Source organism: Bufo bufo, chromosome 6 (genome assembly GCF_905171765.1).
Source record: "Bufo bufo chromosome 6, aBufBuf1.1, whole genome shotgun sequence".
In the NCBI taxonomy this organism is placed as follows: Eukaryota; Metazoa; Chordata; class Amphibia; order Anura; family Bufonidae; genus Bufo; species Bufo bufo.
In genome coordinates this window covers 400,085,619-400,662,334 of record NC_053394.1, presented here as the reverse complement: position 1 = coordinate 400,662,334, position 576,716 = coordinate 400,085,619, and the positions used below count along the sequence as shown (strand labels likewise).

At 44.8% G+C, this 576,716-nt stretch overlaps 3 protein-coding genes and 6 long non-coding RNA genes across 10 annotated transcripts; 7 read left to right on the top strand and 2 right to left on the bottom strand.

The window, feature by feature from the left end:
• Nucleotides 1-57,305: 57,305 nt before the first annotated feature.
• Nucleotides 57,306-60,048, bottom strand: LOC121004532. The gene is made up of 3 exons (XR_005779727.1): nt 59,920-60,048; nt 59,512-59,579; nt 57,306-57,750 (listed from the first exon to the last, which is right to left on the bottom strand). It is a non-coding gene; the product is annotated as an uncharacterized LOC121004532 (long non-coding RNA).
• A 10,497-nt stretch (nt 60,049-70,545) lies between these two features.
• On the top strand, nt 70,546-129,603 carry LOC121004468 (oocyte zinc finger protein XlCOF7.1-like). The gene is made up of 3 exons (XM_040436703.1): nt 70,546-70,665; nt 72,447-73,517; nt 128,643-129,603. Exons 2-3 carry the CDS (start codon nt 72,497-72,499, stop codon nt 129,515-129,517), a joined length of 1,896 nt encoding a protein of 631 aa, XP_040292637.1. The 5' UTR covers nt 70,546-70,665; nt 72,447-72,496; the 3' UTR covers nt 129,518-129,603.
• A 16,279-nt stretch (nt 129,604-145,882) lies between these two features.
• On the top strand, nt 145,883-563,758 carry LOC121004499 (oocyte zinc finger protein XlCOF6.1-like). Its single transcript, XM_040436759.1, has 6 exons — nt 145,883-145,992; nt 146,066-146,189; nt 554,955-555,049; nt 555,411-555,510; nt 562,719-562,802; nt 562,842-563,758. The coding sequence occupies exons 1-6, from the start codon at nt 145,969-145,971 to the stop codon at nt 563,648-563,650; spliced, it is 1,236 nt and encodes a 411-aa protein (XP_040292693.1). The 5' UTR covers nt 145,883-145,968; the 3' UTR covers nt 563,651-563,758.
• LOC121004533 lies at nt 205,198-210,945 on the top strand. The gene is made up of 4 exons (XR_005779728.1): nt 205,198-205,476; nt 210,372-210,500; nt 210,630-210,809; nt 210,891-210,945. It is a non-coding gene; the product is annotated as an uncharacterized LOC121004533 (long non-coding RNA).
• On the top strand, nt 211,137-215,823 carry LOC121004494 (zinc finger protein OZF-like). The gene is made up of 3 exons (XM_040436753.1): nt 211,137-211,192; nt 211,881-211,983; nt 214,185-215,823. Exon 3 carries the CDS (start codon nt 214,235-214,237, stop codon nt 215,594-215,596), a length of 1,362 nt encoding a protein of 453 aa, XP_040292687.1. The 5' UTR covers nt 211,137-211,192; nt 211,881-211,983; nt 214,185-214,234; the 3' UTR covers nt 215,597-215,823.
• Nucleotides 302,299-309,306, top strand: LOC121004556. Its single transcript, XR_005779753.1, has 3 exons — nt 302,299-302,339; nt 309,013-309,141; nt 309,271-309,306. It is a non-coding gene; the product is annotated as an uncharacterized LOC121004556 (long non-coding RNA).
• LOC121004543 lies at nt 378,030-402,602 on the bottom strand. Of its 2 annotated transcripts, none has more exons than XR_005779738.1 (3): nt 402,565-402,602; nt 378,761-378,970; nt 378,030-378,183 (listed from the first exon to the last, which is right to left on the bottom strand). It is a non-coding gene; the product is annotated as an uncharacterized LOC121004543 (long non-coding RNA). The 2 variants fall into 2 exon arrangements; XR_005779737.1 differs by lacking the exon at nt 378,030-378,183 and adding an exon at nt 378,621-378,664 and having other exon boundaries at nt 378,733-378,970.
• Nucleotides 466,143-470,501, top strand: LOC121004567. Its single transcript, XR_005779764.1, has 3 exons — nt 466,143-466,306; nt 470,133-470,283; nt 470,413-470,501. It is a non-coding gene; the product is annotated as an uncharacterized LOC121004567 (long non-coding RNA).
• LOC121004546 lies at nt 470,501-471,746 on the top strand. Its single transcript, XR_005779742.1, has 3 exons — nt 470,501-470,592; nt 470,675-470,798; nt 471,706-471,746. It is a non-coding gene; the product is annotated as an uncharacterized LOC121004546 (long non-coding RNA).
• Nucleotides 563,759-576,716: the final 12,958 nt, after the last annotated feature.

Here is a 576,716-nt window from a genome sequence, read left to right as displayed (position 1 = left end):
CTTGTCAGTAAAAGCAAAAAAAGGAAGAGACCACTGTGGTACTCAGCAGAAGTGGCCCAAATCATTAAAAATAAAAAGCTAGCATTTTGTAATTTTAAAAAAAAACAGAGCAATGAAGATAAGGAAATCTACAAGATTAGGCAGAAAGAGGCCAAGCAAGTTATAAGAACTTCTAAAGCGCAGGCAGAAGAAAAACTATCTCAGTCTATGAAAAAAGGGGATAAGACATTCTTCAGATATATAAATGAAAAAAGGAAATTAAAACAAGGAATAACTAAATTAAAAACAAAGGACGGAAGGTATGTAGAAGAGAATAAAGGGCTAGCCGACTGCCTTAATGAATACTTCTGTTCAGTTTTTACAAAAGAAAAAGAAGGAGAAGGACCTCCACTAGAAAGGATGACTAATAAATCGTTTGATGCATGTGTCTTTACAGAGGAAGATGTTCTAAGTTTGCTGTCTAAAGTGAAGACAAATAAGTCACAGGGGCCTGATGAGATACACCCAAAATTATTAAAAGAGCTTAGTGGTGAGCTGGCAAAACCGTTAACAGATTTATTTAACCAATCATTAGTAACAGGAGTCGTCCCGGAAGATTGGAAATTGGCAAATGTCGTGCCCATTCACAAGAAAGGTAGTAGGGAGGAATCGAGCAACTATAGACCAGTGAGTCTGACATCAATAGTAGGCAAATTAATGGAAACCCTATTAAAGGATAGGATTTTGGAACATCTAAAATCCCATGGATTGCAAGATGAAAAACAACATGGGTTTACTTCAGGGAGATCATGTCAAACAAATCTTATAGATTTTTTTGACTGGGTGACTAAAATAATAGACGGTGGAGGTGCAGTAGACATCGCATATCTAGATTTTAGTAAGGCTTTTGACACTGTCCCACATAGAAGACTTATCAATAAACTGAAGTCATTGAGCATGGACTCCCATATTGTTGAGTGGATTAGGCAGTGGCTGAGTGACAGACAGCAGAGGGTTGTAGTCAATGGAGAACATTTAAAACAAGGTCATGTTACCAGTGGGGTTCCACAGGGATCTGTACTGGGACCAATTTTGTTTAATATCTTCATAAGTGATATTGCAAAAGGCCTCGATGGTAAGGTTTGTCTTTTTGCTGATGACACAAAGATATGTAACAGGGTTGATGTTCCTGGAGGGAAACGCCAAATGGAAAAGGATTTAGGAAAACTAGAAGAATGGTCAGAACTCTGGCAACTGAAATTTAATGTGGATAAGTGCAAGATAATGCACCTGGGGCGTAAAAACCCAAGGGCAGAATATAGAATATTTGACACAGTCCTGACCTCAGTATCTGAGGAAAGGGATTTAGGAGTAATTATTTCAGAAGACTTAAAGGTGGGAAGACAATGTAATAGGGCAGCACGAAATGCCAGCAGAATGCTTGGATGTATAGGGAGAGGTATAAGCAGTAGAAAGAGTGAAGTGCTTATGCCGCTGTACAGAACACTGGTGAGACCTCACTTGGAGTATTGTGCGCAGTACTGGAGGCCATATCTCCAGAAGGATATAGATACTCTAGAGAGAGTTCAGAGAAGAGCTACTAAACTAGTACATGGATTGCAGGATAAAACTTACCAGGAAAGGTTAAAGGACCTTAATATGTATAGCTTGGAAGAAAGAAGAGACAGAGGGGATATGATAGAAACTTTTAAATACATAAAGGGAATCAACTCGGTAAACGAGGAGAGCATATTTAAAAGAAGAAAAACTACCACAAGAGGACACAGTTTTAAATTAGAGGGGCAAAGGTTTAAAAGTAATATAAGGAAGTATTACTTTACTGAGAGAGTAGTGGATGCATGGAATAGCCTTCCTGCAGAAGTGGTAGCTGCAAATACAGTGAAGGAGTTTAAGCATGCATGGGATAGGCATAAGGCTATCCTTCATATAAGATAGGGCCAGGGACTATTAATAGGATTCAGATATATTGGGCAGACTAGATGGGCCAAATGGTTCTTATCTGCCGACACATTCTATGTTTCTAAGTAACGTGTCACCAAGGTTCCTGGCCTCGGTGAGATAGGAACCGGTTATTTTGTGTGTCAGCCGCAGCTAGTGCTCGCTGACACTGTTTTTTCTTAGTGTGGCTGAAAAGCCGATTCGGGCCGGTTCTTATTGGGAGCAGCCAAAGAGCAGGGTGGGTGGCTGTTCCAAACGTCCAGGCCAGGTTTTGGGCTGGGGTTTAAAAACCCAGCCAGCAGCTCAGCTGGGTGTGGAATAAACCTCCAGGTGATAGTGGAGCTCTGTGTTTTGGGAGCTGAGGAGTTCTACCATACTACAAGGCTGAGAGCTGCCAGCTGGAAGCCAGGCGCCCTAAAGCCTGCTGTGGACTGCCAGGTGACGTGTTTCTTTGAGTTCTGTGGACTTTTGCTGTGTGAATTAACACGAGGATTCCTGCAGTGTGAATTAACACCAGGGCCCTGCCTAGTATTGTGTTTCTTCCTGCCTTTTTTTGGGTGAATAAACACTGACTTTTGTTTATCAACCGTGATTTTGCCTCTGTATTGCGTCCGCTTACCCTGCCTACCAGAGCAAATCCCTACACTATTTGAAATAAAGACGTTGTTTAATACTTAGTAGTGGTATGGTATCCTGGTGTTGCATTTAAATGGGACCACACACTGATTGTGTTACTTTAATAGTTTGGTGTACTGTTGTAGAGGGCACCCAGGGCAGACACCGGTACCCTTAGAGTGTTCGGGGAGAGAACCATATTCAACCCATCCTGAAGGAAATCCAGAATGAGAGGGATATTGGGAGTGGACTAGTTAAACCTGTGTCACAGTAGGTAGGTAAGCAGAAAAAATAACCAAACACAGGGAAAACAAACAGAACAATTGACTAGGCCCAAAAGCTAGGGAGAAAAGGGTCACCTCCTAGCGATCCCTAAGGCTTTCCCTATACTGCTGTGCACATTTGCATACCCTAATGGTGGATATGCACATGCCCTCATGCCTAAGTCTATACACCCTGGGAAAATCCTGAGCAGTAGGGAAAAGGGAAGAGGCGACCTGCTTCCTCAAACAGGAGGAAGCAGCGTCTACCTAGAGGCCTAGATAAAAGACACCAAGGGAAGAAACAGAGAGGACTTATCTTGAGCTGAGCTGGAGCAGATGATCGACAACACATCCAAAGCCCACAGGAATGAACTATAACCCGCACAGGCCACTGGGAGAAGGAGGAATAAATAGCCTTGCTAACAATCAACCCAGTACACCTGAGGGAAGGTGGATCCAGCTCAAACCCAAACCAAAACAAAGAGAGGAGTCATACATGTGCAGCCAGTCTGACAGATCTCCGCACATTCACAGGGCAAGGCGTGACAGTACCCCCCCTTCTACGGGTGACCTCCGGACACCCCCGGACCAACTTTATCCGGGTGTGCCCTGTGAAAGGCCCTCACCAGACGGCCAGCACTAACAACAGAAGCCGGAATCCACATTCTTTCCTCGGGACTGTATCCCTTCCAGTGCACTAGGTACTGGAGGGAACCACGAAGAACACGTGAGTCTAGAATCCTAGAGATCTCAAACTCTAAATTGCCATCCACCAGGACAGGGGGAGGTGGCAATGGAGATGGTTCCACAGATTCCACATATTTCTTCAGTAAAGACCCGTGAAACACATTATGGATCTTCCAGGTCTGCGGAAGATCCAGACGAAACACCACCGGGTTGACCACAGCAGAGATTTTGTAAGGGCCAATAAATCTTGGTAGCAATATAACAAAATAATAGCAAAGACCACTCTGCGGTCTTACTAAACCCTCAAACTGATTTTAAAATTGAGAGATTAGCCAACATTTCCCACGGTGTAGGACATGTCTGAGCTCGTAGGACATGTTGGCTAATCTCTCAATTTTAAAATCAGTTTGAGGGTTTAGTAAGACCGCAGAGTGCACCTGTCTTTGCTAATATTTTGTTATATTGCTATATTGATTATCACATCCACATAATTGCTATCTTGTGTAGGATGTCTATTGTGGTACTTGTGGTTCGCTGCGGGCATCCTCCACTGTATGCATTTTTGCTGGGGATCGTCATTAGCAACGGGCCACAAGTGCAGGATTTGCTCCCCTATATATATGCACAACTGCATGTGGGTTTGAGCACTTCCTGCTTGTTTATTACGACGCCATTTTTTTCAGTTTGTACCAATAAATCTTGGACCCAGTTTCCAAGATGGTAACTTGAGCTTAATGTTTTTAGTAGACAACCACACCGAATCACCCACACACAGGTCCGGACCAGTCATACGTCTCCTGTCAGCCATCCATTTATATCTTTCACCCATCTTTTCCAAATTAACTTGGATCTTCCTCCAGATAGATGACAAGGCAGAACAGAATCTCTCCTCTTCTGGCATTCCAGAAGATCCAGTCCCAGAAAAAGTACCAAACTGTGGGTGAAAACCATATGTGCCAAAAAATGGCGACTTATCAGTGGACTCCTATCTACGGTTATTCAAGGCAAATTCGGCTAGAGACAAGAACGAGGACCAGTCATCCTGGTTCTCGGCAACAAAACACCTCAAATAGGTCTCCAGGTTTTGGTTAGTGCGCTCTGTCTGACCATTCGACTGGGGATGAAAAGCCGAAGAGAAAGACAGTTGAATTCCCAGGCGAGAGAAAAACGCCCTCCAAAACCTGGAAACAAATTGCGTCCCCCTATCAGACACCACATCAGAGGGAATGCCATGTAGTTTTACAATGTTATCGATAAAAACCTGAGCGAGAGTTTTGGCATCAGGCAAGCTAGGTAACGGTACACAGTGGGCTATTTTACTGAAGAGGTCCACTACCACCAAAATCACAGTTTTCCCAGAGGAACTCGGTAAATCGGTAATAAAGTCCATGGACAAATGCGTCCAAGGACGAGACGAGATGGACAAAGGAAGAAGGGATCCTGAAGGCCGAGTGTGAGCCACCTTCGCACGTGCACAGGTTTCACAAGCTGCCACATAACCCTCCACACCCTTGCACAACCCTGGCCACCAGAATCTCCGGGAAATAAGATCTATGGTGGATTTGCTTCCAGGATGTCCCGCAAGGACCGTATGATGATGTTCCTTGAACACCTTGTATCGCAGTTCAGCAGGAACAAACAACTTGTCTGGAGGACAGGACTCAGGAGCCTCCTCCTGAGCCCACAACACCTCCATCTCCAACTCGGGGTACAGAGCGGAAACCACCACCCCATCAGCCAAAATCAGAGCTGGATCCTCCGAATCACTCCCCCCAGGAAAACTTCGTAACAACGCATCTGCCTTGACGTTTTTAACCCCAGGGCGAAAGGTGACCACAAAATTGAACCTAGTAAAAAACAGTGACCACCTAGCCTGTCTAGGATTCAGGAGCTTAGCAGACTGCAGGTAAGCCAAATTCTTGTGGTCAGTATATACCCTAATAGGATGAGTAGCCCCTTCCAACCAGTGACGCCATTCTTCAAAGGACAATTTAATGGCCAGTAATTCTTTATCTCCTACATCATAATTTCTTTCAGCGGCGGAGAGTTTTTTGGAGAAAAAAGAACACGGATGCCATTTTCTAGGGGATGGACCCTGCGACAGAACTGCTCCGACCCCCACTTCTGATGCATCAACCTCCACGACGAACGGTTGAGACACATCAGGTTGCATCAGAATGGGAGCAGATGCAAAACATTTCTTAATAGCAGAAAATGCCTGTAATGCCTCATCTGACCAGACAGAGAAGTCGGCGCCTTTTTAAGTCATATCTGTCAAAGGTTTTACAATGGTGGAATAATTCAAGATGAATTTTCTGTAGTAATTGGTAAAACCCAAAAACCGCATCAGAGCTTTCTGATTCTCAGGTCGGTCCCATTCCAGTACCGCCCGGACCTTTTCGGGGTCCATACGAAAACCAGAGTCAGAAAGCAGGTATCCTAAAAATGGCAGGTCCTGGACAGCAAATACACATTTTTCCAATTTTGCATACAATTTATTCTCCAGAAGGATCAACAACACCTGTCTCACCTGATCCTGATGGGTCTCAAAATCGGGTGAGTAAATTAGTATGTCATCAAGGTAAATAACAATAAACCTTCCCACTAAATGATGGAAAATATCATTGACAAATCGCTGAAAGACCGCTGGCGCATTAGATAAACCAAAGGGCATGACAAGATTCTCGAAATGACCTTCGGGTGTATTGAAGGCCGTTTTCCACTCATCTCCTTCCTTTATTCTGATCAAATTATAGGCTCCTCTTAAATCCAACTTGGAGAACACCTTGGCTCTGACAATTTGATCAAATAGATCAGAAATCAAAGGGAGGGGATACGGATTATGGACCGTAATCAGATTCGATTCCCGGAAATCTAAACACGGTCTAAGTGATCCGTCTTTCTTTTTTACGAAAAAGAAGCCGGCGGCCACAAGGGGCTTAGATGGCCTAATATGTCCCTTTGCCAAACTCTCTGCAATATACTTCCGCATAGCCTCTCTTTCGGGTTGGGAAAAGTTGTATAGCCGAGATTTTGGCAGTTTAGCTCCAGGGATGAGATTGACTGGACAATCATATTCTCGATGGGGGGGCAGCTCCTGAGCTCCACCCTCCGAGAATACGTCCGCAAAATCAGAGAGAAACTGAGGTAGGACCGTAGTTGACACCCCTGTGAAAGAAGCACAGAGACAGTTGTCCGTACAAAATTCACTACAGCTACTGATTTGTCTTGTTTGCCAGTCAATAGTAGGGTTATGCTTTATCAACCATGGTAAACCTAGAACCATTGGAGACGGCAAGCCCCTCATAACAAAACAACAAATGGACTCAACATGTGAATCACCCACCCTTAACTGAATGTCATGAACGATATGAGTAAGACTCTTTTATGAGAGAGAGGAGGAATCAATAGTAAACACTGGTATTACCTTTTCTAATGTGCTAGTTCTAAAACCAAGATTTTGGAGAAAATGAAAGTCAATAAGGTTTATCCCCACACCACTGTCAACAAATATCTCAAAATCAAAATTTCCTGATTCTAGCGCAACCATGGCATGCAGGAGGAAACGGGTATTGCAGGGAGAATGTATATTAGTTTGCTCAGACTCCCCATTCACACTACCAAGAGTCAGGGAAGTTTTTTCTTTCTCTTTATGTGAATACCTCTATAGTTTTTCATTACCGTTTTGAGGTTTAACAAAAGGACACACATAAACAAAATGACCTTCTTTACCACAGTAGTAACATAGCTTATTCAGCTTCCTAAAATTCCTAACACCTGAGTGAAAGGAAACCTGGCCCAATTGCATAGGCTCCTCTCCTGCCCCGGATTCAAATGTCATATTTCCCTGGGGAATAGGTGGGACAGATCCACTTTCAGACGGGACTTCCCGCTCAAGAGGAATCTTATACCTCTCTCTCTAAGACGTATATCAAGCCGCACTGCCAAAGACATGGCCATCTCCATTGAATCGGGATATTCATGAAAAGCAAAGGCATCTTTCAACCTCTCAGATAGCCCCTGACAAAACTGACTCCGGAGTGCAGGATTATTCCACCCCGAGTCAGTTGCCCATCTTCTAAATTCTGCACAATACGACTTCGCAGTACGTTCTCCCTGTAACAAACTGCGCAACTTAGATTCAGCCATGGAGACCCAGTCTGGGTCATCATAAATCAAGCCCAAGGCTATGAAAAATTCATCCACCGACCGGAGGGATGGTGAATCGGCCGACAGAGAAAAAGACCAGGTCTGCGCGTCCCCTTTGAGCAGAGATATAATGATCCCCACTCTTTGGTTCTCGTCACCAGATGAAATTGGCCGCAGAGGAAAATACTACCTGCAGGACTCCCTGAACCGAATAAAGTCATCACCACCCCCTGAGAACTTATCAGGGAGAGCGATTTTAGGCTCAAAGCAGACCTGATTTCCTCCAACGGCGCCAGACGCAAGAGCATTCTGACACTGTGCAACAGAACTGCGGAGGTCATCAACCTCCAGCGATAATCCCTGTATGCGATCAACCAAAGCATCTAAAGCCTCCATTTCGTGAACAGCAGGGAAAATGAGTTTTATGGAGAGTTATGATGTCACGGTAGGTAGGTAAGCAGGGAAATAACCAAACACAGGGAAAACAAACAGAACAATTGACTAGGCCCAAAAGCTAGGGAGAAAAGGGTCACCTCCTAGTGATCCCTAAGGCTTTCCCTATACTGCTGTGCACATGTGCATACCCTAATGGTGGATATGCACATGCCCTAAGTCTATACACCCTGGGAAAACCCTGAGCAGTAGGGAAAAGGGAAGAGGCGACCTGCTTCCTCAAACAGGAGAGGCCTAGATAAAAGACATCAAGGGAAGAAACAGAGAGGACTTATCTTGAGCTGAGCTGGAGCAGATGAAACACATCCAAAGCCCACAGGAATGAACTATAACCCGCACAGGCCAATGGGAGAAGGAGGAATAAATAGCCTCGCTAACAATCAACCCAGTACACCTGAGGGAAGGTGGATTCAGCTCAGGCCCAAACCAAAACAAAGAGATGAGTCAGAAATGTGCAGCCAAACTGACAGATCTTCGCACATTCACAGGGCAAGGCGTGACAACCTGTCCCCTCCCCATGAGGCGAACTTCTTCCACACCTTAAGTTGTGCCCTAGAAGTATTGGTCTTTCTGCTGAGCATTAGGGTACCCACTACCCTCTGAGATAGACCCAGACCAAGGAGGCTGGACTGTTTAGTAACCAGCCTGATATTTTGACAAGCCTGGGGTTCAAATGATTGAATGGGCCCTGCGTTAGGAGGTCCTCCACTGGGGAAAACAGGATTGGATCCTCCCGGCTAAAGGGATATCAGAAAACCAAACCAGCCCCTTCTGGGCTAAAAGGGGACCACCAGGATTAGAGTACATTTCTTGGTCTGAAATTTCTTCAGGACCTTCGGAATCATCGGTATTGGCAGAAAGGCATAGATGATATTCGACGTCCAATCCTGAGTGAAGGCATCTACCGCCACGCAGGGATCCCTTGGGTTGAGGGAGAAGTAATGAGGAACCTTGTAGTTCTTCTTTGAGGCAAAAAGATCCAGTCTCGGACTGCCCAACTGAACCTGGATCTTCCGAAAGGCTGTCTGAGAAATAGACCATTCGCCTGGATCTAGTCTCTGCCAACTGAGAAAATCTGCCCTTAGATTGAAGGAGCCCTTTAGGTGCTCTGCTACAAGAGACTTTAAATTCTTCTCTGCCCACGAGAATATCTGTCTTAAGAGATTCTGAAGATGACTGTGTCTTGTTCCTCCTTGACGAAGAATGAAAGCCACTGCTGTGGAGTTGTCCGAGTGGACCAATACATGACGGTTTCTTGACTGGGTCTGAGTTGCTTTTAGACCCTCCCATATTGCCCGAAGTCCCCTGGAATGAACTTCCGGCTGTAAGGGCGCCCCAGGCCCAGGAGCTGGCGTCCGTTGTCAAAGAGAAAACATCTTCCTGATTCCAGAAGACTCCTGTCTGTAAATTATTGTCTGTAAAGATATTTTTACTTCCCTGGTTAGAGATATCCTCTGGTCCGGGGTTTGCTGTGACCTGTTCCATTTTCTCAGGATCAGATCCTGCAGGGGTCTCATGTGGTATTGGGCCCAGGCAGCCGCTGGAATGCAGGAAGAGAGACGACCCAGCATTTTCATGCCTTCTCTGACTGAGCAACCAGGATTTCCCAGAAATTGTTGGATTCTGATCTTTAGATCCTGGACCTTCGGAGAAGGTAGGAAAAATTACTGGAGGACGGAATCTAGAAGGATGCCCAAAAATACTCTTTGACTGGCTGCATTGAGATTGGACTTCTTCCAATTGACTATCCAGCCGAGATCCTGGAGACGAGAAAGGACCACCTGAAGATGTAAATGAAGAAGATCCGTATTTTCTGCTACAACTAGAAGATCATCCAGATATGGAACTATTAGTATTCCCTTCCGGTTTAAGGAAGCTACTACCTCTGCCATGACTTTGGAGAAGATGCGAGGGGCAGAAGATATTCTGAAAGGAAGTCAGTTGAACTGATAATGATGGACTCTTCCTTTCAGTTGTACCGCAAATCTTAAATATTTCCTGGATTGAGGCTGGATCGGGATGTGGAAGTAAGCATCCTTAAGGCCTATCGTGGCCATTATAGCCCCCTTCTTGATGAGTTTCACTGCAGACCTCACTGTTTCTATTTTGAACCTGGGATTGGTGATATGTTTGTTCAGTGGCTTCAAATGTATTATAGTCCTGAACTTGCCGCCTGGTTTTCGAACTAAAAACAAAGGGGAATAGTGACCCCTTCCTACTTCCCTGCTGGGAACACATTCTACTGCCCCTAGGCATAATAGTTCTCTTATACCTTCGAACAGAAAAGACATCTGAGATAAGGGGAGCCCGGGTTAAGGTAAATTTTTGTGGAAGAAGAGATTCCAACTCTATAGCATAACACTCTCTTATAATGTTGATAATAAAGGGGTCTGCGATGACTTGCTCCCAGGTGTCTATGAAGGAGTTGAGTCTTCCCCCAACCCGGATGACATCATTGTTTGGAGGAGGAGGAAGGATCCCCTTTATTGGGATTGAAAAGGAAATTTCTTCCTTTCCCCCCTTTTGAAATGCTCCACCTTCCTGATTTCCCTTTATCTGTTTTGGAATCTTGATACTGTGGTCTATTCAGAAAAAAACTGACTCTTATTTTTAAATCTGTCCTTGGGAAACCCTTTTTTGAGGTCGTGGCGCCTTCCAGGATCCTATCCAAGTCGAGACCGAAGACATATTGGCCATGGAATGGAAGAGAAATCAGCTTATTTTTAAATGTCATGTCCCCCGACCAGGCCTTCAGCAAAAGGACTCTTCTAATTGTATTAGATAGGAACGCTGTACGGGCAGATAATCTTACGGACTCCGCTTAAGCGTCTGCTAGGAAGCTAGTGCCCATCTTTAGTAAAGGAAGGCTATCGAAGATTTGTTCCCTCTGGGTTTTATTAACTAAATGAAGCTCTAACTGCTTCAACCAGACCTTTAGGGTACGGGCCACACATGTTGCAGCTACATCCTGTTTTAAAAGAGCTGCAGTGGCTTCCCATGTCTTCTTAAGAAGGCTCTCCGTCCTGCTGTCCATATGGTCTTTCAACTGTGCGGCATCCTCAAAGGGAAAAACCATGCGTTTCGCGACCTTAGCCTCAGGTGCATCTACTCTAGGGATGGAGTCCGAGTCTGTGCAATCTGCTTCTTCAAAAGGATACCTGCTCTTAATGCCCCGGAGAATGAAGGAACCCTTTTCAGGTTTATCCCATTCAGCTTTAATTAACTTCTGTACATTATCCGGCACCTAAAATACAGATCTATGCCTTTACCCCAGACCCCCAAATATCTCCTCCTGAACTGTTCTGGGCTTTGCGGGACTCTCCATCCTGATCGTGGCCCTTATAGCTTTAATTAACTCCTCGATGTCTGCAGGGTTAAACAGAAATCTCCTGTCATCAGACTCCTGGGTCATATCCAAGATCTCAGGATCCAAATGTTTAGGATTTACTGAATCGGAATCACTTCCTATACGAATAAGATCTCTAGCAATTGCCGGTCTAGGGGGAGGGGGCCTGGGGGAGGGGAAGCATCCGTTTTTTGGGAAGCTAGGGCAGATTGAACCTGCTCCCTAACCATGGACCTGATGTCCTGATGTCTTCCAACAGGCTAGAGGACTCGGATTTCACAACCGAAGCAGTACATTCCTTGCACAGCGGTTTAGATCCAGAAGAGGGCAGACGTTTCAAACACAAGCCGCACTTCCGGGTCCTAACTTTAACCGAGGAGGAAGACTCATTTTCTCCCTGAAACATAAGGGAGAGAAGGGTCAACCACCACAGGGCAATAAAAAACATAGGGGTGCCTGACACAGGCTACTCACTGGACCCTAGGTGGATGGAGGCTCCGATCCTGAGTCAGGTGTGGTAGGGGCACTCATGTTCAGCAGGTCCCATCCACCAAAGTCGCCAGGGGCACAAGCAGGGATAAAAACGCTGGGCACCATCTTCAGCCGGCATTAGCCCTCTTTGTTCCACTGGGCATGCGCCAAAACGAGCGCCGCGTGATGTCATGACGCAAAGCCACGCCCCCTCTGCGTCTGACATCATCACTTGGCGGCTGGAGGGAAGCGCGTCCTAGCGTCGCTCCAGCCACCTTTACCACTCCGCATATAGCCCTCCTTGACCGCCGCAGAACCACATCACCAGGGGCCCGGCCACAGACCTTGCAGGAGGAGGGAGAGCAGCAAGCACCGGAGTCAACCTCCCATCTGTATAAAAAGATGTGCAAAGATGCGCAAAAGACAACACTGCCAGGAACCCCATAGAGCTCCTGGCACCTCTCTAGTCTTCCTTCCCTGGCAGGACAGGAAAAAACACTGGCGATGAGGGGAAGGGGTGGGGCTTTTAACCTCTCTGTGTTTTTTCCTGTCCTATCAGAGGAAGTCAGTCTCAGTATGTGTTGTCATGGAGACGACTGGGGGGAAAAAATAGCCCAAAATTTGAACATCCCATGGGGCACCATAAAATCCATTATAACAAAATAGAAAGAATATGGCTCAACTCCAACCCTGAAAAGTGAAGAACATCCACCAAAACTCACAGATGAGGTAAAGAGGGCATTAAATCAAGGATTCAACAAAGCCCCACACTCCACAGAGGAGATGGAAGGATCAGTCCATAGGACCACTATATGCCATGCACTCCATAGGAGAGATGGAATGAACTGTACGTAGAACCACTATAAGCTGCACACTCAACAGAGGAGATGGAATAATCTGTCTATAGGACCACTAAACAGAGGAGATGGAATGATCTGTCTATAGGACTACTCTACAGAAGAGATGGAAGGATATGTCCATAGGACCACGGTAAGCCATACACTCCACAGAGAAGATGGAAGGATCTGTCAACAGGACCACTATAAGCCATACACTCTAGAGAGAAGATGGAATGATCTGTCTATAAGACCCCTATAAGCTATACACTCCCCAGAGGAGATTAAAGTATCAGTCCATAGGACCACTATAAGCCGTACACTCCACAGAAGTGATGGAAGGATCTGTTCATAGGACCACTATAAGCTGCACACTCCAGCAAGGAGATGGAAGCAATTGTCCAAAGGATCACTATAAGCTGTACATTCCACAGAGGAGATGGAAGAATCTGTATCTAAGACCTCTATAATCCGTACACTCCACAGGAGAGATGGATGGATCTGTCCATAGGACGATATAAGCCGCGTACTTCCAGAGGATAAACATAAGGAGAGAACACAGGAGAGGTGAGAACTGATTATCTGTCACCACTAGAACGTCCTGCTTATCGATTTTATATATAAGGACAGCAGAGAACACAGAAGAGGTGAGAACTGATCATCTGTCACCACTAGGAAGTCCTGTTTATCACTGTTTATAGTATAAGGGACAGAGGAGGAGGCAGAAGAGGTTAGCACTGATTTTAGAGATGGCCTTGCAGTTCACCCAGCAGTCGTTTCGCGGTGAACTTTGCTTGTTCGTGGGCGAATATATGGCGAATATTTCTAAAGAACTTTGACCCATGACACATCCATCAGGTGGTACAGGACAGCCAATTGAGACGTTTCAGCACATGGACATAACCCCTACCTTTATAAATAAAGCCGATCTGGCTGCCATTTTACATATAGTCTTTTGCCAGTGTAGGGGGAGGTTGCTGTGTGGAGCAGGGACAGACTGTTAGAGACACCAAACACTAGCTAATAGGGCCACAAAAGTCCTTTTAAGGACTGGTATAGGTGTGCTATCGATAGGTGCAGGCGAGCACCCAGGAATTTTGTCTAGGGGGGATACGAAAGGCAAAAAATATGGCACGTGTAGCGTGCTGTGCCTATTATTTTGCCTGCCCATTTTTCAAATCCCCCTTCATATTTAAAAATGTGGGGCGCGTAGCTGCTTAGGCAGTCGCCTAGGGTGCCATTTAGCAGGGGGCGCCCGTTGCGGTGTGGTGTAAAAAAAAAGAAAAAAGTTGGTTATATAAGTTCGCCCCTCATGCTACACCTCCGGAGCGGCTGAGCGCTTGCCGCTCCTCTAAAGAATCTCCGGCCGCCGGCTCAGTGCTGCGCAGCCTGCCTGCGCCTGCTGTGTCTGCTCTGTGCTGTTAATGTAGCGTGGCCGAGCTCTGTTCGGTCCGTGGTACAGGAGCTTTTGATTCCTGTACCCGGCCGGACTGACAGGAAGTGCTCACTTAGTGTGCGCTTACTTTCAGTCCGGCCGGGTACAGGAAACAAATGCTCCTGTACCGCGGACCGAACAGAGCTCGGCCACGCTACACTAGAGGGGGCGGGGGGGAATGGAAATGAGAGTGACAAGGGGGGGGGGAATGGAAATGAGAGTGACAAGGGGGGGGGAATGGAAATGAGAGTGACAAGGGGGGGGAATGGAAATGAGAGTGACAGGGGGGGAATGGAAATGAGAGTGACAAGGGGGGGAATGGAAATGAGAGTGACAAGGGGGGGAATGGAAATGAGAGTGACAAGGGGGGGGGAATGAATGTCAATGGGGGGGAATGGAAATGAGAGTGTTAAAGGGGGGGGGATGGAAATGAGAGTGTTAAAGGGGGGGGAGGAAATGAGAGTGACAAGGGGGGGAATGGAAATGAGAGTGACAAGGGGGGGGAATGGAAATGAGAGTGACAAGGGGGGGGGAATGGAAATGAGAGTGACAAGGGGGGGGAATGGAAATGAGAGTGACAAGGGGGGGGGATGGAAATGAGAGTGACAAGGGGGAGAATGGAAATGAGAGTGACAAGGGGGGGAATGGAAATGAGAGTGACAAGGGGGGGTGAGTGTCAAGGGGGGGGGAATGGAAATGAGAGTGTTAAATGGGGGGGGATGAGAGTGACAAGGGGGGAATGGAAATGAGAGTGACAAGGGGGGGAATGGAAATGAGAGTGACAAGGGGGGGGTAGAAGGAGATTGACAAGGAAGGGAGGGGGGGGGAATGAGAGTGACAAGGGAGGGGGGGTGGAAATAATGAGAGTGACAAGGGAGGGGGTGTAGGATGAGAGTGACAAGGGAGGGAGGGGTAGAGTGAGAGTGACAAGGGGGGGGGGGGAGAATGAGAGTGACAAGGGAGGGGGGGTAGAGTGAGAATGACAAGGGAGGGGGGGGTAGAGTGAGAGTGACAAGGGAGGGGGGGGGGAAGAGAGTGACAAGGGAGGGAGGGGGGGAAGAGAGTGACAAGGGAGTCCCCAGAGCCAGACCAAGAGCCAGACTGCAGCCAGAGACCAGATCATCTTATTGTCCTGGTGGTAAGTAGACAATGCAATATGTTTATTATGTAATTGTTTAGTTATTAATACTAAATTGGAAACTAATTTACCTCACATTTAGGGTCCATTCACACATCCGCGTGTGTTTTGCGGATCCACAAAACACGGACAGCGGCAATGTGCTGTCACAACCAGACAGCTGAGAAGCTCTGACAGAAGCCTTTCAGAACCTCCTCCTTGAGTTTTCTTTGTTTTGGTTTCAGTTCCTCATCTCGTTAGCCTCTCTCAGCTGTCATGCAGTTGGACTGATTGCTTCCCTTTAAATTCCTCCCCATAATGCAGTAGTGTGCGGCTTATACAACTTCCTGGAGTGTGTGTGCATGCTGTTCCTATTTCCCAGTCTTCTGCAAGATAAGTGTTGTATATTTATTTGTGATTTTCTGTTTGCTGGATCTTAGGTGACGCTGACTCCCTCTGTGTCTAGTGTAGGGAGCCGGTGGTCGTGTCCCCTCACCATTGTAGGGTCTTCAGGTGTTAGATAGTCGAGGTACGCGGATATGCGAGCATCCACCTTTGGGGTGTTCGCATAGGCTGAGCAGTCAGGGAGAGTGTGCTAGGTCTCATGCAGGGGTCTCCCTTTTGTTCCTTAGTTGTGGATCCAGTGAGTCATAGATTATTTTGCATTGTCTTGTTTCCTGTACACCATCCGTGACATTATAAGCCGCCTAAACCATCTCAAGCATGGATCCGGTTTCACTTTTGGCTGAACGCTTCCAGGGTCTTTTATTGGAGTTAGCTGATCTCCGTAAGACTTTTTCTCAGTTTCAAGTGACCGGATCAGCTTGCGTTCATGGAGTTTGTTCTGAGCCTAAGATCTCGCTCCCGGATACGTTCTCCGGGGGTAGTGAGAATTTTGTGCATTTTAGAGAGGCTTGCAAACTCCATTTTCACCTTCTTCCCCATTCCTCTGGTGATGAGGAACGGAGGGTGGGGATCATTATATCGCTGCTCAGGGGTAACGCTCAGTCCTGGGCTTTTTCGCTGCCGGAGAGGGCACGGCCCCTCCGTTCAGTGGATGAATTCTTTTTAGCCCTGGGTCAGATATATGATGATCCGGATCGTATTGCTCTGGCTGAGTCTAGACTGAGGAAGCGAGAGTGAATCTACCCGTAACGCGTATGGTGAAACAAGTGATGTACCTGCATTGAAAAGCCTCCGATAATACTGTATGGCCATACAGAAGAAAATCTCTACAGTAAAGGATTAACTATTCTTATCGTCGAAAGCTGCACCAAAGGAAATTGCGGAACAGAGTGGTAACTCCTGCGATCTTTGGAACTCCCGTGAAATTTAAACCAGCTTGCTGTATGGAGCGACTGAATAAGCCGGCAAATATTTAAAGCTCCATTGAAGCATCAGGGAGACAGCAGACGCTAGACGGTAAGCCAAACATCGATTTAAAGTTTTCTTCAATCCAAAGCTCATATCGAGCCTAAAAGGATATGCTATAAGAGACTTTTCACATTATCAGGATTCCTGTGGACACTTTATGAACATATTGCGCTCCCAGTGAATACATCTACAACATTTTCAGTGACATTCAGTTTCCCAAATTGGGATAGAGCGCTAGAAGATAATACCCCCTCTTCCCAAATAACAGCATATACTTGAAGTTTTTTGGTGAGATATATACTATTGAATTTATCGACACTATTGAGTCATATGAATATAGTGTCGATCATATCTACCACAATATATGTGACTGTAATGTTGTATATTATTGCTACATTGTTCTTATAAATTTTATTACTTGTATTTTATGGGGATTTAATAAATATTTTCTGCATATGTCAATCTGGTTGCCAAGTGTATGAGTGCTCGCTCATTTTCCTATTACTACATGAGTCTAGACTACGTCTGTTATGCCAGGGTAAACAATCCGCAGAGACATACTGCTCAGAATTTCGGAGATGGGCAGCTGATACTGGTTGGAATGATGCTGCACTCCGAAGTCAATTTAGCCATGGTCTTTCAGAGGGATTGAAAGATGCATTTGCCTTTCATGAGAGACCTACCTCCTTGGATTCTGCTATGTCTCAGGCCGTTCGTATTGACAGGCGTCTTAGAGAGAGAGGAGAGATCTCTCCTTCCTGTCATACTCAGTCCCGGGACAGTGCAGCGGTCTCATTCTGTGCGCAGGGGTCTCAGTCGCTGTCAGCCCCTTCTGAGCAGGAGCCCATGCAGCTGGGGTTGATTGCCTCTGACAATAGAGGATTCAGCCCGCATGGGAGGGTTTGTTTTTGTTGTGGAGGTATAAATCATTTGGCAAATGTTTGTCCCTCTAGGAGATACAGGCAGTTTTCTGGGAGTAATAAAGAAACAAAAAGGAAAAAATCTTTTAAAAATGTTCCGTCTGTTACTATTGGCAGAGTTGAGGCGGAAATTGAAGGTTTTCCGTTTGCTTGTAGTTCCCGTTTTGTCCTGCATGCTAGGGTGGCGCTAGAGAGCAAGGACATTTTTGTGAGATTTTTGTGGATAGTGGAGCAACTGTCAATCTCATTGATAGTCAATTTGCAATAACTCATGGTTTCCAGGTATGCACTTTGGGAAAGGATATTCCTGTTTTTGCTATTGATTTCGCTCCACTTTCTCAGAAATCATTAAAGGGCATAGTTCACAATATCCGTTTAATTGTGAGTGATACTCATGTTGAGGATGTGTCATATTTCGTCCTTAGCGGTTTGCCTACTCCTCTAGTGTTGGGGCTACCCTGGCTCACTAAACATAACCCCACCATTGATTGGCAAGCGAGGCAAATAAATGGTTGGAGTGACTTTTGCAGAGAGAATTGCCTCACGACATCTGTTTCTGAGGTTTCTACTAAGATTGTACCACCTTTCCTCTTTGAATTTTCGGATGTCTTCTCTGAGAGTGGAGTTCAGGATTTGCCCCCGCACAGGGAGTACGATTGCCCTATTAATCTCATCCCAGGCGCCAAGCTGCCTAAATCTCGTTTATACAATCTTTCCCAACCTGAGAGGGTCGCTATGCGTGCTTATATCTCTGAGAGTCTGAGAAAAGGACACATACGACCCTCGAAGTCACCTGTTGCCGCTGGTTTTTTCTTTGTTAAGAAAAAAGATGGTTCTTTAAGACCTTGTCTGGATTTCAGGGAGCTGAACAGTATCACTATTCGTGACCCTTATCCGCTTCCTCTGATCCCGGACCTGTTTAACCAGGTTGTTGGGGCTAAAGTCTTTTCCAAATTAGACCTAAGAGGGGCATACAACCTGGTCAGGGTCAGAGAAGGAGACGAATGGAAGACGGCCTTCAATACCCCTGAGGGCCATTTTGAGAATTTGGTTATGCCTTTTGGTTTGCCCCAGCCGTTTTTCAGCATTTCGTGAACAGCATTTTTAATCATTTAATGGGAAAATTTGTATTAGTGTATTTGGATGACATTTTGATTTTTTCTCCTGATTTCAAAACTCATAAGGAACACTTACGTCAGGACTTGCTCAACCTGCGGGAGAATAAATTATACGCGAAACTGGAAAAATGTGTGTTTGCGGTTCCAGAAATTCAATTTCTGGGATTTCTTCTCTCCGCTTCTGGTTTTCGCATGGACCCCGAGAAGGTCCGCGCTGTGCTTGAGTGGGAGCTTCCTGAGAATCAGAAGGCGCTGATGCGTTTTTTGGGCTTTGCCAATTATTACAGGAAGTTTATTTTGAATTATTCCTCTGTTGTTAAACCACTCACTGATATGACCAGAAAGGGGGTAGATTTTTCTTCCTGGTCGGTAGAGGCGCGTAAGGCCTTTTCTAATATCAAGGAGAGTTTTGCTTCCGCTCCCATCCTGGTACAACCTGATATTTCTTTACCCTTCATAGTTGAGGTTGATGCTTATGAGGTAGGTGTGGGTGCGGTCTTGTCTCAGGGTTCCTCTCCTGCCAAATGGCGACCGTGTTCCTTTTTCTCGAAGAAACTCTCCTCCGCAGAGAGAAATTACGATGTGGGAGATAGGGAATTGTTGGCCATCAAGTTGGCTTTTGAAGAATGGCGCCATTGGCTAGAGGGAGCTAGACACCCTATTACCGTGTTTACTGACCATAAAAACCTGGCCTACTTGGAGTCAGCCAAGCGTCTGAACCCGAGACAGGCCAGATGGTCTTTGTTCTTTTCAAGGTTTGATTTTGTTGTCACGTTCCGCCCTGGGGTTAAGAATGTGAAGGCAGATGCCCTGTCACGTTGTTTTCCGGGAGGTGGGAATTTTGAAGACCCGGTTCCCATTTTGGCTGAAGGTGTGGTGGTCTCTGCTCTTTTTCCTGAATTGGAGGCAGAGGTGCAGGCAGCCCAGTCAGAGGCTCCTGATCTTTGTCCTCCTGGGAGGTTGTTTGTGCCTCTCACTTTGAGACACAAGATTACGGAACACCGTGATACGGTCCTTGCTGGGCACCCGGGGGCAAGAGGCACACTGGATCTCATCGCTCGGAGACTCTGGTGGCCTGCGCTTCGTAAGTCGGTTGAGGGTTTTGTGGCAGCCTGCGAGACTTGCGCTCGTGCCAAAGTCCCTCATTCACGGCCATCAGGTCCTCTCCTTCCCTTACCTATTCCTTCCCGTCCTTGGACACATCTGTCCATGGACTTCATAACGGACCTGCCTCGTTCCTCGGGGAAGACTGTGATTCTGGTGGTGGTGGACCGTTTTAGCAAAATGGTGCATTTCATCCCTTTTCCTGGTTTGCCCAATGCTAAGACGCTGGCGCAGGCATTTATTGACCACATTGTCAAATTGCATGGTATTCCTTCAGACATAGTCTCTGATAGGGGCACGCAGTTTGTTTCCAGATTCTGGAAGGCTTTCTGTTCTCGCTTGGGGGTTCGGTTGTCATTCTCTTCTGCTTTCCACCCGCAGTCGAATGGCCAGACAGAGCGCGTCAATCAGAATCTGGAGACATATCTGCGCTGTTTTGTGGCGGAGAATCAGGAGGATTGGTGTTCTTTTTTGTCCCTTGCTGAGTTTGCTTTAAATAACCGTCGTCAGGAGTCCTCTGATAAGTCAGCATTTTTTGGTGCATATGGGTTTCATCCGCAGTTTGGGACTTTCTCGGGAGAGGGGTCTTCTGGTTTACCTGATGAGGACAGATTCTCCTCGTCTTTGTCATCTATTTGGCAAAAGATTCAGGATAATCTAAAGAGCATGAGTGAGAGATATAAGCGTGTGGCAGATAAGAGACGTGTGCCTGGTCCGGACCTGAATGTTGGTGATCTGGTGTGGTTGTCTACCAAGAATATCAAATTGAAGGTTGCCTCCTGGAAGTTAGGTCCTAGGTTTATTGGGCCTTACAAGATCCTGTCTGTCATCAATCCTGTTGCCTACCGTCTTGATCTTCCTCAGACTTGGAAGATCCATAATGTTTTTCATAAGTCCTTATTGAAACCTTATGTTCAACCCATTGTACCCTCGCCTTTGCCTCCTCCTCTGATTATGGTTGATGGGAATCTTGAATTTCAGGTCTCTAGGATTGTGGATTCTCGTCTTGTCCGCGGTTCTCTCCAGTACCTCGTTCATTGGGAGGGTTATGGTCCTGAAGAGAGGATGTGGGTCCCAGTGACGGACATTAAGGCCACTCGTCTCATCAGGGCTTTCCATAGGTCCCATCCTGAGAAGGTGGGCTCTGAGTGTCCGGAGTCCACTCGTAGAGGGAGGGGTACTGTCACAACCAGACAGCTGAGAAGCTCTGACAGAAGCCTTTCAGAACCTCCTCCTTGAGTTTTCTTTGTTTTGGTTTTCAGTTCCTCATCTCGTTAGCCTCTCTCAGCTGTCATGCAGTTGGACTGATTGCTTCCCTTTAAATTCCTCCCCATAATGCAGTAGTGTGCGGCTTATGCAACTTCCTGGAGTTTGTGTGCATGCTGTTCCTATTTCCCAGTCTTCTGCAAGATAAGTGTTGTATATTTATTTGTGATTTTCTGTTTGCTGGATCTTAGGTGACCCTGACTCCCTCCGTGTCTAGTGTAGGGAGCCGGTGGTCGTGTCCCCTCACTATTGTAGGGTCTTCAGGTGTTAGATAGTCGAGGTACGTGGATATGCGACCATCCACCTTTGGGGTGTTCGCATAGGCTGAGCAGTCAGGGAGAGTGTGCTAGGTCTCATGCAGGGGTCTCCCTTTTGTTCCTTAGTTGTGGATCCAGTGAGTCATAGATTATTTTGCATTGTCTTGTTTCCTGTACACCATCCGTGACATGTGCGTTCCGCATTTTGCGGACCGCACATTGCCGGCACTAAGAGAATATGCCTATTCTTGTCCACTATTGTGGACAAGAATAGGACATGTTCTATTTTTTTCAGGATCGGAATTGCGGATGGAAATGTATGGGTCCGCAATTCCGTTCCGCAAAAAGAGACAGCTACAAGAAGCTTGATTAACCGTAAGGGAAACATAGCAGTTCTTTTAATTTAAAAGCTGAGAAAGGGGTGGAACATATGTGATGTCTGATAAGGGGGGGGGGGCGACAATTTTCATGTTGCCTAGGGCGGCAAAACTCCTTGCAACGGCCCTGCCTGTAGGATTTGAAAAATGCGCATTTTTTAGCCCTGCCCATTATTAAAAGCCCCTCCTACATGTAATAGGCCACTCCTAACAAACACTGTACAGCTGAAATTCAATTGTTGAGGCCTGTCTCTACACATCATACGGAGAGGGGAGGCCTGTCCTGGCTGCACTGCCTGCTTCACATTATACAATAAACAACAGCAGGCCACAGCCAGGAAGCTCCTCCACTCTCCTCCCTCCCCAGATCCTGCTCAAGGCCTATGGTTCCCCCCACCATCTGCAACCCGCCCTTGGCCTGCTGCCCATCTTGGCAGTCCTCACCCAGCTCTGAATCCTCCTTCTGCAAATGGCAGGGGGAGGAGCCGGAGCATCTCCTTTCCTACAATGCGCCTTATACCTCTTACATCCAGTAATGTCACCTTTTTTGTAGAAGTTCTCTTTCCTCATCTTCTCCATTCAGACCAGACCGCCATCTTCGTCTGGTGATGAGAGTCAGAGGGTACCGATAATCATTTCCCTGCTTAAAGGGTACGCGCAATCCTGGGCCTTTTCTCTGCCGTCCGGTTCTCTGGCCCTCCGGTCGGGGGAAGAATTTTTTAAAGCCTTGGGATTAATTTATCATGATCCAGATCGGGTCTCGATGGCGGATTCTAAATTGCGTAATTTATTGCAAGGTGAACATACTGCAGAGACTTACTGCGTTGAGTTTAGGAGATGGGTTACTGAGTCAGAGTGGAATAACCCCGCGTTACGTAGTCAGTTTTGTCAGGGGTTATAAGAGAGATTGAAAGATGCCCTTGCTTTTCATGAGTACCCGGATACATTGGAGAATGATATGTCTTTGGCAGTACGGTTAGATAGACGTATTAGAGAGAGGTATAAGGTTCCCTCCGCGCAAGGGATCCCTTCTGTGAGTGGTTTCGTCTCACCTGCTCCCCAGGGTGATATGACATGTAACTCTGGGGTAGGGGAGGAACCCATGCAGCTGGGTCAGGTATCTATCCGTTCTGGTAGTAGGAACTTTAGGAGGTTGCATAAACTATGTTACTACTGTGGAAAAAGTGGTCATTTTATTTTTGCTTGTCCTTTTGTTAAACCGCATGTTGATGAGAAAGAATCACAAAAAGGTTTACTTAAAGAGAAAAAAGAAACATCTCTGACTCTTGGTAGTGTGAATGGGGTGGTAGAGCAAGCAGGTATGCAAGCTCCCTGTAATACTCATTTTCTCCTTCCAGCTATGGTGGCGCTAGACTCAAATTTTTTTTTTTGTTGAAGTATTTATTGACTGTGGTGCTGGGGTAAACCTTATTGATTTTCTTTTTCTTCAAAATCTGTGTCTAAGTACTTATACTTTAGAAAGAGTGATTCCGGTTTTCGCAATTGATTCTTCCCCTCTTTCTCAAAGGAGTCTCACTCATATTGCTCATGGTATTCTGTTAAGGGTGGGTGATTCACATGTTGAGATCATGTCTTGTTTATTCATGAAGGACTTGCCCGCTCCTATAGTCTTAGGGTTACCGTGGTTGACAAAACATAACCCAATTATAGATTGGCAAGCAAGACAGATCATTGGTTGGAGTGAATTTTGTTCGGACAATTGTCTTGGCACATCTATCTCTGGTGTGTCTACTACGGCTTCACCTCAGTATCTCTCAGATTTTGCGGATGTCTTTTCGAAGGGTGGGGCTCAGGAATATGATTGTCCAGTTAATCTCATCCCAGGGGCTAAGTTGCCAAAATCTCGGCTTTACAATCTTTCTCAACCTGAAAGAGAGGGCATGCGGAATTATATTGCCGAGAGTTTGGCAAAAGGTCATATTAGGCCATCTAAGTCTCCGGTGGCAGTGGGTTTATTCTTTGTAAAGAAAAAGGATGGATCACTGAGACCTTGTTTGGATTTCCAGGAATTGAACCGTATTACGGTCCGTGATCCGTATCCCCTTCCTTTGATCTCCGATCTTTTTGATCAGATTGTTGGAGCCAAGGTGTTCTCCAAGTTGGATTTGAGAGGGGCCTACAATCTGATCAGAATCAAGGAAGGGGATGAGTGAAAACGGCCTTCATCACGCACGAGGGTCATTTTGAGAATCTGGTTATGCCTTTTGGGTTAACTAACACGCCAGCGGTATTTCAGCGATTCGTCAATTAAATTTTCCATCATTTTGTGGGGAGGTTCGTGGTAGTTTACTTGGATGACATTCTAATTTACTCTCCTGATCTGAAGACCCATCAGGATCACGTGAGACAGGTTTTGACGATCCTTTCGGGAGAATAAATTATATGCCAAATTGGAGAAATGTGTGGGATCGACTGGAGAATCAGAAAGCTTTGATGCGGTTTTTGGGGTTTACTAATTATTATAGAAAATTTATCTTGAACTATTCTACCATTGTGAAACCTCTGACCGATATGACTAAGAAGGGCGCCTATGTCTCTGTCTGGTCGGATGAGGCATTGCAGGCATTTTCGGCTATTAAGGAATGTTTTGCGTCTGCTCCCATTCTGGTGCAGCCCGATGTGTCTCAGCCATTCGTGGTGGAGGTTGATGCAAAAGAGGTGGGGGTTGGAGCAGTGCTGTCGCAGGGTTCATCCCCTGGCAAATGGGTTCCGTGTGCTTTTCTTTCCAAGAATCTCTCGGTCGCCGAGAGGAATTATGATGTAGGAGATAGGGAATTGCTGGCCATCAAATTGGCCTTCGAGGAATGGCGTCACTTTTTGGAGGGGGCGTCTCATTCCGTTACTGTATATATGGATCATAAGAATTTGGCTTACCTGCAATCTGCCAAGCGTCCGAACCCTAGACAGGCCAGATGGTCACTGTTCTTTACCAGGTTCAATTTTGTGGTTACTTTTCGTCCGGGGGTTAAAAACGTCAAGGCTGATGCGTTGTCTCGCAGTTTGCCTGGGGTATGTGATTCAGAGGATCCTGCTCCGATTTTGGCTGATGGGGTGGTGGTCTCCGCTCTGTATCCCGAGTTGGAGATGGAGGTGTTGGGAGCTCAGGAGGGGGCTCCTGGTTTTTGTCCCCCAGGGAGGTTGTTTGTTCCTGATGGACTGCGATACAAGGTATTCAAGGAACATCACGATACTGTCCTTGCTGGACATCCTGGTGGTAAGTCCACCTTTGATCTTGTGTCCCGGAGGTTATGGTGGCCCGGGTTACGTAAGAGTGTTGAGGATTACGTAGCAGCTTGTGAAACCTGTGCACGGTCAAAGGTTGCTCATACTCGACCTGCTGGTTCACTTCTTCCTTTGTCTATTCCGTCTCGTCCTTGGACACATTTGTCTATGGACTTTATTACGGATTTGCCGAGTTCCTCCGGGAAAACAGTAATTTTGGTGGTTGTTGACCGTTTTAGTAAAATGGCTCACTTTGTATCGTTAGCCAGTATTCCGAATGCCAAGACTCTTGCTAGGATTTTTGCTGATAATATCGTGAAATTGCATGGCATTCCCTCGGATGTGGTTGCCCCCCCCCCCCCCCCCCCCAAATTAACAGTCCTTCCCAAAATCCCACCAATAGAAATAATTCTCTGCCAGAGCACACTTAGTAGTAATAATGCCCCTATAGTGCTCATACTAGTAATCATGTACCTCATAGCCCCCCAGTAGTAGTAAAGCTCCCCATAATACCCCCTAGTAGTAATAATTCTCCTTATAATATGACAGTACATGAAATACCCCTGCTTAGTGCCCGCAGTTGAGCTAATGTCCCCATAATGTATGCCAGTATAAAATACCTCTATATAGTGCCCAGTAAATGCCCTCATAGTGCTCCTCTCCCCCTTCCCCATAGTGTCCCCCATAATATGCCAGTAAAAAAATGCCCATTCTTTGTGCCCCCAGCAGATGCCCCTATAGTGCTCCTCTCCCCCATAATGTGCCAGTAAAAAATGCCCCCTTAGTGCCACCAGATTCCATAATGTCCCCCATAATGTGCCAATAAAAAATGCCCCTATAGTGCCACCAGATGCCCCATAGTGCCACTCTCCCCTAAAGTGCCCCCCATAATGTGCCAATAAAAAAAGCCCCTTTAGAGCCCCCAGATGCCCCCATAGTGCTACTCTCCCCCACGGTGCCCCCCCATAATGTGCCAGTAAGAAATGCCCCCATAGTGCCACCCCCAAATAAATGGGGCTGTAAGAAATGCCAGATGCCCCCATAGTGCAAGCTCCCCCCAAAAAAACAAACAAACAAAAAAACACTAATACTTACCTTCATCAGCAAGGATGCAATGTAGGCCTCTTCCGGCCTGTGTCCCTGCTGTGTGCTGCCCGGGTCAAGCGGCGCGATGATAATGATGTTATTGTGCAGCCTGAGCCGGCCTCTGATAGGCCGAAGGCACTAATGCCTGTGGCTTATCAGAAAAACAGGGAAGGGAGACACCTCTCCCTCCCCTGCTCCGCCGCAGCACAGCCATCTGTATCGCTATCCTGAGGATGGCGATAAGCGCTTCTACAATTGAAGCGCACATCTCCTACTGCCCCACCGCCGGCAACTAGAACCAGGGCCGCGCGGCCTGTGGTGATCGGTGGTGCGGACCTGAGGGATAAAAAAAATTTAAATATTCTCTGGTTGTTCTAGAGGGGGGGGGGACCACCCCTGTTGGTGTGCCACTGGATAGGTGTGACTTACTGAGGGGTGTAATATACTGTACTTATAATATACTTTCTAACATAGAAAGTATATTATAGTGCATTTGTATTGTGTAGCAGTTGTTTGCGGTTCTGCTGCGATACTTAATCTAGATAGAGGGACAAACGCTATTGGAAGAAATAATTTCTACTGGTGTGATATACCAGTTTCCCCCCAAAAAACTGATTAAAGCAGGGGTGTGATATACCAATTATATACTTTCTATATAGTGCATTTGGGTAGTGCAGCATTTGTTTTTGGTTTTGCTGCGTTACCTCAGCTCACAGAGTGACAAACACTATTGAAACAAATAATTTCTACTGGTGTGATATACCAGATGCCCCCCAAAAAATCTGATTTAAGCAGGGGTGTGACATACCTTGTTCCACAAATCCTGCTCTTCTATAGGGACTTTTGTCATAGGGTCATTTTGAAAATGACAGGCAGAGGAAGAGGCAGGCTATTCCGCAGGGGTGGTAGGGGTCGGGCAGGTGCACCAGGCCGGAACCTAAGTGGGAAGTTGCAGAAGGTACGTGCGATTACGTCAAAGGACGCACCAGACTTGGTTGAGTGGCTCACTCAGCCTACCGCTTCTGCACCCTCTTCACTCTCTGCTGTGTGCACCACCAAAGACTCCACCACAACCACTATATTCTCTCCGCTCGAGTCAGATGAATTATTTTCCCATCCATTACAAGACCTTACCGATGCGCAGCCATTCTTCAGTATTTAGGAAGATGAGGTATCATGGTCGCCACCCAGCAGTCTGACAACAGTACCCAGATCAGCTCAAGGAGGGTGGTCCCCGCTGTTGCTGCCTATTCCGAGATCTCTAATGTCAGTGGTGGTGAAGGTGATGGTGATGATGATGACGTCTCGATTGACGTCACGTGGGTGCCCACAAGAGAGGAAGAGGAGGGGAGTTCAGAGGGAGAGACGGAGCAGCAGATAGGGAGGAGAAGGAGAAGCAGGCAGAACTTACAGTGCACAGGAGGCAAAAAGTAGACTGCTAATGCACGGTCACATCTGGCATTTATTCAAGCTGATATGACGTTCCAGCAACATGATATACGCCGACGCAGTGTCTATTTCATAAAAAAGTGACTTCTGACCAGAGATGACCTCGAGATCCGGACAGGCTTGTTTTACTAGATCGTATAGTCAGCCACTGTATCTTGTATCTTAGATTATATTGTTATTACTATCATTTGTATTTTTTTCATATTCTATTTTTCGTATATTATTTATTTATATTTATATTATATATTATTTGCTAGAACGATATGCTGTTAGCCTAATATAGTATCTACATAGGGCTTGATTGTAATTTTTTGTAATCTTTCAGTGTCTGAGGAAGGCTTTGCATAGCCGAAAACGTTTACACACGTACTGCCGTATGTTATTATACTTTATTTTTGAAACAAAAAATAAAATAAAAAAGAAACAGAAAGAATATCTTACTTATCTGCTGTGATTTTTGCTAATATACTACCCGGGGTGGGAACCCTATACACAGCAGCAACCGACTGTTTGCAAAAACAAATTTTTGTTTAAAAATTGCCTTCCCATATTTGGAACGCAACAGTCATTACAGATGGCTGATAACACCCTGTCCGTTGCTGACGAAGAGGTCTCAAGAGTCCTGTCACAAGTAACGCTATCTAATTTCTACAAACTCCAGCTGCAGAACTGCAGGGACGCGATCTAGAACGCGAAGCCAAGCGACTACAAGGTTATGAATTACACAGCGTAACACTAGCGGAGTATATTAAAACTAAGAAGATACCTCGGGGTTTACGTATACGCACACGTCCAACCTTCTTTAAAGAAAATTCGGAATACTGTTCAAAATTCGAACAAATCCTGAATAAATGCTCAGCCGACATAATGACATTGACATTGATGTACCTACAGACAGCAATCTCTGAGATGAAAGACAAGATCCAGGCAATCGAATCCCAAATCCAAGATCTGATGCCGAGAGAAGAATACACTAAACTAAAAGAAAAAATCACAACCATCCTGACAGAGAGAAGGAAGGAAATAGAGAGTACAAAGAAGAAAAAATTCCTAAGAGATACCGAGGATTATCGCAACAATAGAGTATATCACTGGCCGGAATCCACCAACCGTAACCGCTACAACGAAAGATCGTCATCTGTAGATTCGAGAAGATCCAATTCCAGTGCAGAATCAACATATCGTGAACGACCACAAGATCAACAGCGACAAAGATACCAACGAAGGGGTAATAGAAACACAGCGGCCCAGACACAACCAGCTTCATCGGTGACTACAAGATCCCAGGTAGGACCATTCACTTCTATTACTGACTCCCCCACATCAGAATCCCTGGTAGTTAATATTTCATCGGTTTCCCTAAGCCCGGCGGAACTTATGTTATTACAAAAAGGCCTATCCTTTTGTCCCTCCTATCCAATTGACACCTTTCAATTGGATCTGGACTTACAACGTTTTTTTCGGAACATTCGTCTCAAGGTCCATTTTTCTGAGACGATTACCAGAACTCCGAACAAGGAAGGAGGAGAAACATTGATATCCTCTGTAAACCTGGGACTACGGAATAAAAGTACTTATATGCCACCAAAAAACTATCCGGCAGTCGAAACTTTTGTTCAACTAGTGCAAAAAGACGTTGAGAACTTTAGAAAAAATGTGAAGGCAGGTCACTTTAAATATACTAACAATATGCAAAATATAGAAAGACAGGCATTAAATTCTCTAAAGCGATCAAAAAACTTAGTTTTCAAACCCGCAGACAAAGGTGGAGCCCTGGTAGTAATGGACAAAAACCAGTATACCATTGAAGTTAAACGCCAACTTAATGATGAAACCATTTACCAAAAACTAGATCGGAACCCGTCACCGGTAATCTCTACTTCGATAAAAAATACTCTCATTCACCACCTTGACCAGGGAACAATAGATAGTACAACAGTAGATTACCTGACCAAGTTACACCCGATTGTCCCAGTGTTCTATATCTTACCCAAGATACACAAAAATCTACAGAATCCACCTGGCCGACCCATAGTGGCATCAACGGAGTCCATTCTATCACCACTATCCATTTTCCTAGAAAAAATCTTCACTCCCCTGATCAAAAAAACCAAATCGTTTTTACTAGACACTACATCCTTCTTGATCCTTATCCGAGAACTAGGACCACTACCAGCTGGAAGTATCCTAGTAACCTGGGATGTGTCAAGCCTGTATACATCAATACAACATGAGAAAGGCATTAGAGCAATAGAACAACTACTAATCAACTCAGACCTACATACGAAAGTAAAATCTCTCTGCATTGACCTTCTCAAGTTAGTTCTTTTCAATAATTTCTTCATGTTTCAGGATGACTTCTACCTACAGAAACAGGGTACCGCAATGGGGTCGAATGTGGCTCCCCCTTACGCTAACAGCTTCATGGCACACTTTGAGGAAACATACATTTATACCAATCAGTTATACATGACACATACGTTAACTTGGAAAAGATACATCGACGACATTTTTTGTATCTGGACGGGCCCAGAAGAATCTTTACTTTTATTCCATCAATACATGAATTCAATCTGGCCGGAATTACAGTTCACTATTCACCACAGTAATACCTCAATAGATTTCTTGGACACCGGTATTTCTATTAACACAACAGGGACACTCTCTTCAGATCTTTTCCGTAAAACTACTGATAGAAACAATTTACTTCATTTTTCCAGTTTTCATCCACCAGCAACACTAAAATCACTTCCAATCTCCCAATTCAAAAGAATTGAAACAATTGTCCAGGATCCCAAATTAAAAACAATAAGAGAAAAAGAGATGGAGGAAAGATTTAAGAATAGAGGATACCCACAACACGTTTTACATGAAACAAAAAATAGGAAGATCAGACGACCAGGTTCTGCTAACAACAAAAAAATTCCATTTGTACACACGTATCACCCTGCCACAAAGAAAGTCCTCAATGTCATTCGGGGACATTGGCCACTCTTACGGAAGGCTTTTCCACAGGTGGAAGAATTCCACAACTCTATTCTTCCTTGCAACCGTAGACCGAGAAACATACGGGATAACTTAGTGAGGGCAGACATTGGCTCGGACACAAAATTACAGAAACAAATCTTTCTATCCACTCCCAAGAAGGGAACGTTCCCATGCTTAAATTGTGCTCAATGCACGCACATTCAAAAAGGTCCCACCATCTCACATCCACAATCCGGTAAAGCAATTGAAATCAGGGGTTTCTTTACATGCGACTCCGACTACGTTGTCTACATTATTAAATGCCCATGCGGACTGGCATATGTAGGGGAAACATCGCAAAAAATACGTGACAGAATCTGTCAACATAAGTCCACCATACGTCGAGAAAGCCTATTACTACCGGTCCCCGCACATTTTCATAGCCACGGTCATTCAATTTCACAACTCAGATATCAAGTGATTGAACATGTTCCACCACCGCGCAGGGGAGGAAATAGAAGCAAAATCCTGAAACTCAGAGAAGCGTACTGGATCCACTTACTACAGACCCTCAGTCCAAAGGGTATGAATAAAGAGTACGAAATTCAAAGTTTTTTATAAGGTTTTTCATAGGAGACATAATCTGAAGTGGTATCCCATGGCTTCTATCACTATGTTAAAATCTGTATTTTCATGCAACATTTCCTATATATATTAACATAATTTTACTTTTCCTCCGTAGGCCCTATAAACCTCCTCCTGAATCCAAGTGCCGCATAGAGTATCCTTTAAAATATTTCCCATAGTTCACTGTTTTATCACACCCTGTCTGTCTTTATATCCCTCTCTAGGTGTATGGGTGTATATATGTACGTATATATTTCTCTTGGTTATTCTACATTATTCTTATTCTTTTTGTCTCAACATCCCCACCTCTATGTGTATATGTGTATGTATATATGTACATATATGTATATGTATGTGTATGTGTTTATATATGTGTGCATGTACTTTCTCCTTATACTTATTTCTACTACATTTTCTTTCCTCTATTTTTCCCACTTATATTCGTTCCTTTCAATCTGTTTCCATTCATACCCTTCTTATCTACTTTCCACTCTATTTTTCTCCAAATCATTACCATATTTAGCATATTACTGAACATATGTGACTATACACCATATCATCTATACAGTTATCTGTTTTGATCTGTCCTCAGTAGAGCCCTGTATCGCCTATTTTCACTGCATTCCACGGCCGGGCACTTCCGGCCTTTGGAACGCAACTTCTGGTCCTGATGCGTTCCACCGGCCGATACACTTCCGGCTGGTGGAACGCAAGCCGCTCCACATGGCTAGAATAGATTCTGCCCACAGATTTTGGCGCGATTCTGGACCTCAATATAAAAAGCAAAGATTGAGAGCATTATGGCACCCAATTTTGGTGTACTTGGAGCATAGCTCCGTTTCCATTGGCACAAACTTTACCCTCTCTTCACCATCATATCCACATCACACTGCGGCACAGGTAAGGATGGAAGGCTCTGGTTTTCTATGTTTTTCTATGGATTTTATTTATTCTTGTCTTTGGTTGTTTTTTTATGCTCTTTTTATGCTTCTTTTATAATACAGTTAGGTGTCTTGAAATTCCTAGGAGAGAGATAGGTGTTATATATATTGTGTTGAAATAAAGTCAGATTATAGGGATCACTATTATGTTACATAACCTCAGTCGATACAGCGATATTCCATTAGGAGGAAAATAGATATTAGAGCTTAATTTTGGAATTTTGGGATTTGGAACTGGACATTTCTTCCTTAAATGCATTTATTCAAGCTGATATGACGTTCCAGCAACATGATATACGCCGACGCAGTGTCTATTTCATAAAAAAGTGACTTCTGACCAGAGATGACCTCGAGATCCGGACAAGCTTGTTTTACTAGATCGTATAGTCAGCCACTGTATCTTGTATCTTAGATTATATTGTTATTACTATCATTTGTATTTTTTTCATATTCTATTTTCCCTATATAATTTATTTATATTTATATTATATATTATTTGCTAGAACTATATGCTGTTAGCCTAATATAGTATCTACATAGGGCTTGATTGTAATTTTTTGTAATCTTTCAGTGTCTGAGGAAGGCTTTGCATAGCCGAAAACGTTTACACACGTACTGCCGTATGTTATTATACTTTATTTTTGAAACAAAAAATAAAATAAAAAAGAAACAGAAAGAATATCTTACTTATCTGCTGTGATTTTTGCTAATATACTACCCGGGGTGGGAACCCTATACACAGCAGCAACCGACTGTTTGCAAAAACAAATTTTTGTTTAAAAACTCCCAGGATGCCGGCACATGGCTCCACTGCTGACAATAGTGTTGCCATCTGCAGCCTGTGTTGTCAATGCATAAATCGCAGTAAGCACAACACTCACCTAGGGACGACCGCCTGAAGGCACCTGGCCTCCCATCACCGAGCCCAGTGGGAGCAACATTATCAGAACCCACAAAGCCACACTCCCAGCGCTCCACATCCTGCCTCTTCTCCTTCTCCTCTCACCTCCAATTTGTCCTCCACTCCTCCTTCCACCGTGCCTTCATCGCGTTCATCTGGCAAAAGGCAGGCATCCGTGGTGAACGTAAAAAGATGATAATGCCGGATAACCCTCTTGCCCAGCAGCTGACCGCTGACTTGTCGGAACTGTTAGCCCACCAACTACTGCCATATAAACTGGTGGACTCGGAGACCTTTAGAAAATTTGTGGCCATTGGCACACCGCAATGGAAGATTCCCGGAAGGAAATATTTCTCCCAGAAGGGCATTCCGGAGCTTTGTGGCCACGTTCAGCGGCAAGTGAATATATCTCTGGCACACAGTGTCGGTGCAAAGATACATCTGACCACAGACACGTGGTCTAGCAAACACGGGCAGGGAAGGTACATAACTTTTACTGCCCACTGGGTGAACCTTCTGACGGCTGTCAAGCATGTAACCCGTGGCACCCGTGTGCATTTGGTGTTACCGCCAAGGATTGCATGCAGGCCTGCCTCTCCTACTCCATCCTCCGTCTCTTTCTCTGCTGACTCCTCCGGTTCCATTGCTACCGCCTCTTCCGCTGCGCACCCCAAACCTATTTGATGTGCCAGGTGAGATGTTGCCATGCTGTACTGCGGCTGTTGTACATGGAAGCCAAGAGCCACACTGGTCCTGCACTGCTATCAGCTCTGCGATCACAGGCCGATCAGTGGCTAACCCCACTCAATTTGACAGTTGGTAAAGTGGTGTGCGACAACGGCGTCAATCTGCTAAGTGCGCTAAAACAGGGCAAAATGACACACGTGTCGAGCATGGCACACGTCCTGAACTGAGTCGTGCAGTGATTCGGAGCCAAATACCCCGGGGTCCAGGATGTCTTGCGGCAGGCCAGGAAAATCTCTTTCCATTTTAGATCTTACATGGTCATGGCTCGCCTTGCTGACATTCAGCGGCGACACCACCTGCCAGTCAGACGTCCGATATGTGACTGCCTGACGCGCTGAAACTCCACCTTGTAAATGCTTGATAGGCTGCTCCAGCAGAAACGTGCAGTTAACGACTACCTGTACGAACTTTGCGGCAGGACAGGTTCTGGGGAGCTTGGTTTCTTTTCACCGCGCCAGTGGCTGCTCATGCGCGACGCATGCAGACTTCTGCAGCCATTTGATGAGATCACCAAACTGGTCAGTCGCAGCCAGGGCGCCATCAGTGACATCGTACCTTACGCCTTCTTTCTGGAGTGTGCCTTGCGTCGTGTCATTAATCAAGCCGTCGAGGAGCAGGAGCAGGAAGATGAAGAATTCGCAATGCTGGATGAATTCCCAGGGGGGGGCTACTCCATCTGAGACATGTCAACAGGAGTCTGAAGAGTAGTCAGAGGAGGATGGTGCCGGGTGGAGGAGGAGCAAGAATAGCATGCTTTAAACTTTTCTGGGATCCCTGGTGTTGTCCGTGGCTGGAGGGAGGAGACCGAGGACGACATTCTGCTTGACGATGAGCAGAAGCGAGGCCACTCCACCTCTTCCAGGTTAGTGCAAATGTGGGCCTTCATGCTCCAGTGTTTGAAGAGGGACCCCCGTATAAAAAGCATAAAGGGCAAGGACCAGTACTGGGTGGCAACGTACTTAGACCCCCGGTACAAAAACAAAATGGCGGACCTGTTACCAGCATCACAGAGGGCTGTCAGAATGCAGCACTTCCAGGCTTTGCTTTGAGAAATGCTGCATTCTGCTTTTGCGGGCGCTGGCAGAGGAATTTCCACTCACAGAGAAACAGTTGCGGGTACCAATCCAACAGTGCATGCAAGAAGAGGGCGGTTTGAAGATGTGTTAGTCACTTCGCATATGAGATCATTCTTAAAGCCAACCCATCGATAGCCACCCTCCGGATTCAGCCTCGGGGAACGCCTAGACCGACAGGTGTCCGACTACATCGGGTTAATGGCCGATGTGGACGCTCTGAGAAGCGAGGAACCCCTGGACTACTGGGTGGACAGGCTTGACCTGTGGCCAGAGCTGGCACAATTTGCCATGGAACTCTTGGCTTGCACCTCGTCCAGTGTCCTGCCCGAAAGGACGTTCCGCGCAGTAGGGGGGATCGTGACCGATAAGCACAATTGTCTAGCCCACGACAGTGTGGACTACCTCACATTTCTAAAAATGAATGAGGCATGGATCTCAGAGGAATTCAACGTGGCGAGTCGACCACGTTTAATTGAATTTCCTCATGGCAACCCACAAATATCCGCTACCACCCAGAACAAATAATGGTCCCTGTCTTAGGTAAATACAGCGGCCAAAAAGGCCTTTTCTGTCTTTTGAATGCCTAATGTTTTGGGCCTCTGAGAATTTCAACACCTGTGACGACCACTATTATTATTAGGGTTTTTTTCAAGATGGGGGATTTTGTTAGCCATGTTTTTAATCCAATTTTATATTTTTAGTTCTTTTAAACTTATGTACACTGCTCAAAAAAATAACGGGAACACAAAAATAACACATCCTAGATCCGAATTAATTAAATATTCTTCTGAAATACTTTGTTCTTTACATAGTTGAATGTGCTGACAACAAAATCACACAAAAATAAAAAAATGGAAATCAAATTTTTCAGCCCATGGAGGTCTGGATTTGGAGTCACTCAAAATTAAAGTGGAAAAACACACTACAGGCTGATCCAACTTTGATGTAATGTCCTTAAAACAAGTCAAAATGAGTCTCAGTAGTGTGTGTGGCCTCCACGTGCCTGTATGACCTCCCTACAACGTCTGTGCATGCTCCTGATGAGGTGGCGGACGGTCTCCTGAGGGATCTCCTCCCAGACCTGGACTAAAGCATCTGCCAACTCCTGGACAGTCGGTGGTGCAACGTGACGTTGGTGGATAGAGTGAGACATGATGTCCCAGATGTGCTCAATTGGATTCAGGTCTGGGGAACGGGTGGGCCAGTCCATAGCATCAATGCCTTCGTCTTGCAGGAACTGCTGACACACTTCAGCCACATGAGGTCTAGCATTGTCTTGCATTAAGAGGAACCCAGGGCCAACCGCACCAGCATATGGTCTCACAAGGGGTCTGAGGATCTCATCTCGGTACCTAATGGCAGTCAGGCTACCTCTGGCGAGCACACGGAGGGCTGTGCGGCCCTCCAAAGAAATGACACCCCACACCATTACTGACCCAATGCCAAACCGGTCATGCTGGAGGATGTTGCAGGCCGCAGAACGTTCTCCACGGCATCTCCAGACTCTGTCACGTCTGTCACATGTGCTCAGTGTGAACCTGCTTTCATCTGTGAAGAGCACAGGGCGCCAGTGGCGAATTTGCCAATCTTGGTGTTCTCTGGCAAATGCCAAACGTCCTGCACAGTGTTGGGCTGTAAGCACAACCCCCACCTGTGGACGTCGGGCCCTCATATCACCCTCATGGAGTCTGTTTCTGACCGTTTGAGCAGACACATGCACATTTGTGGCCTGCTGGAGGTCATTTTGCAGGGCTCTGGCAGTGCTCCTCCTGTTCCTCCTTGCACAAAGGCGGAGGTAGCGGTCCTGCTGCTGGGTTGTTGCCCTCCTACGGCCTCCTCCACGTCTCCTGATTTACTAGCCTGTCTCCTAGTAGAGCCTCCATGCTCTGGACACTACGCTGACAGACACAGCAAACCTTCTTGCCACAGCTCGCATTGATGTGCCATCCTGGATAAGCTGCACTACCTAGCCACTTGTGTGGGTTGTAGACTCCGTCTCATGCTACCACTAGAGTGAAAGCACCGCCAGCATTCAAAAGTGACCAAAACATCAATTGATTGTCACTCAGTGTTGCTTCCTAAGTGGACAGTTTGATTTCACAGAAGTGTGATTGACTTGGAGTTACATTGTGTTGTTTAAGTGTTCCCTTTATTTTTTTGAGCAGTGTATTTGACCTGTATTTGTACTGGCCTTCAGTAAAATTGATATCCATTGGACCATTGACCGTGTAATCTATCTCCAGCCACATACTTACTTGTTCTTTTCTGTACACTGATCAATTTATTCAGCGGTCTAATCGGACCAAAAATTCCCTTTAGGGGTCTCTAACTACTGATAAAATATATCTTTATTTAAAGGGACACTGACAGGCCCAAAAAGCATATTTAGGTATATATATGACAGTACAGGTCTTATAAAGTTTATTAGAATCATCTAAGTATCCCCCCTGTCCACCTTATAAATACAGTAAAATGAAGTTTTATAACCTGCTTGAATCGTGTTCAATCTGCCCAAGGGGGGGTGTTTCATCTCAACTTGCGCCCAGCCAGCCTCGCCACAACTGCCGTTTGAAGCGCCGCCCATCTCATCAATATTCACTTCGCTAGGCGGCTACTAGTGTCCCCGGCCATCTTCAGCGCATGCGCCCGGCACCTTCACTGGCCGGGATCGCATCGCGCCTGCGCACAGTCTGATTCTCAGAGGCCGATGCAGCCTCTGCTTTATGCGCATGCGCCGGGCACAGTTCAGAGCAGCGCTTCAGAGTAGCCGCCCAGCGAAGTGAATATTGATGAGCTGGGCGGCGCTTCAAACGGCAGTTGTGGCGAGGCTGGCTGGGCGCAAGTTGAGATGAAACACTGCCCCTTGGGCAGATTGAACACGATTCAAGCAGGTTATAAAACTTCATTTTACTGTATTTATAAGGTGGACAGGGGGGATACTTAGATGATTCTCATACACTTTATAAGACCTGTACTGTCATATATATATATACCTAAATATGTTTTTTGGGCCTGTCAGTGTCCCTTTAAACCTATTAAAATACTCAATAAGGAAACTCTTAATATTAAAATTATCAGGGTTCCAGTGATATATTAAAAATAAGTAAATTTCTATCTGCTGATAGTTGCTAATGGCAACTCATGGAACTAGTCCAAAATCAGCCTTTATATTGAATGGTATGCCTCACATATGCATTAGCTATGAGCGTGTTAGCATGTTGAAATTAGGAAGCTAATAGAACAATTTTTAGCAGCAGACGTGGAATATTCCTGAGATGTAAATTTTATTTTATTATTTCATTTTTATTTTTTATTTCTTTATTATTTTTATTATTTATTATTTATTGTTGTTTTTATTTGTTTTGTTTTAGATTTTTGTATGTTAATCTCATATTTGTATATTAATCTCACCAGCTGATTTAAGTAGCAGCTTGCACACACTCCAAATGTAGCAGCTTATCAAGGCATTCAATGACTCTTGATATATCTTGAGCAACAGAATTCTTATCTCCTCCAGGATACAAATCACTGTGTGTGCGCTTCTTGCCTGCTACCTGCTAGTTGCCTGCTACACTCTTTGTGGATGAGCTAGCCACTTATACACCAACAGTCACACTGCCTGTAATATGCAGATGATCGCTGCTAATGCTTGTGGGTCTTCATCACTGGTCACTGTCTAAAAAAGGTGACCTCTATTTCTATGCCGCTTATTCCCTCCCATATTGCATTCCTAGCCAGTTAGCACTTTGCTATCCTTTGATCGACTACTTCTTTACCTATTAGGTACGAGCGCTTCCTCTGACGTCTGTCTTGTGCGCTCCTAGTCCTTTGACCCGTCGCTGGCAAGCCAGGTAGTTGATGTTTCCTCCCCTCCTCATGACGTAAGATGTCATTCACTGTCAGTCCACTGGTCCGTTTTGTGAGATAGACGTGAAAACACGATAAGGGACTTTTTTTAATTGCCGCACCAGTGGCATTATCTATGTCGCATCATGTAATTGTCCAAAATTATATGTGGGTAAAACCACACAGGAATTAAGACGGAGGATATCAGGACACATCAGTGCCATCAATATTGAAAAAGGCACGTCACGCTATAGGCATATTACTTATGCCCACGGTGGAAATCTTGAAGTCCTTACATTTTGGGGACTGGTCAAGATAAAATTGGGACCGAGGAGCGGCAATTTAGATCAAAAGCTGCTTCAGGAAGAAGCTAGATGGACAGATTACAAACCCTGAGCCCAAAAGGTCTTAATGAGGGCTTTTCATATACAGCCTTCATTTAATATAAAATAAACATAACCCCCCCAAAAAAAATAATATATTTTTTTTATATATTATTATAGATTATACAATAAGGGATGTGAAGAGACCCTCTTAGATCCGCGAAGAAAATAATACCTCCCCACGTTATCTGGCATAGTACTAGCCTAATAAATAAATGTCAATACAATCTTGTAAACCTTATCGGCAAATGTGAGTTTGATATAACTGAGATCTTGCAAATCTCATAGGTACTAATATTTATCTGCCTAATAATATGTATAGTAATCTGACTGGCCCCTTTAAAATAGTATGCAGGTAGCAGTGGTTGGCAAATTGCTAGCCATTCCCCTAAAAAAATTAGCCCATGGCCGTGGTGATCAATAATACATTTGCTATGGAGAAGCAATCCAAATGTCAATATGATGATAATATTAAAAACAGGCTTTGTTCCACTGTAGAACAAAAAAGAATGGCGCACCATAGGGTAATAACGTTTAAAATAAATATAAATAGGTATCTCCACTATGGAGGCTCACCTGGTAGAGTTGTGCTAGTTTTGGCACAACTCTAATGTGGACATGTATCGAGTTGACATGAACTCCTCGCAACGGATGGTGTGCAGCCCGGGATGGATACTTCTGTTCAGGGATGCCTGGAATCCCGCAGAAAGCCAGTAGTTCAAATAAAAGAAAGGATATCCCACGGCGCAAAAACCACCCAGTAGTTGGAGTAATGATGGTTCTTGTTTATTTGGGCAAGTGGTACAACGCGTTTCGGGATTTAACCCCTTCTTCAGGTACAATTGTCTTGCACAACTACTGGGTGGTTTTTGCGCCGTGGGATATCCTTTCTTTTATTTGAAATATGATGATGATGGCACTCACAATATTCTCCACATAACAATATGGTATGGTATAATAGTGAAAACACTGATACTTACCTCCATCAGCAGCGATGTGATGCAGGCTCTTCCGGTATGTGTCCCTGGTGTGTGCTGCCCGGCTCAGGCGGCGCGATGATGACGTCATCGCGCCGCCTGAGCCGGCCTCTGATAGGCTGCAGGCATTAGTGCCTGCGGCCTATCAGAAGAACAGGGGAGGGACACGCCTCTCCCTCCCCTGCCGCAGCACAGGCATCTGTATCACTGTCCTGAGGACAGCGATACAGATGGATATGGAGATGAGCGCTTCCTCAATGGAAGCGCTCATCTCCTACTGCCCGCCGCCACCACCGCCGCTGCCGCAATTAAATCCAGGGCCGCGCCGCCTGTGGTGATCGGCGGTGCGGCCCTGAGGGATAAAAAAAAAATGTCTGGTTTTTCTGGGGGGGTCCAGACCCGCTGGACCCCCCCTGTAGGTGCGCCACTGTGTGCAAGCTGCTACTTAAATCAGCTGGTGAGATTAATATACAAATATGAGATTAACATACAAAAATATAAAACAAAACAAATAAAAACAACAATAAATAATAAATAATAAAAATAAAAAAATAATAAAGAAATAAAAAATAAAAATGAAATAATAAAATAAAATTTACATCTCAGGAATATTCCACGTCTGCTGCTAAAAATTGTTCTATTAGCTTCCTAATTTCAACATGCTAACACGCTCATAGCTAATGCATATGTGAGGCATACCATTCAATATAAAGGCTGATTTTGGACTAGTTCCATGAGTTGCCATTAGCAACTATCAGCAGATAGAAATTTACTCATTTTTAATATATCACTGGAACCCTGATAATTTTAATATTAAGAGTTTCCTTATTGAGTATTTTAATAGGTTTATATAAAGATATATTTTATCAGTAGTTAAAGACCCCTAAAGGGAATTTTTGGTCCGATTAGACCAATTGGTTATTATATCCCGAGGGCCTCTAAAGGGACTTTAGTTTTGATTTCTGTACACTGAATGCATAATTTTTGGAGCCTGTAGTCCATTGGCCTGCTGTAAAATTGATATCCAATGACCAGGTAATCTACCTCCAGCCACATACTTGTTCTTTTCTGTACGCTGAATGCATAACTTTTGGGGCCTGTAGTTCACTGGCCTGCTGTAAAATTGATATCCAATGACCAGGTAATCTACCTCCAGCCACATACTTGTTCTTTTCTGTACGCTGAATGCATCATTTTTGGGGGCTATAGTTCACTGGCCTGCTGTAAAATTGATATCCAATGACCGAGTAATCTACCTCCAGCCACATAATTACTTGTTCTTATCTCTACGCTGACTGCATAATTTTTGGAGCCTGTAGTTCACTGGCCTGCTGTAAAATTGATTTCCAATGACCAAGTAATCTACCTCCAGCCACATACTTGCTTGTTCTTTTCTCTACGCTGTATGCATAATTTTTGGGGCCTGTAGTCCACTGGCCTGCTGTTAAATTGATATCCAATGACCGGGTAATCTACCTCCAGCCACATACTTAACTTGTTCTTTTCTGTACGCTGAATGGATGCTTTTTGGGGCCTGTACTCCACTGGCCTGCAGTAAAATTTATATCCAATGACCGACTAATGTACCTCCAGCCACATAATCACTTGTTCTTTTCTGTACGGTAAATGCATAATGTTTGGGGCCTGTACTCCATTGACTGTATAATGTACCTCGAGCCACATAATCACAATTTTTTTAATGTCAGGTGAATGCCTAATTTTTAAGGCCCGTACTCCCGTGGCCTAAAATAACATTTTCCTAGGCTCCAGCAGGGCACATTTTTGAGAATTTCCCTTTAAGACGCATAAAAATGGCCCCTGATTAAAATACATATTTTTTGTGGGAATTTTTGTCATTGATCCCCCTCTAGTATGTCACTGTCCATGTTATGGGACTATTTGTGCACTTCTAGTATTTGGTGGCTGCAAATATGACCTGAAGGTTTTTCAGGTTCGCCTGCCATTAAAGTGAATGGGCCCCGTCGCGAACTCGCGGTTCGCAAACATTTGATCGCGTTTGCGTGATCGCGAATCGTCCCAACATCCGATGTTCGCCCATCACTACTTACCAGTTGACTCCTATAAAAATGAACAAGGCCTGGATTGCCCCTGACTTCTCTACTCCACTAGAGGAAAGCGGCTGAACATAAAGGCACTCTAAAAGTGGCTTTTATGGTGTATTGAATAAACTGTATTCCCATGCACCCCTTCCACCACTAAAAAGGGTATATGGTTTAATCTCCTCTCGTCCTCCTCCTCCATCATATCTACATGCTTATTAGGCTGCCCTCGCTCCTAATGTTTTAGAGGGTCAGCTCAACAGCAGGCCCGCACGTCTAATGTTTTAGAGGGTCACCAGCAGACCCTCGCCCATAATGTTTTTGAGGGTCACCAGCAGGCCCTCACCCCTAATGTTTTAGACGGTCACCAGCAGGCCCTCGCCCATAATGTTTTTGAGGGTCACCAGCAGGCCCTTGTTCTTAATGTTTTAGAGGGTCACCAGCAGGCCCTCGCCCCTAATGTTTTAGAGGGTCAGCTCAGCAGCAGGCCCTTGCCCCTAATGTTTTAGAAGGTCAGATCAGCAGCAGGCACTCACACCTAATGTTTTAGATGGTCAGATCAGCAGGCCCTTGCTTCAATAGTTTTTTAGGGTCACCAGCAGGCAATCAATCATAATTTTTAAAGGGTGTGTATGATGCCCTCCTTTATATGTAATAAAGGGTGTATTGAAGTACCGGTTTCTCGTAATTTTTGGCAGCCCTTTCACTTAGTGCATAGGCTTTATGAGTGTAGGAGTCCCACTACCTGAAAAATTGTACCACAATGTGAATGAGGCCCTTCTATATGTGATATGCACTTTGCATCGGAGTGACTCTTTCTTGCAATTTTTGGCAGCACTTGCACTTTATATACAAGTAAATATACAGGAAAGAATGTTTCCTAACAATTTTTTCTCTCAAATCAATTTTATCTTCGGTTTGGTGCGTGCTATTGTCAGTCTGTAAAAGTGGCGTACTACTCAGACAACATCGTTCCCAGCAGCGACCTGGGAGTCCAAGATGCATCCAGACATCCTCAACATGCTGTTCCCGAACCATTTCAGTGGTGTTTTTATCAATTTCTGACCTTTTGCTCTGAACCAGACACCCTCCCCTCTACAGAGCAGCGGGTGTCTGGTTTAATGCTCGGGTTCTCCCATCGACTTCCATTGAGCTCGGGTGCTTGGTAGAGCACCCGAACATCCCGATGTGTTCTACATCGAGCACCCGAGCACTTTGGTGCTCGACCAACACTAGTAAACACCATAAAAAAACAGTGGCAAAAAAGAAATTTTTGGTCAAATTAACCACAAAAAGTGCAACACCAAGCGATCAAAAAGGTGTATGCAGCCCAACATAGTACCAATCATACCATCATCTCATCCCGGAAAAAATGAGCCTGTTCATAACATAAAAAAAAACTATGGCTCTCAGAATATGGAGACACTAAAATATGATCTTTTTGTTTCAAAAATGCTTTTAAATAAGAAAAAGTATACATATTAGGTATTGCCACGTCCATAACGACATGCTCTATAAACAAATCACATGACCTACCCCCACAGGTGAACTCTGTAAAAAACGAAACAAAAACTGCCAAAAAAAAAATTTTTTTTGGTCACCTTGCCACATAGAGTGTAATATTGAATGATCAAAAAAATGATATGTACCAAAAAATGGTACTGATAAAAACGACAACTCTTCATGCAAAAAATGAGCCACATGAACAAGACGATTGGTAGCAAAATACAAAAATGCTTTATTAATGTAAAACTGGAACATATTTTATATTGTCACGTCCATAGCAACTTGCTGTATAAAAATAGCACATGATCTAACCTGTCAGATGTACATGGTAAAAAAAAATTTTTAAACGGTGTTGTTTCTAAAATGGGGTCATTTATGGGTGGTTTCTACCATGTAAGCCCCACAAAGTGACTTCATAGCTGAACTGGTCCTTAAAAAGTGGGTTTTGGAAATTTTCTGAAAAATTTTAAGAATTGCTTCTAAAATTCTGATCCATCTAACGTTCTAAAAAAATAAAATAAAATTTTCAAAATGAGGGCAACATAAAGTAGACATATACCAAAAGGAGAAAAACAGAACTGGATTGCACATCCACATGCTATGCTTTGATCTAATTAAACTCGCTTCTCAGCGCATTGTCAGAAAGCAGGGTTGCTGTTTGACTCCTGTGTCCCTCCGCGTGCTGGGGCAGTGCCGCGTTGTCACCGCACAGTGCCATGCCGAGTTTAGAGTAGGTCTCACTCAAAGAGGCAACCTTGACACGGTGAGTGGGCTTATGCCTTTTGATCAAAATGTACACTAATGCCTCTTGTATAGCATGCAGTATAGGGGGCTGTACACTAAATATTGCGCTGAGAAGTGAGTTTAATTAGATCAAAGCATAGCATGTGGATGTGCGATCCAATTCTGTTTCTCTCCTTTTGGTATAAAGTAGACATATGGGGAATGTTAAGTAATAACTATTTTATAAGGTATGACTTTCTATTTTAAAAGCAGAGAAATTGAAGTTGGGTAAATTAATGATTTTTTTTTCATAAATAAAGGTGAAATATATTGATTCAAATTTATTCCTATCATGAAATACAATGTGTCACAAGAAAACAATCTCAGAATGGCTTGGTTAAAGGGCTTCTGTCACCCCCAAAACACAAATCTTTTTTTTGGGCTTGTTAAAATCCTTATTTAACGACTATTCCCTATATAGGGCTCTTACCTTTGTCTGTGGCTTAGTTTCCTTAAAAACCTTTGTCTGTGGCTTCGTTTCCTTAATATGCAAATCACTTCACTACCAGCAAGTAGGGCGTCTACTTGCTGGTAGCCACAGCAAAAAACCGCCCCCTCCTCCTGTTGATTGACAGGGCCAGCGAGCGCTCTCCTCCTCCGGCTGGCTCTGTCAGCATTTCAAATCAGGATTTGAAATGCTGACAGGGCCAGCCGGAGGAGGAGAGCGCTCGCTGGCCCTGTCAATCGACAGGAGGAGGGGGCGGTTTTTTGCGGCGGCTACCAGCAAATAGACGCCCTACTTGCTGGTAGTGAAGTGATTTGCATATTTTAAAAGATCGATTTTTAAGGAAACGAAGCCACAGACAAAGGTAAGAGCCCTATATAGGGAATAGTCGTTAAATAAGGATTTTAACAAGCCCAAAAAAAAATAATTGTGTTTTAGGGGTGACAGGAGCCCTTTAAGTAAAAGTGTTCCAAAGTTATTACCATATAAAGTCACATGACATGGGCAGGAGGTCAAACACTGGGGTAGAAGGGGTTAATATAATTTTTAGTACCCTTAGGGAATGTGTATATGTGATCTCCTGATCACTTGTACTATACACTGCAATAGAAGATTATTGCAGTCTATGGTATGTTTGCTGGCTGCCTGTCAGTGTCACCGCCAGCTCTCTGAGAAGCTCTGGCAGACCTTCTTCTGTACCTCTTGCATGATGTTCTTTGTTTTGGTTTCACTTTGTCATCTCTTTTCCTTCTCCCAGCTGTCATCTATTTACACTGATTGCCTCCCTTTATACTCCTTCCCATACTGCCTCACCTTGCGGTTTATACTACTTCCTGGATTGTGTTCACTGCTAGAGCTGCAACTGCTGGTTCCTCAGATAAGTCTTTTCCTTTATTTGTGTTTCCGTGCTGGCTTAAATCTAGGTGACCCTGACTCCCTCCGTATTAAGTGCAGGGAGCCGGTGGTCGTGTCCCCTCACTATTATAGGGTTTTCAGGTGTCACACAGTCAAGGTACGAGGGCATGCAATTATCTATCATAAAGATCTTTGCATGGGCAGAACAGTCAGGGAGAGCTCTAGGGGTTTTATAGGTCTCACCCATATGTTCCTTAGTTTGGGATAAAGTCAGTCGGATGTTTATTTATAACTTCCAGTTTTCTGCAACACCATCTGTGACATTATAAACCGCCAAAACCATCTTAAGTATGGATCCGGTTTCAGCCTTGATTGACCGCATGCAAGGTCTTTCACTGGAGGTAGCAGATATCCGTAAAACTGTGTCTCAGTTTCAGGTGATCGGTTCTGCTTGCGTTCATGGAGTTTGTTCCGAGCCTAAGATCTCGCTTCCGGATATGTTCTCCGGGGGTAGTGAGAATTTTGTTCGTTTTAGAGAGGCTTGCAAACTCCATTATCGCCTACTTCACCATTCCTCTGGTGATGAGGAGCAGAGGGTGGGGATCATCATCTCGCTGCTCAGGGATAACGCTCAGTCTTGGGCTTTTTCGCTGCCGGTGGGGGCACGGCCCCTCCGATCGGTGGATTAATTTTTTGTAGCCCTGGGGCAGATATATGATGACCCGGATCGTATTGCTCTGGCTGAATCTAAACTGCGTCTTTTATGCCAGGGTAAACACTCCGCAGAGATATATTGTTCAGAATTTCGGAGATGGGCAGCTGATACTGGTTGGAATGATGCTGCACTCCGAAGTCAGTTTTGCCATGGTCTTTCGGAGGGATTGAAAGATGCATTTGCCTTTCATGAGAGACCTGCCTCATTGGAGTCTGCCATGTCTCTAGCTGTTCGTATTGACAGGCGTCTTAGAGAGAGAGGAGAGATCACTCCTTCCTGTAATATTCAGTCCAAGGACAGTAGGCCGGTCTCATTCAGTGCGCAGGGGCCTCAGTCTCTCTCAATCCCCTCTGAGCAGGAGGCCATGCAGCTGGGTTTGCTTGCCTCTGATAGTAGAGGATTCAGCTCTCAGAGGAGGGTTTGTTTCTGTTGTGGAGGTATAATTCATTTGGCAAATGTTTGCCCCTCTAGGAGATTCAGGGAGTTTTCTGAGGGTAATAAAAAAACAAAAAGAAAAAAACCCTCTAAAAACTTTCCATCTGTTACTATTGGCAAGGTTGATGCGGAAATTGAAGGTTTGCCGTTTGCTTGTAGTTCCCGTTTTGTCCTACCTGCCAGGGTGGCGCTAGATAGCAAGAACATTGTTTGTAAGATTTTTGTAGATAGTGGAGCAGCTGTCAATCTCATTGATAATCAATTTGCTATAACACATGGTTTCCAGGTATGCACTTTGGGAAAGGATATACCTGTTTTTGCTATCGATTCCGCTCCACTTTCTCAAAAATCGTTAAAGGGCATAGTTCACAATATCCGTTTGACTGTGGGTGATGCTCATGTTGTCATGTTTTGTCCTAAGCGGATTACCTACTCCTCTAGTGTTGGGGCTACCCTGGCTCACTAAACATAACCCCACCATTGATTGGCAAGCAAGGCAAATAAATGGTTGGAGTGACTTTTGCAGAGAGAATTGCCTCACGGCGTCTCTTTCAGAGGTTTCTACCAAGACTGTACCATCTTTTCTCTCTAAATTTTCGGATGTGTTTTCAGAGAGTGGTGTTCAGGAGCTGCTCCCTCACCGGGAGTACGATTGTCCTATTAATCTCATCCCAGGCGCCAAGCTGCCAAAATCACGTTTATACAATCTCTCCCAACCTGAAAGGGTCGCTATGCGTACTTATATCTCTGAGAGCCTGAGAAAGGGACACATTCGACCCTCGAAGTCACCTGTTGCCGCTGTTTTTTTTTTGTTAATAAAAAAGATGGTTCTTTAAGACCATGTCTGGATTTCAGGGAGCTGAACTGTATCACAATTCGTGACCCTTATCCGCTTCCTCTGATCCTGTTTAACCAGATTGTTGGGGCTAAAGTTTTTTCTATGTTGGATTTAAGAGGGGCATACAACCTAGTCAGGGTCAGGGAAGGAGACGAATGGAAGACGGCCTTCAATACCCCTGAGGGCCATTTCGAGAATTTGGTTATGCCGTTTGGTTTGATGAATGCTCCAGCCGTCTTCCAACATTTTGTAAACAGCATTTTTTATCATTTTATGGGGAAATTTGTACTGGTTTATCTAGATGACATTTTGATTTTTTCTCCTGATTTCAAAACTCATAAGGACCACCTACGTCAGGTCTTGCTCATTCTGCGGGAGAATAAATTGTACGCTAAACTAGAAAAATGTGTGTTTGCGGTTTTCTTCTCTCCGCTTCTGGTTTTCGCATGGACCCTGAGAAGGTCCGCGCTGTTGTTGATTGGGAGCTTCCTGAGAATCAGAAGGCGTTGATGCGGTTTTTGGGTTTTGCCAATTATTACAGGAAGTTAATTTTGAATTATTCCTCTGTTGTTAGGCCACTCATTGATATGACTAAAAAGGGGGTAGATTTTTCCTCCTGGTCGGTAGATGCGCTTAAGGCCTTTTCTAGTATCAAAGAGAGTTTTGCTTCCGCTCCCATCTTGGTACAACCTGATGTCTCTCTGCCTTTCATTGTTGAGGTGGACGCTTCTGAGGTGGATGTGGGTGCGGTCTTGTCTCAGGGTCCCTCTCCTGCCAAATGGCGACTGTGTACCTTTTTCTCAAGGAAACTCTCCTCCGCAGAGAGAAATTACGATGTGGGAGATTGGGAGTTGTTGGCCATCAAATTTGCTTTTGAGGAATGGCGCCATTGGCTATAGGGAGCCAGACACCTTATTACCGTGTTTACCAACCATAAGAATCTGGCCTACTTGGAATCAGCCAAGCGTCTGTACCCGAGACAGGCCAGATGGTCTTTATTGTTTTCTAGGCTTAATTTTGTTGTCACGTTCCGACCTGGGGTTAAAAATGTGAAGGCTGATGCCCTGTCACGTTGTTTTCCGGGAGGGGGGAACTTTGAAGACCCGGGTCCCATTTTGGCTGAAGGGGTGGTCGTCTCTGCTCTTTATCCTGATTTGGAGGCAGAGGTTCAGGCAGCCCAGGCAGAGGCTCCTGATCTTTGTCCTCCTGGGAGGTTGTTTGTGCCTCTCGCTTTACAACACAGGGTTTTTAAGGAGCACCACGATACTGTCCTTGCTGGGCACCCGAGGAGTAGAGCCACAGTGGATCTCATTGCTCGGAGATTCTGGTGGCCGGCTCTTCGTAAGACGGTTGAGGGTTTTGTGGCAGCCTGCGAGACCTGCGCTCGTGCCAAGGTCCCTCATTCGCGGCCATCGGGTTCTCTCCTCCCGTTACCCATTCCTTCCCGTCCTTGGACACATCTGTCCATGGACTTCATTACGGACCTGCCTCGTTCCTCGGGGAAGACTGTGATTCTGGTAGTAGTGGACCGTTTTAGCAAAGTGGCGCATTTCGTTCCCTTTCCTGGGTTACCCAATGCTAAAACGCTGGCGCAAGCATTTGTTGATCACATTGTCAAATTGCATGGCATTCCTTCAGACATAGTTTCTGATAGGGGCACGCAGTTTGTTTCCAGATTCTGGAAGGCTTTCTGTTCTCGCTTGGGGGTTCGGTTGTCGTTCTATTCTGCTTTTAACCCGCAGTCGAATGGCCAGACCGAACGCGTCAATCAGAATCTGGAGACATATATGCGCTGTTTTGTGGCAGAGAATCAGGAGGATTGGTGTTCTTTTTTTGTCCCTTGCTGAGTTTGCTTTAAATAACCGTCGCCAGGAGTCCTTGGATAAGTCACCATTTTTTGGTGCATATGGGTTTTATCCGCAGTTTGGGACATTCTCTGGAGAGGGGTCTTCTGGTTTTCCTGATGAGGAGAGATTTTCCTCGTCTTTTTCATTTATTTGGCAAAAGATTCAGGGTAATCTGAAGAGGATGAGTGAGAGATATAAGCGTGTGGCGGATAAGAGACGTGTTGCCTGGTCCGGACCTGAATGTTGGTGATCTGGTGTGGTTGTCTACAAAGAATATCAAACTGAAGGTTCCCTCCTGGAAGTTGGGTCCTAAGTTTATTGGGCCTTACAAGATCTTGTCCGTCATCAATCCCGCTGCCTTCCGTCTTGATCTTCCTCAGACTTAAAGCTCATGTACAGGATGTCACAATGCATTAAGCGGTTAAGTTCATGTGTGAAAAATTGTGTCAGGTCCTCAGGGCCCAAAATAACACAGACCTGATAAATCAGTACCAGATAAGATATAGCTCATATCATTTATAACACAGCTATATTGTGATAAAGTTCATTATTTTCTGTAATGTACTGATAAACATTAGACTTTCATATATTTTAGATTCATTACACACAACTGAAGTAGTTCAAGCCTTTTCTTGTTTTAATATTGATGATTTTGGCATACAGCTCATGAAAACCCCAAATTCCTATCTCAAAAAATTAGCATATTTCATCCGACCAATAAAAGAAAAGTGTTTTTAATACAAAAAAGTCAACCTTCAAATAATTAAGTTCAGTTATGCACTCAATACTTGGTCGGGAATCCTTTTGCAGAAATGACTGCTTAAATGCGGCGTGGCATGGAGGCAATCAGCTCGTGGCACTGCTGAGGTGTTATGGAGGCCCAGGATGCTTCGATAGCGGCCTTAAGCTCATCCAGAGTGTTGGGTCTTGCGTCTCTCAACTTTCTCTTCCCAATATCCCACAGATTCTCTATGGGGTTCAGGTCAGGAGAGTTGGCAGGGCAATTGAGCACAGTAATACCATGGTCAGTAAACCATTTACCAGTGGTTTTGGCACTGTGAGCAGGTGCCAGGTCGTGCTGAAAAATGAAATCTTCCTCTCCATAAAGCTTTTCAGCAGATGGAAGCATGAAGTGCTTCAAAATCTCCTGATATCTAGCTGCATTGACCCTGCCCTTGATAAAACACAGTGGACCAACACCAGCAGCTGACATGGCACCCCAGACCATCACTGACTGTGGGTACTTGACACTGGACTTCAGGCATTTTGGCATTTCCCTCTCCCCAGTCTTCTTCCAGACTGTGACACCTTGATTTCCGAATGACATGCAAAATTTGCTTTCATCCGAAAAAAGTACTTTGGACCACTGAGCAACAGTCCAGTGCTGCTTCTCTGTAGCCCAGGTCAGGCGCTTCTGCCACTGTTTCTGGTTCAAAAGTGGCTTGACCTGGGGAATGCGGCACCTGTAGCCCATTTCCTGCACATGCCTGTACACGGTGGCTCTGGATGTTTCTACTCCAGACTCAGTCCACTGCTTCCGCAGGTCCCCGAAGGTCTGGAATCGGTCCTTCTCCACAATCTTCCTCAGGATCCGGTCACCTCTTCTCGTTGTGCAGCGTTTTCTGCCACACTTTTTCCTTCCCACAGACTTCCCACTGAGGTGCCTTGATACAGCACTCTGGGAACAGCCTATTCGTTCAGAAATTTCTTTCTGTGTCTTACCCTCTTGCTTGAGGGTGTCAATGATGGCCTTCTGGACAGCAGTCAGGTCGGCAGTCTTACCCATGATTGCGGTTTTGAGTAATGAACCAGGCTGGGAGTTTTTAAAAGCCTCAAGAATCTTTTGCAGGTGTTTAGAGTTAATTAGTTGATTCAGATGATTAGGTTAATAGCTCGTTTAGAGAACCTTTTCATGATATGCTAATTTTTTGAGATAGGAATTTTGGGTTTTCATGAGCTGTATGCCAAAATCATCAATATTAAAACAAGAAAAGGCTTGAACTACTTCAGTTGTGTGTAATGAATCTAAAATATATGAAAGTCTAATGTTTATCAGTACATTACAGAAAATAATAAGCTTTATCACAATATGCTAATTTTTTTTAGAAGAACCTGTATAGTGTGAGATAAAGGTGGAGTGAGAACTCCAAGAAGCCGACTTACAGATCACATCCAATGGAATCGAGCTTCTCTCTGCAAACGAAGTGGCCACTGCCCGTGTGGAGTGGGCCCTTACAAACTCAGGAGGCTCCGAGCCCTGAGACATATAGGACTCCCGAATTGCCTCTTTAATCCATCGACTGATGGAGGGCTTAGAGGCTTTCCTCCCCTTGTGGGTACCGGAAAAGAGGATAAGGAGGTTTTCATCTCTCCTAAATACCTTGGAGCGTTCTAGGTAAATCCTAAGACATCTCGAAATGTCGAGGGTATGAAGCCCTCTTTCCTCAGAGGAGGGGGGTGGAGCCAAAGTCGGCAGGGAAATCACCTGGTTCATTTTGTCAAAAGAAGGCACCTTTGGAATAAAGGTAGGCAGAAATCTAAGTAGTACCTGGTCTTGAAGGAACTTAGTATAAGGTTCAAACGCAGAAAAAGCTTGGAGTTCCCCAACTCGCTTTGCAGAGGTAATGGCCAACAAAATGGTGATCTTCCAGGTAAGGAACTTGAATTCCACCTCCTCTAGGGGCTCAAAGGGGGGAGATGATAACCCCCTGAGCATGACCGTTAAATCCCAAACAGGGACAGGTCTAATTACTGTAGGCTTTAATCTTGAAGCTCCCTTCAGGAACCTCTTAATAGGGGGCTCTTGAGAAATAGGCCTGTTGAGACAAGCTGAAATTGTTGAAACCTGCACTTTGAGGGTAGAAGGGGACAACCCCTTGTCCAGACCGTCTTGCAAAAACTGAAGAATTGCCGGAATGGAAGCTTCAGTGGATGACTGCTGATGCATAGAACACCATGATGAAAAAATCTTCCAAAATCTTGAGTAGGACTTATTAGTAGCTTCCGATCTGGAGTGCTCTAAGGTTCTCCAGACAGACCCCGAAAGCCCTTCTATCCCTGGAAGGGACTGATCAACCTCCAGGCCGTCAGGTTGAACATTTGAAGATTTGAGGAGATCTGAGTGTCTCCCGACCCCAGTACTCTCTCTGGGGGAAGCCTCTAAAATTGACCCCGACTCATCTGGAAGAGTTGGGTAAACCAAGCTCTCTTTGGCCAGTATGGAATGATGGCGATGACTGATGCTTGGTCCTGCCTGATTTTCATCAAGACCCTCAGTATCAAGGAAATTGGAGGGAAGATGTAGGCCAGCCTGAACCTCCACGGGATTGACAGTGCATCTATTGCCACCGGGTTGTCCTCCCTGTAAAGGGAGCAATACCTCTCCACCTTGGTGTTGAACCTTGTTGCCATGAGATCGATCTCTGGCATGCCCCACCTGAGCGTTATCTCTTTGAAGACCTCTAGATAAAGTGACCATTCTCCGGTTGGAAGACCTCGGCTCAGGCACATTGTGAACTCCGCGAATGTGAACGGCTGATAAGTGGGTGAGGTTCAGTTCTGCCCAATCCAATATCACCCCTATCTCTCTCAGGAGACTTTGTGACCTCGTGCCTCCCTGCTTGTTGATATACAGCACAGCGGTCATGCTGTCTGACTGTACCTTCACTGCTTTCCTCGAATGAAGGGAGCAAAATGAAAAAGAGCTAGACTGATCGCTCTGATCTCCAGGAGATTCAATGACAATGATTTCTCCTGTGGTGTCCAAGTTCCTTGGACTGTCTTGTCCAGCAAATGAGCTCTCCAGCCTACTAGGGATGCATCTGAAGTAAGTATGATCCAAGAAGGCTGGATCAAAGACTTGCCGTCCTCGAGGTGAGACTACCATCTTAGAGAGGATCGGGCATGGTAAGACAGGGAGTGCACGGAATTGAGTCCCACCGGACTGTGATTCCACTTGGCTAGTACCTCCGACTGAAGCGGACGCAGATGCTATAATGCCCAAGGTACCGCCTCTGCGGTTGATGACATTAGTCCCAACATCTTCATCAATGTTCGAATTGTTACCTCTCGTGGTACTGAGAGAGAACGGGCTGTCAGTTGAACGGATCGCCTTCTCTCGGGAGTGAGATGAATAGTCATCTTTACTGAATCCACTACGAACCCCAGGAACCTTACCGAGGTGGCAGGCAGAAGTTGGGACTTGTCCCAGTTGATTATCCATCCTAGCTGATGAAGGAAGGCGACAGCTTGTTAAATGTGTTGGGACAGGATCGCTTGGGAAGGGGCTGTGAGGAGCCAATCGTCCAGGTAAGGAACTATGCTCAGACCCGGAAGCCTTAGAGCGGCCACCACGGACACCACCACCTTGGTAAAAGTGTGTGGGGCTGAAGAAATCCCAAACGGGAGGGCCACAAACTGGAAAGGTTTTAAGACCCCCCCGATCTGTACCGCGATCCTTAAGAATCTTCTGGACCCAGGGTGGATGGGAATATGGAGATAAGCATCCTTGAGGTCCAAGGTTGCCAAGAAATCTCCCGGCATGAGAAGATTGGTCACTGACTGGATAGTTTCCATACGGAATTTCTTTTGTTTGATAAAACGATTGAAGTACCTCAGATCTATAATCATCCTCCATCCTCCGGTATTCTTGGGTACCAGAAAGACTGGGGAATAGATACCTGCTTCCCTCTCTTGGGGGGGACCTCCTCTAGAGCCCCCTTCTGAAGATATTCTAGAACATAGCTCTCTAGAACTCTTTGCTTGCTGCAGGGAAGTAACCTTGTCTGGACGAACTTGTCCGCGGGTGGACTGCTCAAGTCCACAAGGTAACCTTGAGAAATGATGCGAAGGACCCATTGGTCCTGGATATGATCCTGCCAAAAACCTAGAAAATGTTGTAGGCGCCCGCCTAAGGGAATGTGGGGAGCAGGGAGCATTGGACATCCAGTCAGACCGGCTAAATACCAAGAGCCTCGAGGAGGCCCACAATCAGAGCGTCGAGGACTTCTTGGGGGTTCTAGATTCCCTAGAGGATTTTCCTCCTCTACGGGAACCCCAATCTCTCTGGGTTCTAGGTTCAGGTTCCGGCCTGGAACCATACCTTTTGCCCCGACCACGAAAGGACTGCTGGGGAAGGGACTTGCCCTTCTTGTCCGACAGCCCCTCCATTATCTGGTCTAGCTCTGCTCCAAAAAGCTTGCCGGGTTCATAAGCCATAGCGCAAAGGTTATGCTTAAAGGTAGTATCAGCCTTCCAAGGCTTCAACCAGAGCAGACGCCGGCCCGCGGTTGAAAGCGCCATGGATTTGGAAGCCAACTTCAATTGTTGTGGAGCAGCATCACACAGGAAGTCGATGGCTAAACTGGCTGTCTTACAGGAGGCCAAGATGTCATCCCTGGAAACCCCCTGGTCCAGGTCAGACTGTACCTGGGCGAACCTCGATCTAAGAAAATTTGCCACTTCTGATGACGCAATAGCGACTGAGGCGGAGGCAGACGCCGAAGAATAAACCCGCCTAAGGGCGCAATCCGCCTTCCGATCCATTGGATCTTGGAGGCTTGATCCGTCGTCCGATGGATCAAGTCCTCCTTGACAGTTTGGAAATAGCCATGTCCGCCTTTGGGACAGGCCCCCAGGATGATACCTGATCCTCCTTCAGAGGAAAAACCGCCTTGAATCTCTTGGTCAATACGGGACCCTTCTCCGTTTTTTTCCATTCTGTCTTCATTACTGAAAGTAGGGAACTATCCGCTTTAAAGGGCCCCTTAGAGGCAGAAGATGAGGCTTCCCCCGGATCAACGTCCTGGTCCCCCGACCGGATGGATCTTAGCAGCCGCTGGGCTTTTTCAGGAGGGAAAAAATAAGCAAAACCATCCTCGTCCTCAGAGGAGGAAGAGACCGATCCCTCTCTTACATCCTGAGCCCCCGATACTTCCATCGCCCGATGAGGAGAGGAAGGACGTCGGCGTTTGGAGACAAAGGCATGCTTCAATTCCTCTATGGAAGTGTTCATCTGACTAATGTTGGTTTCCATGTAGCCCTTCACCCAGTCGACGACGTCATGGACCATCGGTTCCTGCTGGGAGAGTGCTTTGGCCCTACAGGGTGGGCATCTGGAAAAAGCATAGCTGTCTTCCAGCACAACCTGGCAATCATGGCACTGCAGGTGACGCCTTTTGCCAGAACTCTTTCTGCTGGGCTCGTGGTCACCGTCCCCGGTAGAATACATGGCTGCAATACAAGAGAAGGGAGTAAACCGTAAAATTCAGAGGAAAAAAGGACAATTAACAGCAAGCTTCAGGATCTTTACCAAGAAGATCCTAAGGTCTGAATTGCAAATCGCAACACACAAGAACTTGCAAGAAAGCAGAACTTGCAAACAATCACACAAAGTATCAAGGTTAAACAGATACAATCTGCGCTCCAGGAGACTGAGCTTGGCGCAACACCAGCTTTAAATAGCCCTGTTTGGCGCCAAACAAACCAAGCTCCGCCCCGAAAGGGGCGGGGTTAACCTTTTAATGAAACCTAATAAATTTGCCGTATACAGGAACCTATAGGAGAAAATTGTAGGGCAACTTTCCCCAAAAGCTAAAAAATTAAAAAATGCCTCGCATAAATCCACTGTAGAGACAGTTAAGCATGGCCTGCTATCGGCAGGGCGGAGGAGGGAAGTGATGTCACATGACATCACTTCCCCAAGATGGCGGCGCCCAGCAGAACATGCGGGACGCCGCTACAGCCGTATGAAGAAGAGCCGACGCCGGGGCACAGCAAAATGGTGAGTGCCCGACCTCCGGCCCCAACACAGACAGGGTTCGAATCAAACGATCCGACCCGGCCAAGATACAACAACCTCCTCCGCCAAAACGAAGGAGGGGGACCACCCGTCCTAGCTGTCCAAAGGACAGAAAAAAAACAAGGGCCTGGGGGTCACGCCCCGTCTTTATTGGGAGAGGGAGGGTGTGTGTGTGTGTTTGTTGATTTTATTAAAACTTCCACCTGTCCTAACCAGTCAACAGGGGCAGAATACCCCATCTGTGCCACTGGTTAGGACGTAAGGGAAATTATGAAAGTTTCTTTACCTCCTCCACTGCCTGGAGACTGACTCCTCCCACACAAGGCCACATGGTCATGACATCATCACAGGTCCTTAACCTCCTCCAGCAGCACAGCCTGACTCCTCCCACACACAGTCACATGGCCATGACATGATGAAAGGTCCTTTGGCCCACTAGTCTCCCTCTACCCCATACATGTAGTGTCCAGCGGTGCAGCTGGAGGTATGTGTACATTTACTGCTGACAGATTGTTTTTTTATGGGCTGACTTGTATTTTTTAATGGAACTGTTACATTAAGTTATTCGGGGTGGAATGGTGAATTTATGCAATTGTGCCAATGTTTTCTGGGTTCTATTTTTATATTGCTTATTGTGCAGTAAGAATGATGTTATATTTTTTCTGCTGGTCACTATTTTTTTGTAGCCTTTTGTGCGATTAAAATTTTTGCACTTTGGCATCTTTTTCATGGGCTGGCGGAGCCCAGAATCCACCAATTCTTGCACAACTCCTTTAAGGAGCCTGTGGGGTAATGGGCATTGACTGGAGCTCTCCTCTTGGAATGTGTATCCCTCAAGAGCCCTGTTCTTTTCCTTTATCTCTTGAGAATCTGCAGTCGGAGGACTGAAGGGGGTTTAATCTAAACAGCGTACACTAACCCTTAAACAACGTGGAGCTATTGCAATCTATGTGACCATGTCACCAACCAATAATACAACAAAACAAGATAACACAGCGCCACAATTGTATATTACACAGAAATAATGCGCCTTTACTGATAGGTAACTAAATACACATAAAAAACGTAGTTAAAAAAAGTAGATGTCCCTCACTCCCAGAACGGTAAATGCAGTGCAGTCAGGTACATAAACGTAGAGATGCCGGTTACCCCAAATATTAAAGGGTCTACAAGAGTCTACAGTAAACACTCCCAGGCAACACCCTAGAGTATCAGAATATAAGGTTTAGGACCCAGACAACTAATCAAGCCCAAAGAGTAAAATAGGCAAACATGAGACCAGCACAACCGCCACCTCCCCAATAAGCATAGACCAGCACAACCGCCACTTCCCCAATAAGTATAGACCAGCACAACCGCCACCTCCCCAATAAGTATAGACCAGCACAACCGCCACCTCCCCAATAAGTATAGACCAGCACAACCGCCACCTCTCCAATAAGTATAGACCAGCACAACCGCCACCTCTCCAATATGTATAGACCAGCAGAACCGCCACCTCCAGGGGCGGACTGAGAACCCTCAGGGCCCCCGGGCAAAATAAATCAAGGGCCCCCTTACAGGCCCCACCCATGTTCTGCTGCAAGCCCCACCCTTGTCCCGCCTCCATGCCCCGCCTCCAGCCACACCCTACACAATCTTTAATAAGATTTCAAAGTTATAGCGACACAAAAGGCACTCAGGCCACTTCAGCTCATTGATGTGGTCTGGGTACAGTGTCCCTTTTGCAAATTGAGCTGCAATGTTCTAGAGAAACTGCATTGTTTACATTCCAGCAATAAGTCAGCCTCTAGTAGCTGGCAGCCCCCTGATGGCTTCCTGGATTAAAACAGACCTTTGGTCTGGTATCTGACGCTGGACGTCCTCACACTCTGCATGATGACCTCCAGGGTCAGATTTTTCCCCATAGGAAAGCATTGATTCAATGCTTTTGTATGGGGTGATCTAATCTCAGCGTCCATTAGTGAGCCTCTGTTAGAAACAGTCCCCTCCACCTTGTACTTGTTCCACGGATCTGCTACTTGCGGGATACGTGGGCATGAGTTCAGTCACTTCGGCGCGTGATCCCGCGAGACCCGTGACCTACAGCGGTGGGTCTAGCGGGATCACGCGCTGCAGGACGGGATTGCGCACCGAAGTGACTGAACTCATGCCCGCGCAGCCCACAAGTAGCGGAACAATTACAAGAGGGGTGGGGAATAGCCAAATTAAAAAATATTTTGAACCAAAAGGTGTGCTTTTGGTGGGTTTTGAACTAATGGTGGTCTGTGGATGGCACTGTTGTGGGGGCTCTGTGGATAGCACTGTTGTGGGGGCTCTGTGGATGGCACTGTTGTGGGGGCCCTGTGCATGGCACTGTTGTGGGGGCTCTGTGGATGGCACTGTTGTGGGGGCTCTGTGGATGGCACTGTTGTGGGGGCTCTGTGGATGGCACTGTCGTGGGGGCTCTGTGGATGGCACTGTTGTGGGGGCTCTGTGGATGGCACTGTCGTGGGGGCTCTGTGGATGACACTGTCGTGGGGGCTCTGTGGATGGCACTGTCGTGGGGGCTATGTGGATGGCACTGTCGTGGGGGCTATGTGGATGGCACTGTTGTGGGGGCTCTGTGGATGGCACTGTTGTGGGGGCTCTGTGGATGGCACTGTGGGTGACACATCTATAGCACCTTATGCTATATATGTGTCATCCACAGATCCCCCCATAACAGTGTCCCTGTGAGAGAATGACCCCCAATACAGGGTCTGGGGGCCGGCATCTGGTGTTGTAATGGCAGCGAGGCCCGGTGCAGTCACTGTATTCTATTACACCGGGCCCCACTCACTGTAATACTAATTTTCATATGTGAACAAGAAGAGAAATCCTCTGCGATCCTCTCCCTCTCTGTACTCACAAACTCAGTAGCAGGCAGGCCGGGAGGCAGCGCAACTCACTGATGTCACGCGCCTGCTCCTCCCACTTTATTAATGAAGAAGGCGGAGCAGGCTCGTGACGTCAGTGAGTTATGCTGCCGCCCGGCCTGCCTGCTACTGAGTTTGTGAGTACAGAGAGGGAGAGGATCGCAGAGGATTTCTCTTCTTGTTCACATATGAAAATAAGTATTACAGTGAGCGGGGCCCGGTGCGATAGAATACAGTGAGTGCACCGGGCCCCGCTGCCATTACCACCATTACCAGGCCAGCATAACACATTGTTATTCTGCGGCGGGCCCCCATCCCGGCAGGGCCCTCGGACCACGACCGGTCTGTCCGCCCCTGGCCACCTCTCCAATAAGTATCGACCAGCACAACCGCCACTTCCCCCATAAGTATAGACCAGCACAACTGCCACCTCCCCCATAAGTATAGACCAGCACAACCGCCACCTCCCCAATAAGAATCGACCAGCACAGCCACCACCTCCCTAATAAGTATCAACCAGCACAAACGCCACCTCCCCCATAAGTATAAACCAGCACAACCACCAGCTCTCCAAAAGGTATAGACCAGCACAACCGTCACCTCCCAAATAAGTATCGACCAGCACAACTGCCAACTCCCCAAAAAGTATGAACCAGAACAACCGCCACCTCCCCCATAAGTATAGACCAGCACAACCGCCACCTATCTAATAAGTATCAAACAGCACAACCGCCACCTCTACAATAAGTATCAAACAGCACAACCGCCACCTCCACTACATATGGCTTCTTCCAGGGCGTGAGGTGTGGATGGTACGTAGTGTATTTTATTCACAGAGAGAGAATGGCAGCTCATCTTTGAGTGGTGGAGAGCACGGACATGCTAAGTCTGCACTAAATAGATAACTAACGAAAAAAGGCAGGAATAGAAAGTATTTGTGTTCGGATAGGCTATCAGAACGCAAGCCCTACCACGACCCCCTAACCATAATAAGCAGTAGAATTATGCCATAACTGCTGTCGTAAAAGTAGCCTAAAGAGGCCAAAAAGTACAAACGTTAGTGTAGTTAGTGCTTTAATGAAACAACGTATTATGCCAACAAATTACGAAAAGCAACAGACATTTCATGACATGGGTCTGGGATGTAGGCAAGGTATGACGAGGACTTCCACCTCCCTAGTTTCCTGATGACATGGACCGGGACACCGTTCTTGGAAGCGGCTGAGGCGGCGCCGATACGAAACGAGTGACCCGTGATGCTAGCTGAGTTAACATTGATATTGACAAGTAGTGCCCTAACGTACTTCAGGAAAACCTGAATGCTGAGAGATGCGCCGTTGTGAGGCAGCAACGGCGAATCTGGTAACGATGTATGTATATGGAGTAACCACTGGTTTAGGACTACGACTGGACACCACTGGTCACCGGTGGGAAAATACCTGACACGTACCATCTCCCCCGGGCGAGCGGCTTTAGACTGCTCTAAATTAAGCAAGAAACCTGAACTATCTGGAATTAGATCTTTCTTCCGGAGAAACTTTGTGGAAGTGGCTGTGCACGTAAATTCCCCGGGCCTCAGGAAACCGAAAAATGACAGGTATAACGCCGTTTCCACTAGACTACTAGTCTCTAGACCAAAGGGGCGGTTACGTAGCATGTCAGAGACTGCCCTAAACATGGGACCTGTGAATGGCTGACGGCCCGTGGTTTTCTGAAAGGTGGTTTTCTGTATACCCCGTAACATAGCCTTAATGGGATAGGCAGAAAACAAAGAAGGCTGCTCCGGGTGAGCCAGATAAAAGTGATGCTGGATACCTGCTAGATATAGCTTGATTGTGTTGTAAGCTAACTTCAAATTTGAGTGGCAAAACCCAATAAAAGCCATTAGGTAGGTTATGTGTCCCATGTCTAGTGGTGGATGTGAGACTCTGAATTTGCTAAACAACGCCCATGCTGTCTTGTACACTTTCAACGTATTTACGGAGAGGGACTGTTCCACCAGGGATCTGGCGGTGAGTAGTAGTGGAGCTACTGCATGACTAGTAGGTTGTGCTGCGGGATCGTAGTTGGTAGTGGATCTGCCCCTGGGGAAACCTGTAAAAAGAAAGGAACATTAAGCCTGGACAGCGCGTCTGCAGCAAGATTCCTCTGTCCTTGAATATGCATGCAAACAAAATTGAACCTATGCTGCAACGACAACCACACAAACTTCCTCAGAAACGCCATGATTTCTCTGGACCCAGACCTGCCCTTCATCATAATGTCCACCAGTGCTGCATTATCTGTCAAAAACAACACGGTCTGGTTACCCCACAGACTGCCCCACGTGTGAGCTGCTGCCACTACCGGATATATCTCAAACAGGGTGGATGACTGTAGAAAGCCTGGAATAGCTAAAACTTCAGGCGGCCAAGGACTGGCCATCCAATGTTTCTTGTAAATGGCCGGAAAGCCGGTCGAAGAAGCTGCGTCTGTATGGACGATCGGGGAATGACTGGACACAGAGGGGACAAAGAACGACACTCCGTTCCACTGTGCCAAAAATTCATCCCACATCATGAGATCTGCTAAAGCATCCTGATCTAACCTAACTGCGCTATCCTGACCCGGGGCTAAGGGTAGAAGCTTCAGCAACCTGGATATGAAAGATCTACCTTGTGGTATTATTCTCATTGCAAAGTTCAACATACCAAGTAGACTCTGGAGATCTGTTTTAGTGGTGACTCTAACACGTGCAAGTTTGTGTACTACTTCTCTGATCCTGGTTAACTTGTCGTGAGGCAGACTAGCTTGCATGCTAACTGTGTCCAAGCGAATGCCTAGAAAAGTAATGACATTACCTGGACCCTCCACTTTATTGGGGGCTACGGGGACTTTAAGGTCTTCAAACACTCCTCTCAACACCGTGAGATCTCGTGGCACCTGTGTGGGTGGCTCGATTAACAGGAAATCGTCCAGGTAGTGGATTACGTGATGTGCTCGAAAAACATTCACTAGTACCCAATGCAAGCCTTGAGCAAACTGATCAAATAACCAGGGACTCGATTTAGCGCCAAAAGTCAGTTTGTTCGCAAAATAATACTGCCCTTGCCACTTAATGCCATGCCACTGCCACAGCTGGGGTTTAAGGGGTAACAACTTAAAAGCATCCGTGATGTCGGCTTTTGACAACCAAGCTCCCTCGCCTAGTGACAGAATGACCTGTATGGCCTCATCTATGGAAGAATATTTCATAGAAACTTCCTCAGAGGGTATCAGTGAGTTCAAACTTGGAATGGAGAGTGAATGAGGAGCTGACAAATCATAAATTACCCTCTTTTTATTGGAAAATTTCCCTGTGACAACACCAATGGGGTTGACCCTCCAACAATCATATGGGGACTGTGCCATTGGCCCTATCAAATATCCCTTCTCTAACTCGACAGATAGTAAGTGTGAAATGGAGACCGGGTCCCGGACGGCCGACAACAAGTTTTTGCATTCGTATGTAACCTGCGGCAGCGCCACCAAGCCGGTGTGGAAGCCATGCCGCAGACCATCGATCAGAAACTGGACCCAACTCTGATCTGGATGATCTAGCAAAAATATGGCCAGCAAATCCGTATCTACCACGCTTAGTCACGCTGAATGTTGCCCTTTCTGGGGGCACACGGTGACAGAATGAGCCCTGAAACAAAGGGTACACAAGTGCAGCAGCCTACAATGATTAAAGTAACAACCGGTAGTGTTAAAGTTGTTACATATCTGTGTTTTCCCAAGATATTTAATTGGCCGCCCTAACTTATCTGTGCCTGTCGTAAGCCTGGCAAACGGAGGTTGGGGAGTGTAGCTAGCTTGTGCTCGTTCTGGCCTGGCACTAGCACACCAATCTGTGGCATGTGCGTAAGAGCCGCAGCTACTACATGCCGGGGCTTTGAGCCCTGCAAAATGCCGGCAAAACAGCTCGGTATCGACTATAGACCAGTCAATGGTATGCTGAAACTGCCTGTGCGCAGCTGCAGCTTTAGCTGAAAACGATCTGTGGTATTCATAAAATGCCGTACCGCCGTATTTGTTGGCTAAATCCACAACCTTGTATAAATACAGATCCAGCTCCTCTCTCCTATTAGGACTCACTGAACAAACTACATCCCTAAACAAGCTAAATGCTAGTACAAACTCTGCTACGGTGAGCTTCCTGTTAAGCCTGACATCTCTGGACTTCAGGATCACTGAAACCTCCCCACACGCTATGGTCTTGCTATCCGGCGTTTCGTGCGTGGCTACGAGCAAGGAGGCTAAGTTAACATCCTTACCATCTAATATGTCTTGACGCACATTGGCGGGAATGAAATGACATGGTGCTATGTTAAGAGGGTTGACCTGGGAGCCAACAACAGAAGACTGGGTGAGTAACTGCACGGCCGTATTCGGGCCAACCGCGTTTGAAGTAGAGGCCGTATTTTCCATTGCCTCCAGTCTGGTCTGAAAGCGGGACAGAGAGGACGCCATTGTACTGACTACAGCGTGCAATTGTGACAAGGAATTTTTTATCGTGTCCGTGGCCACCGAGTCCTCCCCTGAAGCAGGGGGTTCTGAGAACAGCAGCCTGTAAAGTTCCGCTTTCCTAGCAGTTGCCGGAAAATGAATCCCTTTCCTTAACAGTTCTGCCGTGAGCCTCGGTACAGTCCAGGATCTGAGAGCTGGAACCGCCTCTCTTTCGGATTGGGTATCTTCATTACTATGCGATGCGACACTCTCTTCCACGTGAGACTGCTGAGACATCCTGACTAAAAGAAACTGTGGTTACCTATGGATACCGACTCTCGTGCTCCCGCCACCAGTGTCACCGGACCCGCGATGTCTGAACCTGCTAACGTGATGCAGTGCTGCCCAGTGGAACGGGCATCGTACTCCTGAACCTGTTGAGCTGCCCACGGTCCACCCCCAGGTGTATAACTACCTGGTGACCTGTGGCCGTGACAGACTATTGAGCGTCTGTAGTCGTGACAGACTATCGAGCGTCTGTAGTCGTGACAGACTATTGAGCGTCTGTAGTCGTGACAGACTATTGAGCGTCTGTAGTCGTGACAGACTATCGAGCGTCTGTAGTCGTGACAGACTATTGAGCGTCTGTAGTCGTGACAGACTATTGAGCGTCTGTAGTCGTGACAGACTATTGAGCGTCTGTAGTCGTGACAGACTATTGAGCGTCTGTAGTCGTGACAGACTATTGAGCGTCTGTAGTCGTGACAGACTATCGAGCGTCTGTAGTCGTGACAGACTATTCAGCGTCTGTAGTCGTGACAGACTATTGAGCGTCTGTAGTCGTGACAGACTTCTGGGCGACTGCAGTCGTGACGGGTTTGAGCGTCTGTGACTATAGGCGCCTGAAATTGCCACAGGCCTTGATCGTCTGTTAGACATAACGGACCTCGTGCCTGCACCAGTGAGAGGCCGCACCTGCCTATTGGTGACAAGCCACGAGCATCTGCACTGGTGACAGACCACGAACGTCAGTACCCGCAACACACGACACAAGGGCTGCCGAGACAAGACCTTTAGTACCCCTGGTCAAGGCAAGGGGTGAAAAGAAATATATATCTTCCCCCTTGTTTTTTTTTTTTTTTTTCCAGGAGTAGAATACCCTGCATAAGATGTGCCACACCCCCGTGTTACTAGACGGTGACACCAAACCCCCTACCCCAAGACGGATTCCGTGTCACCTTACCTGAACCAATGCGGAAATGCCCTACCGCTGCTAGTTAAAGGGAAAAAGGGGAGAAAGGAACTCAACACATTGCATGACCTCTACTACTACCCCTTCCCCCCCGCCATTTTTTTTTTTATTTTTTTTATTTCTTCCTTTACCTGCCGGAAACAAAGTACCAGGGGATACGTAGTGGCAGTATGCGCTGTGGGACGATGATCCTACTGACCTGAAAAAGATACTGCGGTTACCACCTCGAACCCTGATAGGCCAAAAACTGTTATGAGCCATGTATTTAGATGTGCCACCACTATGTGCTTATCTGGCACTGGCCGAGGCCACCCAAAACCACTACGTGTGCCAATGAGAAACCACAATGCAGTGCAGTATGGGCTGCTGTCTGCAATGACCACCCGCCTCGTAGCCTCAATGCCCAAAGTCCAAGAGCCGGACCAGGCGACGTGCCCTGAAGACCTGGACTGAGGGCACTGACGTGTACCGCCCGACTGCCCTGCCAAGGACCACCACAACTGCGCCCCCCCCCCTGAGGGACCATGAGCTGCCCGTAAGCGAGTACCGCACTCAAAAAGCCGCCCAGTGAGGCACCCGTGGCGGCGGCACATGCCCCAGACACATGAGACACGCCCCCTACCATGCGCACGGATGCTATTGTAGCCGCGCCGGCTGACTGACCGGCTGCCGGGTAAGTGATGCGGCCCGTGACCGCCGCGCACATGTATCCAGACTGCGGCATGCTCTGGCAAGTACCGGCGTCTAACGCCCCCCCCCACCCCACAACCTTATCACCTTAAGTCCTGAAGAAAACGGAGCTGTCGCTGAGACTCCGAACACGAAATAGCCTCGTGACGTCTGCGAGCGTGCCGAAGTGCCGACCCGGAAGTAACCTCGCCGGAAAAGCAAACGAGCCGCGCGACGTGGGCTATGGGGGTGAGCCTTATATGCTGTGAGAGGGAGCCTCCCCTCACACAAATACGGCAACACTTAGCCTTAATACTTGTCAGACATCCCACATGTTCAAACACATTTCTCAAAGGTGATACCGCCACGTGTTATACAAGGGATTCAGCGCAGTGGCTATGGGGCCCTACGCCACTGGGGGGCCCGTCCGACCGCATTCAGTTTTTTATTTTATTTTTTATTAACACACACAGACACTGTAACTACCGGGGAAGCAGCTGCTTCGGGGCCCGACAGTTTATTTTCAAGTTAGTTAAATATCGATGTCTTACTGTTCAGGGCCCCCTTCACAGCAGCGGTCTTAATGTTGAGGCCCCCTCGCTAATGTGATCTAATCTTACTGTATTCTAAAGTTTCCTGATGTGTCTGGGATTCGAACCCACAACCTCCAATGTATCAGTGTATCAGAGGCAAAACATTTACCCTCACAACCATAAAGGAAGCCTTGCTGCAGACTGAAAAATTATGACACTTCTACTATTATAGCTGGCTAAGTGTACATCTATACACATGACTGCTGCCCCAACACACCCAGCACTACTATATCTCTATATGACAGCTATCCCAGCACACTCAGCTCTGCTATATCTCTATATATAAGCAGCTGTCATGTGTATAGATGTACACTTAGCCAGCTATAACAGTAGAAGTCTCATAATTTTTCAGTCAGCAGCAAGTCAGCTGCTATGGTCTTGTGGTTAGATGCTTTGCCTCATACAGGAGGTCGTGGGTTCGAATCCCAGCAGAAACCTTTTATGAAATACAAGCACTGACTCCATATATGGACATACAGGGCGGGACACAGGAAGAGGCTGCATCGCATCGCTGACATGGAGGTAAGTAGAAGTGTTTATTTTTATTTTTTTAATACCCGACTGTTACTGCCATGGGGGGAGCGGGGGGCACTTGATACTGGCACATGGGGGGGGGGGTTGGCACCTAATACTGACAAATGGGGGGGGGAGAGGCATCTGATACTGTGGATGGCACAGTTTAGGGGAGGGGGATCTGTGGATGGCACTGATTAGGGGAGGGGGATCTGTGGATGGCACTGTTTAGGGGAGGAGGGATCTGTGGATGGCACTGTTTAGGGGAGGGGGATCTGTGGATGGCATGTTTAGGGGAGGAGAAATCTGTGGATGGCACTGTTTAGGGGAGGGGATCTGTGGATGGCACTGTTTAGGGGAGAGGGGATCTGTTGATGGCACTGATTAGGGGAGGGGGATCTGTGGATGGCACTATTTAGGGGAGGGGGATCTGTGGACGGCACTGTTTAGGGGAGGGGGATCTGTGGATGGCACTGTTTAGGGGAGAGGGGATCTGTTGATGGCACTGATTAGGGGAGGGGGATCTGTGGATGGCACTATTTAGGGGAGGGGGATCTGTGGACGGCACTGTTTAGGGGAGGGGGATCTGTGGATGGCACTGTTTAGGGGAGGGGATCTGTGGATGGCACTGTTTAGGGGAGAGGGGATCTGTTGATGGCACTGATTAAGGGAGGGGGATCTGTGGATGGCACTATTTAGGGGAGGGGGATCTGTGGACGGCACTGTTTAGGGGAGGGGGATCTGTGGATGGCACTGTTTAGGGGAGAGGGGATCTGTTGATGGCACTGATTAGGGGAGGGGGATCTGTGGATGGCACTATTTAGGGGAGGGGGATCTGTGGACGGCACTGTTTAGGGGAGGGGGATCTGTGGATGGCACTGTTTAGGGGAGGGGGATCTGTGGATGGCACTGTTTAGGGGAGGAGGGATCTGTGGATGGCACTGTTTAGGGGAGGGGATCTGTGGATGCCACTGTTTAGGGGAGAGGGGATCTGTTGATGGCACTGATTAGGGGAGGGGGATCTGTGGATGACACTATTTAGGGAGGGGGATCTGTGGACGGCACTGTTTAGGGGAGGGGGATCTGTGGATGGCACTGTTTAGGGGAGGGGGATCTGTGGATGGCACTATTTAGGGGAGGGGGATCTGTGGACGGGACTGTTTAGGGGAGGGGGATCTGTGGATGGCACTGTTTAGGGGAGGGGGATCTGTGGATGGCACTGTTTAGGGGAGGAGGGATCTGTGGATGGCACTGTTTAGGGGAGGGGATCTGTGGATGGCACTGTTTAGGGGAGAGGGGATCTGTTGATGGCACTGATTAGGGGAGGGGGATCTGTGGATGGCACTATTTAGGGGAGGGGGATCTGTGGACGGCACTGTTTAGGGGAGGGGGATCTGTGGATGGCACTGTTTAGGGGAGAGGGGATCTGTTGATGGCACTGATTAGGGGAGGGGGATCTGTGGATGGCACTGTTTAGGGGAGGGGGATCTGTGGACGGCACTGTTTAGGGGAGGGGGATCTGTGGATGGCACTGTTTAGGGGAGGGGATCTGTGGATGGCACTGTTTAGGGGAGAGGGGATCTGTTGATGGCACTATTTAGGGGAGGGGGATCTGTGGATGGCACTATTTAGGGGAGGGGGGATCTGTGGACGGCACTGTTTAGGGGAGAGGGATCTGTGGATGGCACTATTTAGGGGAGGGGGATCTGTGGATGGCACAGGGGGGGGGCCCATAATTTTTTTTTGCTATGGGGCCCATGCATTTCTAGCTACGCCCCTGATTCAGCGTGTCACTGGGGGTTAGAATTATTCCATCATACCAGGAAAAATACATAGAATTCAATCTAAAGAAATGATGAAAGGCGTCCACAGCCTTACTGATCCCCATCCCCAGTAATCCTGACAGACAATGGCGGTGATTGTACCTCCAGCTGCACTGCTGGACTCTACATCTATGGGGGAGGGAGGAGACTAGTGGGATTAAGGACCTTTCATGATGTCATGACCATGTGACTGTGTGTAGGAGGAGTCCTCCAGGCTGTGCTGTTGGAGGAGGTAAAGGACCTGTGATGATGTCATGAACATGTGACTGTGTATGGGAGGAGTCTGGAATCACATGACTGGGTGCTATTCAGTGTATTCAGGACTTTGTTGTGCTGGTTGTGATCGGTGCTGGATGACCTGAAGTGTTGCATCGGGATGTAGTTACAGAGTGTATGCAGTGGAGCTGTCTCTGTGTCTCCTACAATATAGGATCCGCTCAGTGGAGATCTTCTATATCAGATCCTTCTCCTGATTGACCCATCAAGGATGAACAGGGACAAGATGGCGGAGAGTATAATAAATCTCACCCTAGAGATCCTGTTCCAGCTTACTGGAGAGGTGAGAGATTCTGATGATGTCACATTTCATCATCTTATCTATGTTACTGACAGATGGACATGACTGGAGAGGTGAGGGACTCTGGAGATGTATGGAGTGATATTTATTACTGTGTCTTTCCATAACCAGGACTACACAGTAGTGAAGAAGACCTCTAATGAGCGCTGTCAGGACCCTCTGTCTGAAGGATGGGGAAGAACCCTGATCCCAATCACGAGGCCTCCACCTCACCCCCTGATACATGAGGAAATCAATAGAGAGAAGATCCTAGAACTCGCCAACAAGATGATTGAGCTGCTGACTGGAGAGGTGACACTGCTGGGAATGCTGGGACATTGTACAGAAACGCTATGAAGGGATCTGGGTGATGACTGTATCATTGTGTTGTCAGGTTCCTATGAGGTGTCAGGATGTCACCATCTATTTCTCCATGGAGGAGTGGGAGTATTTAGAAGGACACAAAGATCTGTACAAGGACGTCATGACAGTTAAGGAAGAGAGAAGAACACCAGAGAGATGTCCCAGTCCTCTTCTCCCACAGGATGGTTCAGAAGAACATCACAATGTCCCACAGAATGCTCAGGTAGATGGAAACAAGGACGTCATGATGGAGGATCACCGCCTCCTCACATCACCAGGTAATAGACATGACTAAATCCACACGTCCTCTCATTATCTGTATGTAAGGAATGAATTTAGTCACTGGATGTGTTTCCTACAGATAAGGAAGAGAGAAGAACACCGGAGAGATGTCCCAGTCCTCTTCTTCCACAGGATGGTTCAGAAGAACATCACAATGTCCCACAGGATGATCAGGTAGATGGAGATAAGGTCTCATGAAATGTTCCCTATGATCTAAAGGAGGCTGTGAAGATCTTGCTTTATCCACCAGTATTATATGTTTTATCCTTGTACAGGTGAAACTCGAAAGATTATAATATCCTGCAAAGTTTATTTATTTCAGTAATGCAACTTAAAAGGTGAAACTAACATATGAGACTCATTACATGCAAAGCGAGATATTTTCAAGCCTTTATTTGTTATAATTTCAATGATTATGGCTTACAGCTTATAAAACCACAAAGTCACAATCTCAGGTCCCCTTTGCTCAGAGGATATGGATTAATTAGCTGACTAGAGTGTGACACTTTGAGCCTAGAATATTGAACCTTTTCACAAAATTCGAATTTTAAGCTGCATTAATGCAATTCCGTTTAATTTGCATTACTGAAATAAATGGACTTTTACACGATATTCTCATTTTTCGAGTTTCACCTGTATAATGAGAAAGGTGGAGATGGCAGGATTACAGCCGACCATAAACATTACATGTGGTCTGGATCTTCTCACAATTTTCTACTTATGGAGACTGCAGGTTGGACTAAGGAGCTAACAGTTTGGATTTATACGGGAGACCTGCAGATATTTGGGTCAGATATCTCCTGCTGTCCTATCATTTTTGGTTGTCATTCTAATTACTGATCTTCCACACGACTTCTCCAACCGTCTGACGACTTCTATAATATTTGTTTTACAGCTTGTGAATCCGGGTGAAGATCTGAACAATATTAATCCTACAGAGACATATGTGAGGGGTGATGAGCAGAGTATAGAGGACATTCCTACAGATAACCGCCCAGGTGAGTAGTGAGCACTAAATAAAGCAGAGAAGACCCACAGATTCTACTCCTTCACTAAATACTTTTAAATAGGTTTTCTCCTTTATAGAAGAAGTGGAATAAACTGTGAATAAAATATAACTTTTCTTAATAACTATTAAAACAAAGTGGTAACCACTGCATGGAGACTAAAGTACCACTGAATAAATCAAATAAATATGGCACCCATATGTCGCATTGACAGATTGATACTCATATAGTCTGAGAGTTATCAAACCAAAAATACAGTAGGGTATTTAATGGTCACTTACTTGAGCACCGCAGACTCTTCAAACAGCTGATTGGAGGGGGTGGCGGGATTCAGAGGACTACCATTCAGAAATTCTTATCTCTCCTGAGGATTAGTCATTAGTATTTTACTCCTGGAAACCCCCTTTAAAGGGAACCTATCATCGGGATTTTGTGTATAGAGCTGAGGACATGGGTTGCTAGGTGGCCGCTAGCACATCCGCAATACCCAGTCCCCATAGCAGCTCTGTGTGCTTTTATTGTGTAAAAAAAAACGATTTGATACATATGCAAATTAACCAGAGATGAGTCCTGTCCCTGACTCATCTCATGTACAAGACTCATCTCAGGTTTATTTGCATATGTATCAAATCGTTTTTTTTACACAATAAAAGCACACAGAGCTATGGGGACTGGGTATTGCGGATGTGCTAGCGGCCATCTAGCAACCCATGTGCTCAGCTCTATACACAAAATCCGGGTGACAGGTTCCCTTTAAGCTCTGTGTTCTGTCAGTTTTTTCTGCTGTAAAGGTTTTTAATAAAACATTGCTGCGCTGAGAAATGACTAGAAAAAAAAATTACGAGACCTCCTTGAGTTTCTTGTATAAGGGTCTGTGCACATTCAGCTACAGATGTTTTGGTCATGCCTGGAGCTTTCATGTTCTTCCTGTGTTTCCATGGGTTTCTTCCGAAGGTCATGTCTGACAGTCTATTTAACCCCATTAGGGAGCAGCCAATTTTGGGCGTTAGTGACCAAGTAACTCCCCCTCCATACTTTTATCATTGCATTTTAAGAGCCACAGCTTATTTTTTATTTTTCTGTTGATGTGGTCATATGAGAGCTTGCTTTTGTTCTGGGAAAAGTGTCGTTTTTAACTGGTTTTTAAAAGAATAGAAAAAAAAAGCCCAGCGACTACGCAATTTTTTTTTTCATTAGACCACTGGTAGCCATGTAATGACAATCCTGTCCATTACAGCAGGAACCTGACTATCATTATACAGCTGAGCACCCTCACTAAGGTGCTAAGGGGTAAAAATATATATATATTAAAAAAAAGTGCTAATCCAGCCTTACATTTGCTCCAAAGCCACAATTTCATGGCCATACTGGTACTCTTTTTTGGTATTTGCTGAAGTTCCTATAAGTGGTGGGAGTATGTGAGGTGGACACCCGCGAATAGCACTGACTTACAGGTCATTTTATAATTCTCAACAGAGTATTTAACTAGAAAAGAATATGGTAGACACACTGAAAAGTGAACCTTTGAAGATGCTGGCTTCAACACAAAAGTGGAAAACTACAGCCTAGTGTCCTAACATTCTGATCTACTGGTTCTTGCTCTGAGATTAGATTAGGATCTGTTTTGAAAACCACTGTCTTAGTCAGTGAAGAACTGAATTTTGTTACATTCCTTGCAATTTATATTTAATTGTTGAGTTAGAAATGTTATAACATATTAATATTATTTAAGGTTATATTATTTAAAAATAATACAAATTTATTCTTGGCAGATGAATGCACCAGGAGCTTAGAGGGACATGGGATATCTTCACAACATACTATGGCTCAAGATGTATATGAACAGCACGTCATTATCCCAGATGTATCCTCAGACTTTCATAGCAAAGATCCATCATCTGATTCTTTTCAATGGATCCGATCTTCTGATTTATCACAGATTGTTAAGCAAAACAAAGAACACAGAAGGGGTGAACATCAAAGGCAGGAGAAGCAATTTTCATGTTCAGAATGTGGGAAATGTTTTCAACGGAAATCAAATTTTGTTAGACATCTGAGAACTCACACAGGTGAGAAGCCATTTTCATGCTCAGAATGCAAGAAATGTTTTATTGCTAAATCAGATCTTGTTAAACATCAGAGAATTCACACAGGGGAGAAACCATTTTCATGTTCAGAATGCGGGAAATATTTTACCCAGAAGCAAGAGGTTGTTTTACATCAGAGAATTCACACAGGGGAGAAGCCATTTTCATGCTCAGAATGCGAAAAATGTTTTAATCATAAAGCAAATCTTGTTAGACATCTGAGAATTCACACAGGCGAGAAGCCATTTTCCTGCTCAGAATGTGAGAAATGTTTTAATGCTAAATCAGATCTTGTTAAACATCAAAGAATTCACACAGGGGAGAAGCCATTTTCATGTTCAGAATGTGGGAAATATTTTACCCAGAAGAATGAAGTTGTTTTACATCAGATAACTCACACAGGGGAGAAGCCATTTTCATGCTCAGAATGCGGGAAATGTTTTATCAAGAAGCACGAACTTGTTGTGCATCAGATAACTCACACAGGGGAGAAGCCATTTTCATGCTCAGAATGCAAGAAATGTTTTAATCAAAAATCACATCTTGTTACACATCAGAGAATGCACACAGGGGAGAAGCCATTTTCATGTTCAGAATGCAGGAAATGTTTTTCCCAGAAGCACGCACTTGTTGTACATCAGAGAACTCACACAGGGGAGAAGCCATTTTCATGCTCAAAATGCGAAAAATATTTTAATAATAAATCACATCTTGTTAGACATCAGAGAATTCACACAAGGGAGAAGCCTGACACTGGTAAAATGGAGTAAAAAATAAATAAATCATTTTTATTAATAAAAAAATACCAAAAATTTTGAAAAATTAGCAAGTTTCCAAGTTTCAATTTCTCTACTTCTATAATATATAGTAATACCTCCAAAAATAGTTATTACTTTACATTCCTCATATGTCTACTTTATGTTTGGATAATTTTGGGAATGACATTTTATTTTTTGGGGACGTTACAAGGCTTAGAAGTTTAGAAGCAAATCTTGAAATTTTCCAGAAATTTTCAAAAACCCACTTTTTAAGGACCAGTTCAGGTCTGAAGTCACTGTGTGAGGCTTACATAATAGAAACCACCCAAAGATGACCCCATCTAAGAAACTACACCCCTCAAGGTATTCAAAACTAGTTATACAAACTTTGTTAACTCTTTAGGTGTTCCACAAGAGTTATTGGCAAATGGAGATGAAATTTGAGAATTTTAATTTTTTGGCAAATTTCCCATTTAATCCATTTTTTCCAGTAACAAAGCAACGGTTAACAGCCAAACAAAACGCTATATTTATTGCCCTGATTCTTTAGTTTGCAGAAACACCCCATATGTGGCCGTGAACTGCTGTACGGGCACACGGTAGGGCGTAGAGGTAAAGGTGCTCCGTGTGGTTTTTAAAAGGCAGATTTTGCTGGACTGGTTTATTTACACCATGTCCCATTTGAAGCCCCCCAGATGCACCCCTAGAGTAGAAACTCCATAAAAGTGACCCCATCGAAGAAACTACACCCCTCAAGGTATTCAAAACTGGTTTTACAAACTTTGTTAACCCTTTAGGTGTTCCACAAGAATTAATGGAAAATAGAGATAACATTTCAAAATTTCACTTTTTGGGCAGATTTTCCATTTAATAATTTTTTCCCAGTAACAAAGCAAACAAAGGGTTAACAGCCAAACAAAACTCTATATTTATTGCCCTGATTCTTTAGTTTGCAGAAACACCCCATATGTGGTCGTAAACTGCTGTACTTAGGGTACTTTCACACTAGCATTTTTCTTTTCCGGCATAGAGTTCCGTCACAGGGGCTCTATACCGGAAAAGAACTGATCAGGCATATCCCCATTCATTCTGAATGGAGAGTAATACTTTCAGGATGCATCAGGACTAGGGTTGAGCGAACCCGAACTGTAAAGTTCGGGTTCGTACCGAACCTTTGGATTTTGGGACCCCGAACCCGAACATTTCCGTAAAAGTTCAGGTTCGGTGTTCGCCACTTTCTTGGCGCTTTTTGAAAGGCTGCACAGCAGCCAATCAACAAGCGTCATACTACTTGCCCCAAGAGGCCATCACAGTCATGCCTACTAATGGCATGGCTGTGATTGGCCAGAGCAGCATGTGACCCAGGCTCTATATAAGCTTGAGTCACGTAGCGCTGCACGTCACTCTGCTGTTACAAGTGTAGGGAGAGGATGCTGCTGGACTTGTGATTTCAGGGAGAGCATAGGAGAGAATCTAACTCAGCGATCTACAGACAAATAGTTGTGTGGGTGCAGGACACTATCGTTTTACCCTGCCCTGAGCTCATTGACCAAAAAATACTAACTTTTAGAATTCTGTTATTTAGGTGGGTGGCGGCCATTTTATGCATGCTCAGTGCACCAGCACTGCATCTGAGCTTTTGGGACATTGCAAATCACAATTATTGGGGGGCAAACTACAACATCTGTATTAGTCAGTGTGCAATTTAAGGTAGAAATACACCCATCATTTTCTGGGGTTTTAAAAACACAATTTTTTCCAAAAAACAGTATTTTCCAGATCTGCAAGTGTTAAATTCAGGTTTAATATATACAGCTTTCATATTCTGTTAGCAAAAAAAGACTTTTTTGGCAATCTCCAACATCTGTATTTGTCAGTGTGCAATTTAAGCTAGAAATACACCCATCATTTTCTGGGGTTTGAAAAACACACTCTTTTGACAAAAAACACTATTTCAGGCCTTGCAGCATCAGCGTGGGAAATTACAGGCTTATATACTGCTGTCAAATTCAGTTTTTAAACAAACACTCATTTGGGCACAAAAAATTTAGTTGGCAGCCTTTGATGCAGATGTCATTGTGAGATACACCCTTCAGGCCTACAGTGGTTCAGGCCCTGTGAGATACACCCTCTACATACAGGGGTTTGAATCAGGCATTTGAAATACAGCCATTTCAAATACAGCCATTTTGTGCAAAGATATATTTACTTCAGGCCTACACAGGTTCAGACTGTGTGTGATCCCCCCTCTACATACAGGGGTTTGAATTAGGCATTTGAAATACAGCCTTTTTGTACAAAGATATATTTACTGCAGGCCTACACTGATTCAGGGCGTGTGCGATCCCCCCCTATACATACAGAGGTTTGAATTAGGCATTTGAAATACAGCCATTTTGGGCAAAAAAATCTTTTATTGAGGCCTAGTCTGGTTCAGGCCATGTGAGATACACCCTTTACATACTGTCGTTCTATTCTACTATGAATTAAACACCCATTTAGGGCAAGATCCTAAATTTAAAAAATATGAGGAGAGCGTCAAATAAGGGACGTGGCCCAGGTCGTGGTGCTGCTGGTGGAGCTCCTGTTGCAGGGAGAGGACGTGGTCGATCTGTGCCAGCTACACGCACAAGTGAAACCCCTTCCTCAGGTGCGAGTAAGCGACAAAACCTGCAGCGGTATTTGGTCGGGCCTAATGCTGCTCTACGAATGGTAAGGCCTGAACAAGTACAGGCGATAGTATATTGGGTTGCTGACAGTGGATCCAGTTCCTTCACATTGTCTCCCACCCAGTCTCCTGCTGAAAGACCACAGTTGGCACAAGCAGCCGATGTCCATCTGTCTTTCACCTCACCCCCTTGCAAATCAGCCAAGCAGTCTAAACCCCAAGTCATGCAGCAGTCTCTTCTGCTTTTTGATGACTCTGTTAGCAGGGTTTCCCAGGGCCATCCACCTAGCCCTGCCCCAGAAGTGGAAGAGCTTGAGTGCACCGATGCCCAACCACTTATTTTTCAAGATGAGTACATGGGAGGACCATCGAAAGTGTGCAGACCTACAAGGAAGTCAGGGGTGAAGACTGGGTGGAAAATGATGTGGAGGACGATGAGGTCCTCGACCCCACATGGAATCAAGGTCATGCGAGTGACCGATGTAGTTCGGAGGAAAAAGCGGTGGTCGCACAGCAGAAGAGGGAGCAGGGTGCAAAAGCGGAGCGGCCGTCCTCTAGACAGTACGCCTCCTACTGCCCACCGCAGCAAGGGACCGAGCACACCAAAGACAGCTCCAAGGAGTTCCCTGGCGTGGTAGTTCTTCAGACAATGTGCTGACGACAAGAGACTGTTGGTAAACAGGAGGGGGGGAGGGGGTAAGAACCGGGGCCGGCACCTCTGCCTAACATGTGGCTCCCCTTAATTGCAACCTAAACCAGTTAATAAACACTCGAGACAACAGGTAACCTTTAGTTGGGTGATGATCGGCCACAGCTTATTTATTTTTCAACGGCAAAACCAAAGAACTATCATCTTGGAGCGGTATGCCAACCGCCGGACTCCCGGCGGGCAAGTACGCCATCAGCTATCTCCAACTCTCCGCTGTATCAAATACCGCCACGGAGGAGACCCACAGCCTTAAACGGGGCTCCGACCACCACCCAGCAAAAACATAGCCTGTTCGATCCCATCCTGCAGGCCGGAAATAAAAATATCTAGCCCAATCTCTGTCAGATGAACACCATCAGGTCTCATAAGGGACCTATTATCGCCCTCTAGTTGGCGATGCCTCACCACAATTCCCCCACAGGACCGCACAAACTGGGACATGTGAGAATTAACTGTCCTCCTACCTTTCTCAGCAGCTTCAGCATCCCTGGCCCCATGCCAAACAACCCGAGGAATGATTTTGGACCATACCAACACCATTTCAGCGAAAAAGGACGAGAACCTCTCAATGTCAGAGGGCATGAGGGCCATGAGCTCAGCCAGACGTGATAGGCATAGGTCATTGCCACTGGCATGAATGACAAGAATCACGGGACCCCTAGAATGAAAACCGATGTCTACCACCTCTGTGAGAATCTGGGACCATTTAAGACCTTGGATACCCCTCCAGGATACATCGACTTCACAAAATCCCAGCATTCGACCTCCAGGCCTGCACTCCGCCCTCTGAGCTGCCCAAAAAATGTACGAGTGGCCAACCAACCAGACCGCAGGGCGCACCACACCTGAAAGAAAAAACAGCACAAATGCAACAAGAAAATGACGCTGCGAACTCACGCTACCACACCCACTGCTATAAATCTTGAGATGTAACAAACCTGAAACAAAAAACATTCATATGCTTGCAGTCTTAACCCCCACGTACACATCATTTATTTTTTTATTTATTTATTTATTTATTTATATCAAGAGATCCGGCAGGATGTACCTGGCATAACAGGCAGATTGCCACCTCCCAATGCGCATTACCTCCGCCTCTGGCAAGCCCGCCCTGGCCAATACGAAACGAATGGGTGCCAAAATCCTTCGGCTCAACTCCCAAACGACACAAGCAAGCGCAAAAAACAGATGTAAACTGAAATTTGGTCAGGCGGGAGACATCCTGGTGAGTGAAGAAATTGGTACCCCCAACACGCAACGCGCAGTACGCAGAAACCAAACGAACTGGACAAGCCACGCCTGAAACCTGATGAAGAGGGATCCACACCCCCTGCCAAACTGATCCGTTTTTGATCTACGAACCAGAACTCTAATAGCCCCCGGCTTCTTACCAGAGGGAGGGAGCAATTCGCCCACTCGAAGGGCAGGGAAAAAGTAAACTAAAACAAGCCGAGAACAACCCCGCTTCAAACGGTGAGGCACACACCCCCGAACATGCTTCGACCAGCCTGCATAACAGGCCAAACGAAATGGGGCGCCTACAATCCCTAAGAACATATTCCTTCTTCCAACCCTTCATGGCCTGCCTGATGACGAAATGCTTGGAGACATCAGGCCAACCACAAAGCTGAAAGAAAAAGGCTACTCCAGACAACCGCCGCTGCGCCACCGGTGCAGACACAGCCATAGATCTCAGCTTGAGCAACCACTCCACCGTCACCTCCAAGCGGAGGACATCCTGCGTAGCGACGTTCCTAGCGCCCACCACTGATAACCAGTCAGCCCATGCCTTACCGTGACCCCGCCAGGTCGCTGGAGACACCGAAGACCCGACAAGGGACATCAGTTGCTGGCCACCAAACGCCATAGGTACTCCGGACATTCCTTCCCGATGTGCTCCACCTCCGGAAGCAGCTCCCGAAAAACCTGCCAACAAAAACGGGAAAGAGCATCAGCAATACCGTTATAAACACCCGGAACATGGCGAGCCCTGAAATAGATATTATGCTCCAGGCAGCGCAAAACCAAATGTCGCAGAAGCGCAATTACCGGCAGAGAAGAAGAAGACAGGCGGTTGATACAATGGACCACACTCAGGTTGTCAGACTAAAAGCACACGTGATGATCTGCGAGTTTCTGACCCCAAATCTCGACCGCCACCACAATCGGAAATAACTCAAGCAACGTCAAATTCTTACAGAAACCCTGCAAGCGCCACGAATCCGGCCAAGTAGCAGAGCACCATTCCCTACCAAAAATGGTGCCAAAACCACAGGAACCAGAGGCATCCGAAAAAAGGGACAGGACTGAGTTAGGCATCTCGTCAGAGATAACACACGTGTGCCCATTGTAAGAGTGTAGAAATTCCTGCCATACACGCAAGTCGGCTTTCAGGGACCTAGTCAAACGAATGCGATGATGCAGGGATTTAGCCCCCCGGGTGGCCAGCGACAATCTCCTGGAAAAAACACGGCCCATGGGCATAACACGACATGCAAAACAAAGCAAACCCAGCAATGATTGCAACTGTTGAAGGGTAACCTTACGTACTACAAGAAAACCCTCTATTAAATATAACAATTTCTGGATCTTATCACTGGGCAAACGAAAAACCATCTCAACAGAGTAAATTTCAATGCCCAAAAAGGACAAACACGTGACCGGTCCCTCTGTTTTTTCCGCTGATATGGGAACCCCAAACCTAGCCATACAGTCCAAAAATGTATTAAGGAGGGAAAGGCAACCAACCATCCCCCGCTCCCGGGGAAACAAACAAAAAATCATCCAGGTAGTGAATGACCGACGAGGATAAGGTCTCATACCTAACCACCCATTCCAAAAAACAACCAAACATCTCAAAATAGTGGCAGGAGATAACACCCCATGGGGAGGCAGGTATCATAATAAAACAGGCCCACAAAGGAACAACCCAAAAGGTGATGACAATCCGGGTGAACGGGCAAAAGTCTAAAGGCCGATTTAATGTCCGATTTCGCCAGGAGAGCACCTCGCCCTGCACCCCTAACCAGCGCAACCGCCTGATCAAAAGATACATAAGACACGGTTATCGGCGTGGTTGCCACCACAGGCCGAGCATTCGTGTTTGTATTTGCACAGACCTGCGTATTTACAATGGCCCTCATTGAAAAGCCAGCACGCCCCAGGGCGGCGGACGGCCACTGGCCCCTGACCAGAAATTGCTCCGGAAACCAGTGGCCGCACTTGGAAAGGGGGGCTGCCGTTGGGACACCATGAAGCGAAGCCAAACATCAGTAGCCTTAACCCCCCAACCCACCTCCGGATGCAACGCTAAGCGCCGCCGGAATTCTTCATCATATCTCCACCAGGCGCTACTGCCATGGGCTCTGTAAGCGCTGTAGATAGTGTCTTGATAGACGAACAATTCCGAACAGCGGTCAGGGTGACGCTGACCCATAATACAACCTAACACAGAAAAGGCTTGCAACCAGTTATTAATGGTCTTAGCGACCCTGGGTTTTCGATCGAACGGCTTGTCAGGAAAGCGCCTTTCTTTGTCTACCGTATGCTGGTCCACCGATATAAGAGACCAAATGTCAATATATTGGATGGACCAGATTTTTTCTCTCCCCGTGTCGTCCAGGTGACAACCCAGGGGGCTAATGCCACAAAAGAAAGAGTCCTTATATACTCCCGCTAAAACTGGGGCCTGCGTCAAAGAAGGAGAAGGGGTAGGAGAAGAGGACATTTTAGCAAGCAACGCTTTGAGCGTCGACTCCAAATCCACACTAACCCCCCCTCCCCCCCATGCCCCGGTATATTGGTACTCACCAGGTGTGTCAGTCGCCAAAGCCGAAGAAGGACCGGGTACCGGGATCTCAATCCAGGGTTCCGCCACTGGAGCCAGGCTGGGGGCCCTGGAAGCATGACTAGGCACCCGCCTCTTCCGTTTTGCGCCAGCCGCCCGACCAGACTCCTCAAATGCGCCCGTCGATCTATCCGAAGATGGCGGAGAGCGCCATCTAGAGGACCTGGAACGCCTGCTGCTCCCGGAAACCCTGGAACGGTGACGGGACCGGCGCCTGCGTGCGTGACGATGATAACGCCTCCTGCTATCCGGGGACGATGTCGAGGTGTCAGACATCTCCTTGCGCCTGCACGACCTAACGCTGTTACCAGGGGGTTGGGGCGGCAGCGAGGGTTGAGGCTGTAGAGAAGGTTGGGGCAGCGGAGAGGGGTGGGGCGGCAGAGGGGGGGGGGGGGGGGCAGCCACCATAGGAGGCTCCCCTAGTGAGTTAACAGACCCCATTAAGCCGACCTGGCTATCAGCAATTAACATGGGGGCAACCCCTGCACCCCCTTGGCCAGCGCTTATAATCGCAGCCGGCGCTGCAGACTGAGAAAGAGGGGGGGTCGGGGGGGAGTCACCCGATTCAACGCTGCCCTGCGCTCCCATGATTCTACTAATGCTCGCCTGCCACGCACTGATTAATTCCGGCGCGCCGGGAGAAGAAGAAGCCGGAAGGGGCGGGGCTAAGGCGCACTGAAGCGCCGAACCAAGATGCCGGCTGGACGTAACAGCGCATGCGCCGGGCCGGGAGCTGCGGTGAGTGACCGAGGACCGAGGGGGGGCCGCGGGGGGGCGGGGGGACTATGGCCTAAACGGGTGGGAGGGCGCGCGCGCCGTGCGGACCGCCGGCCTCCTTGGGAAGCAACGGGGCTGCCTGCAGCCTGCGGCAGCGCGTCACATCCCCAACAACCGCAGCAGAAGAAGAGGGCAGAGGGGCGCCAAGGCTGCTCAGAAAGGAATGCAGCCAGCCCTCTCCCCCTTCGGAATATCGCGCCATAAGGGCCTCCTTAAGTGAAGCGTCCCTCGCGGGCATCTCTGTGCGGACAGCCAGACCTACCAAACTTGGCTTCCGCGATCAAAGAGGAAGTGCAGCAGCAAAGGGGGGAGTTATATAACCCAGATAGAGGGCAGAGAGACATACTCTACGCCCCCTCTTGTGACGAACTCTCACAATCGCCTTAACCCTTTAGCTACCTAAACCATACAGGGGCCAGGTGACCCGCATAAACCTGAGGTTGGCAAGGGGAAGGGGGACCACCAGTCCCTAAGCACCCTCCCTAAAAAGTCGGGCGCTTGCCACACAAGTGGTTTGCACGCTGTGCAATCAGAGCCTGAAGCGAGGCATAAACGTTCTCAACCTGAGCACAACCTGCATGACCAGGCATTTAAGTGCAAAGCACGAGCTGCAGTGGAGTAGACACCTCAAAAACCAAACCTCCTGCTTCCTCTTCTGCTGCAGTCTCGGCCTCTTCATCCACCTCTGGAGTGACAGTGCCACCTGGCACCCCGCAAACAGAGGATCTGCCAGCAACACCAACACCTGGGTCACCAAGCATCACCACATTGTCCCACGTAAGCGTTCAGCTCTCCATATCCCAAACGCTGGAGAGGAAGAGAAAGTACCTCCCTACCCACCTGCGATCCCTAGCCCTGAATGCCAGCATTTCTAAATTACTTGCCTTTGAAATGCTGTCATTCCGTCTGGTGGAGACGGATAGTTTTAAAGGCAGTGGCTGTCCCACAGTACATCGTGCCCAGCCGCCACTACTTTTCAAGGCGAGCCATCCCTTCCCTTCACAACCAACTAGGGGACAAAATCAGGTGTGCACTACGCAACGCCATCTGTGGAAAGGTGCACCTGACTACGGATATGTGGACCAGTAAGCACGGTCAGGGCCGTTATATCTCCATAACAGCACACTGGGTAAATGCAGTGGTGGCTGGGCCTGAGGCGGATAGCAGTTTGGCGCATGTCCTTCCACCACCGAGGATTGCAGGGCGTTTCAGTTTCCCTCCTGTTGCTTCCTCCTCCTCTACCAGCTCCTCATCCTCAACACCTTCACCACCAACTTCAGCACAGCCAGGGATAAACGACAGCAGGCAGTTTTAAAACTTATCTGTTTGGGGGACAAACCCCACACCGCACAGGAGCTGTGGACGGGCCTTGAACAACAGACGATGAGTGGTTTGTGCCAGTCAGCCTCAAGCCCGGCCTGGTGGTGTGCGATAATGGGCAAAATCTCGTAGCAGCTCTGGGACTAGCCAGTTTGACGCACATCCCTTGCCTGGTGCATGTGCTGAATTTGGTGGTGCAGAAATTCCTTAAAAATTACCCCGACATGTCAGAGCTGCTGCATAAAGTGCGGACCGTCTGTGCGCGCTTTCGGCGTTCTCACCTTGCTGCTGCTCGCCTGTCAGCGCTGCAGTGTAACTAAGGCCTTTCCGCTCACCGCCTCATATGCGACGTGCCCACAAGGAGAAACTCCACCTTGCACATGCTGGCCAGACTGTGCGAGCAGCAGTAGGCGATAGTGGAGTTTCAGCTGCAGCACGCACGGGTGATTCGCTCGGCGGAACAGCACCACTTCCCCACCAATGACTGGGCCTCCATGCGAGACCTGTGTTCCTTGTTGCTCTGTTTCAAGTACTCCACCAACATGGCCAGTGCCGATAACGCCGTTCTCAGCGTTACTATCCCACTTCTATGCCTCCTTGAAAAAACGCTCATGGCGATGATGGAAGAGGATGTGGCACAGGAGGAGGAAGAGGGATCATTTCGTAGGGTTTCCGGCCAGTCATTCCCAAGTGGCTCCGAGGGTGGGTTCCTGCACCCACAAACCCAAGGTACACAATTGTCTAGCCAGGGCACAGTTCTGCAAGATGAGGAGGTGGAGGATGAGCAGGAGAAGATGCAGGAGGAGGAACCATGTTCCCAGCAGGGTGGCACCCAGACCAGCTCATGGCCATCACTGGTGCATGGATGGGGGGATACAGAGGACACAGACGATACACCTCCCACAGAGGACAGCTTTTCGTTGCCTCTGGGCAGCCCGGCACACATGAGCGATTACATGCTGCAGTGTCTCCGCAACGACCGCCGAGTTGCCCACATTCTAACTGGTGCTGATTACTGGGTGGCCACGCTGCTGGATCCCCGTTACAAGGACAACGTATCGTCCTTAATTCCGTCACTGGAGCGTGATCGTAAGATGCGCGAGTACAAGCGCACGCTGGTAGACGCGCTGCTAGTCGCATTCCCACCTGACAGCGGGGGCACAGTGGAAGCACAAGGCGAAGGCAGAGGACGAGGAAGAGGTCGCCAACGCAGCTGGGGCACCGCAAGCACCTCAGAAAGCAGGGTTAGCATGGCCGAAATGTGGAAAAGCTATGTCGGCACGCCACAACAACCAGCACCACTAGCTGATATGGAACGTCTTAGCAGGAGGCAGCATTTAACCAACATGGTGGAGCAGTATGTGTGCACACGCCTACGCTTACTGAATGACGGGTCTGCCCCCTTCAACTTCTGGGTCTCCAAATTGGGCACATGGCCTGAGCTTGCCCTTTACGCCTTGGAGGTGCTGTCCTGCCCTGCAGCCAGTGTATTATCTGAACGTGTGTTTAGCATGGCAGGGGGCGTCATCACAGACAAGCGCAGCCGCCTGTCTACAGCCAATGTGGACAAGCTCACGTTCATTAAAATGAACCAGGCTTGGATCCCACAAGACTTGTCTGTACCTTGTGCAGAATAGACATTTATACCCCCTTTAAACATACATTCTTGTACTCAAGTCAAGTGCAATGATTCTTTGTTTTATATTTTTTTATTTGTCCCAATATTTTGGGGGCTACCTACCCCAATAAAAAAAAAAGCATTGTTGGCTACCTCCTCCATTGCTGCCTCCACCTACAACACCACAGTCACCGCCTCCTCAACCTCCGATTCCATATCCACCTCCTTCTCTGAGTTGCAGGTTAATAATTTGTAATTTTTAGTTATTTTATTTTATTTTATTTTATGTTATTTCCCTATCCACATTTGTTTGCAGAGCAGTTGCCATGCTCTTAAGCACATTTTACTGCCTTTTACATCCCTCTAGCCTTTTGAAGGATTATTTTAGAGCCATTTTAATGGGTGACAAGAACCCACTTTTGCCGTGAATGAACTCCTGCTGTGCCTGGGTGACAGGGTCCTAAATCTCTCAAAATCCTCTGTTCTATTGCTGGGTGACATGAACCCCCTTTTGCCGTGAATGAACCCCTGCTGTGCCTGGGTGACAAGGGCCTAAATCTCTCAAAATCCTCTGTTCTATTGCTGGGTGACATGAACCCCCTTTTGCCGTGAATGAACCCCTGCTGTGCCTGGGTGACATGGGCCTCGTTCTCTCAAAATCCTCTGTTCTATTGCTGGGTGACATGAACCACCTTTTGCAGTGAATGAACCCCTACTGTGCCTGGGTGACAGGGGCCTAAATCTCTCAAAATCCTCTGTTCTATTGCTGTGTGACATGAACCCCTTTTTGCCGTGAATGAACCCCTGCTGTGCCTGGGTGACATGGGCCTAAATCTCTCAAAATCCTCTGTTCTATTGCTGGGTGACATGAACCCCCTTTTGCCGTGAACAAACCCCTGCTGTGCCTGGGTGACAGGGGCCTAAATCTCTCAAAATCCTCTGTTCTATTGCTGTGTGACATGAACCCCTTTTTGCCGTGAATGAACCCCTGCTGTGCCTGGGTGACAGGGGCCTCGTTCTCTCAAAATCCTCTGTTCTATTGCTGGGTGACATGAACCCCCTTTTGCCGTGAATGAACCCCTGCTCTGCATTGCTGACAGGGAAATAAATTTAGTAACAACATCTGATCGGAAGATGCGCGACTACAAGCGCACGCTGATGATGGCATTGCCACCTGACAGCGGGGGCACAGTGGAAGCACAAGGCGAAGGCAGAGGATGAGGAAGAGGTCGCCAACGCAGCTGGGGCACCGCCAGCACCTGAGAAGGCAGGGTTAGCATGGCCAAAAAGTGGAAAAGCTTTGTCAGCCTTGGAGGTGCTGACCTGCCCTGCAGCCAGTGTATAGTGTGAACGTGTGTTTAGCATGGCAGAGAGCATTATCACAGGCCGCAGCCAATGTGGACAAGCTTACGTTTATTAAAATGAACCATGCATGGATCCCACAGGACTTGTCCGTACCTTGTGCAAAATAGACATTTATACCAGCCTCAACCATCCATTATTGTACTCAAGTGCACTTATTCTTTGTTTTATCTTGTTATATGTCCCAATATTTTAGTATGGTGTTCCTAATAATTCTTTAGGTGAGTGTATATACACTCACCTAAAGAATTATTAGGAACACCATACTAATACGGTGTTGGACCCCCTTTTGCCTTCAGAACTGCCTTAATTCTACGTGGCATTGATTCAACAAGGTGCTGATAGCATTCTTTAGAAATGTTGGCCCTTATTGATAGGATAGCATCTTGCAGTTGATGGTGATTTGAGGGATGCACATCCAGGGCACGAAGCTCCCGTTCCACCACATCCCAAAGATGCTCTATTGGGTTGAGATCTGGTGACTGTGGGGGCCATTTTAGTACATTTAACTCATTGTCATGTTCAAGAAACCAATTTGAAATTATTCGAGCTTTGTGACATGGTGCATTATCCTGCTGGAAGTAGCCATCAGAGGATGGGTACATGGTGGTCATGAAGGGATGGACATGGTCAGAAACAATGCTCAGGTAGCCCGTGGCATTTAAATAATGCCCAATTGGCACTAAGGGGCCTAAAGTGTGCCCAGAAAACATCCCCACACCATTACACCACCACCACCAGCCTGCACAGTGGTAACAAGGCATGATGGATACATGTTCTCATTCTGTTTACGCCAAATTCGGACTCTACCATTTGAATGTCTCAACAGAAATCGAGACTCATCAGACCAGGCAACATTTTTCCAGTCTTCAACAGTCCAATTTTGGTGAGCTCGTGCAAATTGTAGCCTCTTTTTCCTATTTGTAGTGGAGATGAGTGGTACCCGGTGGGGTCTACTGCTGTTGTAGCCCATCTGCCTCAAGGTTGTGCGTGTTGTGGCTTCACAAATGCTTTGCTGCATACCTCGGTTGTAAGAGAGTGGTTATTTCAGTCAACGTTGCTCTTCTATCAGCTTGAATCAGTCGGCCCATTCTCCTCCGACCTCTAGCATCCACAAGGCATTTTCGCCCACAGGACTGCCGCATACTAGATGTTTTTCCCTTTTCACACCATTCTTTGTAAACCCTAGAAATGGTTGTGCGTGAAAATCCCAGTAACTGAGCAGATTGGCACCAACAACCATGCCACGCTCAAAATTGCTTAAAGGGTTTCTATCACTTTGTTTCACCTATTTAGCTTTCAGACACTAGCGATCCGCTAGTGTCTGCTCTATCTAACCATCCTAATATAAGAGCTTATTGTCCTGCCGTTTAGCTAAAAAAATAACTTATATAGATATGCAAATGAGCCTCTAGGTGCTATGGGGGCGTGATTAGCACCTAGAGGCTCCGTCTACCTTAACAAACTGCCGCCGCCCAGCGCGTCCCTCCAGCCCGCCCATCTCCAGCTGAAGCGATCCTCTCCGTGCGCGTCTCTGTTCTGCGCATGCGCAGTGAATGTCTGATCGCTTCCCTGCTCAGACATCTCCACTGCGCCTGTTCCTCGGAGCACTATGACGTCATCGGCGCAGGCGCAGTGGAGATGTCTGAGCAGGGAAGCGATCAGACATTCACTGCGCATGCGCCGAATACGAGGAGCATCGCATTCCGGAGGAGATGGGCGGGCTGGAGGGACGCGCTGGGCGGCGGCAGTTTGTTAAGGTAGACGGAGCCTCTAGGTGCTAATCACGCCCCCATAGCACCTAGAGGCTCATTTGCATATCTATATAAGTTATTTTTTTAGCTAAACGGCAGGACAATAAGCTCTTATATTAGGATGGTTAGATAAAGCAGACACTAGCGGATCGCTAGCGTCTGAAAGCTAAATAGGTGAAACGAAGTGATAGAAACCCTTTAAATCACCTTTCTTTCCCATTCTGACATTCAGTTTGGAGTTCAGGAGATTGTCTTGACCAGGACCACCCCCCTAAATGCATTGAAGCAACTGCCATGTGATTGGTTGACTAGATAATTGCATTAATGAGAAATAGAACAGGTGTTCCTAATAATTCTTTAGGTGAGTGTATATATATTCACCTCCTTTGCTAAGAAACTCTAAAATAGGATCTGGTTCAACCTATTAACTTTCAAAATCAGATAATTAGTTGAAAAAGGGCCCCCTGTGTGCCATCAAAATATCACAGGATGTGAGTATGAATGCTCCTGTTCTGAAAGGCCCCTAAATCTGCAACACTACAAAGCAAGCAACATGAAGACCAAGGAGCTCTCCAAACAGGTCATAGACAAAGTTGTGGCGTAGCATGAATCGGGGTTGGGGGTATAAATTAGTATTACACTCATCGGTAATCCGGTTACTGCATTACGACATACTTTTAGTCCGGCTGCCTCTTGCCGTGCGCTACCATGGGGTACACATGAACTATCGGCAGGACGGATCCGGCAGGCTGTTCACCCGCCGGAACAGCCTGCCGGACTCCCCTGCCGCTAATGTGAAAGTACCCTAATCATGGGTGTATGAACCCCCAAAAATCTGGGGGGGACAGCATTTTTGCTCGCCGGGTATATTCTTATTCAGTAAACTGCGAGTTGTTTATATCGTTGAATTTTAAGTGTGTGTGTGAAAAATCTCACAACAAAAAAATATGCAAAAGGAACAGTTCTTTGTTTATCAGGTCACAGAAATTAACCAAACGTTTGGCATATATTTCAGTTATTCCGGGTACTTTCTCTGGCACCCCCGCCGAAACAATAATCTCCCCTTATATATAATTTACTTACAGTTCTGAAGACTCAGGGGTGCTGGCTGGCTTGGCTGGGCAGAAGGAGTGTGGGAGACTGTGAGGCCTTTTTCTCCAAGCTGCTCATGATCAGTGCTCTGGGCAGCTGGGCTCCGGGCTGGAAGTGGGCACAATAAGAAAAAAATATTTTTCATTACACCTCAGGTCAGACCACCAATCAGACCCCCAATGTTAATCAGACCTCAGCTAACAGCCCCAATAAGATCCCCAATGTTAATAAGACCTCAGATCACACCTCAGCTCAGACCCCAATATGAATGACCCCCAATCAGACCTCAGATAAGAGCCCCATGCCTCATAGCAGCCCCCAGTGCCTCTCATCAGCCCCCCCAGCGCCTCTCATCAGCCCCCCCAGCGCCTCTCATCAGCCAGTAATAACAGACCCCCCAAATCATGTGCCAGTAATAACAGGCCCCCCCCAATCATGTGCCAGTAATAACAGGGCCCCCCGCCCCCCCCATTATGTGCCAGTAATAACAGGCCCCCCCCATTATGTGCCAGTAATAACAGGGCCCCCCACCCCCCCATTATGTGCCAGTAATAACAGGCCCCCCCAATCATGTGCCAGTAATAACAGACCCCCTCCAATCATGTGCCAGTAATAACAGGGCCCCCCAATCATGTGCCAGTAATATCAGGGCCCCCCCAATCATGTGCCAGTAATACCAGGGCCCCCCCAATCATGTGTCAGTAATGTCAGGGCCCCCCCCAATCATGTGCCAGTAATACCAGGGCCCCCCCAATCATGTGCCAGTAATACCAGAGCCCCCCCAATCATGTGCCAGTAATATCAGGTACTGAAGAACGTCTGTCTGAACTTCTCAGAGATCTGGCGGTGACAGGCCCCCCCCATTATGTGCCAGTAATAACAGGCCCCCCTCCCCAATCATGTGCCAGTAATAACAGCCCCCCCCCCCATTATGTGCCAGTAAAAAAAACAAAGTATTGTATATAGTTTAAAAAAAAATAACACTTATACTTACCTCTTTGGAGCGATGCGATGTAGGCCTCTTCGGGCCTGTGTCCCGACTCCAGCGCTGTACGCCGGCCTCTGATAGGCTGCTGGCCTAGTAGTGCCGGCAACCTATCAGAGGAATAGGAAAGGGACACACCTCCCTGCCCTGCTCCTCCGTACAGCCTTCTGTTTGTATCGCTGTCCTGAGGACGGCGATACAAACAGATCACTATGGAGATGAGTGCTTCACTTCCACAATGGAAGCGCTCATCTCAGTGCCTGCCCCGCCGCCGCACACATTGCCCCGCTGCACACACTGGCGCTGGGGGGGATTTGACCACACCTGTCCCCCCCGCATTATTTCCTGGGGGGGATCCTTTCCCCCCACTTCCTATGCCCATGACCCTAATACTCATTTCCCCAGTCGTCTCCATGACAGCACATTCTGAGAACTAACAAAGTGAAAACAACTCATGGAGGGACTACAGCACCTAGGACTTTGCGTGTAAAGGCCACATCCTCATTGGCAAAAAAAAAATATCAAGCCTATAATGTTCAGCAAAAGTATGGGCCCTCTTCCAAGTGGCCGCCCTGCAAATCTGTTCTAAGGAGACAGAGGCCCTTTCAGCCCAGGAGGTAGACACTGCTCTTACTGAATGGGCTCTGAGAGAAGGCGGAGGCTCTTTACCAGAGGCTCAATATGCTTCTGTAATAGCACTCCTTTTCCAACGGGATATGGAGCTCTTAGCTGCGTTCCTGCCTCTATTAGGGCCAAAAAACTACACAAATAGATTTTTGTCTATCCTCCATTCTCTGGTAGCATCTATATAGCGAAGAACAGCCCTTCTTACATCTAAGTTATGGAATTTTGCTTCCTGCTCATTCCTGGGGTTGGCACAGAATGAGGGAATAACAATATCTTGGGACCTGTGAAAGGTGGATACTACCGTTGGGAGGAAATTGGGGACCAACTTAAATATTAGCTTATCCTCTAAGACCCTAAGGAAGGGCTCCGGGATGGATAGGGCCTGAAGCTCACAAACTCTCCTAGCAGAGGATATTGCTACCAGGAAAACAGTCTTAAGGGTAAGCCACCTGATAGACAGAGAATCTATAGGCTCAAATGGGGAATCTGACAAGCCTAAAAGAACTGTATTCAGGTTAGAATGAGCTGCCATATTCTTAATTCTAGGCTTTAGCCCATCCGCAGCTTTTAAAAACCTAGAAACCCAGGGGACATCATAAAGACTAGTGTTATAGAGGGCAACACCAGGAAACCACACCACTACTAAGTATTAAACAACGTCTTTATTTCAAATACATATATTAAAATTGCAATACATAATATAATTAATGATTAAAAATGAATACCAATGTGGCAGTAGGCGGCAGAAAAGCAGCAATTTGGTCACATGATCAAACAAAAAGGAGATAAAAAGAATTCATGTACATGCAAATACGCAATACATTCAATACCTCCCTGAAGCCTCACAACTCCACTATATAAGCCGGCAGAATGCACAAACGGCAATTAGATAACATGATCAGACAGGGAGGGGCGGTTGTAAAAAAGGAATACGCATAAATACAAATACGCAATACGTACAGAAGTGGTGGCGGTCCAGCAGCGCTGCGGTCTGTATTCTATTTAATTGTTTAAGCTCTCTGTCGCCTCTCTGCTTTGATTTGTGTATGATCTCTATATATTTGCCATTGACTTACCACACTGTGGGGCCTTACACTGGATTGATTTATGCTTACTCCCTAACCAGAGATAAGGGTGAGGGGTGTAATCTTTTAAAAAAAATAACTATCACACTTGCTATTTGCTGATTGTGACGGCCTACACAGTGGTATGTGTGAGTGGTGTGTGTGAGGTTGCAGGGGATTCTACGTATTCCATACTTGTATTTATGCGTATTCCTTTTTTACAACCCCCCTCCCTGTCTGATCATCTTATCTAATTTCCGTTTGTGCATTCTGCCGGCTTATATAGTGGAGTTGTGAGGCTTCAGGGAGGTATTGAATGTATTGCATATTTGCATGTACATTAATTCTTTTTATCCCTTTTTTGTTTGATCATGTGACCGAATTAAACCTGTTCCCTCCCCATGAGGTGAATTTCTTCCACACCTTAAGATGTGCCCTAGAGGTATTGGTCTTCCTGATGAGCATTAGGGTACCCACCTCCCTCTGAGAAGACCCAGACCATGGAGGATGGACTTTTCAGTAACCAGGCTGATTGACAAGCTTGGGGTTCGGATGGTTGAATGGGCCCTGCGTTAGGAGGTCCTCCACCGGGGCAAACAGGATTGGATCTGCAGTAAACCAGACTAGGACTAATCCACACTGGCGCAAAATTAATAGTTTTTAGTTTGTGACGACAATTGCAATGTGCGCAGGTTATAGTCTCAGGGCCCTTTAAGATGTAATAACTTACGTACCAGGTGAGGAATGCCAGAGGGGATAATGTCTCTGTGTAGTAGGTATAGTGTCAACGGTGTATCCTACCTTGGTACGGCTGGACTCTTGGATCCTGGCTCACTTGCAATAAATTGAGTGTTGCTAGTAGGAGTAACTGAGGATCTTTGGTAGTAATAAATGAGATCCAGAATGGTGATATAATCCAACTTGTCTTTACTTAATGCAGCATAAATCCGTACGAGTAACAGCAATAGTCTTTAGGTCCCAGCAGGTATTGGCAATATGTGGCAGGGATCAATATCACTTCTGCTTTCTATCATATGCCTGGAGAATCTGGCAGGTATCTATCTTCTGCTCTGTCTACCTTCTGCTTGATATGGGCCTGACTAGCTGAGGAGGAATTTGGCTTCTCCTGGTCTCTGGATATGTCACTCACAGTACTGCTCGCAGGGAATGGTTCTTCCTGGAGATCTGTAGTTCTGGAGGTGCTGCTTGCTTGTCCACAGTCGAGGCTGAAGGGCTCAGACTGGGAAGAGTGATCTTGGGCCTCAGCCGAGGCTGGATCCTAGGGTGGGATCCCTGTAACTGGGAGCTCCTACTAACACAGCCTTCCCCAGCAGGGGTGGCTGGTACACTAACTGTAACCTCCTTTCCTCCCCATGAGGCAGGATGTGGGAACATTCCACACTTCCTCAAAGAGGGGGGAGCTAGACTGGAATGTACTATTTCAGTCTAGATAAACTAAATTGCTGAACACATTGCTGCCACCTGCTGGTGTTCATGGAAATTACAGCAAACATATATATAACAGGCCTGGAAAATACATATAATAAAGAATGCAATGTTAGACTACACCAGATGACAATAAATATACACCTAACATGATGTAGCGGAGAGAAAGAGTTTGATAACATACTCCGGGATGTTATATTCCCCCTTACTTTAAGTTAAGCCGCCCTCGGCTTACGTTTAGGAGGGTGTGAAAGAACCAGCTCTGGGTACCCAATAAATACAAAGTGCTGCGTGAAATACATATAATCACATACATAGACAAAACATTTAATGGCTTTCCCCAGGTTCCTGCCCGCTAGAGTAAGGTGTCCAACACACAGCTTCCTTCTCTTGGTATAACCAGGTAACCTAAATACTGCACTAAGCAAACATCACTGACTGACTTTGTATGTTCTGGCCCTAAAACATCAAAGAAAGCATGGGGGTGTCTTTACTCCGTAATCCCACCATTGTGCAATGAAATGCCCGCAAATGAAAGGGTGGCTTTATCCTGTATTCCCTTCCCTGCACCATAGCCTGAAGAAATTTGGCTTGTAGCACGATCACTATGATGACTGAGGGGAAGCTAAAATATGGCTCTACGGCTTGAGGCGCCTTACCTTAGGCAAAAGGCTCAGAAGGGGAGGTATTTATCGTCTCCGTATTTTCTGGCACTGTCACAGGAGGAGGGTAGCTTAATCCCGTCGCTCTCCTGGAAATGAGACACCTCAGGATGGCAACAATCCTGAACTTTTAACAAGCGGGAAGGAGCAGCCTAGGGCTTCTAACGGTTCCCGAAGCAGCTGGGGTACCTGTGAAGTTACTGGATCTGCCTGGACTTACAACTTGGTCCTACCCTGGGTACCTATGGGTGTAGGCCATTAGTATTCAACGTCCCTATGAAGACAGTCCATACAAAAGGGGGGGAGAGAACAAGAGCTGTAAAAAAGGCATACTTTAAGTAAGTTGCTACATTTTTGTTAAGTGTAATGGTTAAGTGCAATCATCATAATCAGTGCATAAATTCACATTGCGGCACCTAGAAGGAGAATACAGACAATGGGCATGTTATCTTAAACGTTACATAACTTGTAAACTGGTACTTAGTGCAAAAATATTACAGTATGAAAATCACAAAGAGCTCAGGTATCATTTGAGTCTTTTCTTTGGGTGCAAGCGTTTATGTTGCAATAAAACATTTTTATAAAATAGTGCAAATTATTAGTGCAAGATGAGGCTCAACAATAACTTGAGTCCTGTTTCCTGGAAGTGCTTAAAGTTATAGAATCCTCTGGAAACTGATAAAAGTTCATTGTAATCCACAGGGATAAAAGTCAATTGTAATCCAAAAATGGTATAAAATGTTTAAGAGCACCAGGCTATCAAGTAACCTGAGAAAGGGGATAAAACGATGAACTTGGACATGAGGGGGTTAAATGCTGTTGGGGGGAGTCCTAACTGAGCATGACCATCAGCGTGAGGACTAACCAGGCAACCTGAAACATAAAACGTTAAAACCACTCAAGGCCAACAGGTCCTCGCCCGTCAGGAATCAGTCCACGGAGTGGCTCCCAAATGTCCCTTTTTTTCTGTAGAGGACATATTTTAGAGGAAGGCATCCATGTCCTCATCACTACTAGAGCTGCTGAAGCGCATAAGAGGATGCTCCTGCCTCTGGTAGCTCATAGTAGCCGCGGTTGTGGTGCGCCATTGCCCTCTGGTGGCTGGTGCTGAAGATGGCTGTGCTGACAGCCTAGAGAACGCTGCAGTTACACGCTGTAATCCGGAATCTCCAGCCGGCACAGAGGGGCTCAGAACCTCTGGCAGAAGGGGCTCAGGCAGGGACACAGCAGGCGTCTGAGGCTGCTTCCATGGCAGAATGTATGGCTGCACTTTGGGGTTGAATGTTAGGACGGAATTGTTAATTTGTCCTACCCTCAGGGTTGGTGGTGCGGCCAAATCAGGGATGAGAGGTGCAGGCTCTGGCTGGGGTTGCTCCCTGAAACGCAGCCTGCCATCAGGAGTCTCTTGTAGGCACCTTACCTTGCCTGCAGAGCCGGGTTCCTCCTGCCAGGTCTCTGGGGTAACGGCAGGGACCAGTGGCTTGTCCAACAGGGTCACGCCGGCAGCAAAGGGGCCCTGTATGGAACGCATGGGGGTGTATTCCACTTGATCCCCCACATATAGATTATGACGGGCCTGCGGCAGGTAATGCCGTTTTACTGAACGCCGGCCCACGAACACTTCTGAATGATTGTCCTGGAGGAACCCAACTCCTCTCTCTACAGAGAACCAGAGGACGGTTCCGGTCCGCCTGGTCAGTCTGGGGTCTCCTGGCTGAGGGTCATCCACCACCTGCTTCACCCATTCCTCGACCGCGGACTTGTATTCCCAGGCCGTCTGGGCAAAAGCGGTGATCTCATGGGGCACCTCAGGGTTCAGGCTCCCTGGCTTGCGGGAAGTGGAGCTGGGCAGTGGAGTGGCAACGCCAGCCGCCTCCACCGCACCAGGAGGTGTCTTCAGTGGAGCAGGTCTAGGCCTGGTGGCAGTTGCTGGACCCTTGGACTGTTGGAGCGCACGTTTAGTGCTTTCTGGCACAGCAATGGAGGCAATAAAGTCACTTTTCAGGGCCTTTGCACAATCTGCAGCTCTTGCAATACTGTGAAGCATGCGATCAGGTCCGTTTTAACACACAATTGGATCCGGTTTTGTTGTTAGGGATAGCACATAATTCAATCCGATCCTGTTGGCAGGGATAGCACACAATTCAATCCGATCCTGTTGGCAGGGATAGGCACACATTTCAATCCGATCCTGTTCACAGTGATGCCAAAACATGCAGTAAGCCGGACTGGGACTAATGCACACTGGCACAAAATTAATAGTTTTTAGTTCGTGACGCCAATTGCAATGTGCGCAGGTTATAGTCCCAGGGCCCTTTAAGATGTAATAACTCACGTACCAGGTGAGGAATGCCAGAGGGGGATAATGTCTCTGTGTAGTAGGTATAGTGTCAACGGTGTCTCCTACCTTGGTACGGCTGGACTCCTGGATCCTGGCTCACTTGCAATAAATTGAGTGTTGCTAGTAGTAACTGAGGAACTTTGCTAGTAATAAATGAGATCCAGACTGGTGATATAATCCAACTTGTCTTTACTTAATGCAGCATAAATCCGTACGAGTAACAGCAATAGTCTTTAGGTCCCAGCAGGTATTGGCAATATGTGGCAGGGATCAATATCTCTTCTGCTTTCTATCATATGCCTGGAGAATCTGGCAGTTATCTATCTTCTGCTCTGTCTACCTTCTGCTTGATATGGGCCTGACTAGCTGAGGAGGAATTTGGCTTCTCCTGGTCTCTGGATATGTCACTCACAGTACTGCTCGCAGGGAATGGTTCTTCCTGGAGATCTGTAGTTCTGGAGGTGCTGCTTGCTTGTCCACAGTCGAGGCTGAAGGGCTCAGACTGGGAAGAGTGATCTTGGGCCTCAGCCGAGGCTGGATCCTAGGGTAGGATCCCTGTAACTGGGAGCTCCTACTAACACAGCCTTCCCCAGCAGGGGTGGCTGGTACACTAACTGTAACTTCCTTTCCTCCCCATGAGGCAGGATGTGGGAACATTCCACACCTCCTCAAACAGGGGGGATCTAGACTGGAATGTACTAAACTGTCTAAGGTCCTGCTGAACACATTGCTGCCACCTGCTGGTGTACATGGAAATTACAGCAAACATATATATAACAGGCCTGGAAAATACATATAATAAAGAATGCAATGTTAGACTACACCAGATAACAATAAATATACACCTAACATGATGTAGCGGGGAGAAAGAATTTGATAACATACTCCGGGATGTTACAGATCCTCCCGGCTGAGGGATCTCAGAAGACCAAACCAGCCACTTCTGGGCCAAAAGGGGACCACCAGGATTAGGCTACATTTATCAGTCTGGAATTTCTTCAGGAGCATCAGAATCATCGGTATTGGCGGAAAGGCATAGACGAGATCCGACATCCAATCCTGAGTGAAGTCATCTACCACCACGCAGGGATCCCTTGGGTTGAGGGAGAAGTAATGAGGAACCTTGTAGTTCTTCTTTGAGGCAAATAGATCCAGACTCGGACTTCCCAACTGAACCTGGATCCTCCTAAAGGCTGTCTGAGAAAGAGACCATTTGCCTGGATCTAGTCTCTGCCAACTGAGAAAATCTGCCCTTATACAGTCCTGATCAAAAGTTTAAGACCACTTGAAAAATCTAATTTTACATTGTTGGATCTTAACAAGGTTCCAAGTAGAGCTTCAACATGCAACAAGAAGAAATGAGAGTGAGACAAAAAAAATTTGAGCATTCAATTAATTGAAAATAACGATTAAACTGAAACAGGCTGTTTTTCAGCTGATCCAAATTTTAGGACCATGTGCCTTTAAAAGGCCAAATCTGTGCAAAGATGTGGATTCATTGTCATTTTTTGTCAGGTAGTCACACGTTGTGATGGCAAAGGCAAAAAAACTCTCCCTTTTTGAACGTGGTCGGGTTGTTGAACTACATAAGCAGGGTCTCTCACAGCGTGCCATCGCTGCTGATGAGAAAAAATTTAACCTTGATGGTCCTGATGGTTTCCAACGTTACTGGCATGACAAGCAGATTCCACCTGAGATGTTTTCTACGCGCCACAGTGGAGGGGGCGCCATAATGGTCTGGGGTGCTTTTTCCTTTAGTGGAACAATGGAGCTTCAGTGCAGGGGCGTCAAACGGCCGCTGGCTATGTCCATATGTTGCAGAGAGCATTCCTCATGACTGAGGGCCCTCGTCTGTGTGGTAACGACTGGGTTTTTCAACAGGACAACGCTACAGTACACAATGCCCGCAGGACAAGGGACTTCTTCCAGGAAAATAACATCACTCTTTTGGCCCATCCTGCGTGTTCCCCTGATCTAAATCCAATTGAGAACCTTTGGGGATGGATGGCAAGGGAAGTTTACAAAAATGGACAACAGTTCCAGACAGTAGATGGCCTTCATGCAGCCGTCTTCACCACTTGGAGAAATGTTCCCACTCACCTCATGGAAACGCTTGGATCAAGCATGCCGAAATAATTTTGGAAGTGATAAACAATAACGGCGGAGCTACTCATTACTGAGTTCATGTTTGGAAGTTGGATTTCTGTTTTGGGGGGGGTTTAGTTTTTTTTGGGAGGTGTGGTCCTAGACTTTTGATCAGCTGAAAAACAGCCTGTTTCAGTTTATTCGTTTTTATTAAATTGAATGCTCAAAAAATGTTTTGTCTCACTCCCATTTCTTCTTGTTGCATGTTGAAGCTCTACTTGGAACCTTGTTAAGATCCAGCCATGCTAAATATGATTTTTATGATTTTCCAAGTGGTCTTAAACTTTTGATCAGGACTGTATTGAGGGAGCCCTTTAGGTGCCTTGCTACAAGAGATTTTAAATTCTTCTCTGCCCACGAGAATATCTGTCTTGAGAGATTCTGAAGATGACCGTGTCTTGTTCCTCCCTGATGAAGAATGAAAGCCACTGCTGTGGAGTTGTCCGAGTGGACAAATACATGACGGTTTCTTGACTGGGTCTGAGTTGCTTTTAGATACTCCCATATTACCCGAAGTCCCCTGGAATGAACTTCCGGCTTTAAGGGCGCCACAGCCCCGGGAGCTGGTGTCCGTTGTCAAAGAGAAAATATCTTCCTGATTCCAGAAGACCCCTGTCTGTAGATTCTTGTCTCTGAGCCACCACTGTAAAGATATTTTTACTTCCCTGGTTAGAGATATCCTCTGGTCCGGGGTTTGCGGTGACCTGTTCCATTTTCTGAGAATCAGATCCTGCAGGGGTCTCATTTTCATGCCTTCTCTGACCGAGCAGCCATGATTTCCCAGGAATTGTTGGATTCTGATCTTTAATCTTGGACCTTCAGAGAATGTAGGAAAGATTTCTGGAGGACGGAATCTAGAAGGATGCCCAAAAATACTCTTCGACTGGCTGGATGGAGATTGGACTTCTCCCAATTGACTATCCAGCCAAGATCCTGGAGATGAGAAAGGACAACCTGAAGATGTGAATAAAGAAGATCCGTATTTTCTGCTACAACTAGAAGATCATCCAGATATGGAACTTGTGGCGAAACCAACCTCGCCACTGGGTGCTGGAGAAGCCTGGTTGCCAGCCTCTTGCCCCAGGATTATGGGCCCTCTCATCAGCCCATGCTAAACTTAAACTCCATGGCAATTGAACTGTATTCGTGTAGTCTGAGTGCAATTCACCTAATAATTGAATGCACTCAGACCGAAGCTATCTGGAGATATGTTAAATGTCTATGTTTACTGTAATGGTTGTGACATTGTATATTTGAATAGTGATTTCTGTCCTATTGTCCCCATGTGTGTATTGGCGATTTCCCTTTGTCCTGAGAGATAATTGAATTACTCCTCGGTTGTCTCCAGGACAGAAGACATTGTGCCTGTGATAATTACATCAACCCATTGTGTAAGGTAATTGTATCACAGGCAGAGGGGAGGATTTTGTATGGGAGTGTTTTACTGTATTGTACGTGTTTATTGGTTGTCTTACAAAACCCTGTGGGTGGTACTAATATGTATCAATGTTATATAAGAACAATAAACACACAGCTCTGGCTGTCCACTGCTTGACCCTCAACACAGAGCTTGGTCTCGTTCTTGAGGGGATTCACTGTATGCTGTTAGAGACTGATTGCTAGGAGTGTAAGCCGCTTGGGAGCATTTTCTATTCGTCTGCTAGCAGCTATTCGTGAGTTTCCGTTCAGAGTTTGGAGCATTCCCTTGTATGCCGTAACAGAACTATTAACATTCCCTTCCGGTTTAAGGAGACTACTACCTCTGCCATGACTTTGGAGAAGATGCGAGGGGCAGAAGATATTCCGAAAGGAAGGCAGTTGAACTGATAACAATGGACTCTTCCTTTCAGTTGCACCGCAAATCTTAAATGTTTCCTGGATTAAGGATGGATCGGGATGTGGAAGTAAGCATCCTTGAGGTTTATTGTGGCCATTATAGCCCCCTTCTTGATGAGTTTCACTGCAGACCTCACTGTTTCCATTTTAAACCTGCGATTGGTGATATGTTTGTTCGGTGGCTTCAAATTTATTATAGTCCTAAACTTGCCGCTTGGTTTTCGAACTAAAAACAAAGGGGAATAGTGACCCCTTCCTACTTCCCTGCTGGGAACAAATTCTACTGCCCCTAGGCATAATAGCTCTCTTATACCATGAGACAGAAAAGACATCTGAGATAAGGGGAGCCGGGTTAAGGTAAATTTTTGTGGAGGAAGAGATTCCAACTCTATAGCATAACACACTCTAATGTTGATAATAAAGGGGTCTGCGATGACTTGCTCCCAGGTGTCTATGAAGGAGCTGAGCCTTCCCCCAATCCAGATGGTATCATTGTTTGGAGGAGGAGGAGGAAGGATCCCCTTTATTGGGATTGAAAAGGAAATTTGTCGCCCCCCCCCCCCCCTTTTGAATAGCTCCACCTTCCTGATTTCCCTTTTTTTTTTTGGAATCTTGATACTGTGGTCTATTCAGAAAGAAACTGCCTCTTATTTTTAAATCTGTCTTTGGGAAACCCTTTTTTGAGGTCGTTGCGTTTTCCAGGATCCTATCCAAGTCGGGACCGACGACATATTGGCCATGGACCGGAAGAGAAATCAGCTTATTTTTGGATGTCATGTCCTCCGACCAGGCCTTCAGCCAAAGGACTCGTCTAATTGTATAAGATAGGACCACTGTACGGGCAGATAATCTTACGGACTCCGCTTTAGCGTCTGCTAAGAAGCTAGTGCCCATCTTTAGTAGAGGAAGGCTATACAAGATTTGTTCCCTCTGAGTTTTATTAACTAAATGGAGCTCTAACTTCTCCAACCAGACCTTTAGGGTACGGGCCACACATGTTGCAGCTACATTCGGCTTTAAAAGAGCTGCAGTGGCTTCCCACGTCTTCTTAAGAAGGCTCTCCGCCCTGCTGTCCATATGGTCTTTCAAGTGTGCGCCATACTCAAAGGGAAAAAACGTGCATTTCGAGACCTTAGCCTCAGGTGCATCGACTCTAGGGATTGACTCCCAGTCTGTGCAATCTGATTCTTCAAAAGGATACCTCCTCTTAATGCCCCGGGGAATGAAGGAACCCTTTTCAGGTTTATCTCATTCGGCTTTAATTAACTTCTGTACATTATCCGGCACCGGAAATACAGATCTAGGCCTTTAACCCATATCTCCTCTTGAACTGTTCAGGGCTTTGCGGGAATCTCCATCCTGATCGTGGCCCTTATAGCTATAATTAACTCCTCGATGTCTGCAGGGTTAAACAGAAATCTCCTGTATTTGTTATCTTCATCAGACTCCTGGGTCATATCCAAGAGCTCAGGATCCGAATAAACAGGATTTACTGTATCGGAATCACTTCCCATACTAATAAGATCTCTAGCAATTCCCCGTCTAGGGGGAGGGGGCCTGGAGGAGGGGAAGCATCCATTTTTTGGGAAGCTAGGGCAGATTGAAACTCCTCCCTAACCATGGACCTGATGTCTTCCAACAGGCGAGAGGTCTCGGATTTTACAACTGAAGCAGTACATTCCTTGCACAGCGGTTTAGATCCAGAAGAGGGCAGACGTTCAAACACAAGCCGCACTTCCGGGTCCTAACCTTAACCGAGGAGGAAGACTGCTTTTCTCCCTGAAACATAAGGGAGAGAAGGGTCAACCACCACAGGGCAATAATAAACATAGGGGTGCCTGACACAGGCTACTCACTGGACCCTGGGTGGATGGAGGCTCCGATCCTGAGCCAGGTGTGGTGGGGGAACTCATGTTCAGAAGGTCCCATCCACCTAAGTCGCCAGAGGCACAAGCAGGGGTGGGAACGTTGGGCACCATCTTCAGCCGGCATTAGCCCTCTTTGTTCCACTGGGCATGCGCCAAAATGAGCGCCGCGTGACGTCATGATGCAAAGCCACGCCCCCTCTGCGTCTGACGTCATCACTCGGCGGCTGGAGGGAAGCGCGTCCTAGCGTCGCTCCAGCCACCTTTACCACTCCACATATAGCCCTCATGGACTGCCGCAGGTCCACATTACCAGGGGCCCGGCCACAGACCTTGCAGGAGGAGGGAGAGCCGCAAGCACTGGATCCGACCTCCCGCCTGTATAAAAAGATGCGCAAAGATGCGCAATAGACAACACTGCCAGGAACCCCATAGAGCTCCCAGCACCTCTCTGGTCTTTCTTCCCTGGCAGGACAGGAAAAACACTGGCGATGAGGGGAAGGGGTGGGGCTTTGAACCTCTCTGTTTTTCCTGTCCTATTAGAGGAAGTCAGTCTCAGGGTGTGCTGTCATGGAGACGACTGGGGGGAAAAAATAGCCCAAACTTTGAACACCCCATGGGGCACCATAAAATCCATTATAACAAAATAGAAAGAATATGGCTCAACTCCAACCCTGAAAAGTGAAGAACATCGACCAAAACTCACAGATGAGGTAAAGAGGGCATTAAATCAAGGATTCAACAAAGCCACACACTCCACAGAGGAGATGGAAGGATCAGTCCATAGGACTACTATAAGCCATTCACTCCATAGAAGAGATGGAAGGAACTGTACGTAGAACCACTATAAGCTGTACACTCAATAGAGGAGATGGAAGGATCTGTCTATAGGACCACTCAACAGAGGAGATGTAAGGATCTGTCTATAGGACCACTCTACAGAAGAGATGGAAGGATATGTCAACAGGACCACTATAAGCCATACACTCCAGAGAGAAGATGGAATGATCTGTCTATAAGACCCCTATAAGCTATAAACTCCCCAGAGGAGATGGAAGGATCAGTCCATAGGACCACTATAAGCTGCACACTCCAGAGAGAAGATGGAATGATCTGTCTATAAGACCCCTATAAGCTATAATCTCCCCAGAGGATATGGAAGGATCAGTCCATAGGACCACTATAAGCTGCATACCAAGGAGATGGAAGCAATTGACGATAGGATCACTATAAGCTGTACATTCCACAGAGGATATGGAAGAATCTGTATATAAGACCTCTATAATCCGTACACTCCACAGGAGAGATGGATGGATCTGTCCATAGGACCACTATAAGCTATACGCTCTCCAAATGAGATGGAATGATCAGTCCATAGGATCACTATAAGCTGTACACTCCACAGAGGAGATGGAAGGATCTGTCCATAGGCACACTATAAGCCGCGTACTTCCAAAGGATAAACATAAGGAGAGAACACAGGATAGGTGAGAACTGATTATCTATCATCACTAGAACACCCTGCTTATCACTGTTTATAATATAAAGACATGAGGGAACACAGGAGAGATAAGAACTGATTATTTATCACCACTAGAACATCCTACTCATCACTTTCTATAGTATAAGAACAGCAGAGAACACAGGAGAGGTGAGAACTGATCATCTGTCACCACTAGGATGTTCTGTTTATCACTGCTTATAGTATAAGGGACAGAGGAGTAGGCAGAAGAGGTGAGCACTGATTTTAGAGATGGCCTTGCGGTTCGCCCACCAGTCGTTTCACGGCGAACTTAGCTTGTTCGCGGTTCACCGAATGGGCAAATATATGGTGATGTCCGCAGGCGCCATATTCTTTTACACTCTAAATAACTTTGACCCATGACACATCCATCAGGTGGTACAGGACAGCCAATTGAGAAGTTTCAGCACATGGACATAACCCCTACCTTTATAAATAAACCCGATCTGGCCGCCATTTTACATATAGTCTTTTGCCAGTGTAGGGGGAGGTTGCTGTGTGGAGCAGGGACAGACTGTTAGAGACACCAAACGCTAGCTAATAGGGCCACAAAAGTCCTTTTAAGGACTGGTATAGGTGTGCTATCGATAGGTGCAGGGTAGCACCCAGGAATTTTGTCTAGGGGGGTCCGAAAGGCAAAAAATATGGCACGTGTAGCGCACTGTGCCAATTCTTTTGCCTGCCCAATTTTCAAATCTCCCTTCATATTTAAAAATGTGGGGCGCGTAGCGTGCTGTGCTGATTCTTTTGCCTGGCCATTTCTAAAAGCCCTGTAGGAGTTGAAAAATTCAAATTGTTTAGCCCCGCCCATTATTAAAAGCCCCCCCTACATGTAATAGGCCACTCCCAACAAACACTGTACAGCCAGGGTCGTCTTTACCGCGGGGCAAAAGGAGCAGCTGCCCCGGGCCCAGTTGCTTCTGGGGGCCCAAGCAGCATTTTACTTTGAATTTACTTGGGCCCACTATATTTTGTTGCCGCCGCTGCCCGCCGGCCATGTAACATCACAAAGTCACGGTCCGGACTATAGAAAGAGACTGAGTGAGGAGGGGGCGGGGCCCGCGGCCGCTCTGCTGCCTGGCCTGCCTGTCTCTTTAACAGAGCAGACAAGTGGATGCTGGAGCGTGATGCAGCTGCCGCACAGGCAGAGAGAAGAAGGAGGCGGAGCGAGCCCGAGCCCGAGCCCCAGCCAGCAGCCACAACAGACACAGCCTGAGCCAGCCAAGCAACTAACAGAACTTACAGGTATTTGGTAGTACAAAGTACAATTTTGTACAAAGATAACAACTGGATGGATCCCATCTGCCACTGGCCCATGATGGAGTGGGAGAAATGTGCCATGGGGTGGCTCATATAGGACAGGGGGACAGTGTGTGCTTTCCTGCTACTACATAAACCCCCCCCCCCCCCAGGGATTTTGGGGGCCATTAAGGGTTGGACTTTAACTCCTTGCTGCTTAAGCAAATAACGCCATATCAGCATGGCTTCGTGAGGGATCGGTCATGTCAAACTAATTTAATCAGTTTCTATGAGGAGGTAAGTACTAGACTTGACAGCGGCAAATCAATGGATGTCGTGTATCTGGACTTCTCCAAAGCATTTGACACTGTACCTCATAAAAGGTTAGTATATAAAATGAGAATGCTCGGACTCGGAGAAAACGTCTGTAAGTGGGTAAGTAACTGGCTGAGTGATAGAAAACAGAGGGTGGTTATTAACGGTGCACACTCAGATTGGGTCACTGTCACTAGTGGAGTACCTCAGGGGTCAGTATTGGGCCCTATTCTCTTCAATATATTTATTAATGATCTTGTAGAAGGCTTGCATAGTAAAATATCAATTTTCGCAGATGACACTAAACTGTGTAAAGTAATTAACACTGAAGAGGACAGTATACTACTACAGAGGGATCTGGATAGATTGCAGGCTTGGGCAGATAAGTGGCAGATGAGGTTTAACACTGAGAAATGTAAAGTTATGCACATGGGAAGGAATAATGCAAGTCACCCGTACATACTAAATGGTAAAACACTCGGTAACACTGACATGGAAAAGGATCTAGGAATTTTAATAAACAGCAAACTAAGCTGCAAAAAACCAGTGTCAGGCAGCGGCTGCCAAGGCCAATAAGATAATGGGTTGCATCAAAAGGGGCATAGATGCCCGTGATGAGAACATATTCCTACTACTTTACAAATCACTGGTCAGACCACACATGGAGTACTGTGTACAGTTCTGGGCTCCTGTAAACAAGGCAGACATAGCAGAGCTGGAGAGGGTCCAGAGGAGGGCAACTAAAGTAATAACTGGAATGGGGCAACTACAGTACCCTGAAAGATTATCAAAATTAGGGTTATTCACGTTAGAAAAAAGACGACTGAGGGGAGATCTAATTACTATGTATAAATATATCAGGGGGCAGTACAGAGATCTATCCCATCATCTATTTATCCCCAGGACTGTGACTGTGACGAGGGGACATCCTCTGCGTTTGGAGGAAAGAAGGTTTGTACACAAACATAGAAAAGGGTTCTTTACGGTAAGAGCAGTGAGACTATGGAACTCTCTGCCTGAGGAGGTGGTGATGGTGAGTACAATAAAGGAATTCAAGAGGGGCCTGGATGTATTTCTGGAGTGTAATAATATTACAGGCTATAGCTACTAGAGAGGGGTCGTTGATCCAGGGAGTTATTCTGATTGCCTGATTGGAGTCGGGAAGGAATTTTTTATTCCCCTAAAGTGAGGAAAATTGGCTTCTACCTCACAGGGTTTTTTTTGCCTTCCTCTGGATCAACTTGTAGGATGACAGGCCGAACTGGATGGACAAATGTCTTTTTTCGGCCTTATGTACTATGTTACTATGTTACTATGTTACTATGTTATGTTGAGTGTGCCAGTGTGTGTGTCCGTCCCTGTGTGTGTGACTGTCCGTCCCTGTGTGTGTGTGTGTGTGTCCGTCCCTGTGTGTGTGTGTCTGTCCCTGTGTGTGTGTGTCTGTCCCTGTGTGTGTGTGTGTGTGTGTCCGTCCCTGTGTGTATCACCATGTCCACAGTGTTCCTATGTCTTGACGCAGCTGCATCAGAACGTTCTGTGCGGGGCAAGAAGAAGATGGAAGAGGAGGCAGCGCCAGCATGGAGTCCGTGCGATAGACACAGGGAGGCACACTAAGGACGAAGGTAACACTTCCACATGATCTACACTAGTGTTATCTGTGGTTTTACATAGGACTGCAGGTAACACTACTACATTATTCAGCACTATTGTTATCTGTGGTTTTACATAGGACTGCAGGTAACACTACCACAAGGTTAGCTCGCACAGGGCGCCTGAACACCTAAGGCCGGCCCTTGCTGCGCACCCCAGCGCCAACCCCCCCCCTCCCTCCCACATCCGGCGCTTTCCCTTATTTTGACTGCAAGAGCCCAGGAGCCCGACCGAAAGTCACGTGACTGTCAGAGCTTCCGGTGTGCAGAGCAACGGCTCTCAGCTAGAAGAGAAGGAAGATGGCGTCAGCGGCTGCCAAGCAGATAGCGGCGGAGAAGGTGCCTCATCCCTTGTACATATAGATCTATATACTGTATGGAGACCGACCCCGCCGCCCGCTCATTTCCCGGGGCTCCGCCCTCTAAACAGTTTGTGTGTGTCAGGCACATGTCTGATGTCTCACCCTGCAGCTTTATAATCTCCTGTGTCATACAATAGAATGAACTGTAATCTGTAGCGTCATATAGAGGGATGACGTCACTGATGTAATATGCCTTTTATATGTGGAGAGCGGTGATGTCACAGATGTAATATATCACCTATATGTGGACAGCGGTGATGTCACTGATGTAATATATTACTTATAAGTGATATATTACATCAGTGACATCACCACTCTCCACATATAAGTAATATATTACATCAGTGACATCACCACTCTCCACACATCAGTAATATATTACATCAGTGACATCACTGCTGTCCACATATACCGGTAAGTAATATATTACATCAGTGACATCACCGCTCTCCACATATATGTGGAGAGCGGTGATGTCACTGATGTAATATATCGCCTATATGTGGAGAGTGTTCATGTCACTGATGTAATATATCACTTATATGTGGAGAGCGGTGATGTCACTGATGTAATATATCGCCTATATGTGGAGAGTGTTCATGTCACTGATGTAATATATCACTTATATGTGGAGAGCGGTGATGTCACTGATGTAAAATATCACTTATATGTGGAGAGCGGTGATGTCACTGATGTAATATAACATTATATGCAGTGGCGTAACTATAGGGGTCGCAGCGGTCGCAGTTGCGACCGGGCCCCTAAGCCAGGGGGGCCCAGAGGGCCCCCTTTGCCAGTGGTAACGATCGCGGTCGCAGAGTGATTTAAAAATGTTTATTCTTATAATGGCCAGTCAGGTCGTGCCTGACCGGCGGCACAGCGCTGCGCTCTCACAGTTAATTACATCCGGCCCCGCCTCCACCAATCCGGCGCTGCTTTCTTGCTGTAATAATCTCACCAGTTCACGCGGGCCCGCGGCGCACGCAGGATGACGGGAGTGGAGCAGAGCAGTCTCCTCAGATAAGGTGTGTAAATGTGCAAACACCGCTGGCTTCTTAACTCACAGAGGGGCACCTGGCAGTGTGGCACAGTGGCAATACACAGGGGACTGGTATGGCAGCAAATCCTTCAAAGGGGCCCGGCCTGGGGGACAAAATCATGACATATATAGGGGTAAAGTGATTTTTTTTTTATATATACAGAGTGGGCAAAAAATGTAATATATACACAGGGGACAAATGTAATATATACAGAGGGGCAAAATGGATTTATATAAAGGCAGGGGCATTACGACCCTATCGTTATGACTCTGCCTTTGCCCCCTGTATATATATATCCATTTTGCCCGCTCTGTATATATTTCATGATTTTGCCCCCAAGGCTGGGCCCCTATGAAAGATTTGCTGCTATGCCAGTCCCCTGTGAATGACGGGAAGGGGGGGTCGGGCCCAGTGGGGGGGCCCAAAATCAAAGTTTGCCCCGGGGCCCATAGAACTTTAGTTACGCCCCTGATTATATGTGGAGAGCAGTGATGTCACTGATGTAAAATATGACTTATATGTGGAGAGCGGTGATGTCACTGATGTAATATAGCATTATATGTGGACAGCGGTGATGTCACTGATGTAATATATCATTATATGTGGAGAGTATTCATGTCACTGATGCAATACAGCGCTCCAGATGGCGAACAAAATGGTCGCCAATGCGCCTTAAAATTTGACAAGACTTGTCATAGGCTACAGGCCTGAGGTCTATTTGGTAGTGAAATCCCAGCGCAGGCAGGTGTGATGATGTCATCATGCCCGCCTGTGCCAGGACGCGGTGAGGTGTGCGCGTCTGCGTTGCACCATCCCTCGCCGTACCAGCAGCTAGTGAGCGCCAGTGAAAGGACACAAGTGAGTATAAGATTTTCGCTTTTTTTTACAGTGTGGGAAGGCGGGATCTAGGGGGCCCAAGTAAATTCTTGCCCAGGGTCCAATCAATATTAAAGACGGCCCTGTGTACAGCTGAAATTCGATTGTTGAGGCCTGTCTCTACACATCATACGGAGAGGGGAGGGCCTGTCCTGGCTGCACTGCCTGCTTCACATTATACAATAAACAACAGCAGGCCACAGCCAGGAAGCTCCTCCACTCTCCTCCCTCCCCAGATCCTGCTCAAGGCCTATTGTTCCCCCCACCATCTGCAACCCGCCGTGGCCTGCTGCCCATCTTGGCAGTCCTCACCCAGCTCTGAATCCTCCTTCTGCAAATGGCAGAGGGAGGAGTCGGATCATCTCCTCTTCTACAATGCGCCCCATACCTCTTACATCCAGTGATGTCACCTTTGTTGTAGACGTTCTCTTTCCTCATCTTCTCCATTCAGACCAGACCGCCATGATGATTTTTCAGCCATCTCCCGTATCTGCAGAGATTGACAAACAGACATTAGTTTCCCACATTTCCATCATCTTCACATCTTCTGAACACCCTTTCCTGCCACCCCCAATACTACAGGGAGTGCAGAATTATTAGGCAAATTAGTATTTTGACCACATCATCCTCTTTATGCATGTTGTCTTACTCCAAGCTGTATAGGCTTGAAAGCCTACTACCAATTAAGCATATTAGGTGATGTGCATCTCTGTAATGAGAAGGGGTGTGGTCTAATGACATCAACACCCTATATTAGGTGTGCATAATTATTAGGCAACTTCCTTTCCTTTGGCAAAATGGGTCAAAAGAAGGACTTGACAGGCTCAGAAAAGTCAAAAATAGTGAGATATCTTGCAGAGGGATGCAGCACTCTTAAAATTGCAAAGCTTCTGAAGCGTGATCATCGAACAATCAAGCGTTTCATTCAAAATAGTCAACAGGGTCGCAAGAAGCGTGTGGAAAAACCAAGGCGCAAAATAACTGCCCATGAACTGAGAAAAGTCAAGCGTGCAGCTGCCAAGATGCCACTTGCCACCAGTTTGGCCATATTTCAGAGCTGCAACATCACTGGAGTGCCCAAAAGCACAAGGTGTGCAATACTCAGAGACATGGCCAAGGTAAGAAAGGCTGAAAGACGACCACCACTGAACAAGACACACAAGCTGAAACGTCAAGACTGGGCCAAGAAATATCTCAAGACTGATTTTTCTAAGGTTATATGGACTGATGAAATAAGAGTGAGTCTTGATGGGCCAGATGGATAGGCCCGTGGCTGGATTGGTAAAGGGCAGAGAGCTCCAGTCCGACTTAGACCCCAGCAAGGTGGAGGTGGAGTACTGGTTTGGGCTGGTATCATCAAAGATGAGCTTGTGGGGCCTTTTCGGGTTGAGGATGGAGTCAAGCTCAACTCCCAGTCCTACTGCCAGTTTCTGGAAGACACCTTCTTCAAGCAGTGGTACAGGAAGAAGTCTGCATTCTTCAAGAAAAACATGATTTTCATGCAGGACAATGCTCCATCACACGCGTCCAAGTACTCCACAGCGTGGCTGGCAAGAAAGGGTATAAAAGAAGAAAATCTAATGACATGGCCTCCTTGTTCACCTGATCTGAACCCCATTGAGAACCTGTGGTCCATCATCAAATGTGAGATTTACAAGGAGGGAAAACAGTACACCTCTCTGAACAGTGTCTGGGAGGCTGTGGTTGCTGCTGCACGCAATGTTGATGGTGAACAGATCAAAACACTGACAGAATCCATGGATGGCAGGCTTTTGAGTGTCCTTGCAAAGAAAGGTGGCTATATTGGTCACTGATTTGTTTTTGTTTTGTTTTTGAATGTCAGAAATGTATATTTGTGAATGTTGAGATGTTATATTGGTTTCACTGGTAAAAATAAATAATTGAAATGGGTATATATTTGTTTTTTGTTAAGTTGCCTAATAATTATGCACAGTAATAGTCACCTGCACACACAGATATCCCCCTAAAATAGCTAAAACTAAAAACAAACTAAAAACTACTTCCAAAAATATTCATCTTTGATATTAATGAGTTTTTTGGGTTCATTGAGAACATGGTTGTTGTTCAATAATAAAATTAATCCTCAAAAATACAACTTGCCTAATAATTCTGCACTCCCTGTATACTGCAGTAACAGTCCCCCTGGAAATACTACTACCACACAGATAGTGCCCCCTTCAACAATTATTGGCACACAGTGCTCTAAAAAATAACTGCGCCCAGACACTAATAGTATAAAGATATTGTCCCCCAAAAATAATTGTGCTAAGCTGATACTATGCCAGGGTGGCCCAAAAGTAACAGTCCTTCCCAAAATCCCACCAATAGAAATAATTCTCTGCCAGAGCACACTTAATAGTAATAATGCCCCTATAGTGCTTATACTAGTAATCATGTTCCTCATAGCCCCCCAGTAGTAGTAAAGCTCCCCATAATACCCCCTAGTAGTAATAATTCTTCTTATAATATGACAGTACATGAAATACCCCTGCTTAGTGCCCGCAGTTGAGCTAATGTCCCCATAATGTATGCCAGTATAAAATACCCCTATATAGTGCCCCAGTAAATGCCCTCATAGTTCTCCTCTCCCCCTTCCCCATAGTGTCCCCCATAATATGCCAGAAAAAGAATGCCCATTCTTAGTGCCCCCAGCAGATGCCCCTATAGTCCTCCTCTCCCCCATAATGTGCCAGTAAAAAAATTCCCTTTCTTAGTGCCACCAGATGCCCCAATAGTGCTCCACTCTCCCATAGTGCCCCCAAATAATTCCCCATAGTTCCGCTCTCCCCTATAGTGCCTCCCATAATGTGCCAGTAAAAAATGCCCCCTTAGTGCCACCAGATTCCATAATGTCCCCCATAATGTGCCAATAAAAAATGCCCCTTTAGAGCCCCCACTTCCCCATAGTGCCCCCAAATAATGCCCCTATAGTGATCCTCTCCCCCATGGTGCCCTCACATAATGTGCCAGTAAGAAATGCCCCCATAGTGCCACCCCCAAATAAATGGGTCTGTAAGAAATACCAGATGCCCCCATATCTCCACTCCCCCCTAAGAAAACAAACAAACAAAAAAACACTAATACTTATCTTCATCAGCAAGGATGCAATGCAGGCCTCTTCTGGCCTGTGTCCCAGCTGTGTGCTGCCCAGGTCAAGTGGCGCGATGATAATGACGTCATAGCGCCGCCTGAGCTGGCCTCTGATAGGCCGCAGGCATTAGTGCCTTCGGCCTATCAGAAAAACAGGGAAGAGAGATGCCTCTCCCTCCCCTGCCCCGCCGCAGCACAGCCATCTGTATCGCTGTCCTGAGGACGGCGATACAAATGAATATGGAGATAAGTGCTTCCACAATGGAAGCGCTCATCTCCTATTGCCCCACCACCACCGCCAGCAACTAGAACCAGGGCCGCGCCGTGCCGCCTGTGGTGATCAGCAGTGTGGCCCTGAGGGATAAAAAATATAAAAATATTCGCTGGTTGTTCTAGGGGGGGGGGGGGGGGGCAGACCTGCTGGACCACCACTGTTGGTATATTATAGTGCATTTGTATTGTGTAGAAGATGTTTGCGGTTCTGCTGCGATACTGAAGCTAGATAGAGGGACAAACGCTATTGGAACAAATAATTTCTACTGGTGTAATATACCAGTTGCCCCCCAAAAAATCTGATTTAAGCAGGGGTGTGATATACCTTCTTCCACAAATCCGTCTCTTCTATAGGGACTTTTGTCATAGGGTAATTTTGAAAATGACAGGCAGAGGAAGAGGCAGGCTATTCCGCAGGGGTGGTAGGGGTCGGGCAGGTGCACCAGGCCGGAGCCTAAGAGGGAAGTTGCAGAAGGTGTGTGCGATTACATCAAAGGACGCACCAGACTTGGTTGAGTGGCTCACTCAGCCTTCCGCTTCTGCACCCTCTTCACTCTCTGCTGTGTGCACCACCACAGACTCCACCACTATGTAGAATAACGTCCAGCATTTCTCTATTTTTCAAGAAATGCTTTAGAAGGAGCCCAACAAAATGTGCAAAGTTCGTGATGAAAGATAAAAATTAGAAGGATTTAATTCTCATAAAAAGAAAGTTACAAAGTTTAGAAAGAGAAAAATATAGCACAGCAATAAGTCTTGAAAGGTTACAAGCAAGCAATTAAACAATTAAAATAAGTGAAAAAGCTTATTTCCCCAAAGTAACGTGTATGTGTGAGTCTGTGTGTGTGTGTGAGAGCAACAGGTGTCCGTCTAAGAATGCTCTGCCTATGTCATGAAACAAAGCCATTTTATAGGTTGACTCTTCATAGAGTTACATTGTATCCTAAATTTACCATTCTAACAGACATATATGGTTAACAAGTAAAACCCCTTACATCAAGATCTTCTAAGTATACTTTATTTGTAAAGCTAATAATAATATGCTGAGGAGGAGGATTCCTAACCTTCCCAAATGCTATTGTCGTCTCAACCTGTCAAAAATTGACATTCAACACAAGTGCTGACCTCTCATGGTCCTTGAAATACCCTATCCTACTAAAAAGTGTTAATATGTTATTTTACATTTCCCCCTGATTATGATTTAAAATATAAATCTTCAATCATAACCTCCTAATCTAACGCAATTACTCATCATTCGTATCTCATTCGTATCACATTCACTCATTGACCATGTTATAGCACTTGGTTGTTTGATCAATTTTTGATTCAGTATTCCATATAGAATTGGTATACTGAGTTCTTTTTAACATTTCTTTCAAAATGTTATCTCCTTTGTTAATTTCCTTCTTTATATTCCTATATGTTTTCCTAATCCTATACATAACAAAAACTTGATAGATAATACACAAAAATATAATAATAAATATAATAATAATAGGATGGGATAACGTATTCTCAACTGCTGTTTGTGTAGAAGATTTTGACCACATATTTACAGATTTCTTCAATTTTCCCCACCAAGATGTTCCAGACATGATATTCCATTCATGTTCTATTTCTGATAATTGTCCTGGTTTATGATTAAATGCAATTTCTGCTTTTTTTATTTGTTCACTTAATATTTTTAAAAGACCTTTATCTTTTTTTTTATTTCTTTTGTCCACTCATCCTACGGAAATTTGTCAATTTGAGTGAGATTAAATTTCATTGGAAGGATTTTCAATTGGGCTGTATTTATGGAAGAAATATTGAGTCTTCCTAAATTCATAGAGATTGCTCTCCAGTCTCCTTCCAAACAATATAAACCCTAAATTCTCGTGATGTACACAAGAAGAAAAGAATGCTACAACCTTTTCTTTCTCAGACATCACTTGTACACAAACTTTGTTTGGACCAACTTGAGTTACCAAATCATGAATTGAGTATACATTCTCAATTCATGCATGGCAAGAAGTTTGATTATGGAAACAAGAATGATAAATCTCCTTATCTTGTTCCGGTAAACAGATTATTTTAGAAACAAAGTGTAAACATGAAGAAAGATCCAATTGTTCTATATGAGTACCATCATATGCAAATTCCGTATATTGCAATTGATAAAAAATCAACTGTGTTTCACTCACGGGAACTCCTAAAACAGTTACTGGAACTACCATTTGTTCTCTTCCAGCTACTGGAATCAATGAGGTAGCTATACATGTGTTCTTATTACATCCTAACCACTTATTTACCCATAAATCTATATGTCTCATACTATAATTATATTTCATAGGTAAATTTTCCAATAAACCAAGTGGAGTAATTCCACTTTGTAAAGCCTGAGCCATTATTTTTAAATTCGTAGAATATTCTATTTGGATTTCCATACATGCCCTGGCTACTTCTGACTCTTGTTCACTTTGGATCAAACCTAAAGTAACATCTTGAAGATGTGAAACAGAAGATCCTAAAACAACTACAGAATTAACAATCATTTTCTCTAAAAGTTGGTTTAGACTTTTCTGTACTTTAATTCCTTTCTTTTCCAGATAACCTATGGTTTTTAAATCTGATTGTAATGAATTTACATTCATTGTATTTACCAAGCTTCCAAAGGTACCTATTCCTCCTAAAATACCTTCTACTATACCTCTTTTAGTTCTGGTTTGCTTGGAAACACTCTTTTTAAACCATCTTTCTAAACCTTCCTCCATATTAGCAAGATGTTTTCCACATTTAGGATATTTTGATGATATTTTCCAGTCTGATATATTAAATGTCCACATTATGGTGACATATTTACCATTCCTCAAAAGAGGCTTGGACTGGAAATGGTTAATCTGGAAAGGACTAGATGATTCAAATTTAACTTTGGTACAAATATTTTCTGTAGGTGACCATACAGTAACATTTACAGTTTCACATTGTTTATGGTTGTTTATAGTTAATATGCAACACTGATAAATTCCTGAATCTTTAGGAGATGGATGATCTTGATAAAATATAAACTTTTTATCAAACCATTTCACATTTCCAAATTGACCTCTATGAATTACATTAGTTGGACCATTTGATAAACTACCTAAAAATACCTCTCCTTTAGTCCATGTTATCACAGATTCGGATGGAATCTCTAATCTTGTGCTGCATTTTAAATATAATGGATTAGTTTCTTCCTGAATATTTACCAATATTGGAGAAACTTGAAGTTCGGGATTAATAACATTTGTTCCTATGAAGTTAATGGTTATGTTAACTACAACAGGTTCCCTAATTATTTGGAATCTCCAATTTTTCACCCAATCTTCATCAACCTTTCCTGTTATGGGAAGAATTGATGGATCCATTATTTTTACATAGTTCTGGGTTTGAAACCAAATTTCCTCTCGAGATTTTCCCACTTTTCCTAATGCTATCTTATAATTTGTGAGATCTCCGGACCATGTAGCTGACTCATTTCCTTTTATCACAATACTCCAGTATAATACATCTATTGATGTACATTCCCATGAACCAGTTCTATTGTTATGTATGAATGTTCCTTGTAATTGTGTGAACTTTGGTTTGGGTCCTGCTGTTGCATGTAATTCAATGTGTGTATCATGTCTGAAGTGTATTTCAATACAACAGCTAGCACCAAAACCCATACAAAGACTTCCGGAAATGTCTCTGGAATTGTCCTGAATTTGTTCTTCCAGAAAATCCTCAAGACGAAATCCTCTTCTTCTTCGTGCAAGGATTGAAGTCTCTTTGTCATAATTACTCTTCTTATCATCAAGGAATTCTGCGAACGTAGCAGTTGTAAATATCATCATCAACAATGACATTCCCATCATGAAACAACTTTTCTGAAGACATTGTTGTTTGTTGTGGATTGTGTATAACGTGAAGAGTTTCATTCCCTGTGAAGAAAAGCAGTATCATTATTTTGGTACATACAATTTACACTGATCAACATGTACCCACAGTTTTTGTTGTCTGCGAGTATTCTTTGAAGCATTTGGTGATCTTTGAACCAAAATCATTACTTGTCCCATAGTGTCAATTATTTCGAAGGGACCTTCCCAATTGCTTTCCCAAGGTCCACTCTTCCTGAAGGTCTTAATCATTACAAAAGCACCATTTACAAATTTAGAAGAGTGAGGTGGTATCATGCGTTGCATTTTAGATGCAGCATATGGAAGAATTGTACTTAAATTCTCCTGCAATAACCGTAACCATCTGGACCTTGCTATTGCATCTTTTTGAGGTGTAGACAAAAATGGTTCGTTTGGGAATATTAATGGCATTGTTCTTTCCGTCATTAATTCAAATGGAGTATACTGTGTTGTAGAGGAAACGGTTCCTCTTATACTCATAAGAACAAAGGGTACTGCATCAACCCATGTATTTCCTTTGTCTAATAACATTTTTGCAATTCTTGTCTTAATTGTTCGGTTCATTCTTTCCACAATGCCTGCAGATTGTGGGTGATACGATACATGGAACTGTTGTTTTACTCCTAGAATAGCACAAACAGTTTGCATGATTTTTCCTGTAAAATGACTTCCTCTGTCAGAGGTAATCATTCTTGGGATCCCCCAAGTACAAAACACATGATTTACCAATGCCCTTGCTGTAGACAGAGCATCATCTTTCCTGACAGGTAAGATCTCTACCCATTTTGAAAATACATCCACCACCACTAATGCATACCTGAGTCCATGTTTACCTGAAGGTAGATGACCAATGTAGTCTATCTGTAATGTAGACCAAGGACCATCATCAGGTGCAATTCGTAAAAGTGGAGGTTTTTGTCCTTTAGGTCGTGGGTTGACTTGAGCACAAATGAGACATGACTGAACAACATCTTGGACAGTCTTCTCCATTTTGTCCCAATAAAATTTCTCTTTAAAAACTCCTAACAATTTTTCCTGACCCAAATGACCTAAACTCTCATGATTGTATTTGGTGAATTCCATTTGTAAATGTTTTGGGACAACAGGACGCAATTCCCCCTGACAGTCATGACACAAAACCCCGTTTTCACAAACAAAGGGAGGTTTTGGATCAACCTGAGAAGCAGCAAGGGACGAATCCTTCGCTTGTTCTTCTGCAAAAGAAGGAAAATGCGTGTCTGTTTTCCTCACTGGTAAAGCTTTCAAAGATTCAATTTCTTCCTTCAACTCTCCTGTCATAGCTGCTTCCTTAGCCAATGTGTCTACAGTGTTGTTTCCAATAACTAACTCATGTTCGCCTTTCTTATGTGCTGGGACTTTGACTATAGCATAGCTATTAGGATTTTTTGAAGCTATTTTGAATATGTCCTTGAGTGTATCACTATGCACTAGGACCTTGTTAGAGGAATCTACAAATCCTCTCCTCTCCCACACTGGTAAATAGTCTGTCAGTGATCTCACGACATATGAGCTGTCACTATAAATGACCAATGGATTCTTGTTTTCTTTCTCATCCATTGTCAGTACAGTCTTGACTGCTTCTAATTCTGCTCTCTGAGCTGAATAATGTCCTGGCAGTCTATGCTGAACTGCATATCCCCTTTCAGGATATAAGATAGCATAACCTGTATAGTACTTTCCCCCTGAACAGTATCTTGAACCACCAACAAATACTGGTTCATCACTGTTCTCTGCATCTCTCCTAAACAAGCTAGGATATGATTCATAAAATGTTTCTGAACATTCATGAGTTTTCCCTTCATACTGCATTAATTGAGGAAGTACATACTTGGCCTTGTGATCAATCTCAATTTGTTTTGATGATAAGGACAACAACCAATGTGCAAATCTTTGATTTGACACACCTGGGAGGTTTTTCTCAAGGAGAAGTTTTAGTGTGGAGTGAGGAGTCTGCAGAATGATTTTGTTAAATCCAACAATGTGTTCTGTTGCCTTAACAGCAAAATAAACACCCACCAAATGTTTTGCACATATTTCAAACCCTTTTTCCACAGGTGTGAGAAGCTTAGAGAAATAGCCCAAAATCCGTCATTCTCCCCCTTGCAACTGCAAGAGTACAGCTGACACAGCCGTGTCTGAGGTGTGAACCTGCAAAGCAAAAGGTGACTGAGTCATAGATGTTGACAATGCTGGAGAATTTTGCATATCTCTCTTTAGAAGTTCAAAAGCCTTCTGTTGTTCCTCTTCCCATGGCCCAAAGGAGTCATCATCTTTATTTTTCAAGAGATCATATAGAGGCTTAGCTTTTTCTGCAAACCCTTCTACAAATTCTCTGGAAAAGTTTACCAGACCCAAGAAATGTCTCAGAGCCTTGTGTGATGTTGGAATGGGAAGAGAAGCAATAGCTTCAATCCTTTCTTGAAGTGGCTGTCTCTTTCCTGGACTGATTAACACTCCAAGATATCTCACTTTATTTTGCAACAACTTGACTTTTTGGGTATTCAATTTCAAACCTGCTTCATGCAACAATGAAAACAATTCTGGTAAGAGAGACAAATGCAACTCTTTATCCTCAGTGGCTAAAAGAATGTCATCAACATATTGCAACAGACAATCGGGTCTTGAAAATTTGGACAATACTTTTGCAACTGCCTGATGAAATATGCTAGGTGATAAATGAGCTCCTTGAGGTAATCTGCAAAATACATATTGCTCATCCATGAAATTAAATGCAAACTTGTATTGACAGCTCTTTGCAAGAGGAATGCTGAAAAAACCATTACTGATGTCTAAAACAGAGAAAAACTTTGCCTTAGCATTCAGTCGTGCCATCATGTCATGAGTATCTGCTACGATGGGTGCCACATTTGGGGTATACTTATTCAGCAGTCTTAGGTCCAATAACATTCGGTATGAACCATCAGGCTTCACAGTACACCACAAAGGATTGTTCGTTACTGAATTAGCTTTTCTAATGACACCCTGATGAAGCAGTTCCTGTATGATTTTAGACATGGGACCAATTGATTCAGGTGGCAATTTGTACTGCTTTTGGGGAGGAGGGTCTCTCCCCTCCACATTGACTAGTACATCTTTCATTGTGCCCACATCATTCCTGAATTGTGCCCACAAAGAAGGAGTACATTGTACAATTTCTTTTAGAACTTCATCATCACCAGTTTCTGGCCACAAATGTTCAGAAGAAACAACTTCGGTTAGGCAAACAGTACCAACATGACTGTATTCAGTGGGATCAATGACTACAGGTTTAGATCCATCAACATCTTTCCAGATCACCTTATTTCCTAAGTCAATGACCCAACCCCATTTTTTCATTAGGTCAGTTCCTATGATGTTTTCAGAATTAGTACTATGCCAAATGTCTATTTTAGTTTTCAGATAGCCTGGTATTTCCAAATTAACATTCTGTGCTAAAGTTGCCTTAGTGCCGCTTTTTCTACTAAAACCAACAATTGTACAAATAGGTGCATTTGGAGTTAGAGGTAAATCCTGATTAGTCACACTTAATTGAGCTCCTGTGTCAATGAGAAATGTCACCTCATTGCCCTGTAAAGATCCCCTTACAAAAGGTCTCCCACACTCATCTAATGAAACTGGAGCTACTAATTCCAAAGGACGAGGGGTCAGAGTTCGTTCTAGTCATGGGGAAGGTAACAAACCAGTTGTCTCCTCAATTTTTTACCATAAGATTTCCCCTTGTACGAATTATTCAATGTTAATTCTCTAATTTGTCTTATTAAAGGTGCATATGGTGATTGTGACTGATCCTGCTCTGGAGGAGGAGCAGTTGGCACAAAACCATTTTCTTTCCCTGCATTCTGTGACTCATTTAGGAATTTCCTACATTGCCATTTTAAATGTCCTATTTTCCCACAATAATAACAAGTAACTTGTCCTCTTTGAAATGACACCTTTCCTTTCTGTTTATATTGGTCTCTTTTCATGGGAGGGTTTGATTTAGGACTATTTGTATTTGTTACCTGATTTTCATCCTTTTTTTGGACTGCAGCAACTTTGACCCTTATACTACTTTGTTTTATTGATCTCCTTATTTGATCAATAAATGTTGCCGCTTCCTGTAACGTAGGCTTTCCTAGTGCTAACTCCCTGGAGACTGGATCAAGATATTTGAACCGTTTTACAAATGACTTTATCATTGCAGTGGGTTCAGAATCATCCTCAATTTCCATGACCATTCTATACGCCTGTTCAAATTTTATCAAGAATGCAAATGGATCATCCTGTAAAGTGGGCTTTAACATGTCAAGGATTTCAAATGTAGGAGTAGATTCTCCAGTAGTAAATAAAAGTAGTTGCCTCAATCGATCTGCTGGGGAACTATGTACTATTTCGTGCTCATCATTTACTCTTGGTGTGGACTCTAATCTCCTTGCCATATGTGAGGGAAGCCATACTTTAAATACTTTGTTTTTCTGTTCATTATTTAGATTGAACTTATCAGTATTAGATTCAAAGATATCAGCATTGTGAAATGCATCCATCTTAACTGATCATGTATTTTTAAATTTAACTTGGCTGCCCTGTCATGTAATTTCCTCCTCCTGACTTCCTCAGCCTCTATGTCTTCATTTGCATCAGCTGGGCTAGTGTCTGGAATGTAGGACGCACCCGTATCTATGCCACTTTTTGTAATAATAGAAACTTTTTTTGTACGATGGCATAATTTTGATATGAGCTGTGTCCTAGTTTCCATCTGATCTTCCAGATCTTCAATGTGTTGTGCCAAAATTTGACACTTTGGACAATCATTAAAATCATCCTCTTCTATGTGTTCCTGTGTGTCTGTATCATGTGTGTCTTTATTATTCACACATATACTATGTGTCTGAGTCTTTGGCTGCCTGTCTTCAAGAACTAATGTATTGAATATTTTCACCATATGTAATACATTCCTGAGCTTCTTCTGCAATTTATCCATACACAACAACTGTTTGTCAATTCTTATGTTTTCTTCTTCACATTGACTATATAAACTTGCCCATAATTGTGCATTAGTATGACTACTTACAACTTTAAACTCCAATTTACTTTTATCTGAATAAGAATTAAGAAATTCCATTACTTACTCAGGTACCGTGTCCTTGCTGTCCCCTTCTTACGTCTTCTTCCCACAGTCAATGGAAGGATCTCTGTGTAGTAAATTCTTTCCTCAAAGGCCTTCGTCTGTATTACGTCTGGGAAGTGACACTTGCAACAGATGTGTGGCTCACTTCTTCTTCTACAGGGAGTGCAGAATTATTAGGCAAGTTGTATTTTTGAGGATTAATTTTATTATTGAACAACAACCATGTTCTCAATGAACCCAAAAAACTCATTAATATCAAAGCTGAATATTTTTGGAAGTAGTTTTTAGTTTGTTTTTAGTTTTAGCTATTTTAGGGGGATATCTGTGTGTGCAGGTGACTATCACTGTGCATAATTATTAGGCAACTTAACAAAAAACAAATATATACCCATTTCAATTATTTATTTTTACCAGTGAAACCAATATAACATCTCAACATTCACAAATATACATTTCTGACAAAAACAAAACAAAAACAAATCAGTGACCAATATAGCCACATTTCTTTGCAAGGACACTCAAAAGCCTGCCATCCATGGATTCTGTCAGTGTTTTGATCTGTTCACCATCAACATTGCGTGCAGCAGCAACCACAGCCTCCCAGACACTGTTCAGAGAGGTGTACTGTTTTCCCTCCTTGTAAATCTCACATTTGATGATGGACCACAGGTTCTCAATGGGGTTCAGATCAGGTGAACAAGGAGGCCATGTCATTAGATTTTCTTCTTTTATACCCTTTCTTGCCAGCCACGCTGTGGAGTACTTGGACGCGTGTGATGGAGCATTGTCCTGCATGAAAATCATGTTTTTCTTGAAGGATGCAGACTTCTTCCTGTACCACTGCTTGAAGAAGGTGTCTTCCAGAAACTGGCAGTAGGACTGGGAGTTGAGCTTGACTCCATCCTCAACCCGAAAAGGCCCCACAAGCTCATCTTTGATGATACCAGCCCAAACCAGTACTCCACCTCCACCTTGCTGGCGTCTGAGTCGGACTGGAGCTCTCTGCCCTTTACCAATCCAGCCACGGGCCCATCCATCTGGCCCATCAAGACTCACTCTCATTTCATCAGTCCATAAAACCTTAGAAAAATCAGTCTTGAGATATTTCTTGGCCCAGTCTTGACGTTTCAGCTTGTGTGTCTTGTTCAGTGGTGGTCGTCTTTCAGCCTTTCTTACCTTGGCCATGTCTCTGAGTATTGCACACCTTGTGCTTTTGGGCACTCCAGTGATGTTGCAGCTCTGAAATATGGCCAAACTGGTGGCAAGTGGCATCTTGGTAGCTGCACGCTTGACTTTTCTCAGTTCATGGGCAGTTATTTTGCGCCTTGGTTTTTCCACACGCTTCTTGCGACCCTGTTGACTATTTTGAATGAAACGCTTGATTGTTCGATGATCACGGTTCAGAAGCTTTGCAATTTTAAGAGTGCTGCATCCCTCTGCAAGATATCTCACTATTTTTGACTTTTCTGAGCCTGTCAAGTCCTTCTTTTGACCCATTTTTCCAAAGGAAAGGAAGTTGCCTAATAATTATGCACACCTAATATAGGGTGTTGATGTCATTAGACCACACCCCTTCTCATTACAGAGATGCACATCACCTAATATGCTTAATTGGTAGTAGGCTTTCGAGCCTATACAGCTTGGAGTAAGACAACATGCATAAAGATGATGTGGTCAAAATACTCATTTGCCTAATAATTCTGCACGCAGTGTATAGGTTCGTTGTTGTTGTTTTCCTAAAGCTTGTAATAATAATAATTACTCTCTTGGGACCACCTCTTTACAAACTGAAGGAATTCAACAAAAATCCGCTGGCTCGCCAATGTAGAATAACGTCCAGCATTTCTCTATTTGTCAAGAAATGCTTTAGAAGGAGTCCAACAAAATGCGCAAAGTTCGTGATGAAAGATAAAAATTAAAAGGATTTAATTCGCATAAAAAGAAAGGTTACAAAGTTTAGGAAGAAAAATAAGTACAACAGATGAATAACAAAAGGTAATCAGGCAAGCAATAAACCAATTTAAAATGAGTGAAAAAGTAATTCCCTTAAAGTAACGTGTATGTGTGAATCTGTGTGTGTGTGTAGAGAGCAACAGGTGTCTTGTCAAAGAATGCTCTGCCTATGTCATGAAACAAAGCCATTTTAAAGGTTATTGTATCCTAAATTTACCATTCTAACAGACATATATGGTTAACAAGTAAAACCCCTTACATCATGATCTTCTAAGTATACCTTATTTGTAAAGCTAATAATAATATGCTGAGAAGGAGGATTCCTAATCTTCCCAAATGCTATTGTCGTCTCAACCTGTCAAAAATTGACATTCAACACAAGTGCTGCCCTTGCATGGTCCTTCAAATAACCCTAGCCTGCTAAAATGTGTTAGTTTATTATTTTACAGTAAGCGCTCATGTGTGCCAGGCTGCCCAGAGGCAACGAAAAGCTGTCCTCTGTGGGAGGTGTATCGTCTGTGCCCTCTGTATTCCCCCATCCATGCACCAGTGATGGACATGAGCTGGTCTGGGTGCCACCCTGCTGTGAACATGGTTCCTCCTCCTCCATCTCCTCATCCTCCACCTCCTCATCCTCCAGAACTGTGGCCTGGCTGGACAATTGTGTACCTTGGGTTTGTGGGTGCAGGAACCCACCCTTGGAGCCCCTTTTGAATGACTGGATGAAAACTCTACGAAATGATCCCTCTTCCTCCTCCTCCTGTGCCACATCCTCTTTCATCATTGCCAGGAGCGTTTTTTCAAGGAGGCATAGAAGTGGGATAGTAACACTGAGAAAGGCGTTATCGGCACTGGCCATGTTGGTGGAGTACTCGAAACAGCGCAACAAGGAACACGCGTCTCACATGGAGGCCCAGTCATTGGTAGTGAAGTGGTGCTGTTCCGCCGAGCGACTCACCCGTGCGTGCTGCAGCTGAAACTCCACTATCGCCTGCTGCTGCTCGCACAGTCTGGCTAGCATGTGCAAGGTGGAGTTCCACCTTGTGGGCACGTCGCATATGAGGCGGTGAGCGGGAAGGCCGAAGTTACGCTGCATCGCTGACAGGCAAGGAGCAGCAGGGTGAGAACGCCGAAAGCGCGCACAGACGGCCCGCACTTTATGCAGCAGCTCTGACATATCAGTTTATTTTTTAAGGAATCTCTGCACTACCAAATTCAGCACATGCGCCAGGCAAGGGATGTGCGTCAAACCGGCTAGTCTCAGAGCTGCTACGAGATTTCGCCCATTATCTCACACCACCATGCCTGGCTTGAGGCTCACTGGCACAAACCACTCATCGGTCTGTTGTTCAAGGCCCGTCCACAGCTCCTGCGCAGTGTGGGGTTTGTCCCCCAAACAGATAAGTTTTAAAACTGCCTGCTGTCATTTACCCCTGGCTGTGCTGAAGTTGGTGGTGAAGGTGTTAGATAGTGAAGTTGGTGGTGAGCTGGTGGAGGATGAGGAAGCAGAGTAGGAGGAGGAAGCAACAGGAGGCAAACTGAAGCGCCCTGCAATCCTTGGTGGTGGAAGGACATGCGCCAAACTGCTATCCGCCTCAGGCCCAGCCGCCACTGCATTTACCCAGTGTGCTGTTATGGAGATATAACGGCCCTGACCATGCTTACTGGTCCACGTATCCGTAGTCAGGTGCACCTTGCCACAGATGGCGTTGCGCAGTGCACACCTGATTTTGTCCCCTACTTAGTTGTGAAGGGAAGGGATGGCTCGCCTTGAAAAGTAGTTGCGGCTGGGCACGACGTACTGTGGGACAGCCACCGCCATAAGGCCTTTAAAACTATCCGTCTCCACTAGACGGAATGACAGCATTTCAAAAGCCAGTAATTTAGAAATGCTGGCATTCAGGGCTATGGATCGTGGGTGGGTAGGGGGGTACTTCCTCTTCCTCTCCAGCATTTGGGAAATGGAGAGCTGAACGCTTCCGTGGGACATTGTGGAGATGCTTGGTGACCCAGGTGTTGGTGTTGCTGGCAGATCCTCTGATTGCGGGGTGGCAGGTGGCACTGTCACTCCAGAGGTGGATGAAGAGGCCGAGACTGCAGCAGAAAAGGATGCCTGAGGAGCCATTGACCTTTCTTGGTTTTTGAGGTGTCTACTCCACTGCAGCTCGTGCTTTGCACTTAAATGCCTGGTCATGCAGGTTGTGCTCAGGTTGAGAACATTTATGCCTCGCTTCAGACTCGTGCAAACCACTCGTGTCTTTCCGTCAGCTCATTGTCTGAAGAACTGCCATGCCAGGGAACTCCTTGGAGCTGGCTTTGGTGTGCTCGGTCCCTTGCTGCGGTGGGCAGTAGCAGGCATACTGTCTAGAGGGCAGCCGCTCCGCTTTTGCACCCTGCTTCCTCTTCTGTGCTGGTGGCTCTGTGTGACCACCGCCTCTTCCTCCGAACTACATAGGTCACTCGCATGACCTTGATTCCATGTGGGGTCGATGACCTCATCGTCCCCCACATCATCTTCCACCCAGTCTTCACCCCTGCCTTCCTTGTCGGTCTGCACACTTTCGAAAGCCCCAGCAGTTGGCACCTGTGTTTCGTCATCATCTAAGACGTGCTGAGATGGTCCTCCCATGTACTCATCTTGAAAGATAAGTGGTTGGGCATCGGTGCACTCAATCTCTTCCACTTCTGGGGCAGGGCTAGGTGGATGGCCCTGGGAAACCCTGCTAACAGAGACATCAAAAAGCAGAAGAGACTGCTCCATGACTTGGGGCTCAGACTGCTTGGCTGATTTGCAAGGGGGTGAGGTGAAAGACTGATGGACATCGGATGCAGGTTTTGTCGCCTACTCCTACCACTTGTGCGTGTAACTGGCACTGATCGACCACATCCTCTCCCTGCATCAGGAGCTCCACCAGCAGCACCACGACCTGGGCCACGTCCCTTATTTGACGCTCTCCTCATATTTTTCGAATTTAGGATCTTGCCCTAAATGGGTGTTTAATTAATAGTAGAATAGAACGACAGTATGTAACAGGTGTATCTCACACGGCCTGAACCAGACTAAGCATCAATAAAAGATTTCTTTGCCAAAAATGGCTGTATTTCAAATACCTGAATCAAACCCCTGTATCTCACACGGCCTAAACCACTGTAGGCCTGAATTCAATATTGGTGCACCAAATGGCGGTATTTAAAATCTCTGAATCTAACCCAAATGTATTAAGGGTGTATCTCACAATGACATCTGCATCAAAGCATTTGACAGCAGTATATAAGCCTGTAATTTCACACGTGCTGATGCTGCAAGGCCTTAAAATAGTGATTTTTTTGTCAAAAAAGTGTGTTTTTAAAACCCCAGAAAATGATGGGTCTATTTCTAGCTTAAATTGCACACTGACTAATCCAGATGTTGTACATTGCCAAAAAAGTGTTTTTTTGGTAACAGAATATGAAATCTGTATATATTAAACTTGAATTTAACACTTGCAGATCAGGAAAATACAGTTTTTTGGCAAAAGAAAGTGTGTTTTTCAAACCACAGAAAATGATGGGTGTATTTCTACCTTAAATTGCACAGTGACTAATCCAGATGTAGTAGATTGACAAAAAAATTGTGATTTGCAATGTCCCAAAAGCTCAGATGCAGTGCTGGTGCACTGAGCTTGCATAAAATGCCCGCCGCCGCCGCCCACCTAACTAACAGAATTATAAAAGTACATTTTTTTTTGTCAATGGGCTTAGGGCAGGGTAAAACTATTGTGCCCTGCACCCACAAAACTATTTCTATGTAGATCGCTGAGTTAGATTCTCTCCTATTCTCTCCCTGAAATCACAAGTCCAGCAGCATCCTCTCCCTACACTTGTAACAGCAGAGTGACGTGCAGCGCTACGTGACTCCAGCTTATATAGAGGCTGGGTCACATGCTGCTCTGGCCAATCACAGCCATGCCATTAGTAGGCCAGACAGTTCAGACAGTTAACCACTTGTTGATTGGCTGCTCTGAAGCCTTTCAAAAAGCGCCAAGAAAGCGGTGAACACCTAGCCCGAACTTTTACTGAAATGTTCAGGTTCGAGTCCGGGGTCCAAAAATCCAAAAGTTCGATACGAACCCGAACTTTACAGTTCGGGTTCGCACAACCCTAGTCCTCATCTAGTCTGGGAGTGACCAAACCAAAAATACAGTAGGGCATTTAATGGTCACTTACTTAAGCACCGCAGACTCTTCAAACAGCTGATTGGAGGGTGTGGCAGGAGTAAGAGGACTGCCATTTAGATATTCTTATCTCTCCTGAGGATTAGTCATCAGTATTTTACTCCTGGAAACCCCCTTTAAGCTCTGTGTTCTGTCAGTTTTTTCAACTGTATAGGTTTTTAATAAAACATTGCTGCGCTGAGAAATGACTAGAAAAAAAAACTTACGAGACCTCTATGAGTTTCTTGTATAAGGGTCTGTGCACATACACCTACAGATGCTTTGGTCATGCCTGGATCTTTCATGTTCTTCCTGTGTTTCCATGGGTTTCTTCCGAAGGTCATGTCTGATAGTCTATTTAACCCCTTTGGGGAGCAGCCAATTCCCCCCCCCCCCCTTTTATCATTGCATTTTATGAGCCACAGCTTATTTTTTATTTTTCTGTTGATGTGGTCATATGAGAGCCTGCTTTTGTTCTGGGAAAAGTGTCATTTTTAACTGTTTTTTAAAAGAATAGAAAAAAAAAGCCCAGCAACTACGCAATTTTTGTTTTCATTAGACCACTGGTTGCCATGGTATGACAATCCTGGCCATTACAGCAGGAACCTGGCTATCATAAAACAGCTGAGTACCCTCACTAAGGTGCTAAGGGGTAAAAATAAAATATATAAAAAAATGTGCTAATCCAGCCTTACATTTGCTCCAAAGCCACAATTTCATGGCCATACTGGTACTCTTTTTTGGTATTTGTTGAAGTTCCTATAAGTGGTGGGAGTATGTGAGGTGGACACCCGCGAATAGCACTGACTTACAGGTCATTTTATGATTCTCAACTGAGTATTTAACTAGAAAAGAATATGGTAGACACACTGAAAAGTGAACCTTTGAAGATGCTGGCTTCAACACAAAAGTGGAAAACTACAGCCTAGTGACCTAACATTCTGATCTACTGGTTCTTGCTCTGAGATTAGATTAGGATCTGTTTTGCAAACCACTGTCTTAGTCAGTGAAGAATTGAATTTTGCTACATTCCTTGCAATTTATATTTAATTGTTGAGATAGAAATGTTATAACATATTAATATTATTTAAGGTTATATTATTTAAAAATAATACAAATTTATTCTTGGCAGATCACTGCACCAGGAGCTCAGAGGGACATGGGATATCTTCACAACATACTATGGCTCAAGATGTATATGAACAGCACGTCATTATCCCAGATGTATCCTCAGACTTTCACAGCAAAGATCCATCATCTGATTCTTTTCAATGTATCCGATCTTCTGATTTATCACAGATTGTTCAGAAAAACAAAAAACACAGAAGGGGTAAACATCAAAGACAGGAGAAGCAATTTTCATATTCAGAATGTGGGAAATGTTTTCAACGGAAATCAAATTTTGTTAGACATCTGAGAACTCACAGGTGAGAAGCCATTTTCATGCTCAGAATGCGAGAAATGTTTTAATGCTAAATCAGATCTTGTTAAACATCAGAGAATTCACACAGGGGAGAAGCCATTTTCATGTTCAAAATGCGTGAAATATTTTACCCAGAAGCAAGAGGTTGTTTTGCATCAGAGAATTCACACAGGGGAGAAGCCATTTTCATGCTCAGAATGCGAGAAATGTTTTAATCATAAAGCAAATCTTGTTAGACATCTGAGAACTCACACAGGGGAAAAGCCATTTTCATGCTCAGAATGCGAGAAATGTTTTAATGCTAAATCAGATCTTGTTAAACATCAAAGAATTCACACAGGGGAGAAGCCATTTTCATGTTCAGAATGTGGGAAATATTTTACCCAGAAGCAAGGAGTTGTTTTACATCAGATAACTCACACAGGGGAGAAGCCATTTTCATGCTCAGAATGCGGGAAATGTTTTATCCAGAAGCACAAACTTGTTGTACATCAGAAAACTCACACAAGGGAGAAGCCATTTTCATGCTCAGAATGCGAGAAATGTTTTAAACAAAAATCACATCTTGTTACACATCAGAGAATTCACACAGGGGAGAAGCCATTTTCATGTTCAGAATGTAGGAAATGTTTTATCCAGAAGCACACACTTGTTGTACATCGGAAAACTCACACAGGGGAGAAGCCATTTTCATGCTCAGAATGTGAGAAATGTTTTAATAATAAATCACATCTTGTTAGACATCAGAGAATTCACACAGGGGAGAAGCCATTTTCATGCTTGGAACGTGGGAAATGGAAATGTCTTGGTTATTATCAGAAAACTCATACAGGGCAAAATCCAAAGCTTTCAAGATGCAGTCAAAGCAAGGAAAAGTAATTTAAAGCACTAAATGATGATTGAGAAATTTCTGTAATTACCAATAAATGTCTCATTCAAAAGCATATAGAAACTTATCACTTTGCTTTTAACCGCCTCCCGTCCCGACCGCCTAACGCAGGGATACGTCCTGCGGGCGGTCTTGTGCGCACACTTGCGTTCAGTCCGCCCTACCGCAGTGACAGAATATTTATTTTTCTGATCACTGCAAAAACACAGTAAAATCGCTGCGGCGCTATAAAGATCACTTTTGAGGGGCAAGGCGAGTTCATAGCAGATTTTTTTTTTTGGCACAAGTTAGCAGAAATTGTTTTGTTTTTTCTAGTTTTTTAGTCTCATATTCCACTAACTTGTGACAAAAAATTAAATCTCACATGAACTCGCCATACTCCTCACGGAATCCAAATGCGTAAAAATTTTTAGACATTTATTTTCCAGACTTCTTCTCACGCTTTAGGGCCCCTAAAATGCCAGGGCAGTATAAATACCCCACATGTGATCCCATTTTGGAAAGAAGACACCCCAAGGTATTTTGTGAGGGGCATGGCAAGTTCATGTAAAATTTTATTTTTTGTTAGTGGATTATGAGACTTTGTAAGAGAAAAAAAAAATCATTTTCTGCTAACTTGTGCCAAAAAAATTATATTCTAGGAACTCGCCATGCCCCTCACGGAATACCTTGGGATGTCTTCTTTCCAAAATGGGGTCACTTGTGGGGTATTTATACTGCCCTGGCATTTTAGGGGCCCTAAAGCGTGAGAAGTAGTTTGGAATCCAAATGCGTAAAAAATGCCCAGTGAAATTCTAAAGATACTCATTGGAATTTGGGCCCCTTTGTGCACCTAGGCTGCAAAAAAGTGTCACACATGTGGTATCGCCGTAATCAGGAGAAGTAGGGCAATGTGTTTTGGGGTGTATTTTTACATATACCCATACTGTGTGTGAGAAATATCTCTGTAAAATGACAACTTTGTATAAAAAAAATGAGAAAAGTTGTCTTTTACATACCCAGCATGGGTATATGTAAAAATACACCTCAAAACACATTGTTCTACTTCTGAGTACGGCGATACCACATGTGTGACACTTTTTTGCAGCCTAGGTGCGCAAAGGGGCCCAAATTCCTATCAGTACTTTTAGGATTTCACAGGGCATTTTTACGCATTTGGATTCCAAACTACTTCTCACACTTTATGGCCCCTAAAATGCAAGGGCAGTATAAATACCCCACAAGTGACCCCATTTTAGAAAGAAGACACACCAAGGTATTCCGTGAGGGGTATGGTGAGTTCATGTAAAAAAAATAATTTTGTCACAAGTTAGTGGAATATGATACTTGCATGTGCCGAAACGCGCGTCACTTCTATCCATGAGAGGCGAATCAAATATTGACAACTACATCGCAAGGAGTGCCGGTTCTTTCTTCTAATCAAGTACCTGGGGGACACCCGCGGACCGTGCACCCACAACAGCAGTGCCGCCCGATATCCATTATCAAGTTCTACGTCTTTTTGGAGCGTGCACGCACATCATGCAATCAGCTGCAGCATCGCAAATGAACACCTTCAGCTATGATGACGACCAAGCACGCCGGATAGTAGCGCAAGTCGATTCATCTGTTGAATTTTTGAAAGTTCCATCCAGTGAGTTCAGAAGCTTGTACATGATGTGAGACAGTGACAGGTTGGAGGCAAGGAAGGGGTGGATAGTGCGGTCCACACCTCTGTTCCACCACAGGTGAGACAAGCTGGAGGTAATCAGGCTGGCATAAGGCACCTCCCAGAGTGTCAGAAAGGGGGGAGTGTGTTACCTGTAGACAGAGGCCCGGAGGCTCTGTCTGTGTGGTCTCAGCTGGGCTAGGCTGAGGGACCACGAGGCTAAGTGACAGCCTGGAATTTGGGGGACGCAGTGACACCTGCGGTACAAGGGCTACAAGGTCAGAGTCGGGAGGACTGCTGTACCACAATCCCCCAAAGGGAGCTGAGAAAGCTGTATGTTATAACCGTGTCTAAACAGCACTCTATAGGTGAGTCAGGGATTCTGCACTATGTTTAGTTAGAGCCCAGCCGGGCAGGTATTTGTTTTGTATTATGCTTGTTTTGCTAAGATGCCAAATAAAAGCAAAGTTTGAACCTTAAACTTGGTGTCTGGCAAAGATATTTGTGTGAATGACCCCCGGAGAAGAGCTAACCCCCTACAATTGGTGTCGGATGCGGGCAGGTGTCCCTGCTGATAAGTAAAAGAGCTGAAAGCCTGCTAGTTTGCAGGAGCAGGGGCTGCTGGAAAACTGCTGGTGTTAATCTGGACATTTTTATTTTTTTTCTGTGGTGCAAACAGTGCAGGATTTAAAGGGCCAGAAGCCCAGTACAAGAGACTGATCAGTGGAAATGGCTGCAAAATGGTATAGCCCGTGGGAGAAATCCTGCGAGTTAGTGATCGGGGGAATCCCGCTGGGGGTCATTCTAGACTCCAGCAAGTGTCTCGGGTCCTGCCTGAAATTCTGGACTTTGTAACAAGGGGGCCAGAGACAAAAACTACGGTGTCACTGACCTTTGTGACGGACTATGGCTCTGTGCAATGGGAGCTGTTAAAATGTGAGACACTGGAAGTGGAATTTGTACTGGGCAAGGACTTTCCATTGTTTGGGCAGTTGTGGAGCGGAGTTCATGATAAAAAGCAAAGATATGCCATTGTCAAGGGCAACCTTCGGGAAGACAAAGAGGTGGAGAGCGGTGCAGTTCTCAGGAGTACATATCTTCTCTGCGACTGTGCACAAGATTCTAAAGGGTGCGGCTGGAATGACCGTCCAGGAAAAGTCTGGATTCAAGGCCAGGGCGTTTCCAGTAGCAACGGTTGCATCACGGAGTCTGCAGGTGATCGTGGTACCAGGAACCAGAGGCAGTCTTCCAAAGTCCGGAAGAAGGATGAGGATCTCGGGAGAGATGTCCCTGGAATGTCCTCGGCTCCCAAGACTGCCAAACCCGTGGCATCAGGGGGTAAGAACGTTTTTTGTTGATTGTGTGGCAGACCCCATTACAGTGAGTCGGTGGCAGTTGCTACCTGCTGGGCCGGTATGGGGTAAGACACCCAGTCGAGAAACTGCTACAAAAATATGTGACAATGGGAAAAAAGCAGTGTCTGAACAGGCGGATAAGCCTGCTGTGATTGCTCCCTCGCAGAAATCTACAGTCGTGGCCAAATGTTTTGAGAATTACATAAATATTGGAAATTGGAAAAGTTGCTGCTTAAGTTTTTATAATAGCAATTTGCATATACTCCAGAATGTTATGAAGAGTGATCAGATGAATTGCATAGTCCTTCTTTGCCCAGAAAATTAACTTAATCCCCAAAAAAACTTTCCACTGCATTTCATTGCTGTCATTAAAGGACCTGCTGAGATCATTTCAGTAATCGTCTTGTTAACTCAGGTGAGAATGTTGACGAGCACAAGGCTGGAGATCATTATGTCAGGCTGATTGGGTTAAAATGGCAGACTTGAAATGTTAAAAGGAGGGTGATGCTTGAAATCATTGTTCTTCCATTGTTAACCATGGTGACCTGCAAAGAAACGCGTGCAGCCATCATTGCGTTGCATAAAAATGGCTTCACAGGCAAGGATATTGTGGCTACTAAGATTGCACCTCAATCAACAATTTATAGGATCATCAAGAACTTCAAGGAAAGAGGTTCAATTCTTGTTAAGAAGGCTTCAGGGCGTCCAAGAAAGTCCAGCAAGTGCCAGGATCGTCTCCTAAAGAGGATTCAGCTGCGGGATCGGAGTGCCACCAGTGCAGAGCTAGCTCAGGAATGGCAGCGGGCAGGTGTGAGCGCATCTGCACGCACAGTGAGGCAAAGACTTTTGGAAGATGGCCTGGTGTCAAGAAGGGCAGCAAAGAAGCCACTTCTCTCCAAAAAAACCATCAGGGACAGATTGATCTTCTGCATAAAGTATGGTGAATGGACTGCTGAGGACTGGGGCAAAGTCATATTCTCATGAAGCCTCTTTCCGATTGTTTGGGGCATCTGGAAAAAGGCTTGTCCGGAGAAGAAAAGGTGAGCGCTACCATCAGTCCTGTGTCATGCCAACAGTAAAGCATCCTGAGACCATTCATCTGTGGGGTTGCTTCTCATCCAAGGGAGTGGGCTCACTCACAATTTTGCCCAAAAACACAGCCATGAATAAAGAATGGTACCAAAACACCCTCCAACAGCAACTTCTTCCAACAATCCAACAACAGTTTGGTGAAGAACAATGCATTTTCCAGCACAATGCCATAGGGCAAAAGTGATAACTAAGTGGCTCGGGGACCAAAACGTTGACATTTTGGGTCCATGGCCTGGAAGCTCCCCAGATCTTAATCCCATTGAGAACTTGTGGTCAATCCTCAAGAGGCAGGTGGACAAACAAAAACCCACTAATTCTGACAAACTGCAATACTGACTCTTTGCATAAATGTCATGTAATTGTCGATAAAAGCCTTTGAAACGTATGAAGTGCGTGTAATTATATTTCACTACATCACAGAAACAACTGAAACAAAGATCTAAAAGCAGTTTAGCAGCAAACTTTGTGAAAACTAATATTTGTGTCATTCTCAAAACTTTTGGCCACGACTGTACAAAGGAGAAGGTTTCTGTGTTACCTCAGTTGCCCATGACCAAAGCTAGTTTTGGGATGACAAGGATCCGGGATCCCATGCTAGCCCGGGTAAGAGGTAGCACAATATTGAAACCTGAGACTATCCGCTGATTTTCACTAAGCGTGAGACTCCAATGAGAACAGGGACTTATGAATTTGATGTTACAGATACGCTGATGCATGAAAGAGTATTGGGCCGTGATATCGGTTTGTTGCTGTGGGGTAAGGTAGTCACTTCTGCAGATAGTGACGAAACTCCTGCAGAACCTGTACCTGTCCCTTTAAGTGAGGATCTAAGGGAGCTGCACTTTGACCTGCATGGGGAAAGAATATTGACCATTGGAAACAATGGTGCTGGTCAAGTGCAAAGTGATGGTGACAAAAGTGCGGAAATGCATAAGGAAAATGTGATGTCATATGAAATATGTGGTGCCAGTGATATATCTTTTCCGTTGCAGGTTGTGGTCAGGGGAGAAGCGCCCCCTGGTGGTAAAAATGTAAATGATGATGAAACTTTATTTTCTGCATCTGCTATGTTTCATGAAGCGCTATATGACTTAATCAAAAGGTTTGAAGACATGCAAATAAGTAATGTGGAGCAAAGCCCAGGGCCAGCTCAGTGTTTGAAGGTGCAGGAAAATATGATGGGGTTAGAGGGTGTACCGCAAATACCAGAGGGGGAAATGCAGTCTCCACAATGTTGGTTGGTTACTGAGGAAGTGTCCCAGGTGGGGATTAGCTCATCGGTGCCCCTAGAGGTCAGAATTAATAATGACGCGAGCGGTATAGGTGACGTATGTGCTGTGACCGATAGCAACCCAGAGAGTGAAGCTACCATGTCAAGGTCCTGCAAAACAAAGGTGGTTACTAGTAGCGACCAGACAGTTATATCTGACGAGATGAGAATTACGTCCAGTGACGTCAGCCTAGGGTCTGAAGCCCATATCCAGACAGTTGTAGGTGACCTGACACGACAGTACAGCTGCAAACAGGAGGATGATCTCTCTCTCTCCTCACACTCCCTAGAAACGTTAGAGACGGGACTAGCTGTCTTCACAGAGCAACTGAAGAAAGTTTCAGAAAGGGAAAAGAAGGAGAGCCAGAAAGAGAATGGTGATACTCCTACATCTGCTGCAGCAGAGTCGAGCAAGGAGCAGCTGGAACCGGAGGCCCAAAAGCGGGGCACTTCCCACAAGCTTGTGCAAAAAGCTGAAAAGAAACTGCTGAAAAACATGGAGTTGGTGGTTCAGCGCCTGGAGAAACAGGGTGTGACATACAAAAAGGTGGAGAAAACCAAGAACAAACTTCAGCGAGAATTGGATGATCTGATGGTGGACCTGGACCACCAGAAGCAAGTTATGTCTAATCCAGCGAAGAATCAGGAGAAGTGTGACTGGCTCTTAGCTGAAGAGAAATACATCTCGGCTCGATATGGTGAAAAACGTGACCAAACAGAGACTGATGCTTGGGAAAAGGAGACCAAGGCCCTCTCCTTGGCTAGAGCCCTGGAAGAAACGCTTGAGGAGCATGCTGAATTGGAGAGGCTGAACAAACAACTCAGAGCAGAGACGGAAAATCTCATGAGCTTAAAAGATGAGTTGGAGAAATCTAAGTGTGCTCTCGAGCAGCAGGTGGAAGGTGAGAAACCTGAAGAGGAGAGTTCTCTGGAAGACGTCAAGAAGCCAGAGCCTGTTAAAAATGGGACTGGAGAGGGTGGCCCCATTACAGTGAGTCGGTGGCAGTTGCTACCTGCTGGGCCGGTATGGGGTAAGACACCCAGTCGAGAAACTGCTACAAAAATATGTGACAATGTGAAAAAAGCAGTGTCTGAACAGGCGGATAAGCCTGCTGTGATTGCTCCCTCGCAGAAATCTACAGTCGTGGCCAAAAGTTTTGAGAATTACATAAATATTGGAAATTGGAAAAGTTGCTGCTTAAGTTTTTATAATAGCAATTTGCATATACTCCAGAATGTTATGAAGAGTGATCAGATAAATTGCATAGTCCTTCTTTGCCCAGAAAATTAACTTAATCCCCAAAAAAACTTTCCACTGCATTTCATTGCTGTCATTAAAGGAGACTGGAGACTTCAAGAAGACAAAGACTGAAAAAGTTAAGGCCGATGTGTTGGTTGATGTGAAGTCCCCAGGTGCTACAGAGACCAAAGTTAAGCCAAAGGGAGCCGCGGCCGAAGTGGAAAAAGCCGCTAAAGAAGCAGAGGTCTCTAAAACTGCCATAGTAGCTGGGGTAACTACTGCTGGAAAGAAGGAAGAAGTGACCCAGATGTGTAACATCCCAGAGTATGTCACTAAAACTCTGTCACCTGGCTACAATAATGTCAATTGTTAATGTATTTCCATCTGATGTAATCTCAATGTGTATTGCCATGTCTATGTCTGTATTTTATATATTTTCTGTAATTTCCATGTACACCAGCAGGGGGCAGCAATATGTAGTCAGAACATAGTTAGTTATTAGATCTAGACTGGAATAGACCATTCCAGGCTAGCTTCCCCCTACCTGAAGAGGAGTGGAATGTTCCCACATCCTACTTCAGGAGGAGGAGAGAAAGTTCTAGGAGTGTACCGGCCACCCCCTGTTGGGGTAGGCTGTGTGAATAGGAGCTCCCAGAAACAGGGACCCCAACCAGGGATCCAAGCCTCTGCTGAGGCCCAAGATCAACCTTCCCAGCCTGAGTTTCTTACCTCAGCTGGATAACCAAGGAAGCAGCCATCTTCAGAACTATCAGATCTCCAGGACGCCACCATTATTCCCTGCGAGCAGTCCTGTAAGTACAGATCCCAATACAAGGAGAAGATAAGCACCTCCACAGTTAGTCAGGCCCATACCAAGCAGACCTTAGACAGAGCAGAAGACAGATACCTGCCAGATTCTTAAAGGCGTATGTACTAGATGCAGAATATATATATATATAATTCCTGCCACATATTGCCAACACCTGCTGGGATCCTAGACTAAAGTTGTAACATTGTATGGATCAAGAGCTGCATATATCATACTACCAAGTAAAGACAAGTTGGACCCTCTTTTCTGTGTGGAATTCCATAATTCCTCAGTTACTCCTATTTACAGCACTGAATTTTGTTTACACCAGTCGTACCAAGGTAGGAGACACCGGTGACACAATACAGAGACAATCTCCCCCTCTGGCATTCCTCACCTGGTACGTGTGCTCATACCATCTTAAAGGGCCCTGCTATAGTACCTGCGCAAGCTGCAACTGGCGTCGCAAACTTATTCACACCTAAATCTGACCCACTGCATAGCAGCCCCAATTGACCCAGTGTCCTGCTCATTGCAGATGCACGTAAAAGAAGCGAGTAGGGGCAAGCATGCTCTGCTGAAGGAGCCCTGCAAAGCAAAGGAGAAAGTGTTGGGATATGACCATGACTGGGAACAGTTCAGGCAAGAGCTGCAGCAGTCCAAGAAAGGACGTGAGGCGCATGTACAGGAGCCAGAGGATCTAAAAAGAGAGAGAGATCAAAATATAAGACAGCGAATCATTATCACTCGGGAAAGAGTAGGAAAAGAGTATCTGGCCATGAGATGGGCACATGAGGCCTTTAGGCAGTTTCTGATAGGCAAGATGTTTGTTTTGGTGATAAACCAAGCTCTGCTGGCGTGGGTCTGGCAGAACAAAGGGAAGGTACGTGTCACCGAGGTTCCTGGCCTCGGTGAAATAAGAACCGGTAATTTTCTGTGTCAGCAGCAGCTAGTTTTCGCTGACACTGGGTTACTTAGTGTGGCTGTAAAGCCAATCTGGGCCGGTTCTTATTGGGAGCAGCCAAAGAGCAGGGTGGGTGGCTGTTCCCCACGTCCAGGCCAGGTCGATACCCTCTCACCAGCCTCCCGTGGTTATGCAGGTGTTCACCCTCACAGGCTTGAACAAAGGGGGGGATATGTGAGACAGTGACAGGTCTCACGCAGGTTGGAGGCAAGGAAGGGGTGGATAGTGCGGTCCACACCCCTGTTCCACCACAGGTGAGACAAGCTGGAGGTAATCAGGCTGGCATAAGGCACCTCCCAGAGTGTCAGAAAGGGGGGAGTGTGTTACCTGTAGACAGAGGCCTGGAAGCTCTGTCTGTGTGGTCTCAGCTGGGCTAGGCTGAGGGACCACGAGACTAAGTGACAGCCTGGAATTTGGGGGACGCAGTGACGCCTGCGGTACAAGGGCCACAAGGTCAGAGTCGGGAGGACTGCTGGACCACAATCCCCCAAAGGGACTTGCATTTGCTACAGCCTGGAGGCTGCTGGGCTAGCTGAGAAAGCTGCATGTTATAACCGTGTCTGAACAGCACTGAGTCAGGGATTCTGCACTATGTTTAGTTAGAGCCCAGTCGGGCAGGTATTTGTTTTGTATTATGTTTGTTTTGCTAAGGTGCCAAATAAAAGCGAAGTTTGGACCTTAAAGAGGACCTTTCACCGATTATTACACTATGAACTAAGTATACAGACATGTAGAGTGGCACCCGGGGATCTCACTGCACTTACTATTATCCCCGGGCGCCGCTCCGTTCTCCTGCTATGTCCTCCGGTATCTCTGTTCACTAAGTTATGGTAGGCGGAGTCTGCCCTTGTTCTTCTGTAGCACTGGCCAATCGCATTGCAGAGCTCCTAGCCTGGGAGAAAATAACCTCCCAGGCTGTGAGCTCTGCGCTGCGATTGGCCAGTGCTAGAGCAGAACAAGGGAAGACTCCGCCTACCATAACTTAGTGACTGGAATCTCCGCCTACTATAACTTAGTGAGCGGAGATACCGGAGGGCATAACGGGAGAACAGAGCGGCGCCCGGGGATAATAGTAAGTGCAGTGAGATCCCCGGGCGCCGCTCTACATGTCTGTATACTTAGTTCATAGAGTAATAATCGGTGAAAGGTCCTCTTTAAACTTGGTGTCTGGCAAAGATATTTGTGTGAATGACCCCCAGAGAAGAGCTAACCCCCTACAATGAATTCTTTTTATCTCCTTTTTGTTTGATCATGTGACCGAATTGCTGCTGGTTCGCCGCCTACTGCCACATTGGTATCCATTTTTATTCATTAATTATATTATTTATTGCAATTTTAATATATGTACTTGAAATAAAGACGTTGTTTAATACTTAGTAGTGGTGTGGTATCGTGGTGTTGTATTTGATTGGGACCACACACTGATTGTGTTACTTTAATAGTTTGGTGTACTGTTGTAGAGGGCACCCAGGGCAGACACCGGTACCATTAGAGTGTTCGGGGAGAGAACCATATTAAACCCATCCTGAAGGAAATCCAGAATGAGAGGGATATTGGGAGTGGACTAGTTAAACCTGTCCCCTCTCCATGAGGCGAACTTCTTCCACACCTTAAGATGTGCCCTAGAGGTATTGGTCTTCCAGATGAGCATTCGGGTTCCCACCACCCTCTGAGATAGACCCAGACCAAGGAGGATGGACTGTTCAGTAACCAGGCTGATAGTTTGACAAGCCTGGGGTTCGGATGGTTGAATGGGCCCTGCGTTAGGGGGTCCTCAACCGGGGCAAACAGGATTGGATCCTCCCTCCCCTTTAAGCGTGACTTGGAACAGTGCCCTCCCCTTTAAGAGTGAGCTGAACAGTGCCCTCCCCTTTAAGCGTGACTTGGAACAGTGCCCTTCCCTTTAAGAGTGAGTTGAACAGTGCCCTCCCCTTTAAGAGTGACTTGGAACAGTGCCCTCCCCTTTAAGCGTGACTTGGAACAGTGCCCTCCCCTTTAAGCGTGACTTGGAACAGTGCCCTCCCCTTTAAGCGTGACTTGGAACAGTGCCCTCCCCTTTAAGCGTGACTTGGAACAGTGCCCTCCCCTTTAAGAGTGACTTGGAACAGTGCCCTCCCCTTTAAGAGTGAGTTGAACAGTGCCCTCCCCTTTAAGAGTGAGTTGAACAGTGCCCTCCCCTTTAAGAGTGAGTTGAACAGTGCCCTCCCCTTTAAGCGTGACTTGGAACAGTGCCCTCCCCTTTAAGAGTGAGTTGAACAGTGCCCTCCCCTTTAAGCGTGACTTGGAACAGTGCCCTCCCCTTTAAGCGTGACTTGGAACAATGCCCTCCCCTTTAAGAGTGACTTGGAACAGTGCCCTCCCCTTTAAGAGTGACTTGGAACAGTGCCCTCCCCTTTAAGAGTGACTTGGAACAGTGCCCTCCCCTTTAAGAGTGACTTGGAACAGTGCCCTCCCCTTTAAGAGTCAGTTGAACAGTGCTCTCCCCTTTAAGAGTGACTTAGGGTAGAATTACTTACAGTGATCAAATATTCCAGCTCTTCCGGATCGAAATTGCTCTTTGCCATTCTATCTACTGTATCTCCACTCTTCTCGCTATCCAAAGACAGGCACGCACGTACAGACGCACAAACACGATTATTTAAATTACGTAGTATCGCATTAACGAACCAAACAGTAGACTGTATAGGCATAGGCAGGCAAATTTCATATTAGTACCTTGGGAACGGCTCCATGCTAGAATGTACTGTCGGATTTGAGAAAGTTGAAATCGCAATGCGGTTAATTCAAGTTCTATAAATCGTATTGCGATTTCAACTTGGAGCTTCTGCCGACCTCCGTGCTCATGGAGCGTCCCCATCACCATGGGAACGGCTCCATGCTAGAATGTACTGTCGGATTTGAGAAAGTTGAAATCGCAATGCGGTTAATTCAAGTTCTATAAATCGCATTGCGATTTCAACTTGGAGCTTCTGCCGACTTCCGTGCTCATGGAGCGTCCCCATCACCATGGGAACGGCTCCATGCTAGAATGTACTGTCGGATTTGATAAAGTTGAAATCGCAATGCGGTTAATTCAAGTTCTATAAATCGCATTGCGATTTCAACTTGGAGCTTCTGCCGACCTCCGTGCTTATGGAGCGTCCCCATCACCATGGGAACGGCTCCATGCTAGAATGTACTGTCGGATTTGAGAAACTTGAAATCGCAATGCGGTTAATTCAAGTTCTATAAATCGCATTGCGGTACAGTGTATAGTAGCTGTCTGGTGAACTTCCCCCCACTACGCCAGCCCCGACACCCGATTTCTGCTTTTTGGCCGCGTGCGTGATGAAGGGGGGGGGGGGGGGGGGGGGGCTGCAGTTTACAGCCTACTCTCCAATGTACTGTAGTTCCAAGCGGGTCCCGGGTAGTTCCAAGCGCCATCTGGTGTTCACTCAGCAAAATTGCACCACCAAGCGCTTCGGGTTCACAAATGAAATTCGCTATCGTTACACGCTGATGCGAGTCTGCAGGGAGCGCTAACGATGATACAACTGTATACTGGGTGTGCGGAGAGAGCTCAAGCTATTTCAATTGAGAGGGTTAATAGATCCCTGAGGCCACCTCCCAAGGAGGGAGAACCGCCAAGAGACGCGGTTTGCGGTCTGTTGAGTTACCTGGACACCACAGCTATTTTGAAAGGAGTCAGAGATCTCCCTAACTTGTCCCATGATGGGCACCCAGTCTCCTATCAAGACATCGCGCCATCCACACTATAGAAAAGGCGGATTCTCAAACCCTTATGCGATCACCTCAGGTCTCTGAAAATCGCTTATCACTGGCTGTTTCCCTTTGGCCTACAAACGATCATAGCGGGCAAGCGGTGTATCATCAAATCCCCAGCGGATCTCGACAAAATCTGGCAGCTGCTTAACATGGAGCCGCTGGACATTCCATCATGGCTACCTCAAGCCCTTCAACTATCCCAGCTGCCCCCTCTGCCTAAAACGGCCGCCTGGTCCGGTTAGAAGAATCAAGCATCCAGGCCAGAGGAAACCACTGGGCTGACCTGCAGAGCTGTCATGGTGGACGTATGTACACCCTTCTTACTAGACCCATGGCTCGCAAGTTATATACTGGGTCTCCTGGACTCCTCTTTTCTTTCTAGCCGCACTACCCTCCAGTTCATATCTGTTGTTCCTTATGTTTGGGTAACTGCGCCTGCCATCACCAGCCTTCGGTTAGGTAGCAGTTTCTATAACGGCCTCAAAATTACCAAGTTATAGTTTTCTGTAGCACTGGGTCTGGGCAGTATAAAAAGGTCTTTTGTCTACAACCTGTTACATATGGTGCTGGTCTGTGGAACCAGGTTAGGAATGACTTGTCTAAGTCCTCCTGCTCCCACACTTTCCCCCCCGATGCCATCGGTAGGGGGGTTCTATGTTCATGTTCACATTTGTTTTTCGCATGTATATTGCGTTTTTTCAATGGTTTGTATTGTACATTTACTCTCCTCATATAAGTATAGCCAGATATCAGGGGTCGCTAGATACAATGAGATTAGAAAATCAGTTTGTATATGGCTGACATCACGTTCACCTCATTCAATGTAAAGGGAATGAACACCCCACAGAAAAGGTCGCAAATCCTTACTATGCTTAAGAAATCAGGAGCGGGAATATGCTTCCTACAGGAGACACACTTGCGGGGTGATAGAATTCCTAAATTCCCACAGAGGCAATATTCACAATGGTTTCATAGCACCTATATTTCCTCCTCCAGGGGAGTAAGTATAGGCGTAGGCAAAAACATCCCATTCACTTCTACAACTGTCATACCTGATGCGGAAGGGCGATACCTATTTGTTAAAGGTACACTTGGTAATCTTAAACTCACCCTAGCCTGCCTTTATGCCCCTAATAAAGGCCAGGCAAAGTGGATTAAGAACACCCTTATCAAGCTTAGGCAACTAGCGGAAGGTGTCATCATGGTGGGGGCGACCTTAATATTGCCTTAAACCCTCTCTTAGATTCCTCCACGGGTAGCGCTGTACACTCTCAGAAATCCCTTAGTAGGATACACAAATCCCTTAATGAAATGCGTCTGACGGACTCTTGGAGACTCCTCAACCCGTCCTCCAGGGATTACTCGTTCCAGTCTCTATCTCACTCCTCGTTCCAGAGGTTAGATTACATTCTAGTTCCGACTAGTCTAGCAGGTGCACTTAAGAAGGTAGATATAGGTGCAATAACTGTGTCGGACCATGCACCGATTTCTGCTACAGTCTCCTTCAAAGAACTACCTGAGCTGGAGTGGGTCTGGAGACTGAATGAAACGTTGCTTGATAGACCATCAGATGTCTCCACTATTTCTCAAAAACTAAACAATTACTTTAAAGAGAATCCTCCGGGGATACATCGGTGTCAAACACCTGGGAGGCCCACAAGGCCTTCATAAGGGGGGAACTCATAAGCCTAGGGGTAAGACTCAAAAGGGAACGCCAAAAGATTCTAGACTCTCTCATAGCGCAAATCTCCACTATTGAAAAGATCCAGAAACGGTCCCATTTCACCCAAGCTCAGACAGATCTGGTGTCCCTGCGTCAACAACTGAAGGACCTCTTAAATGTCCAATATGCTAAACAATACCAGTATGCCAAATATTAGTTTTACGCATACGGGAATAGAGGCAACAAAATGATGTCTCATCTGATTAAAAAACACAGGGAATTGGGGTATATACATTCCAAATGAAGATCTCCAATGCTGTACATGTACACTAATTATTCCCCTGTCACCTGCCAAATTGGAGTGATCAGCCCTAAAATTGTTCCCTCTCAGCCATGAGGGGGGGCAGTTAAAACAAAATCCCCTCTTCCATAGCCTCAGAAACATATTTGCATATGGGAGTGCACACTCCGTCCCCATTGCATTGCCTTGGGGCTGTAGGTAGCCGGTTAGCGGCCGGCTCTCCGCCAGACCCAATTAAAATCAATGGGTCTGACTGGCATTGTGTTAACATCTGGAAAAGCAATGAACTCTTAAGAAGACTTACAACCAAAGAAGACTTACAATCTTGGTTGGTCATCGGGGTGGGTAAGTAGTGTGTTTGTGAATCTTTGGTGAGAGGTAAAACATTGCTCCTGTGGGATTCACTACGATGAGGCTGTTAAAATATCTTCGGTTGAGGACACATTTTCCAGTTCCTTTGGCAAAATCTCCGACAGTTGTGCTTTAAAATTAAAAGTCAACTTTTTAGAACAAAATGGATCCCTTAATTGTTTGGGTGCCTCTCTCACCACTCTTATTGGTCTGGGCTTTATGGCAATATCCATCATTTGTTCAAAGCTTGCCTCTGTTCTTTACTGCAGTTGTCAAACTTGTTGTTCCTAGGTAACTCTTTGCCCGCCACGTTAACTAGCAGTTCAATTGTAGGGAATTATGTTTATTGTGAACTTCTGTCTACCCTTTAACATTCTTGGTAACCTGCATTTGTATGTTTATGTACCTGACTGCGCGCCGTCCACCATTTTGACAGTGGATATTCTTGATCTGTATTCTTAGTCACGTATCAATAAAGCCATATTGAACTGTGCACTCGTAGCTTACAGCAACAAAGGAGAACAAGGAATGAAAAGAACTTGTCTTTTCTGGTGTTATCGTGGAGTGGTGAGATGTATACACATAGACCACTAGACCCCAAAGATGGAGCAACTGCCTTGTCACAGCTCAAGTCACAATTTATACAAAAAGTTGAGATTACAACATCTACATTCGAAGTCCTTCCTGACGTTTTCCATACGGTACCCAACCACTTTTGTTAAAAATAATGAAAAATCAGGAAACACTTAAAAACAAACTGCTAACCTCTGTAAGCCTTAATGTTGTTTGGAACACTGCAAAAGCTTTTATAAGAAGCCTTGAAGGAAATTATGTCAAGAACAGGTCTAGGAGAGGAAAAGAACGTTTGAGCCAAGAGGAATACCTGCAATGGGAACAGTCACAACATTTTTAAAAAAAATGCATAATACTTAAGGGCTATGTACACCTTTGGTGACAGTTTTTTATTATTGCATTGTACTAATTTTGAGCTCAAAATCATTTTTTCAATTGTCTTTCTTAAAAATGATGATCAGTTTTCCCTGCACAGCTTTGAGTTTATCTACTAACAGGATCTGAGTTATCTCTCTGCTCAGTCAGGCAGGGAGCTTGAGGGCTCCTTATCTCTGATTTTATAAAGACTCACTAAAGCTCAATTATCTTACTGATAAGAAAGTGGCTTAAGTAAGTGTTTAATTTCGAGATAAGGAATACTAGATGAAGTGAAAGTAAAAGTACCATTCACATGGCTAGAAAAACTGTTAACCCTTTATGACAGAGCAGCTCAATATTTTTTAATAAAGATCAATTGAAAAAAGGATTTTTCCATGAGTAAAATGGAATCAGAAAAGGTGCCTGAAGGTGTACATAGCCTTTAACAACTTCAAAATCTTTATTCATTCCTAATGTTAAATTTTTGGAGGAAGTGGAGAAATAAATTAGATCAGACTTTGACTGAAATAGAAGAGAATCCTCTGTCCTGGTACAGGAGCAACAGTAATTGTATTTTTACATGGAATGTTATGTGATTTATTTTTTTTTTAATTTTTTTTTGTACATTGGCTCATCTCTCCATTCAGGTTCCTACAATATAGGATCTTCTCGGTGGATATTTTCTATATAACATCCTTCTCCTGATTGGCCCTTCAATGATGGATAGGGACAAGATGGTAGAGGGAATAATAAATCTCACCCTAGAGAGGTGAGAGATTCTGATGATGTCACATTACATCATCTTTTCTATGTTACTAACAGATGGACATGACAGGAGAGGTGAGGGATTCTATAAATGTATGGAGTGATATTTATTACTGTGTTTCTCCATAACCAGGACTACACAGTAGTGAAGAGACCTCTAGTGAGCGCTGTCAGGCCCCTGTGTCTGAAGGATGGGGGAAGAACCCTGAGCCCAATCACGAGGCCTCCACCTCACCCCCTGATACATGAGGAAATCAATAGAGAGAAGATCCTAGAACTCACCAACAAGATGACTGAGCTGCTGACTGAAGAGGTGACACTGCTATGACATTATATAGGAAAGCTATGAAGGGATCTGGGTGATGACTGTATCATTGTGTTGTCAGGTTCCTATGAGGTGTCAGGATGTCACCGTCTATTTCTCCATGGAGGAGTGGGAGCATTTAGAAAGACACAAAGATCTGTACAAGGATGTCATGATTGAGGATCACCGGCCTCTCACACCACTAGGTAATAGACATGACTAAATACACACGTCCTCTCATTATCTGCATGTAAGGAATGAATTTAGTCACTGGATGTATTTCCTACAGTTAAGTAAGAGAAAACAATACCGGAGAGATGTCCCAGTCCTCTTCTTCCACAGGATGGTTCAGAAGAACATCACAATGTCCTAAAGGATGATCAGGTAGATGGAGAAAAGGTCTGATGAAATGACCCTTATGATTTGTAGAAGGCTGTGAAAATATTGTGTTCAGTCTTGTTTTATCCACCAGTATTATATGTTTTATCCTTCTATAATGAGAAAGATGGAGATGGCAGTATTACAGCTGACCATAGAAATTATGGGCGTAATAGACATTATGGGGGTCATTTTATAGAGGCGCTGGCCTCTGCATAACTTTGGAGTATCCACCGTTGGTCTAAATGTAAGACAGCTTCCTTCCTGGTTTACATTTAGACCATTTTCTATTCCTAAAACAGGTGTAGAAAATGATGAATGAGACGGGCCTACCAGACAGCCCCTTTGCCGCCCAAGCCTCGCCCACATTTTTAGTTTACCTGGTGTGAGTGAGGAAAAGTCACAGATTGCGGCACAAATAACCTTTGCGCCGCAGTCTGCACCTGAAATACGCCCAATAATATGTGTTGTCTGGATCTTCTCAGTTTTTTGGCTGTGGAGACTGCTGGTCAGAATAAGGAACCAACAGGATGGATTTATACAGGAGACCTGCTGATATTCGGGTCAAATAACTCCTGCGCTCTGGTCATTTCTTTCATTGAGGTGAGGATTTGAACATTATTAAGCCTACAGAGACATATGTGAGGGGCGATGAGCAGAGTATAGAGCACATTCTGACAGATAACTGCCCAGGTGAGTAGTAACCATTAAATAAAGCAGGGAATAGTTATATATGAGGTTTGACAATACATTTTAAGAACTTATAGCAGTTAAGGTGCTACATACCTCTTTGTTGAATTTCCCTGTGGTTAATAGAGATAAGTGAATTTTTCAAAAATTTGATTCGCTCTGAATAAATTTGCTTCGAATTACGTAAAAAAACGTCTATTTCAGGGCTGCTGAGAGCCTTTATAGTGGTGTAGAACACTGTGCCTTGCAATAACACGCATAGAGAGTCTGCGTTGGTAGTGAAATAATACTGTGAGTCCGTATGACATGCAGATGACAGGCGTTGCTCTTAGCATCACTGCACACTTCACTTATTTGGGCAGTCACGAGGCCAAAACAGACCAAATAACTCAAGTTTGAACTTAGCCTTACAGGTCGATGTTAGTGCCAAGAAGAAGAGCACTCCTCATTCCACATAGATGTCTACAGAACCTGTTCTATTAAACGCGTATACAAGTAGAGCCCCCCTAACAGAGTGGAGAGGGTGTCAGCAGTAACTTTGTGTTGACGTCACTGATTATTTTGCCCTTCCTCTGATCCATCAGAACAATAAACCACAAAAAACGGATCCTGTCTGTGGAGCATACAACTTCACTTGGTCAGCATTTGCTCAATAATCCATTAGCATTGCTAATGCCAAAAAACCAGGAGTGGATCTAAAACAGAGATGACACGTGAATGGAATATTTGCATGTCTTCTTTGTTTTGTACCCACTCCTGCTTTTGGCTACCAATACATAAGCCAATTCTTATAGGACCTTAAAGGCCTAACAGCTGCTACACAGACAGGATCCGTTGTGCGTTTCATTTTTCCTTCCTTCTGACAGATCAGAAGAAGGGTCAAATAAATGATGATGTCAGCCAGGCTGAAAGCCAAAATAGTGGACCAGTAATGAAGTGGGAGGGTGGGTACAGCATGGAGAGACCACAGAGTGGCCCAATGACAGGATCTGGAGGTGGAAGCAGTATGAGGAGGCCACCGAGTGGCAAAATGACCGAGTCTGGAGGTGGCGGCATCAGGAGAAGTCCATCGAGTGGCACAATGACCGAGTCTGGAAGTGGCAGCAGTATGAGGAGGCCAACGAGTGGCACAATGACCGAGTCTGGAGGTGGCGGCAGCATGAGGAGACCACAGAGTGGCACAATGACAGAGTCTGGAGGTGGCGGCATCAGGAGAAGGCCACCGAGTGGCACAATGACAGATTCTAGAGTTGGCAGCATCAGCGAAGGCCAACGAGTGGCACAATGACCGAGTCTGGAGGTGGAAGCAGTATGAGGAAGCCAACAAGTGGAACAATGACATAGTCTGGAGTTGGCAGCAGTATGAGGAGGCCATCGAGTGGCACATTGACAGTCTGGAGTTGGCAGTAGTAACATGAGGCCACAGAGTGGCACAATGACAGAGTGTGGAGGTGGTAGCAGTATGAGGAAGCGGTGGCAGCAGCAGCATCAGTAGGAGGGCACAGAGTGGCACAATAACAGAGTGTGGAGGTGGTGGCGGCTGGTGTTGATCACAAATATATTTCGTTTTTCTACTGCAGAAGTGAAATGCGTATATATTTTTTGTTTTGTACTGAAATGGGCCACTAAACGCTTTTACCACAAACAAATGCAACAGTGAAGTGCATAATTTTTTTTTTCCTTTTTGCGTGTCTTGTGAACTTAATGCGCTCACTTTACTTTAGGTGTCAACATGACAAGTTGGTGCAGCCCTCCACAGGTGAAACCTCTATTTTCCGAATGGTTAGGCAGGAGGACAGAAGCAATGTGCTCTTTATGCGAGTAGAATAACTTGCTCACCGGAAAGAGTACTGAGGCTTTGGAAGTCTAAAGTACAGAGGAACGCCCTCCTTATACAGCACTTCTTAATGCATATAATCAATCTAAAAATTGAAGTATTTAAAATGGATAATATTGTAGCCAGTTATTACCCTTTATCGGTGTCCAGCACCGTGTCCTGGCATTCGACATTGTCCTTTTGCTAGGTTTGGATTCTTCTGTCACTGGTTCTCTAGTCTCATCTTCATGCTCTAATTCTCAGTGGCATCAGGTTGCCAAGACCACCAGTGCCCGAATATGTTGTCAGGCCTGGGGGTGAGTATACATTCCATTCTTGGCTCTTATTCCTGTGTGTTGCAGTGTGTTCAACCTGATCCTGATAATGGCATTGTTCGTGACCACACGCATGCCTTGTCCTTCAGATTGTTTGCTTGTTACTCATTGTACATCTCTGATCCTTGACTACTTTCTGATTTTTTTTCTCCCATTTTATTCTATGGTTTGTTGCATCCTGACCATTCTCCTGATGATGACCTTGACTTAATTTCAGACTTGCCTACCACTCAGTACTACTGCTGCCAATCCATGAATATGGTAGTGATTAATACCTGGGGATCTTCATGCAGAAAAGAGAATTCCTCATTGCTGGAGTTGAGGGTGAAGGTCAGGGGATCCCTTACAATCCATACTATAGTTTAGAGAATCCATAAGGTGTATAAAATTGCATATTTAGCAAATAATCTAAATAATTATTTTCTAAAATAACTTCTGAGCACCAGCGGTAACATGATAGGTCAAACAGTGTTTATCAGAAGGCTGGGTTTGTCATCTACTCTTCTAATTTCTATGAACTCTCTTTCAGCAGTACTGAGAGGGTTGTAATAGCAGTGCTAATATCAGGGCAGATTCACATGATTATGGTTAATCTGGGAAACATGGGCCGTGTGCTGGCCATATCTCCCTGATCGACCACGGCTCCCCTGACCGTAACTGACTGCATCATAATAATTTACAATAGAAACTTATCCCAGCTCTATTGTACTGTACTCAAATGATGTATACTACAATGCAATTATCTTGGGTCATAGGGCTGTGGTCGGTCTGGGAGTTGTGGCTGACACCCTGTTTCCCATACCAAGTGCAGTCCTATGATTCAGCCGTAAACCTTTAAAAAGTCCACCACTGAACACTTGCTCCTGCCTGGCAATTAAGAGATCAAGATATCCTGGCCTAAAAGATTTACTATAAATTTAATCAGAACCTGGAATAAATCATAATGCAAATCTGTGCTATCTTATAGCCATGACTTCTTTTCACATGACCATGCTGCTCCTCCAGTCTGCCCTGTTCTGTGCTAAAGCGCAAGCAGCTGTAAGGGAATATGCAAGACAGAGACCATCTAATAGCACTGACTTACAGATCTCTCTTATAATTCTTCACTGAGAATTTCACTAGAAAATAGAGATGAAAGACACACTGAAATATGAACCTATGAAAAGTTGGAAACCTGCAAGAAAACAGTCTGGTGAGCTACGCGATCAAATGTTTGTGAACCGCAAGTTCGCTGCGGGCCTCATTCACTTTAATGGCAGGCGAACCTGAAAAACCTTCAGCTAATATCTGCAGCCAGCAAACACTTACTAGAAGTGCACAAATAGTCCCACAACATGGACAGTGACATACCAGAGGGGGATCATAAGGGGCCATTTTTTGCTTCTTAAAGGGAAATTCTCAAAAATGTGCCCCACTGGAGCCTAGAAAAATGTTATTTCCTATCGGTTTTTGTATCCTGCAGAGTCTATTTAAAAAAATGCATACGTTAACGTAAATTTTATTTCTACCATGGAACTGTATGGTGAACGGACGCCACTGTACGGCATCAGTCTGAGGCATCTGTTAACGCATACATTTTTGGTATGTATTAAATGGATGGCAAAAATAGGATGTGAACCCTGCCCTAGTATCAGTATAAGCACCAGTGCACAGCGGAGCAGCGTGGCAGAGAGGGGAGGCCGCCATGTACTGACAAAGCGCTACCTGTTCCTGGTGGTCAGGGATGAGGACTGTGTTTCCCAAGGATGATTTTCTACTGGAAAATATAGAGCACAATATAATACACTAGAATCTTTATAATATGAAGATATTATCCCTACCCCGAATAATAATACAATTAGGTGATCATTTATTATATAGAAATATGTCTATGTTAGGTGTATTGTGGCACAAAGGTCCTTAGCACCGCAATCTGCATATTTTTCCCGCTCATGCCAGGTCTAAAATGGGATGGCGTTGGCAGGGAAAGGGATAAAGTTATGGCCGTCCAGATATTGGATACCACCACCATACATTGACTGGAAAACACCTAAAAAAAGAAGTGACCGGATAACACCACCATACCGTGACGGGATAAAAGAGTATAAGAGGGCACAGTACAGGGAATGATTAGGGGCACTGCACAAGGTGTGGTAAGAGGGCACAATGCAGGGTATAAGGGAGCACAGTCACATGACCCTGTGATATTAGAAGGTACTTATGGGGAATGCGGTTCATACTCCACCATAATAAGCAGAGGAGTGAGACAATGGTGTGATTATGTGGCTAGAGATAAAAAATTTAACTGTCGGCCAGTACAGGCCCCAAAAATTAGTCAATAGGCATTCACCTGACAGCAAAGAACTTTGGATTCTGTGGCTGGAGGTATATTAGGCGGTCACAGAACAAAAATGCAACTGTCGGCCAGTACAGGCCACAAAAATTAGGCATTCAACGGACATAAAAGGCCTTTTATGCGGCTGTATTAACATAAGACAGGGACCATGATTTGTTTTGGGTTCTGGCAGATATTTGTGGGCTGTTGAATTCCTCCAAGATCCATGCCTCATTCATTTTTAGAAATGTGAGGTAGTCCACACTGTCGTGAGCTAGGCGAGTGTGCTTATCGGTCACGATCCCCCCTGCTGCAGTGAACGTCCTTTCGGACAGGACACTGGACGAGGGGCAAGCCAACAGTTCCATGGCAAATTGTGCCAACTCTGGCCACAGGTCAAGCCTGCACACCCAGTTGTCCAGGGGTTCATCGCTTCTCAGAGCGTCCACACCGGCCGTTAACCCGATGTAGTCGGACACCTGTCAGTCTAGGGGTTCCCTGAGGCTGGATCCAAGGGACGGCTGTCAACAGGTTGGATGCAAGAATGATCTCATATCCGAAGTGACCAACACATCTTCAAAATGCCCTCTTCTTGCATGCACTGTTAGATTGGTTCCGCAACAGTTTCTCTGTGAGTGGAAATTCCTCTGCCAGCGTCCTCAAAAGCAGAATGCAGCATTTCTCGAAGCAAGGCCTGGAAGTGCTGCATTCTGACAGCCCTCTGTGATGGTGGTAACATTTCCACCATTTTGTGCTTGTATTGGGGGTCTAAGTACGTTGCCACCCAGTACTGGTCCTTGCTCTTTATGCTTTTTATACGGGGATCCCTCTTCAAACACTGGAGCATGAAGGCCCCCATTTGCACTAAACTGGAAGCGGTGGAGTGGCCTGGCTCCTGCTCATCATCCAGGATAATGTCGTCCTCGTTCTCCTCCTCCCCCCAGCCACGGACAACACCAAGGATCCCAGAAATGTTTAAAACATGCTCTTATTGTTCTTCCTCCGCCCTGGTACCATCCTCCTCTGACTGCTCTTTAGACTCATGTTGTTGACTTGTCTCAGATGGAGTAGCCCCCCTGGGAATTCATCCAGCATTCCGACTTCATCATCTTCCTGCTCCTGCTCCTCGACGGCTTGATCAATGACAAGACGCATTGTACGCTCCAGAAAGAAAGCGTAAGGTACGATGTCACTGATGCCCTAGCTGCAACTGACCAGTTTGTTAATCTCATCAAATGGCCGTAGAAGTCTGCATGCGTCGCGCATGAGCAGCCACTGGCACAGTGAAAAAAAAATAATCTCCCCTGAACCTGTCCTGTCGCAGAGTTCGTACAGGTAGTCGTTAACTGCATGTGTCTGCTGGAGCAGCCTATCAAGCATATACAAGGGGGAGTTCCATCGCGTCGGGCAGTCACAAATCAGACGTCTGACGGGCAGGTGGTGTCGCCGCTGAATGTCAGCAAGGCGAGCCATGGCCGTGTAAGAGCTTCTAAAATGGCCAGAGATTTTCCTGGCTTGCCGCAAGACGTCCTGGACCCCGGGGTATTTGGCAATGAATCGCTGCACGACTAAGTTCGGGACGTGTGCCATGCAGGGCATGTGTGTCATTTTGCCCTGCTTCAGTGCGTTCAACAGATTGGCACTGTTGTCACACACCACTTTACCAACTATCAAATTGAGCAGGGTTAGCCACTGATCGCCTGTGACCACAAAGCTGAAAGGAGTGCAGGACCAGTGTGGCTCTTGGCTTCTAGACACAACAGACGCAGCACAGCATGGCAACGTCTGACCTGCACATCGAATAGGTTCTGGGGAGCTTGGGAGGCGCAGCAGAAGAGATAATAGCAGCGGAAAAGGAGGAGTCAGCCGAGGAGGAGAGGGAGGATATAGTAGGAGGAGGAGAAGAAGAGGCAGGCCTGCATGTAATCCATGGCGGTAACACCAAATCTATAGGGGTGCCAGGGGTTGTATGCTTGACAGCCGTCAGAAGGTTCACCCAGTGGGCAGTAAAAGTTATGTACCTTCCCTGCCCGTGTTTGCTAGACCATGTGTCTTTGGTCAGATGTATCTTGGCACTGACACTGTGTGCCAAAGATACATTCACTTGCTGCTGAACGTGGCTATATAGCTCTGGGATGCCCTTCTAGCAGAAATATTTCCTTCCGAGGACCTTCCATTACGGTGTTCCTATGGCCACAAATTTTCTAAAGGCCTCTGAGTCCACCAGTTTATATGGCAGTAGTTGGCTGGCTAGCAGTTCGGACAAGCCAACGGTCAGCCGTTGGGCAAGAGGGTTAGCCGGCGTCATCATCTTTTTTCGCTCTAACATTTGGGGCAAGGAGGCCTGCCTTTTGCCACATGAATGCGACGACGGCACATTGGAAGGTGGAGTGGAGGACAACTGGGAAGAGAGAGGAAAAGAGAAAGGACGGGGAGCGCTGGAAGTGTGGCTTTGTAGGTTCTGACGGTGTTGGTCCCACTGGGCTCGGTGTGGGAGGACAGGTGCCTTCTTAAGGCGGTCGTCCCTAGGTGAGTGTTGGGCTTACCGCGACTTATGCAGTGACAGCACAGGCTGCAGATGGCAACACTATTGTCAGCAGCGGACACGTTAAAAAAAAGCCCACATGGCGGAGCCATGTGCCGGCGTCCTGAGAGCACCAGATGTGACCGTGCATGGTGGATGTCTCCTTCCAGATACATTAGCAGTCTGCTTTTTGACTCCTGTGCACTGTAAGTTCTGTCTGCTTCTCCTCCCTATCTGCTGCTCCGTCTCTCCCTCTGAACTCCTCTCCTTTTCCTCTCTTATGGGCACCCATGTGATGTCCATCGACACGTCATCATCGGATTTATCACCTTCACCACCACTGACATTAGAGATCTCGGAGTAGGCAGCGACAGCGGGGACCCCCCTCCTTGGACTGATCTGGGTACTGTCGTCAGACTGCTGGGCGGAGACCATTAAAACCTCCTCTTCCTGATCTGATGCCAATAATGGCTGCGCATCGGTAAGGTCTTGTAATGGGTGGGAAAATAGTTCCTCTGACTTGAGCGGAGGGGATATGGTGGTGGTGGTGGTGTCTTTGGGGGTGCACACAGCAGAGAGTGAAGAGGGTGCAGATGCAGAGGGTGACGAGGGTGCAGAAGTGGAAGAATGAGTGAGCCACTCAACCAAGTCTGGTGCGTCCTTTGACGTAATCGCACGCACCTTCTGCAACTTAACACTTAGGCTGAGGCCTGGTGCACCTGCCCGACCCCTACTACCCCTGTGGAACGACCTGCCTCTTCCTCTGCCTGTCATTTTCAAAATGACCCTGTGACAAAAGTCCCTATGGAAGAGCAGTATTTGTGGAAGAAGGTATATCACACCCCTGCCTCAATTATGTTTGTTTTTTTTGGGGGGGGGGGGGGGGCAACTGGTAAATCACACCAGTAGAAATTATTTATTCAAATAGTGTTTTTCACTCTGTGTAGATGCGGTAACGCAGCAAAACCACTGACAAATGCTGCACTACCTAAATGCATTACAGTCGTGGCCAAAAGTTTTGAGAATTACATAAATATTGGAAATTGGAAAAGTTGCTGCTTAAGTTTTTATAATAGCAATTTGCATATACTCCAGAATGTTATGAAGAGTGATCAGATGAATTGCATAGTCCTTCTTTGCCATGAAAATTAACTTAATCCCAAAAAAATCTTTCCACTGCATTTTATTGATGTCATTAAAGGACCTGCTGAGATCATTTCAGTAATCGTCTGTCACGGAACCATGAACCAGACGTACAACAAGAGATAAGTGAAAATAAGAAGGCTTTATTGAAAATAAAGCTGTAAAGCAAAAGTCCAAACGGATGGTGAAACCGAGCAGAGTCTTTGCGAAGCCAGAGGTCAGGAACCAGAAGGGTAGTCAGACGAAGCCAGGATCAGGAACCAGCAGGGTAGTCAGACGAAGCCAGGATCAGGAACCAGCAGGGTAGTCAGACGAAGCCAGGATCAGGAACCAGCAGGGTAGTCAGACGAAGCCAGGATCAGGAACCAGAAGCAGCAGCAGTCTTAGAAGCATGTGAACACAAGAGGACCAAGCAAGGAACTGAAGCCACAGACCTCCTATATATATGAGCTAGGCATCCAGCTCCTCCCAGGGGAAGGAGGAGCCGCAGGGTGGAAGGCTACAAGAAACCCAGAAACCTAAGATGGCCGCCAGCACAAGGAGAGCAGCAAGCAGGTAAGACCATGACAGTACCTCCCGCTCAAGGGCCCCTCCTCCGCGGAGCACAAAACGGTTTCTGAGGGAAGCGTGCGTGGAAGGCTCGGAGGAAGGCTCGGAGCAAGGCAGGAGCATGGACATCTGCGGAGGGAACCCAGGAACGCTCCTCTGGACCATAACCACGCCAATGGACCAAAAACTGCAACCGACCGCGGACCAGGCGTGAGTCCAGGATATTGCTCACCTCATATTCCTCACGATTGCCCACTTGGACCGGACGAGGCCGAGGAACCGAGGAAGTGAAACGATTACACACCAGTGGCTTCAACAGGGAGACATGAAACACGTTGGAGATCCGCATGCCAGGAGGAAGCGTAAGGGCATAGGCTACCGGGTTTACCCTGCGAAGCACTCGGAAGGGACCAACAAAGCGAGGCGCCAGCTTGGGAGTGGGCACTCGAAGGTTGAGGTTGCGGGTGGACAACCATACACGGTCTCCGACCTGGTAGGAAGGAGCAGGCGCTCGTCTGCGATCAGCCTGGAGTCTCTGGCGCTGCGCAGAGACCTCAAGGGACTTCTGGATCTGTACCCAAGAAGCACGTAGGACGGAAAGGTGATCCTCCACAGCCGGAATATCCTGGGGAGAGAATACCTCCGGTAACACGGCAGGTTGGAACCCATAATTGGCCATGAAGGGAGACGTCCCAGAGGAAGAGTTCACTGCCGTGTTCCTGGCAAACTCAGCCCAAGGCAGGAGGTCAACCCAATTGTCTTGGTGATCGGAGACATAGCAACGAAGGAATTGCTCCAAGGCCTGATTGGATCGTTCTGCGGCCCCATTGGACTGAGGGTGGTAGGCCGAGGAGAAGGAGAGATGAATCCCCAACTGGGAGCAAAAGGCGCGCCAGAACCTGGACACAAACTGACTCCCCCGATCCGACACAATCTCCTTAGGCAAACCGTGCAACCGGAAGACCTCCCTGGCAAAAATCGTGGCCAACTCTTGTGCAGAGGGTAACTTCTTGAGAGGAACACAGTGGCACATTTTGGAAAACCGATCCACAATCATGAGAATGACCGTATGGCCTCGGGATGCAGGGAGGTCCACAATGAAATCCATCCCCAGGTGTGACCATGGGCGCTCCCCGGTGGCTATGGGTTGCAGAAGGCCCAACGGAAGGTGCCGAGGGGACTTACTCTGGGCACAAACGGAGCATGCCGCTACATATGCGGCGATGTCGGAACGTAGGGAAGGCCACCAGAACAGACGTGAAACAGCCCAGGACAGCTGATTCTTTCCAGGATGCCCCGCGGTCTTGGAGTTATGGTAGGTTCGCAACAACCGAGTGCGCAACTCCTCAGGCACAAAACATCTGCCGTTGGGTCTCCCAGAGGGAGCACCAGATTGAGCTGCCAAAATCTGCTCACCCAGGGGAGAGGTCAGGCTGGTGCGAATGGCGGCCAGGATCTGATTCGGAGGTATGACCGAAGTCGGAATCGACTCCTCCCTGGACAGCTCGGAGTACTGCCGTGATAAGGCATCCGCCCTGATGTTCTTGGAACCGGGTAGGTAGGAGACCACGTAATTAAAACGTGACAAGAACAGAGCCCATCTGGCCTGACGTGGTGTCAATCTCTTGGCCTCAGAAAGGTAGGTCAGATTCTTGTGGTCCGTCAGGATGAGAACCGGAACCACCGAACCCTCGAGCAAGTGCCTCCATTCTTTAAGGGCCTGCACGATGGCCAATAACTCCCTGTCACCAATCTGATAGTTGCACTCCGCGGAAGACAGTTTCCGGGAGTAAAACCCACAAGGAAGCAGAGGACCCTCTGGTGTTCTACGCTGAGACAGAAGGGCGCCTACTCCCGTCTCAGACGCGTCCACCTCGAGGACAAAGGGCAACCCAGGGTTGGGATGCGACAGAATCGGAGCCGACACAAAGGCGGACTTTAGGGCCTCAAAAGCTCGGATGGCCTCGAGCGGCCAGACCTGGGAATTACTGCCCTTCCTGGTCAGATCCGTGAGAGGCTTGGCCAGCATGGAAAAGTCCCTGATGAACTTCCGATAATAATTGGCGAAGCCCAAAAAGCGCTGCAGGGAACGAAGACCACTGGGCTGGGGCCACTGTAAGACAGCCGAAACCTTCTCAGGATCCATGGAGAACCCCTCAGCGGAAATGATGTAACCTAAGAAGGTTACCTGGGATCGGTGAAATTCGCATTTCTCAAGCTTACCGAACAGCTTGTTCTCTCGTAACCGTTGCAACACTCGTCTGACATCCAGAATGTGGGCCTCCATGGATTCAGAATATACCAAGATGTCATCCAAATAGACTACCACACACTGCTGCAACAGGTCACGGAAAACATCGTTGATGAATTCCTGAAAGACTGCGGGCGCATTGCACAACCCAAAGGGCATAACCAAGGATTCGTAATGACCGGTCCTGGTGTTAAACGCGGTCTTCCACTCATCGCCCGCCTTGATCCTTACCAGGTTATATGCCGCCCTCAGGTCGAGTTTGGTAAAGACCGTGGCCCCTTTAAGGCGATCGAACAGCTCGGAAATCAAGGGTATCGGGTAAGCGTTCTTGATCGTGATGCGATTGAGACCCCTGTAATCGATGCAAGGCCTCAACTCACCGCCCTTCTTTTTCACAAAGAAAAATCCAGCCCCTGCCGGGGACGAAGATTTGCGAATGTGTCCGCGTGAAAGCGCCTCCCTCACGTACTCCTCCATGGCCTCATTCTCCGCTACCGACAGTGGATAGACTTTGCCACGAGGAGGAACGGCACCAGATTGTAACTCTATGGCACAATCGTATGGGCGGTGCGGAGGTAGGGCAACCGCGCGCACCTTATCGAATACATCCCGGTACTCCTCGTATTCAGGAGGCAACAGAGAGTCCGAGGAAGTACACAGCAACTTGACAGACCCATGGATGCAACTAGCCCCACACTGCGGTGACCACGAGAGGATCTCGACCGATCTCCAATCGAAAGTCGGATTATGCTTCTGGAGCCAGGGGTACCCCAAGACCACCGAGTAGTGTGGAGACGAAATAACCTGGAGGCAGACCGACTCTCTGTGAACGGCACCAATGGCTATCCCCACTGGAAGGGTCTCATGAGTCACGTGTGGCGGCAGAAGGGGTCTGCCGTCTATCGCCTCAAGAGCCAGTGGGGAACCTCGAGCCTGCAGAGGAATGGAATTGGCGGCAGCGAACACACTATCAATGAACAAACCACCAGCACCAGAGTCCACCAACGCCTGGGTCGTCACCGAGCCCCCGACCCAGGGGAGGACAACAGTGATCAGTGGTTTGTCAACACGGGAAACCGGGGACGAGGAGACTCCACCCAAGATCTGCCCCCGACAGGATCTCAGGGTACGAGCGTTTCCCGGAAGGTTCGGACATGCCAACCGAAAATGCCCACCGAGACCACAGTACATGCATCGGCCCTCGCGTCTCCGGAGTGCCCTCTCCCCCTCGGACAGGCGAGCAAACCCCAGCTGCATGGGTTCACCCCCAGACAAGTCATCCCCAGGAGGCGTGGGAGGAGAGGGAGGCACGGGTGGGACAGCAAACGTAGGCACCAATCTGTTAAAAGACCTCCGCAGGTTCTCCTTAAAGGAAGGTCTCTCCCTGAGTCTGGTGTCAATCAAAATCAGGAAAGAAATAAGAGACTCGAGCTCAACTGGTAGGTCCTTAGCTGCAACCTCATCCTTCAAGGCATCCGAGAGACCATGAGAGAAAGCAGCGACCAGAGCCTCATTATTCCAGCCCACCTCTGCTGCCAGGGTACGAAACTCAATGGCGTATTCAGCTACGGATCGTGAACCCTGTCTGATGGACATAAGGAGCTTCGCAGCAGAGGCAGCACGAGCCGGCACATCGAATACCTTCCGAAGAGAAGCAACAAAACCGGAAAACTCGGCAACCACCGGATTGTTGTTCTCCCATAAAGGGCTGGCCCAGGCCAAGGCCTTGTCCGAGAGCAGCGAGATCAAGAAGCCCACCTTTGATCTCTCAGTAGGAAAGGCATGTGGCAGCAACTCGAAATAAATGCCCACCTGGTTAAGGAAACCTCGGCACTGAGTTGGCTCTCCCCCAAAGCGCTGTGGAAGAGGGGCAGAACCGATCATACCCCGAAACACCGCAGGCGCAACAACAGGTGTCGGGGTAGACTCTGGCGCAACAACCGGAGCGGCAGTAGGAGCGAGCCCAGGAGCGACAACCGACCCATCGGCAACGGGAGCGAAATGAGCCGTGCGTTCAAGCAGGGTTTGCAACGCCACAGCGAACCGACCCAACAGGTGATCCTGCTGATCAAGTCTGGCAACCAGCGTGGGTAGCGAGGATGGCCCTGTACCGTCAGAATTCATGGCTTGGTCCTAATGTCACGGAACCATGAACCAGACGTACAACAAGAGATAAGTGAAAATAAGAAGGCTTTATTGAAAATAAAGCTGTAAAGCAAAAGTCCAAACGGATGGTGAAACCGAGCAGAGTCTTTGCGAAGCCAGAGGTCAGGAACCAGAAGGGTAGTCAGACGAAGCCAGGATCAGGAACCAGCAGGGTAGTCAGACGAAGCCAGGATCAGGAACCAGCAGGGTAGTCAGACGAAGCCAGGATCAGGAACCAGCAGGGTAGTCAGACGAAGCCAGGATCAGGAACCAGAAGCAGCAGCAGTCTTAGAAGCATGTGAACACAAGAGGACCAAGCAAGGAACTGAAGCCACAGACCTCCTATATATATGAGCTAGGCATCCAGCTCCTCCCAGGGGAAGGAGGAGCCGCAGGGTGGAAGGCTACAAGAAACCCAGAAACCTAAGATGGCCGCCAGCACATGTCAAACGAAGGAGAGCAGCAAGCAGGTAAGACCATGACATCGTCTCAGGTGAGACTCAGGTGAGAATGTTGACGAGCACAAGGCTGGAGATCATTATGTCAGGCTGATTGGGTTAAAATGGCAGACTTGACCTGTTAAAAGGAGGGTGATGCTTGAAATTATTGTTCTTCCATTGTTAACCATGGTGACCTGCAAAGAAACGCGTGCAGCCATCATTGCGTTGCATAAAAATGGCTTCACAGGCAAGGATATTGTGGCTACTTAGATTGCACCTCAATCAACAATTTATAGGATCATCAAGAACTTCAAGGAACGAGGTTCAATTCTTGTTAAGAAGGCTTCAGGGCGTCCAAGAAAGTCCAGCAAGCGCCAGGATCGTCTCCTAAAGAAGATTCAGCTGCGGGATCGGAGTGCCACCAGTGCAGAGCTTGCTCTGGAATGGCAGCAGGCAGGTGTGAGCGCATCTGCACGCACAGTGAGGAAGATGGCCTGTGTCAAGAAGGGCAGCAAAGAAGCCACTTCTCTCCAAAAAAAACATCAGGGACAGATTGATCTTCTGCAGAAAGTTTGGTGAATGGACTGATGAGGACTGGGGCAAAGCCATATTCTCCGATGAAGCCTCTTTCCGATTGTTTGGGGCATCTGGAAAAAGGCTCGTCCAGAGAAGAAAAGGTGAGCGCTAAGAAGAAAAGGTGAGCGCTACCATCAGTCCTGTGTCATGCCAACAGTAAAGCATCCTGAGACCATTCATGTGTGGGGTTGCTTCTCATCCAAGGGAGTGGGCTCACTCACAATTTTGCCCAAAAACACAGCCATGAATAAAGAATGGTACCAAAACACCCTCCAACAGCAACTTCTTCCAACAATCCAACAACAGTTTGGTGAAGAACAATGCATTTTCCAGCACGATGGAGCACCGTGCCATAAGAAAAAAGTGATAACTAAGTGACTCGGGGACCAAAACGTTGACATTTTGGGTCCATGGCCTGGAAACTCCCCAGATCTTAATCCCATTGAGAACTTGTGGTCAATCCTCAAGAGGCGGGTGGACAAACAAAAACCCACTAATTCTGACAAACTATCACGACCGGCGTGCCGATCACATACGTGACGCAAAGGGAGGGAAAATGAAGGCCCTGTCCAAGGGAGAGGGAAAGATGGTGACCCCCAAACTCACCTTGAGGCTGGCACCTGACTGCCCTGACGTCCCTAGACGGGTTTCTCACCCATACGCCGATCACGTTCCTAAACCCTGGCTTTCCCTAAGATGAGCCCTACGTAGTGAATAGGGCGGTGGGAACACTAGTCCGCACCACTAACACTAAAGGGAAACACTAGGGAGAAGACAGACTATACTGACAAAACATATAGTCCAAGGTGGGCGACAAGAAACAACCAACAGGGATCCGGAGGATAATGCTCTGGTACGACAACCAGGGATAACAGCAACTCAGCTCCAGTCGGTCAGTATAGAAGTCCAGGCAGGAAGCTCTATATCTGGCAACCAGAGAAGTGGGAGAGGGGAATATAAGGAGGTTGGGAGTGCTGGACAAGAAACAGCTGAGGAGAAGAAGCTACGGATCCCTGAGTGAGACAAAGAGGATTGCAAGGCAAACCCAGAAAGCTACCATTAAGTAACAGCACTATCTTTAGACATAGAGCGCGCAGCCACCCGCTGCGACTTCCTGACCCCGGGTATAACGGAGTCAGACGTGGCTCTTGACACCCTCGTGACAGTACCCCCCTTTCCACGAGGGGCCACTCCAGACACTCAGGACTAGGTCTCTCAGGATGAGAGGCATGAAAAGCCCGAACTAACCTGTCTGCGTTTACCTCTGATGCTGGAACCCACATTCTTTCCTCGGGACTGTAACCCCTCCAATGCACTAGATATTGAAGAGAGCGGCAGACCCGACTAGAATCAACAATTTTGGATATTTGAAACTCTAGATTACCATCAACAACAACAGGAGGGGTGGCAGCGGTGACGGTTCTAGAGGTGGAACATACTTTTTGAATAACGACTTATGGAAGACGTTATGGATTTTAAAAGTTTGAGGTAGCTCCAGGCGAAAAGCCACGGGGTTAATGATGGCTACTATTTTGTAAGGACCAATGAACCTAGGACCCAGTTTCCAAGAGGGAACCTTTAACTTAATATTCCTAGTAGATAACCACACAGTCATTCACCAGACAGTCATTTCTTATCAGCCATGCATTTATATTTACCTCCCATATTTTTCAAGTTAGCTTGAACTTTCTGCCATACAGATGAAAGAGATGATGAAAACCGTTCCTCTTCGGGAACCCCAGAAGACCCCCCCCTCTTTGAAAGTACAGAATTGGGGATGAAAACCATATGCACCAAGAAATGGTGACTTGCCAGTGGAATCCTGACAGCGATTATTTATAGCAAACTCGGCTAACGGTAAATATGATGACCACACCTCTTGGTTTTCAGACACAAAACACCTTAGGTATGTCTCAAGGTTTTGGTTGGTATGCTCAGTCTGTCCATTCGACTGAGGATGGAAAGCTGAGGAAATGGACAAGTGTACCCCCAAACGGGAACAAAAAGCTTTCCAAAACTTAGAAATAAACTGCGTTCCCTGATCCGAAAAAAACATCGGAAGGGACCCCGTGAAGCTTCACGATTTCACTGATGAATACCTGAGCAAGAGTCTTAGCATTAGGTAGTGCGGGTAAGGCAATGAAGTGTACCATTTTGCTAAACCTGTCCACTACTACCAAGATAACTGTTTTACCCGCAGACAAAGGTAAGTCAGTGATGAAATCCATTAACAGATGTGTCCATTGCCTATTGGGAATGACAAGTGGCAATAAAGACCCTGCAGGACGTGTATGAGAGACTTTAACGTGTGCACAAGTCGAACAAGTAGACACAAAATCCATTACATCCTGACGCAACCTTGGCCACCAAAAACGATGAGACAATAGCTCCAAGGTGGCTTTACTACCCGGTGGCCTGCAAGTGCCGAATTATGATGTTCCTTTAATAATTCGAGACGCAGGTTTAACGGTACAAACAATTTCTCTGAGGCCTCTAACACCTTCCCCTCCAGAACAGAGTGTACAGCGGAGACAACCACTCCTCTTTGTAGAATGGGTACCAGATCACCCACATTACCCCCTCCAGGGAAACTACGAGATAATGCGTCTGCCTTGGTATTTTCTGCCCCAGGACGATAGGTGATGAAAAAGTTAAACCTGGTAAAAAATAGAGACCACCTAGCTTGTCTAGGGGTGAGACGCTTAGCTAATTAGAGGTACAGAAGGTTTTTGTGGTCCGTAATCACAGTGACGGGGTGGATTGCCCCCCTTTAAAAAGTGACGCCATTCTTCAAATGCTAGTTTAATAGCTAATAGTTCTCTATTTCCAATATCATAGCTCTTCTCTACTGCATATAGTTTTTTAGAAAAGAAAGCACAAGGATGCCATTTGCCAGGAGACGGTGTAACGGACCGTTTCAGCAGACAAGGGGTTAAAATCCGTTTAGGCGATAAGCCCCTTTCTGAGAGACAAGCACAGCTACTGCAGAATACACCAAACTCCCGAACTGGATACAAAGTAGCACTCCAAACTGGAACCTCACGAATAGCTGCTAGCAGACGAACAGGGATCAGCTTACACTTCTGGCAATCGGTCTTCTAACAGCATACAGTGAATCCCCCCAATAACGAGACAAGGCTCCGTGTTGAGGGTCAAGCAGTGGTCTGACTGTACTTCACGTACAACCTCTTTTATTCATAAACCACAAACATAGTACTGCCCACAGGGGTTTGAAATACAACCAATCAGTAATTTACAACACATACAATGTAACTACAGCAACCAATCGTTCACACCCCCAGAGGACCAGAATGAAGACTGTGACATAGGACAAATACAACATATCCCCACAATGCATCATGGTCTCCTCCTCTCTGTCCCGGAGACAACCTGAGGAGCAATCCAATTATCTCTGAGGACAAAGGGAGATCGCCAATACACATGTGAGGACAACAGAACAGAAATCACCATTTAAACACACAATGGGACAATGGCACAATAGAAACCCACCCAGCATTTTCCTCCCAAGCTGACAAGTTACACTTATTATAAATTGTTACAACTTTGTGAGTTTACATTGGCCATACATATAACTTACATCAATTTAAACAGTATAACTTGGGGACAAACCTATCCAAAATTCACTTGAATAGGTTCAGGGGTTTAAAAGTTAGTATATGGCCCATAATCCAGGGGCAAGAGGCCAGCAGCCAGTCCTCTCCAAAACCCAGTGGCGAGGTTAGTTTCGCCACACATCTCCCCCCCCCCCCCCGGGAAGACTAACCAGATACCTGACCTCACGCCGGTCGGTACCTGAGTTAGTCTGGCAGCCCACCCACAACCAAATACTGGACCTGTTGACTTTAGTAGCCTGTCTCTGTCCAGTGAGTCCACCAAGGTTATGTTGGAAGCTGGTACTCCCGGTCTCTGTGTTGCTCCCTGGCTTGGAGTGGAGGTTGCTTTGTGGGCAGGTATCAGCGGTACTCTGCCCTGGTGCCAGCGCTACCACGGAAGAAGCCTGGTTGGAGCCTGGTTGTTGGAGGGGGAGACCGACTGTCTCTACCCCCTGTGCTGTAAGTGCAGAGACCACGGTCCCATCTGCACTGTTGTGGGGCTTACTGTCTCCCCCTGGTGCGTTAAGCTGCCGCTGGGGAGAGGGGGTAACAAGCTCCTCTCCCATACATACTTCCAGCCGCTGGGGAGGGCGACCGACCGTCTCTGCTCCCAATACAGTGTCCTGTTGCTGGGGAAAGGAGACTGGGCTCTCTATTCCCTGCTGGACACTCTGCCGCTGGGGGACAGGACCGACTGTCTCTGCCCCCTGTAACTCCGCCTGCCGCTGGGGAAAGGAGACTGGGCTCCCAATCCCCAATAATTCATACGGCCGCTGGGGAATGGAGACTGGGCTCCCAATTCCCAAAAAATCATGCTGCTGCTGGGGGGCAGGAACAACTACCTCTGCCCCCTGTAACTCAGCCTGCCGCTGGGGAGGAAGGACGCTGCTCTCCTCTCCCTGCATTTCACACTGCCTTCCCGGCATATCACTCTGCTGCTGGGGGGCAGGAACTACTACCTCTGCCCCCTGTAACTCAGCCTGCCGCTGGGGAGGGAGGACGCTGCTCTCCTCTCCCTGCATTTCACACTGCCTTCCCGGCATATCACTCTGCTGCTGGGGGGCAGGAACAACTACCTCTGCCCCCTGTAACTCAGCCTGCCGCTGGGGAGGGAGGACGCTGCTCTCCTCTCCCTGCACTTCACACTGCCGCTGGGGAATGGAGACTGGGCTCCCAATTCCCTGCAGGACCGGTGGAGAGACCTCGGTCCCATCTCTACCGACCACCTGGGGTCCTTCCCAGTAACACTCTACAATATCTGCCCAGCTGAATGGGTCTGGATCTGGGTCTGTCACCTTACTGTCCTGCTGAGCCTTCTCACTGGCGTGGAACAGCTGCTGGTAGCCCTGTTCCAGCTCCATCTCCCGGGTCACCAGGTGGACCAGGTCCTGCTCAATCTCATGAGTGTCGTCCCAGTCATACCTGCTCTCCCTCCATTCCAAGAGATCATGGAACCGGGCTTGTGTCGGGCTCCCAAACTCCAGCTCTGAAAAAGTCTCCCATAACAAGCCAGGACCATCAAACTCCTCTCCCTCCGGCTTGTCATGCTCAGCTGTCCTGGGTAGGTACTGTGCCCCATACCACCAGAGCGCCTGGTAGGCATCTTCCAGCCACAGCTCCCACCATGCTAGGAGTTCCAATTCCTTTACCCATTCCTCCCGGGGCTGCTCTCCCAGGAAGGGCATCCGCAGGGCTACTCGCTTCTGCAACCGCTGGTCTTCCGTGGGGAGTCTCTCGTCCTGCATATACTCCACAATACCCAGTACCTGGTACCAGATGCCTTTGCGGACTGCATCTCGGTCATCCATGACACCCTCATCGTACTCCACTGCTGTTTCCATTCTGGTGCTGTCAGGGTCGCTGTACTGGGACATGCGTTGCCCTCAAATTGTAATTCCAGGGAATGATGTTTCTTTGTAGCTGTCCTTCTGGGCTGTGGGAACGATCCCGCTGCTTGCCACCAATGTAACGGACCGTTTCAGCAGACAAGGGGTTAAAATCCATTTAGGCGATAAGCCCCTTTCTGAGAGACAGGCACAGCTACTGCAGGATACACCAAACTCCCGAACTGGATACAAAGTAGCACTCCAAACTGGAACCTCACGAAAAGCTGCTAGCAGACGAACAGGGATCAGCTTACACTTCTGGCAATCGGTCTTCTAACAGCATACAGTGAATCCCCCCAATAACGAGACAAGGCTCCGTGTTGAGGGTCAAGCAGTGGTCTGGCTGTACTTCACGTACAGCCTCTTTTATTCATAAACCACAAACATAGTACTGCCCACAGGGGTTTGAAATACAACCAATCAGTAATTTACAACACATACAATGTAACTACAGCAACCAATCGTTCACACCCCCAGAGGACCAGAATGAAGACTGTGACATAGGACAAATACAACATATCCCCACAATGCATCATGGTCTCCTCCTCTCTGTCCCGGAGACAACCTGAGGAGCAATCCAATTATCCCTGAGGACAAAGGGAGATCGCCAATACACATGTGAGGACAACAGAACAGACATCACCATTTAAACACACAATGGGACAATGGCACAATAGAAACCCACCCAGCATTTTCCTCCCAAGCTGACAAGTTACACTTATTATAAATTGTTACAACTTTGTGAGTTTACATTGGCCATACATATAACTTACATCAATTTAAACAGTATAACTTGGGGACAAACCTATCCAAAATTCACTTGAATAGGTTCAGGGGTTTAAAAGTTAGTATATGGCCCATAATCCAGGGGCAAGAGGCCAGCAGCCAGTCCTCTCCAAAACCCAGTGGCGAGGTTGGTTTCGCCACAGACAGACCCTGAGACAGTACAGCCCCCACTCCCACCTCTGACGCATCTACTTCAACAATAAAAGGCTGGGAGACATCAGGTTGGATTAGTACTGTTGCCGAGGTAAACCTCTCTTTTAGAGAGGAAAATGCAATTTTGGCGGCGTCAGACCATATAGAAAAATCAGTCCCCTTCCTAGTTATGTCAGTAAAAGGTTTGACAATCACAGAATAGTTTTTAATGAATTTTCGATAGAAATTTGCGAAACCCAAAAACCGTTGCAGTGCTTTAAGGTTCTCAGGAAGATCCCAATCTAGAATTGCCTGGACTTTCCTAGGATCCATACGGAAACCTGAAGCAGATAATAGATATCCCAGGAACTGTATCTCCTGAACGGCGAAAACACACTTCTCAATTTTCGCATATAATTTATTCGTCCGTAGGACCTGCAGTACCTGTCTGACATGTACCTCGTGTGTCTTCATATCAGACGAGTAAATTAAAATATCATCTAGGTTTATCACCACAAACCTGCCGATAAGATGACTAGAAATGTCATTAACGAAATGTTGGAAGACAGCAGGAGCATTGGTCAGACCGAAAGGCATGACTAGATTTTCATAATGCCCCTCCGGGGTGTTAAAGGCTGTCTTCCACTCATCCCCTTCCTTGATACGAATCAGATTGTAGGCCCCCCTAAGATCAAGTTTGGAGAACCACTTAGCATCTGCAATCTGATTAAACAGGTCAGGAATGAGAGGAAGAGGGTATGGGTCTCGGATGGTTATCCGGTTTAGTTTGCGGAAATCTAGGCAAGGGCGCAGCCCCCTTCTTTCTTTTTAACAAAGAAAAACCCTGCAGCCATGGGTGATGAAGAGGGTCTGATGTGTCCCTTAGCCAAGCTCTCAGAGATATAATCTTTCATGGCTTGTCTCTCGGGACCCGAAAGATTATATAACTTGGTCTTGGGTAATTTCGCACCGGGAATCAGGTTAACCGGGCAATCATAAGGACGGTGAGGTGGTAACTTCTGACACCCCTTTTCAGAGAAAACGTCATCAAAGTCTGAAACAAAAGTAGGTAGAGTAGCTATGGAGGCGACTAAGCAATTGCTATTTAAGCAATTTTCTCTGCAATGCTCACTCCACTCCAATATCTCCCTGGCCTGCCAATCCACCACTGGATTGTGCGTTACCAACCAGGGAAGACCCAATACCACAGGAGTGGGAAGACCCTCCAGAACATAACATGATATACACTCGTTATGGTGGTCCCCTACCCGAAGGTGTAAGTTATGGACAATTTGAGTAAGGTTTCTCTGAGACAGAGGAGCAGAGTCGATAGCGAAAATGGGAATAGGTCTCTGTAGCGTACAGAAAGACAAACCCATAGTCTGGGCAAACTGGGCATCTATCAAATTTACTCCTGCTCCACTGTCTAGGAAGAAAGAAATAGTCTCTCTCTTAACACCAACAACAACAACCGCTGGCAACACAAATTGAGATGTTCGTATGGAGAAAACGTATACCCCCCGGCTGACATCCTCCACACAGCCTGGGGTTAGTAGTTTTCCGACGGTCTTTTGTTTTTGAGTATGGAAGGACAGACATTAATGAAATGACCCCTCCCCCCACAGAAAAAACAAACCCTACGCCTACGGCGAGCTTCAGGAGGATAGATCTGACGAGTAGTTCCTCCTAGCTGCATAGGCTCTTCTAGGTCCGTACAGACTAGCTGCTGCTTGGGAGGGGTTACTAATTGCTCAGGATTTTTCAATCTGTCCCTAAGACGTCTATCTATTCTGATAGAAAGGGACATAACCGCGTCAAGGGAAAAGGGGGTCTCATACAGCGCAAGCGCATCCTTAACCCTTTCGGATAACCCAGAGCAAAACTGACTCCTAAGAGCCGGATCGTTCCACTGGGTATCCATAGCCCACCTACGGAACTCTGAGCAATACTCCTCTGCTGGCCGCTCTCCCTGTAGGAGTCTCCGTAATTTTGACTCAGCCAGGGCGACTCGGTCAGGGTCATCATATATGAGACCCAAAGCCCCAAAAAATTCCTCCACAGACCGGAGAGCCGTAGAATCAGTGGGTAAAGAGAACGCCCAGGATTGCGGGTCCCCCTGAAGCAGGGAAATAACAATCCCCACCCGCTGTTCGTCATTATCAGAGGAGTAGGGGCGCAGCCTAGAATATAACTTACAGGCCTCACGGAACATTACAAATTTGTTCCTTCCCCCAGAAAATCTGTCTTTAGACATAGAGCGCGCAGCCACCCGCTGCGACTACCTGACTACCTGACCCCGGGTATAATCTTTTGTAAAAGATGTGCAACAAATTATTCTAAAATAACCACCAGAAAATAGACGTACATAGAATGATAAATGTCTCTGTTAATGTATGAATTATGAGGGAAAAATTACATTGTGACTGTGGATTTTGTTTGAATACTTTATTTTTTTTACTATCTTTTCATATTACACCACCGAGCCAGACTTTTAAATTTCTTATCCATCGCAACGCTTTTTTATCTGTTAAACTGGTCTTATTTAGCCATATACGTAGTCATATACATATATGTAGACATATGTGATGCTGAGGTTTGTGTCAATTGGCATCTCACCGCTACTAGAAGGCATGGTTGCTTCGTGTTGCGAGTAGAGTTGAGCGAACCCGAACTGTAAATTTCGGGTTCGTACTAAACTTTAGGATTTTTTGACCCCGGACCCAAACCCGAACATTTCAGTAAAAGTTTGGGTTCGAGTTCGGTGTTCGGCGATTTAATAGTGCTTTTTGAAAGGCTGCAGGGCAGCCAATCAACAAGCGTTTAACTCGTGTGCCCTTAGAAGCCATCACAGTCATGCCTACTAATGGCATGGCTGTGATTGGCCAGTGCAGCATGTGACCCAGCCTCTATATAAGCTGGAGTCACGTAGTGCCGCACGTCACTCTGCTCTTACTAGTGTAGGGATAGGATGCTGCTGCTGTGAGGGAGAGAGTAGGAAAGAATCTATCTGATATCAGAACTTGTTAACTATGCGATCTACAGCGCTTTTTTTTTTTTTGTGGGTGCCGTGCAACATTTTTGTACTCTGCCCTGAGCCCAGAAAAATAAGCTTTATCCGTCTGTTAGTTAGGTGGGCGTCGGCGGCCATTTTGTGCAAGTTCAGTGCACTTAGCACTGCATATGTGCCAGGGACAATAAATTAATCCTGTTCTTTTAGTTCAGTGGGCAACATATACCCATTTTTTAAGTGCACCTGCACTGCATATGTGCCAGGGGAAGGGAAAATAATATAGGTAATCCATCTGTGAGTACAGGGACCCAGGGGGTGACATATTTTTAAAAAATTCTGTAACGTACAATCCAAGTAAATCCATCTGTTAGATTCTGTGGGGACAAATTATAATTTTTTTGCTAAAAAGTACATTTGCGCCCTGCACTGCATTTGTGATAGTGAAAGAAAATCCATTAAATCCATCTGTTTAATTGTGGGTGAAAAAATCATTTTTTTTTTTCTCCATAAAGTACCTTTGCGGCCTGCACTGCAAATCTGATAGTGAAATAGAATCAGTGAATACATCTGTTTAACTGTCGGTAAAAAAATAATATAATTTTTTCCATAAAGTACCTTTGCTGCATTTCTGACAGTCCAATAGAACCAGTCAATACTGCTGTTACATTGTTGGTTGACAAACTATAATTTTTGTGACCGTAAAGTAATTGTATAAAATTCGCCTGTCACACTGTTGTGTAACCTGAAGAAATTTTTCCTCTTTATGACACAAGCACTACCTTAGGCCTCTTTCACCGTATGGCTATTTATGTGTTTTGCGGTCCGTTTTTCACGGATCCGTTGTTCCGTTTTTTTGTTTCCATTGTGTTTCCATTCCGTTTTTCCGTTCCGTTTTTCCGTATGGCATATACAGTATACAGTAATTACATAGAAAAAATTGGGCTGGGCATAACATTTTCAATAGATGGTTCCGCAAAAATGGAACGGATATGGAAGACATACGGATGCATTTTCGTTTGTGTTCCGTTTTTTTGCGGACCCATTGACTTGAATGGAGCCACGGAACGTGATTTGCGGGCAATAATAGGACATGTTCTATCTTTTAACGGAACGGAAATACGGAAACGGAATGCATACGGAGTACATTCCGTTTTTTTTTGCAGAACCATTGAAATAAATGGTTCCGTATACGGAACGCAAAAAAAACGGCCGGCAAAACGGAAAAAAAAAGGGTAGTGTGAAAGAGGCCTTACTGTCAGTGAACTTAATTGTTGACTATTGGCGGTTACATTGTCGCCTGAAATAAACCATCTGTTAGTTTGGTGGGTGAACGCAAAGAATGAGGAGGGCGTCAAATAAGGGATGTGGCCCTGGTGCTGCTGGTGTTGGTGGAGCTCCTGTTGCAGGGAGAGGACGTGATCGATCTGTGCCAGCTACAAGCACAAGAGAAACACCTTCCTCAGGTGAGAGTAGGTGACAGAACCTTCAGCGTTATTTGGTAGGGCTGATTGTGGCTCTACGAATGGTGAGGCCAGAACACGTACAGGCGATAGTAGATTGGGTGGCTGACAGTGCCTCCAGTTCCTTCACATTGACTCCCACCCAGTCCCTTGCTGAAAGATCAGAGTTGGCACCTGCAGCCCATGGCTATCAGTCTTTCACCTCACCCCCTTGCAAATCAGCACCGCAGTCTGAGCCCCAAGTCATGCAGCAGTCTCTTCTGCTTTTTGATGACTCTGCTAGCAGGGTTTCCCAGGGCCATTCAGATAGCCCTGCCCCAGAAGTGGAAGAGATTGAGTGCACCGATGCCCAACCACTTATGTTTCAAGATGAGTACATGGGAGGACCACCGCAGCACATCTCGGATGATGACGAAACATAGGTGACAACTGCTGTGGCTTTCTGCAGTGTGCAGACCGACAAGGAGGACAGGGGTGAAGACTGGGTGGAAGATGATGTGGAGGATGATGAGGTCCTCTACCCCACATGGAATCAAGGTCATGCGAGTGAACTGTCTAGTTCGGAGGAAGAAGCGGTGGTTGCACAGAGCCACTAGCACAGCAAAAGAGGGAGCAGGGTGCAAAAGCGGAACGGCCGTCCCCTAGACAGTACGCCTGCTACTGCCCACCGCACCAAGGGACCGAGCACACCAAAGCCAGCTCCAAGGAGTTCCCTGGTGTGGCAGTTCTTCAGACAATGTGCTGACGACAAGACACAAATGGTTTGCTTGCTGTGCAATCAGAGCCTAAAGCGAGGCATCAACGTTCTATACCTGAGCACAACCTGCATGACCAGGCATCTAAGTGCAAAGCACGAGCTCTAGTGGAGTAGACACCTCAAAAACCAGGCTCCTCCTGCTTCCTCTTCTGCTCGGCCTCTTCATCCCCCTCTGGAGTGACAGTTGCACCTGCAAACCCGCAAACAGAGGATGTGCCAGCAACGCCACCACCTGGGTCACCAAGCATCTCCAAAATGTCCCATGGAAGTGTTCAGCTGTCTATCTCTCAAACACTGGAGCGAAAGAGAAAATACCCCCGTACCCACCCGCGATCCCTGGCCCTAAATGCCAGCATTTCAAAATTCCTGGCCTTTTGAAATGCTGTCACTGTCTGGTGGAGACAGAGAGTTTTAAAAGCCTTATGGTGGTGGCTGTCCCACAGTAGAGATGTCCCGAACTATTCGCCGGCGAACAGGTCCCGGCGAACATAGCTTGTTCGAGTTCGCCACGGCGGGCGAACATATGCGATGTTCGGTCTGCCCCCTATTCGTCATCATTGAGCACACTTGACCCTGTACCTCACAGTCAGCAGACACATTCCAGCCAATCAGCAGCATACCCTCCCTCCCAGACCCTCCCACCTCCTGGACAGCATCCATTTTAGATTCATTCGGAAGCTGCAGTCTTAGTGAGAGGAGGGACAGTGTAGCTGCTGCTGATTTAATAGGGAAATCAATAGTTAGGCCAGTGTATTCAGTGTCCACTCCAGTCCTGAAAGACTCATCTTATCTCTGCTGTAAGGACAGCACCCCAAAAAGCCCTTTTTAGGGCTAGAACATCAGTCTGCTTTTTTCTTTCCCTCTGTAATCTAATTGCAGTTGCCTGCCAGCGTGTGTGTCAGGCTCACAGCGTATACTGTGCCCACTTGCCCAGTGCCACGGCTCATATCTGGTGTCACAGTAGCTTGCATTTAAAAGAAAAACAAAAACTTTTTTGACTGTAATATAATAGCAGTCAGTTGCCTGAAAGCGTGTGTGTTTCAGGCCCTGCCAGTGCACAGTGTTAAACCAGTGCAACTCATATCTGGTGTCACAGTAGATTACATTTTAAAAAATATATAATTTTTTGACTGTGCTAGAATAGCAGTTGCCTGCAAGTTTGTGTGTTTCAGGCCCTGCCGGTGCACAGTGTCACACCAGTGCAACTCATATCTGGTGTTACAGTAGATTACATTTAAAAAAAAAATAACAATTTTGACTGTGATAGAATAGCAGTCAGTTGCCTGCAAGCGTGTGTGTTTCAGGCCCTGCCAGTGCACAGTGTCACACCAGTGCAACTCATATCTGGTGTCACAGTAGATTACATCTAAAAAAAGAAAAACAACAATTTTGACTGTGATAGAATAGCAGTTAGTTGCCTGCAAGCGTGTGTGTTTCAGGCCCTGCCAGTGCACAGTGTCACACCAGTGGAACTCATATCTGGTGTCACAGTAGATTACATCTAAAAAAAGAAAAACAACAATTTTGACTGTAAAAGAATAGCAGTCAGTTGCCTGCAAGCGTGTGTGCTTCAGACCCTGCCAGTGCACAGTGTCACACCAGTGCAACTCATATCTGGTGTCACAGTAGATTACATTTAATCTCCTCAGGACCGCCGTACGCAGGATTGCGTCCTGGCGGCGGCCCTGCTCTTCTGGGTGGACGCATATACGCGTCCTCTCGCGATAGCCGAGATTTCCTGTGAACGCGCGCACACAGGCGCGCGCGCTCACAGGAACGGAAGGTAAGCGAGTGGATCTCCAGCCTGCCAGCGGCGATCGTTCGCTGGCAGGCTGGAGATGTGATTTTTTTAACCCCTAACAGGTATATTAGACGCTGTTTTGATAACAGCGTCTAATATACCTGCTACCTGGTCCTCTGGTGGTCCCTTTTGTTTGGATCGACCACCAGAGGACACAGGCAGCTCAGTAAAGTAGCACCAAACACCACTACACTACACTACACCCCCCCCTGTCACTTATTAACCCCTTATCAACCACTGATCACCCCTGATCACCCCTGATCACCCCATATAGACTCCCTGATCACCCCCCTGTCATTGATCACCCCCCTGTAAGGCTCCATTCAGAGGTCCGTATGATTTTTACGGATCCACTGATAGATGGATCGGATCCGCAAAACACGTACGGACGTCTGAATGGAGCCTTACAGTGGGGTGATCAATGACGGGGGTGATCACCCCATATAGACTCCCTGATCACCCCCCTGTCATTGATCACCCCCCTGTCATTGATCACTCCCCTGTAAGGCTCCATTCAGACGTCCGTATGTTTTTTACGGATCCACGGATACATGGATCGGATCCGCAAAACACATACAGACGTCTGAATGGAGCCTTACAGGGGGGTGATCACCCCATATAGACTCCCTGATCACCCCCCTGTCATTGATCACCCCCCTGTAAGGCTGCATTCAGATGTCCGTATGTTTTTTACAGATCCACGGATACATGGATCGGATCCGCAAAACACATACGGACATCTGAATGGAGCCTTATAGGGGGGTGATCAATGACAGGGGGGTGATCACCCCATATAGACTCCCTGATCACCCCCCTGTCATTTTTCACATCCCTGTCATTGATCACCCCCCTGTAAGGCTGCATTCAGATGTCCGTATGTTTTTTACGGATCCACGGATACATGGATCGGATCCGCAAAACACATACGGATATCTGAATGGAGCCTTATAGGGGGGTGATCAATGACAGGGGGGTGATCACCCCATATAGACTCCCTGATCACCCCCCTGTCATTGATCATTTCCCTGTCATTGATCACCCACCTGTAAGGCTCCATTCAGACATTTTTTTTCTTACAAAGTCTCATATTCCACTAATTTGTGTCAAAAAATAAAATCTCACATGAACTCACCATACCCTTCACGGAATCCAAATGCGTAAAATTTTTTAGACATTTATATTCCAGACTTCTTCTCACGCTTTAGGGCCCCTAGAATGCCAGGGCAGTATAAATACCCCACATGTGACCCCATTTCGGAAAGAAGACACCCCAAGGTATTCCGTGAGGGGCATATTGAGTCCATGAAAGATTTAAATTTTTGTCCCAAGTTAGCGGAAAGGGAGACTTTGTGAGAAAAAAAATAAAAAATCAATTTCCGCTAACTTGTGCCAAAAAAAAAAAAATTCTATGAACTCGCCATGCCACTCATTGAATACCTTGGGGTGTCTTCTTTCCAAAATGGGGTCACATGTGGGGTATTTATACTGCCCTGGCATTTTAGGGGTCCTAAAGCGTGAGAAGAAGTCTGGGATCCAAATGTCTAAAAATGCCCTCCTAAAAGGAATTTGCTTTGCGCATCTAGGCTGCAAAAAAGTGTCACACATCTGGTATCGCCGTACTCAGGAGAAGTTGGGCAATGTGTTTTGGGGTGTCATTTTACATATACCCATGCTGGGTGAGATAAATATCTTGGTCAAATGCCAACTTTGTATAAAAAATGGGAAAAGTTGTCTTTTGCCGAGATATTTCTCTCACCCAGCATGAGTATATGTAAAAAGACACCCTAAAACACATTGCCCAACTTCTCCTGAATACGGCGATACCACATGTGTGACACTTTTTTGCAGCCTAGGTGGGCAAAGGGGCCCACATTCCAAAGAGCACCTTTCGGATTTCACCGGTCATTTTTTACACATTTTGATTTCAAACTACTTACCACACATTTGGGCCCCTAGAATGCCAGGGCAGTATAACTACCCCACAAGTGACCCCATTTTGGAAAGAAGACACCCCAAGGTATTTGCTGATGGGCATAGTGAGTTCATAGAAGTTTTTATTTTTTGTCACAAGTTAGTGGAATATGAGACTTTGTAAGAAAAACAAAAAAAATAAAAATCATCATTTTCCACTAATTTGTGACAAAAAATAAAAAGTTCTATGAACTCACTATGCCCATCAGCGAATACCTTAGGGTGTCTACTTTCCGAAATGGGGTCATTTGTGGGGTGTTTGTACTGTCTGGGCATTGTAGAACCTCAGGAAACATGACAGGTGCTCAGAAAGTCAGAGCTGCTTCAAAAAGCGGAAATTCACATTTTTGTACCATAGTTTGTAAACGCTATAACTTTTACCCAAACCATTTTTTTTTTACCCAAACATTATTTTTTTATCAAAGACATGTAGAACAATAAAATTAGAGAAAAATTTATATATGGATGTCGTTTTTTTTGCAAAATTTTACAACTGAAAGTGAGAAATGTCATTTTTTTGCAAAAAAATCGTTAAATTTCGATTAATAACAAAAAAAGTAAAAATGTCAGCAGCAATGAAATACCACCAAATGAAAGCTCTATTAGTGAGAAGAAAAGGAGGTAAAATTCATTTGGGTGGTAAGTTGCATGACCGAGCAATAAACGGTCAAAGTAGTGTAGGTCAGAAGTGTAAAAAATGGCCTGGTCATTAAGGGTGTTTAAGCTAAGGGGGCTGAGGTGGTTAAAAAAAGAAAAAAAACAATTTTGACTGTGATAGAATAGCAGTTAGTTGCCTGCAAGCGTGTGTGTTTCTGTAATGACCGGCGTCACGCAAAGGGAGGGAAATGGGAAGGCCCTGTCCAAGGGAGAGGGAAAGATGGTGACCCCTGACTCACCTTGCGGCTGGCACCTGACTGCCCTGACGTCCCTAGACGGGTTCCTCACCCGTACGCCGATCACGTGCCTAAACCCTGGCTTTCCCTAAGATGAGCCCTATGTAGTGAACGGGGCGGTGGGATCACTAGTCCGCACCACTGACACTAAGACTAAAACACCAAGGAGAGGACAGACAATACAGACAAACATATAATCCCAGGTGGGCGACAACAGCAGACCACCAAGGCCCAACAGGGATCCGGAGGGTAACGTTCTGGAACAACAACCAGGGAACACAGCTACACAGCTCCAGTGGGTCAGTATAGAAGTCCAGGCAGGAAGCTCTATATCTGGCAACCAGAGAAGTGAGAGATGGGAATATAAGGAGGTTGGGATTGCTGGACAAGAAACAGCTGAGGAGGAGAAGCTACGGATCCCTGAGTGAGCCAAAAAGGATTGCAAGGCAAACACAGAAAGTTACCATTAATAAACAGCACTGTCTTTAGACATAGAGCGCGCAGCCACCCGCTGCGACTTCCTGACCCCCGGTATAACGGAGTCAGGCGTGGCTCTTGACACCCTCGTGACAGTATCCCCCTCTCTACGAGGGGCCTCCGGACACTCAGGACTAGGTCTCTCTAACCTGTCGGCGTTTACCTCAGACGCTGGAACCCACATTCTTTCCTCGGGACCGTAACCCCTCCAATGCACCAGATATTGAAGAGAGCGGCGGACCCGACGAGAATCAACAATTTTGGATATTTGAAACTCTAGATTACCATCCACAACAACAGGAGGAGGTGGCAGCGGTGACGGTTCTAGAGGTGGAACATACTTCTTGAGTAACGACTTATGAAAGACGTTATGGATTTTAAAAGTCTGAGGTAGCTCCTGGCGAAAAGCCACGGGGTTAATGATGGCTACTATTTTGTAAGGGCCAATGAACCTAGGACCCAGTTTCCAAGAGGGAACCTTTAATTTAATATTCTTAGTAGACAACCACACATAGTCATTCACTCCTAGGTCCGGACCTGGCGACCGTCTCTTATCAGCCATGCATTTATATTTACCTCCCATATTTTTCAAATTAGCTTGCACTTTCTGCCATACAGAAGAAAGAGATGACGAAAACCGTTCCTCTTCGGGAACCCCAAAAAGACCCCCCCTCTTTGAAAGTACAGAATTGGGGATGAAAACCATATGCACCAAGAAATGGTGACTTGCCAGTAGATTTCTGACGGCGATTATTTATGACAAACTCGGCTAACGGTAAATATGATAGACCACACCTCTTGGTTTTCAGACACAAAACATCTTAGATATGTCTCAAGGTTTTGGTTGGTACGCTCAATCTGTCCATTCGACTGAGGATGGAAAGCTGAGGAAAAGGACAAGTGTACCCCCAAACGGGAACAAAAAGCTTTCCAAAATTTAGAAATAAACTGGGTTCCCCGATCCGAAACAACATCGGAAGGGACCCCGTGAAGCTTCACGATTTCACTGATGAATACCTGAGCAAGAGTCTTAGCATTAGGTAGTGCGGGTAACGCAATGAAGTGTACCATTTTGCTAAACCTGTCCACTACTACTAAGATAACTGTTTTACCCGCAGACAAAGGTAAGTCAGTGATAAAATCCATTGACAGATGTGTCCATGGCCTATTGGGAATGACAAGTGGCAATAAAGACCCTGCAGGATGTGTATGAGAGACTTTCGCGCGCGCACAAGTAGAACAGGAAGACACAAAATCCATTACAACCTGACGCAACCTTGGCCACCAAAAACGACGAGACAATAGCTCCAAGGTTGCTTTACTACCCGGGTGCCCAGCAAGTGCCGAATTATGATGTTCCTTTAATAATTTGAGACGCAGGTTTAACGGTACAAACAATTTCTCTGAGGGGCAAGAGACCGGGGCGTCCCCCTGGGCCTCTAACACCTTCCCCTCCAGAACAGAGTGTACCGCAGAGACAACCACTCCTCTTTGTAGAATGGGTACCGGATCACTCACATTACCCCCTCCAGGGAATAGGTAATAACAAAGTTAAACCTGGTAAAAAATAGCGACCACCTAGCTTGTCTAGGGGTGAGACGCTTAGCTGATTCGAGGTACAGAAGGTTTTTGTGGTCCGTAATCACAGTGACGGGGTGGATTGCCCCCTCTAAAAAGTGCCGCCATTCTTCAAACGCTAGTTTAATCGCTAATAGTTCCCTATTGCCAATATCATAGTTCTTCTCTGCTGCAGATAGTTTTTTAGAAAAGAACGCACAAGGACGCCATTTGCCAGGAGACGGACCCTGAGACAGCACAGCCCCCACTCCCACCTCTGACGCATCTACTTCAACAATAAAAGGCTGGGAGACATCAGGTTGGATTAGTACAGGTGCCGAGGTAAACCTCTCTTTTAGAGAGGAAAAAGCAATTTTAGCGGCGTCAGACCATTTAGAAAAATCAGTCCCCTTCTTAGTCATGTCAGTAAGGGGTTTTACAATCACCGAATAATTTTTAATGAACTTTCTATAGAAATTTGCGAAGCCCAAGAACCGTTGCAGTGCTCTGAGGTTCTCAGGAAGATCCCAATCTAAAATTGCCTGGACCTTCCTAGGATCCATACGGAAACCTGAAGCAGATAATAAATAACCTAGGAACTGTATTTCCTGAACGGCGAAGACACACTTTTCAATTTTAGCATATAATTTATTCGTCCATAGGACCTGCAGTACCTGTCTGACATGCACCTCATGTGTTTTCAGATCAGACAAATAAATTAAAATATCATCTAGGTATATCACCACAAACCTGCCGATAAGATGACTAAAAATTTCATTAACGAAATGTTGGAAGACAGCAGGAGCATTGGTCAGACCGAAAGGCATGACTAGATTTTCATAATGCCCCTCAGGGGTGTTAAAAGCTGTCTTCCACTCATCCCCTTCCTTGATACGAATCAGATTGTAGGCCCCCCTAAGATCAAGTTTGGAGAACCACCTAGCACCCGCAATCTGATTAAACAGGTCAGGAATGAGAGGAAGAGGGTATGGGTCTCGGATGGTTATCCGGTTTAATTCGCGAAAATCTAGGCAAGCACGCAGGCCCCCATCTTTCTTTTTAACGAAGAAAAACCCGGGTGAAGAAGAGGGTCTGATGTGTCCCTTAGCCAAGCTCTCGGAGATATAATCTTTTATGGCTTGTCTCTCTGGACCCGAAAGATTATATAACCTGGTCTTGTGTAATTTTGCATCGGGAATCAGGTTAACTGGGCAATCATAAGGACGGTGAGGTGGTAACATCTGACAACCCTTTTCAGAAAAAATGTCCTCAAAGTCCGAAACAAATGTAGGTAGGGTAGCTATGGAGGCGACTAAGCAATTGCTATTTAAGCAATTTTCTCTGCAATGCTCACTCCACTCCAATATCTCTCTGGCCTGCCAATCCACCACTGGATTGTGCGCTACCAACCAGGGAAGACCCAACACCACCGGAGTGGGGAGCCCCTCCAGAACATAACATGAAAGCAACTCGTTATGGTGGTCCCCTACCCGAAGGTGTAAGTTATGGACAATGTGAGAGAGGTTTCTCTGAGACAGAGGAGCAGAATCAATAGCGAATATGGGAATAGGTCTCTGTAGCGTACAAAGAGACAAACCCATAGTGTGGGCAAAATGGGCATCTATCAAATTTACTCCTGCTCCACTGTCTAGGAAAAAAGAAATAGTCTCCGTCTTAACGCCAAAAACAACAACCGCTGGCAATACAAATTGCGATGTTCGTATGGAGGAAATGTATAACCCCCGGCTGACATCCTCCACACAGCCTGGGGTTAGTAGTTTTCCGACGGTCTTTTATTTTTGAGAAAGGAAGGACAGACATTAATAAAATGACCCCTCTCCCCACAGAAAAAACAAACCCCACGCCTACGGCGAGCCTCAGGAGGACGGACCTGACGAGTAGTTCCTCCTAGCTGCATAGGCTCGTCTAAGTCCGTACAGACTAACTGCTGCTTGGGAGGGGTTACCAGTTGCTCCGGATTTTTCAATCTTTCCCTAAGACGTCTATCTATCCTGATAGAAAGGGACATAACCGCATCAAGGGAAAAGGGAGTCTCATACAGCGCAAGCGCATCCTTAATCCTTTCGGATAACCCAAAGCAGAACTGACTCCTGAGAGCAGGGTCGTTCCACTGGGTATCCGTAGCCCACCTAAGGAACTCTGAGCAATACTCCTCTACTGGCCGCTCTCCCTGTAGGAGTCTCCGTAATTTTGATTCAGCCAGTGCGATTCGGTCAGGGTCATCATATATGAGACCCAAGGCCCCAAAAAATTCATCCACTGACCGGAGAGCCTGGGAATCAGTGGGTAAAGAGAACGCCCAGGATTGCGGGTCCCCCTGAAGCAGAAAAATAACAACCCCCATCCGCTGTTCTTCATTACCAGAGGGGTAAGGGCGCAGTTTAAAATATAATTTACAGGCCTCACGGAACGTCACAAATTTGTCCCTTCCCCCAGAAAATCTGTCAGGAAGAGCAACCTTGGGTTCCGCAACAACCTGGTTACCTGTAGCAACCGCTGGGCTTGCGGTCTGTAGCAATTGCTGCTGTTGCTGGAGGACTACTGCCTTCAATCCTGCCACCTCCAAAGACAGGCATTGAAGTTGCTTTGACAAAGAAGCAATTGGATCCATGCTGGATTCTAAGTAGGTAGAAAGAATTTTTTTAATTTTTTTTTACCTACACAAAATAAGGGCCAGATACAATGTAATAACCGGCGTCACGCAAAGGGAGGGAAATGGGAAGGCCCTGTCCAAGGGAGAGGGAAAGATGGTGACCCCTGACTCACCTTGCGGCTGGCACCTGACTGCCCTGACGTCCCTAGACGGGTTCCTCACCCGTACGCCGATCACGTGCCTAAACCCTGGCTTTCCCTAAGATGAGCCCTATGTAGTGAACGGGGCGGTGGGATCACTAGTCCGCACCACTGACACTAAGAGGAAAACACCAAGGAAAGGACAGACAATACAGACAAACATATAATCCCAGGTGGGCGACAACAGCAGACCACCAAGGCCCAACAGGGATCCGGAGGGTAATGTTCTGGAACAACAACCAGGGAACACAGCTACACAGCTCCAGTGGGTCAGTATAGAAGTCCAGGCAGGAAGCTCTATATCTGGCAACCAGAGAAGGGAGAGATGGGAATTTAAGGAGGTTGGGATTGCTGGACAAGAAACAGCTGAGGAGGAGAAGCTACGGATCCCTGAGTGAGCCAAAAAGGATTGCAAGGCAAACCCAGAAAGCTACCATTAATAAACAGCACTGTCTTTAGACATAGAGCGCGCAGCCACCCGCTGCGACTTCCTGACCCCGGGTATAACGGAGTCAGGCGTGGCTCTTAACACCCTCGTGACAGTTTCAGGCTCTGCCAGTGCACAGTGTCACACCAGTGCAACTCATATCTGGTGTCACAGTAGATTACATTTAAAAAAACAACAACAATTTTGACTGTAATAGAATAGCAGTCAGTTGCCTGCAAGCATGTGCGTTTCAGGCCCTGCCAGTGCACAGTGTCACACCAGTGCAACTCATATCTGGTGTCACAGTAGATTACATTTAAAAAAATATATATAACAATTTTGACTGTGATAGAATAGCACTCAGTTGCCTGAAAGCGTGTGTGTTTCAGGCCCTGCCAGTGCACAGTGTCACACCAGTGCAACTCATATCTGGTGTCACAGCAGATTACATTTAAAAAAAGAAAAACAACAATTTTGACTGTGATAGAATAGCAGTCAGTTGCCTGCAAGCGTGTGTGTTTCAGGCCCTGCCAGTGCACAGTGTCACACCAGTGCAACTCATATCTGGTGTCACAGTAGATTACATTTAAAAAAAGAAAAATAACTATTTTGACTGTGATAGAATAGCACTCAGTTGCCTGAAAGCGTGTGTGTTTCAGGCCCTGCCAGTGCACAGTGTCACACCAGTGCAACTCATATCTGGTGTCACAGTAGATTACATTTAAAAAAAGAAAAACAACAATTTTGACTGTGATAGAATAGCAGTCAGTTGCCTGCAAGTGTGTGTGTTTCAGGCCCTGCCAGTGCACAGTGTCACACCAGTGTAACTCATATCTGGTGTCACAGTAGATTACATTTAAAAAAAGAAAAACAACAATTTTGACTGTGATAGAATAGCAGTCAGTTGCCTGCAAGCGTGTGTGTTTCAGGCTCTGCCAGTGCACAGTTTCACACCAGTGCAACTCATATCTGGTGTCACAGTAGATTACATTTAAAAAAAGAAAAACAACAATTTTGACTGTGATAGAATAGCAGTCAGTTGCCTGCAAGCGTGTGTGTTTCAGGCCCTGCCAGTGCACAGTGTCACACCAGTGCAACTCATATCTGGTGTCACAGTAGATTACATTTAAAAAAAGAAAAACAACAATTTTGACTGTGATAGAATAGCAGTCAGTTGCCTGCAAGCGTGTGTGTTTCAGGCTCTGCCAGTGCACAGTGTCACACCAGTGCAACTCATATCTAGTGTCACAGTAGATTACATCTAAAAAAAGAAAAACACTAATTTTGACTGTGATAGAATAGCAGTCAGTTGCCTGCAAGCGTGTGTGTTTCAGGCCCTGCCAGTGCACAGTGTCACACCAGTGCAACTCATATCTGGTGTCACCGTAGATTACATCTAAAAAAAGAAAAACAACAATTTTGACTGTGATAGAATAGCAGTCAGTTGCCTGCAAGCGTGTGTGTTTCAGGCCCTGCCAGTGCACAGTGTCACACCAGTGCAAGTCATATCTGGTGTCACAGTAGATTACATCTAAAAAAAGAAAAACAACAATTTTGACTGTGATAGAATAGCAGTCAGTTGCCTGCAAGCGTGTGTGCTTCAGGCCCTGCCAGTGCACAGTGTCACACAAGTGCAACTCATATCTGGTGTCACAGTAGATTACATTTAAAAAAAGAAAAACAACAATTTTGACTGTGATAGAATAGCAGTCAGTTGCCTGCAAGCGTGTGTGTTTCAGGCTCTGCCAGTGCACAGTGTCACACCAGTGCAACTCATATCTGGTGTCACAGTAGATTACATCTAAAAAAAGAAAAACACTAATTTTGACTGTGATAGAACAGCAGTCAGTTGCCTGCAAGCGTGTGTGTTTCAGGCCCTGCCAGTGCACAGTGTCACACCAGTGCAACTCAAATCTGGTGTCACAGTAGATTACATCTAAAAAAGAAAAACAACAATTTTGACTGTGATAGAATAGCAGTCAGTTGCCTGCAAGCGTGTGTGCTTCAGGCCCTGCCAGTGCACAGTGTGACACCAGTGCAACTCATATCTGGTGTCACATTAGATTACATTTAAAAAATTAATTTAAAAAAATTGACTGCAATAGATTGAATAGCAGTTAGTTGTCTGCAAGCGTGTGTGTCAGGCCTACAGCGTGTACTCTGCCAACTTCTGTCAGTGCACAATGCCACTCATATCTGGTGTCACAGTAGCTTGCACGCATAGTTCAACTAAACTAATCTAAAAAAAATGACAGGCAGAGGCAGGCCACCCCGCAGGGGCCGTCGTGGTCCTGTGATTCAGATAATGCTCAGTGTTCAGAGGCCACGTACCCTGAACTCGAAAAGTTCTGAGGACATAGTTGACTGGCTAACACAGGACACCCAATCTTCTACAGCTTCTGCTCGGAACCTTGATGCACCATCCTCCTCCAGCTCAGCTTCGGGCACCTCTCAAGTTACCACTTGCCCGCCTGCCGCCACCACCAACACTAGCACCACAGCTGCTTCAATTGATCTGTCAGAGGAGTTATTTACACATCAGTTGGAAGAAATGAGTGATGCGCAACCATTATTGCCAGAGGATGTAGATAACAGGGATATGTCTCAGTCAGGCAGCATTAAACACATGGAAGTACGGTGTGATGATGATGATGTTGTACCCGCTGCTGCTTCCTTTGCTGAGTTGTCAGATACAAGTGAAGCGGTTGATGATGACGATGTGTCCGTGGATGTCACGTGGGTGCCCACTCGAAGTGAAGAACTGGGGGAAAGTTCAGATGGGGAGACAGAGAGGAGGAGGAGACGAGTTGGAAGTAGGGGGAGGTCGTCGCAAGGAGCTAGTGGCACAGTCAGACAGCATGCATTGGCACCCGGGGTCAGCCAGACAGCATGCCAATCAACGCATGCTGTTGCCACCACCAGAATGCAGTCATTGCAGAGCTCAGACGTGTGGCATTTTTTTTGTGTGTCTGCCTCTGACAACAGCGATGCCATTTGCAACCTGTGCCAAAAGAAACTGAGTTGTGGGAAGTCCAACACCCACCTCGGTGAAACTGCTTTGCGAAGGCACATGATCTCAAACCACAAACGCCTATGGGATCAACACATAAGTACAAGCAGCACACAAACTCAAAGCCACCATCCTCCTCCTGGTCCAGCATCTTCATCCACGTCAACCACTGCTGTCCTCCTTGCCCCCTCTCAACCATCCGCCACGCCGTCTCTCGCCTTGAGCAGTTCCTGCTCGTCTGCCCAAGTCAGGTGTCTGTCAAGGACATGTTTGTGCGTAAGAAGCCAATGTCACAAAGTCACCCCCTTGCCCGGCGTCTGACAGCTGGCTTGTCGGAACTCTTAGCCCGCCAGCTTTTACCATACAAGCTGGTGGAGTCTGAGTCCTTCAAAAAATTTGTAGCTATTGGGAAACCGCAGTGGAAGGTACCCGGCCGAATTTTTTTTGCACAAAAGGCAATCCCCAACCTGTACTCGATTGTGCAAAAGGAAGTCATGGCCTGTCTGGCACACAGTGTTGGGGCAAGGGTCCATCTGACCACTGATACCTGGTCTGCAAAGCACGGTCAGGGCAGGTATATCACCTACACTGCGCATTGGGTAAACCTGCTGACGGCTGCCAAGCATGTAATGCGTGGCTCTGCAGAGGAGTTGGTGACACCGCCACGACTTGCAGGCAGGCCTGCTGCCACCTCCTCTACTCCTCCTACTCCATCCTCTTCAATAACCTCCTCAGCTGAGTCCTCTTCTGCTGCTGTGTCTTGCTCCACATCAACTGCACCCCCCCCCCCCAGCTCCCCAGGGGCTATTCCACATCCCGGATACAACAGTGTCACGCCGTCTTGTGGTTGACTTGCCTGAAAGCAGAGAGTCACACCGGACCAGCATTCCTGTCCGCCCTGAACGCACAGGTGGATCAGTGGCTGACTCCGCACCAACTGGAGATTGGCAAAGTGGTGTGTGACAACGGAAGCAATTTGTTGGCGGCATTGAATTTGGGCAAGTTGACACATGTGCCGTGCATGGCACATGTGTTGAATCTGATTGTACAATGCTTTGTGCGTTAGTACCCAGGCTTACAGGATGTCCTTAAGCAGGCCAGGAAGGTGTGGGGCCATTTCAGGCGTTCCTACACGGCCATGGCACGCTTTTCAGATATCCAGCGGCGAAACAACATGCCAGTGAGGCGCTTGATTTGCGACAGCCCGACACGTTGGAATTCAACACTAATAATGTTCGACCGCCTGCTCCATCAAGAAAAAGCTGTCAACGAGTATTTGTATGACCGGGGTGCTAGGACAGCCTTTGCGGAGCTGGGAATTTTTTTGCCACATTACTGGACGCTCATGCGCAATGCCTGTAGGCTCATGCGTCCTTTTGAGGAGGTGACAAACCTAGTCAGTCGCACTAAAGGCACCATCAGCGACATCATCCCATTTGTTTTTTTCCTGGAGCGTGCCCTGCGAAGAGTGCTGGATCAGGCCGTAGATGAGCGTGAAGAGGAAGAGTTGTGGTCACCATCACCACCAGAAACAGCCTTATCAGCATCGCTTGCTGGACCTGCGGCAACGCAGGAAGAGGAGTCGGAGGAGGAATGTGGCTTTGAGGAGAAGGAGGAAGACAAACAACAGCAGGCATCCCAGGGTGCTCATTGTCACCTATCTGGTACCCGTGGTGTTGTACATGGCTGGGGGGAAGAACATACCTTTAGTGAGATCAGTGAGGACGAGGAACGGGACATGAGTAGCTCGGCATCCAACCTTGTGCAAATGGGGTCTTTCATGCTGTCGTGCCTGTTGAGGGACCCTCGTATAAAAAGGCTGAAGGAGAGCGACCTGTACTGGGTCGCCACGCTACTAGACCCCCGGTATAAGGAGAAAGTGCCTGAAATGTTACCGAATTACCGGAAGTCGGAAAGGATGTAGCAGTTCCAAAATAAATTAAGAAGTATGCTTTACACAGCGTATAAGGGTGATATCACAGCGCAACGGGAATCTAACAGGGGAAGCGGTTAAGGTAATCCTCCTCCTACCATGACCACGCCGGCAAGGACAGGATGCTTTACAGACGTGTTGTTGATGGTGGACATGCTAGGCTTTTTAAGTCCTACGCATCGCCACAGCCCTTCGGGGTCCACCGTCAGAGAACGTCTCGACCGACAGGTAGCAGACTACCTCGCCTTAACTGCAGATATCGACACTTTGAGGAGCGATGAACCCCTTAACTACTGGGTGTGCAGGCTTGACATGTGGCCTGAGCTATCCCAATTTGCGATAGAACTTCTGGCCTGCCCCGCTTCAAGTGTCCTGTCAGAAAGGACCTTCAGTGCAGCAGGAGGTATTGTCACTGAGAAGAGAAGTTGCCTAGGTCAAAAATGTCTATATTACCTCACCTTTATTAAGATGAATGAGGCATGGATCCCGAAGGGACTGACAGTGTGCGATACATTTGACTAAAAAAGGTCTGATGAGATGAGCTGCCTTGGGCTAAAAATGGTCCACACGTCTCTGCATGCCGGATGACTTGCGTGACTTATCCGCTACCAACTAGAGTTCAAGCCGCAATGTTTAAGTGCACTTTCTGCCTGGAAAACATCAATTTTTCTGGCCACTGCTACAGCAGCGGCTGCAACAATACCTAATTTTTCAGGCATGTGTACATGCCTCGCTTTTCTGGCCTCTGGTGCTGCACTGTGGCTGCAAAAACAAAACAAACAAAAAAGGCACATACATGTGTCAATTCCCCTTCGTGATCGTTACCTTGTTGTGGTGAAGGGGCTTGCGTATCACAATGAAGTGACCACCTCTATGAGTGTGTTGGCAATGGCAATGTTGGCACACCCCAGATGATAAGGTCGTTGCTTCATTGTGAACAGACGAAAAGCGATCAGCTGGATAATTTTGCATAGAAAAAACATACATTTTCTTTGTGATCATCTAAGGTGATCATTAAAGCCTACTAGGCCAACAATGGGCCCACACTGCAGAATCATTGTTTTCTGGGTCACTTAACTGTCACTGAACTACCTCAGCACGACCATGGGCTTTTAAAAAAAAAAACATCGCCTGCAATCTCCCAAACGTGCGCACGAGCACAGTCATCACTACACCAAGATTGACGCATAGAGGAATAAAATTTATGTCATGAGTGTGTCAACTATTGAAAACTCTTTGCGGTTGTCTAAAATCTATTCCATACATGTCCCCTGATAGGGGACGTAACAGGGATTAAACTGATAGGAATAGTACTACTTAACACACCACTCATATCTGGTGGCACAGTAGATTGCACGCGCAGTGCCCCAAATTGGAAGTAGGAGGACCGACCAAGCATCTTTTTCCATCTCCCGGTTCCTAAAATCTATTCCATACACGTCCCCTGATAGGGGATGTAACAGGAATTAAACTGATAGGAATAGTACTACTTAAACACACCACTCATATCTGGTGGCACAGTACATTGCAAGCCGTTCGCGCAGTGCCCCAAATTGGAAGTAAGAGGACCGACCAAGCATCTTTTTCCATCTCCCGGTTCCTAAAATCTATTCCATACACCGGCCCCTGATAGGGGACAAAACACAGATTAAACTGTTAAGAACAGATTTTTTTTTAATAAAAAAAAAAGAGGACAGCCTCTGAGGAGCTGGGTATTTTTTGGCCGCGTTACTGAACACTCATGCGTCTTTTTGCGGAGGTGACAAACCTGGTCAGTCAAACCCAAGGCAACATCATCGACCTCATCCCATATGCTTTTTTTCTGGAGCGTGCCCTGCGAAGAGTGCTGGATCAGGCCGTAGATGAGCATGAAGAGGAAGAGTTGTGGTCACCATCACCACCAGAAGCAGCCTTGTCATCGTCGATTGCTGGACCTGCGGCAAAGCAGAGAGAGGAGTCTGAAGAAGAGGAGTCAGAGGAGGAAGGTGGCTTTGAGGAGGTGGAAGACCAACCACAGCAGGTGTCCCAGGGGGCTTGTTGTCACCTTTCGGGGACCCTTGATGTTGTACGTGGCTGGGTGGAGGAAGAGACCTTCAATGACGTCAGTGGGGACAAGGAACAGGACATGGCTACCTTGGTATCCAACCTTGTGCAAATAGGGAGTTTGCCGTTGTGCAAATGGACTGTTTGCGGTTGTTTGCGGTGCGTTAAACGGGGAGTTTGGTCTGTCAGAGCTTGGTCTGTAACTGTGAAGCGGGCGTAACCCTTACACTACCTGATCGATACAACATCATACCTGATGTTTTAAAGCACATTATTCCAAACAATTTAGGAATGTTAGGTGATTTATGCCCTTTATGGATTAAAACCTGACTCTGCGTCAACTACATAATTTTCCATGGGAGTTTTGTCATGGATCCCCCTCCGGCATGCCACAGTCCAGGTGTTAGTCCCCTTGAAACAACTTTTCCATCACTATTGTGGCCAGAAAGAGTCCCTGTGGCTTTTAAAATTCGCCTGCCTATTGAAGTCTATGGCGGTTCGCCCGGTTCGCCCGTTCGCGAACATTTGTGAAAACTCGCGTTCGCCGTTCGCGAACGGAAAATTTTATGTTCGTGACATCTCTATCCCACAGTACTTCGTTCCCAGCCGCCACTACTTTTCCAGGCGAGCCATCCCTTCCCTGCACAACCAAGTGGGGGACAAAATCAGGTGTGCACTGCGCAACGCCATCTGTGGCAAGCTGCACCTAACTACGGATATGTGGACCAGTAAGCACGGTCAGGGATGTTATATATCCCTAACAGCACACTGGGTAAATGCAGTGGCGGCTGGGCCTGAGGCGGATAGCAGTTTGGCACATGTCCTTCCACAACCCAGGATTGCAGGACGTTTCTCTTTGCCTCCTGTTGCTTCCTCCTCCTACTCCGCTTCCTCATCCTCTACCGCCTCCTCATCCGGTTAGCGAAACACCTTCACCACCAACTTCAGCACAGCCAGGGATAAACGACAGCAGGCAGTTTTAAAGCTTATCTGATTGGGGGATAATCCCCACACCGCGCAGGAGCTGTGGACGGGCCTTGAACAACAGACCGATGAGTGGTTAGTGCCAGTGAGCCTCAAGCCCGGCCTGGTTGTGTGCGATAATGGGAGAAATCTCATAGCAGCTCTGGTCCTAGCCGGTCTGACGCACAACCCTTGCCTGGTGCATGTGCTGAATTTGGTGATGCAGAAATTCCTGGAAAATTACCCCAATATGTGAGAGCTGCTGCAGAAACTGCAGGCTGTCTGTGCGCGCTTTTGGCGTTCTCACCCTGCTGCTACTCACCTGTCAGCGCTGCAGCATAACTTTGGCCTTCCTGCTCTCCGCCTCATATGCATCGTGCCCACAAGGTAGAACTCCACCTTACACATGCTGGCCAGACTGTGCGAGCAGCAGCAGGCAATAGTGGAGTTTCAGCTGCAGCACGCACGGGTGAGTCGCTTTGCGGAACAGCACCACTTCACCAGTGGGCCTCCATGCGAGACCTGTGTGCCTTGTTGCGCTGTTTTGAGTACTCCACCAACATGGCTAGTGCCGATGACGCCGTTCTCAGCATTACTATCCCACTTCTATGCCTCCTTGAAAAAACGCTTCGAGTGATGATAGAAGAAGATGTGGCACAGGAGGAGGAGAAAGAGGTATTACAAGGGTTTCAGGCCAGTCATTCACAAGTGGCTCCGAGGGTGGGTTCCTGCACTAACATACGCCAGGTACACAATTGTCCAGCCAGGGCACAGTTCTGGAGGATGACAAGGTGGAGGATGAGGAGATGGAGGAGGAGGAACCGTGTTCACAGCAGGGTGACACCCAAACCAGCTCATGGCAATCACTGTTCCGTGGCTGGGGGGATACAGAGGACACAGCCGATACACCTCCCACAGAGGACAGCTTGTCGATGCCTCTGAGCAGCCTGGCACACATGAGCGATTACATGCTGCAGTGTCTTCGCAACGACCGCTGAGTTGGCCACTTTCTAACTTTTGCTGATTACTGGGTGGCCACGCTGCTGGATCTCCGTTACAAGGACAATGTACCGTCCTTAATTCCGTCACTTGAGCGTGATCGTAAGATGCGCGAGTACAAGCGCATGCTGGTAGACACGCTGCTGATGGCATTCCCACCTGGAAGCAGGGGCACAGTGGAACAACGCAGCTGGGGCACCGCCAGAACCTCAGAAGGCAGGGTTAGCATGGCCGAAATGTGGAAAAGCTTTGTCAGCACGCCACAACAACCAGCACCACCAGCTGATATAGAACGTCTTAGCAGGAGGCAGCATTTCAGCAACATGGTGATGCAGTATGTGTGCACATTCCTACACGTACTGACTGATGGGTCTGCCCCCTTCAACTTCTGGGCCTCCAAATTGGGCACATGGCCTGTGCTTGCCCTTTACGCCTTGGGGGTGCTGGCCTGCCCTGCAGCCAGTGTATTGTCTGAACAAGTGTTTAGCACGGCAGGGGGTGTTATCACAGACAAGCGCAGCCACCTGTACACAGCCAATGTGGACAAGTTCACGTTCATTAAAATGAACCAGGCATGGATCCCAAAGGACTTGTCCGTTCCTTATGCAGAATAGACATGTATACCCGCCTCACCCAGCCATTGCTATACTGCAGCGCACTCTCTTTGTTTTATTTTTTATATTTCCCAATGTTTTGGGGTCTACCCAAATTTGAACAAAATAAATAAATAAAATAAAAACAAAACAAAAAAACTGTGTTGGCTACCTCCTCCTCCTCCACCGCCACATCCACCGCCTCCTCAACCTCCTTCTCCATATCTACCTCCTCCTCCTAGATCAAGATTATTATTATTTATTTTTACGTATATTATGTTATTTTAAGTCATTTCCCTATCCACATTTGTTTGCAGAGCACTTGCCATGCTCTTAACCACATTTTGCTGCCCTTTGCAGCCCTCTAGCCTTTTCCATGACTTTTTTAGAGCCATTTTAGTGATACAAAGTTCGGGTCCTCATTGACTTCAATGGGGTTCGGGGTCAAGTTTGGGTCTCGAACTCAAACTTTTTTGTGAAGTTTGGCCGAACCCGTCGAACCCCAACATCCAGGTGTCCGCTCAACTCTAGTTGTGAGCTATTGCATGCTGTCACTGCCTGCTTCCCGCTGCTTGTTCCCTTAAGGTGTGCATGTATTCTTCAGCTCTTAAAGGACCAGTGCATGCAACAGCTAACATGTCCTCATCCAATGTCAGCATTCCCTGGGCTATACAGGTTGCATTCCCCTATGGAAAGGTGCTTGCACTTTAGGTTCCTAGCTTGTCGAGTCCTGTAAAGGTATGCTATAGTTTTGTTCTGAGCTTCCATGCCTGACCTCTTCCTGTTTACTGGATTTACTCCTGCCTGATTGCCATAAGGACTTTGCCAGCCTTTACCTATTGCATGTTTGCCATATTGCACACTAACAATGATTTTGCCATGGACCAATGTCTCTTGATCTCTCTGGGTTAGCAGTCTCTAGAGACTACCCCTGGAGGTAACAACCTGATAGCCCACGGAGTAAGGTCCAGATCCCCATACAGCGGTAAAAGGGTAAAAAAAGGGGTTCCACTTTGACATTGCCCTTAGGAGTAGCTCCAAAACAAGTACATTCAGTAGGCACAGTGGATCCACACCCATTGCCTTACAGTAAGCTCAGGCCATGGACCTCACTGGTTGCCCTCAAGTTGGGCTTACAGAATGTGCTGGAAGAACTAACTACTCACTATAGTAAATGATATTAACAGTTTATGAACACCAATTCTGCACATCTGGACTCCAGGGCTGTCTTTGTAACTTCTCTGCAGAGAAAACTGCAGCTCCTACAGGTCAGCCACAATATGTCTCTAATCCCAGTGGTACTGGAGTGCACCTGCCACCGCTGCCGCATTATGAATGAGACCTTAAAACTTACAGTGCCTTCCTGAACCACTGCAACATACATTTGGTACTACATCTGAAACATGGCAAAACCCTGACTACTAACTTGCATGAGTTCTTGTGTACCTTCCGTACAGTCTTTGAAGAGCCTTGTCTTTCAGCTTAGCTGTATCATCCTTACTACATCACTACTAGGTAATCAGATAAGAGCTTTTAGGATGAAACTTGCAAGCCACTCTGGATGAGTTATGGCTCAGAGATTCTACTTGGTAGAAAAGACTTCCATGTCTGCCTCCTTCATTCCAGAACCCCTTTCACCCTTCTTTATCTGCCTCAAAGGAGGAATGCATGCAGATATAATGAGTAAAGCTGTATGAGGAAGAGCGTCAGCACAGATGCAACAAGAATTTGTGCCTGTACTGCTGAGATACAGCAGATTATTTGAGGAATTGCCCCCTCGATCTGGGAAACTCCAGAGCATCAGATTAATATGAGAAGACAACATTAGATTAAGGTGACCTCTCTCTGTCAAAAAATTGTCAATCCCAGTGGTTCTGTCCTGCAGTAACATCTGGTTTTCTAAACAGGCCTTTTGAGCATTGTTTCTGCTGGTAACATCTTGCATTACCTGATATCACATACCTGATGTGGCCTCAGTCAATAGAGTAATCTCCCTGAACCTATCCAGTGCACTACTGGCCCAAGGATCTCCAAGTGGGTGTACTGCATACTGAGAAAATCTTTTATGTCATTTCCAGGTACATTAGTCCATTATTGCTGGGGTGACCTTGGCTGAAACACCATACTCCAGTTATTGATTGTGATAATGGATAGTGATGAGCGGCAGGTGCCATATTCGATTTCGACGAAATTCGTTTCATATTCGTCGAAATCGAATATTCATCATTATACTATTTATCGTGATTATTATGCAATTCAAATAATCGCGTATTGCGATTTTAACTAAAGGCTACTTTCCTATTGGTTTGATATCTAGAATTAGCGAAGATGACGAATGTATTCGTCATATTCCTCAAAACGAAGATAACGAAGTATTCTACATCTTCGTTTTAGCTACATATTCGTCAACTTCGCTAATTCTAGCAATCAAATAGGAAAGTTGACTATAGAGACAGCTAAGTTTCATTCGCTATGCGATTATATTACTTGCTTTTTTCTAAAAAAAATTAATAGTTAAATACTTGATTATTATAATGATTCTATTTATAAAAAAAAAAAAGCAAAGTAATATAATCGCATAGCGAATTAAACACAGCTGTCTCTATAGTCAACCTTTCTATTTGATTGCTAGAATTAGCGAAGTTGACGAATAGGTAGCTAAAACGAAGATGGAGAATACTTTGTTATCTTCGTTTTGAGGAATATGATGAATACATTCGTCATATTCGCTAATTCTACCAAGCCAACCATAGTAAACCAGGTCCAAGTTGAAATAGCAATTCGATGAATTCAAGTTATAATAATCGAATTTCGATTTCAACTTAGCACTGCTATATTCCATATTAGGCTAGAATTAACGAATATGGAATATAGCAGTGCTAAATTGAAATCGCAATTCGATTATTATAACTTGAATTAATCTAATTGCTATTTCAACTTGGACCTGGTTTACTATGGTTGGCTTGGTAGAATTAGCGAATAAAATGTATTCATCATATTCCTCAAAACGAAGATAACAAAGTATTCTCCATCTTCGTTTCAGCTCCATATTCGTCAACTTCGCTAATTCTAGCAATCAAATAGGAAGGTTGACTATAGAGACAGCTGTGTTTAATTCGATATTACTTTTTTTTTTATAAATAGAATCATTATAATAATCAAGTATTTAACTATTCAATTTTTTTTTTAAAAAGCAGTAATATAATCGCATAGCGAATTAAACACAGCTGTCTCTATAGTCAACTTTCCTATTTGATTTCTAGAATTAGCCAAGTTGACGAATATGGAGCTAAAACGAAGATGGAGAATACTTCGTTATCTTCGTTTTGAGGAATATGATGAATACATTCGTCATATTCGCTAATTCTACCAAGCCAACCATAGTAAACCAGGTCCAAGTTGAAATAGCAATGCGATTAATTCAAGTTATAATAATCAAATTTCGATTTCAACGTAGCAGTGCTATATTCCATATTAGGCTAGAATTAACGAATATGAAATATAGCAGTGCTAAGTTGAAATCAAAATTCAATTATTATAACTTGAATTAATCAAATTGTGATTTCAACGTAATTCTCAAATCCGACAGTACTTTCTAGTATGGAGACGTTCCCATGGTGATGGGGACGCTCCATGAGCACGGAAGTCGTCAGAAGCGGCAATGGGCACTGACTGGAGCAGCCAGGAAGCCAGGAATCCTAAGGACAGGTAAGAACTACTTTTGGGAAGTGGGAAAGAAAAAAATATAACAATAAAAAAAAAGAATATTCGAAATATCGAATTTATAGCACTATATTCGAAATATTCGCGAATTAGCGAAGTGCCGATATTCGCTAAAAAAAATTGATATTCTAATATTCACGTCCTACATATTAAGTCCTACATCAACGGTCTCATTGCCACTAATGATGTCTAGCTACAGTTGATCCAGTCCTGAGGTCTCAAATCCCTCAAAACCTTCAGGGACTAACTCCTTTATATGCTAGTTATGTGGATGTTTTTGACAAGAAGAAGGCTGAAACGTTGCTGCCTGTGCAGCCATATGACTGTCCTATTAACCTGTTGCCTAGCACCACTCCTCCACATGGTCATATATATATCCACTGTCCATTCTGAAGACCAGCAAAATTTCATAATACATAAAGGATCTGTGGGGCAAAGGTCTTTGCAATATTGGATCTCCAAGGCGCCTATAATTGGATCTGCATTTGTGAGGGTGACAAATGGAAGATAGTCTTTAATGTCTATAATGGATATTACAATTATCATTTCATGCTCTTTGACCTCAGCAATGCCCCACTATGTTCTAGGAGTTTGTTAATTACATCGTCTGTTCTCTGCTCTGTCTGCCTGATGGTATATATTGATCACATTGTGATCTACTCACCTGATTTGACCTCATTGGAAGCATGTTTGTGCTGTCTTCCAGTGATTCTGGGATATGTGATCTCAGACCATGGTCTGTATATGGACCCGGCAAAGCTGTCTGTAGTTCTTCACTGGTCTTGTCCTTAAAGGATTGAAATCCATCTAGCGTTTTTGGGCTTTGCTAATTATTAGCAATTTATCCCACATCTTACAAACTCACCGCATATATCTCTGCTCTCACCACAAAAGGGATAAACATCACATCAAGGATTAGATATCTCAAATGGAAGCTGCATTCAAAACCCCAAAATCAAGCCTTCTCCTCTGCCTCCATCTTGCATCTCCCTGATATCACAAGGCAGTTATTTTGGGGGTGAATGTGTCTTCTGTAGGAGCTAGAGTAGTACTGACACAAAATAGCTCCTGTAGCAAGACTCAGACATGTGCTTTCTTCTCATTTCTGCTGAAAGGAACTATTCTGTTGGAAACTTCACACCATCAAGTTAGCTCTGACCGAGAGAAGACATGACATCTGTACTAATCTACTTCCAGACTGCATATTTACTAAATCCTTGTCAGGCCAGGTGTCTATCTTCTTTGCTAACTTCAATTTAGTCCGTACTTTCATCATGCGGAGTCGAACATCAAGGCTGATGCCCTCTTACTCTCCTATGGCTCAGCGAATCTAGTCATAGAACTGCACCATTTCATAGATCTGGTTCCAGCTATGTCAGTTGCCCCTATTTTTTAGGAACATCCCTTCTAGGAAAGCACTAAATCCTATGGAAAGCAGGAGGTAAATTCCTACTTGGGGAAATGGCTCATATCATTCTTTTGACTGGTCTTCCTACTGCTGTCCACCTTGCTAACCTGTTTGACAACATTTTCTGTCTACATTACCCAGCACATTGTCTCTGATTGTCTGTTCAGCGACACAAATATGGCCTTCATGGAAGAGTCATCAGAAAAAAATCTCCCCTATATTCTCACCACAAAATTTGCAAAAGAACATCTAAACAAGCTTGATGCATCTTGGAAACAATTCATGTGGACCAATGAGCAAAGGTATGTTTGGAGAAAAAAAGAGCCTAGGAGTCCATGAAAAGAACACCTCTCCAACCATTAAGCATGGGCGTGGATCAATTGTGCTTTAGGGTTGTGTTGCAGCCAATGGCACGGGGGACATTTCAAGGGTAAAGGGAAGAATGGATTCAATGAAATTCCAGTAAATTCTGGAAGCAAACATAACACCAACTAAAAAAGCTGAAGATGAGAGAAAGATGGCTTCTACAAATGGATGAAGTAAACACACCTCAAAATCCACAGTAGATGACCTCAAAATGTGCAAACTGAAGGTTTTACTATGACCCTCACAGTCCCCTGATCTGAACATCATTGAAAATCTGTAGATAGACATCAAAACAATCCAAGAATCTCATAGAGCTGGAAGACGTTTGGAAGGAAGAATGTATGAAACTCCCTCAAACAAGAATTGAAAGACTCTTGGCTGGTTACAAAAAGTGTTTACAAGCTTAGATACTTGCCAAAAGGGGTGCTAATAGGTACTAAACATTCAGGGTGCCCAAAGTTTTGCTTTGGGTCCTTTTCCATTTTTGTTATATTGAAAATGTAAAAGTTGAAAAGACATTTTATTTTTGCTTAAAATACATAGGGAATCTGTCCTCTTTTGGAGATTGTTTCATCTTCAATTTGCTTAACTGTTTGCAATAACAGTAATTTTGACCAGTGATGTAGAACTTTTGCATGCCACTATATATGTAAACTGGTCATTCTCCTCACAAAGCTCTTCACAGTGCTACATCCTCCTACATCTTCTCCTGTATCTCTGTCTACCGTCCTAACCATGGTCTCAACACTGCGGCACCCCCTACATTACCTCCCTCATATCTGTCTACCATCCTACCCGAGCTCTCCGTTCAGCTAATGGCTTACGACTAACATCCACCATAATCCGAACCTCTCACACCCGTGTCCAAGACTTCTCCGGAGCTGCACTAGTTCTCTGGATGTCCTACCCCAAACAATTAGGTTAATCAATAACATCCATAGTTTTAGACGCTCCCTAAATACACATCTTTTTAGGTTAGCCAATTGCATCCCCTGATCTAATCCTTCACCATACACAGCCCCCCTTCAGGATTATTCCTCTGAACCTGATCCATCAGTATCCACCACACCCCATGCCCTCAGAAGCACTACAGATATCAGCTGATGACTGGCTCATGCAGCCTTATATCTACTTCCCTATTGTGTTAAGATGGTCGGACCAATGTACAGAACAAGCACTTTTTACTTATTGTGTCACCTTTTGTGTCACCCCCATATCCTCATAGATCATAAGTTCTTGCGAGCAGGGCCCCCATTCCTCTTGTTGACCTGTTTGCTGCTATGTTATTTATGACTCAGTTAGTACTTGAATCCCCTCATTGTAAAGCGCTATGGAATATGTTGGCGCTATATAAATAAAGATTATTATTAAATATACACATATATATATATATACAGTGTATACACAGTCGAGTCCCATTCTTCTGACCACTTCCTGAAGGAAGTCCTTCGTCGTGAGTCGGTTTGGTGGGTATATACGGTGTGTGATAGGCTCTGCACACATAGCCCTCATTGCTGTCATGGGTAAAAGGGGAGATCATGGGTTTTCTGACCCCGGGTGGTGGTACTTCTGACACTGTGCAGTGTGAACTGTTCTTGTGCTGCTGTGGTGAAAGTGTATCCTGAGCGGACAAATGGTACCATTGAGAATAAGCGATGTGGAAACTGCAGAGCACCACGTGCCATTGAGGTGAGAGGTGAACATCGGCTATGAAGGTGCACAAGGGCGGACCGACACTCTACAGTGGAGCAGCTCACCACCCAAATGACCCAGGGGGGCTACCAGACGTGTGTCTAACACAACAGTTCAGAGAACCCTACTGCGTATCCAGCACAGGGTCATGTGCTCCACTGACTCCTCCCACACATGGTCACATGGTCAGGACATCATCAGGGGTCCATTACTTCCTCCGGCAGCACAACCTGGAGCCTGACTCCTCCCACACATGATCACATGGTCACGACATCATGAAAGGTCCTTTACTTCCTCCCACAGCTTTGTTAAAGTAAAATATTTTTGTACCGATGGCGATGACACAATAAAGGCGCTTGAGGAAGAGGTCCAAGTAGCCTCAAAAGCTTGTAATCATCGTCATCTTTTCAGTGAGCCATTAAAAGGTATCAACCACTGAGGAATCTCAATCTTCAGCACAGCGTATAGCCTGACTCCTCCCACACATGGTCACATGGTCGTGACATCATGAAAGGTCCTTAACCCCCTCGGTCTCTCCCCCCATACATGTAGTGTGCAGCTGGAGGTATGTGTATAGTCACTGTTGACATGGGGGGGATTGTTATTTTTTATATTTTTTGCGGTATTTTTAATAGAACTGTTCCGTTAAATGTAACGTGCAGAGCTGGTATATCGATGATCTGTCTTCAGGATCGGTCACCAATATCAGATCGGCGGGGGTCCGACTCCCGACCTCTAGTCCATCAGGTGGCAGTGCTTGTGTTTGCTGCTTCCAGTTCACAGTTACCTCTGCGTGATGTCACTTGTAGATACAGTGCAGAGTAATTACAGCTGCTCGCACCATTACCTGCTCTATAAGCGAAACAATTCTGAAGCAGAAGCCGTGTTTACACGAGTCGCCGATTGGCGGGGATGCCGGGAATCTTAACTCCTCCAATCAGATTTGAATGGACTATCCTAAGGATAAATCATCAGTATGAATCCACTGCACCTGCCCTTTAATGAACATATGTAAATTTGTGTTAATATAGATGCCTTATCGTCAGGATAGGTCATCAATATCTGATCATCGGGGGTCTGTTTAAAGAGGAGGGGTCGCTCCATGTGAGTGCCGCTCCCTCTTCATTACACTACACTATGTCTCAGAAGTGCAGTGTAATACAAGTACTCACTACATTAAAGAGACTGGAGCGAGTGCTTGTAATTACACTATGGCGCTGCTCCACAGGAGACGAGATGTAGTGTAAAGACAAGGAGGCATGGAGTGCCATCTCACTGTCAAACAGCTGATGGGGGGTGTTGGGTGTTGGACCCCCCCTTTCAGATATTAATGACCTATTCTGAAGAAAGGTCATTAATATTAAAGGCTGGACAACCCCTTTAAAGGCTCAAGCTCTCTGTAAAGTGCGCTGACGTAAGTGTAGTAAAATGTGTCTGTACTGTGTAATTAGATCTCACTTTCTCCAGGACTATCCCATAAAGCCATACATTTCAAAACCTAGTGCTAGTGGGCTACCCTAGGCAAAATCCGTCAGAGAACAAAAAGAGCGGAGACAGCACGTCCATTCTTTGTGATTTACCCTAGGCAAAAATCTGATAAAAAATAAATAAAAAGCACAACTCCTGACGCACAGACTTTGCCTTGACCCAAATTTCTTGTACAAGTATCAAGGTCGACAATATCAGAAAAAGGGGTCCGACTCCCGGGATCCCCGCCAATCTTGTGGAGTTGTGGAGTGCTGTGAGCGCCTCCTCCTAGGCCAGTAACAATCACTACACATTGGTCAAATGGCCTTGGCACAGCTCAGCTCTTTTCAAGTAAATGGACCTGGGCTGCAATACCAAGCCCAGCCACTACATGATGTACGGTGCTGTGAGGATGTTGCGGCACTCACTGTACCTTCCTCAAACAGCTGAGTCCCAGGATTTAAACCTCCACTGGTCAAACATTGAGATCCTATCCGGAGGATAGGACATCAATACGAAAATCCCTGATAACCCCTTTAAGCCTCTGCATTAACCCTTAAACATATCAAGAGGGAGTGACTCAATATCAATGTCTGTGGCTCCCTGTGTGGTTTGGCCACGGTGTCTCAGAGCAACCTAGTCCACTATAGAGAGTCTATCTAAGCAGACCACTGCCCAGGAAATGTATGAATGCAATAGTGAGTGGTTCTCATCAGCTCATGGTCACGATTTTCTCACCAATCTCATTGCAAGTGCATTAGGCAAAGCACTTCATAAAACAGGACACAAACAACTATACATCAAAGCACTAGGAATTATATATATTCTCCCTGGGGAACAAGCACACAGTCTTTCAGTCACATCCTATAGTAGGATAGGCAATCAAATATATCAGCATCAGGCACTTGTTCACACCTAAGATTCCACAGTATGGAGGCACATTAGTAAATGTGAGCTGGTGATTGTAAAGCGCTTTCAATAAGCAAGAGGGAAAAAAGACAAGACAGGAGCAGCCAACTCCAGGGTTATGAGAACAGTACACAGTATAAAAAGACCACTATACAGTATACAAATAATTACCAGCAGACAGTATATAAAAGCCACTATACAGTATAGAAATAATCTGATTACCAATATGCAGTATATAAAAGCCACTATATAGTATAGATATAATATATGAATTACCACCATACAGTATATAAAAGCCACTATACAGAATATAAAGAATATACAAATAATTACCAAGATACAGTATTTAAAAGCCGCTATACATTATAGAAGTTTTATATCAATAATTACTAGCAGACAGTAATTAAAAGCCACTATACAGCATAGAAATAAATATATGAATACTTTGAGGTCTGGACATTTGCCTGTTTCCCCTATGCAAAGTTATAAACATCTTACTTTGTTTCACTTGACAGGGTTAACTTGCACTGTTTTATAAGATATATAATGTTCATTATCACTGTATTTGCGAGGCTCTGTGGAAAGTGTGAATGAAACTCAGAAAGATTTTTGGGATGAGAAGCTGGTAACTTTCCACAGCTACCATAGGGTTTAAAGAAGAACATGTTTTGGAGGGAACAATCCAGACTTGTTAACACCATAACCAGACAGACTGACCTTGTGACTGTCTGGTTTAGCTCTGTTGTTATGTCTGGAAACTTGTTTTTGTCTGGACAAACTGCTGTGTCATTGCTATTTAGTTTTATTGAAGCTATAATGTAAGTCTATGACAGACAGGAGTGGTAACTTTGTATTGGTTTGTGCTGAGTTTCTCCACTCCACCCCTCCCACTAGAAGGTTCCAGTCTAGCTAAAACTGTCTATAAGGAGAGCAGTCAGAACCCCTAGTGTTCTGCAGTTAGGGATCAACGCTTGTAGGGGAAGACTCTGCCAGTCTGCATGAGTGACCAGACAGACTGACCCTGTGACTGTCTGGTTTAGCTCTGTTGTTATGTCTGGAAACTTGTTTTTGTCTGGACAAACTGCTGTGTCATTGCCATTTAGTTTTATTGAAGCTATAATGTAAGTCTATGACAGACAGGAGTGGTAACTTTGTATTGGTTTGTACTGAGTTTCTCCACTCCACCCCTCCCACTAGAAGGTTCCAGTCTAGCTAAAACTGTATATAAGGAGAGCAGTCAGAGCCCCTAGTGTTCTGCAGTTAGGGATCAACGCTTGTAGGGGAAGACTCTGCCAGTCTGCATGAGTGACTAGAAGAAGACTCTAAGATGGGGACGCTGAGCCACAGACCATAGGACACCAGCCCTGTGACCAGAGAGCCACTGTCACAGACATACCGAGACATATGGACATCCCCGCGACGGTGAGTGGCAGGAGATCTTTGAGACTGACAACACGTGGTTTGATTTTACATGTTTACCTTGTGGATCCATAGGCGTCTGTGTTTTTGCTGGTACTGGCCACACCCTTAACCTCCAGCTGTTGCTATTGTGATCATTTATCTTTCCCTATTTATAGTTGTTTTTTCCACAATCCTGTGCAGTTTATAACTTATTTTGGACCTGTGGATTGCTGGTGTTTGGATCTCGGCTGAGTTCCTGGTGCTGCCATAACTTCTTGGAAGTTAAGTGTTACCTTTCCCTTTGTATTTTGGCTTTTCTGTGTGTTACATTTGCTTGTTGTTTTGTATTAGGCCTTAGGGAGAATCCCGTTCATCCTTCCTTTTGGAGGAACAGGATGTCTCATTCCTGTCATTCATACCAGGGTCCTTTAGGGTTAGATAGGACTTTAGGTATTCCTGTGTATGAACTCGCCTACCTCTGGGGTCTGTTCATACTGGTAGTCAGTCAGGGCTTTGATTAGGGTCTTCACTAGGAGGTGTCCATCTTCCTTCCCTAGTTTTCAGGCCTTATTTTATTTCCCCTTTCCCTCCTATGTTCGGTGTGGGGTTTCCCTCTCACACTAGAGCTTGATGGACACCCGGACTACTGAGCTACGGTCCGTTGGCCTCCAGCCTTCGACCAGTGTACTAGTCTTCTGAGAGAGTGAAAGGGATAGATAGCTCAGACCTTTCCTCCGCATCAATCCCTTCTTCTGCCAGGGAAGGAGACTGGAGAAGCCAGCCCTATGCCTCCCCGGTATTGTTTTGTACCTGAATTCCCTTGTAAAGAAGCACACTGGTTACTGCAGATCCTGACTTATTTCCCATTTGGGTGCACCACGCCTTACCATCCCTTTCGGAGAGTAGCAACACATGGTGACACCTCAACGGTATCCGCGGGACCCAGAGTAGCGTTGTCACGGCGGACGTGCACAGTTTAACAGATAACACACCAACCAGGCTCTGGATGAGAGACAGGGGAAGGGCCACCTCCTAGTTTATCCCTGACCTCTTTCCCTGCAATGCTCAGCCCACAGACAAACCTTGAAGGTAGATTTGCTGTGTCCTCCAGCCTATACTAACAGAACCCTGAACTCCCTGAGATGGTGAAGTGGGGAGAAAGGAGCAGCCTGCTCGCACAGAACCTGGATGGGATAGATGACATAAACAACCAAACGAAAAGACACTTATCTGCTGAGAGCAGGAACAAACATCCCAGACCATAATGAACAGTATAATCCGCTCAGAGCACTTAGCTGGAGACCATTTAAACTAATGACTCCACCCAGTGCACCTGATGCGAGGCGGATCCAGCACAGCATCAAAACAAATACTAGACTCGTGCTGCAATCCTGGCTGACCTCCACACATCGTCAGAGTGGGGCATGACAAGCGTTGGGGCTACCCCAAACCTGGCCACTGCATGAATAATTGTCAGTACACAGTATCTAAAAGCCACTATACTGTATAGAAATAATATATGAATAATTACCAGTAGACAGTATATAGAAGCCGCTATACAATATAGAAATAATAACTGCCAGCATACAGTATCTAAAAATCACTATACATTATAGAAAGAATATACAAATAATTACCAGCATACAAGTATATAAAAGCCACTGTAAAGCATAGAAATCATTTATGAATAATTACCAGCACACAGTATATAAAAGTTATTATACAGTATAGAAATAATAGAGAAATAATTACCAGCAGACAGTATATAAAAGCCGCTATACAGTATAGAAATAGCAGATGAATAATTACCAGCATACAATATATAAAAGCCACTATACAGAACATAAATAAAAGCCGCTATATTGTTTCAGATAAATCTTACGACAGTGGATATAAGTCTTATGTTATATTTAATATTATCTACCTTACTGCATTGAATAATTGTAACCATAATGTGTAGAAATAAATCCTCCACAGCGCACAGAATTATTCCATCATACCATGAAAAATACATAGAATTCAATCAAAAGAAATGATGAAAGGCGTCCACAGCCTTACTGATTCCCATCCCCAGTAATCCTGACAGACAATGGCGGTGACTGTACACATACCTCCACCTGCACCGCTGGACACTACATGTATGGGGGAAGGGGAGACTAGTGGGCTAGAGGACCTTTCATGATGTCATAACCATTTGACCATGTGTGGAAGGAGTCCTCCAGACTATGCTGTTGGAGGAGGTAAAGGACCTGTGATAATGTCAAGAATATGTGACTGTTGTAGGGATTTGCTCTGGTAGGCAGGGTAAGCGGACGCAATACAGAGGCAAAACCACGGTTGAAAAGCAAAAGTCTGTGTTTATTCACACAAAAAGGCAGAAAAGAAACACAATACTTGGCAGGGCCCTGGTGTTAATTCACACCGCAGGAATCCTCGTGTTAATTCACACAGCAAAAGTCCACAGAACTCAAAAACACGTCACCTGGCATTCCACAGCAGGCTTTAGGGCACCTGGCTCGGCAGCTGGCAGCTCTCATGCAGCTCTCAGCCTTGCAGTATGGCAGAACTCCTCAGCTCCCAAAACACAGAGCTCCACTATCACCTGGAGGTTCATTCCACACCCAGTTGAGCTGTTGGCTGGGCTTTTAAACCCCAGCCTAAAACCTGGCCTGGAAGTGGGGAACAGCCAGCCATCCTGCTCTTTGGCTGCTCCCAATAAGAACCGGCCCGGATTGGCTTTACAGCCACACTAAGTAAAACAATGTCAGCGAGCACTAGCTGCCGCTGACACACAAAATTCCCGGTTCTTATCTCACCGAGGCCAGGAACCTCGGTGACACGTACTTTTCGTCAATGACGGACCCTTGCGCCTTCCTACATGCCTCCCCCTTTGTTCAACCCTGAAGGGGTGAACACACACCAGACAGTGTACTCGGGACAGGGCATCCGCGTTTCCCTGTAACCGGCCTGCCCTGTGTTCTACTGTGAACTTAAAGTTTTGCAGCGACAAGAACCACCTGGTGACCCGAGCATTCCTCTCTTTGGCCTGGCTGATCCACTTGAGAGGGGAGTGATCGGTCACCAGACGGAACTTCCTCCCCAACAGATAATAGCGGAGAGACTCGAGTGCCCACTTGATGGCCAGGCACTCTCTCTCCACTATACTGTACCAGGTCTCTGCTGGAGTGAGCTTACTGCTGAGGAAGGCAACGGGATGCTCCTCCCTGTTGACTTCCTGAGACAGTACCGCACCGAGGCCTACTTCGGAGGCATCAGTCTGTACCACAAATTTCCTCTTGAAGTCGGGCGTCACCAAAACCGGGGACCCACACAGGGCCGACTTCAAAGCAGAGAAAGCCTCTTCCGCCTGGTCATTCCAGCGGACTATCACAGACTTCCCTCCCTTTAAGAGCCCTGTCAACGGAGCCGCTAAAGTGGCAAAATGGAGGACAAACCTCATGTAATAGCCCACCATACCCAGGAACAACTTTACTTGTCTAGAGGTGGCAGGTCGGGGTCAATTCCATATCGCCTCTATTTTGCCCAAGGTATTTAGTCTCCTCTAACCCTATCGCACATTTCTTTGGGTTAGCTGTTAGTCCCGCCTTGTCAACGGAGCCGCTAAAGTGGCAAAATGGAGGACAAACCTCATGTAATAGCCCACCATACCCAGGAACAACTTTACTTGTCTAGAGGTGGCAGGTCGGGGTCAATTCCATATCGCCTCTATTTTGCCCAAGGTATTTAGTCTCCTCTAACCCTATCGCACATTTCTTTGGGTTAGCTGTTAGTCCCGCCTTACGAAGGGAGTCCACTACGGCCTGTACTTTGGGCAGGTGACTTTCCCAGTCGGTACTGCGAATGATAATATTTTCCAGGTAAGCCGAGGCGTACCGCTGATGTGGACGAAGTACAATATCCATTAGACGTTGGAAAGTGGCGTGGGCACCATGCAGGCCAAAGGGTAACACCTTATACTGGTACAGCCCCTCTGTTGTAATGAAGGCAGTTTTCTTTTTGGCAGCCTCCATGAAGGGTACCTGCCAGTACCCTTTGATGAGGTCCAAAACAGAAAAATACCTGGCTTGGCCTAATTTCTCAATTAGTTCATCTACCCGAGGCATTGTATATGCATCGAACTTATTCGATTCGATATTTCGTTTAATTTCCGAAAATCATTACAAAATCGTAACGTCCCATCTGGCTTGGGAATTAAAACTATAGGACTGACCCACTCACTTTTAGACTCCTCAATGACGTCCAGCCGCAACATGAGCTGCACTTCCTCCGAGATGGCTTTTCGCCGAGCCTCTGGTACCCTGTATGGCTTTAACTGGATTTTTGCCTGAGGCTCAGTGACAATGTCATGTTGGGTTACGAAAGTGCGTCCAGGAAGGTCTGAGAACACATCCGTGTTCCGACTAAAGAACTCCCTGGTTTCCTGAGCCTGTTTAGAGGAGAGGCTGTCAGCAATTTCTCTTGCATCAGACATAGGAGCCGGAATCTCTTGTCCAAGAAAGCCCGGCCACAGCCTGTCTTCCGTACAAGTTTCCCAATCCTTCCAATTAACAAATTAACATGGTAAACCTGCTCCGGCTTTCGCCTTCACGGCTGGTGTACCTTGTAATTTACCTCTCCAATTTTTTCACGTACCTCGTAGGGCCCCTGCAACCTGGCTAGGAACTTACTGTCCACGGTCGGCACCAGAACCAAAACCCGATCACCTGGGTTAAAGTTCCAGACCCAAGCCTGCCGACTCTGGGCTCGCTGAGCAGCCTCCATATTTTCCCTGACAAGAGGCAAAACGGCCTATATCCGCTGTTGCATCTTGGTAACATATTCAAGGACGCTTTTATGCGGAGTGGGTTGTTGTTTCCACGCCTCTTTGGCTACGTCCAACAAGCCACGAGGATGTCTGCGATATAGCAATTTAAAGGGCGAGAACCCAGTAGAGGCCTGTGGTACCTCTCGCACTGCGAACATGAGATAGGGCAGAAGAAAGTTCCAATCCTTTCCATCTTTGGTCACCACCCTTTTTAACATGGTTTTTAGTGTTTTGTTAAACCTTTCACCAGTCCGTCCGTTTGTGGATGGTACACGGACGTCCGTAACTGTTTAATACGCAAAAGGGGTCCCCTGGTCAGTCAGGACCTCTTTAGGTAGCCCCACTCGGGAGAACATCTCCATTAGATCTTTAGCTATAAGTTTTGCCGATGTATGTCGTAGTGGCACTGCCTCCGGGTACCGAGTAGCGTAATCAAGGACAACCAAAATGTGTTGGTGTCCCCTAGCGGACTTCAGGACCCACCAGGTCCATAGCGATTCGCTCAAACGGTACCTTGATGATCGGGAGGGGTACCAAGCGACTGCGAAATAGGTGCTGGGGGCTAGTTGCCTGGCAGGTCGGGCAAGACTTACAGAACTCGTCCACCTCTTTAAACACACTGGGCCAGTAAAACCGTTGTAGTATCCGGTATTTTCTGCATTCCCAAATGACCCCCGAGAACATGCTGGTGGGCTAACTCTAACACGAGTTTGCGATAAGCGTGGGGCACCACCAACGGATTCACCTCGCAGCTGATTTACCCGATACAACATATCCTGATGGACCACAAAACGGGGGAACACCGACTCTGCCCCTGGTTGTTGTGGTTCACCATCTATTATTAGTACATTTTCCCAGGCTCGGGATAAGGTTGGATCCCGGTGTTGCGCGGTACCAAAATTATCCCCAGAGACATTGAGGTCTGCCAGCTCAGGCCCCGGTGGCAATTCCTCCATGTCTCACACCATTACACTCAGCGGGGTTGTCTCCTCCTCTTCCACCGAAGTGGCGGTCACCCCTACCGCTGGCCCTTTGGACTCAGGTTCCCAGGGTTCTGGACTCCCCCCTGAGACGGGCCACTCTGCTAGGGTTATATCTGTCTCATGCGTATCAGTTACTCTCGGAACAGGCCACAGTGCCGTGAAACCCGGGAAGTCTCTCCCTACTATAAGTTCATAACGTAGGTTGGTTGCGACAGCCACCTCATGGATCCACCTGCTTTTTCCCTGGTGGCCACTTTCTCATACATTGGGAGGTAGGTCTCGACGTCGTCTGTGGGGGTCATTTTAGGGATCGCTGCACGGACTGCTTTCCGGGCATCGTGTACGCTTGAGGTTGCTCCTGCTGTCTGCAAAGCCATTACGTGTTGTAGCAGCAACTGGTTGGTCTCCTGCTGCTGCTTATTAGCCCAGTGTTGCTGCAGGTTAGCCTCTACGAGGGCATTCATTTAGTCACGTGAATCTAGCCAGTTTGATAAATGATATACAACCACGTGCAAACCAAAAATATTTTGGCGATCACGCCAGCCTCACTACGCTTGCACGCATCCTCCACCAATTGTAGGGATTTGTTCTGGAAGGCAGGGTAAGCGGACGCAATACAGAGGCAAAACCACGGTTGAAAAGCAAAAGTCAGTGTTTATTCACACAAAAAGGCAGAAAAGAAACACAATACTTGGCAGGGCCCTGGTGTTAATTCACACCGCAGGAATCCCCGTGTTAATTAACACAGCAAAAGTCCACAGAACTCAAAAACACGTCACCTGGAAGTCCACAGCAGGCTTTAGGGCGCCTGGCTTCCAGCTGGTAGCTCTCAGCCTTGCAGTATGGCAGAACTCCTCAGCTCCCAAAACACAGACTCCACTATCACCTGGAGGTTCATTCCACACCCAGCTGAGCTGCTGGCTGGGTTTTTAAACCCTAGCCCAAAACCTGGCCTGGACGTGGGGAACAGCCACCCACCCTGCTCTTTGGCGGCTTCCAATAAGAACCGGACAGGATTGGGTTTACAGTCACACTAAGTAAAACAGTGTCAGAGAGCACTAGCTGCCATTGACACACAAAATTCCCGGTTTTTATCTCACCGAGGCCAGGAACCTCAGTGACACGTACTTTACGTCAATGACGGACCCTTGCGCCTTCCTACACTGTGTATGGGAGGAGTCTGGAATCACATGACTGGGTGCTATTCAGTGTTTTCAGGACTTTCTTGTTCTGGTTGTGATTGGTACTGGATGACCTGAAGTGTTGCATCGGGATGTAGTTACAGAGTATATGCAGCGGAACTGTCTCTGTGTCTCCTACAATATAGGATCTGCTCGGTGGAGATCTTCTATATAAGATCCTTTTCCTGATTGACCCATCAAGGATGGACAGGGACAAGATGGCGGAGTGTATAATAAATCTCACCCAAGAGATCCTCTTCCGGCTTACTGGAGAGGTAAGAGATTCTGATGATGTCACATTACATAATCTTATCTATATTACTAACAGATGGACATGACTGGAGAGGTGAGGGACTCTGAAGATGTATGTAGTGATATTATTTACTGTGTCTTTCCATAACCAGGACTACACAGTGGTGAAGAAGACTTATTTTGGGAGTTGTCAGGCCCCCGTGTCTGAAGGATGGTGAAAAACCCTGAGCCCGATCATGGGGCCTCCACCCCACCCCCTGAAACATGAGGAAATCAATAGAGAGAAGATCCTAGAACTCACCAACAAGATGATTGAGCTGCTGACTGGAGAGGTGACACTGCTGGGAGTGCTAGGACATTATACAGGAAGCTATGAAGGGATCTGGGTGATGACTGTATAATTTTGTTGTCAGGTTCCTATAAGGTGTCAGGATGTCACCATCTATTTCTCCATGGAGGAGTGGGAGTATTTAGAAGAACACAAAGATCTGTACAAGGACGTCATGATGGAGGATCACCGGCCCCTCACATCACCAGGTAGTAGAAAATACTAAATACACACGTCCTCAAATTATCTGTATGTAAGGAATTAATTCAGTCACTGGATGTGTTTCCTACAGTTAAGGAAGAGAGAAAAACACCTGAGAGATGTCCCAGTCCTCCTCTTCCACAGGATGGTTCAGAAGAACATCACAATGTCCCACAGAATGATCAGGTAGATGGAGATATGGTCTCATGAAATGTCCCCTTTGATCTGTAGAAGACTGTGAAGATCTTGTGTTCATTTTTGTTTTATCCACCAGTATTATATATTTCATCCTTGTATAATGAGAAAGGTGGAGATGGCAGGAGTACAGCTGACCATAGACATCACATGTAGTCTGGATCTTCTCAAATTTTCTAGTTATGGAGACTGCTGGTTGGAATAAGGAACTAACAGGTTGGATTTATACAGGAGACCTGCAGATATTTGAGTCATATAATGCCCTCAATAGACAAAGGGACACTGCCTCCGACATGAGAAGAAAAAGTTCAGACACCAGAAGCGTCAAAGCTTCTTTACTGGAAGAACTGTAAATCTGTGGAGTAGACTTCCTCAGTACGTGGTAACAGCAGGAACAGTGGACACTTTTAAAAAGGGTTTAGATGAATTCTTAAAAGTAATCAACATTAATGCTTATGAAAATGTGTAGAAATATGAGTCTCACTTCCTTCTGGGATTCGCGTCCCCACCTATCCCTTGGTTTAATTTGATGGACTTATGTATTTTTTCAACCCTATCAACTATGTTACTATGTAAGATATCTCCTGCTGTCCGGCCATTTTTGGTTGTCATTCTAATTACTGATCTTCCACACGACTTCTCCAACAGTTTGATGACTTCTTTAATATTTGTTTCACAGTTTGTGAATCCGGGTGAAGATCTGAACAATATTAATCCTACAAAGACATATGTGAGGGGTTATGAGCAAAGTATAGAGGACTTTCCTACAGATAAACGCCCAGGTAAGTAGTAACCACTAAATAAAGCAGAGAAGACCCACTAGATACTTTTAAAGTATAACTGTCGTATTTTTTATTTTTTTGGAGTATTGGATTGTGGTGATTAATATCTCCTTGGTGGCCCTATTTCAACTTTTCACTGTGTATTCAATTACCCCTTAATTCCACATTTGTGTTCCCTGTACTGCCTACTTTTACCTGTGCTTAAAATAGAGTTGCTAGGCATGGTCCGTCTATCTGTTGAAGGACGGAGGACGCAGACGCAGGCTGCGTGCAAGGTCAGATTACTTACAGCCAGGGACTGTAAGTAAATGATTAAAGCCAGGTCCTCCCCAGCAGCTGATAACAGTGCCTGGGCTGTGTGCACTTCTCCCTGTCCCTGCGCTTGGCAGACGCTCCCTCATTCAGCAGAGCTGGAGAAGGCAGAGTTGAATCAGCGCAGACCAGAGAAGGGAGATCTGCCATCTGCTCAGTGTATAAATGAAAGCAACATGTGGTAAGAGGACCCCTTTGTGCTGCAGGAGATTAACCCTTTAGGGGGAGGGCTCTGGTTACTGACACTTTTGGGGGGCTATTGTTACTGGCTAGTGAGGGCAGGCGGGATTAGCCTCAGGGTGAGGGCAGTGGCGGCCATCTTAACTGAATAGTGAAATTGCAGTTTTATGCAGACTGGTTGCTAAGGGCTGAATCTTATTAAATATGGGGTAAGTCAGTCTAAAAGTAACTGATTCTGGAATATCATGTTATTAGTAACTACATATATGAAAATTGAAATTAGGGTCTAAGTGTGACAGTTATCCTTTAAAGAGGGTTTTCTCCTCTATAGAAGAAGTGGAATAAACTGCGAATAAAATATAACTTTTCATAATAACTATTAAAACTAAGTGGTGACCACTGCATGGAGACAAAAGTACCACTGAATAAATCAAATTAATATGGCTCCCATATGTCGTATTGACAGATTGGTCGTCATATAGTCTGAAAGTGATCAAACCAAAAATACAGTATGGTATTTAATGGTCACTTACTTGAGCACCGAACACTCTTCAAACAGCTGACTGGAGGGGTGGCGAGAGTCAGAGGACTACCATTCAGATATTCTTACCTCTTCTGAGGATTAGTCATCAGTAATTTACTCCTGGAAACCGCCTTTAAGCTCTGTGTTCTGTCAGTTTGTTCAGCTGTATAGGTTTTTAATAAAACATTGCTGTGCTAAAAAATGACTAGAAAAAAAAACTTACGAGACCTCCTTGAGTTTCTTGTATAAGGGTCTGTGCACATTCACCTAGAGATGCTCTGGCCATGCCTGGAGCTTTTATGTTCTTCCTACGTTTCCATGGGCTTCCTCCGAAGGTCAGGTCTGACAGACTATTTAACCCCATTGGGGAGCAGCCAATTTTTGGGTGTTAGTGAGCAAGTAACTCCCCCCCCCTTTTTTTTTATCATTGCATTTTAAGAGCCACAGCTTGCTTTTGCTTCTGGGAAAAGTAAATATTTTTAACTGTTTTTGAAAAGAATAGAAAAAAAAACAGCAACTCCACAATTTTTTGTTTTCATTAGACCACTGGTTGCCATGTTATGACAATGTTGCTCCAAAGCCAAAATTTCATGGCCATACTGGCACTCTTTTGGAATTTGATGAAGTTCCTATAACTGGTGGGAGTATGTGAGATGGACACCCGCTAATAGAACTGACTTAAAGGGAACCTGTCACCTGGATTTTGGGTATAGAGGTGAGGACATGGGCTGCTAGATTGCCGCTAGCACATCTGCAATACTCAGTCCCCATAGCTCTGTGTGCTTTTATTGTGTAAAAAACTGATTTGATACATATGCAAATTTACATGAGATGAGTCCTGTCCCTGAGATGAGTCCTCAACTCTATACACAAAATCCCAGTGACAGGTTCCCTTTAACTAGAAAAGAATATGGTAGACACACTGAAAAGTGAACCTTTGAAGACCTGGTTTTAACACAAAAGTGGAAAACTACAGCCTAGTGACCTAACATTCTGATCTGATGGTTCTTGCTCTGAGATTATATATTAGGATCTGTTTTGCAAACCACTGTTCTAGTCAGTGAGGAATTGCATTTTTCTACATTCCTTGCAATTTATATTTAAATGTTGGGATAGAAATGTTATAACATATTAATATTATTTAAGGTTATATTATTCCAAAATAATACAAATTTATTCTTGGCAGCTGACTGCACCAGGAGCTCAGAAGGACAGGCGATATCTTCACAACATACTATGCCTCAAGATGTATATGAACAACTCGTCATTATCCCAGATATATCCTCAGACTTTCACAGCAAAGATCCATCATCTGATTCTTTTCAGTGGATCCAATCTTCTGATTTATCACAGACTGTTAAGCAAAACAAAGAACACAGAAGGGGTGAACATCAAAGATGGCAGAAGCAATTTTCATGTTCAGAATGTGGAAAAAGTTTTATCCAGAAATCAGACCTTTTTAAACATCTGAGAAGTCACGAAGGGCAAAAGCCATTTTCATGCTCACACTGTGAGAAATGTTATAGCAATAAATCAGATCTTTTTAGACATCAGAGAATTCACACAGGGGGGAAGACATTTTCATGTTCAGAATGTGGGAAATGTTTTCACCGTAAATCAAATTTTGTTAGACATCAGAGAATTCACACAGGGGAGAAACCATTTTCATATTCAGAATGCGGGAAATATTTTATCCAGAAGCAAGACCTTGTTATGCATCAGAGAACTCACATGGGGGAGAAGAAGTGTTCATGCTCAGAATGCGGGAAATGTTTTAAAGCTAAATCAGATCTTGTTAGACATCAGAGAATTCACACAGGGGAGAAGCCATTTTCATGTTCAGAATGTGGGAAATATTTTACCCAGAAGCATGAACTTGTTATACATCAGAGAAATCACATAGGGGAGAAGCCATTTTCATGCTCAGTATGTGGGAAAAGTTTTAATCGGAAATCAAATTTGGTTATGCATCAGAGAATTCACACGGGGGAGAAACCATTTTCATGTTCAGAATGCGAGAAATGTTTTAATGCTAAATCAGATCTTGTTATACATCATAGAACTCACACAGGCGAGAAGCCATTTTCATGCTCAGAATGCGAGAAATGTTTTATTGCTAAATCAGTTCTTGTTAGACATCAGAGAATTCACACAGGGAAGAAGCCATTTTCATGTTCAGAATGCGGGAAATATTTTATCCAGAAGCAAGACCTTGTTATGCATCAGAGAACTCACACAGGGGAGAAGCCATTTTCATGCTCAGAATGCGAGAAATGTTTTAATGCTAAATCAGATCTTGTTAGACATCAGAGAATTCACACAGGAGAGAAGCCATTTTCATGTTCAGAATGTGAGAAATATTTTTCCCAGAAGCATGAACTTGTTATACATCAGAGAACTCACACAGGGGAGAAGCTATTTTCATGCTTAGTATGCGGTAAATGTTTTAATCGGAAATCAAATTTTGTTATACATCAGAGAATTCACACAGGGGAGAAACCATTTTCATGTTCTGAATGCGAGAAATGCTTTAATGCTAAATCAGATCTTGTTAGACATCAGAGAAATCACACAGGGAAGAAGCCATTTTCATGTTGAGAATGCAGTTAATATTTTACCCAGAAGCAAGAATTTGTTATACATCAGAAAACTCACACAAGGGAGAAGAAATTTTCATGCTCAGAATGTGAGAAATGTTTTAATGCTAAATCAGTTCTTGTTAGACATCAAAAAACTTATACAGGGGAAAAGCCAAAGCTCTCAAGTTGCAGTCCAAGCAAGGGGAATTAATTTAAAGCACTAAATGATTATTGAGAAATGTATGTAATTACCAATAAATGTCTTATTCAAAAGCATATATATTCACTGGCTTTGCTAAGAAACTCTAAAATAAGATCTGGTCCAACCAATTAACTTCCAAAATCACAGAATTATTTTAATAAGGGCCTCCTGTGTGCCATCAAAATATCACAGGATGTGAGTATGAATGCTCCTGTTCTGAAAGGCCCCTATATCTGCAACACTACAAAGCAAGCAACATGGAGACCAAAGGTCAAAGACAAAGTTGTGAAGTAGCATCAATCAGGGTTGGGGTATAAAAAAAATAGCCCACACTTTGAACATCCCATGGGGCACTATAAAATCCATTATAACAAAATGGAAAGAATATGGTTCAACTCCAACCCTGACAAGTGAAAAACATCCACCAAAACTCACAGATGAGGTAAAGAGGGCATTAAATCAAGGATTCAACAAAGCCACACAGTCCACAGAGGAGATGTAAGGATCAGTCTATAGGACCACTATAAGCCATGCACTCCACGGGAGAGATGGAAGTATCTGTTCGAAGAACCACTATAATTCGCACACTCAACAGAGGAGATGGAAGGATCTGTCCATAGGACCACTCTACAGGGGGGATGGAGGGATCTGTCTATAGGACCTCTATAAGCCATACACTCCACAGAGAAGATGGAAGGATCAGTCCATAGGACTACTATAAGCCGTACACTCCACAGAAGAGATTGAAGGATCTGTCAACAGGACCACTATAAGCCGTACACTCTAGAGAGGAGATGGAAGGATCTGTCTATAAGACCACTATAAGCTATACATTCCCCAGAGGAGATGGAAGGATCAGTCTATAGGACCACTATATGCCGTACACACCACACAAGAGATGGAAGGATCTGTTCATAGGACCATTATAAGCTGCAATTGTCTATAGGATCACTATAAGCTGTACATTCCACAGTGGAGATGGAAGAATCTGTATATAAGACCTCTATAAGCCAAACACTCCACAGGAGAAATGGATGGATCTATCCATATGACCACTATAAGCCATATACTCCACAGAGGAGATGGAGGGATCTGTCCATAGGACACTATAAGCTATGCACTCCACAGAGGATAAATATAACGAGAGAACACAGGAGAGGTGAGAACTGATTATCTGTCATCACTAGAACATCACTGTTTATAATATAAAGACATGAGGGAACACAGGAGAGATGAGAACTGATTATTTATCACCACTAGAACATCCTACTTATCACTATCTATAGTATAAGGACAGGAGAGAACACAGGATAGATGAGAACTAATTATCTGTCACTAGAGATGGTTCGCCCGGTGGTCGTTTCTCGACGAACTTTGCGTATTCGCGATTCGACGAAACATGCGAACATATGGTGATGTTCACTTCCGCTATATTCTTTTGCATTGCGCCGAACTTTGACCTATTTAGTGGAGATTGAGGCACTCAGATTTTTGTTGCCTTTAAGAATTTTTTATTCATGCATTATTTTCATACTCCAGTTGCCCAATTATTGCCAAAATGAGAAAATAAAGAAAGCTGACTGGACGTTTCGGTCTCAAACGGACCTTCCTCAGTGGTCATAAATTGTTTTATCTGTAAGGCATATGGGGTAATCGGCAGGGCATCCATAAAAATTTGAGTGCCTCAATCTCCACTAAATGAATGTGGCTATCTTAGCCTTTGGTTGGCACCGGAACTTTCAGAGAGCGGTTCTCCATTTCTCCTCAACTGAACTTTGACCCATGACACATCTATCAGGTGGGACAGGACAGCCAATTTAGACGTTTCAGCACATGGACACACCCCCACCCTATCTGGCAGAACCTGATCTGGCAGCCATTTTACATTCTATGTTTTGCCAGTGTAGGGAGAGGTTGCTTTGTGAAGCAGGGACAGACTGCTAGGGACACCAAACGCTAGCTAATAGGGCCACAAAAGTCCTTTTAAGGACTGGTATAGGTTTGCTATCGATAGGTATGATATACTGAGGGGTGTAATATACTTATAATATACTATCTAACATAGAAAGTATATTATAGTGCATTTGTATTGTGCAGCAGTTGTGTGTGGTTCTGCTGGAATACCGCAGCTATATAGAAAGACAAACGCTATCAGAGTAACTAATTGCAACTGGTGTGAAATATAGTTTGAGGGTTGTGATATACCTATAATATACTTTCTAACATAGAAAGTATATAGTACATTTGTTTTGTGCAGCAGTTGTGTGCGGTTCTGCTGCGATACCGCAGCTATATAGAGGGACAAGCGCTATTGGAACAACTATTTGCAACGGGTGTGATGTACAGTTGCAAGAAAAAGTATGTGAACCCTTTGGAATGATATGGATTTCTGCACAAATTGGTCATAAAATGTGATCTGATCTTAATCGAAGTCACAACAATTGACAATCACAGTCTGCCTAAACTAATAACACACAAATAATTAAATGTTACCATGTTTTTATTGAACACACCATGTAAACATTCACAGTACAGGTCGAAAAAGTATGTGAACCCTTAGATTTAATAATTGGTTGAACCTCCTTTGGCAGCAATAACTTCAACCAAACATTTCCTGTAGTTGCAGATCAGACGTGCACAACGGTCAGGAGTAATTCTTGACCATTCCTCTTTACAGAACTGTTTCAGTTCAGCAATATTCTTGTGATGTCTGGTGTGAATCGCTTTCTTGAGGTCATGCCACAGCATCTCAATCGGGTTGAGGTCAGGACTCTGACTGGGCCACTCCAAAAGGCTTATTTTCTTCTGTTTAAGCCATTCTGTTGTTGATTTACTTCTATGCTTTGGGTCGTTGTCCTGTTGCAACACCCATCTTCTGTTGAGCTTCAGCTGGTGGACAGATGCCCTAAGTTCTCCTGCAAAATGTCTTGATAAACTTGAGAATTCATTTTTCCTTCGATGATAGCAATCCGTCCAGGCCCTGACGCAGCAAAGCAGCCCCAAACCATGATGCCCCCACCACCATACTTCACAGTTAGGATGAGGTTTTGATGTTGGTATGCTGTGCCTCTTTCTCCACACATAGTGTTGTGTGTTTCTTCCAAACAACTCAACTTTGCTTTCATCTGTCCACAGAATATTTTGCCAGTACTGCTGTGGAACATCCAGGTGCTCTTGTACAAACTGTAAACGTGCAGCAATGTTTTTTTTGGACAGCAGTGGCTTCCTCTGTGGTATCCTCCTATGAAATCCATTCTTGTTTAGTGTTTTACGTATCGTAGATTCACTAACAGGGATGTTAGCATATGCCAGAGACTTTTGTAAGTCTTTAGCTGACACTCTAGGATTCTTCTCACCTCATTGAGCAGTCTGCGCTGTGCTCTTGCAGTCATCTTTACAGGACGGCCACTCCTAGGGAGAGTAGCAGCAGTGCTAAACTTTCTCCATTTATAGACCATTTGTCTTACCGTGGACTGATGAACAGCAAGGAGATACTTTTGGAGATACTTTTACAACCCTTTCCAGCTTTATGTAAGTCAATAATTCTTAATCGTAGGTCTTCTGAGAGCTCTTTTGTGCGAGGCATCATTCACATCAGGTAATGCTTCTTGTGAATAGCAAACCCAGAACTGGTGTATGTTTTTAATAGGGCAGGGCAGCTGTAACCAACACCTCCAATCTCATCTCATTGATTGGACTCCAGTTGGCTGACACCTCACTCCAATTAGCTCTTGGAGATGTCATTAGCATAGGGGTTCACATACTATTTCCACCTGCACTGTGAATGTTTACATGGTGTGTTCAATAAAAACATGGTAACATTTAATTCTTTGTGTGTTATTCGTTTAAGCAGACTGTGATTGTCTATTGTTGTGGCTTAGATGAAGATCAGATCACATTTTATGACCAATTTGTGCAGAAATCTATATTATTCCAAAGGGTTCACATACTTTTTCTTGCAACTGTATATATATATACAGTATATACACAGTCGAGTCCCATTCTTCTGACCACTTCCTGAAGGAAGTCCCGTGTCGTGAGTCGGTTCGGTGGGTATATACGGTGTGTGATAGGCTCTGCACACATAGCCCTCATTGCTGTCATTGGTAAAAGGGGAGATTATTGGCTTTAGGGCCCGGGTGGTGGTACTTCTGACACTGTGCAGTGTGAACTGTTCTTGTGCTGCTGTGGTGAAAGTGTATTCTGAGCGGACAAATGGTACCATTGAGAATAAGCGATGTGTAAACTGCAGAGCACCACGTGCAGTTGAGGTGAAAGGTGAACATCGGCTATGAAGGTGCACAAGGGCGGACCGACACTCTACAGTGGAGCAGCTCACCACCCAAATGACCCATGGGGGCTACCAGACGTGTGTCTAACACAACAGTTCAGAGAACCCTACTACGTATCCAGCACAGGGTCATGTGCTCCACTGACTCCTCCCACACATGATCACATGGTCAGGACATCATCAGGGGTCCATTACTTCCTCCGGCAGCACAGCCTGGAGCCTGACTCCTTCCACACGTTATCACATGGTCACGACATCATGAAAGGTCCTTTACTTCCTCCCACAGCTTTGTTAAAGTAAAACATATTTTTGTACCGATGGCGATGACACAATAAAGGCACTTGAGGAAGAGGTCCAAGTAGCCTCAAAAGCTTGTAATCATCGTCATCTTTCCAGTGAGCCATTAAAAGGTATCAACCACTGAGGAAACTCAATCTTCCTCCAGCAGCACAACCCAGATCCGGACTCCTCCCACACATGGTCACATGGTCGTGACATCATGAAAGGTCTTTTACCTACATCAGCACAGCATAGAGCTTGACTCCTACCACACATGGTCACATGGTCGTGACATCATGAAAGGTCCTTTAGCCCCTCGGTCTCTCCCCCCATACATGTAGTGTCCAGCTGGAGGTATGTGTATAGTCACTGTTGACATGGGGGGGATTGTTATTTATTTATTTTTTGCGGGATGACTTGTATTTTTAATAGAACTGTTCCATTAAAGGTAACGTGCAGAGCTGGTATATCGATGATCTGTCTTCAGGATCGGTCACCAATATCAGATCGGCGGGGGTCCGACTCCCGACCTCTAGTCCATCAGGTGGCAGTGCTTGTGTTTGCTGCTTCCAGTTCACAGTTACCTCTGCGTGATGTCACTTGTAGATACAGTGCAGAGTAATTACAGCTGCTCGCACCATTACCTGCTCTATAAGCGAAACAATTCTGAAGCAGAAGCCGCGTTCACACGAGTCGCCGATTGGCGGGGATGATGGGAATCTTAACTCCTCCAATCAGATTTTAATGGACTATCCTAAGGATAAATCATCAGTATGAATCCACTGCACCTGCCCTTTAATGAACATATGCAAATTTGTGTTAATGTAGATGCCCTATCGTCGGGATAGGTCATCAATATCTGATCAGCGGGGGTCTGTTTAAAGAGCAGGTGTCGCTCCATGTGAGTGCCGCTTCCTCTTCATTACCCTACACTATGTCTCAGAAGTGCAGTGTAATACAAGTACTCGCTACATTCAAGTGACTGGAGCGAGTGCTTGTAATTACACTATGGCGCTGCTCCACAGGAGACGAGATGTAGTGTAAAGACAAGGAGGCACAGCTGATATTAATGACCTATCCTGAAGAAAGGTCATTAATATTAAAGGCTGGACAACCCCCTTAAAGGCTCAAGCTCTCTGTAAAGTGCACTGACGTAAGTGTAGCAAAAATGTGTCTGTACTGTGTAATTAGATCTCACTTTCTCCAGGACTATCCCATAAAGCCATACATTTTAGAACCTAGTGCTAGTGGGCTACCCTAGGCAAAATTCGTCAGAGAACAAAAAGAGCGGAGACAGCACGTCCATTCTTTGTGATTTACCCTAGGCAAAAATCTGATAAAAAATAAATAAAAATCACAATTCCTGACGCCCGGACTTTGTCTTGACCCAAATTTCTTCTACACGGATCAAGGTCATCAATGTAAAAAAAAAGAGGTCCGACTCCCAGGATCCCCGCCAATCAATTATATGAAGAGGATGTGGAGCTCCATGAGCGCCTAGGCTTCCTCCTAGGCCAGTAACAATCACTACACATTGGTCAAGTGGCCTTGGCACAGCTCAACTCTTTTCAAGTGAATGGACCTGCAATACCAAGCCCAGCCACTACATGATGTACGGTGCTGTGAGGATATTGCGGCACTCACTGTACCTTCCTCAAACCCAGGATTCAAACCCCCACTGGTCTAACATTGACATCCCATCGTGAGGATAGGGCATCAATACGAAAATCCCTGATAACCCCTTCAAGCCACTGCATTAACCCTTAACCCCTCAAGGACTCAGTCCTATTTCACCTTAAGGACTTGGTCATTTTTTGCAAATCTGACCAGTGTCACTTTAAGTGCTGATAACTTTAAAACGCTTTAACTTATCCAGGCCGTTCTGAGATTGTTTTTTCGTCACATATTGTACTTCATGACACTGCTAAAATTGGGTCAAAAAAGAACATTTTTTTGCAAAAAAAAATACAAATTTTACTAAAAAGTTTGAAAAATTTGCAAATTTCAAAGTTTCAGTTTCTCTACTTCTGTAATACATAGCAATACCCCCAAAAATTGTGATGACTTTACATTCCCCATATGTCTACTTCATGTTTGTAGCATTTTGGGAATGATATTTTATTTTTTGGGGATGTTACAAGGCTTAGAAGTTTAGAAGCAAATCTTGAAATTTTTCAGAAATTTACAAAAACCCAATTTCTAGGGACCACTACAGGTCTGAAGTCACTTTGCGAGGCTTACATAATAGAAACCGCCCACAAATGACCCCATTCTATAAACTACACCCCTCAAGGTATTCAAAACTGATTTTAAAGACTTTATTAACCCTTTAGGTGTTGCACAAGAGTTATTGGCAAATGGGGATGAAATTTGAGAATTTCATTTTTTTGCCTAATTTTCCATTTTAACCCATTTATTTCACTAACAAAGCAAGGGTTAACAGTCAAACAAGACTGTATCTTTATTGCCCTGACTCTGCCGTTTACAGAAACACCCCATATGTGGCCGTAAACTACTGTACGGGCACACAGTAGGGCGTAGAGGGAAAGGTGCGCCGTATGGTTTTTGGAAGCCAGATTTTGCTGGACTGGTTTTTTGACACCATGTCCCATTTGAAGCCCCCCTGATGCACCCCTAGAGTAGAAACTCCATAAAAGTGACCCCATCTAAGAAACTACACCCCTCAAGGTATTCAAAACTGATTCTACAAACTTTGTTAACCCTTTAGGTGTTGCACAAGATTTAATGGAAAATAGAGATACAATTTCAAAATTTAACTTTTTTGGCAGATTTTCCATTTTAATATTTTTTTTCCAGTTACAAAGCAAGGGTTAACAGCCAAACAAAACTCATTATTTATGGCCCTGATTCTGTAGTTTACAGAAACACCCCATATGTGGTCGTAAACCGCTGTACGGGCACACGGTAGGGCGCAGAAGGAAAGGAATGCCATACGGTTTTTGGAAGGCAGATTTTGCTGGACTGTTTTTTTTGACACCATGTCCCATTTGAAGCCCCCCTGATGCACCCCTAGAGTAAAAACTCCAAAAAAGTGACCCCATTTTAGAAACTACGGGATAGGGTGGCAGTTTTGTTGGTACTAGTTTAGGGTACATATGATTTTTGGTTGCTCTATATTACACTTTTTTGTGCGGCAAGGTAACAAGAAATAGATTTTTTGGCACGTTTTTATTTTTTGTTATTTACAACATTCATCTGACAGGTTAGATCATGTGGCAATTTTATAGAGCAGGTTGTCACGGACGTGGCGATACCTAATATGTATGCAATTTTTTTTATTTATGTAAGTTTTACACAATAATTTCATTTTTAAAACAAAAAAATGTTTTAGTGTCTCCATAGTCTAAGAGCCATAGTTTTTTCAGTTTTTGGGTGATTATCTTAAGTAGGGTCTCATTTTTTGCGGGATGAGATGACGGTTTGATTGGCACTATTTTGGGGTGCATATGACTTTTTGATTGCTTGCTATTACACTTTTTGTGACGTAAGATGACAAAAAAATCGCTTTTTTTACACCGTTTTTATTTTTATTCTTTTACGGTGGTCACCTGAGGGGTTAGGTCATGTGATATTTTTATAGAGCCGGTCGATACGGACGCGTCGATACCTAATATGTATACTTTTTTTTAATTTATTTAAGTTTTACACAATGATTTCATTTTTGAAAAAAATCATGTTTTAGTGTTTCCATAGTCTAAGAGCCATAGTTTTTTCACTTTTTGGGCGATTATCTTGGGTAGGGTATGATTTTTGTGGGATGAGATGACGGTTTGATTGGTACTATTTTGGTGTACATGCGACTTTTTTGATCACTTTTATTACCTTTTTTGGGAAGTAAGGTGGGCAAAATTTCCATTTTCTCATAGTTTTTATTTTTTTATTTTTATGGCGTTCACCGTGCGGGGAAAGTAACATGACCGTTTTATAGATCAGGTCGTTACGGACGCGGCGATACCTAATATGTGTAGTGTATTTTAATTTTTTAATTTTTATTCAGTGATAAATGTGTTTTTTTTTTATTTTAACTTTTTTCACTTTTTTTTAATTTTTTTTGACCCAGACCCACTTGGTTCTTGAAGATCCAGTGGGTCTGATGTCTGTATAATACTGTACAGTACAATATATATTGTACTGTACTGTATTTTACTTACACTTTGTCTGAACAGATCTCTGCCTTTAGCACAGATCTGTTCAGCACCATGGACAGCAGGATGCCTGAGACGGCGTCCTGTTGCCATGGGAACCTTCCCCGTCTGCTCAGTACTGTTCAGAACTTCGCAGACGGGGAAGGGTAAGGACGGGGCTGTCGGGGGGCTGTCTGGGGGCTCTCCCCCTCTCCCATCGGGGGGCTGCAAAGGCACAGCAGCCCCCCGATGGGAGAGGGAGGGAGCTCCCTGCGCTGTTAACCTTTTCCATACAGCATGGAAATGTTGGAAAGGGTTAAAGGCTGACATCGCATCACCGATGTCAGCCGTTTATACCAGGGTGCCAGCAATGTGCTGGCACCCTGGTATACCCACTAGACGCCAACGATCATTCAAGGGGAGGCGGGCGGGGGATCGCGATCCCGCCTCCCGCACCGCCTGCGACACCCCCCTGCACCTCCCACCGGGCTAAAATCATTCAGAGGTGCAGGGGGGTGATAAATATATATTTTCGCCACACTAAAGTTTCTGATCGCCACGGTCAAGGACCGCGGGGATCAGAAACTGCAGAAACCGCAACAAACCGCAGGTCTGAATTGACCTGCGGTTTGCTGCGATCGCCGATACGGGGGGGTCACATGACCCCCCTCGGCGTTGTGACAGGATGCCGGCTGAATGATTTCAGCCGGCATCCCGTTCGGATTAACCCCCGGGGCGCCGCAATCTTATTTTAAACTCATGATGTACCGGTACGTCATGGGTTCTTAAGGACTCGGGACCCATGCCGTACCGATACGTCCTAAGTCCTTAAGGGGTTAAACATATGAAGAGGGAGGGAGTGACTCAATATTAATGTCTGTGGCTCCCTGTGTGTCTTAAAGCAACCTAGTCCACTATAGAGAGTCTATGTAAGCAGACCACTGCCCAGGAAATGTATGAATGCAATAGTGAGTGGTTTTCATCAGCTCATGGTCACGATTTTCTCACCAATCTAATTGCAAGTGCATTAGGCAAAGCACTTCATAAAACAGGACACAAACAACTATACATCAAAGCACTAGGAATTATATATATTCTCCCTGGGGAACAAGCACACAGTCTTTTAGTCACATCCTATAGGAGGATAGGCAATCAAATATATCAGCATCAGGCACTTGTTCACACCTAAGATTCCACAGTATGGACGCAGATTCGGAAATGTGAGATGGCGTTTGTAAAGCGCTTTTAATAAGCAAGAGGGAAAAAAGACAAGAGAGGAGCAGCCAACTCCAGGGTTATGAGAACAGTACACAGTATAAAAAAACCACTATACAGTATAGAAATAATATACAAATAATTACCAGCAGACAGTATATAAAAGCCACTATACAGAATATAAAGAATATACAAATAATTACCAACAGACAGTATATAAAAGCCACTATACAGTATAGAAATAATATATGAATAATTTCCAGCAGACAGTATATAAAAGCTACTATAAAGTATGGAAATAATAAACAAATAATTACCAGGATACAGTATATAAAAGCCACTATATAGTATAGAAATCATATATGAATTACCACCGTACAGTATATAAAAGCCACTATACAGAATATAAAGAATATATGAATAATTACCAAGATACAGTTTATAAAAGCCGCTATACAGTATAGAAATTTTATATCAATAATTACCAGGAGACAGTAATTAAAAGCCACTATACAACATAGAAAAAAATATATGAGTACTTTGAAGTCTGGACATTTGTCTGTTTCCCCTATGCAAAGTTATAAACGTCTTACTTTCTTTCACTTGAAAGGGTTAATTGCACTGTTTTATGTGATATATTATGTTCATTATCACTGTATTTGCGAGGCTCTGTGGAAAGTGTGAAGGAAACTCAGAAAGATTTTTGGGATGAGAAGCTGGTAACTTTCCACAGCTACCATAGGGTTTAAAGAAGAACATGTTTTGGAGGGAACAATCCAGACTTGTTAACACCATAACCAGACAGACTGACCTTGTGACTGTCTGGTTTAGCTCTGTTGTTATGTCTGGAAACTTGTTTTTGTCTGGACAAACTGCTGTGTCATTGCCATTTAGTTTTATTGAAGCTCTAATGTAAGTCTATGACAGACAGGAGTGGTAACTTTGTATTGGTTTGTGCTGAGTTTCTCCACTCCACCCCTCCCACTAGAAGGTTCCAGTCTAGCTAAAACTGTATATAGATTTTTGGGATGAGAAGCTGGTAACTTTCCACAGCTACCATAGGACAGACTGACCTTTTGACTGTCTGGTTTAGCTCTGTTGTTATGTCTGTGTTGTTCCTGGTACTGGCCACACCCTTAAGCTCCAGCTGTTGCTTTTGTGGTCATTTATCTTTCCCTATTTATAGTTGTTTTTCCAACAATGCTGGTGTTTGGATCTCAGCTGAGTTCCTGGTGCTGCCATAGCTTCTTGGAAGTTAAGCATTACCTTTCCCTTTGTATTTTGGCTTTTCTGTGTGTTACCTTTCTTTGTTGTTTTGTATTAGGCCTTAGGGAGACTCCCGTTCATCCTTCCTTTTGGAGGAACAGGATGTCTCATTCCTGTCATTCATACCAGGGTCTATTAGGGTTAGAAAGAACTTTAGGTAGTCCTGTGTATGAACTCGCCTACCTTTGGGGTCTGTTCATACCGGTAATCAGTCAGGGCTTTGATTAGGGTTTTCACTAGGAGGTGTCCTGTCCATCTTCTTTCCCTAGTTTTCAGGCCTTATTTCCTTTCTACCTTCAATCCTATGTTCGGTGTGGAGTTTCCCTCTCGCACTAGAGCGTGACAGCCACCCGGACTACTGAGCTACGGTCCGTGGGCCTCCAGCCTTTGACCAGTGTACTAGCCTTCTGAGAGAGCGAAAGGGACAGCTAGCTCGGGCCTTTCCTCAGCATCAAACCCTTCTTCTGCCAGGGAGAAGACTGGAGAAGCCAGCCCTATGCCTTGCCGGTATTGTTTTGTACCTGAATCCCCCCAGTAAAGAAGCACACTGGTTACTGCAGACCCTGAATCTCTGGACTTATTTCCCATTTGGGTGCACCACGCCTTACCATCCCTTTCAGGGAGTAGCAACACATGGTGACACCGCAACGGTGTCCGCAGGACTCACGGTAGCATTGGGGCCACCCCAAACCTGGTCACTGCATGAATAATTGCAAGTACACAGTATATAAAAGCCACTATACTGTATAGAAATAATATATAATTACCAGCATACAGTATCTAAAAGCCACTATATAGTATAGAAATAATATATGAATAATTACTAGCAGACAGTATATAGAAGCCGCTATACAATATAGAAGTAATATATTAATAACTGCCAGCAGACAGTATATAAAAGCCACTATACATTATACAAAGAATATATGAATAATCACCAGCATACAAGTATATAAAAGCCACTGTAAAGTATAGAAATAATATATAAATAATTACCAGCAGATAGTATATAAAAACTATTATACAGTATAGAAATAATCTGATTACCAATATGCAGTATATAAAAGCCACTATACAGTATAGAAATAATATATGAATAATTACCAGCAGACAGTATATAAAAGCCACTATACAGAACATAAATAAAAGCCGCCATATTGTATCAGATAAATCCTACAACAGTGGATAGAAGCCTAATATGTTACATATAGTATTATCTACCTTACTGCATAGAATAATTGTAACCATAATGTGTAGAAATAAATCCTCCACAGCGCACAGAATAATTCCATCATACCATGAAATATACATAGAATTCAATCAAAAGAAATGATAAAAGGCGTACACAGCCTTAGGCTATATTCACACGAACGTTGTGTGTTTTGCTGTCCGCAAATCGCGGATCCGCAAAACACGGATGGCGTCCGTGTGCTTTTTTGCAATTTGCGGAACGGCACGGATAGCCTTTAATATAACTGTCTATTCTTGTCCGTAAAGAGCGGACAAGAATAGGACATGTTATTTTTTTTTGCTGTCCATGGAATGGAGCCATGGATGCGGACAGCACACGAGTGCTGTCTGCATCTTTTGCGGCCCCATTGAAGTAAATGGGTCCGCATCCAAGCCGCAAAAACTGCGGCTCGAATGCGGACCAAAACAACGCCCGTGTGCATGTAGCCTTACTGATCCCCATCTCCAGTAATCCTGACAGACAATGGCGGTGACTGTACACATACCACCACCTGCACCGTGTAACAGTACAGCCTGGATCGCAGCGGCTCCCTGTGACGATACGCTGGCTTGCGCTCCAGCGTGGAACGCAGTGGCTGCTGGGCCGTCCTGTGACTCCGCCCACTTACCTCCGGGCCTTAAATAGAAGACAGGTGCTAAGCAGGGTGTTCCACTAATGGAGTGCGCACCCTGCTAGCTCCATTGCATCTGAGGACTCTGTCCACATATCCAGACCTGGATCCCTAACAACATTGTGAAGGACTGCTTACCTTCTTGCCACTGGCTTCCCCACTGCTGGCTTCCTAGCCAGGACCAACTAACCGCAAGTATATGCCTGTTACCTGCTCTGATTAAGGTCCTGGAACTCAGAGTGGGGTGGTTCCTGCTGGTGTGAGGTGATATTCCCAAACCAACTCTGAACTCAGGACATGCTATACAAACTCTGAACCTACTGCATATTATATACTAAACTGTGGACATGCTATACTAACTCTGAACCTGCTGCATATTATATACTAAACTGAGGGCATGCTATACTAACTCTGAACCTGCTGCATATTATATACTAAACTGAGGACATGCTATACTAACTCTGAACCTGCTGCATATTATATACTAAACTGAGGACATGCTATACTAACTCTGAACCTGCTGCATATTATATACTAAACTGATGACATGCTATACTAACTCTGAACCTACTGCATATTATATACTAAACTGAGGACATGCTATACTAACTCTGAACCTACTGCATATTATATACTAAACTGAGGACATGCTATATACTAACCCTGAACCTATGGCATACTATATACTAAACTGAGGGCATGCTATATTCTAACTCTGAACTGTGCACAAGCTTATACTAACTTGTGACTCCTGTATACTGGGGGACCTTCCTTTCCAGCAGTAACTAATTAGATGGATAGCGGTAAATGATTTTGTTACCCCAAACTCTCCGCCCAAGACTGAGAGAGACGCCTGGGGTACATACTGAGTAACCGCGAATCCCACAGCCAAAAACAAGGGCGGTGGGATAATAGTGGATGTCCATTGCTTCCGCAGTTGAGATCCTAACTGATCAACTAGGTGCGTTACATATTAGTGGAACCCACATGGATCCAGCGGAGGTTGCAGGTCACCTCGTCACCCTCACTAAGAGGGTGGAGACCCTCAATGTGACTGTACAACATCTCCAGCTGGAAAACCAGGCACTACGGCAACTTGTCACTCAGGGGCCGGGACACCCCCGTGATGGACCAGAACCCAAGGTCAGCCCACCTGAGTTATTCTCGGGTGACCGAAGGCAGTTCAGGGATTTCCTGAACGCGTGCAAACTAATGTTTGAGCTGCAGCCCCGGACTTACCCAACTGACAGAACAAAAGTACTTACCATGATCTCTTACCTCAGGGGGGAGCCCAGAGCATGGGCCAATACTTATTTAGAAAAAGAAGACCCAGTCCTGGATTCCTTCGCTCTGTTCCTTGAAAAAATGGCCCTTCTCTACGAGGACCATAGTAAACAGCTGACCGCTGAGACCGCTATACGCAGCCTTAAACAAGGAAGACGACCTGTAGAGGACTTTATTGCGGAATACACTCGCTGGGCCCGGGAGACTGAATGGAATGATCTCACTCTTAGGAATCAGTTCCGGCTAGGTCTTTCCGAGGCCCTGAAGGACGAATTAGCCAGAGGAGAATTACCACTTACACTTAATGCCTTGATGCAGAAGGCCACCACCATTGACAGACGGCTGAGGGAACGCAGAGCCGAGAGAGTCTCAGGCTTCACACCCAACCCAAGACCGTCCAGCCAGGGTCCTGCTGTAGAGATGATGGAGATTGGGGCGATCCGAGGACCTCTGACCGAGAGAGAGAAAGCCAGGAGACGTAACCTCAACCTCTGTTTATACTGTGCGTCTGCTGACCATACCGTTGACGGATGCCCCGCGATACGTAAGAAGTGCGAAGGTAAGAGCGGCACGTTTTGTACCTTAGGCAGTACAAAAAATAGTACTGGTGGTTACATATACACGTCTCTCACCTTACAGTGGGACCAAAACCGGATTATCGTTGAAGCCATGGTGGACACGGGAGCTTCGGGGAATTTTATCGACATGCATCTGGTTGAGCGAAATAAAATTCCCCACATGAGAAAAAACGTTCCGATATCCGTGAGTTTCATTGACAGTACCACTTCTAGTCCTATCCACAGTCAGACTCAACCCCTCATGGTGACATGTGAAAATAACCACACAGAATTCTTATCCCTTGATATCATGCACTCTCCATTGTTTCCCGTGATTCTTGGGTTGCCATGGTTGCAAATACACCAGCCAACCCTCCTATGGAAACAGGGGAAAGTTCAGTTTACGTCACCTTATTGTATGGAGACCTGCTTTCCTCTCAAATCTCTCATGCACGTGGGAGTGAACCAGTTTCCCAGCCAATATGCAGACTTTGCTGAGGTATTCAGCGCAAAGAAGGCGGAATCTCTTCCGCCCCCATAGATCTTACGATTGCCCCATAGACTTGCTGCCGGGTAGTGAGATACCCACGGGTAGAATTTATCCATTGGCACAACCAGAACTTGTTCACCTCAAACAGTACCTAGAAGAGAATTTACGAAAAGGTTTTATTCAGCCTTCAACCTCCCCGGCAGCAGCAGGGATGTTCTTCGTGAGAAACAAAGACTCAAGCCTAAGGCCCATCATAGATTACAGAGCCTTGAACAAAGTAACAATCAAAAATCGGTACCCTTTGCCGCTAATATCCGAACTCATAGAAAGATTACAAACAGCAACTATCTACACCAAGCTGGATTTGAGAGGCGCATACAACTTAATTAGGATCAGAAAAGGTGATGAATGGAAGACAGCTTTCCGCACTCGGTATGGACTCTTCGAGTATACAGTGATGCCCTTCGGGTTGTGCAACGCCCCTGCCACATTCCAAAATTTTATTAACGACATCTTTAGGGATCTACTGGACGTATGTGTAATCATCTATCTTGATGATATACTAGTGTATTCCGATAACTTACACGATCACAGGAAACATGTCCGTTGGGTTCTTGCACGGTTAAGTGTTCATCGCTTATACGTCAAACAGGTAAAATGTGTGTTCGAGACTACTTCTCTTCCCTTCCTCGGATACATAATTTCACCCAAGGGTATCCAGATGGATCACTCAAAAATCACTTGCATCCAAAATTGGCCGATCCCGGATTCCAGGAAAGCTCTTCAACGGTTCCTGGGGTTCTCAAACTTCTATAGAAAATTTATTAAAAGATTTCTCCGCTACCACTAAACCACTAACCCGCTTAACTAGTGTCAACACGAAGTTCGTTTGGTCCAAGGACGCCCAATCAGCGTTTGAGTTATTAAAGAACAGGTTCACTACGGCACCGATACTGACTCTCCCAAATCCGAACCATCACTACGTGCTGGAAGTAGACGCATCCCAGGCAGCCATAGGAGCTGTTCTGTCCCAGCGAAGCTCTTTTTCAACTCCGTTACATCCTATCGGGTTCTACTCCCGGACGCTAAATACCGCCGAATTCAATTACCCCATAGGCGAAAAGGAACTCCTCGCCATAAAATGCTCCCTGGAAAATTGGAGGCATTTACTTGAAGGATCAATACACCCCATCACAATTTATACGGATCACCGTAATCTACAATACCTGAAAACCAATAAAACACTATCAGGCCGTCAAATACGGTGGAGTTTTTTTTTTTACAGGTTTAACTTCCAAATTACATACCGACCAGGCTCAAAAAATGGGAAGGCCGACTCATTGTCACGACTGGCTGAAATTCGCACCTCAGACACGGCCCCCACATGGATCATTCCACCGAAGAAACTCGTCCTTGCCACCATAACGTTGGAAACCCAGCTCAAGGATGCTCTAATTATTGACCATGCTAATACCCCCCCTGGTCTTTCGCAGAACCAACAGGGTCTCCTTTACAAGGACAGCCAACTGTATATACCACCCTCCCTCACCAATCAGGTGATCAAACTTTGCCATGATTTACCCCTCGCGGGACATCCCGGCATTGCTAAAACCACAACCCTGATACGCAGGAACTTCTGGTGGCCAAAGATGACCAAACAAATTGAGGAATACGTTTCCACGTGCGAGACCTGTGCCTCATGTAAAACTGACAGGAACCGACCCTATGGTCTCCTAATGAGTCTTCCCATCGCCAACAGACCCTGGGAATGGGTCTCGATGGATTTCATAGTTGAACTTCCCCTTTCCAGAGGAAACAACACCATCATGGTGGTAGTGGATTTGCTGACTAAGATGGCACACTTCGTGCCCCTCAAGAAGTTACCCTCCTCCAAGGAAACGGTCGTGGTATTCCTGTCTAATATTATTAAGTTACATGGAATTCCTAGCCAGGTCATATCAGACAGGGTTTCGCAATTCGTATCCAAATTCTGGAGAGCACTTTGTTCCAGACTTCAAATCGACCACAGAATGTCTACCGCCTATCACCCCCAAACTAATGGGCAGACTGAAAGGGTGAATCAGTGTCTGGAACAGTTTCTCAGATGTCACTGCTCATTTCTCCAGGACGACTGGGAGGGCCTACTTCCTCTCGCTGAATTCGCCTATAATAATTCTACGAATTCCTCCACATTGCATACTCCATTCTTTGCTAATTACGGATTCCACCCTAGGTCTCTTCCTCAAACCAGCCTTCCCACAAACGTTCCAGCCACAGACGATTATCTGACCACTTTGCAAACTACCCTTAAGACGCTAAAAGACAACCTTCAACGGGCAAAGGAAAGACAGAAGTTTTACTACGACCGTCGTAGGAGAGAAAATCCTCCCTACCAGGTCGGGGACTCGGTTTGGTTATCAACAAGAAACCTTCGGTTGGGGGTACCTTCCAAGAAATTGGGAAGACAATTCCTGGGTCCTTTTCCGATAGAAAGGATTATTAACCCCAACACGGTGAGACTCACCCTTCCTCCTCGATTACAGGTACATCCTACATTCCACGTGTCACTACTGAAGCCGTTTAGACCTAGGCCGTTCCCATCAAATGATCCTCGACCCTTGCCGCCGATAGAGGTCCAAGGAGAAGAAGAATTTGAAGTTGAGCAGCTCATTGATTCCAGAAGAAGACGGGGGAAGATCCAGTATCTCGTTAGATGGAAGGGGTATGGTCCCCAGGATGACTCTTGGGAAGATGTGCAAAACGTTCATGCTCCCAGACTCCAAAGATTGTTCCATAGAATATTTCCCAACCGACCCTCTCCTAGTGGGGTACCCCGGAGGGGTCCCTTAAGGGGGGGGTACTGTAACAGTACAGCCTGGATCGCAGCGGCTCCCTGTGACGATACGCTGGCTTACGCTCCAGCGTGGAACACACCGGCCGTCTGCGATGATACGCTGGCTTGCGTTCCAGCGTGGAACGCAGCGACCGCCTGTGTTGTTACGCTGGCTTGCACTCCAGCGTGGAACGCAGTGGCTGCTGGGCCGTCCTGTGACTCCGCCCACTTACCTCCGGGCCTTAAATAGAAGACAGGTGCTAAGCAGGGTGTTCCACTAATGGAGTGCGCACCCTGCTAGCTCCATTGCATCTGAGGACTCTGTCCACATATCCAGACCTGGATCCCTAACAACATTGTGAAGGACTGCTTACCTTCTTGCCACTGGCTTCCCCACTGCTGGCTTCCTAGCCAGGACCAACTAACCGCAAGTATATGCCTGTTACCTGCTCTGATTAAGGTCCTGGAACTCAGAGTGGGGTGGTTCCTGCTGGTGTGAGGTGATATTCCCAAACCAACTCTGAACTCAGGACATGCTATACAAACTCTGAACCTACTGCATATTATATACTAAACTGTGGACATGCTATACTAACTCTGAACCTGCTGCATATTATATACTAAACTGAGGGCATGCTATACTAACTCTGAACCTGCTGCATATTATATACTAAACTGAGGACATGCTATACTAACTCTGAACCTGCTGCATATTATATACTAAACTGAGGACATGCTATACTAACTCTGAACCTACTGCATATTATATACTAAACTGAGGACATGCTATACTAACTCTGAACCTACTGCATACTATATACTAAACTGAGGACATGCTATATACTAACCCTGAACCTATGGCATACTATATACTAAACTGAGGGCATGCTATATTCTAACTCTGAACTGTGCACAAGCTTATACTAACTTGTGACTCCTGTATACTGGGGGACCTTCCTTTCCAGCAGTAACTAATTAGATGGATAGCGGTAAATGATTTTGTTACCCCAAACTCTCCGCCCAAGACTGAGAGAGACGCCTGGGGTACATACTGAGTAACCGCGAATCCCACAGCCAAAAACAAGGGCGGTGGGATAATAGTGGATGTCCATTGCTTCCGCAGTTGAGATCCTAACTGATCAACTAGGTGCGTTACACACCGCTGGACACTACATGTATGGAGGAGGGGGAGACTAGTGGGCTAAAGGACCTTTCATGATGTCATGACCATGTGACCATGTGTGGGAGGAGTCAGGCTATGCTGTTGGAGGAGGTAAAGGACCTGTGATGAAGTCATAAACATAGTAACATAGTACATAAGGCCGAAAAAAGACATTTGTCCATCCAGTTCGGCCTGTTATCTTGCAAGTTGATCCAGAGGAAGGCAAAAAAATAAAACCCTGTGAGGTAGAAGCCAATTTTCCCCACTTTAGGGGAATAAAAAAACTCCTTCCCGACTCCAATCAGGCAATCAGAATAACACCCTGGATCAACGACCCATCTCTAGTAGCTATAGCCTGTGTAAAGGGGGAATATTAATCACCAATATTTATGCAAATATCGATAATTAATATTCATAAATGGGAGGAGCCGTCTGGTGATAACTCCGCCTATTTATGCCTTTATATAATAATAACACACAATACCTTTGCTATGCTTTACACTAGTCACTTATGCTAACTGCATGCGCCTTACTAGACTAACTATCGCCAATAACTACACGCCACACAGATAATCATAAGTAACAGTATTTATTACTAACAATACACTACGCACGCAATACTAACAATACAGCACTACAAATCCTAAACTACACTATACGTTCCCAATTCCACCCATAAACTAACTACACAGTTCACACATACAAGTATATTAACAATATCCCACCCGTCTGTACTCACTGTCCCTACGGGGGTTATAAGAGGGTTTATTATTTGTTTGCAGAACAGAGGCATGCTCTACAGAGGATTTGTTTGCAGAACAGAAGCATGCTCTACAGAGGACCAGGGTAACCACCAGGGGTTAATCAGGGTTAGGGTTCCAGGGGTCAGTAGGGGATCAGGGGATATAGGGTTAATCAGGGGAGGTGGTGTGTTGGTGGGAAAGGGGTGGATCAGGGGTTGCATGGCCGCAGGATCCGGGGTACAACAGGGGAACAGGAATAAGGGGTGGGGGACTTAAGGGTTAATATCGTTGGTGGTATAGGGAATAAAGGGGGTGATACTAGTATACTTGCTCGTTCGTCCAGGGGGGGTCCCGATCCTCTCTCCTGAGGGCAGCCTTGAGCGCCGATCGCGCTCTCCTATCTGAAGGGGGGGGGGGAGTCCGGTCAGCTGCCACGTGGGAGGCCCTGACTCCCGGAGCGCAGGACGCGCTCCTCTTCCAGGTGGGGGCCCAGATCCTAACTCCCTTGGGCCGGAGGAAGGGGGACCGCTTTGTCCTGAGCGCCGATGCGCTCACCAGGTGGGGGCCCCGATCCTCAACTACGAGTGCAGGGGCCGCCGGATATTTATCCCCGGTGGCCCGCACTCCCGCGCCGTCCACCAGGGGGCGCGTGCGTGCGCCCGCCCCTCATTCACGTGGGCCGGCGCAGTGATATGACGTCACTGTGCCGGCCCGCACATCGGGGACGCGCTGCACACCAGGCGGGAGAAGCCTTTGATCTCCCGCCTGATGCACTCTGCATTCCGGCCAGCGAGATGTTAATTTCGCTGCCGGAATGCGCATAATAGAAGGAGGGGAGGCTTCTCCCCTTCTCCTATCATGTATAATTGTCTCCAGCGGCGCTGGCGACAATTATATCAAAGGGCTCAGATTCTGTTGAATCTGAGCTCTTTGTTTCCATCAGGATGACCGGACCCTTGTCCGGTCATTCTGATGCAATTAGCCAGATTGCATCGGTGTGAATGCTTGGGGGACATTCACACCGATGCATCTGGTTTCAGGTGTAGGAGGGGGGGGATATATATATAATATACATGTGTATTGATGCTTGGGGCACATCCATACACATGTATACATTAATCATACATTCTAAGGGGGATTATATAAGGGGCCACATTCATATATATATATAAGGGGGCACAGCACAAGCCCCTACATTATAAGGGGGCACAAGCCCCTACATATATTAAAAGGGATCACATATATCCCACAGGGGCCTACATGAGCCCCTGTGGGCCACTAAGGGCAGATGTGCGCAGATGCTGGGAACATCCGCGCACATCCTCCTATAACGTGATTAAATTCATGCATATATATGATACATGCACGCACGTGTTTGCATGCATGTATGTATATATATATATTTGTGGTCAGGGCGACGGCCCTTGAACGTACAACACAGAGCTTACCGAAGGCTGGTTAATGCCGGGAGCCCGGAGCGAGGGTAGGCCTAAAAGGGGGCCTACCCCAATAGAACTGAAGAGAAAAAGGGCCGGGTGGGAGGGGGTAACTGGCTGCACGTCCCGTCTGTAACTCCCGCCGAGGTTATAAGGGCAGAGGGGGCGTGGCCTCTGCCCTTCCCACAAATACAGGCTGCCCGGCAGCCTTAACCACTTGTGGTCAGGGCGACGGCCCTTGAACGTACAACACAGAGCTTACCGAAGGCTGGTTAATGCCGGGAGCCCGGAGCGAGGGTAGGCCTAAAAGGGGCCAAAAATGGAGACATAATCATACTGTTAAACACTTTATTGTAGTATTACAGGGCAAGTGAACAGAACGCATCACGAATCTCAGATTGAGGGTTCGGTACATATCTGGAGAAACATGACGATCTCCACCGCCCCATACTCCTGATGACATGCGATGGTATTTTGTGCCTAGAAGCAGCTGAGGCCGCCCCAATGCGAAAGGAGTGGCCCGAGATGGCCTTGGGATCCTGACCCAACCCTGCAACCAAGGAGCGGACATGGGACATGAACTGAGATGTGGACAAGGGACCCCCCTTAAAGGGAAGTAGAGGACTATCTGGGGCAGCTGCCTGCAACCCTGCAGACAACTGCTGCAGCGCATTGACCGGGCACCAGTCGTTGTGTGAGGGGTAAAACCTCACCAGCGTTGGAGGTCCTGTTTGAGTGGTCTTGGTAGACCGGATGCTGAGTATAAAATGGTCGTGATGCCAGGTCAAGTGCTGCTTCTGAAGATGATGGCTGTTCCGGACGGCAGTGGTGAATTCCCCTGGCCGGAGGAACCCGTAAAAACCCAGGTATAGGGCGGCTTTAATGACTGTGCTAACCAAAGGCCCAAAAGGATTACCATCCAGAGCCAAGGACAATTGCCTAAACAAGGAGCCGGACATGGGTTGACGGACCCCTGGCCTACTAGTACCGGCTTTCTCAACGCCCCGGAGCGTGGCCTTGATGGCCTGTGATGTGAAGAAAGATACTCGGGCAGGGTTGTTCAATGTGAATTGATGTTGAATCCCAGCCAAGTACAGGCGGATGGTGTTGTGCGCGAGACCGAGGTTGGCATGACAATGCGCAATAAATGCCATCACAAATGACACGTCATCCACGTTGCCTTGTGGATAATTTTTTGCAAACTCCTTTATAAAGGTTCCAGCCCGTGCGATAATTTCTGATCGTGTTCTCAGAAAGGCTCTGGTGCAAGAGATCCTTGGCTGTCCCGATCAAAGCCGTTAATCCCACACCAGGTTGCTGTAAGCTGGAATGCCCGCCCCGGTTGTGTCTGCATGCGGCATAACCTGAAAAAAGACATCAGCGTTAAACCGGGACAGCGCATCCGCCGCCGTATTCATGGAACCCTGAATGTGGGAGCACTCGAAGCAAAAAATTATGTACCATGGACAGCCACACCAACCTGCGCATGAGAGACATGATTTTAGGGGATTTTGCTCTGCCACTACGGATGATGTCAACCAAATCCTGACTATCAGTGATAAACAACACCCTCGAGTCTGACCAGTCCTGGCCCCATATATGGGCTGCTGCTACCAACGGATATAACTCCAACAGGGGGGATGACCGAAGAGCCTCCCTGTCCACCGTGATCTGGGACGGCCAGGCACCGGCCAGCCAGTGATTGCCAAAAATAGCAGCAAAGCCCTTGGAAGCGGCCGCGTCAGAATAAATCGTGGGAGAGGACGGGTCCCGGGGGGGAATGAACAACCTTACCCCATTCCATGAAGACATAAATGTATTCCACATGGACAGATCCGCCATGGCCTGTTGGTCCAACCGAATAATACTGTCTTGCTCTGGGGCTGATGGCAGGAGCAGCAAGAGCCGGGAAACAAAGGTACGTCCCTGGGGCATGACCCTCATGGCGAAGTTCAGCCGGCCCAGTAACGATTGGAGGTTAGTCTTGGTCAGGAAGCAGGACTTGGACGCTTCCAGGATGGCTAATCGTATCCGCTGCAACTTCTCCTCGGGGAGCCTTGCTTCCAACCTCACTGAGTCCAGGATGACCCCCAGGAAGGTGATGGTCTTGGAAGGACCTACCGTCTTCCCCGAGGCGACGGGAACCTGGAGCGCCGAGAATAATTCCAGTAGGGAGGATAAGTTGGAGGGCTGCTGGGCCGGGTGTTCCACTAGCAGGAAGTCGTCCAGGTAATGGATGCACATGGGCGCCTGCCCATGTTTGACCAGGATCCAATGCAGGGCCTGGGCCAGACGGTCAAACAGCCATGGGCTGCTCTTAGAGCCAAACGTTAGACGATTGGCAAAGTAGTACTTGCCTGCCCACTTGATACCGTAGTACTGCCACAGTTGCGGATGGATCGGAAGCAGTTTGAAAGCGTCCGCGATATCCGTCTTGGACAACCAGGCCCCCCTGCCTGCCTTGAGAATAAACTGAATCGCCTCATCGATAGAGGAGTACTTCATACTAAACTCCTCCGATGGTATGAGGGAGTTGATACTGGGTATGTGAGAGGAATGAGGAGCCGAAAGATCATAGATCAGTCTTTTTTTATTAGAATCCTTCTTAGCCACCACTCCAATGGGGTTAACCCTCCACACCTCAAAGGGGATAGAATTAAATGGACCGATGAGGAACCCTTTTTCCAACTCCAAGGAAACCGCCGCTTGCACAGCCTCTGGATCCTGTCTGGCAGAGAGGAGATTCTCACACTCCCAGTTGGCATGTGGAAGGGCCACCAACCCCGTATGGAACCCCTGTGACAGACCCGTAAGCAGATGCACCACAAACTGACGATCACCATGCCCTTCTAGAAGTGCCCCCAGGAGATCAACGTTGATGTCGGTTAGTCATGCCTGTTTAGATGCCTTTTTTGGACAGGTGGACCTTGGATGTGCCCGAAAGCAGACTGTGCATACGTGGAGGGCCCTGCACCCACTGAACATGCAGTGACCGAAGTTATAATTATTACATATCTGGCTTTTGCCCAGATACACAATCGGCCTACCAAACTTATCCATGAGGGCCGGACCCCTGGTGACCCCCGATGTACCTGGAAGGGCTCTATCTGGACGGGAGGCCGCCTCGTTGGGGCACCATACCGTATCATGAAAAATGGATTGGCATGAACCACAAGTGGGGGCTCGGAGCCCCGCAAAGTGCCTGCAGAAAAGCTCCATGTCTAGCACAGCCCAATTGGTTATGAATTGAAACTGTGCTAGGGAGGCTGCGGCTTTAGCCGCGAAGGACCGATGGTAGTCGTAGAACGCCGAGCCCCCATACTTGTGGCCCAAATCGGTGACCTGATATAGGTAGGCGTCCAGCTCCTCCCTCCTATTGGGCTGTGCCGAACAGATGACGTCCCTGAACAAACTAAACGCGAGCACAAACTCAGGTATGGATAGTTTGCGGTTCAGTCGGGCATCTTTGGATTTCATCACTACTGACACCTCCCCGCAATCAATGGTTCTGTGCTCGCTAGCATCATGAGATGCTATAAGAATAGATGCCAGGTTGACCTCTTTGCCCGACAGTATATCCCTCCTGATATTTTCCGCCACAAAATGAGCTGGGACAATGGCCGGCGGAGTAGCTGACATACCTGGGGGACATGCCACTGGCCCTGACACCGCCGTCACGGGCGACACTGACTGCGACGAGGTGGAGGCCCTGGACTCCAGCTCCATGACCCTGTGCTGGATGTCCGCTACAGAGGCAGCCAGACTCCCTATAGTGGCATTCAACTGAGCCAGCGATGCCTGGACAGTAGGAACTGCCAGCTGCTCGCTGGATGGACCCGGGCTAGTCACCAGCAGCCTATAAAGTTCGGCTTTCCTGGCTGAGGCCGGATGACTGATGCCCCTTCTATTCAACTCGGCCACCAGTTTCGTAATTGTCCAATTCCTCAGGGATCCATGACCAGCCAGACCGGAAACGACGGACCCGGAGATGGACGAGGCATCGTCGATGTCTGAAGCCTGGGACATGTTGACCACGGTGCAATACTCTACGCCCCGGATATCACCTGAGGACAAAACCTTTGTTACTAGTACCGACCCAGGCGTGTCTTGGACATCCCGATGGCCCCTCCCCTTTTTTTTTTTTTTTTTTTTTTTTTTTAAACAACACTACCCCTAGATTTATGGACGGCCTGATGGGCCTGAATTGATACTCACCTGGTAACGGAATTCGATGAAAAAAGGTAACGATACCGTACTGGAGGCCCTTGCCACCGACCGAGGTGGAGGCTTGATAATGGGAAAACCGAAGGCAACGAGACCCCAACGTGCTGCCGTGTAAACAAGAACAAGAATGACAACCTAAATGCACTGGGAATAACCCACCTGGTTGCGTCAGGCCGTACAACCTGCCCCTAAGGGTGAACGAGAAACATGCCTAAACGTTTTACGGCCACCAAGATGAGGACAGAAGGGCCAATTACCAGGATGACGTGCCCCCCCCCCCCTGGGCGTGCTGCCGCGTCCTGCATGCTGCCATGGGCGAAAGGTGTGCCAGATTGGTGAAAACGACCCCTTGGACGTACTTAGACAGGACACCATGCCGCCGGGGCGGCTGACGCGACATTGCCTGAACGCTTCAGACAGACGTGCAACAAAAACGAGTAAGACAACCTGGATGTACCAGGTAGGAACGCGTGCCACCGGGGTGGCGGACATACTATGCCTGAACGTTTCAAGCAGACGTGTAACAGGAGATGACATGACAACCTGGACGAACCAGGCAAGACCCCGTGCCACCGGCGTGGCAGACATACTTTGCCTGAACGTTTCAAGCAGACGTGCAACAGGAGACGAGTATGGCAACCTGGACGTTCCAGGCAGGACCACCTGTCACAGGAGTGACCAATATAATGCTTAAACGCTTCAAGCGGACGTACCACATGAGATGACAACACACCCTGGACATCCAGGCAGGACACCGTGCCACGAAGTGGCGGACGTAACATTGCCTCCACGCTTCAGGCAGACATACCACAATAAGGAAACTGACAACCTGGAGTTTTAGACAAGACTACATGCCACTGACGCGGCGGACGCCACAAAGCCTGAACGCTTCAAGCAGACGTACCACAATGAACAACGCGACCACCTGGAGTTCCAGGCCGGACTACATGCCACCAGAGTGGCGGACGCCACAACGCCTGAACGCTTCAAGCCGACGTACCATAGCAGACAAGTGACAACCTGGACGTTCCAGGCAGAACCTGTGCCACCGGGGAGGGTGACAGAATAGCGCCTGAACGTTTCAAGCCATGCCACGGATAAACATACGGGACGTGAAAAAGTGCCTGTGGCCAACCCCCGGTGACACATAACATAACCATAAAACAGGACATACCACCTACTGCACGTACGGAATCCTTGGAACGGAATGGTGCGTCAGATACTTGATCAGACGAAAACTCTGCAATATGATGATGCATGACAGAAAATGTAAATGTACAATAAACAAAATTTTCCCCTTTTTTTTTTTTTTTTTTTTTTTTTTTTATAACAGACATTGGCCCAGCTGTACCCGCACAGAAAAAACCCATCACACTGCTCCAGAGCAGGAAAGTAGACGATACCTAGATTAGGGTAATCATACAAAGACACTCCAGGGAATTTAAATAGCGATCTATGTGAAATGTGTACAACAACACCCTCCTAAACGTCCGTAGACAGTGAAAACACGTTTAGGGCCCACTGTCTATGCAAGCCAACCTAGACATAATAGTTCCCCCTCATGATTGCTTGTCCCCGCAACACGCAGCTGTTGATCCATAAAAAAAAAAAAAACCACACCGACACTGAAGATATATGTATATATTGCTCCCCACTGCCCGCCACATGGTTGAAGACACTGCCATGGTTAAAAGGCCTGTTGAGTGGTGTGCAGGCATACGCAGTCCATATAAATGAACCCCGTGACTGATATTGTCTGAGGAGTGGGGAGCCATATAAGGAAATATTCCAGCCATACTTAATGTGACTTCTTATATCCCAAACCGGCATTTTCCGCCTGTAATTACCCATGCTTAAACTCACAGGCTTAACCAGTTTGTCCTGTTCCCATGGCAACCAGCACACGTGCCTGGGAACAGCACGCGCTGGCCTATACTGCGATCCACCATGGCCCCCGGCGGGTTTTAAGAACCAAAGAGACGCGTTACCAGGGGCGGCTCCGCCGGCGTGCCTAGCAACCGGCACCAACTGCCGCCCCCCGGAAACACACACGCCTCTGGCTGACAGTGCCGGCCGGCTGGACAAGGAGGTGAGCGGAGCTCCGACCCCCCAACCCCCCACGTGGATGCGCAGACCCCCGGTGATGAGCCTTGCACCGTGCACTGAGTATGCCGCACCGAGGTAAGACTCCGACCCGGAACCGGCAACGGACGTATCTTACCTGACACGAGGAGACGCCGACCCATACTTACCCGACACGAGGATTGAAGGCGCGGGACGTGCAGGAACCAGACGAGACCGGACGATCCAGGTAACTGGCTGCACGTCCCGTCTGTAACTCCCGCCGAGGTTATAAGGGCAGAGGGGGCGTGGCCTCTGCCCTTCCCACAAATACAGGCTGCCCGGCAGCCTTAACCACATATATATATGCATGCGTCTAAACCCTTCCTCAACAGCCTGTAATATTATTACGCTCCAGAAATACATCCAGGCCCCTCTTGAATTCCTTTATTGTACTCATCATCACCACCTCCTCAGGCAGAGAGTTCCATAGTCTCACTGCTCTTACCGTAAAGAATCCTCTTCTATGTTTGTGTACAAACCTTCTTTCCTCCAGACGTAGAGGATGTCCCCTCGTCACAGTCACAGTCCTGGGGATAAATAGATGATGGGATAGATCTCTGTACTGACCCCTGATATATTTATACATAGTAATTAGATCTCCCCTCAGTTGTCTTTTTCTAAAGTGAATAATCTTTCAGGGTACTATAGTTGCTCAATTCCAGTTATTACTTTAGTTGCCCTCCTCTGGACCCTCTCCAGCTCTGCTATGTCTGCCTTGTTCACAGGAGCCCAGAACTGTACACAGTACTCCATGTGTGGTCTAATTAGCGATTTGAAAAGTGGTAGGACTATGTTCTTATCAGGGGCATCTATGCCCCTTTTCATGCAACCCATTATCTTATTGGCCTTGGCAGCAGCTGCCTGACACTGGTTTTTGCAGCTTAGTTTGCTGTTTATTAAAATTCCTAGATCCTTTTCCATGTCAGTGTTACCGAGTGTTTTACCATTTAGTATGTACGGGTGACTTGCATTATTCCTTTCCATGTGCATAACTTTACATTTGTCAGTGTTAAACCTCATCTGCCACTTATCTGCCCAAGTCTCCAATCTATCCAGATCCCTCTGTAGTAGTATACTGTCCTCTTCAGTGTTAATTACTTTACACAGTTTAGTGTCATCTGCGAAAATTTATATTTTACTATGCAAGCCTTCTACAAGATCATTAATAAATATATTGAAGAGAATAGGGCCCAATACTGACCCCTGAGGTACCCCACTAGTGACAGTGACCCAATCTGAGTGTGTACCGTTAATAACCACCCTCTGTTTTCTATCATTGAGCCAGTTACTTACCCACATACAGACGTTTTCTCCCAGTCCGAGCATTCTCATTTTATATACTAACCTTTTATGTGGTACAGTGTCAAATGCTTTGGAGAAGTCCAGATATACGACATCCATTCATTCGCTGCTGTCAAGTCTAGAAATTACCTCCTCACAGAATCTGATTAAATTAGTTTGACATGACCAATCCCTCACGAAGCCATGCTGATATGGCGTTATTTGCTTATTTCCGTTGAGATGCTCTAAGATAGCATCTCTCAGAAAACCTTCAAACAGTTTACCCACAACAGATGTTAAACTTACCGGCCTATAGTTTCCAGGCTCTGTTTTTTGACCCTTTTTGAATATTGGCACCACATTTGCCATGCGCCAATCCTGTGGGACATTCCCTGTCAGTATAGAGTCCGCAAATATCAGAAATAAGGGTCTGGCTATGACATTACTTAATTCCCTTAGGATACGGGGGTGTATGCCATCCGATCCTGGTGATTTGTCTATTTTAATCTTTTTAAGTCGCTGATGTACTTCTTCCTGGGTCAGACAGGACACTTTTAATGGGGAATTTGTTTTTACATTCAGCATGTCATCTGACAGTTTATTTTCCTCAGTAAATACATTGAAGAAAAAAATATTTAACATCTTTGCTTTCTCCTCGTCGCTCTCTCTGCGACTCCCCCCTCATTACTCTTTAAAGGGCCGACACCTTCAGATTTATACTTTTTAACATTTATATAATTGAAGAAATTTTAGGGTTAATTTTACTCTCTTTGGCAATTAATCTCTCAGTCTCTAGTTTGGCCGCTCTTCTTTTTTTTTTATATGTTTTATTTTTTTCCTAGTTTTTCAGTGTTTCCGTGCTACCCTCCTGTTTTAGTGATTTATATGCTTTCTTTTTGTCATTTATTGCTTTCTTTACAGTTCTATTTATCCACATTGGTTTCTTTTTGTTCCTTAACTTTTTATTCCCATACGGTATGTACCTCTCACAATGAGATTTTATGATGTTTTTAAAGATATCTCATTTTGTGGCTGTATTTTTATTTTTGAGGACTTTGTCCCAGTTAGTTAGGCCTATGGCCTCTCTTATATGGCTAAATTTAGCTTTTTTGAAGTTTGGTATTTTTGTTACTCCCTGTAGAAATGCTCTTTTGAATGATAATTGGAAGGTTATTACTTTATGGTCACTATTTCCCAGGTGTCCCCCAACCTGCACGTCTGTTGTTCTGTCAGGCCTATTGGTTAATACTAAGTCCAGTATGGACGTCCCTCTAGTGGGGTCCTGAACCAGTTGGGAGAGGTAATTGTCTTTGGTTATTGCCAAGAACCTGTTTCCTTTATGAGATATACAAGTTTTAGTTTCCCAGTCTATATCTGGGTAGTTAAAGTCTCCCATAATAACCACCTCATTATGACCTCATTATGATTTGCCGCCTTGTCTATCTCATTTAGTAGTAGACTGTGACTGGGAGGAGCCTGGAATCACATGACTGGGTGCTATTCAGTATGTTCAGAATTTTGTTTAGCTGGTTGTGATTGGTACTGACCTGAAGTGTTGCATCGGGATGTAGTTACAGAATTATGCAGCGGAGCTGTCTCTTTGTCTCCTACAATATAGGATCTGCTCAGTAGAGATCTTCTATATAAGAGCCTTCTCCTGATTGACCCATCAAGGATGGACAGGGACAAGATAGCGGAGAGTATAATAAATCTGACCCTAGAGATCCTCTTCCGGCTTACTGGAGAGGTAAGAAATTCTAATGATGTCACATTACATCATCTTATCTATATTACTAACAGATGGACATGACTGGAGAGGTGAGGGACTCTGGAGATGTATGTAGTGATATTTATTACTGTGTCTCTCCATAACCAGGACTACACAGTGGTGAAGAAGACCTCTAGTGAGTGCTGTCAGGCACCCGTGTCTGAAGGATGGGGAAGAACCCTGAGCCCAATCATGAGGCCTCCACCTCACCCCCTGATACACAAGGAAATCAATAGAGAGAAGATCCTAGAACTCACCAACAAGATGATTGAGCTGCTGACTGGAGAGGTGACTCTGCTGGGAATGCTGGGACATTATACAGGAAGCTATGAAGGAATCTGGGTGATGACTGTATAATATTGTTGTCAGGTTCCTATAAGGTGTCAGGATGTCACCATCTATTTCTCCATGGAGGAGTGGGAGTATTTAGAAGAACACAAAGATCTGTACAAGGACGTTATGATGGAGGATCACTGGCCTCTCACATCACCAGGTAATAGAAATGACTAAATACACATGTCCTCTTATTATCTGTATATAAGGAATTCATTCAGTCACTGGATGTGTTTCCTACAGTTATGGAAGAGAGAGGAACACCAGAGAGATGTCCCAGTCCTCCTCTTCCACATGATGGTTCAGAAGAACATCACAATGTCCCACAGGATGATCAGGTAGATGGAGATAAGGTCTCATGAAATGTCCCCTTTGATCTGTAGAAGACTGTGAAGATCTTGTGTTCAGTCTTGTTTTATCCACCAGTATTATATGTTTTTCCTAGTATAATGAGAAAGATGGAGATGGCATGAGTACAGCTGACCATAGACATCACATGTAGTCTGGATCTTCTCACAATTTCCTAATTATGGAGACTGCTGGTTGGAATAAGGAACTAACAGGTTGGATTTATACAGGAGACCTGCAGATATTTGGGTCAGATAATGCCCTCAATAGACAAGGGGACACTGCCTCCGACTGGAGAAGAAAAAGTTCAGTCTCCAGAAGCGTCAAAGCTTCTTTACTGGAAGAACTGTAAATCTGTGGAATAGACTTCCTCAGGACGTGGTCACAAAAGGAACAGTGGACAGTTTTAAAAAGGGTTTAGATGAAATCTTAAAAGTAACCAACATTAATGCTTATGAAAATGTGTAGAAATCTGAGTCTCACTTCCTTCTGGGATTCGCGTCCCCATCTATCCCTTGTTTGAATTTGATGGACTTATGTCTTTTTTTCAACCGTATCAACTATGTAACTATGTAAGATATCTCCTGCTGGTCCATTTTTGGTTCTCATTCGAATTACTGATCTTCCACACGACTTCTCCAACAGTTTAATGACTTCTATAATATTTGTTTCACAGCTTGTGAATCCGGGTGAAGATCTGAACAATATTAATCCTACAAAGACATATGTGAGGGGTGATGAGCAGAATAACCGCCCAGGTGAGTAGTAACCACTAAATAAAGCAGAGAAGACCCACATATTCTACTCCTTCACTAAATACTTTTAAAGAGGTTTTCTCCTCTATAGAAGAAGTGGAATAAACTGTGAATAAAATATAACTTTTCTTAATAACTATTAAAACAAAGTGGTGACCACTGCATGGAGACTAAAGTACCACTGAATAAATCAAATAAATATGGCACCCATATGTCGCATTGACAGATTGATACTCATACACTCACCTAAAGAATTATTAGGAACACCTGTTCTATTTCTCATGAATGCAATTATCTAGTCAACCAATCACATGGCAGTTGCTTCAATGCATTTAGGGGTGTGGTCCTGGTCAAGACAACCTCCTGAACTCCAAACTGAATTTCAGAATGTGAAAGAAAGGTGATTTAAGCAATTTTGAGCATGGCATGGTTGTTGGTGCCAGACGGGCCGGTCTGAGTATTTCACAATCTTCTCAGTTATTGGGATTTTCACGCACAACCATTTCTAGGGTTTACAAAGAATGGGGTGAAAAGGGAAAAACATCCAGTATGCGGCAGTCCTGTGGGTGAAAATGCCTTGTGGATGCTAGAGGTCAGAGGAGAATGGGCCGACTGATTCAAGCTGATAGAAGAGCAACGTTGACTGAAATAACACCTCTGTTACAACCAAGGTATACAGCGAAGCATTTGCGAAGCCACAACACGCACAACCTTGAGGCGGATGGGCTACAACAGCAGAAGACCCCACCAGGTACCACTCATCTCCACTACAAATAGGAAAAAGAGGCTACAATTTGCACAAGCTCACCAAAATTGGACTGTTGAAAACTGGAAAAATGTTGCCTGGTCTGATGAGTCTCGATTTCTGTTGAGACATTCAAATGGTAGAGTCCGAATTTGGCGTAAACAGAATGAGAACATGTATCCATCCTCTGATGGCTACTTCCAGCAGGATAATGCACCATGTCACAAAGCTCGAATCATTTCAAATTGGTTTCTTGAACATGACAATGAGTTCACTGTACTAAAATGGCCCCCACAGTCACCAGATCTCAACCCAATAGAGCATTTTTGGGATGTGGTGGAACGGGAGCTTCGTGCCCTGGATGTGCATCCCTCAAATCTCCATCAACTGCAAGATGCTATCCTATCAATATGGGCCAACATTTCTAAAGAATGCTATCAGCACCTTGTTGAATCAATGCCACGTAGAATTAAAGGCAGTTCTGAAGGCAAAAGGGGGTCCAACACCGTATTAGTATGGTGTTCCTAATAATTCTTTAGGTTATTGTATAGTCTGAGAGTGATCAAACCAAAAATACTGTCATATCATATTGTATACTGTCCTGATGAAGGGGGCTCTCCGCCCCTGAAATGCGTTGACTGAAAATAAAAAAGTATTGTTATCAATACCTACCTGCTTCCGACTCCTGCTGACAGCACCATCCAAAGGTTCATCTTCTTTCTTCTTCTGCAACAAACCAAAAATACAGTAGAGTATTTAATGGTCACTTACTTGAGCACCACAGACTCTTCAAACAGCTGATTGGAGGGGGTGGCGAAAGTCAGAGGACTACCATTCATATATTTTTACCTCTCCTGAGGATTAGTCATCAGTAATTTACTCCTGAAAATCCCCTTTAAGCTCTGTGTTCTGTCAGTTTTTTAAGCTGTATAGGTTTTTAATAAAACATTGCTGCGCTGAGAAATGACTAGAAAAAAAAACTTACAACAAGACCTCCTTGAGTTTCTTGTATAAGGGTCTGTGCACATTCACCTAGAGATGCTTTGGCCATGCCTTGAACTTTTATGTTCTTCCTACGTTTCCATGGGCTTCCTCCAAAGGTCAGGTCTGACAGCCTATTTAACCCCATTGGGGAGCAGCCAATATTTGGGTGTTAGTGACAAAGTAACTCCCCCCCACACCCTTTTTATCATTGCATTTTAAGAGACACAGCTTAATTTTATTTTTCTGTTGATGTAGTTATTTGAGACCTTGCTTTTGTTCTAGGAAAAGTGAATGTTTAACTGTTTTTGAAAAAGAATAGAAAAAGAAAATCCCCAGCAACTCCACAATTGTTTTCATTAGACCATTGGTTGCCATGTTATGACAATCCTGCCCATTAGGGCAGGAACCTGGCTCTCATTATACAACTGAACACCCTCACTAAGGTGCTAAGGAATAAAAATAAAATATATTAAAAAAAAGTGCTAATCCAGCCTTACATTTGCTCCAAAGCCACAATTTCATGGCCATACTGGTACTCTTTTGGTATTTACTGAAGTTCCTATAACTGGTGGGAGTATGTGAGATGGACACCCGCTAATAGCACTGACTTATAGGTAATTTTATTATTCTCAACTGAGCATTTATCTAGAAAAGTATATGGTAGACACACTGAAAAGTGAACCTTTGAATATGCTGACTTCAACACAAAAGTGGAAAACTACAGCCTGGTGACCTAACATTCTGAGCTAATGGTTCTTGCTCTGAGATTAGATTAGATTAGGATCTGTTTTGCAAACCACTGTCCTAGTCATTAAAGAATTTAATTTTGCTACATTCCTTGCAATTTATATTTAAATGTTGAGATAGAAATGTTATAACATATTAATATTATTTAAGGTTATATTATTCAAAAATGATACAAATTTATTCTTGGCAGCTGACTGCACCAGGAGCTCAGAGGGACAGGGGATATCTTCACAACATACTATGCCTCAAGATGTATATGAACAGCACGTCATTATCCCAGATGTATCCTCAGACTTTCACAGAAAAGATCCATCATCTAATTATTTTCAATGGATCCGATCTTCTGATTTATCACAGACTGTTAAGCAAAACAAAGAACACAGAAGGGGTGAACATAAAAGACGGCAGAAGCAATTTTCATGTTCAGAATGTGGAAAAAGTTTTATCCAGAAATCAGACCTTGTTAAACATCTGAGAAGTCACAAAGGGCAGAAGCCATTTTCATGCTCACACTGTGAGAAATGTTATAGCAATAAATCAGATCTTATTAGACATCAGAGAATTCACACAGGGGAGAAAACATTTTCATGCTCACTCTGTGAGAAATGTTATAGCTATAAATCAGATCTTATTAGACATCAGAGAATTCACACAGGGGAGAAGACATTTTCATGCTCACACTGTGAGAAATGTTATAGCTATAAATCAGATCTTATTAGACATCAGAGAATTCACACAGGGGAGAAGACATTTTCATGCTCAGAATGTGGGAAATGTTTTCACCGTAAATCAAATTTTGTTAGACATCAGAGAATTCATACAGGTGAGAAACCATTTTCATGTTCAGAATGCGGGAAATATTTTATCCAGAAGCAAGACCTTGTAATGCATCAGAGAACTCACACAGGGGAGAAGCCATTTTCATGCTCAGAATGCGAGAAAAGCTTTAATGCTAAATCAGATCTTGTTAGACATCAGAGAATTCACACAGGGGAGAAGCCATTTTCATGTTCAGAATGCGGGAAATATTTTACCCAGAAGCATGAACTTGTTATACATCAGAGAAATCACATAGGGGAGAAGCCATTTTCATGCTCAGTATGTGGGAAATGTTTTAATCGGAAATCAAATTTAGTTGCACATCAGAGAATTCACACGGGGGAGAAACCATTTTCATGTTCAGAATGCGAGAAATGTTTTAATGCTAAATCAGATCTTGTTATACATCAGAGAACTCACACAGGGGAGAAGCCATTTTCATGCTCAGAATGCGAAAAATGTTTTATTGCTAAAACAGATCTTGTTAGACATCAGAGAATTCACACAGGGAAAAAGCCAAAGCACTCAAGTTGCAGTCCAAGCAAGGGAAATTATTTAAAGCACTAATTGATTATTGAGAAATGTATGTAATTAACAATAAATGTCTTATTGAAAAGCATATAGAAACTTATCACTTTGCTTTTAAGATGGTGCAGAAAACAACATGAAAAGCACTATAAAAAACACACATAGCTCAACATAGATTTTGGTGTGGAATTTTTGTGTATTTTAACAACTTGGTCATAGTCCATGGTGAAACCACAATACAGCAATCGTGGATCCACACAAATAGTTGACTTGCTGTGAATTTTTAAAGCCACACCACAGGTCAATTTCCGTGCGTACAAAATCTGCACAGTGGTATATGAGTTTTGGCAGGTCAAATTGATTTTATGGGTGCTGTATTACGCTGTAACCGGAACATGTGCGGTATTATAAAACTTACAAGAATAGTCCAGATTGTTACGGTGGAATGAAAAAAAAAAGTTGTTAAACAATAAATAACTGATTAGTTGTGAGTGTACAGTATATACATTGGATATAAAAAGTCTACACACCCCTGTTAACATGTCAGGTTTCTGTGATGTAAAAAAGATGAGACAAAGATAAATCATTTCTGAACTTTTTCCACCTTTAATGTGACCACTGTACCACTCAATTGAAAAACAAACTGAAATCTTTTAGGTAAAGGTAATAAAACAAAACAAAAAAAAATAATGTGGTTGCATAAGTTTGCACATCCTCTTATAACTGGGGGTGTAGCTCTGTTCAGAATTAAACAATCACATTCAACATAATGTTAAATAGGAGTCAGCATACACCTGCCATTATTTAAAGTGCCTCTGATTAACCCCAAATAAAGTTCAGCTGCTCTAGTTGGTCTTTCCTTAAATTTTCTTAGTCACATCCCACAGCAAAACCCATGGTCCACAGAGATCTTCCAAAACATCAGAGGGATCTCATTGTTAAAAGGTATCAGTCAGGAGAAGGGTACAAAAGAATTTCCAAGGCATTAGATATACCATGGAACACAGTGAAGACAGTCATCACCAAGTGGAGAAAATATGGCACAACAGTGACATTACCAAGAACTGGACGTCCCTCCAAAATTGATGAAAAGACGAGAATAAAACTGGTCTGGGAGGCTACCAAGAGGCCTACAGCAACATTAAAGAAACTGCAGGAATATTTGGCAAGTACTGGCTGTGTGGCACATGTGACCACAATCTCCCGTATTCTTCATATGTCTGGGCTATGGGGTAGAGTGGCAAGACGAAAGCCTTATCTTACGAAGAAAAACATCCAAGCCAAGCTACATTTTGCAAAAACACATCTGAAGTCTCCCAAAAGCATGGGGGAAAAGGTGTTATGGTCTGATGAAACCAAGGTTGAACTTTTTGGCCATAATTCCAAAAGATATGTTTGTCACAAAAACAACACTGCACATCACCAAAAGAACACCATACCCACAGTGAAGCATGGTGGTAGCAGCATCATGCTTTGGGGCTGTTTTTCTTCAGCTGAAACTGGGGCCTTAGTTAAGCTAGAGGGAATTATGAACAGTTCCAAATAGCAGTCAATATTGGCACAAAACCTTCAGGCTTCGTTCAGCATGACAAAGCTTACATCCAAATAAACAAAGGAATGGCTTCACCAGAAGAAGATTCAAGTTTTAGAATGGCCCAGCCAGAGCCCAGACCTAAATCCGATTGAAAATCTGTGGGGTGATCTGAAGAGGGCTGTGCACAGGAGATGCCCTCACAATCTGACAGATTTGGAGTGTTTTTGCAAAGAAGAGTGGGCAAATCTTGCCAAGTCAAAATGTGACATGCTGATAGACTCATACCTCAAAAGACTGAGTGCTGTAATAAAATCAAAAGGCGCTTCAACAAAGTATTAGTTTAATATGCAACCATATTATTTTATTTATCATTCAATTGACAACACAGTCCAGTGCACATCTTGCATGATGTATGCAGCCCTGGAACTGCCGTTCGAGGGTGTATATCTTTGTTCAAGATGTGAGCAAATTACCCGTTTGGAATCGCAAATCGAGTCTCTAAACGGGCAGGTTGCAACACTGGGAGGCATTGACAATTTTCAAAAGAGTTTGCTTCTCACCGAGCAAGCATTCTTTGGGGTAGATGAGGGGAGGGTGACAGAGAGGAGGCTGAGGAAAGTGAGGTAGCTAGCTGGGTAACAGTTAGAAAGTGGGGTAGAGGGAAGAGTGCCAGGGAGGCTAGCCCTGATCTGACACACCCCAACAAGTTTGCACGTTTGGCAGATGAGGGGGATGTCAGTCCAGGGACGGCACTGCTGCAGCCGGAAACTTCCTCTGCCAGTCAGGGGAATGTCAGCTCCAGTAAGCAGAGGAGCAGGAGAGCAGGGCAGGCCAGACAGGTGCTGGTAGTGGGAGACTCCATTATTAGGGGAACAGATAGGGAAATCTGTCACAAAGACCGTGATCGCCGCACAGTGTGCTGTCTCCTGGCGCTAGAGTATGACACATCGCGGATCGGGTTGACAGATTACTGGGAGGGGCTGGAGAAGATCCAGCGGTCATGGTCCATATCGGAACCAATGACAAAGTTAGAGGTAGGTGGAGAGTCCTTAAAAATGATTTCAGGGATTTAGGTCAAAAGCTTAGGGCAAGGACCTCAAAGGTAGTATTTTCCGAAATACTGCCTGTACCACGAGCCACACAAGAAAGGCAGCGGGAGATTAGGTAGATTAACAAGTGGCTCAAGAACTGGTGTAGGAAGGAGGGGTTTGGGTTCCTGGAGAACTGGGCTGACTTTTGTATCGGCTACAGGCTCTATCGTAGGGACGGGCTGCACCTCAATGGGGAAGGGGCAGCTGTGTTGGGGAGAAAGATGGCTAGAAGGTTGGAGGAGTGTTTAAACTAGGGACTGGGGGGGAGGGAAATTACTTTATAGGAGGGGAAGATAGGGCAGATAGAGACCGGGGGCAATGTAGTGGGACTGGGGGAGGAATGGAAGGAGGGACTAGAACAGTTCAGAAGGAAAGGTGTAGGGTAAAAAATATACATAAACCTCTCAAATGTATGTATACCAATGCCAGAAGACTGACTAATAAAACTGGGGAGCTGGAATTAGTGATGTGTGAGGAGAACTATGACATAGTGGGAATAACTGAGATATGGCTGGATGATAGCTATGACTGGGCAGTTAATGTACAAGGTTACAGTCTGTTTAGAAAGGATCGTCAAAACCGGAGAGGGGGAGGGGTCTGCCTTTATGTAAACTCCTGTCTAAAGCCCACACTCCGGGAATATATAAGTGAGGGACATGAACATTTGGATTCACTTCGGGTAGAGATCCATGGAGCTAAAAACAACAATAAATTACTAATAGGAGTTTACTATAAACCACCTAATATACCAGAGTCCACAGAAAATCTACTACTAAACGAGATAGACGAGGCGGCAAATCATAATGAGGTGGTTATTATGGGGGACTTCAACTACCCAGATATAGACTGGGAAACTGAAACTTGTATATCTCATAAGGGAAACAGGTTCTTGGCAATAATCAAAGACAATTACCTCTCCCAACTGGTTCAGGACCCGACTAGAGGGACGGCCATACTGGACTTAGTATTAACCAATAAGCCTGACAGAACAACAGACGTGCAGGTTGGGGGACACCTGGGAAATAGTGACCATAAAGTAATAACCTTCCAATTATCATTCAAAAGAGCGTTTCTACAGGGAGGAACAAAAATACCAAACTTCAAAAAAGCAAAATTTAGCCAACTAAGAGAGGCCATAGGCCTAACTAACTGGGACAACGTCCTCAAAAATAAAAATACAGCCACAAAATGGGATATCTTTAAAAATATCCTAAAATCTCATTGTGAGAGGTACATACCGTATGGGAATAAAAGGTTAAGGAACAAAAAGAAACCAATGTGGATAAATAGAACTGTAAAGAAAGCAATAAATGACAAAAATAAAGTATATAAATCCCTAAAACAGGAGGGTAGCACGGAAGCACTGAAAAACTATAAGGAAAAAAATAGAACATGTAAAAAACAAATAAAAGCGGCCAAACTAGAGACCGAGAGATTAATTGCCAAAGAGAGTAAAATTAACCCTAAAATGTTCTTCAATTATATAAATGTTAAAAAGTCTAAATCTGAAGGTGTCGGCCCTTTAAAGAGTAATGAGGGTAGAGTCGCAGAGAGCGACGAGGAGAAAGCAAAGCTGTTAAATATTTTTTTCTCCAATGTATTCACTGAGGAAAAGAAACTGTCAGATGACATGCTGAATGTAAAAATAAATTCCCCATTAAAAGTGTCCTGTCTGACCCAGGAAGAAGTACATCAGCAACTTAAAAATATTAAAATAGACAAATCGCCAGGACCGGATGGCATACACCCCCGTATCCTAAGGGAATTAAGTAATGTCATAGCCAGACCCTTATTTCTGATATTTGCGGACTCTATACTGACAGGGAATGTCCCACAGGATTGGCGCATGGCAAATGTGGTGCCAATATTCAAAAAGGGTCAAAAAACAGAGCCTGGAAACTATAGGCCGGTAAGTTTAACATCTGTTGTGGGTAAACTGTTTGAAGGTTTTCTGAGAGATGCTATCTTAGAGCATCTCAACGGAAATAAGCAAATAACGCCATATCAGCATGGCTTCGTGAGGGATCGGTCATGCCAAACTAATTTAATCAGTTTCTATGAGGAGGTAATTTCTAGACTTGACAGCGGCAAATCAATGGATGTCGTATATCTGGACTTCTCCAAAGCATTTGACAGTGTACCACATAAAAGGTTAGTATATAAAATGAGAATGCTCGGACTGGGAGAAAACGTCTGTATGTGGGTAAGTAACTGGCTCAATGATAGAAAACAGAGGGTGGTTATTAACGGTACACACTCAGATTGGGTCACTGTCACTAGTGGGGTACCTCAGGGGTCAGTATTGGGCCCTATTCTCTTCAATATATTTATTAATGATCTTGTAGAAGGCTTGCATAGTATCAATTTTCGCAGATGACACTAAACTGTGTAAAGTAATTAACACTGAAGAGGACCATATACTACTACAGAGGGATCTGGATAGAATGGAGGCTTGGGCAGATAAGTGGCAGATGAGGTTTAACACTGACAAATATAAAGTTATGCACATGGGAAGGAATAATGCAAGTCACCCGTACATACTAAATGGTAAGTAAGGCCTCATGCACACGACAGTTGTGTGCATCCGTGGCCGTTGTGCCATTTTCTGTTTTTTTTTCGCGGACCCATTGACTTTCAATGGGTACGTGGAAAAATCGGAAAATGCACCGTTTTGCAGCCGCATCCGTGATCCGTGTTTCCTGTCCGTCCAAAAAATATGACCTGTTCACTGTTCACGGACAACGGTTCACGGACCCATTCAAGTCAATGGGTCCGTGAAAGAACACGGATGCACACAAGATTGGCATCCGCGTCCGTGATCCGTGGCCGTAGGTTACTTTCATACAGAAGGATCCGAAGATCCGTCTGCATAAAAGCTTTTTCAGAGATGAGTTTTCACTTCGTGAAAACTCATATCCGACAGTATATTCCAACACAGAGGCGTTCCCATAGTGATGGGGACGCTTCTAGTTAGAATATACTACGAACTGTGTACATGACTGTCCCCTGCTGCCTGGCAGCACCCGATCTCTTACAGGGGGCTGTGATCCGCACAATTAACCCCTCAGGTGCTGCACCTGAGGGGTTAATTGTGCATATCATAGCCCCCTATAAGAGATCAGGGGCTGCCAGGCAGCAGGGGGCGGACCCCCCTCCCTCCCCAGTTTTAATTTCATTGGTGGCCAGTGCGCCCCGCCCCCTCCCTCTATTGTAATATCATTGGTGGCCAGTGTGCGGCCTCCCCCGGCCCCCCCTCCCTCCGTTTATTGTATTATCATTGGTGGCCAGTGTGAGGCTCCCCCGGCCCCCCCTCTATTGTATTAATATCATTGGTGGCCAGTGTGCGGCCCCCCCGGCCCCCCCTCCCTCCCTTTTTTGTCCTCCACGGACACCAAAACGTGGATCCTCCAAAAATCAAGGAAGACCCACGGACGAAAAAACGGTCACGGATCACGGACCAACGGAACCCCGTTTTGCGGACCGTTAAAAAATACGGTCGTGTGCATGAGGCCTAACACTGACATGGAAAAGGATTTTGGAATTTTAAAAAACAGCAAACTAAGCTGCAAAAACCAGTGTCAGGCAGCTGCTGCCAAGGCCAATAAGATAATGGGTTGCATCAGAAGGGGCATAGATGCCCGTGATAAGAACATAGTCCTACCACTTTACAAATCGCTAGTCAGACCACACATGGAGTACTGTGTACAGTTCTGGTCTCCTGTGAACAAGGCAGACATAGCAGAGCTGGAGAGGGTCCAGAGGAGGGCAACTAAAGTAATAACTGGAATTGGGCAACTACAGTACCCTGAAAGATTATCAAAATTAGGGTTATTTACTTTAGAAAAAAGACGACTGAGGGGAGATCTAATTACTATGTATAAATATATCAGGGGGCAGTACAGAGATCTATCCCATCATCTATTTATCCCCAGGACTGTGACGAGGGGACATCCTCTGCGTCTGGAGGAAAGCTACTAGAGAGGGGTCGTTGATCCAGGGAGTTATTCTGATTGCCTGATTGGAGTCGGGAAGGAATCTTTTATTACCCTAAAGTGGGAATAATTGCTTCTACCTCACAGTTTTTTTTTTTGCCTTCCTCTGGATCGACTTGCAGGATAACAGGCTGAACTGGATGGACAAATGTCTATTTTTGGCCTTATGTACTATGTTACTATGTGCTATGTTTCCCTCTACCTAAAAGATTTCAGTTTGTTTTTCAACTGAGTTGTACAGTTTATAGGTCACATTAAAGGTGGAAAAAGTTCAGAAATGAATTATCTTTCTCTCATTTTTTTACATCACAGAAACCTGACATTTTAACAGGGGTGTGTAGACTTTTTATATCCACTGTATATATATTCACCGCCGTTGCTAAGAAACTCTAAAATAAGATCTGGTTCAACTAATTAACTCTCAAAATCACATAATTAGTTGAATAAGGGCCTCCTGTGTGCCATCAAAATATCACAGGATGTGAGTATGAATGCTCCTGTTCTGAAAGGCCGCTAAATCTGCAACATTACAAAGCAAGCAACATGAAGACCTACCTCCTGGAGAGTGTTCTTGATCTGGCCAACTGTTATGAAGGGTGTTTTCTTCACCAGGGAAATAATTCTTCGTTCATCCACCACATTTGTTTTCCGTGGTCTTCCTGGTCTTTTGGTGTTGCTGAACTCACCGATGCGTTCATTTTTTTTAAGAATGTTCCAAACAGTTGTTTTTCGCCTAATGTTTTTGCTGTCTCTCTGATGGGTTTGTTTTGCTTTTTCAGCCTAATGATGGCTTGCTTCACTGATAGCGACAGCTCTTTGGATCTCATCTTGAGAGTTGACAGCAACAGATTCCAAATGCAAATAGCACACTTGAAATGAACTCTGGACCTTTTATCTGCTCAGTGTAATTGGGATAATGAGGGAATAACACACATCTGGCCATGGAACTGCTGAGAAGCCAATTGTCCCATTACTTTTGCTCCCTTTGTAATTCCTACACCGTTCACCTGATTTGGAGGTAAATACCCTCAAATTAAAGCTGACAGTCTGCAGTTAAAGCACATCTTGTTCATTTAATTTCAAATCCATTGTGGTGGTGTACAGAGCCAAAAATGTTAGAATTGTGTTGATGTCCCAATATTTATGGACCTGACTGGACCTGCTTCCACAAAATACTGATTAAGGCTGCGTTCACACGGGCGAGATTTCCGCGCGGGTGCAATGCGGTAGGTGAACGCATTGCACGCGCACTGAATCTGGACCCATTCATTTCAATGGGGCTGTTCAGATGAGCGATGATTTTCACGCATCACTTATGCGTTGCGTGAAAATCGCAGCATGCTCTATATTCTGCGTTTTTCACGCAACGCAGGCCCCATAGAAGTGAATGGGGTTGCGTGAAAATCGCAAGCAAGTGCGGATGCGGTGCGATTTTCACGCACGGTTGCTAGGTGACTGTCTATACACTGTATTATTTTCCTTATAACATGGTTATAAGGGAAAATAATAGCATTCTGAATACAGAATGCTTAGTAGGTGATCAATTAAGGGTTAAAAAATAAAAAAAATGAACTCACCTTGTCCGCGTAGTTCTCCCGGTCTTTAGTTCTTTAAAAAGATGGACTATGGGCTAAAGGACCTTTGGTGACGTCAGATAACATGCTCCAATCACAGGGTCCATCACCGGCGGTGATGTACCATGTGATTGGAGCATGTGATCTGACGTCACCAAAGGTCCTTTAGCCCATAGTTCATCTTTTTAAAGAACTAAAGACCGGGAGAACTACGCGAACAAGAGGACAAGGTGAGTTAATTTTTTTTATTTTTTAACCCTCAATTGATCACCTACTAAGCATTCTGTATTCAGAATGCTATTATTTTCCCTTATAACCATGTTATAAGGGAAAATAATAACATCTACACAACACCGAACCCAAACCTGAACTTCAGTGAAGAAGTTCGGGTCTGGGTACCACAGTCGTTTTTTTATCACGCGCGTGCAAAACACATTGCACACGCGCGATAAAAACTGAACATCGGAACGCAATCGCAGTCAAAACTGACTGCAATTGCATTCCTACTCGCGCGGGTTTGCCGCAACACACCGGGACGCATCCGGAACTAATCCGGACACGCTCGTGTGAACCCAGCCTAAGGGGTTTGATATACCTGCTACCACAAAATACTGATTAAGGGGTTTGATATACCTGCTACCACAAAATACTGATTGATTGTGGATTTATAAACTAGTCTTTGGAGATATGGAAGCCATTAATAAATTTATAACATCTATGGACTACATCTATTGGAAAGTATGGTCTGCACATTTATACATTATTATGGACTCTTTTGGTCAATTTTTTGTCCAAAGATGGGTACCTCGGACACTTACTTGATACTATATTGTCATCTCTGGTGTAACTGTATGGTTTATCACTACCATTCATACAATTTTTTTATAATAATCATGTAGACTGTTATTATTTATAGATTTTCTTGCAGTTTTTCATATCACTATTACTTTGTATATCTTGCTACATATGTTTTGTATCATTATACTTTTTACACACCATATCACTTGCATTATCAAGATAATAATCTATTTTTTATTGAATTTTTATTTTATTTTATTTTTTTATTGTATATTTCATTTGTAGCAATTACACTGCATACTTTTTCTCATGTTGATTCAGTCAGGTGATCACAGTTCTAGCGCATGCGCATGAGGCTAGTGGTGGCCATTTGATTTGCTGGCATTCGCATCACTCAACGTGACCTTGTTATGTGACTGAGACATCGTTGGCGCATGCGCGTGGTGGCACAGGTGATTTATCGCCACCTTCTATTTCCTTTGTGACGCCTTTAGGGGCGGGTCTTGAGTTTTATTATTCACCGCCTTTTGTTTACGATCATGTGATGGGAGGCAAGACACATTTTCATGTTACCTCCGGTACACAGACGCTTCACAGGTGTTTTCAGTTCGCTTGTAATGTATTCACCTATATATATTGCAACCATTCCCCTGCACCTCACTTCCCTGACAAAGCCATTCGGCAAAATGCATTGGGTAAGTGGGGGACACTGGGATGGGTTTTTTGGCTGTAATATTGTTTCTATGAACTTCAGAGGAGCCTTCTGACATCCTTCAACTCCCTGGCACTATTCTGCATTTTAATTGATTGGAAACCTTTAAATGCACTGCCTGTTTGGGAGATTTCTGTTGTAGTTTACTTACTTATCATCAATAGATATAGTTAAGAATTACCCTACGCAGTTTATTCAAATTTATGTTTATTGATTTTTTTGCTCCTCCTATATACATTATTACATATCAGCCCCCTCCCATTTCTCCCCCTTTTGTGTATGTTTTTATTGCCCTGAATCATGTAGACTCCATTGTATGGTTTTATTAACTGTATTCAATAAAGATTCTTTGTCAATTCAATAGTCATGTCACTTGTATTTCCATGAATAGAGTATGCACATTTAGTTTGTAGGTCTTGTATAATTTCCATGTGACCCTGATAGGTTGTTTCTATAGGTTGGAACAACTATTTACAATGGGTGCAATATACCTGTTGCCCCAAAAAAACTGATTGAGGCGTGCAATATACCTGAGCCCACAAAATACTGATTAAGGGGTTTGATATACCTGCTTCACAAAATACTGATTGAGGGGTGCGATATACCTGTTCCCACAAAATACAGATTGAGGGGTGCGATATACCTGCTTCCCCCATTTATTGATTAAGAAGTTTTATATACCTGCTTCTATAAAATACAGATTTATGGGTGCGAAATACCTGCTTCAACAATATACTTATTAAGGGGTTTGATATCCCTGCTTACACAAAATACTGATTAAGAGGTTTGATATACATGTTTTCACCAAATACTGATCTAGGGATGCGTTATACCTGCTTCCAACAAATATTGATTAAGGGTTCTATATACCTGCTTCCACCATATATTGAGTAAGGGTTCTATACACCTGCTTCCACAGAAAAAATACTGATTAAGGGGTGCGATATACCTGCTTCCACAAAACACTGATTAAGGGGCTTGATATACCTGCTTCCACAAAATAACGATTAACGGGTTTGATATACCTGCTTCCACCAAATACTGATTAAGGGGCTTGATATACCTATTTCTACAAAATAACGATTAACGGGTTTGATATATCTGCTTCCACCAAATACTGATGGAGGGATGTGATATACCTGCTTCCACCAAATACTGATTAAGGCGTTTGATATACCTGCTTCCACAAAATACTGATTGAGGGGTGCTATATACCTGCTTACACCAAATATTTATAAACGGGTTCTATATAGCTGCTTCAAAAAAATAGTGATTAAGGGGTGCAATATACCTGCTTCCACAAAACACTGATTAAGGGGTTTGATATACCTACTTCCACCAGATGCTGAATAAGGGTTTTGATATACCTGCTTCCACCAAATACTTATTCAGGGGTGTGATATACCTGCTTCCACAAAATACTGATTAAGGGGTTGTATATACCTGCTTCCACCAAATACTGATTAAGGGGTTTGATATACCTGCTTCCACAAAATACTGATTGAGTGGTGCTATATACCTGCCTCCACCAAATATTTATAAACGGGTTCTATATAGCTGCTTCCAAAAAATAGTGATTGAGGGGTGCAATATACCTGCTTCCAGTAAACACTGATTCAGGGGTGTGATATACCTGCTTCCACCAAATATTGATTAAGGGTTGTATATACCTGCTTTTATCAAATACTGATTAAGGGGTTTGATATACCTGCTTCCGCAAAATTCAGATTAAGGTGTTTGATATATCTCTTTTCATCAAATACTGATTGAGGGGTGTAATATACCTGCTTCCACAAAATACTGATTGAGGGGTGTAATATACCTGCTTCCACAAAATACTGATTAAGGGGTTCTATATACCTGCTTCCACAAAATACTAATTAAGGGGTTTGATATACCTGCTTCCACCAAATACTGATCTAGAGGTGCGTTTTACCTGCTTCCACCAAATATTGATTAAGGGTTCTATATATCTGCTTCCGACAAAAAAATAATTAAGGGGTGCAATATACCTGCTTTCACAAAACACTGATTAAGGGGTTTGATATACCTGCTTCAACCAAGTACTGTATAAGGGTTTTGATATACCTGCTTCCACCAAATACTGGTTTAGGGGTGCGATATACCTGCTTCCACCAAATATTGATTAAGGGTTCTATATACCTGCTTCCACCAAATACTGATTAAGGGGTTTGATATTCCTGCTTCCACAAAATACTGATTGAGGGGTGCTATATACCTGCTTCCAACAAATACTGATCTAGGGGTGTGTTATACCTGCTTCCACCAAATATTGATTAAGGGTTCTATATACCTGCTTCCACCAAATACTGATTGAGGGGTGCTATATATCTGCTTCCACCAAATATTAATTAAGGGGTTCTATATACCTGCTTCCACAAAATACTGATTAAGGGGTTTGATATACCTGCTTCCACCAAATACTTATTAAGGGGCTTGATATACCTACTTCCACAAAATAACTATTAACGCGTTTGATATATCTGCTTCCACCAAATACTGATTGAGGGGTGTGATATACCTGCTTCCACAAAATACTAATTAAGGGGTTTGATATACCTGCTTCCACCAAATACTGATTAAGGCATTTGATATACCTGCTTCTACAAAATACTGATTGAGGGGTGCTATATACCTGCTTACACCAAATATTTATAAACGGGTTCTATATAGCTGCTTCCAAAAAATAGTGATTGAGGGGTGCAATATACCTGCTTCCACAAAACACTGATTAAGGGGTTTGATATACCTGCTTCCACCAGATACTGAATAAGGGTTTTGATATACCTGCTTCCACCAAATACTGATTCAGGGGTGTGATATACCTGCTTCCACAAAATACTTATTAAAGGGGTTGTATATACCTGCTTCCACCAAATACTGATTAAGGCGTTTGATATACCTGCTTCCACAAAATACTGATTGAGGGGCTTGATATACCTATTTCTACAAAATAACGATTAACGGGTTTGATATATCTGCTTCCACCAAATACTGATGGAGGGATGTGATATACCTGCTTCCACCAAATACTGATTAAGGCGTTTGATATACCTGCTTCCACAAAATACTGATTGAGGGGTGCTATATACCTGCTTACACCAAATATTTATAAACGGGTTCTATATAGCTGCTTCAAAAAAATAGTGATTAAGGGGTGCAATATACCTGCTTCCACAAAACACTGATTAAGGGGTTTGATATACCTACTTCCACCAGATGCTGAATAAGGGTTTTGATATACCTGCTTCCACCAAATACTTATTCAGGGGTGTGATATACCTGCTTCCACAAAATACTGATTAAGGGGTTGTATATACCTGTTTCCACCAAATACTGATTAAGGCGTTTGATATACCTGCTTCCACAAAATACTGATTGAGGGGTGCTATATACCTGCCTCCACCAAATATTTATAAACGGGTTCTATATAGCTGCTTCCAAAAAATAGTGATTGAGGGGTGCAATATACCTGCTTTCAGAAAACACTGATTCAGGGGTGTGATATACCTGCTTCCACCAAATATTGATTAAGGGTTGTATATACCTGCTTTCATCAAATACTGATTAAGGGGTTTGATATACCTGCTTCTGCAAAATTCTGATTAAGGGGTTTGATATATCTGTTTTCACCAAATACTGATTGAGGGGTGTAATATACCTGCTTCCACAAAATACTGATTAAGTGGTTTGATATACCCGCTTCCACAAAATTCTGATTGAGGGGTGCTATATACCTGCTTCCACCAAATATTTATAAAGGGGTTCTATATACCTGCTTCCATAAAATACTGATTAAGGGGTTTGATATACCTGCTTCCACCAAATATTGCTTACGGGGTTCTATATAACTGCTTCCACAAAATACTGATTAAGGGGTGCAATATATCTACTTCCAAAAAATACTGATTTAGAGAATTGATATACCTGATTCCACTAAATACTGATTGAGGCCTGCGATACACTTGCTTCCACAAAATACTAATTAAGGGGTTCTATATAACTGCTTCCATCAAATACTGATTAAGGGGTGTGATATACCTGCTTCCACCAAATATTGATTAAGGGGTTCTATATACCTGCTTCCACAAAATACTGATTAAGGGATTTGATATACCTGCTTCCACCACCTACTGATTAAGAGGTTTGGTATACCTGCTTCCATCAAATACTGATCTAGGGGTGCGTTTTTCCTGCTTCCACCAAATATTGATTAAGGGTTCTATATATCTGCTTCCGACAAAAAAATAATTAAGGGGTGCAATATACCTGCTTCCACAAAACACTGATTAAGGGGTTTGATATACCTGCTTCAACCAAGTACTGCATAAGGGTTTTGATATACCTGCTTCCACCAAATACTGGTTTAGGGGTGAGATATACCTGTATCCACCAAATATTGATTAAGGGTTCTACATACCTGCTTCCACCAAATACTGATTAAGGGGTTTGATATTCCTGCTTTCACAAAATACTGATTGAGGGGTGCTATATACCTGCTTCCAACAAATACTGATCTAGGGGTGCGTTATACCTGCTTCCACCAAATATTGATTAAGGGTTCTATATACCTGCTTCCACCAAATAGTGATTAAAGGGTGTTATATACCTGCTTCCACAAAACACTGATTAAGGGGTTTGATATACCTACTTCCACTAAATACTGTATAAGGGTTTTGATATACCTGCTTCCACCGAATACTAACTTGGGGGTGCGATATCTGTGCTTCCATCAAATATTGATTAAGGGTTATAAATACCTGCTTCCACCAAATACTGATTAAAGAGGACCTTTCACTAGAATAGAAAATCTAAACTAACTATACAGACATGGAGAGCGGCGCCCAGGGATCTCCCTGCACTTACTATTATCCCTGGGCGCCGCTCCGTTCTCCCGGTATAGCCTCCGGTATCTTCATATGTTAGGCTCCACCCAGTGGAACCTGCAGGCGTCTCCTTCTCCCATGCTGTAGCGCTGGCCAATCGCAGCGCTCAGCTCATAGACTGAGAGAAAAAAAAAACAAATTTGTCAGGATAGGTCATCAATATCTGGTCAGCGGTAGTCTGTTCAAATAGCAGGTGTCGCTCCATGTGAGTGCCGCTCCCTCTTCATTACACTACACTATGTCTCAGAAGTGCAGTGTAATACAAGTACTCACTACATTCAAGTGACTGGAGCGAGTGCTTGTAATTACACTATGGCGCTGCTCCACAGGAGATGAGATGTAGTGTAAAGACAAGGAGGCATGGAGTGCCATCTTACTGTTAAACAGCTGATGGGGGGTGTTGGGTGTTGGACCCCACCTTTCAGATATTAATGACCTATCCTGAAGAAAGGTCATTAATATTAAAGGCTAAACAACCCCTTTAAAGGCTCAAGATCTCTGTAAAGTGCGCTGACGCAAGTGTAGCAAAAATGTGTCTGTACTGTGTAATTAGATCTCACTTTCTCCAGGACTAACCCATAAAGCCATACATTTCAGAACCTAGTGCTAGGTCTGTGGCTCAGCGTCCCCATCTTAGCGTCTTCTTCTAGTCACTCATGCAGACTGGCAGAGTCTTCCCCTACAAGCGTTGATCCCTAACTGCAGAACACTAGGGGCTCTGACTGCTCTCCCTATATACAGTTTTAGCTAGACTGGAACCTTCTAGTGGGAGGGGTGGAGTTGAGAAACTCAGTACAAACCAATACAAAGTTACCACTCCTGTCTGTCATAGACTTACATTAGAGCTTCAATAAAACTAAATAGCAATGACACAGCAGTTTGTCCAGACAAAAACAAGTTTCCAGACATAACAACAGAGCTAAACCAGACAGTCACAGGGTCAGTCTGTCTGGTTATGGTGTTAACAAGTCTGGATTGTTCCCTACAAAACATGTTCTTCTTTAAACCCTATGGTAGCTGTGGAAAGTTACCAGCTTCTCTCAGAGAGCCACTATCACGGACATACCGAGACATATGGACATCCCCGCGACGGTGAGTGGCAGGAGATCTTTGAGACTGACAACACGTGGTTTGATTTGACATGTTTACCTTGTGGATCTATAGGCGTCTGTGTTGTTGCTGGTACTGGCCACACCCTTAACCTCCAGCTGTTGCTATTTTGATCATTTATCTTTCCCTATTTATAGTTGTTTTTTCCACAATCCTGTGCGGTTTATAACTTATTTTGGACCTGTGGATTGCTGGTGTTTGGATCTCGGCTGAGTTCCTGGTGCTGCCATAACTTCTTGGAAGTTAAGTGTTACCTTTCCCTTTGTATTTTGGCTTTTCTTTAGGGTTAGATAGGACTTTAGGTAGTCCTGTGTATGAACTCGCCTACCTCTGGGGTCTGTTCTTACTGGTCAGTCAGTCAGGGCTTTGATTAGGGTTTTCACTAGGAGGTGTCCATCTTCCTTCCCTAGTTTTCAGGCCTTATTTTATTTCCCCTTTCCCTCCTATGTTCGGTGTGGGGTTTCCCTCTCACACTAGAGCTAGAATAGCCACCCGGACTACTGAGCTTACGGTCCGTTGGCCTCCAGCCTTCGACCAGTGTACTAGTCTTCTGAGAGAGTGAAAGGGATAGATAGCTCAGACCTTTCCTCAGCATCAATCCCTTCTTCTGCCAGGGAAGGAGACGGGAGAAGCCAGCCCTATGCCTCGCCGGTATTGTTTTGTACCTGAATTCCCTTGTAAAGAAGCACACTGGTTACTGCAGATCCTGACTTATTTCCCATTTGGGTGCACCACGCCTTACCATACCTTTCGGAGAGTAGCAACACATGGTGACACCTCAACGGTATCCGCGGGACCCAGAGTAGCATTGGGACTACCCCAAACCTGGCCACTGCATGAATAATTGCCAGTACACAGTATCTAAAAGCCACTATGTATATAGTATAGAAATAATATATGAATAATTACCAGTAGACAGTATATAGAAGCCGCTATACAATATAGAAATAATAACTGCCAGCATACAGTATGTAAAAATCACTATACATTATAGAAAGAATATATGAATAATTACCAGCATACAAGTATAGGCGCGGCAGACGCCGCATTTGTGTGAGGGGAGGCGCCAGCAGGACTACAAAAGGTAGGAGCAGCGAGCTCCCGAGTGACGCGGTCTTCAGCTACAGCTGACGTCACTTCCGGGATTCTCCTGCTCCTACTCTTGCACCGGCGTCGGCGTGGAACGCGATCCCCCGATACTTCCTCCGGTGGGTAAGTATAGGGCGTGCAGCCGAAGCGAGGGACCGTACATCGGTACACACGGAGGGTAAGTGGGGAGGGGGGGGGCGGCACGGCGCAGACACCAGCCAGACACCAGCCAGACACGTTTTCACACTTACCAGCGGCGCCGGATCACTGGCACGCACGCCCGGTCCTTGCGGCGCATCTACCTGCTTCCTCACATGTGTTCTTCCAACAGGTTGGCGCTAGTGGCAGTTCGGCATCCCTCACTATAGCAGCGCTTACTGTGGGTGTGTTAAAGGCATTGTCTGGGGATGATAGGGCTGTGGCAATGCAAACATGGGAGTCCACCATCAAGTACATTTTCCTTACAGGGCGCCAGTTTCAGTAATAAGAGAGAAAAAAATAAATAAAAATAAAATAAAATAAAAATAAGGGGAGCATCTGCCTGTGGGAGAGGGGGGGGGAGAGGAAAGAGGAAATATTGGCGATGGTGACATTATCCTGCTGCTGATAGGTCACGTAGGGGAAATTCTCATAAGGGGCGTACGGCCCGGGTATTCTGCAACAATCAGCTGCGCCCCCTCATCGCCGGGGCGCTAGTCGCGCATCACCATGTATTATCAGGTTCACGTGTCTGTCTGTCCTCTCTGAGTACCCAAATACGCTTAGCGCACGCGGGGCGCGTATTTGCATTTGGCTCAAGCTACGCGTGCTGGGTTAAATGATGGTAAATGTGGATCAACGGTCAATGATTTAAAAGCGGTCCATGACGTGTAGCGCTCTGGGGTGAAGGGGGTTGGGCTCCAATGGTCAAAAGATCGGGGTTAGGATTGTTATCTTCAAAGCTATATCCGTGTGTCTGCATTTACATTTTGTCCTATACGCCATTCACTACCAGAGCAGCGTTCGCTGTTGCATTACATTAATACTCTGCTCACTTCAGATTGCATTCATACGGCTGCTTGATACCATGCTCCTCATATTCATACTCAGAGCTGTGCCCATACCATGTTTTAGGCTCCACTCACATCCAGAGCTGCATTTACCCACTTATTCTTACATCATGTGTTATACTCCGCTTCCACCCAAATCTGCATTTCTTTTCATTGCTACATAATGGTTACTCTGCATTTTTACTAGGGCTATCAGCACACCGCTCTGATACCGCTCTTCCGATAAACATAGCTGCTTTCTTTTCAGGCTTACGTTTCTTTCCTCGATGGTTTGTTACATTCCTTAGGCCTACCCCTTTTTCTGTTGGTGTTCTTTAAATCCTGGTTGGCATTCACTCAGACTGGTCTCCTTTACTTCGGGTTCGCATTCACTCAGATTGATCCCCTGCCCCAGTTAACCAAATAGCTCCCTAGTGGACAGTGGGCAATAGGAGTAAGTTCCTACAATGTTTCACAGGTGTTCATTCGTTTGTCATCAATTTCACGGTTGGGTAATGTTTCATTTATGCAAGTGGTTCGGATCATTAATGTCTATGCATTTTCCATTAGGTCTGGCTTACGTTTTAAATTACTTATCGTCACTGTAAGGTCATCCAGGTCAGTCTCTTGGCTCAGGGGGCCTCATGGCTTAGGGGGCCCGATGACCGTTCTTCATGTTGTCCGTTAGGGGTACAATAGGGTGTAGGCTGGTTAGAGTCCTAGGTTGTTGGAGAGGGTCATGGTTATGCGAGTCCCCAAGTCATACTGGAGCTGCATAAGTGGTCAAAAAAAAAAAAAATATATATATATAGATATATATAATTAAAAATCCGCCCTTAGAATCTCTCTCACATGGCTCCGCCATTAGTCTCTCACGCATGACCTCTCCGTTTTAGTGTTACACATATGGCTCCACCGGTAGAGTCTCCCACGCATGGCTTCTCCATTTTCAGGTTTACACATATGACTCCGCCACGAGTCTCTCACACTTGGCTCCGCCATTAGAGTCTCTCACGCATGGCTCTCTGTTTAGTTTCACACACATGACTCCGCCATTAGAGCCTCCCACGCATGGCTTCGCCATTAGTCTCTCACCCATGGCTTCTTCGGGTTTTAGGTTTACACATATGACTCCGCCATTAGTCTCTCTCGCATGGCTTCGCCGTTTTTAGGTTTACACATATGACTCCGCCATTAGTCTCTCGCATGGCTTAGCCATTAGTCTCTCGCATGGCTTCTCCGTTTCAGTTTACACACACATGACTCCGCCATTAGAGCCTCTCACGCATGGCTTCTCCGTTTTAGGTTTACACATATGACTCCGCTATTAGTCTCCCACGAACGGCTTCTCCGTTTTAGTGTTACACATATGACTCCGCCATTAGAGTCTCTCACGCATGGCCCCGCCATTAGAGTCTCTCTCGTATGGCTTTTCCCTTTAGTGTCACACATGACTCCGCCATTAGAGTCTCTCACGCATGGCTCCGCCATTAGAGTCTCTCACGCATGGCTCTCTGTTTAGTTTCACACACATGACTCCGCCATTAGAGCCTCCCACGCATGGCTTCGCCATTAGAGTCTCACGCATGGCTTCTCCCCTTTTTGGTGTTACATATGACTCCGCCATTAGAGTCTCTCACGCATGGCTTAGCCATTAGAGTCTCTCACGCATGGCTTCCCCCCTTTTAGTGTTACATATGAATCCGCCATTAGAGTCTCTCACGCATGGCTTAGCCATCAGAGTCTCTCACGCATGGCTTCCCCCTTTTTAGTGTTACATATGGCTTAGCCATTAGAGTCTCTCACGCATGGCTTAGCCATTAGAGTCTCTCACGCATGGCTTCCCCCCCTTTTAGTGTTACATATGGCTTAGCCATTAGAGTCTCTCACGCATGGCTTAGCCATTAGAGTCTCTCACGCATGGCTTCTCCATTTTAGTGTTACACGTATGACTCCGCCATTAGTCTCACGCAGGGCTTCTCCGTTTTAGTGTCACACATATGACTCCGCCATTAGTCTCTCACGCATGGCTTCTCCCTTTCAGTGTTACACATGTCTCTGCCATTAGAGTCTCTCACGCATGGCTCCGCCATTAGAGTCTCTCACGTATGGCTTCTCCGTTAATTTTTACACACAACAACGCCATTCGAGGCCGGCTGCTTAGTCCCACAACAAGTAAGTTCCATGTCTCATTCTGCCTTCAGACCCGCTCGCATGGCTCGGCAATCTGTGGCTCGCAATACAATTTCTCGTGGTGGCTCGCACATGTGACTCATGCCATTAGAGTCTCACTCACGTTATTGTTCTCCCTGACTTTTATTTTCTAGGTTGTTGGGTTTCATTGCTTTCTTTATTAGCAGTCATCCCAGGCCTGCCTTTGCGGACATCATCTTCTCCCAGGCATGCTTACTTCATCTACAAACTCGGACTGAGGGTGTTGGTGTCCGGCCTAAGTCCTGGGTCTCGGTCCATCTTCCAGTAGGAGGTACAGTAATAAGGCGCAGCTTACGAAGTCCGTCATGTCTGCTGACACGACTAGTCCTATCACGACTATAGGCGCAGCATACACAGTTCATCACGACCTTAAGCATTTTTCTGTCACAACTGCAGGTATCGTGTACGTTCTGTCCTCATTACAGGCAACATTAGCTCGGTAATCGATATAGCATGTATTCCTGTGGATGGTTCCCCAGGCCTGGTGGGCTTACACATTTCACTTAATTTACTACTACAGTAAGACGGCAGACACCATGTTCTGACTCGTGGGCCCTTAATAGGAAGTGTGGCCTGGGGAATAAGTAGAGGTAAAGTATTTTGCCACCAGGAACAGTTGGTGCCCGATCTGGGCCCTGGGCGGATGGTTGGAATTCATCTAGGCCCTACCAACAGATTCACCATTGTTTGTTTCAGTCTGCAGCTCTCAGGATTCAGACCTTCTCGTAATATGGTCATACGTTAGTCAACATAGGAGTAAATCGTTTCTGGTTATTGGCCACTCTTTCAATTGCATCAGCATTAACCATCTCCAAGAACGATGTGGTGGTACACATGACAAAGAGGTAAGGTAGATGGTAGTCACTGTGATATATACGGTATATTCCGCACCTCCATCGTGAAGGGTCTTTTCCGTTCAAAATCGGGTGTCGTAACGGTATGTATATATTTACTCTAAACAAGGTCGGCTCTTTTTGGCCCCTTTAGGCCACCCTAACACGGCGGTCATGGCATAACTCTACTGCTCATGGTAGATAGGGTAGGCCCGCCTTTCTGATAGCCTATCCGACCACAGGTATTAAGCAAATATATCGCGGCATTTGTGGGAGGGGAGGCTGATTACAAGGCTGATTACACGCACCAGTGGGCCCCGGCTGACGATGATTCAGCTGATCTCCCCTACTAGCTCTTGGCTCCGTTCCCCTCAGCATTCTAGTCTTCCCAAAGCACGTCCGGATCCTCCTCTCCAAGCTAAAGGTAAACCCGCGATCTATCACGGGGCATTCCTTTAGGATAGGCGCAGCTTCCGCAGCTTCAAAATATATAGCACCCCAGCGCACATCATAATGTAACTAGGTCGGTGGCAGTCGTCATGCTATACCAGGTACATTCCCAATCCACGCTCCGAAAGGTCTTGTGCTTTTCAGAAGGTATTACTGTAAGTCAGTAACATGAGTCCTTTGTACCATCCGGGTCTCACGCGTCATTTTTGGCCCCCTTTAGGCTTTCCTTACACAAGCAGTTCCGCCACACCCCCACTGCTAAGGTTAGGGCTCATCATCTGCTAGCCGATCCGATCACAAGTATAGGCGCGGCAGACGCCGCATTTGTGTGAGGGGAGGCGCCAGCAGGACTACAAAAGGTAGGAGCAGCGAGCTCCCGAGTGACGCGGTCTTCAGCTACAGCTGACCCTCCCACCCACAGCCCTCAACTCACACATCCTCCTTTCAAGGTGGCCCCCTTTAGGCTTTCCTTACACAAGCAGTTCCGCCACACCCCCACTGCTAAGGTTAGGGCTCATCATCTGCTAGCCGATCCGATCACAAGTATATAAAAGCCACTGTAAAGCATAGAAATAATTTATGAATAATTACCAGCACACAGTATATAAAAGTTATTATACAGTATAGAAATAATAGAGGAATAATTACCAGCAGACAGTATATAAAATCCGCTATACAGTATAGAAATAGCAGATGAATAATTACCAGCATACAATATATAAAAGCCACTATACAGAACATAAATAAAAGCCGCTATATTGTTTCAGATAAATCTTACGACAGTGGATATAAGTCTTATGTTATATTTAATATTATCTACCTTACTGCATAGAATAATTGTAACCATAATGTGTAGAAATAAATCCTCCACAGTGCACAGAATAATTCCATCATACCATGAAAAATACATAGAATTCAATCAAAAGAAATGATGAAAGGCGTCCACAGCCTTACTGATCCCCATCCCCAGTAATCCTGACAGACAATAGCGGTGACTGTACACATACCTCCACCTGCACCGCTGGACACTACATGTATGGGGAAGGAGGAGACTAGTGGGCTAGAGGACCTTTCATGATGTCATAACCATTTGACCATGTTTGGGAGGAGTCCTCCAGACTATTCTGTTGGAGGAGGTAAAGGACCTGTGATAATGTCAAGAATATGTGACTGTTGTAGGGATTTGCTCTGGTAGGCCGGGTAAGCGGACGCAATACAGAGGCAAAACCACGGTTAAAAAGCAAAAGTCTGTGTTTATTCACACAAAAAGGCAGAAAAGAAACACAATACTTGGCAGGGCCCTGGTGTTAATTCACACCGCAGGAATCCTCGGCAAAAGTCCACAGAACTTAAAAACACGTCACCTGGCAGTCCACAGCAGGCTTTACGGCACCTGGCTTGGCAGCTGGCAGCTCTCATGCAGCTCTCAGCCTTGCAGTATGGCAGAACTCCTCAGCTCCCAAAACACAGAGCTCCACTATCACCTGGAGGTTCATTCCACACCCAGCCTAAAACCTGGCCTGGACGTGGGGAACAGCCAGCCATCCTGCTCTTTGGCTGCTCCCAATAAGAACCGGCCCGGATTGGCTTTACAGCCACACTAAGTAAAACAATGTCAGCGAGCACTAGCTGCCGCTGACACACAAAATTCCCGGTTCTTATCTCACCGAGACCAGGAACCTCGGTGACACGTACCTTTCGTCAATGACGGACCCTTGCGCCTTCCTACATGCCTCCCCCTTTGTTAAACCATGAAGGGGTGAAAACACGCCAGACAGTGTACTCGGGACAGGGCATCTGCGTTTCCCTGTAACCGGCCTGCCCTGTGTTCTACTGTGAACTTAAAGTTTTGCAGCGACAAGAACCACCTGGTGACCCGAGCATTCCTCTCTTTGGCCTGGCTGATCCACTTGAGAGGGGAGTGATCAGTCACCAGACGGAACTTCCTCCCCAACAGATAATAGTGGAGAGACTCGAGTGCCCACTTGATGGCCAGGCACTCTCTCTCCACTATACTGTACCAGGTCTCTGCTGGAGTGAGCTTACGGCTGAGGAAGGCAACGGGATGCTCCTCCCTGTTGACTTCCTGAGACAGTACCGCACCGAGGTTTACTTCGGAGGCATCAGTCTGTACCACAAATTTCCTCTTGAAGTCGGGCGTCACCAAAACCGGGGACCCACACAGGGCCGACTTCAAAGCAGAGAAAGCCTCTTCCGCCTGGTCATTCCAGCGGACTATCACAGACTTCCCTCCCTTTAAGAGCCCTGTCAACGGAGCCACTAAAGTGGCAAAATGGAGGACAAACCTCATGTAATAGCCCACCATACCCAGGAACAACTTTACTTGTCTAGAGGTGGCAGGTCGGGGCCAATTCCATATCGCCTCTATTTTGCTTACTTGGCGTTTAATGACTCCGCGCCCAATGACATACCCAAGGTATTTAGTCTCCTCTAACCCTATCGCACATTTCTTTGGGTTAGCTGTTAGTCCCGCCTTACGAAGGGAGTCCACTATGGCCTGTACTTTGGGCAGGTGACTTTCCCATTTTCCATTAGACGTTGGAAAGTGGCGTGGGCACCATGCAGGCCAAAGGGTAACACCTTATACTGGTACAGCCCCTCTGGTGTAATGAAGGCAGTTTTCTTTTTGGCAGCCTCCATCAAGGGTACCTGCCAGTACCCTTTGGTGAGGTCCAAAACAGAAAAATACCTGGCTTGGCCTAATTTCTCAATTAGTTCATCTACCCGAGGCCATGTATATGCATCGAACTTTAATATTTCGTTTAATTTCCGAAAATCATTACAAAATCGTAACGTCCCGTCTGGCTTGGGAATTAAGACTATAGGACTGACCCACTCACTTTTAGACTCCTCAATGACGTCCAGCCGCAACATGAGCTGCACTTCCTCCGAGATGGCTTTTCGCCGAGCCTCTGGTACCCTGTATGGCTTTAACCGGATTTTTGCCTGAGGCTCAGTGACAATGTCATGTTGGGTTTCGGAAGTGCGTCCAGGGAGGTCTGAGAACACATCCGTGTTCCGACTAACGAACTCCCTGGTTTCCTGAGCCTGTTTAGAGCTGAGGCTGTCAGCAATTTTTATTGTGGCAACCGCTTCTCTTGCATCAGACATAGGAGCCGAAATCTCTTGTCCAAGAAAGCCCGGCCACGGCCTGTCTTCCGTACAGGTTTCCCTATCCTTCCAAGGTTTTAGTAAATTAACATGGTAAACCTGCTCTGGCTTTCGCCTTCCTGGCTGGTGTACCTTGTAATTAACCTCTCCAATTTTTTCACGTACCTCGTAGGGCCCCTGCCACCTGGCTAGGAACTTACTGTCCACGGTCGGCACCAGAACCAAAACCCGATCACCCGGGTTAAAGTTCCGGACCCGAGCCTGCCGACTCTGGGCTCGCTGAGCAGCCTCCATATTTTCCCTGACAAGAGGCAAAACGGCCTTTATCCGCTGTTGCATCTTGGTAACATATTCAAGGACGCTTTTATGCGGAGTGGGTTGTTGTTCCCACGCCTCTTTGGCTACGTCCAACAAGCCACAAGGATGTCTGTGATATAGCAATTCAAAGGGCGAGAACCCAGTAGAGGCCTGGGGCACCTCTCGCAATGCGAACATGAGATAGGGCAGAAGAAAGTTCCAATCCTTTCCATCTTTGGTCACCACCCTTTTTAACATGGTTTTTAGTGTTTTGTTAAACCTTTCAACCAGTCCGTCCGTTTGTGGATGGTACACGGACGTCCGTAACTGTTTAATACGCAAAAGGGGTCCCCTGGTCAGTCAGGACCTCTTTAGGTAGCCCCACTCGGGAGAACATCTCTATTAGATCTTTAGCTATAAGTTTCGCCGATGTATGTCGTAGTGGCACTGCCTTCGGGTACCGAGTAGCGTAATCAAGGACAACCAAAATGTGTTGGTGTCCCCTAGCGGACTTCAGGACCCACCAGGTCCATAGCGATTCGCTCAAACGGTACCTTGATGATCCGGAGGGGTACCAAGCGACTGTGAAATAGGTGCTGGGGGCTAGTTGCCTGGCAAGTCGGGCAAGACTTACAGAACTCGTCCACCTCTTTAAACACACTGGGCCAGTAAGACCGTTGTAGTATCCGGTATTTTCTGCATTCCCAAATTACCCCCGAGAACATGCTGGTGGGCTAACTCTAACACGAGTTTGCGATAAGCCTGGGGCACCGCCAACTGTTCAACGGATTCACCTCGCAGCGGATTTACCCGATACAACATATCCTGATGGACCACAAAACGGGGGAACACTGACTCTGCCCCTGGTTGTTGTGGTTCACCATCTATTATTAGTACATTTTCCCAGGCTCAGGATAAGGTTGGATCCCGGTGTTGCGCGGTACGAAAATTATCCCCAGAGACATTGAGGTCTGCCAGCTCAGGCCCCGGTGGCAAGTCCTCCATGTCTCCCACCATTACACTCAGCGGGGTTGTCTCCTCCTCTTCCACCGAAGTGGCGGTCACCCCTACCCCTGGCCCTTTGGACTCAGGTTCCCAGGGTTCTGGACTCCCCCCTGAGCCGGGCCACTCTGCTAGGGTTATATCTGTTTCATGCGTATCAGTCACTCTCGGAACAGGCCACAGTGCCGTAAAACCCGGGAAGTCTCTCCCTACTATAAGTTCATAACGTAGGTTGGTTGCGACAACCACCTCGTGGATCCACCTGCCGGAAACCGTAGACAGAGACACCATAGCAGTAGGATAGTCTTTTAAGTCCCCATGCATAGACATGACTCCGACCTTACGGCCGGTGTACTCAGCAGAGCGTACCAGGGAAGCACTTCCCAGGGTCACCAGACTTCCTGAGTCCAACAGAGTCTCCGCTGGAGTGTCTCCCACCTCAACCTGGCACAGGTGGTTCAGAGACTCCGGAGCACCCACTGCACACAGTTTCCTGGCATATAATGATTGATGGAAGCCATAGTTCGTGTCTATTGTTTCCCCCTGACGTGGACAGTCCGCTCGAACATGGCCAGGCTCCCAACACTGCCAGCAGAGTATTGGAGCAGGGTCCACAGGGGTTACATCCCGGGCAGGTTTGGTGGGCACCGGTTGCTGGGTCTGGGGTGGAGAGTTACAGGATTTGACTTCCCCCCCTCTCCTAACAGAACCCCCCTGTAAGTTTCCAGGTAGCCTCATAGCACTCCACCAGGTCGACCTTCTTCAGTGCATTACCTGGAGAGACCGGGCCAATCCATAGCAGTGGGGCACAGTACGTCAGGTTGTAGCTACTTTTGCAACAGGTTGAGCAGGTCATAATACTGGGGTCTCACGGGCTCCACCGGGTTGAACCCCCACTAATGAACCCGCTGGGCCCGGACCAGCACTTTCACCCCCAGTCTAGCCAAAATCTCCCCCTTTACCTTTGGGTAGACGGCCGCTTGATCATCTGGCAAGTCGAAAAACACCCTCTGGGACTCTGATGTCAGAAAAGGAGCGACGACCTCAGCCCACTGGTCTTGGGGCAGCTTTTCCCTGGTGGCCACTTTCTCATACATTGGGAGGTAGGTCTCGACATCGTCTGCGGGGGTCATTTTAGGGATCGCTGCACGGACTGCTTTCCGGGCATCGTGTATGCTTGAGGTTGCTCCTGCTGTCTGCAAAGCCATTACGTGTTGTAGCAGCAACTGGTTGGTCTCCTGCTGCTGCTTATTAGCCCAGTGTTGCTGCAGGTTAGCCTCCACGAGGGCATTCATTTCGTCACGTGACACCGGTTTGAATCTAGCCAGTTTGATAAATGATATAAAACCGCGTGCAAACCAAAAATATTTCGGCGATCACGCCAGCCTCACTACGCTTGCACGCATTCTCCACCAATTGTAGGGATTTGTTCTGGTAGGCAGGGTAAGCGGACGCAATACAGAGGCAAAACCACGGTTGAAAAGCAAAAGTCAGTGTTTATTCACACAAAAAGGCAGAAAAGAAACACAATACTTGGCAGGGCCCTGGTGTTAATTCATACTGCAGGAATCCCCGTGTTAATTCACACAGCAAAAGTCCACAGAACTCAAAAACACGTCACCTGGAAGTCCACAGCAGGCTTTAGGGCGCCTAGCTTCCAGCTGGTAGCTCTCAGCCTTGCAGTATGGCAGAACTCCTCAGCTCCCAAAACACAGAGCTCCACTATCACCTGGAGGTTCATTCCACACCCAGCTGAGCTGCTGGCTGGGTTTTTAAACCCTAGCCAAAAACCTGGCCTGGACGTGGGGAACAGCCACCCACCCTGCTCTTTGGCGGCTTCCAATAAGAACCGGACAGGATTGGGTTTACAGTCACACTAAGTAAAACAGTGTCAGAGAGCACACAAAATTCCCGGTTTTTATCTCACCGAGGCCAGGAACCTCAGTGATACGTACTTTCCGTCAATGACGGACCCTTGCGCCTTCCTACACTGTGTATGGGAGGAGTCTGGAATCACATGACTGGGTGCTATTCAGTGTATTCAGGACTTTCTTGTTCTGGTTGTGATTGGTACTGGATGACCTGAAGTGTTGCATCGGGATATAGTTACAGAGTGTATGCAGCGGAGCTGTCTCTGTGTCTCCTACAATATAGGATCTGCTCGGTGGAGATCTTCTATATAAGATCCTTCTCCTGATTGACCCATCAAGAATGGACAGGGACAAGATGGCAGCGTGTATAATAAATCTCACCCAAGAGATCCTCTTCCGGCTTACTGGAGAGGTAAGAGATTCTGATGATGTCACATTACATAATCTTATCTATATTACTAACAGATGGACATGACTGGAGAGGTGAGGGACTCTGAAGATGTATGTAGTGATATTTATTACTGTGTCTTTCCATAACCAGGACTACACAGTGGTGAAAAAGACTTATTTTGGGAGTTGTCAGGCCCCCGTGTCTGAAGGATGGGGAAAAACCCTGAGCCCGATCATGGGGCCTCCACCTCACCCCCTGATACATGAGGAAATCAATAGAGAGAAGATCCTAGAACTCACAAACAAGATGATTGAGCTGCTGACTGGAGAGGTGACATTGCTGGGAATGCTGGGACATTACACAGGAATGCTATGAAGGGGTCTGGGTGATGACTGTATAATTTTGTTGTCAGGTTCCTATAAGGTGTCAGGATGTCACCATCTATTTCTCCATGGAGGAGTGGGAGTATTTAGAAGAACACAAAGATCTGTACAAGGACGTCATGATGGAGGATCACCAGCCCCTCACATCACCAGGTAGTAGAAAATACTAAATACACACGTCCTCAAATTATCTGTATGTAAGGAATTAATTCAGTCACTGGATGTGTTTCCTACAGTTAAGGAAGAGAGAAGAACACCTGAGAGATGTCCCAGTCCTCCTCTTCCACAGGATGGTTCAGAAGAACATCACAATGTCCCACAGAATGATCAGGTAGATGGAGATATGGTCTCATGAAATGTCCCCTTTGATCTGTAGAAGACTGTGAAGATCTTGTGTTCATTTTTGTTTTATCCACCAGTATTATATGTTTTATCCTTGTATAATGAGAAAGGTGGAGATGGCAGGAGTACTTTTGACCATAGACATCACATGTAGTCTGGATCTTCTCAAATTTTCTAGTTATGGAGACTGCTGGTTGGAATAAGGAACTAACAGGTTGGATTTATACAGGAGACCTGCAGATATTTGGGTCATATAATGCCCTCAATAGACAAGGTGACACTGCCTCCGACTTGAGAAGAAAAAGTTCAGACTCCAGAAGCGTCAAAGCTTCTTTACTGGAAGAACTGTAAATCTGTGGAATAGACTTCCTCAGTACGTGGTAACAGCAGGAACAGTGGACACTTTTAAAAAGGGTTTAGATGAATTCTTAAAAGTAACCAACATTAATGCTTATGAAAATGTGTAGAAATATGAGTCTCACTTCCTTCTGAGATTCGCGTCCCCACCTATCCCTTGGTTTAATTTGATGGACTTATGTATTTTTTCAACCCTATCAACTATGTTACTATGTAAGATATCTCCTGCTGTCCGGACATTTTTGGTTGTCATTCTAATTACTGATCTTCCACACGACTTCTCCAACAGTTTGATGACTTCTATAATATTTGTTTCACAGTTTGTGAATCCGGGTGAAGATCTGAACAATATTAATCCTACAAAGACATATGTGAGGGGTGATGAGCAGAGTATAGAGGACATTCCTACAGATAACCGCCCAGGTGAGTAGTAACCACTAAATAAAGCAGAGAAGACCCACTAGATACTTTTAAAGTATAACTGTCATATTTTTTATTTATTTTTTGAGTATTGGATTGTGGTGATTAATATCTCCTTGGTGGCCCTATTTCAACTTTTGACTGTGTATTCAATTACCCCTTAATTCCACATTTTTGTTCCCTGTACTGCCTACTTTTACCTGTGCTTAAAATAGGGTTGCTAGGCATGGTCCGTCTATGTGTTGAAGGAAGGTCAGATTACTGACAGCCAGGGACTGTAAGTAAATGATTAAAGCCAGGTCCTCCCCAGCAGCTGATAACAGTGCCTGGGCTGTGTGCACTTCTCCCTGCCCTGCGCTTGGCAGACGCTCCCTCACTCAGCAGAGCTGGAGAAGGGAGATCTGCTCAGTGTATAAATGAAAGCAACATGTGGTAAGAGGACCCCTTTGTGCTGCAGGAGATTAACCCTTTAGGGGGAGGGCTCTGGTTACTGACACTTTTGGGGGACTATTGTTACTCGCTAGTGAGGGCAGGCGGGATTAGCCTCAGGGTGAGGGCAGTGGCGGCCATCTTAACTGAATAGTGAAATTGCAGTTTTATGCAGACTGGTTGCTAAGGGCGGAATCTTATTAAATATGGGGTAAGTCAGTCTAATAGTAACTGATTCTGGAATATCATGTTATTAGTAACTACATATATGAAAATTTAAATTAGGGTCTAAGTGTGACAGTTATCCTTTAAAGGGGGTTTTCTCCTCTATAGAAGAAGTGGAATAAACTGTGAATAAAATATAACTTTTCATAATAACTATTAAAACTAAGTGGTGACCACTGCATGGAGACTAAAGTACCACTGAATAAATCAAATTAATATGGCTCCCATATGTCGCATTGACAAATTGGTCGTCATATAGTCTGAGAGTGATCAAACCAAAAATACAGTAGGGTATTTGATGGTCACTTACTTGAGCACCAAACACTCTTCAAAGAGCTGACTGGAGGGGGTGGCGAGAGTCAGAGGACTACCATTCAGATATTCTTACCTCTTCTGAGGATTAGTAATCAGTAATTTACTCCTGGAAATCCCCTTTAAGCTCTGTGTTCTGTCAGTTTGTTCAGCTGTGTAGGTTTTTAATAAAACATTGCTGCGCTGAGAAATGACTAGAAAAAAAAAAACTTACAACGAGGCCTCCTTGAGTTTCTTGTATAAGGGTCTGTGCACATTCACCTAGAGATGCTTTGGCCATGCCTGGAGCTTTTATGTTCTTCCTACGTTTCCATGGGCTTCCTCCGAAGGTCAGGTCTGACAGACTATTTAACCCAATTGGGGAGCAGCCAATTTTTGGGTGTTAGTGAGCAAGTAACTCCCCCTCCCTTTTTTATCATTGCATTTTAAGAGCCACAGCTTGTTTTTATTTTTCTGTTGATGTAGTCATATGAGACCTTGCTTTTGTACTGGGAAAAGTGAATATTTTTAACTGTTTTTGAAAAGAATAGAAAAAAAAAACAGCAACTCCGCAATTTTTTGTTTTCATTAGACCACTGGTTGCCATGTTATGACAATTATGCCCATTAGAGCAGGAACCTGACTATCATTAAACAGCTTAGCACCCTCACTAAGGTGCTAAGGGGTAAAAATAAAATATATAAAAATAAAGTGCTAATCCAAACTTACATTTGCTCCAAAGCCAAAATTTCATGGCCATACTGGCACTCTTTTGGAATTTGCTGAAGTTTTTATAACTGGTGGGAGTATGTGAGAGGGACATCCGCTAATAGCACTGACTTAAAGGGAACCTGTCACCTGGATTTTGGGTATAGAGGTGAGGACATGGGCTGCTAGATCGCCGCTAGCACATCTGCAATACCCAGACCCCATAGCTCTGTGTCTTTTATTGTGTAAAAAAACTGATTTGATACATATGCAAATTTACATGAGATGAGTTCTGTCCCTGAGATGAGTCCTCAGCTCTATACACAAAATCCCAGTGACAGGTTCCCTTTAACTAGAAAAGAATATGGTAGACACACTGAAAAGTGAACCTTTGAAGATGCTGGCTTTAACACAAAAGTGGAAAACTACAGCCTAGTGACCTAACATTCTGATCTAATGGTTCTTGCTCTGAGATTATACACTGCTCAAAAAAATAAAGGGAACACTTAAACAACACAATTTAACTCCAAGTCAATCACACTTCTGTGAAATCAAACTGTCCACTTAGGAAGCAACTGTCACGGATGGTGTACAGGAAACAAGATGATACAAATACAAACGATGACTCACTGGATCCACAACTAAGGAACAAAAAGGGAGACCCCTGCAATCGACCTGCCGCTCTCCCTTATTGCTCAGCCTATGCGACCACTCCAAAGGTGAATGGGCGCATATCCACGTACCTCGGCTAACTTAACCTGAAGGCCCTACAATAGTTAGGGGACACGACCACCGGCTCCCTACACAGACACGGAGGGAGTCAGGGTCACCTGGATCCAGACAACAGAAAATCATAAATACTTAAACAGAACTTATCTGCAGACGACTGTGGACTGGGAACTGGTAGCTGGGAGCTGGGAGCTGGGAGCTGAGAGCTGAGAGCTGAGAGCTGAGGACAGCATGCACACACATTCCAGGAAGTTGTATCAGCCGCACCCTACTACCTTATGGGGAAGAATTTAAAGGGAGGTAATGAGTCTGACTGCATGACAGCTGAGATAGCCTAACGAGGTGAGGAACAGAAACCAAAACAAAGAAACTCAAGGGGGAGGATCTGAACGGCTCCTGTCAGAGCTTCTCAGCTGTCTGGTTGTGACAGTACCCCTCCCTCTAGGAGTGGACTCCGGACACTCAGGGCCCACCTTCTCAGGATGGGACCTATGGAAAGCCCTGATGAGGCGAGAGGCCTTAATGTCCGTCACTGGGAGCCACATCCTCTCCTCAGGACCATAACCCTCCCAATGAACGAGGTACTGGAGGGAACCGCGGACAAGACGAGAATCCACAATCCTAGAGACCTGAAATTCAAGATTTCCATCAACAATAATCGGAGGAGGAGGCAAAGGCGAGGGTACAATAGGTTGAACATAAGGTTTCAATAAGGACTTATGGAAAACATTATGGATCTTCCAAGTCTGAGGAAGATCAAGACGGTAGGCAACAGGATTGATGACAGACAGGATCTTGTAAGGCCCAATAAACCTAGGACCCAACTTCCAGGAGGGAACCTTCAATTTGATATTCTTGGTAGACAGCCACACCAAATCACCAACATTCAGGTCCGGACCAGGCACACGTCTCTTATCCGCCACACGCTTATATCTCTCACTCATGTTCTTTAGATTATCCTGAATCTTTTTCCAAATAGATGACAAAGACGAGGAGAATCTGTCCTCATCAGGCAAACCAGAAGAGCCCTCTCCAGAGAAAGTCCCAAACTGCGGATGAAACCCATATGCACCAAAAAATGGTGACTTATCAGAGGACTCCTGACGACGGTTATTCAAAGCAAACTCAGCAAGGGACAAAAAAGAACACCAATCCTCCTGATTCTCCGCCACAAAACAGCGCAGATATGTCTCCAGATTCTGATTGACACGCTCTGTCTGGCCATTCGACTGCGGATGGAAAGCAGAAGAGAATGACAAGCGAACCCCCAAGCGAGAACAGAAAGCCTTCCAGAATCTGGAAACAAACTGCGTGCCCCTATCAGAGACTATGTCTGAAGGAATCCCATGCAATTTGACAATGTGGTCAACAAATGCCTGCGCCAGCGTCTTAGCATTGGGCAAACCGGGAAAAGGGATAAAATGCACCATTTTGCTAAAACGGTCCACCACCACCAGAATCACAGACTTCCCCGAGGAACGAGGCAAGTCCGTTATGAAGTCCATGGACAGATGTGTCCAAGGACGGGAAGGAATGGGCAAAGGAAGGAGAGGACCTGATGGCCGTGAGTGAGGGACCTTGGCACGAGCGCAAGTCTCGCAAGCTGCCACAAAACCCTCAACCGACTTACGAAGCGCAGGCCACCAGAATCTCCGAGCAATGAGATCCAGTGTGGCTCTTGTCCCCGGGTGCCCAGCAAGAACCGTATCATGGTGTTCTTTAAAAATCTTGTGTCTCAAAGCGAGAGGCACAAACAACCTCCCAGGAGGACAAAGATCAGGAGCTTCTGACTGGGCTGCCTGCACCTCTGCCTCCAATTCAGGAAAAAGAGCAGAGACCACCACACCTTCAGCTAAAATGGGACCCGGGTCTTCAAAATTCCCACCTCCCGGGAAACAACGTGACAGGGCATCCGCCTTCACATTCTTAACCCCAGGGCGGAACGTAACAACAAAATTAAACCTTGAAAAGAACAAAGACCATCTGGCCTGTCTCGGGTTCAGACGCTTGGCTGACTCCAAGTAGGCCAGATTTTTATGGTCAGTAAACACGGTAATAGGGTGTCTGGCTCCCTCTAGCCAATGGCGCCATTCCTCAAAAGCCAACTTGATGGCCAACAATTCCCTATCTCCCACATCATAATTTCTCTCTGCGGAGGAGAGCTTCTTTGAGAAAAAGGCACACGGTTGCCATTTGGCAGGAGAGGAACCCTGAGACAAGACCGCACCCACCCCTACCTCAGAAGCATCAACCTCAACTATGAAGGGTAACGAAACATCAGGTTGTACTAGGATGGGAGCGGAAGCAAAACTCTCCTTGATATTAGAAAAGGCCTTACGCGCCTCTACCGACCAGGAAGAAAAATCTACCCCCTTTCTGGTCATATCAGTGAGTGGTTTAACAACAGAGGAATAATTCAAAATAAATTTCCTGTAATAATTGGCAAAGCCCAAAAAACGCATCAGCGCCTTCTGATTCTCAGGAAGCTCCCACTCAAGCACAGCGCGAACCTTCTCGGGGTCCATGCGAAAACCAGAAGCGGAGACAAGAAACCCCAGAAATTGGATCTCTGGAACCGCAAACACACATTTTTCCAGTTTCGCGTATAATTTATTCTCCCGCAGGATGAGTAAGACCTGACATAAGTGTTCCTTATGAGTCTTGAAATCAGGAGAAAAAATCAAAATGTCATCCAAATACACTAATACAAATTTTCCCATTAAATGATAAAAAATGCTGTTGACGAAATGCTGAAAAACGGCTGGGGCATTCATCAAACCAAAAGGCATAACTAAATTCTCAAAATGGCCCTCAGGGGTATTGAAAGCCGTCTTCCATTCGTCTCCTTCTCTGACCCTAACCAGGTTGTATGCCCCTCTTAGGTCTAATTTGGAAAAGACTTTCGCCCCAACAACCTGGTTAAACAAATCCGGGATTAGAGGAAGCGGATACGGATCACGAATAGTGATACTGTTCAGCTCCCTGAAATCCAGACAAGGTCTTAAAGAACCATCTTTTTTCTTAACAAAGAAAAAACCAGCGGCAACAGGTGACTTTGAGGGTCGTATGTGTCCTTTTCTCAGACTCTCAGAGATATAAGCACGCATCGCGACCCTCTCAGGTTGGGAAAGATTGTATAAACGAGATTTAGGCAGCTTGGCACCTGGGATGAGATCAATAGGGCAATCATACTCCCTGTGCGGAGGTAAACCCTGAACTCCACTCTCAGAGAAAACATCCAAAAATTCAGAGAGGAAAGGTGGTACAGTTTTAGTAGAAACCTCAGAAATAGATGTTATGAGGCAATTCTCTCTGCAAAAGTTACTCCAACCATTTATTTGCCTCGCTTGCCAATCAATGGTGGGGTTATGTTTAGTGAGCCAGGGTAGCCCCAACACTAGAGGAGTAGGCAAACCGCTAAGGACGAAACATGACACATCCTCAACATGAGCATCATTCACAATTAAACAGATATTGTGAACTATGCCCTTTAATGATTTCTGAGAAAGTGGAGCTGAATCAATAGAAAAAACAGGAATATCTTTTCCCAAAGTGCATACCTGGAAACCATGAGTTATTGCAAATTGGTTATCAATGAGGTTGACAGCTGCTCCACTATCCACAAAAATCTCACAAAAAATGCTCTTGCTCTCTAGCGCCACCCTAGCAGGCAGGACAAAACGGGAACTACAAGCAAAAGAAAAATCTTCAATTTCCGCCTCAACCCTGCCAATAGTAACAGACGGAATATTCTTAAAAGATTTCTTCCTTTTTGTCTCTTTATTACTCCCAGAAAACTGCCTGAATCTCCTAGAGGGACAAACATTTGCCAGATGATTTATACCTCCACAACAAAAGCAAACCCTCCCCTGCGGGCTGAATCTTCTATTGTCAGAGGCAATCAACCCCAGCTGCATGGGCTCCTGCTCAGAAGGGCTGACAGCGACTGAGACCCCTGTGCACAGAATGACACCGCTGCACTGTCCCGGGACTGAGCATGACAAGAAGGAGAGATCTCTCCTCTTTCTCTAAGACGCCTGTCAATACGAACAGCCTGAGACATAGCAGAATTCAAGGAGGTAGGTCTTTCATGAAAGGCAAATGCATCTCTCAATCCCTCAGAAAGACCATAGCAAAATTGACTTCGGAGTGCAGCATCATTCCAACCCGTATCTGCTGCCCATCTCTGAAATTCTGAGCAGTATATCTCTGCGGATTGTTTACCCTGGCATAACAGACGTAGTCTAGACTCAGCCAAAGCAATACGATCCGGATCATCATATATCTGACCCAGAGCTAAAAAGAATTCATCCACTGAACGGAGGGGCCGTGCCCCCTCCGGCAGCGAAAAGGCCCAGGACTGAGCATTACCCCTGAGCAGCGATATAATGATGCCCACCCTTCGTTCTTCATCACCGGAAGAATGGGGAAGAAGGCGAAAATGGAGTTTGCAAGCCTCTCTAAAACGTACAAAATTCTCACTACCCCCGGAAAACGTATCCGGGAGCGAAATCTTAGGCTCAGCACAAACTCCATGAACGCAAGCTGAACCGGTCACTTGAAACTGAGAAAAAGTCTTACGGAGATCAGCTACCTCCAAAGAAAGACCCTGAAAGCGTTCAGCCAAAAGTGTAACCGGATCCATGCTTGAGAAGGTTTTGGCGGCTGATAATGTCACGGATGGTGTACAGGAAACAAGATGATACAAATACAAACGATGACTCACTGGATCCACAACTAAGGAACAAAAAGGGAGACCCCTGCAATCGACCTGCCGCTCTCCCTTATTGCTCAGCCTATGCGACCACTCCAAAGGTGAATGGGCGCATATCCACGTACCTCGGCTAACTTAACCTGAAGGCCCTACAATAGTGAGGGGACACGACGACCGGCTCCCTACACAGACACGGAGGGAGTCAGGGTCACCTGGATCCAGACAACAGAAAATCATAAATACTTAAACAGAACTTATCTGCAGACGACTGTGGACTGGGAACTGGGAACTGGGAACTGGGAGCTGGGAGCTGGGAGCTGGGAGCTGGGAGCTGAGAGCTGAGGACAGCATGCACACACATTCCAGGAAGTTGTATCAGCCGCACCCTACTACCTTATGGGGAAGAATTTAAAGGGAGGTAATGAGTCTGACTGCATGACAGCTGAGATAGCCTAACGAGGTGAGGAACAGAAACCAAAACAAAGAAACTCAAGGGGGAGGATCTGAACGGCTCCTGTCAGAGCTTCTCAGCTGTCTGGTTGTGACAGCAACACTGAGTGACAATCAATTTCACATGCTGTTGTGCAAATGGGATAGACAACAGGTGGAAATTATAGGCAATTAGCAAGACACCCCCAATAAAGGAGTGGTTCTGCAGGTGGTGACCACAGACCATTTCTCAGTTCCTATGCTTCCTGGCTGATGTTTCGGTCACTTTTGAATGCTGGCGGTGCTTTCACTCTGGTGGTAGCATGAGACGGAGTCTACAACCCACACAAGTGGCTCAGGTAGTGCAGCTTATCCAGGATGGCACATCAATGCGAGCTGTGGCAAGAAGGTTTGCTGTGTCTGTCAGCGTAGTGTCCAGAGCATGGAGGCGCTACCAGGAGACAGGCCAGTACATCAGGAGATGTGGAGGAGGCCGTAGGAGGGCAACAACCCAGCAGCAGGACCGCTACCTCCGCCTTTGTGCAAGGAGGAACAGGAGGAGCACTGCCGGAGCCCTGCAAAATGATCTCCAGCAGGCCACAAATGTGCATGTGTCTGCTCAAACGGTCAGAAACAGACTCCATGAGGGTGATATGAGGGCCCGACGTCCACAGGTGGGGGTTGTGCTTACAGCCCAACACCGTGCAGGACGTTTGGCATTTGCCAGAGAACACCAAGATTGGCAAATTCGCCACTGGCGCCCTGTGCTCTTCACAGATAAAAGCAGGTTCACACTGAGCACATGTGACAGCTGTGACAGAGTCTGGAGACGCCGTGGAGAACATTCTGCTGCCTGCAACATCCTCCAGCATGACCGGTTTGGCATTGGGTCAGTAATGGTGTGGGGTGGCATTTCTTTGGAGGGCCGCACAGCCCTCTATGTGCTCGCCAGAGGTAGCCTGACTGCCATTAGGTACCGAGATGAGATCCTCAGACCCCTTGTGAGACCATATGCTGGTGCGGTTGGCCCTGGGTTCCTCCTAATGCAAGACAATGCTAGACCTCATGTGGCTGGAGTGTGTCAGCAGTTCCTGCAAGACGAAGGCATTGATGCTATGGACTGGCCCGCCCGTTCCCCAGACCTAAATCCAATTGAGAACATCTGGGACATCATGTCTCGCTCTATCCACCAATGTCACGTTGCACCACAGACTGACTGTCCAGGAGTTGGCAGATGCTTTAGTCCAGGTCTGGGAGGAGATCCCTCAGGAGACCGTCCGCCACCTCATCAGGAGCATGCACAGACGTTGTAGGGAGGTCATACAGGCACGTGGAGGCCACACACACTACTGAGACTCATTTTGACTTGTTTTAAGGACATTACATCAAAGTTGGATCAGCCTGTAGTGTGTTTTTCCACTTTAATTTCGAGTGACTCCAAATCCAGACCTCCATGGGCTGAAAAATTTGATTTCCATTTATTGATTTTGTTGTCAGCACATTCAACTATGTAAAGAACAAAGTATTTCAGAAGAATATTTAATTAATTCGGATCTAGGATGTGTTATTTTTGTGTTCCCTTTATTTTTTTGGGCAGTGTATATTAGGATCTGTTTTGCAAACCAGTGTTCTAGTCAGTGAGGAATTGCATTTTTCTACATTCCTTGCAATTTATATTTAAATGTTGGGATAGAAATGTTATAACATATTAATATTATTTAAGGTTATAACAAAATAACACAAATTTATTCTTGGCAGCTGACTGCACCAGGAGCTCAGAAGGACAGGGGATATCTTCACAACATACTATGCCTCAAGATGTATATGAAAAACTCGTCATTATCCCAGATATATCCTCAGACTTTCACAACAAAGATCCATCATCTGATTCTTTTCAGTGGATCCAATCTTCTGATTTATCACAGACTGTTAAGCAAAACAAAGAACACAGAAGGGGTGAACATCAAAGATGGCAGAAGCAATTTTCATGTTCAGAATGTGGAAAAAGTTTTATCCAGAAATCAGACCATTTTAAACATCTGAGAAGTCACGAAGAGCAAAAGCCATTTTCATGCTCACACTGTGAGAAATGTTATAGCAATAAATCAGATCTTATTAGACATCAGAGAATTCACACAGGGGGAAGACATTTTCATGTTCAGAATGTAAGAAATGTTTTCACCGTAAATCAAATTTTGTTAGACATCAGAGAATTCACACAGGGGAGAAACCATTTTCATACTCAGAATGCGGGAAATATTTTATCCAGAAGCAAGACCTTGTTATGCATCAGAGAACTCACACGGAAGAGAAGACATGTTCATGCTTAGAATGCGGGAAATGTTTTAAAGCTAAATCAGATCTTGTTAGACATCAGAGAAATCACACAGGGGAGAAGACATTTTCATGTTCAGAATGCGGAAAATATTTTACCCAGAAGCATGAACTTGTTATACATCAGAGAAATCACATAGGGGAGAAGCCATTTTCATGCTCAGTATGTGGGAAATGTTTTAATCGGAAATAAAATTTTGTTATGCATCAGAGAATTCACACGGGGGAGAAACCATTTTCATGTTCAGAATGCGAGAAATGTTTTATTTCTAAATCAGATCTTGTTAGACATCAGAGAATTCACACAGGGGAGAAGCCATTTGCATGTTCAGAATGCGGGAAATATTTTTCCCAGAAGCATGAACTTGTTATACATCAGAGAACTCACACAGGGAGAAGCCATTTTCATGCTCAGTATGCAGGAATTTTTTTTAATCGGAAATCAAATTTTGTTATACATCAGAGAATTCACACAGGGGAGAAACCATTTTCATGTTCAGAATGCGAGAAATGCTTTAATGCTAAATCAGATCTTGTTAGACATCAGAGAAATCACACAGGGGAGAAGCCATTTTCAGGTTGAGAATGCAGTTAATATTTTACCCAGAAGTAAGAACTTGTTATACATCAGAAAACTCACACAAGGGAGAAGACATTTTCATGCTCAGAATGCGAGAAATGTTTTAATGCTAAATCAGTTCTTGTTAGACATTAGAAAACTTATACAGGGGAAAAGCCAAAGCTCTCAAGTTGCAGTCCAAGCAAGGGAAATTAATTTAAAGCAATAAATGATTATTGAGAAATGTATGTGATTACAAATAAATGTCTTATTCAAAAGCATATAGAAACTTATCACTTTGCTTTTAAGATGGTGCAGAAAACATGATAAGCACAATAAAAAACACACATAACTTAACACTGTATTGTAGATTTTGGAGTGGAATTTTTGTACATTTTAACATTTTAACAACTCAATAATAGTCCATAGTGAAACCACAATACAGCAATCGCGGATCCACAAAAATTATTGACTTGCTGTGAATTTTTAAAGCCACACCACAGGTAAATTTCCGTGCTTACAAAATACCCACAGTGGTATATGAGATTTGGCAGGTCTCATTTATTTTTTGGGTGCTGTATTGCGCTGTAACCTGCAGCATGTGCGGTAGTATAAAATAGTCTAGATTGCTACGGTGGAATGAAAAAAAAAGTTGTTAAAAAATATATAACTGATTAGATGTAAGTGTACAGTGTATATATATTTATTTATATATATATATATATATATATATATATATATATACACTGCTCAAAAAAATAAAGGGAACACAAAAATAACACATCCAGGATCTGAATGAATTAAATATTCTTCTGAAATACTTTGTTCTTTACATAGTTGAATGTGCTGACAACAAAATCACACAAAAATTAAAAAATGGAAATCAAATTTTTTGACCCATGGAGGTCTGGATTTGGAGTCACACTTAAAATTAATGTGGAAAAACACACTACAGGCTGATCCAACTTTGATGTAATGTCCTTAAAACAAGTCAAAATGAGGCTCAGTAGTGTGTGTGGCCTCCACGTGCCTGTATGACCTCCCTACAATGCCTGTGCATGCTCCTGATGAGGTGGCGGACGGTCTCCTGAGGGATCTCCTCCCAGACCTGGACTAAAGCATCTGCCAACTCCTGGACAGTCTGTGGTGCAACGTGACGTTGGTGGATAGAGCGAGACATGATGTCCCAGATGTGCTCAATTGGATTCAGGTCTGGGAACGGGCGGGCCAGTCCATAGCATCAATGCCTTCGTCTTGCAGGAACTGCTGACACACTCCAGCCACATGAGGTCTAGCATTGTCTTGCATTAGGAGGAACCCAGGGCCAACCGCACCAGCATATGGTCTCACAAGGGGTCTGAGGATCTAATATCGGTACCTAATGGCAGTCAGGCTACCTCTGGCGAGCACATGAAGGGCTGTGCGGCCCTCCAAAGAAATGCCACCCCACACCATTACTGACCCAATGCCAAACCGGTCATGCTGGAGGATGTTGCAGGCAGCAGAACGTTCTCCACGGCGTCTCAAGACTCTGTCACGTCTGTCACATGTGCTCAGTGTGAACCTGCTTTCATCTGTGAAGAGCACAGGGCGCCAGTGGCGAATTTGCCAATCTTGGTGTTCTCTGGCAAATGCCAAACGTCCTGCACGGTGTTGGGCTGTAAGCACAACCCCCACCTGTGGACGTCAGGCCCTCATATCACCCTCATGGAGTCTGTTTCTGACCGTTTGAGCAAACACATGCACATTTGTGGCCTGCTGGAGGTCATTTTGCAGGGCTCTGGCAGTGCTCCTCTTGTTCCTCCTTGCACAAAGGCGGAGGTAGCGGTCCTGCTGCTGGGCTGTTGCCCTCCTACGGCCTCCTCCACGTCTCCTGATGTACTGGCCTGTCTCCTGGTAGCGCCTCCATGCTCTGGACACTACGCTGACAGACACAGCAAACCTTCTTGCCACAGCTCGCATTGATGTGCCATCCTGGATAAGCTGCACTACCTGAGCCACTTGTGTGGGTTGTAGACTCCGTCTCATGCTACCACTAGAGTGAAAGCACCGCCAGCATTCAAAAGTGACCAAAACATCAGCCAGGAAGCATAGGAACTGAGAAGTGGTCTGTGGTCACCACCTGCAGAACCACTCCTTTACTGGGGGTGTCTTGCTAATTGCCTATAATTTCCACCTGTTGTCTATCCCATTTGCACAACAGCATGTGAAATTGATTGTCACTCAGTGTTGCTTCCTAAGTGGACAGTTTGATTTCACAGAAGTGTGATTGACTTGGAGTTACATTGTGTTGTTTAAGTGTTCCCTTTATTTTTTTGAGCAGTGTATATATATATTCACTGCCTTTGCTAAAAAACTCTAAAATAAGATCTGGTCCAACCAATTAACTTCCAAAATCACAGAATTATTTTAATAAGGGCCTCCTGTGTGCCATCAAAATATCACAGGATGTGAGTATGAATGCTCCTGTTCTGAAAGGCCCCTATATCTGCAACACTACAAAGCAAGCAACATACAGACCAAAGGTCAAAGACAAAGTTGTGAAGTAGCATGAATCAGGGTTGGGGTATAAAAAAAATAGCCCAAACTTTGAACATCCCATGGGGCACTATAAAATCCATTATAACAAAATGGAAAGAATATGGCTCAACTCCAACCCTGACAAGTGAAGAACATCTACCAAAACTCAGAGATGAGGTAAAGAGGGCATTATATCAAGGATTCAACAAAGCCACACACTCCACAGAGGAGATGTAAGGATCAGTCTATAGGACCACTATAAGCCATGCACTCCACGGGAGAGATGGAAGTATCTGTACGTAGAACCACTATACAGTGGCGGAAATAATTATTTGACCCCTCACTGATTTTGTAAGTTTGTCCAATGACAAAGAAATGAAAAGTCTCAGAACAGTATCATTTCAATGGTAGGTTTATTGTAACAGTGGCAGATAGCACATCAAAAGGAAAATCGAAAAAATAACTTTAAATAAAAGATAGCAACTGATTTGCATTTCATTGAGTGAAATAAGTATTTGAACCCCTACCAACCATTAAGAGTTCTGGCTCCCACAGAGTGGTTAGACACTTCTACTCAATTAGTCACCCTCATTAAGGACACCTGTCTTAACTAGTCACCTGTATAAAAGACACCTGTCCACAGAATCAATCAATCAAGCAGACTCCAAACTCTCCAACATGGGAAAGACCAAAGAGCTGTCCAAGGATGTCAGAGACAAAATTGTAGACCTGCACAAGGCTGGAATGGGCTACAAAACCATTAGCAAGAAGCTGGGAGAGAAGGTGACAACTGTTGGTGCGATTGTTCGAAAATGGAAGGAGCACAAAATGACCATCAATCGACCTCGCTCTGGGGCTCCACGCAAGATCTCACCCCGTGGGGTGTCAATGGTTCTGAGAAAGGTGAAAAAGCATCCTAGAACTACACGGGAGGAGTTAGTTAATGACCTCAAATTAGCAGGGACCACAGTCACCAAGAAAACCATTGGAAACACATTACACCGCAATGGATTAAAATCCTGCAGGGCTCGCAAGGTCCCCCTGCTCAGGAAGGCACATGTGCAGGCCCGTCTGAAGTTTGCCAATGAACACCTGAATGATTCAGAGAGTGACTGGGAGAAGGTGCTGTGGTCTGATGAGACCAAAATAGAGCTCTTTGGCATTAACTCAACTCGCTGTGTTTGGAGGAAGAAAAATGCTGCCTATGACCCCCAAAACACCGTCCCCACCGTCAAGCATGGGGGTGGAAACATTTTGCTTTGGGGGTGTTTTTCTGCTAAGGGCACAGGACAACTTATTCGCATAAACGGGAAAATGGACGGAGCCATGTATCGTGAAATCCTGAGCGACAACCTCCTTCCCTCTGCCAGGAAACTGAAAATGGGTCGTGGATGGGTGTTCCAGCACGACAATGACCCAAAACATACAGCAAAGGCAACAAAGGAGTGGCTCAAGAAGAAGCACATTAAGGTCATGGAGTGGCCTAGTCAGTCTCCGGACCTTAATCCAATCGAAAACCTATGGAGGGAGCTCAAGCTCAGAGTTGCACAGAGACAGCCTCGAAACCTTAGGGATTTAGAGATGATCTGCAAAGAGGAGTGGACCAACATTCCTCCTAAAATGTGCGCAAACTTGGTCATCAATTACAAGAAACGTTTGACCTCTGCTTGCAAACAAGGGTTTTTCCACCAAGTATTAAGTCTTTTTTTGTTAGAGGGTTCAAATACTTATTTCACTCAATGAAATGCAAATCAGTTGCTATCTTTTATTTAAAGTTATTTTTTCGATTTTCCTTTTGATGTGCTATCTGCCACTGTTACAATAAACCTACCATTGAAATGATACTGTTCTGAGACTTTTCATTTCTTTGTCATTGGACAAACTTACAAAATCAGTGAGGGGTCAAATAATTATTTCCGCCACTGTAAGTCGCACACTCAACAGAGGAGATGGAAGGATCTGTCCATAGGACCACTCTACAGGGGAGATGGAGGGATCTGTCTATAGGACCACTATAAGCCATACACTCCACAGAGAAGATGGAAGGATCAGTCCATAGGACTACTATAAGCCATACACTCCACAGAAGAGATTGAAGGATCTGTCAACAGGACCACTATAAGCCGTACACTCTAGAGAGGAGATGGAAGGATCTGTCTATAAGACCACTATAAGCTATACAGTTCCCAGAGGAGATGGAAGGATCAGTCCATAGGACCACTATGAGCCGTACACACCACAGAAGAGATGGAAGGATCTGTTCATAGGACCATTATAAGCTGCACACTTCACCGAGGAGATGGAAGCAATTGTCTATAGGATCACTATAAGCTGTACATTCCACAGTGGAGATAGAAGAATCTGTATATAAGACCTCTATAAGCCAAACACTTCACAGGAGAAATGGATGGATCTATCCATATGACCACTATAAGCCATATACTCCACAGAGGAGATGGAGGGATCTGTCCATAGGACACTATAAGCTATGCACTCCACAGAGGATAAATATAACGATAGAACACAGGAGAGGTTAGAACTGATTATCTGTTATCACTAGAACATCACTGTTTATAATATACAGGGAGTGCAGAATTATTAGGCAAGTTGTATTTTTGAGGATTCATTTTATTATTGAACAACAACCATGTTCTCAATGAACCCAAAAAACTCATTAATATCAAAGCTGAATATTTTTGGAAGTAGTTTTTAGTTTGTTTTTAGTTTTAGCTATTTTAGGGGGATATCTGTGTGTGCAGGTGACTATTACTGTGCATAATTATTAGGCAACTTAACAAAAAACAAATATATACCCATTTCAATTATTTATTTTTACCAGTGAAACCAATATAACATCTCAACATTCACAAATATACATTTCTGACATTCAAAAACAAAACAAAAACAAATCAGTGACCAATATAGCCACCTTTCTTTGCAAGGACACTCAAAAGCCTGCCATCCATGGATTTTGTCAGTGTTTTGATCTGTTCACCATCACCATTGCGTGCAGCAGCAACCACAGCCTCCCAGACACTGTTCAGAGAGGTGTACTGTTTTCCCTCCTTGTAAATCTCACATTTGATGATGGACCACAGGTTCTCAATGGGGTTCAGATCAGGTGAACAAGGAGGCCATGTCATTAGATTTTCTTCTTTTATACCCTTTCTTGCCAGCCACGCTGTGGAGTACTTGGACGCGTGTGATGGAGCATTGTCCTGCATGAAAATCATGTTTTTCTTGAAGGATGCAGACTTCTTCCTGTACCACTGCTTGAAGAAGGTGTCTTCCAGAAACTGGCAGTAGGACTGGGAGTTGAGCTTGACTCCATCCTCAACCCGAAAAGGCCCCACAAGCTCATCTTTGATGATACCAGCCCAAACCAGTACTCCACCTCCACCTTGCTGGCGTCTGAGTCGGACTGGAGCTCTCTGCCCTTTACCAATCCAGCCACGAGCCCATCCATCTGGCCCATCAAGACTCACTCTCATTTCATCAGTCCATAAAACCTTAGAAAAATCAGTCTTGAGATATTTCTTGGCCCAGTCTTGACGTTTCAGCTTGTGTGTCTTGTTCAGTGGTGGTCGTCTTTCAGCCTTTCTTACCTTGGCCATGTCTCTGAGTATTGCACACCTTGTGCTTTTGGGCACTCCAGTGATGTTGCAGCTCTGAAATATGGCCAAACTGGTGGCAAGTGGCATCTTGGCAGCTGCACGCTTGACTTTTCTCAGTTCATGGGCAGTTATTTTGCGCCTTGGTTTTTCCACACGCTTCTTGCGACCCTGTTGACTATTTTGAATGAAACGCTTGATTGTTCGATGATCACGCTTCAGAAGCTTTGCAATTTTAAGAGTGCTGCATCCCTCTGCAAGATATCTCACTATTTTTGACTTTTCTGAGCCTGTCAAGTCCTTCTTTTGACCCATTTTGCCAAAGGAAAGGAAGTTGCCTAATAATTATGCACACCTGATATAGGGTGTTGATGTCATTAGACCACACCCCTTCTCATTACAGAGATGCACATCACCTAATATGCTTAATTGGTAGTAGGCTTTCGAGCCTATACAGCTTGGAGTAAGACAACATGCATAAAGAGGATGATGTGGTCAAAATACTCATTTGCCTAATAATTCTGCACTCCCTGTAAAGACATGAGGGAACACAGGAGAGATGAGAACTCATTATTTATCACCACTAGAACATCCTACTTATCACTGTCTATAGTATAAGGACAGGAGAGAACACAGGAGAGATGAGAACTAATTATCTGTCACTAGAGATGGTTCGCCCGGTGGTCGTTTCTTGATGAACTTTGCGTGTTCGCGATTCGCCGAACATGCGAACATATGGTGATGTTCACTTCCGCTATATTCTTTTGCATTGCGCCAAACTTTGACCCATTTAGTGGAGATTGAGGCACTCAGATTTTTGTTGCCTTTAAGAATTTTTTATTCATGCATTATTTTCATACTCCAGTTGCCCAATTATTGTCAAAATCAGAAAATAAAGAAAGCTGACTGGACGTTTCGGTCCCAAATGGACCTTCCTCAGCGGTCATAAATTGTTTTATCTGTAAGGCTTATGGGGTAATCAGCAGGGCATCCAGTATGAAAATAATGCATGAATAAAAAATTCTTAAACACAACAAAAATCTGAGTGCCTCAATTTCCACTACATGAATGTGGCTATCTTAGCCTTTGGTTGGCACCGGAACTTTCAGAGTGCGGTTCTCCATTTCTCCTCAACTGAACTTTGACCCATGACACATCAGTTGGGACAGGACAGCCAATTTAGATGTCTCAGCACATGGACAGACCCCCACCCTATCTGGCAGAACCTGATCTGGCAGCCATTTTACATTCTATGTTTTGCCAGTGTAGGAAGAGGTTGCTGTGTGGAGCAGGGACAGACTGCTAGGGACACCAAACGCTAGCTAATAGGGCCACAAAAGTCCTTTTAAGGACTGGTATAGGTGTGATATACTGAGGGGTGTGATATACTTATAATATACTATCTAACATAGAAAGTATATTATAGTGCATTTGTATTGTGCAGCAGTTGTGTGTGGTTCTGCTGCAATACCACAGCTATATAGAAAGACAAACGCTATCAGAGTAACTAATTGCAACTGGTGTGAAATATAGTTTGAAGGGTGTGATATACCTATAATATACTTTCTAACATAGAAAATATATAGTACATTTGTGTGCGGTTCTGCTGCGATACCGCAGGTATATAGAGGGACAAGCGCTATTGGAACAACTATTTGCAACGGGTGTGATATACAGTTGCAAAAAAAAGTATGTGCACCCTTTGGAATGATATGGATTTCTGCACAAATTGGTCATAAAATGTGATCTGATCTTAATCGAAGTCACAACAATTGACAATCACAGTCTGCTTAAACTAATAACACACAAAGAATTAAATGTTACCATGTTTTTATTGAACACACCATGTAAACATTCACAGTGCAGGTCGAAAAAGTATGTGAACCCTTGGATTTAATATTCGGTAGAACCTCCTTTGGCAGCAATAACTTCAACCAAACATTTCCTGTAGTTGCAGATCAGACGTGCACAACGGTCAGGAGTAATTCTTGACCATTCCTCTTTACAGAACTGTTTCAGTTCGGCAATATTCTTGGGATGTCTGGTGTGAATCGTTTTCTTGAGGTCATGCCACAGCATCTCAATCGGGTTGAGGTCAGGACTCTGACTGGGCCACTCCAAAAGGCGTATTTTCTTCTGTTTAAGCCATTCTGTTGTTGATTTACTTCTATGCTTTGGGTCGTTGTCCTGTTGCAACACCCATCTTCTGTTGAGCTTCAGCTGGTGGACAGATGGCCTTAAGTTCTCCTGCAAAATGTCTTGATAAACTTGGGAATTCATTTTTCCTTCGATAAAAGCAATCCGTTCAAGCACTGACACAGCAAAGCAGACCCAAACCATGATGCCCCCACCACCATACTTCACAGTTGCAATGAGGTTTTGATGTTGGTGTGCTGTGCTGTGCATCTTTCTCCACACACAGTGTTGTGTGTTTCTTCCAAACAACTCAACTTTGCTTTCATCTGTCCACAGAATATTTTGCCAGTACTGCTATGAAACATCCAGGTGCTCTTGTGCAAACTGTAAACGTGCAGCAATGTTTTTTTTGGATAGCAGTGGCTTCCTCTGTGGTATCCTCCTATGAAATCCATTCTTGTTTAGTGTTTTACGTATCGTAGATTCGCTAACAGGGATGTTAGCATATGCCAGAGACTTTTAGCTGACACTCTAAGTCTTTAGCTGACACTCTAGTATTCTTCTTCACCTTATTGAGCAGTCTGCGCTGTGCTCTTGCAGTCATCTTTACAGGACGGACACTCCTAGGGAGAGTAGCAGCAGTGCTGAACTTTCTCCATTTATAGACCATTTGTCTTACCATGGACTGATGAACAGCAAGGCTTTTGGAGATACTTTTATAACCCTTTCCAGCTTTATGCAAGTCAACAATTCTTAATCGTAGCTCTTTTGTGCGAGGCATCATTCACATCAGGTAATGCTTCTTGTGAAAATCAAACCCAGAACTGGTGTGTGTTTTTTATAGGGCAGGGCAGCTGTAACCAACACCTCCAATCTCATCTCATTGATTGGACTTCAGTTGGCTGACACCTCACTCCAATTAGCTCTTGGAGATGTCATTAGCATAGGGGTTCACATACTTTTTCCACCTGCACTGTGAATGTTTACATGGTGTGTTCAATAAAAACATGGTAACATTTAATTCTTTGTGTGTTATTAGTTTAAGCAGACTGTGATTGTCTATTGTTGTGACTTAGATGAAGATCAGATCACATTTTATGACCAATTTGTGCAGAAATCCATATCATTCCAAAGGGTTCACATACTTTTTCTTGCAACTGTATATATATATATATATATATATATATATACAGTATATACACAGTCGAGTCCCATTCTTCTGACCACTTCCTGAAGGAAGTGCCGTGTCGTGAGTCGGTTCGGTGGGTATATACAGTGTGTGATAGGCTCTGCACACATAGCCCTCATTGCTGTCATTGGTAAAAGGGGAGATTATTGGCTTTAGGGCCCGGGTGGTGGTACTTCTGACACTGCGCAGTGTGAACTGTTCTTGTGCTGCTGTGGTGAAAGTGTATCCTGAGCGGACAAATGGTACCATTGAGAATAAGCGATGTGGAAACTGCAGAGCACCACGTGCCATTGAGGTGAGAGGTGAACATCGGCTATGAAGGTGCACAAGGGCGGACCGACACTCTACAGTGGAGCAGCTCACCACCCAAATGACCCATGGGGGCTACCAGACGTGTGTCTAACACAACAGTTCAGAGAACCCTACTGCATATCCAGCACAGGGTCATGTGCTCCACTGACTCCTCCCACACATGGTCACATGGTCAGGACATCATCAGGGGTCCATTACTTCCTCCTGCAGCACAGCCTGGAGCCTGACTCCTCCCACACATGATCACATGGTCACGACATCATGAAAGGTCCTTTACTTCCTCCCACAGCTTTGTTAAAGTAAAACATATTTTTGTACCGATGGCGATGACACAATAAAGGCGCTTGAGGAAGAGGTCCAAGTAGCCTCAAAAGCTTGTAATCATCGTCATCTTTCCAGTGAGCCATTAAAAGGTATCAACCACTGAGGAAACTCAATCTTCCTCCAGCAGCACAACCCAGATCCGGACTCCTCCCACACATGGTCACATGGTCGTGACATCATGAAAGGTCCTTTACCTACATCAGCACAGCATAGAGCTTGACTCCTCCCACACATGGTCATGACATCATGAAAGGTCCTTTAGCCCCTCGGTCTCTCCCCCCATACATGTAGTGTGCAGCTGGAGGTATGTGTATAGTCACTGTTGACATGGGGGGGATTGTTATTTATTTATTTTTTGCGGGATGACTTGTATTTTTAATAGAACTGTTCCATTAAATGTAACGTGCAGAGCTGGTATATCGATGATCTGTCTTCAGGATCGGTCACCAATATCAGATCGGCGGGGGTCCGACCCCCGACCTCCAGTCCATCAGGTGGCAGTGCCTGTGTTTGCTGCTTCCAGTTCACAGTTACCTCTGCGTGATGTCACTTGTAGATACAGTGCAGAGTAATTACAGCTGCTCGCACCATTACCTGCTCTATAAGCGAAACAATTCTGAAGCAGAAGCCGCGTTCACACAAGTCGCCGATTGGCGGGGATGATGGGAATCTTAACTCCTCCAATCAGATTTTAATGGACTATCCTAAGGATAAATCATCAGTATGAATCCACTGCACCTGCCCTTTAATGAACATATGCAAATTTGTGTTAATGTAGATGCCCTATCGTCGGGATAGGTCATCAATATCTGATCAGCGGGGGTCTGTTTAAAGAGCAGGTGTCGCTCCATGTGAGTGCCGCTTCCTCTTCATTACCCTACACTATGTCTCAGAAGTGCAGTGTAATACAAGTACTCGCTACATTCAAGTGACTGGAGCGAGTGCTTGTAATTACACTATGGCGCTGCTCCACAGGAGATGAGATGTAGTGTAAAGACAAGGAGGCACAGCTGATATTAATGACCTATCCTGAAGAAAGGTCATTAATATTAAAGGCTGGACAACCCCTTTAAAGGCTCAAGCTCTCTGTAAAGTGCACTGACGCAAGTGTAGCAAAAATGTGTCTGTACTGTGTAATTAGATCTCACTTTTTCCAGGACTATCCCATAAAGCCATACATTTCAGAACCTAGTGCTAGTGGGCTACCCTAGGCAAAATCCGTCAGAGAACAAAAAGAGCGGAGACAGCACGTCCATTCTTTGTGATTTACCCTAGGCAAAAATCTGATAAAAAATAAATTAAAATCACAATTCCTGACGCCCGGACTTTGTCTTGACCCAGATTTCTTCTACAAGGATCAAGGTCATCAATGTAAAAAAAAAAAAGCGGTCCGACTCCCAGGATCCCCGCCAATCAATTATATGAAAAGGTTGTGGAGCTCTGTGAGCGCCTAGGCTTCCTCCTAGGCCAGTAACAATCACTACACATTGGTCAAGTGGCCTTGGCACAGCTCAACTCTTTTCAAGTGAATGGACCTGGGCTGCAATACCAAGCCCAGCCACTACATGATGTACGGTGCTGTGAGGATGTTGCGGCACTCACTGTACCTTCCTCAAACAGCTGAGTCCCAGGATTCAAACCCCCACTGGTCTAACATTGACATCCTATCCTGAGGATAGGACATCAATACGAAAATCCCTGATAACCCCTTTAAGCCTCTGCATTAACCCTTAAACATATCAAGAGGGAGGGAGTGACTCAATATCAATGTCTGTGGCTCCCTGTGTGGTTTGGCCACGGTGTCTCAGAGCAACCTAGTCCACTATAGAGAGTCTATCTAAGCAGACCACTGCCCAGGAAATGTATGAATGCAATAGTGAGTGGTTCTCATCAGCTCATGGTCACGATTTTCTCACCAATCTCATTGCAAGTGCATTAGGCAAAGCACTTCATAAAACAGGACACAAACAACTATACATCAAAGCACTAGGAATTATATATATTCTCCATGGGGAACAAGCACACAGTCTTTCAGTCACATCCTATAGGAGGATAGGCAATCAAATATATCAGCATCAGGCACTTGTTCACACCTAAGATTCCACAGTATGGAGGCACATTAGTAAATGTGAGATGGTGTTTGTAAAGCGCTTTCAATAGGCAAGAGGGGAAACAGGAGCAAAAACAGTATTATGAGAACAGTACACAGTATAAAAAGACCACTATACAGTATACAAATAATTACCAGCAGACAGTATATAAAAGCCACTATACAGAATATAAAGAATATACAAATAATTACCAGCAGACAGTATATAAAAGCCACTATACAGTATAGAAATAATATATGAATAATTACCAGCAGATAGTATAAAAAAGCTACTATACAGTATGGAAATAATCTGATTACCAGGGTACAGTATATTAAAGCCACTATACAGTATAGAAATCATATATGAATTACCACCATACAGTATATAAAAGCTACTATACAGAATATAAAGAATATATGAATAATTACCAAGATACAGTTTATAAAAGCCACTATACAGCATAGAAAAAAATCTATGAGTACTTTGAGGTCTGGACATTTGTCTGTTTCCCCTATGCAAAGTTATAAACGTCTTACTTTCTTTCACTTGAAAGGGTTAACTTGCACTGTTTAATAAGATATATCATGTTCATTATCACTGTATTTGCGAGGCTCTGTGGAAAGTGTGAAGGAACTCTGAAAGATTTTTGGGATGAGAAGCTGGTAACTTTCCACAGCTACCATAGGACAGACTGACCTTTTGACTGTCTGCTTTAGCTCTGTTGTTATGTCTGTGTTGTTCCTGGTACTGGCCACACCCTTAAGCTCCAGCTGTTGCTATTGTGGTCATTTATCTTTCCCTATTTATAGTTGTTTTTCCAACAATGCTGGTGTTTGGATCTCAGCTGAGTTCCTGGTGCTGCCATAGCTTCTTGGAAGTTAAGTGTTACCTTTCCCTTAGTATTTTGGCTTTTCTGTGTGTTACCTTTCCCTTTGTATTTTAGCTTTTCTGTGTGTTGCATTTCCTTGTTGTTTTGTATTAGGCCTTAGGGAGACTCCCGTTCATCCTTCCTTTTGGAGGAACAGGATGTCTCATTCCTATCATTAGTACCATCGTTCTTTTAGGGTTAGATAGGACTTTATGTATTCCTGTGTATGAACTCGCCTACCTCTGGGGTCTGTTCATACTGGTAGTCAGTCAGGGCTTTGATTAGGGTTTTCACTAGGAGGTGTCCTGTCCATCTTCCTTCCCTAGTTTTCAGGCCTTATTTCCTTTCTACCTTCACTCCTATGTTCGGTGTGGGGTTTCCCTCTCGCACTAGAGCGTGACAGCCACCCGTAATATATTAATAACTGCCAGCATACAGTATCTAAAAATCACTATACAGTATACAAAGAATATACAAATAATTACCAGCATACAAATATATAAAAGCCACTTTAAAGTATAGAAATAATACAGGTTCTTTTCAAAAAATTAGCATATTATTTTCTGTAATGTACTGATAAACATTAGACTTTTCATATATTTTAGATTCATTACACACAACTGAAGTAGTTCAAGCCTTTTCTTTTTTTAATATTGATGATTTTGGCATACAGCTCATGAAAACCCAAAATTCCTATCTCCAAAAATTAGCATATTTCATCCGACCAATAAAAGAAAAGTGTTTTTAATACAAAAAAAGTCAACCTTCAAATAATTAAGTTCAGTTATGCACTCAATACTTGGTCGGGAATCCTTTTGCAGAAATGACTGCTTCAATGCGGCGTGGCATGGAGGCAATCAGCTCGTGGCACTGCTGAGGTGTTATGGAGGCCCAGGATGCTTCGATAGCGGCCTTAAGCTCATCCAGAGTGTTGGGTCTTGCTTTTCTCAACTTTATCTTCCCAATATCCCACAGATTCTCTATGGGGTTCAGGTCAGGAGAGTTGGCAGGCCAATTGAGCACAGTAAAACTGCGGCTCGAATGCGGACCAAAACAACGTCCGTGTGCATGTAGCCTTACTGATCCCCATCTCCAGTAATCCTGACAGACAATGGCGGTGACTGTACACATACCTCCACCTGCACCGCTGGACACTACATGTATGGGGGAGGGGGAGACTAGTGGGCTAAAGGACCTTTCATGATGTCATGACCATAGTAACATAGTACATAAGGCCGATAAAAGACATTTGTCCATCCAGTTCGGCCTGTCATCCTGCAAGTTGATCCAGAGGAAGGCAAAAAAAAAAACCCTGTGAGGTAGAAGCCAATTTTCCCCACTTTAGGGGAATAAAAATATTCCTTCCCGACTCCATTGAGAATAACTCCCTGGATCAACGACCCTTCTCTAGTAACTATAGCCTGTAATATTATTACACTCCAGAAATACATCCAGGCCCCTCTTGAATTCCTTTATTGTACTCACCATCACCACCTCCTCAGGCAGAGAGTTCCATAGTCTCACTGCTCTTACCGTAAAGAATCCTTTTCTATGTTTGTGTACAAACCTTCTTTCCTCCAGTCGCAGAGGATGTCCCCTCGTCACAGTCACGGGGATAAATAGATGATGGGAGTGATCTCTGTACTGATCCCTGATATATTTATACATAGTAATTAGATCTCCCCTCAGTCGTCTTTTTCTATAGTGAATAACCCTAATTTTGATAATCTTTCAGGGTACTGTAGTTGCCCCATTCCAGTTATTACTTTAGATGCCCTCCTCTGGACCCTCTCCAGCTCTGCTATGTCTGCCTTGTTTACAGGAGCCCAGAACTGTACACAGTACTCCATGTGTGGTCTGACTAACGATTTGTAAAGTGGTAGGACTATGTTCTTATCAGGGGCATCTATGCCCCTTTTGATGCAACCCATTATCTTATTGGCCTTGGCAGCAGCTGCCTGACACTGGTTTTTGCAGGTCAGTTTGCAGTTTATTAAAATTCCTAGATCCTTTTCCATGTCAGTGTTACCAAGTGTTTTACCATTTAGTATGTATGGGTGACTTGCATTATTCCTTCCCATGTGCATAACTTTACATTTGTCAGTGTTAAACCTCATCTGCCACTTATCTGCCCAAGCCTCCAATCTATCCAGATCCCTCTGTAGTAGTATACTGTCCTCTTCAATGTTAATTACTTTACACAGTTTAGTGTCATCTGCGAAAATTAATACTTTACTATGCAAGCCTTCTACAAGATCATTAATAAATATATTGAAGAGAATAGGGCCCAATACTGACCCCTGAGGTACCCCACTAGTGACAGTGACCCAATCTGAGTGTGTACCGTTAATAACCACCCTCTGTTTTCTATCACTCAGCCAGTTACTTACCCACATACAGACGTTTTCTCCCAGTCCGAGCATTCTCATTTATATACTAACCTTTTATGTGGTACAATGTCAAATGCTTTGGAGAAGTCCAGATATACGACATCCATTGATTCGCTGCTGCCAAGTGTAGAACTTACCTCCTCATAGAAACTGATTACATTAGTTTGGCATGACCGATCCCTCATGAAGCCATGCTGATATGGCGTTATTTGCTTATTTCCGTTGAGATGCTCTAAGATAGCATCTCTTAGAAAACCTTCAAACAGTTTTCCGACAACAAATGTTAAACTTACCGGCCTATAGTTTCCAGGCTCTTTTTTTGGACCCTTTTTGAATATTGGCACCACATTTGCCATGCGCCAATCCTGTGGGACATTCCCTGTCAGTATAGAGTCTGCAAATATCAGAAATAAGGGTCTGGCTATGACATTACTTAATTATCTTAGGATACGGGGGTGTATACCATCCGTTCCTGGCGATTTATCTATTTTAATCTTTTTAAGTCGCTGTTGTACTTCTTCCTGGGTCAGACAGGACACTTTTAATGGGGAATTTATTTTTACATTCAGCATGTCATCTGACAGTTTATTTTCCTCAGTAAATACATTGAAGAAAAAAATATTTAACATCTTTGCTTTCTCCTCGTCGGTCTCTGCGAGGAGTCCCCCCTCATTACTCTTTAAAGGGCCGACACCTTCAGATTTATTCTTTTTAACATTTATATAATTGAAGAACATTTTAGGGTTCGTTTTACTCTCTTTGGCAATTAATCTCTCGGTCTCTAGTTTGGCCGCTTTTTTATTTATTTATTTATATGTTATATAAATAATATAAATGTTATATTATTTTTTTCCTGTTTTTCAGTGCTTCCGTGCTACCCTCCTTTTTAGTGATTTATATGCTTTCTTTTTGTCATTTATTGCTTTCTTAACAGTTCTATTTATCCACATTGGTTTATTTTTGTTCCTTAACCTTTTATTCCCATACGGTATGTACCTCTCACAATGAGATTTTAGGATGTTTTTAAAGATATCCTATTTTGTGGCTTTGTATTTTTATTTTTGAGGACTTTGTCCCAGTTAGTTAGGCCTATGGCCTCTCTTAGATGGCTAAATTTAGCTTTTTTGAAGTTTGGTATTTTTGTTACTCCCTGTAGAAACGCTCTTTTGAATGTTAATTAGAAGGTTATTACTTTATGGTCACTATTTCCCAGGTGTCCCCCAACCTGCAAGTCTGTTGTTCTTTCAGGCCTATTGGTTAATACTAAGTCCAGTATGGACGTCCCTCTAGTCGGGTCCTGAACCAGTTGGGAGAGGTAATTGTCTTTGGTTATTGCCAAGAACCTGTTTCCTTTATGAGATATACAAGTTTTAGTTTCGAAGTCTATATCTGGGTAGTTAAAGTCCCCCATAATAACCACCTCATTATGATTTGCCACCTTGTCTATCTCGTTTAGTAGTCGACTGTGAATGGGAGGAGCCTGGAATAACATGACTGGGTGCTATTCAGTGTGTTCAGAACTTTGTTTAGCTGGTTGTGATTGGTACTGGATGACCTGAAGTGTTGCATCGGGATGTAGTTACAGAATTATGCAGCGGAGCTGTCTCTTTGTCTCCTACAATATAGGATCTGCTCAGTAGAGATCTTCTATATAAGAGCCTTCTCCTGATTGACCCATCAAGGATGGACAGGGACAAGATGGCGGAGAGTATAATAAATCTCTCCCTAGAGATCCTCTTCCGGCTTACTGGAGAGGTAAGAAATTCTAATGATGTCACATTACATCATCTTATCTATATTACTAACAGATGGACATGACTGGAGAGGTGAGGGACTCTGGAGATGTATGTAGTGATATTTATTACTGTGTCTCTCCTTAACCAGGACTACACAGTGGTGAAGAAGACCTCTAGTGAGCGCTGTCAGGCCCCCGTGTCTGAAGGTTGGGGAAGAACCCTGAGCCCAATCATGAGGCCTCCACCTCACCCCCTGATACATGAGGAAATCAATAGAGAGAAGATCCTAGAACTCACCAACAAGATGATTGAGCTGCTGACTGGAGAGGTGACACTGCTGGGAATGCTGGGACATTATACAGGAAGATATGAAGGAATCTGGGTGATGACTGTATCATTTTGTTGTCAGATTCCTATAAGGTGTCAGGATGTCACCATCTATTTCTCCATGGAGGAGTGGGAGTATTTAGAAGAACACAAAGATCTGTACAAGGACGTCATGATGGAGGATCACTGGCCTCTCACATCACCAGGTAATAGAAATGACTAAATACACACGTCCTCTCATTATCTGTATATAAGGAATGAATTCAGTCACTAGATGTGTTTTCTACAGTTAAGGAAGAGAGAAGAACACCAGAGAGATGTCCCAGTCCTCCTCTTCCACATGATGGCTCAGAAGAACATCACAATGTCCCACAGGATGATCAGGTAGATGGAGATAAGGTCTCATGAAATGTCCCCTTTGATCTGTAGAAGACTGTGAAGATCTTGTGTTCAGTATTGTTTTATCCACCAATATTATATGTTTTACCTAGTATAATGAAAAAGATGGAGATGGCATGAGTACAGTTGACCATAGACATCACATGTAGTCTGGATCTTCTCACAATTTTCTAATTATGGAGACTGCTGGTTGGAATAAGGAACTAACAGGTTGGATTTATACAGGAGACCTGCAGATATTTGGGTCAGATAATGCCCTCAATAGACAAGGGGACACTTCCTCTGACTGGAAAAGAAAAAGTTCAGTCTCCAGAAGCGTTAAAGCTTCTTTACTAGAAGAACTGTAAATCTGTGGAATAGACTTCCTCAGGACGTGGTCACAAAAGGAACAGTGGACAGTTTTAAAAAGGGTTTAGAGGAAATCTTAAAATTAACCAACATTAATGCTTATGAAAATGTGTAGAAATCTGAGTCTCACTTCCTTCTGGGATACGCGTCCCCACCTATCCCTTGTTTGAACTTGATGGACTTATGTCTTTTTTCAACCGTATCAACTATGTAACTATGTAAGATATCTCCTGCTGTCCGGTCATTTTTGGTTGTCATTCTAATTACTGATCTTCCACTCGACTTCTCCAACCGTCTGATGACTTCTGTAATATTTGTTTCACAGCTTGTGAATCCGGGTGAAGATCTGAACAATATTAATCCTACAGAGACATATGTGAGGGGTGATGAGCAGAGTATAGAGGACATTCCTACAGATAACCGCCCAGGTGAGTAGTAACCACTAAATAAAGCAGAGAAGACCCACATATTCTACTCCTTCACTAAATACTTTTAAATAGGTTTTCTCCTCTATAGAAGAAGTGGAATAAACTGTGAATAAAATATAACTTTTCTTAATAACTATTAAAACAAAGTGGTAACCACTGCATGGAGACTAAAGTACCACTGAATAAATCAAATAAATATGGCACCCATATGTCTCATTGACAGATTGATACTCATATAGTCTGAGAGTGATCAAACCAAAAATACAGTAGGGTATTTAATGGTCACTTACTTGAGCACCACAGACTCTTCAAACAGCTGATTGGAGGGGGTGGCGAGAGTCAGAGGACTACCATTCAGATATTTTTACCTCTCCTGAGTATTAGTCATCAATAATATACTCCTGGAAATCCCCTTTAAGCTCTGTGGTCTGTCAATTTTTAAGCTGTATAGGTTTTTAATAAAACATTGCTGCGCTGAGAAATGACTAGAAAAAAAAACTTACAACGAGACCTCCTTGAGTTTCTTGTATAAGGGTCTGTGCACATTCACCTACAGATGCTTTGGCCATGCCTTGAACTTTTATGTTCTTCCTATGTTTCCATGGGCTTCCTCCAAAGGTCAGGTCTGACAGCCTATTTAACCCCATTGGGGAACAGCAATATTTGGGTGTTAGTGACAAAGTAACTCCCCCCCACACCCTTTTTATCATTGCATTTTAAGAGACACAGCTTCATTTTATTTTTCTGTTGATGTAGTTATATAAGACCTTGCTTTTGTTCTGGGAAAAGGGAATGTTTTTAACTGTTTTTGAAAAAGAATAGAAAAAAAAATCCCCAGCAACTCCACAATTGTTTTCATTAGACCACTGGTTGCCATGTTATGACAATCCTGCCCATTAGAGCAGGAACCTGGCTCTCATTATACAACTGAGCACCCTCACTAAGGTGCTAAGGGATAAAAATAAAATACACTGCTCAAAAAAATAAAGGGAACACAAAAATAACACATCCTAGATCTGAATTAATTAAATATTCTTCTGAAATTCTTTGTTCTTTACATAGTTGAATGTGCTGACAACAAAATCACACAAAAATTAAAAAATGGAAATCAAATTTTTCAACCCATGGAGGTCTGGATTTGGAGTCACCCTCAAAATTAAAGTGGAAAAACACACTACAGGCTGATCCAACTTTGATGTAATGTCCTTAAAACAAGTCAAAATGAGGCTCAGTAGTGTGTGGCCTCCCCGTGCCTGTATGACCTCCCTACAACGCCTGTGCATGCTCCTGATGAGGTGGCGGACGGTCTCCTGAGGGATCTCCTGCCAGACCTGGACTAAAGCATCTGCCAACTCCTGGACAGTCTGTGGTGCAGCGTGACGTTGGTGGATAGAGCGAGACATGATGTCCCAGATGTGCTCAATTGGATTCAGGTCTGGGGAACGGGCGGGCCAGTCCATAGCATCAATGCCTTCGTCTTGCAGGAACTGCTGACACACTCCAGCCACATGAGGTCTAGCATTGTCTTGCATTAGGAGGAACCCAGGGCCAACCGCAGCAGCATATGGTCTCACAAGGGGTCTGAGGATCTCATCTCGGTACCTAATGGCAGTCAGGCTACCTCTGGCGAGCACATGGAGGGCTGTGCGGCCCTCCAAAGAAATGCCACCCCACACCATTACTGACCCAATGCCAAACCGGTCATGCGGGAGGATGTTGCAGGCAGCAGAACGTTCTCCACGGCGTCTCAAGACTCTGTCACGTCTGTCACATGTGCTCAGTGTGAACCTGCTTTCATCTGTGAAGAGCACAGGGCACCAGTGGCGAATTTGCCAATATTGGTGTTCTCTGGCAAATGCCAAACGTCCTGCACGGTGTTGGGCTGTAAGCACAACCCCCAACTGTGGACGTCGGGCCCTCATATCACCCTCATGGAGTCTGTTTCTGACCATTTGAGCAGACACATGCATATTTGTGGCCTGCTGAAGGTCATTTTGCAGGCCTCTGGCACTGCTCCTCCTGTTCCTCCTTGCACAAAGGCGGAGGTAGCGGTCCTGCTGCTGGGTTGTTGCCCTCCTACAGCCTCCTCCACGTCTCCTGATGTACTGGCCTGTCTCCTGGTAGCGCCTCCATGCTCTGGACACTATGCTGACAGACACAGCAAACCTTCTTGCCACAGCTCGCATTGATGTGCCATCCTGGATAAGCTGCACTACCTGAACCACTTGTGTGGGTTGTAGACTCCATCTCATGCTACCACTAGAGTGAAAGCACCGCCAGCATTCAAAAGTGACCAAAACATCAGCCAGGAAGCATAGGAACTGAGAAATGGTCTGTGGTCACCACCTGCAGAACCACTCCTTTATTGGGGGTGTCTTGCTAATTGCCTATAATTTCCACCTGTTGTCTATCCCATTTGCACAACAGCATGTGAAATTGATTGTCACTGAGTGTTTCTTCCTAAGTGGACAGTTTGATTTCACAGAAGTGTGATTGACTTGGAGTTACATTGTGTTGTTTAAGTGTTCCCTTTATTTTTTTGAGCAGTGTATATAAAAAAAGTGCTAATCCAGCCTTACATTTGCTCCAAAGCCACAATTTCATGGCCATACTGGTACTCTTTTGGTATTTACTGCAGTTCATATAACTGGTGGAAGTATGTTAGATGGACACCCGCTAATAGCACTGACTTATAGGTAATTTTATTATTCTCAACTGAGCATTTAACTAGAAAAGGATATGGTAGACACACTGAAAGTGAACCTTTGAATATGCTGACTTCAACACAAAAGTGGAAAACTACAACCTAGTGACCTAACAATCTGATCTAATGGTTCTTGCTCTGAGATTAGATTAGATTAGGATCTGTTTTGCAAACCACTGTCCTAGTCATTGAAGAATTAAATTTTGCTACATTCCTTGCAATTTATATTTAATTGTTGAGATAGAAATGTTATAACATATTAATATTATTTAAGGTTATATTATTCAAAAATGATACAAATTTATTCTTGGCAGCTGACTGCACCAGGAGCTCAGAGGGACAGGGGATATCTTCACAACATACTATGCCTCAAGATGTATATGAACAGCACGTCATTATCCCAGATGTATCCTCAGATTTTCACAGCAAAGATCCATCATCTAATTATTTTCAATGGATCCGATCTTCTGATTTATCACAGACTGTTAAGCAAAACAAAGAACACAGAAAGGGTGAACATCAAAAACGGCAGAAGCAATTTTCATGTTCAGAATGTGTAAAAAGTTTTATCCAGAAATCAGACCTTGTTAAACATCTGAGAAGTCACGAAGGGCAGAAGCCATTTTCATGCTCACACTGTGAGAAATGTTATAGCTATAAATCATATCTTATTAGACATCAGAAAATTCACACCGGGGAGAAGACATTTTCATGCTCAGAATGTGGGAAATGTTATAGCTATAAATCAGATCTTATTAGACATCAGCGAATTCACACAGGGGAGAAGACATTTTCATGCTCAGAATGTGGGAAATGTTATAGCTATAAATCAGATCTTATTAGACATCAGAGAATTCACACAGGGGAGAAGACATTTTCATGCTCAGAATGTGGGAAATGTTTTCACCGTAAATCAAATTTGGTTACACATCAGAGAATTCATACAGGTGAGAAACCATTTTCATGTTCAGAATGCGGGAAATATTTTATCCAGAAGCAAGACCTTGTAATGCATCAGAGAACTCACACAGGGGAGAAGCCATTTTCATGCTCAGAATGCGAGAAATGTTTTAATGCTAAATCAGATCTTGTTAGACATCAGAGAATTCACACAGGGGAGAAGCCATTTTCATGTTCAGAATGCGGGAAATATTTTACCCAGAAGCATGAACTTGTTATACATCAGAGAAATCACATAGGGGAGAAGCCATTTTCATGCTCAGTATGTGGGAAATGTTTTAATCGGAAATCTAATTTTGTTGCACATCAGAGAATTCACACGGGGGAGAAACCATTTTCATGTTCAGAATGCGAGAAATGTTTTAATGCTAAAGCAGATCTTGTTAGACATCAGAGATTTCACACAGGGGAGAAGCCATTTTCATGCTCAGAATGCGAGAAATGTTTTATTGCTAAAGCAGATCTTGTTAGACATCAGAGAATTCACACAAGGAAAAAGCCAAAGCACTCAAGTTGCAGTCCAAGAAAGGGAAATTATTTAAAGCACTAAATGATTATTGAGAAATGTATGTAATTAATAAATGTCTTATTCAAAAGCATATAGAAACTTATCACTTTGCTTTTTAAGATGGTGCAGAAAACAACATAAAAAGCACAATAAAGCACGCACATAACTCAACACTATGTATTGTAGATTTTGGTGTGGAATTTTTGTGTATTTTAACAACTCAGTCATAGTCCATGGTGAAACCACAATACAGCAATCGTGGATCCATACAAATAATTGACTTGCTGTGAATTTTTAAAGCCACAGCACAGGTCAATTTCCGTGCATACAAAATCCGCACAGTGGTATATGAGTTTTGGCAGGTCATATTGATTTTATGGGTGCTGTATTACGCTGTAACCTGCAGCATGTGCGGTAGTATAAAACTTACAAGAATAGTCCAGATTGTTACGGTGGAATGAAAAAAAAAGTTGTTAAACAATAAATAACTGATTAGTTGTGAGTGTACAGTATATACATTCGATATAAAAAGTCTACACACCCCTGTTAAAATGTCAGGTTTCTGTGATGTAAAAAAAAAATTTGACAAAGATAAATCATTTCAGAACTTGACCACTGTTGTCACGGAAGGTGTACAGCAAACAAAAAGACACAAAAGGAAGATCCGACTGACTGGATCCAAAACTAAGGAACAAAAGGGGGAGCCCTGCAACAGACCTGACTCTCTCCCTAACTGCTCAGCCTATGCAAAATTCTCAATGGTAGAAGATCGCATATCCTCGTACCTCGACTGTATAACACCTGAGCACCCTATAATAGTGAGGGGACATGACCACCGGCTCCCTACACTTGATACGAAGGGAGTCAGGGTCACCTGAGATCCAGCAAACAGGAAAATACAAATGAATGAACAAAACTTATCTGTAGAAGACTCAGTAGTAGCATCCAGCATGCATACACTCCAGGAAGTTGTATAAACCGCAAAGTGATGCAGTATGGGAAGGGATTTAAAGGGATAAATCAGTACAACTACATGACAGCTGAGAGAGGATAACGAGATGAGAAAATGAAAGCAAAACAAAAGGAACCTCAAGGAGGAGGTTCTGAAGGGCGTCTGTCAGAGCTTCTCAGATGTCTGGTGGTGACAACTGTACCACTCAATTGAAAAACAAACTGAAATCTTTTAGGTGAAGGAAATAAAACAAAAAAAAAATAATAATAATGTGGTTGCATAAGTGTGCACATCCTCTTATAACTGGGGGTGTAGCTCTGTTCAGAATTAAGCAATCACATTCAACATCATGTTAAATAGGAGTCAGCATACACCTGCCATTATTTAAAGTGCCTCTGATTAACCTCAAATAAAGTTCAGCTGCTCTAGTTGGTCTTTCCTTAAATTTTCTTAGTCACATCCCACAGCAAAACCCATGGTCCACAGAGAGCTTCCAAAGCATCAGAGGGATCTCATTGTTAAAAGGTATCAGTCAGGAGAAAGGTACAAAAGAATTTCCAAGGCATTAGATATACCATGGAACACAGTGAAGACAGTTATCACCAAGTGGAGAAAATATGGCACAACAGTGACATTACCAAGACCTGGACGTCCCTTCAAAATTGATGAAAAGACGAGAATAAAACTGGTCTGGGAGGCTACCAAGAGGCCTACAGCAACATTAAAGAAGCTGCAGGAATATTTGGCAAGTACTGGCTGTGTGGCACATGTGACCACAATCTCCCGTATTCTTCATATGTCTGGGCTATGGGGTAGAGTGGCAAGACGAAAGCCTTATCTTACGAAGAAAAACATCCAAGCCAAGCTACATTTTGAAAAAACACATCTGAAGTCTCCCAAAAGCATGGGGGAAAAGGTGTTATGGTCTGATGAAACAAAGGTTGAACTTTTTGGCCATAATTCCAAAAGATATGTTTGTTGCAAAAACAACACTGCACATCATCATACCCACAGTGAAGCATGGTGGTGGCAGCATCATGCTTTGGGGCTGTTTTTCTTCAGCTGAAACTGGGGCCTTAGTTAAGTTAGAGGGAATTATGAACCAAATACAAGTCAATATTGGCACAAAACCTTCAGGCTTCTGCTAGAAAGCTGAACATGAAGAGGAACTTCATCGTTCAGCATGACAAAGACCCAAAGCATACATCCAAATCAACAAAGGAATGGCTTCACAAGAAGAAGATTAAAGTTTTAGAATGGCCCAGCCAGAGCCCAGACCTAAATCCGATTGAAAATCTGTGGGGTGATCTGAAGAGGGCTGTGCACAGGAGATGCCCTCACAATCTGACAGATTTGGAGTATTTTTGCAAAGAAGAGTGGGCAAATCTTGCCAAGTCAAAATGTGCCATGCTGATAGACTCATACCCCAAAAGACTGTGTGCTGTAATAAAATCAAAAGGCGCTTCAACAAAGTATTAGTTTAAGGGTGTGCACACTTATGCAACCATATTATTTTATTTTTCTTCCCTCTAACTAAAAGATTTCAGTTAGTTTTTCAATTGAGTTGTACAGTTTATAGGTCACATCAAAGGTGGAAAAAGTTCTGAAATGAATTATCTTTGTCTCACAGAAACCTGACATTTTAACAGGGGTGTGTAGACTTTTTATATCCACTGTATATATATTCAACGCCGTTGCTAAGAAATGCTAAAATAAGATCTGGTTCAACTAATTAACTCCCAAAATCACATAATTAGTTGAATAAGGGCCCCCTGTCTGCCATCAAAATATCACAGGATGTGAGTATGAATGCTCCTGTTCTGAAAGGCCGCTAAATCTGCAACATTACAAAGCAAGCAACATGAAGACCTACCTCCTGGAGAGTGTTCTTGATCTGGCCAACTGTTATGAAGGATGTTTTCTTCACCAGGGAAATAATTCTTCGTTCATCCACCACATTTGTTTTCCGTGGTCTTCCTGGTCTTTTGGTGTTGCTGAGCTCACCGGTGCGTTCCTTTTTTTTAAGAATGTTCCAAACAGTTGTTTTTCGCCTAATGTTTTTGCTATCTTTCTGATGGGTTAGTTTTGCTTTTTCAGCCTAATTATGGCTTGCTTCACTGATAGCGACAGCTCTTTGGATGTCATCTTGAGAGTTGACAGCAACAGATTCCAAATGCAAATAACACACTTGAAAGGAACTCTGGACCTTTTATCTGCTCATTGTAATTGGGATAAGTAGGGAATAACACACACCTGGCCATGGAACAGTTGAGAAGCCAATTGTCCCATTACTTTTGCTCCCTTAAGTGGGAGGCACATATGCAAACTGTTGTAATTCCTACACCGTTCACCTGATTTGGATGTAAATACCGGTTATACGGGTATGTGGACTAAGTCCTATGAAATTATTCACTATCTATCAAATATCATAAATTACAGGGTTAGTGATTTCTTAGTTGCATTAAAACATAACTTTTACTTCAGATTTTTAGAAAATAGGCCCAAAAATACATAAATATATACAAACAATTGGTGATCAGAGCGGCGGTATAACAGGTAATCGTGCACGGCGGCACCCAAAGATGAATTGAAGAGAGTGCTCGGCAGCACCCAAAAAGAAACCCGTACTCCTACCACTCTGTAGTTTGCGTCCAGGGTGCAGAATGCGTCCAAATGATGTCGCGATGATGGACTCCTAAGTAGACGCTCATCTGCTGTAGGGACGGCGGGGTACAACTGTGGCCCTGGTTGGCCCTATAAAGTGGTCTATGGCTTGCCTTGATACTATTAGGGGTTAGCAGCCTGACCACAGGGCACTCGGTCCTTAGAAGGGCGACCCCGTCCGGAACCTTGCCCTGTCGCCTGGCCCTGAATGGCCCTATTCTAGTCCCGCTCCCTACATGCACGTTTCAGCAAGATAACATCATCAGGGGAGATGTATAGGACTCTATAGGCCAGGGGTACTCAACTGGCGGACCGCGGTCCAAATACGGACTCCGGCCGCCAGTTGTCCGGACCCCGGCCATCCTGTACCGTGCAGGAGGAGGAGCTTACCGGCGCACTTCCTCCTGTCCCACTCCCAGAGCGCTGAGCGCAGTGAGACATGTAGCGCTCCTCCTCTCCTGCACACTCTGGTACGTGCAGGAGGAGGAGCTTACCGGCGCACTTCCTCCTTCCCAGGGGCGCAGTGAGAGACGGCTCCCTCCACATGCAGGCACCAGCGCTTTCATCCGGCACCTGCAGGTGGAGGGAGCTTTCTCCCTCAGTGCGCTCACAGGTCCCTCCTCCCCTGCAGCAGCGGCAGCACATAAGGGAGCTTCAAGCTCCAAAGGACACTTACGTGCTGCTGGAGAGGGGAGGGACATCACCACTGCCATCAATGAAATAAATGTCACATTTGGGAAGGAAGGGGGGTGTGGAGAGGGAGGGCTACTGAGAGGCGGGAACACGTCACTGACTGCAGGAAAGGACTCCAGTCAGTGTCGTGTTCCCATCTCTCCTGGGCCATCTTCTTTAGGTAACCTGATTAAATAAAGTGATTAAGCCCCATCAAGCCATGATAGTTTTGTTCCGCATCCAATTCCCATTATTGGGGCATTGGATGCGGACCCCTTAGTTTCAATGGAGCGGTAAAAGATGCAGACAGCACACAGTGTGCTGTCTGCATCTCTTGTGGCCCCATTGTAATTAAGGGGTCTGCATCCAATCCCCCAATAATGGGAATTGGATGCGGAACAAAACTATCATATGTCTGTTCTGTGGCTTGGGTTGCCTCCCGGCCAGTAGTTCACCAGCAAGGCTGGTATTTTAGTTCCCTTGCCGGTGCCAGAATTTTCCTGTAAGGACTGTTAAGGTACTTTCACACTTGCGGCAGGACGGATCCGACAGGCTGTTCACCCTGTCAGATCCGTCCTGCCGCTATTTCGCCGGACTGCCACTACCCATTGACTATAGCGGGAGTGGAGCTACGGCGCAGCATGGCAGTGCACGGCGTGAGGCCGCCAGACGAAAAAGTCGGACATGTAGTACTTTTAGTCTGGCGGCCTCTCACCGTGCTGCGCCGTAGCTCTGTCCCATCCCCATTATAGTCGATGGGCACAGTGCAGCGGCACGGCGAAGTAGTGACAAGATGGATCTGACAGGGAGAGAAGCCTGTGGGATCCGTTCTGCTGCAAGTGTGAAAGTACCCTTACTAATGAGCGCTTCCATCATGGAACGCCCATTAGTACAGCATTTACCTCCACCGCTACTTGTGCTAGTAAAAAAAAATATATATATTACGGTACCTCCACCTCCATTTGCTCACGCTGTGGAGAACACTCCCTGCTGACTAGAAGCTCAGGACAGGACCTACAAGACGTCATCACGTTGGAGCACCGATCCTGAGCTTGCAGTAAGCAGCGAATGTTCACCGCAGCCAGGTAATGGGGGCATTACTCTTACTGGGGGCACTAATGGGGACATTATTCTTACTGGGGGCATTATTCTTACTGGGGCACTAATGTGGCCATTACTAATTCTGGGGCACTCCACTATAACGGCAGAGCGCGCCACGCGCATAGATCACATGATCGCATGGCATCTTTACTGTTGGCGTTCAGCTCGGACCTTCACCTGACTGCAGACCCAGGTATGTAGACCTTTAATAAAACTAGTTGAGTACCCCTGCTATAGGCTTTTAACGATCCAGTGATGGCAAAAATAATCCCATCGATTGGTCTTAAGTGGACTGTTGTATGGAGTGCTAGATAATGCTCCACCTTAAATCGGGCATCCTTAGATAAGCCACGGGCAGTAAATCGCGCCCACGCTCTGTTCCCGCCAGTATTTAAATGCCAGGTATGGCTCTCACATGTCCGGCGTGCCACGTCATTAATCCAATGCGTCTGACGTGGCTCGGACCTATGCGCATGCGCAGAAGGCTAGGAAATCAAACTCATGCGTCATCCTGGCCGCGCATGGGCTCTGGTCCCACTCGGCAGTGATCACGTGGGGCGCCGCTCAAACTAGATGAAGTGAGCGCGTCCTTTCATCCTGTGTTCACAGGGTGGTCAGCTGGGATTGGTTGCCAGGGGCTGGGCGCGTCCCCAGCAACCAGTCGCTGATAGGTCTAGTGATATAGACCTCAGTAAAGGAAAAGGCATTTACGGCATATTGATCATTGGTAAATGACACAAGGAGAAAGGGACTGGAGTTCAGAACTCAGATCCTGGGGGAATCGAGCCAAAAGATGGGTACAGACAAATATAACTGCACAATGTTAATAATGCTAACCCAATAACCTCAGTACTGTCCAGTCGTGACTGGGCACGTGTACTGTAATGACTAATATTAAACAGTGATAGTACGTGCTACCATGAGGTTATGATGCATGATTAGGGGGTAATTCACTTTATCCGTTTAGGTTTAGCGTCAAAGACAAAATTAATCAGTCAAAGACATCTGCTTAGGGGTTCATTATTTAGAGGTATGATTGGGATGTTTAGACAAAGCAACTGAAATTAAGTTGCTCGTTCAGGCCAGTTGGTGATACTGTCCGCAGCCTGAAGATCCATCGGGTCTCACGCTGTAACAGTATACGATCCCAATCGCCTCCTCTTAATGGTTGTTTAACCAGTTCGATCCCTATGGCACTCAGGCATTTGGGATTCCCATTATGGGCTTCATGTATATGCCTAGAGACTGCTGTGTCTCTCTTATTCGCTATATCTCCCAAATGTTCGCCTATGCGTCTACGCAGCTCCCTTTTAGTTTTCCCTATGTACTCCATTTTACATATACATGTTAACTTGTATATTACGCCACTTCTGTGGCAATTAATGAAGTCACGTATTTCAAAGGAGCGTTGTAGATTTGTGCTTTCAAAGGTCTTACTGGGTCTGAGGGTGCCACATGCCACACAGTCACCGCCACACCTAAAGCAACCCAAAGGTCTACGGTCTAGCCAGGTACCCTTTACCGGTACAGGCTGGAGGTGGCTGTGGACTAGGACATCCCTCAGACTTTGTCCCCTCCTAAACGTGATCTGCGGGTAGTCATGTACACTGCCAATGCTTTTGTAGGACCTCCCTGACACTGTGTGACATCTTATCGAAAGTCCCAATTAGGCGGATTTTATGATCTCCAGCTGTTTTTTCTTTTGGTGACAGGAGGTTAATACGGGGTACTGCCATAGCTTTTTGATAGCCCTGTCGCAGCACCTTGTCCGGGTAGCCTCTGGAGAGAAACCTCTGTCCAAGGTCCTTGGCCTGCCTCACAAATTCATTGTGATCAGAACAATTGCGACGCAGGCGCAAATACTGTCCACCTGGGATACCCCTTTTCAGTCGTGTGGGGTGACAACTTGTGACAAAAAATAAAAAGTTCTATGAACTCACTATGCCCATCAGCGAATACCTTAGGGTGTCTACTTTCCAAAATGGGGTCATTTGTGGGGTTTTTGTACTGTCTGGGCATTGTAGAACATCAGGAAACATGACAGGTGCTCAGAAAGTCAGAGCTGCTTCAAAAATCTGAAATTCACATTTTTGTACCATAGTTTGTAAACGCTATAACTTTTACCCAAACCATTTTTTTTTTACCCAAATTTTTTTTTTTATCAAAGACATGTAGAACAATAAATTTAGAGAAAAATTTATATATGGATGTCGTTTTTTAAAAAAAAATTTACAACTGAAAGTGAAATTCATTTGGGTGGTAAGTTGCATGACCGAGCAATAAACGGGGAAAGTAGTGTAGTGCAGAAGTGTAAAAAGTGGCCTGGTCATTAAGGGTGTTTAAGCTAGGGGGGCTGAAGTGGTTAATCAGTATTTGGTTGAAGCAGGTATATCAATCTCCTTTATCAGTATTTTATGGAAGCGGGTATAAAGAACTCGTTAATCAATATTTGGTGGAAGCAGGTATATAGCACCCCTCAATAAGTATTGTGGAAGCAGGGCTATCACACACCTCAATCAGTATTTTGTGGAAGCAGGTATATAGAACACCTTAATCAATGTATGGTGGAAGCAGGTTTATCGCACCCGTCAATCAGTATTTTGCAGAAGCAGGTATAACAAACCCCTCAATCAGTATTTTATTGAAGCAGTTATATAAAACCCTTTAATCAATATTTGGTGGAAGCAGGTATATCGCTCCCCTCAATCATTATTTTGTGGAAGCAGGTATATCGCACCCCTCAATTATTATTTTTTTGGAAGCAATGACACTGGTTGCCCGTTCAATTTGTATTGTCGTGTCTGCGTGAATGGAGGAGAGCATGTAAACGTCACGCTTGTCTCTCCATTTCACCGCGAGCAGTTCTTCGTTACACAAGGCAGCCCTCTCCCCCCTTGCAAGACGGGTGGTAACGAGCCGTTGGGGGAAGCCCCGGCGACTAGGTCGCGCGGTGCCACAGCAGCCAATCTGTTCTAGGAACAAATGCCTGAAGAGGGGCACACTTGTGTAAAAATTGTCCACATAAAGATGGTACCCCTTGCCAAATAAGGGTGACACCAAGTCCCAGACTGTCTTCCCACTGCTCCCCAGGTAGTCAGGGCAACCGACCGGCTCCAGGGTCTGATCTTTTCCCTCATAGATCCAAAATTTTTGGGTATAGCCTGTGGCCCTTTCACAGAGCTTATACAATTTGACCCCATACCGGGCGCGCTTTCTTGGGATGTATTGTTTGAAGCCAAGGCACCCGGTAAAATGTATAAGGGACTCGTCTACGCAGATGTTTTGCTCAGGGGTATACAAATCTGCAAATTTGTTGTTGAAGTGGTCTATGAGGGGCCAAATTTTGTGGAGCTGGTCAAAAGCTGGGTGGCCTCTGGGATGGGAGGTGCTGTTGTCGCTAAAGTGCAGGAAACGCAGGATGGTCTCAAATCGTGTCCTGGACATAGCAGCAGAGAACATGGGCATGTGATGAATTGGGTTCGTGGACCAATATGACCGCAATTCATGCTTTTTGGTTAGACCCATGTTGAGGAGAAGGCCCAGAAAATTTTTAATTTCGGAAACTTGGACTGGTTTCCACCGCAAAGGCTGGGCATAAAAGCTTCCCGGGTTGGCGGCTAAAAATTGAGTGGCATACCGATTTGTTTCTGCCACGACTAAGTCCAAGAACTCCGCAGTCAAGAACAGCTCAAAAAAAAACAGTGCCGAACCGATCTGAGCTGTCTCAACCCGAACTCCAGACTGGGCGGTGAAAGGGGGAACTACAGGTGCGGCTGAAGTTGGGGACTGCCAATCAGGGTTTGTCAACATCTCAGGGACTCTAGGGGCTCTACGGGCTTGTCTGTGCGGTGGCTGCGACGGGGTAACTATTGCACGTGCCACCGTACCAGCTTCAATTGCCCTTCTGGTGCTCGCCACTTCACCATGTTGTACGGCAGTGCTGGTACTAGGTCCAGGATGGGCTGCGCTGCTGGTGTATGCCTCACCACGTAATCCGACAGCGCCAGCCCCACTCTGCTGCCTTTGAAACGGATCCTGCGCAACCTGTGGTCTAGCGACACGGGGCCGGGTACGCCTGGTGCTATCAGGGACCTCAACCTCCTCGTCCGAACTTTGGGTCAGACTGCCACTGCTTTCTACAGGTTCATATTCTGACCCGCTAGATTCATCAGATGAGGGTTCCCATTCCTCATCCGACTGGGTCAGAATCCTGTAGGCCTCTTCAGAAGAATACCCCCTGTTTGACATTTGGACTACTAAATTTAGGGGTATTCCCTGAGACTACTCAAGAAAAAAAGCAAGCCTGTCTTACAAATGGGAGGCTAGCGAAGTACCGGAGGCCGCTGCGATTGATAAAAAATATCAAAACATATTTTTTTATCGCCGCAGCGCTTGTAAAGTGATTGTGCAGTGATAAAAAAAATAATAATTTTTTGTCACTGCGGTGGGGCGGGCGTATGTGAACGCACGTGTGGGCGACCGATCAGGCCTGATCGGGCAAACACTGAGTTTTGGGTGGAGGGCGAGCTAAGGTGACAGTAATACTATTATAGATCTGACTGTGATCAGTTTTGATCACTTACAGATACTATAAAAGTACAAATGCTGATTAGCGATACGCTAATCAGCGAATCAGTGACTGCGGTGCGGTGGGCTGAGCGCTGACCGATGCTAACTACCTAACCAAGGGGCCTAAACTAACCTAAAACCTATCAGTCAATACCAGTGGGAAAAAAAGTGACAGTTTACACTGATCACTTTTTTCCCTTTCACTAGGTGATTGACAGGGGCGATCAAGAGGTTAATTGGGGTGATGGGGGTGATGGGGGGTGATCTGGGGCTAAGTGTGGTGTTGGTGTGTACTCACTGTGATGTCTGCTCCTCTGCTGGAACCAACCGACCAAAAGGACCAGCAGAGGAGCAGAGAAGCCATTTAACACCTTATATTTATAAATATAAGGTGTTAGATGGCTTGTGATTCGATTTTTAAAAAATCAGCAACCTGCCAGCGACGATCATTGGCTGGCAGGTTGCTGACGAAATACTCCTCTAACTTTTGCCGGCCCGTGATGCGCATGCGCGGGCCGGCTCTGACCGAAATCTCGCGTCTCGTGAGATGACGCACGGATGTGTCCAGGAGGAATGAATCGACCGCCTCCAGGACGCATCCGTGCGTTAGGCGGTCCGGAGGCGGTTAACCACTTGCCATCTGGGCCATTTGCCCCCTTCCTGACCAGGCCAAATTTTGCAAAACTGACATATCTCACTTTATGTGGTAATAACTTTGGAACGCCTTTATTTATCCAAGTCATTCAGAGATTGTTTTCTCGTGACACATTGTACTTCATGATAATAATAAATTTGAGTCAAAATATTTCACCTTTATTTATGAAAAAATCCCAAATTTACCCAAAAATTTGAAAAATTTGCAATTTTCTAAATTTCAATTTCTCTGCTTTTAAAACAGAAAGTGATACCTCATAAAATATTTATTATTTAACATTCCCCATATGTCTACTTTATGTTGGCATCATTTTGGAAATGTCATTTTATTTTTTTAGGAGGTTAGAAGGCTTAGAAGTTTAGAAGCAATTCTTCAAATTTATAAGAAAATTGCCAAAACCCACTTTATAAGGACCAGTTCAGGTCTGAGGTCACTTTGTGGGGCCTACATAGTGGATACCCCCATAAATGACCCCATTGTAGAAACTACACCCCTCAAGGTATTCAAAACCGATTTTACAAACTTTGTTAACCCTTTAGGCGTTCCACAAGAATTAAAGGAAAATGGAGATCAAATTTTTACATTTCACTTTTTTGGCAGATTTTCCATTTTAATCAATTTTTTTCTTTAACACATCAATGGTTAACAGCCAAACAAAACTCAATATTTATTACCCAGATTCTGCGGTTTACAGAAACACCCCACATGTGGTCATAAACTGCTGTATAGGTACACGGCAGGGCGCAGAAGAAAAGGAACTCCACATGGTTTTTAGATGCCATGTCCCATTTGAAGCCCCCTGATGCACCCTTACAGTAGAAACTCCCAAGAAGTGACCCCATTTTGGAAACTAGGGGATAAGGTGCCAGTTTTATTAGTACTATTTTTGGGTACATATGATTTTTTGATCATTCATTCTAACACTTTATGGGGCAAGGTGACCAAAAAATTGGTTGTTTTAGCACAGTTTCTATTTATTTATTTTTACAGCAGTCACCTGAGGGGTTCAGTCAAGTGACATTTTTATAGAGAAGATCGTTACGGACGTGGCAATACCTAATATGTATACTTTTTCTCATTTATTAAAGTTTTACACAATAATAGCATTTTTGAAACAAAAAAATTATGTTTTAATGTGTCCATGTTCTGAGAGCTATAGTTTTTTTATTTTTTGAGAGATTTTCTTATGTAGGGGCTCATTTTTTGCGGGATGAGGTGACGGTTTTATTGGTACTATTTTGTGGGACATACGCGTTTTTGATCACTTGGTGTTGCACCTTTTGTGATGCAAGGTGACAAAAATTGCTTGTTTTGACACCGTTTTTTTTTTTTTTTTTTTACGGTGTTCACCCGAGGGGTTAGGTCATGTGATATTTTTATAGAGCTGGTTTTTACGGACGCGGCAATACCTAATATGTATACTTTTTTTATTTGTTTCACTTTAACACAATAATAGCATTTTTGAAACCAAAAAAATGATGTTTTAGTGTCTCCATGTTCTAAGAGCTATAGTTTGTTTATTTTTCGAGAGATTTTCTTATGTAGGGGCTCATTTTTTGCGGGATGAGGTGACGGTTTTATTGATACCATTTTGTGGGACATACGCATTTTTGATCACTTGGTGTTGCACTTTTTGTGATGCAAGGTGACAAAAATTGCTTGTTTTGACACAGTTTTTTTTTTTTTTTTTTTACGGTGTTCATCCGAGGGGTTAGGTCATGTGATGTTTTTATAGAGCTGGTTTTTACAGACGCGGCAATACCAAATATGTATACTTTATTTTATTTTTTCTATTTTTATTTTTATTTTTTTCATTCCTTACTTGGGGACTTTTTTCTTTTTTTTTTTTACATGTGAAACTTTTTTATTTTTTTTTATTTTCAACCTTTCATTTTTATTTTTTTTATTTTACACTTTTCGTCCCCCATAAGGTCATACAAGCTCTCTGGGGGACATTTACTTCACTTTTTTTCTTTTTTTTCACAGTTGATTTCTCCTGTAACTGGGGCTGACATAGTAGCCCCAGTTACAGGACAAATGCACCCCTATAGAGGCTGTACAGCAGCAATCCAGCGCTGTACAGCCTCAGAGCAGGGCTGATCGAGGTCTCTGAGAGACCTCACACAGCCCCTGCACTCTCCGGTCACGGCGGTCACATGACCGCCGGGCCGGAACAGGAAGAGCACAGCGCTTCCTTCTCTGCAGACACAGCGCTCGGTGAGCGCTGTGTCTGCAGCGATCTAGAAGGCAGGGACACCTGGGCACTGTCCCTGCCTTGTCTTAGGGTTGCCCTGCTGTCACTGACAGCGGGCAACCCGATCAGCAGCTGCACGATTAGCGTGCAGCTGCACTTTCTGAACGGACGTTCTGGAACGTCCGTTCAGAAATAGACGTCCACCCATAGGACGTTTATATCCTATGGGCGGACGTGAAGCGGTTAAGGAGATTGATATACCTGCTTCCACAAAATACTGATTGAGGGGTGCGATATACCTGCTTCGACAAAATACTGATTAAGTGGTTTGATATGCCTGCTTCCACCAAATACTTAAGGGGTTTGATATACCTGCTTCTACCAAATACTGATAAAGGGGTTTAATATACCTGCTTCCACAAAATACTGATTGAGGGGTGCGATATCCCTGCTTTCACAAAATACTGATTAAGGGCTTTGAAATACCTGCTTCTATTAAATACTGATTTAGGGGTGCGATATACCTGCTTCTACAAAATACTGATTAAGGGGATTGATATACCTGCTTCCACCAAATACTGATTGAGGCCTACGATACACCTTCTTTCACAAAATACTGATTAAGGGGTTCTATATACCTGCTTCCACCAAATACTGATTAAGGGGTTTGATATAAATGCTTCCAAAAAATACTGTTTGAGGGGTTTGATATACCTGCTTCCAGCCAATATTAATTAAGGGGTTCTATATACCTGCTTCCACAAAATAATGATTAAGGGGTTTGATATATCTGCCTCCACCAAATACTGATTAAGGGTTTTGATATACCTGCTTCCACCAAATACTGATTTAGGGTATGATATACCTGCTTCCACCAAATATTGATTAAGGGTTTTGATATATCTGCCTCCACCAAATACTGATTAAGGGTTTTGATATACCTGCTTCCACCAAATACTGATTTAGAGTATGATATACCTGCTTCCACAAAATATTATTTAAGGGATTCTATATACCTGCTTCCACAAAATACTGATTGAGGGGTTTGATATGCCTGCTTCCACCAAATAATGATTAAGGGGTTCTATATACCTGCTTCCACAAAATACTGATTGAGGGGTGCGATATACCTGCTTCCACAAAATATTATTTAAGGGGTTGTATATACCTGCTTCAACAAAATACTGATTGAGGGTTTTGATATACCTGCTTCTGCAAAATACTGATTGAGGGGTGCGATAAACCTGCTTCCACTATATATTGATTAAGGTGTTCTATATACCTGCTTCCACAAAATACTGATTGAGGGGTGCAATATACCTGCTTCCACAAAATACTGATTAAGGGGTTTGATATACCTGCTTTCACCAAATACTGATTAAGGGGTTTGATATACCTGTTTCCACCAAATAATGATTAAGGGGTTTGATATCTCTGCTTCCAAAAAAATAATAATTGAGGGGTGCGATATACCTGCTTCCACAAAATAATGATTGAGGGGAGCGATATACCTGCTTCCACCAAATATTGATTAAGGGTTTTTATATAACTGCTTAAATAAAATACTGATTGAGGGGTTTGTTATACCTGCTTCTGCAAAATACTGATTGAGGGGTGCGATAAACCTGCTTCCACCATACATTGATTAAGGTGTTCTATATACCTGCTTCCACAAAATACTGATTGAGGTGTGTGATAGCCCTGCTTCCACAATACTTATTGAGGGGTGCTATATACCTGCTTTCACCAAATATTGATTAACGAGTTCTATATACCCGCTTCCATAAAATACTGATAAAGGAGATTGATATACCTGCTTCCACAAAATACTGATTGAGGGGTGCGATATACCTGCTTCGACAAAATACTGATTAAGTGGTTTGATATGCCTGCTTCCACCAAATACTTAAGGGGTTTGATATACCTGCTTCTACCAAATACTGATAAAGGGGTTTGATATACCTGCTTCCACAAAATACTGATTGAGGGGTGCGATATACCTGCTTTCACAAAATACTGATTAAGGGCTTTGATATACCTGCTTCTATTAAATACTGATTTAGGGGTGCGATATACCTGCTTCTACAAAATACTGATTAAGGAGATTGATATACCTGCTTCCACCAAATTCTGATTGAGGCCTACGATACACCTGCTTTCACAAAATACTGATTAAGGGGTTCTATATACCTGCTTCCACCAAATACTGATTAAGGGGTTTGATATAAATGCTTCAAAAAAATACTGTTTGAGGGGTGTGATATACCTGCTTCTAGCCAATATTGATTAAGGGGTTCTATATACCTGCTTCCACAAAATAATGATTAAGGGGTTTGATATATCTGCCTCCACCAAATACTGATTAAGGGTTTTGATATACCTGCTTTTTACCAAATACTGATTTAGGGTATGATATACCTGCTTCCACCAAATATTGATTAAGGGGTTCTATATACCTGTTTCAACAAAATAATGATTAAGGGGTTTCATATATTTGCTTCCACCAAATATTGATTAAGGGGTTTGATATTCGTGCTTCCACAAAATACTGATTGAGGGGTGTGATATACCTGCTACCACCAAATATTGATTAAAGGGGTATTCTCAACACGCTATTTGATACTTACCTGCTCCCGGTGCGCTGTCCACTTCCTGGTTTCGGCACTCGGCAGGGGGCGGGCGCCATCTTGATTGAAGTCTTCTCCCGGCCGGGCCGGGCCGCTCGCTGTACTGAACGTGCACGCCGAGGCCGCGCATGCGCCCTGGTGACTTCTTCCTGGCAAGTATACTATACTGGCCAGGAAGAAATCACCATAGTAGAGCGGTGGCCGTAACCAGGGGAGACGGAAGACAACAGTCAGGTAAGTATATGTTTATTTACTTCTAAGGGGTGGGAATTTGATAATTAAATATATTTAGAAAAATGATCACTGTTAAATCATTAACAGATTTAACAGTGATCATTAAGATGAGAATACCCCTTTAAGGAGTTCTATATACCTGCTTCGAAAAAAAAACTGATTGAAATGTGCGATATACCTGCTTCCACAAAATGCTGATTAAAGGGTCTGATATACCTGCTTCCAACAAATACTGATTAAAGGGTGCGATAAACATGCTTCCACCATATATTAATTAAGGTGTTCTATATACCTGCTTCCACAAAATACTGATTGAGGGGTGCAATATACCTGCTTTCAAAAATACTGATTAATGGGTTTAATATTCCTGCTTCCACCAAATATTGTTTTTAAAACCTAACTTTTATTATCAAAAATTAAGATCCCTGAAATGGGAAAGTGGACCCCTTACAGACAAACAATACAGACAACGGCAAGGAACCTGGTGTACCAGGACACCTTTTGGTCAAATCCGCAATACCGCCTCTAGACAGGGCGGAAGTCGGACTGATAGACCAATAAACATAAATGAAGTTAAGACCATGGCGGTGTGCCTAGAGGTCTATAGACATGCCATTAGGCAAAAGAAAAGGGTGGGTCTTACCAGTGGTGGACGGTCTGGACCTTCTCATACGGTACACAAGCAGAGGTGGTTCTCAAGCTTGAACACGTCCTCCAGTGGGTGGTTACTTTGTGCTGGAGGGCCACAGGGAGAGTCTGTCCCTGTTTATGCCTTACTTGGCCTATTATGCCCTAAAGTGAACCTCCTAACACGGGGTCCTATCCACGCAAGGGGTGGCCCCGTCTGGAACCTAACCCTAAAGAAATTACCCTAGGTGACCCGGTCAGGGACACGGAAAGTGGCCCTATTAGGGGCAAGGAAAGTAAACCCAGGGTGTATCAGAAAGGTAGAGGTAGTAAATAACTTATATGGAGATATACTCGACGTCTCTACGCATTTCATATGGGAATATATCTGTATCTAAAGGAAAAGACCTCTAACTATGAAAGACCCCTTAACTCATCATGGGACAAGGGTCTTGGGTAGAGGAACAACCCCCACTCCCAAAGCAACTGTATGGTTAAAACAGATGGGGGGGAATTGTAGTGGCGCAGACGTAGAAGGACGTTTTTAGTCCTATTCAACCTAGGCACCTGTAAAATGGAAAACATCAAATGAATCCAATCAGGGTGAGGGACTAGCTGCGGCTCAATCTAGTAGCATGTCGAGATGGTTACTCACTGTTTTTCTTGAAGCGCGTGTGGCCTTTACCAGGAAGTGCGGCAGGGCAGAGGAGCATGCTGCCAGTCTGCCGGCGTCTGACAGCGCGACTAAGCTGAAATGGCACAAACACTTCAAGCTTAGAGACAAAAAAGAGAGCCGTGAGCTGGGCGTACCGGTGGAGATCCTGGATGACATACACCACTTGTATAAACTTGATACCATGCCTAACAATCCTGAAGGCACAGGTCCTTTTACAGACCTTAGAAACAGAAGTACTAAAATGCCTCCAGTGGGAGATATCTCATGCATTGATGTCTTTTTAAAACAAACCATCACCGAATTAACTGGGATAATCTCAAACCCCACAAGGTTTAACTGTAGTAGGAATGAGAGGCAGGCGATAAAGGAGCTATCGAAAGACACTAATATCATGATTAAACCCTCTGACAAAGGGGGTAATGTGGTCATCTTAGACACCCCAGCCTACCGTGATATGTGTCTCACAATACTCTGCGACAGACAAGGTTACGCGGTATTACCATCTGACCCTACCCCAAGATTCCAGCTGGAACTGAGACAGATTCTGACAAAAGCTAAGATGGACACGCTCATTAGCAGCGATGAGTTTGAGTTCCTCTTCCCATTACACCCGACAATGGCAACCTTCTACTGCTTACCCAAGGTCCATAAGGGCACATTGCCCCTTAAGGGTCGGCCGATTGTCTCAGGGGTAGGTAGTCTGCCTCAGAACAGTGGAATCTATGTGGATCGGATATTGGGCCCGTTTGTACAATCACTTCCCTCCTATGTGAGAGACACGGGTGATCTACTCTCTAAGCTAGAGAACCTTTGCCCAGAACTTAGTTGGTTCCTGGCATCAATTTATGTTGAGGCCCTGTACTCTTCCATCCCCCACGATAGGGGTCTCCTAGCTACAGCACATTTCTTGAGAGCCAGGGGACGACAGTTCTCCGCACATAATGAGTTAGTTCTCCATCTTCTGAACTTTGTGCTATCTAGCAATTGCTTTCTCTTTGACGGTCAGATATACCACCAGCTCAGGGGCACCGCGATGGGCAGCTCATGCGCGCCATCTTACGCAAATTTGCTCCTGGGCTGGTGGGAAGAGATCATCGTATTTGGTGATGCACCCAGCTGGTACACTGAATACATCATCCTCTGGGACCGCTACATAGATGATATTTTCATTCTGTGGAGCGGGTCAGAGGATGACTTTAAGAGGCTGGTGGAGGAGCTCAATCATAATACCATCAACCTCAGGTTTTCCTCGCTTATTGTACGTAATAATCTCCCATTCCTGGACATATGTATATCCAGGGACATCAAGGGGGGTTTGCAGACTACGATATATCGGAAAGAGACATCTACGAACTCACTACTCCGATAGGACAGCTGTCACCCTATCCCACTGAAACGGGGGATCCCCGTGGGTCAATACTTAAGGCTGAAACATAATTGCTCGGAACAATGGGAGTTTAAACGCCAGGCAAACAAGCTAATAAAACGTTTCTGGGCACGAGGCTACCCGGACAACACATTGAGAAAGGCCTATCAGAGAGCTCGACGGGAGACACGCACTACACTTTTGCATCCTACTGGGGCCCCCAAAAACGATCCAAAAAAGAGACTACAAGTCATTGGCACATTTGACTCAGCCGCCACTCAAATTAAAGAGATCCTGGGACGCAATTGGGATACCCTCCTGATGGATACGGATCTGGCCGATGTAGTCAGTCCTCATCCATCAGTGACCTTCAGGAGAGGGACCAATCTCAAAGACCAATTTGTCCATAGCCATTATAGTCCCCCCAAAAAAAGGACATGGCTGGACAAACCAGTAATTGGATGCTTTAAGTGTGGTCGCTGTGGCTTCTGTAAGTTTGTCACCCAGGGTAAATCGCTGGTATTGGACTCCACGGGCTTTACCCACTACATACGCGATTTTATTAACTGTCGCACCGCAGGAGTTATTTAACTCCTTACCTGCGAGTGCGGAATAAGATATGTAGGTAAAACCCGCAGGGAATTATGGGTACGTATTGGCGAGCACATCGGCGACATACGTAACAACAGGGATACCCCAGTGGCGAGACACGTTCACTCTGCCCACAGTGGGCGGGCGTCAGCGGTTACATTTCTAGGCATAGAACTGATCAGGAAGCCACCACGAGGGAGGATTGGGATAAACTGATCCTCCAGAGAAAGTGCTGGTGGATATTTAAACTTAAAACCACCAACCCCCACGGTTTGAATGATCAGCTACAATTTAGCTGTTTCCTGTGACCCGGAATGATGCCTTTCACCCAATAGTACTCTCTGCCCACGTACAAAATGGGGTGATTAATCGATTGGATTAAGGAGCAATCATATCATCTCTATATGCCCCCCTTCCACTATTCATTCACCCTTTAGTTTTTTGAGCTCTTCCCCCTCTTCTCTTCTATTTGTGTTATCATTTTTTATCAATGTTCACTTACCCTATCTAGATTCATAGGTCTGACTGCCAATATTGTCCCCCTCTGGGTGCCATGCAGGAGGTGATGCTTATTATCCCTTCCAGCATGAGTGTAGTTGTAGGAGCTGATTTGTTTTAACCAAAGGCCCCTCCCACTCTAGCTACCCTCTATGGACAGCCGGCGCTGCGCTTTGTCCCGATGACGTCCTCAGGCCGTGACGTCGGTGAGGCTGCGCCACGAATGGGCTGCCCTACAAGCAGGTGTGCATGCGCTAGCGGGTACAGAGCGCGCCGCGTCACGTGACATATGCACAGTCATGTGTGGCCTTTACTTCCTGGTAAAGGCCACACGCGCTCGAAGGAAAACAGTGAGTAACCATCTCGACATGCTACTAGATTGAGCCGCAGCAAGTCCCTCACCCTGATTGGATTCCTCTTGATGTTTTCCATTTTACAGGTGCCTAGGTTGAATAGGACTAAAAACGTCCTTCTAAGTCTGCGCCACTACAATTCCTCCCCCCCCATCTGTTTTGATCATACAGTTGCTTTGGGAGTGGGGGTTGTTCCTCTACCCAAGACCCTTGTCCCCTGATGAGTTAAGGGGTCTTTCAAGGTTAGAGGTCTTTTCCTTTAGATACAGATATATTCGCATATGAAACGCGTAGGGACGTCGAGTATATCTCCATATAAGTTCTTTACTCCCTCTACCTTTCTGATACACCCTGGGTTTACTTTCCTTGCCCCTAATAGGGCCATTTTCCCTGTCCCTGACAGGGTCACCTAGGGTAATTTGTTTAGGGTTAGGTTCCGGACAGGGCAACCCCTTGCGGGGATAGGACCCCGTGTTAGGAGGTTTACTTTAGGGCATATTAGGCCAAGTAGGGCATAAACAGGGACAGACTCTCCCTGTGGCCCTCCAGCACAAAGTAACCACCCACTGGAGGACGTGTTCAAGCTTGAGAACCACCTCTGCTTGTGTACCGCACGAGAAGGTTCAGACCGTCCACCACTGGTAAGACCCACCCTTTTCTTTTGCCTAATAGTATGTCTATAGACCTCTAGGCACACCGCCGTGGTCTTAACTTCATTTATGTTTATTGGTCTATCAGTCCTACTTCCGCCCTGTCTAGAGGCGGTATTGCGGATTTGACCAAAAGGTGACCTGGTACACCAGGTTCCTTGCCATTGTCTGTATTGTTTGTCTGTAAGGAGTCCTCTTTCCCATTTCAGGGATCTTAATTTTTGATAATAAAAGTTAGGTTTTCTCCCCTGAGGGACCACCCTCCATATTTCCACCAAATATTAATTGAGGCCTACGATACACTTGGTTCCACCAAATACTTATTAAGGGGTTTGAGATACCTGCTTCCATAAAATACTGATTGAGGGGTGCGATAGTCCTGCTTCCACCAAATTTTGATTAGGGTTTCTATATACCTGCTTCCACAAAATACTGATTGAGGTGTTTGATATACCAACTTCCACCAAACAACCAAAGAAGAATGGAGCTCACACGGTACCAAAAATATTAACTTTTATTGTAATATAGTATAAAAAGTATATGCCATTAAAAAGGGGGGGGGGAAGTGACAGAAAAAACGCCATCCTGGCGCTACACACGTATCAAAATATATGTAAATACAATACCTATTAGCAATAATGAATACAATAATAGCAATACCCCAATGTTAGGGGTGCTGGCAAACAAATGCTCAAATGCTGGAGTAAACATTCAAAAGTAACTGCGTAGAAAATAATCCAAATAAACAGAACCAGAAGGGAGACTCACCTAAAACAGGTAGAAACATAGAAACATATAGAATGTGTCGGCAGATAAGAACCATTTGGCCCATCCAGTCTGCCCAATATATTAAATACTATGGATAGCCCCTGGCCCTATCTTATATGAAGGATGGCCTTATGCCTATCCCATGCATGCTTAAACTCCTCCACTGTATTTGCAGCTACCACTTCTGCAGGAAGGCTATTCCATGCATCCACTACTCTCTCAGTAAAGTAATACTTCCTGATATTACTTTTAAACCTTTGCCCCTCTAATTTAAAACTATGTCCTCTTGTAGCAGTTTTTCTTCTTTTAAATATTCTCTCCTCTTTTACTTTGTTGATTCCCTTTATGTATTTAAAAGTTTCTATCATATCCCCTCTGTCTCGTCTTTCTTCCAAGCTATACATGTTAAGGTCCTTTAATCTTTCCTGGTAAGTTTTATCCTGCAATCCATGTACCAGTTTAGTAGCTCTTCTCTGAACTCTCTCCAAAGTATCAATATCCTTCTGGAGATATGGTCTCCAGTACTGAGCACAATACTCCAAATGAGGTCTCACTAGTGCTCTGTAGAGCGGCATGAGCACCTCCCTCTTTCTACTAGTAATGCCTCTCCCTATACACCCAAGCATTCTGCTAGCATTTCCTGCTGCTCTATGACATTGTCTGCCTGCCTTTAAGTCTTCTGAAATAATGACCCCTAAATCCCTTTCCTCAGATACTGAGGTTAGGACTGTATCACTGATTTTATATTCTGCTCTTGGGTTTTTACGGCCCAGGTGCATTATCTTGCACTTATCAACATTAAATTTTAGTTGCCATATTTTTGACCATTCCTCTAGTTTTCCTAAGTCCTTTTCCATTTGGTGTATCCCTCCAGGAACATCAACCCTGTTACAAATCTTTGTGTCATCAGCAAAAAGACACACCTTACCATCGAGGCCTTCTGCAATTTCGCTGATAAAGATATTAAACAATATGGGTCCCAGAACAGATCCCTGAGGTACCCCACTGGTAACAAGACCTTGGTCTGAATATACTCCATTGACTACAACCCTCTGTTGCCTGTCCCTCAGCCACTGCCTAATCCATTCAACAATATGGGAGTCCAAGCCCAAAGACTGCACTTTATTGATAAGCTTTCTATGTGGGACAGTATCAAAAGCCTTACTAAAGTCTAGATAAGCGATGTCTACTGCACCTCCTCCATCTATTATTTTAGTCACCCAATCGAAAAAATCAATAAGATTAGTTTGACATGATCTCCCTGAAGTAAACCCATGCTGTTTTTCATCTTTCAATCCATGGGATTTTAGATGTTCCACAATCCTCTCCTTAAGTATGGTTTCCATTAATTTCCCCACTATTGATGTCAGGCTTACTGGCCTATAGTTGCCCGATTCCTCCCTACTACCTTTCTTATGAATGGGCACAACATTTGCTAATTTCCAATCTTCTGGGACGACTCCTGTTGCCAGCGATTGGTTAAATAAATCTGTTAATGGTTTTGCTAGTTCAACGCTGAGCTCTTTTAATAGCTTTGGGTGTATCCCATCAGGCCCCTGTGACTTATTTGTATTAATTTTAGACAGCTGACTTAGAACCTCTTCCTCTGTAAAGACACATGCATCAAAAGATTCATTAGTCTTCTTTCCTAACTGAGGTCCTTCTCCTTCATTTTCCTTTGTAAAAACTGAACAGAAATATTCATTGAGGCAGTCAGCTAGTTCTTTATCTTCTTCTATATACATTCCTTCTTTTGTTTTTAATTTGGTAATTCCTTGTTTTAGTTTCCTTTTTTCATTTATGTATCTGAAGAATGCCTTCTGGCCTTTTTTTCCTGACTGAGCTAATTTCTCTTCTGCCTGTGCTTTGGAAGCTCTTATAACTTGTTTGGCCTCTCTCTGCCTAATCTTATAAATTTGTCTGTCATCCTCGTTTTGTTTTTTTTTATAATTCCTAAATGCTATCTTTTTGTTTTTAATGATTTTGGCCACTTCTGCTGAGTACCACAGTGGTCTCTTCCTTTTTTTGCTTTTACTGACAAGCCTAATGCAATTTTCTGTTGCCTTCAATAGTGCCACTTTTAAGTAGTCCCATTTCTCCTGGACTCCAATGAAACTGTTCCAATCTGATAGGGACTCGTATACCACTAATCTAATTTTAGAAAAGTCTGTTTTTCTAAAATCTAAAACTTTTGTTTTTGTGTGGTGTGACTCATTCACTGTACTTATAGTAAACCACACTGATTGGTGATCACTAGATCCCAAGCTTTCCCCTACAGTAATATCAGATACCAAATTCCCATTTGTGAATACTAAATCTAAAATGGCCTCCTTCCGGGTTGGCTCCTCCACTACTTGCTGTAGAGATAATCCCAGTAGGGAATTTAGAATATCTGTACTCCTGGCAGAACTAGCTATTTTGGTTTTCCAGTTTACATCTGGAAGATTGAATTCTCCCATAATGATAACTTCCCCCTTCAATGTCATTTTAGCTATTTCCTCAACTAGTAGATCATCTAATTCTTTGACTTGGCTAGGTGGTCTATATATCACACCTACACGAGTTGCCTTATGATTATCAAGCTGCACGGTAACCCAAACTGACTCTAAATTGTTCTCACTAACTTGTATCAAATTAGATTTTAGGTTATCTTTCACATACAGGGCCACCCCTCCCCCCTTCTTGCCTTCTCTGTCTTTCCTGTATAGAGAGAACCCTGGTATTGATATATCCCAGTCATTACTCCCCTTGAACCACGCAGGTAGTATGTAGAGACAACCAGGAGGGCATTACCCCGACATGCGCTTCGACGTGCCCTTGTCCGGGAGTAACGCCATCACTGTGAATCAGGTATTTGAATCCTAAATCTCCAATCAGATGCGAATCTAAGTATAATGGTAATTTTCATCACCTGTGTGTATATGACTGTGTGTAGCGCCAGGATGGCGTTTTTTCTGTCGCTTTTCCCCCCTTTTTAATGGCATATACTTTTTATACTATGTTACAATAAAAGTTAATATTTTTATAATGGTACCTTTTATAATGGTACCGTGTGAGCTTCATTTTTCTTTAGTTGTTTGTTATACTCTGGAGCTTGTACCGAGTTATTTGATTAGTTGGCACTCTATATTGCCACAAACCTTTGTGTGGGTACCTACCTTCCTTTGCAATAGGGTCACCTATGGTCTATTTTTTTGTCTACTGCTTCCACCAAATAAAGATTAAGGGGTGCGATATACCTCCTTCCACAAAATACTGATTGAGGGGTGAGATATACCTGCTTCCACAAAATATTATTTAAGGGGTTCTATATACCTGCTTCCACAAAATTCTGATTGAGGGGTTTGATATGCCTGCTTCCAACAAATACTGATTAAGGGGTGCGATATATCTGCTTCCACCAAATATTGATTAAAGGGTTCTATAAACCTGTTTCCACAAAATATTGATTAAGCGGTTCAATATACCTGCTTTCACCAAATACTGATTAAGGGGTTTGATATACCTGCTTCCACCAAATACTGATTAAGGCGTTTAATATCCCTGCTTCCACCAAATACTGATTGAGGGGTGCGATATACCTGCTTCCACAAAATACTGATTAAGGGGATTTATATACCTGCTTCCACCAAATACTGATTGAGGCCTGTGATACACCTGCTTCCACAAAATACTGATTACGGGGTGCTATATACCTGCTTCCACAAAATACTGATTGGGGGGTTCTATATACCTGCTTCCACAAAATACTGATTGAGGGGTGCGATAAACCTGTTTGCACCAAATATTGATTGAGGCCTGTGATACACCTGCTTCCACAAAATACTGATTAAGGGGATTGATATACCTGTATGCCCCAAATATTGATTGAGGCCTGCGATACACCCTGTAACGGTATGAGTGGTGGCCTGGCCAGTGGCCACAGTACAGTCTGTGGGCCAGACACTCACTGGCTTGCAACTGCGATTATATTTATTACAGAGAAAAAATAAATTGACTTTAGTTTTATCTGCAAGGTATTGTGACACCCTGTAACGGTATGAGTGGTGGCCTGGCCAGTGGCCACAGTACAGTATTTGTGGGCTAGACACTCACTGGCTTGCAACTGCGATTATATTTATTACAGAGAAAAAAATTAATTGACTTTAGTTTTATCTGCAAGGTATTGTGACACCCTGTAACGGTATGAGTGGTGGCCTGGCCAGTGGCCACAGTACAGTCTGTGTGGGCCAGACACTCACTGGCTTGCAACTGCGATTATATCACAGAGAAAAAATTAATTGACTTTAGTTTTATCTAGTAGTATTGTGACACCCTGTATGAATGGTGTGCACACAGTACAGTCTGTGAGCCTGCAGCCTCTCACTGTCTGGCAACTGTGATTATATAAAAAAAAAAAAAAAATTGACTTTAGTTTTATCTGCAAGGTACTGTGACACCCTATATGAGTGGTGTGCACACAGTACAGTCTGTGGGCCTGCAGCCTCTCACACACGGGTAGGCAATTGCAATATATACACTGCTCAAAAAAATAAAGGGAACACAAAAATAACACTAGATCTGAGTTAATTAAATATTCTTCTGAAATACTTTGTTCTTTATATAGTTGAATGTGCTGACAACAAAATCACACAAAAATAAAAAAATGGAAATCAAATTTTTCAACCCATGGAGGTCTGGATTTGGAGTCACACTTAAAATTAAAGTGGAAATACACACTACATGCTGATCCAACTTTGATGTAATGTCCTTAAAACAAATCAAAATGAGGATCAGTAGTGTGTGTGGCCTCCACGTGCCTGTATGACCTCCCTACAACGCCTGTGCATGCTCCTGATGAGGTGGCGGACGGTCTCCTGAGGGATCTCCTCCCAGACCTGGACTAAAGCATCTGCCAACTCCTGGACAGTCTGTGGTGCAACGTGACGTTGGTGGATAGAGCGAGACATGATGTCCCAGATGTGCTCAATTGGATTCAAGTCTGGGGAATGGGCGGACCAGTCCATAGCATCAATGCCTTCGTCTTTCAGGAACTGATGACACACTCCAGCCACATGAGGTCTAGCATTGTCTTGCATTAGGAGGAACCCAGGGCCAACCGCAGCAGCATATGGTCTCACAAGGGGTCTGAGGATCTCATCCCGGTACCTAATGGCAGTCAGGCTACCTCTGGCGAGCACATGGAGGGCTGTGCGGCCCTCCAAAGAAATGCCACCCCACACCATTAATGACCCAATGCCAAACCGGTCATGCTGAAGGATGTTGCAGGCAGCAGAACGTTCCCCACGGCGTCTCCAGACTCTGTCACGTCTGTCACATGTGCTCAGTGTGAACCTGCTTTCATCTGTAAAGTGCACAGGGCGCCAGTGGCGAATTTGCCAATCTTGGTGTTCTCTGGCAAATGCCAAACGTCCTGCACGGTGTTGGGCTGTATCACCGATCACGTGCCTAAACCCTGGCTTTCCCTAAGATGAGCCCTATGTAGTGAACGGGGCGGTGGGATCACTAGTCCGCACCACTGACACTAAGAGGAAAACACCAAGGAGAGGACAGACAATACAGACAAACATATAATCCCAGGTGGGCGACAACAGCAGACCACAAATGCCTAACAGGGATCCGGAGGGTAACGTTCTGGAACAACAACCAGGGAACACAGCTACACAGCTCCAGTGGGTCAGTATAGAAGTCCAGGCAGGAAGCTCTATATCTGGCAACCAGAGAAGTGGGAGAGGGGAATATAAGGAGGTTGGGAGTGCTGGACAAGAAACAGCTGAGGAGAAGGAGCTACAGATCCCTGAGTGAGCCAAAAAGGGTTGCAAGGCAAACCCAGAAAGCTACCATAAAGAAAACACTATCTTTCTCCATAGAGCACGCAGCCACCCGCTGTGACTTCCTGACCACAGGGTATAACGGAGTCAGGCGTGGCTCTTGACACTCTCGTGACAGTACCCCCTCTCTACGAGGGGCCTCCGGACACTCAGGACTAGGTCTCTCAGGATGAGAGGCATGAAAAGCCCAAACTAACCTGTCGGCGTTTACCTCAGACGCTGGGACCCACATTCTTTCCTCGGGACCGTAACCCCTCCAATGCACCAGATATTGAAGAGAGCGGCGGACCCGACGAGAATCAACACTTTTGGATATTTGAAACTCTAGATTACCATCCACAACAACAGAAAGGGGTGGCAGCGGTGACGGTTCTAGAGGTGGAACATACTTCTTGAGTAACGATTTATGGAAGACGTTATGGATTTTAAAAGTCTAAGGTAGCTCCAGGCGAAAAGCCAAGGGGTTAATGATGGCTACTATTTTGTAAGGGCCAATGAACCTAGGACCCAATTTCCAAGAGGGAACCTTTAATTTAATATTCCTAGTAGACAACCACACATAGTCATTCACTCCTAGGTCCGTCTCTTATCAGCCATGCATTTATATTTACCTCCCATATTTTTCAAGTTAGCTTGCACCTTCTGCCATACAGACGAAAGAGATGACGAAAACCGTTCCTCTTCGGGAACCCCAGAAGACCCCCCCTATTTGAAAGTACAGAATTGGGGATGAAAACCATATGCACCAAGAAATGGTGACTTACCAGTAGATTCCTGACGGCGATTATTTATGGCAAACTCGGCTAACGGTAAATATGATGACCACACCTCTTGGTTTTCAGACACAAAACATCTTAGATATGTCTCAAGGTTTTGGTTGGTACGCTCAGTCTGTCCATTCGACTGAGGATGGAAAGCTGAGGAAAAGGACAAGTGTACCCCCAAACGGGAACAAAAAGCTTTCCAAAATTTAGAAATAAACTGGGTTCCCCGATCCGAAACAACATCGGAAGGGACCCCGTGAAGCTTCACGATTTCACTGATGAATACCTGAGCAAGAGTCTTAGCATTAGGTAGTGCGGGTAACGCAATGAAGTGTACCATTTTGCTAAACCTGTCTACTACTACCAAGATAACTGTTTTACCCGCAGACAAAGGTAAGTCAGTGATAAAATCCATTGACAGATGTGTCCATGGCCTATTGGGAATGACAAGTGGCAATAAAGACCCTGCAGGACGTGTATGAGAGACTTTCGCGCGCGCACAAGTAGAACAAGAAGACACAAAATCCATTACATCCTGACGCAACCTTGGCCACCAAAAACGACGAGACAATAGTTCCAAGGTTGCTTTACTACCCGGGTGCCCAGCAAGTGCCGAATTATGATGTTCCTTTAATAATTCGAGACGCAGGTTCAACAGTACAAACAATTTCTCTGAGGGGCAAGAGACCGGGGCGTCCCCCTGGGCCTCTAACACCTTCCCCTCCAGAACAGAGTGTACCGCAGAGACAACCACTCCTCTTTGTAGAATGGGTACCGGATCACTCACATTACCCCCTCCAGGGAAACAATGAGATAATGCATCTGCCTTGGTATTTTTTGCACCAGGACGATAGGTAATAACAAAGTTAAACCTGGTAAAAAATAGCGACCACCTAGCTTGTCTAGGGGTGAGACGCTTAGCTGATTCGAGGTACAGAAGGTTTTTTGTGGTCCGTAATCACAGTGACGGGGTGGATTGCCCCCTCTAAAAAGTGACGCCATTCTTCAAACGCTAGTTTAATAGCTAATAGTTCCCTATTGCCAATATCATAGTTCTTTTCTGCTGCAGATAGTTTTTTTAAAAGAAAGCACAAGGACGCCATTTGCCAGGAGACAGACCCTGAGACAGCACAGCCCCCACTCCCACCTCTGACGCATCGACTTCAACAATAAAAGGCTGGGAGACATCAGGTTGGATTAGTATAGGTGCCGAGGTAAACCTCTCTTTTAGAGAGGAAAAAGCAATTTTAGCGGCGTCAGACCATTTAGAAAAATCAGTCCCCTTCCTAGTCATGTCAGTAAGGGGTTTTACAATCACCGAATAATTTTTAATGAATTTTCTATAGAAATTTGCGAAGCCCAAGAACCGTTGCAGTGCTTTGAGGTTCTTGGGAAGATCCCAATCTAAAATTGCCTGGACCTTCTTAGGATCCATACGGAAACCTGAAGCAGATAATAAATAACCTAGGAACTGTATTTCCTGAACGGCGAAGACACACTTTTCAATTTTAGCATATAATTTATTCGTCCGTACGACCTGCAGTACCTGTCTGACATGCACCTCATGTGTTTTCAGATCAGACGAATAATTTAAAATATCATCTAGGTTTATCACCACAAACCTGCCGATAAGATGACTAAAAATGTCATTAACGAAATGTTGGAAGACAGCAGGAGCATTGGTCAGACCGAAAGGCATGACTAGATTTTCATAATGCCCCTCAGGGGTGTTAAAAGCTGTCTTCCACTCATCCCCCTCCTTGATACGAATCAGATTGTAGGCCCCCCTAAGATCAAGTTTGGAGAACCACCTAGCACCCGCAATCTGATTAAACAGGTCAGGAATGAGAGGAAGAGGGTATGGGTCTCGAATGGTTATCCGGTTTAATTCGCGAAAATCTAGGCAAGCACGCAGGCCCCCATCTTTCTTTTTAACGAAGAAAAACCCTGCAGCCACGGGTGAAGAAGAGGGTCTGATGTGTTCCTTAGCCAAGCTCTCGGAGATATAATCTTTCATGGCTTGTGTCTCCGGAATCGAAAGATTATATAACCTGGTCTTGGGTAATTTTGCACCGGGAATCAGGTTAACCGGGCAATCATAAGGACGATGAGGTGGTAATTTCTGACAACCCTTTTCAGAAAAAACATCCTCAAAGTCCGAAACAAATGTAGGTAGGGTAGCTATGGAGGCGACTAAGCAATTGCCATTTAAGCAATTTTCTCTGCAATGCTCACTCCACTCCAATATCTCCCTGGCCTGCCAATCCACCACTGGATTGTGCGCTACCAACCAGGGAAGACCCAACACCACCGGAGTGGGAAGCCCCTCCAGAACATAACATGAAAGCAACTCGTTATGGTGGTCCCCTACCCGAAGGTGTAAGTTATGGACAATGTAAGTCAGGTTTCTCTGAGACAGAGGAGCAGAATCAATAGCGAATATGGGAATAGGTCTCTGTAGCATACAGAGAGACAAACCCATAGTGTGGGCAAAATGGGCATCTATCAAATTTACTCCTGCTCCACTGTCTAGAAAAAAAGAAATAGTCTCCGTCTTAACGCCAAAAACAACAACCGCTGGCAACACAAATTGCGATGTACGTATGGAGGAAACGTATATTCCCCGGCTGACATCCTCCACACAGCCTGGGGTTAGTAGTTTTCCGACGGTCTTTTGTTTTTGAGGAAGGAAGGACAGACATTAATAAAATGGCCCCTCTCCCCACAGAAAAAACAAACCCCACGCCTACGGCGAGCCTCAGGAGGATGGACCTGATGAGTAGTTCCTCCTAGCTGCATAGGCTCGTCTAAGTCCGTACAGACTAACTGCTGCTTGGGAGGGGTTACCAATTGCTCCGGATTTTTCAATCTGTCCCTAGGACGTCTATCTATTCTGATAGAAAGGGACATGACCGCATCAAGGGAAAAGGGAGTCTCATACAGCGCAAGCGCATCCTTAATCCTTTCAGATAACCCAGAGCAGAACTGACTCCTGAGAGCCGGGTCGTTCCACTGGGTATCCGTAGCCCACCTACGGAACTCTGAGCAATACTCCTCTACTGGCCGCTCTCCCTGTAGGAGTCTCCGTAATTTTGATTCAGCCAGTGCGACTCGGTCAGGGTCGTCATATATGAGACCCAAGGCCCCAAAAAATTCATCCACTGACCGGAGAGCCTGGGAATCAGTGGGTAAAGAGAACGCCTAGGATTGCGGGTCCCCCTGCAGCAGGGAAATAACAACCCCCACCCGCTGTTCTTCATTACCAGAGGAGTAAGGGCGCAGCTTAAAATATAATTTACAGGCCTCACGGAACGTCACAAATTTGTCCCTTCCCCCAGAAAATCTGTCAGGAAGAGCAACCTTGGGTTTCGCAACAACCTGGTTACCTGTAGCAACCGCTGGGCTTGCGGTCTGTTGCAATTGCTGCTGTTGCTGGAGGACCGACGCCTTCAATCCTGCCACCTCCAAAGACAGGCCTTGAAGTTGCTTTGACAAAGCAGCAATTGGATCCATACTGGATTCTAAGTAGGTAGAAAGAAAAAGTTGTTTTTTCTTTTTTTTTACCTACACAAAATAAGGGCCAGATATAATGTAATGACCGGCGTCACGCAGAGGGAGGGAAGGTGGTGACCCCTGACTCACCTTGCGGCTGGCACCTGACTGCCCTGACATCCCTAGACGGGTTCCTCACCCGTACACCGATCACATGCCTAAACCCTGGCTTTCCCTAAGATGAGCCCTATGTAGTGAACGGGGCGGTGGGATCACTAGTCCGCACCACTGACACTAAGAGGAAAACACCAAGGAGAGGACAGACAATACAAACAAACATATAATCCCAGGTGGGCGACAACAGCAGACCACAAATGCCTAACAGGGATCCGGAGGGTAACGTTCTGGAACAACAACCAGGGAACACAGCTACACAGCTCCAGTGGGTCAGTATAGAAGTCCAGGCAGGAAGCTCTATATCTGGCAACCAGAGAAGTGGGAGAGGGGAATATAAGGAGGTTGGGAGTGCTGGAAAAGAAACAGCTGAGGAGAAGCAGCTACGGATCCCTGAGTGAGCCAAAAAGGGTTGCAAGGCAAACCCAGAAAGCTACCATAAAGAAAACACTATCTTTCTACATAGAGCGCGCAGCCACCCCCTGCGACTTCCTGACCCCGGGTATAACGGAGTCAGGCGTGGCTCTTGACACCCTCGTGACAGCCCTCATATCACCCTCATGGAGTCTGTTTCTGACCTTTTGAGCAGACACATGCACATTTGTGGCCTTCTGGAGGTCATTTTGCAGGGCTCTGGCAGTGCTTCTCCTGCTCCTCCTTGCACAAAGGTGGAGGTAGCGGTCCTGCTGCTGGGTTGTTGACCTCCTACGGCCTCCTCCACGTCTCCTGATGTACGGGCCTGTCTCCTGGTAGCGCCTCCATGCTCTGGACACTACGCTGACAGACACAGCAAACCTTCTAACCTTCTTGCCACAGCTCGCATTGATGTGCCATCCTGGATAAGCTGCACTACCTGAGCCACTTGTGTGGGTTGTAGACTCCGTCTCATGCTACCACTAGAGTGAAAGCACCGCCAGCATTCAAAAGTGACCAAAACATCAGCCAGGAAGCATAGGAACTGAGAAGTGGTCTGTAGTCACCACCTGCAGAGCCATTCCTTTATTGGGGGTGTCTTGCTAATTGCCTATAATTTCCACCTGTTGTCTATCCCATTTGCACAACAGCATGTGAAATTGATTGTCACTCAGTGTTGCTTCCTAAGTGGACAGTTTGATTTCACAGAAGTGTGATTGACTTGGAGTTACATTGTGTTGTTTAAGTGTTCCCTTTATTTTTTTGAGCAGTGTATATATATATATATAAAAAAGCAGACTGATATACCAGCCCTAAAAAGGGCTTTTTGGGGTGCTGTCAGGACGCTGTCCTTACAGCAGATGAGTCTGTGGACACAGAACACTGCCCTAGCTAACGCTTTCCCTATTAAATCAGCAGCAGCAGCAGCACCGTCCCTTCTCTCACTAAGAATTCAGCTTCCGAATTAATCTAAAATGGATGCTGTCCAGGAGGTGGGAGGGTCTGGGAGGGAGGGTCTGCTGCTGATTGGCTGGAATGTGTCTGCTGACTGTGAGATACAGGGTCAAAGTTTGCTCAATGATGATGTATAGGGGGCGGACCGAACATCGCATATGTTCGCCCGCCGCGGCGAACGCGAACAAGCCATGTTCGCCGTGAACTGTTCGCAAGGGACAAAAAAGAATACCAATCCTCCTGATTCTCCGCCACAAAACAGCGCAGATATGTCTCCAGATTCTGATTGACGCATTCGGTCTGACCATTCGACTGCGGGTGAAAAGCAGAAGAGAACGACAACCGAACCCCCAAGCGAGAACAGAAGGCCTTCCAGAATCTGGGAACAAATTGCGTGCCCCTATCAGAAACAATGTCTGAAGGAATGCCATGCAATTTAACAATGTGATCAAGAAACGCTTGCGCCAACGTCTTAGCATTGGGTAACCCAGGAAAGGGAATGAAATGCGCCATTTTGCTAAAACGGTCGACTACTAGTGTTGAGCACGAATATTCAAATATCAAATTTTTTTTGCGAATATCGGCACTTTGCTAATTCGCGAATATTTTGAATATAGTGCTATAAATTTGATATTTCGAATATTTTTTTTATTTTTTTATTGTTATATTTTTTTCTTTCCCACTTCCCAAAAGTAGTTCTTACCTGTCCTTAGGATTCCTGGCTGCTCCAGTCAGTGACCGTTGCCGGTTCTGCCGACTTCCGTGCTCATGGAGCGTCCCCATCACCATGGGAACGTTTCCATACTAGAATGTACTGTCGGATTTGAGAATTACATTGAAATTCTTTCCCACTTCCCAAAATTAGTTCTTACCTGTCCTTAGGATTCCTGGCTGTTCCAGTCAGTGACCGTTGCCGCTTCTTCCGACTTCCGTGCTCATGGAGCGTCCCCATCACCATGGGAACGTTTCCATACTAGAATGTACTGTCGGATTTGAGAATTACGTTGAAATCGCAATTCGATTAATTCAAGTTATAATAATCGAATTGCGATTACAACTCAGCATTACTATATTCCATATTCGTTAATTCTAGCCTAATATTGAATATAGCAGTGCTAAGTTGTAATCGTAATGTGATCAGTACAACTTGAATTAATCGCATTGCGATTTCAACTTGGACCTGGTTTACTATGGTTGGCTTGGTAGAATTAGAGAATATGACAAATGTATTTGTCATATTCTTCAAAACGAAGATAACAAAGTATTCTCCATCTTCGTTTTAGCTCCATATTCATCAACTTCGTTAATTCTAGCAATCAAATAGGAAAGTTGACTCTAGAGACAGCTGTGTTTAATTCGCTATGCGATTATATTACTTTGCTTTTTTTTTAAAATAAATAGAATAATTATAATACTTGATAATTATTAAAATTATTCTATTTATTTAAAAAAAAAGCAAAGTAATATAATCGCATAGCGAATTAAACACAGCTGTCTCTAGAGTCAACTTTCCTATTTGATTGCTAGAATTAACGAAGTTGATGAATATGGAGCTAAAGCGAAGATGGAGAATACTTTGTTATCTTCGTTTTGAGGAATATGACGAATACATTCGTCATATTCGCTATTTCTACCAAGCCAACCATAGTAAACCAGGTCCAAGTTGAAATCGCAATGCGATTAATTCAAGTTGTACTGATCGCATTGCGATTACAACTTAGCACTGCTATATTCAATATTAGGCTAGAATTAGCGAATATGGAATATAGCAGTGCTAAGTTGAAATCGCAATGCGATTACTTCAAGTTATATTAATCGCATTGCGATTTCAACTTGGACCTGGTTTACTATGGTTGGCTTGGTAGAAATAGCGAATATGACGAATGTATTCGTCATATTGCTCAAAACGAAGATAACGAAGTATTCTCCATCTTCGTTTTAGCTTCATATTTGTCAACTTCGCTAATTCTAGCAAATAGGAAAGTTGACTATAGAGACAGCTGTTTAATTCACTATGCGATTATATTACTTTGCTTTTTTTCTAATAAATAGAATAATTATAATACTTGATAATTATTTATTCTATTTATAAAAATAAAAAATATAATAATATATATATTCGCATAGCGAATTAAACACAGCTGTCTCTATAGCCAACTTTCCTATTTGATTGCTAGAATTAGCGAAGTTGACGAATAGGTAGCTAAAACGAAGATGGAGAATACTTTGTTGTCTTCGTTTTGACGAATATGACGAATATATTCGTCGTCTTCGCTAATTCTAGATATCAAACCAATAGAAAAGTAGCTTTAAGTTACAATCGCAGTAAGCGATTATTTAAATCGCATATTAATCGCAGCAACTAGAATAATGACTAATATTCGATTTCGACGAATATGAAACGAATATTATATCGAATATTCGCGAATTTCGTCGAAATCGAATATGGCACTTGCCGCTCATCACTATCGACTACCACCAGAATCAAAGTCTTCCCCGAGGAACGAGGTAGGTCCGTAATGAAGTCCATGGACAGATGCGTCCAAGGACGGGAAGGAATGGGTAACGGGAGGAGAGAACACGATGGCCGTGAATGAGGGACCTTGGCACGAGCGCAGGTCTCGCAGGCTGCCACAAAACCCTCAACCGTCTTACGAAGAGCCGGCCACCAGAATCTCCGAGCAATAAGATCTACTGTGGCTCTACTCCCCGGGTGCCCAGCAAGGACAGTATCGTGGTGCTCCTTAAAAACCTTGTGTCGTAAAGCGAGAGGCACAAACAACCTCCCAGGAGGACAAAGATCAGGAGCCTCTGCCTGGGCTGCCTGAACCTCTGCCTACAAATCAGGATATAGAGCAGAGACGACCACCCCTTCAGCCAAAATGGGACCTGGGTCTTCAAAGTTCCCCCCTCCTGGAAAACAATGTGACAGGGCATCCGCCTTCACATTTTTAACCCCAGGGCAGAACGTGACAACAAAATTAAACCTAGAAAAGAACAAAGACCATCTGGCCTGTCTCGGGTTCAGACGCTTGGCTGATTCCAAGTAGGCCAGATTCTTATGGTCGGTAAACACGGTAATAGGGTGTCTGGCTCCCTCTAGCCAATGGCGCCATTCTTCAAAAGCTAATTTGATGGCCAACAACTCCCTATCTCCCACATCGTAATTTCTCTCTGCGGAGGAAAGTTTCCTTGAGAAAAAGGCACATGGTCGCCATTTGGCAGGAGAGGGACCCTGAGACAAGACCGCACCCACACCCACCTCAGAAGCGTCCACCTCAACAATAAAAGGTAGAGAGACATCAGGTTGTACCAAAATGGGAGCGGAAGCAAAACTCTCTTTGATACTAGAAAAGGCTTTAAGCGCATCTACCGACCACGAAGAAAAATCTACCCCCTTTTTAGTCATATCAGTGAGTGGCTTAACAACAGAGGAATAATTCAAAATTAACTTTGTGTAATAATTGACAAAACCCAAAAACCGCATTAGCGCCTTCTGATTCTCAGGAATCTCCCAATCAAGCACAGCGCTGACCTTCTCAGAGTCCATGCGAAAACCAGAAGTGGAGAGAAGAAAACCAAGAAATTGAATCTCCGGAACCGCAAACACACATTTCTCCAGTTTAGCGTACAATGTATTCTCCCGCAGAATGAGCAAGACCTGACGTAGGTGGTCCCTATGAGTTTTGAAATCAGGAGAAAAAATCAAAATGTCATCTAGATACACCAGTACAAATTAAATGATAAAAAATTATGTTCACAAAATGTTGGAAGACGACCGGAGCATTCATCAAACCAAAGGGCATAACCAAATTCTCGAAATGACCCTCAGGGGTATTGAAGGCCGTCTTCCATTCGTCCCCTTCCCTGACCCTGACTAGGTTGTATGCCCCTCTTAAATCCAACTTAGAAAAAACCTTAGCCCCAAGAATCTGGTTAAACAGGTCCGGGATCAGAGGAAGCGGATATGGGTCACGAATTGTGATACAGTTCAGCTCCCTGAAATCCAGACAAGGTCTTAAACAACCATCTTTTTTCTTTAAAAAAAAAAAAAACAGAGGCAACAGGTGACTTCGAGGGTCGGATGTGTCCCTTTCTCAAGCATAGCGACTCTTTCAGGTTGGGAGAGATTGTATAAACGTGATTTTGGCAGCTTGGCGCCTGGGATGAGATTAATAGGGCAATCGTACCACCGGTGAGGGGGCAGCTCCTGGACACCACTCTCGGAAAACACATCCAAAAATTCAGAAAAGATGGTACAGTCTTGGTAGAAACCTCTGAAAGAGACGCCGTGAGGCAATTCTCTCTGCAAAAGTCACTCCAACCATTTATTTGCCTTGCTTTCCAATCAATGGTGGGGTTATGTTTAGTGAGCCAGGGTAGCCCCAACACTAGAGGAGTAGGTAATCCGCTTAGGACGAAACATGACATATCCTCAACATGAGCATCACCCACAGTCAAACGGATATTATGAACTATGCCCTTTAACGATTTTTGAGAAAGTGGAGCGGAATCGATAGCAAAAACAGGTATATCCTTTTCCAAAGTGCATACCTGGAAATCATGTATTATAGCAAATTGATTATCAATGAGATTGACAGCTGCTCCACTATCTACAAAAATCTCACAAACAATGTTCTTGCTGTCTAGCGCCACCCTGGAAGGTAGGAGAAAACGGGAACTACAAGCAAACGGCAAACCTTAAATTTCCGTATCAACCTTGCCAATAGTAGCAAATGGAAAGTTTTTAGAGGTTTTTTTCTTTTTGTTTCTTTATTACCCTCAGAAAACTCCCTGAATCTCCTAGAGGGGCAAACATTAGCCAAATGATTTATACCCCCACAACAGAAACAAACCCTCCTCTGAGAGCTGAATCCTCTACTATCAGAGGCAAGCAAACCCAGCTGCATGGCCTCCTGCTTGGAGGGGATTGAGAGAGACTGAGGTCCCTGCGCACTGAATGAGACAGCCCCACTGTCCTTGGACTGAATATGACAGGAAGGAGTGGTCTCTCCTCTCTCTCTAAGACGCCTGTCAATACGAACAGCTAGGGACACGGCAGACTCCAACGAGGCAGGTCTCTCATGAAAAGCAAATGCATCTTTCAATCCCTCCGAAAGACCATGGCAAAATTGACTTCGGAGTGCAGCATCGTTCCAACCAGTATCAGCTGCCCATCTCCGAAATTCAGAACAATATATCTCTGCGGACTGTTTACCCTGGCATAAAAGACACAGCTTAGATTCAGCCAGAGCAATACGATCCGGGTCATCATATATCTGCCCCAGGGCTACAAAAAATTCATCCACCGATCGGAGGGGCCGTGCCCCGACCGGCAGCAAAAAGGCCCAAGACTGAGCGTTATCCCTGAGCAGCGAGATGATGATCCCCACCCTATGCTCCTCATCACCAGAGGAATGGGGAAGTAGGCGAAAATGGAGTTTGCAAGCCTCTCTAAAGCAAACAAAATTCTCACTACCCCCGGAGAACGTATCCGGAAGCGAGATCTTAGGCTCGGAACAAACTCCATGAACGCAAGCAGAAGCGGTCACCTGAAACTGAGACACAGTTTTACGGAGATATGCTACCTCCAGTGAAAGACCTTGCATGCGGTCAATCAAGGCTGAAACCGGATCCATGCCTCAGACGGTAATGGCGGTTTATAATGTCACGGATGATGTTTCAGATAGCTGGAAGTTATGAATAAACATCCGACTGGCTTGATCCCAAACTAAGGAGCATAAAGGTGACCCCTATAAAACCCTAAGAGCTCACCCTGACTGCTAAGCACATACAAGGGTCTCAGAGGTAGACGATTGCATGCCCACATACCTAGACTGTGTGACACCTGAAAACCCCATAATAGTGAGGGGACACGACCACCGGCTCCCTGCACTTCATACAGAGGGAGTCAGGGTCACCTAGAATCAAGCCAGCAAGGAAACACAATACATGAAAGGACTTATCTGAACAAGCAGCAGCAGCAGTCTCCAGCAGTGAATACTTCAATCCAGGAAGTAGTATAAACCGCAAAGTGAGGCAGTATGGGAGGGAATATAAAGGCAAGAGGATTAGTCTAAATAGGTGACACCTGGGAGAAGGAAATAAGATGACAAATTGAAACCAAAACAAAGAACATCATGCAAGAGGTAGAAAAGGACGTCTGTCAGACCTTCTCACAGAAGTGGTGGTGACAGTATCATCTTTAAAGTCAAATTCTTAAGGAAGGATTAACCCCTTCTACCATTAGAAGCACAGACTCAGGGCTGAGGCTTACACATACCTCATGCTGCTGAGTATCCCAGCAGTCAGACATGTCACTTAGAGCAGCACTTGTATTCACCCCCTTTGCAGGGCGGGGGGGGGGGGGGGAGGGGAGGGGCAGAGATTGTTTACCTGCAAATAACAACAAAGGGCCAAGAAGAGAACTAGGGAAATAAGGAAATATAATTTTTTTTCCCAAAAACTTGCTTAGCTTATGTATATATTGCTGACCATCAAATATACAGTGCTATATATTGTTTTTTATTAATAACTCAGACGACCCCTTTAAGTTTTTTTGGGCATTTGATATCTTAAATGCACTTTTGTGGATTTATTATTAGTAATTTGGACATTAAATTTGGTTAAAAACCCCTAATATAAAAAAATACAAAAAATGTTAAATTGTTTATAAATTTGAAGACAATTTAGCATTTTGTGGCAAATCATGACATCTAGGTGTTTTTTCAGTATTTTATTTGTTTTCAGCACACCAAAATACATTGAAATTAGATGAAAATATTCAAACTGCTTTTTAGTTGCAGTATATAAAAGCCACTATACAGTATAGAATATATAAATAATTACCAGCATACAGTATATAAAAGCCAAAAATACAAAACATAAATAAAAGCAGCCATATTGTATCAGATAAATCCTACGACAGTGGATATAAGCCTAATATGTTATATATATATTATCTACCTTACTGCATACAATAATTGTGCAGTGTAATGTGTAGTAATAAATCCTCCACAGCGCACAGAATAATACCATCATACCGTGAAAAATACATGGAATTCAATCAAAAGAAATGAGGAAAGGCGTCCACAGTCTTACTGATCCCCAATAAGGCTTCTTTCACACTAGCGTTTAAGCTTTCCGGTATTGAGTTCCGTCATAGGGGCTCAATTGCGGAAAAAAACGCTTCAGTTTTGTCCCCATTGTCAATGAGGACAAAACTGAACAGAACCAAAATGCATTCCGTTCCATTTAGTTGCGTTACCAGACCGGAGAACAAACTGCAACATGTATTTTGCTTTCCATCCTAGGAAATGTAAGTTAATGAGACGGATCCATTTTCTCTGCCACAATAGAAAACGGATCCGTCCCCTATTGACTTTTAAAAGAGTTAATGACGGATGCGTCTTGGCAATATTAAAGATATGTTAAAGATAATACAACCGGATCCATTCATAACAGATGCAGATGGTTGTATTATCAGTAACGGAAGTGTATTTGCTGAACCCTGCCAGATCCAGCAAAAACGTGAGTGTGAAAGTACCATTATCCTGACAGACAATGGCGGTGATTGTACCTCCACCTGCACCGCAGGACACTACATCTATGGGGGAGGGAGGAGACTAGTGGGATAAAGGACCTTTCATGATATCATGACCATGTGACCATGTGTGGGAGGAGTCCTCCAGGCTGTGCTGTTGGAGGAGGATAAGGACCTGTGATGATGTCAAGAACATGTGACTATGTATGGGAGGAGTCTGGAATCACATGACTGGGTGCTATTCAGTGTATTCAGGACTTTGTTGTGCTGGTTGTGATCGGTGCTGGATGACCTGAAGTGTTGCATCGGGATGTAGTTACAGAGTGTATGCAGTGGAGCTGTCTGTGTGTCTCCTACAATATAGGATCCGCTCAGTGGAGATCTTCTATATCAGATCCTACTCCTGATTGACCTATCAATGGACAGGGACAAGATGGCAGAGAGTATAATAAATATCACCCTAGAGATCCTCTTCCGGCTTACTGGAGAGGTGAGAGATTCTGATGATGTCACATTACATCATCTTATCTATGTTACTAACAGATGGACATGACTGGAGAGGTGAGAGACTCTGGAGATGTATGGAGTGATATTTATTACTGTGTCTCTCCATAACCAGGACTACACAGTAGTGAAGAAGACCTCTAGTGAGCGCTGTCAGGCCCCTGTGTCTGAAGGATGGGGAAGAACCCTGAGCCCAATCACAGGGCCTCCACCTCACCCCCAGATACATGAGGAAATCAATAGAGAGAAGATCCTAGAGCTCACCAACAAGATGATTGAGCTGCTGACTGGAGAGGTGACACTGCTGGGAATGCTGGGACATTATACAGGAACACTATGAAGGGATCTGGGTGATGACTGTATCATTGTGTTGTCAGGTTCCTATAAGGTGTCAGGATGTCACCATCTATTTCTCCATGGAGGAGTGGGAGTATTTAGAAGAACACAAAGATCTGTACAAGGACGTCATGATGGAGGATCACCAGCCCCTCATATCACAAGGTAATAGACATGACCAAATACACATGTCCTCTCATTATCTGTATGTAAGGAATGAATTCAGTTACTGGATGCGTTTCCTACAGTTAAGGAAGAGAGAAGAACACCAGAGAGATGTCCCAGTCCTCTTCTTCCACAGGATGGTTCAGAAGAACATCACAATGTCCCACAGGATGATCAGGTAGATGGGGATAAGGTCTCATGAAATGCCCCCTATGATCTGTAGGAGGCTGTGAAGATCTTGTTTTATCCACCAGTATTATATGTTTTAACCTTGTATAATGAGAAAGGTGGAGATGGCAGGATTACAGCCAACCATAGACATTACATGTGGTCTGGATCTTCTGACAATTTTCTAGTTATGTAGACTGCTGGTAGGAATAAGGAACTAACAGGTTGGATTTTACAGGAGACCTGCAGATATTTGGGTCAGATATCTTCCTCTGTCCAGTAATTTTTGGTTGTCATTGTAATTACTGATCTTCCATACGACTTCTCCAACCATCTGATGACTTCTATAATATATGTTTCACAGCTTGTGAATCCAGGTGAAGATCTGAACAATATTAATCCTACAGAGACATATGTGAGGGGTGATGAGCAGAGTATAGAGGACCTTCCTACAGATAACCGCCCAGGTGAGTAGTAACCACTAAATACAGCAGAGAAGACCCACAGATTCTACTCCTTCACTAGATACTTTTAAAGAGGTTTTCTCCTCTATAGAAGAAGTGGAATAAACTATGAATAAAATATAACTTTTATTGACTATAACTATAGATTTTTCGGGAAAAATTTGGTTCGATCAGAATATTTTCATGGCGAATTACGTTAAAAAACGGCTAAGGCTGATCGTATTTTGAGCCTTTATAGTGGTGTAGAACACTGCGCCTTGTAGTAATTCGCATAGGGAGTCTGCTATGGTAGTGAAATAATTCTGTGAGTCCGTATGACATGCAGATGACAGGCGTTGCTGTTAGAATCACTGCACACTTCACTTATTAGGGCAGTCACGGGGCCAAAACTGACCAAATAACTAAAGTACGAACTCAACCTTACAGGTCGATGTTAGCGTCAAGAAGAAGCGCACTCCTTTTACGTCGCAGATGTAAACAGAACATGTTCTATTAAACGTGTATACAAGTAGAGCCCCACGACAGAGTGGAGAGGGTGGCAGCAGTACGTTTTTGATGTTACTGATTAATTTGCCCTCTGATCCGTCAGAACAATGACCCACAAAAAACGGATCCTGTCTGTGGAGCATATGCCTTTACTCGGTCAGCATTTGCTTAATAATCCATCAGTATTGCTAATGCCAAAAAAAACAGGACTGAATCTAAAACAGAGATGACACATGAATGGAATATTGCATGTCTTCTGTGTTTTGTACCCACTCCTGCTTTTGGCTACCAAATCATAAGCCAATTCTGATGGGACCATACAGGCCTTACAGCCGCTAGACAGACAGAATCCGTTGTGCGTCTCATTTTTCCTTCCTTCTGACAGATCAGAAGAAATGTCAAATAAATGATGATGTCAGCCAGGCCGAAAGGCAAAATAGTGGTCCAGTCATGAAGTGGGGAGGTTGGGAACAGCTTGAGGAGAGTGGCCCAGAGTGGCCGAATGACAGGGTCTGGAGGTTGTGGCAGCATCAGGAGGCCAAATAGTGGCACAATAACAGAGACTGGAGGTGGCGGCCGGAGCAGCATCAGGAGAAGGCAACCGAGTGGCAAAATGACAGAGTGTGGAGGTGGCAGCAGTATGAGGAAGCCACCGAGTGGCACAATGACAGGGTGTGGAGTTGGCAGCAGTATGAGGAAGCCACCGAGTGGCACAATGACCGAGTGTGGAGGTGGCAGCAGTATGAGGAGGCCACCTAGTGGCACAATGACAGAGTCTGGAGGTGGCGGCAGCATCAGTAGGAGGCCACAGAGTGGCACAATGACAGAGCGAGGAGGTGGCTGCGGCAGAAGAATCAGGAGGATGCCACAGTGTGGTACAATGACCAAGTGTGGAGGTCGTGGCAGCATTAGGAGACCACAGAGTGTCAAGGTGACATAGTGTGGAGGTGGTGGCAGCATCAGGAGGCCACAGAGTGGCAAGGTGGCAGCAACAGGAGGAGGGCACAGAATGAGGAGGCCAGAGTGGCACGACGACAAGATATTGTGGAGGTGGCAGCAGCATGAGGGGGCCACAGAGTGGCATGACGATGAGAGATTGTGGAGGTGGTAACAGCATGAGGAGGCCGCTTCATTTATTCATTTATAGTGATGAGTGGCAGGGGCAATATTTGAATTTGCAATATTTCACGAATATTTTGTAGAATATTTGTCAAATATTTGTGAATTCGAGATTATATTCTTGATTGCGAAAATCGTCAATGTATTATTCACATAATGCGCGCGAAATACCGGCGTGGGTCACTTATGCTACATTTTTCAAGCTAGTATAAGTTTCCTGAGACTGGAGAAAATGGTTGACACGGCAGAACATTACAATAGCCTTATATGCAGATAGAGTGCTCCAATATATTTGTGCTTGCGAAATTTCGACAATTAATGATGCGCATATTTTTTTGCAATACATGCAACTAGTATAGTAAGGGGCAGGCAACTTTTCTATTGGTTGCTAGGGATGTTGCTAAGCTGTGACAAAGCCTTCTCATTGGCCCACAAGCTAGAAAAAGGGGGGGATAATAACCTGATGTGTACTGTGTTAAAAAAAAAGAAACGAATATTCATCATTACTAGGGATGAGCGAACCCGAACTGTACTTTTTCGTAAAAGTCTGGGTTCGGTGTTCGGCGCTTTCTTGGCGCTTTTTGAAAGGCTGCAAAGCAGCCAATCAACAAGCGTCATACTACTTGCCCCAAGAGGCCGTCACAGCCATGCCTACTATTGGCATGGCTGTGATTGGCCAGTGCAGCATGTGACCCAGCCTCTATATAAGCTTGGGTCACGTAGCGCTGCACGTCACTCTGCTGTTGCAAGTGTAGGGAGAGGTTGCAGCTGCGACGTTAGGGCGAGATTAGGCAGTGATTAACTCCTCCAAAAGACTTCATTCAGTGATCGATCTACAGCTGTGGATCATTGAACTGCTGCTATTCAATTGCTCACTGTTTTTAGGCTGCCCAGAGCGTTTTTCATTCACTTTTTTCTGGGTTGATCGGCGGCCATTTTGTGTCTTGTGGTGCGCCAGCACAAGCTGCCACCAAGTACATTTAACCATCAATAGTGTGGTTATTTTTTGGCTATATCCTACATCAAAGTCAAGCTGAGCCTGTCACCAAGTGCATTTAACCATCAATAGTGTGGTTATTTTTTGGCTATATCCTACATCAGGGTCAAGCTGTCATCAAGTGCATTTAACCATCAATAGTGTGGTTGATTTTTGGCCATATACTACATCAGGGGCAAGCTGAGCCTGTCACCATGTGCATTTAACCATCAATAGTGTGGTTATTTTTTGGCTATATCCTACATCAGGGTCAAGCTGTCATCAAGTGCATTTAACCATCAATAGTGTGGTTATTTTTTGGCCATATACTACATCAGGGGCAAGCTGAGCCTGTCACAAAGTCCATTTAACCATCAATAGTGTGGTTATTTTTTGGCCATATACTACATCAGGGGCAAGCTGAGCCTGTCACCAAGTGCATTTAACCATCAATAGTGTGGTTATTTTCTGGCCATATACTACATCAGGGGCAAGCTGAGCCTGTCACCAAGTGCATTTAACCATCAATAGTGTGGTTATTTTTTGGCTATATCCTACATCAGGGTCAAGCTGAGCCTGTCACCAAGTTATTCTCAATAACTTCACACACACGCTACTGTGCAATTCCAAGTCTAATTCTGTGTGTAAACGTATACCTGTCACCCAGCGCCTAAAAAATAGGCCTCAAATTTATATTCATCCAAATCTGTCATTATTGCTTTAGCTGGTCAAGTTATTTAGTGTCCGTCAAAGCACAGTTTTTGTTCTGGGTTGAAATACAATTCCCAATTTTGCAATTCTCTAAATTAGTGGTTTCTGCTGTATCAGGCCGTCTTTAAATCTATCCCTAAAAGTGTATATAAGATTCAAGGTGCAAATAGGGTTATTCTCAATAACTTCACACACACGCTACTGTTCAATTCCAAGTCTAATTCTGTGTGTAAACATATACCTGTCACCCAGCGCCTAAAAAATAGGCCTCAAATTTATATTCATCCAAATCTGTCATTATTGCTTTAGCTGGTCAAGTTATTTAGTGTCCGTCAAATCACAGTTTTTGTTCTGGGTTGAAATACAATTCCCAATTTTGCAGTTCTCTAAATTAGTGGTTTCTGCTGTATCAGGCCTACTTTAAATCTATCCCTAAAAGGGTATATTAGATTCAAGGTGCTGATAGGGTAATTCTCAATAACTTCACACACACGCTACTGTGCAGATCCAAGTCTAATTCTGTCCGTAAACGTATACCTGTCACCCAGCGCCTAAATAATAGGCCTCAAATTTATATTCAGCTAAATCTGTCATTACTGCTGTGCCTGTATTAGTGTAATACGGTACCTAAATAGATAGCCAGATAGTGTTAAGTGTCTGTAAAAAAAAGGCCTGAATTTGAATTCAATACATTGGGCCAAATAATATTTTTCTTATTGTGGTGAACGTTAACAATGAGAAAAACATCTAGTAAGGGACGCGGACATAGTCGTGGTGGTGTTAGTGGACCCTCTGGTGCTGGGAGAGGACGTGGCCGTTCTGCCACAGCCACACGTCCTAGTGTACCAACTACCTCAGGTCCCAGTAGCCGCCAGAATTTACAGCCATATTTGGTGGGGCCCAATGCCGTTCTAAGGATGGTAAGGCCTGAGCAGGTACAGGTATTAGTCAATTGGGTGGCCGACAGTGGATCCAGCACGTTCACATTATCTCCCACCCAGTCTTCTGCAGAAAGCGCACAGATGGCGCATGAAAACCAAGCCCATCAGTCTGTCACATCACCCCCATGCATATCAGGGAAACTGTCTGAGCCTCAAGTTATGCAGCAGTCTCTTATGCTGTTTGAAGACTCTGCTGGCAGGGTTTCCCAAGGGCATCCACCTAGACCTTCCCCAGCGGTGGAAGACATAGAATGCACTAACGCACAACCACTTATGTTTCCTGATGATGAGGACATGGGAATACCACCTCAGCACGTCTCTGATGATGACGAAACACAGGTGCCAACTGCTGCGTCTTTCTGCAGTGTGCAGACTGAACAGGAGGTCAGGGATGAAGACGATGCAGGGGACGATGAGGTCCTAGACCCCACATGGAATGAAGGTCGTGCCACTGACTTTCACAGTTCGGAGGAAGAGGCAGTGGTGAGACCGAGCCAACAGCGTAGCAAAAGACAAAGAGGGAGCAGTGGGCAAAAGCAGAACACCCGCCGCCAAGAGACTCCGCCTGCTACTGACCGCCGCCATCTGGGACCGAGCACCCCAAAGGCAGCTTCAAGGAGTTCCCTGGCATGGCACTTCTTCAAACAATGTGCTGACGACAAGACCCGAGTGGTTTGCACGCTGTGCCATCAGAGCCTGAAGCGAGGCATTAACGTTCTGAACCTTAGCACAACCTGCATGACCAGGCACCTGCATGCAAAGCATGAACTGCAGTGGAGTAAACACCTTAAAAACAAGGAACTCACTCAGGCTCCCCCTGCTACCTCTTCTGCTGCTGCCGCCTCGGCCTCTTCTGCTGCTGCCGCCGCCTCGGTCTCTTCCTCCGCCTCTGTAGGAACGTTGGCACCTGCCGCCCAGCAAACATGGGATGTACCACCAACACCACCACCTGCGTCACCAAGCATCTCAACCATGTCACACGGCAGCGTTCAGCTCTCCATCTCACAAACATTTGAGAGAAAGCGTAAATTCCCACCTAGCCACCATCGATCCCTGGCCCTGAATGCCATCATTTCTTAACTACTGGCCTATGAAATGCTGTCATTTAGGCTGGTGGACACAGACAGCTTCAAACAGCTCATGTCGCTTGCTGTCCCACAGTATGTTGTTCCCAGCCGGCACTACTTCTCCAAGAGAGCCGTGCCTTCTCTGCACAACCAAGTATCCGATAAAATCAAGTGTGCACTGCGCAACGCCATCTGTGGCAAGGTCCACCTAACCACAGATACGTGGACCAGTAAGCACGGCCAGGGACGCTATATCTCCCTAACTGCACACTGGGTAAATGTAGTGGCGGCTGGGCCCCAGGCGGAGAGCTGTTTGGCGCACGTCCTTCCGCCGCCAAGGATCGCAGGGCAACATTCTTTGCCTCCTGTCTCCTCCTCCTCCTACTAAGCTTCCTCCTCCTCTTCTTCCACCTGCTCATCCAGTCAGCCACACACCTTCACCACCAACTTCAGCACAGCCCGGGGTAAACGTCAGCAGGCCATTCTGAAACTCATATGTTTGGGGGACAGGCCCCACACCGCACAGGAGTTGTGGCGGGGTATAGAACAACAGACCGACGAGTGGTTGCTGCCGGTGAGCCTCAAGCCCGGCCTGGTGGTGTGCGATAATGGGCAAAATCTCGTTGCAGCTCTGGGACTAGCCGATTTGACGTACATCCCTTGCCTGGTGCATGTGCTGAATTTGGTGGTGCAGAAGTTCATTCGCAACTACCCCGACATGTCAGAACTGCTGCATAAAGTGCGGGCCGTCTGTTCACGCCTCCGGCGTTCACATCCTGCCGCTGCTCGCCTGTCTGCGCTACAGCGTAACTTCGGCCTTCCCGCTCATCGCCTCATATGCGACGTGCCCACCAGGTAGAACTCCACCTTGCACATGCTGGACAGACTGTGCGAGCAGCAGCAGGCCATAGTGGAGTTTCAGCTGCAGCACACACGGGTCAGTCGCACTGCGGAACAGCACCACTTCACCACCAATGATTGGGCCTCCATGCAAGACCTGTGTGCCCTGTTGCGCTGTTTCAAGTACTCCACCAACATGGCCAGTGGCGATGACACCGTTATCAGCGTTACAATACCACTTCTATGTCTCCTTGAGAAAACACTTAGGGCGATGATGGAAGAGGAGGTGGCCCAGGAGGAGGAGGAGGAGGAGGAAGAGGGGTCATTTTTAGCACTTTCAGGCCAGTCTCTTCGAAGTGACTCAGAGGGAGGTTTTTTGCAACAGCAGAGGCCAGGTACAAATGTGGCCAGACAGGGCCCACTACTGGAGGACGAGGAGGACGAGGATGAGGAGGAGGTGGAGGAGGATGAGGATGAAGCATGTTCACAGCGGGGTGGCACCCAACACAGCTCGGGCCCATAACTGGTGCGTGGCTGGGGGGAAACGCAGGACGATGACGATACGCCTCCCACAGAGGACAGCTTGTCCTTACCTCTGGGCAGCCTGGCACACATGAGCGACTACATGCTGCAGTGCCTGCGCAACGACAGCAGAGTTGCCCACATTTTAACGTGTGCGGAGTACTGGGTTGCCACCCTGCTGGATCCACGGTACAAAGACAATGTGCCCACCTTACTTCCTGCACTGGAGCATGATAGAAAGATGCGCGAGTACAAGCGCACGTTGGTAGACGCGCTACTGAGAGCATTCCCAAATGTCACAGGGGAACAAGTGGAAGCCCAAGGCGAAGGCAGAGGAGGAGCAAGAGGTCGCCAATGCAGCTGTGTCACGGCCAGCTCCTCTGAGGGCAGGGTTAGCATGGCAGAGATGTGGAAAAGTTTTGTCACCACGCCACAGCTAACTGCACCACCACCTGATACGGAACATGGTGGAACAGTACCTGTGCACACCCCTCCACGTACTGACTGATGGTTCGGCCCCATTCAACTTCTGGGTCTCCAAATTGTCCACGTGGCCAGAGCTAGCCTTTTATGCCTTGGAGGTGCTGGCCTGCCCAGCGGCCAGCGTTTTGTCTGAACGTGTATTCAGCACGGCAGGGGGAGTCATTACAGACAAACGCAGCCGCCTGTCTACAGCCAATGTGGACAATCTGACGTTCATTAAAATGAACCAGGCATGGATCCCACAGGACCTGTCCATCCCTTGTGCAGATTAGACATTAACTACCTCCCCTTAACCATATATTATTGTACTCCAGGGCACTTCCTCATTCAATCCTATTTTTATTTTCATTTTACCATTATATTGCGGGGCAACCCAAAGTTGAATGAACCTCTCCTCTGTCTGGGTGCCGGGGCCTAAAAATATCTGACAGTGGCCTGTTCCAGTGGTGGGTGACATGAAGCCTGATTCTCTGCTATGACATGAAGACTGATTCTCTGCTGACATGAAGCCAGATTCTCTGCTATGGGACCTCTCTCCTCTGCCTGGGTGCCTGGGCCTAAATATGTGACAATGGACTGTTCCAGTGGTGGGTGACGTGAAGCCTGATTCTCTGCTATGACATGAAGACTGATTCTCTGCTGACATGAAGCCTGAATCTCTGTTATGGGACCTCTCTCCTCTGTCTGGGTGCCGGGGCCTAAAAATATCTGACAGTGGCCTGTTCCAGTGGTGGGTGACATGAAGCCTGATTCTCTGCTATGACATGAAGACTGATTCTCTGCTGACATGAAGCCTGAATCTCTGTTATGGGACCTCTCTCCTCTGTCTGGGTGCCGGGGCCTAAAAATATCTGACAGTGGCCTGTTCCAGTGGTGGGTGACATGAAGCCTGATTCTCTGCTATGACATGAAGACTGATTCTCTGCTGACATGAAGCCTGAATCTCTGTTATGGGACCTCTCTCCTCTGTCTGGGTGCCGGGGCCTAAAAATATCTGACAGTGGCCTGTTCCAGTGGTGGGTGACATGAAGCCTGATTCTCTGCTATGACATGAAGACTGATTCTCTGCTGACATGAAGCCTGAATCTCTGTTATGGGACCTCTCTCCTCTGTCTGGGTGCCGGGGCCTAAAAATATCTGACAGTGGCCTGTTCCAGTGGTGGGTGACATGAAGCCTGATTCTCTGCTATGACATGAAGACTGATTCTCTGCTGACATGAAGCCTGATTCTCTGCTATGGGACCTCTCTCCAATTGATATTGGTTAATTTTTATTTATTTTATTTTTATTTTAATTCATTTCCCTATCCACATTTGTTTGCAGGGGATTTAACTACATTTTGCTGCCTTTTGCAGCCCTCTAGCCCTTTCCTGGGCTGTTTTACAGCCTTTTTAGTGCCGAAAAGTTCGGGTCCCCATTGACTTCAATGGGGTTCGGGACGAAGTTCGGGTCGGGTTCGGATCCCGAACCCGAACATTTCCGGGAAGTTCGGCCGAACTTCTCGAACCCGAACATCTAGGTGTTCGCTCAACTCTAATCATTACGAATGTATAGCACTATATTCTAAATACGATGTGGTTACGATGGAGAAAGCATTCCAAAAAACTATTTCTCTCCACCTGGAGACGAATCCTGTCAAGATTGATGCAAGTGCGGTATCAGCTGCTCATCGACCCAGATACTTCTGGGCGAACCTACCTGGCATGAACAGGCCTCTGTTAGCTACAGACAATGAGAAGACAAAGCGTCAAGGTAGCTTTGAGTCTGGAAGAGTTGCAAAGTTCATCAAGATACGTCACTAGAGATTTTACCGCATATAACCACAGCGCTGACCACTAAATTAATTTAGTTTTTCGACCGAAATACTTCAATAAAGATTCTACCACATATAGCCGCAGCGCTAACCAAGGGATTTTTTTTCAACTGAAATAGTTCAGAAAAGATTTTACCACATATAACCACAGCGCTGTCCGCTGAATAAATGTAGTTTTTCGACCGAAGTACTTCAAAAAAGATTTTACCACGTATAACCTCAGCGCTGACCACAGAATTTGGTTTTTGGACCGAAATACGTCAATAAAGATTTTACCACATATAACTGCAGCGCTGAACGCTGAGTAAATTTTTTTTGCTGCCGAAATACGTCACTAAGGGCTTGGGACTCTCCACCTCGGCTCGCCAAAATCCATTAGTTCTCTGAAAGGTGCAGAGTCCACCACTTGGAAAGGGAGGGACTGCAGCACCAGCAGCTTGGACAGAACAACATTCAGCTTCTGCGCTGTTGGATGCGTACACGCATACTGTTGTCTCTTGGCAATCGCTTTAGTGATCGATTGCCGAAGGAATGACTGACGAGGAGTAGGATGAGCAGGAGCATCAGGACCAGCAGACAATGCAGGGATGGGAGCCTCGACCACCTGAAATTGGGTGCGGCGTGCCACTGGGTGATGTTGCTGCGGCAGGCTGGACCACCACATCGGAGCCACGGTTCTCCCAGGCCACTTTATGGTGATGCTGCATATGTTGACGCAGGGCCGTGGTGCCAACATTGGCACACTGGCCACAAGTATAACTGCAGCGCTGAACACAGAATAAATGTATAGTTTTCTACCGAAATATGCCCCTAAAGGTTTTACCACAAATATTACTGCAGCGCTGAATATATTTCGACCGAAATACGTCACTAAAGATTTTACCACATATAACTGCAAAAGTAAACGCTGAATATATTTTGTTTTTGTACTGAAATAATAAAAACTGTAGAAGTGAAATGCGTGTATATTTTTAGTTTTGTACTGAAATAGGCCACTAAACTATTTTACCACAAATAAATTCAACAGTGAAGTTCGTCCATTTTTTCCTTTTTGTACTTAAATAGGACACTGAACGCTTTCACCACATATAACTGCAGAAGTGAAATGCGGATATATTTTCCCTTTTTATACTGAAATAGGCCACTAGACTCTTTCACCACAAATAAATGCAACAGTGAAGTGCGTATATTTTTTTCCTTTTTGTACTGAAATAGGACACTGAACGCTTTCACCACATATAACTGCAGAAGTGAAATGCGTATATATTTTTCCTTTTTGTACTGAAATAGGCCACTAAACTCTTTCAACACAAATAACTGCAGAAGTTAAAGCGTATATATTTTTCTTTTTCCACAGATATAAGCCATTAAAGGCTTTTCAACATACCACTCGCACCCCAATAGCAAGAACAAATTACTGGAATGCCAGAGTTGTATAATGGCTATTTGGATCCCCAAATAATGTTTCCCTGCACTTGTAAATCACATTTTTTTTCACTATAAGGTTTTTCTAGCAATGTCTCTAGCGACTTCTGACATCTCTCCCTGCACTAAGATGCTGTGAAATTATTCCTCCCTATCCTTTTCCTGCACTTATAAATCGTTTTTTCAGGGTTTTATTTCACAATGAGGTTTTTCCTGTTGCTGTGCCTAGCACCTTCTCACGTCTGTCACTGCACTCAGAACGCTGGAAAATGTCTGATTCTAAGATAGCTGCCACATTTATAGGGCTGTGACATCACAGGGCTAGCTGGCTGCTGATTAGCTGCATGCATGGCATTATGGGTCAGCCCGCCTTCCCAGAGTTCATTGTCCCATGTCCTCACACGTGTAGCCGCCATTGTAGCCGCCATTATAGAAAAATTGCAATTTGTTACCACGAAGCGTGAGGAAATCCGCATTCTTGGCGAATCAAATTCCACTTCATCTGATTCGATTCACTCATCTCTATTAATAATTATTAAAACAAAGTGGTGACCACTGCATGGAGACTAAATTACCACTGAATAAATCAAATAAATATGGCACCCATATGTCTCATTGACAGATTGGTCCTCATCTAGTCAGGGAGTGACCAAACCAAAAATACAGTAGGGAATTTAATGGTCACTTACTTGAGCACTGCAGTCTTCAAACAGCTGATTGGAGGGGGTGGCGGGAGTCGGAGAACTACCATTCAGATATTCTTACCTCTCCTGAGGATTAGTCATCAGTATTTTACTCCTGGAAACCCACTTTAAGCTCTGTGTTCTTTCAGTTTTTTCAGCTGTATAGGTTTTTAATTAAACATTGCTGGGCTGAGAAATGACTAGAAAAAAAACTTACAACGGGACCTCCTTGAGTTTCTTGTATAAGGGTCTGTGCACATTCACCTAGAGATGCTTTGGCCATGCCTGAAGCTTTTATGTTCTTCCTATGTTTCCATGGGTTTCCTCCGAAGGTCAGGTCTGACAGCCTATTTAACCCCATTGGGGAGCAGCCAATTTTAGTGTGTTAGTGACCAAGTAACAACGCCTCATTTTTTATCATTGCATTTTAAGATCCACAGCTTATTTTTATTCAGGGAAAAGTAGTCTTTTTTTAACTGTTTTTGAAAAGAATAGAAGAAAAAAATCAGCAACCCCAGAAATTTTTGTTTTCATTAGACCACTGGTTGCCATGTTATGACAATCCTGCCCATTAGAGCAGGACCCTGGCTATCATTATACAGCTGAGTACCCTCACTAAGGTGCTAAGGGGTAAAAATTAAAGATATAAAATAAATGTGCTAATCCAGCCTTATATTTGCTCCAAAGCCACAATTTCATGACCATAGTAGTACTCTCCTTTGGTATTTGCTGACGTTCCTATAAGTGGTGGGAGTACATGAGATGGACACCCGTTAATAGCACTAATTTACAGGTCATTTTATGATTCTCAACTGAGCATTTAATAAAAAAAGAATATGGTAGACACACTAAAAAGTTAATCTTTGAAGATGCTGGCTTCAACACAAAAGTGGAAAACTACAGCATAGTGACCTCACATTCTTATCTAATGGTTCTTTCTCTGAGATTAGATTAGATTAGGATCTGTTTTGCAAATCACTGTCCTAGTCAGTGAAGAATTGAATTTTGCTACATTCCTTGCAATATATATTTAAATGTTGAGATAGAAATGTTATAGCATATTAATATTATCTAAGGTTATATTATTCAAAAATAATACAAATTTTATTCTTGGCAGATGACTGCATCAGGAGTTTAGAGGGACATGGGATATCGTCACAACATACTATGACTCAAGATGTATATGAACAGCAGGTCATTAACCCAGATGTATCCTCAGACTTTCACAGCAAAGATTCATCATCTGATTCTTTTCAATGGATCCGATCTTCTGATTTATCACAGACTGTTAAGCAAAACAAAGAACACAGAAGGAGTAAACATCAAAGACGGGAGCAGCAATTTTCATGTTCAGAATGTGAAAAAAGTTTTATCCAGAAATCAGACCTTGTTAAACATCTGAGAAGTCACAAAGGGCAGAAGCCATTTTCATGCTCACACTGTGAGAAATGTTATAGCTGTAAATCAAATCTTATTAGACATCAGAGAATTCACACAGGGGAGAAGACATTTTCGTGCTCACACTGTGAGAAATGTTATAGCTATAAATCAGATCTTATTAGACATCAGAGAATTCACACAGGGGAGAAGACATTTTCGTGCTCACACTGTGAAAAATGTTATAGCTATAAATCAGATCTTATTAGACATCAGAGAATTCACACAGGGGAGAAGAAATGTTCATGTTTAGAATGTGGAAAATGTTTTCACAGTAAATCAAATTTTGTTAGACATCAGAGAATTCACACAGGGGAGAAACCATTTTTATGCTCAGAATGTGGGAAATGTTTTAATTATAAATCACATCTTGTTAGACATCAGAGAACTCATACAAGGGAGAAACCATTTTCATGTTAAGAATGCAGGAAATATTTTACCCAGAAGCAATAACTTGTTATACATCAGAGAATTCACACAGGGGAGAGACCATATTAATGCTCAGAATGTGGGAAATGTTTTTATCGGAAAACACATCTTGGTTACCATCAGAAAACTCATACAGAGGAAAAGCCAAAGCTCTTAAGTTGCAGTCCGAGCAAGGGAAATTCATTTTAAGCACTAAATGATGATTGAGAAATGTATGTAATTACAAATAAATGTCTTATTCAAAAGCATATAGAAACTTATCACTTTGCTTTTAAGATGGTGCAGAAAACAACATGAAAAGCACAAAAAAAACACACATAACTAAACACTATGTATTGTAGATTTTGGTGTGAAATGTTTGTGTATTTTAACAACTCAGTTATAGTCCATGGTGAAACCACAATACAGCAATTGACACAAATAATTTACTTGCTATGAATTTTTGAAGCCACACCACAGGTCAAATTCCGTGTGTACAAAATACGCACAGTGGTATATGAGATTTGGCAGGTGTCATTGATTTTGTGGGTGTTGTATTACGCTAAACCTGCAGCATGTGCAGTAGTATAAAACTTACAAGAATAGTCCCGATTGTTACGGGGGAATGAAAAAAAAAAGTTGTTAAAAACTAAATAACTGATTAGTTGTGAGTGTACAGTATATATTTTCACTGCCTTTGCTAAGAAACTCTAAAATAAGATCTGGTCAAACCAATTAAGGCTACTTTCACACCTGCGTTAGTTGCAGATCCGTCTGGTATCTGCACAGACGGATCTGCACCTATAATGCAAACGCTTGTATCCGTTCAGAACAGATCCGTTTGCATTACCATGAAAAAAAATATATATATATATATTTTTTTTTGTTCATGATAATGCAAACGGATCCGTTTTGACTTACATTGAAAGTCAATAGGAGGTGGATCCGTTTTCAATTGCACCATATTGTGTCAGTGAAAATAGATCCGTCCCCATTGACTTACATTGTAAGTCAGGACGGATCCGTTTGGCTCCGCATCGCCAGACGGACACCAAAATGCTGCAAGCAGCGTTTTGGTGTTTGCCTCCAGAGCGGAATGGAGGCTGAACGGAGGCAAACTGATGCATTCTGAACAGATCCTTATCCATTCAGAATGCATTGGGGCTAAACTGATCCGTTTTGGGCTGCTTGTGAGAGCCCTGAAACGGATCTCACAAGCGGACCCAGAAACGCCAGTGTGAAAGTAGCCTAACTTTGAAAATCACATAATTAGTTGAATAAGGCCCCCCTGTGTGCCATCAAAATATCATAGGATGTGAGTATGAATGATCCTGTTCTCAAAGGCCCCTAAATATGCAACACTACAAAGCAAGCAACATGAAGACCAAGGAGTTCTCCAAACAGTTGTGAAGCAGCATTAATCAGGGTTGGGGTATAAAAAAAATTAGCCCAAACTTTGAACATCCCATGGGGCACCATAAAATTCATTATAACAAAATGGAAAGAATATGGGTCAACTCCGACCCTGACAAGTGAAGAACATCCACCAAAACTCACAGATAAGGTAAAGAGGCCATTAAATCAAGGATTCAACAAAGCCACACACTCCACAGAGGAGATGGAAGGATCTGTTTATAGGACCACTATTATCTGTACACTCTACAGAGGAGATGGAGGGATCTGTCCATAGGACACTATAAGATGTGCACTCCACAGGGGATAAATATAAGTAGAGAGCACAGGAGTGGGGATAACTGATTATCTGTGACCACTAGAATGTCCTGTTTATCACTTTTTATAATATAAGGACAGCAGTGAACACAGGAGAAGTGAGAACTGATTATCTGTCACCATTATAACATCCTGCTTATCACTGTTTAACCATTTCACATCCAGGTAATTTACCCTCTTCCGGACAGAGCCTAATTTTGCAAATCTGACATGTCACTTTATGTGGCAATAACTTTGGAATGCTTTTACTTATCCAAGCCATTTTGATTGTTTTCTCGTGACACACTGTACTTCATGACAGTGGTAAATTTGAGTCGATATATTTCACCTTTATTTATAAAATAATCCAAAATTTACAAAAAAAAATAAAAAAATTTGCAATTTTCAAAATCTTAATTTCTCCGCTTTTAAAACAGAATGTGATACCTCATAAAATATTTATTACTTAATTTATTACTTTATAACATTCCCCATATGTCTACTTTATGTTTGATTCTTTTTGTAATAGTCATTTAATTTTTTAGGGCGTTAGAAGGCTTAGAATTTTAGAAGCAATTGTTAACATTTTTAATAAAATTTCCAAAACCAACTTTTTAAGGACCAGTTCAGGTCTGAAGTCACTTTGTGGGGCTTACATAGTGGAAATCCCCAATAAATGACCCCATTGTAGAAACGACAACCCTTAAGTTACTCAAAACTGATTAAACTAATTTTGGTAACCCTTTAGGTGTTCCACAAAAATTTAAGGAAAATGTAGATGCCATATCAAAATTTCACTTTTTTGGCAGATTTTCCATTTTAATCCATTTTTGTCTTTAACACATCGAGGGTTAACAGCCAAACAAAACTCAATATTTATTACCCTGATTCTGCGGTTTACAGAAACACCCCACATGTGATCGTAAACTTATGTAACTGCACACGGCAGGGCTCAGAAGAAAAGGAGCGCCATATGGTTTTTAGAAAGTAGATTTTGCTGAACTGGTTTTTAGATACCATGTCCCATTTGAAGCCCCCCTGATGCACCCTACAGTAGAAACTCCCCAAAAGTGACCCCATTTTAAAAAGTAGTAGATAAGGTGCCAGTTTTATTTGTACTATTTTGGGGTACATATGATTTCTAACTGCACTATATTACGTTTTTGTAAGGCAAGGTAACAAAAAAATTGCTATTTTGGCATTGTTTTTTTTTTTTTTTTACAACATTCTTCTGACAGAGTAGATCATGTGCTATTTTTATGGAGCAGGTTGTTATGGACGCAATTATATCAAATATGTCTACTTTGTTTGTATTCGTTTTACATAATAAAGCATTTTTGAAAAAAAAATTGTTTTTGTGTCTCCATTTTCTGAACGCCATATTTTTTTTTCTTTTTCTGCTGATCAAGATGATGCAGGGGCTCGTTTTTTGCAAAGAGTTGACGATTTTATTGGTATCATTTTTGGGTACATATGATTTTTTGATCATTGATTATTACACTTTATGGGGCAAGGTGACCAAAAAATTGGTTGTTTTAGAACAGTTTTTATTAATTTATTTTCACAGCGTTCACCTGAGGGGTTAGGTCATGTGAATTTTTATAGAGCAGATCGTTACGGACGTGGAAATACCTACAGTCGTGGCCAAAAGTTTTGAGAATGACAAAAATATTAGTTTTCACAAAGTTTGCTGCTAAACTGCTTTTAGATCTTTGTTTCAGTTGTTTCTGTGATGTAGCGAAATATAATTACACGCACTTCATACGTTTCAAAGGCTTTTATCGACAAGTACATGACATTTATGCAAAGAGTCAGTATTTGCAGTGTTGGCCCTTCTTTTTCAGGACCTTTGCAATTCGACTGGGCATGCTCTCAATCAACTTCTGGGCCAATTCCTGACTGATAGCAACTAGAGTTGAGCGAACACCTGGATGTTCGGGTTCGAGAAGTTCGGCCGAACTTCCCGGAAATGTTCGGGTTCGGGATCCGAACTCGACCCGAACTTCGTCCCGAACCCCATTGAAGTCAATGGAGACCCGAACTTTTCGGCACTAAAAAGGCTGTAAAACAGCCCAGGAAAGGGCTAGAGGGCTGCAAAAGGCAGAAAATGTAGGTAAATCCCCTGCAAACAAATGTGGATAGGGAAATGAATAAAAATAAAAATAAATAAAAATTAACCAATATCAATTGGAGAGAGGTCCCATAGCAGAGAATCAGGCTTCATGTCATAGCAGAGAATCATGCTTCATGTCACCCACCACTGGAACAGGCCACTGTCAGATATTTTTAGGCCCCGGCACCCAGACAGAGGAGAGAGGTCCCATAGCAGAGATTCAGGCTTCATGTCATAGCAGAGAATCAGGCTTCATGTCACCCACCACTGGAACAGGCCATTGTCAGATATTTTTAGGCCCCGGCACCCAGACAGAGGAGAGAGGTCCCATAGCAGAGAATCAGGCTTCATGTCATAGCAGAGAATCATGCTTTATGTCACCCACCACTGGAACAGGCCATTGTCAAATATTTTTAGGGCCCGGCACCAAGACAGATGAGAGAGGTCCTATAGCAGAGAATCAGGCTTCATGTCATAGCAGAGAATCATGCTTCATGTCACCCACCACTGGAACAGGCCATTGTCAGATATTTTTAGGCCCCGGCACCCAGACAGAGGAGAGAGGTCCCATAGCAGAGATTCAGGCTTCATGTCATAGCAGAGAATCAGGCTTCATGTCACCCACCACTGGAACAGGTCATTGTCAGATATTTTTAGGCCCTGACACTCAGAATGAGGAGAGAGGTCCCATAGCAGAGAATCAGGCTTCATGTCATAGCAGAGAATCAGGCTTCATGTCAGCCACCACTGGAACAGGCCATTGTCAGATATTTTTAGGCCCCGGCACCCAGACAGAGGAGAGAGGTCCCATAGCAGAGAATCATGCTTCATGTCATAGCAGAGAATCATGCTTCATGTCACCCACCACTGGAACAGGCCACTGTCAGATATTTGTAGGCCCCGGCACCCAGACAGAGGAGAGAGGTCCCATAGCAGAGATTCAGGCTTCATGTCATAGCAGAGAATCAGGCTTCATGTCACCCACCACTGGAACAGGCCATTGTCAGATATTTTTAGGCCCCGGCACCCAGACAGTGGAGAGAGGTCCCATAGCAGAGAATCAGGCTTCATGTCATAGCAGAGAATCAGGCTTCATGTCACCCACCACTGGAACAGGCCATTGTCAGATATTTTTAGGCCCCGGCACCCAGACAGAGGAGAGAGGTCCCATAGCAGAGAATCAGGCTTCATGTCATAGCAGAGAATCATGCTTCATGTCACCCACCACTGGAACAGGCCATTGTCAGATATTTTTAGGCCCCGGCACCCAGAAGGAGGAGAGAGGTCCCATAGCAGAGATTCAGGCTTCATGTCATAGCAGAGAATCAGGCTTCATGTCACCCAACACTGGAACAGGCCACTGTCAGATATTTTTAGGCCCCGGCACCCAGACAGAGGAGAGAGGTCCCATAGCAAAGAATCAGGCTTCATGTCATAGCAGAGAATCATGCTTCATGTCACCCAACACTGGAACAGGCCATTGTCAGATATTTTTAGGCCCCAGGACCCAGACAGAGGAGAGAGGTCCCATAGCAGAGAATCAGGCTTCATGTCATAGCAGAAAATCATGCTTCATGTCACCCACCACTGGAACAGGCCACTGTCAGATATTTTTAGGCCCCGGCACCCAGACAGAGGAGAGAGGTCCCATAGCAGAGATTCAGGCTTCATGTCATAGCAGAGAATCAGGCTTCATGTCACCCAACACTAGAACAGGCCACTGTCAGATATTTTTAGGCCCCGGCACCCAGACAGAGGAGAGGTTCATTCAACTTTGGGTTGCCCCGCAATATAATGGTAATATGAAAATAAAAAAGAGGATTGAATGAGGAAGTTCCCTGGAGTACAATAATATATGGTTAAGGGGAGGTAGTTATAAATGTCTAATCTGCACAAGGGATGGACAGGTCCTGTGGGATCCATGCCTGGTTCATTTTTATGAACGTCAGCTTGTCCACATTGGCTGTAGATAGGCGGCTGCGTTTGTCTGTAATGACGCCCCCTGCCGTGCTGAATACACGTTCAGACAAAATGCTGGCCGCCGGGCAGGCCAGCACCTCCAAGGCATAAATAGCTAGCTCTGGCCATGTGGACAATTTGGAGACCCAGAAGTTGAATGGGGCCGAACCATCAGTCAGTACGTGGAGGGGGGTGCACACGTACTGTTCCACCATGTTAGTGAAATGTTGCCTCCTGCTAACACGTTCCGTATCAGGTGGTGGTGCAGTTAGCTGTGGCGTGTTGACAAAACTTTTCCACATCTCTGCCATGCTAACCCTGCCCTCAGAGGAGCTGGCCAAGACACAGCTGCGTTGGCGACCTCTTGCTCCTCCTCTGCCTTCCACTTGTTCCCCTGTGACATTTGGGAATGCTCTCAGTAGCGCGTCTACCAATGTGCGCTTGTACTCGTGCATCTTCCTATCACGCTCCAGTGCAGGAAGTAAGGTGGGCACATTGTCTTTGTACTGGGGATCCAGCAGGGTGGCAACCCAGTAGTCCGCACACGTTAAAATGTGGGCAACTCTGCTGTCGTTGCGCAGGCACTGCAGCATGTAGTCGCTCATGTGTGCCAGGCTGCCCAGAAGTAAGGACAAGCTGTCCTCTGTGGGAGGCGTATCGTCATCGTCCTGCGTTTCCCCCCAGCCACGCACCAGTGATGGGCCCGAGCTGCGTTGGGTGCCACCCCGCTGTGAACATGCTTCATCCTCATCCTCCTCCACCTCCAGCTCCTCCTCGTCCTCCAGTAGTGGGCCCTGTCTGGCCACATTTGTACCTGGCCTCTGCTGTTGCAATAAACCTCCCTCTGAGTCACTTCTAAGAGACTGGCCTGAAAGTGCTAAAAATGACCCTCCTCCTCCTCCTTCTTCTGGGACACCTCCTCTTCCATCATTGCCCTAAGTGTTTTCTCAAGGAGACATAGAAGTGGTATTGTAACGCTGATAACGGCGTCATCGCCACTGGCCATGTTGGTGGAGTACTCGAAACAGCGCAACAGGGCACACAGGTCTCGCATGGAGACCCAGTCATTGGTGGTGAAGTGGTGCTGTTCCGCAGTGCGACTGACCAGTGCGTGCTGCAGCTGAAACTCCACTATGGCATGCTGCTGCTCGCACAGTCTGTCCAGCATGTGCAAGGTGGAGTTCCATCTGGTGGGCACGTCGCATATGAGGCGGTGAGCGGGAAGGCCGAAGTTACGCTGTAGCGCAGACAGGCGAACAGCGGCAGGATGTGAACGCCGGAAGACTATACAGTTCGGGTTCACTCATCCCTAATAGCAACCCATTCTTTCATAATCACTTCTTGGAGTTTGTCAGAATTAGTGGGTTTTTGTTTGTCCACTCGCCTCTTGAGGATTGACCACAAGTTCTCAATGGGATTAAGATCTGGGGAGTTTCCAGGCCATGGACCCAAAATGTCAACGTTTTGGTCCTTGAGCCACTTAGTTATCACTTTTGCCTTATGGCAAAATGCATTGTTCTTCCCTAAACTGTTGTTGGATTGTTGGAAGAAGTTTCTGTTGGAGGGTGTTTTGGTACCATTCTTTATTCATGGCTGTGTTTTTGGGCAAAATTGTGAGTGAGCCCACTCCCTTGGATGAGAAGCAACCCCACACATGAATGGTCTCAATATGCTTTACTGTTGGCATGACACAGGACTGATGGTAACACTCACCTTTTCTTCTCCGGACAAGCCTTTTTCCAGATGCCCCAGTCCTCAGCAGTCCCTTCACCATACTTTCTGCAGAAGATCAATCTGTCCCTGATGTTTTTTTGGAGAGAAGTGGCTTCTTTGCTGCCCTTCTTGACACCTGGCCATCTTCCAAAAGTCTTCGCCTCACTGTGCATGCAGATGCACTCACACCTGCCTGCTGCCATTCCTGAGCAAGGTCTGCACTGGTGGCACTCCGATCCCGCAGCTGAATCCTCTTTAGGAGACGATCCTGGCGCTTGCTGGACTTTCTTGGACGCCCTGAAGCCTTCTTAACATGAATTGAACCTCTTTCCTTCAAGTTCTTGATGATCCTATAAATTGTTGATTGAGGTGCAATCTTAGTAGCCCCAATATCCTTGCCTGTGAAGCCATTTTTATGCAATGCAATGTTTCTTTGCAGGCCACCATGGTTAACAATGGAAGAACAATGATTTCAAGCATCACCCTCCTTTTAACATTTCAAGTCTGCCATTTTAACCCAATCAGCCTGACATAATGATCTCCAGCCTTGTGCTCATCAACATTCTCACCTGAGTTAACAAGACGATTACTGAAATGATCTCAGCAGGTCCTTTAATGACAGCAATGAAATGCAGTGGAAAGTTTTTTTTGGGATTAAGTTAATTTTCATGGCAAAGAAGGACTATGCAATTCATCTGATCACTCTTCACAACATTCTGGAGTATAAGCAAATTGCTATTATAAAAACTTAAGCAGCAACTTTTCCAATTTCCAATATTTATCTAATTCTCAAAAAATTTGGCCACGACTGTACATAAACGTAGAGATGCAGGTTACCCAAATGTTAAAGGGTCTACAGGAGTCTGCAGTAAACACTCCCAGGAAGCACCCTAGAGTATCAGAATATAAGGATTAGGACCCAGACAACTAATTAAGCCCAAAGAGCAAAACAGGCAAGCATGAGACCAGCACAATCTCCACCTCCCAATAAGTATAGACCAGCACAACCGCCACCTCCCCAATAAGTATAGACCAGCACAACCGTCACCTCCCCAATAAGTATAGACCAGTACAACTGCCACCTACCCAATAAGTATAGACCAGCACAACCGACACCTCCCGTATAAGTATAGACCAGCACAACCGCCACCTCCCCCATAAGTATAGACCAGCACAACCGCCACCTTTCCAATATGTATAGACCAGCACAACAGCCACCTCCCCAAAAGGTATACACCAGCACAACCGTCACCTCCCCAATAAGTATAGACCAGCACAACCACCACCTCCCCAAAAGGTATACACCAGCACAACCGCCACCTCCCAGATAAGTATCGACCAGCACAGCCACCATTTCCCCCATAAGTATAGACCAGCACAACCGCCACCTTCCCAATAAGTATCGACCAGCACAGCCACCACTTCCCCCATAAGTATAGACCAGCACAACCACCACCTCCCCAGTAAGTATAGACCAGCACAAGCGCCACCTCCCCAATAAGTATAGACCAGCACATGCGCCACCTCCCCAATAAGTATAGACCAGCACAACCGCCACCTCCCCAAAAAGTATCGACCAGCACAACCGCCACCTCCCCAATAAGTATCGACCAGCACAACCGCCACCTCCCCAATAAGTATTGACCAGCACAACCGCCACCTCCCCAATAAGTATCGACCAGCACAACCGCCACCTCCCCAATAAGTATCGACCAGCACAACCGCCACCTCCCCAATAAGTATCGACCAGCACAACCGCCACCTCCACTACATATGGCTTCTTCCAGGGCGTGAGGTGTGGATGGTACATAGTGTATTTTATTCACAGTGAGAGAATAGCAGCTCACCTTTGAGCGGTGGAGAGCACGGACATGCTAAGGCTGCACCAAATAGATAACCAACGAAAAAAGCCAGGAATAGAAAGTATTTGTCAGACATCCCACATGTTCAAACACATTTCTCAAAGGTGATACCGCCACGTGTTATACAAGGGATTCAGCGTGTCACTGGGGGTTAGAATTATTCCATCATACCAGGAAAAATATATAGAATTCAATCTAAAGAAAAGATGAAAGGCGTCCACAGCCTTACTGATCCCCATCCCCAGTAATCCTGACAGACGATGACAGTGACTGTACACATACCTCCACCTGCACAGCTGGACATTATATAAATGGGGCAGGGGGGAGACTAGTGGGCCACTATATAAGTACTTTCCACTATATAGTGGGAGGTAGGGTAAAAAAGAGTTTCTTAATATACTTTATTAAAAAAATCTGAATGGTAATGTTTTTTAATGAGCCCCGCCCCCTCAGCACCGCTCTGCATGCAGCCAGTTCGCCCATGGGTGCACACCACATGGAGGAGCTTTAGAGAAAGCTCATCCATGGCTTTATTCTAACTGCACATGCCCAGTCTGCCTCTGCCGCGCTCCCTGCTCCGAATCTGTCTCTACAACTGGCTTATTCCTGTCATGATGTCATGACCATGTGTGGGAGGAGTCAACCAGGCTGTGCTGTGTGGGAAGAGGTAAAGGACCTGTGATGATGTCATGACCATGTGACCATGTGTGGGAGGAGTCCTCCAGTCTGTTCTGTTGGAGGAGGTAAAGGACCTGTGATGATGTCATTAACATGTGACTGTGTATGGGAGGAGTCTGGAATCACATGACTGGGTGCTATTCAGTGTATTCAGGACTTTGTTGTGCTGGTTGTGATCGGTGCTGGATGACCTGAAGTGTTGCATCGGGATGTAGTTACAGAGTGTATGCAGTGGAGCTGTCTCTGTGTCTCCTACAATATAGGATCCGCTCAGTGGAGATCTTCTATATCAGATCCTTCTCCTGATTGACCCATCAAGAATGCATAGGGACAAGATGGCGGAGAGTATAATAAATATCACCCTAGAGATCCTCTTCCGGCTTACTGGAGAGGTGAGAGATTCTGACGATGTCACATTACATCATCTTATCTATGTTACTGACAGATGGACATGACTGGAGAGGTGAGGGACTCTGGAGATGTATGGAGTGATATTTATTACTGTGTCTCTCCATAACCAGGACTACACAGTAGTGAAGAAGACCTCTAATGAGCGCTGTCAGGCCCCTGTGTCTGAAGGATGGGGAAGAACCCTGAGCCGAACCACGGGGCCTCCACCTCACCCCCTGATACATGAGGAAATCAATAGAGAGAAGATCCTAGAACTCACCAACAAGATGATTGAGCTGCTGACTGGAGAGGTGACACTGCTGGGAATGCTGGGACATTATACAGGAACGCTATGAAGGGATCTGGGTGATGACTGTATCATTGTGTTGTCAGGTTCCTATAAGGTGTCAGGATGTCACCATCTATTTCTCCATGGAGGAGTGGGATTATTTAGACGGGCACAAAGATCTGTACAAGGACGTCATGATGAAGGATCACCGGCCCCTCACATCACCAGGTAACAGACATGACTAAATACACACATCCTCTCATTATCTGTATGTAAGGAATGAATTCAGTTACTGGATGTGTTTCCTATAGTTAAGGAAGAGAGAAGAACACCAGAGAGACGTCCCAGTCCTCATCTTCCACAGGATGGTTCAGAAGAACATCACAATGTCCCACATGATGATCAGGTAGATGGACATAAGGTCTTATGAAATGTCCCCTATGATCTGTAGAAGGTTGTGAAGATCTTGTTTTATCCACCAGTATTATATGGTTAATCCTTGTATAATGAGAAAGGTAAAGATGGCAGGATTACAGCCAACCATAGACATTACATGTGGTCTGGATCTTCTCACAATTTTCTAGTTTTGGAGACTGCTGGTTAGAATAAGTAACTAACAGGTTGGATTTATACAGGAGACCTGCAGATATTTGGGTCAGATATCTCCTGCTACCCTATCATTTTTGGTTGTCATTCTAATTACTGATCTTCCATACGACTTCTCCAACCGTCTGATGACTTCTATAATATTTCTTTCACAGCTTGTGAATCTGGGTGAAGATCTGAACAATATTAATCCTACAGATACATATGTGAGGGGTGATGATCAGAGTATAGAGGACATTCCTACAGATAACCGCCCAGGTGAGTAGTAAACACTAAATAAAGCAGAGAAGACCCAAAGATTCTACTCCTTCACTGGATACTTTTAACCTGTTGGGGACACATGACGTACCGGTACGTCATGTGTATTTAAGATCACCGCCGCGCAGCATGCGGTGATAGGAACAGAGTGCCTGCTGAAATCATTCAGCAGGCACTCTGTGACAATGCCGAGGGGGGTCCTGCGCCTCTGTTGACCTGATAACCCGGAATAGAATGGTGATTGGTGGTGTGATAATACACCACCAATAACCATCCTTAGATCCTGAGAGGTGGCGGTGACATCACCTCTCAGGATCTCATCCTATTGGCTGGACGGGCGGGAGGGAGTTAACTTCCCCCAGCTCTGCTCTCCTTCTCCATTCTGCGTCCGGGAGCGAGGAGAGAGAGCAGCCTGCAACGGATCTGACCCAGCACCCCCATCTGTGCCCAGCACCCCCCTTCTGACCCTCCACAGTGCCATCTGGCACTAAAAGGTACTTTAGGGACAGGTTAGGGAAAGGTTAGGTTAGGTAGGGATATTCAGGGAAAGTTTAGGGGAAGAAAAAAAAAGTTATACTGTTGCATCACCCTGATTGGGTGTCTGGGGTCCACAGCAGAGCTGTGTGACACTAGACCCCCCAGGGGTGCTGCAGTTTGCCCCCTACCCCCCTTCCCACCCCCACACACATTTTTTGGGGCGCGAGTGTTTATTTTTTTTGCGTAAGCTGACTGTGGCCAGCACTCATAGCGTCCGGCCACTGTTAGCGCATTGCCCACCCCACCGCTGATCAGCTTCGGACAGCATGTTTGAATCTTTTATTTTTTTTTGCTTTTTTTGGGGTTTTCACTTTTTATTTTTTTTTTCTGTTAGGATTAGGGCAAAGTCTGCGAACACCCGTGCCCCCACACACACGCACACTAAATAAAGTTGTCCACGCACACACTCCCCTATGGCCCGTTGGATCTTCTTGGCCGAGGAGGCATACGCCAAGCTTGCCTACGACTCAGAGAGCCCTAGTGAGGACGAGGATGACCCCACTTTTCTCTTGTCATCCACGTTCTCCTCATCATCTAGCGATGATGATGAGCCCCCAAGGCGGCGGAGCAAGGGGACCGCCATGCCAGGGGCCCTGTGGCCTACACTAGTACCAGCAGCTCTGGGGCTCATACTAGTTTTCCGGCCACCAGATAAGTCCACCTGAGCCCCCTACCGGTGAACTTGCATGGTGTACCCCAGAGGATTTTGAGCCTGTGATTCCAGATTTTGTTGGCCAACCAGGAATCCAGATTCCCACAGTGGGCTTTACTGAATATGACTATTTTAGTCTTTTTTTCAGTGACCACTTTGTGAATCTGATGGTGAAGCAAACAAACTTGTACACCCTACAGTTAGTTGCTCAACACCCGGGCTCCTTTTTCGCTAGGGCCGGTGGCTGGACTCCGGTCAGTGCAGCCGAGATGAGGACATTTTGGGGCCTCATGCTGCACATGGGACTAGTCAAAAAACCCAGTGTCAGGCTGTACTGGAGTGTGGACGTCCTCTACCAGACCCCATTTTACAGTACGGCCATGACACGCTCCTGTTTTGAGGCCATTCGGAAATGCCTGCATTTTGCAGATAATGCAGCATGCCCCTCCCCCCAAGGAGATCCTGCCTATGACCGCCTGTACAAAATCAGGCCTGTCATCAATCACTTTGGGGCCAAATATTTGGAGGCCTATGTACCTGGAAGGGAGGGCGCGGTTGAGGATTCTCTCATTGCTTTCAAGGGGAGACTCATTTTCCGCCAGTATGTTTCCTCTAAGCGGGTGAGGTATTGCGTGAAGCTGTACAAACTTTGTGAGAGTACCTCAGGGTACACTTACAAGTTTTGTGTGTACGAGGGGCAAGATTCCCGTATTCAACCCCCAGAATGTTCTCCCACTCTGGGTGTTCGCGGGAAACTTGTGTGGGACCTTGAGCACCCACTGCTAGATAAGGGTTACCACCTGTACGCGGATAACTTTTATACTAGTATCCCCTTGTTCCAGTCCCTCGCCGCCAGATCCACGTCCGCTTGTGGGACCATGCGGAAAAATCAACGCGGCCTCCCTACACTTCCCCTCCAGGTACCTATCCCCAGGGGTGAGACCCGTGCCCTTATCAGTGGAAACCTGTTGCTGGTCAGATAGAAGGTCAAGAGGGATGTCCTTGTAATGTCCACAATTCACCGTAACGGCATCACCCCTGTCCCTGTGCAAGGTACCGCGGCAACAGTCCTCAAGCCCGATTGTATCGTCGACTACAATCGGTATATGGGGAGAGTTGATCTCTCTGATCAAGTCCTCAAGCCATATAACGCCATGCGCAAAACCCGGGTATGGTACAAAAAAGTTGCGGTCTACTTGGTACAGGTTGCCCTGTACAACTCTTTTGTGCTGTCCCAGAGCGCTGACAACACAGGGAAATTCCTTCAGTTCTATGAAGCAGTCCTCAAGGACCTGATCTTTTCAGACCGGGAAAGAGCAGGCCGGAGTACCTTGGGAACTGGAGGCGCCTGGATCGTCCCTGGCCAATACTTTCCAGGTGTGGTCCCCCATACTGGAAAGAAAGGACGGACCCAAAAAAAAGTGCAGAGTGTGTCACAGGAGGGGATACGGAAGGACACCACCACTCAGTGTGACACGTGTCCTGATCATCCGGGCCTCTGCATTATTGGTTGCTTCAGGGAGTACCACACTTCCATGGAGTACTTAATTTTTAATCCCCTTCCCCAATTTTAATTCCATTTAACCACTGACAATCGGAAAAAAAACTATGGATCTCAGACTTGAGACAGCAAAAAAAAAAAGTTTTTTTTTCAAAAATCATATTTTGTAAAACTAAAATAAAAAAAGTAGACATATTAGGTATCGCCGCGTCTGTAAGAATCTGCTCTATAAAAATACCCCATGACCTAACCCTTCAGATAAACACGGTCAAAAAAATAAAATAAAATAGTGGAAATAAAAAAGGATAATATAGTGTAAAACCTAAATACATTTTTTACAAAGTTGACATATTAGGTATCGTCGCATCCGTAGGAATCTGCTCTATAAAAATACACCATGACCTAACCCCTCAGATGAACACAGTAAAAAAAATGTAATAAAAACAATACAAAAAAAGGTATTTTTTGGCAAATTTTTCATTTTTATCAATTTTTTCCAGTAAAAAAGCAAGGGTTAAAAGCCAAACAAAACTTAATATTTATTACCCTGATTCTGAAGTTTACAGAAACACCCCATATGTGGTCGTAAACTGCTGTATGACCAAACGGCAGGGCGCAGAAGGAAAGGAACGCTATATGGTTTCTGGAAGGCAGATTTTGATGGCAATTTTTTTGGGCACCATGTCCCATTTGAAGAATCCCTGATGCCCCCCTAGAGTAGAAACTCCATAAAAATGAACCCAACTAAGAAACTACACCCATAAAGGTATTAAAAACTGATTTTACAAACTTTATTAACCCTTTAGGTGTTTCTCAACAGTTTATGGAAAATGGAGATGAAATTTCAGAATTTCTATTTTTGGTAACCTTGCTCACAAAAATGTAATGTAAAGCAACCAAAAATCATATGTACCCTAAAAATAGTCCCAACAAAAAAAAACTGCTACCTTAACCCGTAGTTTCCAAAATGGGGTAACTTTTATGGAGTTTCTACTCTAGGGGTGGATCAGGGGGGCTTCAAATGGGACATGGTGTAAATAAACCAGTCCAGCAAAATCTACCTTCCAAAAACCACACGGCGCTCCTTTCTCTCTACGCCCTACCGTGTGCCCGTACAGTAGTTTACGACCACATATGGGGTGATTCTGAAAACTACAGAATCAGGGCAATAAATATTGAGTTTTGATTGGCTGTTAACCCTTGCTTTGTAACTGGAAAAAATGTATTAAAATGGAAAATTTGCCCAAAAATTTAAATTCTGAAATTTTATCTCCATTTGCCATTAACTCTTGTGGAACACCTAAACAGTAAATGACATTTGTAAAATCAGTTTGGAATACCTTGAGGGGTGTAGTTTCCAGAATAGCGTAATTTTTGGGTGGTTTCTATTATGTAAGCCTCACAAAGTGACTTCAGACCTGAACTGGTCCTTAAAAAGTGGGTTTTGGAAAATTTCTGAAAAATTTCAAGATTTGCTTCTGAACTTCTAAGCCTTGTAAAATCCCCAAAATATGAAATGGCATTCCCAAATTGATCCAAACATGAAGTAGACATATGGGGAATGTAAAGTAATAACTATTTTTGGAGGTATTACTATGTATGATAGAAGTAGAGAAATTGAAACTTGGAAATTTGCACATTTTCCCAAATTTGTGGTAAATTTGGTATTTTTTTTAAAGGTGTATTAAAGTTATTCACACATAAAGTGACACTGGTCAGATTTGCAAAAAATGGTCTGGTCCTTAAGGTGAAATATGGCCATGTCCTTAAGGGGTTAAAGAGATTTTCTCCTCTATAAAAGAAGTGGAATAAACTGTGAATAAAATATAACTTTTATTAATATCTATTAAAACAAAGTGGTGACCACTGCATGGAGACTAAAGTACCACTGAATAAATCAAATAAATATGGCACTCATTGACAGTTTGGTCCTCAACTATTTTGGGAGTGACCAAACCAAAAATACAGTAGGGTATTTAATGGTCACTTACTTGTGCACCACAGACTCTTCAAACAGCTGATTGGAGGGGGCGGCGGGAGTCAGAGGACTACCATTCAGATATTTTTACCTCTCCTGAGGATTAGTCATCAGCATTTTACTCCTGAAAACCCCCTTTAAGCGCTGTGTTCTGTCAGTTTTTTCAGCTGTATAGGTTTTTAATAAAACATTGCTGGGCTGAGAAATGACTAGAAAAAAAAAAACGGGACCTCCTTGAGTTTCTTGTATAAGGGTCGGTGCACATTCACCTAGAGATGCTTTGGCCATGCCTAGAGCTTTTATGCTCTTTCTATGTTTCCATGGGTTTCCTCCAAAGGTCAGGTCTGACAGCCTATTTAACCACATTGGGGAGCAGCCAATTTTTGGGCGTTAGTGACCAAGTAACTCCCCCCCCCCTTTTTATCATTGCATTTTAAGAGCCACAGCTTATTTTTCTGTTGATGTGGTCATATGAGAGCTTCCTTTTGTTCTGGGAAAAGTGTTGTTTTTAACTGTTTTTGAAAAGAATATTAAAAAAAAACAGCAACTATAATTTTTGGGTTTTCATTGGATCATTGGTTGCCATGTTATGACAATCCTGCCCATTTGAGCAGGAAACTGGCTATCATTATACAGCTGAGCACCCTCACTAAGGTGCTAAGGGGTAAAAATAAAATATAGAAAAAAATGTGCTAATCCAGCCTTACATTTGCTCCAAAGCCACAATTTAATGGTCATGCTGGTAATCTCCTTTGGTATTTGCTGAAGTTCCTATAACTGGTGGGAGTACATGAGATTGACACCCTCTAATAGCACTGACTTACAGGTCATTTTATGATTATCAACTGAGCATCTAACTAGAAAAGAATATGGTAGACACACTGAAAAGTGATTCTTTGAAGATGCTGGCTTCAACACAATAGTGGAAAACTACAGCCTAGTCTCCTAACATTCTGATCTAATGGCTCTTGCTCTGAGATTAGATTAGATTAGGATCTGTTTTGCAAACCACTGTCCTAGTTCAGTAAACAATTGAATTTTGCTACATTCCTTGCAATTTATATTTAAATGTTAAGATAGAAATGTTATAACATATTAATATTATTTAAGGTTATATTATCAAAAAATAATACAAATTTATTCTTGGCAGAAGACTGCACCAGGAGCTCAGAGGGACATGGGATATTTTCACAACATGCTATGACTCAAGATGTATATGAACAGCATGTCATAATTCCAGATGTATCTTCAGCCTTTCACAGCAAAGATCCATCTGATTATTTTCAATGGATCCGATCTTCTGATTTACCAGAGACTGTTAAGCAAAACAAAGAACACAGAAGGGGTGAACATCAAAGACGAGAGAAGCCATTTTCATGCTCAGAATGTGAGAAATGTTTTAATGCTAAATCAGAACTTGTTAGACATCAGAGAATTCACACAGGGGAGAAGCCATTTTCATGTTCAGAATGCGGGAAATATTTTACCCAGAAGCAAGAACTTGGTATACATCAGAGAATTCACACAGGGGAGAAGCCATTTTCATGCTCAGAATGTGGGAAATGTTTTAATCGGAAATCAAATCTTGTTATACATCAGAGAATTCACACAGGGGAGAAACCATTTTCATGTTCAGAATGTGGGAAATATTTTAACCAGAGGCAAGATTTTGTTATACATCAGAGAACTCACACAGGGGAGAAGCCATTTTCATGCTCAGAATGTGGGAAATTTTTTAATTCTAAATCAGATCTTGTTAGACATCAGAGAATTCACACAGGGGAGAAGCCATATTCATGCTCAGAATGCGAGAAATGTTTTAATGCTAAAACAGATCTTGTTAGACATCAGAGAATTCACACAGGGGAGAAGCCATTTTCATGCCCAGAATGTGGGAAATGTTTTAATCGGAAAACAAATCTTGGTTTCCATCAGAAAACTCATACAGGGGAAAAGTCAAAGCATTCAAGTTGTAGTCCAAGCAAGGGAAATTAATTTATAGCACTAAATGATGATTGACAAACTTATGTAATTACCAATAAATGTCTTATTTAAAAGCATATAGAAACTTATCACTTTGCTTTTGCTTTTAAGATGGGGCAGAAAACAACATGAAAATCACAATAAAAAACGCACATTACTCAACACTGTATTGTAGATTTTGGTGTGGAATTTTTGATGAAACCACAATACAGCAATCGTGGATCCACACAAATAATCACGCTCCAGTGACGGAATTAAGGGTGGCACGTTGTCTTTGTAGTGAGGATCCAGCATGGTGGCCACCCAGTAATCCGCACTGGTTAGAATGTGGGCAACTCGGCGGTCGTTGCGTAGGCACTGCAGCATGTAGTCTCTCATGTGTGCCAGGCTGCCCAGAGGCAATGAAAAGCTGTCCTCAGTGGGAGGTGTATCATCTGTGTGTAAGCCATGTACCGGGGTGGGCTCCCCAGAATACAGCGAAGTCACAGACAAGGAAAGCGACACTGACACCAGCTTAATATGCAAGAACAGAAAACTTTACTTAAACAACAAGTAATAACATAAGCATCACCAAAGCAATACAGACATGCATAGAAATGCTATATCCCAGACCCACAGTAAATGTCCCTGCCCAATGGCAAGTCGTGCTGTGCCGCCACAGAGAACACCCCTAGCCGGTGGCAAACGCAGCAGAGCCTGCAAGTCAATAACTGCGCTGCAGTCCAGTACAGTACAGCCTAGCAAAACAATATAAATCCTAACTAACTAATGCTAGGCCTAGGCTAGTCTCTGTAACTTCAGGCGCCACACAATATATTGCAATCAGTAACCAGGTGTACTGACCTGTGTCCGTTCTGGGCCCGAGGATGCAGCCTACCAGAGATGGCCACCAACCTCTCAGCAACCGTGCGGCCTTGCTTGATAGTGAGGCCTTCTGTCCACACACTGGACTGGTCTTCCTGGGACAACCTCTCTTTTAAAAGAGCTGGATACAGAAAGTATATTACAGCTACTCTCCTTCTTCTGAGTGTCCATTAACTGCCGGACATCTGCAAGCCAGGATGGAATCGGATTCAGTCCCTCACAGCACAATCCTTCTACCATGCCAGATCAACACACTTCCTGGTTAACTCACAGGCAGCAGCATGAGTCATCATCTGTTTTGCATATTCAAATCTCAGAGTGTGCTGGCTGTAGCTGCAAAACAGTGGCCTCTAGTGCCCGGAATGCCAAATGACAGTTTAAGTACAGACATTACAGAAATAGCTGTTTCACAATCTCACATGTGTCCTCTGTATCCCCCCAGGCACGCTCCAGTTATGCCCATGAGCTGCTTTGGGTGCCATCCTGCTGTGAACAATGTTCCTCCTCCGCATCATCCTCCTCATCCTCCAGAACTGTGTCCTGGCTGGACAGTTGTGTACCTGGCTTCTGTTAGTGTTCAGGAACCCACCCTCCGAACCACTTATAATTGACTGGCATGATAAACATGGAAATGACCCCTCTTCCTCCTGTGCCACATCCTCTTCCATCATCGCCCAAAGCATTTTTTAAAGGAGACATAGAAGTGGGATAGTAACGCTGAGGATAGCGTCATTGGCACTGGCCATTTTGGTGGAGTACTCGAAACAGCGCAACACGGCACACACTTCCTGCATGGAGGCCCACTCGTTGGTGGTGAAGTGGTGCCGTTCCGCAGAGTGACTCACCTGTGCGTGCTGCAGCTGAAACTCCACTCTCGCCTGCTGCTACTCGCATAGTCTCTCCAGTATGTGCAAGGTGGAGTTCCACTTTGTGGGTATGTCGCATATGAGGCGGTGAGCGGGAAGGCTGAAGTTACGCTGCAGGGCAGACAAGCGAGCAGCAGTGAGAACGCCGAAAGCGTGCAGAGACGGCCTGCACTTTCTGCAGCAGCTCTGACATATCAGGGTAATTTTTTAGGAACCTCTGCATAACCAAATTCAGCACATGCGCCAGGCAAGGGATGTGCATCAAACCGGCTAGGCCTAGAGCTGCTATGAGACTTCACTCGTTATCGCACACCACCAGGCCATGCTTGAGGCTCAGTGGCACCAACCACTCATCGGTCTGTTGTTCCATGCCCATCCACAGCTCCTGCGCGGTGTGTGGTCTTTACCCCAAACAGATGAGTTTTAAAACACCTGCTGTCGTTTCCCCCTGGCTGTGATGAAGGTGGTGGTGCAGGTGTTATGCTGACCGGATGAGGAGGTGGTAGAGGATGAAGCGGAGTAGGAGGCAACAGGAGGCAATGATAAATGTCCTGCAATCTTCGGTGGCGTAAGGACATGTGCCAAATTGCTATCCGCCTCAGGCCCAGCCGCCACTGCATTTACCCAGTGTGAAGTTAGGAAGATATAACATTCCTGCCCCTGATTACTGGTCCACGTATTGGTGGTTATGTTACCTTGACACAGATGGCGTTGCGCAGTTCACACCTGATTTTGTCTGCTACTTGGTTGTGCAGGGCAGGGATGGCTCGCCTGGAAAAGTAGTAGCGGCTAGAAACCACGTTCTTTGAGACAGCCACCGCCATAAGGTTTTTAAAAGTCTCTGTCTCCACCAGACAGAATGACAGCATTTCAAAGGCCAGGAATTTTGAAATGCTGGCATTCAGAGCCAGGGATCGCTGGTGGATAGGGGGGTACTTCCCCTTTCTCTCCAGTATTTGGGGGATGGACAGCTGAACACTTCTATGGGACAGTGTGGAGATGCTTGGTGACGGTGGTGGTGTTGCTGCCACATCCTCTGTTTGCAAGGTGGCAGGCGCCACTGTCACTCCAAGGGGGAGGAAGAGGCCCGGACTGCAGCAGAAGAGGGAGCAGGAGGATCCTGGGATATTTTGTGTTTTTTGAGATGTTCACTCCACTGCAGCTCGTGCTTTACATTTAGATGCCTGGTCATGCAGGTGGTGCTCAGGTTTAGAACATTTATGCCTCGCTTCAAGCTCCGATTGCACAACGTGCAAACCACTCGTGTCTTGTCCTCAGCACATGGTCTGAAGAACTGCCACACCAGGGAACTCCTTGGAGTTGACTTTGGTATGCTCAGTCCCAGGGTGCGGTGGGCAGTAGCAGATGTACTGGCTAGGGGACGGCCACTCTGCTTTTTTACCGTGCTCCGTCTTTTGCTGTGTGGCTGGCGCTGGCGCTGTGTGACCACCGCCTCTTCCTCTGAACTGCACACGTCACTCACATGACCTTGATTCCATTTGAGGTCTAGGACCTGATCATCCTCCACATCATCTGCCCCCCACTCCTCACTCCTGCCCTCGTTGCCGGTCTGCACAGTGCAGAAAGCCGCAGAAGTTGGCACCAGTGTTTCGTCATCATCAGAGACGTGCTGCGCTGCTACTCCCATGTCCACATCCTGAAACATAAGTGGTTCGGCTTCAGTGCACTCAATCTCTTCCACTTCTGGGGCAGGGCTAGGTGGAAGGGCCATGGAAATCCTGCCAGCAGAGTCATCAAAAAGCATAAGAGACTGCTGCATGACTTTGGGCTCAGGCTGCTTGCCTGATTTTCAAGGGGGTGAGGTGAAAGACAGATGCCCATTGGCTGCAGGTGCCAACTCTGCGCTTTCAGCAGGGGAACGGGTGGTAGACAATGTGAAGGAACTGGAGGCACTATCAGCCACCCAATCTACTACCGCCTCTATTTGTTCTGGCCTCACCATTCGTACACCGGTATTCGGGCCTAGAAAATAACTCTGAACGTTCTGTCGCCTACGTGCACCTGAAGAAGGCGTTTCATTTGTGTGTGTAGCTGGCACAGACCACGTCCTCTCCCTGCAACAGGAGCTCCACCAACACCATCCGCACCACGACCAGGGCCACGTCCCTTATTTGATGCTCTCCTCATTCTTTGAGGTCACCCATAAAGCTAACAGACGGATTAACTTTATTAATTTCCCTGTCACAGATGCAGTGCAGGTGTACCTCACACAAACAATTGGTATATATCACCCACCAATGCAACAGATGGATTAACTTTATTAATTTCCCTGTCACGTATGCAATGCAGGTGTACCTCACACAAACAATAGGTATCTGTCACCCACCGGTGTAACAGACTGATTAACTTCATTATTTTCCCTGTCACATATGCAGTGCAGGTGTACCTCACACAAACAATTGGTATATGTCACCCACCGATGTAACAGACGGATTAACTATATAACTTTCTCTGTCACTTTTATGCAATACAGGTGTAACTCACACAAAAAATGGGTATATGTCCCCCACCGAACTTACAGACGGATTAACTATATTACTTTCCCTGTCACTTATGCAATACAGGTGTACGTCACACAAAAAATTGGTATATGTCCCCCACCGAACTCACAGACGGATTAACTATAATACTTTCCCTGTCATGTTTGCAGTGCAGGTGTACCTAAAAAAAAAGGGTATATGTCACCCACCGAACTAAATGATGGATTAACTATATTACTTTCTCTGTCATGTATGCAGTGCAGGTGTACCTCACATAAAAAAATGGGAATATGTCACCCACCGAACTAACAGACAGAATAAGTATTATAGTTTTGTGTCAGAGGTACAAAGACGGTGCATTTTACCCACAAATGATCGCTATAGGTCACCCACAGAATTAACAGCCAGATTAATTGTTATATTTCTGTGTCAGGGGTGCGAAGATGGTGTATTACAGCCACAAAAAAATCATAATAGGCCACCCACAGAATAAATTATAAATTGCCAGATGAGATTCCTAACACTCTCCCTCACTTCAGCTGCCTGTTTCCTGTCCCTGCACTATTCAGATATGATGGGCGGTGCTACACAAGATCCAGCTTTTATAGAGGCTGGGTCACATGATGCAACGGCCAATCACAGTCATGCCATTATTAGGCATGGCTGTAATCGCTTTTAAGTGCCCACAGCTTAAAAGCTTGTTGATTGGCTGCCCTGCAGCCTTTCAACAAGCTTTATTAAATGTCCGAACACCGAACTCGAACCTGAACTTTTCCGGAAAAGTTCGGGTATGGGTCCGGGTACCCGAACACGCAAAGTTCGGTATCGACCCGAACTTTACAGTTCGGGTTCGCTCAACACTATCCATAAATATTGTACCCCCATTGCCACCTCTGACCTTTGAGTATAATCTTAAAACACCAAATTATGTAAATAATAAAGTCACCACTGTGGAAATTAAATTCTTTTTTGGTGTCGCAGACCAACCGTGTGATGTGGGCTATTTTCACAATCTCAGTAAATTCAAAGGTAGTCGTGCTGCCAGGCACACTTCATAGCATCAGAGTACAAAGTCAAGGAAAAACAGCAGCTCTTGTTGTGTAGCTATGACACAGACTTCCACCAACAGGCAATCTCTATCGTGCGAGTTCCTCCTGTGGATTAAAAAGTTGTGCCGCACATAGTGAAGTTCCACCAATCTTAATCTCTCAAATACTTTTTAATATACTCACAAGAGTCACTAAAATTCAGGCATTGAACAATAAAATCTGTAGCACCGCCCGACCCGGGTTTCACCAGAATAGCTTCGTCAGGGGCGAAAAATAGAGAGGGCAAACACAGAGGGCAAACACATTTGGCATATTTTTGGGACATGGTGTCTAAATACCAGTCCAACAAAATCTGCCTTCCAAAAACCATGTGGCGCTCCTTTTCTTGTTCGCACGGCTGTGTGCTCATACAACAGTTTACGACCCCATATGAGCTGTTTCTGTAAACTGCAGAATTAAGATAATATAAGATGCCTTTATTGTCACTGTACAATACAATGTAATACAATGTACAATACAATGAAATGTTGTTTGGAGAAATCCTAGATGCCATGGACAGAGGAACAAGAACTGACATTGAAACTAAGGCATTACACTAGAAAAAAAAAAAACATTGCACTAGAAAGCATTACTATTCACAGTTCACAGCATAAATATATATAGCAAGAGCAAAGTAGGAAGTGCTTATGAGTATATATACACACTGATTCAGACACCACTGCAGACAAGAGATCATCATGGGTTCATGAATGCAGCAGTCACTTTCAGTCTGTGGTAGTTTCTATCCTAGGAAGGGGCAATAATCTCCGAGCATTTAGGAGACTGTTTTGGGGTAAAAGCTGTTCTTCAGCCTAGTGGTGCGGGCATGTAGGGCTCTAAGACGCCTACCAGAGGGTAGGGGAATAAAAAGGCTGTGGCCGGGGTGAGTTGGATCCCCGCAGATAATTTTTGCCCTGTTGCTGCAGCGAGTAGTGAAGATGTCATCCAGTGATGGTAACTGAGTACCAGTGATTCTGCCAGCCATTCTGATGATGCGCTTAAGGGTCTTCTTGTCCTCAGAAGAGCAGCCGGAGTACCACACTGTAATGCAGTATGTGATAACAGATGCTATGGTGCACCTGTAAAAATTGACTAGCAGCTGTTTTGGGAGTTGTGCTTTCTTCAGCCTCCTCAGAAAATAAAGCCTCTGAAGGCCTTTTTTGGTAATTTCTGTTGTGTTTTTTATCCATGACAGGTCCTGACTAATATGAACTCCCAAGAATCTGAAACTTTGAACTATCTCCACGTTTCCACCATTAATGCTAATGGTATGGTGTCCATTTCGTTTCTTCTTCCTAAAATCCAGAATTAGCTCCTTTGTTTTCTTGGTATTGAGTATGAGGTTGTTGTTCTTACTCCATCTCTCTAGGTTCTCAACCTCTTTCCTATAGGCTGTTTCATCATTGTTGGAGATTAGGCCTATCACGGTCGTGTCATCTGCAAATTTTATAATGGTATTGTGAATAGGTTTACAGTCATTTGTGAAAAGGGAGTAAAGGAGAGGGCTCAAGACACAGCCTTGCGGTACCCCAGTGTTTAGTGTTAAGGATGAAGAGAAGTGCTTGCCCATGCGTACGATTTGTGGTCTTTTTGTAAGAAAATCCAGTATCCAGTTGCACAGGTGTGAGCTGAGACCCAAGTTGTTCAGTTTTGTTTGCCAACTTGTTGGGAGGGATGGTGTTAAAGGCCGAGCTGTAATCAATGAACAGCATCCGCACATAGCTGTCTCTCTGCTCCAGGTATGACAGCGCAGTGTGAAGGGTAAGTGAGACAGCATCCTCAGTTGACCTATGTGCTCTGTAAGCAAATTGGTATTGGTCCATGGAGGTGCAGATCTTGCTCTTCATGTGCCTGAGGACAAGTTGTTCAAAGCACTTCATAGCAATAGGAGTGAGAGCCACCGGGCGATAATCACTTAAAGTCTTCACCCCTGCCTGTTTTGGAATTGGGACAATTGTGGAGGACTTCAGGCAAGTGGGGACAATGGCCTGCTCTAGTGAGCTGTTAAACATACTGGTAAACACTGTTTTCAGCTGTTTAGCACAGTTTTTTAGGACTTTTCCAGGAACTTCATCAGGGCCAGCTGCTTTGCGGGGATTAATGTGGTTTAAGGCCCATTCTACCTCATGTGCTCTCAGCATCAGGGAACATGATGGAGCCTCTTGCTGGGCTAATTTGATGATAGTCAGCTCATTGTCTTTGTCAAATCGTGCAAAAAAATGATTTAGGTCATCAGGAGAGAAAGAATTCCCGGTGTTGATAGAACAGGTGTTGCTCTTATAATTCGTAATGGACTTGATACCCTGCCACATACGTCTGGAATCAGAGCTTGTAAAATGATGTTATATTTTTGTTTTGTAGCAGTGCTTTGCCTCCTTAATGCCCCTCTTCAGATTGGACCTGGCTGTTTTGTACTCCTCTGGGTCTCCCTTTCGGAAAGCAATGTCACGTGCCTTCAAAAGGTTTTGGACATTTCTGTTTATCCATGGTTTCCTATTTGGGAAGGTCCGAATGATTTTGGTATCAGTGACATTGTCCATGCAAAATTTAATATAGGATAGGACAGAGTAGGCCTATATGTTTAAGTCTGTGTGATTTTCCTTTGTAGCTGCCTGTTTAAACAAATCCCAATCTGTGTCCTCAAAACAATCCTGTAGTCTCATTGTGGCTCCTTCAGGCCAAACTCTGATTGTATGCAAAGTAGGCTTAATCCTGGTGATAAGAGGTTTGTATGCTGGAGCTAAAAACAAAGAAATGTGATCCGACCTGCCAAGATGGGGGGCAGGTGATGCTGTATAAGCATTTGCTATGTTGCAATAAACACGGTCCAATGTATTTCTCCCCCTAGTTGGGAATTTAACCTTTCACCAGAATAAAACATCTAAACTAACTATACAGACGTGTAGAGCGGCGCCCAGGGATCCCCCTGCACTTACTGTTATACCCGGGCGCCGCTCCGTTCGCCCGGTATAGCCTCCGGTATCTTCATAGTTAGGCTCCACCCAGTGGAACCTGCCGCGGTCTCCTTCTCCCAGGCTGTAGCGCTGGCCAATCGCAGCGCTCAGCTCATAGCCTGAGAGAAAAAAAAACTTTCAGGCTATGAGCTGAGCGCTGTGATTGGCCAGCGCTACAGCATGAGAGAAGGAGACCGCGGCAGGTTCCCCTGGGTGGAGCCTAACTATGAAGATACCGGAGGCTATACCAGGCGAACGGAGCTGCACCCAGGTATAACAGTAAGTGCAGGGGGATCCCTGGGCGCCGCTCTACACGTCGGTATAGGTAGTTTAGATGCTTTATTCTGGTGAAAGGTCCTCTTTAAGTGTCATAAGTTCTAAATCAGCAGAGCAATATTGTTCAGCAATGACTGTGGAGGTGCACCAAGCCTTATTGACATAAATACACACTCCACCTCCCTTATTCTTACCGGACTCAGCGGTTCGATCCATTCGGTAGACAGTCCGATCCACAAGTTCAATAGCCTCGTCCAGGATGTTAGTATTTAGCCAGGTTTCGGTGAAAAATGAGGCGCAAGTGTTCATCCTATCAGATGAGATCCTCAGTCTCAGCTCATCGATCTTGTTCACTATAGACTGGGTATTTGCGACGAACAGGCTGGGTAGTGCTTGCTTGTTTGGGGGGCTCTTTAATCGAGTATTGATGCCGCCCCTCTTGCCCCGCTTCTGCTTCTTTTCCCGTCTCCTTCTGTGCCGTCGCTTCGACGGTATAATCATCCAGTTGGGCACCGATGTCCTTAGAATCTCATCCGGGATATTAGGGGGTGGTGGTGGAACAGGACCTTTCATTCTGATGTCCAGTAGCTCTTGCACACTATACGCTGTGTGTGCTGTAGCAAACTGAATACTCGCTGTGCTTAAAATTAAGGTAATAACTATGTAAAAAATAAGAAATTGGCATCTAAATGGAGAGCTCCAGGCTGCTGCATCCATGCGCGCTGCCATCTTGAATAGGGTAATAGATATTGAGTTTTGTTTGGCTGTTAACTCATGATGTGTTACAGAAAAAAAATGGATTAAAATGAGTGTTGGGCGCAAATATTCAAATTGCGAATTTTAATCGCGAATATCGCCAATTCGAGAATTTGCAAAGGTTTAGAATATAGTGCTTTATATTCGTATTCACAAATATTCTAGATTTTTTTTTTTATCTGAACCCATTATCCCTCCCTGCTTCTTGCTTGTGGGCCAATGAGAAGGCTGCAATGTCTTTGTCCGAGTTTATCAACATCCCTAGCAACCAATAGGACAGTTGCCTACCCCTTACTATATAAGTACCTCCCCAGCAACCATTTTCTGCAGTTTTTTGAAGTTCTGGGGAAGACAGCAGTATCATTGCTGTGCTCTGTGCTTTGCTGTGTCATTACATTAGATAGTTAGTTAATTAGTTAGTTAGCTTATATATAAAATACAGATAGTTAGTGGGGGATAGTCAGTGTAGGTTATATCCTGATATAGTATAGCTGATAGGTTCTGCTGTTCATAGATACATGCTACAGACATAGTGCTGTGATGTCACAACAATACTTAGTGCACCAATCAGTAATATGTAGTCAGACCTGCTAAAATGTGAAGTTGCACATATTGCGTCAAAATATGTGCATCATTAAATGCTGATTTGCGCAATCGCGAATATATCGGAGCACTCTATCTGCATATAAAGCTATTGTAATGTTCTGCCGTGCCATAAAGTGTATAAGAATCATGTAAGTATCCCCCCTGTCCACCTTATAACTACAGTAATGTGAAGTTTTATAACCTGCTGGAATCGGGTTCAATCTGCCCAAAGGGGCGGTGTTTCACCTCAGCTTGCGCCCAGCCAGCCTCGCCACAACTGCCGTTTGAAGCGCCGCCCAGCTCATCAATATTCACTTCGCTGGGCGGCTACTAGTGTCCCCGGCCATCTTCAAACGGCAGTTGTGGCGAGGCAGGTTATAAAACTTCACATTACTGGAGTTATAAGGTGGACAGGGGGGATACTTACATGATTCTTATACACTTTATAAGACCTGTACGGTCATATATATACCTTATTATGCTTTTTTGGCCCTGTCAGTGTCCCTTTAAGTAATAACTATTTTATGAGGTATGACTTTTTATTTTAAAAGCAGTGAAATAACAATTTTTAAAATTTATAATTTTTCCAAATTTTGGGTAAATTTTGAATTTTTTCATAAATAAAGGTGAAATATATTAACTCAAATTTATTACTATTATGAAGTACAATGTGTCACGAGAAAATAATCTCAGAATGGCTTGGATAACTAAAAGTGTTCCAAAGTTATTACCATATTGTCGCTCTCCTCAGCACCGTCGGCGTCCCTTTGCTGTACTCGTCTCCTAGGTAACAGGGGGCTGGACGGACCGGCCGCGCACGCCTCCTCCGCGCGGCCGGCGTCCTCAGTTCCTCCAGTAACCAGGGGAGGTCTGAGCACCGAGCTAGACACTCGGTGCTCGGCTGTTTTCCCTGGTGCAGGTCATGTGGCGCTGGCCACGTCACATGACCTCAGCCTGCTGGCCACAGGTTGCCTGTTAATTATTTATCTGGCATTTGTTTGGTTTCTTGCATACTTACCTGATCCTGTGTTCCCTGACGATTCTCTGCCTGCTCCTCCTGTACTGTGCATCTCTCCTGGTATTCTGACCCCGGCTTCTACCTGACGATTCTTTGCGGACTCCTGTTGTACTTCGTCTCTCTCCTGGTATTTGACCTCGGCTTCTCCTGACTATTCTCTGCTTATTCCTTGGTACTGCGTAGCTCTCTTGGTATTGACCTGGTCCGTTCACGTTCCGTTATTTGTCTTGTCTGTCCTTCCCGCACGTATCCTAAGTTAGGGACTGCCGTCCAGTTGTCCCTTGTCATCAGGACTCATGTGGCAAGTAGGCATGGCCAGGGGTGAGCGTGGAGTGCAGTCCAGGGGTGAGGGTGGAGTGCAGTGGTCACTATCCTCTCCCCTGTGTGTGTGTGTGTACGTGACCGTTACACATATAAAGTGACACATGTCAGATTTGAAAAAAATGGCCCGGGTAGAAAGGCAAAAACTGGGGTAGAAGGGGTTAATATCATTTTTAGTACCCTTAGGGGACGTGTATATGTGATCTCCTGATCACTTGTACTATACACTGCAATAGAAGATTATTGCAGTCTATGGTATGTTAGTAGGCTGCCTGTCAGGCTGTGTTTCAGGCTTAAAGGGAACCTGTCACCAGGATTTTGTGTATAGAGCTGAGGACATGGATTGCTAGATGGCCGCTAGCACATCCGTAATACCCAGTCCCCATAGCTCTGTGTGCTTTTATTGTGTAAAAAAACGATTTGATGCTTATGTAAATTAACCTAAGATGAGTCCTGTCCCGGGAATGAGTCCAGCGTGAAGGAGCCCAGCACCGCCCCGCATCCTCCGAATCTCCTCCTTGCTCCCCGACGTCAGAAAGCTAGAGCTCCGTAATCTCGCAATGCCCGAGCTAGCGCATGCACAGTGTCGTCATAGTGTTCCTTCCTTGTGCTGGCATCAGCCTCAGGGAACGAACTGCGCATGCTCTAGCTCGCGCATCGCGAGATTACGCCGCTCTAGCTTTCTGACGTCAACGAGTAAGGAAGAGATTCTGAGGATGCGGGGCGGTGCTGGGCTCCTTCACGCTGGACTCATCTCAGGGACAGGACTCATCTCAGGTTAATTTGTATATGTATCAAATCGTTTTTTTTTACACAATAAAAGCACACAGAGCTATGGGGACTGGGTATTACGGATGTGCTAGCGGCCATCTATCAGCCCATATCCTCAGCTCTATACACAAAATCCCCTTTAACTTTGCAGGCAGCTCACTATGAAAGGCCTAGGAGTCTACACAAGGCACCAGGCTGTCATAGCAACCGATGATTGGAGCCCCATGATTTCACCACAGGGGTTCTGATCAGAGGACAGAGGGAAACCCCTCCCTCTGTCTAACCTCACAGATGCCACAGTCGCTATGGACAGCGGTATCTGATGGGTTAAATCAGTGGCGTACATGCAGGGGTCGCAGTTGCGACTGGGCCCGGAACTCCAGGGGCCTGAAGCCCGGCCGCCTGTCGACCCCCCTGGCCCCTGCAGTCAGTGTTCCCTTACGTCTAAGTGGCGCGGGTGGGCGGCCATATCGCGCCGCTCAAGCTGCTTGCAAAATGTCCGTCATGCGCCTCCTGCCCCGTCTGTCTGCTCCTTCCACTTTATGAATGAAGCAGGCTGGTGGGGCAGGAGGCGCATGACGGAGGGAGAGATGTCACGCACAGGCAGCACAGCAGCAGAAGGGTGGGCAGCAGCGCTCTAGTTCGGCTGCCCACTGCCGGCCATGTGAGGAGTGGTGGAGTGGTGAAGCGGCCACCGCTCAGGAGACTTGTGGAGCAAAATGTCCTGCAGCAGAATTAACTCCCAGAAGGTAGGAGCTGCCCCCGGTGTGTGCACAGAGCCGGGCACTGCACCGGCCCCGCCGCAAGTGTCCCTGCCTCCTCCATTCCCCCCACTAATACATTACTTTACTAGAAGGCACTTATGGGGATATCTGTGGAGGGCACTGTTGTGGGGGGATCTGTGGAGGGCACTGTTGTGGGGGGATCTGTGGATGGCACTGTTATGGAGATATCTGTGGATGACACATATATAGCATAAGATGCTATATATGTGTCATCCACAGATATCCCCCATAAGTGTCATCCACAGATATCCCCCATAAGTGTCATCCACAGATATCCCCCATTAATGTTATCCACAGATATCCCCATAAGTGTCATCCACAGATATCCCCCATAACAGTGCGTCATCCACAGATCCCCCATAACAGTGCGTCATCCACAGATCCCCCATAACAGTGCGTCATCCACAGATCCCCCCATAACAGTGCGTCATCCACAGATCCCCCCATAACAGTGCGTCATCCACAGATCGCAGTACAGAAGGATTGCCATCCACAAAGCGGTACTGTTGGGAGGCATGTTGGGTGAATGGTAGGGGAGGTAGTGTGGGGGGGGGGTGGAGGCAGGTTGTGGGGGGGGGGGGCGGCGGCGGGTTGGGGGATGGAGGGGGCCCCATAGATCAGTTTTGCATTGGGGCCCCATGGAATGTGTGTACGCCACTGGGTTAAATGACTGGGATCAGAGTCATCTCCATTCCCAGATTGTGATCTGTATAATACACCCAGCACCTGCCATAGATAGAGAGATCAGCGCCTGAGCCCGCTCCATACAAGCTCTTAAGCTTCTGGTTATCCAGCACCATTCACAACCAGCACAGCAAGAGTCCTGAGCACCTGACTCCTCCCACATATAATCACATGGTCATGACATCATGAAAGGTCCTTTATCGCCTCACCTAGAATCTGACCCCTCCCACACATAATCACATGGTGATGACATTATGAAAGGTCCTTTACCTCCCTCCAGTAGCACAGCCTGGAGACTGACTCCTCCCACACAAGGCCACATGGTCATGACATCATCACAGGTCCTTAACCTCCTCCAGCAGCACAGCCTGACTCCTCCCACACACAGTCACATGGTCATGACATCATGAAAGGTCCTTTAGCCCACTAGTCTCCCCCTACCCCATACATGTAGTGTCCAGCGGTGCAGCTGGAGGTATGAGTACATTTACTGCTGACAGAAGGGATTGTTATTTTCCAGGCTGACTTGTATTTTTAATGGAACCGTTACATTAAGTTATTCGGGGTGGAATGGTGAAATATGCAATTGCGCCAATGTTTTCTGGGTTCTATTTTTATATTGCTTATTGTGCAGTAAGAATGAGGTTATCTTTTTTCTGCTGGTCACTATTTTTATTTTTTTAGCCTTTTGTGGCATTTTTTTTTTGCACTTGGGCATCTTTTTCATGGGTTGGCGGAGCCCAGAATCCACCAATTCTTGCACAACTCCTTTAAGGAGCCTGTGGGGTAATGGGCATTGACTGGAGCTCTCCTCTTGGAATGTGTATCCCTCAAGACTCCTGTTCTTTTCCTTTATCTCTTGAGAATCTGCAGTCGGAGGACTGAAGGGGGTTTAATCTAAACAGCGTACACTAACCCTTACAACGTGGAGCTATTGCAATCTATGTGACTGTGTCACCAACCAATAATACAACAAAACAAGATAACACATTGCCACAATTGTATATTACACAGAAATAATGCGCCTTTACTGATAACTAACTAAAAACACCTCCCCAATAAGTATAAACCAGTACAACCGCCACCTCCCCAATATGTATCAACGACGACAATCACCACTTCCCCCATAAGTATAGACCAGCACAATCGCCACCTCCCCAATAACTATCGACCAGCACAACCGCCACCACCTCAATAAGTATCAACGAGGACAACCACCACTTTCCCCATAGGTGTCGACCAGCACAACCGCCACCTTCACTACCTATGGCTTCTTCCGGGGCATGGTACGTAGTGTATTTTATTCACAGAGAGAGAATGGCAGCTCACCTTTGAGCGGTGGAGAGCACGGACATGCTAAGGCTGCACTAAATAGATAACCAACAAAAAAAGCCAGGAATAGAAGTATTTGTCAGACATCCCACATGTTCAAACACATTTCTCAAAGTTGATACCGCCACGTGTTATACAAGGGATTCAGCGTGTCACTGGGGGTTAGAATTATTCCATCATACCAGGAAAAATATATAGAATTCAATCTAAAGAAATGATGAAAGGCGTCCACAGCCTTACTGATCCCCATCCCCAGTAATCCTGACAGACAATGACAGTGACTGTACACATACCTCCATCTGCACCGCTGGACATTACATGTATGGGGGAGACTAGTGGGCCACTATATAAGTACTTTCCACTATATAGTGGGAGGTAGGGTAAAAAAGAGTTTCCTAATATACTTTATTAAAAAAATCTGAATGGTAATGTTTTTATAATGAGCACCCCCCCTCTCAGCCCCGCTTTGCGTGCAGCCAGTTCGTCCATGGCTGCACACGACTTGGAGGAGCTTTAGAGAAAGCTCGTCCATGGCTTTATTCTTACTGCACATGCGCTGCTTTTCCTAATTAGAGCAGAAAATGCCCATTCTGCCCCTGCCAATGGCGCGCTCCCTGCTCCGACTCTGTCTCTACAACCGGCTTTTTCATGTCAGAGTTCGGAGCGGGAAGAAAAATACGAGCCCTTTAAGGACCTTTCTTGATGTCATGACCATGTGACCATGTGTGGGAGGAGTCCTCCAGGCTGTTCTGTTGGAGGAGGTAAAGGACCTGTGATGATGTCATGAACATGTGACTGTGTATGGGAGGAGTCTGGAATCACATGACTGGGTGCTATTCAGTGTATTCAGGACTTTGTTGTGCTGGTTGTGATCGGTGCTGGATGAGCTGAAGTGTTGCATCGGGATGTAGTTACAAAGTGTATGCAGTGGAGCTGTCTCTGTGTCTCCTACAATATAGGATCCGCTCAGTGGAGATCTTCTATATCAGATCCTACTCCTGATTGACCTATCAAGGATGCATAGGGACAAGATGGCAGAGAGTATAATAAATCTCACCCTAGAGATCATCTTCCAGCTTACTGGAGAGGTGAGAGATTCTGATGATGTCACATTACATCATCTTATCTATGTTACTAGCAGATGGACATGACTGGAGAGGTGAGGGACTCTGGAGATGTATGGAGTGATATTTATTACTGTGTCTCTCCATAACCAGGACTACACAGTAGTGAAGAAGACCTCTAGTGAGCGCTGTCAGGCCCCTGTGTCTGAAGGATGGGGAAGAACCCTGAGCCCAATCACGGGGCCTCCACCTCACCCCCTGATACATGAGGAAATCAATAGAGAGAAGATCCTAGAACTCACCAACAAGATGATTGAGCTGCTGACTGGAGAGGTGACACTGCTGGGAATGCTGGGACATTATACAGGAACACTATGAAGGGATCTGGGTGATGACTGTATCATTGTGTTGTCAGGTTCCTATAAGGTGTCAGGATGTCACCATCTATTTCTCCATGGAGGAGTGGGAGTATTTAGAAAAACACAAAGATCTGTACAAGGACGTTATGATGGAGGATCACCGGCCTCTCACATCACCAGGTAATAGACATGACTAAATACTCTCGTCCTCTCATTATTTGTCTGTAAGAAATGAATTCAGTCACTGGATGTGTTTCCAACAGTTAAGGAAGAGAGAAGAACACCGGAGAGATGTCCCAGTCCTCTTCTTCCACAGGATGGTTCAGAAGAACATCACAATATCCCACATGATGATCAGGTAGATGGAGATAAGGTCTCATGAAATGTCCCCTATGATCTGTAGAAGGCTGTGAAGATCTTGTTTTATCCACCAGTATTATATGTTTTATCCTTGTATAATGAGAAAGGTAGAGATGGCAGAATTACAGCCGACCATAGACATTACATGTGGTCTGGATCTTCTCACAATTTTCTACTTATGGAGACTGCTGGTTAGAATAAGGAACTAACAGGTTGGATTAATACAGGAGACCTGCAGATATTTGGGTCAGATAACTCCTGCTGTCCTATCATTTATGGTTGTCATTCTAATTACTGATCTTCCACACGACTTCTCCAACCTTCTGATGACTTCTATAATATTTGTTTCACAGCTTGTGAATCCAGGTGAAGATCTGAACAATATTAATCCTACAGAGACATATGTGAGGGGTGATGATCAAAGTATAGAGGACATCCCTACAGATAACCGCTCAGGTGAGTAGTAACGACTAAATAAAGCAGAGAAGACGCTCAGATTCTACTCCTTCACTAGATACTTTTAAAGAGGTTTTCTCCTCTATAGAAGAAGTGGAATAAACTGTGAATAAATAAAACTTATATTAATAACTATTAAAACAAAATGGTGACCACTGCATGGAGACTAAAGTACCACTGAATAAATCAAATAAATATGGCACTCGTATGTCGCATTGGCAGATTGGTCCTCATCTAGTGACCAAACCAAAAATACAGTAGGGTATTTAATGGTCACTTACTTGAGCACCGCAGACTCTTCAAACAGCTGATTGGAGGGGGTGGCGGGAGTAAGAGGACTACCATTCAGATATTCTTACCTCTCCTGAGGATTAGTCATCAGTAATTTAATCCTGGAATCCCCCTTTAAGCTCTGTGTTCTGTCAGTTTTTTTCAGCTGTATAGGTTAATAAAACATTGCTGGGCTGAGAAATGACTAGAAAAAAAATTACAACGAGACTTGCAGATGCTTTGGTCATGCCTGGAGCTTTTATGTTCTTCCTATGTTTCCATGTGTTTCCTCCAAAGGTCAGGTCTGACAGCCTATTTAACCCGGGGCAGCCAATTTTTGGGCGTTAGTGACCAAGTAACTCCCCCCCCCCCCCCCCTTTTTTATCATTGCATTTTAAGAGCCACAGCTTATTTTTATTATTTTCTGTTGATGTGGTCATACAGTTTGCTTTTGTTCTGGGAAAAGTGTCATTTTTAACTGTTTTTGAAAAGAATAGAAAAAGAAAACCCAGCAACCGCAATTTTTTTGTTTTCATTAGACCATTGGTTGCCATGTTAGAGCAGGAACTTGGCTATCATTATACAGCTGAGCACCCTCACTAAGGTGCTAAGGGGTAAAAATAAAATATATATATAAAAAATGTGCTGGTCCAGCCTTACATTTGCTCCAAAGCCACAAGTTTATGGTCATACTGGTACTCTCCTTTGGTATTTGCTGAAGTTCCTATAACTGGTGGGAGTACGTGTTATGGACACCAACTAATAGCACTGACTTACAGGTCATTTTATGATTCTCAAATGAGCATTTAACTAGAAAAGAATATGGTAGACACACTGAAAAGTGAACCTTTGAAGATACTGGCTTCAACACAAAAGTGGAAAACTACAGCCTAGTGTCCTAACATTCTGAACTAATGGTTCTTGCTCTGAGAATAGATTAGATTAGGATCTGTTTTGCAAACCACTGTCCTACTCAGTGAAGAATTTATTTTTGTTACATTCCTTGCAATTTATATTTAAGTGTTGAGATAGAAATGTTATAACATATTAATATTATTTAAGGTTATATTATTAAAAAATAATACAAATTTATTCTTGGCAGAAGACTGCACCAGGAGCTCAGAGAGACATGGGATATTTTCACAACAAACTATGACTCAAGATGTATACGACCAGCACGTCATTATCCCAGATGTATCCTCAGACTTTCACAGCAAAGATCCATCATCTGAATCTTTTCAATGGATCCGATCTTCTGATTTATCACAGACTATAAAGCAAAACAAAGAACACAGAAGGGGTGAACATCAAAGACGAGAGAAGCCATTTTCATGCTCAGAATGTGAGAAATGTTTTAATGCTAAATCATATCTTGTTAGACATCAGAGAATTCACACAGGGGAGAAGCCATTTTCATGCTCAGAATGCGGGAAATATTTTACCCAGAAGCAAGAACTTGGTATACATCAGAGAATTCACACAGGGGAGAAGCCATTTTCATGCTCAGAATGTGGGAAATGTTTTAATCGGAAATCAAATCTTGTTATACATCAGAGAATTCACACAGGGGAGAAACCATTTTTATGTTCAGAATGTGGGAAATATTTTATCCAGAAGCAAGATCTTGTTATACATCAGAGAACTCACACAGGAGAGAAGCCATTTTCATGCTCAGAATGCGAGAAATGTTTTAATGCTAAAACAGATCTTGTCAGACATCAGAGAATTCACACTGGGGAGAAGCCATTTTCATGCTCGGATTGTGGAAAATGTTTTAATCGGAAAACAAATCTTGGTTTCCATCAGAAAACTCATACAGGGGAAAAGCCAAAGCTTTCAAGTTGTAGTCCAAGCAAGGGAAATAAATTTAAAGCACTAAATGATGATTGAGAAATTTATGTAATTACGAAAAAATATCTTATTTAAAAGCATATAGAAACTTATCACTTTGCTTTTAAGATGGTGCAGAAAACAACATGAAAATCACAATAAAAAAACACACATTACTCAACACTGTATTGTAGATTTTGGTGTGGAATTTTTGATGAAACTACAATACAGCAATCGTGGATCCACACAAATAATCACGCTCCAGTAACGTAATTAAGGACGGCACGTTGTCTTTGTAGTGGGGATCCAGCAGGGTGGCCACCCAGTAATCAGCACTGGTTAGAATGTGGGCAACTCGGCGATCGTTGCGTAGGCACTGCAGCATGTAGTCTCTCATGTGTGCCAGGCTGCCCAGAGGCAATGAAAAGCTGTCCTCTGTGGGAGGTGTATCGTCTGTGTCCTCTTTATCCCCCCAGCCACGCTCCAGTGATGCCCATGAGCTGCTTTGGGTGCCATCCTGCTGTGAAAACTGTTTCTCCTCCTCATCATCCAAAACTGTGTCCTGGCTGGACAGTTGTGTACCTGGCCTCTGTTAGTGTTCAGGAACCCACCCTCCAAACCACTTATAATTGACTGGCCTGATAACCGTGGAAATGACCCCTCTTCCTCCTCCTCTTCCTCCTGTGCCACATCCTCTTCCATCATCGCCCGAAGCATTTTTTCAAGGAGACATAGAAGTGGGATAGTAACGCTGAGCATGGCGTCATCGGCACTGGCCAATTTGGTGGAGTACTCGAAACAGCGCAACACGGCACACACGTCCCACATGGAGGCCCACTCGTTGGTGGTGCTGTTCCGCAGAGTGACTCACCTGTGTGTGCTGCAGCTAAAACTCCACTCTCGCCTGCTGCTGCTTGCACAGTCTCTCCAGCATGTGCAAGGTGGAGTTCCACTTTGTGGGTACGGATGGGGTAGAGTTAACACTCCTGTTTTCTGAGATTTCTGAGTTGTGTTATCTAATCTAAGCAAACACCTTCAATTGCTTTTCAATGGCTTTTGTCTCAAGATAACGCGATGAGTTAAGAAATTTGAGTTAAGAGCTGGAGTGCTAAACCTGCTAAATCTGTATGTTGCATATGAGGTGGTGAGCGGGAAGGCCGAAGTTACACTGCAGGGCAGACAGGCGAACAGCAGTGAGAATGCCGAAAGCGTGCAGAGACAGCCCGTACTTTCTGCAGCAGTTCTGACGTATCGGGGTAATTTTTCAGGAACCTCTGCATCACCAAATTCAGCACATGCGCCAGGCAAGGGATGTGCATCAAACCGGCTAGGCCCAGAGCTGGTATGAGACTTCGCCCGTTATCGCACACCACCAAGCCATGCTTGAGGCTTAGTGGCACCAACCACTCATCGGTCTGTTGTTCCATGCCCATCCACAGCTCCTGCGCGGTGTGTGGTTTTTACCCCAAACAGATGAGTTTCAAAACAGCCTGCTGTTGTTTCCCCCTGGCTGTGCTGAAGTTGGTGGTGTATGTGTTATGCTGACTTGATGAGGAGGCGGTAGAGGATGAAGCGGAGTAGGAGGCAACAGGAGGCAACGAGAAATGTCCTGCAATCTTCGGTGGCAGAAGGACATGCACCAAACTTCTATCCGCCTCAGGCCCAGCCGCCACTGCATTTACCCATTTATCCTGCTCCTGCTTACTGGTCCACATATCGGTGGAGGATCCTGGGATCTTTTATGGATTTTGAGGTGTTTATTCCACTGCAGCTCGTGCTTTGCATTTAGATGCCTGGTCATGCAGGTGGTGCCCAGGTTTAGAACATTTATGCCTCGTGTAGGAAGGCGCAGGGGTCCGTCATTGACGGAAGGTACGTGTCACCGAGGTTCCTGGCCTCGGTGAGATAAGAACCAGAAATTTTGTGTGTCAGCGGCAGCTAGTGCTCGCTGACACTGTTTTACTTAGTGTGCAGGGTGGGTGGCTGTTCCCCACATCCAGGCCAGGTTTTGGTCTGGGGTTTAAAAGCCCAGCCAGCAGTTCAACTGGGTGTGGTATCTTCCTCCAAGTGAAAGTGGAGCTATGAAGGCTCTGTGTTTCTGAGAGCCGCATGATAGCCGCATGAGAGCTGCCAGCTGGAAGCCAGACGCCCTAAAGCCTGCTGTGGATTGTCAGGTGACGTTTTTTTTAAATTCTGTGGACATTTGCTGTGTGAAATAACACGAGGAATTCCTGCGGTGTGAATTAACACCAGGACTCTGCAAAGTGTTTGTGTTATTTTTTTCCTTTTGTGTGAATAAACACTGAACTTTTTGCTTTACTACCGTGTTCTTGCCTCTGTACTGCGACCGCTTACCCTGCCTACCAGAGCAAATCCCTACAATTGGTGGCTTGGAGTGGGCAGCGCAGTAAGGCTGGCGTTAACGCCCGAAATATTTTTGGTTTGTACACGGTTGTATGTCATTTATTAAACCAGCTAGATTCAAACCGGTGTCACGAGACGAAATGGAGGCTGCTATGAAGTCCCTCATGGAGGCTAACCTGCAGAAACGCGAGGCTAATAAGCAGCAGCAGGAGACCAACCAGTTGTTGCTAAAACATGTAATGGAGCGATACCTAAAATGACCCCCGCAGACGACGTCGAGACCTACCTGGCGATGTATGAAAAAGTGCCCACCAGGGAAAAGCTACCCCAAGACCAGTGGACTGAGGTCGTCGCTCCTTTTCTGATGTCAGAGTCCCAGCGGGTGTTTTTCGACTGTTTTTCGACTTGCCGGACGATCAAGCGGCCGACTACCCAAAGGTAAAAGGGGAGATTTTGGCAAGACTGGGGGTGAATGTGCTGGTCCGGGCCCAGCGGGTTCATCAGTGGGGGTTCAACCCGGCGGAGCCCGTGAGACCCCAGTATTATGATCTGCTTAACCTGTTGCAAAAGTAGCTACAACCTGATGTGTTGAGCCCCGCTGCTATGTTGGACCGGTTGTTAGCAGACAGGTTCTGGAGGCCTCTGCCACCCCTCTCCAGCAATGGATTGGCCAGGTCTCCCCAGATAATGCACTGGAGATGGTCGACCTGGTGGAGCGCTATGAGGCTACCCGGAACTTACACGGGGGTTCTGTTGGGTGGGGGGCTGTCAGATCCCGTAACTCTCCACCCCGGACCCAGCAACCGGTCCCAACCAAACCCGCCCGGGATGTAACCCCTGTGAAACCCGCTCCAATAATCTGCTGGTGGTGTCGGGAGCCAGGCCATGTTTGAGCGGACTGTCCACGTCAGGGGGAACCCATGGACACGAACTATGGCTTCCGTCAATTGTTATATGCCAGGAAACTGTGTGCCGTGGGTGCTCCGGAGTTTCTGAACCACCTGTGCCAGGTGGAGGTGGGAGACACTCCAGAGGAGGCTCTGTTGGACTCAGGAAGTCTGGTGACCCTGGTAAGGGCTTCCCTGATACGCTCCACTGAGTACACCGGCCGTAAGGTCGGAGTCATGTGTATCCATGGGGACTTAAAAGACTACCCTACTGCTATGGTGTCTCTGTCTACGGTTTCCGGCAGGTGGATCCACGAGGTGGCTGTTGCAACCCACCTCCACTATGAGCTTAAAGTAGGGAGAGACTTCCCGGGTTTCACGGCACTGTGGCCTGTTCTGAGAGTGAATGATACGTGTGAGACAGATGTAACCCTAGCAGATTGGCCCGGCTCAGGGGGGAGACCAGAACCCTGAGAACCTGAGTCCGAAGGTCCAGCAGTAGGGGTGACCACCAGTTTGGTGGAAGAGGAGAAGACAACCCCGCTGAGTGTAATGTGGGAGACATGGAGGACTTGCCGCCGGGGCCTGAGCTGGCAGACCTCAATGTCTCCAGGGATAATTTTGGTACTGCGCAACACCGGGATCCAACCTTGTCCCGAGCCTGGGAAAATGTTCTAATAATAGATGGTGAACCACAACAACCAGGGGCAGAGTCGGTGTTCCCCCATTTTGTGGTCCATCAGGATATGTTGTATCGGGTAAATCAGCTGCGAGGTGAATCAGTTGAACAGTTGGTGGTGCCCCAGGCTTATTGCAAACTCGTGTTAGAGTTCTTGGGGGTCATCTGGGAATGACACAGGCCCGGATACTACAACGGTTTTACTGGCCCAGTGTGTTTAAAGAAGTGGACGAGTTCTGTAAGTCTTGCCCGACCTGCCAGCTCAGCTGGGTGTGGTATGTTCCTCCAAGTGAAAGTGGAGCTGTGAAGGCTCTGTGTTTCTGGGAGCCGCATGAGAGCTGCCAGCTAGAAGCCAGACGCCCTAAAGCCTGCTGTGGATTGTCAGGTGACATGTTTTTTGAGTTCTGTGGCCATTTGCTGTGTGAAATAACATGAGGAATTCCTGCGGTGTGAATTAACACCAGGACTCTGCAAAGTGTTTGTGTTACTTTTTTCCTTTTGTGTGAATAAACACTGAACATTTTGCTTTACTACCGTGTTCTACCGGTGTACTGTGACCGCTTACCCTGCCTACCAGAGCAAATCCCTACACTCTCTTCAGGCTCCGATTGCACAACGTGCAAACCACTCACGTCTTCTCGTCAGTACATTGTCTGAAGAACGCCCACGCTAGGGAACTCCTTGGAGCTGGCTTTGGTGTGCTCAGTCCCACAGTTCGGTGGGCAGTAGCAAGTGTACTGGCTAGTGGACAGCCACTCTGCTTTTTCACAGTGCTCCCTCTTTTGCTGTGTGGCTGGCGCTGTGTGACCACCACCTCTTCCTCCGAACTGCACACTTCACTCGCATGACCTTGATTCTAGTGAGGTCTAGGACCTCATCATCATCCACATCATCTGCCTCCCACTCCTCACCCCTGCCCTCCTTGCCAGTCTGCACACTGCAGAAAACCGCAGCAGTTGGCACCAGTGTTTCGTCATCATCAGAGACGTGCTGCGGTGATACTTCCATGTCCACATTCTGAAAGATAAGTGGTTCAGCTTTAGTGCTCTCAATCTCTTCCACTTCTGGGGCAGGGCTATGTGGACGGCCCACGGAAACCCTGCAAGAAGAGTCCTAAAAAAGCATAAGAGACTGCTGCATGATTTGGGGCTCAGACTGCTTAGAAACATAGAAACATAGAATGTGCCGCAGATAAGAACCATTTGGCCCATCTAGTCTGCCCAATATACTGAATACTATGGATAGCCCCTGGCCCTATCTTATATGAAGGATGGCCTTATGCCTATCCCATGCATGCTTAAACTCCTTCACTGTATTTGCAGCTACCACTTCTGCAGGAAGGCTATTCCATGCATCCACTACTCTCTCAGTAAAGTAATACTCCCTGATATTACTTTTAAACCTTTGCCCCTCTAATTTAAAACTATGTCCTCTTGTAGCAGTTTTTCTTCTTTTAAATATTCTCTCCTCTTTTACCTTGTTGATTCCCTTTATGTATTTAAAAGTTTCTATCATATCCCCTCTGTCTCGTCCTTTTTCCAAGCTATACATGTTAAGGACCTTTAATCTTTCCTGGTAAGTTTTATCCTGCAATCCATGTACCAGTTTAGTAGCTCTTCTCTGAACTCTCTCCAAAGTATCAATATCCTTCTGGAGATATGGTCTCCAGTACTGAGCACAATACTCCAATTGAGGTCTCACTAGTGCTCTGTAGAGCGGCTCCCTCTTTCTACTGGTAATTCCTCTCCCTATACACCCAAGCATTCTGCTAGCATTTCCTGCTGCTCTATGGCATTGTCTGCCTACCTTTAAGTCTTCTGAAATAATGACCCCTAAATCCCTTTCCTCAGATACTGAGGTTAGGACTGTATCACTGATTTTGTATTCTGCTCTTGTGTTTTTACGCCCCAGGTGCATTATCTTGCACTTATCAACATAAAATTTTAGTTGCCAGATTTTTGACCATTCCTCTAGTTTTCCTAAATCCTTTTTCATTTGGTGTATCCCTCCAGGAACATCAATCCTGTTACAAATCTTTGTGTCATCAGCAAAAAGACACACCTTACCATCGAGGCCTTCTGCAATTTCGCTGATAAAGATATTAAACAATATGGGTCCCAGAACAGATCCCTGAGGTACCCCACTGGTAACAAGACCTTGGTCTGAATATACTCTATTGACTACAACCCTCTGTTGCCTGTCCCTCAGCCACTGCCTAATTCATTCAGCAATATGGGAGTCCAAGCCCAAAGACTGCAATTTATTGATAAGCCTTCTATGTGGGACAGTATCAAAAGCCTTACTAAAGTCTAGATAAGCGATGTCTACTGCACCTCCTCCATCTATTATTTTAGTCGCCCAATCAAAAAAATCAATAAGATTAGTTTGACATGATCTCCCTGAAGTAAACCCATGCTGTTTTTCATCTTTCAATCCATGGGATTTTAGATGTTCCACAATCCTCTCCCTAAGTATGGTTTCCATTAATTTCCCCACTATTGATGTCAGGCTTACTGGCCTATAGTTACCCGATTCCTCCCTACTACCTTTCTTGTGAATGGGCACAACATTTGCTAATTTCCAATCTTCTGGGACGACTCCTGTTGCCAGTGATTGGTTAAATAAATCTATTAATGGTTTTGCTAGTTCACCGCTGAGCTCTTTTAATAGCTTTGGGTGTATCCCATCAGGCTGACAGCTGACTTAGAACCTCTTCCTCTGTAAAGACACATGCATCAAAAGATTAATTAGTCTTCTTTCCTAACTGAGATCCTTTTCCTTCATTTTCCTTTGTAAAAACTGAACAGAAGTATTCATTGAGGCAGTCAGCTAGTTCTTTATCTTCTTCCATATACCTTCCTTCTTTTGTTTTTAATTTGGTAATTCCTTGTTTTAGTTTCCTTTTTTCATTTATGTATCTAAAGAATGCCTTATCGCCTTTTTTCCCTGACTGAGCTAATTTCTCTTCTGCCTGTGCTTTAGAAGCTCTTATAACTTGTTTGGCCTCTCTCTGCCTAATCTTATAAATTTGCCTGTCATCCTCGTTTTTTTTTTTTTTTATATAATTCCTAAATGCTATCTTATTGTTTTTAATGATTTTGGCCACTTCTGCTGAGTACCACAGTGGTCTCTTCCTTTTTTTTGCTTTTACTGACAAGCCTAATGTAATTTTCTGTTGCCTTCAATAGTGCCACTTTTAAGTAGTCCCATTTCTCCTGGACTCCAATGAAACGGTTCCAATCTGATAGGGACTCGTATACCACTAATCTAATTTTAGAAAAGTCAGTTTTTCTAAAATCTAATCTTTTGTTTTTGTGTGGTGTGACTCAGTCACTGTACTTATAGTAGACCACACTGACTGGTGATCACTAGATCCCAAGCTTTCCCCTACAGTAATATCATATACCAAATTCCCATTTGTGAATATTAAATCTAAAATGGCCTCCTTCCGGGTTGGCTCCTCAACTACTTGCTGTAGAGATAATCCCAGTAGGGAATTTAGAATATCTGTACTCCTGGCAGAACTATCTATTTTGGTTTTCCAGTTTACATCTGGAAGATTGAAGTGTTCCATAATGATAACTTCCCCCTTCAATGTCATTTTAGCTATTTCCTCAACTAGTAGATCATCTAATTCTTTGACTTGGCTAGGTAGTCTATATATCACACCTACACAAGTTGCCTTATGATTATCAAGCTGCAAGGTAGCCCAAACTGACTCTAAATTGTTCTCGCTAACTTGTATCAAATTAGATTTTATGCTATCCTTCACATACAGGGCCACCCTGTCTTTCCTGTATAGAGAGAACCCTGGTATTGATATATCCCAGTCATTACTCCCCTTGAACTACGTCTCAGTAACAGCCACTACATCTATATTCTCAGATGCCATTATAGCCTCAAGTTCATTGATCTTATTCCCTAACCTGCGAGCATTTGTAGACAAGAATCTGAGCTTGTCATTTCTTAACCTTTGTGCTACTGGCATCTTCTGGCATTGTTCCGGGGGGCAGTTGGACTGCTGGATTATCACTCTTTTGCCCCCCTTTCCTAGTTTAAATGCTCCTTAGCAAATACTTGGAACTGTTCACCGAGGACATTCGTTCCCTTGAGAGAAAGATGCAAATCATCTTTCTTGTACAGTTCTTTTCCATTCCAACAAGAGCTAAAATGAGACATAAAGCCAAACCCTTGGTTCAGACACCATTCACCAAGCCATACATTGAATTCCTTAATGCGCATCTTCCTGTCATGCTGATGGTTATGCACAGGCAAAACTGCAGAGAATGAAACAGTTGATGCAACCTCCCGTATATCCTTTCCAAGTGTGTGAAAATCTTCTTTCACCTTTGAAACCTAATTGCAAGCCAGATCGTTTGTCCCAAGATGGACAATAACATCCACTTCCCTTTCCTGCTTTGCTTGTCTAACAATATTAAGGATCCGTTGTCTATCCCTGCTAGCGGTAGCACCAGGGAGACATCTCACAACACCATTCTCCTCAAACTTCACACCTCTTATGATGGAATCGCCCACCAACAGCTGCTTACTGTCAAACCTCCCCTTCTCCTTTTTGTCTTTGGCTGCAGTCTTACATACTTTAGGCATGGGAGATGATTGTTTCTCACCCACTGTGCTTGAGCCATCCTCCATGTTGCTCTTGCACTCTGAAAGTGCTGCAAATTATTTATGGAGAGCCACAGACTGTGGGACATGTCTTCTATCCACAACTCTCAGTCTACCAGAACCTACAGTAACCCATCTTCCATTTCTAGGGGGCCTCTGTGGCAGTGGCATTGCAATGTTCTCAGCCTGAGTTTGTTTAATGGTTAATTTACAAATCTCATATTTCAAAAAGGCATTTTCATGCTGCATTATGGAGAGCTGTCTACAGATCAGACAGTATCCAAACCTCCGAAGAGTGGAACCTGAAATAAAAGTATAACAATTCCTGCACAGAACCAGGTCTGACATTGTAAAGAGGGGAAAGATTTTAAACAAACAAATCTTACTTGTTTAGATTGTATCCACCTCCAGATTACCTCCTGAGTATCTCCTGAATATCTCAGATGCACTTGTAGATCAGCACTTGAACTAGCAGCCTTGGAAAAGCAGCAAGCCTGATTTGCAAGGGGGTGAGGTGAAAGACAGATGCCCATGGGCTGCAGGTGCCAACTCTGCACTTTCAGCAGGGGACCTGGTGGGAGACAATGTGAACGAACTGGAGGCACTGTCAGCCACCCAATCTACTACCGCCTCTATTTGTTCTGGCCTCACCATTTGTACACTGGTATTCGGGCCTACAAAATAAATCTGAACGTTCTGTCATCTACGTGCACCTGAAGAAGGTGTTTCATTTGTGTGTGTAGCTGGCACAGACCACGTCCTCTCCCTGCAACAGGAGCTCCACCAACACCAGCAGCACCACAACCAGGGCCACGTACCTTATTTGACCCTCTCCTCATTCTTTGAGGTAACCCACAAAACTAACAGACGGATTAACTTTATTAATTTCCCTGTCACAGATGCAGTGCAGGTGTACCTCACACAAACAATTGGTATATGTCACGCACCGGTGTAACAGACGCATTAACTATATTATTTTCCCTGTCACTTTTATGCAATATAGGTTAGGGCTGAAACAAATCATCGATTAAATCGATGAAATCGAGGCAAAAAAATCCTCAATGAAGTTTCCCTGCATCGAGGAATCGTTTAAATCACATGACCACTGAGCGGAAGTGAAATTAAGCTTCTTCCTCACCGCTTAGTAGCCTTCGGAGTCCCGAGACGGCACCGCGCTGCAGGGCCTTGCGTAATGCGTACACACATCGTCAGCATGCTGGCTGACAATGTGTGTGACGTAAGGTCCCAGTGCACACTGGGATGAAGACACATCTCCTGCGGACTCCATGTGTCCACGCACGCCGCACTGCAATTAGGTAAGTATAAACTAAGTTAGCAGCACCAGCGGCGGGCCAGGGGGAAAACGGGGGCACCCGTGAATTAATGGCATATGGCATCATGTATAAAGATATTGGCGGCTGCCGCCGCTTTTAGGGACAGACGGGTTAATCTGGGCACCAGGCTGTGATTTTTGCAAGTATATGTATAAAGATATATGAGAGGTAGGTGGGGGGATGGAGAGGGGTTAATGCCAAGGTGCCTCCATTAACCCCTCTCCAAACCAATAACTTTATACATGCTAAGGTCAAGGTGCCCTCATTAACCCCTCTCCAAACCAATAACTTTATACATACCAACTTGGCATGCATAAAGTTATTGGTTTGGAGAGGGGTTAATGGAGGCACCTTGGCATGTATGAAGTTATTGGTTTGGAGAGGGAACACTGGAACTCTGATCATCTGGCGACTGGCCGGAGTCCGGCCAAAAAATGCTATGTCGCTGATCCCCATTACAATCAATGGGCATCCATCCAGCTCAGATAGATAGAGCCAGTGTACTCTGGCAGTATGATCCTCCACCGGACTAGACTGACGCAGTTCACAACATAACCTTAGATACACATTCTGGCAGAAGAACAGCCTGCAGGGGTATACCGTATTGGGTATAGCCGGATACTACCAGCTACATGCTCTCATTGCCTATAATGTGGTCCAAGACAATCTGGCCATGTTCCGGCATTCATGCTGGATATCGTCCAAACTTAGGGTACTTTCACACTTGCGGCAGTGTGATCCGGCGGGCAGTTCCGACGACGGAACTGCCCGCCGGATCCGCCAATCTGCTGCTGACTGAAAGCATTTGTGAGACAGATCCGGATCCGTCTAACAAATGCATTGCAAGGACGGATCAGTCTCTCCGCTTGTCATGCGGACAGACGGATCCGTCTTGTATATTTTTTCAAATTTTTACCGGTCTGCGCATGCGCAGGCCGGAAGGACAGATCCGGCATTCCGGTATTTTGAATACCTTCCTATGGGAAAAAATGCCGGATCTCCGGCATTCAGGCATGTCTTCAGTTTTTTTTGCCGGAGATAAAACCGTAGCATGCGGTTTTATCTTTTGCCTGATCAGTCAAAACGACTGAACTGAAGGCATCCTGATGCAAACTGAACGGATTACTCTCCATTCAGAATGCATGGCAATATGCCTGATCAGTTCTTTTCCGCTATAGAGCCCCTTTGACGGAACTCTATGCCGGAAAAGAAAAACGCTAGTTTGAAAGTACCCTTAGCTTTTTTTTTTTTTTTGTCTGGCCAAAACCCAGCTTGAATGCTGTAACAAGGACAGACCCCATTACACCATTACAGTCAATTGCTGCAGCAGCCGGTAGTATCCAGCTATACCCGATATGGTACATTCTGGCTGGCTGTTCTGACAGAACCAGAATGTATATTGCAGCTGTGAAAGAAGCCTTATGTGTGTGCAATTATTTGCTAAGACACTGTAAGGAATAAAAATATTGTTTTTGAAGAGAAATGTGACTCCATCTTGTCTTCTCTTACATGTACAGAATTGTTATAATATCTCACCCACACACTTTCACATCCCCCCCGCTGTGAGTTAGGTTTCCTTATCTGTCTCAGGACAGATTCTGGGAATATCCTAGAACTAGAACAAACGTTCTGTTTCATTCAGGGTCATTCGGCACAACTGCGTACATTCTTATATGTGACTGATTAAAACCTATTATTTCTACTAATTGCACGTATACATACCATAAAAGGATGTTCGGGTAGTATGTGTGTGAGCACCAATGTTTATCTTTATGATTGGTTTAACGCTGTTGTTATGCAAACTTTTCTACTGCCTATATAAGGCCAAGCAATAGCATAATTAAATTAGAGTGTTTCTCAGTGATGCCTGTGTGTGTGTCTGTTATTGCCAACTGAGAAACATCTCTCCTGACGTCAGTGTCTCAAACCAAGGTTGTCGTAGAGGTCCAGAAAGGTCCAAATCCTTTCAGTTTGGGGGCTCCATCCGGGATAGAGAAGGCCATCCTCGTGTCCGGTAAGAGAGACATCCCTTTTGTCCACTGCCCGGTCCAAGGGCACTGGCCACATCTCTACCCGTGATTTTTTATTATGTATCTGGGATACATTGTTAAGCCTTAAAAATAGAATCCGGGAGTTTATAATAAGTATTTGGAGTACTTTCATGAATAAGGCAGGCACTTGGAGGGAGATCTATCCGTAAGTTGGTTTGTGTCAGGGACACACCATAGGATCTCCGGGAGATCTATTTACTTTATCTAACTGTCGACAGAGATTTTTTAGTACCAGGGGTACATGTAAGAGAAAATTCTCAGGGAGACTGACCTACCTTGGTTTGACACATACCTATATTTAGAGTTAAGATACATAGAGTGTTAAGATCCATCTGTTTGTGTGAGAGCTATTGTTCTGGTGGTAAGTGTAAGAACATATCTCACTGTAATATTATCACTCTGTCATTTGGTGAATTTTCTTACTATGGGTGGAGGAAAATCTAAGTGTGAGTTCCCCCTCCCAACATAGGGACTGCAGACTGCAGATAGTGACAGCCTAGTTATCCTTCCCAATCTCATGTTGATTGTAAAGCAGAGCGTTTTCTCATGGACCTCAGACAAAATACAAGACTTTGAGAACCATTATATGAGAAGGAGGCAGTGGGATGCTTTGAGATCAGGAAGATACAGACCCCCACACATAGTTACAAAAGTTCAGGAGCCAAAACTGTGAGTAAACAGAGACAGCCGAGACATTTCTCAGTTGCTCTCAGTCATTGCTGCAAATGCTGTCTGTTTCAGCGTGATAGACTTGAACAATGCTTTCTTCTCTATCCCGGTTGACAAGTAGACCAGACTCTTTTTGCTTTTTCCTTTGAGGGTCGTCAACTCACCTGGTGCAGGGTGCCCCAGGGATATGCTGATTCACCTGCAGGATTAATCTGCAAAGAGGGGAAACCATGCATACCACAGCACAGCTCCCCTCTGTTCATTGCACATTTTCATGGAGTAGGACACAACAGCATTCAAGCAACACACATGCTGCTAGAACAGAATTTCTATATTACAGGCATTAAACAGTTAGTGTCAGATTATGTGGGAAGGTGTATCACATGTTTGAAGAACAACCCAAACACCAATGTAACCAGATTGATTAAAGCCCTAAGTGTAATTGAGGAAAAAGTTGCTTGTAAGTCTCCTTGTCTTCCACAGGAACCAACTCACCCATTCCAAGTGGGAGATATCGTGCTGATAAAGAAATTGAAGAAAGGAAAATTTGCAGGAGACTTCACCTACTGACCACCGACTACAGTGGTAGCCGTGACCCGCACAGCTGTACTTACAGAAGAATCACCTACCTGGGTCCACGCCACCAGAGTAAAACTGGTAAAGGAGGCACCCAAAAATGAAGTGCACGAGATGCGGCAACCACTATAAGAATGGACAGGCTTATATCTGTATTACTGACCCTTTAGGGGTAATAGATGCGCATACTGGGGGTCAGTAGGATGGAATACAGGAGAAGACTGGGGGTATAAACCACAGAATGCCCTTAATCGAAAGGATAAGAATGGTAAATCCTTGATTATCAACGCAGGGGACTGTCACATAGATGTTAGCCTATATCCTACAGGGTGGGCATGCCCTAATATGGTGTCTGAGATGAAAATAATTATAAACATAGAAAACCCCAACAAAGGTGATGAAGGAGATTACGTACTGGGATGGTACTTTCACGGCATAGGGGAAGCAGAGATTTCAATGGTCACCAAACACTTTGAAATAAGAGATATGTGTCAATCCTCAGAATGGACATACTCTCAGAAACAAACATACCCTCTAAAAACCCATATACAGTCCCTAGGAAACATACTGGCTATTTCTGACCCTACGAGAATACCCTGTTAGCAGAAACTGGGTTCTCTGATGCCAACCTATGGTTAGAATGGATGAAGTACAGTGCAGCTTCAGTAAATAAAAGTAATTGTTATATTTGGGACCGCTAAGCCTCACCTAGGTGCTGTGCCCTTAATATTGCCCTCTAGTGTTGAGGAATGTTTTTTGCAATTATTCTCAAATTCATCTAGTAACTAGTCTGCATGTGAAGAATGGAAGCAAAAATACCCACTCCTCATAAAAACTCCCCGTCCTGGTGCAGGTATACATATGTATCCTGGTAACTATACCTGCCACAGAGGGGAAGATCAAGGAAGATCCCTTGGTAATTTCACTGAAGGATACTGTGCAACTTACAGTGAAACAGATACCTCCCTCACACAGAATCAAGTATACTCGATTGGAGATGTATATTGGATCTGTGGGGATGGAAAGATAAGATCTAGACTAGAGGGTTCCTGGAAAGGTGAATGCGCTCTTGCTAAAGCCATCATGAACATACACATCTTCACTGTGTCACACGCCCCAGACGAAGCATTATGGCGAAACCCGGGTCGGGCACTGTGGACTTTTTTTAACTTGCTCCTATACTTGTGTTTTTTGTGAGTATATTAAATATTTTCTATTCAACACTGTGGTACGTACTTCACTATTGGTGTGACCTCCTTTCTTTGAGACTCCGAAGAGTGGGGAGTCTGGTGATATCCTGTGAAAGCGGTTTTCCATCTTCGGGATCGTGGACATTGGCAGGAATTTACACATGCGGTGAAGCCCTCCATCCGTGCGGTTTCGTAGGCAGCAGCTAAGGGGGATTGTACATCTACCAACTACGGTACAAACCTACATCCGTCCTCCTGATCACTCCAGATTTACCTTCACTACAGTGTGTGAAGTTCCCTGGTGGATGACATCGCTGAGCCTGCTTGTTACGCTCAATACCATCTGAGTTTTGTGAGTATAACCTGTTCACAGGTGACACCTCCTTTGAGAAGTTACTACACCATAGTGCGGTTTCCATTTTTTTCAGATTTCCACACCGTAGCTGTGATTGATGTGTATAGATGAACCTGTTTGACTAAGGATTTCCATAGATAATAGAACACCAATATCATTGGACTTAAATACAATAACAACACTCTCCTGCAGCGCAATCCTTTTTTTTTTTCCTAATTTACTTGTACAGTTGGGAATTATTATCCTGATAATTATTATAGTAATAGCATTAGTTGTAACATGTATCATACCATGTGTACGGAAACTGATAATGAAAGGAGTATCAAATATGTCATTTTATGAGACTCTGCTGTGTAATACTGAAGACAACTCACATGAAGGATATAGAAAATATCTGGCGGTATACAGGGAAAAGGGCAAGGGTAAGAACCATATTATCTAAGAAATTTGGTTCTAAGAGGGGATTGAAGAGAAATGTGACTCCATCTTGTCTTCTCTTACATGTACAGAATTGTTATTTCACATCCCCCCCGCTGTGAGTTAGGTTTCCTTATCTGACTCAGGACAGATTCTGGGAATCTCCTAGAACTAGAACAAACGTTCTGTTTCATTCAGGGTCATTCGGCACAACTGCGTACATTCTTATATGTGACTGATTAAAACCTATTAATTCTACTAATTGCACGTATACATACCATAAAAGGATGTTCCGGTAGTATATGTGTGAGCACCAATGTTTATCTTTATGATTGGTTTAACGCTGTTGTTATGCAAACTTTTTATTGCCTCTATAAGGCAAAGCAATAGCATAATAAAGTTAGACTGTTTCTCAGTGATATTATGTAGTATGAGACTGGCACTCCCTCGCATGGAAATAGAGCAATAGTAATAGTGTAGTTACACAATATTGAATTGGCAAAATATATTAAAATACAACATTACAATACAATATTAAAATGACAATCGCTGCAGCGGAAACAATATCAATCCCTAAAAATACCTAAAATCTAAAACTTGAATAAAACCTCAAAAAAAGTCTAAAAAGAAGGGGACCATACGTCCTGAATGTGCAAAAATATCGCAAGCCAAAAGTGTCAGTCTATTCCTTATAATAGTATTGGCATTCCTTTATTATATGCAATGTAACATGCAAAATCCATGCAAGGCACCTTTTCAAATATTCGGAATTGTCCGATATAAATATTCGATAAAGTATCCAATCGGACACCAAGTTTTTACTCACAGGTGAATGTTGATTATCCTGCAGTCCCAATATTCGATCCTTTTGATTTTTACTTACGGTATTCGTTCGTCACTGGTCTCTCTCAATCGTTATCCACAAATCTCGGATCCGGTTATACGATCAGGGTGTAATATTGCGAGAGGTGAACTTGTACTGACCAGTTTGAATGGCTGAAATTCCGGGTCTTTATCTTTGGAGCGCTCCGATTTCTTTGTATATCTCCGGATATTAATAGACGAACTTCCAGTGGGGGTCTCTTGTAGGGGATGTCTTTGAAAAGCACCAAACGCGTTTCGGGGATGTCCTTTCCCCTTCCTCAGTGGTGACATCCCAACTTACTGTGATTCCTTTTATATCTCTTTTAAGATGCATGTAAGATCAGATCTGGAGTAAGGGATCTGCTCTGGAACACCAAAATCTGATCTGGAACCAAAAAACGGATATGCGGTTTACATGCGTTTTTATTACGCCTTTGTTGATTTGAGTGAATCAATTTGAGACTAGAGCACCCAATCCAGAATTGTAAGGAGAGTGAGCGGTTTGTCTATACTACTGTTTCTCAGTGATGCCTGTGTGTGTGTCTGTTATTGCCAACTGAGAAACATCTCTCCTGACGTCAGTGTCTCAAACCAAGGTTGTCGTAGAGGTCCAGAAAGGTCCAAATCCTTTCAGTTTTTATAAAGCAATACATTATTTTAAGAAGGTTTTTCTTATTAGAATACTCCATTAATCATGAAAAATAATCGATAGAATACTCGATTATTAAAATATTTGTTTACTGCAGCCCTAATACAGGTGTACCTCACACAAAAAATGGGTATATGTCACCCACCGAACTCACAGACGGATTAACTATATTACTTTCCCTGTCACGTATGCAGTGCAGGTGTACCTCTCACAAAAAATGGGTATATGTCACCCACCGATGTAACAGACGGTTTAACTTTATTAATTTTCCAGTCACATATGCAGTGCAGGTGTACCTCATACAAACAATTGGTATATGTCACCCACCAAACTGACAGACGGATTAACTTTATTAATTTCCCTGTCACATATGCAGTGCAGGTGTACTTCACACAAAGAATGGGTATATGTCACCCACCGAACTAACAGACGGATTAACTATATTTCTTTCCTTGTCACGTATGCAGTGCAGGTGTACCTAAAGAAATAAAATAAAATGGGTATATGTCACCTAGAAAACTCACAGACAGAATAACTATATTACTTTCCCTGTCAAGTATGCAGTGCAGGTGTACACAAAAACAAAATGGATATATGTCACCCACCAAACTCACAAACCTCATGCAAACAATTGGTATATGTCACCCACCGATGTAACAGACAAATTAACTTTATTAATTTCCCTGTCACGTATGCAATGCAGGTGTACCTCACACAAAAAATGGGTATATGTCACCCATCGAACTCACAGACTGATTGACTATTATATTTGGGTGTTAGGGGTACAAAGATGGGCATTTTACCCACAAATTATCGCTATAGGTCACCCACAGAATTAACAGCCAGATTAATTGTTATATTTCTGTTCAGGGGTGCAAAGATGGTGTATTACACCCACAAAAAAATCATAATAGGCCACCGACAGAATAAATTGCCAGATGAGATTCCTAACACTCTCCCTCACTTCAGCTGCCTGTTTCCTGTCCCTGCACTATTCAGATATAATGGGCGGTGCTACACAAGATCCAGCTTTTATAGAGGCTGGGTCACATGATACACCGGCCAATCACAGCCATGCCATTAGTAGGCATGGCTGTGATGGCTTCTAAGTGCCCACAGCTTTAAAGCTTGTTGATTGGCTGCCCTAAAGCTAAACTGTTCCGGAAGAGTTCGGGTTGGGGTCCGGGTACCCGAACACGCAAAGTTCAGTATCGACCTGAACTTTACAGTTCGGGTTCGGTCAACGCTATCCATAAATATTGTCCCCCCCATTGCCACTAGAGATGTCTCGAACTATTCGCCGGCGAATAGTTCCCGGCAAACATCGCTTGTTCGCCGCGGCGGGCGAACATATGCGATGTTCGGTCCGCCCCCTATTCGTCATCATTGTGTAAACTTTGACCCTGTACCTCACAGTTAGCAGACACATTCCAGCCAATCAGCATCATACCCTCCCTCCCAGACCCTCCGACCTCCTGGACAGCATCCATTTTAGATTCATTCGGAAGCTGCAGTGTCACAAATTTGACTAAGTTGTATTCGCAATGCGATTAATACAGGTTATATTAATGGCATTGCGAATTCAACTTAGAGCTGGGTTCCTAATGGTTGTTGTATTGCTAGAATATAACGAAGATTGAGAATATAGTGCTATATTCGTTATATTCGTCAATTCTAGCAATACAACCATTAGGAACTCAGATCTAAGTTCTAATCGCAATGCGATTAATACAGGTTATATTAATCGCATTGCGAATTCAACTTAGAGCTGGATTCCTAATGACCCTGTACCTCACAGTCAGCAGACACATTCCAGCCAATCAGCAGCAGACCCTCCCTCCCAGACCCTCCCACCTCCTGGACAGCATCCATTTTAGATTCATTCGGAAGCTGAATTCTTAGTGAGAGAAGGGACAGTGCTGCTGCTGATTCAATAGGGAAAGTGTTAGCTAGGGCAGTGTTCTGTGTCCACAGACTCATCTGCTGTAAGGACAGCGTCCTGACAGCACCCCAAAAAGCCCTTTTTAGGGCTGGTATATCAGTCAGCTTTTTTTTTTTTTGTGTAATCTAATTGCAGTTGCCTGCCTGCCAGCGTGTGTGTCAGGCTCACAGCGTATACTGTGCCCACTTGCCCAGTGCCACCACTCATATCTGGTGTCACAGTAGCATGCATTTAAAAAAACTAAAAACTTTTTGACTTATATATATAATATAATGCAGTCAGTTGCCGGCACGCGCGTGTGTTTCATGCCCTGCAAGTGCATAGTGTCACCAGCGCATCTCATATCTGGTGTCACATTCGATTACATTTAAAGAAAAACAACAATTTTGACTGTGAATAAATAGCAGTCAGTTGCACACACGTGTTTGTGTGTTTAAGGCCCAGCTGCAAGCGCATAGTGTCACCAGCGCAACTCATATTTGGTGTCACAGTAGCTTGCACGCATAGTACAACTTAACAAATCTAAAAAAATGACAGGCAGAGGCAGGCCACCCCGCAGGGGCCGTCGTGGTCGTGGTGCTGTGATTCCCTTTGGCCCTAGAATAATGCCCAGTGTTCAGAGGCCACGTACCCTGAACTCGAAAAGTTCTGAGGACATAGTTGACTGGCAAACACAGGACACCCAATCTTCTACAGCTTCCGCTCAGAACCTTGACGCACCATCCTCCTCCAGCTCAGCTTCGGGCACCTCTCAAGTTACCACTCGCCCGCCTGCCGCCACCACCAACACTAGCACCACAGCTGCTTCACTTGATCTGTCAGAGGAGTTATTTACACATCAGTTGGAAGAAATGAGTGATGCGCAACCATTATTGCCAGAGGATGAAGATAACAGGGATATGTCTCAGTCAGGCAGCATTACACACATGGACGTACGGTGTGATGATGATGATGTTGTACCCGCTGCTGCTTCCTTTGCTGAGTTGTCAGATACAAGTGAAGCGGTTGATGATGACGATGTGTCCGTGGATGTCACGTGGGTGCCCGCTCGAAGAGAAGAAGAACAGGGGGAAAGTTCTGATGGGGAGACAGAGAGGAGGAGGAGACGAGTTGGAAGCAGGGGGAGGTCGTCGCAAGGAGCTAGTGGCACAGTCAGACAGCATGCATCGGCACCCGGGGTCAGCCAGACAGCACGCCAATCAACGCATGCTGTTGCCACCACCAGAATGCCGTCATTGCAGAGCTCAGCAGTGTGTAATTTTTTTTTGTGTGTCTGGCTCTGACAACAGCGATGCCATTTGCAACCTGTGCCAAAAGAAACTGAGTCGTGGGAAGTCCAACACCCACCTAGGTACAACTGCTTTGCGAAGGCACATGATCGCACATCACAAACCCCTTTGGGATCAACACATGAGTACAAGCAGCACACAAACTCAAAGCCGCCATCCTCCTCCTGGTCCAGCATCTTCAGCCACGTCAACCACTGCTGTCCTCCTTGCCCCCTCTCAACCATCCGCCACTCCGTCTCTCGCCTTGAGCAGTTCCTGATCATCTGCCCACAGTCAGGTGTCTGTCAAGGAAATGTTTGAGTGTAAGAAGCCAATGTCACAAAGTCACCCCCTTGCCCGGCGTCTGACAGCTGGTTTGTCGGAACTCTTAGCCCGCCAGATTTTACCATACAAGCTGGTGGAGTCTGAGGCGTTCAAAAAATTTGTAGCTATTGGGACACCGCAGTGGAAGGTACCCGGCCGAAATTTCTTTGCACAAAAGGCAATCCCCAACCTGTACTCGATTGTGCAAAAGGAAGTAATGGCATGTCTGGCACACAGTGTTGGGGCAAGGGTCCATCTGACCACTGATACCTGGTCTCCAAAGCACGGTCAGGGCAGGTATATCACCTACACTGCGCATTGGGTAAACCTGCTGACGGCTGCCAAGCATGAATGCGTGGCTCTGCAGAGGAGTTTGTGACACCGCCACGACTTGCAGTCAGGCCTGCTCCCACCTCCTCTACTCCTCCTACTCCATCCTCTTCCATAACCTCCTTGGCTGAGTCCTCTTCTGCTGCTGTGTCTTGCTTCACATCAACGGCACCCCCCCAGCTCCCCAGGGGCTATTCCAAATCCCGGATACGGCAGTGTCAAGCCGTCTTGGGGTTGACTTGCATGAAAGCAGAGAGTCAAACCGGACCAGCGCTCCTGTCCGCCCTGAACGCACAGGTGGATCAGTGGCTGACTCCGCACCAACTGGAGATCGGCAAAGTGGTGTGTGACAACGGAAGCAATTTTTTGGCGGCATTGACTTTGGGCAAGTTGACACATGTGCCGTGCATGGCACATGTGTGTAATGTGATCGTACAACGCTTTGTGCAAAAGTACCCAGGCTTACAGGACGTCCTGAAGCAGGCCAGGAAGGTGTGGGGCCATTTCAGGCGTTCCTTTCAGATATCCAGCGGCGAAACAACATGCCAGTGAGGCGCTTGATTTGCAACAGCCCGACACGTTACACGTTGGAATTCAACACTCCTAATGTTCGACCGCCTGCTCCAACAAGAAAAAGCCGTCAACGAGTATTTGTATGACCGGGGTGCTAGGACAGCCTCTGCGGAGCTGGGAAATTTTTTGCCACGTTACTGGATGCTCATGCGCAATGCCTGTAGGCTCATGCGTCCTTTTGAGGAGGTGACAAACCTAGTCAGTCGCACTAAAGGCACCATCAGCGACATCATACCATTTGTTTTCTTTGTGGAGCGTGCCCTGCGAAGAGTGCTGGATCAGGCCGTAGATGAGCGTGAAGAGGAAGAGTTGTGGTCACCATCACCACCAGAAACAGCCTTATCAGCATCGCTTGCTGGACCTGCGGCAACGCTGGAAGATGATTGTGAGGAAGAGGAGTCAGAGGAGGAATGTGGCTTTGAGGAGGAGGAGGAAGACCAACCACAACAGGCATCCCAGGGTGCTCGTTGTCACCTATCTGGTACCCGTTGTGTTGTACGTGGCTGGGGAAAAGAACATACCTTCAGTGAGATCACTGAGGATGAGGAACGGGACATGAGTAGCTCGGCATCTAACCTTGTGCAAATGGGGTCTTTCATGCTGTCGTGCCTGTTGAGGGACCCTCGTATAAAAAGGCTGAAGGAGAACGACCTGTACTGGTTGGCCATGCTACTAGACCCCCGGTATAAGCAGAAAGTGCCTGAAATGTTACCGAATTACCGCAAGTCGGAAAGGATGCAGCAGTTCCAAAATAAATTAAAAAGTATGCTTTACACAGCGTATAAGGGTGATGTCACAGCACAACGGGAATCGAACAGGGGAAGAGGTGAAAGTAATCCTCCTCCTCCCACGACCACGCCGGCAAAGACAGGATGCTTTACAGACGTGTTGTTGATGGAGGACATGCAGAGCTTTTTAAGTCCTATGCATCGCCACAGCCCTTCGGTGTCCACCCTCAGAGAACGACTCGACCGACAGGTAGCAGACTACCTCGCCTGAACTGCAGATATCGACACTCTGAGGAGCGATGAACCCCTTGACTACTGGGTGTGCAGGCTTGACCTGTGGCCTGAGCTATCCCAATTTGCGATAGAACTTCTGGCCTGCCCCGCTTCAAGTTTCCTGTCAGAAAGGACCTTCAGTGCAGCAGGAGGTATTGTCACTGAGAAGAGAAGTTGCCTAGGTCAAAAAAGTCTAGATTACCTCACCTTTATTAAGATGAATGAGGGATGGATCCTGAAGGGACTGACAGTGGGCGATACATTCGACTAAAAAAGGCCTGATGAGATGAGCTGCCTTGGGCTAAAAATGGTCCACACGCTGCTGTCTTTTATCTCTGAATGCCGGATGACTTGCGTGACTTATCCTCCACCAACTAGGGTTCAAGCCGCAATGTTTTAGGGCACTTTCTGCCTGGGAAACAAACATTAATTTTTCTGGCCGCTGCAACAATACCTAATTTTTCAGGCATGTGTACATGCCTAATTTTTCTGGCCTCTGGTGCTGCACTGTGGCTTCAAAAACCAAACAAAAAAAAAGGCACATACATGTGTCAATTCCCCTTCGTGATAGTTACCTTGTCGTGGTGAAGGGGCTTCCGTATCACAATGAAGCGACCACCTCTATGAGTGTGTTGGCAATGGCAATGTTGGCACACCCCAGATGATAAGGTCGTTGCTTCATTGTGAACAGACCAAAAGCGATCGGCTGGATAATTTTGCATAGAAAAAACAGAAATTTTCTTTGTGATCATCTAAGGTGATCATTAAAGCCTATTAGGCCAACAATGGGCCCACACTGCAGAATCATTGTTTTCTGGGTCACTTAACTGTCCCTGAACTACCTCAGCACGACCATAGGCTTTGAAAAACTCCCATCGCCTGCAATCTCCCAAACGTGCGCACGAGCACAGTCATCACTACACCAAGATTGGCGCACAGAGGTATAAAATTTATGTCATGAGTGTGTCAACTATTGACAACTCTTTGCGGTTGACTAAAATCTATTCCAATCACCAAAAAAATGAAACTAACTTTCGTATGTATGAAAATTCAAAAAGCTTTATTGTAAATATATATAAACAGTACATACATGTCAGGAGTTGGCCGAGAGATCTTTGCACCATTCAGGGTATGTTTAATTGTGTTCCTTTGTGTTCCTTCCATCTTAAACCTCAGTCTCCACAATCGCCTCTGTTGCATTGGGTTTGGGGCGTTGCTGCTATGAGACTCTGAGGTATGCTCTTTCAGCTAGTATTCTTTTTCCCTGTTTTTTTTTGCACTGATCTCCCGGCCTCTCCTTGGGTCCTGCTCCTCATCTGTGTGTCCCGCCTTGTGCTGCCTGTTTCATAATACATGTATGTACTTTTTATATATATATTTACAATAAAGCTTTTTAAATTTTCATACATACGAAAGTTAGTTTAATTTTTTGGGTGATTATTATGACTCCTTGGGGGTCCGATGTTTTGATATCATTCTGTCCGGTTAATATTGGTTGACTAAAATCTATTCCATACACGTCCCCTGATAGGGGACGTAACAGGGATTAAACTGATAGGAATAGTACTACTTAATACACCACTCATATCTGGTGGCACATTAGATTGCACGCGCAGTGCCCCAAATTTGAAGTAGGAGGACCGACAAAGCATCTTTTTCCATCTCCTGGTTCCTAAAATTGATTCCATACACGTCCCCTTATAGGGGACGTAACAGGGATTAAACTGATAGGAATAGTACTACTTAACACACCTTAGGCCTATTGCACACGGACGTTTTTTTTTCCCCTTTACTGGACGTTTTTTGCGTTCCGTATACGGAACCATTCATTTCAATGGGTCCGCAAAAAAAACGGAATGTACTCCGTATGCATTCCGTTTCCGTTTTTCCGTTTTTCCGTTCCGTTTTAACATAGAACATGTCCTATTATTGCCCGCAAATCACAGTCCGTGGCTCCATTCAAGTCAATGGGTCCGCAAAAAAAACGGAACACATACGGAAATGCATCCGTATGTCTTCCATTTCCGTTCCGTTTTTTGCTGAACCATCTATTGAAAATGTTATGCCCAGCCCAATTTTATCTATGTAATTACTGTATACTGTATATGCCATACGGAAAAACGGAACGGAAAAACGGAACAGAAACGGAAACACAACGGAAACAAAAAACGGAACAACGGATCCGTGAAAAACGGATCGCAAAACACTGAAAAAGCCATACGGTCGTGTGCAATAGGCCTTATAATAACGCAGAGAGAGGCAACGCAGAGAGAGGAGACTGAAGAAGAGGAGTCAGAGGAGGAAGGTGGCTTTGAGTAGGTGGAAGACCAAACACACCAGGCGTCCCAGGGGGCTTGTTGTCACCTTTCGGGGACCCTTGGTGTTGTACGTGGCTGCGTGGAGGAAGAGACTTTCAATGACATCAGTGAGGACCAGGGCCGTCTTTAATATCGATTGGACCCTGGGCAAGAATTTCCTTGGGCCCCCTGAAATGCTAAGGTCCATCTGTCTTCATGAGTGATTATCGCAGGGAAGGCAGGTTAGTTAGTGTACCCGAGAATTAGATTTTAAGACGCCTGTGGCCACCGCGGGGGCAGAAGCACAGCTCCCGCCCAGCCCGTCTCCCCTTTTTAAATAGAAGACGGGCGGCCCTTAGCAACACTTATTTCAGAGAGCGCTGCTAAGGGCCATTTCAGCCACAGTTTTCTACTAAAATTAAACGTTTTGGCTAAATAAACTATATTCTAAAAATGTTACTTATCACTTGCCCTACACTTTAGCAAAAAAAATAATTAAATGGCAGTTACACTTTAAGCTCTTCCAAGCGACGGCAGTCCTGAGGATCGGTGATAAACGCCTGTCATACGGTTGCTAATCACTGCAGTATTATTTATTTAGGGACTGTAAGCACATGCAGTCTCAGGAGTGGGTCCACACCCCACCCCTGCCTTGCAGCCTTACAGGAGTACAGGACCAGTATCTGTACACGTATGTATGGCATAATTAATGGAATGACACATCACACATAACATGACATGAGTTACCAGGCTGCCTGTTAAAGACCTGTGTCACTCATGTCATGTCATGTGTGATGTGTCATTCCATTAATTATGCCATACATACGTGTACAGATACTGGTCCAGGCAGCAGGCCAGCAGACACATGATTATTGCCACATCGTGTGTCACAGACTCACATGCCACTCTGACTGTACTGTACAGCCATTCAGACAGTTCCACTTCCTTTAGAAAAGCGAGCCTGCAGTGCACACCAGCGACAAGCGACTTACTTACAGATAGTCTAGAGGTGACCGTGACTCAGGTGAGTAACCGAACCGTTACTGAGTGTCTAGACTAGTGATGGTGGTGGAGATGGACTGGATGTCTCCTCTGTGACGCGGCCGCCTTTGCAAGTTGGGGAACTTTATGGCCGAGGCAGAATGTGGCACAGAGGCAGGCATCATACCAGTGGCGTTGCTAGGGCTGGTGTCACCCGGTGCGGTAGAAAATTGTGTCAAACCCCCCCCCCCCCCCCCCCCGAAGCAATCATTTTTTAGCCATATATGGGGGCTATGGTGGTGCTAGCAGTCAGAGCCTGGTCTCAGGAGGGGCACTTCCAGATTATTTTCTGTCCGCCGCCACAAAACAATGGTGCTTATAAAACAAACTACACAGTGTAGAGGTATACTGTATATTGTGTGGCACAGTGTAACGGTATACTGTATATTGTGTGGCACAGTAGTGTAGGCTATATGTGTATAACATAAACATACTCCACATGAAAACTTACAATTACTTGGCTTGGCCCTTGGGGATCTCGGACACCACTTCCACACTTGGCTGGGGGGCTTGGCGGAGCTGATGTTGTGTTTTATCCTAATGAGAAAGATTTCATAATAAGGATTTGGAGAAGGGGCAGAGGGGTCGCAGAGCAGGGAGAGGCTGGTGCTGCTACTAGGGGGTCATACCATGGGGGAGTAATAAAGCCCACCATAATGCCCCCCCCCCAGTAGAAATAATTCTCCTTTTAATGTGACAGTGCAAAATATACCCCCTTGTAATGCCCCCAGTTGAGCTAATGTCCCCATAATGTCCCAGTATAAAATACCCCTATATAGTGCCCCCAGTAAATTCCCCCATAGTGCTTCTCTCCCCCCTTCCTGCTAGTGCCCCCCATAATGTACCAGTATAAAATGCCCCATATATAGTGCCCCAGTAGATGCCCTCAGTGTCCAGCCTCTGATAGGCTGCCGGCCTAGTGTCCCCCATAATGCCCCCCAATAATGTGCCAGTAAGTGTCCCCATAGATGCCCCCCCATGTGCCAGTATCAAGTGCCTCTCTCCCCCCCATGTCCCAGTATCATAGTGCCATCTCCCCCCCCCCCCCAAAAAAAAGTGCCAGTATCAAGAGCCTCTCTCCTCCCCCCCATGTCCCAGTATCATAGTGCCATCTTCCCCCCCCCCCAAAAGTGCCAGTATCATAGTGCCTCTCTCCTCCCCCCCATGTCCCAGTATCATAGTGCCATCTCCCCCCCAAAAGTGCCAGTATCAAGTGCCTCTCTCCTTCCCCCCATGTGCCAGTATCAGGTGCCAACCCCCCTCCCCCCACATGTGCCAGTATCAGGTACCTCCCCATGTGCCAGTATCATAGTGCCAACCTCCCTCCACCCCCCATGTGCCAGTATCAGGTGCCAACCCCCCTCCCCCCATGTGTGTCACGGCTGAGGATGGGGAAAACCCTTAGCCGTGCGATGCCACGAGGTGTTAGTCAGCTGCTCGGCCAGGACCACAGAATTAGGGAGCAGGTCACCTCCTATCGCATCCCTAATCTGACCCTGACTCCTAGCTGCATGAGCCGACCTTGATGGCAGGAGGGCTCATGCTCAGGAACCTCGGATCCCTACTCACCCTCCGCCGATCCCTGAACTAGGAGCAGGGTAGACCACCTGTTCCTCCTGGATGCGGAGAAACAGGAGTCTAAAACTGGCCGAGCTGCAAGGGGATATAAACATAAACAGACTATGGATATGGCAGGAAAGTGAAAGACTTCCACCCCTACCTGCCACAGACACACTGACTGGATCCCTGGACACAAGTGCTGAAGTCCACACACAGACATAAAAGGACACAGCACACATAAACACACAGGAAGCCAGAACCATAGCTGCACTAATAACAGACACCACATAAACATAAACTTAACATCACATAACAACATTTATGACCACAAGGGTGGCCCTCACTGGCAGATGGTATAAAGTAGGAGGATGACTCCAGCAGACTAATGCTGAAGTACCCCTCTGACTACTGCTCTCAGCAGAGGCTATATAGGCCCAAGTAGCCACATCCACGCAGACACACCCAGTGCTCACACACACAAAAGAGAGTTAACCCTTCCTAGACCAGGCAAGGGAAAACAGCCACATACAGGGGAAGTGTACAAACCCTTATCACACTGCAGCTGTTACCGCAGGCAACGACATGCGTGGCAACCGTGTCCTGGGAGTCAGCCAGAAGGCCGAGACACTGCCACCACATGTACAGAATACAACACGTTACCTCGGGCAGCCACAAGTGAAGGGAAACTATCACAGTGCACACACCCAAACTTCGTGCACAACAAACATATAAAAAGGCCCACCTACAAAGACAGGTTGCCAGGTGTAACCGCATGCAGATTGCAGCAAGCTGCCAAGCACAAACATGTTGCCAGTGGCAACCCCATGTGAGGCAACAATCCAGCCGCCCTCCCCATGTGATTGACAAAAACCAAACCGCAGGCAACTGCATGCGGATCAGGAGTCACGACCATAACCATGGTCGTGACAATGTGCCAGTATCAAGTGCCTCCCGCTCCCCCCATGGCAGTAACAGTCGGGTATTAAAAAAAAAAACAGAAATAAAACACTTATACTTACCTCCACATCAGCGATGCGATGCAGGGACCTGTGTCCCGCCCTTTATGTCAATATATGGAATCAGTGCTTGTGTATTCTAATTTAGCCGGTATTTCAGAAAAGTTTCTGCTGGGATTCGAACCCACGACCTTCTGTATCAGAGGCAAAGCACTTACCCACACAGCCATAAAAGAGGCATTGCCACTGACTGAAAAAATATGAGACTTCTACTGTTATAGGTGGCTAAGTGTACATCTATACACATGACAGCTGCCCTAACACACCCAGCACTGCTATATCTCTATATGACAGCTGTCCCAGCACACCCAGCTCTGCTATATCTCTATATATGATAGCTGCCCCAGCACACCCAGCTCTGCTACATCTAATACACATGACAGCTGCACCAGCACACTCATCTCTACTATATCTCTATATATGACAGCTGCCCCAGCACACCCAGCTCTGCTAGTGCCCCCCATAATGATTTATGCCTTTTATGGATTAAAACCCGACTCTGCGTCAACTACGTAATTTTCCATGGGAGTTTTGCCATGGATCCGCCTCCGGCATGCCACAGTCCAGGTGTTAGTCCCCTTGAAACAACTTTTCCATCACAATTGTGGCCAGAAAGAGTCCCTGTGGGTTTTAAAATTCACCTGCCCATTGAAGTCAATGGCGGTTCGCCCGGTTCGCCCGTTTGCGAACATTTGCGAAAATTCGCGTTCGCCGTTTGTGTACGCGAAATTTTATGTTCGCGACATCTCTAATTGCCACCTTTGACCTTTGAGCATAATCTTAAAACACCAAATGATGTAAATAATAAAGTCACCACTGTGGAAATTCAAAACTTCTTCGGCTTCGCAGACCAACCGTGTGATGTGGGTTATTTTCACAATAAGTCTCAGTAAATTCAAAAGGTAGTTGGGCTGCCAGGCACACTTCACAGCATCAGAGTGTAAAGTAAAAACAGCAGCTCTTTTTGTGTAGCTATGACACAGATTTCCACCAACAGGCAATTTCTATCGTGCGAGTTCCTCCTGTGGATTACAAAGTTGCACCGCACATAGTAGAGTTCTACCAATCTTAATCTCTCAAATATTTTTTAATATACTCACAAGAGTCACTAAAATTCAGGCATTGAACAATAAAATCTGTAGCACCGCCCGACCCGGGTTTCACCAGAATAGCTTCGTCAGGGGCGAATGTCGCACCCTTCCTTGGGCGTTCCTTTATACCACGGAGGGAGCCGAATAGCTCACCTCTTTCCTTATGTTAACTCTTTAGAATTTTAAAAACCTTCTCCATAAAATTCTCCATAAAATTATCCATAAATATTCCATAAATTTTTCATACATAAAATTATAAACCAAAATACCCCCTTATTTTAACAACCAGATGTTATATATTACACATATCTTTTTTCACCACTAACTCGATCCTATACACCACGTATACCTCCTTCCTTTCCTTACACTTATATCCCTATTCACACTGCAGCAGGAAACAACTATTCAATCAAACATGGTTTCAAGTCAAAATCGACATTCAAGCCGCTGGGTTGCAGTGAATCTAACCTGTAGATCCACTCAACCGCTCTGCGGTTAATGTTACTAACCGGATCTCCACCTCTCCAGTTTTGAACCACCTTTTCCAAACCCACGAACTAAAGTGCTCTTGGATCCTTATTATGACATCTTTTAAAGTCAAGCAATGCAGAAACCGTACCATGTGAGCTGGTTTTTCGTTCCTTTTTTCTTTTCGATGGGAATATAGCTGTGTACCAGTGAGTTACGTATATTAGAGTCCCTACGATATAAAATATTGTGTATTTCTGGAATTAAATAGGATAATTTTTTAGGACCTTCCCATTTTTTCTTAACATATTTTTCATTGGACCAGCAACCGCACAAAATTGAGTGAAGAAAGTAAACCTGAAATCTTTTTCTTTATTCTTTACATCTCTCTCCTTCTTATTCTCCTTTGCTTGATTGTCTCCCACTTCCTCATATATTTTTTGTATTTTTCTTTCACATACCCCTTTTCTTAAAACGTTTTTTTATCAGTTTGCCCTGTTCCTCGTAATCTTTTTTATCAGTGCAATTCCTACAAATTCTCATCAGTTGGCCTTTTGGTATGTTTTCTAGCCAAGGTCCAAAGTGACAACTGGTTGTGTCAATGTAACCATTGACATCCGTGGGCTTGAAGTAGGTTTTAGTTTTCAGGGAGTTCCCTTCAATAGATATAGTTAGATGCAAGATAACCCTCTCCGCATTAATCTCGCTAGTAAAAACTAGGTTCCAAGTGTTATTATTAAGATCTTTCATATAATTCCTCAACCCCTCTTCCTAACCTTCCCAGAAATTCAGGCAATCGTCTCTAAATCTCTTCCATAAAATAAGCCTCCCTCCTATCTGTTTCCTTTGCAACTCAGGTTTAATTCTTTCTTCCTCCCATGCAGACATAAAAACGTTAGCGAAACTGGGGGCTAATTTCGCTCTCTTCACCGTTCCGATCTCCTGCCTATAAAAAACACCCTCAAACCAAAAATAATTATTACTCAGGCAAAAATCAAGACATTCACAGATGAAAACCCCTTGTTCTTCTGTCATCTCCGGATCTTTAGTTAGCTGTTCCTTCGCCGCTCGGATTTCTAGATCCCTGGGGATAATAGTATAGAGAGATGAAACATCGGCTGTAGCCAGCCATGTTTCATGTTGTACCGGACCAAAGGTTTTAATAATCTCCAGCACACTCCCAGTGTCCTTTAGGTAAGAGGGGGAAAGCTGTGCATACTTTTGTGAATAAAAATCTATGTACTCCGTCACCCGGATGGTCAGGGATCCAATCCCCGATACAATTGGTCTCCCGGGCGGATTACACAGATCTTTATGTATTTTGGGGAGCTGGTATATTTCAGGTGTCTTGGAGAATTTCACTTTAAGGTATTCAAGTTCTTTCTTATTGATTATACTTTTTTGAAACCTTCCTGCAATATTTTTTCCAGTTTCTGTTTTAGCTCAATAGTTGGATCTTTTTTCAGTATTTTTTAGGTTTCCCTGTCTGCTAATAATCTCAGCATTTCTTTGTTGTATTGATCCCGATCCAATATGACCACTCCTCCCCCAATATCTGCTGGTCGTGTTATTATTTTAGCATTTTTTTCCAATTTTTTTAGGGCCTTTTTTCCCTCTATCATTAAATTATATTTTTTGGGTTTGTCATTCATCTTCTTTAAATCTTTTAGCAAACCTCTCTTGAAGGCCTCCACGCAGTCATTTTCTTTGTTTACTGGAAAAAAAAAAAAAATTTCTTTTAGATTACTATGAATTACATTTGCCGGGTCAGATGGTATTATTATTTGTTGGTTCATAATGTCCCCACAAGTTTTTTGTTTATTAATCGCATATTTTGCCATATTAAGTTTCCGAATATATTTATGAATGTCCAAAAATATGCCAAATTAAGCCCTTTCCCCAAAACCACTTTCTCTATTTCGCCCCTGACAAAGCTATTCTGGTGAAACCCGGGTCGGGCGGTGCTACAGATTTTATTGTTCAATACCTGAATTTTAGTGACTCTTGTGAGTATATTAAAAAGTATTTGAGAGATTAAGATTGGTGGAACTTCACTATGTGCGGCACAACTTTGTAATCCACAGGAGGAACTCGCACGATAGAGATCTGGAAGTCTGTGTCATAGCTACACAACAAGAGCTGCTGTTTTTCCTTGACTTTGCACTCTGACGCTTTGAAGTGTGCCTGGCAGCGCGACTACCTTTGAATTTACTCTGACCAGTGCTGAGGCCAGTAATTTGCTGCAGCGGTGAAGGTGACCCCATTAATGCAGGAAGATTATATGGGGCGACCACAAGTGAAGTGAAGATGGTACGAGACTCAGAGTCGGAGCCGAGCAGTTGGGAGCAGGCAAGTATACTTACCTTCACAGGTCCGATATTTTTTTTTGTTTAGAGCTAAAAAATGAAGCTTTATTCTGCACGATGCTGGTTATGTTTATCTTTAATTGGGAAAGAGGGTGATTTTATTTCCCCTCATTTTATTATAAAAAATAGAAAGGAAAAAGATAACACACACATATTAGGTATCGCTGTGTCGTTAACGACCAGGTGTATAAATATATCACATAATCTACCCTGTCAGATAAACATCATAAAAAATGAAAAATAAAAACAGTGCCAAAAAAGCAATTTTTTCTCACCTTAACCACAAAAAGTGCAACAGCAATTGATCAAAAAGTCCAACATACCAATCAAACCGTCACCTCATCCAAAAAAATGAGCCCCTACATAAGACAAAAAAAAACTATGGCTCTCAGAATATGGAGACCCTAAAATATGATCTTTTTGTTTCAAAATGCTTTTAAATAAAAAAAAAGTATACATATTAGGTATTGCCACGTCCGTAATGACCTGCTCTATAAAAATATCCCATGACCTATTCCCACAGGTGAACTCTGTAAAAAAAACTTAATAAAAACTGCAAAAACAACCAATTTTTGGATCACCTTGCCCTATAAATTATAATATTAAATGATCAAAAATTCATGTGTACCCAAAAATGGTACCGATAAAAACGACAACTCTTCCTGCAAAAAACGAGCCGCATGCACAAGACGATTGTCAGAAAATCTTTACAAAATATGGCGTTCAGAAAATGGAGACACAAAAAAATCATATTTTTTAAAAAATGCTTTATTATGTAAAACTAAAACAAACAAACAAAAAAAGTAGACATACAGATACAACATTGCTAGCGCTACCACTGGAATCGCGTGAGCGCATAGCGATATCGAAGTTAAATCGTAAACCCGAAGCGTCTAATAGACCATTGAGAAAATTCAGGGTGCAATGTTGGTTTTTGAACACCAGATGGCGCATGGAACTGCAGTCAGTATTAGTATACAGCCCTTATGAGACGCGATTCACTCGCATATGTAATTGCCTATTTGTCGCATAACATAAACTATCCAACATAAAGAGGAAATTATAAATCAGTAATGAGAATCGTTACTGATTTATAATTTTACTCTTTATGTAAAATTATAACACCATCTGGTGTTCACAAACCAACATTGCACCCTGAATTTTCTCAATGGTCTATATAGACGATTGGGGTTTAACGATTTAAATTCGATATCACTATGCGCTCACGCGATTCCAGTGGGAGCACTAGCGATGTTAAGCATTTTTTACACTATTCATGAATATTCTAAGTTAGAACGAATTTATAGTACTATAGCGAATATATTCGTATTGTATAATATGTCCGTATGTCCGTATGTCTTCCGTTTCAGTTCCGTTTTTTCTGAACCATCTATTGAAAATGTTATGGCCAGCCCAATTTTTTCTATGTAATTACTGTATACTGTACATGGCATACGGAAAAACGGAACGGAAGAACGGAAAGGAAACGGAAACACAACGGAACTCAAAAACGGAACAACATGTTTTACCAGATAGAATAACGCAATGCCCTAAATGCAATATTCCAAACACTGATCTCACACATGGGCTGTGGACGTGTGTAAAAGTCCAAGTTTACTGGGATTCTATCATTGATAAGATTAACAACGAATGCAAAATGAAGATTCCTTTGGACCCAGAATTAATTATATTTCACGTAGGGGGAGCTGAGGCGCAAACACGTCTAAATGACTCAATACATGTGATACTGTTGGCAGCCAAGCGGAGTATACTAGCTCATTGGCTGCGTCCAGAGTTACCTAGTATAGATGAGGCATTTCGCTTATCCACGCATTGTTTGAAGCTGGAATGTATTGAGGCGGAAATTTGTAAGTCACAGTCGACGTTGCCCTTTTTCAAAAAGTGGAGACCGTATATAAAACATTTCTTTACCAAGGAAGAAATTCGGGATACGGTTACACCGTTTATTCAAACAAAATGGTTTTTAAAATTGGGAACTTCAGACCCATGGTATTTGTTACTAAATGGAAATGCAGGACATGGAACTAGGGAGAGGGATGGCGAGTCATAATTATAGGTTCATCACATGCAGAAGTCGAGATGAGAGGGGGGGAGGGAGGGGAGAAAGTTAAAGTTAAGGTATGGGGATTATGTTTTGGAAAAAAAAAAAATAATAATAATGTATGCTGATATACTTTGGTGTATTATGTAACTTGCCAATGCTGTCTTTTTTCAAATAAAGAGAAGTTTAAAAAAAAAAAAAAACGGAACAACGGATCCGTGAAAAACGGACCGCAAAAAACAATAAAAGCCATACGGTCGTGTGAACTAGGCCTAAGCCCTATATTTTTTTAACATATTGCATGCTTGAAAGAACAATTTTGTTTAAAAAAGTTTGTGTGTGCGATTATTAGCTATATCTATACAAATTTTTATTTTTTCACAATATGAACAGCACTGTTTGTGTAGATATACTATTTGAATATTTGCACTCAACAATACATTACATTATCCCTTATATCATCTACCGGCACAGGGTGTACTGATCCTGCGTAGGTCACACTACAATAAGGGCTCGTTCACACGACCGTATGTCTTTTTCAGTGTTTGCGGACCATTTTTCGCGGATCTGTTTTTTTGTTTCAGTAGTGTTTCCGTTTCGTTTCCGTTTTTCCGTTCCGTTTTTCTGTATGGCATATACAGTATACAGTAATTACATAGAAAAAATTGGGCTGGGCATAAGATTTTCAATAGATGGTTCTGCAAAAACGGAACAGATACGGAAGACATACGGATGCGTTTCCGTATTTGTTCCTTTTTTTTTTTTTTCGTTTTCACTGGTCACAGCAAGCAGAGTTTGAACAATACAGAAACTGACTAACTGCTATTTGGATTAAATATAGGCCTCACACACGGCCTAGATATCAGTGCTGATTTGCTTCTCACTGGTCACAGCAAGTAGATCTTGAACAATACAGAAACTGACTCTTTGGCATATACAGTACAGACCAAAAGTTTGGACACACCTTCTCATTCAAAGAGTTTTCTTTATTTTCATGACTATGAAAATTGTAGATTCACACTGAAGGCATCAAAACTATGAATTAAACACATGTGGAATTATATACATAACAAACAAGTGTGAAACAACTGAAAATATGTCATATTCTAGGTTCTTCAAAGTAGCCACTTTTTGCTTTGATTACTGCTTTGCACACTCTTGGCATTCTCTTGATAAGCTTCAAGAGGTAGTCCCCTGAAATGGTTTTCACTTCACAGGTGTGCCCTGTCAGGTTTAATAAGTGGGATTTCTTGCCTTATAAATGGGGTTGGGACCATCAGTTGCGTTGAGGAGAAGTCAGGTGTTAGAATTTGTATTATGGCAAGAAAAAAGCAGCTAAGTAAAGAAAAACGAGTGGCCATCATTACTTTAAGAAATGAAGGTCAGTTAGTCAGCCGAAAAATTGGGAAAACTGAAAGTAAGGGCTATTTGACCATGAAGGAGAGTGATGGGGTGCTGTGCCAGATGACCTGGCCTCCACAGTCACTGGACCTGAACCCAATCGAGATGGTTTGGGGTGAGCTGGACCGCAGAGTGAAGGCAAAAGGGCCAACAAGTGCTAAGCATCTCTGGGAACTCCTTCAAGACTGTTGGAAGACCATTTCAGGTGACTACCTCTTGAAGCTCATCAAGAGAATGCCAAGAGTGTGCAAAGCAGTAATCAAAGCAAAAGGTGGCTACTTTGAAGAACCTAGAATATGACATATTTTCAGTTGTTTCACACTTGTTTGTTATGTATATAATTCCACATGTGTTAATTTATAGTTTTGATGCCTTCATAGTCATGAAAATAAAGAAAACTCTTTGAATGAGAAGGTGTGTCCAAACTTTTGGTCTGTACTGTATGTAAAATGGCAATAGTTAAATCCATGAAGATGGACATTTTTGCTGTTTAGTTGAGGACCGTGTTGTAACAATTGATTAGTCAATCATTGCGATTATATGCTTATATCTTTATTATTCTACAGCGCATGTTGGTTCGTGGATATGACCGCACCAGGAAGAGGATGGAAAAAAATGCCATAGTGAGGGCACTCCGTTATGAGCTGTGGCAAACATTTCAACTGAGTCACAGCAAGAGGGCACTTCAAAAGAAGTGGTGCGACCTTAAAAGACACCATCCCACAAGAATCGCAAATATGAGCAACACATTATGCCCAGGTACAATGATTGCATAGTATGCTTACATGACTTTTGTATCTATCTCTATAACACTCTGTAATGTATATATTCAGTTCTGCTGCTAAGATAATCAGTACAGATGTAGCAGAGTTAACACAACAGCAGCTCGGCTCAGATCCACAGATTTTCTCAAGAAGTGGGAGAAAGAATCTGTGGATTCATCTCTGAGACTAATAAAACCTCCTGTTAGAGGAGGAAAGGAGTGTTCTGGCGTCTGTGGAGATTGAATTGAAGGAAGCGATTGAATCAACCAAAAAATTCAGCAGTCAGACTGATTTTAACAAAAAAGAATCGCTCCTTCAAACCTCCATAGAAAGATATACAGCTCAGCTCAAAGAAAAGAAACACTTTGTGTAACAGGGACATCAGAGACTTCAAGGAGGGTAAAATATTTGATTATAGCACAAAACATTCAGATGCCCTTGAGCTAGATACAGAGATTTCATCTTTAGAGGGTGAACCTGAGCCGGCGACTGCTGGTGTGAAGAGAGTAGGTCCTCAGTCTAATAGAAGACCGTATGGTGGCAGAAACAGGGGTCAGGGCAGAAGGGGACGAGGTGGTAGAGGTTATAGTAGCAGGGGGGGGGGGGTTTAGACAATACCCATCCGGTATCCCAATACCTGCTACGGAACAAACAGTGACATCCTCCCAATCATCCCGAATAACACCTAATATCCCAGCCACCGCCAAGAAGGATGATTTACAGATCATCAACTTATCTTCCCATGTTCTTACCACTATGGAAACCCAAGTTTTACAGAAGGGCCTCTCGTTTGTCGCCATGCGGAGGTTTGACTGTTTCGGCTGGGTGAAAGACTTACATTTGTTTGCGCACAAACTTAAATGGCGCAAGTTTTTTGTCACCCATGACCGCAGAAAGTGTGTAGAACTGGGAATTGAGACTTCGGATCTGCCGGATGTCCAAATCTTGGCTGACATGTTTGCCGAGGGACAACGGGTTCCAGGGGATGGTCCCTTCACTAATCTTAGACTGCCATCTACCAAAATGCCCCCCATCAGTGTTTGTACTCCTATTGACACATTTGTGTCTGTGGTCTCTAGCAAGTTAAGTCAGATTGATCTCCATGCATGATCTCCATAGGCAGGAGCGTAGATCATAGTGACAATACCGTACCTCACACTAGAGGAATTCGGTTGTCAGGCAGGTCACCCTACCTCTGCCTTGTGTTCATAGCCTCGGTCAAACATCTATGTCAGAGGTTTTGGGCTTCATTATTTGTGGTGCATGTTGCTCCTGATGAAATGCATGTTTAATGCATGGAAAAGCGTAGAGCATTTACCACTGAGGACAGTGTCAGGGTAATCGGTGCTCCAAGTACATTAAACGGAGCCAAGGGTTTTGCCCTGCCACAGTCCTGCACCTGTACTATGTTAGTACAGTGGATGTCTGCTGACATTCACTGTTAGGAGTGATACCTGGTGTCTACTTGGTACCAGATATCCACCTAGATAATACCTCACCCAGGTCACACACCTAGGACCCTGTGGTGTTTTGGCCGCCCTAAGTGTTGGTGGGTTTTAGTTTGTGGGATCCACCCTTCATTTATCCCGATATGGCCCAACCGCCATCTATGTGGTTATTATGAGGGTGGTCCCATAAATCAGTGACTATTTAAGTTGCTGCTTTGTGCAGTTTGGGTAGATACCCCTATATTTTATTGAGACAATTTAATAAAGTATTTGTTATTTTGTTTTAGCATCCTATTCCCACATATATTTATTTAACACAGCCTCTTAACTGAAATGTCTTAACTCATTGCGCTATCTTGCAAAAAAAAAAAAGTAAAATAGCTTTACGCATTTTTTTGAATTTATTTTACATAACACGTCTCATAAAGCATGTGTGTAAACTCTACTACATCCTTATTTAAGGTCTTTCAAAAAGATTACTTAATACCTGGTGTGACATGTACAAATCCGGTTACGGTAACATCATAAATCTCTACCTCATCCTACCTTGTAACGTAGTCGTGTTTTACCCATCTGTAACACTGGTTTTGGCATGTTATTTCAACCCAAAATGAGGCAGATCCACCGTTGGGATATTCATAATCCCATGCAGATCCCTCCATATAGCAATTTCTGGATCTTTAACTTTGTTATGATATCTGATTAGTTTAACTTAATTCTTAAAAATGTGTAATTACAGGTCAAGCCGTTCCAAAAGTAAAAATTTGCAAACCTAAACAGATGGTTGAGGAGGAGCCAGATGACTCCATGGAGGAAGAGGAGGAGGTGGTGGAGAAGCTAGAGGAGTTAGTGGAGGAGTAGGCGGATCCAGAGCGGCCTGGACCTTCACATGATGTTGCTGTAACAGTGGCGGTTGAGGCAGGGGAAGCCGGACCCTCCCAAACCCAGGATTCAGACCCCCCCCAGCTGCAGAAGAGGAGGAGAGCCAGGTGGTCTACACCCCCCACCAGGAGGGTAAATATGTGCACACATTCCTATCATTCGGTATACATAACATACTCCCAAGTATCCCACGATCCCCCCACCACCCTGCTTCTCCGGCGCTGCAATGCACATGTGTATGTAATTCGACAAATTAGCAGCCTTTAGTTAACATGGCTGCCTGTTTAGCTGAGCAGTATTTGCACCCCAGATCACAAAAGTTTATGCCTTGGGGCAGGATATCTGTTGGTCCGTAATACACTGTCCCTCTGCGTGAAGTCACATCCCGCTGAGGCCTACTCTTAATAGCCGGCCGTGAAATCATTAAAAGAGGCAACAATGCGTGGACAACAAAAAATAGTGAAATAGAAAAATTAAAACTAAGGAAAACCTAGTCTGCAAAATAGTGAAAAACTATTAACTAAGCAAATAAATAACATTATACTCTATCCGAACTATGACTTAGCAAACCAATTTTTAATTAACATAAAGATCTAGAGTTACTGAATTTAGATGTTAATCTGTAGTGTTTAAACACATACTGCACACAATGTGATAATTGTCTTGGAATTAACCTGAACTGCATTTTTATTTTTTATTTTTTCAGTATTAAAAAAGTGCATCAAACATTTCGAAGAAATGAAGGCCGAACACAGACTTGATATGATTGATTTAAAAAAGCTGCAGTATCAAGTTAATTTGAAAATCCGTGAAATGGACAAAAAACAAGTTATCCGTGAGAAAAAAATGGAAGAACTATTTTCTCAGCTAAGAAAGTTGCCCTAGAGGCCATTTTTAAGTTTTTGTAGGCAATAAATACCTGTTTTATTTGTGATAATGCTTGCTTTTGTTTTTTTAAATGTTATATTAAGGTGTAATTTTAAAATTGTGTTGTAAGGCCACTTTAGTCCAGGGTCAAACTCATCTGGATCAGGACAGACAGCAGAGCAGACAGCAGTAGGTACATGGTAACACTGTAGTATACGGCCCACACATAACTCAGCCGTGTCAGGACCTACAACAACAAGTATTGGTAATTGTGCGCACGTTGTATGCCGCTCCGGGACATATGGCATACTCATGGACCCTATGTCTGGGAGGGCATACGATCGTGTGAAAGGGGCCTTAGGCTACATGCACACGACCGTTGTGTGTTTTGCATGGCTCATTAATGGTGTATCGGAAAAATACGTAAGGCTGCCCTGTGCGTTATGCAATTAGCATAACTGCCCAGACAGCCATTTCAATAACTGCATATTCTTGTCTGAAAAACGGACAACAATAGGACAGGTAATATTTTTTCTATTTTTGGCATCAGTGGTATTAGGCCAAAAATAAATTGACCTGTGTTACCGGCTTTAGAGCAAAATGTTACTTATACATTTGTATGGATATGGTTATCAGGGTAATATTTAATAAACACTAAAATTAAACGGCAACATGTTGCAGTACTTGCAGTTTATTTACATCTCTGCTTGCTGTCAGTGAATTGGACACACTGCTTGTTCACAACCCACTAAAACTGCTGCAGGGCTCGTTGCAGTGGGTAAGAGCTCTCTTGTAATGAGATTGATTTCAGTCTTGGGCTGTAAAGTAGATTGTGCTCATTCACTGACAGCAAGCATCTTTCTTTTCCCTATAAAAACATATGCAGGGTGGCTGAAAGGGGCAATAATTGACAGTACAGTAGCTGACAACTGACTTGTGGAACCAATGAAAATTTGCATTCTCCTTAGTGTCACGAGTTGGAGGTCCCAGGAGAGACCACTGCGTCGTCAAGCAATAAACAAACAGAAATCAGGTACAGACACACAAGAGTTTATTGCACAAACAAAAACCAGGGAAGGCAGCACAGACAAAACATGAGCTCTATGTACCGTCAGCACAGTGGGAGAAAACCCCCACTGCGCCACTGTCTAGTTATACTCCAGAGGGGCGTGACTAAGCAACTCCTGGTATTCACTAGGGTCCCAGATGGTAGGGTTAGACTTTGCAGCAGGAAGTTGCCAGGGTCCACTCCAAAGCGTGAACTAGACAGTGACAGCAGGAACGAATGGACAACAGGTACCAGAAGGTACCGACGGCACATAGGCATATATAACAAACAGGAAAATACAAAACAGGGCAACTAATAACACAAGCAGGAATACATAGCAAGGAAACAGGAGTGACAATGAGCAGAGAAGGACTTGCTCCACCAGTGGTATACTGCGTGGCCTTGCGCATAGCACTCTGCAGCTAGGTGCGCTGCAGCAAGGGCTTGCTGAACAGAGACATATGAATACACACAAGGTAACTAAAAATACAAGCAGGAGTTCACGCAAGGGAGCAGGAGTGGCAATGAGCAGAGAAGGACTTGCTCCACCAGTAGTAAACTGCATGGCCTTGCGCATACCACTCTGCTGCAAAGAAAGGTGCAGCAAGGGCTTGCTGAACAGAGACATGTGAATACACACAAGGTAACTAAAACATAACTGGCAGAACAGATAACAGAAAGACAGGAAAGAGGACGGGAGAGAGGACGTCAATGAACAAGTAGGGAAACCCACAGAGCACAGACAGACAGACACGGATCCCATGGGTCAGCAGCATGGGAGCGAGAGTACAAACCAGGAGCAGGACAAGACAACACACACCAGGAGAGCTGACACAGAACTGAGGAAACCTCAGCCTTATATACAGGTTCCATGGGTGCAGCAGAGAGGCCACACCCATGGAGCAGACAGAGGATTAACTCCTAATAAGAACACAGGGGAGTTAACCCATACAGAACCAAAAATAGCACACAGAAACAAAACTTCAGCGAGAAGCACCGAACGAGCAAGGACGGAACGTCACAGCCAGAGGTAACGACTGTGACACTTAGATTCTAAGATGACTCATACATGCAAAGTTACATCAGTACAATTGGTGTGTATTTTACAATCAGGACTTTATAATTATAGTTAAAAAAAAAATTATATATATTTTAATTGGGTAAATACATTTTAGACTCCTCTGTGTCAACCTAAAATGTCTCTCTCTCTATAGCAGTAGACAGAATATACTGTACAGTCGTGGCCAAAAGTTTTGAGAATTAGATAAATATTGGAAATTGGAAAAGTTGCTGCTTAAGTTTTTATAATAGCAATTTGCATATACTCCAGAATGTTATGAAGAGTGATCAGATGAATTGCATAGTCCTTCTTTGCCATGAAAATTAACTTAATCCCAAAAAAATCCTTTCCACTGCATTTCATTGCTTTCAGGAAAGAGGTTCAATTCTTGTTAAGAAGGCTTCAGTGCGTCCAAGAAAGTCCAGCAAGCGCCAGGATCGTCTCCTAAGGAGGATTCAGCTGCGGGATCAGAGTGCCACCAGTGCAGAGCTTGCTCAGGAATGGCAGCAGGCAGGTGTGAGCGCATCTGCACGCACAGTGAGGCAAAGACTTTTGGAAGATGGCCTGGTGTCAAGAAGGGCAGTAAAGAAGCCACTTCTCTCCAAAAAAAACATCAGGGACAGATTGATCTTCTGCAGAAAGTTTGGTGAATGGACTGCTGAGGACTGGGGCAAAGTCATATTCTCCGATGAAGCCTCTTTCCGATTGTTTGGGGCATCTGGAAAAAGGCTTGTCCGGAGAAGAAAAGGTGAGCATTACCATCAGTCCTGTGTCATGCCAACAGTAAAGCATCCTAAGACCATTCATGTGTGGGGTTGCTTCTCATCCAAGGGAGTGGGCTCACTCACAATTTTGCCCCAAAACACAGCCATGAATAAAGAATGGTACCAAAACACCCTCCAACAGCAACTTCTTCCAACAATCCAACAACAGTTTGGTGAAGAACAATGCATTTTCCAGCACGATGGATCACCGTGCCATAAGGCAAAAGTGATAACTAAGTGGCTCGGGGACCAAAACGTTGACATTTTGGGTCCATGGCTTGGAAACTCCCCAGATATTAATCCCATTGAGAACTTGTGGTCAATCCTCAAGAGGCGGGTGGACAAACAAAAACCCACTAATTCTGACAAACTCCAAGAAGTGATTATGAAAGAATGGGTTGCTATCAGTCAGGAATTGGCCCAGAAGTTGATTGAGAGCATGCCCAGTCGAATTGCAGAGGTCCTGAAAAAGAAGGGCCAACACTGCTAATACTGACTCTTTGCATAAATGTCATGCAATTGTCGATAAAAGCCTTTGAAACGTATGAAGTGCGTGTAATTATATTTCACTACATCACAGAAACAACTGAAACAAAGATCTAAAAGCAGTTTAACAGCAAACTTTGTGAAAACTAATATTTGTGTCATTCTCAAAACTTTTGGCCACGACTGTATGTGTATATATATACAGTACAGACCAAAAGTTTGGACACACCTTCTCATTCAAAGAGTTTTCTTTATTTTCATGACTATGAAGGCATCAAAACTATGAATTAACACATGTGGAATTATATACATAACAAACAAGTGTGAAACAACTGAAAATATGTCCTATTCTAGGTTCTTCAAAGTAGCCACCTTTTGCTTTGATTACTGCTTTGCACACTCTTGGCATTCTCTTGATGAGCTTCAAGAGGTAGTCCCCTGAAATGGTCTTCCAACAGTCTTGAAGGAGTTCCCAGAGATGCTTAGCACTTGTTGGCCCTTTTGCCTTCACTCTGCGGTCCAGCTTACCCCAAACCATCTCGATTGGGTTCAGGTCCGGTGACTGTGGAGGCCAGGACATCTGGCGCAGTACCCCATCACTCTCCTTCATGGTCAAATAGCCCTTACTTTCAAAGTTTTCCCAATTTTTCGGCTGACTGACTGACCTTCATTTCTTAAAGTAATGATGGCCACTCGTTTTTCTTTACTTAGCTGCTTTTTTCTTGCCATAATACAAATTCTAACAGTCTATTCAGTAGGACTATCAGCTGTGTATCCACCTGACTTCTCCTCAACGTCACTGATGGTCCCAACCCCATTTATAAGGCAAGAAATCCCATGTATTAAACCTGACAGGGCACACCTGTGAAGTGAAAACCATTTCAGGGGACTACCTCTTAAAGCTCATCAAGAGAATGCCAAGAGTGTGCAAAGCAGTAATCAAAGCAAAAGGTGGCTACTTTGAAGAACCTAGAATATGACATATTTTCAGTTGTTTCCCACTTGTTTGTTATGTATATAATTCCACATGTGTTAATTCATAGTTTTGATGCCTTCAGTGTGAATCTACAATTTTCATAGTCATGAAAATAAAGAAAACTCTTTGAATGAGAAGGTGTGTCCAAACTTTTGGTCTGTACTGTATATATATATACTGTATATATAAATATAGAACGCTATATATATTTATATAAAGTCCTAACTACCAATTGTTCTTTTTTAACCAAAAAAATATATGAAAAATTGGCTAAAAAATTTACACAAATAATCCCAGGTGCTGATCAGGCAGGTACGCACTGAAAAGGACTTGGCGGTCACAACTTGCACGTAGAAAAAGTGATGCAGAGCTGGAAAATGGTAAAAAAAAACTATAGAAAGACCCAAAAAAGTGCACAGACCAAATGGCGTCTGTAAAAAAAAGGATGGGGGGGGGACTGGGGAGGAGGGAGGGGGGGTGGGAAGGGACAGGGATGGAGGGATCTGGAACAGCTCCAAATGAAAAAAAAATCTGTGTCGCTATTCCAGAATGTTCTTCTTTTCAGCAGCTAAGGGGTTAAATTTGCAGTGGTGGTACACCACAAGTCCTAGCAAGCCACAGCAGCACAGAAAGTTTTTCAAAGATGGACGTCTCTAAATTCCACTCCAACCACAAGGGGGATGGGGGAAAAAAAGAGGAAGGGGTGCACAATAGGGTAGTATGTTCAAATGAGTTATAAAGTAAAATAAGAGATCAGGAGGCTCACCTAAAGATAGGCACAACCCTATGGAAGACTTGTGTGAATCAGACCTATTCACCAGGACTGCAGCCACACGGAGAGTTTCATTCGGGTTAGATATCCAGTCCCCCAAAAAATACTTGCAATGAAATCCTCCTTTACAGTCCCTCTCTGTAAACAATTCATTACCTCTATTTCATACCCTATTCCCCTTAGTATATATACCATCAAACAACATCAAATCAGTCCCTCTTATAACCCAATGGGCCCTATGTACATGTATATCCATTTATAATTAAAGGGATTGTCCGAGTTATTTTTTTGTTCTTTCTATGTTCCTAACTGGGCAAATGTAACAGCTTTCCAATTAACTCACTTTATCTCCGGTGGCTGGTTTCTCAGATTTCACTAAGGGTCACATGACCTGTGATGTCAGCTTCTCTCCCTGCTCTGATAAAGTTCGTTTACAAGCCTGTACACAAGACATCATTGTGCTGGCCACGCCCCCCCTTCACTGCCGTCTGCTCTATCCGAGGATTCTTAACCCCTTCAGCTGCACAGACTGGGTAGCTGCAGCAGTGACAATTCTGGGCACAGGAGCTGAAGGACTAGAGAGAGCATTGCACAAGAAGGTAGGGGGAAGATCCTGTATGTATTACTAGTGTCATTATACAGGTGGGACTTGTAGTTCTACACATACAACATGCTGCTGTGTCTCCCAGCAGGCAGACATGTCACTCAGGGCAGTATTTGTATTCACTCCCTTAGCAGTGTCATTATACAGCTGGGACTTGTAGTCCTACACATACAACATGCTGCAGAGTCTCCCAGCAGGCAGACATGTCACTCAGGGCAGTATTTGTATTCACTCCCTTGGCGGTGTCATTATACAGCTGGGACTTGTAGTCCTACACATACAACATGCTGCTGAGTCTCCCAGCAGGCAGACATGTCACTCAGGGCAGCACTTGTATTCACTCCCTTAGCACTGTCATTATACAGCTGGGACTTGTAGTTCTACACATACAACATGCTGCTGAGTCTCCCAGCAGGCAGATATGTCACTCAGGGCAGCACTTGTATTCACTCCCTTAGCAGTGTCATTATACAGCTGGGACTTGTAGTCCTACACATACAACATGCTGCTGATTCTCCCAGCAGGCAGACATGTCACTCAGGGTAGCACTTGTATTCACTCCCTTAGCAGTGTCATTATACAGCTGGGACTTGTAGTCCTACACATACAACATGCTGCTGAGTCTCCCAGCAGGCAGACATGTCACTCAGGGCAGCTCTTGTATTCACTCCCTTAGCAGTGTCATTATACAGCTGGGACTTGTAGTTCTACACATACAACATGCTGCTGAGTCTCCCAGCAGGCAGACATGTCAATCAGGGCAGCTCTTGTATCCACTCCCTTAGCAGTGTCATTATACAGCTGGGACTTGTAGTCCTACACATACAACATGCTGCAGAGTCTCCCAGCAGGCAGACATGTCACTCAGGGCAGTACTTATATTCACTCCCTTAGCAGTGTCATTATACAGCTGGGACTTGTAGTCCTACACATACAACATGCTGCAGAGTCTCCCAGCAGGCAGACATGTCACTCAGGGCAGCTCTTGTATCCACTCCCTTAGCAGTGTCATTATACAGCTGGGACTTGTAGTCCTACACATACAACATGCTGCTGAGTCTCCCAGCAGGCAGACATGTCACTCAGGGAAGCTCTTGTATTCACTCCCTTAGCAGTGTCATTATACAGCTGGGACTTGTAGTTCTACACATACAACATGCTGCTGAGTCTCCCAGCAGGCAGACATGTCACTCAGGGCAGCTCTTGTATCCACTCCCTTAGCAGTGTCATTATACAGCTGGGACTTGTAGTCCTACATATACAACATGCTGCAGAGTCTCCCAGCAGGCAGACATGTCACTCAGGGCAGTATTTGTATTCACTCCCTTAGCAGTGTCATTATACAGCTGGGACTTGTAGTCCTACACATACAACATGCTGCAGAGTCTCCCAGCAGGCAGACATGTCACTCAGGGCAGCTCTAGTATTCACTCCCTTAGCAGTGTCATTATACAGCTGGGACTTGTAGTCCTACACATACAACATGCTGCAGAGTCTCCCAGCAGGCAGACATGTCACTCAGGGCAGCACTTGTATTCACTCCCTTAGCACTGTCATTATACAGCTGGGACTTGTAGTTCTACACATACAACATGCTACAGAGTCTCCCAGCAGGCAGACATGTCACTCAGGGCAGCTCTTGTATTCACTCCCTTAGCAGTGTCATTATACAGCTGGGACTTGTAGTCCTACACATACAACATGCTGCTGAGTCTCCCAGCAGGCAGACATGTCACTCAGGGCAGCACTTGTATTCACTCCCTTAGCAGTGTCATTATACAGCTGGGACTTGTAGTCCTACACATACAACATGCTGCAGAGTCTCCCAGCAGGCAGACATGTCACTCAGGGCAGCTCTTGTATTCACTCCCTTAGCACTGTCATTATACAGCTGGGACTTGTAGTTCTACACATACAACATGCTGCTGAGTCTCCCAGCAGGCAGACATGTCACTCAGGGCAGCTCTTGTATCCACTCCCTTAGCAGTGTCATTATACAGCTGGGACTTGTAGTCCTACATATACAACATGCTGCAGAGTCTCCCAGCAGGCAGACATGTCACTCAGGGCAGCACTTGTATTCACTCCCTTAGCAGTGTCATTATACAGCTGGGACTTGTAGTCCTACACATACAACATGCTGCAGAGTCTCCCAGCAGGCAGACATGTCACTCAGGGCAGCTCTAGTATTCACTCCCTTAGCAGTGTCATTATACAGCTGGGACTTGTAGTCCTACACATACAACATGCTGCAGAGTCTCCCAGCAGGCAGACATGTCACTCAGGGCAGCACTTGTATTCACTCCCTTAGCAGTGTCATTATACAGCTGGGACTTGTAGTCCTACACATACAACATGCTGCTGAGTCTCCCAGCAGGCAGACATGTCACTCAGGGCAGCACTTGTATTCACTCCCTTAGCAGTGTCATTATACAGCTGGGACTTGTAGTCCTACACATACAACATGCTGCAGAGTCTCCCAGCAGGCAGACATGTCACTCAGGGCAGCTCTTGTATTCACTCCCTTAGCACTGTCATTATACAGCTGGGACTTGTAGTTCTACACATACAACATGCTGCAGAGTCTCCCAGCAGGCAGACATGTCACTCAGGGCAGCTCTTGTATCCACTCCCTTAGCAGTGTCATTATACAGCTGGGACTTGAAGTCCTACACATACAACATGCTGCTGAGTCTCCCAGCAGGCAGACATGTCACTCAGGGCAACACTTGTATTCACTCCCTTAGCACTGTCATTATACAGCTAGGACTTGTAGTCCTACACATACAACATGCTGCAGAGTCTCCCAGCAGGCAGACATGTCACACAGGGCAGCTCTTGTATTCACTCCCTTAGCAGTGTCATTATACAGCTGGGACTTGTAGTCCTACACATACAACATGCTGCAGAGTCTCCCAGCAGGCAGACATGTCACTCAGGGCAGCACTTGTATTCACTCCCTTAGCAGTGTCATTGTACAGCTGGCACTTGTAGTTCTACACATACAACATGCTGCTGAGTCTCCCAGCAGGCAGACATGTCACTCAGGGCAGCTCTTGTATCCACTCCTATAGCAGTGTCATTATACAGCTGGGACTTGTAGTCCTACACATACAACATGCTGCTGAGTCTCCCAGCAGGCAGATATGTCACTCAGGGCAGCACTTGTATTCACTCCCTTAGCAGTGTCATTATACAGCTGGGACTTGTAGTCCTACACATACAACATGCTGCTTAGTCTCCCAGCAGGCAGACATGTCACTCAGGGCAGCTTTTTTATTCACTCCCTTAGCAGTGTCATTATACAGCTGGGACTTGTAGTTCTACACATACAACATGCTGCAGAGTCTCCTAGCAGACAGACATGTCACTCAGGGCAGCACTTGTATTCACTCCCTTAGCACTGTCATTATACAGCTGGGACTTGTAGTCCTACACATACAACATGCTGCAGAGTCTCCCAGCAGGCAGACATGTCACTCAGGGTAGCACTTGTATTCACTCCCTTAGCAGTGTCATTGTACAGCTGGGACTTGTAGTTCTACACATACAACATGCTGCTGAGTCTCCCAGCAGGCAGACATGTCACTCAGGGCAGCTCTTGTATTCACTCCCTTAGCAGTGTCATTATATAGCTGGGACTTGTAGTTCTACACATACAACATGCTGCTGAGTCTCCCAGCAGGCAGACATGTCACTCAGGGCAGCACTTGTATTCACTCCCTTAGCAGTGTCATTATACAGCTGGGACCTGTAGTTCTACACATACAACATGCTGCACAGTCTCCCAGCAGGCAGACATGTCACTCAGGGCAGCTCTTGTATTCACTCCCTTAGCAGTGTCATTATACAGCTGGGACTTGTAGTTCTACACATACAACATGCTGCTGAGTCTCCCAGCAGGCAGACATGTCACTCAGGGCAGTATTTGTATTCACTCCCTTAGCACTGTCATTATACAGCTGGGACTTGTAGTCCTACACATACAACATGCTGCTGAGTCTCCCAGCAGGCAGACATGTCACTCAGGGCAGCTCTTGTATTCACTCCCTTAGCAGTGTCATTATACAGCTGGGACTTGTAGTTCTACACATACAACATGCTGCACAGTCTCCCAGCAGGCAGACATGTCACTCAGGGCAGCACTTGTATTCACTCCCTTAGCAGTGTCATTATACAGCTGGGACTTGTAGTCCTACACATACAACATGCTGCAGAATCTCCCAGCAGTCAGACATGTCACTCAGGGCAGCTCTTGTATTCACTCCCTTAGCAGTGTCATTATACAGCTGGGACTTGTAGTCCTACACATACAACATGCTGCAGAGTCTCCCAGCAGGCAGACATGTCACTCAGGGCAGCTCTTGTATTCACTCCCTTAGCACTGTCATTATACAGCTGGGACTTGTAGTTCTACACATACAACATGCTGCAGAATCTCCCAGCAGTCAGACATGTCACTCAGGGCAGCTCTTGTATTCACTCCCTTAGCAGTGTCATTATACAGCTGGGACTTGTAGTCCTACACATACAACATGCTGCAGAGTCTCCCAGCAGGCAGACATGTCACTCAGGGCAGCACTTGTATTCACTCCCTTAGCACTGTCATTATACAGCTGGGACTTGTAGTCCTACACATACAACATGCTGCAGAGTCTCCCAGCAGGCAGACATGTCACTCAGGACAGCACTTGTATCCACTCCCTTAGCAGTGTCATTATACAGCTGGGACTTGTAGTTCTACACATACAACATGCTGCAGAGTCTCCCAGCAGGCAGACATGTCACTCAGGGCAGCACTTGTATTCACTCCCTTAGCAGTGTCATTATACAGCTGGGACTTGTAGTCCTACACATACAACATGCTGCAGAGTCTCCCAGCAGGCAGACATGTCACTCAGGGCAGCACTTGTATTCACTCCCTTAGCAGTGTCATTATACAGCTGGGACTTGTAGTCCTACACATACAACATGCTGCAGAATCTCCCAGCAGTCAGACATGTCACTCAGGGCAGCTCTTGTATTCACTCCCTTAGCAGTGTCATTATACAGCTGGGACTTGTAGTCCTACACATACAACATGCTGCAGAGTCTCCCAGCAGGCAGACATGTCACTCAGGGCAGCACTTGTATTCACTCCCTTAGCACTGTCATTATACAGCTGGGACTTGTAGTCCTACACATACAACATGCTGCAGAGTCTCCCAGCAGGCAGACATGTCACTCAGGACAGCACTTGTATCCACTCCCTTAGCAGTGTCATTATACAGCTGGGACTTGTAGTTCTACACATACAACATGCTGCAGAGTCTCCCAGCAGGCAGACATGTCACTCAGGGCAGCACTTGTATTCACTCCCTTAGCAGTGTCATTATACAGCTGGGACTTGTAGTCCTACACATACAACATGCTGCAGAGTCTCCCAGCAGGCAGACATGTCACTCAGGGCAGCACTTGTATTCACTCCCTTAGCAGTGTCATTATACAGCTGGGACTTGTAGTTCTACACATACAACATGCTGCTGAGTCTCCCAGCAGGCAGACATGTCACACAGGGCAGCTCTTGTATTCACTCCCTTAGCAGTGTCATTATACAGCTGGGACTTGTAGTTCTACACATACAACATGCTGCAGAGTCTCCCAGCAGGCAGAAATGTCACTCAGGGCAGCTCTTGTATTCACTCCCTTAGCAGTGTCATTATACAGCTGGGACTTGTAGTTCTACACATACAACATGCTGTAGAGTCTCCCAGCAGGCAGACATGTCACTCAGGGCAGCTCTTGTATTCACTCCCTTAGCAGTGTCATTATTTAGCTGGGACTTGTAGTTCTACACATACAAAATGCTGCTGAGTCTCCCAGCAGGCAGACATGTCAATCAGGGCAGCACTTGTATTTACTCCCTTAGCAGTGTCATTATACAGCTGGGACCTGTAGTCCTACACATACAACATGCTGCTGAGTCTCCCAGCAGGCAGACATGTCACTCAGGGCAGCTCTTGTATTCACTCCCTTAGCAGTGTCATTATACAGCTGGGACTTGTAGTCCTACACATACAACATGCTGCAGAGTCTCCCAGCAGGCAGACATGTCACTCAGGGCAGTGCTTGTATCCACTCCCTTAGCAGTGTCATTATACAGCTGGGACTTGTAGTCCTACACATACAACATGCTGCTGAGTCTCCCAGCAGGCAGACATGTCACTCAGGGCAGCTCTTGTATTCACTCCCTTAGCAGTGTCATTATACAGCTGGGACTTGTAGTTCTACACATACAACATGCTGCACAGTCTCCCAGCAGGCAGACATGTCACTCAGGGCAGCACTTGTATTCACTCCCTTAGCAGTGTCATTATACAGCTGGGACTTGTAGTCCTACACATACAACATGCTGCAGAGTCTCCCAGCAGTCAGACATGTCACTCAGGGCAGCTCTTGTATTCACTCCCTTAGCAGTGTCATTATACAGCTGGGACTTGTAGTCCTACACATACAACATGCTGCAGAGTCTCCCAGCAGGCAGACATGTCACTCAGGGCAGCTCTTGTATTCACTCCCTTAGCACTGTCATTATACAGCTGGGACTTGTAGTTCTACACATACAACATGCTGCTGAGTCTCCCAGCAGGCAGACATGTCACTCAGGGCAGCACTTGTATTCACTCCCTTAGCACTGTCATTATACAGCTGGGACTTGTAGTCCTACACATACAACATGCTGCAGAGTCTCCCAGCAGGCAGACATGTCACTCAGGGCAGCACTTGTATTCACTCCCTTAGCAGTGTCATTATACAGCTGGGACTTGTAGTTCTACACATACAACATGCTGCTGAGTCTCCCAGCAGGCAGACATGTCACACAGGGCAGCTCTTGTATTCACTCCCTTAGCAGTGTCATTATACAGCTGGGACTTGTAGTTCTACACATACAACATGCTGCAGAGTCTCCCAGCAGGCAGAAATGTCACTCAGGGCAGCTCTTGTATTCACTCCCTTAGCAGTGTCATTATACAGCTGGGACTTGTAGTTCTACACATACAACATGCTGTAGAGTCTCCCAGCAGGCAGACATGTCACTCAGGGCAGCTCTTGTATTCACTCCCTTAGCAGTGTCATTATTTAGCTGGGACTTGTAGTTCTACACATACAAAATGCTGCTGAGTCTCCCAGCAGGCAGACATGTCAATCAGGGCAGCACTTGTATTTACTCCCTTAGCAGTGTCATTATACAGCTGGGACTTGTAGTCCTACACATACAACATGCTGCTGAGTCTCCCAGCAGGCAGACATGTCACTCAGGGCAGCTCTTGCATTCACTCCCTTAGCAGTGTCATTATACAGCTGGGACTAGTAGTCCTACACATACAACATGCTGCTGAGTCTCCCAGCAGGCAGACATGTCACTCAGGGCAGCTCTTGTATTCACTCCCTTAGCAGTGTCATTATACAGCTGGGACTTGTAGTTCTACACATACAACATGCTGCTGAGTCTCCCAGCAGGCAGACATGTCACTCAGGGTAGAACTTGTATTCACTCCCTTAGCAGTGTCATTATACAGCTGGGACTTGTAGTCTTACACATACAACATGCTGCTGAGTCTCCCAGCAGGCAGACATGTCACTCAGGGCAGCTCTTGTATTCACTCCCTTAGCAGTGTCATTATACAGCTGGGACTTGTAGTCCTACACATACAAGATGCTGCAGAGTCTCCCAGCAGGCAGACATGTCACTCAGGGAAGCACTTGTATTCACTCCCTTAGCAGTGTCATTATACAGCTGGGACTTGTAGTCCTACACATACAACATGCTGCAGAGTCTCCCAGCAGTCAGACATGTCACTCAGGGCAGCTCTTGTATTCACTCCCTTAGCAGTGTCATTGTACAGCTGGGACTTGTAGTCCTACACATACAACATGCTGCTGAGTCTCCCAGCAGGCAGACATGTCACTCAGGGCAGCTCTTGTATTCACTCCCTTAGTAGTGTCATTATACAGCTGGGACTTGTAGTCCTACACATACAACATGCTGCAGAGTCTCCCAGCAGGCAGACATGTCACTCAGGGCAGCTCTTGTATTCACTCCCTTAGCAGTGTCATTATACAGCTGGGACTTGTAGTCCTACACATACAACATGCTGCAGAGTCTCCCAGTAGGCAGACATGTCACTCAGGGCAGCACTTGTATTCACTCCCTTAGCAGTGTCATTATACAGCTGGGACTTGTAGTCCTACACATACAACATGCTGCTGAGTCTCCCAGCAGGCAGACATGTCACTCAGGGCAGCACTTGTATTCACTCCCTTAGCAGTGTCATTATACAGCTGGGACTTGTAGTCCTACACATACAACATGCTGCAGAGTCTCCCAGCAGGCAGACATGTCACTCAGGGCAGCTCTTGTATTCACTCCCTTAGCAGTGTCCTTATACAGCTGGGACTTGTAGTCCTACACATACAACATGCTACTGAGTCTCCCAGCAGGCAGACATGTCACTCAGGGCAGCTCTTGTATTCACTCCCTTAGCAGTGTCCTTATACAGCTGGGACTTGTAGTCCTACACATACAACATGCTGCAGAGTCTCCCAGCAGGCAGACATGTCACTCAGGGCAGCTCTTGTATCCACTCCCTTAGCAGTGTCATTATACAGCTGGGACTTGTAGTCCTACACATACAACATGCTACTGAGTCTCCCAGCAGGCAGACATGTCACTCAGGGCAGTATTTGTATTCACTCCCTTAGCAGTGTCATTATACAGCTGGGACTTGTAGTCCTACACATACAACATGCTGCTGAGTCTCCCAGCAGGCAGACATGTCACTCAGGGCAGCTCTTGTATTCACTCCCTTAGCAGTGTCATTATACAGCTGGGACTTGTAGTCCTACACATACAACATGCTGCTGAGTCTCCCAGCAGGCAGACATGTCACTCAGGGCAGCACTTGTAATCACTCCCTTAGCAGTGTCATTATACAGCTGGGACTTGTAGTCCTACACATACATGTTGTATGTGTAGGACTACAAGTCCCAGCTGTATAATGATGAGTCTCCCAGCAGGCAGATATGTCACTCAGGGCAGCACTTGTATTCACTCCCTTAGCAGTGTCATTATACAGCTGGGACTTGTAGTTCTACACTTACAAGTTGCTGTTGATTCTCCCAGCACTCAGGGCAGCTCTTGTATTCACTCCCTTAGCAGTGCAGGGGGAGGGGCAGCGATTGTTTTTATTGCATGTAAACAAAGGGCCAGAAGAGAACCAGGGAAATGAGGAAATATATATTATTTTTTTTTGCATAAAACTTGCTTAGCTTAGTTATATATTGCTGCCCATCAGATTTTCAATGCTATATATTTTTTTTTTCATAACTCGGACAACCCCTTAAAGTCCATGCCTAATATCTAGTGCTCATGCCTATTAGTAGGACGATATTCATATATATATCTATGCCCATGTCAAATATTAATTGATTATGTTTATCTAAACATATATTTAATAACTATTATTAATTTGACTTCTTCATATTTCTATTCCGAGGCACTCCAGGAAAACAGAGTCCTCGGCATTATAGCAACGGGTCACGCGACTCTTGACACAGGATCACGTGACCCCTCTCCCGCACACAACCCAGCGCAGAAGTTTTTGGCATAGGAACGCTACAGCGCCACTGCGAGAGCATCATGGGTACCTTAGAGACGGGTCACATGGCTGCAGACCATACGATTATGTGACCCTCTCTCTTTGCTGCCGCTCGATCACAGCCTCCGCCCATTAGAAGCCACGCCCCATCTCCAGTAACACTGGAAAACATAGCGCCTCTCATCTCCACCCCCCTCATTAATATTCATATCTACACCATGGGAACTGTGGTCACATGACTAAAAAGCATATGACCTACTTTTTCAACAAGATTCAACACTCGTTTTTAATCAAATAAAATACTAGTTTTTGAACAAAAATCCTTTGTATGCATCTAACTAGGTCCTCTATGAGTGAATTCCATTGTGACTAATTGTTATGAACTCTGCCATTGAGATGACACCTGGAGGTGGCCCCTCCCCTTTAGGGACAGCCCACACGTGCGTTTTTCTGGCGTTTTTTTTTTCATGCTTACATGTTATAAATACTTACCTCTCTACGTGTCCATATTATCCTTTGTCTAACCTGATGAAGGGGAACTGTTTTATCCCCGAAAGGCGTTGTTCTTTTTTACACCCTGTTCCAAATTATTATGCAAATGATATTTTTCTCATTTCCCTAACTAATTGATGTAAATAACAGTCAGCATAATTCTCATGTTATCAACTATTAAGAGTACAATTCAAATTTTATTGAACAAACCTCCTAATGATAACAGTATTTTTTTTAAACATAAAAAACTTACAATGCACTGTTCCAAATTATTACGCGCAGTAAGTTTCAAAACACTTTATAGGTTGTAAAGAACTGAAAATTGTCATTTGTTGTGTTTGTGCAGTGACCAGGATATGGGTACGCTGACGCCACTTTAATGCAGTGGCTGGGTCAGGTGGATAATAGTCTGTATTTGTTTGTGACGCAATTGCAGCGTGCGCAGGGTACTACCCCAGGGCCCTTCCAAGGTGTTATAACGCACGTCCCAGATTAGGAAGGCCACAGTGGTCTGATGGCCTATAATGTCTCTGTAGGGTGGTAATAATTATGTCAACAGTGTCTCCTACCTGGGTACGGCTGGGCTCCTAGCTCACTTGCAATAAATTTGAGTGTAGTAATAGTAGGAGTAATAGAGGAATTTTGCAGCAGAAATTAGGTCCAGACCTTTAGATGAAGTTCAAATGTTTCTTTACTAAAGATAGCTTTCATCCAAGCAGTATACAGCCTTGGTCCCAGCAGGTTTTAGCAATGATTGGCAGGAATTTAATGCTTCTGTTTTAAATGTGGGCAGCTTGCAGGATAAGTCGTCTGCTTGGTAGCTACCTGTGGCAGGAACTAATCTTCTGCACTTTTCTGTAACTTCTGCTGTATGGGGACAGACTAGCTGAGGAGGAATGGCTTCTCTTAGGTCTCTGGACTTAACTCACAGATGATTTCTCAGGTAATGCTTTCTTCATGGAACTCTGGAGGTTGTCTGTAGTTTTCTGCTTCTTCATCCAGCTGAGGCTGCAGGTGCTCAGACTGGTAATATGATCAGGTCTCAGCCAAAACAAGATCCTTGCTGTCTTCCCTATGCAGGGGATCTCCTCACACACATACACCCTACCCCTAGCAGGGGGTGGGCTACAATAACTCTAACTTCCTTCTCCACCCATGCTGCAGGATGTGGGAAGAGCCCACTTCGCTCACAGAGGGGGAGCTAAACTGGAATAATCCATTCCAGCCTAGATATACTAAACTGTAACTAGTACCTTGCCAAGGGAGTTGCTGCCACCTGCTGGGGAACCTGGAAAATTACCAGAACAATTGAATTTAACATGGTTTTAGATGCACATATGTGAAGACATAATATAAATTACATCAGATAACAATATATAGGCTCTTAACAGATAGTAGCGGGGTAGAGGCGTGTAGTAACACAACTCTGGGGTGTTACATTTGCAGAATATTTACTGAAATCAAAAGCTATTTCAATCAAACTTTTAACAACATTTTAACTTTTCAAACATTTTAACAGGTCACGTTACATTTTAACATAAGACCCCTTAATAGATTGCAGCTTCACAAGTCTTGCATCCATTGAACTTGTGAGTTTTTGGACAGTTTCTGCTTGAATTTGTTTGCAAGATGTCACAATAGCCTCCCAGAGCTGCTGTTTGGATGTAAGCTGCCTCACACCCTCATAGATCTTTTGCTTGAGGATGCTCCAAAGGTTCTCAATAGGATTTAGGTCAGGGGAGGATGGAGACCACACCATGACTTTCTCTCCTTTTATCCCCATAGCAGCCATTGATGCAGAGGTATTCTTTGCAGCGTGAGATGGTGCATTGCCATGCATGAAGATGATTTTATTAAGGAAAGCATAGTTCTTCCTTTTGTACTGGTCAGTCAGAAACTCCACTTACTTTGCAGAGGTCATCTTTACATCTAAAGGGGCCGACCAGCTCTCTTCCCATGATTCCAGCCCAAAACATGACTCCACCACCGCCTTGCTGACGTCGCAGCCTTGTTGGAACAGGGTGGCCGTTCACCAACCTTCCACTACTCCATCCACCTGGACCATCCAGGGTTGCACGGCACTCATCAGTGAACAGAACTGTTTGAAAATTAGACTTCATGTATTTTTCTGCCCAATGCAGCCATTTCTGCTTGTGAGCATTGGTTAGTGGTGGCCGAATAGAAGGTTTATGCACAGATGCAAGACTCTGGAGGACTCTACACCTTGATGTCCGTGGGACTCCAGAGGCACCAGCAGCTTCAAATATCTGTTTGCTGCTATGTAATAGTATTTTAGCAGCTGCTCTCTTGATCCGATGCACGGATCTGGCAGAAATCTTCCTCAATGTGCCTTTATCTGCACAAACCCGTCTATGCTCTGAATCAGCCACAAATCGTTTTCGTGAAGTATCTAATATTTTCATACCTCGTCCAAGGCATTGAAACTATTTCTCTCTTTTCGGCAGCAGAGAGATCCTTTTTCTTCCTCATATTGCTTGAAAATGGTGCTCTGCTTAATAATCTGGAACACACTCGTTTAGTAGTTTTTCCTTAAATTGGGCTCACCTGCCAATCTAATTATCCCAGGTGTCCGAGATTGTTTTCAGTGATCAAAAGCGCCCTGAGACACAATGCCATCCATGAGTTAAACTGAAAAACTAAATATTTAATCTTTGTGACACTTAAATAATAATTTGGAACAGGGTGTATATATGCGCTTTCTTCAAATAAAGAATAATTTATTAACTTAACATCATGACCGGCTCCACCAGTGAATTTGAGCCTAAAGGATAGAACCTCTCTGCATGCAGTCACCAGCTAGAATGGCTGCATGCAGGGAAGTTCAGCCTCTTCTTGTGCAGCTATAGCGCTGCCATTGGCTGGAGCGTTGTTCCAGCCAATAGCACTGCTGGCAGGGGACCCAAAACACTGGTGTCCCCTGCCTTACCTCGGATTTGTCCAGTGCTGATCAGTTCATCACCGGCCACCGTCCCCTGACCTCCTCCGCAGCTTCTGACAACTTCCTGCGCTGCGATGTGCCGGTCTCATTGATCAGCAAATCGCAGGGCTTGGAGCTGCAGGGGGTGTGTAGCTCCTGAAGAAAGTCCCGGGTCGTGAGTCGGTTCGATGGGTATATACAGTGTGTGATAGGCTCTGCACACATAGCCCTCATTGCTGTCATGGGTAAAAGGGGAGATCATGGGTTTTCTGACCCCGGGTGGTGGTACTTCTGACACTGCGCAGTGTGAACTGTTCTTGTGCTGCTGTGGTGAAAGTGTATCCTGAGCGGACAAATGGTACCATTGAGAATAAGCGATGTGTAAACTGCAGAGCACCACGTGCCATTGAGGTGAGAGGTGAACATCGGCTGAAGGTGCACAAGGGCGGACCGACACTCTACAGTGGAGAAGCCCACCACCAAAACGACCCAGGGGGCTACCAGACGTGTGTCTAACACAACAGTTTAGAGAACCCTACTGCGTATCCAGCACTGATCACAACCAGCACAGGGTCATGTGCTCCACTGACTCCTTCCACACATGGTCACATGGTCAGGACATCATCAGGGGTCCATTACTTCCTCCGGCAGCACAGCCTGGAGCCTGACTCCTTCCACACGTTATCACATGGTCACGACATCATGAAAGGTCCTTTACTTCCTCCCACAGCTTTGTTAAAGTAAAACATATTTTTGTACCGATGGCGATGACACAATAAAGGCGCTTGAGGAAGAGGTCCAAGTAGCCTCAAAAGCTTGTAATCATCGTCATCTTTTCAGTGAGCCATTAAAAGGTATCAACCACTGAGGAATCTCAATCTTCCTACAGCAGCACAACCCAGATCCGGACTCCTCCCACACATGGTCACATGGTCGTGACATCATGGAAGGTTCTGTACCTACATCAGCACAGTGTAGAGCCTGACTCCTCCCACACATGGTCACATGGTTGTGACATCATGAAAGGTCCTTTAGCCCCCCAGTCTCTCCCCCATACATGTATTATACAGCGGTGCAGCTGGAGGTATGTGTATAGTCACTGTTGACATGGGGGGTGGGGGGATTTTTTATTTTTTTTTGCGGGATGAATTGTATTTTTAATAGTACCGTTACATTAAAGGTAACGTGCAGAGCTGGTATATCGATGATCTGTCTTCAGGATAGGTCACCAATATCAGAACAATATATAGGAAAGATCACCACTTGTGATGAAATTAAGGGTTATTTATTTACTCATATTTAGACACTTTGTGTCCCATTACATCCAGTATTAATTAAAGCATAACATGGAATATCTGTGATGTATGACCTTTATCAAGGGATCTGTAATCCATGTATTCAGAGGAGGCAGGATGGACTCCTCTGAATACATGGATTACAGATCCCTTGATAAAGGTCATACATCACCGAAACGTCGGGACCATCACAGATATTCAATGTTATGCTTTAATTAATACTGGATGTAATGGGACACAAAGTGTCTAAATATGAGTAAATAAATAACCCTTAATTGCATCACAAGTGGTGTGCCATAGATCTTTCCTATATATTGACTTTACTCTCTATGAGCACCCACCTCTAAGTAAAAGGTGTGCAGATCTAAATAACAAATAGTACCAATATCAGATCGGTGGGGGTCCGACCTCCGACCTCTAGTCCATTAGGTGGCAGTGCTTGTGTTTGCTGCTTCCAGTTCACAGTTACCTCTGCGTGGTGTCACTTGTAGAGTAATTACAGCTGCTCGCACCATTACCTGCTCTATAAGCGAAACAATTCTGAAGCAGAAGCTGCGTTCACACAAGTCGCCGATTGGCGGGGATGACGGGAATCTTAACTCCTCCAATCAGATTTTAATGGACTATCCTAAGGATAAATCATCAGTATGAATCCACTGCGCATGCCCTTTAATTATACAAATTCTTCCACTGTCCTCCGCCAAATCAGAATGACATCCTCTATGGACCGGACTGGCACCAGAATTGAACTCTCTATGCACTGGAAAGTGTCTGCATCCCTGCCGAATACCCTTATAGTCAATGCGGTGCAGTGGTAGATGGTTCTGTCCAGCAATGCCAGATCTGGTGAACTCTGGCAGGCTGTTCCTCTGTCAGAACAGCTTCCCAGAGTTCAGAACACTGATTTAAACATGGGGTAAAATTAAAAGTCAACCTTTTATAACATAATGGACCCTTTAATTGTTTGAGTGCTTTACTCTTGTACAAACTGGATTCCAGAAAAGTTGGGACACTATACAAATCGTGAATAAAAACTGAATGCAATGATGTGGAGGTGCCAACTTCTAATATTTTATTCAGAATAGAACATAAATCACGGAACAAAAGTTTAAACTGAGAAAATGTATCATTTTAAGGGAAAAATACGTTGAATCAGAATTTCATGGTGTCAACAAATCCCCAAAAAGTTGGGACAAGGCCATTTTCACCACTGTGTGGCAGCTCCCATTCTTCTTACAACACTCAACAGACGTCTGGGGACCGAGGAGACCAGTTTCTCAAGTTTAGAAATAGGAATGCTCTCCCATTCTTGTCTAATACAGGCCTCTAACTGTTCAATCGTCTTGGGCCTTCTTTGTTGCACCTTCCTCTTTATGATGCGCCAAATGTTCTCTATAGGTGAAAGATCTGGACTGCAGACTGGCCATTTCAGTATCTGGATCCTTATCCTACGCAGCCATGATGTTGTGATTGATGCAGAATGTGGTCTGGCATTATCTTGTTGAAAAATGCAGGGTCTTCCCTGAAAGAGATGACGTCTGGATGGGAGCATATGTTGTTCTAGAACCTGAATATATTTTTCTGCATTGATGGTGCCTTTCCAGACATGCAAGCTGCCCATGCCACACGCACTCATGCAACCCCATACCATCAGAGATGCAGGCTTCTGAACTGAGTGTTGATAACAACTTGGGTTGTCCTTGTCCTCTTTGGTCCGGATGACATGGGGTCCCAAATTTAAAAAAGAACTTCGAATCGTGACTCGTCTGACCACAGAACAGTCTTCCATTTTGCCACACTCCATTTTAAATGATCCCTGGCCCAGTAAAAACGCCTGAGCTTGTGGATCTTGCTTAGAAATGGCTTCTTCTTTGCACTGTAGAGTTTCAGCTGGCAACGGCGGATGGCATGGTGGATTGTGTTCACTAACAATGGTTTCTGGAAGTATTCCTGAGCCCATTCTGTGATTTCCTTTACAGTAGCATTCCTGTTTGTGGTGCAGTGTCGTTTAAGGGCCCGGAGATCACAGGCATCCAGTATGGTTTTACGGCCTTGAACCTTACGCACAGAGATTGTTCCAGATTCTCTGAATCTTCGGATGATGTTATGCACAGTTGATGATGATAGATGCAAAGTCTTTGCAATTTTTCGCTGGGTAACACCTTTCTGATATTGCTCCACTATCTTTCTGCGCAACATTGTGGGAATTGGTGATCCTCTACCCATCTTGGCTTCTGAGAGACACTGCCACTCTGAGAAGCTCTTTTTATACCCAATTATGTTGCCAATTGACCTAATTAGTGTTAATTGGTCTTCCAGCTCTTCGTTATGCTCAAATTTTCTTTTTCCAGCCTCTTATTGCTACTTGTCCCAACTTTTTTGGGATCTGTTGACAACGTGAAAATTAGAATCAACGTATTTTTCCTTTAAAATGATACATTTACTCGGATTAAACGTTTGATCTGTCATCTACGTTCTATTACAAATAAAATATTGACATTTGCCATCTCCACATCATTGCATTCAGTTTTTATTCACTATTTGTTTAGTGTCCCAACTTTTTGGGAATCCGGTTTGTACATTATAACGGCTCAGACCTCCTTTAGTGGTCTGTTTTTTTTTTGTTTTTTTTTGCAATATCCATCATGTGTTACAATTAGAGTTTGGCTCAGTTCTATACTGCAGTTGTCAAACTTTATGTCCCTAGTTAAGTTCTACAACTCTTTGCCAACCAATTTAATGAACAGTTCATTAAATTGTTTGTTTATTGTGAACGTCTGTCTACCCTTTAACATTCTTGGTAACCTTTATTTGTATGTTTTTGTACCTGATTACGCTCCGTCCACCATAATGGGAACGAGTGAAATCCACATATATTCTTCATCTGTGTTTTAAATACATACCAATCATATATCATACATAATCACATATCAATAAAGCCATACTGAACTCTGCCCTCGTAGTTTACAGCAACAAAGGAGAACAAGGGTATTTTTTGAATACAGGAAATGGGGAGAGGCAGCTGGAGTTAAAAGAACTTTCCAGGAATTATCGTGGAGTGGTAAGATTGACCACTAGACCACATTGACCACTAGACCCCAAAGATGGAGGAACAGCCCCATCAAGCTATTCACAACTCGTGTCACAATTTATGCAAAAAGTTGAGATTACAAAATCTAAACTCGAAGTCCTTCCTGGCATCTTCCATATGGCACCCAACCACATTTGTTAAAAATAATTAAAAAAAATCTGGAAATACTTAAAAACCAACCGCATAACCTCTGTAAGCCTTACTGTTGTCTGGAACACTGTGAACGTTTTTATAAGATGCCTATAAGGATATTATGGCTTTAAAAGAAGAGGTCCAGGAGAGGGAAAGAACTAATGTGTTAGATCCTTACAAGACAAATATGCTACAACACAAGAGGCACAACATCCTTTAAACACCAATTCTTTTTTTCTTCAAATTAAATTTTCAGAGGAAGTGGATAAATTAGATCAGACTTTCACTCAAATAGAAGGGAATCCACTGTCCTGGTACCTGAGGGGCTCTAAAGTAATTGTATTTTACATGAAACTTTGTAGGATTTTACATCTTCTCATTTCTCCATTCAGATTCCTACAATATAGGATCCCCTCAGTTGGAGATTTTCTACATTAAATCCTTCTCCTGACTGACCCGTCAAAGATGGATAGGGACAGGGACAAGATGGCAGAGAGTATAATAAATCTTACCCTGGAGATCCTCTTCCGGCTTACTGGAGAGGTGAGAGATTCTGATTATGTCACATTACATATTCTTATCTATGTTACTAAGAGGTGGACATAACTGGAGAGGTGAGGGACTCTGGAGATGTATGGAGTGATATTTATTACTGTGTCTCTCCATAACCAGGACTACACAGTAGTGAAGAAGACCTCTAGTGAGCATTGTAAGGCCCCTGTATCTGTAGGATGGGGAAGAACCCTGAGCCCAATCATGGAGCCTCCACCACCCCCACTGATACATGAGGAAATCAACAGAGAGAAGATCCTAGAACTTACCAACAAGATGATTGAGCTGTTGACTGGAGAGGTGACACTGCTGGGAATGCTGGGACATTATACAGGAATGCTATGAAGGGATCTGGGTGATGACTGTATCATTGTGTTGTCAGGTTCCTATAAGATGTCATGATGTCACAATCCATTTTTCCATGGAGGAGTGGGAGTATTTAGAAGGACACAAATATCTGTACAAGGACATCATGATGGAGGATCACCGACCCCTCACACCACCAGGTAATAGACATGACTAAATACACACGGAAAACTAGAGGAATGGTCAAAAATCTGGCAACTAAAATTTAATGTTGATAAGTGCAAGATAATGCACCTGGGGCGTAAAAACCCAAGAGCAGAATATAAAATCAGTGATACAGTCCTAACCTCAGTATCTGAGGAAAGTGATTTAGGGGTCATTATTTCAGAAGACTTAAAGGTAGGCAGACAATGCCATAGAGCAGCAGGAAATGCTAGCAGAATGCTTGGGTGTATAGGGAGAGGAATTACCAGTAGAAAGAGGGAGGTGCTCATGCCGCTCTACAGAGCACTAGTGAGACCTAATTTGGAGTATTGTGCGCAGTACTGGAGACCATATCTCCAGAAGGATATTGATACTTTGGAGAGAATTCAGAGAAAAGCTACTAAACTGTTACATGGATTGTAGGATAAAACTTACCAGGAAAGATTAAAGGACCTTAACATGTATAGCTTGGAAGAAAGACAAGACAGAGGGGATATGATAGAAACTTTTAAATACATAAAGGGAATCAACAAGGTAAAAGAGGAGAGAATATTTAAAAGAAGAAAAACTGCTACAAGAGGACATAGTTTTAAATTAGAGGGGCAAAGGTTAAAAAGTAATATCAGGAAGTATTACTTTACTGAGAGAGTAGTGGATTCATGGAATAGCCTTCCTGCAGAAGTGGTAGCTGCAAATACAGTGAAGGAGTTTAAGCATGCATGGGATAGGCATAAGGCCATCCTTCATATAAGATAAGGCCAGGGGCTATCCAAAGTATTCAGTATATTGGGCAGACTAGATGGGCCAAATGGTTCTTATCTGCCGACACATTCTATGTTTCTATGTTTCTCTCATTATCTGTATGTAAGGAATGAATTCAGTCACTGGATATGTTTCCTACAGTTAAGGAAGACAGAACACCAGAGAGATGTCCCAGTCCTCTTTTTTCACAAGATGGTTCAGAAGAACATCACAATGTCCCACAGGATGATCAGGTAGATGGAGATCAAATCTCATGAAATTTCCCCTATGATCTGTAAAAGGCTGTGAAGATTCTGTGTTGAGTCTTGTATTATCCACCAGTATTATGTTATCCTTGTATAATGAGAAAGGTGGAGATAGCAGGATTACAGCCAATCATAGATGGTATATGTTGTATGGAGCTTCTCACAGTTTTCTGGCTGTGTAGACTGCTGGTTGGATTAAGGAACCTAAAGGATCCAACAGGTTAGATTTTTATAGGAAACTTGCTATAATAGTATTCACTTGATTTTTCTCCTGGTATGTGGAATCATAAAGGTCTGGAAAGAAAGTTGGAAGTCCAGTGGATATGCCAATCCACTAGAGTCTCCTGAAGTAAAGAGTAGTGATGGACGAACATCGTCCGGGACGAATATGCGAACACGATCAAATGTTCTGCAACTGCAAGTTCGCGGCGGGCCCCATTCACTTTAATTGCGAACCTGAAAAACCTTAAGGTCAAATTTGCAGCCACCAAATACTTACTAGAAGTGCACAAACAGTCCCACAAAATGGACAGTAACATACTAGAGGGGGATCAATGACAAAATTCCCACAAAAAATATGTATTTTAATCAGGGGCCATTTTTAAGCGTCTTAAAGGGAAACTCTCAAAAATGTGCCCTGCTGGAGCCTAGAAAATTTTTATTTTAGGCCACGGGAGTACAGACTGAAAAATTAGGCATTCATCTGACATAAAAGAACTTGTGATTATGTGGCTGATGGTACATTAGGCGGTCGCTGGATAAAATTTTTACTGTAGGCCAGTACAAATACAAGTCAAATACATATGTTTAAAAGAACTAAAATAAAATTGGATTAAAAACATGGCTAACAAAATTCCTCCTCTTGAATAAACCCCAAATGATAATAGGTGAAATTCGATAACACGTGGTCGTCACAGGTGTTGAATTCCTCAGAGGTCCCAACAATTAGGCATTCATCGGACAGAAAAGAACAAGTGATTACGTGGCTGGAGGTACATTAGGCGGTCACCATATAACAATTTTACTGTTGGCCAGTTAGATTACAGGCCCCAAAAATTATGCATTCAAGGTACAGAAAAGATAAAGTGATTATGTGGCTGGAGGTATATTAGACGGTCTTTGGATATCAATTTTACTGCAGGCCAGTGGAGTACAGGCCCCAAATATTAGGCATTCACCGTACAGAAAAGATCAAGTGATTATGTGACTGGAGGTATATTAGACGGTCATTGGATATCAATTTTACTGCAGGCCAGTGGAGTACAGGCCCCAAACATTAGGCATTCACCGGACAGAAAAGATCAAGTAATTATGTGGCTGGAGGTACATTAGACGGTCACTGTATAACAATTTTACTGTTGGCCAGTTAGATTACAGGCCCCAAAAATTATGCATTCAATGTACAGAAAAGATCAAGTGATTATGTGGCTGGAGGTATATTAGACTGTCATTGGATATCAATTTTACTGCAGGCCAGTGGAGTACAGGCCACAAACAATAGGCATTCTTGGACAGAAAATAACAAGTGATTATGTGGTTCGAGGTACATTATGTGGTCGCTGGATAAAAATTTTACTGTAGGCCAGTACAAATACATATTATTAAAAGAACTAAAAATATTAAATTGGATTAAAAACATGGCTAACGAAATCCCCCCTCTTGAATAAACCCCAAATGATAATAGGTGAAATTCAATAACACGTGGTCGTCACAGGTGTTGAATTCCTCAAGGGCCCAACAATTAGGCATTCACCGTACAGAAAAGATCAAGTGATTATGTGGCTGGAGGTATATTAGACGGTCATTGGATAACAATTTTACTGCAGGCCAGTGGAGTACAGCCCAAAACATTAGGCATTCACCGGACAGAAAAGGCCTTTTATGCCACTGTATTTACATAAGACAGGGGGCATTCTTTGTTCTGGGTGTTGCGGATATGTGTGGGCTAGCATGAGGAAATTCAATTAAACGTGGTCATCACAGGTTTTGAATTCCTCCGAGATCCATTCCTCATTCATTTTTAGAAATGAGAGGTAGTCCACACTGTCGTGAGCTAGGCGAGTGTCACGGATGGTGTACAGGAAACAAGACAATGCAAAATAATCTATGACTCACTGGATCCACAACTAAGGAACAAAAGGGAGACCCCTGCATGAGACCTGGCACACTCTCCCTGACTGCTCAGCCTATGCGAACACCCCAAAGGTGGATGGTCGCATATCCACGTACCTCGACTATCTAACACCTGAAGACCCTACAATAGTGAGGGGACACGACCACCGGCTCCCTACACTAGACACGGAGGGAGTCAGGGTCCCCTGAGATCCAGCAAACAGAAAACCACAAATAAATAAACAGCACTTATCTTGCAGAAGACTGGGAAATAGGAACAGCATGCACACACACTCCAGGAAGTTGTATAAGCCGCACACTACTGCATTATGGGGAGGAATTTAAATGGATGCAATCAGTCCAACTGCATGACAGCTGAGAGAGGCTAACGAGATGAGGAACTGAAAACCAAAACAAAGAAAACTTAAGGAGGAGGTTCTGAAAGGCTTCTGTCAGAGCTTCTCAGCTGTCTGGTTGTGACAGTACCCCTCCCTCTACGAGTGGACTCCGGACACTCAGAGCCCACCTTCTCAGGATGGGACCTATGGAAAGCCCTGATGAGACGAGTAGCCTTAATGTCCGTCACTGGGACCCACATCCTCGCCTCAGGACCATAACCCTCCCAATGAACGAGGTACTGGAGAGAACCGCGGACAAGATGAGAATCCACAATCCTAGAGACCTGAAATTCAAGATTCCCATCAACCATAATCGGAGGAGGAGGCAAAGGCGAGGGTACAATGGGTTGAACATAAGGTTTCAATAAGTCTGAGGAAGATCAAGACGATAGGGAAACAGGATTGATGACAGACAGGATCTTGTAAGGCCCAATAAACCTAGGACCCAACTTCCAGGAGGGAACCTTCAATTTGATATTCTTGGTAGACAACCACACCAGATCACCAACATTCAGGTCCGGACCAGGCACACGTCTCTTATCTGCCACACGCTTATATCTCTCACTCATGCTCTTTAGATTATCCTGAATCTTTTGCCAAATAGATGACAAAGACGAGGAGAATCTGTCCTCATCAGGTAAACCAGAAGACCCCTCTCCCGAGAAAGTCCCAAACTGTGGATGAAACCCATATGCACCAAAAAATGGTGACTTATCAGAGGACTCCAGTCCTGACGACGGTTATTTAAAGCAAACTCAGCAAGGGACAAAAAAGAACACCAATCCTCCTGATTCTCCGCCACAAAACAGCGCAGATATGTCTCCAGATTCTGATTGACGCGCTCTGTCTGGCCATTCGACTGCGGGTGGAAAGCAGAAGAGAATGACAACCGAACCCCCAAGCGAGAACAGAAAGCCTTCCAGAATCTGAAAAAAAACTGCGTGCCCCTATCAGAGACTATGTCTGAAGGAATACCATGCAATTTGACAATGTGGTCAATAAATGCCTGCGCCAGCGTCTTAGCATTGGGCAAACCAGGAAAAGGGATGAAATGCACCATTTTGCTAAAACGGTCCACCACCACCAGAATCACAGTCTTCCCCGAGGAACGAGGCAGGTCCGTTATGAAGTCCATGGACAGATGTGTCCAAGGACGGGAAGGAATGGGTAAGGGAAGGAGAGGACCTGATGGCCGTGAATGAGGGACTTTGGCACGAGCGCAAGTCTCGCAGGCTGCCACAAAACCCTCAACCGACTTACGAAGCGCAGTCCACCAGAATCTCCGAGCGATGAGATCCAGTGTGGCTCTTGCCCCCGGGTGCCCAGCAAGGACCGTATCGTGGTGTTCCTTAAAAATCTTGTGTCTCAAAGCGAGAGGCACAAACAACCTCCCAGGAGGACAAAGATCAGGAGCCTCTGACTGGGCTGCCTGCACCTCTGCCTCTAATTCAGGAAAAAGAGCAGAGACCACCACACCTTCAGCCAAAATGGGACCCGGGTCTTCAAAATTCCCACCTCCCGGAAAACAACGTGACAGGGCATCTGCCTTCACATTCTTAACCCCAGGGTGGAACGTGACAACAAAATTAAACCTTGAAAAGAACAAAGACCATCTGGCCTGTCTCGGGTTCAGACGCTTGGCTGACTCCAAGTAGGCCAGATTTTTATGGTCAGTAAACACGGTAATAGGGTGTCTGGCTCCCTCTAGCCAATGGTGCCATTCCTCAAAAGCCAACTTGATGGCCAACAATTCCCTATCTCCCACATCGTAATTTCTCTCTGCGGAGGAGAGTTTCTTCGAGAAAAAGGCACACGGTCGCCATTTGGCAGGAGAGGAACCCTGAGACAAGACCGCACCCACACCTACCTCAGAAGCATCAACCTCAACTATGAAGGGTAAAGAAATATCAGGTTGTACCAGGATGGGAGCGGAAGTAAAACTCTCCTTGATATTAGAAAAGGCCTTACGCGCCTCTACCGACCAGGAAGAAAAATCTACCCCCTTTCTGGTCATATCAGTGAGTGGTTTAACAACAGAGGAATAATTCAAAATAAACTTCCTGTAATAATTGGCAAAGCCCAAAAAACGCATTAGCGCCTTCTGATTCTCAGGAAGCTCCCACTCAAGCACAGCGCGGACCTTCTCGGGGTCCATGCGAAAACCAGAAGCGGAGAGAAGAAACCCCAGAAATTGAATTTCTGGAACCGCAAACACACATTTTTCCAGTTTCGCGTATAATTTATTCTCCCGCAGGATGAGCAAGACCTGACGTAAGTGTTCCTTATGAGTTTTGAAATCAGGAGAAAAAATCAAAATGTCATCCAAATACACTAATACAAATTTTCCCATTAAATGATAAAAAATGCTGTTCACGAAATGCTGAAAAACGGCTGGGGCATTTATCAATCCAAAAGGCATAACCAAATTCTCAAAATGAAGGCCGTCTTCCATTCGTCTCCTTCTCTGACCCTGACCAGGTTGTATGCCCCTCTTAGGTCTAATTTGGAAAAGACTTTAGCCCCAACAACCTGGTTAAACAGGTCCAGGATCAGAGGAAGCGGATAAGGGTCACGAATAGTGATACTGTTCAGCTCCCTGAAATCCAGACAAGGTCTTAAAGAACCATCTTTTTTCTTAACAAAGAAAAAACCAGCGGCAACAGGTGACTTCGAGGGTCGTATGTGTCCTTTTCTCAGACTCTCAGAGATATAAGCACGCATAGTGACCCTCTCAGGTTGGGAAAGATTGTATAAACGAGATTTAGGCAGCTTGGCGCCTGGGATGAGATTAATAGGGCAATCGTACTCCCTGTGCGGGGGAAAATCCTGAACTCCATTCTCAGAGAAGACATCCAAAAATTCAGAGAGGAAAGGTGGTACAGTCTTAGTAGAAACCTCAGAAACAGATGTCGTGAGGCAATTCTCTCTGCAAAAGTCACTCCAACCATTTATTTGCCTTGCTTGCCAATCAATGGTGGGGTTATGTTTAGTGAGCCAGGGTAGCCCCAACACTAGAGGAGTAGGCAAACCGCTAAGGACGAAACATGACACATCCTCAACATGAGCATCACTCACAATTAAACGAATATTGTGAACTATGCCCTTTAATGATTTCTGAGAAAGTGGAGCGGAATAAATAGCAAAAACAGGAATATCCTTTCCCAAAGTACATACCTGGAAACCATGAGTTATTGCAAATTGATTATCAATGAGATTGACAGCTGCTCCACTATCCACAAAAATCTCACAAAAAATGCTCTTGCTCTCTAGCGCCACCCTAGCAGGCAGGACAAAACGGGAACTACAAGCAAACGGAAAACCTTCAATTTCCGCCTTAACCCTGCCAATAGTAACAGACGGAACATTTTTAAAAGATTTTTTCCTTTTTGTTTCTTTATTACTCCCAGAAAACTGCCTGAATTTCCTAGAGGGACAAACATTTGCCAAATGATTTATACCTCCACAACAAAAACTAACCCTCCCATGCGGGCTGAATCTTCTATTGTCAGAGGCAATCAACCCCAGCTGCATGGGCTCCTGCTCAGAAGGGGCTGACAGCGACTGAGACCCCTGCGCACAGAATGAGACCGCTGCACTGTCCCGGGACTGAGTATGACAGGAAGGAGAGATCTCTCCTCTCTCTCTAAGACGCCTGTCAATACGAACGGCCTGAGACATAGCAGAGTCCAAGGAGATAGGCCTCTCATGAAAGGCAAATGCATCTTTCAATCCCTCTGAAAGACCATGGCAAAATTGACTTTGGAGTGCAGCATCATTCCAACCAGTATCAGCTGCCCATCTCCGAAATTCTGAGCAGTATATCTCTGCGGATTGTTTACCCTGGCATAACAGACGTAGTCTAGACTCAGCCAGAGCAATACGATCCGGATCATCATATATCTGACCCAGGGCTAAAAAGAATTCATCCACTGAACGGAGGGGCCGTGCCCCCTCCGGCAGCGAAAAGGCCCAGGACTGAGCGTTACCCCTGAGCAGCGATATAATGATCCCCCACCCTCCGTTCCTCATCACCAGAGGAATGGGGAAGAAGGCGAAAATGGAGTTTGCAAGCCTCTCTAAAACGCACAAAATTCTCACTACCCCCGGAGAACGTATCCGGGAGCGAGATCTTAGGCTCAGAACAAACTCCATAAACGCAAGCTGAACCGGTCACTTGAAACTGAGAAAAAGTCTTACGGAGATCAGCTACCTCCAATGAAAGACCCTGGAGGCGTTCAGCCAAAAGTGAAACCGGATCCATGCTTGAGACGGTTTTGGCGGCTTATAATGTCACGGATGGTGTACAGGAAACAAGACAATGCAAAATAATCTATGACTCACTGGATCCACAACTAAGGAACAAAAGGGAGACCCCTGCATGAGACCTGGCACACTCTCCCTGACTGCTCAGCCTATGCGAACACCCCAAAGGTGGATGGTCGCATATCCATGTACCTCGACTATCTAACACCTGAAGACCCTACAATAGTGAGGGTACACGACCACCGGCTCCCTACACTAGACACGGAGGGAGTCAGGGTCCCCTGAGATCCAGCAAACAGAAAATCACAAATAAATAAACAGCACTTATCTTGCAGAAGACTGGGAAATAGGAACAGCATGCACACACACTCCAGGAAGTTGTATAAGCCGCACACTACTGCATTATGGGGAGGAATTTAAAGGGATGCAATCAGTCCAACTGCATGACAGCTGAGAGAGGCTAACGAGATGAGGAACTGAAAACCAAAACAAAGAAAACTCAAGGAGGAGGTTCTGAAAGGCTTCTGTCAGAGCTTCTCAGCTGTCTGGTTGTGACAGCGAGTGTGCTTATCGGTCACGATCCCCCCTGCTGCGCTAAACGTCTTTTCGGACAGGACACTGGACAAGGGGCAAGCCAAGAGTTCCATGGCAAATTGTGCCAGCTCTGGCCACAGGTCAAGCCTGCACACCCAGTAGTCCAAGGGTTCCTCGCTTCTCAGAGCGTCCACATCGGCCGTTAACCCGATGTAGTCGGACACCTGTCAGTCTAGGTGTTCCCTGAGGCTAGGTCCGGAGGGCGGCTGTTGATGGGTTGGCTGCAAGAATGATCTCATATCCTAACTGACCAACACATCTTCAAACTGCCCTCTTCTTGCAGGTGCAGTAGGATTGGTACCCGCACCTGTTTCGCTGTGGGTGGAAATTCCTCTGCCAGTGCCCGTAACAGCAGAATGCAGCATCTCTCACATCAAGGCCAATGCTGCATTCTGACAGCCCTCTGTGATGCTGGTAACATGTCCGCCATGTTGTGTTTGTACCGGAGGTCTAAGTACGTTGCCACCCAGTACTGGTACTTCCCCATTATGCTTTTTATACGGGGGTCCCTCTTCAAATACTGGAGCTTGAGGGCCCCGATTTGGACTAAATTGGAAGCGGTGGAGCGCCCTGGCTCCTGCTCATCGCCCAGGAGAATGTCGTCCTCGATCTCCTCCCCCCAGCCACAGACAACACCAGGGATCTCCGTAAAGTTTAAAGTCCCTCTCATAGCCTGCTCTTCTTGCTCCTCCTCTTCCCCCTTCTACCATCCTCCTCTGACTCCTCTTCAGACTCCTGCTGACGTGTTTCAGATGAAGTAGCCCCCCTGGGAATTCATTAAGCATTGCAACTTCCTCATCTTCCAGCTCCTGCTCCTCGACGGCTTTATCAATGACCTGATGCAATGCACGCTCCAGAAAGAAGGCGTAAGGTACAATGTCACTGATGGTGCCTTGGCTGCGACTGACTCGTTTGGTGATCTCATCAAATGGACGCAGAAGTCTGCATGCGTCGCGCATGAGCAGCCACTGTCGCGGTGAAATGAAACCAAGCTCCCCAGAACCTGTCCTGCTGCAGAGTTTGTACAGGTAGTCGTTAACGGCATGTTGCTGCTGAAGCAGCCTATCAAGCATACTGTATACAAGGTGGAGTTCCAGCACGTCGGGCTGTCACAAATCAGACGTATGTCGGGCAGGTGGTGTCACCGTTGAATGTCAACAAGGCGAGCCATGGCCGTGTAAGATCTTCTAAAATGGCCAGAGATTTTCCTGGCCTGCCGCAAGACGTCCTGGACCCCAGGGTATTTGGCAACAAATCACTGCACGACTAAGTTTAGGACATGTGCCATGCATGGCACGTGTATCATTTTGCCCTGTTTCAGCGCGCTCAACAGATTGGCACCATTGTCGCAGACCACTTTACCAACTGTCAATTCGAGCAGGGTTAGCCACTGATCGGCCTGTGACTGCAGAGCTGAAAGCAGTGCAGGACCGGTGTGGCTTGGCTTCCCGGCACAACAGCCGCAGCACAGCATGGCAACGTCTCACCTGGCACGTCGAATAGGTTCTGGGGAGCTTGGGGGGCGCAGCAGAAGAGGCGGTAGCAGTGGAACAGGAGGAGTCAGCGGAGGAGGATGGAGTAGGAGAAGAAGAGGCAGGTCTGCATGCAATCTGTGGCGGTAACACCAAATCCACACGGGTGCCACGGGTTAACCTGCCTGTGTTTGCTATACCATGTGTCTGTGGTCAGATGTATCTTGGAACCGACACTGTGTGCCAGAGATACATTCATTTGCCGCTGAACATGGCCTTATAGTTCTGGGATGCCCTTCTGGGAGAAATATTTCCTTCCGGGGACCTTCCATTGCAGTGTGCCAATGGCCACAAATTTCTAAAGGTCTCCGAGTCATTAGTTTATATGGCAGTAGTAGGCGGGCTAGCAGTTCTGACAAGCCAGCAGTCAGCCGTTGGACAAGAGGGTTATCCGGCGTCATCAACTTTTTACGTTTGAACATTTGGGCCACGGAAGCCTGCCTTTTGCCAGATGAACGTGACGATGGCATGGTGGAGTGGAGGATAAATGGGAGGAGAGAGGAGAAGAAGAGGCAGGACATGAAGCGCCGGGAGTGCGGCTTTTTGGGTTCTGACTGTGTTGCTCCCACTGGGCTCGGTGATGGGAGGCCAGGTGCCTTCTTAAGGTGGTTGTCCCTAGGTGAGTGTTGGGCTTACCGCGACTTATACGTTGACAGCACAGGCTGCAGATGGCAACACTATTGTCAGTAGCTGACATGTTAAAAAAAGCCCACACTGCGGATCCATGTGTCAGCGTCCTGGGAGCGCCAGATGTGACCGTGCATGGTGGATGGCTCGCTCCAGATACATTTGCAGTCTGCTTTTTGTCTCCTTTGCACTGCGAGTTCTGCCTGCTTCTCCTCCTTCTACCCTCGATCTGCTGCTTTGTCTCTCCCTCTGAACTTCCCTCCTCTTCCTCTCTTGTGGGCACCCACGTGATATCCATCATCACCTTCACCACCACTGACATTAGAGATCTCAGAGTAGGCAGAAACAGCAGGGACATCTGTTCTTGGGCTGATCTGGCTACTGTCATCAGACCGCTGGGTGGCGGCCGTTGCTACCTCCTCTTCCTGATCTGATGCCAAGAATGGCTGCGCATTAGGAAGGTCTGGGAATGGATTGGAAAATAATTCCACTGACTCGAGTGGAGGGGCTATGGTGGTGGTGGTGTCTTTGGGGGGTTCATACAGCAGAGAGTGAAGAGGGTGAAGATACAGAGGATGAGGAGGGTGCAGAAGCGGAAGGCTGAGTGAGCCACTCAACCAACTCTGTTGCGTCCTTTGACGTAATCGCATGCACCTTCTCCAACTTCCCACTTAGGCTCCAGCCAGGTGCACCTGTCCGACCCCTGTGGAATGGCCTGCTCTTCGTCTGCCTGTCATTATCAAAATGACCCTGTGACAAAGTCCCTATAGAAGAGCAGTATTTGTGGAAGCAGGTATATCGCAGGCCTCAATAAATATTTGGTGGAAGCCGGTATATAAATCCCCTCTATCAGTATTTTGTGGAAACATGTATATAGAACCCCTTAATGAGTATTTGCTGAAAGCTGGTATATCAAACCCCTTTATCAATATTTGTTGGAAGCCGGTGTATCACAGGCCTCAATCAATATTTTGTGGAAGCTGGTATATCAATCCCCTCTACCAGTATTTTGTGGAAACAGGTATATAGAACCCCTTAATGAGTATTTGCTGGAAGCCTGTATATCAAACCCCTTTATCAATATTTGGTGGAAGCCGGTGTATCGCAGTCCTCAATCTATATTTTGTGGAAGCCGGTGTATCACACCCCTCAATCAGTATTTTGTGGAAGCAGGTATATCAAACCCCTTAATCAGTAATTTGTGGAAGCAGGTATATCGCACTCCTTAATCATTTTTTTTGGGGGGCAACAAGTATATCACACCAGTTGCAATTAGTTATTCCAATAGCGTTTGTCCCTCTATCTAGCTGCGGTATCTCAGCAGAACCGCACACAACTGCTACACAATACAAATGCACTATAATATACTTTCTATGTTAGAAGGTATATTATAGGTATATCACACCCCTCAATCCGTTTTTTTTTGGGGGGGCAACAAGTATATCACGCTAGTTGCAATTAGTTATTCCAATAACGTTTGTCCCTCTATCTAGCTGCGTTATCTCAGCAGAACCACACACAACTGCTGCACAACACAAATGCACTATAATATACTTTCTATGTTAGAAGGTATATTCTAGGTATATCACACCCCTCAATCAGTTTTTTTTTGGGGGGGAAACAGGTATATCACACCAGTTGCAATTAGTTATTCCAATAGTGTTTGTCCCTCTGTATAGCTGCGGTATCTCAGGAGAACCGCACACAACTGATGCACAATACAAATGCACTGTATAGAAAGTATATTATAGGTATATCACACCACTACCTCAATCATTTTTTTTGTGGGGCAACTGGTATATCACACCAATTGAAATTAGTTATTCCAATAGCGTTTGTCACTCTGTATAGCTGTGGTATCGCAGCAGAACCGCACACAAATGCTGCATAATACAAATGCACTATAATATACTTTCTATGTTAGAAAGTATATTATACGTATATCACATCGCTCAGTATGTCATACCTATACCAGTCCTTAAAAGGACTTTTGTGGCCCTATTAGCTGGCGTTTGGTGCGGCCCTATTAGCTAGCATCCGTCCCTGCTCCACACAGCAACCTCTCCCTACACTGGCAAAAGACAGAATGTAAAATAGTGGCCAGATCATATTTATTTATAGGGTAGGGGGGTGTCCACGTGCTGAAATGTCTGAATTGGCTGTCCTTTCCCACCTGATGGATATGTCATGGGTCAAAGTTCTGCACAATTCAAAATATGGCGCCGGCGGACATCACTATATGTTCGCCTGTTCGGCGAACCGCGAACGAGCGCCGGGCGAACTGCAAACCCATCTCTAGTAAAGAGTAGTCCAGGTTCAGTAACAGGTGAATGACAATAGCAGTAGTGTGAAGCAAAGGCATAGTCAGGTAACAGTCTAAGTTCAGCAACAGATAAGCCAAACAGTATGTAGGAAGCTCATAAGCAGTAGTTAGACTTTAAGGCAGGAAGCACATTAATCCGGCAAGAAAGACATGGCAAGCCTAGCTTAAATAGGAAGTCCAAGGATGTAGCTAATTAGAAGAGGGCAAGAATTTCAAGGAGCAAGAAACTGTCCATCAGATTCAGGAAAGGATGTATTCAGAATTACTGGTAGTTTCTGGGTCCTGACACCTCTGCAGATATTTGGGTAAATAACTCTTGCTATCTGGTTATTTATGGTTGTCATTCTAATCACTGATATTGTTTAGTCATATAAAACATTCCACAAGATTTCTCCATCTGCCTGATGACTTTTACAATATTTGTTTCACAGGTTCTGAATCCAGGTGAAGATCTGAACATTATATATGTTACAGAGGCATTTGAGAGGGGTGATGAGCAGAGTATAGAGGACATTCCTACAGATGACAGCCCAGGTGAGTAAAAACTAATGATGAGTCAAGCAAGCTTCGGACACTACATCTGAAGTTGCTTCATTCAAAACTTCAGATTAATACTGTACGGAGATCCATCTCCATACAGTATTAAAGTGTCCGGGCTCCGATGAGCCGAAGTCAGTTATTCGCGAAGTCATGCAAGACTTCGTTGAATAACTTCGGTAGTTTAATTTTTTTTAAGGTGGAAAACCACTTTAAAACTTGGAACCGAACTCGGCTTCAGTTCCGTCTGGTACCTTGGAACCATCGGGTGTCAAGTAAGGAGGATGGAGCAACACTTCAAAGAGACAAATCATTTATGTTGATTCTTTCGCCTTAGTGTTGCTTCTTGTGTCTCCTTATCATTATTTTTTTTTTATTGTAGGTACAAGTCAGGATAGTTAACCCTCACACTGCTTATCTATGGCTAATGTAACGTAATCTCTTTAGGAAGGCAGTGTATGGGTCAAGTCCCCTGACTTGATGCTATAGTTAACAAAAGAAAGTGATAAGGACACATTAGAGCAATCAGATAAGGAGAAAGGTGAAGCCAGTATATAATCGGTTTGTACATTACCAACTAGCAAAGAGGATTTCTCTGCTTCTAACACAGCAGACTTTTCCATAATACACACACTGACACCAAAGCTGTAAAGTTCCTCAGTATAACTAAAAAAACAACAACACACTGCAGCCAGAGTAAAGGTACATCTAGCAAGAGTTAGGGCTCATTAACATTATTCATGGTAAACTAGTTTGTGTTCCAGACCCCTCACAGATGATGTCTGCTTCCTGTCTGTTTTTCTTGCAGACCCACTCACTAAATGAATAAATCTTAAGGGAAAATCAGAGCTGTATGGTGCATGCTATGAGTTTTGCAATAAAAATTAAAGGGGTTGGCCAGTTTCCTATATTGATGACTTATTTTCAGGATAGGTCACCAATATTAGATCAGTGGGGGCCTGACTCTTGGTACCCCCTCTGATCAGCTGTTTTAAGAAAACGCAGCTCTCATATGAGCACAGCCTTTTCTTTGCTGTTTACCTGCTTGGCATTGACAGCGGTGACCAAGTGTAATTGCAGCTCCTCTATCTCTATTCACTTCAATGGGAAGGAGCAGATGGAGTGTAATTGCTTCTTCCTATTGAGGTGTATGGGGACGGAGAAGCTGCAGTTACATTTGCTTGTCACTGCGATGTCGATGGCAAGCAAGTAAACAGTGAAGAGAAGGTAGTGCTCGTACTCGGACTGCATTCTCTTTAAACAGCTAATCGGTGGTTGGGCTGAGTGTCAGACTCCACAATCTGATATTGATGACCTATCCTAAAGATAAGTCATCAATATAGGAAACTGGCCGACCACTTTAACTTTATAAAGCGCCAGCGTATTCCCCAACGCTTTACAATTCAGAGGGTGCAAGTAAGAATCAAAACAGACATCACATTTACAGGCTTATTACAATTATGGGCTAATATGCAATTGAAACACTAGGAGTGAGGGCCCTGCACGCCAGAGCTTACAATATGAGTAAATGGTGGGGACATAGAAAGTAAAATGTATTATTTCCTAAAGTGGTCCGGCCATCTTTGTACTAATAGAGTAGTGCAGATAGAGCTGCATGAGCTAGTGCATTGCATGTAGGTATTACTGTTGTATGATGGTGTTAAGTTCTTAGAAATGAAGGGCGAGGGGGTAAACGGGGAAGAGTCAATTAAGGGAACATGTCATAAACATCCTGACTAGTGAGGCTTTATTGGCCTTTTGGTTTATGGCCCTGAAATTGGAGAACAAAACTACTCCAATTTTTTTAAATCCTCCATTCTCTGAAGGTAAGTTTATAATATCTGCTGCTTTAAAGAGAGAACACAGAAACCAAGTCTTCTCTGCGTTTTCTCAAAGATGATAACATATACTAGCTTTTTTGGCCAACTGATGGGCAAATCATCTGTTTCATTGGGAAGATCTATGCAATTCTTTACTTTCACTCTTTTCCCAGGGTTTCTTAAATAATTTTGGGTAACTGGCATGAATTATAATGCAAATCTTTACCAGCTCATACTGACAACTTCTTTGTACATGACCATACTACTCTTTTCCTCTGCCCTGTTCTGTGCTAAAGTGTATGTCGCTGTAGGGAGTGTGTGACACAGTCAAGAACGGAATTAGGTTTTAAAGGTTATTTTATAAAAAAAATAATACAATGAGTCTTATTCTTGGCAGATGACTGTGCCACAAGCTCCAAGGAAGACCTGATATCTTCAGATTTTACAGCAAATGATTGCATAGAGGACACATTTGAAGAGCATCCCATTGTTCCATATACACCTTCAGCCCAACATAGCAACAATCTGTCATCTGATCTTTTTCAATGGGTTCTATCTTTTGACTCATCGCAGACTGTTCAGCAAAACAAAGAGCACAGAATGGGTGAACATCCAAGAACTCGCACAGGGGAGAAGCCATATTCATGTTCAGAATGTGGCAAATGTTTTGTGCAGGAATCAGATCTCATTAAACATCAGAGATTTCATAGGGATGCAAAACCATATTTGTGTTTAGAATGTGGGAAATGTTTTATCCAGAAATCAGGTCTTATTAAACATCAGAGAAATCACACAGGGGAGAGACCATTCTCATGTTCAGAATGTGGAAAACATTTTAGTGTTAAATCAGTTCTTGTTAAGCATGAGAGAATTCACACAGGGGAGAAGCCATTTTCATGTTCAGAATGTGGGAAATGTTTTAGCGTTAAATCAGATCTCGCTAGACATCAGAGAATTCACACAGGGGAGAGGCCATTTTCATGTTCAGAATGTGGAAAATGTTTTACTCAGAAATCAACTCTTGTTAAACATCAAAGAACTCACACAGGGGAGAAGCCATTTTCATGTTCAGAATGTGGCAAACGTTTTCAACAGAAATCCGATCTTGCTAAACATAAAAGAACTCACACAGGGGAGAAGCCATTTTCATGTTCAGAATGTGGGAAATGTTTTACTCGGAAATCGACTGTTGTTTCACATCAGAGAGTTCACAGAGGGGAGAAGCCATTTTCCTGCCCAGAAGGAGTAATGTTTTAATACAAATGAAATCTTGTTTCCTATAAGGAATACATGGAGGTGAGGCCATTTTCATGTTCCCAATATTTTACCCACAAATTGCATCTTTTTAAACATCTTTGAACCTCACACACAGAAATTGTCATCTTTCAGTTACAGTCAAAGTAAAGTCAAGAGAACGGGAAAGCAATATGGAGGACAAAATAATAATAAGAAATGTATATGATTACCAATAAGTGTCTGTTATCCCCAAAGAAACATACAGAATCCAGATAATGCACCTATAGATCTACCTTGTGCATAGAATATTTAACACGATTGATAATAAACATTTGCTTTTAAAACTTCTATCCTTGTGTTCGGGCCTACCTTTCTGCATCATTTAGCTGTTACCTCAGAACCTATGGAGTTGCTGGAGACCTGGTAGGAATTTTGGCCCTGATTTATCAAGAATGGTGTGTACTGTGCTGCTGAAGGAGGCATGTCATTCATGATGAGGTGCAGACCTTTTTGCGGGAGCAGACATTATTTATGTCAGTTTCCATCATAAATAATTATGAATGTGTCGGGGGTAATGGGCCCGCTCACACCCCACCATCGCTACACCCACTTTTCATAAACCCAATGAAGGTGGCTTAAAATGGCAGTTGCCACTAAAAAAGTCCCAATGGCATTGAAAAGTTTTACGACTTTTGAAGCCATAAATAGATGTAGTGAGAATGCTAAATTTCACTTTTTGTGTATAAGTTGTGAGGGCAGAATTACATTGTGTCTCCAAGACTTTGTGGAATTAGAAAAAAAAATAAATAAAAATTTTTAATTATCTTTTCATATTTATCATATTATACCCCTGCGCCAGGCTAAGGAAATCCTATTCATCTCATCACTAGAATTTTACCTGCAAAAAAGTCGAGTAGCCATATACAGGGGTAATGTATGTGATACAGTAGCCTGTGCCCACTGATATTCCACCACTCCTATCAGGCATGGTTGCCGGAGTACTTACCCTTCCCACTGCTCCATGCTGCGAGCTGTTGCATGTTGTCCTCACCGGCTTCCTGCTGCTCACTCCCCCTGCTTTCCCCAGCTCTTGAAGGGCCAGCATGTGCAACAGCTAATCTGTCCTCATTGAACATCAGTATTCCCTGACAGAAATACACGAGCCCTGTGAGCCAAGAGCAGCCAGAAAAACTACTGCAATAAGTGCCTGTCTCTGAGGGAGAGAAGAACTGAGCCTAGCAGAAGGTTTAGTGGCCAATTACAAGGAAGAGTTCTGGAGAAATTCTAGGCAGTCAAAGTAACTCATGTATATTGGATGTGGACTTCACTGCATTTGGAATGGGGTTACAAGCTTTAGGTCCACTACCATGCTAAACAGATCGGCTATCTATTAACGGACTACACCCTTCAGCTAGATATTGTAGAAATACAGATTGAACTAGAGGATAAATATAGAGTTAAGAGAGAACCACAATACTGCCTATCTCTGCATATACACAGCTTTGGGAACACTGATTTATGCAATGTCTAAAGACTGTGTTGACGCTTGCAAGTGCTTGAATGTAATATTTGCCAAGTTTCCTCAGTAAAGTACAGTTTACTTGTTTCAAAAACCCAACCTGTACCATCACCACAGCTATTCTATTCTGCTACCTTAAGGGACCTCTGCCTTGCACCCCAAAACCCATTGTCACAATTGCCACACAAGCAACACGACAGGCTATGCGAGGGCCTATCACACTTGCCTAGCACATTACACTATCAAGGAGCTAAGCGAGTCCCAAACACATCCACACAGTGCTGCTGCCACCATCCATCAGTATAGCGAACAGAACAACACAGTTACAGGTGCACAGCACTCACAGAAACATTAAGCTCAAGCAATGGACTTCACTAGCTGGGGTTACAGGATGTGCTCAAAGATTTGACTACTCACCAGAAAGACAGAAACATGCAATGCGAAAATTAACTGCAATTTAGAGTACAAAATTGCATAATAATAACAAGTGCTACACTATAAGTGCGAGATACTTGGCAAATCGTTTTGTACAAAATTATTTGAGCCCGTCTGCCGAGCGTCAAGGCGATCTCTGTTAGACGGGTTCCTACGCTAAATTCTACCTGTTAGGTGCCATGACGGCTACCATACACTTCAGGGAGTGTAGGTTCCACAGCAGGCCCACTCCATTACACCACCGGCGCCAAATGGCTATCAAGGACTGCAGTGAGAGTCCACAAACTATCTCACTCCTGGTGCCATGGCTTCAGTGAGTGAAGGGGAGCAGGCCTGACTATGTACTAACACCAATTAAAATCAGCCTATAGGGCAGACAGGGTGGTCAGGAGTGCATGACTGAGGAGGCAGCCACACCTCCAGTACAAACTGCAAAGAAAAACCAAAAAAGGGGGTCAGTCAGCACATACCAAACCGCAGAAGCACATTGCTATGGCAGGGAACAACATTGAAAGACAGAAACATGCAATATAGAGTACAAAATTGGATAATAATAACAAGTGCTACACTATAAGTGCGAGATACTTGGCAAATCGTTTTGTACAAAATTATTTGAACCTACACTCCCTGAAGTGTATGGTAGCCATCATGGCACCTAACAGGTAGAATTTAGCGTAGGAACCTGTCTAACAGAGATCGCCTTGACGCTCGGCAGACGGGCTCAAATAATTTTGTACAAAACGATTTGCCAAGTATCTCGCACTTATAGTGTAGCACTTGTTATTATTATGCAATTTTGTACTCTATATTGCAGTTAATTGTCGCATTGCATGTTTCTGTCTTTCAATGTTGTTCCCTGCCATAGCAATGTGCTTCTGTGGTTTGGTATGTGCTGACTGACCCCCTTTTTTGTTTTTTCTTACTCACCAGAGTTGTCAGGAACAGTAGCAGCAGTGTACAGTATGAACAGCAATTTTGTATGTCTGGACTCCATGGATGTCTCTGTTCAAGTTCTGCCTCCTCAAACTGCAGCTCCTGCACATCAGCCACAATCTGTTTTTCATTCCAGCAGTACTGTGAGCACCAGCCACCCCTACCTCATTATGAAGGAGACCCTGTGGCTTCCTGCTCATTAGTTACTACCGATCATGACAAAGTGGCCCTCATTGTGTCCCTTCTGTCTGGTGAAACATTTACTTGGGTGACATCTCTCCAGAAACATGGAGACTCCCTAAGTACAAACTTGCCTGAATTCCTGACTACTTTTCATTTTAGTGCCATTAGTGAGAGGAGCCCCTGTGAGCAGTCTGCCATTACAGTTAGTTAGTCATCAGTGAGAGGAGCCCCTGTCAGCAGCCATTTCTGTTTGTCAGTCATCAGTGAAAGGAGCCTTTGTCAGCAGTCAGCCATTTCAGTTCATCAGTCACAGCTCCATTTCTGTTTGTCAGTCACCAGTCACAGTTATATAACCCATATAGAGAGGATCCCCTGACAGCAGTCTGACCTACCAGTCACTACCAGCAGTCTTAGCACCAGCAGCCAGTGCCAGTCGTCAAGCTACAGCCACCAGTTACAGTGCCAGCTGTGTTAGCTACCACTCAGTATCAGCAGTCTCAACCACCAGTCGCAGTAGCACCAGTCAGTGCCAGCTGTGTCAGCCACCAGTCAGTGCCAGCAGTCTTAGCCACAGAATCCAGTCAGTTCAAGCAGTCTCAGCCACTAGTCAGTGACAGCAATCTCGGCTACACTCAGCAGTAGTGCAAACAGTCTCTGCCGCAGCCAGCACTCTCAGCCACAGCCACCAGTCAGCACCAACAGTCTGCGCTACAGCCAACAGTCTTGGCCACAGCCACCAGTCAGTGCCAGCAGTCTCAGCCACCTGCCGCAGTCAGCAGTCTCAGCCACAGCCAGAACTCAGTGCCAGCAGTCTCAGCTACAAGCCACAGCCAGCAGTCACAGCCACCAGCCGCAGTCAGTAGTCAGTGCCACCAGTCTAAACAACCAGTCAGTGCCAGCAGTCTCAACTACAGCCACCAGTCTCGACCCCGCAGCCTCAGCCATCAGTCAGTGCCAGCAGTCTTAGCCACAGCCTCCAGTCAGTTCAAGCAGTCTCAGCCACCAGTCAGTGACAGCAATCTCAGCTACAGCCATCAGTAGTGCAAACAGTCTCAGCCGCAGCCAGCACTCTCAGCCACAGCCAGCAGTCAGTGCCAACAGTCTGCGCCACAGCCAACAGTCTCGGCGACAGCCACCAGTCAGTGCCAGCAGTCTCAGCCACCATACACAGCCAGCAGTCTCAGCCACAGCCAACACTCAGTGCCAGCAGTCTCTGCTACAAGCCACAGCCAGCAGTGAAAGATACCTGCCGCAGTCAGCAGTCTCAGCCACAGTTAGCACTCAGTGCCAGCAGTCTCAGCCACCAGTGTCAACAATCTCAGCCACAGCAAGCAGTCAGCGCCAGTGACACATATTCCAGCCACATATAAGCCAGTATTACGGTCAGAGAAAATATTAGAAAAGTACAAGCCTATATTATTGAGACTACTAACAACATGCCACCCAAAAAAAAGTACACGTCAAGTAGGACAAAAGACACAGACAATCAAATCCTACATAAGCAACTTCTCCTGTAGAAACGGTCAGCTCAGCAAGTAAACATCAAAAAAAGAAACGCTGAAAAACAAAGAAAAAAAAAAGCAATAGATCAATTGAAGAAAAAGAAAATGAGCGGCACAAAAACTCTGAAAGACAAAAACTCAGAAGAGCAAATAGATCTATAGAAAAACTGGAAAATCAGCATAAAATTTTTTTCTAAGAGAAAGACAAAGACGAGCAAATAGATGTATCAAAGAAGAGGAAAATGAGAGTCAGAAAAATGCCAAAAGACACAGAGTTACGAGAGCAAGTCTTACTGCAGATGAACGAAAAACACTACGTCAGCGGCAAGCTAAAATAAAAAAAGGCAGGATAACAGATCAAACAGACACAATACATCAATCAACAGCCACACAGGAGAGGAGAAATGATATAAGACAAAGACAGAAACGTAAGAGACATGCTGAAAGAGAAAAGGCTAGGAGAGCAAGTCTTACACCAGAAGAACGACAATGTTTGCGGCATGCACAATTACAGAGACTGGTCTGGAGTAAACGAGTGGAAACAAACGAATCTAGGGCTACAATAGAAAGAATGGCACTTATAAATGATATAGTTAATACTAATGAGGGTAACATTATACCACACACATGTGGAGATTTAAATCAGATATGCAATTTTTGTCAAGCAAAACATTTTGAAAAAAGAAAGACCATTTGATAAAAAATTTACACAGTGTTGCTCAAAAGGAAAAGTAAATCTTTGAACAAATTATTTTATACAACAGCTCATGACGGGTCAGCATCATTACAGCAACAATTTCATGCAAAATATAAGGTAAATAGTGCTCTAGCATTTGCATCAATGGGAGCTAACATTACTGTCACGATCAGTGTGGGGGGGGGGGGAACTCCACACTGAAGACAGGAGAGAAGGGGAACAGTAACTGGGCCTGGAAACTAGGGAAGAACAAGGTCACCTCATAGACAATCCTAATCCGGCCCTGACTATCTATCAATATAAATAGACCCTGAAGGTAGGAATATTCATATGCAGGATACCTAGGCCTTTATATCCCTATAAGGCCCTGGAATAAGTAAAAGACCAGAGACAACCCATTCCTCCCCAGATGGATGAATGGAAGTCTCAGGCCCAGATACAACAACAGGGAATATAACAAATACAAACAAACGCGACACTTAAATTCTGTAGAGATGGAATAACAGGAACACCAGAGAGGACCTCACACCAGCTCAGCCAAACCCAAATAAAGCTACCTACTGCATAGTCAGAAGGTTGGGGTGAGACTATAAAGGGTAGAAGTGATGACCACTGAGCAACAGCTGAGAAATGGGAAGTGGTCATTAACCCTATCAACACTGAATCAAGAGAAATCAAGGAGGCTGTTAGATTCCTCCATGCTCAGCCAATCTCCTTGATTTCCTGACATCAGTCACCTGATGGACCGTGACAATTACTCCGCCTCCTGGTTATGGGCCATACTGTTTTCGAATCCATGGTTCGATTTGTCACAGAGCAGGAACATTGTATCCTCAACAGGGTGAAAACAGACAGTTTGCACAATTATACATTTTAGATCCCTCTGAAGCTGCAGAGCAAAGAATGGAAAATTCTGCCAACTAAGGAATAAATTCAGAGCTTATGCAAACATTAAGTACTTTTATGGCACAATTAAATCCTTTTGCCGAGGCCTGCAAAATGTTGTACCAAGTTGAAAAATAATATGAAGAGGATGACGCAAAAAACGACAATGTTATTAAGATAGTGTCCATTACAATAGTACAAGATTGCAAAAATGACCAAAGGCGCTATAACGCACCAAAATATACCAACGTCGCTTTTATTTTTCAAAATGATGATGGAGAACTACCACTTGAAAGGGATCTTATACACTGCAAATAAAAAAAACACTAAGAATTAGTGTCCTTGATCCTAATTTGGAACCCATGGTTTATCCATTGTTATTCCCTCTTGGGGATCAAAGCTGGGGAATTGACATACCATTGCAAAACCGACCACAAGCTTTATTAACTTTAGCAAACCAGTCACACAATCCTAGAGTTAGAGTCACTCAAATGCAATACTACGGTTACCGTCTTTCCATTAGAGAGGATTTTAACCCCTTCTTAAATGCAGGCCGCCATACAAAACAATATACTGTATAGTTGATGCATATGTAAAAAAAGAAGCCAACAGACTCCATTATATACGTGAAAATCAGCCTAAATTGCACGTTGAAAAATACTCTGGATTAATGGATCATTTACTTAATGAAGCAGGCCTGAGTCCTGGAAAAATTTATATTTTGCCTTCTTCTTTTGCAGGGAGCCCCAAAAACATGCAACAAAATTATCAAGATGCTATGGCAATTGTCAGAAAATATGGCAAACTAGATCTTTTTATTACAATGACATGCAATCCCAAATGGGAAGAGATTGTATATAACCTTCAACATGGACAAACTGTTGATGGACAACCACATTTAGTGGCAAGAATATTTAATCTAAAACTTAAGAGAGGTTCAAAAGAGAGGTTTACGACATGCTCACATACTTGTCATTCTTAAAGAAAGCTGTAAACCAAAAAATGAAAAACTGATAGATAAAATTGTCTCTGCTGAAATCCCTAACATAGAAATCACTCCTACATGCAATTGTAACAAAGCATATGATTCATGGACCATGGGGAGCACTCAGTCCTAATTCTCCATGTATGACAAATGCTGTAAGGAATTTCCGAAGGAATTCCAGCAAAAAAAACTATTGCTAACAGCAATGGCTATCCAAAGTACAAGAGAAGAAACACAGGCCAAACTATAATTATTAACGGAAAGAAAATTGATAACTCTTGGGTTGTACCATATAATCCTTACTTAGCGTTGAAGTACAATTGCCACATTAATGTGGAAGTTTGTACATCAGTGAAAAGTGTCAAATACCTTTTTATATATGTGTACAAAGGTCATGATTGTCATTCAAAAACAAGGTAATTTGAATCACGATGAAATAAAGACCTTTATTAATCCAAGGTATGTCAGTGCTCCAGAAGCAGCATGGCGTTTGCATGGGTTTGAAATGCATTATCAATCACTAACCATCCATAGATTAGCAGTGCATCTTCCCGAAGAACAATCCTTTTTTTTTTAACCCAAAAAACATTACCACAGCGGTACAGAGAGCTTTAACTCAATTCATAGCTTGGTTCAAATTGAATCAACAAAAAGAGGAAGCAAAGAATATATTATATTCGGACATTCCTTTGCACTATGTGTTTGACTCTCAAAATTGTTGTTGGAAATTACTTCAACGTGGTGCAGAAAAATTATTGGACAGATGTATTCTGTCAATATAACATCAGATACAGAGCTGTCTGCATCTACTATTGCTGCATGTGGCTGGTGCAGTATCCTTTGAAGATCTGAGGACGGTACATGGAAATGTCTATCCCACTTTCCAAGAGGCTGCAAAAGCAAAAGGACTTATTAATGATCATGACGTGTGGGAGAACACTCTGGAAGATGCTGTCCACTTTGCAATGCTTAAACAACTTAGGGAATTATTTGCATATATCTGTGTTTTTGCATCATTACATAATATGAATGCCCTTTTTCTAAAATATGAGCAATATCTCATTGAAGATTTAGTTCACAAACATAAACAACACAATGATGAATGCACAATTTGTTGTAAGATCGCACTTAAAGAAATAGCCAACATTCTGGTACTACATGGCAAAAACTGTGAAGATTTTGGATTGCCTTCCACAATGCCAAATACTGATCTACTTTGGAATATGAATGATAAGGAATTACAAAAATACAGAGCTGAAGAAATGGAGAAAACATTAAACAGAGAACAAAAAAGAGCTTCAGAAAAATATTGTCTGCAAGCAAAAAATGACAACCTTTGCAACCGTTGTTTTTCTTGGATGGTCCAGGAGGCAGTGGTAAAACCTATCTTTACAAAACTCTTCTCAGCACAGTTCATGAAGAAGGTGACATTGCAGTCCCTGTAGCCTCAACAGGTACAGCAGCCAATCTTCTTGAGGGAGGAAGAACATACCTTTCTCAGTTCAAATTACCTGTTCCGATAGTTGAGAATTCAATATCAAATATGCGTCTTAATTCTGCTGATGCTGAAAGTTTGAGATCATCTACAGTACTCATTTGGGATGAGCGTACAATGGCCCCGTCTATTGCTCTTACAGTGGTCGAAAAACTGCTAAAAGAAATAATGGATAACCACAAACCCTTTGGAGGAAAAGTTTTTTTACTTGGTGGAGACTTTCGGCAACACTTCCAGTGGCTCCTCATGGTGACCCAACAAAAATTGTAGAAGCATGTATAAAGTATAATAAACTGTGGCAAAACTTCAAAATTCTTAACCTTACTAACAATATCCGTTCGGTTGACACTGAATTCAGCAATTGGTTGATCCAAGTTGGCAATGGTGATACACCACACATTGATGGTTTGCCCAAAGACATAATTGAAATCCTTTCAAAAATTTTATGTACAGGAAATATTGTCAAAGAATTATTTGGAGAAAGAATTTCAGTTGCCGATGTTTCAAAGATAACAAAAAAAATTATTCTTTGCCGAAAGAACTCTGATGTTGAAGAGGTGCTAAACATTTTGGAAGGAGATACTGTGACATTCCTTAGCTCAAACTCAATTGATGATTCAACTGAGGAAGCTATGCAGAACTATCCTGTTGAGTTTCTTAATGAGCTAACTCCAACAGGAATGCCGAGGCATAAGCTGAACCTTAAAAAGGGAGAAGTAATTATGCTCCTTAGGAATATAAACACCAAAAGAGGATTGTGCAATGGAACCCGCCTCTTTGTTAAAGACTTGAAAAGAAACCGCATTATTGCTCAAGTAATAACAGATTCAGCTGAAGGGGACATGGTCTTTATTCCCCGTTTTGATTTGGCTCCATCCTCTACTAATTTACCATTTACATTAAGAAGGCAACAATTTCCAGTTACATTAGCATTTGCAATGACAATTAATAAAGCTCAGGGGCAAACCTTAGAAAAAGTTGGCATTTACTTGCCAGAACCAGAATTCGGACACGGTCAGTTATATGTTGCTATATCAAGAGTTAGAACTTTTTCAGATGTCGTTGTAAAGGTTGTAGATGGTACTGAACAAGGCAAACTACTGCCATATTCAGACAGAATATTTACAAGAAATGTTGTCTATAAAGAAATTTTATAGAAAAAATTCAAGACGTAAAAAAATTCAAAATCTTTCCTTAATATCTGCTTCAGATATTGTATATTGCAGATTGTTACAAAGTTTAACACTAAGGCTATAATAATTATACTTACTGTATTGTGATATACAGTACAGACCAAAAGTTTGGACACATTCTCATTCAAAGAGTTTTCTTTATTTTCATGACTATGAAGGAATCAAAACTATGAATTAACACATGTGGAATTATATACATAACAAACAAGTGTGAAACAACTGAAAATATGTCATATTCTAGGTTCTTCAAAGTAGCCACCTTTTGCTTTGATTACTGCTTTGCACACTCTTGGCATTCTCTTGATGAGCTTCAAGAGGTAGTCCCCTGAAATGGTCTTCCAACAGTCTTGAAGGAGTTCCCAGAGATGCTTAGCACTTGTTGGCCCTTTTGCCTTCACTCTGCGGTCCAGCTCACCCCAAACCATCTCGATTGGGTTCAGGTCCGGTGACTGTGGAGGCCAGGTCATCTGGCGCAGCACCCCATCACTCTCCTTCATGGTCAAATAGCCCTTACTTTCAAAGTTTTCCCAATTTTTAGGCTGACTGACTGACCTTCATTTCTTAAAGTAATGATGGCCACTCGTTTTTCTTTACTTAGCTGCTTTTTTCTTGCCATAATACAAATTCTAAGAGTCTATTCAGTAGGACTATCAGCTGTGTATCCACCTGACTTCTCCTCAACGCAACTGATGGTCCCAACCCCATTTATAAGGCAAGAAATCCCACTTATTAAACCTGACAGGGCACACCTGTGAAGTGAAAAGCATTTCAGGGGACTACCTCTTGAAGCTCATCAAGAGAATGCCAAGAGTGTGCAAAGCAGTAATCAAAGCAAAAGGTGGCTACTTTGAAGAACCTAGAATATGACATATTTTCAGTTGTTTCACACTTGTTTGTTATGCATATAATTCCACATGTGTTAATTCATAGTTTTGATGCCTTCAGTGTGAATCTACAATTTTCATAGTCATGAAAATAAAGAAAACTCTTTGAATGAGAAGGTGTGTCCAAACTTTTGGTCTGTACTGTATATATATACACGTTTCCTTTCTATTTTTATTTTGACTTCTTGACAATTTTTTTTTGACAAAAACAAAAATAAAACAAGAAATACAATGTGGTCAAATTCCCTTGCTATTTAAAGGGGTTCTGCACTTTGTTTAAACTGATATCCTCTGGATAGATCATCAGCATCTGATTGGCGGGGGTCCGAAACCCAGGACCCCTGCCGATCAACTGTTTGAGAAGGCAGCGGCGCTTCTCACTGTTTACCGCAGGCCAAGTGACGTCACGACTAGTATCAACTTGCCTGGGCGCAGCTAAGCTCTGTTCACTTGAATAGAGCTTAGCCCCGCCCAGGCAAGTTGATACTAGTCGTGACGTCACTGGGCCAGCAGTAAACAGTGAGAAGGTCGTGGCGCTGCTGGAGCGCCGCTGCCTTTTCAAACACTATTATAGGGTTTTCAGGTGTCACACAGTCTAGGTACGAGGGCATGCAATCGTCTACCATAAAGACCTTTGCATGGGCATAGCAGTCAGGGAGAGCTCTAGGGGTTTTATAGGGCTCAACCATATGCTCTTTAGTTTGGGATCAAGCCAGTCGGATGTTTATTTATAACTTCCAGTTTTCTGCAACACCATCTGTGACACAAGTGACCTGTTTGTTCCTACATACAGGCAGGCCACGATCGCCATATGTGGCGGGCAACCTTGATATGTGTGACTAGGTGATTTTTTGTACATTTGCTCCTGGCATGTTCCCCTGTTAGTATGGTCTATGTGAGGGTGGGGGTTCACGGCTCCGATACACGGGGCGTCCCATCCCACATTACCTTGTGCCTTCGTGTCATTGTATATTTATTTTTTGTCTCAATAAACTACATATATTTTATATGAGTACCAACCACTCATCGGTCTGTTGTTCCATGCCTGTCCACAGCTCCTGGGCGGTGTTGGGTTTTTCCCCTAAACATATGACTTTCAAAACAGCCTTCTGTTGTTTCCCCCTGGCTGTGCTGAGGTTGGTGGTGCAGGGTTGTGCTGATGTGAGGAGGAACATGAGGAGGAAGCGGAGTAGGAGGCAACAAGAAACATCCTGCAATCCTCGTTAGAGGTAGGACATGCGCCAAACCGCATTCCGCCTCAGGCCCAGCCGCCACTACATTTACCCAGTGGACAGTTAGGGAGATATAACGTCCCTGCCCGTACTTACTGGTCCATGTATTGGTGGTTATGTGGACCTTTCCACTGATGGCGTTGCGCAGCGCACACCTGAGTTTTTCCAACACTTGATTGTACAGGGCAGGGATGGCCCACCTGGAAAAGTAGTGGCGGCTGAGATCCACGTACCATGGGACAGCCGCCGTCATAAAACTGTCTGTTTCCACCAGACGGAACGGTATCATTTCAAAGGCCAGGAATTTGGAAATGCTGGCATTCAGGGCCAGGGCTCGCTGGTGGGTAAGGTGGTACTTCCTCTTTCTCTCCAATGTTTGGGGGATGGATAGCTGAATGCTTCCATTGGACAGTTTGGAGATCCTCAGTGACACTGGTGGTGGTGTTGCTGTCACATCATCTGTTTGCGGGGTGCTAGGTGGCCTTGTCGCTACAGAGGGGGAGGAAGAGGCCGAGACTGCAGCAGAAGGGGGAGCAGGAGGAGCCTCTGATGTTTCATGGTTCTTGAGGCTTCAACACCACTGCAGCTCGTGCTTTGATGCCTGGCCATGCAGGTTGTGCTCAGGTTTAGAACATTTATGCCTTGCTTCAGGCTCTGACTGCACGGCGTGCAAACCACTCGTGTCTCATCGCCAGCACATTGTCTGAAGAACTGCCACGCCGGGGAACTCCTTTGCGCTTTGGTGTGCTCTGTCCTTCAGAGCGGTGGGCAGTATCAGACGTACTGGCTGGGGGACAGCCGCTCTGCTTTTGCACCCTGCTCTTTCTTTTGCTGTGCAGCTGGTGGTGCGTGACCCCCACCTCTTCCTTCGAACTGCACACGTCACTCTGATGACCTGGATGCCATGTGAGGTCTCGGACCTCATCATCTTCCACCCACCCCTCACCCCTGCCCTCCTGGCCGGTCTGCACACTGCAGAAAGCCCCAGCGGTTGACACCTGTGTTTCGTCATCATCATCAGAGACGCGCTGAAGCGGCCCTCCCACATCCTGATCCTCAAACATAAGTGGTTGGGCATCGGTGCGCTCAATCTCTTCCACTTCTGGGGCAGGGCTAGGTGGATGACCCACGAAAACCATGCCAGCAGAGTAATCAAAAAGCATAAGTGACTGCTGCATGACCTGGGGCTCTGACTGCTTGGCTGATGTGCAAGGGGTTAAGGTGGAGGACGGATGCCTGTGGGCCACCGGTGCCAACTCTGCACTTTCAGCAGGAGACCGGGTGGAAGACAATGTGAAGTTACTGAAGGCACTCTGAGCCATTCAATCTACTACTACCTCTACTTGTTCTGGCCTCACCATTTGTAGAGAGGTATTTGGGCCTACAAAATGACGCAGAACGTTGTATCCCCTGTGTGGACCAGAGGAAGGTGTTTCATTTGTGCGTGTAGCTGACACAGATCGACAACATCCTCTACCTGCAGCAGGAGCTCCACCAGCAGCACCACGATCACGTCCCCTAGTTGATGCTCCTCTCCAAATTGGCTCACGGGTTCATATGAGGTGTCGCTCAAATCAAATAAAGGCTGTAGGTCACTGACAGAATTAACATAAAGATTAAACCTCCTATTACAGTTAGACGGATGAAAATGCGGTGTTATGACATCCAAAAATTACTTTGTTTTACCGACACACTTAACAGACTGATTAACTGTCTTATAACAGTAAGGGCGCGTTCACATGAACGTGTGGCTCGGACGCGGACCCATTCACCTCAATGCGGACAGCAGACGTTGCTCCATTCCCTGGCCCTGCAAAAATTATAGCTCATGTCCTATTCTTGTCCGTTTTACACATCACACAGAGACAGCTCTGCTACATACACATCACACAGAGACAGCTCTGCTACATACACATCACACAGAGACAGCTCCGCTACATACACCTCACACAGAGACAGCTCCGCTACATACACATCACAGAGAGACAGCTCCGCTACATACACATCACACAGAGACAGCTCCGCTACATACACATCACACAGAGACAGCTCCGCTACATACACATCACACAGAGACCGCTCCGCTACATACACATCACACAGAGACAGCTCCGCTACATACACATCACACAGAGACAGCTCCTCTACATACACATCACACAGAGACAGCTCTGCTACATACACATCACACAGAGACAGCTCTGCTACATACACATCACACAGAGACAGCTCCGCTACATACACATCACACAGAGACAGCTCCGCTACATACACATCACACAGAGACAGCTCCGCTACATACACATCACACAGAGACAGCTCCGCTATATACACATCACACAGAGACAGCTCTGCTACATACACATCACACAGAGACAGCTCCGCTACATACACATCACACAGAGACAGCTCCGCTACATACACATCACACAGAGACAGCTCGGCTACATACACATCACACAGACACAGCTCTGCTACATACACATCACACAGAGACAGCTCCGCTACATACACATCATACAGACAGCTCTGCTACATACACATCACACAGAGACAGCTCCGCTACATACACATCATACAGAGACAGCTCCGCTACATACACATCACACAGAGACAGCTCCGCTACATACACATCACACAGAGACAGCTCTGCTACATACACATCACACAGAGACAGCTCCGCTATATACACATCACACAGAGACAGCTCAGCTACATACACATCACACAGAGACAGCTCCGCTACATACACATCACACAGAGACAGCTCTGCTACATACACATCACACAGACAGCTCTGCTACATACACATCATACAGACAGCTCCGCTACATACACATCATACAGAGACAGCTCCGCTACATACACATCACACAGAGACAGCTCCGCTACATACACATCACACAGAGACAGCTCTGCTACATACACATCACACAGAGACAGCTCCGCTACATACACATCACACAGAGACAGCTCTGCTACATACACATCACACAGAGACAACTCCGCTACATACACATCACACAGAGACAGCTCCGCTACATACACATCACACAGAGAGCTCTGCTACATACACACTGTAATTCCATCCTGATGTAACATATAAACTTCAGGTCATACATCACCAATCCATGTCTCCCAAGTCCCTCTTTCTGACCAGGGAAGGTAATGTATAACCGCGCATTAATACCTTTCCTACATTGCTCCTCACTAAGCTATCTGTATGGCTTCTCCCTGTATATTAGACCAGAACTTCAGTATTTGGTGCTATCTATAAGATATCTGGAATACGATGATTTCTGCGGGGGCCCCGCATGCTGTAAAAAAATATAGGGACCTAACTGATCCCCGACTACCGCAGTTATGACGGAGTCAGTAATTATGCTTTGGGTGGAGTTAGAGGCGTGGCCTAGTATGACATAAACTCCTCTACTCCTCCCACACATGATCACGTGGTCATGACATCTTCACAGGTCCTTTACCTCCTCCATCAACACAGCCTGGAGCCTGACTCCTCCCACACATAATCACATGGTCATGACATCATGAAAGGTCCTTAGCCACCTCCAGCTAAATAGCCTGGAGCTTGACCCCTCCCACAGATGATCACATGATCATGACATCATGGAAGGTCTTTTAGCCACCTATTCTTTCCCCTTCCCCTTCCCCTTCCCCTTCCCCATGCATGTAGTGTACATTGGTGTTGCAGGAGGTATGTGAACAGTTACTGATGATATGTGGGATGTTGTGGGTATACTGATGGATCTGTCCTCAGGATTGGTCATCAGTGTCCGATCAGTGGGGATCTGACTCCTGGTCGCCCTGTCGACCATGTGTGTGAAGCGGTGGCGTTGCTCGTGTGATCGCTTCTTCTGCACGTCGTCTCACTTAGGCTCCATTCACACGTCCGCAAATGGGTCCGCATTCGTTCCGCAATTTCTGCAGAACGGGTGCGGACCCATTCATTCTCTATGGGGACGGAATGGATGCTTACAGCACACAGTGTGCTGTCAGCATCCACATTTGCGGAGCGCGGCCCCGATCTTCAGGTCCGCAGCTCCGCAAAAGATAGAACATGTCCTGGTCTTGTCCGCAGCTTGTGGACAAGAATAGGCATTTCTATAGGGTTGTCGGGCGGGTGTGTTGCGATTTGCGGGTCCGCAACACACCACGGACGTGTGAATGGAGCCTTATACAGGTGGTTCCGTGTAATTTAAGACGCTCGTCCCATTCAGGGGAACCTATTGTAATGGCACCGCGCCTCCTCTACGAGCGAAGCGACGCGCAGACTCCCATAGGTTGTCACACCTGACACGGTCGGTCATCCGGGGGGGGGGGTGAGTAATGTACTTGTGAATCTCTGACGAGAGGTAAAACGCTGCTCCTCCTCCTTCTTAATGAGGCTTCCAGAATATCTCCCATTGATGACATGTCTTTGCAGGGCCCTTGGCAAGATCTCGAATAGTTTCCCGGTGGGCTGGTTCCCAGAGGGCCACTCAAGCCCTCTTGATGGCTGCAGGCCAGGTACACAATGATCTAATGCTCAATAGCTGCAGGTGCCCTCCAGAACTGTATTACTGTCCTCAAGGTAGTGAGGGCAGCAGTGCTTTGTGCTGTCCTATGGTATTTGGTTCTGCTGGGGGCGGTATTCTGCGGTGCACTACAGTATTGCAGGCCCTGCCGACTTTGGTTTGAACCCACCTACAACATGGGGCCACTTTTTGTTTTTTTTCCAGGGCCACTTTAAGTTCCCAATCCGCCCCTGCATACAGTTGCGCTTTAAAAAAAAGTCAACTTTTTGTAACATAATGGATCCGTTAATTGTTTGAGTGCTTCTCTCTTGTACATTTTGACAGGCCAGACCACCCTCATTGGTCGGGGATTTATGGCAATATCCATCACCTGTCGCTAATTTCTTTAAAGCCCGCCGATGTTCCTCCAACTCTTTGGCAACCAATTTAAGGAACAGTTCAATGATAGAGAATTGCTTATTGTGAACTTCAGTCTACCCTTCATTCTTGGAAACCTGCATTTCTACGTTTTGTACCTGACTGTGCTCCGTCCTCCATATATATCCACATATGTTCTTCATCTTCACATATCAGTGAAGCCATACTGAACGCTACCCTCGTAGTTTACAGCAACATCGGGGAACAAGGGGCTTTCTAGAACACACAGAAACTTGGAGAGGAAGAGAACTTGTGTGGTAGATCCTTTCGAGACAAATATGCTGCGATTGGAAGCTGATGTCAGGGGGGCTGCCTGGGTGAAATTATGGGTATGTCCGGGTTCAGCTCTGAACCCGGACAACCCCTTTAAAGGACCTTTCAGTTAACTCCAATTTATTTAATTTTTTTCCTAAACAAAAATTTGCAGAGGAAGTGGAGAAATTAGATCAGACTTGAATTCAAATAAAAGAGGGCCTCTTACGTGGGATTTTGTAGGATTTTACATCTTCTCATCTTCTCTCTATTCAGGTTCCTACAATATAGGATCTGCTCAGTGGAGATCTTCTATATAGGATCATTCTCGTGATTGACGCATCAAGGATGGATAGGGACAGGGACAAGATGGCGGAGAGTATAATAAATCTCACCCTAGAGATCCTCTTCCGGCTTACTGGAGAGGTGAGAGATTCTGATGATGTCACATTACATCATCTTATCTATGTTACTAACAGATGGACATGACTGGAGAGGTGAGGGACTCTGGAAATGTATGTAGTGATATTTATTACTGTGTCTCTCCATAACCAGGACTACACAGTAGTGAAGAAGACCTCTAGTGAGCGCTGTCAGGCCCCTGTGTCTGAAGGATGGAGAAGAACCCTGAGCCCAATCACGGGGCCTCCACCTAAGCCCCTGATACATGAGGAAACCAATAGAGAGAAGATCCTGGAACTCACCAACAAGATGATTGAGCTGCTGACTGGAGAGGTGACACTGCTGGGAATGCTGGGACATTATACAGGAACGCTATGAAGGGATCTGGGTGATGACTTTATCATTGTGTTGTCAGGTTCCTATAAGATGTCAGGATGTCACCATCTATTTCTCCATGGAGGAGTGGGAGTATTTAGAAGGACACAAAGATCTGTACAAGGACGTCATGATGGAGGATCATCGACCCCTCACATCACCAGGTAATAGACATGACTAAATACACACGTCCTCTCATTATCTGTATGTAAGGAATGAATTCAGTGACTGGATGTGTTTCCTACAGTTAAGGAAGAGATAAGAACACCGGAGAGATGTCCCAGTCCTCTTCTTCCACAGGATGGTTCAGAAGAACATCACAATGTCCCACAGGATGATCAGGTAGATGGAAATAAGGATGTTAAGATGGAGGATCACCGGCCCCTCACATCAGCAGGTAATAGACATGACTAAATCCATACGTCCTCTCATTATCTGTATGTAAGGAATGAATTCAGTCACTGGATGTGTTTCCTACAGATAAGGAAGAGAGAAGAACACCGGAGAGATGTCCCAGTCCTCTTCTTCCACAGGATGGTCCAGGAGAACATCACAATGTCCCACAGGATAATCAGGTAGATGGAGATAAGGTCTCATGAAATGTCCCCTATGATCTGTAGAGGCTGTGAAGATCCTGTGTTCAGTCTTGTTTTATCCTTCAGTATTATATATTTAATCCTTGTATAATGAGAAAGGTGGAGATGGCAGGATTACAGCTAACCTTAGACATTACATGTTGTCTGGAGCTTATCTCAATTTTCTGCTTATGGAGACTGCTGGTCGGAATAAGGAACCAACAGGCTGGATTTATACAGGAGAACTGCAGATATTTGGGTCAGATAACTCCTGTTGTCCGATAATTTTTGGTTGTCTTCTCTGGTCATAAAAAGAAGTTCCACACGACTTTTCCAACCGTCTAATGACTTTTACAATATTTGTTTCTCAGGTTCTGAATCCGGGTGAAGATCTGAACATTATATATGTTACAGAGACATATGTGAGGGGTGATGAGCAGAGTATAGAGGACATTCCTACAGATAACCGCCCAGGTGAGTAGTAACCACTAAATAAAGAGGGTAAAATATTAATGGGTGCTGGGACGGGTGACCATTGTATGTCGAAACCATAACTCTATAGAAACAACAAGTAATTTGGACATGAGTGAATCTTTTCTAAACATATTCATTATGAATTTCACAAAAATTCTGCTACAAAATGAACTGTCACTGTCTCTCACCCCTGGGCGGCTACGAGCGACGCTCCACTCCACAGCATGCATCAGTTCGGGTGGTCTGTACCCGCTGCCCTTCCTGCAGCAGGCCCAGCCCAGGGATCCTCTGTTCCTCTGCATGCTATTGTCTCCAATCTGTCTGCCAGGCCTCTCCATCAGGTCTGTAGGGCACCCACACTCACCGGCTCTTAAAGGGAAAGCATGCACACCCTAATTCTCCCCAGCCTATGGCTGGTCATCTTTGGCTACTTAAGGCTCCTTTCACTAGGGAGAGGTGCCTGACCAATAGTCTAGCTTGTTAGTTCCTTTGAAGGTGCACTGTAACTGTTTGTCTGCCTGTGTACCAACTTTCGCCTGATTCCCAGATTCCGTCTCTGCCACCTGACCTGACCCACAGTCGATTGCTGCTGCCTGACATTTGAACTGTTTCACAGATTAGCATGAACTCTGCCTACCCTGACCTCACTCCATTACTGACTTCGAGTTTGCATGTTACCTTGGTGCTACGCACTGCTGTGTCTGATCCCCATGGGTCAGCTGTCAACTACACCGGAACCACTTCAGGAGATAGCGGTCTGGTGGTTCCCCTGCAGCAAAGTCCAGATCCCAGTATATGGGTTAAAGAGTAAATACCAGGGAACTGCCAGGATAACGCCCTTAGATTTAGGCCAAAGTCTAACCAGTGGGTTGATGCAGTCAGGTAAGTACATAACAGCAGCCATGCAATCTGATCAGCTGTCCGTAAAACGTATTTCGTTGCTCTGGAAATGAGGCGCACTTCTGCGTCTTCACTAAAATGTCATTCAGCAGGCAGGCTCCCTGCCTGTCCATTCTTTAAATATGGGTCAGGTCCTTCACCAATTTTTTTTTCATCAGGCAGTAATACTTCTGGCCAGGTGTCCGTAAAATGTCTTGTTCGCTAAATGTGGGGCAGTTCCATGCATTCACCCAAATTTTATTTTTTGTGGCATTAATACTCTTTGACAGCTGTCTCATCGTTCTCCAGATGTGACATGGTTCCAAGCCTTCACCAAAATTTTATTCATTAGCCAGTAATACTTCTAGCCAGCTGTCAAATGTGTCCCGTAGTTCTCCAAATGTGGTGCAGTAGGTTTTCTGGCCAGCTGTCTGTTAAGTGTCTCATTTTTTAATGACCGTGCACTTTCTCCAGCACATACCCTGTTCCCTGACCCCATGGACTTCTGGGGAGGGAGACTAAAACCGTGGCTGGAACTGACCCAGTTTGCTATCCCTGGACTGTCTTGTCGGCCTCCAGCATACTGTCAAAGTTTACACCCAAGAAGGTAAAATTGTCCTGCACAAGTGTCCAAAATAAAGACGAGCAAATTGATTCTGAACAAACTGGGTTCATTAAGAATTTTTCTGATTTGTTTTGGACAAATTGTATAAAATGGTTTGCAGCGTCATTATACTCATTATACTACATTGACGGGCAAAACCACGAGGAGGAACTGGAGGCGAGGGCCCACCCTGATTGGCTGATTCAGGATATATGTTAGCCTGTGAGCCAATCAGGGGGGCAGGTGGCACTACCTCTGCAGAATGATATACTGACCTAAGGACAGTATACGAAGATTATTGGGAGAGAATAGGTGATAGGGAGTGTCGGTGGGTAATAATTCAATTAAGAATTATTAATTATGGTCATAAAAATTATTAATTATAAAAAGAAATTTTTTTATCAAATTTGTCATAAATTCTTAAAATCATGACCTGGTGAATTGTAGATAACCTAATTGATACAATTCACATCTGAGTCCGACTATTTCCTCAGATAAATAAGTTCTTTTTGACGTGAGATGATGTTAATGATAAAATGTAGTTCTGCATTATACAATAATACACAGGTATTATAAAAATATGCAGATTTATTGGTTACAAGGTTATAAACATATATAAGTAAATAAACACAATGATACATGCAAATGAATATATATAGCGTTAATATAAAGCATTACAAACTTAACAATACATGTGAGTGGAAATAACTTGTCACATTATAACCAAGCTATTATTAGGTTAGGATATCAAAATAGGAACATAAGTTATATACATTACTTCTGTTCAGAGAAAACCTCCTGATATCAAGATGGGTATGTCTAATCCTAGACATCAATATAGAATGCTAAATACATTCTACCCCCCTCTAACCAACTACACATCACATGGCTTCAAGATGGGCAAATCCATTCAAGGATACAACTTAGAAGAGATAACTGTATCCTTCCGCCCCATCCTGGACTATTTTCTCATATATAACTTTGGTAAGACTATTAAGACAAATAACAGGGATCTAGGATTTTGCTAGTCCATATCTTAAATGGGAAGGATTTGATATAAGTCCTTCCTGTGGGAATCCATCACTTAGCTTGGCGAAGAATGTTCTATTAATATATATATATATATATAAGCAATTATTTAAATCTTTGCTAGATTATGAGTCTAGATTCTTCTGCAGGTAGAATGAAGTCTCACAATATCCTAAGACTACATCTCAATATGGAGATGATCAATTAATTTAATTATTTATTCGCCAATCTAGATGGTATAATTTCACCCACACTATCAAATTAGTCTTAATAAAATGAAATATCATTTTCTGTGTCTCTTACCAAGTCCTAGTAGGAATCTCACTTCTGCTCCTAGGAAAGCTGGGTGGTCCATCATAGCACATCTCACCATGGCTTTCATCTTGATAGACCTCAACTTCTCCTCTCCTTCCTTCTTTCTCCTTCCTTCTCCTGCCTTCTCTCTATGGCTTATGATCCCAAACTTATCAGTTAGACACACCTTCCTAGTTTGGGAACTTTCCAATCATTGTCGGATGGGCGTGACCATTGATAAAATGTGACATCATAACCCTACCCAGAATGCATTTTTGCTACTGTTGTAATGTCACCTACTGACACATAGGTGGCACTGCTGTATAAGCTATTTGCATCATAGTATAAAGGGTTAACTTATATAAGTCCGAATATACATTTTGACCTTAGAAGCTTTAATTCAAAGCCATAGGGATTAATTCTGACACTTGTAGCAATTAGAGACAGACCTCTAGGCGTCTCACTTAGTGTTTCTCACACTGTTTATTTGTGGATCGTAAATTCCCTTGTTTTCTCACAAAGATATCAGTACCTCCTCTGTCATACCAAAGATGTGATTAATTGTTACAAAACACACATCTTCACAGACACTCTTCTAATGAGAAATATATACAATATACTGGATACATGTTGTCTTCGTAACATATAACAATATAATATAAACAAATATATATATGTCCTACTGATTGTCATATGCTAAGGACTAAGGCTCATTAAATGAATACATACATATTATATATTTTATTTCATTAATAAATGCCTAATTGTATAGGTAATTATCACCAGCTGCATAAAGCTTATCTTTTACTCCCGTCATAAATTTAAGTAAGTAAACAAGGCGGATTCTTCTCAGACTGGTACATTCATGAGAAGGATAACACTGAAGAGTATAAACCTTTGTGTGACCTTAATTTGCCCTACTAAAGACATACAAAATTGCAACTATAGTTGAGCATGGCTCTTAAAGGCAATGAACATCCATTTTGACAATAATGAAATGGATATCAATGCATTTACCTATGAAAAGGCACAACAGGAGGGACAGTATATGAAGAATATAGGGAGATGATAGGTGATAGGGAGGGACAGCATAAGAAGAATATAGGGAGAGGCAGTAGGGTCCATTCACACGTCCGTGTGTGGGGTCCATTCACACGTCCGCATTTTGCGGACCGCACATCGCCGGCATTCTCACAGAAAATGCCTTTTCTTGTCCGCAATTGCGGACAAGAATAGGACATGTTCTATTTTTTTCGGGATCGGAATTGCGGACCCGGAAGTGCGGATCTGCAATTCCGGATCCAGGCAGCATATCGTGCTGCCCCATAGAAATGAATGAGTCCGCAATTCCGTTCCGCAAAATGCGGAACGAAATTGCGGACGTGTGAATGGACCCTAAGATTATTATAGGGAGATGATAGGTGATAGAGAGTGTATATGAAGAATGTAGGGAGAGAATAGGTTATAGGGAGGGACAGCATATGAAGAATATAGGGAGAGAATAGGTGATAGGGAGGGACAGTATAAGATTATTATAGGGAGATGATAGGTGATAGAGAGTGTACACTGCGTGCAGAATTATTAGGCAAATGAGTATTTTGACCACATCATCCTCTTTATGCATGTTGTCTTACTCCAAGCTGTATAGGCTCGAAAGCCTACTACCAATTAAGCATATTAGGTGATGTGCATCTCTGTAATGAGAAGGGGTGTGGTCTAATGACATCAACACCCTATATTAGGTGTGCATAATTATTAGGCAACTTCCTTTCCTTTGGCAAAATGGGTCAAAAGAAGGACTTGACAGGCTCAGAAAAGTCAAAAATTGTGAGATATCTTGCAGAGGGATGCAGCACTCTTAAAATTGCAAAGCTTCTGAAGCGTGATCATCGAACAATCAAGCGTTTCATTCAAAATAGTCAACAGGGTCGCAAGAAGCGTGTGGAAAAACCAAGGCGCAAAATAACTGCCCATGAACTGAGAAAAGTCAAGCGTGCAGCTGCCAAGATGCCACTTGCCACCAGTTTGGCCATATTTCAGAGCTGCAACATCACTGGAGTGCCCAAAAGCACAAGGTGTGCAATACTCAGAGACATGGCCAAGGTAAAAAAGGCTGAAAGACGACCACCACTGAACAAGACACACAAGCTGAAACGTCAAGACTGGGCCAAGAAATATCTCAAGACTGATTTTTCTAAGGTTTTATGGACTGATGAAATGAGAGTGAGTCTTGATGGGCCAGATGGATGGGCCCGTGGCTGGATTGGTAAAGGGCAGAGAGCTCCAGTCCGACTCAGACGCCAGCAAGGTGGAGGTGGAGTACTGGTTTGGGCTGGTATCATCAAAAATGAGCTTGTGGGGCCTTTTCGGGTTGAGGATGGAGTCAAGCTCAACTCCCAGTCCTACTGCCAGTTTCTGGAAGACACCTTCTTCAAGCAGTGGTACAGGAAGAAGTCTGCATCCTTCAAGAAAAACATGATTTTCATGCAGGACAATGCTCCATCACACGCGTCCAAGTACTCCACAGCGTGGCTGGCAAGAAAGGGTATAAAAGAAGAAAATCTAATGACATGGCCTCCTTGTTCACCTGATCTGAACCCCATTGAGAACCTGTGGTCCATCATCAAATGTGAGATTTACAAGGAGGGAAAACAGTACACCTCTCTGAACAGTGTCTGGGAGGCTGTGGTTGCTGCTGCACGCAATGTTGATGGTGAACAGATCAAAACACTGACAGAATCCATGGATGGCAGGCTTTTGAGTGTCCTTGCAAAGAAAGGTGGCTATATTGGTCACGGATTTGTTTTTGTTTTGTTTTTGAATGTCAGAAATGTATATTTGTGAATGTTGAGATGTTATATTGGTTTCACTGGTAAAAATAAATAATTGAAATGGGTATATATTTGTTTTTTGCTAATAATTATGCACAGTAATAGTCACCTGCACACACAGATATCCCCCTAAAATAGCTAAAACTAAAAACAAACTAAAAACTACTTCCAAAAATATTCAGCTTTGATATTAATGAGTTTTTTGGGTTCATTGAGAACATGGTTGTTGTTCAATAATAAAATGAATCCTCAAAAATACAACTTGCCTAATAATTCTGCACTCCCTGTATATGAAGAATATAGGGAGAGAATAGGTGATAGGGAGGGACAGTATATGAAGAATATAGGGAGAAAATAGGTGATAGGGAGGGACAGTATAAGAAAATTATAGGGAGAGGATAGGTGATAGAGAGTGTATATGAAGAATATAGGGAGGGATAGTATAAGAATATTATATGGAGATAATAGGTTAAAAGGAACAGTATGAGAAGATTTAAGGAGAATATGAGTTATATTTGGGGTATATTAAAGGGTATAGTCAGGGAGAAGGAGTGTATTTTCTGGCAGGCTACCATTAGTTCAGCTTCTGGCAACTAGTTTTACATAGCAGATTCCTGCAAAAACATGAGAAAACAGGAAACATTTTTATGATATTCTTGCAAGCACTGAAGAATTGCATTTTTTAAGAAACAAGTTACTATTTACTGTTTGTAATTGGGCATCTCAGTGCGTTATAGCCTTGTTACTGAACATAAATTTCAGCAATATAAGGAGTAGATGCAACTGCATCACAGGACCTGGGAGCAGGACTGGGGTGCTGAGGAGGGTGGTGGCAACAATAAAGAGCAGAGGCAACATACGGCCAGAAAATCCGAAAATCTGGAAAGACCAGATATACTTCTACTGTGGTCAGCTCAGGAACTGGTTTTGTCACTGATAGTGTAGGTGCAGACTCAAAATGTCCCAGACCTAAGCCAAGCTTGGCTGCCTCTAGCTCTGTGTGAGCAACTCCTGAATGGCATTTTTTTCTCCACAAGGCCTGTACAGAAAACCACAGCCATGTGCAAGACATGGCTTCAGGATTAAAATAAGCCACTGGCGCCCAAACATGAAATAGGTATCAGGGCTCTATTGTAGCACATGAGGCGGCATCACCGAATCCTGTGGGAAAATACTGTAGAACTGACCGGCATTCCAAATTAAAACACGTCTGTCCTTCTTCTCCTGGTCTTCTTTGTAGAAGCCAGTGGCCTTCTCCTCATCATTATCATCATTAGCTTCTTCTCCTACTCAGACTGTTCCTCCACTCCATTGTGAGACATCCGTTATGGAATGTGTGGCCACGGGAAAACTATTTTTGACCAGCAATAAGCTAGTGTGCAAGCTGAACTCCTGCCTGGCCAAGCTGCTGGAGGTGCAGTTGCTGCTGTAAAATGTGTGTGTTAGAGCAAATTCGTTAATGAAGTGGACAAATTTCAGGAAAAAATCGTTTTGTCACAAAGGCGAATTTCCTCACACTTTGTGGTAACAAATCAATTTTTCCTGAAATGGTGGTAAAGAAAAATACATACTCACCTCAGATGTCACCGCGACCACCCAGCGTGATGACGTGGTGACATCATCACGTCAGCGTTAGTGAGATTTGGCACATAAAGATGGCCGTGGTGGCCTCTCCACGATCAAATGAATGAGGTGTGTATTTTTAGTTTTTTTACCTCTGATTAACCCCTGAAAGGCCTCAATCATCATCGTGGCATCTAAGGGGTTCAATGACAGGGAGCGGCACGACATCATTGCGCCTGCTGCTTACAATGGAATGCAATTCATGATGAAGTACTTAATTACAAATCAAATTTCTTGTCGAAATTCGGCTGTCACTGACGTTCCGAGACATACGGATGTTCCCGCGACAGTGAGTGGCAGGAGATCTTTGAGACTGGCAACACGTGGTTTGATTTGACATGTTTACCTTGTGGATGAATAGGCGTCTGTGTTGTTTCTGGTACTGGCCACACCCTTAACCTCCAGGTGTTGCTATTGTGGTTGGACCTGTGGATTGCTAGTGTTTGGATCTCGGCTGAGTTCCTGGTGTTGCCATAGCTTCTTTGAAGTTAAGTGTTACCTTTGCCTTTTGTATTTTGGCTTTTCTGTGTGTTGCATTCCTTGGTTGTTTTGTATTGGGTCTTAGGGAGACTCCTGTTCATCCTTCCTTTTGGAGGAACAGGCTGTCTCATTCCTGTCATTCATACCAGGGTCCTTTAGGGTTAGATAGGACTTTAGGTATTCCTGTGTATGAACTCGCCTATCTCTGGGGTCTGTTCATACTGGTAGTCAGTCAGGGCTTTGATTAGGGTTTTCACTAGGAGGTGTCCATCTTCCTTCTCTAGTTCTTAGGCCTTATTTTCTTTTCCCTCCTATGTTCAGTGTGGGGGTTTCCCTCCCACAGCAGAGCGTGACCTTGGCGAAGCAGCCAAATTTAAAAAATGAAAACTTTGCTCATCACTAATAGTAATCCTTCAAACTTGTAGTATTCTTTCACTACTTCTGTAATCATCCTGACTAGTTAAGCTTTATTGGCTCTTTGGTTTTTGGCCCTGAAATAGGACAAACATGTCCTCTAATTTTCTGAAATCCTCTGTTCTCTGAAGGTTAGCTTACAGTATCTGCTGTTTGAAAGAAAGAATGCAGAAACCAAGTCTTCTCTGAGTTGCCTCAAGGGCCATTCGTATTAAAAGAGGATCACATATACCAGCTTCCACAGGAGGATCTCTTTAATTGACCAAAGTCTCTTGTAGCCTGTTATTCACATTGTCCAGTTCCAGCACCATGTCCTGGCAAGCAGCATCATCATCATTTCCTAGCCATTTTGATGCTTGTCTCATTGCTTCTCTAATCCCATCTTCATCCTCTAATTCTTAGCGGCATCCAGTTGCCAAGACAGTCAGTGCCCGAAAAATGACGTCAGGCCTGGTGCTGAATGTACATTGTTTTCCTGGTTCTTATTCCTGTGTGTTGATCCTGATCCTGTCCATGGAGTTGTTTGTGACCACACTCCTGCCGTGTCCTTTTGATTGCCTGTTACCCATTGTAATTCTCCTGGCCTGGACCCATGGCTACATTTCTGATTTTGTTCCCATTTAATTCTCTGGCCTGTTGCATCCTGATTCTTCTCCTGATGATGGCCCATGCCCCCACTGCAGACTTGCCTTCCAGTCAACACTACTGCCACGAATCCATGAGTATTCTAGTAACCACAACCTGTGGATCTTCCTGCAGCAAAGTCCATCCCTCATTGCGGGAGTAAAGGGCAAAGATCAGGGGATTCCTTAGACTCCACGTCACAGTTGAGTGTATACCAACAAATTACAGCTTAGAGAATTCACAAGTTCCATAAATCACATATTTAGAAAATATTTGGAATAGTTATTTTACTAATATATATATTTTTTTTAATATATTTTTCTAATATAACTTCTGACCACATTTGGTTACACTATATCGCATCCCACAGTGTTGTTCAGAAGGCTGGTTTGGTCACCTGTTCTTCTAACTTCTATGAACTTTCAATCAGCAGTACTTAGAGGATTTTAATGGCAGAGCCGACATCATAGCAGGTTAAACAATTAAAGTCTACCACTGAACACTAGAGCTTACCTGTCGGTCAATAAATATATCCTGGCTAAACATATCTACTATAAATTTTATCAGAAACTGGCAAAAATTATAATGTAAATCTGAGGTAGCTCATAGCCATGACTTCCTTGTACATGACCATGCTACTTCTCCTCTCTGCCTGCTCTATGCTGAAGTGTATGCAACTGTAAGGGAGTAGGTGAGACAGACACCACCTAATAGCACTGACTTACAGGTCCCTTTATGATTCTCCACTGAGCATTTCACTAGAAAAGAGAGGTGATGGACACACAAAAATGAACCTATGAAAATTCTGGCTTCGACAAAAAAGTTAAAACCTACAAGAGAACAGCTTCGTGACCTAACATCATGACCTGCTTGTCCTTGCTCTGAAGTCTACTGTTTGATTGTGATCTGTTTTGGCACCTCTGTCCTAGTTAGTCAAGAATGGAATTAGGTTTTTAAGGTTATTTTATTAGAAAATAATGCAGTAAGTTTTATTCTTGGCAGATGACTGTACCACAAGCTCAAAGGAACACCTGATATCTTCAGATTTTACAGCAAATGATTGTGGTATCACAGAGGACACATCTGCAGAGCATACAGTTGTCCCATATACACCCTCAGCCCAACATAGCAACAATCTATCATCTCCTCTTTTTCAATGGGTCCAATCTTTTACTTCATCACAGACTGTTAAGCAAAGCAAACAAAGAAGTGAATATCCAAGAACTCGCACAGGGGAGAAGCGTTATTCATGTTCAGAATGTGGAGAATGTTTTACTCATAAATCAAATCTTGTTACACATCAGAGAACTCATACAGGAGAGAAGCCATTTTTATGTTCAGAATGTGGGAAATGTTTTATCCAGAAATCGGATCTTGTTAGACATCAGAAAATTCACTCAGGGGTGAAGCCATTTTCGTGTTCAGAATGTGGGAAATGTTTTATCCAGAAATCCGATCTAGTTTCACATCAGAGAGTTCACACAGGGGAGAAGCCATTTTCATGCTCAGAATGTGGGAAATGTTTTGCTTTCAGATCGTCTTTAATTGCGCATCAAATAACTCACACGGGGGAGAAGCCATTTTTATGTTCAGAATGTGGGAAATGTTTTACTCATAAATCAAATCTTGTTTCACATGAGAGAATTCACACAGGGGTGAAACCACCATAAATCCACCATATGCATCTGCTATTTCACATGAACAAACTCGTTATCAATTGTTAATAAACATTTGTTTTTACATCTTCTATCCTTGTGTTCAGGCCCACTTTTCTACATCCTTTAGCTATGGAGTTGCAGGAGAGCTGGTAGGTATTTGGTGTATAAATGGTGAGGGAACAATTACACTGTGTCTAACAGACTTTGTGGTATTTGATTGAACACCTTCATTTTTTGGAAACTACATTTTAATATTAAAGGTTTTTTGGGAGGATTTCTGAACTGATGAACTAGCCTCTGGATAGGTCATCAATATCTGATTGGTGGGGGTCTGACACCTGGATTCCCTGCTAAAGGAATCTCTGCATGTGGTGGCAGCAAACTTCAGGTTCATCACATCAAAAAGGATAAAAAGGCCCTCTATCCAGAGGCTGTAATTCCACTGAGGATACTGGAGAATTTTAGGAAAAGATGTTATCTCTTGTTCATTTTTTATGAATTTTTGCATTTCCCCTCCCTAAGTTCTTGAACGCAATGACAGCAATGTAGGTAAAAACAAGGTTGACGGCGTTAACAAACACTGCGCCATGGCATGTATCATGTTGTTACTATGTTGTAGCTAATAATAATACAAATTGTCCCTTATAGGGGACAGATGGTGTTTAAACACACACCGTGTTAGGGGGGAAAAAACTGCCTTGTTGGGGACCAAGCATTCAAAAATTCTGCCTCAACGGGGACGGAATGCTTGCCCGTATTTTTACATGCACAAGTGATGCTTGTCAGAAGACAGAGTGGCTGGTCCTGAAAAGCCTAAAAAAATGTTTCCCTTTTAATTGGGAGCAGTAGGAGTACAGTGTGAATGTAGAAAGGGTGGGGTATTAAAAGCCTGTGGCCACAAAAGAAGTAGCAGCATAGCATGGAGCAGACAATGCAGTAGATCAGCTGCTTAGGGATAATAGTAGTATTGGTAGTTGTGTAGATTTAACAGTGGTTGCAGTAGGGGATTAGCAGCAAGGAGTAGCAGCTGCTGTGGTAGAGGCAGCAGCTGTATGTTACAGAACATGTTGGCAGGCAGACAGCGGCAGTGGATGATGGCAGCATCAGTAGGCATACTGTGTGGAATATGATGGTAGGACGGCAGACAGGGGCACTGGCATGATAGCAGCAGCATCAGCCGTACGGAACACAAGGGAAGGCAGGCGGACAGTAGCAGTGGCAGATGGCTTGTCGTCATTGAGGTTAAATGTATTCATTGGTCTCAGCGGCAGATATATGCAAATCCTCATGGATCCATGCCTCATTTTGATAAAAGTGATATTTTGACCACTGTTCCAATCTGTCTGCCCAGAGGTTCATGGGATCTAGGAACATAGAATCCACTGGGGAAAGGCTACAGTCACTTAGAGAACGAGACAATCTTTAACAACTTCTGGCCAGAAGTATTAATATCATATAGCGGAATAAAATTTTGGTGACTGTGCAGAAGTACGCCACATTGACGACTCAAGTTTTGGCAGGTGGTGTGACAGTGGAATAAACTGTTCCATTGTGTAACCAGCAAGCGGAACTGGCTTCTACAGTTTCTGCTTCTTGTTGTGAAGGTGAGGAAGTGTAATAAAATTGACTCACCGAAATTTTCATTTCCTAATGGGTTAACTCGATTGACCCCTACTCAAAACAGAAGACATGTTAATCAGCAATATTAATTAAATATGCAAACAATCAATCACTTTGGCCCATCCCCTTTTGGTGCCTATAAAGGGTCGCACACAAGACAAGACCATGTATTATTTGCAGCAATAACATATATTTATTAAGGGAGGGAAGTTGTGCTGCCTACGGATTCTAGGAAATGAAAATTTCGTTGAGTAAATTTTATTACTTCCTGGACGTCCTACTGCAGCACACAATGGGAGTTCTGTAGCAATAGAAAAAAAAATCAAGGGAGGGTTATACATCAACTGCTTCCTTGTTCACTCTTTTGCCAAAGGCTGACCCCTCTGGTGCTGAGACATTCAGTCTGTAGTGTTTTACAAACGTAGAAGCTGAGGACCATGAGGCAGCTTTACAAATTAGATCCAGTGGAATTTGTGCCAATTCTGCCCATGAGGTTGACGTGGAGCGTGTAGAGTGCGCTTTTAGAGGAAAAGGAGCATCCTGACCATCCAGTTGATATGCGTCTGATATGACCTTTTTAATCCACCTGGACAGTGAAGCTTTTGAGGCATTTTTACCCTTATTCGGGGATGCAAACTGGAGGAAGCGGTCTTTGTCCCTTGTGAATTTTTGTGATGCTTCAATATAAAAGAGGACCGCTCTTCTTACGTCCAACAAATGTAGAGACTGTTCTTGAGAGTCTTCAGGATTATCTCTTTATACTGGTAGTACTATTTCTTGATTCAGATTAATTGCAGAATTGCAGAAAACCTGGAAGGAATCTAAGAACTAGGTGGTATGGGGTTTCGCTCTGGTAGACAGGATTAGCGGACACAGTATAGAGGCAACAACAAGTTCTTTGGATCAAACAGTTCAGTGTTTTATTCACACTTTAGGCAAGTGACAAAACGAGCAGTCATAAACAAGCAAAAAGTCACCTTGCGGTGTTGGTGGTAATTTACACCATGCGGCAATTCTGCCTCAAAGAGTCCTTGAGCATAGCAGCACCAACCTGTTTTCACGCCAAACAGGTAGCAAGCCTTCATCCAGACACAAGGCTCCCAGATCCCAACACAGAGACCTCGCTTCTGAGCCCAGCTGCCTATTTAGGCAACTTCTCACTTTGTCACATGCCCCCCCTCCTTATTTTGTTCAACCTTGAGGGGGTGAACACACGCCAGACATTTCTGTACCCGGGAGAGGGCATCCGCGTTTCCCTGTAACCAGCCTGCCCTGTGTTCCAATGAAAACTTAAAGTTTTGTAGGGCATTTCTGTCCTTGGCCTGGCTCATCCACTTGAGAGGGGAGTGGTCAGTCACCAGGTGGAATTTTCTCCCCAATAAATAATAGCGGGGAGATTCTAGTGCCCACTTGATAGCCAGGCACTCTCTCCACTATACTATACCAGGTCTCGGCTGGGGTGAGCTTATGGCTGAGGAAGACAACGGCATGCTCCTCCCCGTTCACTTCTTGAGACAGTACAGCACCGAGGACTACTTCAGAGGCATCAGTCTGTACTATAAACTCTCTTTTGAAGTCGGGCGTCACCAAAACCGGGGACCCGCACAGGACCGACTTCAAAGCGGAATCCCAGCGAACCATCGTTGACTTGTGTCCCTTCAAGAGTCCTGTTTAGAGGACAGGCTGCCTCTTTTGCATCAGACAGAGGGGCCGATACCTCTCCTCCTAGAAAACCCGGCTGCGGGCTGTCTTCTGTACAGGTTTCCCTATCTTTCCACAGTTTGAGTAAATTCACATGGTAAACCTGCTCTGGCTTTCGCTGCCCTGGCTGGTGTACCTTGTAGTTTACATCTCCAATTTTCTCAAGTACCTCGCAGGGCCCCTGCCTCCTGGCCAGGAACTTACTGTCCACGGTCGGCACCAGAACCAAAACCCGATTACCCGGGTTAAAGATCCGGACCCGAGCCTGCCGATTTATAGACCCGACTGGGCTCGCTGAGCTGCCTCCATATGCTCCCTAACAAGAGACAACACTGTCTCTATCCGATCTTTCATCTGGGTAACGTACTCAATGACACTTTTATGTGGAGTGGGTTGTTCTTCCCACGCCTCTTTGGCCACGTCCAACAGACCGCACAGGTGTCTGCCATATAGCTGTTTTCGAAGGGCGAGAACCCAGTAGAGGCTTGGAGTACCTCTTGCACTGCAAACATGAGATAGGGCAGATGGAGGTCCCAGTCCTTCCCATCTTTAGACACTACCTTTTTCAACATATTGTTTTATATTTGGTAAAACCGTTCTACCAGACCGTCCATTTGCGGATGTAAACGGACGTTCCCTCATCACCTTGGACATAAAAGGGGTCCCTTGATCGGTCAGAACCTCTTTAGGTAGTCCCACTCAGGAAAACATATCCATTAACTCCTTAGCTATGAGTTTGGCTGAGGTATGTTGCAATGGCACCGCCTCCGGGTACCGAGTGGCGTAGTCTAGAATGACTAAGATGTGTTGATGCCCTCTGGTGGACTTCGGTACTGGGCCTATGAGGACCATACCTATTCGGTCAAACAGTACTTCGATAATCGGGAGAGGTATTAGGGGACCATGGAAATGTGGCTGGGGGATTGTTATCTGGCAGGTCGGGCAAGACTTACAAAACTCTTCCACTTCTTTAAATATGCTGGGCCAGTAAAACCGCTGTAGATTACGATCCTGAGTTTTCTGCAGCCCCAGGTGACCCCTGAGAACGTGTTGGTGGGCTTGATGTAACACAAGCTTGCGATAAGCCTTTGGGACCACCAACTGTTCAATAGGCTCACCCCGTAGTTGGTTTACCCGATACAACATATCCTGATGAACCACAAAACGGGGAACACTGACTCTGCCCCAGGTTGTTGTGGTTCACCATCTACTATTAACATATTTCCCCAGGTGCGGGATAGGGTTGGGTCACGACGTTGGGTGGTACCAAAATTATCCCCAGAGACATTGAGGTCTGCCAATTCAGGACCCGGTGGCAAGTCCTCTACGTCTCCCACCATCACACTTAGCGGGGTTGTCTCCCCCTCTTCCACCGAAGTGGTGGTCACCCCTACCGCTGCCCTTCAATCTCAGGTTCCCAGGGTTCTGGTCTCCCCCCTGAGCCGGGCCACTCTGCTAGGGTTACCCCTGTCTCATGGATATCAGCCACTCTCATAGCAGACCACAGTGCCAGGAAGTCTCTCCTTTTGATGAGTTCATAATGTAGATTTGTGGCGACAGCCACCTCGTGGATCCATCTACCGGCCACTGTGGTTAGAGATACTAGAGTGCTGGGGTAGTCTTTTAAGTCTCCGTGGATGCACATTACCCCGACTTTCTGGCCAGTATACTCAGTGGACCGCATCAGGGTAGCCCTTACTAGGGTCACCAGACTCCCTGAGTCCAGCAGAGCCTCTGCCAGAGTGTCTCCCACTTCCACCTGGCACAAGTGATCTAGAGACTCTGGGGTATCTGTTGCACATAGCCTCCTGGCATATAGCGACTGATGGTAGCCATAGTTAGTGTCCATGGGCTCAAACCGATGGGGACAGTCAGCCTTTACATGGACATGGCTCCTGACACCGCCAGCAGACTATCGGAGCCAGGTCCGCCGTGGGTACATCCTAAGCGGGTTTTATCTGCTCAAATCTCCGGGCCTGGGATAGAGATTTCCGGGGTTTACCGGCCCCCTACCAACAGAACCCTTCTATAGATTCCTGGTAGCTTCATAGCGTTCTACCCGGTCCACCATTTCAAAGACATTGCCAGGAGACACCTGACCGATCCAGTGCTGGACAGGGTATGGCAAAGCCCTCCAGAAGCAGACAATTCAGCATAGCAGTGGGACTCAGCACATCAGGCTGTAGCCATTTTTGCAAGAGGTGAAGTAAGTTATAATACTGGGGTCTTGCAGGCTCAGCCGGGTTGAACCCCCACTGATGCACCTGCTGGGCCTGGACCAACACATTCACCCCCAGTCTTGCCAGAATCTCACCCTTGACTTTCTGGTAGTCAGCCGCTTGATCGTCCGGCAAGTCGAAATACACCCGCTGGGAATCGGATGCCAGGAATAGAGCGACGAACTCAGCCCACTGGTCACAGGGTAGCTTTTCCCTGATGGCCACTTTCTAGTACATCGCCAGGTAGGTTTCGATGTCGTCTGCGGGGTTAATCTTAGGAATCGCAGCACGGACTGCTTTCCGGGCATCGTGGACGCTCGGGGTTGCTCCTGCTGTCTGCAAAGCCATCACGTGTTGTAGCAGTAACTGGTTAGTCTCCTGCTGATGCTTATTAGCCTTGCATTGCTGCCGGTTAGCCTCCATGAGGGCCTTCACAAGAGCCTCTATTTTGTCGTGGGGCACTGGTTGTAATACAGCTGGTTTAATGTACGACATACAATTGGGCCTGAAAAATGCAGATACCAAAAATATCAGCTTTTACGCCAGCCTCACTGCTCTTGCACGCATCCTCCGCCAATTGTGGGGTTTCGCTCTGGTAGACAGGATTAGCGGACGCAGTATAGAGGCAACAACAAGTTCTTTGGATCAAACAGTTCAGTGTTTTATTCACACTTTAGGCAAGTGACAAAACGAGCAGTCATAAACAAGCAAAAAGTCACCTTGCGGTGTTGGTGGTAATTTACACCATGCGGCAATTCTGCCTCAAAGAGTCCTTGAGCATAGCAGCACCAACCTGTTTTCACGCCAAACAGGTAGCAAGCCTTCATCCAGACACAAGGCTCCCAGATCGCAACACAGAGACCTCGCTTCTGAGCCCAGCTGCCTATTTAAGGACAGCCAGGTGCTGCCAAAACCTGGACCAGCACTTAAAATCCGATCCGGTATTTGACCTCACCTGGCTGTAAATCAGCCCATCAGCACATGCTGGGAGGAAAATACCTATTTTCCCAGACCAAACCTGTGACTGTGTCACAGTGGTCATAGAGATCTCTGAGATAAGGCTCTGTGGAGGACAAGGCTTGAAGTTCTCCTACTCTTTTCGCAGATGTAATAGCAACAAGAAAGAGAGTTTTAAAGGATATATATTTTATAGAGGCCATTTCCAGGTGTTCGAAGGGTGGCAAGGTAAGTTGCTTAAGAACGATTGCCAAGTCACATGTGGGAACTGGAGGATGAAATACTGGTCTTAGGTTTTTTAAAGCAATTAATGTACCACATTTTGTTTGGTCAATCTTCCACTTAGGTGAGCATTTATGGCTGTGAAGTGAACCTTTTAATGTGTTATACTTCAGACCCTTGTCAAAGCCGTCCTGTAAAAACTGAAGAACCGCCGCCAGAGTGTCATGTTCTGCATTATGATTGGAACACCACTTCAAATAAATTCTCCAAACCCTTGAATAGGTTTTCATTGTAGATGGTCTCCTGGAGGACATGATTGTATCTATGACCACATTAGAGAGGCCCTGGCTTGCGAGTTCTGTCCACTCATTCTCCAAGCCGTTAAATGGAGTCTGGACAATCTGGATGGTACAGATGAGCTTGGGATAGAAGATCCTGGCACAGTGGAAGTTTCCAATATCTACCTCTCGCAAGCGGAAACCAGGCCCTCCTGGACCAAAACGGTGTCACCACAATTGCTTCTGCCTCCTCGACCATGATCTTCAAAGTCTTCATGATGAGAGGAATGGGGGGAAAAGCATATACCAGCATGTTCTTCCATGAAATGGATAGACCGTCTAGAGCCCAGGGACAATCCTGTTGAGGTAGCAAAATTTGGTCGTCTTGGCATTCTCCCTGGTCGCCATAACATATACTGTATATCTGGAATTCTCATCTTCTGGGTTATCTGAAAAAAATATCTTCTTGCTGAGACTCCACTCGGCAGGATGTACAGTACTGCATTTCGGCTTAGCCAATCTGCTGCAATGTTCTCTGTTACGCGAATGTGGACTGTTGTTAGGCTGTGGAGATTTTCTGTCCACACAAAAATTTGGCGACATTCTCTGGACAGAGACAGACTGGACTGGTCCCTCCCTGCAAGTTGATATAATACACCGCTGACAAGTTGTCTGACTAAACTAATACATCTTTCTGAAGGAGGGTAGACTGGAAATGACGCAATGCCAACTTGATGGCCCTCAACTCTTTCATGTTGGAGGAGAGAGTTATTTCTTCCCAGGACCATTTGCCTTGAGACCATTCCCCTCCTACAGGAGCATCCCAGCCCCAATTTGATGCATCCATCGTGGGAACCACTGTTGATTGAGCTGTCAGATGTCCCCTTTTTCAGCCGAGGAATATTCAGCCACCACTTTATATCTATTTTTGTGGAAGGGTAAATTCTGAGGAATCTGTCTAATGAGAGAGGATTCCTGTCCCAGAAGTCCAAAATATTTGTTTGTAGATGACAAAAATGAGCTCTCGCCCAGGGAACTCCGTCTATTGCTGAGGTTAGAGACCCCAGTACCTTTATCGCTGTCCTGATGGAGACCCGTGAGTTCTTCACCAGATGGTGGACTCCTTGGACAATAGTCAGAATTCTGTCATATAATAGAGTGATTGTCATTCGTCTGGTGTTGATGATGAATCCCAGAAACTAAAAATGATTGGATGGATTGAGACTTGATTTCTCCAAGTTGATCAGAAAACCGTGCATGGCAAGCATCTCCAGTGTCATCTGTAGGTGAAACTTCAATTGTTGTTCTGAGGAGGCTTTGACTAACCAGTCATCCAAGTATGGAACCACGAATATCCCCTGTAATCTGAGTGCCGCTGTAAGAACCACGATCACCTTCATGATCACATGTGGGGCTACTGAGATTCCAAAGGGAAGGCACGTAAACTGAAGGTGAAGAACATGAGAGGGCATCTGTATTGCTATTCTTAGAAACTTCCTGTGGGCTGGAAAGACTGTTATATGGAGATAGGCGTCTCTGAAGTCTATTGACATAAAAAGCACCTTCTTGCAGGAATGCTGTAACGGAATCGATGTTCTCCATTCCGCCGGCTTTCTCACTGCGCCGAATACTGAACGGGACGGCACAGTTGCGAGATTTACACGGCAGACTGGGCCGGCAGGAGATCCAACGCTGGCCTGGCCCTGTCAATCAAGACAGAAGGGCGTGAAAATGAGGTGGGCGAATGGAGCCTCTAGGAGCAGGTGCAACCCCCCCCCCCCCCCCTGCTCCTAGAGGCTCATTTGCATATAATAAATGTTAAAATACACGAAAACGGGGGCATACTTAAATAAAAGAAATGCAGAGTTAAATTCAGGTGACATTTTTACATCTATAATGTCAGCCTGTTTAATAGCGAAAATTGGGGTGACAGAAAGCCTTTAAATAAGTAAGATTTATCACTAAGTGCCATTTTCCTCCTGTTTTCAGGACTGCAGGAGGAACGGGTTCTATGGCGTTTTTGACTACGCATTCTTCCAATAGTTGCAGAAGAATTGGATTCCCTCTGTTGACAAAAAAACGGTTTGGGTACTTGTGTCAGTTCCAAAGAATAACCTCTTTTTATTATAGAGCACACCCAAGAGTCTGATGATGATGAAGACCAAACAGCAGCAATTGCTGATAATCTGCCACCAACTGGAGGGATTGATGATATGGCATCATAAATCAGAGTACTTCTGACTAGTGATCTTTTTTTTTTTTTATTATTGTCTGAGCTTGGTTTCCGTCTGAACTGGTTCCTTCCAGTAAATCTTCCTCTAAACTTCAGAGATCTTTTGTTTTGGGCACGAAAATGCTTAGGGCTCTTTCACACTTGTGTTGTTCTTTTCCGGCATAGAGTTCCGTCGTCGGGGCTCTATGCCGGAAAAATCCTGATCAGGATTATCCCAATGCATTCTGAATGGAGAGAAATCCGTTCAGGATGCATCAGGATGTCTTCAGTTCAGGACCGGGCACTAGAGTAACTTACCAGACCTCTTCATCACCCACTGAAACCTCACAACCCGAGCTCACAGAAGGCAGGGTAGAAGACCAGAGGTTTCACCTGAGAAACAAACACACTGCTTGTGTCAGGCATATGCAATCAGGACAAGTTTTGGCTGAGGGACAAGAACACCTCTTGTATACCAGTACGCTTTATATAAAGTTTTGCCCTGACATAAGGGACTAGCAACACCGCCAGTATACAGACCACCTAAATCCATGTCACTGCTTGAGGAGAAGAAAAAAAAATACATGGTCTTGTCTTGTGTCCAACCCTTTATAGGCACCAAAAGGGGATGGGCCAAAGTGATTGATTGTTTGTTTGCATATTTAATTAATATTGCTGATTAACATGTCTTCTGCGTTGAGTAGGGGATCAATCAAGTTAACCCATTGTTTGCTGCCGTAGGACGCCCAGGAAGTGCCAAATTTGCGGACCGAAGAGAGTCAATTTTTTTTTATGCAGTGGTATATTCTTGCTTGCCTGGCCAAGAGTCCCAAGACACTGCTGGGACCAGAAATAAAAAAATTAATCTAGGATATGGCACGGAACTGCGACACATTTGCTACAACTAAGTGATATGGCAGCAACTAAGCCAACAGTGTAATGCCAGCAGTTTGAGCTCGCTGCTGTCCTGCTCTCCCAGGCAGGCTAGGGTGTTGCTTCACTCTCCCTGTGTGTATTTGGACTAGTACTCAGCGAACTTCCTTTCAGCACTGCAAGAGATAATCCTTTCTTCTTCCTCCCTGTCCAGCTGCTGAATAAGGTGTTGATCAGGCTCCCTATTTAGATGAGCTGTGGTTTCACTTCCCGGTCGGAGCTTTAAGGTTTTGTAGTCTGCAGTAACCAGCAAAGGTGTGATCTCGTTCGACTACCCATGTACCATATCTTGCCTGTCTACCAATTCTTCTCCTTGCCGCCTACCTGGAGCTTGGAACTATTACCTGGATGCATGTACTCAGCCTGCCCCGACCTTGGAATTGCTATCTGGAATACGCACATACTGAGCTTGCTCTGACCTTGGACTGTATTCAGACTACACCTTCTGCCTGAGTCCTGGGTACTTTGCACTAGTGTCTCTGACTCTTGTAGGTTAGATGTCACATACACCAGCACTACTCCAGGAGGTAAAGGCCTGGTTGGTTCCCTGCACCAAACTCCAGGGGTTAAAGGGTGAATATCGGGGAACTTCCAGGGCATGGCATGAACGCCAAGAGCAAATACTAATATACTTGTACAATGTTTTTTTTTAATGTTTTTTTATTGTTCTTTATTGTTATACAAAACACATATAAAATATACAGTATCAGACCGTCCAACGGGTCATTACAATAGTCATTCATATGTTAACATTTTAACCCTACTACCCTCCCCCCCACCCAGTTGAAGAGAGAGAGAGAGGGGATAATTTCTCTCCCCCTCCCTGAGGAGAAAGAGCAAAGAGAGAAGAGGAAAAAAAAAATTTAAATGTGCAATGTTAATGCCCGTCTGAATATCTTGATGACTACCGCAGTGGTACTGCAGCCGTTTGCAGCAGCTGCATGCTCGATACCATAAACACAGGCTGTCTTTGTAGTAGGGTCTAGTCCTCATTTGTCGGCTCCCCCATGCTATGATGGCGGTCCAAAGCAATGCTGAGGATTCTTAAACCAATGCACCCTGCACTGGGTGTGGCTAGCTGCTATCTCACGAGTTCTTGACTGACCACTCCAAAGTGGCCTGTCTCATCTCTCTGGAGTGGCACTGGCCTGCATAAACCTACTGTGGGAGAGAAATGACCCATTTACCAACAACCTGAATAACTTTTTGGAAACCTTTTAAAAGGTGTTTGATAAGCCAGGATGGCCTCCTCATCAGAGTAGCCTGTGGGTTAATACACCATCCAATTCTGAACGCTGGCCTCAGAACTATGTTTCAATAACAAGGGTTTAGTGGGGACCTTTCGGGAGGGTGTGGCAGGTTGGATCAAGGATGAGTTAGCTGGCTATGATATTCCAGTCTTTTTGGATGCCCTCACCTCTCTGGCCACCCAAATAGACCTGTGGCTTTGGGAGTATGCTAAGGAAGTGGCACGTGACAGAAGATCCCCTCACTTAGCACCAACCTTCCTGAACCTATGCAGGTGAACAGGCCTAGGCTGTCAGCAGAGGAACATCAGCACAGACATGCTCATGATCTGTGTTTGTACTGTGGAGACAAGGCACACTGCCTCGATGCTTGTCCTATGAAGCAGGGAAATTTCCATGCCTAGGGTTATGTAGGAGAGACAGCTCTAGTTGAAGATGCAATATCTCCAAACTTGACAATTGTACTGGAACTGTTGCTTGAAGAAAAACGGTTCACAGTGCAGGCCCCTCACAGACTATGGTAATTTCCTGCATCAGACGTTGGGGGAGTGATATCACATTCCTGTTCAATGTCTAAAGAAGGCCTTAACTGTGACTTTCGTTGATGGAAGATCCTACTGAGACTGTACAGTATTTCACAAAACCATTGGAGCTTCGTGTAGGCGTTCTTCATACAGAGAAAGTGACCCTTTATGTCCTGCCTGTCTCCACTAGTCTGTTGCTTATTGGCCTTCCCTGGCTTCGTCAACACTGACAGTACTGGATTGGAACTCTGGACAGGTGCCATGCTGGGGGGAAGCTTGCCTACTTGATGTCTGTCTAAAGTGCTTCTGCCAAGTCGGCATGGATTACCGACAGTATACTATAGTTACGTGGACGTTTTTGATAAAATAAAGCAGAGACTTTGCCACCTCATCAGCAGTTGGGTCTGAAGACTAAAGCCATGTCAGATTATATTAAGGAGAACTTAGAAAGTGGATTAATCATCATCTCCTGCGAGTGCAGGGTTCGTCTTTGTGATAAGGGACAGATTCTTCAGGCCCTGTATTGATTGCCAGGGATTAAATAAAATCACAATAAAGAACTCGGAACTCTTTGACCACCTGCATGGTGTCAAGATATTTACCAAGCTGGACATACGCGGTGCCTCAATCTTGTATGGATCAGGAAAGGCGATGAATGGAAGACTGCCTTTAATACTCGTCATGGCAGACTACGAGTACTTACGAGTATTTAGCAATGCCCCAGCAGTCTTACAGGAATTCGTAAATGACATTCTCCAGGATCTACTGCCTTCTTGCGTCATATTCTATCTGGACGATATCTTGATATTCTGACCCGATTTAGTAAGTCATCAAAAACATGTCTGCATGGTACTCCAGAGATTAAGAGAGAACTGTCTGTATACCAAATTTGAGAAGTGTATCTTCGAAAGAACATCCCTCCCATTCCTGAGTTATATTATTTCTTGGTGTACACATGGACCCTGAAAAATTCTTTGCAGTGCTGAACTGCCCACTTTCCACAAGCTTACAGGCTATTCAACATTTCTTAGGGTTCGCAAATTTCTACATGCAATTTATTCCCCACTTCTCTACATTAACTACACCAATTTCATCCATGACTAAGAAAGGAATGAACCTGAGAGAATGCACCGCTGAAGTGGAGTCCACTTTCCAACTTTTCTTCCTCTACCTATACCTGATGCCCTATGGCAACATATTGGAATGGATTTTATTACTGGTCTTCCTTCCTCCTCTGGATGTACTGTGATCTGAGTGGTAGACCGCTTTTTGAAAATGGCACATTTCATTCCATTGGTTTAATTACCCTCTGCTGTACAACTGGCTCATTTGTTCATCAAGCATATTTTTCATCTGTACAGTCTTCCTAAACACATTGGGGGTCAATTATTAAGACTGGCATTTTAGATGCCAGTCTAAATTTCCCCAAAAGCTGTTAAAAAGAGTTAAGTAGAGACCGCCACTTCGAAATGTAAGACAGCTTCCTGATGGCCTATCCTCTTCCCTGCCCACATCACGGCCACTTTTTAAGACCTTGTGTGAGTGGGGAAAAGGTCCTTTATGCCGCAATCTGACTCAGAAATACGTCTAATATATGAGTATTTCTGGTTTGAAAGGACACCTATTGTCTCAGATAGAGGAGTGCAATTTACTTCAAAGGTCTGGAGGCCTCTCTGCCAATTGTTAGAAGTGATTTTGGATTTCTCCTCAGCATATCATCTACAGTCTAATGGGCAGGTGGAAAGTACCAATTACATTTTACTGTAGTAAACTATCTGCGCTTTGTTTATGCAAAGCAAGACGACAGGTTGTCTCTTTCGTGGGCTGACTTCTGCCACAATAACCATTTCAGTGAGTCTACTGACAAGTCTCCCTTCTTTGTTTATGGCCAACATCCTTGGCTTCCTGTACCTTTTATGAATTGACCACTGAGACCAAGACTTCTCTTTCTCAAGTCTCGATATCCATGAAGAGAGGTACGGACAAGAGACAAATAATTTCTTTACAGTTTTCACCCAGTGACAGGGTCTGGTTGTCTTCATGAAACATTAATCTAAAGTGGCCACCTTTCAAATTTGCTCCTCGGTTTTTGGGACCCTTTCAAATTATTTATAAAGTTTAATCCTGCCTGTTACAAGCTCCGTCTGCCACTGTCTCTCCTCATTTCCAATTCCTTTCATATGTTGCTTCTCAGACTCCTGATACTAAACAACCACTATTCCATGTCTTCCGTTGCTGTTCCTGTTGTCACTGAAGATAAAATATTCAATATTGGATATCCACAAGGTTAAGGGCAAGATATTTAGTTTGTGAATTGGAAGGGTTTTGGTCTAGTCATCCTCAAGAACTTCCTGGCACAATCCAGCTTTGAGAGGGAGTAAGGGGGGAGGTTAATGTCATGCTGGCTGTTCACAATTGCCGCTGTCCTGGGAAAATGCAGCTGTTGCTTCACTCTCACTGTGTGTATTGGAACAAGTGCTCAGTGACCTTCCTTGGTTCCCTGAAGTTTCCTAGTCTGTAGTAATGAGCAAAGTTGTGATCTCTCGCCTATCTACTGATTCTGCTCATCGCCTATCTACCTGGACTACTCTCGTACTCAGCCTGCTCCTTCCTTGGAAATGCTATTGGGTTTGGATATCAAGAAGGTCAGGGGCAAGATCTTTCATCTTGTGGATTGGAAGGGTTTTGATCCCGAGGAGAGATCTTGGGTGCCTACAGAGGACATGAATACTCCAGTCATCCTGAACAACTTCCTGGCACAATCCAGCGCTAAGAGAGGTAGTAAGGAGGGGGGTTACTGTCATGCTGACTGTTCATGCTCACCGTTGTCCTAGGCAGATACGGGCATTGCTTTACTCTCACTGTGTGTATTGGGACTATAGCTCAGTGAACTTTTGTCATGCTGGCTGTCCACAATTGCCGCTGTCCTGGGAAGATGCAGGTGTTGCTTCACTCTCAATGTGTGTATTGGAACAAGTGCTCAGTGAACTTCCTTGGTTTCCTGAAGTTTTCTAGTCTGTAATAACCAGTAAAGTTGTGATCTCGCGCATATCTGTCGATTCTGCTTTTTGCCACCTGCCCGACCTTGTAACTACCATCTGGACTACTTACATACTCGGCTTTCTCCGACGTTGGAATTGCTATCTGGAATACGCACGTTCTCAGCCTGCCCTGACCTTGGACTGTGTTCAGCCTACACCTTTTTCCTGAGTCCTGGCTGCCTTGCATTAATGTCTCTGAACCTGTGGGTCTGCTGTCAACTACACAAGGACTACGTCAGGAGGTAGCGGGCTGGTTAGTTCCCTGCGGCAAAGTCCATATCCCTGTACAGGGGATAAAGGGTGAATACCAGGGAACTGCCAGGAGAACGTTCTTAGGCTTAGTCCAAAGTCAAACTGATTAGTTGGTTACAGGCAGCAACTTGGCCAGGTGGGAGTTCAGCTTACACTCCCATCTGGCTAAGCAGGAGTGGACGACAAAAAGGAGGAGTTTGAACAGGACAAGAAGCAGCTGATATTGATGAGAAGGATGCTGTACTGTTTGGAAATGCAGGCTGGCTTCTACAAAGAAGACCAGGAGTAGGAGGACAGACTTGTTCTGATTGAGAATGCTGTCCAGTTCTATTTTCACACAGGATCTGGTGATGCCACCTCATGTGCTGCATTACAGTCCTGGTACCTATGTTTGTATTTGAACACCCACTGCTTTTTGTATTCCTGCAGATCTGTGCCAGCCCTGTGGAGAAAAACCTTTATATGGGAGTTACTCGCACAGGGCTAGAGACAGCTGAGCTTGGTCTTGGTCTGGGATGTTTTGAGCTTGCCACCAAAGTATCAGCGGCATCATCAGCTGACCACAATAGAAGCATATCTGGCCCTGCCAGATCTTTTGGAGGTTTTGGCCTACATTGCTTCCACTCTTTATTGCCAGCACAGCTACCACCCTTCTCCTCAGACATCACCTCCTAAGTACCATGATCTGGCACCCAGGTCTGGTCCAACACACAATCATTGTTATAGTCCTCACCTTCCCCATATATTTTCTCAGACAGTGATATATATTTGTGAGCAACTTGCAGGCCTTCCTAATTCCTTGCTCTGTATTTGCCCACTGTGCCACTGTCTCTACCACTGCCCCTACTGCCACCACTGTGGCTACAAATGCCACTACCACCAACACAGCTATGCATGGGGTTCCCCACCTCCCCCTGAATCTCCTCCTCCTGGCAGTTCAAACATTGACTGCTCTCACATAACTCATCAGCATGGAGACTCTCTTGACTTTCTGCTGTAGTGTGTGGTGGAGTTTTGTTGCCTTCTCTTAAGAAAAAAGAAGGCGCCACACTAGGAGGGGCAGTAAAGACAGAGAAGATGCAACTGAAAGATTTATTTGAGGCTGAAAGGAAAAATGCTGTGACCCCTGGCTCTAAGGCATAGTGTCAGACTCAAAGGTGACCTTCACATCATCCTGCTGTAACTGTGAGGAGAAGTAAGCCACCTAGTCCATAATCTCCTTTTCTTTGTCCTGAATAATAATTTTGTGCCTTTTGGAAGCCAGAGAGAACTGTGACCTACCACTACTACTACTGCTTGAATGACTGCTGCTGCTACTACCCATATTCTGGCTTTGGGAGAATGAGGCCTCGGTCTTTTATTTTAAACTCTTCCATATTCCAGACATTTTATTATGAGTCCTAATGAAAATGAGACTATATGAAAAGTCTCGGGTTTGGTACACAGTCACACAAATTATGGAACAATTATAGCAAAATTACAAGTGTGTTTTCTGTAATGAAAAGATAAAGGCGCAATTAAAAGTCCTCCCCATTCTACAAACACACTAAAAACTGCTATTGACAAATTACTTTGGGAATATTGCAGTATTAGCACCAGTAAGATTTCTGCCTACTGTGTTATTTGCATTTAAAAATGCAGGTTCAAAAAAGATCTTTCTTAACTATTAGGACATGTTGCATACTTGTAATATGATTATTCTCCCCTTCCACTAATATAATGATGCAGGGAAGGCCAGTAACTGACTCCTGCCTACTGTGTTATTTGCTTTTGAAAATGCAGGTTCCAAAAAGATTTTTCTTTACTGTTAAGACTAATGTTGTAATGTGATTATTCCCCCCCCCCCCCCCCCCCACACATACCACCAACATAACAATGCAGGGAAAGTGGTAATATTTCTGTATACTGTGTAATTATCATTTAATAAAAAATCATTATTGCTGTAAAATGATAGAATAGATACTTGCTTGTGCTTCTGTATACTATGTAAAAAAAATTCTGTCAGACATTGCATAGCCCCATCCCCATCATCAATAGCTCAACACAGACTACTATCTGCTCATTCTGCACAGGCATCTGCCTGCTGACATCACTGATTGGCTGATGAGGCTGTTTTGCAGCCACTGAGCCAAACAGAGCAAGACCCCCTCACTTCCTCCCAGGGTCAAGTGAGCATCCTTCTTTTTCCTCCTTCGTGGTTTTGCTTGCCAACAGGTGCAGCAAAACAGTGCTGCATGCATGCCATTTTACTGGATTTGTCTGAATTTGGCAGACAAATTTTTGTGAAATTCGTGAGGAACCCGGGAAAGTGCATCCCACAGCCTTGAGAGTTGTATATGCTAATTGGGAAGACTACACTTGATGTATACAGTGTTTGTGTGGACTACCCACCAACTGCCATAGTAAAGTACAGCGGACTTATTGAATTAAATCTGGTCTTGTCATTGTGTGTGCCAACACCCACACTGCTGTTGCAACACTTCAGGGGACCCTGCCTTACACCTCAAAACATGACACCACCAGGAACCCCACCATCAGGGTGTTTCCCATCACTGCGTAACCCAGAGAGCGTCAGAATTGTGAGTACTACTGCTTTCTTCTGGCCATACACTCACATATACCCTTGCAGCTCGCTGCATACATTTTACCCAAAATTCACCATGGCTTCCTGAACCATTGTCCAATACATTTTGAACTACAAGCCTACTAGTTCCCTACAGATTATGCCAAAGTTGCCCTTATTGCATCCCTTCCATCTGGTAAAACATTTACTTGGGCCACATCTCTTCTGGAACGTAGCAGCTCCCTGACTACTAACTAACATAAATTCCTGACTACCTTCTGTAGGGTCTTTGCTCAGATGGCTTTAGATGTATTATCCTTTCTACATTTCCACTAGGGGAATCAAAGATGAACTTTCAGGCTGAGATTTACAAGCCACTCTGGATGAGTTAAGGGGCTTGTCTCACCTCAGACATTGGTGACATATCATCAGGATATGTCAGAGATGCAGGTCCCATCAATGAGACCCACACTTATCTCCAGAAGAGGACCCCTGAAGTGAACGAAGGGAGGCCACGCATGTGCAGGCACCCTTCATTCATTTGTAAGGGAGTTATGAAAATAGGCAAGTGCTGGCTTGGCTATTTCTAGCAGTACCATAGAGGTGAACAAAGTGGTTGGAAGGAACAGAGAGCGGTGCACTCTCCATTCATTCCTTCACTGTGTTCTCTCCTTCACTTTTGAGGGCTCATTCAGGAGATAGGTGCTTGTCCCACCTCTCCTACCCGCACCTATGTGACATTGGTGGCATATCCTAGCGATATGCCATTAATGCCTGAGATGATAAAGCTCCTTTAATCACTACTTGCTTAGATATACGCTTCGGAGAATGCCTCAGAGATTCTACTTGGGAGAAAAAAACTCGATGTCTGCCTCCTTCATTCTAGAAGTGCTTTCTCCCTTCCTCATCTGCCTCAAAGGAAGAACCCATGCAGATAGAATGAGTAAAGCTGTCTGAGCAAAAGCGACAGAGCAGATGCAACAACAATTTGTACCTTTATTGCGGTGATAAGGCTCATTATGTGAGGAATCTCCAGAGCCTGGGGTTGGTAGGAGAGACAACCGTAAATGAAGATGACTTCTCTCAAAAACTGTCAATCCAAGTGGATCTTTCCTACAGTGACATCCGTTTTTCTGAACAGGCCTTTCTGGACACAGGTTCTGCCGGTACCTTCCTGCATCAGGTGTTAGTTTCCAGATATAACATACCTGCTGTATTTTTGGACCTCTACCTGGACGTATCCTGCGCACTACTGTGCCCATGTGTCTCAAAGTGGGGGTTCTGCATACTGAGAAGATCTCCTTTTATGTTTACCCAAATCCATGAGTCCTTTATTGTCTGGGTTACCTTGGCTACAACTCCATACTGAGGTATTGATTGGGATACCGGGCAAGTCCTACATTGGAAGCCTCAATGCCACTGACAATGTCTAGATACAGTTCATCCAGTCCTAAGGTTGTAAATTCCTCAATACCTTCAAGGACTACCTCTTATATATTCCAGTTATGCAGATGTTTTTGACAAGAAGGGTGAAACTCTGCCTCTGCTGCCATATGACTGTCTCAACAGCCTGTGACAACAGCCTGTGGTCATATATATCCACTGTACATTCCGAAGACAAAATACCCTGTCAGAATACTAAAAGGGTCCTGGGGGCAAGGGTCTTCACAATATTGGATCTCCGAGGTGCCTATAACTTGATCTGCATTTGTGAGGGTGACAAATGGAAAACAGCCTTTAACTCCTGTGATGGCCATTACAAAAGCCTTGTTTTTCTCTTTGCCCTCACAAATGCCCCGACTCTGTTCCAGGAGTTTGTCAATGACAACTTCTCTTATCTGCTCTATGTCTGGGTGGTGGCATATTTCAATCTATTCACCTGACTTGACATTGCATCAGAAGAATGTTCGTGCTGTCATTCAGTGCTTGTGGGATACTGGCTCTATGTCAAGTTTGAGAAGTGCCTGTCACGGCAAGTGGGGATAAGAGGAACACCAAGTAAACAAACAGCTACAGGTAAACACACTAGGCCCCAAAGCTAGGGAGGGGGGAATGGTAACCTCCTAAAAATCCTTGAGCCTCTCCCTGACTGCTGACAGTATGAGCAAGTCCTGATGGTGAACAAACTCATACACTGGAACCTAAGCCCTGCTAACACTGAAGCAAACCCTAACTTAGGGAGAGGGGAATGAGACAGCAAGTACCTTCCACCGTGAAGGGACCAGTGTCTCCCTGAGACCTAGAAGCAACACACGCACAAAGGGGAGAACAGGAGGACTTAGCTTGAGATGAGCGGGAAGTAGAGGATCCACAAACCACCTGTGTAGAACTCCAGAAGGAAAATATCAACTGCAAAGTCAGCAGAAAGAGGCAGACTTAAATAGAGCCTCTTAAACAGCTAACGAGCAGAACATGAGGAGAGGGTGTGATTCTGCCCAGAACAACAAGCAGAAGGGAAACACAGAAAGACCTGTCAGATAGACTCACGTGCTGCAAGTATATCCGATCTTCTCAGATCTCTCACAGGGCAGGCAGTGACAGTGCCTCTTTGAGAGATCATCTCATTCTTTTCTGTGTTATTTGCTCGCAGACCATGGTCTATATATGGACCCTGAAAAGCTGTCTGTGGATTGTGACTGTCCTTGTCCTCAAGGCTTGAGAGCCAACCAGCGTTTTTTAAGGATTTGCTAATTATTATCAGTAATTTAAAAAGTTAAAATAAAAATAATACTATTAAAAAGGTTTAACCTATTCGAATGCGTAAAGGACTTACAATTTTTTGGGAGAAAACTGAAATGAAATGACGTGATATACCTAATCTGAGCCCTCTGGCTGATCTATTGAATGAAGTGGAGAAAGATAGAGGGACGAGACTATTCACCACACTCAGGTCCCCCTCCACAAAAATCCCCCTATAGGTGATAGTACACCAGTGGACACTTTTAATCCGCAAGCCCACAGACCTGGTTATTAAACAACCTGGTTGGCACATTCAGGTGCGATGATTGCATCCCATGTGACTATCGAAACGAGCAAAATCTTCGTTGGTATAGCACCATAAAAAACCTTCTACATATGGTCATTTATCATCTGGAAAAGTACCGGTGTGGTGTACCTCATTACCTATTTCTGTGGGGAAAAATATGTAGGCAAAGCAGTTTGGGAACTCCAGTGACTCATTCGGGAGCACTCGGGGGATTTCCAGAATGAAACGGATGCCCCCCATTGTTTGCCATGTAAAATCCAGCCATGATAAGGACCCTATGGACTAAATAGGCAAGCACTCAGAACATCATGGGACAGGCACACTATTTAATAATAGAGTAAACAACAAAAATTGCAATAAAATATGCAACGATAAAACAGTAAAATGAGGTATAAAATCGCTAAGGAATAAGGTACAAGGTAAGTTCCTGTCGAATTGAATATATGTCCTTATTAATGCATCTGATGTTACAGCTGAATTGGTGGCAGCCTATTTCTTGTGCACGCTTTGATCTAGCATTATATCCAAACCGCAAGTTAAAAGTTTTTTGTAGCCCCAGTATAGTAGCAGTATGCAGATAAATGGTTGCTCACTGAGCACTCACCCCACCTGATGGTATACGGTCTTCACACTGACTGGTGTGCGCTCAGGTATACGCATTCAGAGCGGATCGGTACCTGTATTGAGGTCAAACTTTCATGCAGTTGCCTGGACTGCCTCTGTGTCCCACTCCGTGCACAGTTCTCACGAGAGTTTGAATGCGAGATGACGGGTTCAGATCACTTCTTGCATTAACTTCTCATATTGCTGAAGGATCGTCACACTAGATTCAGTCATAGAGTTTAAAATCGCATGGCCATGCTTCGATTAATTGTAGAATCTTTCAGAGCATCGGTATACTGCACCAGACGCGTTTCGAGGTCTTGCTGACCTCTTCCTCAGTCCTAATATTCCTAATATTGCATTCATAATAAGGACCCTACATTTCTCATATTTCAGGGGATTGAAAAAGTCAGACGACCACCGCGCGGTGGAGACTTTGACAAGTTGGTGCTTCAAAAAGGAGCACAATGGATCTTCTGCCTGCACACAACCCATCCACAAGGCATCAATGATCAGATTTGCCATACTTGTTTTATCTACATTCAGATGGGATGCGTACAGTGCATCGGTTTAGCCATGCTCTCCCTACCTGATGTGCCTAGTGTTCAGCCCTCCTGGATTATGTGGGTCACATGGTTATTGATGCTGCTGTCGGGTGTACTGCCCAGCTCTAGAGTTACATGAACTGTGGAATATGTGACTCCTTAGGTCCTGGGATGTTGCAATTATGGACCTTATCAATTTTCAGCCAGACTATCATATATGGTCAATTGTCCAGGGTATACCATCTGGGCATTGGTGAGCTACACATTTATGGAATAGGTGGTGTGAGGTATTTTATCCCATATGTAGGGTCTTGTTTGCACTCATCTCTCTTGTGTACCTGACACGGGGTGGATTCCTCACTTTGGATGTGGCATGTTCCAGCAGGTTTATTTGGTACACCCTTGACTTTATGTGCCATCAGCATAGAACTTTCTTTTCTAAACCTCTGACTTCAGATTGTGGCCACGCTCTTGGTGGTGCCATCACACCCTCTTATATATCTCCTTAGCCCCTTTCTTGATTTGCAGGAGGTCCCTGTTTCCTCTGTGTGGCACATTCAACCGCTCTGGCTTCCCGTTCTTTACCTGTGACGTATTTCACGTCTTTGCCAAAGGTTCCCACATTGCAGCAAAGCTGCCATGAGGAGGAGAAGGGGTCACCAGTGGGCTTGTCCCACTCCCCCCACATGATTGGCCTTCACTGAGTTTACTCTGGCCCATGGGTCACAGCGCATAACGGCCATACTAGTGCCATACACCGTGCCACACACTATCAGATGTGGCCGCTGATCTGCTCATAGTACTGCTCTAACCTTCACGCCTGATGAGACTTTGTCGAAATGCGTGGAGCAATTGAAGTGGCAGCATGTAGTGAGCAGTCATCTTTTTTTACAATAAGACCACATGAACGGGGATGGTGTTAGGCTGGGAAATGGGCTGTCTGTACAAGTAAACACTTAAAGGATAACTGTCATATTTTTTTTATTTGCTAGTTTTTTAGAGCTAGGTGTGTATACCTGAGTTAGTCTGTCAATTATTGCCAAAAGATCTGTAAGTAACTTATAATAACAGCTTTCATTAATGTCTCCTGTCCCTTTCCACTGCTCCCTTAAAAGACCGTTGCTATGGCTCATCTGTCTCTGGCTAGGAAGACAGAGGGGCGGTCCTTCACACTGCATGCCTGCATTAGGCTTCAGAGTGAGGAGGCGTGTCTCTCAGATACTGAAGAGATCCACAAAGAATACGAGTTCACAATTCTGGCAATCTGAAACTCAAGATTACCATCGACCATGACAGGAGGGGGTGGTAGGGAGAACAGTTCAGCAGGTTCGACATATCTTTTAAGCAATGACTTGTGAAACACATTACGAATTTTATAAGCCTGTGGAAGTTCAAGACTAGAGTTGAGCGGACACCTTGATGTTCGGGTTCGCCGGGTTCAGCCGAACTTCAGGTCAAAGTTCGGATTTGGGACCCGAACTTGACCTGAACTTGACCCCGAACTCGGACCCCATTAAAGTCAATGGGGACCCAAACTTCACTTTATTATTTTCCGTTATAACATGGTTATAACGGAAAATAATACTACAAACCGGATTCCAAAAAAGTTGGGACACTAAACAAATTGTGAATAAAAACTGAATGCAATGATGTGGAGATGGCAAATGTCAATATTTTATTTGTAATAGAACGTAGATGACAGATCAAACGTTTAATCCGAGTAAATGTATCATTTTAAAGGAAAAATACGTTGATTCAAAATTTCACGGTGTCAACAAATCCCCAAAAAGTTGGGACAAGTAGCAATAAGAGGCTGGAAAAAGTAAATTTGAGCATAACGAAGAGCTGGAAGACCAATTAACACTAATTAGGTCAATTGGCAACATGATTGGGTATAAAAAGAGCTTCTCAGAGTGGCAGTGTCTCTCAGAAGCCAAGATGGGCAGAGGATTACCAATTCCCACAATGTTGCGCAGAAAGATAGTGGAGCAATATCAGAAAGGTGTTACCCAGCGAAAAATTGCAAAGACTTTGCATCTATCATCATCAACTGTGCATAACATCATCCGAAGATTCAGAGAATCTGGAACAATCTCTGTGTGTAAGGGTCAAGGCCGTAAAACCATACTGGATGCCCGTGATCTCCGGGCCCTTAAACGACACTGCACCACAAACAGGAATGCTACTGTAAAGGAAATCACAGAATGGGCTCAGGAATACTTCCAGAAACCATTGTCAGTGAACACAATCCACCGTGCCATCCGCCGTTGCCAGCTGAAACTCTACAATGCAAAGAAGAAGTCATTTCTAAGCAAGATCCACAAGCTCAGGCGTTTTCACTGGGCCAGGGATCATTTAAAATGGAGTGTGGCAAAATGGAAGACTGTTCTGTGGTCAGACGAGTCACGATTCGAAGTTCTTTTTGGAAATCTGGGACGCCATGTCATCCGGACCAAAGAGGACAAGGACAACCCAAGTTGTTATGAACGCTCAATTCAGAAGCCTGCATCTCTGATGGTATGGGGTTGCATGAGTGCGTGTGGCATGGGCAGCTTGCATGTCTGGAAAGGCACCATCAATGCAGAAAAATATATTCAGGTTCTAGAACAACATATGCTCCCATCCAGACGTCATCTCTTTCAGGGAAGACCCTGCATTTTTCAACAAGATAATGCCAGACCACATTCTGCATCAATCACAACATCATGGCTGCGTAGGAGAAGGATTCGGGTACTGAAATGGCCAGTCTGCAGTCCAGATCTTTCACCTATAGAGAACATTTGGCGCATCATAAAGAGGAAGGTGCAACAAAGAAGGCCCAAGACGATTGAACAGTTAGAGGCCTGTATTAGACAAGAATGGGAGAGCATTCCTATTTCTAAACTTGAGAAACTGGTCTCCTCGGTCCCCAGACGTCTGTTGAGTGTTGTAAGAAGAAGGGGAGATGCCACACAGTGGTGAAAATGGCCTTGTCCCAACTTTTTTGGGATTTGTTGACACCATGAAATTCTGATTCAACATATTTTTCCCTTAAAATGGTACATTTTCTCAGTTTAAACTTTTGTTCCGTGATTTATGTTCTATTCTGAATAAAATATTAGAAGTTAGCACCTCCACATCATTGCATTCAGTTTTTATTCACGATTTGTATAGTGTCCCAACTTTTTTGGAATCCGGTTTGTATTAGCTTTTTCAGATCTGAGTTTTCACGATCGTGAAAACTCAGATCCGGTGGTATATTCTAAAACAGAGGTGTTCCCATGGTGATAGGGACACTTAAAGTTAAAATCCGATGGTATATTTTTACTTCAAGCGTCCCTATCACCATGGGAACGCCTCTGTATTAGAATAAAATAACCCGAACACGGAACCCAGACTTCATCGAAAAAGTCCGGGTTCGGGTCCGTGTACCAAAAAACGTAAAGTTCGGGTTCGCTCAACTCTATTCAAGACGAAAAGCAACAGGATTAATAATGGCAGAGATCTTGTATGGCCGAATAAACCTTGGCCCCAACTTCCAAGAGGGTACCTTCAACTTAATGTTTCTTGTGGACAGCCACACAGAATTACCTACTCTCAGGTCCGGACCACTCATACGTCTCTTGTCAGCCATACGTTTTATACTTTTTGCCCATTTTTTTTTACTGCGGATGGAACCCATATTCACCAAAAAACGGTGACTTATCAGTAGGCTCCTGTCTACGGTTATTTATGGCAAACTCGGACGACAAAAATGAAGACCACTCCTCCTGATTCTCCGAGACAAAACATCTCATATAGGTCTCCAGATTCTGGTTAGTGCGCTCAGTCTGTCCATTCGACTGAGGATGAAAGGCCAAAGAGAAGGACAATTGGACCCCCAGACGAGTACAGAACGCCTTCCAGAATCTGGAAACAAATTGATTCCCTCTTTCAGGCACACAGAGGGAATGCCGTGTAGTTTCACGATGTTTTCGATAAACACTTGAGTGAGAGTTTTGGCATTAGGTAAACCTGATAATGCTATAAAGTGCGCCATCTTGCTGAAGCAATTAACAACAACCAGAATCACAGTTTTCCCTGAAGAATTAGGCAAATCTGTAATAAAGTCCATGGACAAATGAGTCCAGGGTCGGGGTGGGATAGACAAGGGAAGTAGAGATCCTGAAGGCCGAGTATGCGTCTCCTTGGCACGCACACAAGTCTCACAAGCTGCAGCATAGCCCTGAACACATTTACGTAACCCTGGCCACCAGAATCTCTGGGAAATGAGATCCACAGTGGATCTGCTCCCAGGGTGTCCAGTAAGAACAGTACCGTGATGTTCCTTAAACACCTTGTGCTGTGGTTCTGAAGGGACAAACAACTTCCCTGGAGAACAGGAATCAGGTGCCTCTCCCTGGGCCTCCAACACCTCTGCCTCAAGTTCTGGATAAAGGGCAGATACAACCACCCCATCAGCCAATATCGGACCAAGATCCTCCGAATCACCACCCCCTTCCCCCCGGGAAAGCTATGCGACAAAGCATCCGCTTTGACATTTTTAATCCCAGGGCCATAAGTGACAATGAAATTAAATCTCGTACAAAACAACGACCATCTGGCCTGCTTTGGGTTCAGACGTTTATCTGACTCCAGGTAAGCCAGATTTTTGTGATCAGTAATTACCGTAATGGGATGAATCGCTCCTTCCAACCAATGACGCCATTCCTCAAAAGCCAACTTAATGGCCAGCAACTCTCTACTGCCAAAATAAATTATGATGTAGGTAATAGAGAGTTTTTTAGAGAAAAAGCACAAGGGCGCCATTTGTTAGGATAAGGACCCTGCGACAGGATTGCTCCAACCCCTGCCTCTGATGCGTCAACTTCCACAATGAATGGTTGTGACACATCAGGTTGCACCAAAATAGGAGCAGAAGCAAAACATTCCTTTATCGCTGAAAAAGCATGTAATGCTTCTTCAGACCACACTGATAAATCCGCGCCTTTCTTAGTCATATCAGTTAATGGTTTAACAACAGTTGAGTAATTCAAAATAAATTTACGGTAGTAGTTGGTGAACCCCAAAAATCGCATGAGTGCCTTCAGATCTTCGGGTCGATCCCAGTCCAACAAAGCACAGACTTTTTCCGGATCCATACGGAAACCCGAAGATCAGAGTAGGTACCCCAGGAATTGCACTTGCGGGACTGCAAACACACACTTTTCCATCTTGGCATACAATTTATTCTCTCTTAGAATCTGTAAGATCTGTCTCACGTGATCCTCATGCGTCTCCATATCAGGAGAATAAATTAAAATATCATCCAGATAAACCACTACAAATCTGCCCACCAGATGATGAAAGATGTCATTGATGAAGTGTTGAAAAACAGCAGGAGCATTGGACAAACCGAAAGGCATGACCAGATTCTCAAAATGACCCTCAGGAGTATTAAAGGCCATTTTCCATTCGTTCCCTTTCTTGATTCTTACCAGATTATATGCCCCCCTCAAATCCAATTTAGAGAACACCTTGGTGCCGACAATCTGATTAAATAAACCTGGGATTAAAGGAAGGGGATAGGGATCACGGACAGTGATGCGATTAAGCTCACGGAAGTCCAAACATGGCCTAAAAGTTCAAACCTTTTTTTTTTTTAACAAAGAAGAACCCTGAAGCCAGTGGTGATTTGGATGGTCTAATATGACCTTTAGCCAAACTCTCGGTGATATACTCTCGCATGGCTACTGTTTCGGGTTCAGAAAGATTATACAACTGAGACTTTGGCAATCTAGCATCGGGAATAAGGTTGACGTGGCAATCATGCTCCTGATGAGGAGGCAACTCCTGGTTTCCACCCTCAGAGAATACATCAGAAAAATCCAAAAGAAAAGAAGCTAACATTTTAGTAGTTACAACAGAAAGCAACGTGCTGAGACAGTTGTCAATGCAGTAATCACTCCAATCGAGAATTTGTATCGCTTGCCAATCGATGGAAGGGTTATGTTTGGCTAACCATGATAAACCTAGCACCAGAGGATCAGGCAAGCCCTCCAGCACAAAACATGAAATGGATTCAATATGAGAATCTCCCACCTTTAAGCGAATGTCCTGCACCATTTGAGACAGACACTTTTGAGAGAGAGGAGCGGAATCAATCGCAAACACAGAAATATTTTTGTCTAATACGCTTGTTGTCAAACCATGCATACGGACGAACTGGCCATCCACTAGGTTAACCCCTGCCCCACTGTCAATAAATACTTCAATTCCCACAGGTTTTGAGTCTAGCGCCACCTTGGCAGGCATGAGAAATCGGGTACTACTGGTAAAATGACAAAAGTACATTCTCAGATTCCCCACCCACACTACCAAGAGTGAGAAGAGGACTAAACACATTCTTTTTTTTTTTCCTTTTTCACCTTGATGTTTAACATAAGGACATATGTTAACAAAATGTCCTCCTTTACCACAGAAAGAGCAAAGTCTCTTCTTAACCCTAAAGTTTCCCCTTGTTCTGGAGTGACCTGCCCCAATTGCATTGGCTCATCACCAGAAATGAACTCTAGTGTCTCTTTACCCAGAGTGTCAGAAGAGGCCGCTTCCCCATATGATAATACGTCCTGGGGGAGAGGTACTTTAGATCTCTCCCTCAGGCGTCTATCAATATGTACAGCTAGAGACATGGCCGCCTCCAATGATTCTGGATTTTCGTGAAATGCCAAGGCGTCCTTCAGGTTCTCAGACAGCCCTTGACAGAATTGACTACGGAGAGCTGGGTCTTTCCACTCCGTATCAGTTGCCCACCTCCTAAATTCAGAGCAATAGGACTCAGCAGAACGTTCTCCCTGACGCAAGACAAGCAATTTAGATTCTGTCAGGGAAACCCGATCTGTGTTATCGTAGATAAGCCCCAGAGCTCTGAAAAATTCATCTACAGACTGGAGGGTTGTGATCCGGTTGGCAAAGAGAAAGCCCAAGACTGAGCGTCACCTCTCGGCAATGAAATAATAATACCTACTCTTTGACTCTCGTCCCCTAAAGAGTTAGGACGTAGTCTAAAGTATAATTTGCACAATTCCCTGAACCGAACAAAGTTGTCACTTCCCCCGGAAAACCTATCCGGGCAGAGCCGGCTCCACCCATAAGCAAAGTACTCCAGCACGTAGAGAGCCGCTCTGGCCAGGCTTAGCATTAGGACCTTTTTATCCGGCCCGCAGCGCCACCTCCTAGCTAATTAATTCACTTCACTTGCCGCTGAGGTAAATGCAGAGAAGCGCCGTAATCTCGCACAGGCGCACTGGATACAGTAGTCTGCGCCAGGGCAGTGCGGACTACTAGCAGAGGCATCGTCGAGCGAAGTGCGCATGCACTGTCTTCCAGCACACCTCCCTCGACGATACTTCTGCCAGTAGTCAGCACGGGCGCAGACTACTGTATCCAGTGCGCCTGTGCGAGATTACGGCCCTTCTCTGCATTTACCTCAGCGGCAAGTGAAGTGAATAAATTAGCTAGGAGGCAGCCCTAGGCAGGGAGGGGATCTGTGGATGACACTGATGGGGATCTGTGGGTGACACTGATGGGGATCTGTGGATGACACTAGTGGGGATCTGTGGATGACACTTGTGGGGATCTGGGGATGAGATGGTATATAGCTGGAGGGAGAAAACGTGGCCTTACCACAATGAAGGGTACAGTCTGTTTGGGCAACAAAATTAGCTTTTGCCTAGGGTGGCAAAAATCCTTGCACCAGTCCTGTATCCGGGAGAGCGACCTTCGGTTCAGGCCAGGCATGGTTCCCGCTGCCAGAACACATCGCCTGTGATCTCTGAAACTGTGCAACGGCCGTGCGGAGGTCAGCCACCTCCAAAGAACAGCCCCTGCATACGATAGACCAGTACAGAAACAGTATCCATAGCTGCACTGACAAAACAAAGGATAACAGTTTTTTGGGCGGTTGATAATGTCACGGGGAAGGGGGAAACACCAGAGACACACATAGGAATAGATAACAGTCTAGGCTGCAAAAGCTAAGGAAGAGGGATGGTGACCTCCTAGTAGTCCCTAGGCCTTTCCCTAACTCCTGCCAGTATGAGCAGATCCTGATGGTGGAAATGCTCATACGCCGGATACCTAGGTCCTGCTGAAACTGACGATCCCTAGAATAAGAAGCAGGAGACGAGACAGCGGGTTCATTCCCAGATGAAGGAACCCGCATCTTCCTGAGGCCTAGAACAAAACACACCAGAAAACAACAACAGAAAGGTAACAAGCACTTAGCTTTGAGATGTCTGGAGAAGCAGGAGATCCAAAACAAGCTCTAGCAACTCCAAGAGGAAATATCAACCGCATGGTTAGCAGTGTGAGGCAGACCTAAATAGAGCCTCATCACTGATAACGAGCAGAACCTGAGGAGAGGTGAGATACTATCAAACAACAACCTACTAAGAGGAAAACAAAAAGACCTGTCAGATAGCCTCACGTGCAGCAAGTCTATCCGATCTTCTCACCCCTGTCACGGGAGGGACCGTGACAATTCCATTCAGGTCTCATACAAGCCTATAACACCATTTACAGACCTCCCTAGTGTCCCTCTTTTTGACCCAAGTCGCCATGTCCCTCTTTGCGCCATAAATGTCCCTCTTTTCGATCTGAGGTATAGATTTTCATTACTGCATGTACAATATTGACCCAGAAAGTGTTTGGTATATTAGAGCCCACCTTGTATATTATTTCATTATTTGATGCAATTAGAATTTTAGAAATGTCTATATTCAGATATTTTTTGCCCTATTTCATAAGAGAAAACTATTGAAATGTATAAAAATGCAGGACAAAATGGATCTTTCACGCAATGAACCATTAGTGTCCCTCTTTGAATGATCAAAAAGTTGGGAGGTATAGTACCTTATGATAGATTTTATCAGGTATACATATTAGGGGTCATTTACAAAGGCCGGCTTTTTATGCCGATCTTTGTTCCACCTTGGCACTGCTGGAGGATTAGCCCAATTTATGAATTAGGTGCACCTCTGGCACTCCATGTGCATGGAGTAAAAACTATTCGGGCCTACTACTCCTCTTTTACACCTATTTACAGGCGTAAAAGATAGTAAATGTGTCAGGGCTGGAGTACCGGCCCCCGCCTCGCAGTCGCCACTTCTAAATATTTGCAAAAAGGGAGCTTGCGACTATTTTTATGCCTAAAATTATTTGTAAGGATATTATTACGTTTTAAGCTATTCACCCATAACTAGGGATGAGTGAATTGACTTCAGATGAAACATCCGAAGTTGATTCACATAGAACTTCATTTCAATACTGTACGGAGCGAGGGCTCCGTACAGTATTAGAATGTATTGGCTCAGATTATGCGAGACTTTGCGTAATATCTTCATAAATTGATTTGTACTGTAAAAAAAACATTTCCTGAGTTCAGAAAATTGTTTTTTTTTACAGTAAAAATCAATTTATGAAGTCATTATACATCTGAGCCAATACATTCTAATACTGTACGGAGCGCTCGCTCCGTACAGTATTGAAACGAAATTTTATGCGAATCGACTTCGGATGTTTCATCCAAAGTTGATTTGCTCATCCCTACCCATAACCCTAAGGGGACTGAGTATAGTTATGCATTGGGCGGAGTTAGAGGCGTGGCTTAGTATATAAAAATTTGCCATGGTACACTATGCGAACAACTGATATTGTCCCTCTTTCTGACTTACTAAAGTTGGGAGGTATGCATTTAGTTCATCCCCATTTTTAAGGGGTATTAATACAGGACTACATACAGGGAGTGCAGAATTATTAGGCAAGTTGTATTTTTGAGGATTAATTTTATTATTGAACAACAACCATGTTCTTAATGAACCCAAAAAACTCATTAATATCAAAGCTGAATATTTTTGGAAGTAGTTTTTAGTTTGTTTTTAGTTTTAGCTATTTTAGGGGGATATCTGTGTGTGCAGGTGACTATTACTGTGCATAATTATTAGGCAACTTAACAAAAAACAAATATATACCCATTTCAATTATTTATTTTTACCAGTGAAACCAATATAACATCTCAACATTTACAAATATACATTTCTGACATTCAAAAACAAAACAAAAACAAATCAGTGACCAATATAGCCACCTTTCTTTGCAAGGACACTCAAAAGCCTGCCATCCATGGATTCTGTCAGTGTTTTGATCTGTTCACCATCAACATTGCGTGCAGCAGCAACCACAGCCTCCCAGACACTGTTCAGAGAGGTGTACTGTTTTCCCTCCTTGTAAATCTCACATTTGATGATGGACCACAGGTTCTCAATGGGGTTCAGATCAGGTGAACAAGGAGGCCATGTCACTAGATTTTCTTCTTTTATACCCTTTCTTGCCAGCCACGCTGTGGAGTACTTGGACGCGTGTGATGGAGCATTGTCCTGCATGAAAATCATGTTTTTCTTGAAGGATGCAGACTTCTTCCTGTACCACTGCTTGAAGAAGGTGTCTTCCAGAAACTGGCAGTAGGACTGGGAGTTGAGCTTGACTCCATCCTCAACCCGAAAAGGCCCCACAAGCTCATCTTTGATGATACCAGCCCAAACCAGTACTCCACCTCCACCTTGCTGGCGTCTGAGTCGGACTGGAGCTCTCTGCCCTTTACCAATCCAGCCACGGGCCCATCTATCTGGCCCATCAAGACTCACTCTCATTTCATCAGTCCATAAAACCTTAGAAAAATCAGTCTTGAGATATTTCTTAGCCCAGTCTTGACGTTTCAGCTTGTGTGTCTTGTTCAGTGGTGGTCGTCTTTCAGCCTTTCTTACCTTGGCCATGTCTCTGAGTATTGCACACCTTGTGCTTTTGGGCACTCCAGTGATGTTGCAGCTCTGAAATATGGCCAAACTGGTGGCAAGTGGCATCTTGGCAGCTGCACGCTTGACTTTTCTCAGTTCATGGGCAGTTATTTTGCGCCTTGGTTTTTCCACACGCTTCTTGCGACCCTGTTGACTATTTTGAATGAAACGCTTGATTGTTCGATGATCACGCTTCAGAAGCTTTGCAAATTTAAGAGTGCTGCATCCCTCTGCAAGATATCTCACTATTTTTGACTTTTCTGAGCCTGTCAATTCCTTCTTTTGACCCATTTTGCCAAAGGAAAGGAAGTTGCCTAATAATTATGCACACCTAATATAGGGTGTTGATGTCATTAGACCACACCCCTTCTCATTACAGAGATGCACATCACCTAATATGCTTAATTGGTAGTAGGCTTTCGAGCCTATACAGCTTGGAGTAAGACAACATGCATAAAGAGGATGATGTGGTCAAAATACTCATTTGCCTAATAATTCTGCACGCAGTGTATATATGTGGTTTAGTCCTGCTACACCTTTGGCTCCCCTAGTGTATTATCACAGAGGAGACATGACTTACCCTTGCAAACTTGGGGCACCTTTTGTCAGTGTACCCGGCTTTTTGGTGTAGACTCCCAGGGTGGTGGGGATTGTTTGCCTGGTATTGGGCAGTGCTCCACATCTTTAATAAGTATCTTTTAATAAAGTTTAGTATTTGGATTTTGTAGTGATTGATATCTTATTGCGAGGTCTACTTTTACATTTTTCTCCCGTGATCTCTTCTCTTACCACAATAAAGATGAAACCCAAGGATTGGACACCTCAAGCAGAAGCTGCATTCTAAACCCCGAAAGCAAGCCTCCTCTTTCATTGTCCTGATATCACAAGGCAGTTCTTCTTGGAGGAGGATGTGTCATCTGTAGGAGCTGAGCAGCACTGACACAAAAGAGCTCCAGGGGCAGGACTGTTGATAGGAACTATTCTACTGGAGATCACAAGCTTCTCACCATCAAATTAGCTCTAAAACTTACAGAACCTGGTCATGTGATCCCTGACTCCTCCCACACATATTCACATGCTCATGACATCATCACAGGTCCTTTATCTCCTCCAGCAGCACAGCCTGGAGCCTGACTCCTCCCACACATGGTCACATGCTCATGACATCATGAAAGGTCCTTTAGCCCACTAGTCTCCCCCTCCCCCATACATGTAGTGTCCAGCGGTGCAGGTGGAGGTATGTGTACAGTCACTGCTTACATCAGGGATTGTTTATTTGTGAGATGACTTGTATTTTGTAATGGAACCGTTACATTAAAGAGATGTGTTGGTATACTGATGATCTGTCCTCAGGATCGGTCATCAGTAGCGATGAGTGAAGTTTGCTCTGGATCATAGATCTGAGGTCGTTTCGGTCAAAACTTTGTTTGAATGCTGTATGGCGATCCATCTCCATACAGCATTCAAATGTATGGGCTGCGCAGAGGTGAAATTCGTTATCTCGGAAGTCTCGCAAGACTTCGGTGAATAACTTCAGACTTCGATGTCTCAACTTGAAAACTATTTTAAAACTGGGATCTGAAGTCAGCTTTGGTATCTACCGGTACCTGGGTACCTAAGACGACTTTGGATCCAAGTGTTAAAATGGTTTTCAAGTTGAGTAATTGATGTCCGAAGTTATTCACCAAAGTCTTGCGAGACGTAGGAGAAAATGAATGTCACCTCCGTGCAGCCCATACATTTAAATGCTATACGGAGATGGATCTCCGTACATGCATTCAAACAAAGTTTTGACTGAAGCAACTTTGGATCTATGATCGCTTCGCTCAACACTAGTCATCAGTATCATATTAGTGGAGGTCTGACTTCTGCCCGCCATCGATCATCTGTATGAAGAGGCAGCGGTGCTCCTGCAAACTATTCTTCTACTTCAATATTATCCATGTAGAGGCGGCTCTGCGTTATTACCACTGCTCGTACCATTCAAGTGAACAGGGGCTGAGGTGAGACTATATGATAGAATGTTGTGACATCACTGACCTAGGGTAATCAGCGAGAAGGCTACGACGCACAAAGGAGCGCCAGTGCCTTCTCAAACAACTGATCTGCGGGGTCCTGGGTGTCGGACCCCCAACAATCTGATGATAATTACCTTTCCTTTCCTAGTTATATAGTTCGATAGCCCCTTCTACCCCCAGAGGATTTTTTGACTTTGCGTTTTTGTTTTGAGCTCCCCGCCTTCCCAGAGCCATAACTTTTTTTATTTTTCCAGTCACATTATTTTTTGGCGGGACAAATTGTACTTTCCAACACCACCATTTAATATTGCATAGAATGTAGTGGGAAGTGGGAAAGGGTGGTGGAATTGGAAAAAATAAATAAACGCAATTTTGACACAGTTTTACTTCTTTTTTTTTTACGGCGTTCACTGTGCGGTAAAATTTACTTGTGATCTTCATTCTCCAGGTCAGTACGAATCTGGCGATACCTAACATATGCATGGTTTTTCTTGCATTTTGATACTGAAAAAAAAATTAATTCATTTTTATTTTTTTGCTGTCATATTCTGACCCCTATAACTTTTTTTGTAATTATGTGTATACAGGGAGTGCAGAATTATTAGGCAAGTTGTATTTTTGAGGATTAATTTTATTATTGAACAACAACCATGTTCCCAATGAACCCAAAAAACTCATTAATATCAAAGCTGAATATTTTTGGAAGTAGTTTTTAGTTTGTTTTTAGTTTTAGCTATTTTAGGGGGATATCTGTGTGTGCAGGTGACTATTACTGTGCATAATTATTAGGCAACTTAACAAAAAACAAATATATACCCATTTCAATTATTTATTTTTACCAGTGAAACCAATATAACATCTCAACATTCACAAATATACATTTCTGACATTAAAAAACAAAACAAAAACAAATCAGTGACCAATATAGCCACCTTTCTTTGCAAGGACACTCAAAAGCCTGCCATCCATGGATTCTGTCAGTGTTTTGATCTGTTCACCATCAACATTGCGTGCAGCAGCAACCACAGCCTCCCAGACACTGTTCAGAGAGGTGTACTGTTTTCCCTCCTTGTAAATCTCACATTTGATGATGGACCACAGGTTCTCAATGGGGTTCAGATCAGGTGAACAAGGAGGCCATGTCATTAGATTTTCTTCTTTTATACCCTTTCTTGCCAGCCACGCTATGGAGTACTTGGACGCGTGCGATGGAGCATTGTCCTGCATGAAAATCATGTTTTTCTTGAAGGATGCAGACTTCTTCCTGTACCACTGCTTGAAGAAGGTGTCTTCCAGAAACTGGCAGTAGGACTGGGAGTTGAGCTTGACTCCATCCTCAACCCGAAAAGGCCCGACAAGCTCATCTTTGATGATACCAGCCCAAACCAGTACTCCACCTCCACCTTGCTGGCGTCTGAGTCGGACTGGAGCTCTCTGCCCTTTACCAATCCAGCCACGGGCCCATCCATCTGGCCCATCAAGACTCACTCTCATTTCATCAGTCCATAAAACCTTAGAAAAATCAGTCTTGAGATATTTCTTGGCCCAGTCTTGACGTTTCAGCTTGTGTGTCTTGTTCAGTGGTGGTCGTCTTTCAGCCTTTCTTACCTTGGCCATGTCTCTGAGTATTGCACACCTTGTGCTTTTGGGCACTCCAGTGATGTTGCAGCTCTGAAATATGGCCAAACTGGTGGCAAGTGGCATCTTGGCAGCTGCACGCTTGACTTTTCTCAGTTCATGGGCAGTTATTTTGCGCCTTGGTTTTTCCACACGCTTCTTGCGACCCTGTTGACTATTTTGAATGAAACGCTTGATTGTTCGATGATCACGATTCAGAAGCTTTGCAATTTTAAGAGTGCTGCATCCCTCTGCAAGATATCTCACTATTTTTGACTTTTCTGAGCCTGTCAAGTCCTTCTTTTGACCCATTTTGCCAAAGGAAAGGAAGTTGCCTAATAATTATGCACACCTAATATAGGGTGTTGATGTCATTAGACCACACCCCTTCTCATTACAGAGATGCACATCACCTAATATGCTTAATTGGTAGTAGGCTTTCGAGCCTATACAGCTTGGAGTAAGACAACATGCATAAAGAGGATGATGTGGTCAAAATACTCATTTGCCTAATAATTCTGCACGCAGTGTAGAGCTGTATGTGGGCTCATTTTTTGTGGGGCGTTCTTTTCATTCATTGATACCATTCTGGAGTGTGTACAACTTTTTGATCACTTTTATTTAACTTTTTGTGGGAGGAGTAGCGACCAAAAAATGGCAAATCGGAAATTTTACCCTTTTTTTCATTTTGCCTTTTTCCATATCGGATTAATGCTTTAGCATTTTGATAGTACTGGCGTTTTCACATGCGGAGATGCCCATCCTGTGTATTATTTTATTTTTTTACATTTTTTATTCTCATTTTAGGAAAAGGGGAGTAAATAGAATTTTTTTATTTTTTTATTTCTAAAAAACGGAAAAAAAAATCTTTTACACTTTTTTATAGTTCCCTATGGGAACTATAAGAAGCAATCATTAGATTGTTATTCTCATAGACTCCAATGCACTAGGAGAGGAAACTAACTTGTGTGGTAAATCCTTACGAGACAAATATGCTGCAATGTGAAGAAGTGCAACATTCTTTAAAGGGCACATTACTTAACTGCAAATTTCTTTCTTTTATCTGAAAGTTACATTTTCCGAGGAAGTGGAAAAATTAGATCAGACTTTGATTCAAATAAAAGGGAATTCACTGTATTGGTACCTGAGGGGCTCTACAGTAACAACAGTAATTGTATTTTACATCTTCTCTCCATTCAGGTTCCTACAATATAGGATCTGCTCAGTTGAGATCTTCTATATAAGATCCTTCTCCTGATTGACCCGTCAAGCATGGATAGGGACAGGGACAAGATGGTGGAGAGTATAATAAATCTCACCCTAGAGATTCTCTTCCAGTTTACTGGAGAGGTGAGAGATTCTGATGATGTCACATTACATCATCTTATCTATGTTACTAACAGATGGACATGACTGGAGAGGTGAGGGACTCTGGAGATGTATGGAGTGATATTTATTACTATGTCTCTCCATAACCAGGACTACACAGTAGTGAAGAAGACCTCTAATGAGCGCTGTCAGGCACCTGTGTCTGAGGAATGGGGAAGAACCCTGATGCCGATCATGAGGCCTCCACTTCAGCCCCTGATACATGAGAAAATCAATAGAGAGAAGATCCTAGAACTCACCAACACGATGATTGAGCTGCTGACTGGAGAGGTGACCCTGCTGGGAATGCTGGGATATTATACAGAAACGCTATGAAGGTGTCTGGGTGATGACTGTATCATTGTGTTGTCAGGTTCCTATAAGGTGTCAGGATGTCACCGTCTATTTCTCCATGGAGGAGTGGGAGTATTTAGAAGGACACAAAGATCTGTACAAGGACGTCATGATGGAGGATCACTGGCCCCTCACATCACCAGGTAATAGACATGACTAAATACATGTGTCATCTCATTATCTGTATATAAGGAATGAATTTAGTCACTCCATGTGTTTCCTACAGTGAAGGAAGAGAGAAGAACATTGGAGAGATGTCCCAGTCCTCTTCTTCCACTGGATGGGTCAGAAGAACATCACAATGTTGATCAAGGTTATCAGGTAGATAATGTTTCATGAAATGTACCCTATGATCTGCAGAAGGCTATTAAGATCTTGTGTTCAGTCTTGTTTTATACAACATTATTATATGTTTTCTCATTGTATAATGAGAAAGGTAAGGATGGCAGGAGTACAGCTTACCATAGACATTACATGTTGTCTGGTTCTTCTCAGTTTTCTGGTTATGGAGACTGATGGTTGGAATGAGGAACCAAGAGGTTGGATTTATACAGGAGACCTGCAGATATTTGTCCAGTAATTTTGGTTGTTATATTAGTTACTGATTTCTTTTTTTATGGTTGTATAAAACATTACACTTGACTTCTCCAAATATATGACTTTTGCAATATTTCTTTCACAGCAGATAAAGAGTGAAGATTTGAACATTATTAAGACTACAGAAACATATGTGAAGAGTGATGAGCAAAGTACTGAAGACATTCCTACAGATAACTCCCAAGGTGAGTAGCAACCACTAAATAAAGCAGAGAAGATCCCTCAACATACAATATTAATTGGTGTTTGGGTAGGCAGCCATTGTATGTTGAAACCATGACTCTATGGAAACAGATAATGTAGAGATGAGCAAATCAATTTGGTTACGAATTTCACAAAAATTCTGCTGCCAAATGAATCACAAGTTTTGCCGATTAGCTTTGTCATTTTACTATACAAATCGGATGGAAAATGGACAGGGAGGATGAACATGGAGGGAGGTGGGCCTCCCCTTATTAGCTCAGAGACAGCTCATTGAGTTTCTGGGTGTTGGGTGATCCTGGGTCCTGGGTGATCTACTATATCATTGTAAATTGTCTATACCAGTGTGCAGTGTATTCGTAGAAGAGGAGGATTGTTTAATTGCTCATCTGTCTTTTACTTAGAGAAGAAACACTTACAATTTTTGCTACCATGCCAAATGTTTGACTTGACATTCTTGAAATAGGCCCCATAATAAAATGTCAGAGTGGAAAACAAAAGACTTGTGTTTCATTATCCGCAAGTGAGAATGTGGGTGGCTGTACTAGTGCAAACAACAATAACAGCACCGTAGGCACCACCCTTTTTGCCAGTAGTAGTAGTAGGCCACAGTTCTCCCTTGCTTCTGGTAGGTGCAAGATTATTATTAAAGACATAGAAGATGACATGGTGGACTGGTCGATATCGTCTCTGACTCTGACACAGTGTCTTTAAGCCAACTGTCATCACATTCATCCTTCTCTACCTTGCGGTCCCAGATAAGCCTTTCACTTACGTCACTTTTGTCTTCACGGCCACCTCCTGCTAGGATGCCTTTTGTGTCCTAAGAAGAGGCAACAACACCCCATGTGCTGTGAAAGATATTCAAGATAGTCTTCTTGTTGATGACTTGTGTGAGAAGCCTTTGGACCTTCATGAGGAGGAGATTCAGGCGGAGGTGGGGGATCCAATGTATAACTGTGTTGGTGGTGATAGTAGTAGTAATGGCACTTGTAGTCACAGTGGTGGTGCAGTGGAGCAGTGGTAGACATGGTCACAGTGGCACTTGGGCAAATACATAGGAGGGAATCGTGAGGGGAGCTAAGGAGTCCATGATGGCATATCACAGTCTGATCAAATTGGTGTGTGTGTGTGTGGGGGGGAGTGAGGACAATAATGATGAATGTGTGTTGGACAGGACTTGTGAGCCGGATCAGGGTGCTGAGGAGGCAGTTACATCTGAGGAAAAGTGTGGTCGCTGTGGTGGCAATAAGAAGCAGAGGCAACGTATGGCCAAAACCTTAAAAAAAAATAAAACAGCCAGGGCCAGATCTATTTTATTGTGGTCAGGTTGGGAACTGGTGATGCCACTGATACTATGGGTGCAGGCTCAAAACATGCCAGACCTAGGCCAAGCTCGGTTGCTGCACAGCACATGAGGCGGCATCAGCCAGACCCTGTGGACCTCCATTCTGAATAGGAACGAGTTTGTCCTCCTCCTAGTCTTCTTTGTGACAGCAAGGCCGTATCCCCAAGCAGTACAGTGTTCTCACCATCATCATTTCCTTCTCCCACCTAGACACCTTCTTCTCCTTGTCCTCCTCTTCACTGTGAAACATCCATAATGCTCAGATCTACAGGAAACTTACTGTGAGAAAACTATTCACGACCAGCATTTAGTGTGTGTGTGTGCAAGCTAAACCCCCACCTGGCCAATTTACTGGAAGTGCAGTTGCTAGTCTACTACTTAGCTGTGACTTCACAGCAATTTAATTCAGCAGGTGAGAGTTAATTCTTGTGTTGTTCTGAGATTGTGGCGCACTTATGCGCCTTCACCAAAATTTTATCCATCAGGCAGTAGTATTTCTGGCCAGCTGTCGATAAAATGTGTAATGTCATTCACCAAATGTGTCACAGTTCTGCGCCTTCACCCAAATTTTACTCATCTGGCAGTAGTATTTCTGGCCAGCTGTCTATAAAATGTGTCTCACCATTCTCCAAATACTGCGTCTTCACCAAAATTGAATTCAGCAGTAAAACTTGTCTGGTTGATCTCCAAATGTGGCGCAGTAGAACTTGTGGTGAGGCAGATTGAAACAGTGGCTGTAACTGGCCCTGTATACTGTTGCTTGACTTCAGCCAATCAGTGTGCGCCACTACCACTTCCAGCACAGTCCCACCTCAGGACTACATTCAACCTCTGATGGTCTATGAGAGGCTATCACAAATTGAGTTTATTGTTTCCTGAATGCAACGTAAGTGGTGGATTTACTGTATTAGATGCAGTAGTGTAACTAGAAATGACTGGGCCCCACAGCAAATTTTGGAATGAGCCCCCCTCCCAGAAACTTCTTTGCCCCTTCTCCTGTGCAATCGGCATTCCCGTGGCTAGTCAAGATTGCTCTCTCAGGTGAGGCCCAGAAGCCGCTGCGTCCGTTTCCTGCAGTATCACTGTATATAAGGTCATTGTATAATACTGTTGATGGTGCCCTGACAATGAAATCTTTTAGTCTTCATCCTGGGTGGGCCCCTTCTGAGTTCGGGCCCAAAAGCAGCCGCTTTACCTATAGCTACGCTCCTGTTTAGATGTCTTTAAAAATAAAGTTTCAGAGCTCAATCCTTTCTGTTCTTTGACAGGGGAGCAACATCTTTTTCCCTCCCAACAGCTACTGAAGGTGTATGGGCCCCTTAAGAGAGAGGATAAAGTATTTCCCAGCATTCTGCTTTTCTTCTTATACAGAACATGTGCAGAAAGAGTCAGATATATTAATAACCTTGAACCCAAAAAGTTGAATCCCCTCAGGGCGGACAATATTCATTTTTGCTTTTTATTTTCTGATTTCCTGGAGCCATCACCTTTTAAATTATCCGCTCACATAGCCATATGAGTGCTTATTTATTTATGTTGCAGTTATTTATGTCGCCATGTAATTTGCAAAAGCTTATAAAACGGGGAAAAATTGTTTTTGGAGTGAAATAGGAAAATAACCCCGCAATTAGTTTTGGGATTTTTGAGTTTTGTTTTTTCATCGTTCAGTGTGCGCTAAAAATGATATGATGGCTTTATTCTATGAGTCAGCACAACTACAGGGATACCAAATCTGAATAGTTTTTATTATGTTTAACTATATATAAAAAAAAAAAATTGTGAGGACTTTTTTTTTTGGGGGGGGGGGGGGCGGGTATTCAACATAACCAAGAAACATCAAATTACATTTAGATTTTTTTCACTTGATAAATATTTTAATGTTTATGTTTCCCACGTTTTTTCTGACTTGGCGATACTGTTCATGTTTTTGAAAGTTTTTTTATTAAAAAATGCATTTATGTGATTATAGGGAATAGGAGTACTGTATTCTGTAGTCCCCTTACGAGACTTGACCAAGAAATCGAATCACTTGTACTGTAAACTGCAATAGAACAAGTCCAGCGGATCATTTTTTTAAAGTCAAAGTATTTTTATTGAAGTATATTCATTAAAGAACAGAAGTACAAAGTACAGACGTATAAATGAATATATAGTACAGCTAGAACTGTTCAACACACGCAGGTGAGCGCAGTAATAGATGAGCAACAAATCCCTTTTAGAGGGAGCGGAATCACAGGTCTGCATAGATGGTAAATATGAGTTTACAAGTTGTACAGAAATAATATACAAAGAAAACATCAAACAGTAATAATAAAACATAGGCTCTACAATTCCTCAGAGTGCACCAGAGAGGGGGGAATGAGGACATACATGGATGCAGAATAGTCTTCTGCAATTTTGCTAAGGAGAGCAGGAGATCAGGGGGGGAGCATATATCTAGAAGACTTCCAAATACCCCATGTTTTTTCATATTTATTTGTGTTACAGGTTGTGTTGCTGGATGCAGAGGCCATGATTTGTTCATATAGGCAAGTTTTGTTAACCCTTTGTGTGACCTCAAGTATAGTGGGCGGGTATGGAGATTTCCATTTGGAGGTGATCGCCAATTTGGCTGAGAGGAGGATATGACAAACTATACCTCTAAGTGAGCTAGGTATATCCATGATATCTATCATCAATAATGCTAAGGAGGGGGAAGGGGATCACAGGGTTGACTCTGTATTTGAGAGTTGGGAGATTAGGGAAAAGACTTCAACCCAAAAAGGCCTCACTATTGGGCAGTCCCATAGGATATGGAATAACGTGCCTTTATTACCACAGTCCCTCCAGCATCTTGGTGAAACCGATGGATAAATAGTGTGTAGCCTTTCAGGGGTGAAATACCATCTTAAAGCGGTCTTCACAAATGATTCATACTGTGTTACACATGTTATGTTTTTTGAGATATATTTGAACGCTGCTTTCCATTGCAGAGAAGAGAATTCGGATTTTAAGTCTTTTTCCCACGATATCAACGGTGTGGATTTATTGAAGTTATCTTTGTTACTGAGTTGGGAATAAATAGGGCGAAGGGTTTTTGAGAATTGAGTAGGTATTGACCATATCTCAATTAATTGTCTATTGATGGATGGTAAAGTGGGGTTTTCAGTTAGGAAGTGCCTGATTCTAAGGTATTTGTAAAATTCAGTGTTGGGAACCTTATATATGCTATGTAGGCATTCAAAGGACTTTAGGTTATCATTCTGATAAAGTTGGGGGATTTCTGTCAGACCATATCTTCTCCATGTACCTACTCCCAAGTCGGGGATAAGATGGTCAAGGACCGCTAAAGGGGTTGGATTCATATTGGAAGGAGCCTCTTTGCTAGTGAGGGTATGATATTTTATCCAGCAGTTTAGGGCATTAGAGGCAAGGAAAGACAGTTTAGGATTGATAAACTTTTCGGATAATGAGGCTATGAGTATATCTTTGAGGTTTCCTCCTATCACTTCTGTGGAGTCAATGTGAGTCCATTGTTTAGAAAAGTCTAATTTCCACCAGCTCTCCAGGGGGCTTATTTGTGACGCTAAGTAATAGTCATAGATATTAGGTAGGCTAATGCCTCCTACTTGTTTCCTGGTGTGTAGGATTTTGGATGCAATTCTAGGCTTTTTCCCATGCCATAGGAAGGCATTCAGTACCTTATTACATTGCGAGAAGTATGCTATAGGGATTTTGATGGGTAGGACCCTGAATAAATAAAGGAATTTTGGTAATGCGAACATTTGAAAGGTGGCCAGTCTGCCAATCCAAGACACCTCAAATTTATTATATTGGTCAAGGTCTTTTTTGATGTTAGATAGCAAGGAGGGGTAATTAGCTAGAAAAAGACCATGGGTTGAGGAGGTAAGGTTAATACCTAGATATTGAATTTGGTTAGGTTGCCAATCTAAAATGAATTTTCCTTGGAGATGCTGGACTGTTTGGGGGGACAAGTTAATGGGTAATGCTTGGGATTTGGAGGAGTTTAGTTTGTAGTAAGATAGTTGGCCGAAGTGAGTGATAATGTCTAGGGCTGAGGATAGGGAGGATGCAGGGTCTGTAAGCGTGAGTATTATATCATCAGCGTACAAACTCAATTTATGAACGCGGTCTGCTATCTGTACGCCTAGTAGCGGATCATTTTTTTATGCTGGGCTTAGACTATATAGTGTACCAGCCTTTTATATACATAGTAACTCGTCAAACTTGTAGTATTCTTTCATTACTTCTTTAAAGGTATTATCCAGGAAAATATATTTATGACATCCTCAGGATAGGTCATCAGTATCAGATGCGGGGGTGCGACACCCAGGACCCCCTCTGATCAGCTGGCCTTGAGCGCTGCAGCAACTTCCTAGGCCAGTGACATCACTGAACATGGATCACATGGCCTATTTGCAACTCAGCCCCATTCAGGTGAATGGGGCTGAGCTGCAATAACAAGCACTGCCACTATACGATGTACATCTCTGTGCTTAGAAATCTGACGGAACTCTGCATTGCCCACCAGAGCTTCGGTGAGCAAAGCAGTTCCCTGAAACAGCTGATCAGGGGGGATGCCAGGGCCTGGTCCTTTGCTGATGTAATAATGATGACCTATCCTGAGGATAAGTCAACATTATCTTTTTCAGGATAACCGCTTTATTCATCCTGACTACACAGGTTTTATTGGCTGTTTGTTCTTTGGCCCTAAAATTTTTATATTCTGAAATCCTCTGTTCTCTGAGCTTACAGTATTTGCTGTTTGAAAGAGAGAATACAGTACCAAGTATTCTCTGAGTTTCCTCAATGACCATCGGGGTTAAAAAAAAAGGATAACATATACCAGCATCTTCGGCCAACTGATGGACTCATCTGTTGCTTCAGGAAGATCTCTGCAATTGAGCAAAGTCTCTTGTAGCCTGTTATTCACCTTGTCCATTTCCAGCACTGTGTCCTGGCAAGTGACATCATCCATTTCCTAGACAATTGGGTGCTTCTCTCACTACTTTAGTCCCATCTTCAGTGGCATCAAGTTGCCAAGGCCAACATTACGTCAGGCCTGGTGGTGAATGTACATACTTTACCTGGCTCTTATTCCTATGTGTTTATCCTGACCATGGCTTTGTCCGTGACCACAATACTGACTTGTTCTTTAGATTGTCTTCCTGTTACTCATTGTACTTCTCCTGTCTCTGACCCTTGGCTAAGTTTCTGATTTTGTTCCCATTTTTCTTCTGGCTTTTTGCATCCTGGCCCTTCTCCCGATAATAGCCACTGCAGACTTGCCTACCAATCAGCACTACTTCTGCTAATCCATGATTATTCTAGTGACCACAGCCTGGAGATCTTCCTGCAGCAAATTCCATCCCTCATTGCGAAAGTAAAGGTTGAAGAACAGGGGATTCTTTAGACTCCACGTCACAGTTTAGCTCGCACCAACAAATTACATCTTCGAGAATCCACAAGTTCCATAAAATCACACATTTAGAAAATATTCTGAAAAGTTATTTTCTAATATAACTTCTGAGCACAAGCGGTAACAATATATGGCAACCCACAGTGTTGATCAGAGGGAAAGGTTTGTGACCTGTTCTTCTAACCTCTTCAAACTCTCATTCCGCAGAGTCTTGTAATGGCAGACCCAACATCAGGGCAGGATAAACAACCTGCAAGAGAACACCCTTGTGACCTAACATCATGACCTGCCTGCTCTTGACTCTGAGGTCTACTGTTAGATTGTGATCTGTTTTGCCACCACTGTCCTCATTATTCAAGAATGTAATTAGGTTATGATGGTTATTTTATAAAAAAAAATAATACAATGACTTTTATTCTTGGCAGGTGACTGTACCACAAGCTCAAAGAAACACCTGATATCTTTAGATCGTACAGAAAATGTTTGTGGTATCAAAGAGGACACATTTGAAGAGCATGCCATTGTGCCAGATATACCCTCAACCTATCATAGCATTAATCAATCAACTGATCTTTTTCAATGGGTCCAATCTTTGGATTCATCACAGACTGTTAAGCAAAACAAAGAACAAGGATGGGCTGAAACTCCAAGAACTCACACAGGGGAGAAGCCATATTCATGTTCAGAATGTGGAGACTGTTTTATGCAGAAATTAGATCTCCTTAAACATCATAAAATTCACAAGGATGAAAAGCCATTTTTGTGTTCACATTGTGGGAAATGTTTTATACAGAAATCAGATCTCATTAAACATCAGAGAATTCACACAGATATAAAATCATTTACATGTTCAGATTGTGGGAAATGTTTTATACAGAAATCCGATGTCATTAAATATCTGAGATTTCACGCAGATAAAAAGTCATTTTTGTGCTTGGAATGTGGGAAATGTTTTACGCTGAAATCAGCTCTTGTTATACATCAGAGAAGTCACACAGGGGAGAAACCATTTTTATGTTCAGAATGTGGGAAATGTTTTATCCAGAAAGCAGACCTTGTTGCACATCAGAGAATTCACACAGGAGAGAAACCATTTTCATGTTCGCAATGTGGGAAATGTTTTACTCACAGATCATCTTTAATTGCCCATCAAATAATGCACACAGGGGAGAAGCGGTTTTCCTGTTCAGAATGTGGCAAATGTTTTACTCAGAAATCAGCTCTTGTTGTACATCAGAGAATTCACACAGGAGAGAAGCCATTTTCATGTTCAGATTGTGGGAAATGTTTTGCTCAGAAATCACCTCTTGTTGCACATCAGAGACTTCACAAAGCAGAGAAGCCATTTTCACATTGAATTGAGAAAGAGTAATTTTTTAATACAAATGAAATCTTGTTTCCTATCATTTTCATGTTCTCAATATTTTATGTTATTAAACATCTTTGAACTCCTTCACAGAAGTCGTCATATCTTATATATCGTTATATATCACAAAATAATTATTAAAATATGAATATGTATGTGTCTTTTATCCAAAAAAAACTAACAGAATCCAGATAACGCACCTATAGATCCACCATATGCATAGAATATTTCACATAGACAAACTCGTTATCAATTGTTAATAAACATTTACTTTTACATCTTCTATCCTTGTGTCATCCTCCTTTAGCTGTTGCCTCAGAAACTATGGAGTTGCAGGAGAGCTGGTAGTCAGGAATAGAGATGTCGCGAACATAAAATTTTCCGTTCGCGAATGCGAACTTCCGCGAATGTTCACGAACGGGCGAACCGTGCGAACAGCCATAGACTTCAATAGACAGGCAAATTTTAAAACCCACAGGGACTCTTTCTGGCCACAATAGTGATGGAAAAGTTGTTTCAAGGGGACTAACACCTGGACTGTGGCATGCCGGAGGGGGATCCATGGCAAAACTCCCATGGAAAATTACGTAGTTGACGCAGAGTGTGGTAAGTTGAATTCCTGCATTAATCGCATTGCGAATTCAACTTAGAGCTAAGTTCCTAATGGTTGTATTGCTAGAATTAATGAATTTAACGAATATAGCACTATATTCTCAATCTTTGTTATATTCTAGCAATACAACCATTAGGAACCCAGCTCTAAGTTGAATTCGCAATGCGATTAACATAACCTGTATTAATCGCATTGCAATTACAACTTAGTCAAATTTGTGACACTGCAGCTTCAGAATAAATCTAAGATAGATGCTGTCCTTGCTTTTTGATAGGAGGTGGGAGGGTCTGGGAGGGAGGGTATGCTGATTGGCTGGAATGTGTCTGCTGACTGGGAGGTACAGGGTCAAAGTTTGCTCAATGATGATGTATAGGGGGCGGACCGAACATCGCATATGTTCGCCGGCCGCGGCGAACGCGAACAAGCTATGTTTGCCGGGAACTGTTCGCCGGCGAATAGTTTGGGACATCTCTAGTCAGGAATTGCATTGTGTCCAATGGACTTTGTGGGATTTGTTTAACCCGTTCGCTACAGTGCTGGAGCGATAGGCAAACATTAAGCCCGCTTGCGCGTGCAGGAGGTGTCATGGCCAGCGGGTCTCCTCTGTTTCAAATAGCAGAGACCCGCGGTTAATGACCGCGACCGGCAATAATGCCGATCGCGGTCGTTAAAACCTTTTAGATGCCGTGATCAAGTGACACCCAGGGTTTTCAAGCTGCAATAAATGGATTTTAAAAATCCATGAATGTTCAGAATTAAAAATAAACAATTGGATTTTGTAGGCTGAAATATGTGCTTCAAAATCATAAAAAACTTTAAAAAAAAAATTCAAAATATCAAAAATAAATAAATATGTAAATCACTTTTTTAAATCTTTCTGTATAATACAAAAATAAATACATAAATAACAAAAAATAGAAACAACATGGATATCACTGCGTCAGAAAATGCTCGTATTATTAAAATCTAAAAATATTTTTCCAATACGGCAAATGGCATAATGAAGAAAGGGTCAAAATGCCTAATTTGCCTTTTTTTCACTGCTTCTCTAACCCAAAAAATTTAATAAAATGTGATCAAAAAGTCACACACACTTCAAAATGATATCAATAAAAACTACAGATTGGCCTTGAAAAAATATGAGCCCCACACAGCTCAGTAGATATAACTATAAAAAAATTTACACTATTTAGGCTACTTTCACATTAGCGTTGTTGGATTCCGGCAGGCAGTTCCGCTGCCGGAAATGCCTGCCGGGTCCGTGAAACCATATACAAACGGATATCTTTGACGGATCCGGTAAAATAACGGATCAGTCTCATCCGTTATCATCTGGTTTCAGACGGAATAACGGATCCAGTATTTAAATTTTCAAAGACCAAAAGAACCAATTTCACATGCAAATTGTACAGTGGCTATAAAGAGACAACCGAAGGTCGCATACCCCTCAGATGCTGCCTCAAAAGATAGCAAAGATGATGCCGGACCACATTTGGTTTGAATTTCAGGCTCTAATCCTTGTTTTCTGCTGGAGAAAACGTCTTCGAGCCAGACAGCGCCATCGCTATTGGGTGCATCCGATTACTTCTGCCAGAATAAGAAGGGGAGCATTTGAAGTTCTATTTCTCGAACTGCAGATTTATCCGGACAAGTTTCATAACTACTTACAGATGAGCGTCGACAATTTTGACGATCTGCTACAAAGGGTGTCTCATCGCATCGAAAGACAGGACACCACTTTCCGTCGAAGTGTTTCACCTGCAGAACGCTTATTGCTTACGATAAAGTAATAATATATTTATTTTTTATATTTTGCTATTAACTGTTATTTTTGTATAATTTTTTTAACATCGCTTTTACGGGTTCAAAGCTGAAACCAGACATACTTCCCTACCCCATGGTACAAAACTTTTTATTATTTGATACTGTACTCTACTTAGCGCAGCTCTTGATTGCACAGGCCAAGGGCTTTGGAGGCTCGGCATTAGTATGGTTCACTGTGACTTCACCGGCTCCTATGGTCAGGATTTACCCCTATCACGACCATTAGAGACGTTGACTGCACTGTGAGCAATGCTAGCCAGAAGCATACGCCTATCGTTCTCCATGGAGAGCCCGTTCCATCAATGGATTTCTAAAAAATGTCCTTTGCCCTGTGAAAATGACTACAGAACAAAGGAAAGCATTTGAGCATTTAACGGTGGTATGTCCAGTTTAAGGTCACAAACAAGGCCATCCAAATTATATAGCCTGTATTGTTTTTTTTTTTTGTGATTTTGTTTTTACATACTTGCTCATTTTTTCTTTTCTTCTGATAAATTTCTGGCAACAGGAGAAAGTTTGACGTCCCTCCATTATCAGTTTCATCTAGGAATATCCACAGTTTCCTTGATTGTTAAGGATACGTGCTGTGCTTTGTGGGAGCAGTTGCATGCAGAATTTATACCACATCCTAGTAGGCAACAGTGGATAGAAATTTCAGAAACATTTTGGGAGGTGTGCCAGTTGCCTAACTGCCTTGAGGCAGTAGACGGGAAACATATACGTATTATCAAGCCCCAAGGCACTGGTTCTGAGTACTTTAACTACAATATCGCTGATGCCCAGTACTGTTTTGTGGCAATCGATGCTCCTCCCATGCCCTTCGCGTTGGTTGCTGATGAAGCGTTTCAGATGTGTGGCAATCTACTTAATTTGAATATATTCTTTAAGCAGTTTGGTTGTGTGGCTATGTGGGTGGGTGGATACAGTAGTGTGTATTGATTTTCAAAACCTGTTTTGTAAAATTAGTTTGTTTCTTAAACCTTTTTTATACTTTTTTTTTAAAACCATACATGAGTCTTGTTGCATATATTGATCTTCCCACACTGGAGGAGTGACATAAACTTGTATCGTTCCGCTAGCGCTGGGAAATTATGTCAGGCCTCTCTTCTACACACTACTTCTGTGTTCTGACTATAAATACTTATAATCAGTGCCACTTTAGGTATTGAGTCTTTTTGAACCTGATGAAGGGGGCTTGAGTACTCCCGAAACGCGTTGTTTGTTTTATTTGACATAAAAAAGAAAAAACTCAATAAAGAAGAAGATTCTTATTCTTCATGCGAGTGTCCTGGCCGGTGAATTTTGCGCCTTGATTGTATCCTGATACCGCTACTACTTTGTCTTTTGGAGAAGATTGGGCATCCTCTGGAACTTTTGGATACTACGGCAGCATAAACCAACAAGTGGACGCACAAATTTGCACGAAAAGTGCTAAACCTACAGTAGAGTTGTGCCTATTACTAGCACAACTCTTTAAGGTGAGCCTCCATTTTTTTGTTCTATCAACCTGCCATAATTAACTGGAATATACACTGCTCAAAAAAATAAAGGGAACACTGAAACAACACAATGTAACTCCAAGTCAATCGCACTTCTGTGAAATCAAACTGTCCACTTAGGAAGCAACATTGAGTGACAATCAATTTCACATGCTGTTGTGCAAATGGGATAGACAACAGGTGGAAATTATAGGCATTTTAGCAAGACACCCCCAATAAAGGAGTGGTTCTGCAGGTGGTGACCACAGACCACTTCTCAGTTCCTATGCTTCCTGGCTGATGTTTTGGTCACTTTTGAATGCTGGCGGTGCTTTCACTCTAGTGGTAGCATGAGACGGAGTCTACAACCCACACAAGTTGCTCAGGTAGTGCAGCTTATCCAGGATGGCACATCAATGCGAGCTGTGGCAAGAAGGTTTGCTGTGTCTGTCAGCGTAGTGTCCAGAGCATGGAGGCGCTACTAGGAGACAGACCAGTACATCAGGAGACGTGGAGGAGGCCGTAGGAGGGCAACAACCCAGCAGCAGGACCGCTACCTCCGCCTTTGTGCAAGGAGGAACAGGAGGAGCACTGCCAGAGCCCTGCAAAATGACCTCCAGCAGGCCACAAATGTGCATGTGTCTGCTCAAACGGTCAGAAACAGACTCCATGAGGGTGATATGAGGGCCCGACATCCACAGGTGGGGGTTGTGCTTACAGCCCAACACCGTGCAGGACGTTTGGCATTTGCCAGAGAACACCAAGATTGGCAAATTCGCCACTGGCGCCCTGTGCTCTTCACAGATGAAAGCAGGTTCACACTGAGCACATGTGACAGACGTGACAGAGTCTGGAGACGCCGTGGAGAACGTTCTGCTGCCTGCAACATCCTCCAGCATGACCGGTTTGGCATTGGGTCAGTAATGGTGTGGGGTGGCATTTCTTTGGAGGGCCGCACAGCCCTCCATGTGCTCGCCAGAGGTAGCCTGACTGCCATTAGGTACCGAGATGAGATCCTCAGACCCCTTGTGAGACCATATGCTGGTGCTGTTGGCCCTGGGTTCCTCCTAATGCAAGACAATGCTAGACCTCATGTGGCTGGAGTGTGTCAGCAGTTCCTGCAAGACGAAGGCATTGATGCAATGGACTGGCCCGCCCGTTCCCCAGACCTGAATCCAATTGAACACATCTGGGACATCATGTCTCGATCTATCCCCCAACGTCACGTTGCACCACACACTGTCCAGGAGTTGGCAGATGCTTTAGTCCAGGTCTGGGAGGAGATCCCTCAGGAGACCGTCCGCCACCTCATCAGGAGCATGCACAGGTGTTGTAAACATAGAAACATAGAATGTGTCGGCAGATAAGAACCATTTGGCCCATCTAGTCTGCCCAATATACTGAATACTATGGATAGCCCCCGGCCCTTATCTTATATGAAGGATGGCCTTATGCCTATCCCATGCATGCTTAAACCCCTTCACTGTATTTGCAGCTACCACTTCTGCAGGAAGGCTATTCCATGCATCCACTACTCTCTCAGTAAAGTAATACTTCCTTATATTACTTTTAAACCTTTGCCCCTCTAATTTAAAACTGTGTCCTCTTGTGGTAGTTTTTCTTCTTTTAAAGGGAGGTCATACAGGCACGTGGAGGCCACACACACTACTGAGCCTCATTTTCACTTGTTTTAAGGACATTACATCAAATTTGGATCAGCCTGTAGTGTGTTTTTCCACTTTAATTTTGAGTGTGACTCCAAATCCAGACCTCCATGGGTTGAAAAATTTGATTTACATTTTTTAATTTTTGTGTGATTTTGTTGTCAGCCAATTCAACTATGTAAAGAACAAAGTATTTCAGAAGAATATTTAATTAACTCAGATCTAGGATGCGTTATTTTTGTGTTCCCTTTATTTTTTTGAGCAGTGTACTAACCTATGGTGCGCTTTCTTTATGCTTTCCTAGCTACTGTACGCCTATACATATAAACACACTACTCCTTGTCATCATACTCTCCCCATGCTGAAGGAGTGATAAATACTTGAGTCGCTCTGCCAGTGCTGGGAGATTATGTCAGGCCTCTCTTCTACACACTACTTGTTGTCAACATACTCTCCCCACACTGGAGGAGTGAAAAAAAATTGTGTCGCTCCGCCAGCGCTGGAAGATTATGTCAGGCCTCTCTACTACACACTACTCCGTGTCAACATACTCTCCTCACACTGGAGGAGTGAAAAATACTTGTGTCGCTCCACCAGCGCTGGAAGATTATGTCAGGCCTCTCTTCTACATGCTAATCCTTGTCAACATACTCTCCCCACGCTGGAGGAGTGAAAAATACTTGTGTCGCTCCACCAGCGCTGGAAGATTATGTCAGGCCTCTCTTCTACACACTACTCCTTGTCAACATACTCTCCCCACGCTGGAGGAGTGAAAAATACTTGTGTCGCTCCACCAGCGCTGGAAGATTATGTCAGGCCTCTCTTCTACACACTACTCCTTGTCAACATACTCTCCCCACGCTGGAGGAGCGATAAATACTTATGTTGCTCCGCCAGTGCTGGAAGATTTTGTCAGGCCTCTCTTCTACACACTACTCCGTGTCAACATACTCTCCCCACACTGGAGGAGTGACAAATACTTTTTTTCGCTCCACCAGCATAGGCAGAATATGTGAGCACTAGAGCCCTCCATCTCCCTAAGGCTACTTTCACACTAGCGTTTTGGTTTCCGTTTGTGAGATCCATTCAGAGATCTCGCAAGCGGTCCAAAATGGATCAGTTTTGCCCTTAATGCATTCTGAATGGATAAGGATCCGCTCAGAATGCATCAGTTTGGCTCCTTTCCACCTCCATTCCGCTTTGGAGGCGGACACCAAAACGCTGCTTGCAGCGTTTTGATGTCCGTCTGACAAAACTGAGCCAAACTGATCCGTCCTGACAAACAATGTAAGTCAATGGGGACGGATCCGTTTTCACTGACACCATATGGCAAAATAGAAAATGGATCTGTCCCCCATTGACTTTCAATGGTGTTCAAGACGGTTCAGTTTTGGCTATGTTAAAGATAATACAAACGGATCCATTCTGAAAGGATGCATGCGGTTGTATTATCTGAACGGATGCGTTTGTGCAGATCCATGACGGATTCGCACCAAACGTGAGTGTGAAAGTAGCCTAAGCTGGTGGAGCGACATACTTTTTAAGCTCCGCCAGTACTTGGAAATTTTAAGGGTTCAAAAAGAACCTATTTTGGATCCACAACTTTAAAAACCTATTAAACAAAATCAATTTTTTTTTTAAACTAATAAAATTGATTAAGAATCAATAACATTTTTCAGAAAATATATATAAATACAAAACATTTAAAACATATTTACAGTTCCCTAAAAACAGGCCTGGGGGGAACTAGAAGAATGGAGGGTGGAGGGGAGTGCACGGGTTGGGACCCCTCTGTCCTGTTGGTCTTCTGCCACTGTGGACAAATAAGTGCGCGTTGGGGGAAGTGCAACAGAGGGAGTATTTAAAGTGGAGGATTGGGCAGGAGATGGAGTGTTCTGAGCTAGAGTAGAGGGAGTGGTGAAAGACTTTTGTTGTGGAAATTTTATTATGCGGACATTTTATCTTAGGATGTGTGTGTGTTTTTATACTGTAGATTGTCATCTGTCTCCCTGTGTCGGATTTAGCCGAAGAACACTCTAGTAGAGGGTACTTGGGTTGAATCGGGACCAGTGGTAAAACCGTCAGTATGAAAACCTTCTCATGGGCTTGGAGACGTGTTCTCAGTGTGTAGGGGGGGCGTTTGCCGGTTTGTAAGCACTAAGTGCAATGCACTGAGCTTCTTCCCTTCAAATGTCTATACACTTTAAAGAAGTGAAGTCTGCATAACGAGAGATACATATTATACCTCTGCTGCGGCTTCGCTATCCCTTTCTGGATACATATCTGCTTTGAAGACATGCATATCTGCCTTGTCGGTATACTCGTACCGTATACTGACAATAGCCGTAGCAATGTCTCACAGATAATCTCAAACCTAAAGGAACCAGTAGAATGATCTTCACTAGATACTGGTCACTTTGAGCAGTATTGAATGGGATCCATGCTGACAGTGATTGGGGATGGGCGGCCACCTGGCTGATCAGACAATGGACATGACTCATCCTTCCTTATACAGGGATGGGGATTGCACTGTTCTGCCATGTTGATGCCCTCCCCTGTCCTTTGACACGTACCTGAACTTTCTCATCTTCCTGTGTCATCACTTCCTGTATCCTTGTTACATGAAGTAAGTGGTCGGGTGACTGGCCAGCCCCTTTCTATTGTTACTGTGACTAAATGAAAGGTGAGCAGACTGTGGAGGAGGGGGAGTGCTCAGCAAGAATTCAAGATGGTAACACCTTTGTCTGACTGCGGTTGAGAGATTTACCTTTCCTTAGGCAAAGTCTGATGCGAGCGGATTTCAACTACAAATATTTCTATATCACTTTGGAGAATAGTAATGAGGAGAAGAGGAAGAAAAGTGGTGAGAAAATAGCTCGGGGGTATGGGATAGGGCTGGGGCGGGGGAAAGGATGTGGGGCGGTGTTGCACTTGCCACAAGACACAGTCCACTTGTCTTCTAGACTCAAACAGTTGGTCAGGCGTGAACTGTTCCATCACGATATCAGATAGTGGACACAGGACTCATTTGTGACGTCAACACTGCCCCCTCCTTAAGACGCTGCAAATTATCCTCCAAAGTGGCAACTCTATTTGTGAATCCCAACAAGGACTCATAAACGAGCCTTGTAAGATCCTCGTAGTCTGCCTGACGGCTTCTACCCGTCCACTGATGATGCATGAGGGCCTCAAATAATAGGGCTAAGCTGGCCATCGTTGCGCCGCAAGGGAGCACAGGTAGGGGAACATTGAAGTCCTGACCAGTTGCTTGAGCAGGACAAGAGGGACCCGCGGTGGTCGGCTCATCAGGGAATTTTTTTTGTGAAAGCAACTTCAGATGTATAATCTGAAGCACGCTTTGCTCATCTCTACTCCATAAAATACTATGTGGATGTCCAGGACAGAGTGCCAAATGACAGTCTGCCTGGGCCATACACATAGATTGGATAACATAATTTGAAATTATAGCGATATTCCCGCCTTGAGGTTCCTCCCGAACCACTCGGGTGCCGGAGTTCCTCGTTATAATCTTTCTTGTAGCGGTCCCTGATGGACCGCTACCAAACTATGATTGTCGCCCCTGGAACAAAAAAATAAAATAAAATAAAGATTAGTCTTTAAAATACATGATTTTGTGACATCAAAAATGGTTTACTATTTAATTGATCTAGCCACAACAACAAAAAAATTAATTTGTTGTTAAACTATCGGTGGCAGTGACCCACATCAACTAGACGGTAAACCACTTCTGAGCAATAAAACATATGTGATGCTATATACAAATTAAATACTTTATACTTATGGCACTGCTCTTGTTGCCTGTCCTCCCAATTCGGCACAATTGCTTCAGCTATTTCAAGCCAGAGAAGCCGGGTTGCTTGGTGGTCTGCGTGGCCGTGGTCCCACAACGGTAGACGCGCCTCCACCCTCTGGATGAGGAGGTAATTGTCTATTTAAAAAAACGCTGACGTCCTCCTCATCCCTTCTGACTCGGGAACCCTAAAAAAATAAAAATTACATACCGTATCATGTCGGAGATGTTGGTGAGGAGGAGAGCTCCCGGCCTCACTTGAAGAAGATATGCCTATAAAGAAAAAAATAATATTTGAACTTTACACAAGACAACAGACCCACGTAAATACTACTTACTTTCTATTTATGAAAATAAATTGAAGGCGGGCGGGCTGTCTGCCAGGTGTTTTTTTTTTTAAATGAATAAAAGGAGTGGTAGTCATATTCTTGTACGTATGACTACTACTCCTAGAATCCACTATTTACTTATACTACATGCAGTCCCTATGCAAAAGTACATAGGGACTACAGGTAGTATAAGTAAATATGCAATGCTAGTAGTAGTGGTACCTAGGACTACTACTCCTGGCATCCACTATGTACTTACACTATCTGCAGTCCCTATGCAAAAGTACAAAGGGACTGCAGGTAATAAAAGTACATAGGGGATGCCAGGAGTAGTAGTCCTAGGTACTACTACTCCTAGCATCTACTAAGTACTTATACTACATGCAGTCCCTATGCAAAAGTACATAGGGACTGCAGGTAGTATAAGTATAGAGGCGATGCTAGTAGTAGTAGTAGTACCTAGGACTACTACTCCTAGCATCCCCTATATACTTATACTACCTGCAGTCCCTATGCAAAAGTACATCGTACATCGAAAGTTTTATCGAATTGTTCATTACCAGCACATCGATATCAAATAATCGAGTTGGTAACATTACATGCCATAGAAGATATGATCATCATTCCCATCCAATATTGACGTTATATCCTATTTAGAAGATCTATAACGTTATGTATTTGAATGGTGATTCTATCTATGACGTCTACATTATTACTACCAACTAACTACCTCAGCCACGATTTTAGATTTAATGTACTGTAGTTATTGTAATATATTGGTTATATCCTAATTATTATTGTCTTTTAATGATTATATATTTTTATGTCGTCATATCTGCATTTTTGTAATAATAAATCATTCAATTGTTATCACTGCCCAGATTTGTGTGTTTCTCTGTGTGGTCCAGGTGGTGGCTCAGCCTTTATAGTTATTTGTGTACAATTGTTTACAAACTTTTACATTTTCTCTCCCTAAGCTTTTGAACGCAATGTCAGCAATTAGTGGTGTAATTACAAATGACTGGGCCCCATAGCAAATTGTTTAACAAGCCCCCCAAGAAACTTCTTGGCAACCCCCGTCTTTCTGTGCAACCCTCTCTCCTGCAGCTAGTCAAGATCGCTTTCTCAGACCAGGCTAGGCAACTACTCTGTCCGTTTTCTACATATACTGTACGTCATGTCACCGTATGTACTATCACTGTAGATAATGTTATTGTATAATACTGTTGAGGGGGCTCGGATAGTAAAATATTTTCGTCCTCCTCCTCGGTGGGCCCCTTCTTAGTTCAGGCCCCGTAGCAGCCGCTTCCCCTATAGTTATCCCCTGACAACAATAGGGACAGAAGAGTGGCTGTTCTGAAGGGCACTAGAAAAAATCTACTTTTTAACTGGGAACAGCAGGAGTAAAGTGTGGATGTGGAAAGGATAGGGTAATCATGGCATGTGGCCACAATAGTAGCAGCAAAAGCATCATAGTAAGGAACAGGCAAGGCAGTAGATCAGCTGTTTATGTGTAATAGAAGTAGTGGCGGCTATGTAGCATTAATAGTGTTGGCATGGTGGTAGGGAGTCAGACAGCGACACTGTTGAGATGTGTCACTTATGTGGCTAACAGGCAGAGTCAGGAAGATTGCCTGACAACTAAAGACAAAGCCAAAGAACTGGAGAACATTTCGAAATATAAATCTTCCGTTATCACTACATTTAATCCGAATCACGAGGTCTTGAGGAACATCCTAACAAAACATTGGAACATATTAAGAAATTACCCCTTTCTCAAGGAAGCCATTCCTCCCAAACCCCAGATCACTTTTAGAAGGGCTAGGACACTGAAGAATATACAAGTCCTGATCAAAAGTTTAAGACTACTTTAAAAATGGCAAAAAATCATGTTTTACATTGTTGGATCTTAACAAGGTTCCAAGTAGAGCTTCAACATGCAACAAGAAGAAATGAGAGTGAGACAAAACATTTTTCGAGCATTAAATTAATTGAAAATAACGATTAAACTGAAACAGGCTGTTTTTCAGCAAATTTTAGGACCACATGCCTTTAAAAGGCCAAATCTGTGCAAAGATGTGGATTCATTGTAATTTTCTGTCAGGTAGTCACACCTTGATGGTCCTGATGATTTCCAACGTTACTGGCATGACAAGCAGATCCCACCTGAGATGTTTTCTACGCACCACAGTGGAGGGGGCGCCATAATGGTCTGGGGTGCTTTTTCCTTCAGTGTAACAATGGAGCTTCAGGAAGTGCAGGGGCGTCAAATGGCCGCTGGCTATGTCCAGATGTTGCAGAGAGCATTCCTCATGACTGAGGGCCCTCGTCTGTGTGGTAACGACTGGGTTTTTCAACAGGACAACGCTACAGTACAGAATGCCCGCAGGACAAGGGATTTCTTCCAGGAGAATAACATCACTCTTTTGGCCAATCCTGCGTGTTCCCCTGATCTAAATCCAATTGAGAACCTTTGGGGATGGATGGCAAGGGAAGTTTACAAAAATGGACAACAGTTCTAGACAGTAGATGGCCTTCGTGCGGCCGTCTTCACCACTTGGAGAAATGTTCCCACTCACCTCATGGAAACGCTTGCATCAAGCATGCCGAAACGAATTTGAAGTGATAAACAATAACGGCGGAGCTACTCATTACTGAGTTCATGTTTGGAAGTTGGATTTCTGTTTTGGAGGGGTTTAGTTTTTTTTTTGGAGGTGTGGTCCTAAACTTTTGATCAGCTGAAAAACAGCCTGTTTCATTTTATTTGTTGTTTTCATTAAATTGAATGCTCAAAAAATGTTTTGTCTCACTCCCATTTCTTCTTGTTGCATGTTGAAGCTCTACTTGGAACCTTGTTAAGATCCAGCCATGCTAAATTTGATTTTTTGCCATTTTTCAAGTGGTCTTAAACTTTTGATCAGGACTGTATTAGCTCCTAGCAAACTGAAAAAGAAAGTGCCGACATCTACAACAGACCACGTGGGCAGTTACACATGTAATCATGTCCAGTGCAAATGTTGCACCAGTATTTCCAACCAGACCAAAAAAAAAATTTAAGAGCAATGTAACAGGAGAAGAATTCCAAATAAAGAGCTTCATGAACTGCTCTTCTTCATTTATCGTGTATCTCGCTGAATGCGAATGCGGCCTACAATATGTAGGCCGCACTATACACAAGCATCGGTGAAACATCATTCACGGCTTCCAGAAACATAGCGTCTCAAGACATTTTCTATTATGTCACGATAAAGATCCTTCTAAGCTTAACATTACACCGATTAAATCTATTAATGAAATCTGCCCTGATAGATTCAGGACATTACAAAAGAGAGAAATGT

Excerpts from the sequence above, each read along its gene's own strand:
- LOC121004468 (XM_040436703.1), top strand. The coding sequence starts at position 72,497 with ATGGCTCAAGATGTATATGAACAGCACGTCATTATCCCAGATGTATCC. Across the intron at positions 73,518-128,642 it reads AAGGGAGAAGCCTGACACTG|GTGAGAAGCCATTTTCATGC; the intron begins GTAAAATGGAGT and ends GAGAACTCACAG.
- LOC121004499 (XM_040436759.1), top strand. The coding sequence starts at position 145,969 with ATGACTGAGCTGCTGACTGAAGAG. Across the intron at positions 146,190-554,954 it reads CCGGCCTCTCACACCACTAG|TGAAGGAAGAGAGAAGAACA; the intron begins GTAATAGACATG and ends TGTTTCCTACAG. Across the intron at positions 555,050-555,410 it reads ATGTTGATCAAGGTTATCAG|CAGATAAAGAGTGAAGATTT; the intron begins GTAGATAATGTT and ends TTTCTTTCACAG.
- LOC121004494 (XM_040436753.1), top strand. The coding sequence starts at position 214,235 with ATGCCTCAAGATGTATATGAACAACTCGTCATTATCCCAGATATATCC.